This window comes from Cyprinus carpio, chromosome B23, assembly GCF_018340385.1.
Source record: "Cyprinus carpio isolate SPL01 chromosome B23, ASM1834038v1, whole genome shotgun sequence".
NCBI classification, from domain to species: domain Eukaryota; kingdom Metazoa; phylum Chordata; class Actinopteri; order Cypriniformes; family Cyprinidae; genus Cyprinus; species Cyprinus carpio.
In genome coordinates this window covers 12,782,474-13,359,189 of record NC_056619.1, presented here as the reverse complement: position 1 = coordinate 13,359,189, position 576,716 = coordinate 12,782,474, and the positions used below count along the sequence as shown (strand labels likewise).

Below are 576,716 nucleotides of genomic sequence, written 5' to 3'. Positions count from 1 at the left end.
ACTGTGACATGCCACCTCTCCTCAGTTTGAAACACCATTTACATTCAGTGACTAATGTAAAAATTGCTATTTGTTATATAACTATAGATCATTTTATTAGCACACCATTAAAGTTTATCCCCTTACATACCATCATTGTAAATAGCTAAAGATCTTGAGTATAATGTATAGAGGTAAAATAAATAAATTTTCTTTGTTTTCTGATTTGTTTTTTCTTTTATAAAAACGTAGGCTTCTGAGCATATGCAGACAATCTACTTAAAGGAATAGTTCACCCAAAAAAGGCATTTTAATTTAAACCATTGCTTCTGTTGCTAAAAAACAAGTCCTTTATCCATAGTTTTCTTCAGTGAAAAAATGACAGCAGTGGATGGACTTTTTCACTGGAGGAAGTGTTATTATGGGTTATAGACTAGTATTTTGGCCAGAAGTGACCATTTAAAGTTAAAACAGTTTTATGATTTTTTTTTTTTTTTTAACAAACATGCAGGTTTTCGAGTCACTGGATGTTAACTGGTCAGCTGGAGTCATGTGGATTACTGTGATGTTTTTATCTGCTCTTTGGACTCTCATTCTGACGGCACCCATTCACTGCAGAGGATACCTCAAGTGATGCAATGTTAATTGCCATTGATTCAGTAAAATACATAATTTCTTCTCAAAGTCTAGATGGCTGCTAAAATAAATTAAAAATATATATATATTTAAACCTAAACAAAAGATCCATAATATGATGATTTTATTGAGATAATTAATAATTCCACATAATTCATTTGATTACATGGGTAAGAAATGTGATTGAATATTTACTGTTTTATAATTGATCAATCTGAATAAAAAAAAGACATGATTTACTTTTTTACTTTCTTTGTCATTCCAGCATCTAGGGCTATATTCATAGTGAGAGCCAGTTAATTCATACACAAGTTCATTTTTTTTATTCATCTGCTTTCTCCATTCTGTGGGTCCCCACAGAAAACAACCAGGAATGTTCAGCTGCAAACACTAGTTTATAACTGGCTAATGTCTCTTTAGGACTAGACCTAATCAGGGTTGGGTCCTTATGCTATATTAAGGAAAAGAGAAGTGGGAGTGATGAAATTACTCAGATTATTCAACAAATAGAGAAAACCATCTTCCAGATCCATCGTCTCACCTTCACAGCTGCACAGAAGGAGTTGATAATGTGATAATCTGCAGAGCCATGACAGCCTTTACTAATGTTACCTAGATCACTCATATCTATGGTGTTTTTTTATGGTCTTTCTAGTAAGGAAGTCGAACACTTTGATCTCATATCCATTGTAGGACAGTTCCCCCTTGTGAGAGAATGAGCAAATAGATGATAAACCCCTTTACGGTCATGAAAGAGCTGAAATGTTGACACAAATGAACATGATGTCCCAACTTACTACTACCATGGATAGATGTTTTGCGTAATCATATTTTCTCTGTAAAATTACAAATTCCATGTTCACTACCTGCAACAAATCACAAAAAAAAAAAAAAAAAATTTTACCTAAAAATAATATAAATCTAATCTTACTTTGATAGACCTGCAAAATTAAAATTTTACCTAAAAATGTTATAATTTTAATCTTTTTTTTTTTTTTTTGCAGAAGTATTAATAATGTTTAATAATTTTAAGATCTACCTTAAAACTTTATAAAAAAAAAAAAAAAAAAAAGAAAAAAAATAAAAAAAAAATAATAATAATAAATATGGATGTATATTGACAACAATATGAAGAAAGAAATCTTAAAAAACTGAAACTTGAGAGCCCCTTCCAGATTAGTGGCCCAATATAATTATTATAACAGCATAACATCATCAGCCAATGAGGTTAAACTTGACTGTCCTGTGCAATCAGTCTAAGCACACTAATAAAAGAAGCACTCTTTCTATTAATTCACTATCAGTTTAGCTTCGCCACATGTGCGCAGGTTATGTTAGATTTAGTGTACCTTCGTCCACCAGCCTAGTCATGAATCAGATCCAAATCATGTCAGCATAAGCCTAACAGAGCAAAAGAGCTTTCCGCCTCGTTTCTCCAGTTTCCTCTGACAAAGGAGTGAGCAAAATGATAGAACCCCACCTAATAGAGAAGACAGCGCTGACACAACACAGAGAGACATGCATTGCACGCACACCGCAAACACATTAAACACATCCTACCGGTTCCAGATGTTGAATGTGGATGACATTGCCAATCACTCCACTGTCAATCAACAGAATTGTTGAAAAAAAAATGTGTATGTTCTTTTCTGCTTGAAACTTGGAAACAGTGTTAATTTTAGCAGGCTTTTTGATTTAGTCTTAGTCTTTATCTTGATACGAAAATGCTTAATAGTCTTAGTCACATTTTAGTCATTTGAGTCTTTCATAGTTTTAGTCAACAAAGAGTCATTGCATTTTTGTCAACTTTTAGTCATTAGCCAAACTGCAGTTACAAAATTTTTTATTTTGGGAGCTACTTTATATGTAGTCTTCAAACTAAAATAATCATTAATTCTTCTCTCTTTAGACCAAATCAATCAAGCTTATGAGAAATTTGAATCAAGGACTGAAGTTGGAAAAACTTGAATAAATTATGACAATTTTCATTTTTTGGGTGAACTACCCTTTAACGGTAGTGAAAAAGGAGCAACTTATAAAAATATTTTCATTATATATATTTTTTTTTAAAAAGAAGCACATTAAGACAAATACAATAGAGATACAAATTAAACTCATTTTTCAGATACAGTAGGTTTACTTAACATGTATACATTTATTTAACATTTTTGTTGATTAACATTAATGACAGATAGGTATTTAATTAGGAATGCTGCCCCCTTTTAAGACAGATGGCATGCATGTAATACTGACACACGTTCATTTTCACCATCCTGTTCATGTTCACTTAATCCATAACCAACTGTATTAATGTTAGATACTCTACAGCAGGGGTTTTCAAAGTTTTTTGTCAGCCGAACCCGTTTGACCTAAATTATCTTTTTTTTAACCAGTTTTAATGTTTCAGTAGTATTTACATAGCTATTGTTATTATTACACTCAACAAATTATAAAAATTCATATTATTTAAAAAAAATAAATTATACGTTGTTTTTTTTTTTTTTTTTTATACAGGGTTTCCCAAAAAGAGAATTATTTTTATACATTTAAGAGGTTACATTTACATCACATTTGTATAAACCTGTAACATTTCTTTGCAAAAACTTTTTAATTATTATTATTTTTTAATTAATTCATTAATGGTATTAACATACGTTTACCAACTCACAAACACCCTGCAATTCCCTCATGAACCACCAGCTTGGAAAGTTGTTCATTAAGACTCAAAGAAAAGTGTAACTACTTTAATTCTGTGGATGACAGGGTCGTCTCTGAGAACTTGGCACACTGTGAGTATGACGCCACTCTAAATGCAAGCCTCTACAATCTCTGTGCAGTCCTCCTCTGTAACCTTAGAAAGCATAATAAAATAAAATAATATTTATTTTATATAAATAAAATAATAATAAATAAAACAACTATAAAATTAAATCATACACAAATCATGGAAAATACCACATATGTTTGTTGGTCAATGACATATAAGAGTAAAGAGTGTAGTTTATGTACTTCTTGTATTTATAGTGGTTTTATGGTTTTGAAAGAAAAAGTATACTATTTTGAAGTTAAAAATGTATTAACTCTAAAAATATCATGTTGTGTAACTAACAAATTTTCCTTACACCTCTTCCAAAAAAGTTTTAATATATATTTAATGTCTAATAAATATTTGTATGTATTTTAGCTGCTGACCAAAACATATTCAAGTTACAGTTATATAACGAATATGGGCTTAAAGTGAACTTTAATTTGAGGGTATTCTCATCACAGTTGGAGGAAAGGTTGAGGAATTACAGCTCTTTTACATGTACCTCCCCTCTTTTTCAAGGGATCATAAGTAATTGTACAATTGACTCAAAAGCTGTTTCACGGACAGGCGTGGGTTAGTCCTTCATTATTTCTACATCAATGAAGCAGGTAAAAGTTCTGGAGTTGATTCTAAGAGTGCCGTTTGCATTTGGAAGCTGTTGATGTGAACCCACATCATGAAGTCCAAGAAGCTCTCCATGCAAGTGAAACAAAACAAATCCATCAGAGAGACAGCAGGAACATTAGGAGTGGCCAAATCAACAGTTTGGTACATTCTGAGAAAAAAGAACGCACTGGTGAACTCAGCAACATAAAAAGGCCTGGAAGTCCACAGAGGACAACAGTGATGGATGATCAGAAAATCCTCTCCATGGTGAAGAGAAAAAACTTTCACAATATCCAGCCAAGAGAAGAACACTGCAGGAGGTAAGCGTGTCACTGTCAAAGTCTACAATCAAGAGAAGACTTCACGAGAGCAAATACAGAACTTTAAAAACAAGCCAAAAACAACTAAAGAAAAAACATAGCAAAAAACAAAAAAAAAGCCAAACCACTTCTGCAAAAGCATTCTTTGGATGGCTGAAGTTAAGATTAACCTGTACGAGAATGACGGCAAGAAAAAAGTATGGAGAAGGCTTGGAACAGCTCATGATCCAAAGCAGTGGAGCAGTGCGATGGCATGAGCAAGCATGGGTTCCAGTGGCACTGAGTTACTGGTGTTTATTGCTGATGTGACAGAAGCAGCCGGAAGAATTCTGTGTATATGGATGCCTCCTGCGTGCCCTCTCCCAACTCTGGAGGCCCTTCACAGTCCCCGCTGTCTCAAGAGAGCGACTCATCACACCCAGGTCACTCTTTGTTCAATCTGTTAGGCAAATGGTAAAGAGCAATTAAAACAAGGACAAATAGACTCCAACGCAGTTTTTATCCAATAGCTGTAAAAGCTTTAAATGCCTCAGGACAAATGTGAAGTAAGAGATTTGTGTATTTAGTATTTGCACGTGTGTTTTTTTTACGGGATTTGTGCAATTTTTGAATGTAAGCAGGTATGTGCACTTTTTTTTGGAGTGAGAGACTGAAAGTGATTTTAGTTTTGGATTGTTGGACAAATGACAATCAAGGTATTCAGCGAAGTTGATTGGATAGCGCCTCATAGTACAAGTGGACAATGACCCAATATATGCAGCAAAAGCAACCCAGGAGTTTTTGAAGGTAAAAAAGAGGATTATTCTACAATGGCCAGATTTCAACCCGATTGAGCATGCATTTCACTTGCTGAAGACAAAACTAAAGGCAGAAAGACCCACAAACAAACAACAACTGAAGACAGCTGCAGTAAAGGCTTGGCAAAGCATTACAAAGGAGGAAACCCAGTCTCTGGTGATGTCCATGAGTTCCAGATTTAAGGCAGTCATTGCCTCCAAGGATTCTCAACAAAATATTAAAAATGAACATTTTATTTATGATTATATTTATTTGTCCAATTACATTTGAGACCCTGAAAATGGGGTAACTGTGTATAAAAACATTTTGTTATATTTTTGTTATATTTTTGTTCAACCCCTAGAATTAACCCTCATTTAATCTTGATTAGATTTATTTCTATTCTGATTCTGCTGGCATATGGACCTGACTATATAATAAATACTTTTAAGTATTTTTTTTAAATAACATTTTTTAAAGAAATAATAATAAATGATTTTAAAGTACTTTTGAATCAATTAATAGAGCCCCCCCAAAAAAGGCATGGAGCCTTATGGCAAACACTTACAGCCATTGGTTTTTCCAGCAGTACATGGTAGCCTTTCTTAGCTTAAAGCCACAGCAGGATCCTGAAGAACCATAAAACGGTTGGACACTGAACCCATTCAATCTCCAGACAACTTAAAGTGCAAGTATGCCATTCATTAACCAGTAAAAAGTAGCTAAGCACACCATGCTGATCAACAGAACTCTATCCTGTGAACATTGACCAAATGTACATAGAAAGCACATACCTTATGAAGATGATCAGGAGTGCAGATCAAAACAGCATCTCTCTGCTATGCAACGCCAATCTATGTAAAAACAAAAAAATCAAGGCATTTGAAAGACGAAACAGATACAATAATGTTACTGTAACAGAAAGATGGACATACCATTGAAAGTGTTTTCATCAGGTACTTTATGACGTGCCTGAAGTCTCTTTCGAGCAAAATCCCTAGGGTCAGCAGTTCCCACTACATTGGGAGGAAATTTATTCACGTGGTGGTGAAACAGCAGAACTGCTGACTGTTGAAGTGATATTAAAACAGAAGTCATACCCGCATGCTGTCAGGAAAAATCACAGCATTGCCAGAATAGTGTTCTCCTGTTACCAGCTCCAACCACGATGACCTCCACAGGTGATGGCATTATAGCGGTTCCCTGCTGATTTAACAACACTCAGACTTCAGTTTTAAACAATATTTTAAAATTTCCTTCTTCCTACAACCAAATTATCAATAAATACTAGATATATATTTGAGCTATATCTTACATAGCATTTGACATATTACCATGCAAAATAGACTGAAGATCTGTAAGGTTATCTTCACAGGATAATAAAGGTCAGCGTGACTCTGTGATGGGTTAGATACTGGTTCCCAGAATTCAGTAAATTACTTAGTAATTTTTAAGCATGACATTGATGGTAAACCAAATCTTTGCAGTGTCAAACAATATACTGTGTTCATCTAAAGACAGGTGAACTTTCTTTTGTAAACAGGTCAGACGCTGTGTGATATTATATGAAAATAATAAATGAGGGTGTCATGTGTTCTCAAGTGTTACCTTATAACGAAATCCCAGTGCGCTTTAACTACACAATAACAAATCGGAGTTCTTGATCCTGGTTAGGATCCTATAAGTGCTTGATTACGTGTATAAATACAAACTTCACTCGTGAGCAGGCAACATATATGAACAGACGTAAAACGGAGCGTTCGGCTCATTCACAGTGTATTAGTTACTTCCTTGTTTACGTTTGTGCGATGACGTCCAAATTACGCAAGCGCAAGGTTAGAAACGAACGTACCATCATTTGCTTATGTCCCTTCGGTCCAAACGCCTATAAATTTCTTTCACGGAACACATACAAATTTTGAACATCCTGTACTAAAATTAAAAAAAACAAACAAACAAAAAAACATAAAGGCACTATCATAAACCATCCACACGACTCGCATTAGTTTTTGCAACCAAACGAGAGCATAGTGTTTGATTATTAGGATTAGAAAATCACTGTAAAATATTGATGTTTATAATACGTACAGTTCAATTAATGAATAAACAATTTATTTGAGGAGGGTCTTTTCAGTGAATTTTATTATTATTATTATTGTTTTTACATGTTTGCACTGATTCTGCCTGTATTTTTCTTTTTTCACATTTCATCTATTTGCTTCTTTTTCCCCTCGATCTATAATTGGGTTTACAGCTTCTAATAATATACTTTAATATATTGTAATTACTGTAATCCTTCAGGAAACTCAAATCTGAGATTGTACAGTATGGCAGTTCTCCCTCTTGTGGACTCGCGTTATTAATACAACTTCAAGAATTTAATCTGTAGTTATGTGTAACTTTTTAAAATTAATTTAATTAATACACACACACACAAAATAAATAATATGTAAATAAAAACGGCATGCTTATTTTTTATAACCTGTCATACATTGGATTTTTTTTTTCTTTTTCTCAGCTCTCAACTTTTCACAACTCACCCACAAGTGTCACCTTTGCAGCCGCATCATAAAGCTTGCTGACAACAAGGTGATGGAGGGCTCATCGTTCTAGAAAATGTACAGAGAAGTGACAGACAGACTGTTGAGGTGTGGATTCTTTTCTGAGAAGCACTAGAAAGAAAGTGACAATTACTTAACTTGAGTAGTCTTTTGTCTTTGAGGATGACTGAGAGAAGTCTTATGAACATCCTAACAAAAACAAGAAGACTGAAACTTTTTCAGAAAGCCATCAGTCTACTGAACATTAATACTACATCATCAAATTCAGCTTTGCTATCACAGGAATACATTTTAAAAATATTTAAAAAATATATTAAAATAATAAACATTTTATACAATTTCACTATATTTCTGTTTTTACTGTGTTTTTGATCAAATAAATGCAGCATTAGTGAGACTTCTTTCAAAAACATTTAAAAAAATTGAACAGTTGTGTATATTATGTGCACTTTATGTCATTATGCTTGCATTGCACACTTTTTAAATTTATCTAGATTTATTACCTGTGTCTAATAGGAGCAGTGTTTGCCAAGACCATGGGTTAAATGTCTTGCAAAGTCGTTGCTGGACATAATTTTATTTCCATAAACACAACAAATACTTTAACTATAATGATTTTCAAACACTTTCATAACATTCATATAATTAATAACTATACTACAATCTTTACAAGATTATATAATTTATGACAACAACTTCATAAGTTGTAAAGTAGCATAATTGCATCTACATTCAAAGAGAAACATTTTACAAACAAAACAAAAATATCTAAACATACACTACCATTCATTTCAGGACCATTTTTCATGTTTTTGAAAGACATTTCTTACGCTCACCAAAGCTGCAAATATAAAAAATAATAATAAAGTAAAACAGTTATATTATATAGCCATTTTCTATTTTAATTTATTTTAAAATGTAATTTATTCCTGTGATGGCAAAGCTGAATTTTCAGCAGTCATAACTCCAGTCTTAAGTATCACATGACCCTTTCAGAAATCACTATAATATGCTGTTTTGGTGCTAAAGAAAAATGTCTTCTTAATATCAGCGTTGAAAACATTGATAAAACAAAACAAAACAAACTTACTGACCCCATTTGAACAGTAGTGTACATGTCAAACAAGACTACGTCAAATGTTAAATTTGACAAAACTTATACAGTAGATAACAAAACAAAAAAGGTATCAACAATTACTATTACATAAAGATCAATTGTAAGAGGCTTGTGCAACACAATAACTTACGGAAATATTTGCAAATTTATGATTAGAAATTCTTGCCATTATGTTTGCCCGATTAACCATAAATACATATAAACCATAAAGACATGAACTTTTTTGTCATCATCTAATCTTATGTATGTTTAATTTCTAGTGTACAATACATGGACCAGAGACTTCTCGTTTTATTCTAGCCCTCAGTCTGCACAGTTCTACATGGCCACTGTCCACTTTAAGCCCAGTCTCTGTCAGAAGCCAAGCTATGTCGAGTTTCTGTTGCCCATAGTTCTGCAGGGCAAAGCGCAGAAACATTTCGGCAAGGTGTTGTGTTCCCAGACCAGCCTCCACACACAGCAGAGCCTGTTCCTCGTGCAGGTCCAGGGCTCGAGAAAAGTCCTGTAACCCAGACTCCTCATGGGAACACAACAACAAACTACGGCCTCTGCGGCAATGGTCCTCTGCCCAAACCCTTTTCTCCTCTCTGCCATCTGCACCATGGCCCTGGATGACCTTATTCAGATCAGACACCGCCCTCTCGTGGAGCCCCAGGTGGGCCAGACAGGCTGCACGCTGCCTGAGGTACTGAAGCTTCATCTCACTGACCGCTCGCACTGCTAGTGTAAGGAGTGCTAAAGCCTGCTCCCACTGACCACTTCCAGAAACGCTACTGGCCTGCTGAGAAGCTGCCTGGAAGCACAAATTCACTTTATTAGCCACTGTAGAGTTGAGTAATAGACAATTAAACTAATACACAAAAATAAATATAAACACTAAATCCCCTGGTACCTGTGCCAGGCGTTTTCTCTGAGCCGACTGCAGAAGAGTGATTAGAAAGTCTAGAGTCGCTGGTTCTTTCTCAGACACCACACTCAGATAGTTGGCTGCCACTTTGTAGCTCTGCTGCCAGACCTTCACAACACCCCACCTGGCCTTAGCTGCGGCATCTCGAGGCTCTTGACCAAACACCTGCTTCAAGTGTGCACCTGCAACATTCACCTCCCCTCACAAACATAAAAGTTATGTTTTACATAGACATGGCACACATACTTGACTCCTACATGCTTTGTACAGTTCCCTACCTTTGGCAAGTAGTGTATCTATGTATAGGAGGTGCCACCTGGGTTCCCTGCAGTCAGTGTTCATGAGCACTCCACCAATCAAAAAGGCCTCTCGAAGGAGCTCCTCGCAGCAGGGTACAGGGTTGGCCGACAGTGTCTCTGACAGGCTGCTGCGACAGTGCTGACCCAACCATTCACTGACGAGTTTTCGTGCTTTGTCTTTAAGCGACAGCATGCTCTGAGTGACCTCCTCAGCTCCACACTGAAGGGCAACCAGTATGTCCAGTGTGCATTCCTGATGAATTATTGATATTATAGTGTCAGTTTACAAGCATACATGAAAAAAATTACTTTGAGTGTCTGTTACATCAGCCACTGATGTTAAAATATTGTTTATTTTAAGTTTAGTTTAGATTACTTTACAAATTAAAAGGAAAAATTATTGGAAATGTGTATGAAGAAGTTACCACTAAACCAAGACTATTAAATGTTGTAAAAGTTTGTTTATTGTCATTTCATGTTATCTATGCATTAACCTTATTGTCATGTGTTACTGCATTATGAAACCACATGCAAAAACATGTTTTGATAAAACGAGGTGGCTCCCATGGGTGGAGGTCTTTGTTTTTGCTACCACACCTTCTGCTGGTTCAGCATAAGATAAGTGAATCCTCTTCCACACAAAGCCTGCACATGGTCTGGGTGCTCTTTAAGGATTGCAGTGAAGTCAAAGATAGCCGTCTTCCATTGGCCCAGTAAAGCATAACATCTTGCTCTCTCCAGCAGGGAATCTATTGCTCCACCACCTAAAGAATAATTAGTTGTTAGGAAATATAAAACAGCAGTGTTCTGAATTATCTTCTTCTCTTTCTAACATAATTTATATTAAGTTGATCATATGAATTATATGAAATATGAAAATCAAGATAAATAACAGAAGTATCAACTATCAGCTGTATTTTTCCATAGAAACTGCGTCAATTAGAAAGAATCAATGGTGTAATTTCCTGTGAGCATTTACACTTATCCCTCTACATTAGACTATGATAATCATAAATATTTTGTAATGTAAATTTATATTACTGTACTGTATGTGTCTGAAAACAACACACTCTCATTACCTGAAGCCATAATGGCAATGGACAAATAGGCCACAGCTTCCCTTATTGCACTTTCTGCTTGTTGACCACACAGTATACGCTTGGAAGCAGTGTGACAGTGTTTTTCTAGAAGGTCTCGGTCTTGTAAAGATGTTACAGATAAAAGGGGCCGCAGACAGCTAGTGTCTCCTGAATTAATCAGCTTCTTCAGTAGCTGTAAGACAACAGAGAGATTGCTTACTGTGAAGACCAAAATTAATACAGGCTATTTTATCATAGATGCCTTTTTTAATGCGATTTAACTAAGGTGGACTTTAAGAGAAATATAATCTGGCACCTGATAGGCATCATAGAGGAAGCCTCGATGCAGCTGCAGTATTGCAAGGCGTGCGAGAATCGGTGGCCGTGGGGCTGTGTGCCCAATGTTCAGAAGAAGACGATAAGCCTCCTCAACACGACCCAACTGGTACAGAGCATCTGCTGTGAGAATCTGGGGTCCATCGGCACCGGGTTGTAACTCCATTAGGAGAAGAGCGAGAGCGTGCACACCAACAGCAGACCTGAAAGGAAGCACAGGAGACTGAATAAGTGCCATCCATTCCTACTCATGTAGGGCTAAAGTTCTGGAGAGTTCAGCTACAACCTTAACTAATCGCACCTGAACTAGCTAATTAATAGAGGTCATCCGGCTGAGAAGGTCCAACCCAAATGTTTATTGTGACAATTGTTACCATCTGTTTATATTAGATTTTACTCGACATTTTTCGATTTTAAAGTTGTATCAGTTAACATTAGTTAATGCACTATGAACTAACATGAATGAATAAGGTATAAATAATATATTAATATCTATTTATATTTAAAAAGTACAGTACATTTTCATGGTTCAGTACTTTTTTATTTTCTCTAATAAAGTTTAGCACTGTTTTGGAGTGTTGTGTTTGTTTTTATTCAGTAGGCTATCCATTTTATAAACTTGAGGTGAGGTAGATTAATCAGTGATCGGCCAGGGAAATCCAAGTTATTGTTATCAGTAAAATTCACCATCAGTCAACCACTTTTAAATAAGGTCTGCAGAATCTTTACACTTCTAGTCAGGTAGGTTGAAGCTGATCTGTGCAGGAAGGTGGCCCTCCAGGAGCAGGATTGGACACCACTGAATAAGACTAGGAATGAACCAATAATTTCACAGGACACAGAAGAACCATTCCATGACCCATGCCATTACTAATAACTGAAATTCTTTTTAATTCTATACTTTTTTGTCTAACAGATAATCAAATTCAGTGATTTGAAATGTTACAAAGCGAATTTAGGCATGACAGCATTTCAATTTACAGTATAAAAAAAATGGATATTCATTTTTATATTTGGTAAAGTTTACATTTAACAAAGGTAATCAAAGGTACACTCTTAAAACTTAAAGTTCCAAAGGAATCTTTTCACAGGACACAGAAGAACCATTCCATGAAAAGTTCTTTAAAGAATCATTATGAAGAACTTGTGTGAAGACCATTTTAATCATCTGATGAACCTTTTTCTACTATAACGAATCTACTGTGCAATTAAAATTTTATATGGATGTTAAAGGTCCATCATGGAACCATCAAAGTCAAAAAAGAAGTGTTATATTTAAGAGTGTAATCCATGATGGTACCGATATAGTGTGCATCCCCACATAAGACACAAAAGACAAAATGAAAGATACAGCAAGACAAATAAGTTTCATCCCAAATGAGAAAAAAACGCAAATGTACCTCTGTTTGTTGTTGGTGTGACCCTCCTCATGCTCTTTTTGAGCTCTAGGATTTGTCTCAGCTCTTTGCTCTTCGGTCCCCTCAAGCATGACTCTTCCCTGTTCCAGCAACACGGTGCACAGCAACCCACGGTAATTCCAAGGCACCAGGCACCTAACAGTTACAGAAGCATCCTGCAGCTGTAATTGGCTTGCTGTAATGTAATCTAGAGCAGTAAGGTAGTGTGAGCCAGCCATCATACGCAGGATACCCCTACCACAGAGTGCACGGACACAGCTGGGTGGGTGAGGAGTACTATGCTCAATCACCGCTTGGAAATCCTCCAGAGCGCCTTTGTGGTCTTCAGTGAAGAGTCGGGAATACCCTCGGAGCACTTGCACGGTGTTCTGGTAGCTCTGCTGGGCTGGAGCTGCAGCGGTGAGCTGGCTACTTATGGAAAGGGCTTCTCTATGTTCTCCACGCAGGAGGAGGCAGTCTGCCAGACGCACACGCAGTTCCCTGCCTCCTCCGTCCGACTCCAGGTGGCATAGAGCTCGCAGTTGAGCGATAACGGGATCCAACAACTCCACTCCTTTCGAAGACCTTAGGTCAGGCCTCATTAGAACGGCCTCTCTGAACTCTGAGACGCCCTTCTCGGCCTGTTGACGCAGCTGGATGCGAGCAGCCAACCCTACGCCACTGTCAGAGAAAATGCTCTGGAATTGCTGTCTTGCTGTGGCTGGATGAAGTGCAAAGCCATCACCTAGATCTTTGCAGACTTCTCTTGCTCGTCCTCCTGCGGAAAAATGAGCAGCTGCTCTGCCCACGAGTAAACAAGCTCTTTTCTCTGGTGCCATTGCATGTTCAGTCTGTGATTCACCTAGTTTAAGAGCCAATGACAAAGCTTCTGCACTTTCTGTGAACTTTCCGAAAGAAAACAAGACTGCTGCTTGAAGCTCTCTTACTTGGATGTCATCTGGTGAAATGGCAAGTAAAAACTCAACAGCTTTAGGAGCATCAAAGTCTTCACCTGCTTGTGTAGGACTCAATGTTTTTTCCATCTGCCCCTTAGTATGGAGAATGGAATATCCTGGAGACATTTGCTGGTAAAAGGCTTTAATTAATAGCTTTACATATTGAGGTTGCCTTTCTTTAACTAGTCTAATAGTTTCTGATTTATTTCCATGAAAGGCCTGCAGATAAAGCTGAGGAACTTTGGGATTTTGTGTGTCAGAGAGCAAGCAGGCCAGAGCTCTAGTTAGCTCCAGAATCAACCGTGTGCGACCCTCAGGTTTAGGCATTTGTTTTCCCTCTAGAAGAGCAGAACACCGCGCAAAGATCTCTTTTGAAGCATTACCTGTACCCTGCAGGACATACTCCATTTTATAAAGAGAAGCAGATATGTTATTGGGGCATAATGTAGACAGAAATACAGCAACAAGGCCTTTACTCAGACCCTCAATAGAATTGTGTGAAACACCATCAAGCCAGGCCTCCAGCGTTGAGATCACCTCCTCTAAATGACCTGCGTTAAGGCCACGCATGTGTCCTACAGTGGAACCAGCATTATTTCCGAAAGCATGTGTGTACAGAGCTGCAGCTCTACTAGCATCCCCAGAGAGCAATATTTTGTCGGCCTCTCTGCACAGTTCAGCTGCTCCTTTATGTATGCCATTCATCTCCCTTCTGTGTAATGCTGTTTAGATTTGGATTACATTTCCTTCACAAGGGTCCTCAACAACCTTTAAAAGAATTGGAAACCACATCATTAAAAAAAAAAAAAAAAATCTCTTGCTCTTAATAACATGCAATGACTTGTTAAATATAAATTGCATAAATAAATGTCACTATGTAGCAAGCTGTTTAAACATTTCTTCCTTTAAACTAACTAGTATCTTTTTTTAATGGTACTAGTTATTTAATTATTTTTTTTTTAAAGTAGAGTGATTAGTTTATTGTTCTATTTTACCAGTAACTATTCATTAGACACTAGGACTTATAAGAATAATGCGTAGTAGGGTCCCTATTAATCAGTCTATTTGTACTAGTAACTAATCATTATGTACTTGTTTCCAAGTAGCTATTCCAGCATTACTAGCACTTACAACATTTTTTTTTAAATCACGTCTTAAAACTTTTTTTTGATTAGCTTATTCTGATTGATATAGTTTTGTGTATTATTGTGTATTGTTTTCTTTTAATTTATTGTTTATGTATTTTATTATCTGTAAGGTACCCTTGAGTGTCTTGAAAGGTGCCCCCAGAAATAAAATGAATTATTAGCTATTTATTACTTAGATCCTTGTCATTTTTTTAATTAATATTACTAGTATCGGTTACATTAGTCACATTTCTTAAACAATTTCCTTTTGGTACAGTATAATCTTACTGGTGGAGTAAAGTTGTTACTAGTTACCTGTCACTGTTTGGACAGTGACTAGCAGCAAATTAATAGGTAGGCTACTAGTATCTGGTAAATTAGCATTAGTGATTAAATGAACAGATACTAGTCGCTGTTGGAAGTAAGTAGTAGGCTATCTAATGAATAATTAAAATATATATATATATATATATATAAAAAATACAAATTATTAAGAGAATATAAGAAAACAATATATATTAAGAGAATATAAGAAAACAATATAATGAAAAAGATACTGGTCAGTGTTGGGTTATTTTTAAGTAAATAAATAAAAGCACCAGTTAAAACGCTAGTCCGCTTTTAGCAATAAATGGCAGAACCTGTCCTGCAGACACCAATTTAAAACAGATTAAAATTTTCATATGTAATGTATATGATATAACGTAGAGCATGACATTATATCGTCCAATACCAATACATGAGATCGTTCACACCTCTTAATGATGTTTACTCACCTGTCTGTGAGTTTGAGAGTGGTCCACGCACTTTCTGTCGACTTCTGTCTTAAACGAGTTAAACATTGTGTTCTGAGATGTAGCGCATATTAAACACTATTTAGATGAACCACAGATGAATGTTTCTACTCTTTACTCAAAAACAGCTGTCAAAAGATGCGGCTGTCTGGTTAAAGAAAAGCGTAGGCTAGTCCCTAAAAAGAAGCTCCTGCCGAAACTCAATATGCCGACCCCATAAGTGAAAGACGATAGGAGGACGAAACATAAATGAAAACACTTTAACATCGAGAAAAGACAACACTTAAGGCGTTAAGGAGATAATATTAGGGACAACGGCGAATTTATCTGTCTGGCCAGTGCTTGTTCTCTCGTAAAAAATACTAATAATTATTTATGTCTAAGCTACACAGCGCGTCGGTCTTAAAACAAAACTCGTCTAAAAGAAAAAATGTAATAAAGTCGCCATGTTCTTTATTCAGTCACCTGTTGAGAGACTTTGTTACATCCAAATTCCAAAAACTTTGGCTCTAAGCAAACATTCGCTTCCCGCAGCATGTGTTCACTGGTTGCTATGGAAACGACCAACTCTCCTAACAACGTTGTGTTCTAAGAACATTTTCCAGACGTTTTAGTTTCCTAACCATTACATTAAAGAAACGTTATTTCTGAAATCCCAGAGAATGTTTTATATAGACCTAGTTTTTAAATGTTAAAAAAAGATAGTTTATTATTATAATTTATAATGTCCACAAAAGTATTTTTCAATGTAGATTTAAATAAAGTTAAAGAGGACTGGACAAAAATACAGTCAAGCAATAATAAAACAAAACGTCAAATATAGTCTAATATAAAACTAATTTAAGCTTAAATTTCATTTAGCAGATATCACTATATCAGTTTTGCATGTTTGAATGGGTATTTCTGGACTGGAAGATTTAAAGTATCAAAATTAGCAAAGAATATTTGGGGGTGGAAGTGTGTATGTTTCTTCGAACTGACAATATGCAGCTTAGCAAATAGGTTATGGTTATATACATGCCTGGAAAAATGAAATAAAAAAGTGAAACTGCTTTTGATCTTCACTGTGGTTTAAGCAGAAGTCAGATGAACCTGGGGGAACCAGATGAAAGGGGAATTTCCTTCTGCATAGTTCAGAGGCCACACCAACTGTTTGCTGACATTAACTAAACTTAATGTCAGAACTTTTTAGCTGTCTGCACAGCAAGTACACTTACTCTGTCACACTTTCCATTTTATAACTACATGTTGCTGTTGAGATCTGAGCAAGACATATTCCACAAATTTATTGTTTTTATTAAGAAAAGTAACAAATGTGGTGTGACAAAGTTAGTATGAAGTAATACTTCACACTTGTACAATATGACTGAGAACTTATAAGACACAAGTAAGCAGCTAAGTTTTCCTGAAAACCACTACACTCTTAAAAATAAAGTTGCTTAAAGGGTTCTTCACAGCAATGCCATAGAAGAACCATTTTTGGTTCCACAAAGAAACATTCAGTCAAAGGTTCTTTAAAGAACCATCTCTTTCTTACCTTTTTATAATCTGAAGAACCTTCTTTTGCCACAAAGAACCTTTTGTGAAACAGAAAGGTTCTTCAGATGTTAAAGGTTCTTTATGGAACCATTTTAACCATTCTATGGCATCGTGAAGCACCTTTATTTGTAAGAGTGTAGCTGATGGATGCTAAAATTGAAACAAAGTTTTAAATTGGTAAATTATTCTTTAAATATTCACATTTGTACATGTATAGTGACAAGGCTAATTCATATAACCAAGAACAAGAATTGTAATAAGTTATTACAAAGCACCTATGATATGCATAATAATCTGCATTACTTTTACATTATGCTTAAATAGAACAATTCACAAAGAATATTTTTAACCATGACTGAGGGTTTCCTGCTCAGAAGTCAAGAGTCCCTTGGAAATGATTGTGAAATGCAACTTCAGCTTACACGCATGAGGAGATGGAGTGAAGATGAGTCAGTTTTACATGCTTGCTTGCAATTGTTCTAGCTTCTCTTGCAGTTCCTGGGCACAGCCTGACAGGTTCATGTAGTGTAATGTTGAGTAGATATTCTCCATCTTCGCGCCACTGCTCTGACTCCACAGACGCAGCATATGATACTGCTTTTCTAGATAGGATGGGCCTGCCTCCAGTTCGATCCGTTCCATCTGATCATCTGACACAGAAAGCATTCGCAAAAATTCCTTCCAGCGCATCACAGGAATCGCTCTTATGACAGTGTAGAGCACTGGTGCTGGCCAGGACTCCTTCTGCAATACCTGCATCACTGGGGGAAAGTAGATATGGCCTTTAGATACAAAGGTTGAGAAAGCCCAAGCTCTCACATAGAGTAGGCCTATCGGTGCCAGATGATTGTAAGTTATATCACAAAAGAAACATTATGCAGAACCAAATAGTTCATTGCAATGTACATATCAATCAATCTAGCAAGAAGATGAGCACTGCAACAACATTATGGTAATATACTGAATCCCTCTTAAGGTCACTGTCACTAGGCTACATTCTACAAAAGTCCGTAAAATAGGGTTTAATGTATGGGTAATATGAAGGAATTTTCCATATTGATTTTTCACAGGTGTTTTCCCCGTGTTTGGACTTTTGCATTATATTGCGTTGTGTTTAGGGGTTCAGGGAAATGTCAGTAAACTTAGAAAATGTTGTGGCAGAAAATTACCAGTACCTTTTCCGTTTTTCTACTGATTTTTTTTTTTCTTTCACTGCACAGTTGATAAGCCACTTTTGTAAAAACAAGACTGAGCGAATCACTGGTGTGATAAGAAAGAATTAAAGTATTATCGGATGAGCAGAGTGCCTAATATATCATAACTAAAACAAAATTTCCTCCTTTCTCTTTATTCGCATTTACTCTGAAAATTATCTACTTCATTTAATCAGCACATTTTAATGCCCTTTTAACATAAAGCTGTGAGGCTCCTACCACACCAAGGAAGCAACTAAAAGCCTGCAAGTTATTAGAAGTTACTATCTGATTAAACAGTTCTCAGAAGTTCTTCGATTTTGTAATGTAGGCCTGAAGGCTAGCTGATCACAATCAGTTTCACACACGCCTACATGATTTGCAAAAGGATAATAAAACTTGCAATATTTAGAAAAGCAATTACAACATTTGAACAGTTCTAAAACAGAGAATAAGCCTACACTTTATTAAGTTTTGCAATGTTTTAAAGGGGTCATGAAATACATAATTTAAATTTTATGATGTTTCCTGAGGTCATAATTTAGGTCATTTTCCCCCCTGGATTTAGCTCTCTGATTTGAGCACTCCATTGGAAGGGCCGTGTCTGCTGTGAGACTTCAATATAAATGCCCACTACTATGATTGACTAACATCTTTGCATATGAAACGAGCATGCAAACTCTGGAAAACTTTTACTGCAATTGCACTATAACAGCCGCCAAGTTCACCTAATCCTGAAAAGTGTTGATTAAAGCATTTTTATTAAGAACTACTCCGGTTGCAGCGCTGCACTGTAGCCGGACAAAGTCATGTCTACTGTCACACAATGATCGCCTGTAATCTCACCAATACTACCATCATAACTTACACAGTGAAAACACAATGTAAATAAGAGACTCGTTGAGCAGTGTACATTTTGTCATTGATCGTAATGGAAGTTTTGGTGAAAATGCAGAAATCACTGATAGATTCATGCCAATCCAAATTTACATACTGCCATATCTGCCCTAAATAGTACTCAGGGCTGCATTCAAAATTCCTTACTATATAGTGGGCAAAAAAACACATAAAAGAGTAGGCAATTATCCAGATGACCTACTACTTCTGGCGTGATTCTGAAGTGTGCATTTGATGAACACTTTGCTTTCACATGAGGTCACAGGAGAGAATTCATGAATGGCAGTGATGCGATGCAACTGATGCTGATAGGTCATGTGACAATGACAATACGATGAATGCAGTACATCCAAATTACATTCGTACTATAAAAATGTACTCTTTTAGCAGGCGCAAAGTAATTACTTATTTAAAAAAGTGCCTACTCAAGATATTATGCGATTTCAGATGCAGCCCAGATCCATGCACACTCTAATGGCTAATATTGCATACAAACCATTGCGCATTGGATACAGATTCAAACTAAATGGCTCTTCATTCAATATGCTTGTAAATGAAATGAAATGTGGAGGATGTTAGCTGTGATAAGATGATTTACAGGGTTGCTTAAACAATGACAGAACGCGCGCAACTAAGCTACAGAGCTGTCCATTAAAGACGCAACTGCGACAAAGTAGTACATCCCAAAGCTGGCTCTTCTGCTACACACACAAAAATATGTACTTTTTCTTCACAAAAAGAGTGCATTCTTAGTATAAGTAGGCAAATTGGGACACAAAAAAATACAACATTACATGTGATGACTACGCATGTTAAGGTATGCATTGAGGGGAATTGTGAGGTCACAATTCTCCCGATGTCAAATCTGTGTGTTTCAGTAGGGTAGAAAAAAATTATATTTTAAAAAAGGAATATAGTTTTAAGTTTTTTAACTTGCAGTATGTTTTTATTGTAATCTCTTATGAATGTAAATATCAAGAACATTTTGATACTCCATTTCATGACCCCTTTAATATTGTATATAATTACATTTTGGGTTTCCGTTTGCTATCAGGGGGGCCATGATGCTCTGTAAATCTCCACTGAGGACCCTGTGTGGGTAGCTTGTCACTGGTAAAGTTTTAATTGTGGCTCCATTTCTTTCCTTTAAAGACAAACATATGCTTATCAAGGTGATGAAAAAAAAATGTTTTTTTTTTTCAGATAACATGAAAAAAAAAAATTCACCTTGTTATTTAATTGTACACACAACAGAAACATGTTAAATTACAAACCATTGCTGTGGGAATGCTGATTACATCGTTAGGTTGATCTGCTGCAACAAAGACAAAATTCACTTATCTTAAATCTGCATGTTGCAATATTCCCTTAATCAATGTGCATTTCCTATTTTTAAGAAAGGTTTTCAAACCACAGAATTAAAAGAAACAAAACAATGTTAAGCTTCTTCACTTTGTGACAATGCAAGGCAAGTACTAAATCATGTACATGTGAGTGTATATGAACCTGGTTGAATCTGAAGGTTTGGATGTTTTCTAACATTCCAGATTCTGGCTCGACAGCAAAGCCATCTCCGACTGCAGAGCCAGATGAGAAGAAGAGAGAGGAGACAACCCAGCAAGGTCACAATGACCAGTAACACCCACGACAGCGATTTAGGTAAATCTAAGAAAAGGGACAATATATAACACAAAATTTAACCTCTGTATTTCTTACTTGAAAGGTCTGTATATGTAATTTTTTCAAATTATACATGAGAGGATGTTGTGATACCTTGTGGTTCAGCTGTGGTAGGTGAACAAAAAGATTTACAGGGTTCATTCTTACACTTATACCTGAAACAGATTACATTAAGCAATAGAGCATTTGTACTTAACTTGTGCTTTGACCCAAGACACTTTCATGACAAACATATGCAAAACATAATTATAAAATAAATGTATTTACCATAAAAACATTTCCATAATCACAAGTTTTAAAACAAAAAGATTCATCATATTCTTTGATGTGCTGAAAACTGAAATAGTGTTTCATTGCTAATAACACTGGTGAACATTATTACAAATGCAGGAAATTCTGAAGCAGATGCTGATGCTAAACCTTATGCACAGGAAAACCACATCCCATTAACCTACATGCTAAAGACTTAAATAAACTAAAAATCCTTATTCTCCACAAATAGAGTAATCCATGAAGATTCAGAAGATGTACAGAAAATGTGAATATTAGACCCCATACTTAACACAGCTTTGGCATTGTCCACTTTCCAGAAAAGATCCCTGCTCACACACTACTGCTGTGGTTTTAATAACTTCTATTTTGGTTTGAATGGTTTCTTGTTTACAATTCTTTTTACAGTTCAAACCTGAGTAACACATGAAAGGAAAAACACTATTCAGTTACAGTGTCCTAGCCACAAGTTATTCAGAATATTTCATTTTCAGTTTTTTTATTTAGAATCTCATAGAAAGCATCACCTTTGTTCTTTGGCCATACATTAACTCCTTTAGTGGTACTTACATTCTGTGCAGTTTTGGCAACTACTACAGGGTTTACAGTAAACATTACTCTTGTAAAACCCAGGTTTACAAACGCAGACTCTGTTCTGTGTTGGTGTACAGGTGGCATTCTCTACTTCATTAGCTGTAAAACCAGGAGTCTTATATTTAGATAAAAAGTCCACCTTGCTACAGTTATATAAATTTCAAATGCCTAAATTCCACATGCATTAATTAGATTTTTAGTGTACTCTGATATTTTACTTACCACCGCTATCACATGCTATACATCTCAAACAATGTTTCAGATTATTTGGTAAATCAGTATAAAAACCACTCGCACACTTCACACAGTCCTGTCCTGATTTGTAATATCCTGCAGGAAATATAAAAATAATGAAATAAAACAATTGAATTTTGGTTTATTTCTTTTCAGCAAATATATTCCACAAAGCTCCGTCTTTTATGGGTGTTTTTCACTGTGGTTTTACTATTATTTTTATTTTAGTTAGTGGGAGGCATGTCTGTTTACCTTTTGAACAACGTCCATCTGTCATGGGTGGAATTTTAGTTTGGCATTGGCATTGGAAGGCTATAAATAGCATAAATACCTGAAATAAAGACAATTAACTGCAATCAAGTACATTTCATTGTCTTCTGAACATAAGAAATACCATTATATTTAAATACTTAACTACTCAAATAAAAATGGGAAATCTGGATAGTTGTTATTAAATCAGGAGTTTTCCGATGTTTTAATGCCAAAGATCCCTAAATCATGTTCCCTTATAAATGTTAAATACTTTGTGAGAAATATTTTAAGTGTGATAATATACAGAAAGGACAATGCCAGCCTCAGCCCTGCAGAGTTGTGCTTCAACCCTAATCAAACCCACCTGAACAAGCTAATCAAGGTCTGAAAGGTTACTAGAAAGCTACAGGCAGGTGAGTTTTAATTAGGGTTAGAGCTGAATTCTGCAGGGCTGCGGCTCTCCAGGACCGGAGTTCGCCACCCCTGGACAATGCTATTGTTCTCCTACAATAAAAGTAGACAGGCAATTGTTGACATACACTTAAAGTGCAGAGCTGTCAAATTAATGTTGATAGCAAAATGCAGATCATTCGAAGAATTTGATTAGAAACATTTAAATTTATACTGACTTAGTATTTTAGCAAATCTGAGAACCGTTTGAGACCGTTTTGAGATGAACTGTGACTAATGTCATCCAGTAATTTCATCTCTGTAATAATAAAGTAATACTTTTTAGTTGTTACTCATTTTCTCTGATCATGTCTGCATAACCCTTTGCGGTCTGTTCGAAACATTTTTGCAGCACAGTCTTAGGAAAGCTCTTGATATAAACACTTGTTCAAGATGGATTATATTTTGAAAAATGAATCTATTTAGACATTACTACCATAATGAAATAGGGCAGGGGTTCTCAAACCTCTCCATGAAGTACCCCCAGCACTGCATGTTTTGTAAGTCTGCCTATATCTGACACACCCACTTCAGGTCTTGCAGTCTCTACTAATGAGCTGATGATTTGAATCAGGTGTGATAGATGAGGGAGACATACAAAATGTGCAGTGCTGGGGGTACTCCAGGACAGGTTTGAGAACCACTGAAATAGGGTATCCCACTTTAACTCACACATTTGAAAAGAAGTTATACAATATTTTGGAAAATATTTAGCCAATAAACATAAAATTTAATATATACAGGAGTCTGTTACACTGAAGGACAGTCAATGCTAGTTCTTGTCACATTTAATGATTAAAGTGTATAGACATATGCTGTACAAAAATTATATATATCCATCCTCATATATAACAGTAAGTCAAAATAACACCTAACAAATTCTTTCTTTCAAAACTTTTTAATAATCATTTTTACATCTATCATAGTTCCTTATACCTGAGCCTTCAAAATCCATGCTGTTTTGTATTGAGGCCTTAAACCGTAGGCTTAAAGACCCCTTTATTATTTAAGCTTGTCAATGTCTTATTTTATTAAACAAATAAAATAGACCTTTACCAAAGATAATATATATATGCCCACATATCACAAAGTATATAGCAGATAGCAATGATCTACCACTACTTAGCCATGACAATTTAGATAACAAGCAAAGCTTAAAAACCCTTATTGTCATAGAGGTTAACCAAAAGTGTCACAACATTTGCCAAATTCAGTTGTTATTGTAAAAGAGTGGTGGTTACTGAAAAGGTATTAATCGGTCCATGGAAAGGCAACAACAACTTTGCTAGTAAAAATGAAATATATATATATATATATATATATATATATATATATATATATATAAAAAACAGAATACTGATGGATTTCCAATGTTGTAATGAGGTACAGACATTTATAATATAGCTCAAGACAAATCAAAAAACAATCGGTCCATGGAAAGGCAACAACAACTTTGCTAGTAAAAATGAAATACTTACCAAATCCAAACACAGTGTTGACACAGTCATGATGAGATGTTATTCAGTTTTAGCTCAAGAGTCATGAATGACGAGCAATAGTATGATTTGAATTCATAGACTTACAAATTGATGAAAACATGAAATACTCCAACTCTGCTTCATGTCAGCATTTGTGGCATCCACCTTCTGCCTCACTCTGACAGAGTATCTGTTTAGACAGGAAGGTGAGTAACCAACCCAGAAAGCTTTAAAGATGTGAGAAAGTGTAGATGAGAAACAGGAAAGCACGTCAGATTAATATCCTCTGCATACAGCTGGATATCAGATCATTTATAAGTTCTTCCATTTGGTTAACTTCTGCTTACATGAATTCTTTCATTTCTTCACCAGCCTATAACTAACATTCCATAACATAACAAAACATATGACGCTATGACTAACCAAATTACATTTTGAAACACTGACATCAAGTGGAGGGGAAAAAAGTCTTAATTTTTCCTTGGTAAGCTATCTTTAGTTTGAAGCATAATTTTGATTAAAAATATGCATGGAAAGATATTAGACTACTCCTCCCCTTATTAGTTAATGTTGTACAACACATATTATGCACAATATTGCTAGTTAGGTTGTCAGTTTCCGTGCCACCAACAAAAATTGTTTCAAATTAAATGACAACAGAACCATTCTAGTGTTAGTAAGCTGTGGTTCATTCCTAAATGAATCAGTGTTTTGAATAAACCATTCAGTGACTCACTCACAAAGACTGTCACTTGTCGCCACCTACAGGGCATAACGATGTAAATTTGGGAAAGAAAAAAACCTTCATCACTTAATATATATATATATATATATATATATATATATATATATATATATATATATATATATATATATATATATATATATATATAAACAATATATTAAGTGTAATAATAAATAACACTAGCCTGACAGTCTGGCAAACACTGAGAAGTTAAATGATTCAAACAACAACAAAAAAAGACCGATAAGTCTGAGTGCTGAGTGCCACCCAGCCAATCAGATTCGAGAACTGGAACTATTTGTTATAAACTGTGCAAATGTTTTTATTCAGGTTTAAATATGATTTAACACCACTAAATCAACCTAAATACATTAGCTCACGAGTTTAAATTAGCAAAACTAAATTTAAGGTATAACTAGATCTTTAAGATAATTTCAGCAAGCTACCACTTTTAAGAGTGATAAAGGAACTCCACTAGGAACTTTGATGTTTATGAATCACCTTTGATGAGAACCTGTGATGTGCAGATTACTAGTCCAGCACTAAACTACCACCAACACACCAAACCTGTAGGCCTGACTTGATGTCAGTGATGATTTCATTTGATGGTCAGTCTGTCTGTTTGTAGGGCTGGTAAAACCTCAAACCTTTCTAAGCTTTAAAACATTTTACACAAACCAACATCAAAGTTTTTCTCAACAAAAAACTTTGATCTTTTTTAGTTTATGTACTGTATATTTGTTTGAATGGTAATTTGCCCTTTATAACAATAGCATTTATTACACATTTGATTGTTGTGCTTTGCATGTGGAAATAGTGAAACTGTCATTATTGAGTGGTGATTAAATTACCATATTATTTAAATTTGCTATAACAAACACTGGGTGTCATCAAACTAGCTATATATATTTAATACAATTAATATGGGTTAACTTGAAGCCACCATTTCCATATATATATATATATATATATATATATATATATATATATATATATATATATATATATATATATATATATATATACAGTACTGTACAAAAGTCTTAAGCACATTAGTATTTTCAACCCAAAAAAAGGGTTTTAAGTCAGTTATTTCTATCTTTTAATGTAGTGTGTCAATAGAAAATATCAGTTTACATTTACATTAGTTTGTCTCCGTTTCATCTCAGACTGCTTGTGCACACACACAGATTCAGTGATGGTGAGATCAGATCTCCACGTGTAGCACCGGCTGTTGTCAGACTGCTTGTGCATTCAGAAAACTCACCTACTGACACACTAAATTAATGCAAAATTAATGTTTGGAAATGTAAACTGATATTTTTCTACTGACACACTACAGCAAAAGATAGAAATAACTGGCCGAACACCATTCTTTGGGGTGAAAATACTAACGTGCCTAAGACTTTTGCACAGTAGTATATATATAAGGAAAAGGTGGCTTCTAGCAAGTTATCCCATATTAACTTATCCCGTTATATATATATATATATATATATATATATATATATATATATATATATATATATATATAAAAGCAATGATCCCGTATCTGTGCGAGACAAAAAGCCTCATACTATATATATACTCCCGTTATATTACTTATAACCAATTACTTTAGCCTAAAAGCAATGATCCCGTATCTGTGCGAGACAAAAAGCCTCATATGTGCCAGCTAAAATGAGAGGTTTTGGTGTAAAGCACCCAGAAGTGAACAGGCTGACCCGGAAGCTGTGCTGTCTGGAGGCGCATAGAGAACATCCAGCCTCTTCTCTGCTTTATTAAAGCCTCTCCTGCGAGGAAAAAACACTCTGACATCGATATAAAAGGTTTGTGCGCTCATGGCGTCTTTTTCCTTTTTCCCTCACGGAGCTATCGTGCACATTACTGCATTGTATGACACATAGCTGTTCGACGGGCGCGACTGATCTACTACAGGTTGCACAAAGCGAAATATAACATTAAAAATGACAATATTTGATTGCATTGTGCATGCATGTACTAACGGTTTCAATGTGTATTCAGTGTGCGCTGTTATAAAGCGATCGGGGCGGCAGATATTGTAAAATTACACAGCCGTGTGCAGCGTTTCGCAAATTGTAAGACATTTTTGCACGGCATGATTGTCGGAAGTGTCAGGGTTTTTTTCAAGGGGGGCCGGGCAATTCAAAGGTGCTATTCTTCATAAACAAACACACACACATAACCACAAACATCTTGTTGCTCGATCAGTTTTTCCATTAAAAAAATGGACCGAGTCGAGTGTGAATTTTTGGGCTCTGCAGAATATGGCGTCCTTATGAAAATATAACAGGCTGCCATTTTTGTTTTTTTTCTTTTGTCTGAAATGTTTTTGGTGAAACTGCAGGAATGAATCGGAGGCTTTGGTTGATCAGTAGAGATGAGAGATAACGGTGTTGTGCAGCTGCTGTGTGGGGAAGTCTTGAGTCACATGGCAAATATTACAATTCTTGACACTTGAGCTGACGATGACTGAAATAATTTGTAACAAACAAACAAACAAACCAAACACCATGGTATCCATTAAGTTCAGAAATTGGGCTAAATATATATAATATGAATGTTGAATGTATAGCAAATGTTTTATTTCATTTTATAGATAACTTTTTTCAATTGAAAATTATTTTTCAATTCTTATGAACAAGTATTGCTCCTTAAGAAAAAAAAGTTCATTTCTAACATCAAGCAAAGTTTTTGCCAAATTGTCTGTTACTACAGTTATTTTTAACTTGGTAATAACCATACACACACACACACACACAAATGACATTAATGACAAGAAAGCTCCTCACATCAAAAATCAATTCCATTTATTGTGGTTTTAGAGTAGTAACAATTCAAGAAATAATTATGGTATTTTGGTAGAAAACATTTGCAGCATAGTAAATCCACTAAATCCAATAAAAAAAAAATAAAATAAAAAAAAAACATTAATTAACGCAACAGTTCAGACCAAAATAGAACTTATGTCATACTTTACTCTAAATGAGGGGGAAAAAAAGAAAGAAAGATACACAAGATTGGAATGGCATGATGACGACATCATAATTTTCATTTTGGGGGAACTACAGGAACTAATTATGATAAGTCAGTTAAAATGACTCATCTATTATGAGAACAACTGAAACAAGAACTGATGCTCGTGTGGCATATTCCTTTATTACAGTTCAAATAAATTATTATAGAAATAAAAAGAAACTAAAGGTTTTAGGTCTTAATTTTATAGATACTACATTACAAAGTCTGACTTATTTACATTTTATTAGTATGAAATTGACTTATTTCATAACTGGCCTTAATTTGGCTTATGAACACTAAGATTTAGGTGAGAAATATGTTTCTAACTAAATACTTTTAGGCTTGTGTTTGCTTAAAATCTTCAATTCATCATATTATAAGTTGACCTTGTTTTGATCTGTTTTATTAGAAGGATGGCAGAGCCTCGATTCAATAATCCATATTTCTGGCCACCACCTCCCTCTATGCCTGGTCAAGTGAGTATTGTGTTTTATAAAAAGTTACCTGACATGCACTAGCGTTCTTCGGTATATTTGAAACAGTTAATTTGTCACATGAATAGTTATCTAGTTTCACTTTAATTCACCAAAAACTAAACTAAAATGGCGAAGGAGTTTATTAATTCATGAAAACTTCCTGCAGAAGAGTCATTTGTACATACTGTACCACTGATTACAAAGCGAAACTGTGTGGCATTTAGTGATTGTTTGAACAAAAGATAGCATGACATTATGCACGTTTGCTCAAATCTGTACATGCCAATGTGGTTTGACAGAGCGAGCATCGAAACCTTGATATGAGTCTCCCCCCCAGACTTGCCCCCCTTTCTTGCTCGGTTTGGTTTTGTGTCTCACGTCACATGGTGTCCATGCCCCCTGTTAAACCTAAACAATGACGTTTACAGCTGGATAACCTGGTTCTTATCGACAAGATCAAAGAGCAGCTGATGGCAGAAAAAATTAGACCTCCGCATTTGCCACCCACCACGGTTCCCTCTCAGCAAACTCTGCTGCTGGCCTCTTCACCTTCAGATGGTGGGCAGCATGTGATGTCTATCCCCAAGCTGCAGCAGGTGCCGGGCCTTCAGGCCCACAACTCCTCTCAGCCTGACATCGCCCTGCACGCCCGCCCAGCATCCAGCACCATCGCAGGTACAAGGTTCACATGTAATGCTTCAATGTTATGCACTGTACATTTTGGTATTACATGTAGTAATGTATTATGTGGGTCAACAATGGCTACGTTTAGATGCAACCAAATAATCCGTTTGTAATCGGATTGACGGCTCAATCGGACCGAAAAGGCTTCATGTAAATGCCTTAATTGATCCAATTGCATATTTCTAAACAACTACCTCACTAACTATTGATTAGCAGCAAATTAGGAGATTATTGAGACAAAAGTTGTAGTTAAAAGTTAGAAAATAATGAGAATTGGGCCTTAAAATAAAGTGTGAACAAAATGTTAATACATCTTTTCAATGATGTGCATGTTTTCCATTTCTGAGCTTCCTTACAGTGTCCTTGTTCCAGTGTAATTATATATGTAAGTAATGAGCAATATTAATTAATAATGTACTTACTATAGGGTTAGGGTTAGGGGTAGGAGTAGGGTTTGGTTTAGGGATATTGCATGTAATTATGCATAATTGACATGCAATATCCTTAAATATATGTAATGTGTAACAAGGACACTGTAAAATAAAGCATTACCTACAATTCTCTCAAAATCATCATCATGACAAATGCCTCATTAAAAAAAAAAATTATTGTTAAAAAAAAAAAACGTAATATATTGTGGTGTAATTTTCTATCAATTTATTATTATTTTTATTTAGTAATTAATGTATTTAGAGTAAAAAAGACTAATATTATTAACTATATTTAATCTTCACTATTTGTTAATGTTCTTTAAAACCATGTGGTGCAACAAATTAATTTATGTGCTTCAACCAATATGCAGAACAAAACATCATAGTCATGTGGTGTGACTTCCCAAAAATATAATATTTTTGAATTATTAATGTTGTATTTGTAATAATATAGAAATTTGTAAATAGGCATATGATGGTATCAAATTTTCATGTTGCGATTAATTGCAAATGTTTTTATCGCGGTATTGAAATTTAGTTACAAATAAGTGTTTTCATAAACTATAACATGCTTAATACTTTTTTCTTATAACAAAAAGAACTGAACATTTACATACAATAAGGTGGTACACAAAAAAAAATTATAAAGTAAAAAAACAAACAAAAAAAACATACAGATTAAAGTGCAAAAGAATTATAAAGACCAGTAACACTTTACAATATGATCTCATTAGCTAACCTTAGTTGATGCATTAACAATAATAATGAGCAATATCTACATTTGCTACAGATGTTATTAATCTTTTTTTTTTAAATACAACCGTTAGTTCATTAAATAACACAGTTGCACCATTTGATTTTAACGTGTTATTAAATATTGAAATGACCTAAGATAAATGAATGTTTAGAAGAATTATTAATTGGCAGTTTATGTTAACTAATGAATTAACTAATGTTAATTAATAGATCCTTAATGTAGCCTAAAGTGTAAGCAAACAATAAAGAATCAAAACATTTTCAAACAATATCTAGGGCAAGTTGTAGTATTGTGTAATATTTATTTTTGCAATATTTTTTAAGTATTTGGTGCTGTGATGAACACCACTGCGAATGCAAAAATCTGAATGGCTGTTTAAACCATAGATATGTCATACGTTTTTAGAAAGTAGTGCAGCTGCTTTGTTAACAGCATTTCCAGGGTAACGGCTGCATTTCTGCAGTTCAGCGCCATCTGCTGTCAGACAGTGAATGTGCGCTTTCATTCAGCTTTCATTAAAACACGCCCCCACAAATTTACATTACTGTCAGGGAAGATTTGCATAACATCGCTCAAATGTATACGCAAAGAAAGAAGGCGTAACTTTTATTCTCGCTGTAGTATTGTTGTCGCCACCGCCATGTTGTGTGTTTCCAAATATAGTAAGGGGCGTTACATTTCTGTCACATTCTTGAGGTATTCCGCCATTCACAACGCACTGAATAGCTGGCCAATCAGAGCACACCGAGCTTTTCAGAATGATGAGCTTTGTAAAAATCAATGCCTTTCAGAAAGGCAGAGAAGAGCAAAAATATACGGTATGTGCAAAATAATGTGTTTTTGAATCTTAAACCGCGTAAATGCATTGCATTACCCCAAATACACAACATAATGATCTTTTTAGCAACGTCATATGACCCCTTTAACTTTTTCAAACCATATGAACCGAACATAAAAACAAAGCATACATTTCTTACAATTTAGTACATGTATTTTAAAATACATGCTTGCTTTTATTCTTACATGATTTCAGAGCTGAATATAGATGACAAGTCTACAGTGAAGGCAAAGGGGTTATGGGAAGATTGGCATATGCGACAAGCATTGGACCAAGTCTCTAGAGCAAACCATCGTACAGGTGGAAGAGACATGCAATTTTAAACAAGAGATATTACATTTCCATGTGCCATATTCAAGTTGTTAAAACTTTTTTGATTTTCAAAAGCAGGTCTCACGCTATCATCCCGCACAGAAAGCCACAACACCTCTGAGGCTATAACTCCCACAACCCCGACGTCTAGCAGCCAGAACCGCATGGGCGGCACACCTTCCTTAAACACTATTTCTGGCCTGGCCAGCGGTCCTGGCATGGAGCATGTGAAAAGTGGAGGTCTGGTGGGGATGCTGGGACCACAGCCCAGAGCTCCACGGGGCCGCAAGAAGATTAAAGCAGAGAACAACACAGGCCCATTGTTGGTGTTGCCCTACCCGCTTCTGGCCTCAGGCCCTGACCAGGCGGTTACCATCGCCAAAGAGGGAAAAACATACAGGTTTAACACTTTTAGTAATGATGCATATCATGTATGACCTGTATTACATCTTGTAGTACTGTACACACAAGAGTTTAATTTCAGTGGCCAACTATTCCATTTTTGCGTTTCATACAGGTGTAAAGTGTGTCCCCTTACTTTCTTAAACAAGTCAGAGATGCAAATTCATTCCAAGTCCCACACGGAGGCCAAACCCCACAAGTGCCCTCACTGTTCAAAGTCATTCGCCAACGCCTCATACCTAGCACAGCACTTACGTATTCACTTAGGCATAAAACCCTACCACTGCTCCTATTGTGAGAACTCCTTCCGCCAGTTATCACACCTCCAGCAGCACACCAGGTCAGCAGAACTCACAGCAAAGCCTTTAGTGCATGCACAACTGAAAACTATACAACCACTTTAGACTTCTGTACAGTGTTAATATATATGCATTTGTTTTTAGATTCATACTGGTGACAGACCATATAAATGTGGCCAACCAGGATGTGAAAAGGCATTCACACAACTCTCAAACCTACAGGTGATGACAACATAAAGATAACAAGGGCAAAAGTAAAATTACATCATTCAAATGTAAAGATTGAATATATACACACATATTCTCATTTTTAAAGCATTTAAAACTCTGTTTATAATTGTTATAAATTATGTAATTTTGTTATACATGTACAGTTGTAAAATGTAAAAATGTATGCATAATACAAAAGTCAGTAATGTGTTGTTTATATGTATGTGTACAGTATTTTATATTGCATGACACTTGAGTCTTAAAAGGTGTTAAAGTTTCTTCCTCATTTCTGTTCCTGTTCAGTCTCACCAGAGACAACATAACAAAGACAAGCCATACAAGTGTCCGAACTGCTACCGCGCATACACAGACTCGGCCTCCTTACAGATCCATCTCTCCGCACATGCCATTAAGAACGCTAAATCGTACTGTTGCAGCATGTGTGGTCGTGCATACACCTCAGTGAGTATCAATCCAACTCAGCCTATGGGAAAATATGGGCCCCTCCTCTTTATACTTATCTTATTATAACAATTATTATTATTATTTTTTTTTTTCAGGAGACTTACCTTATGAAGCACATGTCCAAACACACCGTGGTGGAGCATCTGGTCAGCCACCATTCCCCACAGAGAACAGAATCTCCCAGCATCCCCATACGCATTTCACTTATTTGAGCTTCCTCCCTCATGCTTCTCTTCCATTACAAGGTATTTTGTTCACTGCAGTGGTCTTCCGTTAAAGGGGTCCCATTATGCTCTTTTACAAAGTCTTGATTTTGTTTTGGGGGTGTACTAGAACAGGCTCTCATACTAGGTTGTTTGAAAAACACATTATTTTTCACAGATTTTACATTATTACAACACCTCTCTCCCTAGTCTGGCATGAACGGTTTGAAAAGTTCCTGTATCAAATGAAGGCCCGCCTTCTGGAATACAAAATGTGTTGTGATTGGTTAGCTGGGCCAGTGTGTGTTGTGATTGGCACCACGGTGCCCGATCGCAAAATGTCATGCCTCTTACCATAGCCGCCTGCTGTGAGCTTCAGTGCAAATATTGCGTCAAAATCAAATCAATTTGAGCGCGATTTAAACCCGGAAGATTGTAACCACATCCAGGTTACAATCTTCCCCAGGCAAACACAAGTTCATCTGCTTTGGGAAACTAGCGTGTCTCCGACATAGTGATAACACTCTTTGCCTTCTATAGTGCAGCTCAACCAGGTCTCGTCCAGGGCTGCACAATTAATCAAATTTCTAGTCGCGATTACAATTATGGATGGCACAATCACGTAATCGTTCAAAGCAGCAATTAATCGTTTCAAATCCACTTATTTTATTCTGCATGCTTAAGATGCATTTTTTTCTTTTGCACATTATCTTAAGGGTTTTTCCCATTATTTTAATATTAGTATAACATTATAATACCATTCATATTTGTATTTTTTTATAATTTAAAGAAGAAACCAATCTGATGTATAGTTGACATTTGAAACTTAATACTACATAAAAGCACTAAAAAAAAAATTCAGTTAGTGTTTTTAGCTTGTTTACTTTCATATAAAAATGTGGCATGCAGTTGCATCAAACAATAGTATAAACGCCATTCAATGTAAATTGTGACAATCGTAATTAATAATCGCAATTACAGTTTCAAGGGAATAATCGACAATTATGATTTTTGTCATTATCGTGCAGCCCTAGTCTCATCCCGTTCGTCGGTATTTGAGAAATCACAAATCCCGGAAAATATGCATCGTAGTCCAAACGAGTCTTTCGTTGGCATTTTTGACAAGTGATTTCTGTTAAATAAAATATTTCCTTTTGAAGCAGACTTTGAGCTTTGTAACTTTGCAGATCTTTTTTATGCTCAAACAGCAACACTACAGACTACCTAAGTTGAAAAAGTGAAAAAGCATAATAGGACCCCTTTAAACAAAAGAACAAAAGCATAATAGGACCCCTTTAAAAAAAAAAAAAAAAGGAAAAAAAAAAAGGCCTACCCCCCTCAGACTCTAAAGTGTTGAGACCTCGGAGGACATTTGAGTCTGATATTGTCTTTGCCTCTTCAGCTCTTAGTGATATTAAGCCTACAGGCCACAGACTCAACAACTGCTGTCTGAACTGAATTGGTTCAATTCAACTCCAGACACCAGTCTAAAGGATTTTAATCGATTATTCCAAAAACAGTGTCACAGTTGTGATCATTTTAACATTTTGTTTCAAAGGTGTGTAAGGGAGACTTCCAAAGATACTCTTTAAGCACTTTTTAGCCTCGTGGTTTTGACTCAAAGTCGAATGAATCTTTTTTTAGAATGGGAGCAGCTTCTCGCTTTGGGCAGCTATGAGAGTTTAAACTTCGTTTTAACAGAATATTGTGTTTTATTTTACTGTGGATGTGACACTTCTTCCACTTTAAGCTTCTGTTATTCTTTATGGTCATGGTGAGAAATGAAAGGTTACATTTTGAGTTCTGTATGCCGTGACACCGTTGCGGTAAATTCAGTTTTGTGGATTTTATAAGAACGCTCATTGCCCCGAGTATTTTGTACTCTCAAAGGTGAAGGAATTCCAGGAAATCCCCCACTAACATAAAAGAGTATCAATAAGATATGACACTCTCTAAAATAATGACTTGTGTTGCTTGCATCATAGATGTTTTACTTGTTTCAGTTTTTGTGTGCAATTGCCCTTCCAATCACAGTATTTTAAGGAAAAGTGTCCTTTTTGCCTTTTTTTTTTAATAAATGGCATAATTGCATGATGACAATGTCCATTAAATGGATTTTTGTCATGATGTAACAAAAGAAGTGTCACACAGGTTCAGTGTTGTTAACTGAATCACACACATTTAGGGTGTAGCGTGACCTCTGAACTCCGTTAAGTGTTAATGCCCTCTATTCTTTCTAACATAATCGATGCAAAAGCACTTGAGACATTAAGTTACACCGATGGAAAGTGTTCATGGGTTTTTTTTAATTTTTTTTATTATGATGTAATCTAAAAGCAGTGGCCTATTTTTAAATGTTTTTATTTATCAAATTAGAATCTCGTATACCAAAATATCAGTAATCAGTAGTGAAAAAAGCTCATTTTGAATGTAGTCGTATTCATTTCCACCGGTGCGTTTCTGTTAAGTTCATCCAAAAGGAATAACTCTGTAAATCTGGTATGTTTAACAGATTTTTTTTTTTTTTAAATACAGTATATATATATTTGCTCTGACCAGCATACAAGCTGATAAAACATTTTTAACAGTAGTTGTTCTTACTGAGTTATAGCACATGTGGTCTATTGAATCAATTTGATCATCATACATGATTATACTTGCCGTGTGTGAATTCAACAGGCCACAACACTGCAGCTCTACAACAACATACATTTATTTTTGTGGTAATTTATACCAGTCATTTGTTAAGCTTTTATTTTGTTTTTAATTCATGTATATTTAGGAAACTTTTTTTTGTCTATATGTTTGCAAAGGACCAAGCTTTTCTCCCAAATTTCCCCAGAATATATTTAATTGTGATTATATATACAGTTTAGCTGATTTGTTATGCAGTAATGGTTTACTGGGTCTAACAGAATTTCACAGTTTTAGATAACAGCAATTTGGTGAGGATCTACTTCTTGGTGCTTTCTACAAAACCTCAGCTCATTGTCGGGAATAGATTGTTACATTACAATATAATCTTGGCTTGTTCAGTCCTCAGATCCACTTTAAATCAGTAAGATGTGTACATTTACTACAAAATATACCCTGTATTCATCATTAATAGTGCAAATTGCAAGGTTTAGATACTGTACTTTGTTCATTTTTGTATCTGTTTAGTATATTTCAACTTATTAATATTTGTTTTTCTGTAAGTACTGATCTATGTAAGTTTTTATAGGTATCCTTGTCCTTCTTATGTGTATGCCTTAATTTTATCATCGCTGAAAGACTGGTTTCTTTCTCTTTCTCCCTTCATGTCAGTGTTTTTCAGTATTTGGTTTTCTTTAGCCTTTTTTCCGCATGGAACACAGTACTCGTTATTAATTAACTGTTAACGTATTATGTAAGACATTGTTAAGTATGTTCTGAAATAATTCACGTTTTCCTTTGTCTTGCATTGTGGTTCCATACAATGATTTTGTTTAATATGCACAGACAAGACTGATAGGTGAATTAAGAAAATATCAATGTCAAGAACACTTTGTATCTCTATCTTGTTTACTAAATTCAGACTGTTATACCTGAGCCTTTGTATTTCTTTTTAAGATTGCATTGGAGTCAATGTTGATACAAATCTGCCAAGTTACTTTAAAAATTGGCAAGTGACACATTAATTTCCACCATATTTCTTTCAAGGAAGTTCAGCTTGAATCTTGAATCCTTTTGTCTTTATATCTAAGGCCTTACTTTGATGGGAATCTTTGTGTTAACTGCTTCTTAATTTCAACATTTACTAAACCATTATTAAAAAGGGATACTCAACCCCAAAATGAAAATTTGGTCATTAATCACTTACCCCCATGTCGTTCCAAACCCGTAAAAACTCTGTTCGTTTTCGGAACACAATTTAAGATATTTTGGATGAAAACCGGGAAGCCTGTGACTGTCCCATAGACTGTCAAGTAAGTAACACTGTCAAGGTCCATAAAAGGTATGAAAGTAATCATCAGAATACTCCATCTGCCATCAGACGTACAATCTGGGTTATATGAAGTGACAGGAACACTTTTTGTAAGCAAAGAAAACAAAAATTGACTTTATTCAATAATTCCTTTGTCAACGGTCTCCTCTGTGTCTCTCCATATCACCTTCATTATGGACCTTGACACTGTTATTTACTTGGCAGTCCATGAGACAGTCTCAAGTCTACAGGTTTTCATCCAAAATATATTATATTGTGTTCCGAAGACGAACGGAGCTTTTTTGGGTTTGGAACAACATGAGGGTAAGTGATTAATGACAAAATTTTCATTTTGGGGTGGCGTATCCCTTTAAAATCAAAAGTTGTATCTGATAATACAAATCAGATTCACCTGAGCTAATGTCAACTAATAATAAACAGTTGTATTTTTATTAGCTAACAATTACAGATTAATACACACTGACACAAATGAAGTGCCCTTTATTAATGTTATTTAATGCATTAAATAAAGTTTGCTAAGGGGAGTTTATTGAAAAGTGTTACCCAAAACACGATATTACATTTTATTTGCTGAAAAAAAAAAATAGCTCAGATTGACTAAAGCAATCAAACAGTCATCATGAAAATAAGTTTATTAAGAAAATACATGCTTTGTGTACACTGATGTCTTTCGCAGTTTAAATGACATGAGCCCTATATTAGTATTTTGTGAACGTTGCATCCTAATATCATATAGCAGCAGGACACAATGTATGACGCACTCATAATGTACAGGCACAACTACAGGATCTTGATCCTTTTGCCACAGTTCAAAACAGAGGCTGCTCACTGCAGAGCAAATGGGCGGAGCTTTATATCCAGCTCCTCCTCTCTTGAAACAGTGGGTGGAGCTTGACCGTCTAGTCACATCCTATCCCAAAACATAACAAGCTCCACCAAATTAGGTCTACAGATGAGGAGCTGGATGTCATTCGGCTCTGCACTTGGTTTAAGTGATACATCAGTTTTCCTCTAACAGATGACTTTGCTCCCAAATCACAGGTCATTCAGTCTCTGAGGACTATGTACAAAACACAAAGGGAGTGCAAAATATTATACAAATCTATAAAACTCCCATTTCACCCCATTCCATAAGTAAACAATACCATGAGGCTGATAATGCTACCAAGTCTGTTTTCTTGTCAGTAGCCAAATCTTTTTTTCTTTTTCCAGTGGAACTTGATACCAGCAGACCAACATTTTCCATGATAAATTATTAACCACAATGCATTGCTCACATTAGTACTTAAAGCATATACTACACATAAGGTCTAAAGAAATATTTTGACATTTCATGGTTATGGTTTCTGCCCTCTCAGTGGAAAAAATATAGTGTAGGTGTGAAATACAGTCACTAAACAATCTCTAAAAACATTTCTGAGCAATGACACAGATTATGATCAACTTTCCAATGAAAAGATGATATACAGCAAGCTTTTACAGCGTTTGTCTTTACAGTGATCTGATTTACAGTGATCTCTGTCTTACAAATGTACACTACAATTCAAAAGGTTGGTGAGATGTTTAATAATTCTTTTATGTCTCTTATAGCTTTAGTGATATGCTTCATAGTTATATTGTCCTATCGTCAGCCAATGAGATTGTCGATACTCGTCATCATCGTGCAAATTTATTAAATTTTTTAATTACTTAGTTTCATAGCTGGAGAGTGAACAAACTCCTAAAAGGCTAAAAACAGGGTTCCCACTGTTTTTCGGTAATCAATTTCCAGTACTGCAGTAAGACTGGTATTGTTACGTTTTTGAAATTTCAGTATCGACGTGATGAGCTACTAATAACGCTTATATTTCCTCAGTTATTCAAACAGCAGCTACAGAAAATAACCATAGAACATTTACATGATCAAAAAACATCATCACTGTTATAATCAGTGAAGCCATCTACACTGTATGATGAATAAATCTCTTATACTTACATCTATTATGATGAGCGAATTAGCGAGTGAGCAGAATTCAGTCTATGCACTCGCATGCTCACTCAACAACAAAACTCAGGTGTTTCAGTGATGACTAATCTGAATGCCTCTCATTAGCCATTGCCATTCATACAATCAACAGAATTATGTGATTAGTTATAACGCGCAATACTGTAACCCCCCCACACACAAAAAAAATGACAGAACAATTAAGCACTAAAATTAATTAGATAATAGGTATGCACGATAAATATTGTACAATATTTAATGCGCATCTCATCAGTAAAGCCGGTTCTGTAATCAGCTGGGTTTTTTTGCGCAGCTGTTTTGCGCAGCTTGTCAGTAAACAGCGGCTCTGTGTAGTAAATGCTGCTCCACGTGAAAGCACGCACGTGTAGAGATTTACCCCTGATTCCAGAAACTGGCTTTACTGATGAGATGCGCATTAAATATTGTGCATCCCTATTAGATAATAATAATTATAATCGTCTTGATATTGTAAAAGGCATCAGCCACAGGCAATATCTCTGACTGTCGTCGATACACGATACTATTGTCTATCGGCACAACCTTTTAGTCTCAAAGACCAATTTACACTACACCAACAGACGCAGACCAATGCATGCAGCCGATAGAGTAAAGTACAGTAAATCACCTCTCATATGTTCTTTAATGTGTCCTTTTAAAATAAAAGTATTAATTTCTTAAAAAAAAAAAAAAAAAACTTACTAACCCCAAATCTTTGAACAGTAGTGTACATGCTTTTAGCTACAAAGAGTGTAGTGATCTGAGCTCCATGTAATATTTATCCAGGGTTTTTTTTTTACCAAAACCAGCACAGAAAATGAGAAAAGGTCTACTGATTCATGCAAGAGTTCTGACATGTACATTTACAGTACACCATATCTCACTAAAACCTACAAACACTTGATTTCAAATACTTACCGTTTATCGAAAGGCAATAGTGCATTTCAGTTGTAAACACCTGCAGATTGTACCATCTGAGCATCAAATTAATAGTGCTTTAAGTGCTTCTCCTCCACAGTCCTACCATTACAGGGTAAATGTATAAAAAATACATATGGCATCTTATAGATGTGACAAGGCTGCTGACCATAGCATCCAATGAAGTGTAATGTTAGTGGATGATATAAAATCTCAGGCCTTCTAGACTGACTCTATTACAGTCACAAAGGCAATGCAGCTGAATTCATCCCAGGTGATATGAGCCTGGGCAAAAATCCAGCTCTTCACATTCGCTTTAAACTCAATTAAAGTGTAAGGAAATTAATTGAAGACCAAACATGAAAGACTGCCACAGTGCCAATTTGTCTGCGTTTTACCCATTTACAGTTCACTTATTGTTAAACCTTGACTGATCCAGTGACTTTTCAGCTTGGCAAACCTTGTAATGGCATTTCACAGTCATCGCAACTCGCTCAGGCCTCATCGCTTGTGGCACTGAGACTTTCCTGCTCTAACCTGCTGTTGGGAGCCACAGGTGAGGTCACGTTCAGGTAGCCTATCTCAGTGGACTGTGAAACGGGCACAGATGAGGAGATCTCCAGGCTCTTCACTCCAGACTCACCCACTTTGACTTTGCGAATGGCATCCAGTATTCCCCATGAGTCACTGAGGCCAGGCTGGGGACTACAGCAAGATGCAATGTAAGATGTCACCATTTGTTTTACGAAGACTGAAAAATTATCCCATAATGTACTGCAGCCTCATCAGAAAAATAAATCCAAAATGGCAGACGAGGCAAGAATACATACTACAGCTAAACGTTTGGGGTCTGTAAGGTGTTTTGGAAAGAAGTAAAATAATATTCTTTTTAAGTATTAAAATGACCATTTTCTTTTTTAATATATATTTTATATCCAGTATTTATTCCTGCAATTGCAACAGCCATTACTTTAGTCTTCAGTGTCACATGATTCTTCAGAAATCTTTCTAATATATTTATTTCTTCTTATCCTTATCAATGTCAAAAAACAGTTGTGCCGTTTAAAATATTTTTTGTGGAAAATGAGACATTTTCAGGATTCCTTGATTAACAGCTGTTTTAAAAAGCAATTGTTTGAAATAGAAATCTTTTGTAACAATATCAAATTAAAGTAAATATCTTTACTGTCACTTTTGACCAATTTAATGCATCCATGCTGAATAAAAGAATTAATTAAAAATGTTCTTAAAAGACCCCAAACATTGCATAGAGAATACTTAAAGGGATACTCCACCCCAAAATGAAAATTTATCAATAATCACTTACCCCCATGTTGTTCCAAACCCGGAAAAGCTCTGTTCATCTTTGGAACACAATTTAAGATATTTTGGATGAAAACCTGGAGGCTTGAGACTGTCCCATAGACTGTAGTAAATAACAGTGTCAAGGTCCATAAAAGGTATGAAAGTTGTCGTCAGAATACTCCATCTGCCATCAGATGTGCAATCTGGGTTATATGAAGCGAAGAAAACAAAAATAACAACTTTATTCAATAATTCCTTTGTCTCCTCTGTGTCTCTCATTATCACTGTATGCTGCGTATGCTCTTCTGTGTCATCCGTGCGACAAGGATGCGCTGTTTCTACATGTATTTAGCTTTGATTTGAAATAAAACAGCACATACTTGTAGTGCGGATGACACAAAACAAAAAACGTTCACAATGAGAGACACAAAACAGACCGCACACAAAATAACAGTTGAATAAAGTCATTATTTTTGTTTTCTTTGCTTACAAAAAGTGTTCCCGTTGCTTCATATAATCCAGATTGCACGTCTGATGGCAGATGGAGCATTCTGACAATGTCTTTCATACCTTTTATGGACCTTGACACTGTTATTTACTTGGCAGTCTATGGGACAGTCTCAAGCCTCTAACTTTGTTTCTAAGATGACTTAAATTGTGTTCCGAAGACGAACTGAGCTTTTACGGGTTTGGAACGACATGGGGGTAAGTGATTAATGACAAAATTTTCATTTTGGGGTGGAGTATCCCTTTAAGTAATAGTGTAATTGCTATGTATTATATAACCCCAAATTTTGTGTATTATGTATTTTTGATTGGACTAGATTTTGGAACAGAAATATTGAGTAAGTTGGAAGGCAGAAAAAAAATGATATTTCTGAATTATACCTTGGAGTTGATGTCCGCAGCTGGCTATCAGGATGAGCTCCAGAAGGAAACATTTTCTTGACCTCCTAAGACAGAAACGCACACAAAATTGTATCAGTGTGATCCAAATCATTTAAAATGTTTACTCAAATACTAATAAAAAGAACAACTGCTAAATAAACACATACCTCAACAGTACACAGCGACTGAAGGTTTCTCAATGCGCGATCTAAAATTCCTATCTGATTGGCCAGTGTTAGAGTTTTTTCTTGCAACTCTTTATTCTCCATCTCCAGGAATTTAACTCTAAGAGAGTACAGGACGAAGAGACATTTAGCATGTTTCTGTGCTTTCCTGATCGATGCAGAAGAGGACATAAGATCTTTACCTCTGCTGGATAGTAGTGGCAGTTCTCAGTCCATTATTTCCCATCTCCTCAGCTTCACTTATTCGCTGCAGAAGTTCTCGTCTCTCCAGGAGGAGCTGGTCATTTTCTTCTGTCACAGTCCTAATCCAGTCCTTCTCCTGCTCATAGTGTAAAACACTTAAGATGAAGTGCAAGTTACGCATGTAGCATTAAAGGTCAGGTATGAAAACACTCACTTTCTCTGACAGACTTGTAGCAAGAGCCAGATCGTTCTCTAGCTGCTGGATCCTGTGTTCATGTTGGGTGACTGTCTTCATGAAGATCTGTTTAGCTCTGCGCAACTTGGTTTTGTGCTGCGACTGTTTCTCGTTGTGTCTCCTGCAGAACCATTTCATATTAAAACATTGCATGTAATATCTGTATTTTTAATCTATTTGTAGTAAGAGTAAAGGTTGGAATACACTACAAAACTTTTAAAATCTCAACAGATTTGAAAAAACTAGGGCCAGATTTACTAACAGCATGCGCCAGCGCAAACTGTCTTTTGGCTTTAAAATATTACTGTCGAGATTTACTAAAGACGTGCAGTGAAGAATACGCGCTGAAAAGGCGTGGACAGTTATTTTTGCACCTGACCTCATTGAATATGCATTTGTAGGATTTTACCCTTCAGTCGCAAAATTTATGGGAGGAGAGTATTAAAATGAATCATGCAATGCGATTTACTAGTGTGTTTGCGCTTGTCATATTACTGGTATTTGCGCCACTATTTGACGCCCCAAAAAAGCATATCTTAAACTATTTTGCACCTAAAATTGCTGCATTTGTTGTTGCTAGGAGGAGGCTCCCACTGAACAGAGAGTGCATGGTAGAAGTGAGAGGATTTTTTCCACACTAATTTAATTGGAATGCCAGGAGGACAATTTTGAACATATCCTTACGCTAATTTGCTAACGTCCATCAGCAATGTTTTGGAATTTCACTCTTGCGCGAACTTGCCCTGTTTAGTAAATCTGGCCCTAGGTGTCATACACTATAATGTCCAACCCATTGAAGAATGATACCGGATGTTAGTGTCAAGCTGCTGAACAACCAGCTTCAGTTCCTCCTGCAGTCTCTCAGACTCATGCTGGGAAGACAGCAGCTGTTCTTCCAGCATGTGGCAGCTCTTCTGACTGCTTCTCTGCTGCAGGACACATTGTTGGTTCATTGTCAAGAGCTCCATTAGCATTTAATTTCAGCAGAAGTCAGATTCAGTTTCACCCCACAAACCTCTTCTCTAGCTGTGTTAAGTTCACTCTCCAGCACCTGCAGCCGCGTCTCCAGCTCTTGTGTGCGATGAGACATCTCCGAGTTGTTGCGTGTCAGAGTCGCCTCTTTCACCCGCAATGAGCGCACCTGCTGCTGGAGTTCCTCATCTTTCTGCTCAAGTAATTTCCTGTCAGGAAACACAGAAGGTCATCTTAAAATCCTCACAAGTATATTGGCTTCTGACTCATGTTAATTTAGTTTGTTTGTTGTTTCTATGATGAAAAATATTTGTTGACAATCTTTTTGGTAACACTTTAGTATAGGGACCAATTCTCACCATTAACTATTTGCTTATTAGCATACTTATTAATAACATATTGGATGTTTATTATCACTTCTAAAGCACATATTCTGCATGACCATATTCTACATCCCTAATCCTAACCAATACCTAAACTTAGATAAACAAGATTGAAGTATAATAAAAAAATGTTTTTGAATTTAACTGATTTAAGTTACTGAATATTAGGAATTTCACTGTTTTTGCTTTAGAGAAGCTTTTGACTTTTACCAGTTTTGATCATTTAGAGAGTGTGTTCATTTATGTAACAATTTAACAAAACAATAAACTAGATAAGGTCAAATAAACTGATATAAAACTGATTATATATTTCTAATAATACAACAATTGCATCTATTTTGTGTGTATTAGTCTAACCACTATGCAGTATGATTATAATATGATAAATTGTTCATTGACTAAAATGCCTAGACTTTTTCCAGACTCAACTAAAACCTGACTAAACAAAAAACAGCACAAGTTAACTAAATATGATTACTAAAAAGGACATTTGACACAGGACTAAGACCTGCCAAAATGAAGACTACTTGTGACCTGTCTGACCTCTGTAGTTGCTCCTCTTGCAGTCGGGCTCGGAGGGCAGACAGGTTATCAGACATGTCTCTGGTGTCTCTCTCCAGTTTGCTGGTCTCTCCCGCTCTGGCCTCCTCCAGACGCAGCTGGTGCAGCGTGTTCTTCAGTTGCTGCTGTAGTCCTACAACCTGCAAAGATGTTCAATTAACACATTCTTCATTACTGCTATACCACTGAAGATTTTCAATCTGCTGTAATCACACACCTTCTTGTCAGCAGCGATCATACGCGCTCTTTCTGAATTAAGCTCCTCCATCAAGCTGCTGTTAGTCTGCCGGCTCTGAGCGCTTCTGGCCACCTCCAGCTCCAGATCTCTGACCCTCTGCTGGAGTCTCTCCAGCTCTACCACTCGTCCTGCTCCGCTCCCATCCAGCTGGGCTACTTTGGCCTGGGCCTGCTTCAGCTCCGCACACAGCTGTAAGGAGCAGAAACATAAGGTTTCTGAATATTAAAATGTTCATATATTTTAAGTGTAACTTTAGTGTCCAAATACTTTTTGCCACATGGCACAATTTCTTTGCATGTTTTTTTTTTACCTTGATCTTCTCCTGTTCTAGCAGTGCATTGTGTCTCTTAAGGTCTAGATTTTTCTCTCTCTCATAGCGTAGCTCTCGCTCTGCAGAAGTGAAAAGATGCTGGGTTCTCTGAAGGTCCTGTCTCAGCTGTTTGTTCTCCTCTCCCTTCTGTTGTAGGAGTGAGTCTTGAGCCTGTGGACAACCACATTATGGTATTGTTATGCATGGTATTAAAAAAAAACAATAGTGCTATAATTAAATTATGCAGATTAGTGTAAAAAAAAATACATAAAAAAAAAAAAAAAAAGACTGTGAATATGTTAGTGTGGGTGTATGAGTGACTGGAGAACTGGACTGACCTTAGCCCGGGCCTGAGCTTCACTGATCTGGGCCTGCAGGGCCAGCTGGTGTTGTCCGGCCAGCTGTCTCTCCTCCTCCAGGGTGGAGTGTAGCTTACTCATCTCTGACTTCACACAGGCCAGCTAGAGGAGCAGCACATAATGCCAAAGATTTTACATATAATTCCAGCTAATACTACCGTTTAAAAATTTGGGGTCAATTCAAAAAGAACAGTTTTACGTTGGTAAAAAATTTGTTACTGTGTTCTTATAGTTATTATGTTGGAATTAACAAAGCTAATTTTATTAGATTTATACTTGATCTTAATAAATCGAACAATTAATTGTAAATGTAAAAATAGGAATAGCATTTTATTTGGATATTTTTTTTTAATAGTATAGTATAGTTTATTTAAGCTGAAAAAATGGAAACATTAAATTGGTACATGAATTACGAATGGATTAAAAAAACATTAAAAATGAAATAATGAAAAACAATAATAATATCATTTTAGAACACCTATTAGAGAAGAGCCTAGATCTTTAAATACCAGGTTACAAATCCCCTAAAAATCCACAGGGCCAATCATTCATTGTTGAAGAAACACCTTACCTGACAATGGCCATCATCCTCTGCAGTAGGCTTGTGGTTGGCCGTGTGCTCCTGTGATGCTCTGGGCATCTGCTCTTTAGCATACTGGAGCTGCTGTTTGACATGCAGGAGCTCCAGACTGAGTCTCTCCCTCTCACCGTCAGTCTGAAGCCTCTCATGGGCTTTCTCGCTGAGCTCCTTCTGTAGCTGCATCACATGTCTGCGTTTCTCCATCAGCTCATCCCTAACACAGAGCCACAAAACACCTTATAACATGCTTTCTACAGAGACCTGGAGCTTCTATTGAAGATGGGATAATGTCAGTTATATTGGACAAAAGACAATGCTATACAGAGACGAAAAAGGAGGAAAATAGTGATGTATCTGTACCTTAGAGTGTTGTGCTCCTTCTCCAGTCGAGTCAATTCTGCTCTCAGCTTGTCCACCATAGACTTAAGCTCTGCCACCTGTCCCCTGCTGTCTCTCAGGTCCTCTTCGGCCCGGCTGTTCTCTGTCTGAAGGGTCAGGTTGTCCTGGAGTCGTGTCTGAGCACGCTCCAGCTGGGCCACCTGCAGAGTACAAACACAGCCTCAGTAAGTATTTACAAACTTTGGGAATGATATCTGAGCATTCTAACAACAAATGGATTGCATTCCTTACAATATAACCCTATCATTTAGTGACATTAATTTTTATTACCTTTTCTTCCAAAATTCCCTTTTCTCCTTTAATCTGTGTGAGGTTCTTGTTAAGTGTCTTTCCTTGTCGACATTCCACCTCTAGTCTCTGGACCTCCACACGTAATTTCTTAAGCTCCTCGTGATCTCTTTGCATGAGCTGTCCACAAAATAGCCATGTGGCATTTATGGTTTCAGATCACTTTATTATAACTCTTCTGAACAAATGCATAGTGCTATATGAATAATGAACAACTTTCCGGGACTTTGAACTGTGTATTTTATGATGAGTCATGTGTGGCAATGACATTACCTCTTTTTCCGTTTTGAGAGCAGCCTTGGCTACAGATAGATCCACCTCCAGCTGTTTCCTCCAACCTTTTTCTTCAGCAAGACGTCCCTCGAGGAACTTAAGTCTTTCTTGAATGCTCTCGCTAAGCTTTAGATTAAACGATAATGAAAATATCATTTATCCTACCCTACCACATAATTAGAGGGACTTTTTCAATGCGTCTTAACCTTTACCTCAGAATCAGTCCCACGAACCTGATCTTCTTCATTCTTCTCGAGTTTCTTACAATTTCTCTTACTCAGTTCTTCCTCATGTCTTTTAATCTAGAACCAAAATAAGTCACCATAAGTCTCCACATTCAGGTGTTTACTTATCAAATTGAGCCCAATGTTGATGGATAAAAACGCACCTTTCTCTGTAACCCCTCTATCTCACACTCATGTTGCTCCCGCTCCTCTTTTGCTGCATTCTGCGCCTCCCCCAGCAGCGCCTCCAGCTCCTCGTTCCTCTCAACCAGCTCCTCGTGTTCCCGCTGCTGCTTCTGCAACCTCCTCTCCAGCTCTCGCAGACGGCTGTCCTTATCTTCAGACTCTCTCCGACACCTGCCATCAAAAAACTGCCATATCAGCATCTTTAAAGAGTGGAAGCAATGACATGTAGAACTTTTGGTACTATAAAAGAAAACAAAACTTCACCTTTTGTGGAGTATCTCATCCTCTACATCCAGAGATGGATCAGGATTGACATTATTCCCAACACCCTGACAAAAAAAAAGCAAGGCTCTCAAAGGGAACTATTTAAAAATGTAATTACCTGTGTCATGTAATATATGCAAACTAGTGCCTTTAAGAGAAGACTGTAATAGTATGAACATCTACCTGTGTAGAGTGTATTTTATTGTGTTCTAAAGTTACGCTGATCCCTTGATCCACGCTCAGCTTTGATTGTTCAACCTGTGGTACACCCAACATAGCAAATTATATCTGTTCCGTATTTGCAAATAAGTCTACCTAGAAATAAGACTTACTTACAGGTAGTGGCACTAAAACTACAATTTTGAAAACAGTTATTCTTGCCAGTTTAAGAAGAGTCCTCCTCTCTGTGTCCAGGGAGCGAACTCTATCCCTCAGCACACAAATCTCACTATCCAGTCTTTCATTGCGTTCCTTGGCCTTCTGCAGCTCCACCATATCTGTCAATCATTGGGATTACAACCAGTTCACATCATTTCAAATGTTTTTATGGTTCGTTCTGTCTTTATGTACAGCACTGTAATTTTTTATAAATAAACTTGAATATTATCATAAACCGTGAGCAAATGTGAGAAGCTTTTAAAGTGATAGCTTGCTGCAGTATCGGACACAATCTCACCACACTGTTTAAGCTTGTCCACTTCCTGTTTCAACTGCTCCACTTCCTCCCCAGTTTTCTGCAGGTCAGGTACTGAAATTAAAATGTTTTTTAAGTTTACAAGGCAAAATAGCAAACAAAATTCTAAAATTTTCTAAAGATGACTTGAGTGATGCTTAGTCATGTCATGTCAATGTGTATGGCTTTTCTTGTGACGCTTACATTCACATGTAGCAACAACAACAAAAAAATGCTGACAAATTCTTAGGGTTTTTATCTTTTTATTTACACTACCGTTGAAACATTTGGGGTCCGTAAGATTTTTCTGAAAGAAATTAGCTCTTTTGTTTAGCAAGGACACGCTACATTGAGCAAAAGTGAGAGTAAAGAAATAAATGCTTTTGAAATTTCTATTCATCAAAGAATCCTGACATTTAAAAACGAAAACACTGCTTTCATCATTGATAATAATAAGAGGGGTTTTTGACCACCAAATCAGCATATTAATATGATTTCTGAAGAATCATGTGACACTGAAGACTGGAGCAATGGCTTCTGAAAATTCAGCTTTGCAATCACAGGAATAAATTACATTTTATTTTATTATTACAAATTGTAATAATATTTCACAATATTACTATTTTATCTATATTTTAGATTTTTAAAAATGCTTCCTTAAGAGACTTCAAAAAAGAAAAAAAAAAACATTTGTACCCAAAACCCCAAACTTTTGAATGGCACTATATGTAGGCTACAATAGTATAGAAGTATACCACAGAATTTTATTCTCAGTCATTTATCAGTTATCTGCCATAACATGAAAATAATTATAATCAGCTTACTGACATCAGCCAGAATTTTACTACCACAGCACCACTAATAATTGGTTATTTACTTACCACACGAGTTTTGGACCTTACGAGCGAGATCTAGTTCATCCGTCAGGTGACGAATCTCTTTATGTGCCATAGCAAGACGACTCGATGCCTCTTCCAGATCCCTCTCCAGCCTCTGGCGCTCTATGCGTTCTCTATTGAGTTCTTCACTGTGGCCCTACAGGGGAAAGAGCTTTCAGTGAGACATGAACCTGGTTTCACTGGCTGGACGAGCAAGGAGCATGTCAGCATCTATGCGTTTTTAACATGCATAAGCCACAGAACACAAGTGAAGCTGAATGTGGATCGTGTTCCAGTGTGAACAGAGTTTAATATGCACCTGCTCCCTTATAACCATCAGAAATAACTGTATCAAGGGGACAAGCAGCCTCTGGTTAGTAACCACCCTGAATGAAAGGGGTCTATAGTGCTGTTAGGGTCCATAGTGAAAATAAGAGAAGTTAATGTGATCATGCTAAGCTCAGCATATGAGAAGATATCGTTATTCCCTGCTTTGTGTTCAACCAAGGCATGCATGATTTCACGAGGAGCTGCCCTAATCTGCTTAAGTGGATCATCCTGTCTAGGACAATATGGAAGGTTCCACCTCTCTTGATTTACATTTCTGTCATGCCTTTGTTATGACATGTATGGAAACCTACAGGAAGGTTCTGTGCTCTTAATGTAGCCTTGCGCACACCAAAGAACTTCCTCCAAGGACTTTGAACTGATGATTCCTGTCCATTTAAGGGAGGAACAAAGAATCAGGAGAAATTATGATGCAGAACATATCAAGAGATGGACAACGAAACACTTAAATATAGATGAATGGGATATGACTTCAACATGCTGCTTCTGAAGCTGCTTCCTTCTTACGTGACAATGAGATCTTCTCACCTTCTTCATGTTTTCCTTTTGCTGCCTGAGTTCATCTTCCAACGTGTGACGCATATGATCCAGCTCTTCCTGATTTTTTTATGAAAACTGATATGAAGTTGTATTTCGTATAGTACCTGCAAAACTGAGGCATTACTATTAAGAGATGGCTCCACATTTTAACACATACATTTCTTATTCAATATGATCTTTTTTTGCATTTGCCATTTCATTCAAGTTTTACACATTTTATCAGTATGCTGATGTTGCTATAGGCACATTCGGCTGATTTCAAAGCTAGCATTTTCTGTATCCTAAATAAAATTTAGATATTATAATGGTCTACCTTGCCAGTTACACTTTTATGAAAACTGATATGAAGTTGTATTTCGTATAGTACCTGCAAATGCACCTCTCTGAGGTTGCCAGTTAGGGTCTGGGTGTCCAGTTTTCTTTCCGCAGCCTCCAGTCTCTCAAGCAGAGTGACTCTCTCCACCAGCAGATAGGCCACCTGCTCACTGGCACTGCTCTGACTGATCTCTGCTAGACCCTCCTGCTCCAGCATCTCCACCACCTCTTTACACTGGGAGTCTGACACATACAAACATGACTAAAGACCACTTACTGGACTATGAGGACACTGTGCAGAATGCTAGGACTGTGCTCTTAACGTAATACTAGTGTACTACATATTGCATACAGTGCAGTATGCACTAAATACCACAAACTATTTTTTATCACCTCAGAAATATAATTATTTTGCTTTTTTTTTGTCTAATTCTAAGTATAATAATAATAATAAGAATAAATGCAATTACATTTAGAAAAAAGTAAAAAAAAAAAAAAAAAAAAACCAAAAACAACGTTAAATATACAATGAAAAACTAAAAAAAAAAAAAATTAATTAAATGAAAATGAAAATGAGAAATACTGCTAATAACTGAAATAAATTAAGTTTAAAGGCCTGTTCAAACCAAAGTTGATAACTATCACAATAACAGGAAAGTGCATACCATAACTATAATTATACTGAAACAAATTAACAATGATTTTTTTTTTTCAGCTAATGAATAACAAAAAAATTCACAACCAATCGGAATCCCCCGATATTTAAAAGCGTAGGCATTTAAAGCAACAGACAACTTTACTGCAGTGTGTTAAATAATCAGAACATTAATGTCTGTTGCTGTATTCACTAATATGCTGTAGTTATTGTTATAGTTATTTTTATAGTTATTGTTCTTGGTGTGAACAGGAATTGTTGAAGTTGAAATACTACAAAAAACTAAAACTGAAATAAAAATCAATTTAAAAAAAACTAAAAAAGAAAATACAAATGGGAAGAAATTAATAAAAATGACAAGAGAACTTAAAATTATTTAAACAAACTAAAGTTAAAATGAAAATATAAAAATAAAAGCAAATTCAAAATATTAATAAATAACTTTAATATATTAATAAACAATATAAATACTACTATTATTCTGTAAATAATATTAAAAGAATACAGGTAAAAACATCTTAACACTTGGATGTCAGATCAAATGAGAGAAGAAAATTGTGGCTGATATTTCTTCCAGGTCCAGCCAAACACATTGCATTGTGGGATACAGTACTCTACAGAGCACGCTCTATAATATACTGTACATTTGACAATGTAGTAGCTGATATATGAGTTCTCTGCATACAGAACATTTACATACTGTGTACACTGCAGAATACTGTATGCATACTTATATTTAGTACACAAATAATATGAGCAGCATGCAACCAAACTACTCACTGACCAAACTCAGACCACAATCTATTTTATTTATGTTAAAACCAATACGAGTTCAAACTCACCCTGTTGGTGTTTCATTAGGGCGAGCTCAGCACGGAGCTGTTCGCTGTCACGTTCGTACTCCGCTGTAAGAGATTCCCGCTCCTCCAACATGTTTCGAATATGCTCCACGTAATTTTCCACCTTTAAAAAAACCCATCAAACAACCACACAGCACAGCAAAAGCATTAGCTACAGAAGCAGTGTGTTTTGGTCAGGAAACAGTGTGGTCATGTTACAGTGTTGATGAGGGAGACCATCATTAGCTATTCTTTAGGGTGGGAGGATGCCCGGCCTGCCATCTGCTGGCTCACCTCTCTCATCTCGCTGGCCTGCTGTGTGCGTAAAGTCTGCAGGTCTTCGGTGACTGCGGTCAGGCTGCCCTCGCTACGCTGGAGCAAACGCCACAGGTGCAGCTCACGCTCCTCTGCTGGAGCCTCAGGAGACACACCGTCCCTCTGCAAGCGGAGGGTGAGCTCGTCCAGCTCCTTTTCCTTAGGAGGAAACAAAACAATGAGCCTTTTTTTTTTCTTGATGAGGCCTGGGTTACCTGACACCATCTTCAACACTCTGTCACCCCGTCTACAACACATCTAATTGCTCGGTGTTAAGTACGTCTCAAAAGATGCCTTATATCTCACTATACGGTCTCATTAAGCAGCGTTTCTTAAATGGGGGGTTGGGATCCACTAAGAGGCCTTTAAACTTTTAAAGGTGCTGCAAAATGACAATTAATTACATTTAATTAAAATGTTTATTTTGCATGTAAATCAGTGGTTCTTGACAACTGCAAACCTCAGCAAACTTCCAAGGAGGTCCAAGATGCTTAAGATGACTTAAAATTAGACAAAACAAGAATTGAAATAAGCTAAAACAACTATAAATCAAGATGAACACTGACATTGTATTTTTAATTACAATTACTTTCCTCAACAACTACAATTCTTCTTAAGAACCAGGGTTTCGACAGCCCAGGAAAACCTAGATATATGAGAAAATTTTAAACGCGAGATTTCTAGACTGGGAAAAGATTTGAAAATGATTAAAATCATAAAGTCATGGAAATTTTTATAATGAATATCTCTTTTTAGATTTAGTGCTAAATATTTTTAGTAATGTGCTGAGAAATGGCCTTTTGAAAATAAAATGTAAAAACCTTATTCCATAATCACTAGAAAAATATTATTAATAGAAATAGAAGAAACTTGAATATAATTTGAATATACTGTAGTTCTTGTATTGACAGTGTAATTAAAAAACAAGCAGCTTATTACATTGCTATTACAGCAGAAGTGCTAGAAATATCTTAGCCTACATGGGTGACCTCTGAATATTGTTCTTGTCTAATGGGGGCCTTTGAGTCAAATAGGTTGAAACTTTCCGTAATATAATTTAAACAAAGATACAAGAAGACCTTGGCCTTACAAAAGATTGAGAATTACTGTCATAAGGTTATTTCATTAGATGCATTAATAAAGTACACATTATTATACCTGTTAAAATTAAAAACAACTGCCCCTGTGTAGTTGAGAAACTACAAAGTTTATTTTTTGTATGCCAACATAACTTACCATTACAAGCATATTGCAAAATCTTTATTAACATTTCATGCGGATGTCATATTTATAAATATAAAAATGACAACACCATACCTCTCTTTTTTCCATGGCCGAGTACAGCTCAACTGGAGTCCGTGCATCACATGCAAATTAGCCGAGCGTTTTTATGGGAACAAAGTTTAGATTGTGGTTTCCAGCATTTGCCTCCGCCCATGTCAGTCTCTGGACTAATCATCACTTTATTGTACAAAAGAAAAGGAAAAAACATAACTCAACGTGTTCCTGAAGTCTGCATGCCTTTCAGTTGCACAAAGCAACAACATTTATATACAAACAACACTGCAACTGTAAAAAAGTGACTACGTTTACGTTACACGTGATCTTCTGCATAATCCAAAATCCATTATCATCCGTTATTAAATGTTTCTCTCACATATTCATAATTTATCTGCACTCACGGGTGTATTTGACAAGAATGTTGTTGCTACGGGCTCAACAGGCTTTTTTACTGCAATATAAAAAGTTTCCTAACCCTAGCACAGTCCAGTCCGCTAACTTTGGCTAGCGGGCTAACGTTAGTTCGCAGGTACTACGCACGAGCTTCTATTCACATCCTCCAGACGCCTGTTAAAAATAAAACAAATTACGATTGTCGTTGTCCTTCAAAATCGGTTTGGAATCGTTAATGATGTCTGTCTGTTTACAAATATTGATGCAACAGTAGAGTATCTTATCTCCTGAGGCCTACCAAGTGTTTTGTTGCAGCTGCTCGCAGTAGCTTGTACCGAGCGCCTAGGCAACGGGTTAAACCATCACAGAGAAAGAGAGGGGGAAGTGGAGGTTTCACGTTAGTCCAGCAGATGGCGCTGTTTGCTCTATAAACTGTTCGATTGATATTGTAAGTCAGTCATATATTTTATAGCCTATACGCTACCTATCAAAAGACTCGAAGAATCAAGATGTTTTCCAAGTCTGCATTTATTTTATTTTATATATATATATAAAAACAATAATACTAAAAAGATTAATACTATTAATTAATTTTACAATTTAAACGAAATGTTTTCTATTTTAATATATTTTAAAATGTAATTTAATGTGATGGCACATGTGTTCAGTGTCACATGCATTCCTTCAGATCCCATAGAAATCTAATATGCTATCATTTTAATATGTAAAAATTTATCTATCTATCTATCTATCTATCTATCTATCTATCTATCTATCTATCTATCTATCTATCTATCTATCTATCTATCTATCTATCTATCTATCTAATCTCAGGTCTGCAATAACCCTTATTTCTTTAATGCAGTATCAGGGTGAATTAAAATAAGTGAACTGGAGTCACATGTATAAAATATGAATTTATTAAAATAAATTAATAGTGGGTGGCATGCTGTAAATCATTACCTCTGTGTCTAAACTAAAACAAACATTAAAAATGTTTTTCTACATTTATACACTGGGTAAATTTTAAATCTAAATATCAAATCTAACACTAGATGGCACAGTATTTTGCATGTCATTCCATAACAGGTAACAGATTCCATAACATATGTGTAAAGCCAGACATAATGTACAGTGTGCTTGCACAGTCAGACAAAGGTTTTATATTATTCACCAGCTGCATGAATGTCCATGTTTAGTTCATCCGTGTTTTTCCACTCTTAATTAAAATTACAAAGTACAGGTTTTAATTTAAAAATAAGAAAATGCAGAAAAAATAAATAAAACAACATTTCAGTGCAAACAAGTCCTTACATATCTAGTTTTTTTTTCTTATATACAACAGGCATGTTTTTCTAAAAGAATGTGCTTTCCTGAGTGCATAAAGTTAATAAAACACATTGTTTAGTGTAGTAAAAATACCTCATTATCATGGATTTACAATGAAATTTAATAATGTAAATCGACCAGTTTTTTCAAGCTTATTCACTTTCTCCCAACATCACAGTGCAACATTTTTTTCTGTGGTATCTGAAATTTGCCAGATAATCATCGAAGTCTCTCATAACAACACACTCTCTGCCCTCATTTTCTGACAATATTGCAGCTTTTGAGCTCATAGAAGAGAACGTATGACTGATTGGACTGAAGCTTCTCCTCTGTTATTTCACCAACACTGTGAAAGAAACAGAGCATTAATGTTTACACATTTTCCTCTGCTGTATGAATTAAATGAAATACTATTTTTTTATTACTATAAAAATATCCTAACATTATCAAACAAACAAGTAATATAATTTGTCTATATTATCTGTAATAGGAGCAAATTACTATTCTTGCATGTCCTGAGAAAACTGGCCTTTAAATACCATTATTTTATATTAAAAAAGGTCTGCACCCACCATGAGTCATTATAGTAGCACCAGCCCTCCTCCTCTCGACATGCAGCTGTGTAGTGACCCATATTTACTGTGCCTGAATGATTGCATACTGCATAAAGATCATATAGCACTGGACCTGAAAGCAAACATTCAGTTATATTTGATACACCTCTGCACATAACAAGAACCAAAATTTATAATGCGCATGATACTTGTTCAGGTATTAACATCTCACCACAGTCAACAGGTCCAAATGGCCCTAAATCCAGCCCATTCAGGGGGAAAGAAACTGGCACTGTGCTCTTTGAGATTGAGTACCTTGACATGGCAAATCGATTTAAGTCTGAGATGGGAAGTTAAGTCAATGTACCTTTAGTAAAGCATGTTCTTGGTCACAAGACCTTACACTTACTGCTCCACACCACAGATATTCACCATCTGACTAACTGAAAAGGATACGTATTACGAGGATTCTAGGGAACCTTTGGATGGACAGTCTCTTTGTGCTCTCAGTGCGACGGTTACACCGCTCACACATCTAAGAAACATACACATCCATGGGTATCAGTAGAAATTCCCATTTTAAATGCAAGCAAAAACTGGCCATGCTTTCCACTCACTGGTGAGTTTTCTTGAACAAGTTTTTCCTCTTGTGAAAATAGGTCTAGACACTCTCTCAGTGTGACAGTTCGTCCATAATCACTCTTCTGCAATACACACAAACAAAAATGATGACACATCATCCGGACAATGCCAGAAGGTGAGGACAGGGCCGGGAAGTGTTACCTTTGGGATGGGGAGTGACAGGTCACAAAACACGTCAAAGGTGTTGGAGTAATGGGAGCAGACTGAACAGTGCAAAGAACTGCGCAGCTGACCGGAGAACAAATCTGTGACAGAGGGGGAAAATATTTGAGCACCAGGATTTTAAATTGACAGAAGTAAGTGGGTTTATTTTTTATTGTATTTACTAAATAATCAATGGACTCAAACAATAAAAATATACATTATGATGATGATCGCAATTATATATTTTATAATGTATTGAAAGTTTAATGGTTAAATGGTTCTGTGTATAAAAAAACAAAAAAAAAAAAACAAACGTAAGCATGAATAAGGTGTTATGCAAACAAAACAGTTGTCATGAAACTCTAGATGCCACAAACTGATAGGTCTTTTACATGCAATCTAGAATTCATATAATTTACTACATGACGAGCTGATTGGTCGCTGCTGATTCTGCAGCCAATAAGACTGCTTGCTGAACATTTAAATCAGGGGTGTCAAACTTAATTCCTGGAGGGCCAGAGCCCTGCAGAGTTTAGATTCAAACCTAATTAAACATACCTGATCCAACTAATCAATCCTTCAGGCTTATTTGAGAACTACATGGTATGTGTGCTGGAGCAGGGTTGGAACAAAACTCTGCAGGACTTCGGCCCTCCAGGAATTGAGTTTGACACCCCTGATTTAAATAGTCGGATTCAGGGCTTGCTGTAAGCTGGTCCTGTAGAGCACTCCACCTCCCCCAGCTCCACATGTCTATATCTGCTATGGGATTTATATATCCATGCAAAATTGTTCATTAAATTTATTGTTAAAACTGATTATTATCATATCATTATTTTAACAGTGTTACTGCTTACCAACAATTTTACTGTCATCCCTGTCAAGATGCCTCTGCCACATTGCAAAGGCCTCCTCTGAAATCCTGCAGGAGACAATGAGTGATTTAAAGGCTCTAAATGACTCGAGATACTGTAAGTTTGTTTCTTTCATGATCTGTCTCTTTGTGGAGTACCTGAATCGTGTGTATGTTGGTTCCTTCATTTCCATAACTGCAGGACGTTTGGATGGACGACGGTTGATTTCTGTATGAAGCCTGTCCAGGAGGAACCGCAAGAACTCCTGAGCATCCTGCTGACTGTGTGAGTGAGAAATGAAATGGATAGATTATTTGTCTGCAAAATATTATATGCATAACAACTGAGAAGGATATCTCTAAACACCAGTACCCTAGCACATATTTGAAATACTGTGTTTATCAGAGAAATCTGAATAGATATCTGTAATAATTTGTATTGAACATACCTATAGCCACTGAAGTAAGGCACTGAATCTTTAAAGACGTGATAAAACTTGCTTGGATTCACTGTGGTTTCCCCACCATCACATTCCCACAAGCCAGCCAAAACTTTAGAGAATTCTACAATAAAGTCATCAACAAATATATTTAAGAACGTAGATTAGTAGAGGAATGCCTGATTTTAAAATCATTAAATTGATAGATAAAATGTAAAACAAAATCATTCAAATAACTCTTTTTAGCATTATTTTTAAATAACCATGCAGCCCCAAACCACAAACCAGATTTTGATTTGCTGTATACCACTTCACCCCTTATTAAATAACAGCTGAAGTGTGTTTACCATTCATAAGCACAGGTTCCTGGTTGGAGTGTTTGTCCTGAAGGTAAGTTCTCATCAGACAGTAGTCCCGAAGACTACGAGTGTGAGAGAGACACTGGACGATGGCATTAAGGAAACACTACAAACAAAAGAGAACATCTGAATATGTATGGGAGAGATTTTTTTCTTGAAAACATAAGCTTAAAAACCTGTGCTTGAATTAGAACATACAGTATTTCCAACGTTACGCAGTCCAACTTGTCCATTTCCCAGTTGCAGCTCTTTCTATAGGAGGACAAATGACAACAAATGACTGTCAGTGTGACTTCCTCAATTACATCACAAGTGGCAACAGGTTTGCCATTTACTATTCCTCCTGCAGTGACTGAGTGTCCATTTATAGGTCTATGATCCAATTATAACAGAGGGAAGACACTATCATATATGACACTGAGGTTAAGTCCAGATATACTTAACTCGAGGTGAGCACCTACAAGTGCAAAAACACATGTATTTTATGCTTTTTTTATAGTAATTATTAATATGGTTTGCAGTTAAGCTAAGCCTGTTGTTTCCAGCAAATATGAGTTAACAGAATAGGCATATATATATAATATATGCCATGTGTCAAACACACTAATATGGCAGGTTTCAGACAGAATGTCAATGGCATAACACTGCTTCACCTCATTGTCTGTCACCAGCAGGAGTCCCATGATGGATGTGTATAGTACAGACTTTGAAATGTCCACGTTTTCTGGCTGAAGGCCATTTTGAGTGACTAAGTTTCGGCACAGGGCCTGACACGAGTTGTCCATTGCAGTGGATTCAGCTCTTGGCATTACCAAGTTTGCATGCCGCGCAGCCCTGCCAATGATCCTATGAATGAAATCATGAATAATGAAAACTTCTTTGAATATCTTATTCATTTAACAAGTACCTTGATCATTCTGTTGCTAAAAACTTTGGTTTGTGATTCAGTCGTGCACTGTAGCATGAATATTTATTATGGTCACATCATATCAGAATGATGATGACATTTTATATTCAGTCAAGACATTTTTTTAAAAAACAAAAATTAATCAAAGGCCATACAGTCTGCAACATTATCTGTTTTAACTGATTTTGACTGACTATTTCCCATGTAAAGCGAATAAATAGAGAAGTGGTAATTCACTTGTCTATAGAGTTTAGTTAATTTAAAAACATTAAAATAGCATTTGTTTACTCACCCTTCAATACAGTATGGTCTCCACTTTTTTTTCAGTGAGAATCAGTGTTTCTATCCAAACATCAAGCCCAATTTGAAAGTATATAAGCGTTACTGTGTTCTCATTACACAGCGGGTTCACCTGTCTGTCCTGTCGCTGTGTTTGTGAACAAGCTTTAATCATGGTTAATCTTTCCTCTCTCTCTTTAGGACCTTCTATAATTAGCCATGTCTTCGCCTTTGCTTAAGAACAGCTTTGACACTGAGAGGAGACATTGTCTGCACGCTACTCACAGTCACTATAGTAAACTACAACTGCCAGCAAGTTATCAATAATTACTTAATGTATGCTAGTATCAGTCTTAACTATGTATTAGTAGGCGAAAATGGGGGTAGTTGTCACACTAGGAAGTTGTGGAAGTCAAAATCGCTGTATCTTATTTTGAGTAAAAAGTTGACACAAGTGTATGTTGTCTCTAGCTGTGGTTTTGCATGCTTATGTATTCATAAAATATACTTTAGCTTCATAATTCAGTGCAATATTGTATTTTTGTTGATCATATTTTCTTGCCAAATAAAAAGGGGGTTCATACAATAATTGGCAGATGACAACATGACTGAGAAATAGTATCAATAAAAACTAGTAAAAGTGAAAACTAGCACTAATTAGGAAGTTGTGGCCTAATGTTTAGAGTGTTTGACTAACCCTAAGGTTGTGGGTTTGAGTCTCGGGCCGGCAATACCACGACTTAGGTGCCCTTGAGCAAGGTACCGAACCCCCAACTGCTCCCTGGGTGCCGCAGCATAAATGGCTGCCCACTGCTTCTGGGTGTGTGTTCAGGGTGTGTGTGGTGTCACGGTGTGTGTGTGCACTTTGGATGGGTTAAATGCAGAGCACGAATTCTGAGTATGGGTCACCATACTTGGCTGTATGTCACGTTGTCACTAATCTAATAAGTGAAATTAATGTTAGGAATATTCCTGCTTTGATATAAATAAATAAATAAAAACTAAACAGGTCCACTTTTATGGAAGTTGTCAGTTTATTGAAAACAAAACGGGAACGATTATGCACTGAAATGAAAATGGGAACGGATACCTTCTGGCATATAAGTGGCACAGAATATCTATAAAGCCACTGTGTATAGCTGTATGTATTTTTGAGACTTTGGGGCCCCCTATAGTTAAATGAGTCATAATAACAGTGGAGTGCATTTATTGCTGCAGTAAAGCTATCTGCCTTTTTATCCAAAATTTCATACCCGCTCTCTAAAATTACACACTTCTACAACAGAGATATGAGGGGAGTGTTGGAAAGAAGCCGCTCGCCATGTTATTCACCGCACCATCAGAATGATTTTTAAAACGGACATTTCAAGGTAAAACATAAATACAGTTGATTTATATCAAGAGAAAATAAGCATTTAAGCTATACTCAGGTTATATCAGTGAAAGACTTGCAGAACTGTTAGCCCTGATGCTACCAAAATGCAGTGACAAAAATCCTGGACTCATCTAAGATTAGTTACCGTTCAGATTGCACAAATGTTGTTGTTTATTAACTATATGAAACAGAAATGGTGAGCAATTTAAAAGAATGAGGAACTGAGAAATGGTTCCCAAGGCCCATTGCCTAGAACATATATTCAACAAACATCACACAGTATTCTCAATGTCAAAAAACAAACCAAAACAAACAAAAAAAAGGTTAAGCACGAAGCATAAATCTAATAGGAAATATTCTCCTTATGAGACATCTGACACCAACAAACATCCACATGTGAAGTATACAAATATAGCTACATGACATTATTCTCACAGTTTCTAGACAGGGTGTAAGACACCAACTGTGTGTTGTCCTGAGAAAGTCGGCTGTCACAGTCACAATAACAGTGAAACTCTGTGTCTGTGAATGAACCATTCAACTGGAAAGCACCGGTGGCCCTGGTCTATGTGTCTGGCATCTCCACATCAGAGTTAAGGTTGAGTTCAGCGATGTTGTTATAGAGTGCAGGCTCAGGGCTTAAACGCTCGGACGGTTTGCAGTGGCTGCCTTGAGCCTGTCTGTCCCGTGACTGGACCATTGCTTGGCGCAGACATGAAATCCATTGCTGCTTATTGAAGGAGTCATTAGCCTGCAGGCTGTGGGATTGAGGCTTGGAGCGCCCTGTGGCACTCACGCGAAAACAGTTCTTCACTGCGAGGGAATTAGAAATAAAATGTGGAATTAGAATTAAGTGAAAGCAATGTCAAATTAAATGCATATAGAATTACAAATTACAATGCATGCATTATAAAAGCAATAGTAAATCAAAATTAACTTATTAATATTATTATTTTTAAAATTATTTTAAAATACAGAACATTTTAAATATTGAATAATTTAGAAATTAATATTAAAAATTTGAACAATTTATGTTGCCTGTAAAAAAAATTAAACAAAACTAAAAAATAAAATGCAACCTGGTTACCTTAATTTTTTTTAAGCAATTGATTAATCAAAATGAATTTTTTTTTAAATATTGAATATTATATAATAACATAAATGAAACAATTTGCTGCTGTTAAACAAAAAAATAATATTATACAATAACAAAAATTTTTAAATATTGAATATTATATAATAACATAAATGAAACAATTTGCTGCTGTTAAACTAAATAATCGGTTTATTCAATTTCAATGGTAATCATTTTATTGCAATCCTTGTATGCATCATATGCTTTCAACTGAAATAAATAAAATAAATAAATTATTATAAGTGTAGGATGCAGTGCTGCTACCTTTGTCATTGCCCGTGAAAGCCCCACGAAAGGATCCAGAGCTGCTTGGCTCTCCATCAGGTAGGTCCTCCAGATGGAGGTGAGCAGCAGGGAGGGGCTGACGATATACCTGGAACTGGACTGGTCCTTCCCTATCCTGGGCCATCGGTCGGGTCAAAACCAATACCAGCTCAAAGAGGAACACATGCAGCTAAAAGAGAAGAAAAATAACAATGAAAATATCTTTTAGGATTTAAACAATTTAAAAAAATTAAATTATTTGAAAAAAAAAAATATAAAATATAAAAAATCAATAAACAACCAAAAACACTCAGTTACCTGTCCTTTAGTACTCTTCAGTTCACCATGGCAGTATAAAAAACGAGAGGCCTGGATTTCTGAAACCCTCTGGCTGTCTTCTGAGTAGCACAGCCCCCGTCTGTAAAACTGACACTCAGCCTCTCCAGTTTTAAGATTGACTTCTGTTATAATCCTTTGGATTAGTTCCATCTGAGGTAACAAGAAATAAAAGGATATACTAGCTGCATTGTTACAACATTAGGTGGCAGAGAGTGTTGCCAAGTCTGTGGGAATTTGGCTACTTTAACACTCATTCTGCAGGATGTTTTTCATGGTTGAAGTGACCCCAATAATGTGATATTTAGCCCCTGGAATGTGACTTTTATCAGGGGAACCCCACCAAAAAAATTTGCATTTTACCCTCCAGAATACGATTTTTACCGGGGGGATACCCCCTGAAAAGCAAATAGGCGGGTTTTACTGTCAAAATCTGGCAACCCTGTTGGCAGGTCCTGAAAAGTGAATCACTGAATCACTCAACCAATTGCTTATAGGCAACAATATAGGTAGCTGCATTGCATCTTAACATCCTAGCATACTACACTTTCTATTTCTCCAATATATTTATATGGCTTAATGTGTGAATAATTTTATCAGTCACTCAACCATTTTGTTCAAAATGTTAACTGAGTACCAAATGATGCAGTATACACCATGCACTTATACTCTATGTACTTGTGCACCATGTAATCAACCATGCAGGGTTATATAAGGTTATTTTGTCATTAATAGCCCCTCCCACTTCGCAAAGTAATTAAAGTTGTGACAGTTGAATGCATGAAGTGTCCAACATTCCACACTTAGTTTTTTCGGTTATTTAAGTGCATCATCCGGGTACTTGGGACGTACCTAATGATTAATTTAGGAAGAAGTAACTTGGATCCATATCCAGTGTTAGTATGCTATATGTGAAAGCATCTAAACTCACCGCATGTGGCAGCGCTTCCTCATCCGGATGCTCAGGCGGAGTGCTCTTCTGAATCTCTTTTAACAGCAGAGGATATTTCACCAGCCTGCTGCGAGGCAAGTCTAAAAAGTTCCACAGGTCTAGCTTTCTGCTGAAGGACGACTCTTGGCACAGCCGCAGGAAATGCTCGACCCGTTTGTCCTGCTTCTTTTGATCGAGCAGAGCTTTTGCCCCAACCTGGTTACAGCAGTAGGTGATATATGCCTCCAGACATGGAAACTATGAAAAGACAGCAAAGAGCTTATAACCCACTCAAATGTTTATTTGAAGTTCGGTGGGTGAAATTTAAGGCCCGTTCACACCAAGAACAATCTTATTTATTTACTACTATTAATAAAACTTCAGTTATATATGTATTATATAGATAATTGAAACTTCACAGTTTTGTTTATCATCCTCGATGTGAATGGGCCTTTAAGGCCCGTTCACACCAAGAACGATAACTATAAAGATAACTATAAAGATAACTATAAAGATAACGATATTAGCGTCCACACCAGCGAACGATATCTTCTGTTTATTCTAAGCGCACGCTCGTCTGCCGCTTTAAGTTTTCGAGCGCGTTACAGCAGGATGGATTCTGATTGGCTGTCAATTTTTTATCGTTCATCAGCTGGAAAAAAATCATTTTGAAAGTGATTCCAACGATATCGTTTTTCTTTGTCTTTATTGTTATAGTTGTGGTGTGGACGCTGCTGTTCTTTAATACTGAAAAGGCATGATTTAACTATATCTTTATCGTTATCTGTATAGTTATCGTCCTTGGTGTGAACGGGCCTTTAGAGTTGCATCGATAATAGAAGAGGCAATGTTTTAAGAAAAATGGACTACAACAATGTTTTGTTATCTTTACACGGTGGTAAGCTGTCAAACATAAGACTGACCCAGTCCATCATGGTCGGGCCGACCTCTTGCACGGTCTTCTCTGCTCCACGAAGACCTTCAAGACGAGCTAAAAGATCTAAATGCACAGGTAAATAATTGTGAATACACAATTATATCTCAAAGAAACAACTACAAAGAGTGCACTAACATTTACCTTCATGAAGGGGTATTAAAGAATCAAGGGTTCCAAATATCTGTCCCAGCTCGCTTTCTGTCATGATGTCTAATTTCAGCATTGGTTCATAATACACCTGTCAGGAGAGCTGAAATGAAATTCACCCCATAAAGACAGTAGAAACAAACCTGCTGAATTCTGCACAAACCTTTTTCACTAGACTTAGATCCTCAATGAGCTGTTTCTCGCCCTGGGTTAACTCATAGATTACCTGCATGTAAAGAAAATAAAGAGGTAAATAATACATAAATGAAGGGTAAAAACTGCACAAGGTAGTGTTAACCTCATGAGGCCTTACATAAGTAGAAAATGGCACAAATTCGCACACTGTTATTACTGTGCTACTGTCACAAGCTACCAGTCAGTTTTGGCAGTGTGTGATGGAGCCTTTCAGAGGAAATTCTGACACTGAAATAGAGAACATGGCTTTGTATACCAGCTCACTTCCTGTTTCACAACCAAGGCCACGGAAAGCTCTTTAAAAAGGTATTAAGGTACACAAGCCAAAACTACCAGTCTGATGCTTTAAATTGTAACTTATTAACAAAGAACTGAATTACATCATGCAAAAAATAAACTTTAAAGTGTATGAAGCATGTCTCTGTGTTGTGGTGAAATTCAAGCAGTTTTTCAGACCTCTTGTCTCTTGATCTCTTTGGTGCTGAGCTCGTGGCTCAGACTGTCGACTGTATCACTCCACAGCTGGCTGTTCCGCCGGCGTGGAAATGAAGAGGCCTTCTGACGTGTTCTGATTGGCATTGGGGGCAACGGCCGGGCCTCTGTCCGGAAACTGATAGAACGCTGAGGAAAATAAACAAACGTATATTAATATCAATATATGCATATACATATGTGAGATGGATGAGAAAAGCCGAGTGAGTGCATGAAGAGGTTTACTGTACCTGTATGGACTGGCCCAAGCGTTTCAGTGCTGGGGTCTTCACCTGTGTTATGATACCAGTGACTGAAGCACTTTTATCTACTGGTTTGACTCTTTTGTTACATGGACCCTAATGTAAGGCCAACAGCAGAGAATAAGAGTCAAGGTTAAAATCTGCTTGTAACATTATGTTTTAATGTATCGTGGAACATTAAATATCTAGCATGCAACACCAAGGCATTCACTGAAACTGAAAAAGTTAACTGATGGTTCAGTAATGAAATTTGAGCTTTATGAGACTTTGATCATGATGTTTTGACATGATGTTAAGGTTTATAGACCGTTACTGTGCTGGGCAGAAATGTACTAGAACAAGGATGCATATTAATTTCTGTACCTCAGAATCTTGTATGTGGTCACTGATGGGAAAGTCATCGTCTTCCTGAAAGAGACATGTAATGTAGCACAGATGTCAGCACAAGCATATAACCACAAGCAGATGAAAGCAGTAAACCTATACGCTGTTTGAGTTTATTCCACCAAATATCAGTAAATACATCAGTTACAGAACAATAACACAGAACACAAAGACTTTCACTCACAAATCAGTGTGTGTGTGTTTTTTCAGCTACAGCCACGGTTATGTTAAAATGAATTTGGAAGCATTTTCCAGCATTCATCATTTATTTTTTTACTCAGTTTAACCCTTACCACAGACCAAGACATTGTTACTAAAAGAAGTCATAAAAAATCAATCAGAAAATTTGTTTAAAAAACTGATAATCTGAAAAATTATAATCATAAATCTGTAAATTATATCAAAATCTGACGATTTATGATGTAATTTCCAAACTAACATTTTTTTTATTTCAAGAAGTTTTAGAACTTATGTAATTTGTTAACAAGGAAAATGCCTTTTTTTGCATCAATTCTAATCAAGCTGCAATTTTGAAAAGTATTCAAAATGTGTGAATGGCAATTTATTTATGGTACATTAAATTCTAACTATAAACTTAGCCTTAGCAAAACTAGGCCATTTCCACAACGTCATTTTCACCACCGAATATGAATTTGGAAAACATATGGTTCTGGTCCTAGATTTGAATTGGTTTTACAGTATTGAAGCTGTGCTGTATTTCCAGCCTATATTAACAGCTTTCACCTGTTCATTATTTCAGGTGTTTTATTTCTAAAAGTCCACAAGTGCCAGTATTTGCAGAAACGGCGACAGCGGCAAGTGAAACTGAACCGCTATCATTCAGAGTGTGTGCATGTAGCAGATTCAGACAGGAAACGGAGTTGTAAAGCTTTTTTCTTTTCAGCTTTTTCCTCACAGCTGAGCACAAGTTGCTTTATTCTTTTACTGTAACCTTCCTTCATTTCTCTTGAAAGATGAGGGCTCTTTTCTAGATGTCTTGTGCAACTGACCGGGAAAACCATGGATTGTCACCTGGTCTCAACAAGTTTCCAGTGTAGAGCACAAACAGGTAGACCACCTTCACCATGTCAGACTCTTCAACCCGCGTACATTAATCTTCACACATAATCATTGAGTGAGTTAAAACGTATAGGGAAGAACTTTAACCGCTGAGTACATTATCTTTAGATCATCGAAAGACTGACTAACAGGAAATATCGTGGCTGTTTTTGTAACAGATGCTCAAACAATCACATTCAAACATCTAGTACTCTAGACTAGACTATATCAGAATGATTTACAACATACTTAGATCATGCATGTTGCATCTTATATTATAGATAACAACTTACACAGTCCTCCAAGATTCGGGCTGAATGCTCAGCATCACTACTTGGGTCTTGTTTTCTTTTTTTCTGCTCAGAAACCAACAAATAACACATTGGTGTTCCTCAAAGGAGCGAGACCTACAGTTTAAGGTCTGTCCATCAAAATATGCATAGGATCTATTACCAAAATAAACTTACCCCTGTGATTTCTGACAGGTTGGCGCATGTGAGGAGCCTGTCTCTAGATACAGGAGACCTGAATAAGAATCAAATAAAGTGGAAATGTGACACTGAAAAAGACATGAGTGTATTATCTTAGGTGTATGAACCAAATGATTATCTGTTAGTTCATTAGTGAACAGCTGTTAGATTTTGTGAGTTTATAGGCCACTACAGCTGATCAGAATGACAGCTTAACACCAAAATGTCATTTAGTTTTATAATTTGTGAAAAAGTCATACCAGGAAGGTGATGTATCAACCTCCGCCTCTTCAAGTTCCATCTTTTCCTCTCTCATAGCATCTCCAAATGTGTTTATGAAAAGAAACCGCAGTAACTATAAGAGTATTACATTAAAAAAATCGGACCATAAATCTTAGAAGCACCTGGTCCCACTTTTTAAAGAAAAGACCAAAAAGATAATGTGCACTCTCTCCTAGCCCTCCTCTCTTCCTCTTACACTTGCATGTCTGAAACCACATCCTGTGTCAGAAAAAAATGTGTACTTCCTGTTGTCAGGCAGAATGAAGACAAATCAACCTCTCTTAACATCTTGACAGATCTTTGAGTCTCTGTAATTACACTAGCCACATATAACTGAAGAGGACGGAAGTTAAAGCAAATCTTCTGACCCATTTGTGAAAATAATACAGTGGTGTCTACTGCTCAGTTGATTAGGTCATGACTGGCTCAGTATGATACAGAAATGATGCGAACTTTGGCTCGTCTTGTAGCACGTCAGGAAGAAAACATACAAAGCTATGGCCTAAAGCAAACATTTTTTTTTTAATTTTTAATCAAATGTCTAGGAAATTAGGTGCTTAACCTTCAGAAAGTGGTGATGGTCAACCTCAGGAGGTTAAATATGCTAGTGGTTTTCATTGCTATGCATTTACAAGTTTTGCTAAGTTTAAGACATCTGAATAATGTAAATGTAGTCTAAAAACAGCAGTCACGCAATAATCATTTTAGGACCAATGTTAGTTTGTTAAAGAAAAATACTTTTTTTCTGATAGTAACAGGGAGTAATGGTTGAGCTTGGCAATGCAGTCAGCAAAGTGGATAATTATCTGGATATTTACTGTATTTGAAATGCTACTTTAGATGCTAGGTCAATCAAAGTCAAATGCTTAAAAAAAGGTTAGGTTTAAAATTTTACCTATTTTTGAAAAGTGGCATAACCACATGAAGTGTACCCACAAGCACTTGAAAGATAACAACCTGCAGAATGATTCTGTAATGTGATGAGAGCAAACTTGTAAAATTAATACAGCACCACAAACAAGGTTTCAAATGTGTAGCACACAGTGCCAGCATCACACTTTCAGCTTTGCAGGAGGGATAAATTCAATAGAAAAGGGGGGTAGAGTATAATTTAGACAGAAATACAATGGGACAATGTGCTATAATTTGAAGGCCAGTAGGAGTTGAATCATTTAATTGACAGTAAAACTGTGACTCAGAGCACTGTGCAACAGCCAAGCTGTGGTGAATTTATATCAGAAAGGTTAATGTCAAGAAGTGGCCCAGGTAAGTGGCTCTCAACACAGCGCATAGAAACAATTTTCTCCACAACTGGATAAAATCCTATTATCTAGATTCAAAGCCTTGATCCTAATCAAATTTTGAACTACACTCCTTATTTCTGCCATTTATTATTGACATAAAATATGAACGATTAGAACGTTTATATCCATGAACAGCAAATATATTTAAACAGACTTTTCTATAAATAATGAAACACTCCAAGTTGAAAGTGTACTGTGCATCTTACCAATTGATATAGTCCTGATAGCCAGTCTGATTAATTGCAGATTCTATTAACTTTATAGATACATTTAAAAAAAAAAAAAAAAAAAACGTAGCAAAGAAAAGACAATACAGCAAGAAAATGTTTTCAACTTTATTCACTAACACACTAAGTGCTCCCATTACAGAGTAAAATCACTTTTTTTACTGTAACGTTTTTTGTTTTGTTTTGTAGAAATAAAACAGAAATTAATACATAATAAATTTTACACAAGAAAAAAACAAAAAAAAAAAAAAAAAAAATAAAAAAAAAAATTTAGGAGAAAAAAAAGTTCCTTATCTGCAACAATCCATAAACCAATCCATAAAGGAGCCAGAGAGGCAAAGGGATGTTCCCACTGGGCCTATGGGAGAGCAGGAGTTCAGTAAGTGGACCAACTCGCTCCGAGACCTTGGCCAAAAAGAGCGCTTTAAGTTACATTTAAAGGTGACATCAAGCCAAGGCAGTGAACTTAATTAAGCAAACATAACTGATTTTTCTCTTTTGTACTCCATTTTTTGGCATCAGTCAATATTTTACTTCAGAATACATAGCAGTATGGTGCTGCCCACAAAAGTATCATGAGGACAGGAACAGAGACTGGTGTGAAGATGATTCAGAGGGAGGGAGGGACGAGCGGTGTACAGATAAATTCATACACTGAAGCTGTGCGTTACAACAAACAGCTCAAATAAGCTACAGCCAAAGATTCACATGCTCCCCATAATCCTAAACATAACCAGCCTGATTGATTCATACCCTAGAGAGCTCGACCAATAGGGAAAGAGGGGTGTTTGAGATATAATACTTTTAGAATTCAGTTACTGATTTAAAAAAAAAAAAAAAAAAACTGATTGGTTTCTCTTTGGGCTCTCCAAGCGTACTGATACTCCCCCATCCCCAGTGGGCCGCCCCTCTTCCGACACTGACCAGTCCCCTTCCCTACCCCAACAACCCTCTCAGCGGATGGTGTATCTGACATAGGGGACCTCTACATCCTCTTCTGTCTCGTCATTGCAGCAGAGCTCAAAAACTAGTGCTTTAACATGCTTCCCCAGTTTCTTCTTGGACACCTTAGTCACGATCTCAGTCATCCTATGAAAATAAAAACAGACAAACTTTATTTTCTTCAATCTCATATGCCTCACTGCCACCTGTATGATTAGAATTGAGTAAATCTTTGAAGATGGGAAAAACCAACTCACGGCAGGTCCAGCCGTTCTTTAAGCTTGGCCGCAGGCATGAAGAAAGAGTAGAGCATGGAAACTCCCTGAGAGAGCATAGTGATCTCCAGTTTGTGTTCATTCTGAGGGAGCAACAGAGTGTCAACCGTGAGTACACAAGGTCTAAGATTGAAAAGACATAAATTTGTTTGTTTCTACAGGGGATGGACACAAATAAGGCATCGCAAAAAAGCAAATAATATAACTATTTTTCCCACATTACATTGAATATTAGTATTTATTATATTCAATTCATAAAATAAAATGGGGAAGGAAATGCATTAAATACAGTCATGTGAAAAAGTTAGGACACCCTATTGAATTCCATGCTTTTCTGAAACAGGACATAATAAAAATCATAAAAACCTAAACGGTGCTGCCATTTTTTTTTTTTTTTTTTAAATAGAAGAGGCTTTCTTCTGGCAAACCTTCCAAACAAACCATTACTTGTCCCATATTTTTGTAATTGTACTGTCAAGAACTTTATCAGTTGACATGTTAACTGAGGCCTGTAGAGTCTTTGGTGGAGTTCTTGGGTTGTCTGCCATTTCTTTGAGCATTACACAGTCTGATCTTGGGGTGAACTTGCTGAGATGTCCTCTCCTGGAAGGATTGGTGTCTGTTTTGAATGTCTTCTACTTATATATCAGAATAATCTTATGGTGAATAATCTTCCTCACTGTAGAATGATGGACTTCACATTGTTTGGAAATGGCCGTGTTACCCTCCCAAGATTGATGACAGCAACAATTGCTTCTCTAAGATCATTGCTGATGTCTTTCCTCTTTGGCATCATGTAAACACACCTGAAGGCTCCAGACCAGCAAACCGCCAAAACCTTTTATGGAGGTGCTCACACTTGCAGATGATCAGTTAATCAGTTAATTCCTATGTTAACACTAATGGCGCTTTTCCACTGCGTGGTACGGCTCGACTCTGTGTTTCCACTGCAGTTTAGTACTGCTTTAGAGTGGGTGGGATTATTCACGCCGTTGTATCTGTATCTCTACTGCCATGACTCCTGAAAAACTTTTTCATTCTGCGTCGCCCCATTAAGCTCTCACTGGATCTGCTCCTCTGCTATCAATGAGAGGAACATCTGTACTTTCTCAACAGACATTTTTTTTAGTGGTTAAAAAAAAAAGGTGCGCTCGTTCAAAACAGTTGCGTTTGATCCTTTGCTGGCTGTGCTGATTTAAATCTAGCGGTTCTGTTGTGTCGTCACACATGGCTTAACAAACAATGACAAATAAATAATAAAAAAACAAATACAAAGTTCAAATAATGCAATATATCACATGATACACAAAACAAACGTTTTTTAGACCTCAAGAATGAAGTGAATATAATTTGTTTATGTCCTGATACAGAAAACCATGGAATTCAATAGGGTGTCCCAACTTTTTCACCTAACCTTACGTTTTTTAGACCTCAAGAATGAAGTGAATATAATTTGTTTACAAGTAAAGTCCAGAGTAAGATAACATGAAATTAATTGTATTTTTAGGCACATTGTTTTCCATAGTTTTTTTTTTTCTAAATTCCGTTTTAAGATTTATTACAAATGTATCAAATTGTCTAATGAAATTAATTCTACACATTTAACAATTAAATGGTTTAAAATATATATCAATTAAAAAAGACAAATAAACATTCCTTTAATTTTTTTTTTTTTAAAGTGCTGTAAAACAGACCTTTTATAATGTATAAATTAGAATATGGGTTAAAAAACATCTTGATAGTATGATATTTCTCAATACATTATATAATTATATTATGATGACATAAGGTAAAGAAGTCTTTACTCTACAATAGGAATAGACTTCTGTCATAACTTCAAGTTAAACCAAACTATTATTTTGGCAGTTTGTTGTGGAGAGCTTTGAGTACCGTAAATAAAGAAAATTACTCAGTATGATGTTGATCAATCTCTTCCAATAAATGTCATTTCATCACCCAGCTGTAGGCAGGAGTTTTCTAAAGTAACATGGATTATTTTAGACAATTACATGACTCCAAGGAATCGCTCACCCAAAAATGAAAAGTCTGTCATAAATTGCTCACCCTCATGTCGTTCCAAACCCATAAGACTTGCTTTCATCTTCAGGAACTTAAAATATTTTTGTTTTCTTTGCACACAAAAAGTATTCTCGTAGCTTCATAAAATTAAAATTAAAACCCTAATGTCACACGGACTATTTTAACAATGTCCTTACTACCTTTCTGGGCTGTGATTGTGGTAGTTACATTGCTGTCTGTGTAGGGCCAGAAAGCTCTAAGACATGAGGGCGAGTACTTAATGACAGAATGTTCATTTTTGGGTGAACTATCCCAAAACAAAAACAGCTCTTTAAAGAGCACGCAGTTTTCTCGCATTTTCCTTTAAATGTTAATGAGCTTTGCTGACCCTGTCCCTCTTTTCCGAGCCGCTCTCTGAGGGACCGCTTACTTTAGCCTCATTCATCGGGAAACTTGCTAATTAGCACATGATTAGGAAAGGCGATTTGCAAACATTCATTGAAAAAAACCTTACACTGACTTCTTCTGTTGGTGAAGCTGGATCACGAACAATTTGCATGAACAGACACATTTATGTAGATCGGGGCACATTCTCTTCAAAAACAAAGGATTCATTCTTGTCTACATCTGCTCTGGTGGTGAAACAATGATGGACTGATGACAGCTCACTCAGGGCGGGTCTAAGGTGAGATACCAGTCCAGTCTGTGCTGAAACGCTCAATCAAACTACCGTGGGAGGGGCCTGTTTTTGTGATGTCACACAGACAGACATCTGAGATCAGCTCGATTTCAGAAAGGGGTAAAGATCTGAGCGATTAAAAAAAAAAAAAAAAACACCTGCACGATTATTACAAAAATAATAATTGTCGATTATTTCCTTGAAATTGCAAATTTCAGTTCAAACAACTTGTAAATGTGCATGTAGCATCCTATGACCCCTTTTAAACTTAATCTGTGCAACCAAACCAATCAGAGTGTGTTACTAAATGTTTTACTTTTTAATTTCACAAGTGAAATACTTATATACTTAAAAACTTGCAGTCCAGAGTAACAAATCAAGTTAGGGTAATTTATCTGCTGAGTACTAAAATAATCTTCAATGTCCACCACTAGTTTCTTCAAGCACATCAACAATGAGCATCAAGTATTACCTTGAAATAGTCCAAGAACTGTCGGAGTGTCATTTCTTCACCACTGGACTGAATGCCCTTCACCTCAAAGCGGTCCCAAAGCGTCCAATCAATCTCATAGTACTGAGAAAGAAAGCAAGTATTAAAAAGCTCATTCATATTCAAAGGGACACCAGCTCTGCTGCTGTAATGCTGGACAATGCTGTTGGTTACCTTGTGCTTGGGAGCAGCTATGGGCTCAGAGAAGCCGAAGAAAGGCAGAGCAAGGTTCATGAAGCCGTTTTTGTAGGACTCAAGCTTCTTGTGCCCTTGAACAATCTTAAGCAGCTCCAGACACACCAGACCCACCACGGCAGCTGTCGTTGTGGCGATTGCTGGGATGATTTTTCCAGCAATGAGTTTGCTCTGAAAGATGAAAAAGAAAGGTGAGGACCTGCGATGCTGGGGTTGGACTCCCAAGAGAGTTAAGAAACCATTCCATTGGCCCTCTCACCTTGTGTCTATCTGCAGGAGGAATGTCATAGTTCTCTGCTCTTAAATTAGAAGCTGCTACAATGAAGTCCATATGAAAGTTTGTGTCATCGTCCTGAGGAAGAGGATTTAATTAGCCTTTTAAGTGAAGTTAAAAAGTTTTAAAGGTCAGGAAATTGAGGTCAAGTTATAAGCTGTACCTTTTCAAACTCAATGGGACAGAGCTTGTATTGAGAAGTCGCTTCTGTAGAAGGCAACAGTGTCTTCAGTTCTTCAAGCCTAGAGTCATCTGAACACAGACCAATAGTAAAATTAGCAAAGATAGAACAGTGAAAACTAGCATTCGCTTTAGCATCCAGTTTCCTTTGTTCTGGATTCACGGGAACAAAACAGATGAGCTCAGCAACTCTTCTTCTCCTCTTACCGATTGATGCATTGGCACTCTGCAGCTCCTGATCAGACACGTGGATCTTGACTCCTGATTTGGGTATGAACTCAGGCACTTTAATATCCTGCAGCAGCTTAGTCAGAACAGAACGTTCAGTGGAGCCCGGCAGGCCATATGACTGGGCAAGCAAGTTAGCCGCTGCCATAATGTAGTCCATGTGAAGATCCTACCAATCATAATATCAAGATTAATCATTTTTTATGACGTGAAATTTCAAACCAAGACTTGTCTTTTCCCAGTGAATACTCACATTGTTAGTGCTGAATTCTAATGGATGGGGACATCTTTTTGGACCTGACCAGAATGGCGCCCCAGAACTTGTAAGCTAGACAGAAAGAGCAGGAAGATATTAAACTAAATGTTCAATACAGTTGGTATTAAATGGAAATTTACACTATTTTCTAAATGCATTTTATTGATTTTTATGTCTCAAAACTGAATTTAAAAATTAAGTCATTGTATTTATAAACAGCAATTTTAATGTATTTGAATAAATAAAGCCTCTTGTGCTTCTCACACGGCAGTCAAAAATAACCACTTTTCTTTTCAGTTGTGGATGTACTAGATTTTACTTCAATAATGGTTTTTTTTTATTAATATTTTGTATTTTTATGGGATTTTATGGAAGTAAATCATATTTACACAGTAGTTATAACCCATTACCTGCTAACCACTTTTTGAGCATAGACCTGAAAATGAAATTTCTAAGTTAAACTGTTGTAAATCAAAGCTGTGCTTTTTGGCACAGACTTAAGTTTGGTCTCTTTTTAAAGAGGACACCTGGCAGATTCCAAAACATGTTTTACTCTAAAACAACAAAACAGTAGCCATAAATATAAGTTGTGTTCCAAACTTGAGGTTGATATTTCAAAAATGGGATATTTCAAAAGAAGATTTTGTTCGGGCACAGTACCAACTGTTTCCACTAGATTAGAAATTAATTTCCCATTAGTTCTCAAAGCAGTCATTTTTGACCGTGAGGAATATAAGTGTGACTATTTTCAAAACCATTTAACCTTTTCAAATAATTTCCATGATTTTCTGTCCCCAAAGCAAGTGCCAAAAAACGCAAGTTGGTAATGCAAGTTTATCCAATCCAACAATACAAAATCAATTAAGAAAAAATGACTGAATGGCACCAGAGGTTTACTATTTCCTGTTAGATATGAAAAAGGTGTCATGTCATTGACCCTTTAAGGTTCAGATCCAATCCAATGATAGCTGATCAATTGAGAACAGACAGGCCTCACCTGGTCTGGAGGGAAATTGTGCAGTAGCTGACGGATGTTGTTGTTATATTGACACTGAAAGTGGTTGCGTGCCCAGGCTACACAGTCCTCCCAGCTGCGTGGGTAATCTGTCACCAGGCTCTTGTATACTGCCTCCACCACCTCCAATGGCTGAGCTCCAGGGAGCTTCAGTGTGCGCTCCATAAACTTTGGGTCTCTGGGGAGGAATGAAAACTACATTTTAAAACTGACAGCACCATGCGTGGCAAATTTACGGGTTGTTTAGGTTGACTAGAACTTACGTCAGATACTGCAAGGCGTTTTCAACAGGCTGTTTGAAAAGTCCCTCAAACTCGTCACGAGCCCACTAAGAAAGCAGGTGGGTAAACGGTCAGTTTAGGTCAATCAAGGTACCCAAGGCTTAAGACACCAGACGTTCATCACAAAGTAAGTTTGAAAAGTTACCTGAAGGGTGTGTTCGATTGCATTAGGGAAGTTTTTGAGCGTGCAGATAGGAATGGACTTCTCTGGAGGATCCTGGCTGGAGCTGTATGACTCTGTGAGGAAGGGAATGACCACCTGCACATTCCCTTTGGTGCCGAGAGTACCAGACTCCAGCAATGGCTTACGGTAGTACACACACCTCCGGTCCATATACATACCTGAAAAAGCAAAGCATGCTGAGTTGATTTCCCACAAACAGTTTTTTGAATGTTACATTTTGAAGTGACCTATATGACCAGCCACTTTACTTTCTAAAACTCTTACTTACGGGCATCTACATTGTCAAGAGCATTTGTCACTCCATCAAGGCTTTCAAAGAAGTCATCATCATAGACCTTCTCAGTGTCAGGCCCTACACGGTTCTGATGACCCGTGATGCGCACTGATGGGTTCATCAGCTTCACGGCTGCAGCGGCAGTCTCGCTCTTCATCTTCTGCTCAGAGGAACAAAAAAATCATCAGCAACTGTTCGAGAAAAACATAAAATTCCTTCCTTCTTCAGTCTGTGTCAGTCAATCTCACCGTAACGTCCCAAGGCCTAAAGAGGAACTGTCGATTGAGATTGGACTTCTCTATGGTGTCCATGTCAGTAACTATGACCTCTCCTTCACCGCTGGCCAAGCCCATCATAGCAAAGTTTTTCAGCAGCTCACAACCAATAGCTCCAGCACCAACCTGAACACAGAAAACCAGACACTAAAATTAACACTTAAGACTAAATCAGTGTTACTTTAGTACAATTTATGAACTATTATATTTTTTAGAATTTTGAATTAGCTTTATTTTAATGTAAATTTTATATATTTGTCATTATTAGTTTATAAATAGCTTACTTTTTTTTTTTTATTCAATAAGTAATTTTAGTACTTCAACTTACACTAATTACAGTTAGTTGGAAAGGCAACTCATTTTCATTAAAATATTTCATCTAATATTAAGGTTTTACTTCAATTAAAAAGGTCTTTAATAGCTTTATTTTACAATAACCCTGGACTAAAGGCAAAACAATCTTGGTTGGAACATTTAATACTTGCAGCACAAACTTGCCTTTTGATAAATATGATTCAAAGAAGCTTTGTTTGATTGGCTCACTACAATTTCAAGGGAAAACGCAAGCATTGTGCAACTGCATAATTGGCACGGCGTAATCATCTCCCATTTTGATAAATGGCCAGTTTCAGCTCCTCACCAGAAAATATCGCTGTTTGGCTAACAGCTCCTGCAGCTTGGACCCAAAAACAGCAATCTGGCCATCATAGCGGCAGTTCCTCTACAGAAAACAGATGAATAAATTATTCTTTGCAATCAACCAACACTCTTTTGGGTGAGATGCATGTAGCTCCACTAGCATCAAACAAATACTGAAACACATAAACAGACAATGGTGCAAGAAGCACTCACAGGTGCACACTCTTCCTCTGTCAGAACGGCATCCTCAGCCTCAGGTAAGCACTCCACAGCATCAAAATACAGCCACTGCATGATGGGCATAAACTTCCCTGTGCAAGCCTGAAGAAAAAAAAAAAAAAATCTATATATAACAAACCATGACAGAGGAGTCTAACGCAACACGTTCCGAATACATCTCGATTTCAAACTCAAAGGAAATGATGGGAGACCATATTACCTTCATAACCTCCTGGGCAGCAAGCCCACCAATAAAAGCATTGATAGGTGCCAGGTCTCCAGCAGCCATGCAGGACAGTTTTTTGATGATTGCCTGGTCCAGCTGCTCTTGCTTGGCAGATCCGGTCTGTGCAGCATTCACCTCTTCAGCCAGAGCCACAAGCTCATCCGCATCTGACCGGAGTAATACAGAGAGAGAGAGAGAGAGAGATCACTGCTGAGTCACTGAGACTGATGTCCACAGCTCAGCATTCATATGCCATTAAACAGAACACTGTGTAATGGTTGAGGCATTACATTTCTTGGCCAGAATAAGCTTGGAAGAGGATTGGACCTCATGCATAAATCTAACAACTAGCAAAAGTGTTCACCTGATTCCAGGGCTTTGGTAGACGACTGTGCTTTTTCTCAAATGCATGCAGCGCCTGAAAGCCCATGTGCAGTTGGCCTGGACGATCAAATTTGGCAAAATCAGTCAGCAGGAACTCTGGTTCGGCCATGGAAGAGGACAGGGATTTCTGATCGAAGACAGAAGTGTGCATATGTAATCCATTTTTTCACTTTACATGAGTTCTATAATGTTAGCCTCAGCAAGGGGCATCAACTTACAAAGGCAACTTTCTTGGGCATCTTCACTTGTGTGACAATACCACCTCTCACATAGTCCGAGAATGAGCTGGTGTCGCAGATGCTGAAGGTGTAAGGACCTGATGGGAGAGGATAACAGTCACAAAACAGCCTACAGACTGACCTTTAAACGGTGTACAGTTATCAGTACACCTCCTTAAACAGTAACACAAGTAAAGTGCTTTGGCCTCTGAGACTTATTTCAGGGTTCCTACACATTTTCCCTTTCAAAATTCCACACTTTTCCAGACTCAAATTTCCAAACCTTTCAGTAGATTTTCAGACCATATTTAACAAAGTTCATAGAGCATTATTTTCAGCTTTATATTTGGTATATAGTACAGTCATCTGTAAATATTTTTATTTTCTCACTTGAATTTTCATAAATAACCCCCAAAAAATGATATCATACAGATTCTCTAAAAAAAAATTAAATAAAACAGAATTTTACATGTACTCGAGAAACTATTCACATGCATATGAGAATTTTTTGCATGCTTGCACATTACAATTTCTAGTTTTATATAACCTACTTCCGTTGTGCTTCATTTTATTTTGCACACACTATTTTGCCATCTTACTATGAATAAAACAAGAGCATGGATGCACATGAATTAACGCCTATTTGGTCAAAATTTGGCTTTTCTTATGGTAGTACCTGTAATATCAAGGCCTAATGTCCAATTTAACATCCTCTGTGGAGGCACACAAACCATGACATGAAATGGGCTGATGGCATCAAATTTTCCAAGTTCAAGGGTTTATAAAAAAGACTGGTACTATAAAAAAAAAAAAGTGTTTAAAAATTGGCTTTTATTAGGACAGTATACCATATTTCAAGGCCTAAGGTCTCCTTAACTACACCACGAAATGGGCTGATGGCACAATAGGTGGCCCCATGTGCATTGTCCTTTATGCTAAGTGTCGTGTACACACACACTATCACAAAAACACATATATAAGGTCCTTAAGGCATACCGTAATATGGTGCTAAGAAAACTGAGAGAACAATATGCTTACACCCTGCAATTTTTCATTATGAAAAACTGCACCTTGAATTCATTCAGTCATATTTTGACTTCGACTTCTTGTACAATAAATTTATTTTCAATAAATTCAAATTTTCTATTATAAACAACTAAATATGGGCAAAAGGAAACAAATACTTCTCCATACTCTGCTTTCTTTTTTCCATACTTCTTCAGACCTGGAACATGCTAAAATCAAATTCCATACTTTTCCAAACCCCGTAGGAACCCTGTTATTTCACCTTCCTGTTCCTTTAAGACAGAGGTAGTTCACTATCAGTAGTGATTGACGTTTGCTACACTATGATGATCCAGTTACATGTTAAAAACATATACATTGCAGTTGACATTGCAGTTAAACCTGTCATACAGTCATAAACCAAACCATAAATAGTCAAAAAGTTCCAGACATCTGAAACAGTTGTAAATTTGCCAAGATGAAGACAAATATGTGAACTGCCTGGACACATAGTGAGGAAGATGATAGACGCAAAGTTTGTAAGCAAGTTTCTTGCAAAAATCTTTTTTAGGCTTATTCAATTATTTTGCTAAATTACACTAGTTGTTTACTAAGCAACTTTGCCCTCAGCAAAAATTCAAGGAGGCCTGAATATTCTTAATTATTTAATAAAGCAGCTAAAACAACTAAAAATCAAAATGTTTTATTTTAATTCACCCCTGAACAAGTGTTTTTTTCTTCTTTGAAGCTGGAAAAGCTGGAAAAATTATGTAATCTACTTTTAAGTGTGATTACTAGACTAAAAGATCATGAACATCAAAAAAATCTAAAAATGTTGTGCATTTTTTTATAACGAATATACATTTTTCAAGTAGTGTTGAACAATAAAAAAATCCTTAATTCTTACACACTAAACCACAAACAACTAGAAGAGTCATTCAAATTCACTGTTTTAAAAATTAAAACTCCTGGAATTCTGAAATGTAATAATTTCAATCATATTTACTTGCTTATTGCAGTCAAAATGGTTGAGAACCACTAATCTAGCATGTTTTTATCCTGGGCTAACAAAAGACTAAGCTGGGCGGTTGCTGGGTCTGTTTAAATAAGAAAACCTATGATAACTCACCCAGTGTCTTGATCTCTATTGGTTCACAGCCATTGAGCTCTGCCATGCCCTGCACTTCTGTGAAAGTGACGAAATCTCCGCTCTCAAATCCATGGCGTGCTTCGTCCAGACATGTAACTACACCAGCACTGTCCTTTAAACACACACAACATAAACTGAGCAAAATGTTCAGAGAGCCAGTGTAACAATGTGACACTTCATTCATTCTGACAATAGTAAACACTGTTTAAATGATACCACCAGACGGTATAATGTGGCCCAGTCCAGTTGAGTTTTTACCTTTGTGATCATTGAGATCATGGCGCTCAGTGGCTGCTCTCCATTGGTGTCAAACACCGTCATTTCCTCCCCAAAATCACAGAATAGTTGCCTATTGAAAAACAGAAAGTACATGAGAAAAATAATACCCCCCCAAAAAATTACTCAACATAAACTAAGAAAAGTATTCTACCCAAACAGCCCACGCGTGTCTGCCACGATCAACTTAATGCCGTTACTATGGCAGAAGTCACCGAGGCTTATCTGCTCATCGAGGCTGGAGTTGGTGAGCACAACAACCTGGTTAAACACACAAACACCTGTTAGCAGAGTCTTTTAAATGCATTAAACTTGAACTAATGCAAAGTTCTGTATATATGTGGGAATTTAGTCCATGTGTTGAGCTTATGGATGTAGTCCAGTGGAGCCAAAACGGTAATACCTGAAACTTGGTCAGGTATTCGTTGGTGAGGACGCCAGTATAGGAGGTTACAGGCACATAGCTGTTGAGTTCTGCCAGTCGAGTCTGACTGACGTCTGCACGGTTCTTCCCAAGATCCTCCTCACGCAGGTAAAACTAAGACAAGTAACAAACAATATTATTTTTATTATTACTACAACTACTACTATTAACAAAACAACACATTTCATTTTTCTTATTTCTAAAATTCTTATTTTCTGTCCACTGAATATTGTTATATAATGCCTAAATTTGTTAATGTACACTGCTGTTCAAAATTTGAGGTCGGTAATATTTTTAAAGTTTTTGAAAGAAGTGTCCTATGATCACCAAATCTGCATTTATTTAATAAAAATACTGTCGTATTGTGAAATATTATTACAAATTCAATTTCTCCATTTTAAAACATTTAAAAAAGTAATTTATTCCAAAGCTGAAATTTCTGCATCATTACCTCAGTGTCACATGATCCTTCAGAAATCATTCTAATACGCTGAGAAGCAACATTCATGTCGTAAACATCTGTACTGTTTAATATTTTTGTGGGAACCAAGAAACACTATCAGGATTCTCTGATTAACAGAAAGTTGAAAAGAACAGCATTTATTTCAAATGATGAAGCCTGCTGCAACTCCACTTTCTTTACACCTAGCTGGCCGTTTTCTTTCTTGTATAAATGTCTTTATACACATTTGTCAGAGGCCTTTTTAAAATTTACTTGTAGAGTTAAATGTTACAATCACAAAAAAAAATGTATCTACGTTTTGTGGTGTTTTTTTTTCTACAGCTACGACTGTTGTGTCCGGAACTCTCCACGTGGATCAGTTGTGCTCCAGAAACTTGAGTAGTTTTGCTCAGCGGAAAAACTGTTCATATTCTAGTTTTCTCCAGTCATTTAACAGAGCAAATAAAAAAATAGGCTTTATAAAGGTGGAACAGTTGGTGCTATATTTTTAGATTTGCGTAAAACCTTCAACATGGTTAATCACAATGTTCTGGGGCTTTAGCATGGATTTCCTCATATTTATCAAATAAACAGCAATGTATAAAAATCAAAGTGGTTCATTCCAGTAACTTAAACTGTACAACGGGCGTACCCAAAGGATCAATATTAGGCCCTTTATTATTTAGTTTGCACATTAATGATCTCCCACAGCAGTGTGAAGGTACACAAGTGCAAATGAATGCTGACAATACTGTTATTTTTACACATGCGAGAACAGCAGAGTTAGCAGCTGAAAAGCTAAATATTGCTATGGAAAGTATCACACAGCGTCTCACCTTGAACACTGGTAAAACAAAAGGGATGTTTTTTTCTAAAACAAATGTGTGTTCATCCGATGCAGATATTTTTAGAAATGGTGAAAAGATGATTAACGCTGGAGCCAAACCTTAAAACATTAAAAAAAAACGTAAAAAAAACAAATAAAAATTAAAAAAAACCAGACAAATTAAAAACAAAAAAATAACAACAATAACAACAACAACAACAACAACAACAACAAGAATTAATTACATTTATATAGCACTTTTCTGGGCACTCAAAGCGCTTTACATAGAAGGGGGAATCTCCTCAAGCACCATCAGTCTGCAGCATCCACCTGGAAGATGCGACGGCAGCCATATTGCACCAAAATGCCCACCACACACCAGCTTATTGGTGGAGAGTAGACAGAGTGATAAAGCCAGTCAGCAGATATGGGGATGGTTCCCTGGTTACACCACTACTCTTTTTTGAAAGACATCCTGGGATTTTTAATAGGTTACACCACTACTCTTTTTTCAAAGACATCCAGGAACTTTTAATGACAACACATACACAGGACATTGCTACAATACATCACCTGAAAGACGGTGCTTTTTGCCAGTATAGTGTCCCCGTCACTACACTGGGGTGTTATAGGACCCACACAGACCACAGGGTGAGCACCCCCTGCTGGCCTGACTAACACCTCTCCCAGCAGCAAACTAGTTTTCCCAGGAGGTCTCCCATTAGCTTCAGTGGTCGACCAGTCTTGGGCTAGCTTCAGTGGGCAACCAGTCTTGGGCTACAGGTTGATATGGCTTCTGACAAATTAAACAATGTCTATCCACTGATGTAGCTAAGACTTATGCATGCTACAATCTTTCCTCATCTGTCATACTGTTTGACATGTTGGGGTCAAGCAGAAGAAAATGTTATTAAACCTTTAAAATCTCTTTAGAAGCAGACTCTTTATAAGCAGGACACAAAGCCTAACCAATATCACCACTGTAGGGTTTTGGAGAAATAAAATTTGAGCTTTTATCATTTTAGACTTTTCTCAAATTTGTGTATGGTATATAATATTTTAAATGGTTTTGGCCCCTTCCAAACTTCATGATTTTGTGCATTTTCGCTCTACAGTCTCTGTAAGATCTTCTAGATCATCATCTACTATTGATTGTTTTGTTCCTTTTCGTCATTCTGTCTTTGGATCATCTTTCTCAGTGAAATCTATTAATCATTAGAACACTCCAGAGGACATAAGGATGTGCACATCTATTGACATTTTTAAAATAAAACTAAAATCTCATTTAAAATCAACTCAATATAGTTGTGGTTTAACTGGACGCTATCTTTACTGTTCTTTTTTGGCTCTGATAGGATGTGTATAAGTATTACTGTATTGTAGGGGTGGGACAACATATCGATATGGTGATATATCATTGTCCTTCTCCATGCAATATGAGAATTATGCGCACTAAATAGATTTCTCTGCTTCCAGCGTCTAAAAATGCATGGAAATTGTGACCACGCCATTTCCACCTTCTTTCCAACGCGCATTCTCCATGAAGAAGGGGAAGCAGGAGGAACCGAAGGATAAACAGATTTCCAGCCACTGTATTAGCCCTACTGGTAATATAAATATTTTGTTCATGGAGATGAGAACTAAAAAAAACTCCCCTGGAACAGCTATCAGTGTGGACCATCACGTTATTACTGCAGAGCGCATATTCAAGTTTAATTCAATTCAATTCAAGTTTATTTGTATAGAGCTTTTTACGATACAAATCATTGCAAAGCAACTTCATAGAACATTAAGTTTCTACAATATTTAGTAGTAGCATATCCGGTCCATGAGTAGCCTAACCTCTCCACTCAGATCACAGGTGGATTTCCCTCGCTATATGAGTGAGAGAGTGCCACCGATGTGTCCAGTTTTATGTGAACAAAACTGGACGCTTTCTCTCTCTCTCAGATATTGCAAGTGCGCATTATGCAGTGGGCACCGACCGGCAGAAACATAAATCTGCACCTATGGCATGGATGACGAAACAAAACCTCATCAGAGCCGTAATGCAGCACAGAAGTGTGCAGTGTGTGCGCTTGCCACGCGACTACATTTAAAATAACAAACCTTTACCCTGCATGTCATGTGTGCGAGGCTCTATTTTTATGATGAGGAGAGGAAAGGTTGAGAAAGCACTCCAGGTAAATTTTGAAATGTACCAGGTTTGCTACATATTATATATATATATTATAAAGTAAATAAAAACATAAACATCTAAATATATATATATATAGGCTACATATAAAGTTAATAAGCAGTTAAATATGTTGGTTTACATACAAAGACAAGCATAAGCTTCTAATAAGTCCAAGAATAAAATTATTAATTTACTTGGCATATTAAATAGGATTTACAGAACTTGTATGCTCTTTTCTAACAGTTTGGACTTGAATAAAGAGAGAAGACTTGCACTTAACCTTTTCACAGGCATTTTGTTTTCATAGTTAGACAGGTATCGTGATGTATCATTATAGAATTGTCTAGCAATATATAGATTATAGTAGAATCACTGTATTGTGATATTATCGATATCATGAGCCATGTATCGTGCTTCATATCGTATCGTGAGGTACCCTGCGATTCCCACCCTCTGTGGGAATCCCACATCTGTATGTGTTTGTTGTCTTATGTTTACCTATGATTATGATTACCTGCCAAGGGACTGCGGATGAAAACTAGCCATTGGCTAAATTTGGTAAAATGCATGAAATGGAAAATTTTTTGTTAAAACTGTGCCTGGTCCCATTTCAAACAAATTTAAATAAATTTAAAAAAAAAAATTTGTTACATTACTTTTACTTTATCTTAATGAACCCAAACTTAGGTAGGAATAGTAATGTAACATTATATATTCACATAGTATATTAACATCTTGTCTGAGTCACCAAATGTGGATTTTGACTGTTCTCTTGTTTTGGTTATTTTACAGCACCTTTACATTGCACAAAATTAGCAGCAATGGCTATGTTTTGCATCCACACACTTATGGTTATGACTCACGACCAACCACTGACCTGTGAAGAAAGGTCCTTCCACTCAGCAACGCCCTGGTCATGCAGGGTGACACTCTTGACTCCACCCAGAATGATATTCTTGGCTATCTCTACACCCAAACCTCGCAGCCCTGAGATCAGAACATTGGAGCTCTGCATGCGCTTCATAGCATCATGGCCCAGAACGTACCTAAGAGACACATATTAAATTTAACAACTACTCATGTGACCTCTTATTTGCTCAAAAAGAACATTCTAAGGATACATCATACTGAAATGAAGGCCAAACTCACAGCTGTCTGGAGTACAAGCCTTCGTCGATCTCAGCATCATTTCCATTCTTAGCCATGCCCTGCAGAGACCAAAACCACAGTTAACAGACTATAAATAGACAAGCATAACTTATGAAACTGACTGCCTTTCAACAACCAGGCACAGTATGAAGAACGAAGATTATATTCACAAAATATGCGACTACACATTCTAGTTCAGATTATCTAGATGTCCCAGTTATAGGCAAACAAGTTAGTTCTAAAAAACTTCACTTGAACCTACGTTAGCTGGTGTGTGTGACAGTTCGGTTCTGACAGAGTTAGAGGAGGAGCAGTGGGATCCCGTCTTCGTCTCTGATCCTGACACGCGACGCTTCTTGGACAGCGGCGAGCTGGACATCTAGAAGAGATGAAAGAAAACTCAACCTCTGTATTTTTCGGAAGTGAATATTATGGGTTTGGAGTGCATAAAGATTGATACACAAACATTGAAGATCACATAAAATCTACAGTGAAAATAAAAAGAACTGCATCTTACAGGTCACTTAGTTTTGGTGGAATGAGATTCCCAAATGAAACAAACCAATTACCATCTTAGTGCATTTTCAGGCTATTTGCTCTTAGACTTGGCAAAAGCTCATGTGTTATTTCCACAAACAAATGGAAAGCAGTGGTGCAAATGAACAATAATAGCAACATCCAGATGGTTTGAATACATTATCTAACGTGCAAGCACCTGGACAAAAATAGCTCTACTAATTGTACTTTATTGATTATTGAACAAAGATGTTTTAAAATCTTGGTATAAAGCCAACATGGAACAAAAGAGCAAAAATTTTTTTTTTTTTTGATTTCATCTGTGTTAAACATGTAATGTCCATTCAGAAGAAGGTTGAAATATGGCCTTACATACATAATGGTTATTTCAGCACTGGACAGTTCCTTTAAGAGTAAAAAAAAAAAATCGTACCAGCAATGCAGCATCATTAAGGGACACGAAGGGACTAAGGGACACAAAGAAAGAAATTCTAGTCTATAAAACCAAGGCTAGTTATTATTAGCCTACTCATATTTAGCAAATAATTGCATTTAAAGTAGATTGTACTAAGAAAAAATATGAACGGGAGAGCATCAAGCTACATTCAGATCACTTATATGTGGAATAAAAACAATAAGGTTCGCACAAGGAGAGCCTGATTTCTGCCGCAAGATGAAGCGCTTTGGCTATAAATAGCTCGCGGACAGAAGCGTTGTGTTTATGGTGAACGGCCCGTGCATTTATTGGCTCAACCATCCTGCCTTAACAAAAGCGCTGATTCATTAAAACAAAACCGCAGTGAATGTCACATCCCAAGACCGCTCCCGTGCAGCGTTTCCACAACACAAACTTAAACTCTTATGACGGTTGCCCATTCATTTATATTGGGACATCTCATTAATAAGGCACTGAATGACGCGGAGTTCAACATTTACAACATTCACTGAAATATGGTGCAAGAAACAGGGGGAAGAAGACTCGCTTTACTGAAACAAAACTTTATAACGGTCTTTAAGTTGCATAGTTAAACGGCCCTCGAAAGAGAGCGTAGATTCTAGAATCAGTACAAACTCACGAGCGGACATTCCGCATACAATCGTGCCGTTCCGAACAGAATTCTCGTCATTTAAGAGAGAATTAAATGAGAACATTTCCTCAACTCTCTCGTGTTGTTCTAAACCTGAATGGTGACTCCTGTGCTACATAAAAAGAGCTGTCAGACAGAAAATAACACCCTCATTCCCCATTCACTCATTTTTTCCATACAAATGAGGCTGTCATTCTGCCTGACAACAACTTTTTTGTTTGTTCCAAGAAAGAAAGAAAGTCAGCCACTTTTAGAACAACACGATAGTGAATTTTAATTTGTGTAATAAAACCAAAATAATGCCTACAAATTCCATTAGCGTACAGATGACTAAGTATACTTAATATACTGACACACCAAGATATGAGAATATGAGTATACAATATGAGCAGATTGAGGTGCCCACCCTCTGATTTGACCCAAGCGAAACCGAAACATGAACAAATCTGTGCGTGACATAAGCAAAAAAATAAAAATAAATAACATACAAGCTCTATTATCTCATAAAGATCAACGATTAACGTTACACCTGCTTTGTAAATTTCAGATTGTCACTTCCGTTTCGACGAGAGAGACAAAAATCATCCGCAGTACGTCAAAACATCAAATGTTCTACTGAGCACACGCGTAACATAACGCTAACCAGATTTAAAAAATTTAACCAGATGATCACTTAGCAGGGAGCACGAGGGGATTCTTAGAAAACTAGCTTGCTAGCCTGCTACATGCTTTGTAACAGTAGGCGAATGCAGTTTGCTGAGACTGAGGCCTAGCTCTCTAGTCCCAAGTTAGCATGTTAACCAGTGAATGAAAGAACTCGGCGTCTGTACAAACACAACGATCTGGACCATGCCGATCAGCCAGCACATAATTACACGAGCCTAAGCGGGGAAATACACGCGATAAAGCGCTATCCGAGCGGGCAGCTGCTTGCACCGAGTTAGCGCAGAGTGCAATGGTTTGCCTCTTACCAATAATCCTTCTCAGTCCACTCTCTGTGTCAGCAAACCGCTCCTCGTGTGAAACTAACTTAGATGGTGCGGATTGCGGGCTGATGTTGATGCGAGGAGAAAACGGACAGCAACAGCACGAACAGCGCTGGGCGAGATGCTGTGAGTAAAGCCCCTTCACTATCCTGCCGAGTCACTGTGTCGTTCACTCTGCTGCCTGCCTGTATCGCGTTTCTGGGTTGGTTTCAGCGAACGGAACAAAACCAAAATGGCAGCTGTGACACAGGGGCGGAGCTGCTCGCATAAAGAGGAACAGGAAAAGGTGGTCTGGCCAAGACTGCTGCAATCCTCTGCAGGCGCCCATTGGCTGCCTACCTATGACTTTACGGAAAACCCACCCACTTCTGCATATGCCGGGACTTCAGGCTTCTGTAATTGATATTCAGTTGTGCTCACTGAACTGAACCACGTTATCTATTGTCATGAGGCTGTGGATAAAGAACTGAACCCATGCTGTTGAAGGATAGTTTGCCAACAATGAAAATTGGCCTAATTTTCTTCCTCCTCATGACACAATACATACATTAATAACTACTTTTTTTCAACACAAAAAAAAAAAAAAGACAGAAACATTCTCTTTCCCCTTTTCCTCCATTCAGTGTTTGTCAATGGCAACCAAAACTTTTTGGTTACCAGTTTTCTTAAAAATATCTTGTGTTCCGTGGAAAAAGTCAAACATTTTTGGAATGATGTGAAGGGTGAGATGTTACTTATGTTACTTTCCCTTTAAATGATTTTATATCGTGGGCAATTTACATATGAGATACAAATGATACTTAAAAAACGTTTTAAGGAAAAGGTATGTATTATTTGCGTCCTAATATATTGAAAAATAGCAATATGTTTTCTGAGATATTTAATGTTCCTGTCCATATAAAAGCTATAGCTACATGACAACACAATACAATTATAATCTTGCTGAGGGTGGAAAATATGTTAATGCATTCAGTCTACAATTCTCTATTTTTTACACTATTTTGCAAGATATTGTCATGAATGTCTCCCAGTGGCACTTTACGCTAAAGCAATGTAAAGATATGATTTATTTACAATTAACCACCAAAACTAAATGTTCATTTGGGTTTGCTAATAACACTGAATATGTATTACTAGTCAAAGGAAACGGCACAAATAACCTCACGTCAGATCAGACAAAGCGGCATTCTAGTGATTACAGTACATTATGGCATGCAAAACCTTTTTGCAATAAATAATCATGCAAATCTGTAGAATATTTGTCAACGGCTGAATGGAGGAACTTAAGTGCTAATTTGATAACTCAGACATCATTTACCAAAACGACACTAAAGCAGATGCTACGCTTATTCACTCTGCTTAACATAAACATGAAGAAGGCCATAGAACCTGCTAGCTGACAGCTGACTCTGTAAAGTAGGTCACAACTATTTTACTAAGGAGCAGACATACTTGACATAAACCATTTGGGTAAAATGTGTCACCCTTGCATATGGGGATAAACAGTGGCTTTTTATAAAGCCATAACAAAACCATAAAATAACAGCCTGCAGAAACACTGAGCATCCATACACGATGCATACATATAACCACTGAAGAATTGCCCTCATTTATTTGCATAAAGCAGTTTACATACCCTAAAGCAACAAACCATGGAAAACTATGCCTTTCAAAAGCAATGACTGCTAAAATGAGGGGTTAGGAATGGGCTTTCTTGTAAATGAGAGGAATAAGCGTTGGGGGATGGGGTGATACTTGTGACAAAGGCCCAAGTGGGCCGCTTATTCTCGCATATGGTGCATAAAAGAAACAAATGTCCCCTGTGTGAGTTACCTTTACAGCAAGTACAAATAATGTCAACAACCCCCAACGCATCGCATCCTTCTGCCGCTCACGCACCTGCACTTGATAGTCAAAACCTCACGGTCCGAGTGAGCCAGTTCGCTGCAAAACACCATCTTAAGATGAGTTTCACATAGCAAATTGCATGCTTACTAGAGAGGGATCGTGGGGATTAAAGAAGCTGCAGTTTACATTATAGCAAATCGATGCTAACAATGCACAGGGTTACATAAACAGGTTGAGGTTTAATGATCAGTGATCTAAGCGGAGAAGCAAAGCAACGACCTGGTACCCCACACGCTGACAAGTTTGATTCAGTATTTGGTCTGTTTTTCCTAGGGTGAATCTTGAGATACTTTAAAAGACTGTAATCTGAGCAGTTGTGCAGATATGTGGGCAGTCAGATTATCTCGCTATCTTTCCAGGCTAGCTTTCAGGGAAACGACGCGAGGACGTTTTGCAATAACGTTAGCCAGCAAAAACGAAGCTTGTTAGCTTAGCGCAACCTTCTTGCAAAGCATGAAGGAAATCTGAAAAACAGCCCAAACCATATGATGGGGGAACTAGGCAACTTTTCCGAAAGAATGAGTTGGTTTCTTTTATCCCCGGCTCGTGATGCGCGCATGGGGCGCATTGTCTCGCGCATGCCGTTAGCTGGTTGCTCCTAAAGTGGCCAGTTGAAATTTACAGCCAAATTGTTGCGCCTGGTTAGCTGTCTTCAGCGGTAAAAACTTGGCTTTGGCTAGCTGTAACTATGTTCTTGTGGAGACGTTAGCTAGTTAGCATTAGCTAGGCACATAAGTATGCAGAACTCACCACATCCGATATTACTTGGCCTCTCCACGGTACTGAATACAGAAATACCTCGCGGGCAAAAGATAAACAACAAAAAGGTTAACTCAAACCGTTTCTGTAACTTTATCCCTGGAAGTGGTCTTAAAAACAACATGTCCAAAATTTTAGGTGAGACCGAGCGATGCTTAACCGGCTATTCCCTGCACCGTTAACAGTTCAGCAAGTATTCTTCAGTTCGGGAGCGTAGAACCAACATGTGCAGAGTTTGAGTTGAGACCGTGCTATTATTCAAGATACAGGGAAATAACACAAACTTGTGTTTATATTAAACCGTCAAATACATTAAACGCGTTGACAGTCAAATGTTAAACGTTTAGAATAATATTTCAGAACAAACGTAATTGGGTAATAATTAAAAACCTTTCTATAGTTTGTCGAAACCATTATTTTACAATAGCTATCCCCCCACCGTGTTACAAAATAGACTCGCCCAAAGCTTGGGTTGCGCTATGCTCTGTGGTAGACGTAGTTTTTATGCGTAGAAATTTGCGTTAAGTTGCTTTTATGTAGAACATGGATTTTTTTTATATACACATCAAGATTTCGGGTTAAAATGTATATTAACGGGTAAGCAAATTGGTATGTTGTACTATTTCTTTTGAAATGTTAACAGTTTAAACATATGTCTGTATTGACTTGCTCATTTTAAAAGGTCCTGCAGTGAAAATTTTCCAATAATAACAAATTAGTATGAGCTCATTTAAAACTACGCACATAATAATGCATTTAAAATTCAGCTGTATGTAAAATAATTTAAGATGGCTGTAGCGTGTCACCACATGGCATGTCAACGTGATTCAAAGGTATTTCATGTCAACTGCCCTTTTGTCATTTTCAAAGCTTAGGCTACACAGGATTTTCTGGGCATTGAAATACTTAAAAAGCAGCTCAGACTGCAGGACGTTGACAATACAGACGATAGACCGTGCAAACAAGACGCAGGCATAGAGTATGTAAACACTAAGGTAAGTGATAAAAAGATTGGGAAATCTGGTAAACAATGATTTAAGTAATGGGATAAGAGCACTAAGGAACTCCTAAAATATAAGACATTGTTGTAGTAAAAAGTAGTTAAATGCATCTGTAGCAGACAGTAACAATGTGCTAAAAGTGTTGTTCACTAGGAAATAAGATGAGTATAGTAGCATATCTGAAATTGACAGGAACGGGGCAAAGTGCTAAGAAAAGGGTGAACTAGTGACTTCTCAGTAGTTTGATGAACTAAAAGTTAAAAATCCTGTGAAAAGTGAAAATAAAACATTTCTAACTTGGTATATTACCAAATAAATCTATCCATTCTGAACTGAAAACATACGTAAATTAGGGTAGCAAACATGCTAGTTGGCAAGTGTCTATGATAGCCCTTTTTACTATATGTGTTTACTATAAGGCTAGTTATGTAACAACTGTTATTTTGTACCAATCATGCCAGAGAAAAGGCTATAAAACAAGATAGTTTGATCTGAATTTTATTGAAATAGTCATGTAGAGAGTGCAAAAAATAACTTGGAATAATATTCACATCACCAAAATCTATATAATAATTGAGGTGGAAGCCACAGTTACACAGACATTTGCGAGGGCTTTACATATAAACATTAGAGCTTACTTCAGGATATATTAGCAAAAGTACTATACAATGTAAAGATATACCAGTATGCATCATAAATAGAGTAAGAGAATGGGAATCAAACAAACAAACACGTAAATGGACACATACAACAGAAAAAAAAAGGGGGCCAGGAATGAGAATATAGTTGTAAAGTAGTCTTTAAGTTATGATCAATTCTCGCCCTCTGAGCATTATTATTCACAATCAGTGAAAGACTGTCATGTTTGGCAGAGATCTATAGAAACTGCTTCTCAATGCGAGAATATACAATAAGAAAGATAAATGAAATAGTCTTATTGGAAATATTACAGAAGGTAAATGATTGATGAGAGGTACACAGATGCACTGCTTCAACTTCACTATCTCAGAGCAAAAATCCAAGAAGGATGAAGTGACAAAAATAATAACACCCTCCAAAGTCAGTACCTGGTGAAGAGCAAATGTGCGGCGGTTCTCCAAAACAGAGCAGGACGCCAAGTTTTTTTAAGGGAACAAGATTCATTAAAGGTGAATTTTTCAGGTTATATAAACTCTTGTATCCAAACTGTATCCACAGACTCAACGTTATAATTATGAAATTATTTAGGAAACATAATAGTGTTTGCTATGATCTTGTAGTGTAGAGCAGAGCCATTTACAACCATTTATAGTGGGATAACCTTAACTGTTTTCTCTAATATTAAAAAATAGTGCTCAGTTTGCTAACTTTCCTCTTTGCACATTAAAAAAAGCTTCTTATCCTTCACATACAATCAATAACAAGGCTCTTTGCATTGGAGCCCAAAGATCTTTGTACAGCCCAAAAGGTATGCTGTACTCATGGATCCATAATCCATATCCCAAAGATTTTTTTGTTACATGCCGTACCTACTTTATTCTTGAGCATTCACATCCTTTTAGCATATTTACAACCCTTTTCCTGACAAACTTCCCCTTGGTGATTGCCCAGACCGTTTTGTAGACTTCTGGCCGTCACTGTTACCCTCGTCGGCAGTTGGATGGCTGTGACCCTGGATGTGACTGGGTGGGGAAGGTGGTGGGTACGAGGGAGGCGGGATGGTCAAGTGTGGTAGAGAAGGCATTACTGGGCGAGGTGTGGTGGGAAGGGGTGGTGGAGTCGAATGATGGTACGAGCGAGGTTGGGGTGATGGGGAAGAGCTGGCGCTCTTTGCTCTCGGAAGGGTCTCGGGATGGTCACTGATCTGCTCCAGCAATGAAGGCATGTCCCCCTCGATCTTCTCTAACACGGCAGCCATTTGCTTTTCAATTTGTTCGATTACAGAATCCATTTGCCAGTCCGCACTCACTCCACTTCCAGGATCTAGAACACCGTACTGTCCGACAGAGTAAGTTGGACAGTACGGGCTTCCATACCCTGATGCACCATGGACCATCTCTTGCAGCTCCTGCTCGAATACTGTTTTATCACAGCTAAGACTTGAAGATCCCAATCCTGCATATGTACACTGTATGTTTTTCACCGACTGGCAACCCTTGTCCGTTCGTCCTTTCTTCAACTCTCTACTCTTAGGATTGACCTCGCAAGTCACTCCTACTTCTGCTGGACTCTCTGCAACTGCTTCCGGGAGCTGTGTTTGACACCAGCTACTTGCGGCCATATCATGGATTGTGCCTTTTTTGTCTTCTGATTTAAGGGTTGGTTCCTTTCCCACTGACAAGGTACTGGTCTTGGCATCTGAACATGAGCCATGATCCATTGAGAGTTTGGCTGCCATTTTGCGTTGATTTGGATTATCAGAGAAAGGTGATTTCTTTTCGACAATGCCAACAGTTGTGGCCTCTGGCTCCTTGGGAACATTATTCTCTCGGTTTTCCGAGGTCTTGATAGGTTGGCTGGGTGCTGCTTTCTGGCTCGCTCTTGTTGATGGTTTGTCCTCCCTTTCAGAAGTGCCTTCAGTAGTCTCTTTCTTGTTTAGCTCACCTGCTTGTACTTTTAAAGAGCTGTTTGATCTGGCAAGGGTCTCTGCTTCTTTCTCTTCTGCTTTTAGGTGTCTTGCTTTCTCCTCTTCTTGATTATCCACAGGTCTGCTTTCGACAGACACCTCATGGGACATGCTCACAGTAGAAATTCCGCCTGAGTCTGTTTGTATCCCTTTACCATCTAATCCATCTGCTTTGTCCTCTTTGCCCTGGCCTTCAACTACCCCATCAGAAGATCCCATTTCAGAGGCTCGGAGACGCTGCATGAATGTGGTGACACGAATCGCTTTCTGAAAGTGAAATTAAGACATACCAAACACTTAGTACCTAATAAATTATAAACTAACATGAGGTCTTCTTTGCTATGGATGTGAAATGTATTGTTAACAGCGTGGCAGTCTGTGGTTGCAGTTTTCCATATCTATCGCATTCATGAGACGAATACATCGGAGATGGGCATTTTAGTAATTTCGGGGGGGTGTCTCATTTTTTCAGCGTATCGAAACATCAACAGATTTTTAGCAGTTAAATTGTTTCAACAAGTACAAATTATAGCTAATAATTATGCCGGAACCCAACAATGAAATGAAAATAAGAGCCATTTTTGGCTCATTTGTGTTTATTACTGGCTGCTGATCCAAATGAAATGTTTTTGATATGTATGTGTCATTAACAAAAGCATGATGTGAATCAATGAATCAGGGCCACGGTAACTCATCTGAGGACAAATCACTTTGCTCTCTCTCTCTCTCTCTCTCTCTCTCTCTCTCTCTCTCTCTCTCTCTCTCTCTCTCTCTCTCTCTCTCTCTCTCTCTCTCTCTCTCTCTCTCTCTCTTTTCAAAAGGACCACTTTGGTCCTTTCTGGCACACACACAAACACAGGGACAACTTTTCATACACATACATGTGACACTATGGTGAATATTCAATCTAGAGATTTGTCTGAGTGAATGAAGGACTAACTGGAATTCAAACTGGAATATTGAGGACACTGTGAGTAAAAGCCAGACGGCATATGACTGAATGCGCATGGGACCAGCTAGGCAGTGATAAATTTGTTAGTTACTGGTGTGGAGATACAGGGAGGCTTAAGTACAGCGAGAATCTTTCCAACAATCAGACTTGAACTACATATTTCCTTAATGATCGCTCCTTAAAGAATCAGGCCAGGCCATGAGACACTGCACCCATGTACACTAGGTATAATGCTAAAGGAAATATGAGTGCCCAAGTCAAAGATTGTTATACAGAAAAAAGAATCTCTGCTTCTAGGCTGCCCCGCGAATATCAACAGTACCTTCAAGTCCTGGGTATCACATGCAAGGAAAAAGCAAACATTAATAAAATAACCATCAGAACCTTTAATAAACAACAGCTTTATTAGGCATTACTATCTTTACAGTATTGTCCTTATCCGTTATCCTATTATTTATTGTGCCGTTTTCTAGAAGAGTGATTAATACAGTCACTAGAGGCACCTGGCAAGTTGTACATGACTGTTGTGTATGATAGTAGATTCCTCTTACCCTCCACTTGGCCTTTGCAAAGTTTTTCTCAAATTGAGCACAGACTCCTTCCTTCAGATTCTTTTCCGAAGCCCCATTTCCAGCGATCCTAGCAAAAAAACACACACACACACACACACACACACACACACACAAAATGTTGATCCGTTGTCTCTGAAAAAAGAGCTAGCGTGTGTTTGAGTTTGTGTGTTTGTATATAATATTACCATCCATGCAAAAGGGCATCTTGTGCAGTAATTCTCAGCATCGGGTCAACCTCCATAAGTTTGCAGACCAGTTCTTTTGCTAATGACAATAAAGAGAGGAAGACTGAGGTTTAAAGCATCAAAAAAAAAAAAGGAAAAAAAAAAAGTTTTGATCAGATCAGGAACTTATATCAGATCCTGGTATTAGTACCAGCAGGGGAAATTTCATCCCAGTATGGTGAATCAAATTCAAATTCTCCAGCAACAATGCGGCAGAAGATTATCCGGTTGTGCATGTCGGTGTTCTCCTCCTCAGTTTCATCATAGAACGGAGGGTTTCCAGACAACCTACAAATGAAATTTGTATGATTTGTATTATGATCTTTTGTGTTGAATACATTAGTATGTATGAGTATATGCCGCGGATTTACTGGGATTAATTTTAAATCGAGGTTTTTTGGTGCCATAGATGCTGTATAAAACTACAGACAGGCAGTTTTTTTTTTACAGTTATAAATGTGTGGTGTCAAAATAAATGGTAAATGGGTTGATATTTTGAGACAATGTATATTTTAGAAACACTAAGCAAAAAAATTCAAAATTAATTTCATGATTTCTGACCAGTCTTCTTAAAGCAGAAATCCACAAACCCCTGTTTTAAAGAGCCAAACATAAAGATAATAATCGCTGACAAATCAATAGAATGTAAACCCAATGTATCCAACAGCAACTTACAAGATGTACATAATGACCCCCACCGCCCAACAATCAACTGGTCTTCCATAGCGATGACGAGCCACCACTTCAGGGGCTGACAGGAAATATGACAATAACAAAAAAAGATGTGAAGGTTAGTACTTCACATTCAAGTACAACTAAATAAAGAGATCATGTGATAAATTATTACCCAGGTACTCGGGTGTCCCACAGGGCTCGGTGATTGAGCCATTCTCAAACCTGGACAGGTAGAAATCCCGCAAAACGACCTTGTTGTGGTTACTCTCTCTATAGTACATCAAGTTCTCCAGCTGAAATGAAAAAAGGCACAGGGTAAAAAAAAAAAAAAAAACGAAACAAAAAATCAATACTTTAAATACATAAGTACCAATACAAGGAAAGACATGGCATTAGGCCAAAGTATGACTGAATAAGAGGTTGCTTTGTCCCAAATAATGTTGATATTCGTCTTTTAGCTGCCCAAAAGAGACCAGACAGGACACACCCTTCACCCATCTCAATGTGAAGAATGAGTTTTGTCTTTAAGATAAATCTGAAAACACACAGCTGACCCACTATACATAATATATGTATCTCAGTTCTGTGATATTTAAGCACAAGCTTTAATAAAAAATGCATCAAAGTTATATCTAAAAACACCCAGGAGGCAATACAGAATTATGCATGACTGACTAGAATGATCTTTGAGCAAATGAGATGCACATATACATGTAACAGAGAATGTCTGATGCTAATATTGTGCACAGCGTGTTGCTGCCGTGCACTAGAGGGCACTACAAACATGTTGTCTCATGACAAACAGCATCATAACGTTAATGGCTTTAGTATGAAGCATTAGAACCACAGGAGGTGGCAATACTGTTTATTGCTTTCATATTTGTTTTGAACATTAATGACACCCACAGGGAGCTCCTGCAATATTACAGATGCACAGTGTTATGAGTCGAAGAGGACTAGGCGTTTGATTAATATAACTGATTATCATTTAATACTCTGCAGACAAAAAAAAATCCCAACACACACATATATAATAACACGTTAACACCAAGTTACAGCCTTATATATTCAAACTGTTTCTTTGCATTAAAGTTAAAAAAAGGAAGCAAAAGCACAAGGTATCATAGCAAATGTCCTGTCTTTTCAATTTCATATATCAGCCCAGTTGCATTGCACGTTGCACTCCATTTTTGTATTATACACAATGCATATGAACTGCACATATGTACTTTTCATTGATAAATAATATATTATGATTGCAAACCCACCTTTAAGTTCCTGTGTACTATGTTGAGGGAGTGAAGGTACGCCACTGCTTCTAAAACCTGACGGATCACATTGGCGGCATCTCTCTCTGTGTAGTTCCCCTGGTCTAAGATCCAGTCAAACACATCTCCACCTGTGGCCCTGTGACAATCACACAGTCACAAAAATAAATGAGAAAAAGAGGGGAGATCTGAATATGTTTGTAGAGTTGATTCCTATTTATTTAATCAGCAGTAAGGTTGCTTATTCATACTTAAGTTATGGATGGATTATGCCCTGGACCAATGGGCCAATGTGTGTGTGTGTGTGTGTGTGTGTGTGTGTTTGTAATAATACAAATCTTATAAAATGATATCAATATTATAAATGTTCCATTTAAATCAAAATCGGTTCTTGCTCTTTGGCTAAACACCAAAAATAAAACATTTGGTAAATTAGTATCACAGTGCTATATTAGAAGGATTTAGGTTAACCATTAAATAAAAAATCCTGACTAAATTTGCCAAATAGCTGCAATCATAAAGAAAGTGTGCAGTTTTCAAATGTCATAATTATTATTAATATAATTAAAATAAATATTAAGGAAACAAATCTACATTTTCAGTCAAATTTAAAACTTAATCTACATCATAAATTTAAATCTGGGTCAAAAGATTTTAATTAAACCTAAAGTGATGCACAGAAGTGAAGCTGCAAAATCTTAAAATATCTTGTCAAAATGTTATATGTTACATCATAAAATATATGTAATTCGATAACTTCATGTACATTTAATTCAGTGTAACACTGACACACCATTGCCACCCAAATGACATTTGAACTTCTTCAGATATTTCATATATATATATATATATATATTGCAGAAGGATAGATTTGCTACCAGCCTCCTGTAAGCTAAATATAAGAGAACTTTTAAAATCTTAATGAAAATTGTAAATGACTGTCCAGAAACTATATTTTCTATTATAGTCACTCATTACTGTAATCTTAATAGCTTTAATAGCATGTCAGTGTCATTCAAGCAAAAGCAGATGACAAGGTTTTAATAGATTTTAGCTCTGGCTAGATGTGGATATTTGCGTGAGGAGTGGAGACAGAAGAAGTGCATTTTCTGGAGTGATGTTCTGATGCAGAGAGATGTCTCCTTGGCCTACTGAATGACACTGGGAAGGGAACAGGCAAACAGAGGTCAGACTCACAGCTCTTGAATGATGAAGAACTCTTTCCTGGTCTCGAATGCATCAATCAGCTGCAGGATGTTTGGGTGTTTGACCCTGGAATAAACACATCATGGCAAAAAGCTGAATAGTTTCTTTATCTCACATTAAATAGAGAAAAGTGCTTCAAAGAGAGTTAGAAAAGACAGAAATAATCACACCAAGGGTGATGCATACAGCATCTCTTACCCTCTCCATCTTAAAGGAGTAGTTCACCCTGCTACATTTACAATTTTGTGCTCCAGAGTTTAAAGAAAATTTGAGGTTTGAAATGACACGAATATTGATATCTGGGTGAACTATCCCTTTAAATTCTTTTCTTTGTCCTCTCAGATCAGCACTCTCACAAAACCCTACATCATCTGTTGATGCTTTGAGTCACCACATACATTTTCAAGATCATGATCTCGTTCTTGGCTGCCTTCCGCACTTTCCTGCCATCCTTCTTGAGGAATTTCTTGCACACATAGACCTTGTCCGTCTGTCGTTCCTTTACCAGGCACAGCTCACAAAATTCTTTGCTGCAAAGAGAAATTATACTGAATGCTGCATTTTATGCTGTAATTTATACCCCTTATGGTTGTTGTAATAAGCACATTACTGTGACAAGCACCTATCTATTGGGAGAAATGTATCTTAAATTAATGTTTAATGAGATCAAGCATCTGTAATTGTTGGATTGGCTTTCTTAAGGCTATAATGGCAGATCTATGCACACTCACGCCTTGAGGACCTGTCCAATCTCGTATTTGTCAGTGACGTCTGACAGGCTGTTGTATGTCCGCCCATCTCGCAGAGCAAGGCACCCAAATGGCATGACAGCATCCACCTGTCCAGAGGAGAACAAGCGTACACTCATACATACAGCCATCAATCTCAATAAAACTAATGTCATTCACTCTAGAGGAGCATGTGTCTTCACAAACTAGCCTCACCATGCCAGGTCCCACACAGAAATTGCGAAATGCTATTGAACGCTGTTTCAACACGACTGAAAAGAGATTTTCAACTAACTTCAAAATTTTTGGAACATTAACTGGAAATATTGGACCTTATTCATCCAACATATGCAGAACAATTTCTGTGTAAAACATTCTTGTGAAACAATCCATTCCTTCATAAATTGGCCCATTGGACAGAATGTGACAATTTGCTACACAGAAATTCATTCTCCTTGTGTTTCATGAATAAGGCTCACTGATTATAAGACACTTGCTGGAACAAGGGTGCAAAATAATTTTGGAAAGCCTAGAAACTCTTTAGCACTCAGAAAATGGTTTAAAGGAGGACTGACTAAATATTTTTTATTTTCTGTTCATTTTGGGTTCACAACAGTTTTTTTCCCCACCCAACTCTTTTAAAATTTAGGGCATGTCTGACATACGTATAAAATGCTGTAAATGCTTCTAGCAATAAAAGTAAATAAACAAGTGAGTAAATGAACAAATAAATAAAATTGATAATGTATCAGGGTTGTAAGTAACAAGTTTGCAGATTTGCCAAGATTAAGCTGTCACTCACTAGTGGCTTGCTAGTATGGGACCAAATTTTATAGTTAATAATAAACATATATTTTCCATATTTGCATAATACTAAGATACTAATTACCATGCTTTTCTCCCTATTAAGAAAGCAACTCCACCTAAAATACATGGTGACATTCTAATTTATTGAGATGCAATACTGTATATGTGTGTGTGTGTGTGTGTGTCATAAAAAACAATAAAAAAAAAAAAAAAAAAAATATACATACATAGATAATAGTCTATAGTAATAGATAACAACTAATATACATGCATAGATAATAGTCTATAGTAATAGATAACAACTATCACTCCAAAGAACACAATTAACATAATAAAATTGTATACCATTTGTGAAAATGTGTCATTTTGAAAATGGTCCAAATTCTGCTTGAAGAAACGGAAACCACATTTTGTATTAGATTCTGAGGAATTATCTGATGTATTACACAATGACAAGATCAGACATATAATGCTCAAGTGAAAATAATTCAACAGATGGTTGAGAGGACATGTTTGTCTGTGAGGAGAAAAAGAAGATCTTTAAGACTGATGGTATCAGTGAGGAAGAGCGTGTTGAGAGTGACAGCATCTGACAGCATCAGAAGACAGAGCGCTGGTCTGTTAGCTGTGTAATCCAGCTCCGGCTCCTGCCCCTAATCCCTAATCCCTCACATGGATCCATGCAAGGGAGGGGTCGGGATACAGTAGGAGAGGTCGGGAACAAGAGAAAGATTACATAACCAGAACATTGTGTAGGACTATGCTGTTTTCACACTGAATATCTCATATGAATGAACTGGAATATTGCTGTTTTGTCTGCTTAGAAAAGGAAGTGAAGAAATTAAAACCATCAAGGCACTTCCAGGCTTGTGCTTGACAGCTGTTCATCCTACAGCAAAGTCAACATGCCGTTTTTACTCGTACTTCTGAGATATCATGTTTGTTATATTTGCATAGCTATTTCTGTTACCTGCCTTCTGGTACCACACAAACAACCCCATAACAGTCAATTAAAATGAAATTGTGCCACGAAGAGTTGTATGTGACAGGCCTTTTAGAACATTTCCGCATTTAAATAAATAAAATATGACACCTAAAAAACATGTTACAAGAGCGCCCTGTTAGTCATGGGGCTTGTGTCTAATTTAAGATGTAGTCAAGATGAGAACAATGCTATGGTGATGTAAATTTTGAGTGGATAATATTTTTTATGTGAAGGTCGCAACAATAACAAAAACATGCTCACCCATAAATAGAATATACGAAACTACAAAGGTCCGATTTTTTTTTTTTTTTTTTTTGAACGCAAATGAAAATTAGGGCTATTTTCAAAATAGACTAATTTCCTGAATTGGATGGTTTTGGGTTAACTTGACCCCAGTCAGATACATTTCTTAAGAGTCCTTTACATAAGATGTCTTTTTGTGTTCAAATTTAACTAGATGGGGCACAACAGAATGAAAGAGAACACATGGCTCTCCAGACGTGTTTCTAAAAGTGAAACTATATTTAACTTGACATGCTATCTTAAAAATGCAACACTCATGTCAGAGCTGTGGCACAGAGGGTGGTGCATTGCTTCTGAAATATAAAAGGGCTGAAGAGCTTGAGTTTGGCTCAGACCAAATCCCCCTCTCTCTCTGTACATGGCACAATATTCAAAAGCAATATTTGAAATTAGGCTACATAAAACATACGTGAACAACAAAAACAGCAGACGGGCTGCATGAGATGCAAATTCACTCTCTTCCAACAGGTGGTGCTTATGGAACAGCAGTAGTATAGTGTTTCCTTGCTTGCTGCTGTAAACAAACCAGCACTGCACTTATAAACACTACTTCAGTATGCATTACACAGAGACAAGATGGAACGAAAATGCCATCAAAACTTTTCTGAACACAGTTCCCCTCAGAGATACATTCATATAAACCCCCACCCCAAACTGTATCACGACTAGTTTAACATTTCAACTGACTGCAATCATCAAACATTTTTATCAATTTTCAACTAGCTCAGGGTGCATCGCTACATCCCTATCTGCAAATAAAGGAAAGAAGGCTACTACTGTATTAAGTGTAAATAGCTTAAAGCCACAACAACTGAATCTCTAAACCAGTTACTAGTTTGGTCTATTTGTTTACAAAGAGTTTCCACCATTATCTAATATAAATAGCAGTCATTAAGTCTAACATTAGCATTGCCAATCTTTTGTAACATTATATTAAAACTACAGAGTTCAACAAAGTCAGAACAATGAAAGCATTGGCAGCAACTTACCTTAATAAGACCTCATCCATTTTGTACTAAATGGGAGCGTTTCGATATTGTTAGTGACTGATAAGGTGATGATCTGTAACTATCTACACAGCGGTGTGGCTCAAACCATCAAATTCATCCACGCAAACAATGTTCCTCAGCAAATGTTCTGTAGTCTTATGCCCCAACCAATAGAGGGCCAAAAGTCACACAAAGAAAAGAAATAAATAAGACTAGTCATTGGAGGATGGCTAGCTGATAATTGTGGCCCATCTGTAATACAGAGGAAGTTCTATGTTTTGAACCAGAGCTGCTACTTCCCTCCTACAGACACTTTTTAACACTCTTTCCTTATGGCATGAACATGCTGACAAGATATATTCACAGCGAGCATGGACTCCCTCCAGAGATGGATGCAAATACAGAAGGTGACATGCTTACATTAGGGTAGTGATGCACACATTTTGATTGGAACCTTGCACTAGAGTGACGGATCACATCTGACAGCTCTCGCTCATTAGTTGCACTCAATACGAGCATGTGCACTGCGTTATAGGACTCAGGTGCAGTGTAAACATGTACTGAACTGCACATCCTTCTCTCTGCGGTGCGGAAAAAGTCAATCTTGTTGAGAAGACTTTGTTAATGTTCCATAATGGGACGCGTTGGGATGAAGGATTGCTGTCTGAGAGCGTGTGATTTCTCAGATCGGTTCTGGCAAAAAATGTATGTTGTTTTAATTGGGGTCCATGCATATTTATAATGGCTATTTTTGCATAGACCCACGCCTTACATACACACACCTATCTTTGGGTCCAAAATTAGCATTCGAACATTCTCCCAGCTCGCAGAAGGCAACGCTTCCACCGGAGACAGAGTTCAAGAAAGATACAAAGACAAAGACGAGGCAGCGACAAAGGACTTGAGGGGTGCCTTCTACAATGACTAGCTTGCAATAGATGCCTCCCTCCATCATTAAAGACCATGAGACCCCCAACCATCAGCCTTTCCCAAGACAGTTCTCTGTAAAGCTGCATTCTTCTCTCTCCTGTCTGTACTGCTCTTATTAAAGCAATGAATCTTCATCTCTAGAGACAGACACATTAAACACTAGATCCAATCCCACAGGGTGGATGAGAGGAGCTGTGCTGTTCTCCAAACACATCTGAATCCAAACACATCTGAATCCCCCCCCCCCCCCCCACACACACACACACACGCAAGCAAGCACACACACTGCCTCACAATCCAGCACAGCAACAAGTTCAAAAGTCACAGCATGGAGTGTAGAAGTTTGATGTCCTCCCTTCTTCCCCTTGCTTAATCTGGTGCTAAATTATAGCGTGCAGTCCCGCGTTCATGTCCACCTCTCACAGACAAACACCATAATCATTATCATCCTGCTGGGTTTATTATGCATTTGGTGTTCTGAAACAGAATTTTGGCACCACCAGGCGCAATATTTGCCAGAGCCTCAGCTCCAGCCTCAGATGTAGTGAAAATATTGAGAAAAGACTCATTTGAAATAGTAAAGCAAATATTCTGCCTTCGGTTCAGCTTATTTGTTACAATTACATGTCATGTTGGTTTAATGTATCACAGAGCACTGTATGGGAAATGTAAACAGAACACCATTTACACTTGTGACAGATTGGAAGTAGCGATCTTTATTCCATACTGTGACATACATCCAAGTGAAAGGGATTATTGAAAAGAAAAGAACTCAGGGACTCTTCAACTTAACTTGGTTGTTGATTGGATGAAGGCAGATCTAAATGCAAGGTTACAGTCGACTTTTAGGAAGGGGTGGGGTTTATATGGACGAAATGATTGGAGAAGTCCAGACATATGTCACAAAGTCTGACATTTCACCAGAAGATATAGAACTTCCATCAAAAATTGCAAGGTCAAAGTATTTAGAAAAAACAATGAAAATTGACAAATTGTTCACAATGGATGAATCATTGATGTTAAAAAACAAAATTCACTCTGAATCGTTTTGTGAACTGAATCAAATGATTCCCTCAAAATATCTGACTCGATTGATTAGTTTACGAATCGGACATTGCAATTTCTCTCATAAGCATGCCTTAAAGAACTGAAGACTTAAATTTCAGTCTGTTCCTCACACAATATCATCACATGACTATAGTTATATAGGAATATAGTTCATGAGTCGTACAGATGACTTTTATGATAACTTTTTTGTCACACCCCTGGACTGTTTGTTGTGTTTTCTTTCCCCATGTGCTCTGTGTGACCTAGTTTCTGTCTCCTGTTCATTATGTCATTTGGTTCAGGTGTCTAGTTAATTATCTTCATTTGCCAACCTTAAGTTGTGTTCCGTTCACTGTTTTATGTCCGGACCTAAAAGTGAAAGTAATGCAGCATGTTTCCCCACGTTTTGTTGTTGTTTAGTAAGTTTTCCTTTTGAATTATTATGGTTGACCCAGAGCCCAGCCTACCACCATCCTTCTTCGTGGAGCTACAGTTTGAGCCCACCGCTGAAAGAGAGCAAGAGCCCATTGTGCGCGACCGATGGGAGAGCGACAGTGCTGAGGAGAGCAACAGTGCTGAGGATCGCCCCGGAGCCAGAGCCTCAATCGACGTCAGTCCAGGTGCACTAGCTGGCTGCCAGACATGCAACGGTGGAAGTGTCAGTAGGGAGCGAGGGCATGGAGGAATGCCCGCCCACTGCACCACCGCTAGGGATGAGCTGAGGCTGCGCTCAGAGGATGTTAACATATATGCAGACATGTCCCTTCTTCTCCCGCTTTCGTCTGAACTCTCTGCCTACCCTGAATTATCTGTCTCCCCTGAATCATCTGTCTGTCCTGAAATGACCACAGAGGTCATAACTGAACTGTCTGTTTATATTGAACTGTCTATCTGCCTGTAATTATCTGTCTGCCCTGAACTGTATGCCTATACTATAGTGACCACGGAGGTCGTTCCCCTGTCGCTTGCACTCACAGTGCTGGTAATCCCTAAATCCATGAACTCCCACCTAGGCCTCCCTCTCCCACCACCTCTGTACCAGTCCTCACCATTGCCACCGCTGACTCCTGACAGCCCCTCAGCTCACCATCTGTGCAGTGAGATCGCCACAGGTCTGCCAGTCTCCATCGTCATGGCTAGGGGATCCCTGGTTTCTGCCTCCAGCCTATGAGTCCCGGATTACGCCTCGGCCCTTTGACCCAGCGTCTCCACCATGGCTCCTAGCTTCCACCTCTCCTCTGTAGCCCTTTAGTCCACCAGCTCCGTTGGGCTCCATCATCCCTCCGGCTCCACCTTGGTCTGTCGTCGACCATGCGCCGCCTCGGGACTTTACTCCTCTGGCTAAACCTCGTCCCTCCGTCCCTCTTGCTCTGTCAGGCTCCTCCTTCCCTCCAGCTCCACCTTGGTCCTCTGTTGCTCCACCTCCACTGCGGCCTTCCAGATCCCCGCCACCACCTCGGTCGCCAGAGTCATCTGCTCCCCATCTCCCTAGCTCATCGGCTCTTCGTTCTCTGCCTTGGGATCCATGACCACCTGCTCCGCCGCCACTGGTCGGCCCCCTGGAGCTGTTAGCCCTTCCTCCACCATGGCTCCTTCCTCCATCGGCTCCACCATGGGCTACCATCATGGCTGTGGCCTGGGTCCTGCCTGGCTCCTCCAAATCCCTCCTGTCTCCTTCCTGGCACCTTCCTCCATCTCCTGGTTCTGAACTGTCACACCCCTGGACTGTTTGTTGTGTTTTTTTTCCCCATGTGCTCTGTGTGACCTAGTTTCTGTAATTTGTCCGGTCTTAATTTGTCCGGTCTACTCTGTCCCTATGTGTGTCTCCTGCCTGTTCTGTTCTGGATTTACCCTTGTGTGGATTTATTAAAGACTATTTGCATTTATCTTCATCTTCGTGCATTTATCTCACCGATGCATAATATTTATGTTTTTTTTTTGTCCTTTTGAAGTTTGAAACTCCAGTTTTCATTTTAATTTCCTGAAAAAGAGTGAGTCACTAGAACATTCTTCAAAATGTTATTCTGGAGGATAACATTTACTGCTATAACATACAATACTTCTCTGGTTTGCCTGACGTCAAAATGATACAGATCATGTGCTAAGTTTTACTTTTTAGATTTTTTTTCTGCTTTATCAAGATGCAGAAACACACTGACCTCTTTTAGTCTGACCACTTGTGAACAGATCACCTGTGTAAACACAGCCTTGGATTCATTTTTAAGTTACCCACACATGACTTGTTTCGACTCCAAAATCAATAACATGTCCAACTTTACTAGTGGATTCTTGGAATGGACTTTGGCATGAATGTAAATGGGGCAGTGTTAACCCCACCCAGGCTGAGTGAGTCCAGCTGGGCTGCTGCTCGGAGCAGCTGGATGCTCCACAGATCAGTAGAGGGAGGAGGGAAGGGCTCTCATTCACACACAAGATGCTCATCCAAACTGTCTGCTCCTAAGGAGGGAGGCTCAGAAATCTGGAGCTGATGCAAAAGGACAGCTTCCATACAGGAAGGGCAGCAAAGGCCTGGATTAAATCAATCTGTTACCCTTCAGGTGGAATGCTATAAATTGACCAGGACTGATGCCGAAGACATGGTTGAAGGTTTTGCCAGTTTCTGTAGGTTGTACATTATGTATGTGACTAGAATGAGTGCCTTATCCCTGCGTTTAAGTGCACATAGGTGAAGACACAGGCAACACAAACAGGAAGGAGAATATATTGAAAAGAAAGAATGCTTAGCAGGGAGGAAGGAGATCTGAATGAGAAAATAATCAACAGTACAATAGAGTTGAGGACTGAAGGTTAAAAGCGTGGTCACGTAACTGTGACTGGCTGATTACATGATAAAAAACAGGGATATTTTACCGAAAAAATGAAATTTTGTCATATTTACTCACTCTCATTTTCTTCCAAACCTGATGTCTGTGGGGAAAAAAGAAGATATTTTGAGAAATGTTTCAACTGTCCATAAAATGAAAGACAATGGGGTAACAAAAAAACAAACAAACAAACAAAAAAACACTGGTTTGCACTAAATTTAATTGAACATACCAAAAAGATATTTTTCTACAATGTTTTCCACAGCAGAACAGTCATACAGATTTACAGCGACATGGGGAGATAATTTACATTTTTAATTTGGTTTTGATACTTTTATTTATTTATTTTTTATAATGGATTTGGCATGCATAAGGACTTGTATTCAAGATATAAATTGTACTATTACATGCATTCCTGGGAATCAAATCCATAACCTTGGAATTTTTATAACCATATTTGACTATTCAAGCTAGTGAACACAATATTTAAATACATTTTATTTTTAATAATTAATATAAATATATATAAAAATATTGTCCTTCAAAAAAAGCTGCTCCTTATGTCTTTTTAAGTGAAAAAACTGCATCATGGAGCTAGAAAAATAAAAACCTCTACCACATGCCACTGATATGTTTGTCATACTCAAGTGGGAAGGGAAAGAAATTTTAAAACGAAAACTCCAAATGTACTGTAAAAATCAGTTCAGTGATTCATGAGAAATGTTAAAGTATCCATAATGGTATTTTGAGACTTGTGTAGGCAGAGGAGAGGAACTCATTGTGTTAAAAGACCGTAGGTACAACACGACTGTGGGAGGACAGATTTTATTCATCAGAAAGACAGAAACCATCAAAGCCTTCATTCGTCTTCCTGTCTGAGTCTTCACTCAGCTCCTATTGTCTTTAATATTAAGTGCAATCGTTACCTGTGATGACAGGTAAATTGATTTCATTGTGGTTTTGCCACAATATAATGAGGGACTCCTCGCTGCTCGCTGTAGTCTCTCTTATGCCTCTGAGAAGCTAATGCAAATGTGCATTTCCTTTTTTAAGCCATTTGCCTGCTCGCTACATGAGCGAACCCTTTGCCCCAATTATAATCAGCGATCTCCACATAGGTTCATAGTTCCCCTCATCACTGAAACTGTCTGCAAGCAACAACAGAGCAGAAAATAATTTACACCCGCCTTTTTCAATAAGCAAACTTAGCTCAGTGCGCCAATGTAAATTTACAACCTCCGTCTGCAGGAGGAACGCCGGGTGTATTTATTTATTTTTTGTCAGAATTATGGACATATTATAAAACCAAGCTCCAAAACAAATGCAAATGAAGCCTGGTAAATGGATTTCTATGAAATGATGCTCATACCACGCAGAAACCCAGAGCTGCAAACAGGTCCCGCTTCTTTGTGATGAAAAACATTTTTTAAGTTACATTAAACCCATTAGCAAAAATCAAATATAACCAAAGACATTTAAAGCTAGAAGACAGGCTTCTTGCCGATCCAGTACAGCAGGAGATGTGACTATTGCTCCGGTTTGCTATATAACGAGTTTTTAAAGCATGCTGGCAGCAGCAGTAAAAGGGCTCTTCATGAGACCCTTCTTTTAGCAATTCTGCTGCTTTTTTAACATGGATTCCTGTGTCCTAGCAGAATCTAAATGAGGTCCCTGGGGTCTCGCACAGCCGGGGCCACATACAAGACATCCACATCATTACCTTTCTCTGTCTCCCTACAGGCTGTTCTTCAGCTATAGACACTTTATATCTCCCAGTGGGGAGACAGTGGAGCTAAAACAGGAGTTGGTGTGTGTAACCTTTGGTCAATAGACCACGTGCGGATAAAAGCGGCGATTGACTGAAGCAAAAATCAATTTGACGAGTGACGAAACAGCTATAGTGCAAAAACTGGAGATACAAAACCTGCAGGAAGGATAGCAGACGAATAAAACATTATGCCTCCATTCTTCTTTGATGATGATTTGGCAGATTTCCATTTGATGGATGGAGAAAAACTAACAAAACAGGTTGTGATAGAGAATTGGAAGGGGATAAATATGCATTCGCTTACTATTGTTTATGAATTTTAGCATTACGCATTGAGTGGATTACCGCTGAAAATCAGCCAGCTAGTGGTAACTCACGCTTAAATGCAGTAATGAGAAAGGAAGATACACTTGCTTACCAACTAACTGTGATTTTAATTCAGCATTATGCACAGACCCTTTGGGTTTTGTTTCTCAGTATTTTTGGTCTGAGATGCGCTTACTCAATGGATGAACATAAACACATAACAACGCCCCTACACACACACACACATACACATTTCAGGCACAGACAGGACACATGGTCACTGATGGTTTTGAAAGTCTAATTATTATGTTAGTAATAGGGGGATTTGTGGTGACCTGGAAATTAAAGCCACCCACAGTCACTATATCCAATATTTTCAGCTGCCTGAATGAGTGTAATAATGGGGTCAGATCATACATTTTTAATCATTATTTTTTTCCCTTAGGCCTCAGTATGTTAAGCTGGTCCTACCACTAAAAACCAGTGGTATCTTGGTGTTAAATTTTTGTCCCCTCCCCAAGCAAAAATCTGTTTATAGTAATGTACTTTTTAAGACAATCACACAGCACCTGACTAAATGTTAAAGTCAATGACAATGACAGCAGAACTTTGGCCTCTCTATCGCCATCTGTGGCTTAAACATAAATCACAAGAGACTTGTGAAGTTGTTTTTTTATGGCAGTTGTGTTCAACATTTTATTGAGTTCATGCAAATCTGTCGTTCTTCACCACTGACAGTAAGAAGAAAGTCTGACAATGCATATTTCTGAAAAATATGTCATTTGAGAAAGTAATTTATCTGCCACTATAATAGCCTGGATCTTTTTTCATTACTTGCAAATATGATGTAAACAAGCAAGGACAAAATGATGTAAAGCTGAAAATTCCCCACCTGAAATTCCCCCACTAGAATCCAACAGGATAAGTCTGAACTAGCAAGTTTAGGTATATTGGTGCAGCGCCAGTGGTTGTCTTGTAGGCAACCATCAGTACCTTGAATTTGATGCAAGCAGCTATTGGTAGCCACTGCAAGCTGATCGAGAAGAGAGGTGGGTGACGTGAACTTTCTCTTTGGCTCATTGAAGACCACTCTGGCTGCTGCGATTCTTCTGGATCAGTTGCAGAGGCTTCGATAGTACATCCAGGAAGGCCCGCCAAGAGAGCATAACAACAGTCCAGTCTGAAGAGAACAAGAGCTTGGACAAGGAGTTGTGCAGTCTGCTGTGTTAGGAAGGGTCTATGTCTTCCTAATGTTATCTAAAGGCAAAACCTGCAGGACTGGGCCGTTTTAAAGCAATATGGTCCTGTGAAGCTTAACTCATCATTCATCACAACTCCAAGGTTTCCTGGCTGTCCCTGGAAGGAGTTATGGTTGACAAACCTAGCTTATAGAGAGGTTGGGAGAAGTGCTGGGTTGGCTGAGACCACGAGCAGTTCTGTCTTACAAGGTGAGTTGAAGGTGATGATCCTTTATTCCAGCCAGAAATGTCTCTCAGGACAGGTTGCAATGCGAGCAGCTACCGTCGGATCATCTTGTTAGAACTGAGAAGTAGAGTTGAATGTCTCAGCCATAGGCAATGGACAGGAAAACCCATGCTTCTGAATGACAGAGTCCTAAAGATGACATGTAGATTGAGAAGAGAAGGGGGTCCCAAGCACTGAAGGCTTGAGGAACCCCAGTAGCAAAAAGTTGTGACTCTAGAAACCTCACCCCTCCAAGACACCCTGAAAGTACTTACCTGAGAGGTAATGACTGAAGACTGAGACACCCATGCTTGCATGAGGGTGGACAGCAGGGTCTGGTGGTTAACTGTGTCAATAAGCAGCAGACAGATCCAGCAAGATGAGTACTGAGGATTTGGAGGAGTGCTCTTGCCAGTCTCAGGGCTTCAGTAACGAGAGCAGTGCCAGTATGTAAAAGTATTTGTGTACTTAGAACATGAATAAAGTATTTCAAATACATTTTTGTGTATATTTTTCACTATACGGTAAGGCGGACGCACACACACGATTTAAAGACCGTGTTTCTTGCCGACGCACCACCGCCCCCTAATCATCAATCATGGAAGTGTTAAGTTCATTATGCAAATGTGTGAAAGTATTAAACACACGCGACGCGCTCGCGCATGTGTATAAGACTTAAAAAATAGAAGATAGATGTTATTTTTTTGTTTTTTCCCCGTAAATTTTTTTTTTTTTTTTTTTTTTTTTTTTTTTTTTTATTTTTTTTATTTTTTTTTTGTTTTTTTTTTTGTTTTTTTTTTTTTTTTTTTTTTTTTTTTTTTTTATTTTGATGAAAACCTAAACTTAAATTTAACCTAAATAATTCCAAATGTGTGTGTGAGAGCAGCTAAATTAAATAAAAATGGTATGTTAAATAATAAAATGTTACAGATAAATAGGTTGAAAGTACTAAAATTATATAAAAAACTTATATAAGATATATTTTTTTTAGTATATATATATGAAAGAAAGATATATTAAAAGTAAATATAGAAATTATTTAGAAAAATTCTAAATATTACTATAACACCATTTCTAACTGCAGTAACAAACTGAAAAAAAAAAACTGAAAAGACTGAAAAACTAATTCAAAAATTAAAATAAAATTTCCGATGGGAGACGACCAGTGCGAGCGAGAGCAACGTGCTGAGGAATCGCCCGGAGCCAGAGGGACCTCAATCGACGTCGTCAGGTGCACTAGCTGGCTGCCAGAAATGCACGGTGGAATTGTCGGAGGGAGCAGAGGGCACCTGGAGGAATGCCCCGCCCACTGCACCCCCGCTAGGGATGAGCTGATGCGGCGCTCAGAGGATGTTAACATAGATGCAGACAATGTCCCCTTCTTTCTCCCCGCTTTCGTACTGAACTCTCTGCTACCCTGAATTATCTGTCTTATGTCCTCCCCCCTGAATCATCTCTGTCTGTCCTGCAATGACCACAAGAGTGTCGTAACTGAGGCGGTATGTTTATATTGAACCCTGCTCTATCTGCCTGTAATTCTCTGTCTGCGCCCTGAACTGTATGCCCTATACTATATCGACCCCTAGGTCATTCCCGCTGTCGCTTTGCACTCACAGTGTGTGTGTAATCCCTAAGTCCATGAACTCTACCCGCCTATGGAGCCTCCCTCTCCGCCAACCTCCTGTCCATTCCTCACCATTGCCCACCAGCTGACTCCTGCAAGCCCCTCCGCTCACCATCTGTGCAGGAGATATCGTGCCACAGATCTGCCCAGTCTCCCTCGTCATGGCTAGGGGAGCCCTGTGTTTCTGCCTACCAGCCTATGAGTCCGGGATACGCCATCGGCCCCCCTGTGACCCAGCGTCTCCACCATGGCGTTTCCTAGCTTCCCCCCACACCACCACACCCCCCCCCCCCCCCCCCCCCCCCCACCCCCTCCACCTACCTCTCCTCTGTACCCTTTAAGTCCACCAGCTCCGTTGGGCTCCAGCATCATACTCCGTCTCCAGCCTTGGTCTGTCGTCGACTCGAGCCGCGCTGCCTCGGGACTTGTACCTTTCCTCTGGCGAACCTCGTCCCGTACCAGTCCCTCTTGCTCTGTCAGGCTCCTCCTTCCCTCCGCTCCACCTTGGTCCTCTGTTTGCTCCACCTCCAACTGCGGCCTTCCAGATCCCCGCCACCAACCTCGTCGCCGCAGATCATGCTGCTCCCACAATCTCCCTAGCTCAAAGGACGAGACCTACTTCGTTCAAAAATACAATACGAGGGATCTGCGCATCGGGGGGGGGAGATATGCGCGCTGGGTACACGGGAAAAAGAAAAAGGCAAGGAGGTCCGCGGGACCGAGGAACGAGGCACACCGGAAAAAAGGGAAACCAACAGCCAGGAGTAGCAGCCCATGGGGGAGTGGAGCCCGATGGGAAGGAGCCTGGTGGAGGAATGGCTAAACCAGCTCCAGGGGTGGGGGGTGGGGCGCCGGCAGGGCTGGCTGTCCTTCTTCCAGGGGGGGGGCCGACCCCAGCTGCGCGCGCCGGCACAGCTGTGGTGCGTGCCATCGCGATGTCAGCTGTGGTGCGCCGTCCATACCAGCGCATGAGGACTCCTACTATCCGTCATCACGTACGTGGCTTACGGCGTAGCACTGGAGCTGAGCTAGACTCACTCAGGGGCTGATCGCCGATGGTGGTCCGTCGGCGCTGACTCCTGCAGTCGCCAAGCAGTGCGGACGCGTGGAGGCACATGAGTGCTTCCAGTGCGTGCGAGCGCGCACCGGAGGAAGAGGAGCTGTACAGCATGCAAGCTCTGAGACGGAGTGACCGCAGTGCTTGATACTGCCAGAGGAGGAAGTCCCAGTCAGCGCAACTCTGGATCGATTTTTTCCGCGTTAAGTTACAATATGGGTTGGATTAATCGGGGGGGGACTAAAGCCGATGGCATGCAATACGGTGAGCTGGGTGGTGCCGAAACATGAGTATTCTAGATGGAAGGAAGTTGGTCCAGATGAGGTACTAATTATAGGGGTGAGAGTTAGCGATCGCCTGTGGCTCACGCTGTGATACGATAGCGCGATGAGTAGGAATGGTGTATCGACACGGACCGATGTTGGTACTGATGGAATACCTAGGATTCCCACTACGTGTTGAATGACGGTAGGAGATCGACAGACTAGCTTGTGGCGACGTTTATCCTTCATCTTCGAGCATTATCTCCCGTAGACATATATTTATGTTTTTTTTTTGTCCTTTTGAAGTTTTGAAACTCCAGTGTTTCATTTTAATTTCCTGAAAAGAGAGTGAGTCACTAGAAAAATTCTTCAAAAGATGTTATTCTGGAGGATAACATTGTACTGCTATAACATACAATACTTCTCTGGTTTGCCTGAAGTCAAAATGATACAGATCATGTGCTAAGTTTTACGCCTTTTTAGATTTTTTTCTGCTTTATCAAGATGCAGAAACACACTGACCTCTTTTAGTTCTGACCACTTGTGAACAGATCACCTGTGTAAAACACAGCCTTGGGATTCCATTTTTAAGTTACCCACCCATGACTTGTTTCGACTCCAAAAATCAATAACATGTCCAACTTTACTAGTGGATTCTTGGAATGGACTTTGGCATGAATGTAAATGGGGCAGTGTTGTTAACCCCACCCAGGCTGAGTGAGTCCAGCTGGGCTGCTGCTCGGAGCAGCTGGATGCTCCACAGATCAGTAGAGGGAGGAGGAAGGGCTCTCATTCATTTCACACCAAGGATGCTTCATCCAAACTGTCTGCTCCTAAGAAGGGAGGCTCAGAAATCTGAAGCTGATGCAAAAAGGACAGCTTCCATACAGACAGGGGCAGCAAAGGCCTGGATTAAATCAATCTGTTACCCTTCAGGTGGAATGCTATAAATTGACCAGGGGACTGATGCCGAAGACATGGTTGAAGGTTTTGCCAGTTTCTGTAGGTTGTCATCATTATGGTATGTAGACCTAGAATGTACTGAGTGCCTTAATCCCTGCGTTTAAGTGCACATAGGTGAAGACACGGCAACACAAACAGGAAGGAGAATATATTGAAAAGAAAGAATGCTTAAGCAAGGGAGGGAGGATGAGATCTGAATGAGAAAATAATCAACAGTACAATAGAGTTGAGGACTGAAGGTTAAAAGCGTGGTCACGTAACTGTGACTGGCTGATTACATGATAAAAAACAGGGATATTTTACCGAAAAAATGAAATTTTGTCATATTTACTCACTCTCATTTTCTTCCAAACCTGATGTCTGTGGGGAAAAAAGAAGATATTTTGAGAATGTTTTTTCAATTGCTGTCCATAAAATGAAAGACAATGGTTTGGTAACAAAAAAAAAACAACAAACAAAAAAAAAAACAAACAATGGTTTGCACAAAATTTAATTGAACATACCAAAAAGATATTTTTCTACAATGTTTTCCACAGCAGAACAGTCCCACAGATTGTACAGCGACATTTACATTTTTAATTTTGGTTTTGAGATACTTTATTTATTTATTTTTTATAATGAGATTTGGCATGCATAAGGACTTGTATTCAAGATATAAATTGTACTATTACATTGCATTCCTGGGAATCAAATCCATAACCTTGGAATTTTTATAACCATATTTGACTATTCAAGCTAGTGAACACAATATTTAAATACATTTTTATTTTAATAATTAATATAAATATATAAAAATATTGTCCTTCAAAAAAAGCTGCTCCTTATGTCTTTTAAGTGAAAAACTGCATCATGGAGCTAGAAAAATAAAAACCTCTACCACATGCCACTGATATGTTTGTCATACTCAAGTGGGAAGGGAAAGAAATTTAAAACGAAAACTCCAAATGTACTGTAAAAATCAGTTCAGTGATTCATGAGAAATGTTAAAGTATCCATAATGGTATTTTGAGACTTGTGTAGGCAGAGGAGAGGAAAGGACTCATTGTGTTAAAAAGACCGTAGGTACAACACGACTGTGGGAGGACAGATTTTATTCATCAGAAAGACAGAAACCATCAAAGCCGCATTCGTCTTCCTGTCTGAGTCTTCACTCAGCTCCTATTGTCTTTAATATTAAGTGCAATCGTTACCTGTGATGACAGGTAAATTGATTTCATTGTGGTTTTGCCACAATATAATGAGGGACTCCTGCTGCTCGCTGTAGTCTCTTATGCCTCTGAGAAGCTAATGCAAATGTTGCATTTCCTTTTTTAAGCCGTTTGCCTGCTCGCTGCATGAGCGAACCCTTTGCCCAATTATAATCAGCGATCTCCACATAGTTCATAGTTCCCTCATCACTGAACTGTCTGCAAGCAACAACAGAGCAGAAAATAATTTACACCCGCCTTTTTAATAAGCAAACTTAGCTCAGTGCGCCAATGTAAATTTACAACCTCCGTCTGCAGGAGGAACGCCGGGTGTATTTATTTATTTTTTGTCAGAATTATGGACATATTAAAAAACCAAGCTCCAAAACAATGCAAATGAAGCCTGGTAAATGGATTTCTATGAAATGATGCTCATACCACGCAGAAACCCAGAGCTGCAAACAGGTCCCGCTTCTTTGTGATGAAAAACATTTTTTAAGTTACATTAAACCCATTAGCAAAAATCAAATATAACCAAAGACATTTAAAGCTAGAAGACAGGCTTCTTGCCGATCCAGTACAGCAGGAGATGTGACTATTGCTCCGGTTTGCTATATAACGAGTTTTTAAAGCATGCTGGCAGCAGCAGTAAAAGGGCTCTTCATGAGACCCTTCTTTTAGCAATTCTGCTGCTTTTTTAACATGGATTCCTGTGTCCTAGCAGAATCTAAATGAGGTCCCTGGGGTCTCGCACAGCCGGGGCCACATACAAGACATCCACATCATTACCTTTCTCTGTCTCCTACAGGCTGTTCTTCAGCTATAGACACTTTATATCTCCCAGTGGGGAGACAGTGGAGCTAAAACAGGAGTTGGTGTGTGTAACCTTTGGTCAATAGACACCTGCGGATAAAAGCGGCGATTGACTGAAGCAAAAATCAATTTGACGAGTGACGAACAGCTATAGTGCAAAACTGAGATACAAACACAGGAAGGATAGCAGACGAATAAAACATTATGCCTCATTCTTCTTTGATGATGATTTGGCAGATTTCCATTTGATGGATGGAGAAAAACTAACAAAACAGGTTGTGATAGAGAATTGGAAGGGGATAAATATGCATTCGCTTACTATTGTTTATGAATTATGCATTAGCATTGAGTGGATTACCGCTGAAAAGCAGCGTGGTAACTCACGCTTAAATGCAGTAATGAGAAAAAGATACACTTGCTTACCAACTAACTGTGATTTTATTTCAGAATTATGCACAGACCTTTGGGTTGCTCAGTATTTTGGTCTGAGATGCGCTTACTCAAGTGAACATACACATAACACGCCCCTACACACACACACACACACACATACACATTTTCAGGCACAGACAGACACATGGTCACTGATGGTTTGAAAGTCTAATTATTATGTTAGTAATAGGGGGATTGTGTGACCTGGAAATTAAAGCCACCCACAGTCACTATATCCAAATTTTCAGCTGCATGATGAGTGTAATAATGGGGTCAGATCATACATTTTTAATCATTATTTTTTTCCCTTAGGCTCAGTATGTTAAGCTGTCCTACACTAAAAACAGTGGTATCTTGATGTTAAATTTTTGTCCCAATCAAAAATCTGTTTATAGTAATGTACTTTTTAAGACAATCACACAGCACCTGACTAAATGTTAAAGTCAATGACAATGACAGCAGAACTTTGGCCTCTCTATCGCCATCTGTGGCTTAAACATAAATCACAAGAGACTTGTGAAGTTGTTTTTTTATGGCAGTTGTGTTCAACATTTTATTAGTTCATGCGAATCTGTCGTTCTTCACCACTGACAGTAAGAAGAAAGTCTGACAATGCATATTTCTGAAAAATATGTCATTTGAGAAAGTAATTTATCTGCCACTATAATAGCCTGGATCTTTTTTCATTACTTGCAAATATGATGTAAACAAGCAAGGACAAATGATGTAAAGCTGAAATTCCCCACCTGAAATTCCCCACCAAATCCAACAGGATAAGTCTGAACTAGCAAGTTTAGGTATATTGGTGCAGCGCCAGTGGTTGTCTTGTAGGCAACCATCAGTACCTTGAATTTGATGCAAGCAGCTATTGGTAGCCACTGCAAGCTGATGAAGAGAGGTGTGACGTGAACTTTCTGGCTGCTGCATTCTGGATCAGTTGCAGAGGCTTGATAGTACATGCAGGAAGGCCCGCCAAGAGAGCATTACAACAGTCCAGTCTGAAGAGAACAAGAGCTTGGACAAGGAGTTGTGCAGTCTGCTGTGTTAGGAAGGGTCTAATCTTCCTAATGTTATATAAGGCAAACCTGCAGGACTGGGCCGTTTTAGCAATATGGTCTGTGAAGCTTAACTCATCATTCATCACAACTCCAAGGTTCCTGGCTGTCCTGGAAGGAGTTATGGTTGACAAACCTAGCTGTATAGAGAGGTTGGGATGAAGTGCTGGGTTGGCTGAGACCACGAGCAGTTCTGTCTTAGCAAGGTTGAGTTGAAGGTGATGATCCTTTATCCAGCCAGAAATGTCTCTCAGACAGGTTGCAATGCGAGCAGCTACCGTCGGATCATCTTGTTAGAATGAGAAGTAGAGTTGAATGTCATCAGCATAGCAATGACAGGAAAACCCATGCTTCTGAATGACAGATCCTAAAGATGACATGTAGATGGAGAAGAGAAGTGGTCCAAGCACTGAGCCTTGAGGAACCCCAGTAGCAAAAAGTTGTGACTTAGAAACCTCACCCCTCCAAGACACCCTGAAGTACTTACCTGAGAGGTAAGACTGAGACTGAGACACCCATCTTCATGAGGGTGGACAGGAGGGTCTGGTGGTTAACTGTGTCAAAAGCAGCAGACAGATCCAGCCAGATGAGTACTGAGGATTTGGAGGGTGCTCTTGCCAGTCTCAGGGCTTCAGTAACCGAGAGCAGTGCAGTATGTAAATGTATTTGTAGTACTTAACATGAAATAAAGTATTTCAAATACATTTTTGTGTATTTATTTTTCACTATACGGTAAGGCGAGAACACAGATTTGAAGACTGTTTTTTAAGTAATCGTCAATATGGGAATTGTTAAATTCATTATGCAAACTTAAAGTATTATACATTATTTTTTCTATAATTTAAATAATAGAATCTAAATATTAGATGAAAACCTAAACTTAAATTTAAACTAAATAATTCCAAATGTGGCTTTAGCAGCTAAATTAAATAAAATGGTATGTTAAATAATAAAATGTTACATAAAAAGTTGAAGTACAAAAATTATATAAAAAACTTATATAAGATATATATATATATATGAAATAAAGATATATTAAAAGTATATAGAAATATTTAGAAAAATTCTAAATATTACTATAACACCATTTCTAACTGCAGTAACAAACTGAAAAAAAAAAACTGAAAATGACTGAAAAACTAATTACTAAAACTTGAAAATTCAAAATATTATTATAACACCATTTTTAACTGCAGTAACAAACTGAAAAAAAAAAACTGAAAATGACTGAAAAACAAATTACTAAAACTTGAAAAATTCAACATATTACTATAATACCACTTCTAACTGCACTAACAAAAAAAATAAAATAAAAAAAACCCTGAAATAAACTGAAACCAAACAAAATAAATTCTGTCTTGTTTGACAGGCAGCCATGCAGTTGACAGCACTTAAACTGTTTTTACCCAAAATATAAATTTTTAATGGGCCATATTTTGCGTCTATGTAAATGTCCATTTCAAATGTGACATGAGTAACAATGCTTACTTACGGGTTGTGGGTTTGCTGTCAGGTCTAATATAGTTGTTTTAGTCAATAACAGCCTCTTTGCATAGCTTGCATTACATTCTGACAGGTTCACAAAGCAAACCTCACTGAAATGTGTCACACAAACTGTAAAGGTCAGATTGATTCGATCACCTTGTTAAATAAGGGTTTCTGGTTCAGTGTAAGTTAAGCTCTAACGGAAACATTGGTGACATACTGTCAATTATCACTGAAAATAATTTAGATCCATTATTTTCTGAAGAACGAGTAAAAAATGTCTGTGGTAATCGACACTATGCCAAAAATGCTGTTGATAAAACTGAACTTGTTAAACCCGGATCATTCCTTTAAAAATAAACCTCACCTACACGTTTCTACCGTTATGCAAGGCCGCATGTGCTACCCTACAGCAAGGAACAGCTTGCAGACCCATAAAAACAGAAAGGTAGTACTTCCAACTTAAATTGCTAAGATAAAAAAAAATGCAGAATATACATATATATCAGGGAACATAATCTGATTATTGTTTTATATAGTTGATAACACTAAATTCATATAAATATTGTATTTGAATTTTTAGATCTGGAGAAATTTAGCATCACATCACTTGCTCACCAATTAATCGTAGTTGTTGCATAGTTGTAATAAACAAATTCATTATTATGACATTTTTAATGTAAAAACGTTGCTTCTGTCTATATCCTCTATCCATAATTTTCCAGTGAAAATAGTCATCTTGTCTTAATCAGGAGAGAAATATGCACAGATCAGGTACCGTTTACAAGCGAAAACAGTCCACAAAAGTTCTAAACAAATATGTCAGTATATTTTGATGTGAGAGGACAATTCGAAAGGAGATGGACTTTTTCACGGAAGAAAACATTATTAAGGATTATGGATTAGTTTGTTGGCCAGAAAGAAAATTCATTGATGTATTTGTTTCTAACAAACATGCAGCTTTTCACAAAATGTTAATTTCAACAAAATGTTAATTGATGGACTGAAGCCATGTGAATAGCTTGTGGATTATTGTGATGTTTTTATTAGCTGTTTGAGCTCTCATTCTGACGGCACCCATTCACTGCAGAGGATCTGTTGGTGAGCAAGTGATGTAATGCTAAATTTCTCCAAATCTGTCCAATGAAGAAACAAACTCATCTACATCTTGAATGGCATAAGGGTGAATAAATTATCATTTAGGAGGAACTATTCCTTTAAATAAATGGGCTTGTATGCCAGAGGCGTCATGCCCATTCAAACGTGCCCCCTCAGATTTTTGAGCCAAGTGGATTTTGAAGGCAGCTTCCAAAAGACAAAAATAGCCGAATAATGTTTTTTTTTATATATATTTCATACAATCACACTGGCGTTATTAGAACGTGCAGTGCGGCACAGCATTGGTTGCTAAATTCAAATCAGCGTTCGCACTTTGGGCTGGCGCTGAGCCAGAGACAGATGCATTTTCACAACTGCACATTGTAACAAATCACTTGTGCTTATGTTGCAATGACCAATCAGAGGCATTCAGATGACTCATCGCGGAAAATGATTTGTTCAGTGCGCACATTCGCTTAAAGGGATAGTTCACCCAAGATTTTGAAGCCAAGTGATTTCTAACTCAAACCGTTGCAAGTCTGTCAGTTTTATAATGGAGATAAATGGGAATCACGGCTAAAAAATCTAACTCAAACCGTTGCAAGTCTGTCAGTTTTATAATGGAGATAAATGGGAATCACGGCTAAAATAAAACAAAAAAAAAAAAAAAATAAAATCCCACAAAAAACAAAACCAAATTAAACCCTGCAGCTCGTGACGATACATTGATGTGTAAAGACACAAAACGATCGGTCTGTGCAAGAAACTGAACAATATTTATATAGTTTTGATGCACTGTAATGCCTGAACTGTCTGAACTGTCCTAAGCATGTTCTCAACAGCCGCGTCTTCTTCTTCTTATTGCTTTACGGCGGATCGCAGACTTATAAGTGTATTACCACCACCTATCTCTCAAATAGACCATTGACACTCTTAATTGAGATTGTAGATAGAGTGTCAATGGTCTATTTGAGAGATAAGTGGTGGTAATGCACTTATACTGTAAAGCCCCTTTCACACTGCACGTTGGACCCAGAAAATTGCCAGAACATTGCCGTGTCGCCTTCTGTGTGAACGCAAACACGTCCATCAATTGATTCCGGGATTGATCCCGGGTCGGGGACCTAGTAACATTGCCGGGTTCAGTCCCGGAATGAGCGCTGTGTGAACAAAAGTCAGAACTAATGACGTGTTGTAGTGATGACGCACGTTATCACGCGACTCTTTTAGCGTGTTTTTTTTTTTTTTTTTTCGGTCAAAAAAGAAGCCATATCTAAACATGATCCAGAAGCGCAGGCGTTTTCTCTGGGCCAAGGCTCATTTAAAATGGACTGTGGCAAAGTGGAAAACTGTTCTGTGGTCAGACGAATCAAAATTTGAAGTTCTTTTTGGAAAACTGGGACGCCATATCATCCGGACTAAAGAGGACAAGGACAACCCAAGTTGTTATCAGCGCTCAGTTCAGAAGCCTGCATCTCTGATGGTATGGGGTTGGATGAGTGCGTGTGGCATGGGCAGCTTACACATCTGGAAAGACACTATCAATGCTGAAAGGTATATTCAAGTTCTAGAACAACATATGCTCCCATCCAGATGTCTTCTCTTTCAGGGAAGACCTTGCATTTTCCAACATGACAATGCCAGACCACATACTGTATCAATTACAACATCATGGATGTGTAGAATAAGGATCCGGATACTGAAATAGCCAGCCTGCAGTCCAGATCTTTCACCCACAGAAAACATTTGGCGCATCATAAAGAGGAAGATGCGACAAAGAAGATCTAAGACAGTTGAGCAACAAGAAGCCTGTATTAGACAAGAATGAGACAACATTCCTATTCCTAAACTTGAGCAACTTGTCTCCTCAGTCCCCAGACGTTTGCAGACTGTTATAAAATGAAGAGGGGATGCCACACAGTGGTAAAACATGGCCTTGTCCCAACTTTTTTGAGATGTGCTGATGCCATGAAATTTAAAATCAACTTTATTTTTCCCTTAAAATTATACATTTTCTCAGTTTAAACATTAGATATGTCATCTATGTTGTATTCTGAATAAAATATTGAAATTTGAAACTTCCACATCATTGCATTCTGTTTTTATTCACAATAAATACATTGTCCCAACCTTTTTGGAATCAGGTTTGTATATATTATATTACATATTATATATATATATATATATATATATATATATATATATATATATATATATATATGGCTGCTGTGTGTCATGATAAATTCTGCGGATAAATTCAGTGGTGGAAAGTGGAAAGGACGAATTTCTGGTTTAATAATTATTGATGTTTAGGTTGATAATATAATTGCACATGTGCAAGTAAAATTAAGCACAACCCTCACCTATAGACATTCACATGCATTACAACTCTCTCACACACACATAAGCACACACACATCCTTCTGGTGCTTTCTTTCACCAGCTGTGATGCTAAACTAATATTGCAGACTGTTCAAGATTCTGTTTGAAAAATGCCTCTGCTACTCCACTCACTACTACTTTAGTATTTTCATGTAAAATAAACCATTACAGAAGCTGCGATATATTCTTTTCTTCTCAAACCCCAATTGATGATTGTACTCTGAACGTTTGGTCTCTACACTATAGCTCTCTATTCTCATGAAGCTTTGATCCTTTACACTATTGTTCATTTCCCCAGCTGCCCCTCTTCCTGCTTAGCCTCTGTTTTCAAATGTGAAAGTGGAAAGAACACACATGAAGAGAAGAGCGAATAAAGGACACAACCTGGAATGATACCATCAGAAGATAAAAAACAAAAATACAAAAACTCTTTGTTTAAAACATTTATACAAAACAAAAATTTCAAAACAAAAAGAGAGCATCTGTTATGCACACAGCTAATTAAAAACACTGTTATGTCATTCATTGTTTGTCACAATCACAAAAATGTTAAATTAAATGAAAAGATAATGCAGAAATACCTTAAAACAACCACAAAGTAGTTTGTAGGTCAAGTACTGTATTTGCCAGACATGATGCCATCATACAGTTTGTATAATCTCAAAATCCAGCTGTAAACTGAGCATCTGCAGTACTATGAGCCTCAAGCTTGTTTCCTATGGAAGTGAGACATCTGCATGTTATACACTTTTACACTCATCCATACTCAACTCATTCCACCTAGTTTTACAAATTATCATTAACATTACCACACAAAAGATTATATAGCCATTAAGATATATATATATATATATATACATAGCCACTTAAAGTGCACTACTGTTTGTTGATGGAAAAAAGTCATAACTTGCCTTATTTGATTGCATTGGGTCAAGACAATATATCTTCAACAACAGTCCAACATTTTATAGTATTTAAGATAGTTATGCATAATATAAGGCATAATGTTACCATCACCACACTACAAACAAGCACATCTATCATAATGCATAATGATTCTCCCATTAAAAGCCTCTAACATGTATTTTGGGCTGCAGTTCATCATAATAATGGAGTGCTTTGACTAGTTTTCCGCCCACTTGTGGACATCTCACCTGAGTACATATTTGTTAATTTATGTTATGTTGTCTTCAATGTGGATAGCAGCTTCGGAGTATAATCAACATCGGAGAACCATGAATATACGAACGTGTAATTATTGAATTTGAATTATTAACTTGAAATCTCAAGGGGTACTTTAAGTAAATATTTTTCTGTGTAAGGGGTTCAAGAAAAGTTTGAGAAGAGTTTGACTGGACACACGGATTTGGCATCAGTAACAACAGATAGCCTATAGGAAACGTTAATAAGCCTATTAATTTTGCTATCCAATCAGAACAGACCTGTGACCCATTTTATTTGCACCAAACTAGAACCACTGCTTTAATCTTCATTAATCAGATCTTCCTATCAGAAGGGTCTTCAAGCTAATGAACAAACAAGAGTAATGGGTCCACTGAGGAAATCAACGCAACAAACTTTTACATTTTAAGCTGCTAACGCCACACTAAAGGTACTGTGAACTGAAAAAAAGGCTTCATGGTAGTTTAATGAGGACATTGCATGAAACCACTGCAGCTGATGAAATAAAAATATTGTTTTTTCATAACATGAGGTGAATCTGGGATATGGAAGATATGAGTGTGAGAAACAGCGTTGCGCGCCCATGCGAGTGCAGCCATGTCTTCGGAGGAGAATTAGGTCAGTTGGGCTCCTGGGAGAATCAGAGGGAAAAAGAGAGAGAAAGAGCAAGAACAAGCCAGTGAAACAGAGAAGACAGAGGGATAAGGGATGGAGTGAACAAAGTAGAAGGTTAAAAGTGAAGGATGAAGGAGAAAGAGAGAAAAAAAGCTCCTGAAATTATTTAAGTGGATGGTACCTAGAGAAAAACAGCTCTGCATCAGTGCAATGCTTGTTTTAAATGCTTTGACTTCAAGTCTATACAACAGTAAAAAAAAAAAAAAAAATGTACACTGCAAAAAATGATTCATAGATCAAGTAAATAATGCATTAAATAATAATGAAAAAATTACCAGTGCTCTTTACCAATGGTATGTTTTTTTTTTTCAGTTTACTAAGACAACTAAGAAGGAACACAAGTAATGCATTTAAATGCTAGCTTTTCCATCATGATGTTTTATGTTGTCACTCTCAAAGCATCTGAGTTTGATTAATGCTTTTATTTACCTGTTTCTGAGGTCAGATAGCCCTAACATGAAAAATACATCCCATGCAGCATCTTTCCAGCATGCACTGGGATATACATAATTAATATGGTTGTTTTGACCATTTGTCATTTTTATTTACATTATTGCTGATTTTGTCTGCACATTTAGAAATGAGTTGTCTAGTATGTTTCCTTATGATCCAGTCTCCTGTATGATCATTTAAATCATGTGAACTTTTCATTATACGTTCAGTCAAGATATTTACTTAAAATGCCAAAGCAAATGAATTCAGCTCTTAAAAACACATGCAGTCTATTGCCTTGAATGTTTTATTCATTTAAGTTATATTAAAAACCTTATTTATACATCATAAACTTAAAATAAAGTGTCTATAGAAACTGAAATGATGTAGAGATGCTTATGTGAAATATTTAAATGATGAAGAATCATAGAGAAAAATCTGACCTATGTGCACTAAAGTTTATCAAAGTCATTTTAAAACACAGTCTCATCTCCCGCTCTGTACTGTAGGGCTTGACACTGTACTGGGGTAATTAGTTAGTGGCTGGAATAGATGTATGAAATATTAAGGGACTTCCAATGGGATCAAACTTCAAATTAAAATCTTGCTGGCCTTCTGGAAATGTGCCAAGTTGGGAAAACTGGAAATATGTACAAAAATAACTGGGAAAATGTGTATGCATGTGTCCTTGGGCATGCACTGGGACATAAATAATTAATAAGGCTGTACTACTGACCATTTGCCAGTTATATTGTTGCTGAATGTGTTGTCTTGTATGCCAGGATTAATTTCTTACAGTTTCTTGTATGGTTATTTATGACAGATTTTAAATCATGAAAACTTTATAATACTACACTCTTTGTAAACAAAGCAGAGCTGCACTTATAAATACTACAGTCGTGGTCAAAAGTTTTGAGAATTACATAAATATTGGAAATTGGAAAAGTTGCTGCTTAAGTTTTTATAATAGCAATTTGCATATACTCCAGAATGTTATGAAGAGTGATCAGATGAATTGCATAGTCCTTCTTTGCCATGAAAATTAACTTAATCCCAAAAAAAACCTTTCCACTGCATTTCATTGCTGTCATTAAAGGACCTGCTGAGATCATTTCAGTAATCATCTTGTTAACTCAGGTGAGAATGTTGACGAGCACAAGGCTGGAGATCATTATGTCAGGCTGATTGGGTTAGAATGGCAGACTTGACATGTTAAAAGGAGGGTGATGCTTGAAATCATTGTTCTTCCATTGTTAACCATGGTGACCTGCAAAGAAACGCGTGCAGCCATCATTGCGTTGCATAAAAAATGGCTTCACAGGCAAGGATATTGTGGCTAATAAGATTGCACCTAAATCAACAATTTATGGGTTCATCAAGAACTTCAAGGAAAGAGGTTCAATTCTTGTAAAGAAGGCTTCAGGGCGTCCAAGAAAGTCCAGCAAGCACCAGGATCGTCTCCTAAAGAGGATTCAGCTGCGGGATCGGAGTGCCACCAGTGCAGAGCTTGCTCAGGAATGGCAGCAGGCAGGTGTGAGCGCATCTGCACGCACAGTGAGGCGAAGACTTTTGGAAGATGGCCTGGTGTCAAGAAGGGCAACAAAGAAGCCACTTCTCTCCAAAAAAAACATCAGGGACAGATTGATCTTCTGCAGAAAGTATAGTGAATGGACTGCTGAGGACTGGGGCAAAGTCATATTCTCCGATGTAGCCCCTTTCCGATAGTTTGGGGCATCTGGAAAAAAGGCTTGTCCGGAGAAGAAAAGGTGAGCGCTACCATCAGTCCTGTGTCATGCCAACAGTAAAGCATCCTGACCCCATTCATGTGTGGGGTTGCTTCTCATCCAAGGGAGTGGGCTCACTCACAATTCTGCCCAAAAACACAGCCATGAATAAAGAATGGTACCAAAAACACCCTCCAACAGCAACTTCTTCCAACAACCCAACAACAGTTTGGTGAAGAACAATGCATTGTCCAGCACGATGGAGCACCGTGCCATAAGGCAAAAGTGATAACTAAGTGGCTCGGGGACCAGAATATTGAAATTTTGGGTCCATGGCCTGGAAACTCGCCAGATCTTAATCCCATTGAGAACTTGTGGTCAATCCTCAAGAGGCGGGGGGACAAACAAAAACCCACTAATTCTGACAAACTCCAAGAAGTTATTATGAAAGAATGGGTTGCTATCAATCAGGATTTGGCCCAGAAGTTGATTGAGAGCATGCCCAGTCGAATTGCAGAGGTCCTGAAAAAGAAGGGCCAATACTGCAAATACTGACTCTTTGCATAAATGTCATGTAATTGTCGATAAAAGCCTTTGAAACGTATGAAGTGCTTGTAATTATATTTCAGTACATCACAGAAACAACTGAAACAAAGATCTAAAAGCAGTTTAGCAGCAAACTTTTTGAAAACTAATATTTATGTAATTCTCAAAACTTTTGGCCACGACTGTACTTTAATAGGCATTACAGAGGCAAGATGAAAAGAAAATACAATCTAAACTAAATTCATATAAACTTCCACCCCCAACTATATCGCGATTCATTCACATCTCAACTGATTTGAATCGTCACATATTTGTATTGATTATCATCCAGCTCGGGGGCATCCTTACATCCCTATTATGTGGACATTTTGTCTCATCAAATTTGATTAAGCACAGCATACTCAGTTAACAGCAGACTTACTTTGCTGTATATTTAACAATGCTTTAACAATCAAAACTGAGGTTCAAATTAAGATGCAATTAACTTGAAAAATTTTATTTTTTTTGCTGCCTTTAACATGATACTTAGTGAACAGAAAATGGATATCTGGATAATACTAATGACAATCAACAGGCTTCCAAATTAAGTTCATGCACCAGATTCCCTCAGATTCACTCAAATTTATCAAGATGAACCTTATGACCATTAATAAAATATATATGAATTTTAAATATGTATGATTACAATCATCAATATATTAGCAAAAAGTAACATTAAATATTAAAGACTGTCAACTTCAAATCCAAACTCTGTTTTACAGATGAATGTTTTTAGAGATGTGACGTGTAATGAAGGGACAAGTCCTCTGCTAAAGGCATCAGCTTCAGAGATCGAAGACCAGGGAAGCTGCACGAAAGCACCAGAGCGGGAAAATGAAAGGGGGGAGAGAGAACAGAAAGGCAAGTGTAAAATATTCAGCAGTGAAATCCGTTCCCTGGTGAAGCGAGAGCTAATGATTGAAATGAAGATAATGGTGGCCACGTTCCGAAAACTCTCAGCGTCATTTATCCTCTTTGTGCCCACAGACTGAAATTAACCATAGGGCTGAAAAATTTCCCACACTATCGCAAAGGGTACTTAACAACTCATTAACTTGTGGAATACAGATTCTGATGTTTGTCCTGTTAAAAGATAGCTTCATTATGAAATGATCGCCTCAACAGTAATGCTGTAGCTCATATGCAAATTAGCACATTGAAGAAACACACTGACTGGAAGTCAGAAGTGGCGACCAAAGAGGAAAGTGAATCAGCACAGGCCAAAGTCACTGGAAAGTGCCCATCTGGAGAGTTTGGCTGCATCCTCTCACTGTAAACTGTGATGGCGTCAAAGATGCCCGTCATATCAACACACAAAAACTCACAGCGCTAACAGATTAGCAGTTAGTATCGTCTCCTTTACTCTAATCTAAGGCACACTGGTTACAAAGCAGCCAAATATAGGACCTAGGGGTGACGGTTTGGTTATTTAAAGCACACTCAGAGAGGGACAGCGTGTAGAAGTGTGTTGAGGGGTGAATGAGTCTTAAACTGAATACATTAACCGAGCGTATGTGTGCGCATGACTGTGCGTGTGTGTATGATGCTACAGCAGTTGACTTGCTATCACGGATGGGTAAATGTTTTTGAAGAAAGAAGTTGCTTGGGAAAGACAGCAGAAAGGAGGACAGTAGAAGGAGGGAAAACACAATGATCAAAAACAAGGAGACAAGAGGCCAAGGGCAGAATACGAAGAAAGTCTGTAGGAGGACAGAACAAATGAGTCAGATTGTGAAAATGTTGAAACAATACATTGACTGTACACAGCTATATTAAAGTATCAGTCATTTCTTTTTTTAAAGCTGGAAGAAAATCATTATGCACTATATAAGGAAATTGCCTTAATTTTCAACATTAAGTTAATAAAACTTAAAAGGTAAAGTGTGTAATTCTGTTGACATTAAAATAACTTCTATCCCAACTTAATATGCAGAAAAGCAAAATTTATTCTTTTTTACAAACACTGTGATCCTGTGGCGCTTTTAAAACATTGCTCTGTTTGAACAGCCCAACACAGGAACGCTGGCTCAACCAATAATGTGTGTGGTAGGGCGGGCTATCTGTTTGTCAACCAATGATAGACAGGGTGAATGGTGAGCAAACCTATTAGATTGATTTATTTACCTTAACCCTTCACTAAGCCTCACCTCCTTGGATAGTTGGTAACTAAGACATGCTTTCCTGAAGGTCCCAAAGGAATTAATTGGACACCTTTCTGGCTGCATGGTTTTTATTTAAATGTGCTCATAAAATGGTACAAATTAATTGCATATTATTCTGACATAACCTTGAATGAATTGTGACTTTACAAATTATTTTTATGTGATTTTTTTAAGTTAAATTATGCAGTAGCACAACAAAAAAATCTTCTCACAGTAAATTGAAAACAGACACACCACATTTGCTAGTGATTTAGCGATTCCATGTGGTAACAACCGACCTATCCTTAATTTTTCTACAACAATTTAATTAATTGCAGGGTTAATAGTTAAATAAAACTACAACAAAAAAACTAAAATCTGAAATAAAAAAAGTTTAAATTACTTTATTTCAGCTAGCAACCAAAGCCAAAATTCAAATTTTCATTTAGTTTAACTTAATGTACTAAAATAACTAAAACTAAAAAATATATATTTATATATTTGTATATAACTATATTAATATAAACTATAATAAAAATGACAAAATTGCCTAACAGCAAAGAAAATGATCAAACCTTTCAAGATGTGGAATTTTCAAGATTTAAAGTTAATATTTTGTATCTTTGTATCTAATTTCTGGACTGGTCAGTAATGTTTTTAAGGTAAGTTCTATTTGGTGCCAACAGAGATGCAGAAACTTTGCCTTAAAATTAGCAGAAATGTAGTCATTACTGGTATTTAATCATTTAAAAGATTACAGTTTACAACATTTTCTTTTAAAATAAAGGCTCCAGCAGAGATTTATCACCGTCTTTACTGTAAATAAAATTCGATTATAAGACATTTATATTACGACATCAACAGCAGTAATTTAATTTCCACTGCTGCAGTGTTTATTTATTTCCTCCTCCCTAGATAAATAAACAGAAAGAGGACGATTAGTGGCTCAGTGTGGCACAGCATTAAAATGACAAAAGTATGTATAGCACCGCTGTCATAATGAGGCTCAAGCTTTCAATGGCAAAGGCTTTATCTCTTTTTTGTTCCTCATCTCATTCTCCATTCTCTTTTTCCATCTCTATTTATCCTCAAGTTGGGAGTAATGGCGGACAAAACGAGAAGTCCTCATCACTGATTTATGTTTGTTCCCATGTCCTGCATATATTTACCTCACTTTGAATGTAATCGAAAGCACTGCCCGTCACAAAAGCACACACAAAAGCTCCAGCTTTCATTGTGATGCGGAAAGCCTCAACTTGCATATCTCGCTCACAAAGCTTTTTTGCTTTGTTTTATCACAAATGCTTAAGTGGAAGCTGTTCTGTCTATTTTCACATGCAATTGGAAAAAAAAAAAATTGCTGAAAAGGTGCCTAAGCGAGGTGGAGTTGGTGGAGAGCGCCTCTGCCTGAAATTATATAATGTAGATGATTAAAAGTAATTTGAGGGAGAAAAAGGGAATGTGTGAGTACATTAAGACTCACATGACCCTAGCAATGTGTATCTCGATTACACTATTATTTTGCCACTCTGTCCAGTGTTAGTTTCTGCTAAAGGGGCTATCATGACACTTCTATGGCTGGGCTGCAATAGTTTTAAGGGGAGCAACTCATCCTCTGTAGCCTGTATTGTAAAATAATTATATTTCTTTAATATGTTAGTGAAGAGTGCTGCAGGGGGTGAAAATTATTGGTGTTCAGTATGGCTGCAGATGTATGGCATCTCAACTGTGCTGTAACCTTCAACTTAACTCTTTATGACCCCCATTCAAAGTGGGTTCACAAACGGCTGAGGAATAAACCTCAGCTGGCACGAAGGAGGGCATGTGCTAAGGTAATGGGGCACTTAAAAGCAATAATTAACATCTTTCAACAAATTCAAGACATGCAGTTCTTACTTATTGTGACCCGTTTGATACCCTCTCTCGTTTTTTCATATACACAAATAAACATTTGGCAGACAGTTTTTGTTTTGTTTTTAATTTACAGTGCTTTCAAGTACATGTCATCAGTTAATGCATTTCCTGGGATTCAAACTTGTGACCTTGGTCTTGATCTCATCATGCTCTACTATTTGAAATAAAGGAATACACATACTATGTGTCTTCAAGCTGATTCATTTATTATTTGTTAGCAAGTGTGTATGTTTATGGGATCTTATTAGTAATCCAAGGTTGTCATATCACACATACACTTACACACTCAAAAATTATTTGATGAGTTGTCAATAAAACAAATTTATGGTTACGGTTATAGAATTATTGTAGTACATTTTACAAGAGAATACTATGATAGTCTTTCTTGCCATTGCATTTTCTACTAACGCGCTCTTTAAATAACAAAAAAAATAAAATATTGCGCCATTGATTTTAGACTTTAGACCAGGTTTGAGTTGGTCTATGGCGCAGTCTATTTTCAGTTTCTCAAAATAGCAAAGTGCCAGCAATGCGCCTGAACACACCCCTTTTTTAGACCAGCTGCCAATGGCTGCACAAATGGGCACAAATGCATTTGCTATATAAACAACGCGGTGCAGGATGGGAAAATGAGAACTGCGTCAGGCTGAAACTAGCAAAAACCCTTGCGCCACATTGCGTGTATGATAGGGCCCTAAAAGTTGGTTTTATTGTAAATAAAGAATGGTATTAATTAAATATGGCATTAATTAAAATATCAAGGCTTTTTTTTGTTCTTACATTTATTTCATGTATTCACCAAATTTGACATTATAATGGCTTCTATTCTGTTCTGTGTGGTTTCTAATGTTTTATTCACCTAATTTTTAATGTTTCCATCACCTTACCCAAGACTAACTTTTAAAAGGAGTTAAAATTCCATCATCATTGAAACATTACTGAATCATTTAGTTTTTACTTTATTACTTAAAACTGTGTAAATATACTGTAATATATTGTGAGTAACATTATTGTCAATTATTATTATTAATATAAACATTTTAATTACAGGAATATATCGATTCACTCAACTAATGATTTTTTTTTTAGCTAATTGAGATTTAAGACAAATTAGAAATGAAAAGGTGTGCTTTTATTGTTGCTTGGACAAAATTTCCATTTCCATCCAAGGTTTCCATTTACAATTAGAGGCAACCACTGTATTTTAATCACAATCCAAACAAAGATGCTGCATACATGCAGAATGAGCAGTTTTTAATCTAAATTATATTGCATAATTTCGTGATTTGAAGAAAAAACAATGCTCTGACTTTAGTTTTATTAAAAAGGGCACTACATAAAACATCTGCACGAAACAAAAACAGTAAACGGGCTGAATGAGAATGCAAATTCATTCTCTAAAGTTTTTTAGATGCTGTCAATACGTCCACATCCCTACTTTGCTTTGTGTGTGTGTGTGTGTATATATATATATATATATACATATATATATATATATATATATATATATATATATATATATTATATATATATATATATATATAAAATATATATATATATATATATATATATATATATATATATATATATATATATATATATAGGTGCTGGTCATATAATTAGAATCAAAAAGTTGATTTTTTTTCTCTAATTCCATTCAAAAAGGGAAACTTGTATATTATATTCATTCATTACACACAGACTGATATATTTCAAATGTTTATTTCTTTTCATTTTGATGATTATGACTGACAACTAAGGAAAATCCCAAATTCAGTATCTCAGAAAATTAGAATATTATTATAATATTCTAATAATATTATTACTATAATATTACTTAATATTACTAATATTAAGACCAATACAAAGAAAGGATTTTAGAAATCTTGGCCAACTGAAAAGTATGAACATGAAAAGTATGAGCATGTACAGCACTCAATACTTAGTTGGGGCTCCTTTTGCCTGAATTACTGCAGCAATGCGGCGTGGCATGGAGTCGATCAGTCTGTGGCACAGCTCAGGTGTTATGAGAGCCCAGGTTGCTCTGATAATGGCCTTCAGCTCTTCTGCATTGTTGGGTCTGGCATATCGCATCTTCCTCTTCACAATTCCCCATAGATTTTCTATGGGGTTAAGGATAGGCGAGTTTGCTGGCCAATTAAACCAGGTACTGGTATTTTTGGCACTGTGTGCAGGTGCCAAGTCCTGTTGGAAAATGAAATCTGCATCTCCATAAAGTTGGTCAGCAGCAGTGCTCTAAATTTTTTAATGAGTTTTGTTTCACAATCCTCTCCAGGGTGCGGTTATCCCTATTGCTTGTACACTTTTTTCTACCACATCTTTTCCTTCCCTTCGCCTCTCTATTAATGTGCTTGGACACAGAGCTCTGTGAACAGCCAGCCTCCTTTTGCAATGACCTTTTGTGTCTTGCCCTCCTTGTGCAAGGTGTCAATGGTTGTCATTAGGACAACTGTCAAGTCAGCAGTCTTCCCCATGATTGTGTAGCCTACAGAACTACACTGAGAGACCATTTAAAGGCCTTTGCAGGTATTTTGAGTTAATTAGCTGATTAGAGTGTGGCACCAGATGTCTTCAATATTGAACCTTTTCACAATGTTCTAATTTTCTGAGATACTGAATTTGGGATTTTCCTTAGTTGTCAGTTATAATCATCAAAATTAAAAGAAATAAACATTTGAAATATATCAGTCTGTGTGTAATGAATGAATATAATATATAATATAATATAATATATAATGAATGGAATTCGTGAAATAAATCAACTTTTTGATGAAATTCTAATTATATGACCAGCACCTGTATATATATATATATATATATATATATATACACACACACACATATACATACAGTGGGTAAAATAATTGGTTTCTGAGAAAGAAAGTAAAGTTGCTAGAATGGCCCAGCCAATCACCTGATTTGAATCCAATAGAACATCTATGGAAAGAACTAAAGATTAGAGTTCATAGAAGATTTAAAGACTGTTTGTGTATAAGAATGGGCCAAAATCACACCTGAGCAATGCATGCGACTTGTTTCTCCATACAGGAGGCGTCTTGAAGCTGTCATTAACAACAAAGGCTTTTGTACAAAGTAATAAATACATTTCAGTAAGCTTCTTCAATACTTTTTCCCTGGGTCTTTCCATTTTATTACACAGAGCTTCATTTCTGAACTTATTTGTTTTGTTTTCTTTGTTTTTATGGATTACTTGGATTGTTACCGACATCTTGGGAAAATTTCATGTCAACAGCACCTTTAGAAACTTATTTACTGGGAAAAATGGTGTTGTGTTCGATACTTATTTTACCTGCTGTGTGTGTTATAAAAAAAAAATATAAACAAAAAAAAATAAACATACAACTAAAATATATATATATATATCTTAAAAAGTAAAAATTCACATGAAAACATTTAAATATGTAATTACAATACTACACTCAAAAAAATGACTCTTTGGCTGAACATGATTCTTTCATGAACAGTGGTTCCACGTGTTTGTACCATGTTATTTGGACATGGATATATCAAGTTATTAGGACATGCCTAATTTTAGTTGACTTTACTCAGTTTGCTTTAGTTCATCCTACATGAAATATCTGAGTAGAGATAATATTTTACATCATGTAGAACCACTGTCCATGCAAGTTTAGCCAAAGTGTTATAAAAATATTAGCAAGTAAGATATGACTTTTCTTTACACATGATGTTAGTTGTTTGCAGTTTAAGGATTTTACTATGTGTACTTCATGCATTTGCACTCTCATTAAAGTCACTTTTTTTAAATTAAGTATTTTAGACTTAACCATAACCACAACCCAAACACAAACACAAGCTCCACACTTCACCACAATGGTAACTCGCACAAACTACACCAATATAAAGTATTAAAAAAAATATTAAAATGCCCACATAATAGAGCATTAGACATGAAAAAGTCTCCTTATTATCACATTTTACTAAAAACTGCATAAAATAACACTTTATTTCAACATTTTCTCTCCCCATATCCAGTCCTGTGCAAAGCATGATGGGAAGTGTAAAACTTATTTTGAGGTACTTGATTGAAACATGTTCTTTCAAAATGAAAACTTTATGTTAAACCAACGAGTGCACAGTTTTAAGTCAGTTTAACATGACACAATCATGTTGAAATTAAAAATAACCAAAATTTCACCAAAATAACACTAATTTTACATGTAAAGAAAAAAAAACAAATAATTCAATAAAATCGTTATACTAATGAGATCACAATTTTATAGATATTGTAAATCTGATTAGATATGAGCTATAAAACCTACGAGAATATGTTTCACTATCCTTTTATGATTCCTATTTCATATATCTTTCTGCAAGAGTGTTTACGGAGATTACAAATCCATCAAGGAGAATAGCTCATTTGTCGTAGGTTGATATGATTAGCAAGTGTTTGCTTCATTTGTTTAAAACTGCAAACAGCACATCTGAGCTTATGAGCTGAATGTTGGACAAGAGACTTAGACGCCTGGAGTACTGAAATACACCCGTCCATAGTACACTGACTTTACAAAAAGCATCTGTGGGAGGTGTGTAGTGTGTGGGCAAAAGGTACGAATCTAACTTGAAAGTGCTTGCTATATGTAGTCTAGCATCAAGGTGGCCCACAGGAGTCGGACTGGATTCTGCACTGGTTGGAAACCGAACAGAAAGGCTTCGTATCATGCTCATATGGTGGGTTATGTGTATGCATTATTTTGCACTGAATATATTTGTCTCAGAGCTTGAGGGGAGCTGCTGTGATGAGTCTCCAAAATTAAAGTAACCTCCTAATTGGCACCATCCAAGAGGTGAAAACAATGTTGTGAGACACAGTGCTAATGGGCGCTGTGCATGTTTATAACTGTGCATGTTCATAAATAACCGATTGCATATAGAGCTTTAATTGTGACTTATTGATTGTGATTTCCCTCCACTAGTGCTAGGGAGGGTGTAGCATGTAATGTTTCCACGCTGTGATAACAAGCCATTTGAAAAATGCGAACTCGCTAGCATATGTTCTCGCAAAGGTTCTCCACTCTGTCTAGCTGAGGGTTGCCAGCACTTACTCTCATAAGTGCCATAATTTGTTGAGTAGCTGGAGGTGATAGAACGCAGGATGGGGGCTGAAATGATTCAGAGCTCCATCCAGTAGAAACGCAGATAATGATGCTGACATTCGGCATATCAGTGGACTCAGGGGTTCTTTTATTTGAATTCAATGCACCATTACGTCAATATAACTGTGGATGGGTGTCTTTCATTACATTGCTTATTTGGATTATCTCTAAGGTGTTACATTTGTTTTGATCGTGTCTAATGTCATGTTGAGCTAAAGTCGTCATTCAGAGTGGGAGTGATGTTCATGGGCATCTTGGAAACCTCAGCTGGGGATTTAATCTTGTCTGGCTACTTGTCTTGACTTGATTTCATTGCCACCTTTGTGGGAGTCCACCGATTGGACAGATTTAACCCCCCTGGATGGGAGAATATGCATCTTTTGTGAGATGGCTGAGAAATGTCTTACTAAAATGTGGGGTTTCAAACTTTACTGACCATTTGTATATTTATATACATATATATATAGTAAAGTTAGTAAATTAGATAGATGTCTACTATGACTATTTCACCTGACCTGCAGATGACAGGTGTGTCATATTTATATTGTTTTAAATTCAAACTGTACAAATGCAGGAACCTTATGACCTTCTCACCTTGTTGTCTTCACTTAAGTTTTTGTATTTTCCGGGGGTTTTTCAAGGAGTTAATAAAAGCAGCAGTCAAAATGAGTGCTGCCACCTAGTGGACCAAGCAGTCGTTGATTTCAATAGTCGAAGCAGTCAATTTCAGGCAGATGTGCAGCTGGCACATCCTTTAGAGTCCTGGCATGCATTTTTTAAATGCATGTTGTACGTCTTGCTTTGTACAATTAATCTGTAAATATGTTATTTCCAAAGATTTATTTTTGCCATTTTTGAATTAATTATGATAGGAAAGTAACGAGACAAGAAGTATGAGAGAGAGGGGGACGAGATCAGAAAAGGGCCACAAGCTGGGACTCGAACTCAGGACTATATGTCTGCACACTGCCCACAAAGCTATCGGTGCCAATCCGTGAATATATTTTAAAAAAAATTCAATGTTCTGACAATTTTTCATCAAAATGTTGTAACTGGATATTCCCGTGAAAACTTCTCTCTGGTGATGTATGCAGGACTTCTCCAATCATTTTACACTCAGCTTATGCTCATCTACCTCCACTTTTCAGTGCAACAGCCACATCTCAACATCCAATCAACAACAAATGCATTGAACAAGTCCCTACCCTCTTCCCTTTCAAATAATCAGTTTCATTTGTATCACAATACAGAAAAAAAGATCTGTCACTACTTCCGTTTCATTGCAACTTTAAGTTCAAAATACACTTCAAAATTTTTTCAAAAATAAACAGAAAAAAACATAAAAAAAAAAACATTAAAAATAAAATCAAAATAAAAATAAAGTAAAAATAAAAATGAGAAACTGGTTAATTCTAAGTTACTGTTCCATACAGGTGTGATTGTAAATGGTTTACCTTGCATTATATGTAATTTTATTGTTCAATACTGTCAAGTGTTTCTATGAAATCATGAAACCATATAATTCAGAGTGAAAAACAGTCTAATGACATTCCCATGTGATCATGTGGCTTTCTGTTTTACAACATGTATTATTATTGTGGTTATCAATATAGTTGAGCTAAAAATGAGATTTTGAGTTCAAGTAAACTTGGTAACTTTATATCATATAATTGAATATTCAGTTTTAAGTAGTAAAATATACAGGCACCAATATGCCACACAGTAGTAACTGAAACACTGTCTCCATGATTTTTTTTTCAACACTTCTGACAAGCACAGCAGCTGTTTTTTTTTTTTTCCTGTAAATTTAACAGGATATTTTTCTGTGTAGTCACAGCCATATTTCTGTGGGCAGCGCTCAGACATATGGTGCAACAGCATTTTGGGTGACCCGAGTTAAAGTCCTGGCTCATGGTCTTTCTGAGGCCCCTTCTCCTCTTGTATCTGACTCTTTCCTGTCTCTCTTTTACTGTCCTATTCAATTAATGTCAAAATACCACTAATATAACTTAAGAAGAGTTATAGACATAAGAGAAGGTCAGAAAACATCCTGGCAGAAATTCTACCCCATAGCTGACCCTGATGACTTGAATCCTTGAATATTTTTTAATCAGACCTGCATATTCTAGACCACCAATGACTGTATTTGCATTTGATGAGAGTCTCTTTTATTCTCAGTGCAATTCCACTGAAATCAAACTAATCCCACATCCATGCTACCAAGTTTTTTTGTTTTGTTTGTTTGTTTTTTTTTTTTTTTTTTCTTGCTAATCCACTGTGGCCCATTTGCCCATCCGCTCAACTGCTGGTTTTTGGCACATTGTGATTTTGAATCCGTCACGGCAATTAACCATTTATAACAGATCTGTTCTAGAGCTTAGCATTTGTGAAATCCTGTAAATGAGTGTTAGCTGGGAAATCCTGCATCATGCTGCTATGTGCTAAAAGGATGTGCAAGATTTCAGTCAGGTTCACAGCTCACCTGTGGGTGCGTCTGTCACTTTCACAAACACCTCTCTGGCTGCAAAGACTGTTTAAGTGTGGAATGGGGTAAAATGGTCTCTGTTTCAGCAGCTACGACCTGCAGCTGAAAGCTCTAGAAGGTTCCACAGTGATCTCTGCATCCGCAAGGCGTAGCATTACTGTATGCAAGTACTGCCATCACATAGACAGGCCCTCTATATACTGTTACACAGAAAATACTCCATTTTCATTTAAGAAGTTTAGCTGAAATGTTATTATAATGAAGATCTCAGATCTATTTTGTCTGATATTTTCTGTCTACAAAAAGATTGGATTTCTTTTGGTGTGTCTGGCAATTGATAGTACAAATTATTGCAATTCAATGTGCCAGAGAGCATCTTCACAGGGTTATTAATCATAAGACCAGGAAAAATGAAATTATGCATTAAGCAAAAAAAATGCAGTAACACATTTTAATTCTTTTAAATTATGCCAAATGGGATTGGTTCAAGTTTGCTCAGATTCAAAGAAAACAGTGTGTAACTTCACCTTTGTATTGCAGTAAAGTTCAACTAAATGTTTCATTTTTCCTCCCACATTACAATTAAAAGTAAAATTAAAACGTACCATGCAAGACTCTGTGCATCAATAATGAGTATGTTAATGGCTTTGCAATGTAAGCACCATAACAAAGTCCTTTGCATGAAAAAGGTTGAAGACCCCTGGTTATTATGACTGACTGAAAACAATAACGAACAGTAATGACAGAGAACTAGATGTGTGGGACTCTAAAAATGCAGTGCTTTGACAGACATAAATTTAAATGTTACAAAACCAAATATTACTGACTTTTTTCAAAACAGTTAATGAGTGCAACTTTAACCAAACCTTCATCAATATGTCAGCATGCAGATATTTTATTATGCATAAAGAGTAGGCTATACTTTTTAATCTGTATAAATGTTTTTTTTTATACCTACACTACTCCAAAACCTGTTGACGTTATTAGATATTAGGCAAACCAAGACCAAATGTCCTTGGTTTTTGACTTGCTATACATGTTATTTCACTATATCTGTAAGGACATTTGGTACTCACAAGTAGCTTATAATAAAGCTATATACACACTCACTGGCTTTACTGACCCTGAATTTCTCTCAGCTCTAAACCACTCTCGAGTTAAGGCTATTTACAATAAATGGCTGAATATCTCAGTAATGGCAAGAAAAACCTGACAATAGGAAAAAATGTGACGACTACATAAGTGCCAAACCACGAATAATAGTCTACTTATGCATAAGCACAACATCATGACTCGGTATGAAAAAAACAAAACAAAAAAAACATTAATAAGCTCATTGGGGAACGTTATGTCACAATATGTCCGTTATTAATAATTAATATGTTATTTCAACCCAGACTCGCTGTGAATTCATGCCTATTTATTCCTCCATTACTCGACATTACTCAGAGCACCTGCTCTCAAAAAACAGTTTCAAAAATCTCAGGCGAAGCGATGCACCGTCGCTAATCTCATCTCTCAACTGTTTCTCTCGCGCTCTCACTCTAATTTCTTTTTTTACAGAATATCTTAAAAATCACGTGTTAAACAACTTTTTGGGGTAAATGCGGTCAGGAATCTAATTACTACAGGAATAATTAAAACACGCAACACTGGAGGCGATCGCGCGCAGAGAAACAGCATCTTTACCTCACGAGCCTACATGTTCATTGACGGGTTTGGGTTTTGTGTGAAACCTTCACGAACGCTGCAATCCATAAACTTGAACACGGTCGAAACGGAAGAAATCGTGATCTCTTAGTTTGTTTCAACAGATGTTCCGCCTGTTTTGAGATGCCAATATATGATAGGAAGGAAAGGCTTGAAAGGAAATACATAAAAGAAAATTTTAAGGCAATATACCAAAACATCTAAAGTTGTTTTACCTGCTCGGAATGGCACAGAGTACGCACGGGATGGATGAGGAAATCCAAACTTTGAAGACTGCGAGCGTTAATGGCTCGTTTGTGAGCGACGCATTAGATCGGCGCAGTTCTGACAAGACTATCGGCGTGCGATGCTTCTGTCTGTCTCTCCCTCACTCTCTCTCGCTCCCCCGGAGAAATAAATAATCTCTGCTTTCATCTGATACAGCGTTAATAATACTCTCTCTCAACCCCCACACAACCATCTCTCACACACACACACACACACACACGCACACACACATTTACTTATGTTGTGTTTATACAGCGTTAATAATATTTTCTGTCAACCCTCACACAAACATGTCTACACTTTAGATCTTAATTTAAAAATATTTAATACGTTTTATTAGCCATTTTTCTTGTGACCATTGGCTGGTCCCCGCAATGTATGTGAATTGGTGCATCACTAAAATTGACAGTGCCTGGGACTAAATTTTATATAACCCCTCTTTCCAGGACAAAATGAGTAGGATATGCCCTTTTGGACCTTATTGGGACCCCTTCTTCATAAGGCCCCGCAATGTAGGCAAAACCTGACCCATTACAGTTTTTCTCGATTGTTGAGAACTAGACTATAACTGATTAATTTGGTCCAATTTTCAAACCATTCATACAGTTCTCGAAACAAAGACACATTTCTCAGAACTTTTAATACATTTCACCTGTTTGCACACACGTTCCAATTTGCTCAGTGTTTTCTGCAAAATTCTAAAAATGCCATAATTTTACACAGGTTTAATCATGTTCTCATTCAGAAAACACAAACACACAGTTAACTCAAGCATCAAAAAAAGCACGTATTTATCCATGTGTGAACACATAGTAGCAAAACTGATGACACACAGGTCAGGATCTTATGTTCAGGATGATATGAACAAGAGCACAGCTGATTATGGGTTTTGGAAAATGAATCCTGCAGTGGGAGACAGAGTAATTAGAGAGGAAAATAAAAACAAAGGGGATGAGGTCAAGTTTCATTTGTTCCTGATGAAATACAAAGCACTATAGTTGACAATGTTCTTCTGCATGGACTGACAATGATGAAAGTTGGCCTACAGGCTTATCTACAAGGTTTCAATAATACTTACACAATACACATACAATATAATTACAGTACATAGCAGCAGTACTTCAGATGAGAGAGCTTTCATTATTCTATGTACAGTTAATACTGTAGCACAAGTTGTACACCCTCAAACTCATTACTGTTGAATTGATTTGTAGCCAAGTAATCCTTACATGTACTGTATTTGTGCTGAACTGAGAGACGACTGTCTAGGGAAGGCAGAGAAGTCTAAGAAACTGCTATAATAAGGATACTGGACCAATACTTGAACTTTTATCTTCTAGTGCTTTTCGTACTGCAAGATCTCTTTACATTAGTCTAATGAAAGCATACTTTTCTTAAAGTTTATTGCTGAATTTTACTGTATCTGCACCCCTCTTTTTGTGTTGTATACTGTAACAGACATTGACTAGCAAAAGGAATCCTATTTCCCAAAAGGAGTTTTTTGTAACAGTGTTTTGAACTGATCTCACTAGTGTTCTTTAGGCAGGAAAATAGTATTTGTATTTGACAGGTTTGTGTGTCATCTGAGGCCAAAGTTTGAAACAAAAGAGAACATGTTTTTGACTATAGTATTTGATTTTGACCTGGAAGTTTGCACAAGTTGGTGTATAGTTTTGGGATTGTGTTTATTTGTGAGAAAGTGGTGAATTGTTTCATGAATTGTGTGTTAGCAAAAGAGAAAAACCGTAAAATAAATAAATAAATAAATAAAAAGATTTACATTTTTTATTATTCTATTCCTCTAAAACTATTTTGGGTAGAACATGTAAATGTTTTTGAATAGATTTTTGGCCCTTACATATAAAATTATGTGCAGTACCTAACACATGCTTTTTAAAAACAAAGTCTGCCCCTTTCTTATTCACATTCTTACATAATTGTACCTGCATATAGAATACATAGTACACAGACACACACTTCACTAAAACAAATTCCTTATGTGTATAAGCATACTTATAGCAATGAATCCCATTGAGTTGAGTAAGCATGCTCTCATATTTCTGTAATTGATGGGACTGTATGCTTTAGTCACTGTTAGTATTTAATAGCCTTCTAAAGGATTTGCAATGACTAATTCAGTAATTCTCAATTCTGGACCCCATCATTGTACATTTTGTGTGTCTCTCTAGATTTATATCATCAACTCATTAGTATAGACTGCGAGAAGGGAACTGGGTGTGTCAGATAAAAGACACATCCAAAACGTGCAGAGCTGTGGCCCTCCAGGACTAGGATTGAGAAGCACTAGCAGATTGCAAGCGACAGGATTACTATGTTGGATTAAACTGCAACAAACATCATTTCATTATCTGCGCATCAGTTGAAAAGGACGATGTGGTGGCAAAAATCCTCACTGTTGTGTTGTCCAGTTTTGCTTTTATAAACTTGGACATTTTATAGACTTGCACTCATGAAAGAACAATACTGGGCATTAATATGCAATGACAAGAGTTAATATATTGGAGTTTCGTTATGAGTTTTGTGGGGTTTTATGTTGTCATTAAAGCTTCAGGCATATCAGTAGTCCTCTTCAAATGAAATAATACTGGCATCTCAGCATGTAGGGATGAGTTTGGTAATATACATGATCTAACACCATTATGAAGTTCATCAGTCAGACAGAGAAATGAGAAGTCCTTTCTTCCAGTCTATAGCCATTATGTTTCTCTGGGAAGAGCTAGTCTCTTCTTAATGGGATGAACCATTGAACCACACAGAGATCAGGGTAGTGATGCTGAACAAGGTCTATAGTGTGCCAATGGGATACGGACAGATGGCTGTGTAATTACGCAGGAACTAACCCCTGTGCGTGTGTGGCTTCCGTTTTCAAATGCGAATATGCTCAATTATTCTTGTTTTTTCAAGAAAACAACTATCAGGTCATTCTATGATAACTATATGTGACTGATAAGAACAGAACATTTAAAGGGGTCATATGATGTTGCTAAAAAATAACATTATTTGGTGTATTTTGTGTAATGCAATGCTCCTCTATGCCCCACCATTCTGAAATGCATTGATTTTTACAAAGCTCAAACGCAAATTCTTTAAATTTGAAAACGTACTTACAGGCTGTGAGTCAGAAGTGCCAGACTGTCCTTGCAAAGTTGGAATTGTCCCATTTTATAGAAGCAGCCTTTGTGCATAGCCAGGTTCAGGAAACAGTCCTCCGTAAAATGCGCTGCACACATCTAAATATTTGGGTGGGACTGTTCTGGAACAGTGTTGTAAATACAACTTAACCATTGATTTTTAGTTGTGTCCTCTTTTGGAAGACAAACAAAGTAGTTTCATTTTTACAACGAAACACACAGCATCTTCATGAAATGGCGGCAGAAGCAACAATACTACAGTGTGAATCAAAGTTATGCCTTATTTCTTTGCGTAAACATTTGGGCGGTGTTATGCAAATCTTCCCACACAGTGACATAGACATGTGCGTGTTTAAACGAGGCATTTTAGGAGTGCATGGATGAGTCTTAACTTTTATAAAGAATATCTCTTTGGGTTTGAGACTTTAGTCTTTGCAACTTTAGGGATCTTATCTATGCACGAACAGCTTGTAACACTCCAAAGAGAAAGGAAAACTTGAAATCGCTTCATCTGACCCCTTTAATTTGGTCTAATCTAGATAGTAATGTGAGAAATTCAACATCAAATCTCATTTGTTAAAAACACACAGCCTCAAGAAATTCATTATAGCTAGCAACACAGTGCAGTGCTAGATAAGTTAAGGATATGTAAGGGAACATGTCTTTTATTTTATGATTAATACTGATTTATATTAATACCGAAGTCCTTTGAGGTAATTTTTACTGATAAAAAAAGGAGAGAGAATCAGAGTTTTGAATGAATCATTTGAATGAATAATTCAATGACACTCATAATAACAGTCAGTTGTTTCCTTCCTAAGTAAATCTGCTTTTCTGAACAAATCAGTTGACTGAGTGTTTCAATTGATTCAGTTTTAACGATTCAGTTGATTCACTTGTTACTTGCCGCCACCTACTGGCATAACAATGTAACCTGCCACTGAAAATCCCAACCACTAATTCACAGAATGACAATCTGGAACATGAAAAAACAGACATTAAAAAGCGCTCAGCCAGTCAGATTTGTGGACTGAAACTAATTGTTGTATGAAGACCAATGCAGTATGACCTTGATAGTGTAAACAAAACCCAGAAAATTATCTGTACACCAGTGATTTTTTTGGTCTTGGATAAAGACTTTCAATACTGTTTTCCTTTAGTAGTTCTCCAATGCACACAAAAATAAAGCACCAAAATAAAATGTAACAAAGCCATGTTTAGGCAGCCTTGTCTTTGACCCATCGTCCATAAAACCAAAAGCTCTATAATTAGCAATTGGTTTTTAAGAAGGGAGGAAATGGCCTCACTGGCAGGCCTGTGTAAGACAACCTATAATTGGACCACAGGCACACCCATTAAACCAGCTACACAGTGTCCCTGCATCATGCATGACCATTTAATTGTAATAATTAAATTGCCCAAATGTAGTAGTTGCAATACAATCTAAGTAAGAGGTCACAACTTAAATGGCAACCTGTTCAATGCACATAAATAAGCAATCTGTATGTGCAGTGGTTTACAAACACACACTGTTTGTAAAAAAAAATACATCTGTTCATGTATTTCTCAATTAGGAATCAAAGGATGAAGGCAGCCTTTGCAATGCTATTCATCATACGGTTATTTCCTGTGCTGGAACTAGCACTTTTTCAGATAGCCTTTCAGGGTGAAATTTGGCTTTCGCCCACACGAGTTCACACTGTGGCCTTGGGTTTGTGTGACAAAGCCTTCTTCAGAGAAAAATAATATCCTTCAAAAAATATATAATAAACATCTGCAGTAACTGTGAATGTGTGGTTGCTTAAAGACAACATAGATTGAAATGGTGCCTGCTGGACAGATGAAGAGCGAGATGGATGTGATTCGCAACAATATGCTTCACTGAAACCGGTTAAAATCAATTGTCTTCAAATAAAAATATAACACAAATAGAAACTAAACGGGGCTGCATTTACCAAAAGCTTTGTAAGCCTAAGAAGTTCGTAAAAATGATCGTACGACTGATCTTAATATTATGGTCTGTTTCCCAAAAGCATCGTAACTTAAAGGGATACTCCCCCTCAAAATTAAAATGTTGTCATGAATCACTTACCCCCATGTCGTTCCAAACCCGGGACGACATTTGTTCATCTTCGGAACACAATTTAAGATATTTTGGATGAAAACCGGGAGGCTTAAGACAGATTTATGCGGTCACCTGCAGGACAATCAGCAGATTACACCTTCAACTTTATTCAAGTGCTTTATTCAAGTGATTATAGTCAAATTTGAATTTAGAAATGAAATAATTAAAAAGGGCAGAAAAAATACACATCTAAATTAAATGACTGAACAAAAAACGAATAAAAGAAGTAATGTAGGAAACATGCTTCAAAGACTGTGAAAAATAGGGATAAACTAAAAACAACAACAACAACAACAACAAAAAACTGTCAATGACTTACTGACGTGCAGCCATCTTGGGCCTGGAAATAAAGTCTCTACAAATATACTTATAACTATTATATTATATTATATTATATTATATTATATTATATTATATTATATTATATTATATTATATTATATTCAAGCTGTCTGGAACGCAGCATTAGGTTAACATTTCAATAAATGAGCGTGTAGTCTAGTAGCACTTGACAAACAGATAGCGACTCCTAAGTAGCACTTAAAGCATGGCTACGTGCAACTGTGTTAAGTGCATTTTAGGGAAATGCACGTGAAACAATAACGAACATTCCTAAAATTACTCTTAGAAAACGCTCTTAAGCACTAAGATCAATCATTATGGGAAACCCGGGCCAGGTTCTTGAATTAACTTAAGGGATAGTTCACTTAAAAATTAAAATGTGCTGAACATTTATTCACCATCAGGCCATCCAAGATGTAGATTAGTTTGGTCCTTCTTCAAAACACAGATTTGGAAAAATTTGCATTACATCACTTGCTCACCAATGGTCCTCTGCAGTGAATGGGATGTCTTGTGAAGTGAAAAGCTGCATGTTTGTAAAAAAAAAAAAAAAAAAAAAAAAAATCCATCTTTAAGATGCTTTGAACTTAAAACTGTTGCTTCCAATTTCCGGCTAAAATACAAGTCCTCTGCTTTTTTCCAGTGAAAAAGTCATCTTGTCTGAATCAGGAGAGAAATATGCACAGACCAAGCACCATTACAAGCAAAACAATCCAAAACAGTTATATGTCATTTTATAACAAAAGTTATAAACAAATACTTTAGTGATTTTTGATGTGAGAGGAAGGCTGCGGATTGACTTTTTCAATGGAGGAAGTTTTATTATGGATTATGAATTGGTATTTTGGCCAGAAGCAATGGTTTAAATTTAAACCAAATTTAAACCCTGGATTTGTTACAAACATGCAGCTTTTCACTACACAAGATGTTAACTGACAGACAGGAGTTTACTTGTCGATTATTGTGATGCTTTTAACAGCTGTTTGGACTCTCATTCTGACGGCACCCATTCACAGTGGAGAATACCACAAGTATTCCACAAGATATGCTAAATTTCTCTAAATCTGTTGAAAAAATGATGAAAGATGCTAAAGAAGAAAAAATTAACTCATCTACATCTTGGACAGACAGAGGGTGAGTACATTTTTTTTTTTAACAAATTTTCCTTTTGGGGGGAACTATTGCTTTAAGGTTACATAAAAGCCAAGGTTCTAAAAAGAATGATAGGAAAATGGCTATATCATAATCTAAACAGATGCAGAATAAATTATGCTTAGTCTGGTACAGGATTTCTGGTAGTACAATACGGTTAAAAGGAATCGTTCCCAGGCTAATGGGTTATTGGTCACGTGTACTAGATGGCCTTAATTATGAGGCTATATTTGAATGGGGATGTAGGGCAGGGATTACTCTGACATTAACTGAATATAGAGGTAAATCATAAAGGCATATGTCCGGTTCAGCATGTGTGCTGACATCTGCACTGCGTGAATGTCACCAATCCAATAAATTGACAGTGGTGTCCTTGAGTGATCGTAACTTCAAAAAAAATTTAATTGGTTGGTCAGTAAAAGTTAGTCTGAGTGTTTCTGTCCCAGCACACATTGACTAAAGTGAGTTGGAGGACTTCATTAATCACATGGACATAATGGTGAAGAAAAATATGGGACAGTTTGTGATGGCTGATATTTTGAAAAAGGTGAATTTATTTTGAAAACTGGATTTTTCTGTCTTTATTGGGATTCCTTAGCTGCTCAAAAACATGGGCTATTTTTAAGTCTTGCGTGTGCAAAAGCTGTCTTATTTCCAGACAGAGGTCTCCAATTAGCCTGCTCTTTCCTCTTGGAAGCCTTTGAAATCTAGTCTTGCACGCACCATTGTCGTTTGCGCATCTGAAATAGGTGCTAGATTCACCCTTATTCTGGTCAGTTCACACAGCAGCTGTGGCAGTAGAAAGAATAATGGGTCAATGACATATAAGAGTGCCTACAATAAAGAATACACAATAAAAAGTTTAAATCACAAATGGCAAAATCTTGGAAATGTACTAATGAACCATTTCTCATTACATATAACTTTTCATATAACTTTTAAAACTGGACTTTCAAAAACAAAATTTGTAATTCGTTTCTTCATTGTATGATATCAGGAAAGTTGTCACCCATTTTACATGCTAAGAGAGAGAGTTCAAGAGAGTATGTGTATGGCATTGTCTCTAAGAATTGCATTTTTAAAGTATTTTTGATTTAATTAATGAATCCAGACCAAAAACAATTGTCATGTCATGTTGACCCACACATGAGTTCTCTGTTCTAGTTTCAACTCATTATTAATCTGTATTATGACATGCAGAAGACAGGTTGTACAGTATTAGAAAATGAATGTATCTATACCCAGAGCAGTCTTTCCCCCAGATTTTAGAGGTCACTAATAAAAAATATATGCCCTGAAGAGAGAACGCATGAACTGGGTCAGAGTGGAGATTCTTTCACTCACCAGGTGCTTTTGCAAGGCTTTTTAACAGTTTCATTCATGCGCTATTCAAGCAAATAAGAAAGTACATTCAGTTTGAATGAAATCGATTACTCACTGATTCTCCCCACAACTGTAAAGGTTGAAGTGTTAAAAATAGCACAGTAAATTGTCTTACCTCTCAGTCTCCGGCTGTGTGTCGCTTCAAAGATAGATTAAAACACCAATACTTTCATTAAAACTCATTAGAGAAAAATACTTAAAACCACTGACAAATATATGCCTATAGTTTAGGCTAACGATATCATTAAAAGAGGATACGGAATAATGTACAGTCATAAAATAAACCTTGACTGTAAGATTATAAATTACTATTATTTCTCGCAAAAGCTCTTAAAGTGATTTGTCATTAATCACTTACCCCCATGTCGTTCCAAACCCGTAACAAGCTTTGTTCGTCTTCGGAACACAATTTAAGATAATTTGGATGAAAACCGGGAGGCCTGTGACTGTCCCATAGACTGCCAAATAAATAACAGAGTCAAGGTCCATAAAAGGTATGAAAGTCGTCGTCAGAATACTCCATCTGCTATCAGATGTGCAATCTGGGTTATATGAAGCGACGGGAACACTTTTTGTAAGCAAGAAAACAAAAATAACGACTTAATTCAACAATTCCTTTGTCAGCAGTCTCTTCTGTGTCTCTCCATATCACCGTATGCTGCGTATACTCTTCTGTGTCATCCGTGCCACAAGGATGCACTGTTTTCTTTCAAATCAAAGCTAAATACACGTAGAAACAAGGGTATTCTATAGTCTTTGGTATTACTTACTATTGAAGAAAGTATAATGGTCAACTTGGATCACGTGTGCCTTTATAACCAATCACATTACAGCTTTGACAACATTTACAGTGCGTTCCAAACGGCATATATCGACCTCCGAAGGGCACTTCAGAGTGAAAACAATCATGGCTGCCATATTGAAAGGTCGTTCCAAACCGAAGTGCTCAAAACTGGCCACTTCAAAGGGCCCTTCGGAATGAAGGATTTCGGAGTGTACAACTGATGGATACTTCGGGCTCCCATGAGCTTTTGTCCAGATTCTTTGCATGATGACACCGCCTCCATGTGGGCAGGTGATTATGACGCAGAAGGGCACTTCAAGAAACATTTGTTTGGTCCCCTACACCCTTCAACCCTCCGAAGCTCTCACTCCAGAGGGTAAACCCTTTGAAGGGATTATGGCATAGGGATGTGCCCTTCCAAATGGAACGCAGGGTGAATTTCAGTCAAGAGTTGTGCGACACTCATTCAGCATTTACGGATACCACAGGAATAAATGAGAAGTGCCAAAAGCTAAATCCCACCTGTCGCGAAAAGTCAGTGACTTCTCTTATAAAAGGGCATTTTTTTTTCGAAGATTATAAAATAATCTAACTAATCATTAAACCAAAACAATCTAAAAAGCTATTAAACTAATTGGGTGGTAGGGTAGGCTGAAACATTGTTTATATTTACATTTACATTAATTTAACTGAGCTTTTATCCAAAGCAATCTTACAAGTGAGGAATACAAAAATTGATTCATTTTAGATAATGACCTATTTTCAGTATCATGACCTCATGTGCCTTATTGCTTAAATAGTTATGTAACATACAAATATAGGCTATATTGAATATCCAGAAATTAATGTTAAACATTCACAGGCAGCTTCAGTCTCTACTTCATATTACACTACATACCAATTTGCCTGTAACAGGTTTCTGCTTGAAAACATTTCATTTGCACACGTCCCACTCAAGGTTTTCCTTTGTATCCAGTTTAGCTCATCAAATATTTTTGCAAGAACTGTCAGCTTTAACCTTTCACACCCTTACACACACACACACGCACACACACCATCAGCAACTTCTTTAGCTTTGACTGAGGCTATAGCTGCTGCTTTTGTATGTTGTTTCCCTCGAACTATTCGGCTGACCTTGAGCTTGTATTATCTGGAGAATAAAGACTCTGCTTCACTCTGCTAAAGAAGATCGGAGTCATGTCGAGGCAGTATAAAAGTGACTGAATGAAACTGGTTTCTATCGAGCACCAAGCTTTGACCACATATAAGAGCCATATAAACTGTAACCCCACTGTATATAGATGGCCACTGTTTTAATAAAGGCCCTAGTGTGTCAACTGTCACTGAAATGAATGTAGTGTAAGTCACTGTTGTTAAAAACACGTTTGCAAAATGCCAAGAAGGAGGTGATATGAGAACAAAGATGGAAACATATCACTTCCATGTTACAGAAATTTTGCATAATGAGCAGAAGCTGTGAAGTATGAATAATTTTGAAGAGAAAAAAAACTGTCAATAATTCATGACTCAAAAACTATTTTTTTATTGCATATCTTCAGCTAAAGGACCAATACACAACAGCCTGCCTCTGAGTGTATAAAGCTTCCATTTAAATCGTCTGCTCTCTGAATAAAATGCAATGAATAATCAATAGACATCAATTGAAAAACACTCTGAATTATTAATTTACCTTACAAATAGGAAAGTGCACTGATATCTAACAGAATAGGATTTTTAAGACTTGTTTGGTAAATGGTAAAAGGAATACTAAAAAAAATCATTGATGACATAAAATAACATCAGCATAAAATAGACATAATACTATATGAAAAGCAAAAAAGTCAATATATACTTCCATCAGGAACTTGAAGCGGGGCACAGATTGCTCTTGTGGCCAGGGACCAAAACAGGAGCAGAGTGGAGAACGTTCCAACTGTGCAATGGAAAGCCCCACTGAGATCCCCTTTACATAAGCACTCCAGCCTCAGTGCTGGCCAATAACACACCACTGGTCATCAGCACAGACAGCAGAATATATAGATGTACCAATTAAAATGTCATACTGTTATATCATGTAAGTCATATTACAGCAGACAAGTTGGAGCTGTAGCTTACCTGTTGTGTATGTCCTGTTAAATTAAACCAATATTAATTGTGAGGCAGCAAAGATTTCTTTAATGTGGACATGGGACTAAAACATTTCAGCACCAGCTCTTTTATTTTTAGTGCCTTTATTTCTTTCCAATTTGCTTTTTGCTTTAGGTTTCCAGCTCGACTTTCACTGCAAAAACATGATGTCGTTTGACCTGCACAACACCCTTTTTATAACACTGCCATCTAGTGGTATCAACCTTATCCTGAAGCCAACATTTTTACGTCAAGACTTTTCTAAAAAAAAGTAATTTAATTATAAAAAATAAAAAAAATAAAAAAATAATAATACAAACTAATTTTTCTTAATCTAAGGAAAATGGTAATAATAAAAAAAGAAAGATCCACACTCCTATTTTCTTGTTATTTTTCTTTTTTCTCTCCTTTTCCCCCTTATTCTGTGATTTCTGTTCTCATTACGTAACACAGCAGATTTTGTATGTGCTGTTGTGTTGCATTATGAAAAATGTAAATAAAAGAATTGCGCAGATCTTTGTTTTTTTTTAATGGATTAATTTTAACATTTTCTTCAGTACATGAACTTCAGTTTTTTAGGGATCTACACACCCTTCATACTTTTTGATCTCAGTTGAAAAATGTTAATAAACATAGTCCTAAGTAAAAAAAATAAATAAAATAATATATATATATATATATATATATATATATATATATATATATATATATAAATGATAATTACAGAAAACATTTAGTCATACAAATAACAATGCAGTTATGCAGAAAATGTAAATTATATGGGTTACACTTTATTTTAAAGTGTCCTTGTTACAGTGTAATTATACACTTAAGTACTAAGTAAAATTAATGTAATAATATATGTGGTTAAGGTTAGGATTAGGATTTGGTTTAGGGTTACTTGCATATAATTATGCATAATTTATTGTTATTATAAAAGTAAGTACATATAACGTGTAACAAGGACACCTTAAAATAAAGTGTTTTAAAATGCAGAACCTCTTTTGACACTGGTGACATTTACTCCAAAATCAGACACTCATTTTGAAGCTTTTCCAGAAGGAGGAGCAGCTTTTAAGAGATTTTATAACATGCTTTATACAGTTCTAAACTAGAGCAGCCTTTGAGCATGTCTGTCCTTGAATGTTTTGAGAAGTCAAAAGACATCTTTGCATTCAGTAAGGCTTATGTTGTCTCTTTACTTTTCAAGGCATTTTTTAATGGTTAGTTGCCAGCTTTTTCCCTCACAGTGGTTGCCTCCTGTCTCCAACCTTATGGCCCAGTCCCTGACTCTCTTGTGTCCTACATTAGCTGTGCTCTGACCATGACCAACAGACTTCACTTCTTTTTTCTTTTCAAATCGAAATATTATGCTCCACAAGTCAATGAGCACGTTTTCCAAGAAGCAAAAGCTATATAAAAAATAAATTCACTTCAGTCAGGTTCTTCTGAAAACAAACTATAAAAACATGTTAACATGTTAATACGACTAAATGATTTAATAACAATCCCTTTCAAGGAATAGTCTTTGTAGTGTCAAGGTAGGGTGAATTAAGTGCACAAAGAAGAAGATGATCAAGTCAAATAATCTTTAATAAATCCACAGAAGGGTTAAGCAGAAGGCAGGCAGGACACACACATAGGGGTAACATTTACAATACCAGACCAGAGACAACTGAACAGACCAGAACTAAAGTAGGGGTGCTAATGAGGGACAGACAGGTGAGGAGGATCAACTAATTAGGACACAGGGGTATTGACTAACATAATCAAACATGGGGAAAAACTGGGTCACAGAACCAGGGGCGTCGGACTGGGGGTAAAACCAGTACTGATTACCAGGGCCCCAAAAGAAGAGAGGGCCCTTGAAAAGTCTGGAATATATTTTATTTTACCTGGATATTTTCATGGGGGCCCATCAGGACTGCCTATGCATAGGGCTCGGGATCTTGTGCAACGCCCCTGCACAGAACACATGAGGGAAAAAAAAAACACAACAAAAGTCCATGAAAACTAAAAAGAACAGAACATAAGTTTGACATGTAGGTGACTTTGGCTAGGTATTCTTGTCTTCAGAAGGCAATAAATCATTATTTGAGTTAAAAATCCAATTAAACAAACATAGATCACTAAAACCAAAATTACGATAGTGAAACGGCACTAACATACATTCAAGTGACAACTGTATAATAAAGGTTGATTTTAATAAACAGAACATGGGTTTCAGAACGTGGGGTCTACTTACATATTTGCTGGTTTATGAATTGTTTTATATTTCATAATTGTTTATTATTTAAATCCAGCTGAAATGCGCGGTTTCCCATTGTGACAACATGCCCCATAGGTCAATGCGTGTTTTAAGGACTCTTTCTGGACATTTAATATTTTTAACTGAATCCAACAGTCTGACACAAGACTTTTAGCATTATTAATATATTTATTAATACTTTGAATTAGCTTTATTTTTATATTTTCAATTTAAGTTTTTGTTTATATTTGTGTTTTTTATTTAACTTTATTTTTATTCACTTCATTTCAATTCATTTCAAGGCAACATTTCTAATTTTTGTGGTTTTAAGCTAAGATTTATATTTTATTACTGATTTGTTACAACGAAAGTTCATTTAAAGCTTTAGTTATAGATAACAATAACAACACTTTTCACTGAGTTCATAATATATTAGTTGACTATACCTTCATCACCATCACATAATAGCTCGGAAGAAAAATCAGATTTCAGCTGAACAAACATGTGCATGCGCAGCAGTGATTCAGTATTAGCTGAAGTCAGGATTCTCCATCAGAAGTGGCAGAGCTCCTCTTTGGCTGCAGGGGGCACTATAGAGTTTTCCCACAGACATTCTCACGTTCTCCTCCCCCATTTTGGTACTGCTCTGTGGACATCATAGACATTCATCAGCCAGCATGATACAGTATGTCTCCTTTCAGCCTCTGTCCCCAACCCTCCCACACCCAATAACTGGAGCACACATGCTGCTCTCTTTCCCTCAGACTTGCATAGCAGGAAAGAAGTCATTTGAGAGTGACTATCCCTCCATTTTGAAGTCCCTTATTCTCTTTAAAGACATGAGTAGATTGACCTCAGGGTCACAATTGACATGATTCATGGTATAGAGTTCAAAAACTTTTCTTTAGCGTGAATAGCATATAGATTTCAATCAATCTGGGCTGATGACAATCTCAGTCCTCTTGTCTTACCTGAAAGTAGAAGCCTCTTTTGTTTTTCAATCCCTCACCTCTTTAAACTTGTCATTTAGAGACCCTTTTTAACAATCCAGTGAATAAATATCCCATTTTACTCAGAGATGTTATATTACAGCCATGAAATGGGTTGTGAATCATTTTAATTTTAAAAACGTGTAAAGTAAAAAAATATAAATCACAGTGATTTGATGCATGCAGCCTATACGATTTAATTAAATCTTCATTACTGTACACGTTACTTTTTGTCCAGAATAATCCCAAGTTTAAACACCATTGCTTAAAAGATAAAATAATATATTTTTTGAATATTATACAGCATACTTTACAATATTAGTCCCCAAAATTAAAGAAAAAAATGTCAGCCCTGAAACATGTAGTTTGCAGCGGACCAAAACAGCAAAAAAGACAAAGAAAATACAGACTGGCCAGGGTTAGAAACATTGTAAGAAGGACAATACAACACTTTATTGTTTAGAAATGTTTGCAGTGACAAAGAAAAACAGAATAAAGGTGACAAAAAAAACAACAACATAGACTGGAGGTCAAACCCCAGGTCACAGCAGAAGCCCAGCTGGAGAAGTAAAAGTGTGTAACTGTTGAAAAAGAAAACAGTCAGCGGAGGCTGAAACAAATACAGGCTAATCTACTAGCACAATGCTACAGTGGTCAATTTAACTGCCATATACTCTTACGTTAGAGCAGATGTGGATGTATGAAAAGCTGCTCTGGAAGCAAAACAAGTTACAGGATGGTAAATACATATTTATAAAAAAAGATGCTTCAGTTATAAACAGGCAAAACAAAAGCAAGAGATTATGTTCTTTTATTTTGCATTATTTATACTTTGATATATTTTTAGCAAAATGCTATACTTTTGTTAATAAAAGTAAACAGGAAAAACAGCCACCGAAGCCAGATCCATTGTCTATGTGAACCAAAGTAGAACATATGACCATTAAGCGTGAGCATAACAAGTATAGCAAATCTTTTTTTTCATCAGTGAGTACACCTCCACATCTCCTTAGACATATCTAAAAGACTGTACAAATATACACTACCGATACTATGTGATAACCTGAAATTCAAGAATACCTGTTGACACTAATAAACACTCCATTTGCCACACTAACGGCTGAACAATTAAGTTTCTGGTTATGTTAAAGAATCATAAACTGAAGGCAAATCATGTATTGTTTGGTAAATGTTGAGCGTTTTCTTTCCCTATATCCTGAGGAAAAGTTGACCCCAGCTTCACAATAAAAATTTGCATTCATCTTCATATTTCAAAATGTGAAATATGACTTTTTTTTGCCTTTCTCAAATGGCTTTAGGAGTTGATGGAAAAGCAGAACCTTACAGCTACTGTCTGTAACCAAGGCCTAGAAGTTCAATGAGGCAGCATTGTTGGTTTAGGTCAAACATAACGCAAAAGTATACATGTGCATTTTATTAACCCGGTCCAGAAATCAGACCTGTTGCTTGGTTAACTGGGTCTCTGATTGTTCAAGCTTGTTTGTGATACCTGACTGGCACTCTCCCTTTTGCCGTTTTGTTTCATTTAACAAGTCTTTTGACCCATAACCGTTTTCGCTGTGGGTGTCCTCCCCGATGTCAGAGTCACTCCCATCCACTTGATCATTTGTCTCTGGTTCCACCCTTCCAAGTGACTGTGCAGTCTGCACATTCTCCTCATTATCACTGTCAGAGTCCACAGCAATTGGTTCAGAATTGACAAGTGCTCCAGGTTTTAAGGTGCTCTTCATTGAATCACTGCAGTTGCTCCCCATGATGTCCTTTTGACCATTGGAGTAGAGTGAGGCTTTGGCGGAAACCCTTGCTAGCGTCCCATGCTTCTGCTGCAGGTCACCATTGGTTGTAGCTTTTTGCCGAAAGCGAATGGCATTGGCAGATCGGCCTATCCGATATCTAGTAGTTCGTCTTTTATGTTCACGGTTATGGTTCTTGAAATAGCACTTTGACTCAAAGTTCATGGGATGTTGCAAATCTGTAATGTCTTCCATTTTAAATCCCAGCAGGACCCGAGTGTTTAAGGTCTCACAATTCAGCATACATCTCCTCCTTCGATTTGAGAAGTGGCTCGCAATGTCAGATTTCCAAAGCCAAAGACTGGACGCAAGCTTCTCCACCTCTCGACGAGTGGGGTAAGGCTGCTTGTTGAAGTACTGAGTGAGGAAAGCTTTTCGTGTCTCATAGGACTCATTCTCGTAACCCTTCGGGTCCAAGGCAAAGACTACAGGTTCATCTTGTTTGTCAGTTGAAAGTGGTGGGCTATGCCCAGTCTGATCATCGGTTGCAGATTTCCGTCTCTTTGGCTCAGTTTGGTCGAAGTTTGCTAAACCTGCCCGTTTGAGACCAGCCCCCTGGGCCTGTGCAACTCTTGCGGATGGAGCAGGTCGTCCATTCTGAGTTTTGCTGACACCACGACAGTGCACGAGATGCAAAGTAATTGTGGAAGCCGTCATGTTACTAGTGTAGACACCAAGGCAATGGATGCATTTGTAGGTCAACTTCTTCTCCACAGGATGAACCGTTTGTATAACTTGATGGCGGTCACGCAAATGGTGAGCTAGAGAATCTGAAATAGGTCCCTTAAGAATTGAAAAGCAGAGAGGACAAAGTGTTTTGCCTACATCCTTCTTATAAGGTACAGCCGCTTGCAGTGTAGCCTTAGGTGGTATAGCGTCTGAGGCATCTTGGGGTATCTTTGGGACTGGTGGCATAACCGGTTTGTTCACCTGCAATGATGGTGGTAATGCATTGTTTTGAGCGTGAAATGCCACCGATTCTTCTGGGGCATCCCGCATGTTATATGTGGTGACGATCAGCTGGACATTCTTGGGATTTCCCTGCTGAAGCGTGAGGTCAAATGTAAGTGGGGATTCTGTCCGTGGCCCAACAGATTCATTGGGATGCACCCCTCGCATGTGAGTCACCATTTTTTCCACATCATTGAACGTGGCCCTGCAGTGCGGGCAAGATAAGCCATGTATCAACATGTGGTTAAGAAGTGTGTCGCTAGGTAGGTACCGGTTACAGTATAAGCATTTACTAGTAAAGTTGTGAATTTTCATGATGTAGTTGGCCACCGCCGGTACCTTCTCCGCTTTGTGCTCCTTTTCAAAATGCGAACTATACACATTTTCTGGGAAGAGCTCATTGCAGATGGTGCAGATCTTCCATTTTTGAGTGTACGATGTGCCGATGACAGAGTTGCCCTTCTTGGAAGTAACAGATGACACCGTAGTAGCTGCTGCCTGAACTCGAGAGTTCAGTTGAGGAATCTTTAGTATGGAAGTGGATGATGATACAGAAACTGAACTACGAAGACTAGCAGAAAGCTGCGGTTTGCTTGATTGAGACTGCTGTGGGACTGAAAGCTGCACCTGTTGTCCCCCAATGGTCAAGGATTGTGTAGTCCCTGGCTTCAGACCAAATGCCCCCTGCTTCAGGTGAATACCTGACAGAAGCCCACTTGAGTTCAAACTCCCTTTAGGAATAACAATACGACTCAGCTGCTGAGCAGATAAAGGCCGTACTCCAGTCATGACTGTACCCTTTGGCATTACACCAATGATGCCCTTATCACCCTGAGCTTTAGCGGACACCATAATCACAGGCTTCGCCCGAGGTACCACAACATTGGTGTGTCCAATCATAGCAGTAACTTGATAACCAATGCGCTCATGGTCCTCAATGACATGCTGCACAAGGGCTTCATAGGTACGAGGTACAAAGAGGCACCGTTTGCAGTGGATGGCTGTGCTCGTACTGTTGGTACTACCAGAATCAGCATTGCTTCCTGTTCCAGAGCCTGCAGTTGTCCCATTGGCTGGTGTTGTCTTCTCACCAGGCCTCACTAAGTACGGTGCCGCTACGTGCTGGAAATGTTCCCGGTAGATATGCTTTCGCACCACATTATACAGCGGGTCCCTGTAAGTGCATTTCTTGCAGTAGTACACTGCTTGCTCTATATTGTCGCGTGTCTTATCCAGACGAGCACCATCCTTCAAGCCAACCCCTGCCCCCTGAAGTCCTCCAGCATTCTGGCGCATGACATTGTTGGGCATATGAAACAGTCTGATGTGTGTCTCCAAAGTCTTTTTGTTCCCATTGTAAGTGCAATAGGGGCAGTTAAGGAGAATGCGGTTTTCAAAGTCCTCGCTGTGCACATTACGAAAGTGACTCTTGTAGGCGGAGAAAAACTTGGAGGAGAATGTACATCCTGAACAACAGAACGGCTTTGAGCGGTAATCCTAAAAAGACAAAGAGGACAAATGGGTAAAGAAAAAACCGAGATGGGTTTTAAAAAAATAGACACAAATTATTAATTAAAAAATGCTTTCCCTGTGCTCTAGTAAGATTGTATAAGTTATAACTCACTTGTGATTTGGTCATTGAGGGATCCCACATGCACACATCGTCCCATGTGGTGTTCTTAATGTAGAACTCATTGGGAACAAATTCCTTATAGTCCTGGAGGGGAAAAAGAATACATATAAAAAGTCTTTGTAGAAGAAATTTTTCAAATGCTTTGCACATGTACTTTAGTGTAAAACGAATAAAGACTGAGAAAAAAAATTAATGAACTGCATCAATCAGTTCACACAAACTGATTAGCAGAAAACAATTCTAAACTTCCTAACTCTGCTATTTGAGGTTTGAATCAGAGATGTTAATAAAATAGCTCTTTCTCTTATAGTTCATAAGCAAGCAACTAGATACTAGGTATGGTTTTTAGGAAATGTAATGGCCAAAATGTGCATTATAAATCACTGATATTCACGCTGTCACTTTATTTGATCAGACACAAATCATAAAATACAGCCTTTTATTATAAATATTACAAATGTTTCACTTTCACACAGATTTTCCTTTGTGGTGTTGTTTTAGAATATTGGAATAAATGGAACTTGTGGAAGATGTAGTAATTTTATCAGGCAACTAAAGTAGTGGATTTATCAAAAACAAGGGAGGCGGCTTTATTTCTGGCAATCTCAAATACCAAAAGTTCACATGGGCCTACTTCATAATCTAAAGACACTACACCATATGCGTTATTGTGTTAGCAAAAAAGTACTGTTAAGACTCAAGTTTAGAAGATGAATGGTAAAAGCATACAAACAAGCAAATTTCACAGATTTCACAGCTACAGAGCTTTTGGTAACACGGTGACACAGAATGTAATCTAAAAAAAAAAAACACTAAACCATTTGGAGCCGTCTTAAAGGGACTCAGATGGTCCATGGTAGTGAGCATGTACTTCCTTGCCAATTTTAACATTTTAATTAGAGAAATTTACTTACATCAATGTGCTCCCTGCAAAACTCCAAGCCAATGTCACCCAGCACTTTTTTCACATTCTTCCTAGCTTTCCTTAGACTGCTGAGGTTGTTCACTGGGAGTTGAAACATTCTGCCACCTAAAAATAAATTCATCACATTATTGCCATCATGAATGAATAATACACATTTTGTATTGTTTGAATGACTTCAGAGAACATGAATAATACATGAATAGTATATTAAAATATATCTTGCTGTGACACTATCAATTTGACTGTTTAAATGCACCTTAATCCAAATCATAAACACAAGCTCATGTCAGAGAAACGGTCACTAGGAGAGGAAAAGGTCTAAAGCAAAACAAATGAGTCAGAGAGCATCTTTCTCATCACAGCCTGGGAAAAAAGCCAACTTACTTTTGAGACCATGCAATATCACTTTTCTTATTTTACAATAGTGTTTGCCAACTTCTATTTCTTCATCAAAAGCCACAACCAACAAATGCATTTATGAATTAAATTTCAAAGTCATTTCACAACAGGAAACTAATTTGCGGCCTTTGTATGGTGGCATGCAATTATCATCAAAGGTACTTCTACAAACGAGAATGTCAATGAGAATAAGGAGAGTCAATGTATGAGGTGAAGATTAAAAAATAAAAAATAAACCTCTGTCTGAGGTATAGGCCTATGTGGTAGTCTATAGTTGATCTAAACAAACTGACACAACCTTACAAGTTTTGTTAAAAAGGAAGTGAATGCATTAATGCATAAAATTGTAATTTTAATAAGTTTTAAAATTAATTTAATCCTGTGATGGCAAGAGTTTTAGGACCAATAATCCAGTCTTCAGTGTCACATGACCCTTCAAAAATTATTTTAATATGCTATTTTTAAAAAAAAAAAATTTTTTTTACTATTATTAACATTTTATTACTAACATTTTAAAGTTTTTTTTACATTTATATTATTAACATTTTATTTTAACATTTATTATTATTATTATTATTATTATTATTATTCCAAAAACTGCCGTGCTGCTTAAAGTTTTTTGTGGAAATGCTTCATTTTATGCTTTATTTTTCAGGATTCTTAGATGAACAAAGTTCAAAAGAACATCATTTACTTGAAACAGAAATCAACTGTCACTTCTGGTGCATCTTTACTCTAACAATTTTCTGCATCTCAATAGTAGTGTGATTATATATATTAAATCTATTTTACATGTAATACCAAAGCAAAAGCAAAATCTTTCCAAGCACCAAGCACAAGGGCTTCAGCACTTGATGTCTATGGGATGGCATCAATTCAAAATACGATTGCACAACCGAAAAACACGAACGCATCCAATGAATCTGTGGCCAACTTTCTACAGTACCAGCATTGCAGATCTGTGCAATAACGAAAACTGTACATGAAGAGCCAAACATGCTCAACTGCAACGCTAAATCAGGCCAATCCCACAGCAGCCCGCAAAAATGAGATCAAAGTTCAACTAAGGTCAAAGGTCATGTACCTATCTGACCTGCCTTCATGGAAAACCTGCATCAGCTCTTGGCGTCACCAATCACAAGCATCATACGGTACACCCTGCTCGAACAAAGAGCAGCAGTTTCACTTCAGCACTGAATAGGGGCTCTCTCTCTTTGGTTAGGCGTTCCTCATCGCCTCACTGACTTTCTCCCATCCTTTCTAGATGGCGCTAGAGGACAGCTCTTCCTCCATGTTATATAAGCCTCTCCCTGTTCTGCCTGCCCTTTTTCCACTCCCTTTTTTGTGCAGGCTTCTGCATTACAGCCCTGGAAAGGCGCCTCCTGTTGAGGCAGCAGCAGAGGCCAATGTGTGGAAAGCCATATCTGCAGTGTCCGCTCTGGGTGGAGGTTATCTGATGATCTCCTAGCATACAGATGACTTGGTTTGCATACATACGTAAACAGAAAATTAAAATATCGGTCACATTGTAATTAACGGCCTCATGGCCGTCCATATCCAAAAAAACATGGATCCTGTGTTAATGAGAAAAACATATTACTGGCAAATACATTCAGCATCATCTTTTCAACACCACAGCTACAGTGGCGAAAATAGCATTGCATATATTAAACACACACAGCATGATAAACATAAGCTGTCAAAATGTCCAATTCAAGCACTGCAATTTGCTGAATGACACCCATACTACACAGGATGGTAAATAATAAAGTAAATATCAAACCTGCCATTCAAAGAACAAAAATCATTACAAATACTGAGCAAAATCGAGTAGGCAAGTACATGAGTATGACAACACACTGACGAGGAAAACAACTGACCAATTAGTGACCAAGACCAGTCCCACGTTGGTCTGTTGACATGCCAAGCGCAATCAAATCCTACAAGCGCCAACTTTGGTTTCTTATTAGTAAAACTGCACGCGCTCAACTGATTCGTAAATTAAAAGGTCAACTCACCAATAACGAGAAATAATAAATAAATAAATAAATCACTTATTCAACCTAATAATGCTTTATACACCACTTTCTTTTATCTGCGAAAAACAAAAGATGTCAGACAGAATGTCACCATTCACTTTCAGTGCATCTTTTTTCCAAACAATAAAACTGACTGAGGCTGTCATTCTGATTAACATTTCCTTTAACTTATATTAGAAAGTCATACAGGCTTAGAAGAGTGAGTGCGAATAAACGATGACAATTTATTTATTTATTTTTATTATCTTTGGTTAACTGTCTCTTTAACGATTGATTCGTTGCAGCGCGAGCTTTTCGTGACGAGTTCAGCAAACGGAGATTTAACTGCGGGCTGAAGCGAGTGCTCGGATTTAGGGTCTGTGTGAACGATAAAACCCTCAGTTACACTTACAACGGTAAGAACACATCAATAAAAACTTTATTTATTAATTCACGACCTGAGAGAACTGTTTAACAACTGTATGACACAAACAATTGGCTAGGTTTGCCACCTGAGAGTCTGGTTAAGTCCTTTCAGATTCCCTCCGTTTATAATTAATGAGTTAGCAGGTTTCTTAGTTAATTCTCATTCGGTTTCGTTCCCCAAACGCACGACGGGGAGCGAGTTGAACGTTACCTGGCCCGCGCTCCGCTAGTGGCAGCGCGTAATGTCACTTTCCCGCCCCCCGAACCGAGCGCCTCGTCCTCCGCTTCCCAGGCGGACACACACCGCCGAAAGAGGGAGCTCGACTCCTGTCACGGGCCGACCCGGAGCTGTCTGTCTGCCGGGAACGAGCTGCTGCAACTCATCCAGCAGAGTCTGTGCCGGTCTACGGGGGTCCCGGAGGGAGAAGGAGCGCGACCCGCTGAGCGCGTGCTGCGTTTGCGATGATGCACAGTCCAGAAGACGCACGATGACGGTGTAATTGACAGCAATTAACGTAATCCGCCATCCACTTAAACAATACGACCCGGTCCAGTACCTATACTATCCAAAATGGCGTGTGAAAAGGGGCGGAAGTGACATGTGTGTTTGATTAGCATAAAAAAACCATTGTACTGTCGGAGAGAGGCGGTGGGTGGGGGGTTATGTGGTGTCAGACGACTACCAATCCAATATTTACCCCCCATCTAAGCTTACCTGATATGCACAAGTGTGTCTGTGCGCGCATAAAATGTTTTATTACATTTTTCCGAAATTGGTGTAAACAGCCCCTGGGTGCAGTTACATGGAATGAACCCATAGGGGGCGCCATCGGCCGAAACTTGATTGGATAGAGGCGTATGCGTCAATTCTGCATCTGGTATCTACCCCCGCAGAGAGTCGGATGTATACAGTGCCTCAGTACCCAGCCAGCATCGGAGCGGCATGAGCTCGGGTGGTGGCGCTGTACTGCGCTCATGCGCAACTCACCGGGACTACTTCTGCATGTGAAGTGCTGGGGTTGCAGACTGTGAGCCATGGTGATTCCCCCACCCTCTGGCCCTTGAGCTCTGGAGTTATTCCCCCCTTGGTGGTGGCTGCATCAAACTCGCACGAGCATTACACTAGTTAGGGTGTCATTTGGGACGTAACACTCTACACCCAGAGAGAGAAGAAAATATTTCCTTTTGGATATGTCAACAAGACAGGGTAGACACTCAAGAGATTGATGGCAGTAGCTCTTAGGATGTAGGCTGATGCTTTCTTCTGACACTGACTTATGTGTGAAATTAAGTGCATGACACAACTTCATCAGTTTTGATGCAAGTCCAAAGTATTTTATAAAGGACACACATCCAGATGAAAATGTCCAAATGCATTGCATAACTCAAATGATCTGCAACATTAAATGTTTATTTCAAAGCATAAACCTCTATAGCCAAAAAATGGTTCTCAGGCTGTTAAAAAGGTCCATTTACATACAGTAGCGTGTTTAAGCATTACCTCTACCTACAATGGTACTACTTTCCATTGCAGGAAAGGTTCTTTATAGTGAAAAAAGTTTCCTTGTGTTATTCATTTTTTAAGAGTTTTTTGTCAAAAAAATTCTTTCTTTAAACAACAACACTAAAATTCCATTGCTAAAAAAACAACCTTTCTATGCTATGGCTATGAAACCCCCAAACACAAACACCCTTTATAACCAAAACAAATTTTTTGTTATCAAAAAATAATAATAATAATAATAATAATAATAACTGTCAATTTGGTCCTTTTTATTAAAATGTAGATTTTTTAAACATTTTAATGTACATTTCAACATATAGTCTTGTAATTAACCAAACCAAATGGAAAATGGAAAGTGGTAAATCCTAGCAATCCAAACACTACTGTAACCTGATGTGGGACAAATAACTCATTGTAATGAACGTGTTACTTGGAAAGCGTGAATTCCAATTCGACTGCAGTGATAAGTGGTGACCTCATATCACAAAACTATACACAACCAAATGAGGTCAAAGATCATGTAGTGGCAAAAAGAGTGAGCAATCCTTTCAGGAAGGAGACAATTTCATTTCCACCCAATTTGGACTCCCCATAAACACGGTCCACAAATGAAATAGGAACCTGCATAATAGACAGACGAGACCACTTTCAGATAATCATAAAATAATGCAGTCTGCTACACTGAAATAGATTGAAAAATACTTAACTTGAATTTATAAATCAATGCATGTATTAAATAAAGTTCAGTGTAATACAGCGAGACAATTCACAGTCTCATTATGTAAATGTATAATCTAAACTATATTTTATTCATTAAATTATTAACAAGATTTATAAGAAATGTGGAATGAGAGATGTGTGCTGACCTCTCCAACAGTATAACCCAGTTGTCTAGCACGGACAATCATCTCCATCTGGAACACATAGCCTTTTGACACACACTGCTCTACTAATTTTTCAAGCACCTCTTTCTTATAAAGCCTGAAACATAGAACACAAGATAGGAGACAATAATACAATATTGTAATATAAAAAAAACATTGTTTAAAAACAAAACAAAACAAAAGATTAATTTATTACCATGCCCTTACCTAAAACTCCCCGTGAGATCAGATGCTCCTGGTCTGAGCAGGACTTGCGTTACAAAGTTTGCACCTCGACTAAAAGAAAACAATCATTACAAAAAAGTAATCTTGTGCCATAAAATCAATTCTTCATGAAAAATGAAACCTGACCTATGCATATATGCCAGTAACAGATGCAGTCTCAAATTTGTAATATTTCTATATAGTTGGATATTATTATAAAATGTAGCTTCCAGTCACACACCTGATCAGTTTCCGGCGCAGATCCCATCCATATACACCACCGTCTCCTCTGTACCTTGTTCCAGACACCAGGTCATATCCACCTTCTTTCTGTTTTCTGAAAAAAAAAAAAAAAAAAAGAAAAATCCGGAAAGTGGCTGTTATACAAGAGCACATGATAATGCTATTATAGCAAAACTATACTACACAATACAATGAGCAGATAAAATGTCTTTTAACAGCAGAGGCATAAGGTAATTGAAAGAAAATGACTTACTCAATGAACTGTGCGATAAACTTTGGCTGTGAGGGAGAAGAAAAAAAAAAACACTTAATGTACACAAATGCTCCTGAAGGTTTCATTTAGGGAAAGCAGGATCAAATGATCCATTTTAAATTCCTTAAAACTGTGAGTAAACATGCTTGAAGCTATCCAACACTTTTTTTTTTTAACATCGATTTTCATGACATTTCCAGTGGCTCTTAGGTCCTTCTCTTAAAATTAATTTACTATTCACTAAGGAATTGGTCAGACTACACACACATACATACATATATATATATATATATATATATATATATATATATATATATATATATATATATATATATATATATATATATATATATATATATATATATAAACATTAAAAGCCATAATTATGAAATAAAAAGGAATTAGGAATACGAAGTGAGAAAAAAAAAATCTTGCACTGAGCTCCAGGCTGAGGTTTGACAGACTTGATGGGTTTTTTGTATTTCTTCTATTTCTGAATATTCGCACCAGCAGTTGTCTCCTCCTCAGCAGGCTTTTTGCTGATGGTCCTTGTCTCTGACATCCTTTGACAGCTCTTTGGTCTTGCCCGTGGTGGTGGGAGAGTTTATTGTGTGGACAGGTGTCTTACACACATAACGAGCTGACATTAGGAGTAACTTCTTAAAGTGGCAGGACTAATCTGTGTTCCACATGGGCACATAACCAATCTGTGGGAGCCAGAATTATTCCTGTTTGGTAGGGGATCAAATAATTATTTCACTTACTAAAATGCAAATCAATTTCTAACATTTATATAATGTGTTTTTTCTGGATTTTTTTTCGGTTTATATTCTGTCTCTATCTGTTAAAATAAACCTACCCTTTATTTCTTTGTAAGTGGGCAAACTTACAAAATCAGCAGGGGATCAAATATAATACCACTTAAACCAATAGATATAACTTAACCCATAATGACAACAAATTTTAAACATTAACACCATCATCTAAAAAATGAATAATATACAATGGAAGAGTACTTACATGATGAGAGAGATCTGCATCCATGATGATTACAAAGTTTCCAGACGCGTGTTTAATGCCGTGGATGTAAGCCGTTCCTGGAACGACATTAACGTCAGTCTCGCTATTCCTATAACTTAGCTCCAAGAAGTATTAAGAAATGTGAGCCAATTTACCTAATCCCAGTTTTTTTGCCCGCGGTCTCAGGAGCTAAGAAGAAGAGAGATGCCAGATTTTCATGATTTCTTTCGACAAGCTGTCAGTCACGTGCTGTCTATTATAATGCACAACTCACAATCTTGTCAGCGCCGTAGATCTTCTGCAGCTGCTCGGCGATCTGCAGCGTCCCGTCTGGACTGCCATCATCAATCACGATGATCTCGTAGTTGTATCCACTGCATTAAAACACGGCCATTTGAGTAAGAACGCTCTTCTTAAATCTAAATATTTAAGTTAATCTCAGAGACTCAGTCAGGTGATTAGTCTGATGTCACTGACAGCTCATCATTAGGACTTCAACAGTCGTTGTATAGCGCCCATTGACTGTATATAACAACACGCTTACCTCTCGCCAAAGTACTTCACCAGCAACCACACAATCAATGGGAGGTTTTCTCTCTCGTTGTAGGTTGGCAGCAGAACAGAATATTTGTCAGACTGCTCCCCGGTCTTCGCATTACCTCTCCTGCTCGCCATGTTGGCGTCTCTGACGTAGTGGACACCGGATGTTTACATCAGGTACGTTTGTCCGTGGAAAATACTAGCTCCATCCTTTGGTTCCGGAGCACATATTTCACCAGTTCAAATACTGAGAGTGACAAAAAAAAAATCCAAATATTACTTCAAAAGAAATCAATACAATATTACAACAATAATAAAACATAAAATAACCCTATAATGACCACACCCAGGGAAAAAAACAATAATAAAAAACAAAAAATTACAACTAAGTAATTAACCCTATAATGACCACACCCAGGGGAAAAAATAGTAATGGACAACTAATTATTATTATTTTTGTTGTTGTTGCGGTGTGTGGCTCATTGGGCAATTATAATAATGAACAATGGTATTCATTGCACTGGCATATCATTTACATTGAGATAAAAGGTTTCCCCATAAAATACTCAGCTTGGTTGTGTTGTTGATTTAATTGGTTCAGCAAGACATCTGAAACTATATTACTCATTAATAAGCCTTTGAAACACTTAATAAAAATAATCCATTAATCACACCACTGCAATAACAAACCAATAAAAAACATACTGAAATTATGATCATAAAATTGGCATTTTTGTAAACAAAAGCTATTTTTTTTTTCATTGTTTCATTTTGGTTTTTCAGTGAATGTGAATAGTAACCATTTCATTGATGACACATGATGGATCTCAGGCGAGTCAACGTTTTTGATCTTTATCAGTTTCATTTCATACGGGTTTACATAAACATGTATTAACACAAAAACAAAAGACCAGTTCACTTAGTATAATTCTATAAAATATTACGGACAGCACTTCTGCATATGTAAAAAGACAATATAATATCACAGTGTATTTCATATTAACATATGTATTGCTCTTGCAACGTATTGCTTATTTCATATTGTTTTTAAAACACTTGATACAAAAACCATAAGTAAGAGGTCAAGAAACAGGAATGGAAAACATTGAAAGTAATATGCCTTCAACAATATATTTAAAACACAGAGTGCATTAAATACAATAAAATACTTAAAAAGTAAAATATTAGAAACATTCTTAGTGCGGATTTTAGCTGTTGTTCAGAAAGACACTAGTTCCTCGTCTGGATACCAAAATATCTGTCTCTGTAAAATAGAGTCTGAGTGTGTTGTAATTTCCTTTGTGCTGCACAAAAAGTTCTGCACACGCATCTATTGTAGTCTCCAAGCAGTAGATCAGGTTGAATACTGGGTAGAAGACAGGGTCAAGGATGATCAGTGCTTTGGTGATCTCAGAATGGGAGTATTGAGCTGAGATCAGCTTCCACATGGAGAAAATAAAGTCAAAAGAGTCCATCAACTGGCTCATTCGAAGTCAACATCTGGCAGAATCTCTTTATCCACTAAGTCACACAGTGTCTTTCTACGAAGTCTGGGGTTAGAGATGAGTCTGGCAGTGCTGAAGTAAAACAGTTACTTCTCAGTAACTCAAGGCTGGTATCCAGGGAATGGATCCTCTGAAAAATTATATAAACAGCAATTTTACCCACATGAACTTGCACTGTTTTTTTATGGTGGTCACAATGACTCAATTCAATTTACCTGCAGCCGGGGGTCCTTGATAACATCCACTGCTGTCACATACACCAGGGGGCCCCATTTCTCCTTGCTGACCTGAAGCTCCTGGAGTACCCGGAGGTCCTACTTTACCATCCTCACCTTTGGGACCTGGTTCCCCTATTTTAGCTTCACCTGGAGGTCCTGTACAAGTAGAAATAAATAGTGGTGCAATTAACACTTAAAAAATAATTACAAAGACATTATTTGTGTTCGTGTAAAAGCAAAATTATGTAAAATAACAGGACTGATTTTCAGAAAAAAAATATATTGAAAAAATATAATTTGTCTGCTTAAAATACAAAGACAAATAAAACCAATTTGCCAGTGATGTAAAACAAATTAATACACTACAATACTACAGATATACACTACTGCTTAAAAGTTTGAAGCCACTAAGATTTTTTTTTAATTTAATATTTTTTTTAAATGAAATGAACACTTTTATTCAGCAAGGATGCATTAAAATGATAAAATGACACATTTTTAATGTTAAAAAAGATTTCTATTTCAAATAAATGCTGATCTTTTGAACTTTCTATTCATCACAGAATCCTGTAAATGTGTCAGTTTATACACATTACAGTTTTTGTTTATTTGTTCAAATAAAGAGACTCCTTTACTACTTTATTGTGTCTCTCAGGTAAATTTCTCTTGTTTTAAAAGATGTTTAGCTATTTTATTTGAAAACAAGACAAAAAATACTAATTAAAAATATATTTTTGCAATGTTTTTCATACTTTTGGTACAGAAACCTAAATAAGATGATATACATAATGAAGACCCCTTTAAAACAATTTACAAAGACAACTGTGTGAGCACAAATATGCTTCAATACCTGCAAAACCTTTTATTCCTTGTGCTCCCACCGCATTTGCTCCTGTTGAGCCCTTCTCACCAGATATCCCTCTGCGTCCTACAAGTGAATCACAGAAATACGTACATAATGTAATCCAGAATTTCTATAAATACACTATTGTGTCTAATGACAATCATCAGATGTGGTGTTTGCCCGGCAGATTACATCGCCAAAGAAATAAAAACGTCAAGGCTTACCCTGCTCACCAGGGTACCCTGGTTTCCCAGACTCCCCTCTGCTTCCTTGTCGACCCTGAGGGCCTCGGGATCCAGGTGGCCCCCTTCCCCCTGGTATCCCAGGCTCTCCTGGTGGTGCTACTGGTTCCTGGATGGGCACTGGCTTTCGATTCATCTCGTTTAGAAAAGCATCCAACTTCAGCACTTCATCTAAAACACAGTTTTATATCAGCTCATAATTGATATGCAGTTACTCAGGTCAAGATTCCCATTAAAGATGCTTTTAAATTCTGCATTTATTGTGTATTAATTAAAATGGATGTAGTGAATATACTACATACTGTGCACAAGTTTTTCGCAGGCCTGTGTAACAAGTTGGTAGATCATGGCAAGAGACTGTGGCTCACCCTAATAAACAGAAGAATTATTAAAACAAACAAAATCTATTTTATGGTTTGCATATAGCAAAGATGTCATTTTGTAACCCACCTTCTCTCCTCTTTCACCCTTACTTCCGGGAAGACCCTGTGAAAGACAAAAAATAACCTGGGACATCTACTTCAGCACTATGTAACTTTTGGCACTCCAGCGGTTAATAAACAGAACTGCACGCATCCCGCGGAAGAACATTCTAACCGGAACTACTTCTCCAAGTTTATGTCATGGCGATTCACGCAGGTATGTGTTACTTCTCAGCAGTGATGACCCGACCAGGCTACAATAGTCCAAATACTGTATAAGCACTTATTATAAGTGCACCGTAGTGATTCGGAATAAGGATTCGGTTTGGAAGATGAATTCATGATGTACTCGCTCATTATAAACATTTTGCCAATTTTGAACACAGAACAAGTTGCATAGTGCTGCTTTAACAGCCAAATTCTATCCAACATTTTTCAAATATATCAAATCTTTTCTGGCCATCTATCTCAGCTGGACTGGATGGATGAAGGACATAAAAGTTTACTTACGGTGGGCCCTAGGGGACCTAATGGCCCTCTCTCTCCCACTGGCCCTGGATGACCAGGCAAACCCTGGAAACCCTACAAATTGTAGACACAAAAATGTAAAAAAAGAGTGCAGTCAAAGCAAGTACAGCATGAAATATTTAATGAATGCATATAGGTAAGGCTAAGTCTTACTCTTGGGCCTGTGATTCCTGGGCTACCGATGTTACCCTCCACTCCTCTGGTGCCCTGTGGGCAGTTTATTGACATAAGGATGAATGACAGACTGAACATTTCAAACACACTTAGGACAATACCTGCCTCAAACCACACAGAGACTTACCTTAGGACCAGACATGCCCTCTTCACCTTTTGGACCAGGAGGCCCTGGTAAACCCTATTAACACAAAGTAAAAAAAAAAAAAAAAAAAAAAAAAAAAAAAAAAAAAAGGTGAGATATACCAGAAAGAAAAACAAAACAAAAACACTAATATGACCAACTACAACCATGGCCTATAAGATGGTTGTTGAAGCTCACCTGGCTCCCAGGCCTTCCAATGTCTCCTTTTTCCCCTCTTGCTCCTGGTGGGCCTTATTAAAACAGAGAGAGGGTTTAAATCTGTTCCAAGTGCTAATACATAAGATCTTCTCTGTAGAACAAATGTAGGCGTACCACTTTGCCCATTACAGTTATTCCCCGTGGACCAGCGGTTCCAAGAGTGCCAAAGCCGCCCTCAGGGCCCGATTTACCAGGTGGGCCCACCTCTCCCTGGAGAGATGCAGAAAAGGAACAACAAAAACAAAAGTGACAGTAAATACATATATAATGTTTCAAAAGATTTCTATTTTAAATAAATGCTGTTCTCAAATTCAGCTTGGCCAAAATTACATTTTAAAATATATTCAAACAGAAAACAGTTACTTTAAATGTTTTTAAATTACTGGTTAACATAATAGTTGTATGCTCAAACCCAACTTTATATCCATGTTTCCTTACCTTTTGTCCCACCTCTCCTTTTTCTCCCTTCTCCCCACGAGGGCCAGGTCTCCCCTGAATACATGCATACCATTACACCAATAATTATCACAACACTGATTATCCCAACAACTATCAAAATGATTTCACAAGCTTTCTAATGTTGGTGTCAGTTTAAAAATGCAGCGTTGTAGTCTCACAGGTGGCCCTATGTCTCCAGGTGCTCCAGGGACATCAGTGGTGCAGGTGCACGCATAAGCAGGGGCAGGACAGCTCTCCTCGTCTCTCTAGAGAACAGAGAGCCACACTTAAAATACAGAAGCAACTTTTAAGACATCCTGCACTACATAATGTAATTCAGTGCCATCCATATATTGATATGTCAACTCAACCTAGACTGAACATATACCTGTGAGGGCAGATCACAGCAGTTGTCTTCTGATGCCCAAGTAGTGTTGCACACAATCTCAAAGGACTGCAGCTGGAACTACATAAAAATATAATACACATTGCCTTAATATGTGAATATTCATTACTCTTCTTAGTATGTTTGTGGTCATGAGGTGAGACTCACAGCCGCAGATCCGCTGTGAGGTCCACGTGTCCTCACTAGTTTGCCCAACATCTCAAAACCATCAGTGGGCAAAGTTCCCAGGGGGCGTGCGGGCCTCTCGCCAACCCGCTGGCAGTCTACAGACAGAGATACACTCACCTGACTGACCGAAAAATGGATCTGCCAATCAGTTAAAGAGATGAGAAGAATCAGTGGCAAATTAAATGTTGTATTTCTCTTTATGCCTCACTCAAAATTCTCAGCGGACTCTTCGCTAAAACATTACTGACCAGTAACATTACTATCTATCATTTTGAGAGAAGCTTTTGCGCTTTTCTATATATATAATCTATAAGTAAATGTAACCTTTTAAATTAGGCTTTTCTCTTTTTAGTTGATGTCGAGAAGTGTTTGCCTACATTCTGATTTTAAGTTACATTTTTAATGTGAAATGGCTGATTAGTACAAGTAATGCAATAACCATCACTGTTGGAAATCTCAAGTTCATTCCTATGGGACATTCAATAAAGCTTGTCTGACTGAGAGACATCAACCAAAAAAAAAAAAAAACCTTTCACACAAACCTTATGAAAGCTTCCATAGAAAACTGTGTGGACTTGTGGCTGGTCAAAGGTCAGTTCCTGTATCTCTCCTCTGTAGTCCAGACTGAAATACAGCAGAACCTTCTTCTCAGCTAAAAAGAGAATAAGCATCTAATGAACTTGGGATTTACAATTCATTAGTCCTTGAATTTATCTACTCAAGTGTCCAGGCACTCACGGTCCAGCACCACCCCCATCTTGGGCTGGAAGTCATTGTCCGTGAGCTGCCAGAGGGCGAAGGGCTCCCTGGGTGAATCCTGCAAGAGCCTGAAGGCCATGCTGATGGTGTGTTCTGGAGAGAAGCCAGCCGGATGAATGAAGCTGAGACAGACGGACAGGGTGTGAGCACTGAATGAAGGGTGTAACTGAGCTGTGTGTGTGTTTTGTGTTCTCACCCTGTGCTCTGGGTCAGCTGTACATCTCTGTAGAGGGTGTAACTGGGTAAGGTGCTGAAGATGAAAGGTTCAACTGCCACACCCTCAATAGTAGAATGTGCTCTCTGAGTTAGACCGAACGCTTCCATCATGTCGAAGCCTAGAAAACACAAATTGACATTTTTGTTGAGGGCTCAACAGTAAGGATGGCCTGTTGATATTTAAGAGTTTCTGAATTTAATCTTGGAGCTTCCTGTAAAAAGTAACTAGTTTCCAGTTTATTTTATTTGTAAACAAAATTTACAAAAATAGTTAATAAAAATATGTAATGCAAAGAATTTATAATAACTACTGTTAAAATACTTAATTTGAAAAAAATAATTAAATGTAAAATTTATATTAAAATCTATGAATCTTTAAAAATTGTTTTAAAATGAGAAATTAAAAAATATTAAATATAAAATCAGATATTTAAATCTTAAAAAATGTGTTGGGCACCAGTGAAATTAAGTATTGGCTAGAATGAGCAAACAGAAAAAAATCTTTACTGTTGAGACTTGAGCAATGTTGAGCAATAGCATAATGTTGCTTACTGAGAAAGTCAGTAGGCTATAATCTTTTTGTTGCCATATTAGCTCAGCAAAGCACAAAAAGTAGAGCATAGTGCTAGAAAATGCCAAGGTCACGGATTTGAGTTCCAGGGAATGTGTGAACTGATCATACATAAACCTAAATGTCAATACAAGTCATTTTGGACAAAAGTATTCGTCAAATGCATAAGTGTAAAATATAAATATGACCATACCTTTAACCACATGATTTCTGACCGTCGTTTCAGGACACACTAAGAAATAAAATGACATCATGTTATGTTTGAAGAAAGCTATATTTTTTAACAAAAGCAGTGTAAAGGCCTTTTCACAACAAAAGTGATGCGGAAAAGCAAAGTGAATTGCTTTCGGTTCATTTGCATTCAGTAAATTTCCATTGTTCTCTTGTCAAATTAATTGGTTTGGTGTGAACAGCTGAAAAGGTATCCATTATTTCGATTCTAAATCCTGATTTCACTGAATGCTCATGGAAATATTTGTTTAATTTGAACAGGCCTTAAATGTTGCAACTTTTACCTTCTCTTTGTACGGGATGCAGCCGAGGAGGAACCTGAATTCTCACTGGAGCGGTTGCTTTATGAGAGAATTACATACAATTACAGTTAAGCAAAACAAACATCAGTTATTATTTCAGGCTGAAGTATGACTCAAACAGGATTCTGACCTGTAGGGTGAAGGATAGTGACCGCAGCGCCCTCTACTGTGCCCACACGGGAGTGCACACTGATGCGGTAGACCGTTTCCGGCTGCAGCTCAGAGAAACAGTGACTGCTGCTAGCAGCATCTACTATGTCCTCTTTAGTCTGTTTATCTGAGCACACATGTCCAGAGAGAAAAGTAAATAACTTAAAACAAACTACCTATTCAGAACTTTTTCCAAAACCGGTTAAGCTGAGCTGCTACCTCTGAGGGCCTGGATGACTATGCGATAACCACTGACCGCTGGCACGGGCCTCCAGGACACACATATACTGGAGTGGTCAGACCGCACCACACTCACGCTGCTCACTCGCAGACTGGCTGGTTGTGCAGAGAGAGGAGGAGTAAATACAAGACACTGTCTGGCAATGCAATATAAAGTGGGAAGTTTATACACTAATACTAGAGATACTGTATTGATGTGTGTGTGTGTGTGTGTGTGTGAGACTCACTGGTCTTCCCCTGGGCTGAGGCGCTGCCACCCTCCCTGTTGCGGTACTCAGCAGTCACCAGCACACTGTAACGAGTGTCAGGCAGCAGATTCTGCAGCAGGACGCGCCTCTCACTGCCGGCCAATGACACCTATTTAACCAACACAAAACAATTACACCTCATTTACAACACAACAAAGAAATTAAGCAACGGTGAGATGTTCCAGGGTTATTATAGTTTTGAATTTAGTATCTTGCTTTTTTCTATTTGAACATATTTTAAAATGTAATTTAATTCTGTGATGGCACAGCTGAAATTTCAGCAGCCATTACTCCAGTCCACAGTGTCACATGACACTGAAATATAATATTAATAACAAAAAACAAAGACATATCTAATATTACTAATACCAAAAACTTAATAAAAATAAAATCCAAAAGGAATTTCTTGATCAATAGAAAGTTCAAAAGGACTGCATTTATTTGAAATATGAATATTTTGTAACAAATATCTTCACTTTTCAACAATTTAATTCATCCTTCCTTAAAGCATTAATTCCTTAAAAAAAAAAAAAAAAACACATTTTGAATAATATCAATATCATATGGTAGAATATTAATATTAAAATAATATATAAATATAACAGTAATTTTCTTTTAGGACCATCTAGTATTATCACTATCAATTTTGAATAATCAATATTGATTTTGTCAATGGTCATTATTAATTTTAGAGTCACTTAATAGTTTTGTAATTTGATTTTGTTTTTTCACTTATGTTTTTATTTTTATTTCAGCTATCAGAAATGTTTTCATTTATTTGGCTGAACTAGATCTTTACATTGTCTGAAGAAAATATGACTGGTGTTTGCCCATTCATAGGCCAATGCCACAATCTTCAGGTTTTGTGCGTGGTTGTCAAGCAATTGAAATATGGTTGCTAAGGTGACCTGAGCGGTTTAAAGTGCCTTTTTTCTAAATGGTTTTGAGTGGTTGCTATAAGAGCCCAAGTACCCATGTCTCTATAATACCTGTTCCCAAAATATGGGATCTATAGAGCATGTAGATGGAGATGAGTCAATTCAAATGCACACAGGCAATACAAAATAAGAGGTTTCACTCTTCTAAAGCACTCACTGCGTTTTCTCTTGCATCACCATTGAGTGGAGTGTACGACACACGGTACTGCAGCACATGAGCGTTGGGGTGAACCCAGGTGACCAGCATACTGACTGCTGTCTCCTCTGAGATGGACAAACTACTCGGACCACCTCCGGATACTAAAGTAACACAAAAAAATGCAACAGTTATTCACATTTTGTAGTCAAAGGTATCACATGCGTATAAGTATATATACTCACAGGTGCTGTATCGTATCGCCACAGCCTCACTCTGAGCGCCATCGGCATATAATGCAGAGAGTGAAATCTGATATTCCTTATCTTCCTTAACCTCTTCCAAGATTGCCCCCTCACTCTCCCCATCCACTGTCAACTGTAATATTACAACCTATTATCACCTAGTTCTATGAATCACACATTTATGTAAGCTATTTCATTCAGTACTGACAGCACAGATGTAACAAAGGAAGTGTCAGAGTTGGAGCTAACCTGCCTGAGGTCTCCTTCACTGAGGGAGATCCATTTGATGAGATAAGAGACCACGTCATCTGCCGCCGCTTCCCATCGCACTGTTATGTCACTGCCGGAGAAGTTAGTGACTCTCAGATCCGAGGGAGCCGGGACTCTTACTGGAAGATTAAAGATGATATAATGAACAATCTTCTAAATTGAAGTAAACATGTCAAAATGTGTGCAACTTACAGGTAGTGACATTGGCTGTGATAGGAGTGGACAGGCCCTTTTCGTAGAGAGACTGAACGGACACCAGATACCTGGAGAGGGAAGACAGATTCTGCAGCAACACTGTGTTCACACCTTTGACCTCCACCTGAGAAACAGACAGAACATAGTGAACATAGAACATATGCTGATTTGGTGCATTTATTATTATTATTAGCAATGTTGAAAACAGTTGTGCTGCTTAATGTTTTTGTGGAATACATTATTTTCAGGATTCTTTGATGAATTTGATATTCAAAAGAACCACATTTATTTGAAATAGAAATCTTTTGATCAGTTTTAATGCATCCTTGCTGTATAAAAAATATCTTACTGACCCCAAACCTTTGAATAATGGTGTAATAAGCTATATTACTAGTATCACTAAAACATGACAAAAATTAAAGACTCAAAACGGTTTGGGTAGAACATCAAAAACCATGAAAAGTGACTTCTGGCATCTGCTCACCTGCTTGACATCACTGCCGTGATTGGTGCTGTAGATGATGCGGTGTGCAGGAACATCGACAGCTCCAGGGACCCACGTGACCTTCAGAGTGCTGTGACTGACCATGGGAAACTGCAAAATGAGCGGAGAGGGCAGTGGGACTGGAAAAATAAACAGATGAGAAAAAGAACAGAGCAAATGAGCAAAAGACATCAAGGAATTTCTGTGGGACAATTTAATATGGCAAGTGACTAAACTAAAATAAAAATGTTGTTTGCTATTTTGTATTTTTGTTTTAAAAACCGAATTAAAAATCATCTCTTCAATTTACAATTACTTCAAAAAAACCCAATAAAAAACTGTTCACAAAAATTGGTTCAAAATAACTGAATGATTTAGGGTTCACAAATGTCCAAAAGAGCATTCAACATTTGTGTTCAGAGCAGAAACAGTTAGTATAGACATCTTAACCATTTCCATTCATGTTCATTTTATTTTTTACCTTTGAGGAACAAAGAGGTTAATGTAATTAACTGGCTGTTATAAACATGAGAACCAGCCATCTCTGTTTTTTCTGATCTAATTTATGGTGCTTAGTGACAGAACTGACGTTTGTGTGTAGTTTTTCTCTGCTTTCTTCTTTTAAAGGGGTCATCGGATACAAAATTCACTTTTACTTTAAATAAAGCTGTTTTCAGATACTTGGCAGTGTAATGTCACACTGACCTAGGCCCCTCCCACGACTGTTGATTGACACTGGTGTTTTACCTTAGACCTGCCCTGAGTGTGCGGCTGGTCATCAGTCTGCAATTGTTTCAACGCCGGAGCAGATGTAGACAAAAATGACTCCTAAGCAACTGAGGTGTTTTGTTGTTGAAAAATGTTGTAAGCCAAACAGATTTGACCGACTTCCATAGTATGGACAAAGAGACCATTTCTAAAAATGTCATCTTTTATGTTCCACAGAAGAAAGCCATACAGGTTTGGAACGACATGAGGTTGAGTAAATTTTCAGAATTGTTCAATTTTGTGTGAACTATCCCTATAAGAAGAATTGTCACACCTGTCTGGGATCTGGATAAAGCGTGTGTGTGCATAATGGGAAAATCAGTCTCGTAAGACTAGGTAGATGCGTTTCTATGAAAGTGCTGATAATGAATCTGTATTTACAGGTGGTGCCGATGGCTGTAATTGGGTCACTGGGGTCCTCATCATAAAGAGCATAAAGTGTGACTGAATAATCTGTGGATGGCATCAGATCCACCAACTCCACGTCCGTCTGAGCTGGTCCAAACTTCACCTGGGACAAGAAACAAGAGCACACGAATGGCTCAAACCATTCTAACATAGTAAGAAACACTGAGCCACATTGTGAGATGTCCCAAACTCACCTCTTTGGCATCATCAGGCTCTCCATCATTGAGTGCTGAGTATAAGGCCATGTACTGTGTGGCTCCAGCAGCCGGCTGCCAGCGCACCCGCAGACTGCTAGGGGAGGAAGCTGTGACCTCTAGAGCCTCAGGTATCGCCAATGGTACTTTAAAGCGGAGAGCATTTATTATGATATGCAGTGGGGTTTAAAACTCTGAGACCTAATTACATTATCAGCATAAAAATAAGTAAATATCCATTTTTACTTTAGTGGCACGAAATTACATTTACATTTATAACAGTATCAATTTCTTATTCATTTTTGCCATAGTATTTGTTTTTAATTTGCAAAATCCTAAAACTTTCTGCTTCCAAGTTTAGAATCCCAGATTTTCAGTGTGGGCTTGGGATATTTAACTATAAATTAGGAAATGTTATGAATGAGCATTTTGAAACTCACAAGTGGTGAAGGTCCCTCTAAGAGCAGATCCCACATTGTTCTCATAGACAGGAAAGATGGACAGGTGGTATTGTGTCTGTGAGGACAGTCCTGTCAGCAGAACTGTGGAGTCTGTTCCATTCACCACCACCTGAAATCAATCAACAACATGCATATACAAACAAAGTGAGTTTTCTGAATGCAACTACAACTGCAGCATAGAAAACATCCTGTAGGTGGCACCAACAAACCAACATTTCCTCAATTCCTGGCGCTCACAATTAAACCACAGTGATCTGTTACAAGCAATTTCAGCTTTTAACGTCTTTACAGGATACCAGTCTAATGGCTGGAAGATACCAACTTTTAAGGACCTTCCAAAATTTTACACTTCCCTATTATAAAGAGGGTGAAAAAGAGTATGTCTGAACTCATGGTTATCATAAAACAGTTGGCAAAAAATCCCTTGATGACCTATTATTTCTGTTATTTATTATTATCCCATGAGGCCACAGCAGAGGAGTTGTGAATGGCAGTGAAGTGATGCAACTGTAGTAAATACAGTACTGACAAATATAACATTTACTTTTAAAAGGTTGCAATGTATACTTATTCAAAAAAAGTACTTGATTTCAGAAACATATGCGGACATTGCTTTTACATTTTAGTGCTTAAAAGAGTATGAGACACTTGACTCACCTCTTTCAGACTCTGTCCTTCAGCGGTGTGGTACACCACTCTGTACTGCTGAGGACTTTTACTGGGGATGGTCCAACGCAGCCGCACTTCTCTCGAGCCTAGGCCTACATACTGCAGATCAGTTGGACTGGGATAGGACAGAACTGGGTCCTGAGTGGGACGTTCCATTCCTTCTCGAAAAAGACATATACCATTTTGTTTCAATGGGAGTATGTGGGAATTTGGATCAGTATACTGAAGAACAAGGTGTATGTGATTGGCCTACTCTTCGCTTTAATACGGTCTTCAATCTTGCCACAGAGGATGCGTGCTAATCTTCCCACCAGTTTACTGAGCAGAGGAAAATCATTCACGTTATACACATTCAGCTCCAGCGGTTCAGACGCCACCTGCCTCAGCTCTGCCTCATCTGCATTTTTCACACCTGGACATGAGTGGGAAAGAAATAAAGAAAACTTTATATGTGTGTGTGTATATATATATATATATATATATATATATTTGACACAACGTGTGTATATATGCACACATAACTATAGCAAAGGTCATTTTAAATATGCAGTAGCATATACTGTATTTACACTACTGTTCATGTGACTTTTATTTAGCAATTAAACATTAAATTGACACAACACAACAAAAGGCAATAAAGACATTTATAACGTTACAAACAATTTCTATTTCACACAAATGCTGTTCTATTCATCAAAGAATCTGAAGAAAATGTATCATGGCACAACTGTTTTAAATAATAAGAAATGTTTGATCAGCAATTCAGCATTATAATGATTTCTAAGTAATCAGGTGACACTGGAGACTGGTGTAATGGTGCTGAAAAAAAGCTTTGCATCACAGGAATAAATTGCATTTTAAAATATACTAAAACAGAAAACAGTTCTTTTAAATATATTAACTATATTATTGTTTTGACTATTTTTTATCCAATAAATGTAGCCTTGGTGAGCAGAAAAAAAAAAGCTAAAATAAAAAAGCTCTCACCTATAGCAATGATCTCTACGCCAGCAATCTTCAGCCTGTTGGCTGCAGCAATGGCATCATCTTGAGATTTCCCATCAGTCAACAGCATCAGGAACTGTGGAGTGTTGGGTCGAGCCCCCACCTCCTCCTTCAGATTGTTCTCAAGAGCATGTATGAGAGCCTGACCTGAAATACAGACATGTTAAAAATTAACCAATACTCTCACATTGGTTTCATATAAACATCCTTTTATCATTGCTGGACCACCTTGATTTGTGATGTATATAGGATTCAGATTATCATATAAAAAAAAAAAAAAAAAAAACAATAAGCCACAAGAAGCTGTGCATTTAGTAACTTTACAGTGGACAAGATTTGTTGTTTATAATGCAAATCCAGACCTCTTTACCAAGTTAAAAAAATATTGCTTATAAATGGTGAGAAAAACACTGATAATAAAACCCCCCCATAAAGATTCAATAGATATTAAAGGATGTATGACATTTTGGTTACTGGTTCTGGCTGTAAATGTAGCTTGTTAATGTTATCCTTATTAGTCCAATAATTAAAATAGGCAGGTATATTTAGAACGATAAATTACAGGTAAATTCTCATGTTTATGGTTGCCAAGCAACGTACATTATTAGAGAATATGCATTCACAGGGGTGCAATTATCTAAATTGTCTATGTGGCTCATCCAATCAGAAATTAGATTCTGAACTTTCCTTTTTAGAATATTTTTTTAATCCCAGGTCATTAAGAAATATACAGGGTATAATATCTACAGTTACCTGTGAAAGTGTTGCCTCCCTTGTATCTGAAGTTCCTGATGGCCTCCAGAAGTGGCTCTCTAGAGGTGAAGTTATTAAGATGCCACTCTGTCCGTGGATCTCCACTGTACTGAGATAATGCTGAAACAACAACAAATTAATACTTTTAATCAGTAAGCATGCATTTAAATTAATCAAAAGTGACAGTAAAGACATTTATAATCATTTTTATGCATTTTTTTATAGATAGGACTGTACAGAGATGACAGAAAAGCACTAGGAGGAGGGAGGGAGTGGGATCGGCAAAGGACCTCCATGTGACACTGAAGACTGGAGTACTGATGATGAAAATTCAGCTTTGGGAATCAGGAATAAATAACATTTTAAACTATAGCTCAGTTTAAAAAACAAACAAACAGTTATTTCATAACTTAAGCATAAGATACTTATTTCAAAAACATTAAAAAATATCTCACTGATGCCAAACTGAACAGTAATGTATTAATAATTTACTTAATGAAAGTTTAGTTAAGTAAAATTAAGTGCTGACACTGAGATGCACAGTTTTGAAATTGCAATACATATACAATGTATATAGATGATATGAAATAACATCTGACCTATTTGCACACCCCGCGGCCCAATGTGAAAGGGGACAGCCAGACCCTCCAGGAAGTCACGCACTTTTCTGAAGTTTGTGCGGCCGATGCTCCAGGATCCATCCACCAGAAGAACCAGATCAGCCTGAGCTCCAGCACTGCACTCAAATGGCTTTCGTGTGGAAACAGCTTGAGACACATGGGCAAGAGTCAAACACTGTGGTTTTAATAAAGGGCAACATTGAGCCCTAAGCAGTGGAACTTAAACTGAGAGTGTCTTTTAATGTCTCTTATCCTGGGCATTTTTGCACTTTGTTGTGAAACATTCTTCGGTCCTCTCTGATCCTATATAAAACAATTTGTGCAATGATTTTGCAAGATTCCTTTTGTCAATACATCTACTGTTTCTCAGTGGTGCATTCCTATCTATGTGTGTGTTTTTTTTTTTTTTTTTTTTTTTTTTACAGATGGGAGAAAGGAGGGAACAAATTTCAGTCCTGAGGGCACACAAGAGGCCCTGATAACAACCTACACAGTGTCATTAACTCTGGTTTGTCCCTAATTCTGTTATTAGCCCTCACTACACAGACACAGGAAACATCAACACAGCTCATTAACTCTGTTAAACACTGACCCTAACATGTCCCTGTATCACTGAGTCAATGCACATCTTACGTTTATATTTGCACATTTATAGGTCAATAACAATGAGCATTGATTTTTCATTAACTGTTTGCCCATCTGATTGATTTCGTTCCTCTGAAATGTGAGTGGCATTACCTGTGACAGGTTGGGTTGGGGTGGTTTTTCTCGGTTTGTTGGTGATGGTGACCTCTTCTCTCACTGACTTCCCTCCATTTTCTTCTTGATAATTTTTATCCTCGGTCTTGGATCGATTCTTGTCTTTCTTCTTTTTCTTTTCTTTGGTGTTTCTGTCAACTTCTGGCTCAAGCTCAGGTACAGCAGGAGGCTCTATAGCAGTAGAAAGACATAACTTTAAGATAAATAGCTAAATAAAAGTATTATATACTGCTGCTAAAAACTGTTATATGACAGTTAAATGAGTGACAATAGCAAGTGATGGTGTCTGTATTCCCACACCCCGCCTTGGTCTAAATGCAGTCTCAGCACAGGTGGACACTCCCTCCTTGTCCAGTCCCCTGTCCCATTACAGCTGCATTAATGACAGGCATTTGGGGGATGAATGGACTTTTATTAATAGGTTAGATAGTAGCGCTGGCGCCAGCTCAACCATCTGTAGCTCCACTAGTAAAACACTGATAATGACAGAGAGACTGTGGGATTGGAAGGTTCCTCTGCTTTGTACACCCGGTTGGGCAGGAACTATAAAAGTATGTTTGCTCTGTCACTAAGAAATGTTATGCTGTTAACATTTTTTTAGTAACACTGTTTCACACATATGGAGCCAAAACTGCAAAAGCAGGCATATAACTTTAGTTTTTGACAGAAGTCCCTCATGCTCATCAAGACTGCATTTATTATTTATAATATATATATAAAAAAACAGTAATATTGTGAAATATTACAATTTCAGAAATCATTCTAACATGCTGATTTGGTGCTCAAGAAACATTTCTATTATTATCAATGCTGAAAAAAAAGTTGTGATGCTTAATGTTTTTGTGGAAATGATACTTTTTTAGGATCCTTTGATGAATAGACAGTTCAAAAGAATAGCATTTATTTGAAATAATTTTTTCCCCAAAAACATAAAGAGTCTTCACTGTCACTTGTAATCAATTTAATGCATCCCTGCAGAATATATATATATATATATATATATATATATATATATATTATATATATATATATATATATATATATATATATATATATATATATATATATATATATATATATATTTTTTTTTTTTTTTTTTAATATTACTGACCCAAACCTTTGAACATTCGTGTATAAAACACAAAGCCTATTTTGCAGATAAGGCTGTACTGACAAATACATATATAGTTAACTTCTATGAAACTACCTGTAGTCATTGGTTCTCGGTAGAGCACAGTGGGAAGGGCTGCTAGAGCCTCCGTCACGTCATCCACTTCTCCAGATCCAGAGCCAATGGAGTGAGTTTTCTTCTTCTGCTCCCTGTTCCCGCTGCGGATCAACTCTTCTTCCCGCAATCCATCGACTGACAAGAAATCAGAGAACGGGTGTGTGTAAATGTTAAAGGATGTGAAGTGCACGATAACATTTTTGCTGATTTATTTAGTAAACTATTAGGTACGTCCTACTACATAAAACAAATAAACAGTGTTTAAGCCCCATTTTATTAACACCTTTCTGACATATAAGCAGATCCACATGGAAAAACTGAGTGGATGCTTATGCTTCTATGAGGGAACAATGGAATAAACACCCTCAGACAAGCAAGCCTTGCCCTCTAGCCAAACCACACGACTGGCCTGTCCAGACCTGCACGGGGCGACACAGTAACCTACTCTCCCAACCTCTCATCCAAACGTATCACAGATGTTTGGCATAGTCTGCATCTTTTAACAGTGACAACACCAGGCTATTATAGAATAAAGTCTGATCTCCCATAACGAAATACTTTTATCACTGGTGTTTACATTCTTATTTTAACACATTCACAGCTGAAGTGAAATCTGAAAGTCAGGTATTTCATCATTTGATATCAGGTTTCTTTCAGGGTGGTCGTTTCGGTGGGACATTTCTGTGTTTTAAAGGGAATTCCAAAAGTGTTTTGTGCCTGTAAAGACACAAGCGTCAGTCCCAGCTTGTAATCCAACAGGAATCCACCATTCAACACTGTCAATTACAGACAGATCTCTCCTGAACACTGTTTGTGTGTGTGTGAAGTATGTAATGTGTTAAAAGGGATTGTTTCTGTACTTTGGAACTGTGTTGACAGCTTGTGACCGCTGGGAATTACAACGTACAGATTTCTGCTTCTTGTGCACAAAAAGCACTTTGGGAAGATCCCCCACCTCCAACAACAAATCAGAAGGGAAACCTAATCTGAATAGAACTTTAAGGCTTACTGTAACTTCCACCATTTTTAGTACAGACGTGAATGATAGCTCAAATTGTGTAGCTTGTTGAGGATAGGTGTGCAATTAGTTTTCTAAATAAAAACACTTTAGCCTTTAGAATTTTATCCTGGCAGGTGAAATATTCCATTGAGGCTACAGGAAGGAGTAGTTGGTTGGCTATTTTGACTTGGACACCTAACAACGACCTAGTGACAATTCTAACCACGTTTTCAACCACAAAGCAACATCCTCTTATCCTCCAGTCTTACTGGTGAAGCGTCTTTTTGCAAGGAGTTTCTCCAGCGTCCCATTGAGCACCATAACTTGGAGGAGATACTCCTGTCTGGGGTCCAGGCCTGCCACCGTGGCCCGGCCGCGGGTAGTTGTGAGCATCAGCTCTGGCTGAGGAACCTCTAGAAAGGAGAATGAAATGATGATTTAGATTAAGCTGTTTGCATCTGTAATCTTTATGATTCTAACATCACTAAACACCTAAAAAAAGGACAAACAAGTTTTTCAAACAATGCTCTGCCCTGGGTGGAGAAGCAGGTAGTCCCGCCCCAAACATATACCATTGGTTAAGCTAAGGAAGTTCCCTTGAACTTATGATATAAAAAAGTTTATTGTACTATTTGCACTGTTCCTGATCATTTCAGTCTAAAACTGCTTGAGACTAAACTGAAAAACTTAAAATCTGACTGCTTTTGTCTAAAATTAATGCATCTGTTATGAGTGCATCTAACTAGTCTAGGACTGGTTTTTGTTGTCCACAAACATATTATTACTTGTGAGGTATGAATTACTGTAATTTCTTTCTTATTTTGGAATATAAAGGTCGCTTTTATGAAATGAGACAGACTTGATGACGCATGCGACTGACAAAGGCCACCTCTTGAAGGCGCAGACTTCGAAATGAGACTCAGCATGTGGTTTTTCATTTCATAGCATGAGGGAAAATAAGAGTAGTGAATTATATACTCAGATAGAGAATGGACAGTGAGAAATTGCACAGAATTTAAACCTAAATATTATCAAAAGATGGCAGAGTGTGAGATTTTTTTTGTGAAACATGAATGCCTATTTCTGTCTGTATCTGCCTGGAGCAATGTGGGGCATGTGTGCTGTTTGTTTTGCTGTTTGAACTTTCTCAAGACTGCACCAGACCTGCCTGGACTCACCTGAGCACAAGGGCGGAACAGTAGATAAGAGAGACAAAGATAAAGACAGAGAGAGAGAAATGGTGGGAAAGAGAGGGAAAGAGAAGGGGTTTAACTGAAAGATATGGACAAACATATATAAAAACAAGATGAGAAGTCACACAGAAGAGATATGAGCAAAGGTTATGACTATCCTGATTCGATCATCGCTCAAAAATCCTGCTTTCCTATTCCTCACCTGTTCTGAATACTTACCCAGAGGGATAAGAATGTACTGTTCTACAGAGAAAGAAAGAAAGAAAGAAAGAAAGAAAGAAAAAGAAAGAAAGAAAGAAAAAGAAAGAAAGAAAGAAAAAGAAAGAAAGAAAGAAAGAAAGAAAGGCCCTTGATAATGTCTGACTATCATCTGCAAATCTTTATTCATTTAACTTTTTTATCTATCGGATTTATTTACTGACAAATACACATTTTTTTGTTTCAAAATCTCAAATTCTTTTGGTAAATTAAATAAATCGAGTGCTTCAGTGATATTCAATTCTTGTTATGTGTAGCGGACAAAATTTGGGTGTTTCCTCAGAGTCAGCAGATGATTTAATCTGCCCTGGAGCAACCAGTTATGACTGCTATATGCTATGACAATCAGTGAGATTTTTTCTTTTTTTTTTGTTTTTTTGAAAACAAAAAACAAACAAATAATAAATAAATAAAAAAAACTTTAATTTTGCAAGAGTGTATTAAATAGATTTTAACTGACAGTAAGTAGTTTTACATTGTTAAAAAATATATTTATTTAATAAATAGTGCTCTTTTAAACCTTTTAATTAACAAAGAATCCTGAAAGGTTTATTACAGTTTCTACAAAAATATGAAGCAGCACTGTAAACTGTTTTAAATATTGATAAGAAGAAGAAATGTTTCCTGAGCAGACAATCAGCATATTAGAATGATTTCTGAAGAATCATGTGATACTGAAGACTGGAGTAATGATGCTGAAAATTCAGCTTTGCATCACAGGAATAATTTACATTTTAAAATATATTGAAATCAGTTATACAAATAAATGGAGCCTAGGTGAGGATAAGAGACTTCTTTAAAAAAAAAACATTAGAAAGGGTTTGAATAGTAACTGTACATATATGTCACTGCATGCACATACTGTATGTAATTTTAATTAGTTAACATTAACTCCAGTCTCACCTGTGATGGGCCGCACACGGACCTTATAGCCCTGCACCGGCCCTTCCGCCTCCTTCCATTTTATCTGCAGCCGATCTTCAGACAGAACAGTCAGCTTCAGACGGCCTAGAAATGCATACTAAGAATTTATGCAACATGTTTTGTTGGAATACAAGTTCAAAACATATTATTAGCAAAGAAAACAGATAAGACTGTTAGTCATTTGATAAGTCTTTGGCCAGATGCACACACAATGCGTATCAGAATAAGTCAGATGAGGGACAAAAACAAACTCCTAGAGAGAATCATGGCAAAAGAGGCCTGTATGTGGGCCTTTGGGGAATGAAGCTTAGATATGCATGTCTTGAAAGATAAAAGTCTTCCTCTAAAAGTTTTAATATTTGAACAGGAAGTTTTTCATTCATTCCTCCTTTTCCTTCATCACTGTTCTCTTGCTCAACTCTGCCCTTGTCTTCATCTTATCTGCATAATTTCCACATGCCAGCTTGTCACAATCCCCTCTTTCATGTTCCCAGCCCTATCTTCCCCTCTCCCCAGCTGTCCGTGAGCGCTCAAAGCCTGCCCTGTAATGCCCTGCAGGGTAACGGCGGGTTGAGGACCACAGGAAATCTGCTTTTCGGTGGGGTTGAAGGTCAGCCTGAAGGGGCTGCATGCATGTAACGTCATAGCCCAGATGAGTGTCACAATGAGGATGACCCCAAAAAACATGAAGATCTTTGTCCCCTCTTACTGTAGTGTCTTTAAGCTCCCGATTATGTTATTAGGAGAATAAAATTAGGGAAATGGTGAAATGCTGGGTTCATACAATGTACAAAAAAAAAAATGCTTGGTTTCATGTACTATAAAATTTTTTATTAGGTATAAAATGTGCTAACATCCAAATTAAGGGGTTTAATTCAAGGGGGAAAACCATTTTATTTAATTTTTTTTATTATTATTGCTGTTATTATAAAAGCAGGGAATGGTGAATACTGGGTTTCACGTAATATAAAAATGTTTTATTAGGTATAAATGATGCATTAAAATTAACCGATTTAATTCAAGTAAAAATATATATTATTATAATAATATAATATAATGAAATTGTTATATTGTTATTATTAATATAAAACCAGGTGAATTCTGAAATGCTGTGTTGCATGCATTTAAAAAAAAATGTGTTATTATCAGGTATAAAAAACAAAAGTTTCATGTGGGACCATTTAAATTAACGTTTAATTGCAGTAAAATTATTATTATTATGACAATTAACTGCATTAGATTACAGCAATAAAGGTATCTTCAAGGGTGAAATTCAGCAGAATTAGCTTCTTACAGTATCATTTTCACAGTATGGCAACAAATAAATATCCATGGTCTGTATTAACTGGCAGTGGATCAGAGGAAAAAGGAAGCTTTCACACAGCAGCACCACCAACCCAGAAGTCAACAAATGTGCGGCCAACTGCTCAGACAAAAACAGTGTGGAAAACACACGCGCAGCATGTATACTCTAGGGATGATAGAGATAACAAGAGGCCTAGAGGGACACATAAATTATTCCAAGCATTTTTAAGGCAAATTTCTTTCCCAAATGTAGCAACATCCACAAAACGCTATGTGCAGTTGTCTAGGGATTACACAATGTTGCACAATGGCCTCAGGCAGTAAATTTGCACTCTAGACTATTCTTTTCTGGTGTAATGCTAACCAAGAATTTCCTTCCTTTGGGGAAATATACAATTTAGGCAGATTGAGGTGGGGAAAAAATCTGTATCATTTGGCTAAAAAAGAATTCAAAATGTTAGTGTTTCTGCACTGTTATTGGTTTTTTTCATTGTTGTGAAATTACAACACACTTTTCTAGCAAGTGGGTTGTAAATGTGGTCCCATTAGAAGGACTGTTAGGAATGCAGATGACATTTCACAAATAAAACAGAAGCTGTGTGTTCTCTGACAGGGTTTCAGATGCTATCAAAACTCCAAAGACAGAATCAAGGATCTGTATATGTATTTACTGATGTCTCATCTAAAAACAGTTCTCTAAGGCAAATGTGATACAGTATTGGTACCATATATTAGTACTATAGTACCAGCATTAACATTCAGAAAACACAGTTATGATGAGATATAAATTAACTGAATTAATGGTTAAAAGTATAATTTCTGTGCTACTAGGATACTACCAGTAATATATAAATGAATAATATATAAATGAAAATTCTGCAAACTGGATACTACAAAGCTACACACTTCAACTTTAAATAAATAAGAAAGGGAATGTAGTTCTGCACCAGAAGGAAGCTATATGTGGATTGCTATTTTTGTTTGCGTGCATGAATGCTATTTGACCCTTTATTTCATTTTGAAGTGCACCGGCATTGCATTTTGGTTAGAAAAAAGGACACCTAATTATGGACGCACCAGCAATTATCCACGGTTCTCAAAGAAAAATACAGAAACAAACATACAGTTGGGGCTTACAAAAATTACTAGAGTAGATTTTACTTCGTTTATCATTATCTGCCAGAATTTAACTGTGCACAAACATCTATGTTTACATTAATATTACATTTGATTACTTTACCAGCTTTCCTTTCAGTACAAAATAGTACTGACATTTAACACTGGCAATATTTCAGATATCCGTCATAACATAAAATAATTCTCAATATCATCCAAAATATGGTGCATATCTAAATGAGTGGCTTGAATTAAAGGTAAAAGGCAATATATAACCTTGGGAATGGACTTCAGAAACCAGCATCAGAAGAACCGTCACCAGGATGAGTGTCGTTCGTTCTGAGAGGACGGAAGGAAAGCTGTGGGCCATCATAAACGTGCAGGTATCAATTAAAGACCTGTGGGAAAATGATCACTGTAAGCCAGGCAAAAATGAGTGTAACTTTCGTTCACTCCAAACAAACATCAAAGCAGAAATGATCATGATAAAATTAATATCAGTTATGGTTATTGGCTCCATAAAGTTGTTTACTGATGAAACCACATAACGAGAGCATCCCAAACCTTTAAATGTCACACAGCTTTAAATATACTCTCCTAAACAATGAGGGGGAGTGTGAAAGACAGACAGAGAGAGATGGGACGCTTAAAGAAAAGGCTGCACCAAACTTGTCATTACAGACCCATTGAAGACTATTACAAGAAGAGGGAGGCGAAGCTGCATGAACACCTGCTATACATACATAACCAGACACGGCTGGAAAATCTGAATGTAGTTTAGTAACTGACCCATTACAATCCCACCTGTGCACATCAAAAATGAATAGAGAGAACAGAAAAATCTTCTCAGCAGTGCGTTGGTATATTATGTGAGAAGTGGAATTATTTGACACCTATTTTAATTGGACCCCCTCCCTCCCCTCGCTTTGGGCCATAATAAGACGGCCTTTACATGCATTGGCTTGTTGTACGGAATAGAGCAGAAATAGATGATATCAGGAACTTTAAAGAGTTTAATCTGTTGTGATACCACACCTATAGTGAGCTGTCGAAACTATTACTGCTACACAAGCGCATAATGAGACCCTAAACTGAAGCAGCACGCAAAAATGAGATGAACTGCGCATTACTAGGTGGTTAGACTTGACTGTCTTACTCATTATTAACTCAAACTTTATTTATATAGATATTGCTTAACTCCGTCACAATCGTAAACGACTAGGAACAATTACAGCGAGTCGAAGCGAATTAAATATAATTCAAAACAGCAACAGCTTCTGTTTCTGCAGCAACGCAATGAGAAACGCACACTCGCATAATATACATAAGTTATATGACTCAAAGGTCTATTAGGCTGTAGTTTACCTCAAGCTGAAGCGTGTACCTGGCGCATTCCACACAGGTAAGTTGTTGATGTTAACACATCGAGTCCCGGTCACTCACTTCCCATTTGCTGCCGTTTATGTCTCTACTTCGGCTGGGTTAGGTGTGAAACCTGAGACGGGTGCAGTGCCCTCCTCTAGTAACAGAGGCGGGGAAAAGTCAGTCAGGATGGTATATAAGCTGTTCTGCAAGGCTCGAGAGAGAAGAGAAACTGCTGCCCAGAATGTCACTATGTTTTTGAGACACACGGCCTACACAAAAAAAAAAAAACCCTCACCTGCTTCTTTTATATAAATAAACAAAGATTACCAGAACTGTCCGAATAGCCTGCAACGTGTCTGATTGCTTTAATTAGCATAGACTTAGCAGCCAGATTTAATGAGCCATGACAGAACTGTCGGCGTAAAAACAAGTTAGTATGTCTGAAGCAGTGCTTAATTTGTAAATGAATAATTGCCGGATCCAAAACAGCAATTAAAGGATCCGGCTCAAATTAAGCAGTTTGTGAGGTAACAAGCAGAAAGGCGACTAAAAAGAGACATAAAACCTGCAAGGAACATTTGCGCTAATTAGCAAAGGAAACACTGTATCCAATATTTAGATGAAAGCGATCCAAAATGCATTTTTAAACGTTTGATTTAAACAAGTTCTGACTTCGAAATTACTCAACCTCAATCAGGTTCCTACATTCACGGACTTCCCTGCATCTGGACGAAAACTCCACACAAATCTAATTAGGCTATAATGCAGTCTGCCTCCCTCTTTAAAAGAGCTGATAGTCGAATGATGAAAATTAAGTGTATTAAACCTAGACAGTAGCCTAAGTAAATAGGCTACACACCATTCACAAAGTTGCCCTGTATAAAAGTCAAAGGGAAGGAATCCATGGTAGAAGAAAACTAAGTTAATTCATTTGATTAAAAAACAAACAAACAAGTAGTTCATTAACATTCTATATTATAATTAGTGAAGCAATTATTGTGGGCAAGTGAAACAGAATTGATATTTAGTCCTTTATTGCCATGTAAACAAATGTGTAAGGCCACTTGAAAATTGGTCCTGTTCTGAGATCAATGCCACCAGCGGTTTTGAAGTTGTATTTCACCTATAAGTTACCATTCTGTCAAACTTACTCACCCATTTGTCTTCCAAAACCCGTATGACTTTTTCTTCAAAGAGTAAATAAATTATCATTTTATCTTTTTTTGACAGCCCTTGGTCTCCATCCACTTTCATTTTATGGAAGACATTGGAGCAGCATGAGGGTGAGGAAATGATGACTGAAATGAAATGTTCAGATGAACTAACCCACCCAGTCTTTTTAGAGTCCTGTCTTCCCAAAAGCAAAGAGCCTAAGAGCAAAGATCATTCATATCATAGCTGGGGCTGGCTGAGTACCTGTGATCAATGTGACCATTCATTTAAGCCTTTAAGGGAACACATTCCACAAGTCTATTTAGGACATTCATGTCATCCTGGAACTAATAAAGGATCTCTTGCTCCTCTTCATCATTTGTGTCTTCACAATAGTCTTCTTTTGTCTGTAGAAGTGGAAGCTCAAGGTCCGGGTTGTCTCTGACTGGTAGTTGTCTCACCATGGGGCCATTTCCTACAAAAAGACAGAAACACACACCCTAAGAACAATACCTGGTCAAAACAATTATTGATTTAAAAACCAGCGTTGCACGTTTTCTTTTTCTTAAAGGCCCGCTGTTTATTTATGAGTATACATTTTTAGCCAATCTAGTATTGAAGCTGTACTTTAACACAATCGATAATGCCAGCAGAGGTCCAATATTGGCTATGTTAAAGTCTCTCATAAAATGTGCTAAGAAATAATAATAATTAAAATAATCCAAGCTAATTTACTTAAAAAAATTAAAATTGAAAAAAGGTAAAAAATGTAAACTAATTTAATTAAAAAACATGATGTGTAGAATGATATTTAGTTTAGATAAATAGTTTTTCACATTACAGAAGTTACAAAAAAAAAAACAAGAGTTTGACCCGTTAAATTTTACTTTTTAATTTTTTTTAAATTTTAACCTATCTATTTCCTAAATGCAGGTCTTACTGTGAACAATTCATCTGTACAGGTGTTTCATTTTTTCAAGAAAGAAAAAAATATGTTCATCTGCCTTTACGTTTAAATGGAGATAAATCTCAAAGAAGCACAGAATAAAGTCTCCACCCTTTTTTTCTTTTATGCTAATTTATTATACAATGATGTATGTAAAAAAAAATATAGTACACGTCGCTACTTATGTTTCATCACAACAAGTAAAAATTAATTAACTCTGAAACCGCCTGATTGTTCTTAAAAAGTTTTTTTTATTATTGTTATTATTATTTTATGCCTTTTATATTTTGTTCTTTTGTTTGTCATTTATTGTGTAATACAAAACTATGCAAAACATTACAAATACTTACAGTACATGCATAATCGGAATGAGTCTTACCTTTGTTGTAGTATGTTTTGAGGCCAACATGCAGTGATATGCCAGACAGACACACAGCAAAGCCCAACCAGTTGACTGTGCTCATTTTATCCCCCATGAACTCCACTGCCAGCAGCAGAGTGCACACCTCCTACAGAGACAAAGAGAATGTCATTGTGAAGAACATTCATGGTTTAAGGCTAATAAAGGCTTTGAAACCAAGCTAAACTGTTGAGAAATGGAGAAAAACAAAATGATGAGGCATACAAAGAACTCATAATTATGTGAAAGCAACAAAGATGTATTCTCACCTTAAAAATGCCTGCAATAGATAGCGTCAGACTGGAGGTGCGGGAAACCAGCAGGAACTCAGAGAAGCCCAGCCCAAATGCCAGCATTCCACCCACAGTCAGAGTCACCAGAGAGTAGAGCAGGTGGGAGAGCTCACTGACCCTGAAGAGCTTCTCTGTGGTACTCACACTCAGCCCTGCTCAGCAATCACAGGATGAAGAAACAAGCTGAGTACCTAAAGTTAGTCAATTGTGGTCCATTTTCAAGACAAGTATTAGAGCAAAAATACTTGATTCTTAAATTGTGAAGTAAAACTTTAAGTACCCATTATGTTGATATTTGTTGTATTAAATCTAAGCTGATTTCATTTTTTTTTTTATGTATATGGGTATATTTTTACCCACTACAACATTATAACATCTGATTTTTTATTTTGAGGTAAAATATGACCCTGAAATTTCTTTGTGAGATTTGCACTTATGGAAGAATAAATACTAAAATAAAGCTCAAATTAAAGACAGGAATCCCACACGTTCTAACCAATCAATGGCTTTGGCATTTGTTTGTGATGACTAGATGAAGAGTTCTTTAAAATTATTTTATATACCTTTTGTCCAGAGTAAACGATGAGCACCGCCATTACGAATTCTAACTTCTGATTGGATGTCTCCTCAGGAACCCATTCAAATAATGCCCATCTGTTTTTAATGTTGGCAGCTTTGTGTCATCTAAACACTCATTAAACTTTGAGGAGTGAGGCACTGAAAAATTACGGTAATTGCAACACTGTAAAGTGATGGCGCTATTGAGCCATGTGCTTTTTAAAAACATTTTAATAGGTTTAACATTAGATTATCAGCTTGGAATATATGCTAATTTGACTAGAATGACTGGAGAAATGCAAAGCATCCTTCCGTTTAAGAGTCAGGTGTGACTTCCGCGTTCAGGAAAAACATCTATAGAGATCACACTCATAAAAACAATTTCTAGGCAGCATAATATTTAACAACTTAGCATAGCTAGAAAAACAGCGCTTTTAAATTGTATTAGTTCCAGGCCTCAAAATCACAGTTTTGAAATACACTAATACTTCCACATTTTCCAGGATTATGGAACCTACATTGCTGTTCAAAAATTTGGGGTAAAGTTTAAAAAAATGCTCTACAAATCTGCATTTATTTGATCAAATATACATTAAGAACAGTAATATTGTTGTTATGCATAATGTTATAATATATTTATTTTTTTTTAAAAATTGAATATATTTCAATACATTTAAATACATAAAAAAAACTGGTGTCGGACTGACCCTCATTAAGAAGAAACAGAGGAAAGAGGCCAAGGAACATGAGAGGCTGCAGATGGTACATAGTGTCTATGGGGTTCTGAAGGCCTGTGTGGCAAAGACAAGGACATAAGAGTCACGAGAATTCACCACTTCACCATACAGACTGAACACAGTTCATAACATGTTGACTTACCAAGCTCTGCTTTCTGCATGAGCACTTGAGTAAGAGTCCAGCGGATCCCTCCGATGAAAGAGGCCAACAGGACCATGATGAAACCCTCCAGATTAAACTGAGTGGACTTGAGAGTGAACATGAACAGACCACTGGCTATCAGCAACACCACAAGGATAAGGAATGGGTTCTGTTAGGTGCAAAAAAGTCAGACAACACACATTACTACAACAAACACCAAGTCAAGTAATTACATCAACAGAAAATAAAATTGCATTTATGAATTTTAATGGGATCTTTAATACAGCTAAAATCAAAAGTGAACATGAACTGGTTTATAATGGCTTCCTGTTACAACTGATTTTACCCTCTTAAATCACCTAATGGCTTGGCAACTGCATGTATTATGTATGTATTATGATCATATTACCCCAGTCTTACAGTCTTTGCACTGGCTACCTATCAAGTTCCATATCACTTACAAAATATTATTAATTACTTAATAGGCCCTTAATGGTTTAGCTCCTGCGTACCTATCTAGTCTTCTACCACGCTACAACCCATCACGTTCCCTAAGGTCACAAAACGTTGGACTTTTGGTAGTACCTAGGATAGCAAACCACTTAAGGAGGTAGAGTTTTTTCGCATTTGGCTCCCAAACTCTGGAATAGCCTTCCTGATAATGTTCAGACACACTTTCTGTTTAAATCCAGATTAAAAACACATCTCTTTGGCCAAGCATTCAAATAATGCATCTCGTAATTTTGGACTGCAGTTATATCTGATCAAATGCACATTATTATTCTTTAGCTTGGGTTAAACTAATTAATTTTACTTGGCTAGAACAGCAGCTACGCTAATTATGGCTCTATTTGTTTCTCTGTTTTGCCACGGGATTTAACAAGCTCCAGTCTGGATCCAGAACACCTGAGAAGAGATGATGCCAGCCTCTCAGAGGACCTCAGATGATGCTAACCATGAAGCAACATACAGAACTACCACATTTTGCTGTAAGTTTGATTGCATAATTGCTGTTAATAATTACCTGTTCACTAAGGGAAAGAGTTTAAAGCAAAATAATGTATTTTTTACTATTACATTATTACGTTTGGCGAGCCAACTACTGCTCACCTAAATACAGAAACATATATCAAGACAAAAACACTCACTGGCAAAAAAAAAAATAAGCTGGGTTAACATCTCACACGCAGTTTTCAAAGTGTGACTGCTCAGAAAAACTCTCACAGCATATTTATTAAAGAGCATTTTAACAGTTCAAAAAGTCTAATCTAAAAATGTCTGCTCTAAAATGTCTGCTGTTAAAACATAAGTCATCATTACCACAATTGGAATGCACTCTCTTTAAAATCTCTAAATGTACTTTAACGGTCACACTCTATAACATGCTGTTCTCTAGTCTGGGGGTGATAATGATTATATGAGCACATACATAGAGAGCAGCCAGCTCAACAAAGTCATGAAAAGATGTCTTATTAAATTGCTGCCTATGGCTAACAATGCATCTTGATTTGGCCTTTTGTAAGTAAAATAAATGCTTAATGGGTCTGAACTAAAAATAGCTTCCTTTGAATAATAGCATTCCTGTAAGTCCTTTATTCAAGAATTGAGTGTATTTCACACTTACCGGCTCCTCCAGTTTGAAGACCAGAGAGAAAAAGAGAATGAAGAGAACAGCTGAAGACTTGGTCATGGTGTACCTAGAAGAAACCCCAAAGTCCCAAGTAGTTTCAATTAAACTTGCATTTCCTGAAGCAAACACCAGTGTTTGAAGGTCAAGTGTTCAGGTTTTAAGACTGGAATACCTTACATGACTATTGCATAGATTTTGCCCCAATTTGCAGTCTGTAGGAGTTAATAATATAATTAATTACTAAAAGTCAGAGCCAGTCTGCAGATTTTGGGTAATCGGTGTTGACAGATTTAACAGAAAATAATGTAGAGTATGAAAGGAAGAAAGATTTTTAAGATTCAGGCTTTGATTTCATCCAGAGTTTGGTTTCATCCAGAAAATAAAAAATGATTTTAGAACACATATTGTTTTTCATATAACATTCAACTCCTAGCAACGAGATGTCCAGTAAGCATTTACAAAGATGATACGTGAGAAAAAAATTGTGATTCATCAAATTATGTAAGAAAAAGATTCCTACGAGACAAGTGTAGCAAACTGGTTGCCAGGAGCAACACTAATACATTCACATATATATATATATATATATATATATATATATATATATATATATATATATATATATATATTAGGGCTGTCAAATGATTAATCACGATTAATCACATCCAAAATAAAAGTTTTGTTTACATAATATATGTATGTGTACAGGGTATATTTTATAATGTATATATAAATACACACACATAAATTATATATTTAGAAAATATTTACATGTATATACATTATATATTTATATTCTTATATTTTATATTATATATAAATATATTTAATATATAAACATAACATATTCTTCTTAAATATATACATGCATGTGTGTGTATTTATATATACATAATAAATAAAAACACAATAAAAACAAATATAACAAAAACAAAAAAATTCACTGCACAATCCCATGACTGATTCAATCAATTAAGTATGCATTTAATTAAATGTGCATTTAAAAATAGACAGCACATGTACATGTAATCTAACAATATCTACGAAATGTTTGAATGAAATCTGTGGCTGTGTTCGAAATGGCATACTTGCTTACTGCCCAGTACACAGTGTATACTGCCTACTATTTTTTAAAAATAGTTTGTGAAACAGTATACAATAAGCAACAAAAGTTTCAGAGTAGTATGCTACCGTGTTGTCAAATGACAAAAAAAAATGAACCTTAATTCAGCACAGCTGTCGAGGTTGTTACCTTACAAATAAATGTGTGAACCATTCTTTTTTACAAAGGCTTGTTAATAAGGATGCATATTAGTAAACAATGTTACATTGCCCAATTAAACTTATCTCATAATTAATTAACTTAACATGTTGAACAGAACTGGATCAACACTAAGCTGTCTTTAACTGAACAATATTTTCTTTTTGGCAGTTACACTAAGTGCAAATAATGATACATTTTATTTATATATTATATTACTACAATATTATTGTTATTTATTATATTTGAAACAATTTGTACTGTATAAAGTGCTATAGAGATAAAGGTGATGTCATTTGACTTGATCGGAAACATGCCGTAGAGATTAAGGTACAATTTATGTCCTACTAACGATATTGTTTTTAGAAACAGAGCAATAGTTAGTAGTTTACAGTAATATGTATATACACATATAAAAGTGTTACATTTATAATTACTGTCCCCCGTTTCCAGTTCTCTCACAATTTGAAGATGAAATGTTACATGGAGCGTGTCGCGTTCTGGAAAACAGTATACCATGCAGTGTCTTCAGATGCATGCATCAAATTTAAACAAATGTGGCAGGTAATCCGGGAATTCCATGCATACAGAAAATTCACATACTATTCACATTATACACACTGCATGCATACTGCAATAAAGTAGAAGTTTTATGGTAGTATGCCATTCTGAACATTGCTTGTACTTGCACTGATTTTAGTGTACTTGAGTTATATTTAGCAGATTCTGGCAAATATAGTAGGTCATCTGGGTATTCCATGCATACAGTAAATCTGCATACTATTCACAGTATATATTCTGGCTACTGCAGAAATAGTAAGAGGTGTATGACACTATGGCATTTCGAACACAGCATTTATGTCTGTTTTTATGTTTGAGAAATAAGAATAAAATTCTGCCTTGCAAGCACTATAAAATCCAATCTCTCAGGAAATAGCATGCTTACAAACTAATAGTGATGAAAAGGAAGCTCCAGTTGGACAATCCGATATCCAGCGCTGTTGCCAGGGCTGATGGACACAGACAAACAGTTGTACACATATTATTGTACGATGAATCACTATCTCAGTATAATACAAAGCATATACTGTACATCATAAATCATTCTTTGCTAAAACTTGAATAATGGGCTTGTGGACAAGATTCCGGAATACTTGAGCAGAGATCAACTAGATTCGCTATACATTCAATCAGTGTGGACTTCACCCACCCAAAACTGTGTGTTGGACAGAAAAGATAACATGTTTTATCTCATCAGCTACTATTATGAAACACATTCAAACTAATTTTTGGTCTTTGGACTCACCGATGAATTTTTTTCCCAAAACAAACTTACCTGTCGGGGCCACTTTAGAAAGGTAAACCTTCCAGGGAAGTGTCACTCGAGGCTTTCCCGTCCAGCACTGCATGGCAAAGCGTGTCAGTGTGGAGAAACTGAAAATTATCACGAGATGGAGCAGCGTCATGAACAGAGGAAAGTGGAAGTCCTGAGGCAAATAAAAAACAGACATTATACAAACCTAATGGGCAAAAATAAGTGCAGGTTTTCACTCAGCTGAACTATATCTCACCCTCATGAGCCACTTGTTGTAGAATGTTATGCCAATGGAAAACACATAGTAGAAGAGCACCAGGCCCACGGTGCGCAGCGCCCTGCAGAGGAACTGCGTCGGGCACGCCATCCTCCTGGACGAGACACAGCTAAACACTATTAACAAGAGGAAGGCAATAAGAATTAATCAGAGCTAGTATGTTAACTCTGGGGAGGTTGATAAAAACATGCAGGGCCAAAGGTTGATGTGCCCGAGTACTGATAAAAGAAGCACTTCTTGAACAGTGCAACATATTGTATCAGAACAGCTGTGCTTTTAAAATGTCTGATGAAGTGCGAGAGGAAACTTACGGTTTGTTTTGACAGGCGTTTAAGCAATATATAAACTAAACGTTGTCTCACGCACTAAACCTAGTTACTTCAACTGATGTTGTGACAGTTTGCGCACGCTGGCTGTGCCATTTAACGTTACAGCTAACCAGAACTAGCTAAGGTCAGTGACCACATTTTCTTACCTTACTGTTTACATAGTCCTCGAAAAACAAAAAGCTGGTAGCATCAAACTCTATGTAACCATCATCTGGAAACGCGAGTCGCTTCAGAGCACTAAGGTGACTTAACGCGAGACCCTGCCATACAATAGTGCCTTTCAAATAACTGTTTTTGTTTGTGAACCTACAGACACCCCTGTGTAGTTACTTCTGCTGCTGTGACGTGGACGTTTCTCTGCTGACACTTGCGCTGCAGCCCGGGAAAATTTGAATCCTACACATAATGTTTTGAAATTAAAGCTTTTTCTGAATTTTTATTAAGCACACAAGAAGTGCCAAAGCCAATGTAAATGCGCTAAAATAATTGATTGATTTCTGTTTGTTATGTTTAGCGCTTATCGTCTCTCTCTCTATACTAAAATCTTTTATAATAATCAGAACAACCTCTTCAAACAAACAAATCACTAACCAAACTGACTCATTCTTTATAAAAAGGGTCTCCAGTCAAGAACTCATCGGCTGAATTCAGAATAAAGATGTGTTGTAATAATATAATTACCACGGACATGGTCCGAGAACCGATGACAGAGCTGATAGTTTGTGAAGTGAACTTTTAACTGATGGACACACGAAATTACACGAAAACTCCCTCCCAAATAAAATGTGTTTATTAGTGTTTACGAAAGACAGAGAAAAATAAATATATACAGAATTAAACTAAATAAAAAAGACAGCAGTTTAAAGTTTTAAATGATCTTTAACCTTCTAGCAAATCTGGATTTGTTTTGTTATATGTACTTAAAAGAAACAAATCAATAAATACCTTAAAACTTGGTTTAGAATCACGTTTTTTTTTTTGACAAAACCTCTGCAGTTTTATTTAGAATATCTTACATACAATATTATTATGTCACGTGCATAGGTAACAAGACAAAAACTGAAGTAAATTCGATCCACAACACATATATAAAACACATAATGTGCTGAATTTATTGCATGTAATTTTATTTAACTATAACAACTATTTAAAACAAATCCAAACATAAAAATCTAAACTGCTCGGCAGCACTGATGGGCGAAACAACAAATACAAATGTATAACAGAACATCAAGAAGTATAACAAAGAAATATAACAAAAATAACAGCCATGGTAAAGAAAAATAAATTATAATCTAAATAAAGCTATACGTAAAAATATAATAAATAATAATAAATAAAAGGATTCCTGTTGACTTTACTGGAGTTTGACGCAGAAGAATCGCTGAATTAATTTGTTCAAAAGAACCAATTCACAGAAATGATTCGAACGTTCCACCCCGCCCACTTTAACGAGTTCGTCATCCAGAACTCCAGGGGTCGCTCACTGTTTCCTCCACTCGCGCGTTATGTGGAAATGAATTAGCAGTACTTCCTTTGCATTTGCTGGCTGGGGTGTTTTGTTTTGTTCCCGTTCGGCTTTCACAAGTAAGTTATACATAAACGCTGTGTCTGTTATTCTCTTATAATATAGAACACGTGACTCCTTGTGTTTTGAATAGCTGTTTCTAACCAGCGCGCTGCATTTCGTTTAAAGAATGGCTGAAGAAGAGGATGATCCTGGTTTCGATGAGGATTTAGACGACGGAGGTAACGGAGTAGACTCGGGCCAAGGTAAAAGAAAGCGGCTTTTTTCCAAGGAGCTTCGCTGCATGATGTATGGGTTTGGAGACGACCAAAATCCCTACACCGAATCAGTGGATATCCTGGAGGATCTGGTGATCGAGTTCATCACGGAGATGACGCACAAGGCGATGTCCATAGGGCGCCAGGGTCGCGTGCAGGTGGAGGACATTGTATTTCTCATCCGCAAGGACCCTAGAAAGTTTGCGAGAGTGAAGGACCTGCTCACTATGAACGAAGAACTCAAGAAAACCCTCAAAGCCTTTGACGAGGCAAATTATGGGTCTTGAAATAGGCCATCGGTTGCCATGCTGTTCATGCAGTCCATGAAAAGGGTCATTTTATTTTCGCCTATAATGGAATTTTACCTGTTGTGAACCTTTGTGCACTTTTTTCTTACAGCTTTGTGTTTATTCAGTTACTTGACAGTTTACACTTCATGAGTGTTCATTGTGTGTGTGTGTAAGATGTTGTACAATAAAGATACATTTGTTAAACCTTTAATGCAAGTTTTCTTATTTTGAAAAGCATTTATGTGCACCTTAAAAATCAGAAGAAACATGACTGTTTCTTAGATGACGTACAACAACCCTAGTGATATCCCTAATGATTGTTTAGAATATAAACTATATAACCGTGATATTATTTAACTCTTAAATGGATAGTTCAACCATCATATACTCACTATACATTAGTTACATCATTTTCAGTTTTCATCGATTATTTTTTCGACTATCCGTTTAAATATTGCTGTTTTCTTTTTAAATCCAGGGAGATACTTTTAAAGTGATAGACCAGGTATCTTTTACATTTTTTTATTTTTATTAGTCCTAATATATAAAAATAAAAAAAAATCTAAATTGTGCCTGAGTATAAAATTAATTGCTATGCTAAATTGTGCCTGATATAGCTTGGGGGGAAATCATTTAAAATAGCTGACATTGTGCCAATAATGTAAATATAACTAATGCAACTAATTAATTTATAAAATAAATTTGAATATTTTATTTAAACTATTTAATTTTTAGTGCCATTAGGCATTCTGTTTATAGCTTAGACATGCAAATCACATTAAGACATGTTAATAATAAGCCAGATTATTATTATAATACTCATTCAGTATTCTTTCAACATTTGGTGTTTTCCCCTCAGTGTATGTCATTCTCACAAAAAGGAGGAATATGTAATTTACTTTGTCATCAGTTACATTTGCATTATTAGTCTGCAACCCTTTACTTTGCAAATAATACTCATCAGCCATTGAGGAGATAAACAAGACACAATTTACTGATTTACACACTTGCAGCACACAGAGAATGTCATGTTAAAAATCTAAATGTGCAATAGAGAAGGAGAGCTATTCCTACAGCATGTCTAATAAAACTGAATGCCATATTGGCATTAGTGAAATATCACTGTGATATTTGTAAGAGTTTGTGGTTTGGGTTTTGTTTTTACATAAACAGTACTAATTATAGTCTTTAGTATAAACAGAAATGGTCAACTAATTGGGGTCAGGGACTCAGGAGAAAAAAAAACTGTTTAATTGATAAACTCCTCAAAACAAAACCATACAAATCAAAATGTCAGACAAACTAAACAATGTGTGTTTTATTTTTTATTCTGTTTTCAAGCGTTCGTTCTTAAATACAGTGAAGTGGTTTGGCTTTGGCATTGGTCTATGCAGCGGTAACAAGCTGCTGATCTAGACTAAATCTAGACTAAACACCCACAAATGCGGGGTCTACCATGGCATGTGCTGCTAGCGAACTTGAGCGCCATCGTAACATGATGAGCCTGTGAACCACACTCCTAGGATCTTGCATGAGGGTTCAGTGGGAGCCCAACCTTGGCAAACCCCACAGAGGTGTTTATCTGTCTGTCTGCTGAAGAGGTGAAATGGAGGCAGAAAGAGGACAAAAGGGGGAAGTGAATTTGAGTGGCACTGAGAGGTAAAGGTTCCTGTTGGCAGGGGTGAGAGGGGAGAGGAATGTCCTTGAGTCTCTGTTTTACTGTACGTTCTCCATCATCTTGAGGAATTCTGGGGAAAGATGGACACGGGTGGTGCTTCAATACCTGGACTGTATTCATGCATGCTCATACATAAAAGGAAATGTAATTTATAAACCATCATACCATCAAAGTCCAGCATGCCGTCGTTGTTTTTGTCTCCGTCTTTAAGCAGCTCATCGATCTCTTCCTCTGAGATGGATTCGCCAGTGCTGCGGATGATCTCAGCAAACTCATCTCTGTCGATGTAGCCATCACCGTTCCTGCAGATTCATAGTGTTGCATATGCTAAAGTGAGTCTGGGTCACATTCAAAAACAGGTGCACACAAGAAGATATCAGATGACATACTTGTCCAGCACGCGGAAGCATTCAGCCAACTCTTCCTCACTCTTGCCAGCCTGGTCCTCCTTTAGGAGTCTCACCATCATGACCAAGAACTCCTCAAAGTCGATGGATCCGCTGCCTACAGTTTCCAGTATGAAGTAGCTATTACAATCTACATTTTTTGTATTTTATGCTTAAAGTTGCATTAAAGCTGAACAGATAGTATCATTCATATGAATAATAAAAATATACATCACGTAGGCCAGAAACATACTTTATGCAAGTGTGAAAACACAGACATACATATTTAATGTGCGCTCTTCCATAGCCCTGAAGGGGCGATACAGTTATTCATTCATATGCTTTTGATTTTAAAATTGAGTGTTTAATATTCAGGTAAGTTTTTTGTCTTAGCAAGACACTTTTTAAACTCTTGCTCCGCAATGATAGTTAATGATAATGATAGAGTTTCCTCGGTAGCGCCCCTTGCGGCAGCGCTGAGAATGCACCGCGTACTTCTGCGTACAAAACACAAGAACGCACGGAAATGAGCTTGCATGGAGTATTTTTTCGGACTACAGAGATTTTTCCTAGCTGTAGCATTTTGCTTACCGTCTTCATCGACCTCCTCGATGATTTCTTCCAACTCCTCTCTGGTTGGATTCTGACCCAGCATCCTCATGACGGTACCCAACTCCTTGGTGCTGATATCACCGCCACCGTCGGTGTCGAACATGTCGAAGGCAGCCTTGAACTCTATGAAAGAGACGCATTAAAGTTTAATGGAACAGAACGACGCGGATATTGGTGAAGGCCTATATCCGTTTACACTCACCGGCAAGCATCTCCTCGCTCAGGTATGAGCGGGCCTCCTGTTGCGCGTCAGTCTGTGAAATAGTTGCATTATGAACGGTTAATATCAGATATAAACAATACAATGCATTAATCTGATAAACGAGAAACCCTGGTTCTTCTGGAGAGTCATTTGTTTTTGTTTTCCTAATAATCTGTTTCCATTAAGACGGGGTTGTAGGCTTTGCAAACAACAGATGGTTCTCAGAACACTCCTCCAAGACCATTTGCGACTATTTTAAGGCTCAAGACGTTATCCTCGCAGTCAGTGACTGTACATGGTGATTCCGAAATAGGATCCTTGAAATGTATCGCCTCAGCTTTTAGTTAACCGACTTAACCTAACCTGCTGACCAGATTCATATCAAATAGCAGGATGTCCATCTTACTGATTTCTGACCACCGCCCCTTCTCTTAAACAATCTTTAGTACATTATACTTTATAATATACATTATACATTATAACAGATAGGCCTATATGGATAATATTTCTTGGTGATCTTTGACTATTTGATCTTGGAATAATTAAACTCCTTTAAGCATTTTTTTTTTATCCATGTTAAAACATTACATTTAGAAAAATTGCAATGAGCAACTTTACAGTGGATTTTGCTGCAATGTGATGAATTTATCATATTGAGTGTAACGGTATTTTTGTCAAGGAGAACTCTTGGTTTTGTAACACAGATTAATTAACAGTCAGTTAACTTTGATCTAAAGTCACCTAAAAATAACCCCTAATAAAGTTACTCTCAGATTATACTCATCAGACATTATTGCCCAGGCAAAAATGAGTCCAAAATAGAGCAATTGTCTGATAAATTTTTTTATATATATATATATATATTAATCTATTTTTCAAAACTAGAATGATTTTTTTAGTCATCCTAAAGTTAATATTTATTTATTAATTTTATTTTAAGCTTTATTAAATGCATGCAAAACTGCAAATGAACTATTAACAATATTTTAACCTTATATAATCCATTATTAATAATGACAGAAATGTAATTCTGCCTTTTTGACTAGGCCATTTGCACATTTTATGTTTTCATGCGTTCATTAGCAAAACGGACTGCTTAGATTATTTAAACTCTTACCATGGTTGTGGATTAGCCTCCTCACTTATATCCAGGAGACAAGCAGTGGTCAATGCACTCGCACCCCAACAGAAAGACTAGACGTCAAGTGACAGTTCTGACACACTTTAAACAGGCCACCCAAGACCCGCCCACAGGCCTCCAGATTTAGAATCCTGAACTTTTAGGGTTCGACGGCTCCCATAAGCCAATAGAAATGTGAAATGAGTACACTTTAAGAACAGTCTGCGAGAATACAGTAAAATAGTAACTGCCTTATTCTGGTGTGTTTAGTGTCAAAAAGCCTGTATTTATTGGAAGACCTGTTCAAAAACGCAATAAATCAATTATTTAGTGTGTTTGGTAAAACTTCATTGTGGAAATTGCATGTTAATGTTGACCACACTAATGTTTAGGCATGAAATCCTGGCAGACTTTCATCCAGAGACTTTGCTTTTTGCTAATTCCCCTTAAAAATTTCTACTGAATTGGAGAAGTAGCATACTGATGGATTAAAAGGGTTTATAATGATTTAAAATAAGTACCGTACAGATGGAAATTCATTTTTAAAATGGAGAGAGCCGATAGTGTTCTGCAACCCCCCCCCACCCCTATAGTCAAGCCAAGAAACCCTAAACCTCTTGAGAAGGTGCTGTGTTGCAAATCTTCAGCGTGCCCTGAATAGCAAATGGTTTAGATCTCTACTCCACCCCAACCAAAACCCAACAACACAAATGGCAACACAGTTACCCCAAACCCCTAAGAGCCTAAACCCGAGTTTCCATGTTTGGCATGTGTTTCCTGAGTGAGGATGTGGGGGAACTCGGAGGAGGGGGTTGTGGACTATATACTTTCAGGCAGAAATAGAGAGATTTAAAAGGAGATTTTGAGGAGAGCAGAAAGGTCTGGTTTTGCAGTTTGAATATCATTGCTGCTCTGGAGAACTGCATTTATGGCACTGGCATGAGATAACACCTCCATAAATATGACCTGAAGACAACGAGGTGTCAAAAGGATCACATGGCTTTCCACCATGAGAAGAAAACATGGAATTCTGACTTTTTGCACCTTTCAGAACTCATATATGTATAACTTGCATGCTCCAAAACGTTGACATTAGGATTCGAAATTTATCTTTTTCATGACCTTTTTTGGCCATGTGAAGACTGCACTGTAGACAGGTTAAGTATGAAAAATATCAGAAGATACCAACAGATGAAAAGATAAATACAATCTGCAACACTATGGATCTACTGGACGGCCAAAGTGTTATGGACTCGGGGTTCTGGAAACCAACATGGTGGGATGATCTTGTTTTTCTGATTGGGTGTAGTGAAATTATGGGCAAGGTGGGTAAGAAGATCACATGAGTCTCATGAGTTGCAGCCTCTAGAAATGTGATATTTGGCCTCATAACAAAGGCCTGAAGTTGCATTTAGCTTTTAAAAAGGTTAGAGCTGTAAGTTTTTACTGACAAAGAGATTTTGTATAATTTTAGATAATACAATCACAGTAAAAAATCACCAAACAAACAAGCAGATTGGCCAAGTTGTGCCTTTTAATAGATTTGCAGACACCGCTAACATGTGAGCTAAGAGATTCCTTATCGCCATGACAACATAAAATCTTTTTCTGAGGCTTATGCTGTAGCAGGGTTATTTTGAATCACCGTAAAGGGTGAGGGAGAGGGGAAGGGGGTTGAAGGAAGGTTGCTGAATGTCTTGGGAATAAGCAGGTGTAGTAGGAGACAGCTGAGGGGAGAGGCGTAAGTGGTTTCCTCTGAAGGGTTATTTATAGATACCATCACAGTGCGGTCCCACAATAAACACTTCCAACAAGATGGCACTGATCTATAATATTCTCTGTCCCTCAAAGCGAATTCCAGCCCATCTTTATTGTTAGTGTGTTATTTGAACCCGGGTGATGTTGTGTTTCCTCAGTCCTCTTTTCCATTAAACATCTCAGGAGGTTGTTCTTAGGAATCTTGAGTGCTGTCATTATGGGTTGGTGGAGATGGGATGTGATTTTTTTCTTACTGGACATTCTCCATCATTTTAAGAAACTCTGTAATGAAAAAAAAAAAATGAAATATGAAATGAAATACAAGACCCTTTCCGGGCATTGTTAATACTCTCTCCACTCTGAACATACTTTGTATTCAAAAATTGTGATTATAGATGGCGATTTTATTTCTAAAAGAAAATGCTTGTCTTCACTCACATCTTGGGATTCAAAAGAACTCATTGACAAAACGGAGCTCAGGAAGAAGAATCTTGTGTAATTACACCTATTTATATCTGTTTGTAATTAAATCTGATTTTATAAACTCTTAAAAATAAAAGTTCTTAATTAAAAGATGGTTCCATGAGCAAACATTTATGTTGTAGATACACACACATATGTGACCCTGGACCACAAAACCAGTCTTAAGTCGCTGGAAAAAAACATTGTATGGGTCAAAATTATCGATCTTTCTTTTATGCCAAAAATCATTAGGATATTAAGTAAAGATCATGTTCCATGAAGATATTTTGTAAATTTCTGCTAAAAACTTGCTTTTCTCAGTATTTAGATTTTTTTTGCACCCTCAGATTGCAGATTTTCTAATAGTTGTATCTCGGCCATTTCTCAGTATTTAGATTTTTTTTGCACCCTCAGATTGCAGATTTTCTAATAGTTGTATCTCGGCCATAACAACATTTTTAGGCCTGAAATTTGCATTTAGCTTTTAAAAAGGTTAGAGCTGTAAGTTTTTACTGACAACGAGATTTTGTATAATTTTAGATAATACAATCACAGTAAAAAATCACCAAACAAACAAGCAGATTGGCCAAGTTGTGCCTTTTAATAGATTTGCAGACACCGCTAACATGTGAGCTAAGAGATTCCTTATCGCCATGACAACATAAAATCTTTTTCTGAGGCTTAATATTGTCCTATCCTAACAAACCATACATTAATTGAAAGCTTATTATTTATTTTGAAAAACAGACACTTAAGAATGGTTTTGTGGTCCAGGGTCACATATATACAATTATCACTTCTTTAAATAAATAAAAAAATCAAATCAGACAAAACTTGCAGACAGATTATGCTAGTGCTTTTTTCATACTTAACAAAATTAAGCTATTGGTTTGATATTTTGTTATTTAATGCAATGACATCCATAATTTATTAGACTGTTGGTCATATGTATGTCATATGTATAGAATGAACGTCCATATAATTTCTAGGTGAACCGAGGGTGGTAAAGATCTGTCGATTTCTTTTATTAATAACCTTCTTACAATTTTTTACCATTTGAAAATGTAACAAAATTGTAAAAAATAAACATGGCCATGCATATGCAATAAATAAAATAAAATAATAAATATGTATTTTAGAACTCCATGAAGGAAAAGAATAATGACTGATTAGTTATGCAACCACAAAAAGAAAAAGAATGTGACAGAAGGATGAAACTGATTAAAGGTGCATTGAGAGATATTGGAAAACGAGGACTGGAACTGGGAACCGCTGGGTTACATCATGTGTCATTCACCGGTTAGAAAACATTATAGTACAGTTAGTAAATGTACTATACTAGGAAGGAAGATCGGGTTGTCGATGTTTGTCTGCCATTCTCGGTCTATCTGCATAGCGTGCATGAAGGCGCTGATGATGTATCCTGTTTGCGCGAACAGGGTGCACAGAGGTGTTCTAATACATATGACAGGCAGGTACTGTAGGAAAGCCAATTAAAATGTTCGGAACGAGCATTTTGATTGGACAAACATTTATTGGTCCTACACCTTCCACAGAATATATAAATACAGATAATTACATTTAGACAACTTAACTTAATGATCATTGGGATGTGAAGAGACTTTCAACCAGCATAACAAAAAATATTTCTGAACATTTTTTGAAAACAATCACCTATCGCACCTTTAATTTACCTAATGATGACAAGATCTCTCATATCACACTTCAGTAATACAGATGTTTTAAATAGATAATAAGAGTTAAGTCAAGTCCTCATATTGTATTCCATTGAATCTGAATATACAAACATTTAATTAAATTATATTTAATATGCTAGTGTTTTATTTAGAGCTTCCTAAAGAATGCATGTGAGTATATTGTATCGATAAGCATATGTGTATTCATGTCTGTATATGCCTTATTACACTCTAAAAAGCAAAATTTCTTTATTGGCATTAATGATTTTATAAAGAAACTTTAACATTTACGCAACCTTTCTATTCCACAAAATGTTCTTTGTAGTAGAACAAGGTTCTTTAGGTTATTTAAATGTTCTTTGCAGTAAGAAAAAATATTTATTTTAACAAACGTTCGCTGCACAGAAAATAGAATAAATAAGATTTGCTTTACCATCAAAATCAAGCTTCCCATCTTTAAAACGTTGGAACTTTCATGTGGGCTGCACAGAAAATAGAATAAATAAGATTTGCTTTACCATCAAAATCAAGCTTCCCATCTTTGTTTGTATCTGCATCTGCCATGAGTTCATTTATGTCTTCATCTGTCACCGGCTCGCCAGTTGCACGCAAGATATCAGCAAACTCGTCACGATCGATGAAACCATCTTGGTTCCTGTTAGGAAAATATATATTATTTTAATTACAAAATTGTTCTTGATTTTGTTGTCAAGCTAAGTGACTTATTGTCTTGTGATGTCAGGATGTGATTGTGATGTCAGGATGATTACATGAGTGTTTTTTGTTTAAAGGGGTCATGAACTGAGAAACCAAAATTCCCTTGATCTTTTGACATATAAGATGTCACTGTACTATAAAAACATCCTGTAAGTTTTTAAAAACGTACTCTAAAAACAAAAAACATCTAATAAAAAATCAAAAAACCCAAAAAATCAACCACTTTATAATGTAACACTGTGGCTAAACACACTCCATCGCCTCCACGGAAGAAGATTAATGCCTGCTTCTACATCACTGCCTGTTTAGAATGACAGAAGTGAATGCAGTCAGAAGTGAATGCAGTTGAAAGGGGCGAACGCAGCTCTATGCAGAAATCAAAAGATAAAGATGCTCCGAATACAACATGACGCTGAACAGTTTTGTTCACTCGTTCGTTTACAAACAAGGCCCAATACCAACCACAGTATTAACTTCACTCTTAATTAAAAAAAAAACTCCCAAAACAAAAACTTGGTCCTTTGTTCAATTCATTTTACTGTGAATTTGTTTACAAACAAGGCTCAATTTGACACAGGATTCTTTCAAAGATTGAAAATTAAAGACGATGCTGTCTCGACTATATTCAGTTCAATTCAATGTAAGTTTATTCTCCATTATATTTGGTGAATGTCATTATATTTAGTAGTAGCTTATCAGTAGTGACTATGTCAAGTAGAAGCCCATCAGTATTTGGTGAATGTCATTATATTTAGTAGTAGCTTATCAGTAGTGACTATGTCAAGTTGATGTCCATGTGGCAGAAATGTACAGTAAAATTCATTCAGTTAGTTAATGACAGGTAATCAAACAGATGGTGAACACTATTAACTGCAATGATTATATGTTCCGATTAAAATTATAGCAAAATTGGGTAGTTTTGTATGTTGTTTTAGGGTTGACATCATCTGAGGTCCTCTGGGGGTTGGCATCATCTCTTCTCAGGTATATATTGGATCCGACAGTAATGTCGCAACAAGTGTGAGTAACTGTTTTAATTGTGGCTGTCAAACATATACACAACTGTTAACCATAATAGCTTATTACTTCTAAATTATGTTTTTTGATGTAAAAATCTTGTCCACATAATAAGGGGACCTCAAAATGTTCATGACCCCATTAATGAGTGTTAAAGTCATGCTGTTATACATAACTGGAAGTGCAAATTACTGAACATTTTAAAACCATATGAATTTGACAATGAAAGAAAAATCACAAAATATAACTTAATCTAAATTAGTAATTATTAATTGAGTTACAACTGAATATAAAAAGTATTAAAATAAAGGAGTTAAAGACCAAGAGACAAATCACATTTAGATATACAATGTAGCTGTCACACAGGTGGTCTTGATTTTTGGGTGCAATTTGCTATAATTATTGAATACAGTGAGGTTATAGCCAGCAATGTTTTGCATGTAGAGTTTTCACTTCAAAGATTGATTTTTTTTTTAAAATGGACCTTAAGTGCACAGCATGCACATGCATTTATCCCTATGGCAGTCTGGTTGTTAGGTTTATAGCAATGAAACAATCACATCAAGAATGTGAAACAAACACACATGCACAAACTTGTACACAGGGTCTAATAAGCATGTTTTTAATTATTTTAATTACCTAAATATTTGTGAAATGTTTATGTAAAACTATATTGCCAGAGAATAGAACTGATTGACCGCATTTATTTGACGGAAACTAACAAAAAAGTTTAGCTTTAAAAGATTTCTTAGTTTTCTTACTTTTGTATCACAGCCTTCATCTGTCAGTTAAAAAGGCTGATAGTTTATAATTTGTTGTTAGTTTCCCAGAGCATCATAAATTCATGAAACTCAGCATGTTTCCTCAGAATGTTCTCCATATGCACAAAGTAATAAGAAGTTTGGACAATGCACTTGTGAGACAATATGAGACTCTGTTTCACTGTTTTGTCATTATTTAAATCCCTCACCATGGCAACACCTTTCAAGATATCCAAAATCCATTCACAGTTTAGCATCGTTAATTTTACAACCATGACCAACAAAATTTAATTTTTTAACCATGATTGACACAAATATACACTTGGAAAATATTTGGAAAATATTTTTCGTAAGTATCCTATTTCTACAGCTTCAACTAACATTCTCTTGCTTTCGTTTCGTTCCCTCTAGCATTCCCGTAGAACTGGCAATGAAATATGTAATGAGTATTTCATACATGTTTTAGGTGTGAAAATGATCAAGATCATAAAAATAAATAATCAAAAATTTAAAATAAAATAATACATTACTGGTAACAACACACTTACAGTGTCTTTATAGTGACGCTAAAAAAGCTAGAAATTAAATGAAGTATGAATTTTGCATGATGGAAATTAATTTGTGTATGCTTATTCTATTTATCAGTGTTTGAACCATTAGAATCAGTATCAGAATCAGAAAGAGCTTAATTACCAAGTGTGTTTACACATGCAAGGAATTCATCTCGGTGTCAGGAGCTTCCTGTACATAAAGTACAGACATAGTGCAGACATACATATAATTTAAGGCAATAAACACTAATAATAAAGAGAATCAACAAACCATCTAAAATATAGAAAAAAAAGAAAATGTCAGTAGATAGAATTGTGAATGTGCATATGTGCTATTTACAGATGAAACATTTTGATGAGTTATTTACAGATGTACAGTCCTGAGATGTCTGTAATACAACATTTCAGGAGGAAAACTCTTCTTGTGTCTGGCTGTTTTGGTCCTCAGAGTTCTGTATTGCAACAGTTCAAAGAGGAAGTGTGCTGGGTGTGAGGGTTCCAGAGTTATTTTACCAGCCCTTTTCCTCACTCTGGAGGTGTAAATTTCTTGGAGGTTAGGCAGGGGGACACCAATAATCTTCTCAGCCCTCCAGACTGTTCGTTGTAGTCTCCTTATGTCTGATATGGAAGCTGAGCCAAACCAAACAGCTATAGACGAACACAAGACAGACTCAATGACAGCTGAGTAAAACTGTGTGAGCAGCTCCTGTGGCAGGTTGAACTTCTTCAGCTGGCAAAGGAAGAACAACCTCTGCTGGGCCTTTTTCACAATAGAGTCAATGTGATTGTCCCACTACAGGTCCTGAGAGATGATGGTGCCCAGGAATTTGAATGACTCTACTGCAGCCAGTGCTGATCCTAGACTTCTAGGGGCCCTACGCAAAACTGTACGACATTCACGTTATATGATTTGACTAATTTTTACGTAGAAGGGGTGACAGCACAATGATCATTCATGTTTTCTCTTTTGAGAGACAATATCTTTATTTATGACTTTTTTGATTAACAACTTTGCAGATTGTTTTCATTTAAGGATAGCTACATTATAAACTGCAAAAGAGATATTTTTCAAAAACCCATATGACCTGCTCTTTCACCTCCTGTCTGTAAGCAGACTCGTCTCCGTCCTGGAAGAGGCTGATGACTGTAGTGTCAGCTGCAAACTTCAGGAGCTTGACAGAGGGGTCAGTAGAGGTGCAGTCATTTGTGAATAGAGAGAGAAGAGCAGTGGGGAGATAACACATCCCTGGGGAGCACCAGTGCTGATCATAAGAGTCCTGGATGTGAGTTTTCCCAGCCTCACTAGCTGCTGCCTGTCAGAAAGCTGATGATCCACTGACAGATGGAGGTGGGTACAGAGAGCTGTGTCAGTTTGGCTGAGAGAAGTTTAGGCATGATGGTATTAAAGGCTGAAATGAAGTCCACAAATAAGATCCTTGCAATTAACTGTATCCAGGGTTGGTTCTACGGGAGTGCTAGAGCTTCTAGTAAGGAAGAGAACGTCAGTTGAAGCTGTAGAAATAGGACACTGGCGAAACATATTTACATATGGTTTAATGTGTTTTTGTAGCGCTGATTAATGTAGCCAATCACCATTTTCTTTAGAATCCACTCCACACCACAGTTTTGTGCAGAGCTGCATGCTCGGTGGTCTCTCATAGGCTATAACAAAAAAAGTGTAACATGATGTAAATAAGAGATTAATTGTGCAGTGTAGAGCTTCACTGATTATAACAGAACTTTGTAAGATCGCGATAAACTGAAATGAGTGACGGATTTTTAATTATTATAAAGGGAGCGCTTTTTGCATGCTTACTTGGCTAATCCATTCAGAATTTAAGTTTTGTTTTTCATGATGCTAAGTGGACCAATTAAAGTTTTGTTTTTCATGATCCTAATACAAACAGCAAACGCTTACACACTGCAAAGTTTCGGGAGTGGCATTCGAATATAAATGCTGCATTTATATGCGGATGTTACTATCAATGGACAGAGCGAAAATATGTCAAAATAGATGTTACATTAAGGCTAAAGCACCCTCACTGATTTCAGAAGCATCCTCAGTGATTTAATACTGAAATCAGGCCTGCCTGTATATGGAGAAGTAGAAGAAATTATATTTTTATATATTTCTATATTAACCCCATATTAAAGTGTATTCTGTGTAGTGCTCTAACATGATGTATTGTATTTTAAGTGACCATGCATGGTCCTCTCCAATAAGGTGACCCAGATAGCACACAGAACTTATGACAAAATTATATCCCAATATATAATTTCCTGATGATAAAGTTCCCAGAATTCTGCAATGGCTATTTTAAAATCATATTTGTATTAGGTCTCTGCATTGTTCCAGAGGTTGCTCAAGTTCTCAACTGAATGTGCAGGCGAAAAATTACTTCTAATTTGGCTAAATAAAACTTGTTAAAATCAACATTTTGATATTAATTTGTACATTTTTAAAATGTTTATTAAAGGCGCAAACAGTTATAAATAAAAATGTAAAAAGAAGCCAACATTTTATGTGTACAGTTCTAAATAAAAAAATAATAATAAATGTTTAGCATAGCATTTAAAAATACAACAACTGTTCTTTTTTAATTTTTTTTCATCATGGTTTCGTCTTGGACGCAGAAGTACATGGACCATCTTGGCATCATGTTGACTGAGTTTGGTGTGAATCACATTAATTTCCTTGGAGCAGTGTTAAAAATTCCAAGGCCTGCAATTTTCCAAACATCCAAATTCAAACCAAAATAGTTGCTTTCCTGTTGGTCGGAGATAATGACTGTAAATTAGAAAGTTGTCCCAAAAATTATAATTCTAACCTTTATCTCCATACCGAAATCCCAGATGGCCAGACAGTGGTTCATCTTTTATGAATCATTAAAATATTTGTGTCTGGGATACAATGAGCATGGAAACTATAGTGTAAGTAAGTTTTTTCTTGGGCCCTAATAACCTTTTCTCACACTGCTGTTCAGTTCGGTGTTAACATCAAATTACATACTTGTCAAAGACACGGAAGCATTCAGATAGTTCCTCCTCAGACTTGCCAGCTTGGTCTTCTTTTAGCTGCTGCACCATCATGACCAAGAACTCCTCAAAGTCAATAGTGCCACTGCCTGAGAACGCAAAACTGAGATGTGATGGGACAGACTGAAATGCAGACATGAATGAATAGAAAACAGTATTTGGTTTCTAAAGTGTGGTTGGAATGAACCAAGTTTAAAGGGATAATTCACCCAAAAATAAAAATTCTGTTATCATTTACTCACCCTCATGATGTTTCAAACCTGTATGATTCTGCTAGAGGTATTTTGAAGAATGTTGGTAACCACCACTTACGAACGATGATCATTCTTCAATAATTACATCTTTAACCCCCACATCGCTGGGCGCCAGACACAACCGATGGAGATTTAATTCCTCCTTGTTACAGGACTGTATATCTGTGGCTGATTTACGCAGCTCTTTGACAGAGTTTTTACAGATTAACAGAGATTCAGCCTCTGACCCCCAAGTATTATAGGAAACCACTAAATTTTTCATTAGGGGTAAAAGTTTTTCATCTTTTAATAAAAAGTGTAGGTAGAGCCGTAAATTTGAATTCGAAAATCAAATTAAAACAGTAAATGTTCTTAAATTAGAACTATTTAAATTAGAAGAAATCTATATATTTAAAAAGAGCTGATTTATCATACATTGTACTAGACAATCATATTATTTCTATGGAGAACGCTCTTCTAAGCTGTTGGCTTTGAGGTTGAAAGAAGGTGAATCTAAGGCCAGTATATCAGCTATTAGACATGAGGGCTAAGTATATACTCAACCTAAGGATGTAAATAGAATATTTGAAAACTACTACCAACATTTGTATACTTCCAACTCTGGCCCAACAAATTTTGGTTTATCCCTTAAAGGTGCCATGTGTAAAAATCGAGGTAAAAATATCCAAAAAATGACCTACACGCATCAAAAGAATGAGAAGAAATAAGGGCGATGATGTCATTAAAAAAATGTCAAGTTATAGTGCTGCAGAGATATCAACCTTAATTAGCATTAGCATTACTAGCCACGGCCCGACAGATGTCGTAATACCAGTTTCGGCCATGGGAGGCAGTATGGGGGCAACATAACCACCAGCCAACCTGCAATACACGAATAACTCGCACGGCTTGTGGGCGTACTTGAACCTGATGTCAATCGTGTGGAAGGTACAGCCCACTACTTCATTTCAGTTCAGGGAAGAGAGCAGAAGGATGGCTGAAGCCCTTGGCAAGAGACACCTACTACCACCACCCGCTACAGGGAAACAACCGCGCGCTCGGACACAAATCACATCCGATAAGAAAAGGAGCCGAACCAGAGTAAACATCGGCACTGCTTTCCATCGCTGGAGACAACTGACGGACTTGAAAGAAATGAGGTTCGACTCCGAACTTGCAACATTTCTTTTGGATTGGTAAGTAAGATGCTGTTAGTATTTCGCTAGAAGTTTGTTTTATATGTTTGCGTATTTTTTTCGGGAAGTTATAACATAGAAATGTATCGAAGGCTGTTCGATAAACGTGCTAATGTTAGCGATGGCTAACCGTAGCTGCGTTTGATAATTAGCTAGCTATAACTTACCCACAGATCCGATCCGGTTTTCACCTGTTATCTACCAAAGCCCCTCTCTACCAAGCTGATGCTAAAATGTAACATTACCTAAGAAGCTTGAAATGTCTTCGATGATAATGAACCCGAGAGAGAGAGGGAGAGCACCCCGGCCGCGCGCGCACTCACTCACTATATTCAGAGCGGTCAAGTTTTTGAAAGCTTGTGAAAAGAGTCAATTGCGTGTGTCTCACGGTGAATGCTTGAGAGTTGGCAGCTCTGGTTACGTTGGTTGGCGCTAGCTTGGTCAACATCAGCTGTCTGATGTTGACCAATGATGTTGACAGAATGCTGTCTGTCAAATTAATTTAATTCAAATAATGTGTATATACAACTCAAAATGTAATATGAACAAAACGAATATGAACATATTCACTGGTAAAGGTGAAGGGGAGTAGCTTGAAGATGTCATGTTTCAAAATCACTTGACATCACCCAACGTTCCTCTGGAGGCAAAACGTCCTTTAGGCTTCGGCTATGGCTCTAGAGTTGTTGTGAAGGTAGGGGCGGAGCATAGAGACTATGCCGTTTCTCGTTTGTTACTCTAGAGTAGACCAATTCACTTTATTGAGGCATACTGCCCCCATCTGGTGTGGAATGTGGAGTATGACTTGATTTTTTTTGCCAGACATTACACATGGCTCCTTTAAACATTTAAATCCTCCCAAATTAAATGACTCTCAGTGCAATATATTGGATAGCCCTTTGACAATCGAGGAATTAAAATCCACCATTCCATGAGCAGAAATAAAGCCCCTGGGCTAGATGGGATTCCCCCAGAGTTAATGAAGACACTATGGGACATTATAGCAGCCTTGATTCTTAATTCTCTTACTTTTGCATTAGAAAAGGGGCTTTACACAGGGACCAAACACAGCTTTAATAACGTTGCTGATGAAGAAAGGGAAGTATCCACTCAAATGCTCTAGTTACAGTCCAATTAGCCTTCTATCCACAGATTCAAAGCTGATGGCAAAAGTCCTGGCTTTAAAATTGGATCGATGTATAGGAGACTTGATTTACTAAGAACAATCAGGTTTTAAGGGGGAGATTTGCTGCAGACAACATGAATAGGCTTCTTCATTTTATTCAACAAGCAGACTCATAGCTTCCTCAACAGTCTTTTCTCTGGATGCAGAGAAAGCATTCGACAGAATTGAGTCAATTTTTTTTGCAGTCCATCTTAGAGAATTTTGGGGTTTGCTCTTTTTTTTTTTTTCTACAAGCAGTCAAAAATAATTTCTGTGTAATGTTGCTGTTTGAGTATAAACAATATCTGCAAAGTTACGAAGTTGAAAGTTCAATGCAAACGGAGATAACGTCCATTAAACAATTAACCCCTTAAGGGGTTACTCCACCGAAAAATGAAAATTTTGTCATTAATCATTTACCCCCATGTCGTTCCAATCCATAAAAGCTTAGTTCGTCTTCAGAGCAAAATTTAAGATATTTTGGATGAAAACAGGGAGGCTTGAGACTGTCCCATAGACTGCCAAATAAATAACAGTGTGTTCCAACGCTATCTCACGACCAATTCGTACGTATTTTACGAGGTGGCTAATTCGTACGAATCCAACGCTATCTCACGACCAATTCGTACGTATTTTACGAGGTGGCTAATTCGTACGAATTTGTACGACCTCACTCGTACGAATTCGTACGATTTGGCTAGACCCCACTGACGGGTAGGTTTAGGGGCGGGGTTTGGTGTAGTTCATGCGTACAAATTCATACGAATGTGCAACTCGTAAAATACGTACGATTTGGCAAAAATCGTATGAATTTGTACGAGTGTGGTCGTACGAATTCGTACGAATCTGCTGCAGATTTCAACTGTAAGATTAGAGCTATAGCGCCATCTAATGATTCTGACAATGCTTTTTCATACTTTCCTGGACATTGACACTTTTATATATTTGGCAGTCTATGGGACAGTCTCAAGCCTCCCTGTTTTCATCCAAAATATCTTAAATTGTGTTCCGAAGATGAACGAAGCTTTTACGTGTTTGGAATGACATGGGGGTAAGTGATTAATGACAAAATTTTCATTTTTCGTGGAATAACCCTTTAATGTCTACAAAAATGGCTCGTAGGCACTACAACGAGTCTAGGGGTGAACTCGTGACATCACAAACCCTGATGAACTCCCCTCCCGGGAACACGCAACGAAGGGGGCAAGGCCATGCTGCGCTGCTTTAGAGAAGAGGAAGAGAAAACTAGGGGTGCACGTAAAAATCTATTCATATATGAATTAAGATTCTGTCTTCTAACGATTCTAATGGATTCACAAGTTTCAAAATCAATTTTCTAAAGCAGCAGTTCCTAATACTGTTCCTCTCGTCTGCTGCTCTGCACATGCTCTGCATCTCTCTTTCTCATTCAGATCATCAGCACAGCTCTGTTCTGTTTATACACTTATTTTCACATAGCTATGAGAAGTGTTATACATGGACCCGTGTGCAGTTGCCATACTGTATTAAAGCTTTAATCAGGAGAAAACCTTAACACAACAAAAAAAACTAGAACCAAAAACAAACAAAACACAAACCACAAATAACAGTGTATCTAAAAGTATGAGACAACAACAAACAAACATACCATTAAGAGCCGTGTGCTTGCACAGGTTCTGCGCGATCCTCTTCACTAATATCCTCTGCGTCTCAATCGGGCTCAAATTGATAAGCAATATAGACGACGCCATTGTTTATAATACAACCGCACATGCCGCTGAGGAGAGGGGCGGTATAGCCAATCACAACACACTGGACTAGATAATCAATCAGAGTCCATTGTGTATTTCTAAGGGAGGTGTTTCATAAAAGCAGGAAATGATCAGTGTGTTTCTCAGATAATAAACATAGCGTTCAAAAATAAAGTTAAATTATGTGAAAAATAATGCGTTTTTTAAAAAAACAAAGCATGAATGCGTGTTAGACTGCACCCTTTAAACACAATCAAGCCTAGAAAAAAAAAAAACAGTCAACCACCCCTTTAAGATTAAGATCTGTGCTGATACCCTGGTTGATTAAAAAGTCTCCTCATCCTATGATAAACTGGATAGATTCTAGTATGGCTTCCAAAGGTTTTGTGAGTATAATTTATAAATCACTTGTGGTATTGGTTGAGATACTGTCTGGGGGAGTTGTTTTGATACCTAAAAAAAAACCAACTCACCAAATGATTCATTATAAGTTCATCTATAAGAAAGATTCCACTCCCTGTTTATTATGTAAAATGAAAAGAATGTCTGACCCCTTCTGTCACCTGTGTAGCAGCTTGGGTCAAGGTACATGTATGCATATGTTCTCGGACTGTTCCCGAGTTGTGTTGCTCTGGTCCTTGGTACAGGACTTATTGTCGGATTGTCGGATGAAGACTCAGATCCATAAGGACCCACTGCTTTTTTTCTTGCTGGATGACTCGTCGCTGTCATTGTCTGTCAATCAAAAAAGGATTCTGTCTGCTGCTCTTACTGCTGCCAAAAAGGTTATTCTGAAATTGTGGTTTGATCCATCTACCCCAGTTAGGTTTACTTGGATGTCATATGTGCTTGCTGGACATTGTCCTTTTGGAGTGTACCACAGCCAAAATACATGGTGCCACCAGAAAGACAATACAGTTTTGGTTGGACCTTACTGACACTTTATCAGACCTCTTGAAATCCTGACATGTATTTGTTATCCTGCTAATATTGTTTTGTAATATTGTATTGCAAGTCCCCCCCCCCCCCCCCCCCCCTCTTTTTTATGTATATGGCCAGATTTAAGGCTCTGCTGTAAATAGTTATAAATATAAAATGTTTTATAAATAAGGATTTAAAAAATAAATAAATAACATAAAAAGAACATTGGTAACCAAACAATTGTCGGTAGTCACTGACTTTCATAGTATGGGAAAAAAAATAAAAAATCTATGGCTACCGTCAACTGTTTGGGTACCCACATTCTTCAAAATATCTTTTATGTTCACCAAAATAAAAATAAATAAATAAATAAAAAATCATACAGGTTTGAAATTACATGAGGGTGAGTAAATGATGAAAGAATTTACATTTTTGTGTGAACTGTCCCAGCTTATTGCATGTGAACCCTTATTCAGTGAAGTCCATTTTGGGGACACAACCCAACTTACCATCTTCATCTACTTCTTCAATGATGGCATCCAGTTCCTCTCTGGATGGATTCTGACCCAGCATCCTCATGACGGTACCCAGCTCCTTGGTGCTGATATCACCGCCACCGTCGGTGTCGAACATGTCAAAGGCAGCCTTGAACTCTTTGATTTGAGATGAAAAAAATTAATAAAAAATTGAAAACAAGATGTGAAAAGCTGCATAATAAGATTTTTATGAATAAAAAAATTCACCACTTAAAGGCCAGCAGTGTGAATCAAATGTTCTGAATGAGCAAAATCATGTAGAGATTGTCAAAGTTCACACACTCACCAGCAATCATTTCCTCACTCAGGAAAGAGCGAGCATCATTCTGGGCATCAGTGGGCTAATGAAAAAAGGAGACTGTGATATAAAAGCAGCATGGGGCATTCTCAAATCAGACTGAAAATTTAAAATGACTTTGCTCATTATTTGGAACTGGACAACCTTCGCAGAGGGTTCCTAGTATTGGATTAAGGAAAATATATTTCCAGGTATATTCATGGCAAATAAAGAGCAGACAAGGACAACTTTATGAAAAGCATTTCCTTTTAAACAGTTCTGTCTGAGTTCAACTTTATAAAGTAAAAATATGTGGAAACTTAAGTGGCCTCAAAAAGTATTTGGTAAAATAAGTGTTATAATAAATATTAATGACAATTATCAAACAGCATTAGTGTAAAAGAGTAAGATTATCACAGCATTAAATATCAAAATATAAATTCAGATGGAATTTGCAAACAAATGATGCTAGTGCCTTTATCATACATAATAAAGTAATTTGCTTGCTATTTTATATACATACAATGGAATTCATATTTTATGTATAGACTCAATCTCAAATAATACTTTATAGGTAACCTGAAGGTGGACACTTAAGACACTTAATTAATCCATTTCTATTATTAAAGATATCTTTGGATTTCAGAAAAACAAAACAAGTGAATTTGACAAGTATATGGTTATGTATATGCCATAAATAAATAAATGACAAGATCCCTCATATCACACTTCAGTAATAAAGGTGATATAATATAATATAAGATTAAAATTCAATAAGCCAGAACCTCAAAAGTCCTCAAATTGTATTCCAAAAACATAATACTGAATGCATAAACATTTCATGAAATTGTATCTAACATGTACCCTAAAGAAGGCATGAGATGCAAGAAGTCTACAGTCTCTATATGCCCACTGTACATTGCATTAATACGTTTCTCCATGAAATGTATTCTGGAACATGTAAGATAAATGTACAAGTACAAGAGATCTGTCAAACAACATGTTCTCACATAGTCCAGAACTGAACACATAGTTTAAATATAGCTGCAATAGCTCCTACTACATCACAAATATTCTCCATCTACCTACGATTCACTACGATTTGATAGAGAAGGGCACAAAAAGTACCCAGTGACCCTTTTGCCTGTTCTTGCCTTGGTTTTGTGTAAAAATGCTATTTAAAACCAACATGAATATACATTCCTCTCATAGTGCCAGAATCATGTTGTTCACATGCACATTCTCAGAAGGAATCACAGAATGACACTGCAAATGTCAAAGGACCATAGTCTTAGCACTGTAATCAAACCGTGTAAGTTCCCTTTCTTTGATGATATGGATTACCACATGTATTCAGAAACCACAATCACAAACACTAGCAAAGGCAAAGAAGAGTAGTCACTTGTCAATCACTAGAAAAAACTCTAAATACTTAACAGTAGCAATGCTTTGAATATTAATTGCACTGTAAATATATTTGCAAAACACTGCAAGCCAGAAAGACTGATGATATTTAAGCCTTATATTCGACCAGGCTCAATATTGACACATAAAGTTCTACATTCAAAATATGCTTTATGTGTAGCATCTATGTAAACTGGTTTTATTCAAGGAAAATATAATTTCATGTGACCGAATCAGCTTGATGTCTTTAAGTTAAAATGACCAATTAAACCTGCACATATCCACCTTTTCATTCTCTTCAAGATCTCCTAGAAAATTTTCCAGTCATAAGTATGAATCATATCTAATAATTTCCAGAAATCTTACCATATTGACAGCTTGTTATTGAGATCAAAGGGTATATGAAAACAATAACAGCCTTCTGTCCAGCAGCCTTCCTCCTGAACGTACGTCTTCAGACTCTCCTAATAAGACCTCATATAAATTCTCACCCTTACAGAAAATGGCCAGGATTGGACAAGAAACTCTACAGACTAAACTTGTCAACCAATGTCTGTTCAGACTTAAAAAAAAGGCCCACCCTTCTTCTTCATCCCTTTCTAATCCAGCTCCACCTCTATGTGCCCTCCATTGTCCCATATTTAGCTGAAGGGTGGACAAGTGTTCTCAATGGCATTTCCCTGCCAATAAAAAAAAAAAAGAAAGAAAAAAATAAGAAAGGCAAATGCAAGGTTATTTAAGCAGTGGATAAACAGATTCCAGAAACAGATGTTGGCTACAATCACTTCCACACCAAGGCTGGATTAGTTCCCTCACCCACATGACTGTGTTTCTTCACCTTATCTGTCATCTAACAGTCAGTTTGGCTGATTATCCCTGTCTATACTGACCGTCTCACTTGGATCTGCATCAGATTGATGCATATTAGGAAACAGTGAGTCACAACAAGACAACGAGATTCATGTAAGGCTTCACAGTCAGCTGGTCATTGTATCACCCTGAAGGGGTTTATTACACAGCCACACTCTCAAAAAAGATACAAATCTGTCATTGGGGAGGTGTATGTGCCATACAGTATGTACTAATATGTGCCATTAGGTAGCAATATGTACAATTTAGGTACTATAATATAAACATTTTAGCTTTTTGAAAAGGTATTGCTCAGGTGACATCTTTTGTACCTTTGAGTGAATATTCTCAAAATATACAAATATGTGGACATTAAATATAGAGACTCATAATGTTCATAATGTTACCCATAACCAGTGTTGGGGGTAACACATTACAAGTAACGTGAGTTATGTAATCAGATTACTTTTTAAGTAACTAGTAAAGTTATGCATTACTTTTTAAATTTAGAGGGAAAGGTTTACTGTTTAATGAGTTACCTCCAAATAAGTAACGGTAGTTACTTTGTTCCCATGTCTTGACTGACAGCTTTTGTGTTGCCATGTTGAGAGAAAATCAGGAGTAAGTGCAGAGGCATTGTGCTTGCTGTGTGAGCATGATTACTTGCTGTAGTTCTAGACTAAATATGAACATGTATTTACTCATCTCACCTGCACAAAAACAGATTCAATATTCCTCAAAATGAATGAAAACAGTCAAATGCAAACTCAGAATATTATACAAACTTGCAATAATTAAATAGGTTAAATAAGACAAAAATCATTCATCTATATAATCCCATTTTATTAACTAATGTCTTTGCTACTGACCTTCAATTATCCACATTTCATTTTTGTTATTGCTGTATAGTGTTGAACTTTCAGCTCCTGCGTCATATTCTTCATGCAGTTTGTTTGAGCTGCACCTTCTACTGTACAGAGATGAATTTACATTTCCTTCAGCCTGAAGCATACTCATTTCACCTTTGTTGTGAAAGGGCTTTTACATATGTAAAAGAAGAACTTTTTTTATATTAAAAACAAGCAAGCAAGCCCTGGCCAGATTTTAAAAGTAACTCAAAAGTAACGTAACTCATTACTTATCATAAAAAGTAACTAAGTAACATAATTAGTTACTTTTTAGGGAGTATTGCAATATTGTAATGCATTTCTTTTAAAAGTAACTTTCCCCAACACTACCCATAACTACATCAACTTAAAGCTTAAAGTCCTTTAAAACTAAAGTCCTCTGAGCTAATTTTCACTACAAACGATAACAGATGAAAGACGGTGCAAGTTGTGTTTGTATGAAACGGAAGCGTACTACATTTAAAGAGGAACGAAAAAAAAAACAATATATATATAAAAAATAATTCCCTGGAAAATTCTGTGAAGTATGAATCACTGCATCTGAAATAGGCCTATTTCCCTACTAATATATAAGGTGAAAAACATCATATGACATAAGTATTATGTCTGAGTTCATAGTATTTATAAAATAGATAGTGAAAAGTCCCTGGACGACCTACTACTTGAAAATATGTCTGGATTTCATTCATATGACACATACATACGATGTAGAATACAAGGGTCACAAAGATGGTTCCACATGAATGTAATAGTTCTTCATACTCAGACAGTATGCAGTTTAAGATTCTTTAAAATGGAAAGATATCAACCTCTGTGGCTCTACAACGAAAGCTTAATTGCTAACTTCATTCTTAAAAAAATAAAAATTCTTTATTGGAATCAATGGTTCCATGAAGAAACTATAACATCCATGGAACCTTTCCATTGCACAAAAAGTTCTTCACACTAATAAAAAGAGGTTGCTTTAAGAACTGGACACTAAGTGTTTTTTGAGGAACCCAAAATTATTCTGCTATGGAATAACTGCAACCACTCCCCCATGTGTCCTGATAACTAATCACATGACGTCACTGAACTGCTGTCAGAGTTGGACAACACAGTCAAGCATATCATTACAATTTTGAATGGACTAGAGCTTTCAAGCTTCTAAAAACAGCTTCATTCACTACTATTAAAGCTTTATAAAAGCAGTCCGTCGATATGACTAGAAGATTTCAGGCTGAACAGGCTGAAGTGGTTATATATCATGAGAGTAGTTATGATAGTTATGATTTCATACATGCTTTTTTGTCTCTACTTGTGTTTATATTTTCTTCGATATGACAGCAGAAGGAGTGACCTTGTCAGACTCTTAAGGCTCGCTGTCATTACCCTTCCATGCCTTATACGGTTTCTCCTAATAATCCTCTGACTGCTAGAGTTTCGTAGGCTTTACAAAAATATCTACTCCATTCACAAGTCTTAGCAGATAGTCTTGATCCACATGCTTAACACACCCACACCCATCACTTATAAACATTAAGTTGTAACTCAACTTGTAATACAGTAAAATTTAAGTCATGATGTGTAAAGATGCAATAGCCAAATGTAGACTTGTGTCTTGGTCTCAGTTAAAGGCTAAAACCCGTCTGAAACAATGCTGCCTTACTTTTGGATATCAGACAAAGATTCATATCTGCTGATAAGAGAGATGCATATTAAAGCAACTGGATCTAACACATATGTACACAGAGTATGAGATTTTAAAATGATTAATTAAAAGTGTTCTACTACTAAGCCTGTGGCAAGAAAATTAATGAAAGCCAACTTCTTTTCCAGTGAAAGCCGAAGTATTTTAACTAAACTACAAACGTTGAGAAAGTATTTTCATTATGGTGCTCTGGTTGTGAGCAATCCATTATATAATAAAAACAAAACTCACTCCTCACCTTATATACTATAAAAAAAAAATTTTATATATTGATATCAGACACATGTTTACAAACAAAATCTCAAAGAAAAATGAAATAATTAAGAGACATATATCCACAATTAACCAATCAACTAAACAACAAAATTCAAAAAGTCAAAAAAAAAAAAAAAAACAACTCAACAATTCTCCTATATTCATGTGTTCACAAACAGGACTACATTTTTTTCTGATCCCTGATTCTTCAAAATGACCTTAATTAACCACATAAAGGTAAGCCTCATTGTGCTCATTCAGGAGCGATGCGTTTGACAAGAAAAGAAATGAAAGCCACATTCCTTTCCAATGAAAGCCCACTTACCCTCATTGTAGTGGCCTGGTTTGTAAGGAAGGCCGTACATTATCTTATGGTCATGCAGTTTTCTTTTTATTATCTATATATTATTAACTCAATTTGACTAACTAAAAGGCCAGGCATGAGAAACACGTTTTTCTGTTAAATTGGTAAGACGAGGACTTGGAGCCAGATATGGTCAATGCAGTCAGTGTACACTATAATTAAATATAATATACACTGTAATTAACTATAATCTACATTATTGGAGTACATTTTACCAGAAAATACAATTTTAGTCTTTCTACTTTAAATTTTCACATTTAATTCAATGCAGTACTTTGTGGATTTAAATGAGAAATTTAGACTAGAAAATTCAGATTGAAAATTGTTAGAAATTTTTACACACCTTCAAAATTTCTCACATCAGTTTATCGCTTAGAAAATGGTAATGAAATATGACAAGAACTCAGAGTTAAACTGTCAGAACAAATTCATCTTGATAATGTCAGATAACTTTGATAGAAAGGTACAGTATGCAATGGATTACAAAATTCAGCTGTTAAATGTAAGTACACAATTAGATAGTACCAACAAAAAACAACCAATCAACACTCAATTCTTAACATTCTTCAGTAAAACGTTCAAAACAGCAATGAAAAAAAATAATAAAAAAAACATGGTCAGGTCAATGTGTCTGAATTTTTTGATCCCAAATTTTACATAGTCCACTGTATGAAGAAATTTTGGGGTATGATATATTTCTGAACTATAGTGTTGTAACATGTGTACTGCACCCCCTATTAAAAAAAAAATATATAAAAAAATATTTATGAAATGAAATGTATGCTGTATATAGGTGCATTTCAAAAAAAAGTAATTTGATTTTGTTTTCTTTTTTGAACAAGGTGCCGCTGTCAGGGGAGTCAAAAGATAATTACGTCATCATTAGGGTTGCCAATTAACTTCAGAAATGGATAAATAAGGGACAATGGTGATTCTTTATGTTTTTTTCTTTAAGAAAATAGTGTTTATTCTTGTATTCTTGTAGAAAATAAGTGTTTATTCTTTAAGAAAATAGTGTTTATTCTTGTATTCTTGTAGAAAATAAGTGTGTATTCTTTAAGAAAATAAGGGACAGAATAAGGGACACTCAAAATATTTGTATTGTTCCATAATGTAGGCCTATATCTGCCTGCAGTTAAAAAGTTCTCAGAAATAATCACATTTGTTTTGCTTAACCCATTTATGTACAATTATTCTAAAAATAATTTTAATGTCATGCAAAAAATGTCATTGGCCTGAGTAAATCTTACCATTATAGAATTGTGACTTCATAAGTGTAGGCTAATTTAGGAGGTGAAAATATAAATGGCATGAAATTTGAAAGCATAAGAACTGAAAAAGCATAAGGTCTGACACATCAGCCAATAAAGCATTTTTTAAAACAATGGCACTTAAAGTTTTGAACTAAAATATTATTTCAACCAAACCTGTGAACAGTGGCGTGCACAGGGGGTTCCGGGAGGGCTCAAGCCCCTGCCCCTTTAATCACCGACGCCCATTCGGTAAAATGTACTTTTATCTGAAAACAGCACATGCCAGGTAAGATGCCTCTGACGTTGTTTCTGTTTCTGTTTCAGAAGTTGCTTGGTAGCCCCAACTTTCAGTTTCAGTCAACTTTGCATTTAATATGCTTTAATACAGCACTCTGTGAACAGCCACCCCTTTCAGTAATGACATTCTGTGACTTTCCATCTTTATGGAGGGTGTCAATGATTGTCTTCTGGACCATTGCCAAGTCAGCAGTCTTCCCCATTATTGTGGTTTCAAAGAACAAGAGTTACCAGGAATTTATACTGTACAGATGGTCATTTAATGAAACTATTTTGTAAATATTCTAATATTTTGAGATACCGGAGTTTTGACTTTCATGAGCTGTAAGCTCTAATCATCCAAATTAAAACAAAAAAATCATTCAGTATAATAATTTCATTTTATTATTCTATTATATTATATTTATATCTATTTATAATTTAATTGATTCATACGTTGATTCGCTATTTATATTATATTTATATCTATTTATATCTATTATATCAGTTACCAGACAAAACTGGTATTTTTTGACAGGATCTGGCATCTGCGGCTGGATCTTATATATCTGGCATGGAGACATGATCTAACAGAACAAACAAGTATGATTCCTATATTCATCAGTTCATATATAGTCCTACATTTCACACAAAAAAATAAATATATAATGTAACAATTACAATATAATTTCCATATTCATCTGTTTACATAAAAAAAAAAACTTCATCAGTTTCTCTCTACCTTTTATTCTCACTAACTTCTATTAGTAAAAAAGTTTCCACAAACTTATGAGGATGACTTGAAGCATCAGAATAGCTGCTTACTCATTATGGATAGATTTACATAAATTAACAAATCACCCAGGGAAGAGTGAGTGTCCTGTCATCACTGTTTCTAATTCAGCCCCCATCCAGTACACATAAGCGTGTACTACTGGTGGGGCTGCTGCACATAGGTAACCTCTGGGGGCTCAGTTAACAAGCATTTATTCTTCATGAGTGCCTAATGTCACTCCAAGCTCTCCAAGACGCTTAAGCTGAGGTAAGTGACAGCAGCAACTGTCAACCTCTCGTTCCAGCCGCTCTGCCTAACACTCCTCCTTTTTTCTTCGCTCTATTCTTGGACATTCTTAAGCACAGCAGCTGAATCTCGGGAGAACAACTAGATGTGTAGCAAGCTAAATAAGGAGAAAGCAGTGAACGCCCTGCTCTTGTCCTGTCCTTAAATCATGAGTGAAAAATGAGTGCTCATTGATTCTACAACTGCACCACTAATGCAAATCCTTTCAGTCTTTTTCCTTTGTTTTTTGTACATGCAGAAAAAAATTCTAATCAGGTTCGGGAGTTGTGTGTGCTGTCAATCACAACGCAAGGATATATAAACAATCGCTTACCTCAACTCTCCTTGCATTCTCTCACCACCATATGTTCACTCTATTTTTAATCACTTCTATTAGCATTTTGATCTTCCTTAATCGAACAACATTATCGAATATTAACGTGCTTTTGTTAGTGACAAGAACGAAACAAATACGAAGACAATATGAAATGCCATTGGTAGGTTATCACAGAAGGTTTTTTTTATTTTACTAATTTTAATTATGTTCAATATCTAAAAACAAACATAAAACATATAAAATCGAACAACATTATCGAATAACAGATATAAATTGTATAACATTTGTGGAATATCTGAATTGATATATGACTTCATAAAGTCAATTCACACTCAAACACCATAACAAAAACGTTCCAAATCACATTTTATGTCAATTCTTACTGAAACTCCATGATACGAAAATCATCACAAACAGTTGATTTAAGTTTAAACCTACACTTTTATTGTAATTGAATTTAAAATAAAACAGAATAAAGAAATTAATGAGTGTAGCCTACTTCACTTACTTTGTATTTATTGTAAATCTGAATTTTGGGACAAACATGCTATAGGTCAATCAATCAATCAATCAATCAATCATTTAGTTTTCATTATAGGGTATTCAAGAAAATGTAAACAAACCAAATCACTTATAAATACAACATAATCAATAAAATAAAAAAAAAAAAAATTTATTATTCTAATCGCTTATATATTTTTTCTAGACAATTTTATACAAACTCATATTTTTATTTTTATTTTTTTTTACAATTTTATACAAACGCATATTGTCCATTAGAATGAAAAACCTAACATTAAGAAACATTTTTTTTTCTTTATTTTGCTTTATTTTTAATTCAGAAAGCAACAATTCTTGATTATTATAATCCAACCTAATACTCCCCTGGGTTTTAACAGTTGAACAGTCTTAATGGACAATCGAGGCGAACTCTTTCAACTGGTTATTTTTACGCAGATATGCTTCTTTGAATGACTTTAAGCACCACCTTCATTCAAGTCACTAACCTGTCTGCATCTTTTCTGGAGACACATCTCGTGCAGGCGCAACAAATGCGAACATCATCCACCGCGTCTCAGACTCCCGAAGTTGTCATAAAAGGGCTCGTCTTCGCCCAAATGCGTTTCCCGCGTGCTTTACCATGTTTCATACTGTGGAGTGCAGTCTACGCGTGTCCGACTCCCAGCCAGGATGCCAACATCACTTCAGACGCCCTCCAGCTGTTGGACCAGGGACGCTGCCTCTTCAGATCCATCCTGCCGTCAGATACAGCTGTGCAGGTACTGGTGTGTGTCTTTGTGCTGATGACCATCATCTCACTTATCATCAACGGTTGCACTCTGTTCAGTCTTGGCAGTTCAGAAGACTTATCCTGGGAGCCACGCTTTGCTCTGCTGAAGAACCTCATTGTAAGTGACGTCCTACTCATTGTAACCCAAGGTCCAACGGTGGCATACTGTCTGCTACAGAAGACCACTCTTCTGTATGGCGCTTGGTGCATCACTCAATTCTTTATTAACACTGTTTGTGTTTTCTGCACTCTGCTTACTATCACCTGCATGGCTTTGGAGCGTTACCTGTACGTGTGCCAGGCCATCTATTACCTTGTTTTTCTAACCACCAAGCGCCTTTACATAATAGTAGGGCTCACGTGGCTTATTTCAATATCCTTATCAGCGGTGATCACTGCTTTGCTCAGTTTAGGCCACAAGAGTTCATTGGTGGGGAAACCCATAACGGGACTCCTTTGTGAGCCGGACACCTTGGAGGCCCACCTTGGCTTTCCACGAGGCTCTGCTGTGTTTCGAAAAGTGGTTGGGCTTGTGGTGACGTTGCTTTGCATCTGTTCCTACTCATTCTCATACCTCCGCATATATCAGGAGGCGCGTAACGCCGTACAGCCTTTCCAGCAGGCCAACCAGAGGGCACGCAAAACCGTGATTTTCTACTGCTCCATGCTGCTGCTTCAGCTGCTCCCCATCTTTCTGAAGATAGTCTCAGATGCTCTGTGGGAACTCGAGGGCAACATGGCAATGGTCCATTCGCTGGATTACCCTGGAGACTGGATGTCGGCGGACACCCTGCACATCATGCTGCTGGTGATGCTTCAGGTGCCTCCTTGCATTAATCCCCTCATCTACGGTCTGCGCAACAGGGAGGTGAGGGAAGCTCTGCCCAGGCTGCTGTGGTGGAGGAGGGACAACCGCTAAATGAGACCGAGATTCAAGATGCTTCAGGGAATTTTCAGTCACCTGGCAACATTCTGAAGAAACAGAGAGGAAAAAAGAATAGAAGAATGTGGTTTTCATGGTTTATTGTGAGATTATAATAATGCACAATATAAAACTTTAACGCAAGATACTTTGAATGTAAAACAGTAAATCTGACTCAAATGTAATGTGCCTTTTGTTCATAAATCATGCCTTTACTTATGTTGATTCTATATAAATATAATTTGGTAACACCTCACATATATGTTCAGATTTTTTAGTTACTGCATCATGAACTAACAACATAAACTAATAAATTTTAATTTTAAATTAAATATATTTTGTTCAAAAAAAATAACTGATTTTATTAAACTGATGCATAAAAACTTTTAACTTTTAATTTTAAAACAGTGTTAAGAGAGCTTTTGCGTTGTCCAACATGCTGTAAAACTGAGGCTTATTGTAAATTATAACCCATGTTTACATTTTTATATATGATTGATTGCTTAAAATTAACCACCTATTTTATTTGGACTATTTTTGACAAGAAAGGAAGTAAATTACTCTGAATTTCACAGATGCCCCACTTATATTCACTTACCACATTGATTAAAGTACATATATGTCAGCTTTATATATAACCTTATAACCTTATGCACTAAAAGGTGTGAAATATAATTATGTTAACATTCTTTACGATTACTTGCCAAGAATGCAGATGCACTGTAAAAAGGCATAGCAGAAATGAGTAAATAACTCAGTTTCTGTATGTCAGTATAACAGATATCAGGGTTTAATTGCAGACTAATAGTGAAGAAAAACATAACTTAAAATCTACTTATTATCAATTATATTTGTATTTGTTTGATTCTTTATTTGTGACCAAAAATTGAACTTTCATTTTGTTGATGCTCAATTATGCTTTATGAAGACAGTGTTGATTCTTTACACTTTCATTGGTTTTGTTGTAATTTGAGTAGAAGAGTAAGAATTTTACTAAATTTCATGTGCAAAAATAATGTATATGTGAGATATAATGACATAATTATCTGGTGCAAAATAATAAAAATGCTTTATTAAACTTCATGGTGTCTCCATAGAGATGTCTGATACCTGCACTTTCAACTGGTGGAAATGGTATAAAATCTGTTAACTTAATTGTCCAGACTCTCTTTCGATTCTCAATCAGTGGTTGCTACCAGTAAGTGTTTAAAAAGCAACTTTCATATTTTTCAGACTATTTTCTTTAATAGTTTGTTGAGAAGAGGTGTGCTAATATTTACTAAGCAGTTAGACTTACTGCTTACAACTAACCCTAACTATTTTTGCCTGTTGACTAACTGCTGGAAAACAAACAAACAAACAAACAAACAAAAAAACAAACTACATAACCATAACACAGGACATGATGGACAAAACCATTCAGTATATAGTAGGTGGAATATTTCGCAGTGTTAGACAGACCGCATAGCTAACAATCACTCAGATCACCTTAAAAATGCCACAACTTTGCACTTTAAGCACCACTTCACATTTTCTTCAGAAAATCTATTTTTAATTTAACCTAATGGAATATTGACCATTAATGCAACGCTTGACACTTTTTAAACCTGCAATGAATCTCAAATGTGATCAGTCTGTCCTCATATATTATCGATCATGCAACTCACGTTTTGTTCTTGGAAAAGTGTTTTTAACCAATTTTTAGCATTCAAAGTTTCTTCAAATAAAAGGGTATTTTAAATGGCTAAATAAGTGTGAGAAAATGGCAAAAATTCAAATGAGGATGAAATGTTTATATAAACTGAAAGTTCATTATAATGTGTAAAAAAAAAAAAGCAAAACCACATTCTCTTTTTTTCTCCTGCATGCTTCCTAAATTACATGAGCATGCATATATAAAGCACAAAAATATGTAGCACTTGACTCAAAAAAAATAAATAAAATCAATTAAAGGGAGAGAGAAGAGAGAGACCTTGACCAAACAAAGCTTTTGCATGATTATAAAGGTTATAATTGTGGCTAGAAGGGATACAGCTGCAACCAGAAACTAACAATAAATAACATTTTCTACCTACACCTGCCCCAACCCTAAACTTACCCTTATAAAAATGCAAAAACAGTAATTATTGTACAATGTGCCAAAACTTATGCTATTGATGTGCACATGCCCAGTAGCCACATTTTTACACCATCCATCCTAAACACATTACCATCTAACCTTACAAATACAGCTTAAACGCTATAAATAGTTATTGGTGAGCTCCCTCTAGTGATTAAAGAGAGTGACATTTTACTTTAGCACAGTTTATATACAGATAAATGGTAATATGTCATAAAAATCTATTTATACATAAAAAATAATTGGCCATGGAAAATTCATTCTGAATTAAATGAAACCAACAAAATAAAATAAGCCTGTAGTGATCAAAAGTTCTTCCTCTCAGGTGCAGAAAGAAAAAAGAATGAGGAAATGATAAGTTGTGCAATCAGTCACTTCACATTGATGCATTATCGGGAAACTGAACTGTAGAACACAAAAAACAACACAACTTATAATTAATCAGTAATCTTAAATAAGTTGTAAAAAGGTGAGTGCAATTTTCTAAATCATTATAATCATACAACACAAGTTGTCATTCAGCTGGAATTGTAAATATGTTGTAAAACACAATATTTTGTGAGGAGTATAGTACTTGCAGTCTGCAGATTCTCTTGGCTTTAGCAGAGCGGGGTAAGGCTCAAGAATGATACATTCTTCTTGAGTGTCTAGCAGAACCAGTTTGTGTGTTGCAAAACCTTTAAAGTCATCTACTATACCTCAAACTAAAACTGTATTTATATAAAAAATAGTTCAACACGTATATATACATTTTTGGTTTACATTAGACAAGAATGATATTACTGCAAAAAATAAAAAATAAATAAAAAAATGACTGTCAAATTACAACTTACACTTACATCAAGGTTCACATTTAATTAATTAAATGATAGTTTACTCATTAAATAGCAGTAAGAGAGAGTGGAGTAAGTTATACCAGTGTTGAGCCACCCTGTGTACCTTCTAAACTGTGCAAAATTTTTGTTGTGATATTATTTAGTAAGTAATTATCTTATTTAGCTGCACCTAGTCTGTAAGTGAGGAAAACACAATCAACATGTAAAAAATACAATGTAATGTTAGTTATCTACATTAAAATGTGGCCACATAAAAACACACACAAGTACATGCACACATGAAAAAAACTCATATACATTGGTAATTTACCACCAAATAAAAACACTGGCACTACAAAAATCCACTTCACTTTTAAAATAGTATTTTTTACACTATAGGAAATATTTAATCTCACAAAGATGGGGCAAGATGAGGAAGCAACATTCATATCTACCAGTAACATGGCTGGAATGTAAAATAGTCTCATTAAGACAACAACTTCACCTTGCTTTTATTTCTTTATTTATTTTTTATATGAAAATGTGTAGAAATATGTCATAGTGCATATTACATTAGTTTCTCTCTTTGAATTCCATACGTTTTGGGCACTTTTACTTTGCTTAATGTCCAAGCAACTGCATAGCAACACGCTAAACACTGCCCTGGCAACCAGTCAAAGGACCACAGCTTCATAACAGAGAGCTTAGCAAGTGCAAGCACCACTTCACCATTTTCTTTAAATTAATTTGCAGTTATAAATAAAACTTTACCTCAGTCATGGCACTGCCTTTGAAAAGTCCCTCTTAACACTGCACGAAAACAGTTGAATCAGATAACAGCCTTGTAAACTTCCATTCTAGCATTCATGGAGAACAAATGGGATGCCCACCAACAACAGGAGCCTTGCTCAGATAACAGCCTTGTATTTATTTGCAAGTTTCCAGTCAGGGAAGGTTTCCAGGTCCTGGACAGCCAGGAGCCCATTCAGATCAAACTCCCAGCTCAATGCCATGTCCACCAGCTTCGTGTGCACCTGTGTATGCAAGCAGAGGAGAACAACAATTCTGAGCCATTTGCGCTTCTGGATCCAGAACGATATAGTCCATCGTACCACAAGGAGGAGGAGGAGGGGTATGAAATTTATGATGACTATCAGGTATTACAAAACTCTGGATGCACCATGGTTTCAGGGTACCGATGGTCTTCAGACCGTCTGTGTCACTGTGTTGGCTCAGAAAACCACCTCTAAGGAGAGAATTCACTTCCAGGGCATTCTGAATGAGCTAATCGGCTATGATTTGGACTCCTCAGACACTAATCGTTTAAGTGAGCTGCACTATACCCGAAGAAAATTTGCCACACCGTGAAGGGAAGAGCTAAAAATCTGGGATGCAGTAGCTTATGTCACTGAACCGTGGATAAATTCCACAGTGCTCCCAAACGACCATCAAGGTTACCTTCAACTGAAACTGTCAAACGTATTTAGGTTAATCATTTAAAAATGATTACCCGTAACTGACCTGACACATACCCCCAGTGATCTCCTCAAGATCTTCTGGGAATCATTGCCAAAGGAGGACCTGTCATTCGAAGGATGGTCAATTGACTATGTGCTCCAGGTGGAGGAGGAATTCTTGACTGGAGACTTCCAGCTTCCTGCCTTGAAAACATGCTGGAGCTTCATCTCTCAGTGGTTGCCATCTCATCCCTTCCAGAAAACACAGTAAGTAGAGAGTACTGGCCACTTGTGGACAGTCTCACTGGTCTCTCAAGCTCCCACGAGGAGCTTTCCCTTAATGAGGACATTGTGATGATTTCCATCTGGGACTCTGAGAGAAAGTTCAGGGTTAAACTCCTATGGTTTGACATTCCAGAACTCCCAAGTAAGGTACTGCCACTCATCCATGTGGAAGCCACCATAATCTATGGTAGAGAGACTGTGTCATCAGTTTGTTTCCCACATGGTTGGAATTTGCAGTCCAGGATGTCCATTGGTTGTTGAGTCACATGGTAGTAATGATTAGGGATATCCCTCACGGAGCTAAATTAGGATAAAGCCACGTCAACTAAGGACACAAAGTCAACTCCTCTAAAGTACAAGATTCCCAGAAGGGGAAAAGGGCAAGTACTGTACTTCGTAAACCTTCAGCTGATTGACCACAGATCCCTTCTTAGCCAAGGTCCACACACTCTGCACATGTGGCCTTTCCCAGAATGGGACGAGGAGGCATTCACTTACGACACACCACACTTACGTGTCTACCACCACTAACCCTGATGTAGCCAAAGCAATGGCAATTACGTTGTCCTGCCACATGGCAAGAGCTCTTCTGGTAATGGTTTCATTCCATCTCCTGTTTCTGATTCTTCTACACTGGACCTCTCAGGAGGATCCAGACTCTCCTCACCATCCAATGAGGCTTCTCCAACAACACCTTTCACAAGGACAGATTGCCTCAGAAGGTTTAAAGAAGAAAGTGTCCATTATGCCTCAAGAGTGTGGATTTTGCAGACATTAAGGTCAGAAAATTGGCAGTTCACAGTCCAGGATGTCCATTGGTTGTTGAGTCACTGGGGAGTCGTGGCCCTTGAGCTTCTGAGTGTGGATTTTGCAGACATTAAGGTCAGAAAATTGGCAGTTCAAAGATTAGACATCCTTTCCAAATGCTGCAGCTGGTTCTAGGGTTGGGAACCGAGAACCAGTTCTCAATACTTTATACAGTAATGCTACTTTAGTGTCAAAGTAATGAGCCCTCTTAAAGCTCTTTCTTGGAACTCATAGTTGGGGAATTGAGAAGCAAACGCTAATAAGGCATGTCATTTTCTGTAGACCTTTAAAGTCAAACCATATCAAGATAGCTGTTTGGCAAGATTCCTTCTCAAAAGAGCACTTAGGATGAGTCATAAAAAAAACACACAATTTCAAAAAAAAAAAACAAACTATGTAATATTTCACAAGATAAAGGTTAACTATGTAATATTGCAATAACATTTTTTCACCAGCGAGTCGGACATTTATTTTACCAGCGTATGGCAGTCATACTGGAGGCCTACCCATTTTTTCACCAGCGTATGGCAGTCATACTGGAGGCCTACCTTTTGGGCTGTAGAGAGACAATGCTGACTAAGTACAAGTCATCAATTGCCTGCACAAAGTGGCACTAACAGTGAAGGTGCTCTACACAGACAGAACGGATCTTCCATCAACAGGTTCAAACAACTGTGTCCTGAGTATAATGTCTTATATGTAGTACATACATCTACATTGTCATGTATGTGGGGGGCAGCTGTGGCCTAATGGTTAGAGAATTGGACTTGTAACCAAAAGGTCGCAGGTTTGAGTCTCAGTGCTGGCAGGAGTTGTTGGCGGGTTGGGACTGAATGGACAGCGCTATCTTCCACCCTCAATAGCCATGGCTGAATTGCCTTTGACCCCCAGTGCTCCCCAGGCACTGGATATAGCTGACCACTACTCTGGGCGTGTGTTCATGCGTGAGAAGCTGCAGGAGTTACTGGAGGATAGCAGTTAACCCCCCAAAGGGTTACCATACTTTTAATGTCACGACTTTCACTTTCACTTTCATGTGTGTCAGCTCCTCAGAAGCTGCAGGAGTTACTGGAGGATAGCAGTTTACCCTCTGACTTCTAGGTTTCTTTGGATCCCCGTATCGGAGCAGGAAGTATTATAGTGAGTTGATATAATTATATACTGTATAATCTGGTTGATATAGTATTTATATATAAACTGATTCGAACCAAACTTTACCAAAATAATTACTTCTTTATGAAAATAAATTCTTTAATTATTTATTCACCCTCATATACATTCTAAACCTGCATCACACGAAATAAGATGTTTTAAAAATTTGTTTCTTGGACCTCATTGACCTTTACTGTTTCAATGAAGCATGCTTCAAAATATCTGCTTTTGCGTGTGGCAGAACAAAGTAAGTCAGAGGTTTAGAATAACATGAGGTTCAGCAAATGATGGTAACTTTGTCATTTTGGGTGAATTATCCCCATAACGCAAACTGTTTTTCACACAGCTAAAAGACTGTAAAGTGATGGCCTCTAAGAAAAAGCCACTCTGGCTTGAGTTCTCCTGCGTACAGTCAGAAGCTCCAGCCTCTCCTCCTGTCAGCATCATCTTTAAACATGGAGATGACCTCCGACAGGACATGCTCATCATCCAGGTAAATAAGCAACTATTAAAAAACCACTGACTAATTATATATTTTATTAATATCTATATTAAATAACACAGGTAATGATCAGTCTCTCCTAATGGTCATGGAGTCAATTTGGAAAGAGAGAGGTTTAGATTTGAACCTGGTGCCCTATGGATGTATTTCTATAGGATATAACACAGGTAATGATCAGTCTCTCTCTTGTTCCTATAGCTGAATTATAATACCGATTATTATAATATTATTATAAAATAAAAAAAACTTAAATTATATGATAAAAAAATGACAAAACAAAAACAAAAAAAATATATTATTGAAACATTATTATCACTGATCAAGGTAAAGGAACAAGTTAGTTTTTGTCTTGTGCATCTGACAAGACAAAATTTAAAAAAATATATTATTGAATATGCAAAACCAGTAAACTATGTAGATGAATATATTACAAATAAATGACCCAGTTCAACTTCAGTCATGATCTTGTTACACTGGGGGTGAACAGAGAAAGGGTGCCCTTTGTCCTCACCCCTGACTTCCTTAGAAAATGTTCAGAGTATTATGGGTAGATTTTTTAGAGAGGTTCAATAACACAGAACATGCCTTGAATAGATGTATCAGTATTTTGCTAATGTCCACTTGGAATCGAACTAATGTTATATTCTCAATTCTTAACAGGTGACTTCTTCCACATCAACTGAAGGCACATACGCGATAACAACAACAACTTCCTGGGGGTGAACAGAGAAAGGGTGCCCTTTGTCCTCACCCCTGACTTCCTGTACGTGATGGGCAGGGTGAAAGGCACATCCCAGCCTCTAAATAAAGGCCCTCTGAAGCGAAGCCATGCATTCCAGCGGATTCATCACTTCTTAAAAATTCAAAACAAAATCTAAATCCCCCTAAAACTTTTACACACAATTAAAAACACAAGAGAGTGGAATCCCGAGCTTACATATCATGTTGTACAAACATTCACAAGAGAGTGGCCTAGTGGATGATGTAGGACGTAGGCATAATGTAAGCTCTGGTGAAAAAGTCTCTTCTTGGCTTAAATTGAAATCCTCATTTTGTAAAGCCTTTCTACCATGAACATGCGTATTACAGTTAGCGGAAGCCAGGGATTACTGTTTTTAAAGTTTCAAATATGGATATTTTTCTTACACAAATGCAGCGATTCACTTTAAAAGGCCTTTATTAATCCCTGTGAGCTATGTGGAGTACTTTTTATGATGAATGGATGCACTTTTTTGGGCTTCAAGATTCAGGACACCTTGCAAATAAAAGAAATAAGTTGAAGTACTAAAATGAAGGGTGAGTAAATCATGGGGTGATTTTTATTTTTGGTTGAGCTATCCCTTTAAAAATTAGAAGGGTTGCCTTTGCAACTAACTGAAATAAGTTGAAGTACTAAAATGACTAAAACTGAAATAAAAATAAACTTTATAAAAACCTTTTTTAAAAAATCAAATAAAAATTACATAAAACAAATACGTAATAAAAAAAAACAAAAAAACAAATACATTCAATCATGCAGACACATCATCTGAACAAGTCAACAGAATGCTACACCCATACTCTGAGCTCCAGTGTCTGTTCTTTCTTTAGGACATCTGTATCAATGGTGTCCCTATCTGTCTCTCCGGGCTCAGTCTCACCTTCTAGTCATGCTCTTCTCTCTAATACTGCTCACAGGAATCCCTGAGCTCAGCATGTCACAGGACATGTGCTACCTGCGAACTGCACTGCAGCAGGATCAAGGGGAGGAAGAGGCTCGGAACCACTTCCTGCAGCAGAAAGGCTGGAGCGTCAAGGCCAACTGGTGGTTTCACATGATGGCGGGCATTAAATAGAAAACGTAAGGAAACTATGTACCTTTCTGACAATCAGCAAAGGGAATTTCTCTACATGCTACAAAAAGATTGAGAACCAATGACTTAAAGAGACAGTTAACCCAAAATTGAAGATCTGTCATTATTTATTCACCCTAATATCATTCCAAACTTGATTTTCTGATTTCCTTTGCTAAGCTGAATACAAAAGGAGATGTTTGTCAGGATGTTCATGCTGCTCTATACAATGAAAGTGACCAGGGGCTGACAAATTCCTAAAAGGACAAAAGGCACCATAAATGTACCATAGAAGGTACTGTAAGTAATAAGGATGACACACCAGGAAATGAGATCTTGTATGTAAACAGTGTAATCATGATCTCATGTGAGTACCATCCTGCTATTTAGAGTGGTTGCCTTTAGAGGGCACCCTGGCCCATATTCACCTCACATGCACTGAGTCATCAGACAACAGACCTAAAAACACATTGCTTGTTAACAATAGACTCTGAGATAAAACAGTTTTAGTTACGAGTACTTAGAATAAGACATACAAACGTGAAAGTCCCTGCGCAAAGGCCGTTTTGTAGAGTTGTCGTGGTTGTTGGTGAGGGTAGGGAGAGAAGGGAGGGGTGTTTGGTGGGTTTAGGGGTGTTTTCAAAGCCAGCAGTTTGGGGGGTATGGGCGGGGGGCTGTCAAGTCTGTCTGAGAGACTGTTTCCAGACAGACAAGCCTCCATGCTTCTCTTAGCTTCTGGTCTCTCATCCACTGCATTCTCACATCATGCTGTTCTTCCTTCAGTCTTTCCCTTTGTTGAGGTATTTTCCGGTATTTTTACATTTCTCATTTAATCAAGTTTTGTCTTTAAAACAGCTCAGCAGTCATTTATTTCACTCTTCCTCGATTCCTCATTCTTACGCACTCACTCACACAAAAACACACGTTTTTGCCAAGACGGCATCACTGTGTTTCTGACAAGGATGGGCACATGAAGTGTCTTTCTTGGGACTGTCCGTTCTTCACTATAAGAGCTCAACAAGCACTCACAGCACTTTATCTAAAGGTAAGATTTTTTTTAGAATAGATTGAACGTTGTTATCATTTATACATTTTTTCATTTTTAGTCTTCAAATACATTGACTTTCAGCTGCTGATTCAACGTCTTCCTTCAGACACAGGTGAGTGTAACAGACAAAAAAGGTTTTTATTCTATCATGTTATAAGAAACTATTTATTTACTATGTATATTTATCATACGTAATTAAAGTAATAATATTAAAAATATATTAGAATATAAATATGTTACAGAAAATATTTTTCCCGTGAACTGAGGCTAATATTTATAGGTAATATGCTATAAATATTGTAACACAAATATTTGTGCTTTATACTTGATACCCTATAGGTCTTTTGGTTCAATTACAGTGAACCATGTTCAGAACTATGGCATTGCTTTACACTAAAGCATCTTCGTGACTCCCTGCTTTTAAACCCACATGGATTTGTGATCATATCCCATCGCCATGTGCTCTCCTTGAGGTCACGCCCTCAAAAAATAAAAAGCCATATCTGATTCAACCTGCTTTTTATAATTGAGAAGCTCCAGTAATTACTTATAAGGGTGTGTCAGTGGGCAAGTCAGTTCATATCTGTTTGAGTCCAGGTTACTGAGTGCACGTGGAGGACAGAGTCAAGCAGCAATGGTTTCCAGTGCAGAAAAGAGCACTGACCTAGTTCACGCCAGACAGAATAGCCAGACAAGCCCCCAGTTTTCCCACATTATTAAAAAAAGCGAGAATGAGGATTTTTCTAATTGCTCTCAAATCAATACAAAGTCAATAACACAACAAATTACTGTAAAAAAAAAATATTAATAAAATAACAAAAAAACCTTTTGTAATGCATTGTGAGGTAATAGTGTATATATAGTTTCATTAGTGTGTTCTGTAACACTACTGAAAGATTCTGCCCAAAGAAAATGCTAATCATCAAGGTGACTTCAAATGTAGACTTCAAAAAATGACTTTAAAAGGGACATGCAGAGATTACAGTATATGTTGTTTGTTTTATGGGTGAACCTATATACTAAAACAAGGTAAGAAAAAAACCCTACTGACTATGCACATATGGTTATCTGGAGCACACTACTTGCATAAAAAACTACACATAATAACAATTAAAATAACAAAAATAAAATCTCAAAAAATAGCACTGAACCTTTCGAAATGTATTTCTCAAAAGTTAATGTGGGTCATAAAAAGACTGAATCAGCTGATTCCTGGGACAAATGTTAAAGACTGGAGTCAAATTCCATTCCATTTTGTGTGTTTTTAATGACTCCAAACTTTTTTGTGTACATACCACAGGTGTGTCTTTAACCAAGTCTGTCTTTTCAGGTTAAGTACAGGTGTGGCTAATTACATTTAACAGAAACACAACTCATTGACCTCAAGGGCTAATCTTAAACGATCACAAAACCCTAAGACACATTCTTTTTGTTAAAAGATGTGCATGCATTGCATATTATGGAAATATTATTAAAAAAAACAAAAAAAACACTGAAATCAAACAGCAATTTGAAATATTAAGGGCAAAGACTTTTAAGTAAATAGTTGAAGCTACAGCACATATTATTTCAAATCTAATATGAGTATTACTAGGTCTAATAGGTTCCTGTGGCTGAGTGGTAGAGCATTGTGTTAACTGGCCAAAAGGTTGTGGGTTCAATTCCCAGTTAACACACATACTGGTAAATAAAAAAATAAAAAATGTATATCCTAAATGCACTGTAAGTCACTTTGGATATAAGTGTCTTCTAAATGTAAATGTTAATAACTTCAAACATCCTCATTGAAACCAGCACCACATCTGATTTGAGATGTGCTCTTAAGCTGGAACAGATCACAGTGAGTAGTTACTTAAATTTAGATTGTCTTCTCAAAGCTGTTTTAACGCTTATACTGTATATAGTGCACAACTTGTATGCACTCTTAAAGATAAAGGTTATTTATTGACATCAACGGTTTCATGAAGAACCTTTCAAATGCACAAAATATTTTTTATGGTGAAAAAAGTTTCTTTCACTAAGGAAAATGGTTCTTTTAAGAACTGCTTACTGAATAGCTCTTCTAACAAACCACTGCTGACTACAACACCACTTAAAAAACCATAATAAAAAAACATGTGGACTCATTTCAAGGTGACTTTCTAGTTTTATTTTGACAGTCAATGGACACTAGAAAGTGACATTTATCGCAGTGATTTATGTGAAAATAATTCAAAAACTCTTTTTTGTGTTCTACTTAAAAAAATAACAGCATACAGGGTTTGGAACAACATGAGGGTGAGTAAATGATGATGGAATTGTCAATTTCTGATGAATTGTCCCTTTTAGTGTCTATCTATTAATTAAAACTTAAATGACTGAAGGAAGTTATTTCAATTTTATGTGAATGCTATGTATTGAAAGGTCTTCAGGAAGCAGATGTTTAAAAATGATGTGAAATAAATCAAAGTGTATGATTTTTAAAAACAATTAAAGCATGTTTTGAAAATATGTGTGTGTTTGTGCTGGTTATTTCCCACATCTCAGATGCGCTGCCATGCTGATTCTGGGATGTTCCCTCTTTTCATCACTGATGGTCCATGGCTAAGCTGCTATGACACACTGCAGCGTTTATTTCAATTTTATGTGAATGCTATGTATTGAAAGGTCTTCAGGAAGCAGTCATGTGAATGCTATGTATTGAAAGGTCTTCAGGAAGCAGTCTATTAATCAGTACAAGTAAATTAGACTAGAAGAAGACTCTTATGCTCATTAGCAGACATGTGTTTGTGACTGACATTAGCATTCAATTAGCTTGATCTTTTAAATGCATTCATGCTATTTATTTAAAAGATTATTTAATGATGCCACACAAAATCAGTCTTCCGCTATGCTTCTACCTTTTGTAGCGTGACTGATTTCCTCTGGTGTTCAGAGTTGACTGGGGTTTTCTAGCACCATTTGAAATCGGTCGCGCTGAAAGGTATGGCATCCCCTTCATATGAGCAGAATGTGGACCACTTTGTACATGAACAAAAGACAGGAAATGGTTGTGGTGAACTTAAAAGTTGTTAACCTATTAACCACTCACGCGGGGTCAGAAATGAACCAGGTCTCAGGGCAGAAAAGAGACAAAATTACACAGATGATTAAAATGCAGGGCAAATAATGTTCCCTTATCCATCTCCTTTTTATCTGTTGTCCAACATATACATATATCGGGTTTAGTGTCTTGACCTGTAGAAGTTCATAGTCTCACAGGTGAGTGTTTTTGAATGTGTTGCTAGCATGTATTTAGTGTGTATGTGTTGTTGTATATATGTATGTAAAGTAGTATAAGTAGTTTGTGATGAAAAGACTGGCTTTTTATTGTAAATTTAATCCAGCAAGGAATTTATTGTGTTAAGATTTAATGTGCATTATATACAGTTACTTTTAGAATCAATGTTTATTTTGAAGTATTAAAATTTTTTAAATGGAAAACATTTAGTGTGTCTTCAGTTCAATTCAAATACACACAGACAAACATGTACATATATATATTAGGGCTGTCAATTGATACAATTTTTAATCTAATTTATTACATGATATTTTTGATCAAAGTAAATTTGACTGTGAAAATACCCGCAAAAAATAATTTCAAGCTATTTTTCTGTTAAATGAGAAAGTATCCAGTAGACATTACAAACTGTAGCTTTAGAAATAAATATTTTATTTGATTCAATATAAAATGTATTACACATAAACAATTAGGGTACAATGGCCTAACATAAAAGAAGATGATTTGAGAAACATCTCAGTATTTTTTGTTCATACAATGAAAGTCATTGGTAACCAAAACAGCTTTGTTACTAACAGTCTTCAAAATATCTTCTTTTATGTTCCACAAAAGAAAGGTTTGAAACAACATTAGTAAATAATGACAGAATAACATTTTTGGGGGGTGGACTTTCCCTTTAATGTTTTTATTTATTTTTAAGGAAAAGATACTGTAAATAAGAAACTAAATCTGCCAGCAGGTGGCCGTAAATGTCTTTATAAGTGTTTCATTCATTGGATTCAAACGGCTGATTCATTCAAGAATGAAATAAATGCCTGCATCCCAATGTGCACACTATCGATCCTAAATTCTATGTGATATTAGAAATTTTCAATACTATTTAGGGCAGATAGGGTGGATAGTATGCACAGTGGGATGCAGGACATGGCTCTCTTTATGAATGGGTCTTTGAATCATTGTTTCACACGATTCGTTCAGAACGCGGATTCATGCTGCCTTCACGTGCTATCAGAAATTTCCTATTTTCCACTTATGAAGTTGTGATTACGAGCTAGCATATTCAAGTGCTTTAATGTCAGAAATAATAAAATGTAAAATCCCATTGGTTGAATATCAACACAGCACTGACAGCAGCAATGGTTGTCCCCTCCACCATGTTAAAAGATTATGATTATATGTTTTTGCTGAAAAGGTGTTTTTTACACTTCCATTGATAAATTTTAACCAAACTATGTTACAGACTTTTCATTAAGAAAATTTTATCGTGGAAAATGGGCATTCGATGAACCCTTTATAAGTATGTTCTCTGCAAAATTGTGCAAAACACATAATATTGTTGTTAAAATATAACACAATATCAACTTCTTGTTTACTTAACTGTTGTATAAAATCACATCTGCACTCGTGGTATTCGGGACAAAATCAGCACTCGAGTGATATAGCCTAACTCTCGCTGCTTGTGTGATATCGCTTATCGTTTGATATAAATATGAGACAAAAAAACATTCAGGGGCATTTTTGCACCAATATCTTGAATTTTATGGCATAAGTGCATTTATGGAGTTGTTGCCCTGCATCATATTTGTCAACAGTCAACTGTATGAAATAAACTGTAAGATGACATACAGGTCTGGAGGCGGGGTAAGTGTGTTAACTGTGTTAAAATATTTTATATAAGTGAAAATTCTGTCATCATTTACTCACCCTCCACTTGTTCCCAACCTGTATGAGTTTCTCTCTTCTGTTGAGCAGAAAAAAAAGATATTCTGAAGAATGTTGGTAACCAAACAGTTGATGGACAGTGAGTAAATGATGGCAGAATTTTCATTTTTGGATGAACTATCCCTTTAAGATTGTGTTCATTTCCATTCTGATTTCAGGCTTATCTTTGGTGTTTCCTTTCTAAGGTTTTAGCTTTTCTATTACAATGTTTCATTAAATTATAACAGACAGGCAACTGGAATCTATACTGTATGTGGTCACACCTAGCATACCATAGAAGATTTTACAGTTATCAACATGTTATTTTTAACATGTGTACCAAAGTCATTAGCATTTCATTTCTATAGACTGTCTATTATAGTAGGACAGAGTTCACTTTGTCCCATCAGCGTCCCTCTTTTTTCACTCATCATCTTTAGGTTTAGGTTTAACAGGTGTTAGAAGGCTAACACATACCATCCCACTATCCCTGGACAGCAGAGGCAACTGTTAGAAGGGACGGGACTGTATTTGCTCTCATTCCTAAGAGGAATCAGGTGCTTTCTGTCACCTGGGTTACAGGATCTCCATGGATGTCACAGCCAACCTGCTGTCTGGACTGAGTGGCACGGTCCCGCTGAGATCTGTCCCTATCTGATCTGGTCTTTCTAAGAGTACAGGGAGAAATTCACAGATGAAGACCAGATGAATACATGTAAGAATATATGCCTATGTTTGCTGTATTTGCACTTTTCCTGTTAAAATAAAGGGTGATGTCATGAGTTATTCTGCATCTGGATTTTTTGGCTTTTCTTCCATTTTTACCAAAGAGAGCAGGTGGATGTACTGAGTATTTATTTATTTTTTTGTCTGGAGTAAAATCCTCTCTCTGCTCACAGCTGTACTGTCGAAACTCCTTTAGAATGACGAAACACAACACGATGTTGGAAAATAAACTGATCGAGGATGACTGCCACCTAAAATGTAAGCAGTACCTCATCAGGTGTGTGTTTTTTGCTAATGGCGGGCCTTCATTTGATTTAGAAACTGAAGGTACACAGTTTCCTCAGCCCTTCCTCTTGATCAAAGGAAATACCCTGGTTTTCACAGCTAAAAGACAACATGAAAGGTATTTTTTATATGTACAGGTGGATGACTGTGTATGGAATGAATTTTTGGGGTATATTTACTGGTTTAGACCAAAAACATATTTATTTTGCCAAAGGTCAGTAAGAGTTTTTGAAAGACGTCACTTGTCATCATCAAGGCTATGTATATTTGTCATAATAAATTATATCTAAATGTTGCAAATACAGTAAAAAATAGTAATATTGTGAAATATGATTACAATTTAATATCTGTTTTCTATTTTTATACATTTTAATATGGAATTTTAAAGCTGAATTTTCAGCAGCCATTACTCCAGTCTTCATTGTCACATGATTCTTCAGAAATGTCTTTACTGTCAGTTTTGTTCAATCTTAGAATAAATGTATTAATTTCTTGCAAAAAAAAATAAAAATAAAATAAAAAATCTTACTAACTCCAAACTTTTGAAGTGTACATAGAAACATGCCTCATGTATGTATAAATAAATAAAGTTTGTGGATTTGTAAAACTGAAAGCAATGGAATCAGAGAAAAGTTGTGTGAAATGATAAAGATCTATTTCAGATATTTAAGTGTCTATTAGATCACACAAGTGCTGTTTCCTTATGGGATGCTATGAGACAAAGCTCTACACAAAAAATACAATAAAAAAACAAAAAACACACAACTCAATCAACTCAACAATGTAACACTTTGCTCTTCTTCAACAGATTGTGAGAAGGGTGACAGACTGGAAGACAATCAAGAAAAAGGGATCATCTGATGCACCTATCAGGAGTGAAATACATCTTCCGCTGTGCTCAGTGTAACCAGGCCATCTCTGCCCTCCTTTTAAAACATAACCCTCTTTTTGACTATGGGATAAATAATGGACTGAACTGATCATGTCCACATAGCAGAAACAACCAAAATGAGCACATGGTGAGGTGAAACAGCAACAGAAGGGGACTGTGGAAACCAGGGATGTGTCTCAGATCAGTGAGACATTTAGGACATAGACAAACTGTAACTAAATTACAACTTTTTTTCCAGCACTTATATTGTGCTGATGCCTCATTTAAGACTTGCACAGGCTTGAGAAATGAGTCAGTTAAAGTGGTGCACTGTGATGCATTTTGTACTTGACATTCACTACCATCGGGGGGCAGCAGATTGTAAATTTGGCCCGTAGTCTCACTACTGAAATAATTCTTATTCACTAGCCCAGTAGGTTTTTTTTTTTTTTTATCTTTTTTTTTTTTTGCTCAAGGTCAAGGATCCTGATTGTACTTACCAAACACATTACAAAAACAATATAAGAAACTGTATATTGTCATCTGTGTCATATTTTCTTTTGTGTATTTAGCATAGTTATTTTTCCTTGTGAATCTATAACACACAACCCACCAGTAAACGGCTGAATACACCATTATAACTCTTTTTTTTTTCTTGCATACAATTATCTGTGCTGTTTTCCACTCATCTATATCTCAGCAATTCAAGTATATCTTCAGGTGTTCAGCCCTATGTGAAAAAGCCCTAACTGTGTAGTGCTAGAACAAAAATAATCCAAAAATTAGGTGAATGTCTCTTGCATATGTAAAACAAAAAATACATCACAGCGGGTATTTTTTTTTTTTTTTTAGCAATAACCAACAATACATCATGTGGGTAAAAATGATCGATTTTTCTTTTATGCCAAAAATCATTAGGATACTTACCTGATTTTAACAGATGTTCAATAATAAATTACCACTATATCAAAAAGACTGAGGCCCTCTGTTGCCCAAGAGAAAGAAACTGGAAACAATTTAAAATAAGATTAATTTTCCATAACTAACATTAACAATAATAATAAATACTGTGACAAATGCATTGTTCATTGTTAGTTCAAGTTAGTTAATATATTCTCAAATTTTGTCATGACTTTAAAACACAGGCAATGACGTCGCCATACAAAAAAATACATTTATAATACAGTGCGAAGAAAATGTATTCTCAAATCTTGTCATTTGGTGACTTTAAAACACAGGCAATGACGTCGCCACACAAATAATACATTTATAACACAGTGCGAGGAAAAACCTCGTGGACTCCTCCTTCTCAAGTGAACTGTGCATGCGAACAGGTGAAGGGAGCAGCTCGCGAGAGGAGCGCTGCTGCTGCTTATGAGAGTCAGCTCACAGGTAAGAGTTAAATCTCGGCTGTCTAACTTTGTACTTTGATTCATTTACATGCACTTTTTACCGGTTGTGATCTTATTTTAAAAAGATTAACGGTTACAATCTCTTAGTAGGCTAAGTAGCGACTTTGGAAACTGGGCAGCCCTTAAATCACTTGAACTTCTTATTTGAAGTGCAATGCTGCACATTTTCTGTTGTTCCTTTGGTTTTAGTAATACGTTCATGTCGTGTGAGAGATGGAACTTTTTATCTAGCGTTTCAAGTGTTTACCATACCGACTGATTTATGAAAGACAGGTTCGTAGCATTTTTCATCTTTCTATGTCTGAAGTGCACAAACTCGTTTTGAAAACGCTTTCCCTTGGATTGAAAAAAGCAAGCTCAGATACAGAAGTTAAAGAGTGGCAAATCATTTGTCATGTGGGACTGTGGATGGAGGTCGGTCATCAGGATCAGTTTAAATACAGTGGCAATGAAAAAGAAAATGAGCAGACCTTCATGTTCTCTTGACATTTTCAAAAACACATTGCAGAAAGATGCAATAAAATGACATTCAAATTTGAAATCGACAGGACTGAACTACTACATAAATATCAAAGAATACTGTGTACTTAAGCTACATGCATAAATGACAATATACTAACTATAAAACATTTAATCATGTATATCTGGGGTCCCTGAGACCCCAAACATAAATAATGCATTTGCATACAGTATAGTTGATGCTTGTAAGCAGTGAATTTTGTTTTCTTATTGGTTGTCATAAGATGAAAAAAAACATGAGGTATGTAATTGATTGTATTAAATTGGCCTTGGAGTCTCAAACACTGAACAGAATTTTAGGGTTAAACTGTGAACTGAAATCTGTCCTTGAACTATTGGGACAATGTGTATTCTCCAGCTTATCACATTCGGAGACTTTCCATGTTCCCAAACATTTCCTCCATGCTTTATTCTGAATGTAAGAACAGCTCAATGGAGATAAGATAGCTGTCATCATTTACTCATTCTCATGTCATTTCCAAACCTGTTTTATTACGTCTGTGGGACAAAAAAGAAGATGTTTTGAGAAATGAGTTGAGTAGTTGAGTAACCACCACTGAGATGTATGTGAACGTTAATGGATAGCTTTCTCCAGGTTTTATAGACCTAGCTGACCTAATGGATAGCAATCCCACCCAGAACTTCCCTCTGAAACAGATACGCTTGAGATTAGTTTAAACCCATGTTTTGAAAATGCTAGATTACGTCTGAGCTCTGAAGACTCTGCAATAATTTCTCACAGATGTAGGAAAAGCTGTCAAAATGTGTCTCATGATAGCTCCGCTGGCCATTCATTCTCTCTGGAGCCTTATTTAAAATGTCAGTCCTGTGATTGTTGGGATTTTCGGGTTTTTGAAGCAGCCCATGAGCAGTCTCATCAGTCAGATGATGTATTCTTCACTGTCAGACATGATTAAATGATGATGGAATGAAGTTCTGCATGCATATAAAACATAAGAATTGGAAAATATATGCAGAACTTGAAGAATATTATATTTTCTGACTATAGTCACTTAAAGAAAAAAGTAATAAAAAAAGGGTGGGGGGGAGGATGTCATGGCCTAATGGTTAGAGAGTTTGACTCCTAACCCTAAGGTTGTGGGTTCGAGTCTCGGGCCGGCAGTAACACGACTGAGGTGCCCTTGAGCAAGGCACCGAACCCCCAACTGCTCCCCGGGCACCGCAGCATAAATGGCGGCCCGCTGCTCCGGGAGTGTGTTCACGGTGTGTGTGTGTTCACTGCTGTGTGTGTGCACTTTGGATGGGTTAAATGTAGAGCACGAATTCTGAGTATGGGTCACCATACTTGGCTGTATGTCACGTCACTCAATTAATTTCTGATCACTTGCAAATCAATCAGATCTTTATAACAGCAGTCTAGTTCCAGAAAATGCATATTATATCACTTATCACTCTATATCTCACAATAGTATGCATCAGTAAAATATTTATAAATGCTTTTAAATAGTTTGGGGTTAAAAACATAGTTTAATGCCATACAATGATGATTGAGAGACATAGATATATAAATAAATGAAGCTTAAAAGCCTGATGTATCATATTTGATACTCACATTCATGATTCTTCTAAAAAATGTCCAACAGTCCAGCTAACAGTCCAGTATAGTTCACCTTGAAATATTACTCACGATGTAAAAGTTATTCTTACATTTATATTTAAAGACATAAAACATTTAGCAGCAGAAAGACATTTTTAGAATCATGTTAGAAGGCCTTTTACCTGCTATAAAATATATAAAAATGTATAAAATATCAGTCAGTTGACAGAAAGCATGTAGAAGATTGTGTATAGCAAAGTTCTGATCATGTTTATAATTGAGAGGCCAATAGATATTTGCCTATTCAATAGGATAAAGTAGGCTTTATAGGGTTAACTGCAATTACAAATAATTAAATATTAACAAATTACAGTTTATTTGTTTAAATGATTACTTAATTTAACAATTATAGAAATTTTAATATTGAGAATGGTGGGATTCCACTTGCATTGGTATCAACAACCCTAGTTTAAATCAGTGTGGACTGTGGAGACTGGAGAGTAATGTAGCTCTCTCCAGCATTCTGACAGGAATGCAGGGAATTGTACAGTTCCGGAACGTCAGTCGTCACTCTACTGAACATTCTTGAATGACCCTCTCAGGAAGACATGGTCTTCTTCTCAATCTTACATTCTGTGGAAGTTCAAAGGTGATCATCAAGTGCAACATGAGGAATTCTTTAACATGTAATTGGTTCTTTGATCATGCGCTACTGTGTCTCCTCAGGACCCTGAGGCCTCAGGATTCTCCTCAACCTGCACGACCCAAATGAAAGGAACATACTGCTATACTGTTACATGAAGCCACAGCTTTGTATACATTAGGGATATTAGTTTTCTGGAATTTCCATAGTCCATTTTCATTTAATAATCTATTAATGATGTATAATTATTTATTAACTGTTAACATGAACATAAAAAACATGTACAGTACTTAAAGGATAGTTCACCCAAAAATTGAAAAGCCATGAAAAGCTGCTTCTTCTTTGGCACATTTTAGATATTTTGCACAGTTGTCCAGTGATTCCCTCTTACACTCAGCCAGCACTGACGTCAACGTTGCGATAATATCAAACATCAAACACTGTCAGACTGATTGATTCTTCGTAAATCAGGAATCTGCAACCTTTCAGGACATACACGAGGCAAAGTTGTAACTAACCTTTCAAAGATCAGCATGCTTTTTTGTTATAAGAGAAAGAACAGCTTTTGTATTGCGTTTATGAGTTGTTAAGCAATAACAACTCAGTTTTCCTGACCGCCAACAAATGGAACAATTTATGGGCCTATAGGAGTCATTTTAGGCATTGAAATATTATATTTGGTGATTATTCAATTTATAAGAATAATAACGTTCAATTACAATCAGGCATAATCAACCAAATTATTAACAAATTAGTTGATTGACTCTTGTTTACCTTAAATGTATTTTTGTTTGCGTTTAACGGAAAAGCGAAGTGTTAGGAAGTGCAATAGCTCTGTGACTGAATCTGAAAGTAAGCACAGGTTTTTAGTTTACTCTTGGCTACTGTTTGGTCTTACTCTGGAAAAGCCAAAGGAATGGACCTCACGTGAGCGCCCTCAGGTTGGTTAGAGATTAACCTTGGTGAAAGATGGTCTTTAGTTTAAACCAACCAAGCACAGAATACAGAGCCTGTCCTGAATTAATATTCAATATCCTTCTTACACCAAGTGATTATATATACATGTATTAGATGCCTGTATATTTTCACACAGCTAGACTTGGCAAGCAAAACGAAACGAAAAAAGCAGTCAAATCAGATAGATCTATGATTTCTTGTCCCCTACACACAACAATGATAAGTCTTTGTGTGTGAATGAGAGCATACCTTTATCTGCTATTTTGAAGAAGGCTGATTCTAAAGTCTCTTTCAGACTCTTTTTAGTAATGACGTGAACAGTATGTTCTTGTATGCTGTGAGCTGGATCTCATGAGGTTTAGATGTTTACATTGTAAACTAGGGCTGGGCGATATGGCCAAAAATATCTTGGTATTTTTTGGTTGAAATGTGATAAAGCCTACGGTAGCCTAGGCCTATCTCGGTATTTTCTACTTGTTCTATTTGGATGAAGAAAATAAAGAGATACATACATAGTGCAAGTAGGTTATGCTATCCATTATGTGCAAAAAGGGTCTAAAATCACATAATCTTGCATTGTAACATTACAATCTAAAGTCAAATATAATGTTTTATGATGTCTCTATTTCCAAGATATATCTCTCTGAAACCCACCAGTAACTCGTAGACTGAGATATCAGAAGTATGTTGTACCTGCCTTGTTCAGAGCAGTTGTCTCACATTTGCTGAGGGTTTTTATCTGACAGAAGAGCCCTCAGCAGCATATATCTATACATGTAATTTTCTGATAAGCCAAGGACTTAAAAGAAGAGTCAAATACTTCAGTTCATTCAGGTAATGCTGGCTTTGAAACATTTACTTCACTACAAAGTGAGTGAGTAAGTGAATGAATGAACACATTTTTCTTATGTTTCAATCAATAAGTTACCAGTGATAACCATCATCACCAAGCAACTATCTTAGGGAGTAGATGGTTGACCACATTTCACACCCATATGCGCCTGCTCATGAGTCACTCATCCTTATTGTGAGAATAATTTAGTAGTCTTTGTCTCCATGTGGTCAGGTTGGCCTTTGCGATGTTGCACATAAAGCCATTAAGCTTCTCATTACATGAGAAAGTTTCTGTCTCAGATATCCTGGCAGTCCATTGAATACTGAAGACCAACATCAGTTTAATCACTTTATTTAGTATATAACGAGTGTTTTAATATGTTATACATTAATATTCATCTCTGTAATATTTAATCTGTGTTAGTTTTAATGTAAACATGTTGAACTCTGTTTAACTCTGATTTAAATATGTTAACAAGATAACGCTATCTACTGTAGCTGACTGACAGATGAAGTTTTGAATAAATTGATTGTCTTGGAAGCATCAAACAAATCAGTTTTGCAAGGCATGCCATTGGATTACAACAAAAGTATGTTACATAACTTTTTATTATTTATTTTTTTATGGTCAGGCACAAGAAGAAAAAGTGATAATATATAATTGTTTGTTTATTTATTTAACCAAAAGTGAAAAAAAAATGCTAGCTGTTCAAATGGGCCAGCAAATGTATTTATATTAAATAAATAAAAGTTTGATTGATTGATTGCATTTCTTTGTTTTGTTTTTTATTTTATTATATTTTTTGGTCCAAAATGGCCTGAATGTGCACTTCAGTCTTAAGTATGTTCAGTAAATAACTAATGCTATTGGTGATAACATAATAACAAAATGCTGATAGTTCAGGAAGGCTCATCATGGGTAATGATTGCATCAAAATATAACCTAAATTTTAAGAAATACATAACTCCTCTAGGGAAATATAGTGTTTTTCTGTTTCCTTGCACCACAATCTTCAGTTCAGTTCAGCATCTCTTGCAAGTTTTTCCTTCTATTCAGAGTTGTATTGGAAGGGAAGAAGGTGTGTGTGGTCAGAGAAAGCCAAAGCATCACTGCCCTCCCCTCTGTACCCCTTAACCAGCTCAACGCCCCCCTAAAGAATGGTTCAGTGCATTCCGTCAGCCTGGAGACCGGCTCCCCCTTTCACACAGTGGCTTTCAGAGTGACAGCTGCATTTGAATAAGAATCGCTCTCCATTCACCCCATTGCTGCTCTTAAGGTGGGGGAACCGTTTTCCATCCACTCTGATTGGCTTAAGCAGGTCCTTCTGTTTTTGTCCGGAAAGGCCAGTTGTGCCTGTAAAAAAATATTTTTACACTTTTTGTACACACACCAGAATATCACACACACAACCAGCCTCTGCCTTTTTGTCCCTCCAAGGGAGCTTTTCTGAGAAATCCCTGTCCAGAGGATATTTATCAACTTATGAGCTTGCGTGAGTACTGCATGTTTCTTGTATTTTACACATAAAGATTTAGATAAAGAATCAGAGACTCTGCCATTTTTTGGTTGGTATGTACAGATGCAGGTGATGTGCAGGTAATGCTGGTATTATCTCTTGCATTGCCAGCCAGTTTTGGGTCTGTAAATCCTGTCTTCATCCTGTTATTCCCTTTATCTCTGTCTTGTGCTCTTTATCTAGGAGGCATCATCCCTTAGATTTTTCATTTAATGTCTCATATGACAGTAAATTCTTTTATTTCTGAATATGTGATCAAAATGATGTACTTTTTTTTTTTTTACTAAGAAATAATTGTAAATTACTTGTGCTCTTGTTGTATCAGGCTTTAAGTTATTTTTGTGGCTCTTTGCTTTGGATGTATTTGTGGATATCAGTGAAAAAAATTTGTTCACTGTAGTAGTTGAGTTAGTGTGAAAGGATTTCGTGGCAGTGAAATATTGTGTGGAAGCTGTGTGGGAAATGGAGACTGTTGTATTGTGTGGTGGAGCTGACCTGTCACTCCTCTCACCCACACACTGAAGAGCCTGCAGCCAGGGGCCCAGCGCTCCTCTCTTAAGATCACACTCATGCTCCCACCAGACAAAAGCTGGCTTCACTCTCACCTTATATGTTCAATATTAATTTGGTGAAATGCCTAGTTAAATTGCACTGCATGTTATATACTATAGTGCTCTTATATATATTTTTAAAGCAATGTATGATAAGTAATGTGTGAAAGTAATGTAATAATTTAATTATATTTATTAGTTAATGTTTATTTATTTTCATGTAGATTATTTTACTATATCTGACAGGTGTGTGCTTAGCCTCAGTCAGTACAGCATCACAAATGACCATTACGTTTTGATTGTATGTTTTTATAACTTAGATTGCTTTAATAAATTAATACTTTTAATATTTATCATTAATGTTAATAATTAATAAAATTGCTGCACTGACCTTAAATTCTGTTTTTAGGTTCTGTTTTTTTTTTCCATTGATTGTATAGTTAATATAAACAAATAGTTACATTTACTACAGAATATGAAACCATTAAAGAGCCTTTTAAACCATATTTGCAATTGTTTGTGTCCAGTGAATAATTAAATGTTGTGAAAATGAGAACCTTTGATATTCAAAAGCTGTAATAAACACATCATATCGCTATATTTTAATACTAAGAAAACATTTTTCACAGTCAGGTGTTGTTGTTTTAAGTTCAGATCATGTAAAATTCAATTTAAGGAATTATGAATCATATAAAATGCCTTGTTGTGAATGCACTATATGAATAACTTTAGCACCTGATGCTACATTTTGGTTGTGAGCTGAACCACTTTAACTTTTTTTCTTATTCTTCTTTACATTTCAGACTCCTGGAAATCAGCTGCCCATGAGTGTTTGATAACCCATGATGATGGCCAGATATTTCAGTGTTCTCCTTATGGGTGAGTCACATGTTATATTGAACAGATTTTTGCATATACTAGTTTTTGGTGGTCATATCTTTACCTTCCAGATGTCAGATAAAAAGCTTAAGGTGGGATCATAAAGTGACTGATGACAACACAGACAATCCCATGTGATTATCAAAATCTGACTCTCCAGTGAGGTGAGCGGGGATAAACTTCTTAAAGTGAAGTTCAAACGCACAGCCCCCCACCCAGGAGGTCTTTCACAGTAGCTCCCACAAGAGCCCTTTTCAACACTAAACAATCTAGATTTAAGCAAACAAAAACATAACCAACCTGTTACCCCTCTCCTTTAGCATCAGTGCCTGGCCTTTCTCTCTCTGAAAAGAAGTAATCAGAGACATTGTGTTTGGTTGTCCTTGTGTCCTTTGTGTTTCATAATGAAAGGTATATGCATTATGGAGAGGAAACCGTACACCTGCAGCAAACTCTGCTAAACAAGACAAGGAAAAGTTCTGTCAATTTTTGCACTACACTGAGAGATCACAAATCCCTTTAAATACCACCATAAACATGCAAACATACACATAAGAGTGAATTCCTAATTAGTTGTGCTGCTTTAGAGTTTAGCATTAGGTGCTGTTCACACAGAACATCTCAGTTACGTATGTAACCCTCGTTCCCTGAAGTAGGGAATGGAGACATTATGTCGACTGACATTAGGGGTCTCACACGGGAGCCCCAATCACCTCTGAGCTTTAGAAGAAAAGGCCAATGAGAATTGGTAAATGGAATTTGCATGCCAAGCCACTCCCCTGTACAAACGGGTATATAAGATGGCGGCGTGCATCCACTCATGTGCTGAGGAGCCTAGACACATCCCAGCATTCAGCGCAGTTCAAGGTTGTGGCATGAAGGACGTCCCTTTCAGTCAGTCATGTTCGGCATTACATCGACTGACGTTACGGGTCCTATGGAAAATGCCACAACCCGAACTGTTTTACATAATTTGAGGATACAAATGCTGACAGGCAAGTGTGTCAGAACAAATGTATCTCAAATCGTAACCTTCCCAATGCCCTGTAAGCCAGTTAAGCAGGCACACCATGGGTGCCAGAGTTTTCTTCAGCAATCGGGAGGGGGGGTGGAGAACAATGACACTATGTAAGGTCATGTGAAAAACTTGGAAATAAAGGAATCAAGTGGAACACGGTGGAATCCAACTGTGGCAGAAGCTGAGACATCAATGCCAGGTCCAGAGAGAAGAAGGCAACTCTGTACCAGATGCAGTAATAGACCTCTCCGCCAAGTCTGCAACTGCAGGGCAACGGAGGAACAACAAGCCGAAAACTGAACCTGCCTCCCGCAAATTACCTGACTTTACCCGACACACAGGAGAACAGGGGCTCCACCTGAAGATTATAGAATCTTGCAGAGGTGTTAGGTGTCACCCAACTCGCAGCCCTACAGATGACAGATGCAAGAGAGGCGCCATGTGCCAACACCCAGGAGGAGGCAACACTCTGAGTGGAATGAGCCCTGCCTCCCAGGGGGCACGGATCACCTTGGGACTGGTACACCAAGGTGATGTCATCCACCAACCAATGAGCCAACCTCTGTTTGGAGAAAGCCATCCCCTTCTGCTGTCGTCCAAAGCAGAAAAAGACAAAGCAGACATAAGGCGCCCCAGCCCATCCTGGAGGCATCTGTGCAACACCTCTCGACACTTGAAGAGGTGGCGACAACCCGGGGTAACGCCAACAGGAAGAGTCCCATGGAGCCATGCCCATCTCGTGATCTGGCCGTGCAACAAATGCTGAAACAGTCTCATACGTAACAGGCTGAGCGGCGTAACTGCAGTAGTGGCTGCCATATGCCCCAGGAGCCTCTTAAATAGTTTTAGAGGGACCGCTGTCTTGCCCATGGACAAATTCAGGCAGTTCAGAACTGACTGCTCACGCTCGTTCGTGAGACGTGCTGTCATGTTAACTGAATCCAGTTCCATAATGAGAAAAGAGATGCTCTGCACAGGGAAGAGCTTGCTCTTCTCCCAATTGACCCGAAGCCCCAGATGGCTGAGGTGCTGAAGCACTAGATCCCTGTGCTCGCACAACAGATCTCGCAAGTGAGCTTATATAAGCCAGTCGTCGAGATAGTTTGGTTCAGGATCCGGATGCCCTTCTCCCAAAGTAGGGACAGGGCACCCTCCGCCAATTTCATAAAAATGCGGGGAGACAGGGACAGCCCGAAGGGGAGGACTTTGTAAGGTAATCCAAAGAAATGTCTGTGTCGAGGCAGAATCGAGACCTGAAAGTACTCTTACTTCAGGTCAATAGCTGCAAACCAATCCTGGGGTCAAAAGCAAGAAAGAATGCGCTTCTGCGTCGACATCTTGAATGGAAGCCTGTGTAGGGACCGGTTGAAGACTCGTAGATCTAGGATCAGCCGTAACCCACCGCTCTTCTTGGGTACGATGAAATGGGGACTGTAGAAACCCGAATTCATGTTGGCTGGAGGGACAGGCTCTATTGCGTCCTTCGCCAAGAGGACCGCAATCTCTGCACGCATCTTGTCCATTGGGACAGATGTAAAAGGATATCCCTGAACCTGGGAGAACGCCTGGCGAACTGAATCGGGTAGCCGCATTAGACCGTCTGGATAAGCCATCAAGGTGGGCTGGGCAGCGCTAACCATGCTCCCAGCCTCTGTACAAGCGGAATCAACAGAGCAGTTACCGACATACCCGTGGTGGGGCAGCTGTGGGAAGAAGGGCACCCACCTTCTCAATAAAAGAGCAATTTCCTTCATTTCAGGGCTCTGATTGTGAGCGACGCGCTGCTTCCTCATGCTCAGACTCGGGGCATGAATTCACCTCTCAACACCTTGGAGTTGCAGGATGTACGGGGGAGTGGCTTGGCATGCAAATTCCACTCGCCAATTCTCATTGGCCCTTTCTTCTTGGGCTCAGAGGTGATTGGGCAAAAAACATTTTGTGCAAAAAAAAAAAACCCTAAGATATTGGCATTCATTTAGTGCAAACATGCTTCCTTTTAGGTTAATTACACTCATATATAATTAGATAGGCTAACAGTTTTAACACATGCTTCTGACACATGTTCATGCAGAGGATGCACATTTAAATCCAGTCTCTTTGACTCTCTACTAGTATATGCATTGAATTAAAAGAGAGAGTGAAAACTGAACAAGACGTAGAGAAGTGGAGAATAAGAGTGGAGAGCAGAATTTCATTATCGAGGGTGCTTGACTGAGAATGGAATGAGAGCAGTGCTAAGGATGGTCATTAGTTTTGACATTTGAGGGAGAGGGGGATCAACACGCTCAGTTTGGCCCATTATTCTCATTGTAGCACAGCACAATTATCAGTGCATTTATTATTTTATCAGGATCCTTATAGTGTATGCTGAATCATCAGTTATTAGATGACTAAATGTATATTCCCTGTTGAAAGTACTTCACTTAAAAGATTAAATGACTTGGATTTGAATGGATGGAAAATGGAAAAACACTGCAATATTGGCACTGTTCCAAACCGTAGTGAGCTGCCTACCCAGATGGCATGTTTAGACATCATATTGTAGGTTCTGAACAGTAAAATGATGCTGCTTTAGTTGGAGCCATAGCCATGTGGGCAGCACTCCAATATATAGTGCGGCTGTGCCTTATAGGTGACCCAAAATGAAGTTTTGAGCTGCGTCCAAAATTTCATTCTGTATGAGAAAGTGCACAAGCTTTTCAGCTTTTAAAAAAAGTATTCCATATAGTATGAATGTATTTAGTCTAAATGTAATCCAGACTTAATACATTTTGTTTTAGGCTACTATAGTGAAGTATGCACTTGAGGATTTGAGTTCCTTTCCTGGTCTTTTGAATTGTAAGCATTAGCCAAGTCCCTCTCATGTTCTTTTTACCTGGAATATGTGTGATATGAAGATATTATCTGCATTGTTTTGCCTTTTGACTCAGAAAGCTGTGTTAAAGGTTCAGCCAGAATTTAGAGCATGAGAGGAATGTTTTGGGAATGATAACAGTCTCAGGTGTGTGATTTCCATATGTGGCTTTTTAAAAGGCGTTTTAAGTAGTGGCTGGAAAGTGGGGATCAATGAAGGACTGTTAAACAAGCCTCCAGTAGACTCTTATGGTTTACCTGTGGAGCCTATTTAAAGGAATCACCCAAAAATGAAAATTCTGTCATTAATTACTGACCTTCATGTCATTCCAAACCCAGTATTTTTGGAACACAAATTAAGATATTTTTTAATGAAATCTGATAACTTTCTGACCCTCCATAGACAGAAAAATAAAAACAACAACAAACAACCCCAAAAAATATAAAAAACACAACATAAAAATATTTTCGCTAAAACACACACAAATAACATCAGCACACCAGATAAAGGTTGCCTGGTTACATTTACATTTATGCATTTAGCAGACACTTTTATCCAAAGCAACTTACAGTGCACATTCAGGCTAACATTTTTTTTACCTAACATGTGTCCCCTGGGAATCAAACCAACAACCTTTTGCACTGATAATGCAATGCTCTACCACTGAGCCACAGGAACTCTACCACTGAGCCACTAGCTGTGGCCACATATGGGTTAACATTTGTATGATGTGTTGATTGTGTGAATAGGATGCATTTCATAAAAGATCTGACAACCTTGGGGTTTGGGCCATACAAATTACAGGAGTTCCCCAGGAGAAATAACAAAATGGGAGGGAGCAGTAGATGGGTTTGAAATATGGGAGACTCCCTGAACAGGGAGTGTTGACAGGTATGGACATAATATCATCATCATTTTATATATATATAAAAATTGGTGTAACAACCAATCACATTTATTTTTTTTTAATTATCAAATGTGATTCTAAAAAAAAAAAAAAAAAAAAATCTTTTTTTAAAAAGATTAATTTGTAATCTGGATGGCATGTTGCAGGCAATTATAAAAAGCTGAATGAGAGGAAGTTTGTTTATTTGCTTGTTTCCTTTATTCCATTTAGGCCAAAGGTACGCTATAAATTTATAACGGAAGATGAACACCTGAACAAGTTTACCCACTGTTTCCCAGGAATTCAAATGCTAATCATCACAGATAACATGGTTATCATGGTTTTACAGTATTTTCTTCTGGCACATAATCAAATGTGGGCTCTGTGCCGACTTTACTCTCTGTACTTGATGTAGGTCAGTGAGACTGTTTGTTAATGATTGTACAAGGAATATGATCAAGGTGTGTGAGCGTGTGCCATTGTAATGGAATGTCTTACAGCATGTGTACTTTGTGAACTCTGGCCTATTTTGGGATAAACTGAATATAGACTTAATCTATAGGTCTGCCAGGTTTAGGGTGCATTGTTTAAGCCTGCTTTATATCAGTTCGATCTGGATATGGGGGAATAATCTAGTTATGATCTGTCAAGTTTTCAATTGTGATTGTTTGATATAAACAACAATAGCTGCCTTGCTTTGTCTGTACCTGCAAGTTCACTATCTGATTTTTTTTGACATTCCATTTCAGGGTTTGTCTATGCTAGACCACCTTTTATTCCTGAATCACAATGCATAAGTCCACTTATTAATTTAGGCATCATAACTTTATAATATACAGTATGGAAAATACATATTCATATTGAGCACAAATAAATATCTAATACTGACCAATAACTGTTAAAAAGTTAAAAAATCTCTAATATGGTCTGAAAACTGAAATAGCACTAATATGTCAAGCATCCCTAGTCTAAGCGCTTATATAAGTCATAAGCATAGTCAGATTGTTTGGAGACACAGGGCTCCAAACTGCCACTAAAACGGTCGCATAAACCAAAAATATTAAATTGTGAGTGAAGTTTTTGCTGAGGTTGCCCCTGGCGATAAGGCATATGTATTTATAAGAGAGCCTACAGTACAACTTACTGAAATGTCGCATGTAAAAGCTCATTCAGTGTTTTAAACATGTAAAGCTTGTAAACATTGCAACGTAATATACATTTACCTCAGAATAACCGTTTGGTGTCCATAAGCTCGTCGGTAAGCTAGAAAAATAACTATAAAGAGGAACATTTTGCTATATTTATGCACTATTTCATTTGAATATTTTTACTTAACCTGTTGTCTACATGACTCCTCCTATAAAACTGCATTTTACTAATTAAGAACAACAGACTGAAAGTGTGAAAGACATACACTCTTAAAAAGAACCAGTTTTTGGTCCCACAAAGAACCATTCAGTCAAAGGTTCTTTAAAGAACTATCTCTTTCTCAACTTTTTATAATCTTTCGCCACAAAGAACCTTTTGTGGAAAGTAAAGGTTCTTCAGATGTTAAAGATTTTTTATGAAACCATTTAGACAAAAAAGGTTCTTCTATGGCATCATGAAGCACCTTTATTTTTAAGAGTGTATGGCAACATTTACAGGATGTATTGAGGAGGAGCCCAAACTACACTCAGTGACCATGTAATGCTTATGGTCCACGATATTGGTACAGACTCTGTGTAATAAACAGTGCGGTATTGTATATTTCAAGTTGGAAAAGACATTTAGTTCCACTTTAAGTGAACCTTAGTTCCCAGGTCATTGACAAGATGGATTAAAATGCTGATAAAGTAAAGAAAAGATGAGACATAAACACATGACAGTATGATTGAAATGTAAAATAATAATAATAATAATAATAATAATAATAAAATAATGAAAAAAATAAAACATTTATTCTGTGACACCTAAAAAAATTATTTGGTGCCTACATTTTTTTTTCTTATAGGAGCCAATGGCTCCTTACTCAATTTTTTTGTCTGGAGCCCTGAAAAACATTAGTCTCTTATGCCATGGTCTCAGCTTCCTCATGACATGCAGTTCAGCACATGTGGTGGCTTGTTGTCGAATGTTTGTAGAATGCCATTCCTTAGCTACAGATGGGCATTTTGTAAGACCAGTGTGAGATACTTTTACACCTGGAATTTTTCTCTTAATGAATGACATTTTCCTGGCTTGGCATTTCTTTACTATCGTCACTTTGCATATGCTCATCTGCCTCTGGAACCGGAGACACTGTTGTTGTGTCTTCAGCCAGATGTTTAGTTTGTATCTGTGTGTGTTGTAAATGTGGCATGTAGGTAAGAGGGTGTGCGGTAGCTTATGTAGTTCGTGGGTGTGTTAGAGAATGCAGGGGCAAGCACCCATGTGCCTCCCTCAACATAAAAAATGATTGATGTGATCTTGTTTATAACAAGTTCTATTCTGGCATTTATTGGTTTGTTCATTTACTTATTATAAATCATATATTAAATAAATATTTGTGCATAAATAAATGAGCAATATCACATAAGTAGCAGTGTGATATGGCTGTATATACAGCCATATTGAGAAACTGTGTGTACTCATGATGATTAGTTACATTATTCCGTTATCAAAAAAGGTTTATGGCCCTTTCACACGCGACGCGGCAAGCAGTGGAATAGCTGCATGGCTGCCGCTTTCTCTCGTAGTGAAAGTGTTTTGTGCAGTTGCAGGCAGTGCAAACAAACATTGACTAGAGTGCCCGCGATCAGCTCAGATGGCCGCGTCAGAGCTGTAATGCGCCCCATACGTGTACAGTAAAGGTGTAACAGATGCATGATGGCACACATGAAATCAGACCGATGTTCTGTCAATTTGTGCTACCTCCCATTAAAACAGCGGGTAGTACAATTCGACAACGAAAAATGCTACCTGTAAAATTATGGTTTATAAACGTCTACACCTACCACAACCCTAAACCTACCCTTACAGTAATACAAATTCAGTAATTACAGTATGTGTTATATTTGCAGTTGTGGCTAGAAGGGATACAGCTACAGGAAACCAACAATAAATCATTTTTCTATCTATTAGATTGTGTTTTATTAAAGTCTACACCTACCCCAACCCTAAACCTACCCTTACAGTAATGCAGATACATTAAATGTTGTTCAGCTTCAGAAAAAGGACACAATATTGATGTGCGCATGCACAGTAAACCCTAGTGTCACAGTCCTCCTACTGTGGTGGAGACGAAGGAGTGCGGAGGCAAAGAGGATTAACATGAAATAGTATTTTATTAGACAAACTCACACGTAGGACGGGGGTTGATGTTCAATACCGGACAAACACTAACAGAAAAGACTGGGGCTTTTAAACACAGGATAACGAGGGACTAAGGAGACACACGTGGGACCAATTGAAATTAAACATGGGAAACACCTTGGATGAAATGATTAAACATGAGGAGCAAAACACAGACAAAACATGGAACAGAGTCTGACATAACGCCCTCCTCTGGAAGGTGTGTCCTCGCGCCGTATAACATCAGGACAAGCACAGGACAGTGGGACTCCAGAGTGGTACCCGTTCGGGGTGCCATGGCGGAGCAGAAGACTCAGGAGGCCATGGCAGAGCTGGAGACTCTGGAGGCCATGGCAGAGCTGCCTCCGAGGCCGCGGCCCCATCCCCCGCCCCTACAACTGGAACCCTAGTACCCCAAACCCCCACCCCCCCAAAAAAAATACTTGGAAATTTACTGGGCTGTTCTTGGGGCCTGGAGCCCATCCTGGACTTAACTCGGGAATGGGAGCCCATCCTGGGCTTTGCTCTGGGGCTGGGCCGACACTGGAGCGAACTCTGGAAGGTGCTTTTGAGGAGCCGGCACTGGAGGCCGCTTTTGAGGAGCAGGCACTGGAGTGAGCTTTGGGACTGGCAGGCTTGGCATATTAATGTCCCGTTGGCTTGCCATATTAGCGTCCTGTTGACTTGGGTGAGCTGCGGACGGTGGTGGGCTTGGGTGAGGGTGTGATGCCTCTGGGATGGCGGAGAAGAGACGGGATCCGTGATAAACCGTGCCAGGTTGATGTAATCGGGCAGGGTCCACCTGGACCCTCCCAGCAGCATCCACTGAGCAATCCCGTCATCCAAGCCCCCCCAGAAGCAGTCAACCAGAGTCCACCAGTCAAGGGAGACCTACTCTGAGCAGATGAAGAACTCCTGGATGTACTCATCTAGGGGATGTAGATTAACATGAAATGGTATTTTATTAGACATAAACTCACACATAAACTTCCGGTTGACGGCTGATTAGTATGGTGGATTAGTCTTTGAGCTCCTCAAAGTTGGGTTGTACTTCCCCTGAAATTCAAATTGATTGCTTTTGAAATAGACAAATTTTGTCTGAAAATATGCCAGGGGGAGGCAAGAGAGGGCCTAGGAAAATGCAAGGAGATAAAGAACAGCTGAATTTTGAACAAGACGAAGCACATGCGAACGCCGAAATAGAAGATGGCGACGGCGAGGCATCAACGCAGACCCTACATGAAACTATGCTAAGTATTAGCAAACAGATAAGTGGCCTACGGACGGAGCTGAAATCGGATCTGGATGCATTCAAAGCAGACATGAAACAAGAGATGAATACTCTTAAACATGACATCAACCAACAACTAACAGTGACAAAGCTAGCAGTGCAGGAACAGAGTGAAAAACTCGAAGAAGCTCAGAATTGCATAGGAGGACTTGAGACTTGGTCAACAGCAAGCTAACGACGCGCTCAAACAATTACTAAAGGAGCAAAAGAAGATGTTGGACAAGATTAACGACCTGGAATCAAGGGGGAGAAGGAATAATTTGAGAATTTACGGGGTCCGCGAAGGAGAAGAGGGAAACTCCACAACGACCTTCGTTGAAAACCTACTTTGAAGTGAAAAGTTGATCAGCGAGGGTACTGACCCGCAAATACAACGAGCTCATCGCTCCCTTCGCCCCAAACCCACCGCGGATGCCCCCCCACGATCCATCATCGTGAACTTTCTTGAATTTAAGATCAAGGAGACTGTACTGAAAAATGCGTGGCAGAAAAAGATACTCATACAAGATAAGCCCGTAGCGTTTGACCATGACTATAGCATGGCAGTGGTGCAACAGCGCCGAGCTTATAAACATATTAAGAGCGCGCTAAAGGCCAAAGGCATCCGATTTCAATCACCTTTCACCAACCTTCGAATCCATTGGGACACGGCCCCATGGTTGTACCACACCCCGGCGGAGGCTCTATGTGAGATGAGAAATCAGGGAATCGAGGTGGAAGAACACCCGGATTTCGGAGGCTGTCCTGCTGGATCAGCTGGAGAGCGCATCACCATGGCAACCCGCCCCTCGCCACAGAGACAAGGAAACTATCAAATGCGTACGCGATCGACTACAGGAGTTTCAACGTTCCCCGCCCTAACAAAAATTTGGGCATGTCCTACAGGTGGTTTTCATTTGTTTATTTTGGGACCAAACTCACACATAGGACAGGGGTTGACATTCAATACCGGACAAACACTAACAGAAAGGACTGGGGCTTTTAAACACAGGATAACGAGGGACTTGTGCAAGTTGTTTCAAGCCAAATAAAAATATTGTGGAAACACAACAAATATGAGAAAGCATATTACAGAATATGCTTAAGTCTGTATTAATTTACTACAAGTATGCTGCTACAGGCACGTTTAATTTCCTATTGGTTCTTTGTAACCTTGTTGTTGACTTGCCAAATCACTTCCATTTGTTTCATTAACAAAATCTTGGAAGTAAATTCCTTATGGATCATTCCAGATACTCTGCTTTAATAGTCAGACAGTGAGAAAAAATTAAATCTGTATTAAAACAAAAGATGCACTGATAATCGTTTTATCATCGCATCGCAGCCCTCTGAATCATTATCAAATCGAAACATGAGGATTCCCACCCCTATCACCGATTTCGATCTTTTAAAAGCCTTCTTTTTGTCATGTAGAATTATTTGTAGTGATGATCCAATCAAGATTTTTAGACATTTGTTCAGGGCCTGAATTTCATTTTTTTAAAATGAATTCCCCTCTTAGGTGACTCTTGTGAGAGGGGATTTTTTATTTTTATTTGAGGGGTGGAGGGGAGCATTTTTTTAAACATTTTTCAAAAATATATATTTATCTCACTTAAATGTCAGTGCGCATGCAGTCCATGTGTGGTACGTAAGCAGTGCAGAAGCAGCAGGTGCTCACACAGGAGTCTGCAACTGATCCGTGGCTGTTTACTACAAACACAACATTTATCCATTATTTTGATTTCTAATCCAAACATTGTTACTTAAAATGCTTTTTCAGCGTTGATTCTTTTTTAAACAGTACAGTAATACAGTAATCTTTCATAGAGGTGTTTAAATGCAATAAATATAAGAAGCACATTATTATATGCTTTTTACTTTGCCATTTACTTTTAGATTTATATATTAAGAAGCTCAAGCAAATATTTAAACTACTTTTCTTACGTTTATCACAAACATTCTAAAATAAAACTTACCAAGGACAGAAACAGTCAGCTCTACTGCCTTTTCATTTGCATTTAAATCTTTATTACAAGCAATCCTGTGGTTCATAAAGAACTTTGTTTTCCTACCTCCACGAGTGCCATCTATCATTAAAGGAAAAGTGCTCTTTTCCTTTAAACCTAGCCAAAAAGCCATGTGTTGCCTGTGAAACATAATTATATGCATTTATGGTGTAATTACATTTTCGTGTCAATCCATGTTCATATTTACCACAAACAATGCGCTATTACTTTAATTCAGTGCTTGCAGTGCAGCAAAAATAGACTTCGTTCAAAAACGATCTATGCACTGCTGCAGAACGCACTGTCGGACCTCAACCGTGTGCAGTGTGAATGCTTTATTAATCCGTTAACATGAGCGCAGAAAAAATGCACCGCATACGCACTGCAAACAGAGTATGGGTGAACCTGGAGTTATGTGTGTGCGCTGCGAGTGTGCATGAGTGCACAGTCTCCAGGAGAGCGGGTAAGTGCTGAATGGTTTAAACATTGGAATTGGAATTAAAAATAAATGCAGTTTATAAATTTTAGTGACGATGCGACACTGCCTCAATTGCGCAAGTGACAATTCCTGTGCTAGTGCAGATGTGATGTGATTTGAATCCATTTGCACATTTTGAGAGAGAAAGAGAGAGTGCATGGTGATTCACGCTGTTTGTGAAATTATGTCTCACAGAAAGTTTTCAAATTACTTTAAGAGTTATTTAATGAAGAAATATGAATTGTACTTCACCTTCACATTATAATTATTTTATCTGCGCCAGACAGAGACTGAGACGGTGCCACTGCATGTCATGCCAAACCTCTCACGGCAGGCGCGTCATCAGCTTGAGTTTGTTTTTTTGAGATCAACCTTTATTCCACATCCCAAAGCGATTATCGGCCAATAGTGATCGGTAGCCAATCAATCGGAGCACCCCTACTGCATATACAGTCATTTCGCACATCTACGAGTGCAATATTGCATTTAAACAACATTTCGATGGCACAAGTGTGTAAATAAATAAGAGACAGCAACAGAGTGTCTTTAAAAACTCTCTTTTGTGCAGAACTACTTCCTTCCACCACAGATTCAAATCTGGGTTTGACAGTTTAATTAAAAAAATTATAGTGTATTTAGGCATCCACCGTGACACTCGCTGTGAGAAATACTGCAAGCGGAATGATACAAACAGTTCTGTTATCACTCTAATATCACACTGCTGGAAAAGGCTCTCAGCCAATCAGATTAATGAAACAGAAAGAATTGTTGTATAAATATATATAAATAATATGTATTGTTTACTTTATTAAATTGCAAGAAAATTATTTATTTTCTCCAGTGTGGCCTTAAACTATTAGATCACAGTTTGTTTTTTTATGTCTTTAATTCTAGGTAATTGGTCTACTGAAATATTTAAGAGGGAATAATCCACTACATGTACAGATATCATCAGTTTTTCTATAGGTGATGCCTATTTATCTCTCTTTCCCTCTATCAGTCTTTTCCACATTTGTGCCGACACTTTGAAGGAGAAAAAGAATGTGTAGAGGCTCAATGACAGACTATGGCAAAACAGTCAAAACCTATTCTTGCCTACCACTCAAATCCACAAACACACACTCTTGCAGTCACGTTTTTGCCCTTGCTAGTCAGAACATGAGAAGTCATGAAGAAAAAGTGTTAAATGCATCCTTTACCTCAGAGAGTCTGTTATGAGGGATGCAGCAGCGTCAATTCTTGTAAGGCAGAAATCTCTTTGTAGAGAAATGGTATTTTCTGGTGTGTTTGACCTGTAAAGACTGAAGCACACTCTGTGCTTATGAAAGTTCCTCAGACGCCTGTCCTGTAATTAGCAACCTGAACTCTCAACAGATTGCCTTTGAAATACCCCCATCTACTTAGAAAACTAGTGAGATTGTGAACGAAAGGTATATGCGGATATATTTTTTTTTTTGTTCACAGGAATCCCCAGCTGTCACTCTTACGAATATAATAAACAAACAAACATAGAGGTCAACATTCCCTTGAGAGATGTAATTATAAACTCTATTGGTTATGCTATTAGAGCTTATGCTAGACCTGTAGAGAAATCTATTAAATAAAAAAATTACAGTGTATATGTATATAATGTGTTTTATAAAACGTTTATATTTTATTAAACATTTTATACATATGTATATATATTTTTTTATATTAAAATTTGATTGAGTCCTGGTGGTTTTCAGATATTTAGCATGCATATGGGTTAACTTTGGCTGGGTTAAATACAGAGCACGAATTCTGAGTATGGGTCACCATACTTGGTTGTATGTCGTGTCACTTCACTTTTTTACTTTAAAAAATATAGCACAACTGTTTACCAAGGGAGAGTCTGATGTGTGCAGACACACATTCCAAAGATCAGGACCTTTATTCCTTCATTATGTGGAATTTTACAGTACGTGAGTTAACCGTAAAGCCTTTCAATGCTCTCACACACTGTTTAGCACCTTGACGCAATCAAATGGAATTTATGGTGCTTGTTTTCGTTTTTTTAGATGGGGCCAGGTTTTGATACTGTTATGAACTTTGTAGGCTTATCTGCACTCTTGTGCAAAGAACAGTGTTGGGTAATTGAATGATTTACTGATTATATGCCTAGTGATATATTAAAGTATCGCCCAGCGATATATTAAACAGATAAATAAAACTTTACCTGCATACATACAGTACACATAAAGCAATACAGCCAATCTCGGTTGTGTGATTATACAGTATCATTGCAAAATCGAAACTATATTATCTCCAGCTTGTTTTGTCAAAAAAGTTTAAACAATAGAGCCCAGCTCCAATCTGCTAAATGTGACTATAATGGGGATATTAGGATATTATAAACACCAACATCATGGTTTTTTGTAAAGCTGCTTTCAAACAATGTGTATTGTGAAAGCACTAGCCTATGTAAATTAATTGGATGACTTCATCTTCTGTGTATTTGTATTTTATAGTATTTTATTTTAAAGTCAAATGGTATATTCCTGTAAATCAGGGGTCTCCAACCCTGCTTCTGGAGAGCTACTGTCCTGAAGATTTCAGCTCCAACCCCAATTAAACACACCTGAACCAGCTAATCAAGGTGTTCAGGGCTACTTGATAATTACAGACAGCTGTGTTGGAGCAGGGTTGGAACTGAAGTCTGCAGGATGGTAGCTCTCCAGGAGCAGGGTTGGAGATCCCTGCTTTAAATTTATTCAAATAATTTGTAGAGATGGACCAATATTGTGGTGGCTACTAATACATTAATTATTTTTGTTGCCAGGGTTCTGTCACTTCAGTCTAGCATTATTCATGATTTTGTGACAGAGTCCTGATACTCCCGTCATGTCCTGTTTTTGTGTGAGTGCGTGGCTTTGAGTGTGCTCGAGCCGTGCGCTCTCATCTGCTTGCCCTGTTTCCTTGTTTCATGTTGGAGCATGGTGTTCGGATCCCAGGTCTCATGTCTTACTCATACGGCCATACTCTGGCCGTATGCTCTTCTGTCCACGTGGATTGTGTTGAATAAAGATTTCCATTGATGTTGTTCGGCTGTGTGCTTTACTGTTGTCTTGTGCTGTTGCCCGCAGCTTGTGTTTTTGGCTATGTGCTTTCATATCATGTTTTGTCTTATGCTGTGTAGCAGGCAGCGTGTGTTTTTCACTGGCTGCGTGCTTTCTTGTTGTCATTTTTTGTGTGAACTCATGGCTTATGAGTGTTCTCATTAGCTGCGTCTTGTTTTGTTCAAGCACATGGCTTGTGATTGTCTTTCTTGCCATGTGCTTGTTTCCATGTTTTTTGTTAACACATGCCATTTGTTTGTTTTCTGTGTGCCATGTGCTCTCGTGTCAGTTGTCTTGACCCCACCCATCTTGTTACCTGATCAGTGGTCCTCCTGTCCTCCCTGTGTTTCCCCCGCATTACCCTCCTTATTTGCTCCCTATTTATTCTCCTTGTGACTGCAATCCTGTGCCAGTTTTTTGTTGTATGTAACCTGGATGTGTCCTGTCTTGCCTTGCCAAGCTTTGTTTTGTTGCCAGCTGTGTTTTTCCCCCAGGGGGTAGTTTTTGTTATTAGTGAAAGCCCTATTTCCTCCTGCAATTGAGTCCTTGCCTCACCCCTGCACACTAATATGACATTTGTGACCCTGGACCACAAAACCAGTCACAAGTTTCAATTAGAGATTTATACTTCGTTTGTTAGGTGAATAAAGATTTCCATTGATGTATGGTTTGTTAGGGCAATATTTGGCCGAGATGCAACTATTTGAAAATTTGGAATCTGAGAGTGCAAAAAAATAAAAAATATTGAGAAAATTACCTTTAAAGTTGTCCAGATGAAGTTCTTAGCATATTTCTAATCAAAAGTTAAGTTTTGATATATCTACAGTAGGAAATTTAAAAAATATCTTCATGGAACAAGATCTTTACTTAATATCCTAATGAATTTTGGCATAAAAGAAAAATCAATCATTTTGACCCATACAATGTATTGTTGGCTATTGCTAAAAAATATACCCCAGCGACTAAAGACTGGTTTTGTGGTCCAAGGTCACATTTGTGTATGTCTGAGAACTGATAAATGTCTGATATTAAAATTCCACTCAGATTTTTCTAAATAAATAAAAAATACAACATTAAAAACTAAAACTGATCATTTTAAATGCTGCAAGAGATTTTAGACATCACAGTATTATTACTGGTGTTTTTGAATATTAATGTTATGAGAGCGATGATGGTTATTTACTGTAAATATTAATATAGAGAAAATATACAATATTACTCTAACAGTAATTGAGATTTTTCTGGCTGTGTAGCATTGATATAATATCAGCATCAGAAATATACTCATATCCATCCACTCATAGTCATCTTCTGCTTTCACTGTGTCCACTCTTGTTTCTTCATTTGCTCATTCTCTTATTGTTCTGTTTTGAGATGATAGCATTATTATTCAGAGTCAGCGGTGTGTTAAAGAAAAATTGCACTGAGGGGCCCAAAGATTGACCAGGACATTGGTTTTCCAAAAGGCTTCTAGCCCCAGACTGCCGAGACCTGTCTGTTGTAATGATAAAGCAATGATAAAGAGGTCAAACACATTGAGGTGTACGGTCACATGATTATCGCCATTCTCCACCTGCCACATCCTAACCCATTATGAGCTGGTATATTTTGAGGGTGCGGTTACATGCTAGTCCTCTGTAATGATAGTTCCACAAAATTAGAGATGAATGTTCGAAATCCATGTAAGACCTCCCACACATCTGGATTTGACAATGTCTGATAACCCTATGATGAACTCTGGATTTTGAAAGGCAAAAGCAGTGCATTTTGAGCTCTCCCTTTGCAGAGGTAACCATGTGGAACAAAGCCAGTTATTTTCCTGACTCAATGAGAAACTAAACCCTCAGTCTTTGATTCTGCCGCCTGGGTGGGACCATGAGCCCCATGAGGTCATCAAACAGAAGCCGCACTGCTTGTATGCAGTGCCATCCAATCATTGGCTGTCATGAGGAAAGAAAACTGTGCCATGGGTCAGGAAAAACTGATGCATGACTTTTTTACATTATCTTGATGTGGATCAATTGCATTCACTACTTCCTTAGAAGGTGCATTCCAGTCACACAACTGTGGGTTATTTGGTCATCTTAACTAAAATATGTAGTGAATAATGTATATGTGAATATGTCCAAAAGGCACTTAAGGAGTATATGAAGAGTTCCAATGCAAAACCCTCTAAAAGCCATATTGGTCAAAAATAAGATACCGATACTGAGTGAATGCTCTCCACACATAGTATATATTCATCAAGTACTTTCACTTCAAATGCACTAAATCCCAGCCTCAACCCATTCAGAAGTACCAGTACTTACATAGAAACCTATACATAGTAGCCAGAAAGAAATGCTAATTTTAAAGAAAAAAGATTTTGCATCTGAACTCTTCATATGTATAAGAAGTCACTTCACAGCAAGTGGAAAATAAAATTTACCCACAAGTCATTGTGCACCACCTGCAAAAGTTTACTTACCTGTGTCAAGTGAAAAAATAAAGTCTGTAGGAAGAAGTAAACACTGCTTTGGGACTCTGTGAATCAAAATACACAGCTAATGACAGACATGTCCTGTCTGTGTTCTCTAAAGTTCTTCCAGTTGTGGCTCAGGAGCTGCCCTCTGCCCCACATGGCTGCATGGAAGGCAGCTGTTATCCAGCAACAGGAAACCTTCTGATTGGCCGAGCTATTAACCTGACTGCCACCTCCACCTGTGGCCTGGAGGGGCCTGAGCAGTACTGCATTGTCAGTCATCTGCAGGTAAAGCCAACATTATTCCTGAACCATTCTTTCTCTTTCATATAGACACAGAAACATGATCTCATGCTGTGTAAACCATGCTCTCTGTTCCTGCATGTATGGCCTTGCCCTGTGCTCACGGAAATTATTTGTCATATGAAGATTGATGTGCTAGTGCACACAGCCCCTTTAGAAGTTTTTTTTTTTTTTTTAAATGAAAGGTAAATTTGTGCAAATTAAAACTTACCATACATCAAAATATCATTGCACTGATTTTAGTTCAACACAGTTTAACTTCATGCCAGGGATTTTCCATTGACTTCTGTTGTTTGCCAAAATTATAGTTCGCCCAAAAATCTGTCATCTACATTATCTGTTCCTTCACAACTTTATTAAAACTGTTTGTTCAAGCACCACAGTGCTTTTTTTTACTATCCTTGTAGGGATTTGATACCCAAAATGAAGGGAAGACTTTATCCACACACACACACACACACACACACACACACACACACACACACACACACACACACACACACACACGTACACCTGCACACTTGTTTTATTACAAGATACTGTACACGTTGCTGTCTTGCACGTGTGTTGCTCAGTATGCCACACCTCTTCCACTGAAGTAAAATCTGCAGCCTTAGGCATTTCTGTTTGATACATCTGTGATTTAAAAGATCTTGTATTCATCTACTTCTGTTTGCTTTTCCTCTTTTATCCTAAATCACTACTCCACCTTTTTCCTTCAAGTGTCTATAAAGCACTCTTTTCTGCCCTCATAAAATGTATTTTTATTGAATGTTTAATATTTTATGAATGTCTATTTAAAATGTCTGGTGTTCTTTTAGGTTCTATGTATGTACCTCTCATTAAAGCATTTTGGGTGCATAAAGTTAACATACTGTTCAACTGCCTGGAGGCAACATACATCCTAGACAGAGAGAGTTATGCTCATTTTGTTGTCAGTGCAGGTGTTACCTGTCAGCGGTCTGACAATTTGTTTGTCAGTAGAGTGTCTGCAGAGTTCTCCATATTTCTGTTTGTAATGCAATATATCCATCATGAGTGTCAAATGGAAATTCTAGTTTTAATTGACTGTGCTGTTATTTATTATTATCGAAAAGCACAGTAGTAATTGTGATACTTGATCCATAATTTTTACTCTGGTCTTTTTTACATCACAAAATGTATACTTTCAATCATCTAAACATCCTATAGGCCAGGGGTTTTTAAACTTGTTGATGCCAAAGACCTGCATTATATGAATATGAATGCATGAATGAGCGAATGAAGGAAGAAATTAATGAATATGAATGAATAAGGATGGATGAATGACTTTAAATGAATTGGGATGGATGAATGAATATGAATGAATGAATAAATATGGATGGATGGATGAGGATGGACTGAATGAATAAATGAGGATGAATGAATAACAGTGAATACATGAGGAATGGATGAATGAGTGAATGAATGCGGATGGATGAATGGATGGATGGATTAATGGATGAATGAGGATGATAAGGATGGATAGATTATTGAACAAATGAATGAATAATTGAGGATGATGGATGAATGGATGGATGGATTAATTAAATGAATAAATGCGGATGAAGGAATATGAATGGATTAATGAGGATGGATGGATTGGTGGATGGATCGATGGATGAATGAATGAGAATGGATGGATTGATGAATGAATGAGGATGGATAGATTGATGAATTAATGAATGAGGATGGATGGATGGATTGATGAATAGAGGAATAAGTATGGATAGATTAGGATGGATGAATGATTAATTGTTTCCTAAATAAAATAATTGGCTTTTGAAATGGTAATATTTACTTTATTAATTTACTTTTTTTCTACTCCCATTAGAATAATGTTGCATGTATAAACAATATATAAGAAATATTTCATATCAATTGAGAATTATTTGTAAATGACTTTTCATAATAAATGTTATTTCAAGTAGTGCCCGACCAATATGGGTTTTTTGGGGGGCCGATGCCGATACCAATATTAGGGAGTAAAAAACAAGACCAATATCGATATATCGGTCGATATTCTTCATGTGTAGGCTATATTATAGTACAGTATAGACAAAAGTTTGGACACACTTCCCATTCCTGTGTTCAAACATTTGACTGGTATTGTATATAGAGTACAGTATATAGCCTACATAAACAGAATATATATACATAAACAAATTTTTTGTGATGTAGTGATTGTTTATTTACTTAGCATTGAGTCTCTTCAACTAGGTGACAATGTAACATTAAATCACCATTCAACAGACTCAAGCCACCACCACACTGCCGTCTATTGGACTGCAGAAAGATACTAAACTTTTCAATCTGCTCTGTTACTGACTGTACTGACAAACTATGCTGACACCGTGTCTGTGCCGCAACAGGACGCGATAAAGCGACCGTTGAAATTCATTTGAACTTTGTGTCAGCACGTCATAAATAGAGCGAGGCATCAGTTTACTGCACCCAATGTAGACAGCATCACTGATTATAATGGGCTCTATTTTACACCACACGTGAGCGGCATGGCGCGACAAAATACAATAGAAATTCTATTTTATTTTGTCGCGCTGCGCAATGTGTTGTTACCAATGTGATAAGCATGAGTTCTGGGCTGGTATAAACACCAGCATTGACTGAGAGGCCGCGATCAGCTCTGGTGGCCGTAACACAGGCATAAAAATAGCTATTTAAATATAACCAAGTCATTATTTTTATAAATATAAATTTAAACTTCACCATCTTGACCATCCTATTCCTTGTGTATATAATCTTTCATCAAATAAATAAATAAATAAATAAAACTTTTCCTAAATTAGACTGGGACACCAGAAATATTAGAAAGTGCTTTTCTTTATCTCTATTATCCCCTATTTCACTCCATGCACTTAAACTGTGCGAATCCACAGAGCTGTTAAGTCGCGCTAGAGGAATTAGACATGTGTTTTTTGCAGGGCCCCAGCATAGCATTCCTGTAGTTCATAATCCAGTTGATCACTGCTAATCCTATTGTTGGCAGCTCACACTCAAAACTACCCCAGTAAGCATGTGTCTAGTGTGTGGTAAGCACAATAATGTAGAAGTGCTGATATCAGTGTCATGCAGAGCTTGTGAAGATCTGAAATAGATACTGAGCTTCCCCTGGTTGTCGCTGTGACCTTTTCAAGGGAGCTGAAGAAATACACGTGTCTCAGTCAGTTTAGCCAGGCCACTGCTGGAGGTTTTGTTGCTCATGACAACAACTCGGCTTAGACGAAGTGCTCTGGCATTCGTCCATGCTAATGCTCATTTTCTGACCTGAATCCAGAAGGCCCATTCCCTTCTCCTCCTCTGCTTCCAGGTTGGCATGGAACTTGCCCCCCATTCTGAGGGTATATTTTGTTCAGACTATGACCCAGATTTTGTTTGTATGTCTTGGCAGCTACCTGAGCCGCGAGCCATGCTGGTTTAAGTCGTTACAAATGAAAATGTACCTGAAAAAAGGTGTGGCGAGGCTCCTGTCAGACTGAACTGCTGTTGCTGAATGCTTTTGCAGAATGAAATTTTTTTTCTCACTGTTTCTTTCTTATGTCTTTGTGCAGGATTTAAATAAGTGCTTTAAGTGTGACTCTCAGAAGCCATACGATGCCTATCATCATGACAACAGCCACAGGGTAGAGAATGTCATCTACCAGAGAGACGGCAGAGGAGAACTCACCTGGTGGCAGTCTGTAAATGGTGCGTGAGGGTTGTGTTTTGAGATAGCATTAAAAGTCACATTTTTATTTTATTCATGTTAACATTTTTTACACTTTACATTTACATTTATTTTGAACTTAAAGGGGTCATATGATGCAATTTTTTTTCCTTTCTCTTTGGAGTGTTACAAGCTCTTGGTGCATAAAGAAGATCTGTAAAGTCTCAAACCCAAAGAGATATTCTTTTTAAAAGTCAAGACTCGTCCACACGCATTTAAAACGCATCGTTTAAACACGCCCCTATATGTCTACACCATGATGTAGGAAGATTTGCATAACGCCACCCAATATGTTCATGCAAAGAAAGAAGGCGTAACCTTTGATTCTCCCTGTTGCTGCTGTTTCATTGTGAAAGTGAAAATACTTTGTTTGGCCTTCCAAAAGAGGACACAACTATAAATCAGCGGTTAAGTTGTATTTACAACACTGTTCCAAAGGAGGGAGGGAGTAGGGAGCAATGAACACTGTGTAGGGACAATGTCAATAGGAACACAGTTCATGCACGGAGCTCACTTCTAACGAGCTGATTATCTGAATTAGGTGTGTTAACAAAGAGAGACATGCTAAATATTCAGAGCTAAGGGCATGAGAATTGGAACTGAGAACTGCTGGTGTAGATTAGTGCTTGTTTGTTGTTTCTCCGATCACAAATCCAGACATGGTTTTATGTTTACGCGGCGAGATGCCACACCACGTGTAAAAACACAGTATAAGTCATTATAATCCATAATTATGTCTCCACTGGATGCAACAAATTGCTCATTTGTAATGGGTTTTATTGTTTTTGTCTTGTCGCGCCGGTGTTCTGACCGGGACACGCATCACAGTATGGCAAGGGACGTAACATTTCCGTCACATGCTTGAGGCATTCGGCCAATCACAACGCACTGGATAGCTGGCCAATCAAAGCACACCTTGCTTTTCAGACAGATGAGCTTTGTAAAAAATAACGCGTTTCAGAAGGCAGGGCATAGAGGAGAAACAATAATGTACAGTATGTGGAAAATAATGTGTCTTTTGAACCTTAAACCCCATAAACACATTTCATTACACCAAATACACAAAATAATGTTCTTTTTAGCAACATCATATGACCCCTTTAAGTTTTAGGATTTTGGAAACATGAAACATTTTCCAAATAAGTTTTTCACTCAGTACTTTGTAATGAAAAATTTAACTTTTTTTTTTTTTTTCAATTGAATGCATAATAAGTATAGTTAAAATGAATGATTCTTCAGATTAATTATTATTAATATACATTAATGTTAATTAGAATTACTGCATATTCAAATTGAAAAAATGTAAAGCATAGAATGAAGAAATGTTTCAATACTAAATTAAAAACACAAAATGAAAACAAAGAAAATGTATAACATAAGTAATTCTACTACCTAAAAGATATGAAATCATGTTGATTGTTTTATTTAAAACCATTTGTGATGAATAATTTGTATATTTATTTATTTAGTCATTTTTTGTTTTTTTTCTAATTTAATACATGGTGATAACAAGTGCCATAAAGATAATGAGTTTAAAGACAATTGTTTTAAAAAATATTTTTTTCTAATCATTTTTATTAGTATTTTTATTATGTTAATTGGTATATACTACTGTTAATTAGTGTATATTAGTATTTGATTAAACAGAAACAAAGAATGAAAACATTTTCACTGGTGGTCTTAGGTTATAACAAAGAAAATGTATGACATAGGAAATAATTATTCTACCTAAAATTTATGAAATTCATAAAAATATAATTTTTATTCAATAATTTGTTATGAAAAAAATGACTGTATTAGTTCCACTGAATACTGAAGATTGATTCCACAGAATATTGTAGATCAGTGGTTCTCAAACCTTTTACACCAAGTACCACCTCAGAAAATATTTGGTTCTCCAAGTACCACCATAATGACCAACATTAAAATACAGTAGCATACTGTAGTAGGCCTAATTATTCAGCTACAGCAAATAAAATTTAAAAAAAAAAAACACATTTATACCTAATAATAATATGTATTATTGTCGGCCACTTTAAACATTGTAAATACAGTTTGAACATTAACGCTGCACTGTGCTTACATACAGGTAAATAAAAAACCTAAATGATTAAATTAAAATGTACTGTACCTAAAAGTTAAATAAAAACTGCACTGTACTTAAAAGGAAAAAAAAAAAAAAAAAAAAAAACTGTACTTATAGGGTTACTCCACTCCAAAAAATTTTTTTTGTCATTAATCGCTTATCCCCATGTCGTTCCAAACCCGTAAAAGCTCCGTTCGTCTTCGAAACACAATTTAAGATATTTTGGATCAATATCCTGGAGGCTTGAGACTGTCCCATAGACTGCCAAGCAAATAACAGTGTCAAGGTCCATAAAAGGTATGAAAAGTTGTCATCAGAATGCTCCATCTGCCATCAGACATGCAATCTGGGTTATATGAAGTGACGGGAACACTTTTTGTAAGCGAAGAAAACAAAATAACGACTTTATTCAATAATTCCTTTGTCAGCGTTCTCCTCTGTGTCACTCCATGTCACCGTGCTGCGTATGCTCTTCTGTGTCTTCCGCGCCACAAGGATAGACATCCAAACAATGCATCCTTGTGGCGGATGACACAGAAGAGCATACGCAGCACAGTGATAATGAGATGCAGAGGAGACCGTTGACAAAGGAATTATTGAATAAAGTCGTTATTTTGTTTTCTTTGCTTGACTGTTTTATCAGTTATTATCCATGGACCAGGAGACCTTGGCTGGTGTGACTGAGTGGAGGCAGGGCTAATTTGCGTATTCATAGATCTGTGTATAGTAAATGAGGCAAGGGTGTAGTTCCATTCAAGCTATTTTAAGGCATGAGAAAATTATTTTCACAAGAAAAAACATTTAAATGATCAAAGATGAGTTTTAAGGGATAACATTTTTGAGTACAGGTGGACTTTAAATGTAAAGTAAAAAATTTACAGTACTTGATAAAAAAAGTTATCATTTAGCCACCTTGCATACTTTTTAAAAGTGTTTAACATTAATGTATGTATAATTCAGTGATTCCTCTGCGTACCACTGGAGGGAGCCCGCATACCACTAGAATCAGTGTTGTAGATAATGACCTTCAGTTCTATTTCAAGCAAATGTTTCAGTGTCTCACTATGGGACTCACTTCCGTGTATTCTTCAGAAGCCCAAGTGACGCAACGTCATTACAACATTCAAAATCCTCTTCTCGCTTCACAACAGAAGCCTACCCAACTCAAATAGCCATCAACTAGTCTCCACGCTGGTTGCTGGCTAATTATTTTGGTACTGTGCTTATAGTCGATTTGTTGGCCACCACACCTACCCCTCATTCGGCACTCCAGCTCACTGTTAGGGTCATTCAGTACCGCAACTATGCTGCAGCAAAGCAGACTACCATTGCTAGCAAGGGCTAGCTTTTTAGATGCAGATGCGCGGCAACTAAAGGCTCCATGGGGGGCATGTGAAGAAGGCTCTCCTTCTCCAAACCCTCCAAATCAAGAGCAGATCCCCCCTTCACGGGCATTTTACTAGTAAAAGGACTGACCTTCTAAGTGATGCAAACCTCTTCCAGAAATTTTGGAAAGATGGGTAGGAGTTTGCCACTTCTCTCCTGCAGTTCAAAGGAATAATTTATTCTCAGGTGTGGGGAGGATTAGTATTAGTATTCTTCAGGACGAGATTACCTCCCTGTTGAATAAAAAGGCAATTAGAGTGGTTCCACCCGAGGAAAGTCACAGTGGGTTTTACTCAAGATACCTCCTAGTCCCGAAAAAAGGGACTTGAGCTCTCCGTCCCATGTTAGATCTTCGTGCATTGAACAAATACCTAAGGAAGTACAAAATCAGAATGCTCACGCATTCTACACTTCTGAAATTGTTGCGCCCAGGTGATTGGTTTACCTCAGTCGACCAGAAGGAGGCATATTTTCACATTAGAAAATATCCACCCCACAGGAAATTTCTGAGGTTTGCATTCCTTGGCGTGGCAAGGTAATATCTAGTCCTTCCCTTCGGCCTGTCCCTCAGCCCGAGAGTTTTCATGAAATGTACAGAAGCAGCCCTAACTCCGCTCAGTGAGAAAGGCATTCATCTTGCTACCTACATAGATGACTGGCTGGTGACAGCTCAATCGGAGCACAAAGCAAGAGATCACACAGCCATGCTCCTAGAACATCTACAGAAACTGGGATTAAAATTAAACACCGAAAAGAGTCTTTTAAAAAGTGATGTGACATAGAGCCAAGTATGGTGACCCATAATCAGAATTCGTGCTCTGCATTTAACCCAGCCAAAGTGCACACACACACCATGAACACACACCCGGAGCAGTGGGCAGTCATTTTATGCTGCAGCACCCGGGGAGCAGTTGGGGGTTTGGTGCCTTGCTCAAGGGCATCTCAGTTGTGGTATTGCTGGCCCAAGACTCGAACCCACAACCTTAGGGTTAGGAGTCAAACTATCTAACCATCCCCCAAAGCCAAAGTAGACAGTCAATAACGTATCTGGGGTTGTTACTGGACTCAGTGACATTCAGAGCGTGACTGTCAGTGGAGAGAATAATATCCTTTATGCAATGCCTGGCCGAATTTCAGAAAGGGAACAGTGTTTCTTTAGGCAGACTATTTATGAGAGAGTTTCAACGCTGGGTAGCCTCTCTGAGACTGGACCTGTCACGGCATTCCTGGAGGAGAGTGAGAGTGACGTCAGTGGCAATCATGACACTGTGTCATTGACGCCGCCCGTGCTTTCTGGTGCAAGGGGTAATTATGGGTGTTGTCCAGGCCAGGAAGGTCATAATGACAGATGTGTCGTTGTTCGGCTGGGGGGGGGGGGGGCATTCACGAGGGCAGGGCAGTTAACGGATCGCTGTCACATAAACTACTTGGAAATGCTGGCCGTCTTTCTAACTGCAGGATCTGGTAGATCAGGGTAAAGCGTTCTCAACCATGAAGGTGTTTCTGGCTGCGATATCTGCCTGTCATGTAGGTTTTAATAAGATGGCACTGCTATTAGCTTTGGCTTCAACAAAGTGGGTAAGTGAAATTCACACTCTCTCTGTGCATTCAGCGTGTATGCAATTTATGCAAGGGGATGCAGTGGTGCTTTTGAAACCTTATCTTGCTTTTATGCCCAAGGTGCTCAATTCTATTATTCCTCTCGAGTTAAGAGCCTTTAACCCCTTAACTGTCACTCAGATTTTTGAACATAGACATGAAAGTACATGATCCAAACTTAAATTTTTCTAATTCATTAATGAAAACATTTAGTAACATGATATTGATGTAATGCAATGTCTGATTTTAAAATGGTTTTCAAAGGATGAGTTTTGAGATTTTAAGTTTTCAATTGATATATAATTTCTGATGATTTCTAAAGTGTGATAGACAAAAAAGGCCCTCCTAAATTGCAACTGTAATATTCCTAGGTCCAGAAACGTAGTAAGGACATCACTAAAACACTCCATGTGACATCAGTATCTTAAATTTTGCGAAGCTACGAGAATACTTTTTGTGCACAAAGAAAAAAACTTTATTCAACAATCCTTCTCCCCCGAGTTATCGTCTTCCGCCATTTTGAGAGTATCACAACGCATATGCATGCTTTCTCCTAAGCGTAAACAACGCAGATTACGTTCATGCGCGGTTTCCCCCGAACGTAAACAGCGCTGATTAGATCAAATACATTCTCGGATACTCTCCACAATGGCGGAAGACGTAACTTGGTGGAGAAGAATTGTTGAATAAATTGTTATTTTTGTTTTCTTTGCGCACAAAAAGTATTCTCGCAAAATTTAAGTGGAGCTACTGATGTCACATGGACTGTTACCGATGTCCTTACTATGTTTCTGGACCTGGGAACATTACAGTTGTGCTGCTGTCTATGCTGAAGCGAGAAAGATGTGTACTTGTTTTGAATGTCGTAATAACTTTGCATCGCTCCTTTTATACAGAGGGGAGGGAGCCACTCCCTGATGCAACGTCATGTCTGCCAGCCAATTGGGGCTGGCGTAATGCAATTGGTCCTCTGAGGAATATGCGGAAGGGGCATATACCATAGTGAGACTCCTCATTTAATGCTATCAGAGAACTGGGGTTAACGAAAGTAACCTATTGCTTTTTTTTTGTCTTGTTGTGTGCAGGAGAGGAGAATGTCAGTATTAGACTGAATCTTGAGGCCGAGTTCCATTTTACTCATCTCATCATGAAGTTTAAAGTATGTATACAATATAAATGGATATACATAAGCACAACAATATATTTCAGTAATAGATAAATATATATGTCAGTAAAAGGGAACCAATTTCCTCACTGCTAAAGACTTCTTTTTGCATCTCCACAGACGTTTAGGCCTGCTGCTATGATAATTGAGCGTTCTTCTGATTTTGGCCATACATGGAAGCCATATCGCTACTTTGCCTACAACTGCACCAAGACTTTCCGCCGGATTCCTGCCCACTTGCTGCGGTTTATTGATGAGGTCATCTGTGAGGAGCGCTACTCTGACATTGAGCCGTCCACTGAAGGAGAGGTGAGTGTGTGCTATTTTAATAAGGATATGTTTTAATTGTTTTTTATTGTTACTTTTGAATGTAGCATTCACCCACAGTCCCACTATATGACTTTATTATTATTTTTAGGTCATCTACAAAGTGCTTGATCCTGCGATCCATGTCAAAGATCCATACAGTCTCGACATTCAGGGTTAGTGAAATGTAACAAATCTTTTTCCATGTAACTGTTGTGTAATATTTTTTATTAAAATATATTTCTCCCTATCTAAATGGGATTATTACTCACCCCAAGATGTGGATGAGTTTATTTCTTCATCAGAACAGATTTGGAGCTATTTAGCATTACATCACTTGCTCACCAATGGAGTGAATACATTGATCCATCAGAATGTCCAAACCGCTGATTAAAAAAAATCACAATAATCAATAGGAATCCAGTCCGTCAATTAATGTCTTGTGAAGTGAAAAGCTGTGTGTTTGTAAGAAAAATCCATCGTTATGGTGTTTTAACATTAAACCGACACTTCTAGCTAAAATATGATTAAATAATCCATGATAATGCTTCCTCCTGTGAAAAAGTCCTTCCCCTGTTGTCCTCTGACATCAAACTTCACTGACATATTTTGGATGGGTTTTGTGTTAATAGTGCTTGATCTGTCCATATTTCTTTCCTGACTTTTTTACAGAAGAAAACAATATTATAGATAGAAGACTTGTTTGAAGTTAACGTCTTAATGATGGATTTGTTTCTTACAAACACACAATGTTTCACTTCAAAAAAACATTAATTGATGGACTGGAGTCATGTGGATTACTTGTGGATTATTGTGATGTTTTTATCAGCCATTTGGACTCTCATTCTGACGGCACCCATTCACTGCAGAGGATCCATTGGTGAGCAAGTTTTTCCAAATCTTTTCCAATAAAGGAACAAACTTATCTACATCTTGGATAGCCTGAGGGTATGTAAAGTTTTAGAAAACTTAAATTTTTGGGTTTACTTTTCTTTTAATGGCCAACTTGTGATTTATTTACTTGCTAAAGCCAATTTTACTCTCATTTACTGTAGTGAGTGTTCATTTTGTGTCTACAGCACTGCATATAATTCGGCTGCCAGTCACACAGTTTGTTAACAATCTTCCCTCAGATTTGTTGCGAATCACTAATCTCCGGATAAACTTCACTAAACTGCACACTCTGGGTGATAACCTGCTTGACCGGCGTCCGGACGTCCTGCAGAAATATTACTATGCACTGTATGAGCTGGTTGTGCGCGGGAGCTGCTTCTGCTACGGTCATGCGTCAGAGTGCACACCAGTACCCGGAGTGACCTCCAGGGATCCAGGCATGGTGGGCATCGGTCAAACTGATTTCAAATAACAGCATGATTATGGAGCACACTATTTAACACATCCCATCTTTTTGATTGGACAGATTCATGGACGTTGCGTATGTAAGCACAATACTGTGGGATTAAACTGTGAGCGCTGTAGAGATTTCTACCATGATGCACCCTGGAGGCCCGCCGAGACTGATAACGCACATACGTGCAGGGGTAAGATACTGTACACACGCATGAAGAAGTTCAGTACAAATACAAGTGGCAATTAAGTCTTCACTTGTGATTTTTCGCAGAATGCAACTGTAACGGTCACTCCAACCAGTGTCATTTTGACATGGCGGTGTATCTGGCTACGGGGAACATCAGTGGAGGTGTGTGTGACAACTGTCTCCACAACACCATGGGCCGCAAATGTGAAACCTGTAAACATTTTTACTATCAGGATCCAACTAAAGACATCAGAGACCCAGCAGCATGTATCCGTAAGTTCTTCATTTCCAGTGGAGTCTCTTTTTTTGTGCGTGATTTCCTCCTGTTTGTTGTTCATGTTGTTTTCTGTGTGTGTGTGTGCAGCTTGTGACTGTGACCCGGTGGGATCTGTGGAGGGAGGAGTTTGTGACAGTTATACTGATCTGGATCTGGGTATGATTGGCGGTCAGTGTCGCTGTAAGCAAAACGTCAAGGGTCAGCGCTGTGACTACTGCAAAGACACAAACAAGCCATCGTAAGTGATTGTGTGTGTTTAGTGGATGTCATCATGAACATGTTCTACTTACATTTGAAACTGTCCAAATTTTAAACAATTAAAACATTTTGGGCTCTCTAAAATTTTATCCTCACCATTAGGCCTCTGTATGTGACATTTATTTTGCTTATGTGTATGTCATTGGCAGCATGTAACTGTGACCCCCGTGGCATCACTATGATTGGGGCTCCGTGTGATCAGATCAGTGGTGACTGCTCCTGTAAGAGATACGTAACTGGCCGCTATTGTAATCAGTGCCTGGTACGACTTCACTCTCTCCTTAAACAATAACCAGCACAAAAATATAGGCAGTTTTAATATTGAAAATGTATAAAATGCCTGCATGAATTGGTTTGTGTACAGCCTGAACACTGGGGACTCAGTAATGATCTGGCTGGTTGCAGACCCTGCGATTGTGACTTTGGTGGAGCAACCAACAACAAGTGAGTCACTGATGTTAGCTATTGCATTTAAATGTGTATTTACCCTTGATTAGCAGTAAGGAAGTGTCTGGTATCTGGGTGTAGTTTTGATATGCCAAGATTAAAGTCCTGCATTCTTTTGGGATTTGACTGGGATGGGTACTGAAGTCAGGAACTCTTTCATTTGTTTAGAGAATTGAACTGAATGGAAGTGCCGAACGGCAAGGTGAAAACAATGAAAATTTTGAATCTGTTTTCCAGATGGGTGATTTTTTTCCCTATAAATATTTTTTCCCTTTAAAAAATAAAAAAAAAATCTAAAAAATAAAAAAAAAAAAATTAAAAACAGAAAAAAAAAAAAAGGTTAAAAACACAGAAAAAGAACTAATGCTTCTACAGAATATGAACTGATTTCATTATTAAAAAAACAAATCTTTAAACTCTTGATTTGAAGCATTGAAGCATCTATGACAATTTTCTCTAAACTCTGTGTTCTCTTTCACTTTCAGATGCAGGATGGACAATGGTCAGTGTGACTGTCGGCCTCATCTGATTGGTCGGCAGTGTTCTGAAGTGCAGCCTGCGTTTTTCTGTGCTTCTCTAGATTATAACAAGTACGAAGCAGAGGAAGCTATAGGTCGCTCCCCTGATGATCCTACTCTTCCAGTGAGTAATGCACAATTGCACGGAGATCACATTTCTAAAATCCACCTAATACTGGCATTTTAACTATGTATTATTTTTCCTTTTGGCAGCCTAAACTACACAGAGTTCATGTCATATTATCAGGGTACTACTATAAATCTTCCTGTTGTTATGAATAGGTGTCTGTTCTGCTCTTGGGGGTGATGCTGGTATCATGGGTCAAGGAAACAGGATCAGGCACATAGATTGAGAGATTAATGTGTGAACGCCTGTGAAAGAATTCCCCAATTTTTTGGTTCAGCTGGATCTTTCATTCTATAAACATTGATGTAATGTGTAAAATGTAAAAATATCTATTTTTTTACATTCATGTGGGTTGAACCCTCAGGTAACTTCACAACCACAGCTCTGTGTGACAAAACAATCAGAGCGGCATGCCTATCTGATACCATCATATCCTCTGAGTCACACTCAGGTTTGGTGATAGATTTGGTTTAAAATTCAGTGGTTAAAGATTCAGTTTTTCCTGTTTTTTTTCTCTTTGTTTCCAGTTAAAACGAATCTTTCAAAAATATATTACTATTTTAAATAAATTTTTCTTTCCACAATGGCAGTTTTTTTTTTTTTTTCATTATAATTTAATGAGGTTTTTCCAGGATAGTTCACTGTACCCCCCTCAGGAACTTAGGCAGTGCTGGTTGTGCAGGCACACTGTGGCATACACAAACAAACACACAGACGAACTGTAGAATGCTCCCCAGCTGAAGTGACCCAGAATAAGATCAGAGAGCAGAAGAGATGCCAGCCTGTCAGAGAGCGTTATTAATGCCCACCACACATATAAACACACACCAGAACTGTCTGGTTCACACAGTCTCTCACACTCCTCCCCATCATCATTCCAGTTCACACTTTCTCTGCCTGTCACCTCACTCACCTTTTTTTCAGAATGGGTGTCATGTTGTGTTAAAACGTTTGGGTTAGGTAAGAACGTTTTTAATGGTGTTAAAAAAAATACTCATCCTCACCAAGACTGAATTACATTGAAAATGTGCTTACTGTGTGCAGAGAATATATAATTCATATTGGAGCAGTTGTATACATAGTATATACACTGCATACTAGAAGATTAATATGAGAGTATGGAGATATGCCATTCTGGACATAGCCATACTCCATACAATTTATCCTATACAGTATATATATATATATATATTTATACTACAGGGCCGTTTAATGCTTGAATCTGATTGGCTGATGAACGTTCTGAGGTGTGCAATTATTTTCTGGGAAACGCACGGCGAACGTAGTTCCAGGCAGCTCTCTTGACCACATTACAGTTCCATATCACTTTGCATATTTAACTGTAATAACGGAAATTACAGGACTAACAAAAACAACAACATGGAAACAAAATAAATACACATGACATTTCTCACTAGCAAGGTACTAACAGTGATGTTTAGAGACACTGTTGCAGAACACTGTTGAGGGACGCACAGAGGTAGCCTAATTCACACAAGCTCTCTTTCTCTCTCTCTCTTTCTTTCTCTTTCTACTTGTGTCTCTGTCTCTCTCGCTCTCTTTCTAATAACTTCATTAATAACTGCATTAAAATGCTATCAACGGCTCAAGCCTCCATAAACAGATTTAAAAACAAAAACCGGACGAATAAAGAGGTGTTGGATGAGATGCGGAAGAAATAATCCTACTCACAATAGCGATTTAAGTACAAAAACCGGAAGAATCCTGATCGATTGTCCGTTACACCGTTTTTTTTTTTCTAATAATTCAACGGCCCGTCGTCAATTATTCCTTACATAAATGTAATCTCATGAATATTATATAGTGTGTGTGTTTGTTTTTAGGGCAACCCAAGGCCTCAGGCTGAGACTGACTGTGTGCAGCATCTCAACAATCAGCTGAGAAGAAACCGTCGTCATCATCGCCGGCACATTGCCCAACAGCAGAGGGCAGCATTGAGACGCATCCGACAGTTGCAGCAAACTGTAAGTTGCAGATAACTCCCCCTCTGCCTTCATCAGCCAACTACACTACACTGCTGTATCTAGTTTAATGTGAGTCTGTGAATCTGTTTCAGCCCAGTGTAAGCACAGTGCATAGAGAGAGACAACCGGGTCAGATGGTCACATGGACCGGGCCAGGCTTTGCTCGGGTTAAAGACGGTGCTGGCCTCGAGTTCACCATCAGCAACATCCCTTACGCTATGGAATATGACATTATGATCAGATACGAGCCAGAGGTGTGTGGTCTGAAACACTTGAGAGCTTGTTTCGAAACATGGTAGCAGATTACTAGCTGGTAAATAATCTTAGACCAGCCTACAAACAGCAACCAACTAGTCATACTAAGTACAGTAAGTAATCACCGTCTGGAACCAGCTTAGACCAGAAACCAGCTACCACGTTTCAAAACACAAATAAGTTTAAACTGGTTTAAATGTCCTTAAACAGTGTGAAAAATTATTTTCTTCCTTAGTAACTATTACTTAGTATTTTAGTATTTACTTAGTATTTTTGTCTCATTTTCCAATATAAACATTCTTAAATCAATACAGTTATACAATAAAGAAGGAAACTGACATCGTTTAAAGTTTTGTTTTTCTGAAAAATGTATCAAAATTAAGTGAGTTTAAGCTTAGAACAAGAAAAAAAATATGGCCGTGAGGTCAGAAAAATAATTCAAAGATGAAACTGTTTTTTTCTTACCTCATTAAAAGATTTTGTTTTCTTGTTTTAAGCATAAACTCACTTAATTTTGATACATTTTGCAGATTTTTATATATTTTTTCATTTTGTTTTCAGGCAAATTTATTTTGATTAAATACATATTCGTACTGGACAATCATACAAGGTTTTTTTTTTTTCCTAAATAATAATAATAATAATAATAATAATAATAAAAATAAGTAGTGTATTTACTTAATCAAATATCCCAAAATCTCATCTTTGATTTAAAGTTAAACATTTTGTCTGTTCTTTTTTTGTTTGTATGCAGTCCACAGAGGACTGGGAGGCTCTAGTGAGCATCACGTCCCTGGATTTACCCACAAGTCTTCGCTGTGGAAACATGCTGCCCACAGAGCAGATGTACACAGTCACAATGTCCCACCACAGGAGGTAATATCATTGTGTTTATGTCTGTGTGTGTCCATGTTTACCTGACATATCAGGAATGCTTTGTTTTTGGATGCAATTACACATTGATATTGTAAGCACTCCAATCATAGTTAGTGTAGTGTAGACTTAGGTATTATTCCGTATTATGTACAAAATACTATTTCAAAGCTTGTTTAGCCCACCCTCACTTCATGGGAAACAGAGTTTCACGGCAGTTGTTTTGATCATTTACCTGCAGCAGGTGAGGTTTTGGGTGCCATTGCAATCTGTCTCTAATCTGATTTCTGGCCTCGTCCCAGTGCTCAGGGAATGCAGGAGCAAATTAGACTCTGTCAAAAGCTGCATATCCTTTTGAGCAAACACTGAGAGAATTAAAAAATGAGACACTGGCAGAGTGAGAAAGTGTGAAAAATGAGAGAAAATGAAAGAAGACAGGGAGTCATGTGAGTAGGCTTGCACAATTAATCGTATTTTAATCTCAATAATGATTTCCACCTTTCTCGATTAATTAAAAATAATCGTCAATATATTGGCCGGCTCATTGTTTATCCTGAAACGTGTTTTAATTTGGCATTTGCGTTATATTGCATTGCTAACAAGTCTTCACTAGCATTCATGCTTGTGGTTGCCAGATGTGAAGAGCTTTAAGCCCCAAAACAGAGCTTTTCTCCTTTAAGGATACACTTTCTGCCCAGTGTTTTATTTAATTTGTGCAATCTGGCAACCCTATGCGCGCTCAATGATGGCAGAACAATCGCTGATGATGATATGAAAACATACGAGTTTAGCGATCTCTCAACAGCAATATTCTGCTTACATGAATGTGTCATATAGACAATGTGTTTTTTTCACAAGCCATTTGTACTGTTTGAGTTACCAAATGTGCCATGATCAAACTTTCACAGAGTTTCAATAATGGATCTATTGTGTTTGAGGAATAAATGCGCTTTTCCTACCTGTGACAATACAATAGGGAAAAATGTAAATAAATTGGAATTGTTGGAATTTATATTAAGAGTTTCTAAAGTTTTTACCAGTTTTCGTGTTGAAAATGGCATGGCAATGTTAGTTTTCAGTGTGTATTAACGATCTTTGAGCAGATTTACTGTGCGATCTGAATGTCTTTTTCCCATTTGCGAAAAAATTTTCACTTAGAAAATGTAATGTACATACAGATGACAAAACACTAACCAAAACCATGAGTTTTGTATTAATATAGTTGGTTAAATGAAGTCAGTGTATAGTCAGTGAAGGTTGGTTAAAAGACACATAAAATGTTATTGCATTTCCCCGCTGAAAAAAAAAAAAAAAAAAAAACCTTAACACCACCCTAAGCTGGTTGACTGGTTTTAGTTGGTCATCCAGCCCGATCTTTGCTAGTCAAAGATGGTCAGAAGGCTGGTTTTTACCACTTCCTTAGCTGTTCAGGCTGGGAGACCAGCTGGAACAACAAGCTAAAACCAGCTTGACCAAGCTGGGAGACCAGCATAAACCAGCTAAGTTTAGGCTGGTTTTAGCAGTTTTTTCCCCCAGCAGGATAGAATAATCGTTATTAATAATCATGATTAAAATTTTAATCAAAATAATCGTGATTATCCGTTTAACCATTATAGTCTTACTAATTTAAAACCAAAATAATAAGATAATAAATAAAATAAAATTAAAGACTATAATAGCTGGAGAATAATTAGAAACATAAAATATTAAGGTTTTTAATAGAATGATAATAATTAGAATGATTTCTGGAGGATCATGTGACACTGAAGACTGAAGTAATGATGCTGAAAATTCAGCTTTGCCATCACAGAAATAAATATTCAAAAAGATTATTTTAAATCACAATAATATTTTTTTGCTGTATTATTTCTTATTAAATAATTACAGCCTTGGTGAGCATATGTAAGAGACTTTCTCTCTTTCTTTCTTTTTTTTTGATCAAGTAAAAGCAGTCTTGGATAAGCATTAAAACAAACTTTGAATGGAAGTGTGTACATCTTCAAAATGTGTTTTTATTTCAATTGGAAAAGTTCTATATGATTATGATCTTCTGAAATAGGTCACAGTGTTTTGTTATGCCGCAACATTTCTTTGTATTATATTTTTTAAGTCATAAAATGTTATTTAGAATGTTAATTAGACATTTAATTTAAGATTTTCATAGGATCCCATCAGATTTTTGGACCTCATTGTATATGTTTAGACATTTTAAATTGTTTTGTAGAGTAAAGGGAAAGAAATATGCATGATTAGGCTGTTAAAGAATATTGTTAATAATGGTTTGTAACACTTGACAGGTTTGTTGAAATGCCAAGGCCCTTTTGCTTTGAGCCAAACAACCAGTATGTGGTGTCCATCCGTTTCCAGCGTCATGCCGTGTCTCACCGACATCTCACCGCCTTCACCCTGATAGACTCAGTAAGGATCCTTTCTCATTTACCATTATCATTCATTTGTACATATTATTAAAAGCTTAAATGGATAGTTCACCCAACAAAGAAAATTGTCATTAATTACTCACCCTCATATCGTTCCAAACCCTTCATTCATTCATAAAGATATTTTTGATGAAATCCGAGAGCTTTCTGACCTTGCATACTAGACAGCAAGGATCCTACCATGTTCAAGGCCTAGAAAGGTAGTAAGGTTATCATTAAAATAGTCCATGTGACATCAGTGGTTCAACTGTAATGTTATGAAGCTATGGGATTACTTTTTGTGTGGAAAGAAAACAAAAATAACTACTTTATTCAACAATTTTTTTTTTTTTGCACACAAAAAGTATATTTTCCAAGCTTCAAAACAGTCCATGTGACATCAGTGGTTCACCTGTAATATTTTAACGATGCCTATAACTACTCATAAATAATGAGTAATTAATGACAGAATTTTCATTTTTGGGTGAACTATGCCTTTTTAAAACAAGGAAGCATGTGTTGCAATTTCCTAACCACTGCTAAAACAAGCACTGCCCCCTGCTGGTGCAATTACATAATTGTTGAGACTTTTGTTGATCTAATAATGACAAATGCTTACTCTTTCTCTCTCTCCCCACAGCTTGTACTAATACCCAAGTATGATGAGCTCCCAGGTTTCCAGGGTGATGACGTCCAAGATGAGCGTCGACGCCAGGAGATGGAGTTGTACATGTGTTTGGATTCCTTCATGACCTTGCCGATGCCTGCGCTGGCCGAGCTGTGCACTACACTCATCTGCAGCATCTCCGCAATCATGTATAACGGTGCCCTGGGTGAGTCACACTGTGGTGAGGTCAAAGCTGAAGATTCCACCACAATGTCCTGTCAGAACAACAGTCACATCACAGCACATCATTTTATTTTTTATTCAGATCAATAACATGCTGTTGTTTAGATTTTTATAAATGGCTTGCTAATAGTTTGAAATTTTTATTTCTGCAGCATGTCAGTGTGACCCTCAGGGTTCATTGAGTGCCGAGTGTGACAGAGTCGGAGGTCAATGCCACTGTAAACCCAATGTTATTGGCCGTAAATGTGATCAGTGTGCACCGGGGACGTACGGATTTGGACCATATGGCTGCACTGGTAAGAGTCAGAGGAGAATAAGCATTTTAATTGATATTTAAATGAATTGGCCGTTTTTTTTAATATGGTAACTGTTTATTTTTTCACAAATGTTAGTTAGATTTGAATTAAATTTGACACATTTCTCATTGTTCCTAACTCCCTTTTCTCTGCCTGCAACAGTATGTGACTGCCACTCTCAGGGCTCTGTAGGGCATCAGTGTGACCCAGTGACGGGCCAGTGTCCGTGCCGACATGGGGCGACTGGCCGCCAGTGCTCTGGATGCCAGCCGGGTCAGTGGGGATTTCCAAACTGTAGACAGTGCCAGTGTAACGGCCATGCGGAGAGCTGTGACCCAGAAACAGGTGCCTGTTATGAGTGCCGAGACTACACAGCTGGACAGTTGTGTGAGAGGTGAGAGACTGCTTAATCATTTTTGACTAATTGCATTTGAGTTACTGATTTAAGTCACAAAGTGATGAATGCCATGCAAAGGAGGGTGAAGCTGTCACAATCTTTAGATCCGAATCATCAGTGGCAAATTATTTAAATATAAAAAACGTACTTACAGGCTGCGAGTCAGAAGCCCAGACTGTCCTTGCAAAGTTGGAATTGCCCAACTTTATAGAAACAGCCATTGTGCCACAGAAGCATTGCAGGCTACTGGTTCAGAAAACAGTCCTCATCCTCCATAAAATGCGCAACACATCTGAATATTTGGGTTGAACTAACCTTTAACAAACATTAAATAAATACAACTTAACCACTGATTTCTAGTTGTGTCCTCTTTTGGAAGGCCAAACAAAGTAGCTTCGCTGTCACAATAAAACACACAGCGACTCCACAACATGGCAGCGGCGGCAACAGCAAGAATAAAAGCTATGCCTTTTTTCTTTGCGTGAACATTTGGGCGGCATTATGCAAATCTTCCCACATCGTCACATAGACATGGGGGCGTGTTAGAACGAGCCGTTTTAGGAGGGCGTAATTGATTCTTAACTTTTATAAAGAATATCTCTTTGGATTTAAGACTTAAGTCTTTGGAACTTTACAGATCTTCTTTATGCAACAAGAGCTTGTAACACTCCAAAGAGAAAGGAAAAATTAAAATCGCATCATATGACCCCTTTAACAAAAGTACAGTGATAATTAATATGTGGTATTATGCTAATATGCATGTATCCATATGCTGCCCTGTAATAAGTGTAGTGAGACAAGACTTAAAGTAATTAATTAGAAATAAAATTAATAAGATATTATTCTGTCCTTTCTTACTTTAGGTGTGTAAATGGTTTCTACGGTAACCCAATATTGGGTTCAGGCGAACACTGTCGCCCCTGTCCATGTCCAGGACACCCTGACAGCGGACACTCCAATGGAGCTTCCTGTCACACAGACTATGCCTCCAACCAGATCCTCTGCCAGTGTGGTAACGGATATGCAGGTAAAATAGTGTCTCAAAATCAATACTCTATAATTCTCATTAAGTAGGTTTACTGACAGTGTCCTCTCCCAGGTCCTCGCTGTAATCGCTGCGCCCCTGGGTACTATGGGGTTCCTGAGCAGCCTGGCGGGATGTGCCGGCCGTGCCAGTGCAACAGGAACATTGACCCCCAGGACCCAGAGTCATGTGACCCACAAACCGGCCAATGCCTCAGGTGCCTGTATAACACAGACGGCCACTCATGTTCTGAGTGTAAACCAGGTTATTATGGAAATGCACTCGCTCAGGACTGTAGGCGTAAGTACAGTAACTCTAAAGCTTCAAAACGTAATTGCATTTACAATGAATTGGAAGGGAATTTATGCATTTATGTGTAATTTTGCACTCTATCTCATCCTGCAGGCTGTACTTGTGTAACTGCAGGCACTATAGATGGCTACTGTACTGATGGAGTGTGTCACTGTGATAAACGGACTGGCCAGTGCCCCTGCAAGCCAAACATCATTGGCCACAACTGTGATAACTGCGCCCCCAACCACTGGAACTTCGGCTCAGACGCTGGATGTGAACCCTGCGAATGTGCCCAACCAAATTCCCTCAGCACACACTGCAACAGGGTATGTCCTGTGGCATACAGTATCTTTCTTCATTATTACATCTGTATTTTATCAGGGTTAGTTTCTCAAGATTGAAACCTCAACATAAAATGGTAATAATAAACACATAGGTTGAGGTAAAATGACATGAGTAGACGTGACTATACATTACAACAGGGGTAGTCAAACCCCCAATGCATAAACATGCAAAAACATTAAATGCTGCTAAGCTTGAAATTATATAAATGACATGTTTCTTTTGTTATCTCCTCATGAGAACGACAGATTAGAAGGGGAAAAGACAATGAATTACAGAGACAAATATAAAGAATATACAATAAAGTATAAAACAGTATATTACAATTTTTATTCAGCAAGGATGTATTATGTTACAAAAGATTTTTATTTCAAATAAATGCTGCTCTTTTGAACTTTCTGTTCTTCAGATATTCTTGAAAATCTGGAAATATGGTCACAGTTTCCACAAGAATAATAAGCAGTTTTCATTATATATAATAATAGAAAAAGTTTCTTGAGCACTATATTAGAATTATGTCTGAAGGATCATGTCACAATGAAAACTATAGTAATGGATGCAGAAAATTCAGCTTTGACATCACAGGAATAAATTACTTTTTAAATGTATAAAAATAAAAAATTGTTATTTTAAATTGTAATAATATTTCATAAGATTATTATTTTACTGTTTTGAATCAAATAAATGTATCATTGATGAGCATAAGATAGACCAAATTTTTAAATAATAGTGTTTCTTGCAAAAGTTAAAACATTTAAATATTAAATTTAAAATTAAAAAGAGAAACTATAATCGATACCTAAATATTTATTACCTTAAACAGTTGTATAAGACATTTAAGACTTACATTACAATCAAAGATGCTTCAGATGAAATTAATTTTTTAGTTATAATTAATCTCATTTTTTATTTTTATCTGAAGAGAGACTTGGATTTGAATGTTTTATGGCTTAATAATGTTCTTCTTCTGCCTCTATACTTACTTGTAGTTCAGTGGCCAGTGTCATTGTCAGCCAGGTTTTGGAGGGCGACAGTGCACTGAATGTGAGGCGTTTCACTGGGGTGATCCCAGAGTGCGGTGTGAAGGTGAGTAGAGCACATACAGTACACTTACTCCTGTTTCTTCTCTGTGTCATATCATTATTCATTTACCTCCCTCTGATCAGAGTGTAACTGCCACCCTCTGGGGTCCGAGATGGCTCAGTGTGACCGCGTAACAGGAGCGTGTGTGTGTAAGAAGGAGGCTTCAGGAAGTCGCTGTGAAGAGTGCGCCCGTGGCTTTACCGGAATCTTCCCCAAGTGCATTCCCTGTCATCCCTGCTTCCAGCTATGGGATGATGCTGTGTGCCAGATCAACCGAGATCTGACCCACATCAAGGATGTCATTGCCATGATCCTGGAAAAGGGTGTGGTTCCCGGAGTCAGCGATAGCCGCATACGTCAACTGGAGAAGAAGCTCGCACAGATTCATGACCTGATTCGAAATGGAGACCGAGAGGGAATCTATAACCTAATAAGCCAGGCCATTGATGACTTGAGGTAAAGCTTGCACACAGTGGGTGGCACTGTTAATGTATTTTTACTGTAGTAAAGCTTGGAGACAGGGCCTAAAAATCTTTGTGTCACTTATATTAACAAAGGTTACATTAATCAATCTTCCAGGTCAATTTAAACTATGTAATATTTTCAAACACTATTTTTTATTATGCACCAAACATAAATTGTTAGTTGCTTTGGCACTTCGCGAGTATAATTTTGGACTTTGGTTTCACATTACATTTTTTTTCCATTTAAATGGACATATTTTCAGAGCGGAGATAGCTTTGACTGACGGGCGTCTGATGGGCGTGAGTCGGGAGCTGAACGTGACAGCAGATCTTGACAATGCTCTGAAACGAAACCTAACTGCACTGGAGAAAGAACTGAAAGACTTGAACAATACACTTCACCGACTGCAAAGAGAGCTGAAGAACTACCACACTGCTGGATTGGCAGGTAAAGTAGTATTTTTTAACAAGTTGTAGTTAAAAGAGTTAAAAAATAGAAGATTTCTTGACATTTGTTGAATTCAACATCCACAATTAACCCAAAAAAAAAAAAAATGCTCAATTACTTGATTAGTTCTTTTAATCAAAATCCCTTGTCTAAAATGACTTTCCTTTAAGGCCAGTTCACACCATCAACGATAACTATATCGTTAGTTATAAGAAACTACATCAACAGATGATAATGTGTCATCTGCCGCTTTAAATGCTTGAGCTTTTTGAAGTCAGGTGAATTCTGATTGGTTATTAATTATTATATCGTTCATCAGCTGAAAAAAAGAAAAACCTTACTAAAAGATATTTGGAATGGACTATTGTAAAATATTAACTAATAGCCAAATAACTATTTGAGTATTATTTATTTTCATTCCATTTTCATATGTAAAATCTACTTTTCACCATCCAATTAATAAATTAAAAGTATTTTTTGTTGTTTGTCCTGTTTTCCTATGTCACATATGTTACATTCGAAAAGTAAAATGGATTGCAAATGACAAATTTTTAAACCCATTTCTTAGCTTTTTCCCAGAAAACAAATGAGCGGGAAAACCACCTTTTCATTCACTCATTCACTCAAGCTGTTAATGTCTTTTGTCGTTTTTGTTTTACAGAGCAGTTGGAAAACATTCGCAAGTACTACCAGATTTCACTGAATTCAGAGCAGCGCTGTAATGCCTCCGTATACGGACCCCAGAGTCCTGTGGAACAGTCTGAAGACACACGTAAGCGTACCGAAGCTCTGCTGAAAGGCAGAAAGGACAGCTTCATGCGTACAGTCACCGCCAATAAGAAATCTTTGTCTGAACTGGAGGAAAAAACACGTGAGATCGACCGAAAACTAACAAACCTCAACAACAGGGTAGAGACTTCAGGCAAATCTTTGGCTTGAGACCTGGAAGAGAGCGTCATGAATCTTTATCAGTGACGCATTCTTGTTTTTCTTATGTTTTTAGGTATGTGGTGGCCATGGCAATGCTAGTGCTAATAGTAGCTGTCCAGATAGCCCCTGTGGAGGAGCTGGCTGCCGTGATAGCGATGGTGTGCTCAAGTGTGGAGGGAAAGGATGTAAAGGAACTGTTGGTGCCTCACTGAAGGCCCTGGACAATGCTGAAGATGTTCACAAGAACCTGACCGCTACCAGTGAGGAGCTACAAACCATTGCTAAAAAGGTAAACGGGTGTCTGTTTGAGCATGTGCAGTGCATGTGTGCTTTTGAAAGAGCCTGAATAATCTCTGCTTAACTCTCAGCTCCGAGACATTGCTACACTCACCCAGACTGTGAAGACCCAAGCGAAGGACACTCTTGATAAAGCCCAGGGCAAGAAAGAGCTCTTTGAGAACTCCAACAAGATGCTTAAAGACTTCATCCAGAAGATTAGAGATTTTTTGAACGGTAAGTGCTTGTGATTGCGTTTTCAGTATTGTTTTTGGGTTGTGTGAAATGCAGAGGCATCTAGGGGATAGTTCAGCCAAAAATGACAATGTACTCACCTTTAAGGCCTGTTCACACCAAGAACGATAAAGACATAGTTCTAAAATTCATTTTCAGTATTAAAGAATAGTCCACACCACAGCTATAACGATAAAGGCACATAGAAACGATATCGTTGGAATCATTTTCAAAACAGCTAATGAACGATAAAAACACTGACACCCAAGCAGAATCCATCCTGCTGTAATGAGCTCGAGAATTAAAAATCAGCAAACAATAAACAGATAATAACAAACACAAGATATCATTCGCTAGTGTGGACTCTAATATAGTTATCGTTCTTGTGTCGTTCCTCAGTGTCACAGGATCCTTCAGAAATCATTCTAATATGCTGATTTGCTGCTCAAAAAATACTATTATTATCTGTGATGAAAACAGATGTGATGCTTAATTATTTAAAGGAAACTGTGACACATTTTTTTATGCTTCCTTGATGAATAGAAAAGAGCAGCATTTATTTGAAATAGAAATTTTCTTTGCTGTCACTTTTGATAAATTTAATGTATCCTTACTGAATAAAAGAATTAATTTCTTAAAAAAACTCTTACCGACAGTAGTGTAGTCTATAAAACTTTATGGCAACAGTAGTATGTATCAGACATTTTGTCTGAGGAACAAAAAAAATCATTAAAATTTTAATATTAACAAAAGGGTGAGTAAATGATATATTTACATTTCTGCGTGAATTGTCATTTTAGCATGATTAATTATCATAAATGCCTAACTGTCATTTTTGAAAACAATAAAAAGCCTATTTCTTAATACTAAAACTGATATTTTCAGAGGAGGGAGCAGATCCAGAAAGCATTAAAAAAGTGGCCCAGCAGGTTTTGGCAATCTCCTTGCCAGTCAACAGGACCGTAATACTCAACATCATCGAGCAGATCAAAGCTAACATCGCCAACCTCACCAACGTGGAGGGGGTATTTAAACACACCTCAGAGCAACTGGCCAAAATTAAGGATCTGCTTAAGAGAGCTCAAGATGCAAAGTAAGCGAGAGAAAACATTGCTCACTATTTTACACAGAAATATTTTGTGTTTGCACAGGGCACAAGCTGAAAGGGTGAGTGTGTGTGTGTGTGTGTGTGTGTGTGTGTGTGTGTGTGTGTGTGTGTCACAGAATGTGTGTGTGTGTAATTTTGTGTTTGCACAGGGCACAAGCTGAAAGGGTGAGCGATAATATCAATAAAACTAAAGAAGCACTTGAAACCTCACAGAATGCCATTACAAAAGCTGAGAAGAAAATTACCACAGCCCTAGAAAATCTCAAGAATGCCCAGAACATCACTAATACGGTAAACCTTTATTATTATTATCAGTGTTGAAAACAGTTGCGCTGCTTCAATTTTTTTGTGGAAACCATCATACTTTTCTCATGATTCTTTGCAGCATTGTTGAATTGATATTGAATCATAGTCTAAGATTTGAATTAATCTGTTTCTGTCTCTTTCCTGAACAGCTTGACAACAAACTCTTAAATTTAGACAGCAACCTCATGGATGTGATGATGCGACTGGCCAATTTGTCACATGGAGTGGATTTATTGAAGAATAAAACGGAGCAGAACAGGGAGATGGCAAAAGATGCCAAAGCTCAGTCCGACAATGCAACTCAAGAGGCTGCTGGACTTCAAGAGGTGCCTGTGTGCATGTCTAGCTATGTTTTAGAGCTTCTTCCATTAACATTTATTTATTTTATTTTCTTGTGCATGTTTGTGTTTAAGGAACTGGTAAATGCCGAGAATCTGTATAAGGAGCTGAAAGAGAAGGTGGACTCTGTGGGAGGGACAGGAGAAGGTAACATTAGCCAGAAAGCTATAGATATGAAGAAAGAAGCAGAGGAACTGCTGAAGAAAGCCACCACGGGCATGGAAACCCTCAGAAGTATGTGTCCAAATGCATTAAACATTTACTAAAGCAAAGCACTGAAGTTTTATGCTCAAATGAACCTATGAGCCAAGTGTTATTTATGCTGTGTTCTTTTTATGCTGTCATTTTGTTATTAAACAGAGTCACAAATGTGAATATTTTTTTTAGATATTTGACTTCTTTGGCTCTTTTCTCATCTTCTTGTTTTTCTGTGTCCCTCCTTTGAAGAACTGGAGAGAAAATTCAACAAGAACGAGCAGAAAATGCAGCAGCAGCGGGATGAATTGGCAGATCTGGAGAAAAACGTTACAGAAGTCAGAGAATATATCAGAGTTAAAGTCATGAGCTACAACAACTGTCAGTAGGAACTATAAATAACTGACAAAAGCCTGAAATCAGACTTCAGTTTATCTTCTCAGTCACCCTCTGTGTGATTCATATATTGTTCCATTACAACCCAAATTGCTATTTCATTACAAATCAGCAGCTTCACTACTTAATTGTTGCAAAGTCGATGACAAATTTCAGAGTAAAGTACTAGGTCTTATTGTCATCCGGCTAAATCAGTGGTTCTCAAAATTTTTCAGGTGTCAGAGGGCTGAGAAAATGGACCATCTAATACCAGAAGTCTAATTTGATGTCCTTTTCAATCTCCCTGACTTGAGTCACCCCCCCCACCCCAAATTTGTTTACCAATTTTTTTTTTTTTTCTAAACTGCTGTTTTGTTCATATTTTATTGAAACTAGCAGCTAGTTGACTGTTTGCTAGCTAAGAAATTGAAACAAATGCTTACATTCACTGACAGACCCATCAGTTATGTTATTAATGTTAACAGACAGTTTATTAATTTGATTAATTTTGATTAACTCAATGTTGGTGCTTTCTGTTATATATTTTTAAATGATTTTTTTTTTTTTTTTTTTTTACAAAAAATAAGCCAATTAACAAAACAGACCACAATTTGAGAACCACTGTACTAAATGAACTGCAGACCAACTGTTGTGTAGCCTAGTGGCCAAAAACATGTGCTACTGTTCAAAAGTTTGGGGTCAGTAAGATTATTTTTAAAAGAAATTAACACTTTTATTCAGCAAGGATGCTTTAAATTGACGAAAGTGACAGTAAAGACATTTAGAATGTCACAAAAGATTTATAAGAACTATTCATCAAAGAATCCTGAAAGGCTGCTGAAAATTTACTTAATTCACACTTAGGGTGCTTTCACAATTGGTTCACTTGCCTTGTCCGAACCCGAATTTGATTGCTCCCCCCTCCCCCTGCCCCCGCTGGACTGCATTCATATTATTTTATTTGGGTCCAAACCGCGGTTCGTCTGCATCATCAAGCCAGCAGCTGTTTACCTCGTAGCTTAGTAACGACGACGCAGGAGAAGGCGGCAAATGCATAACATTGCTCTCTGAACTTTTGTATATTTACGTTTTTAAACCGTTCTTTATGTTTAGAAAGCTTCGGTACATAACGGCACTTGCGTCTGTTTTACGAATGTACTGCAAATGCTCTAAAGAACGCTGAAGGTGAACAGAAATGAGATATACAGCTCTCTGCTTGCAGCGCGTCAGTCACGCTCGTCAGGAAAGTGAGTGAAACACACACACAAACACGCATTTTTATCAAATAATACGTCATTAATAGTGGTTCACTTCCACGATTTGGTACGATTGCGTTCACATCAGCAGCGAACCGCACCGGAGTTCAAATGAACCATACCCCAGAGCACGGTTCGCGGGGGCGCATCCGAGTTCGAAAGACAGTGTTCACATCATCCAAACAAACCAAACTCTGACGTCAATCGAACCCAGGTGCGCACCAAAAGTGCTAGTGTGAAAGCACCCTTAAAGGGATAGTTCACCCAAAAATTTGATGTTTATTTGCTTACCCCCAGTGCATCCAAGATGTAGGTGACTTTGTTTCTTCAGTAGAAGACAAACAAAGATTTTTAACTCAAACCATTGCAGTCTATCAGTCATATAATGGAAGTGAATGGGAGTCACGGCTTTGAGAGTCAAAAAAAACATATACAAACAAAACCTAATTAAACCCTGCGGCACATGACGATACATTGATGTATAAAGACACAAAACGATCAGTCTGTGCAAGAAACTGAACAGAATATATATTGTTTTTACCTCTGATTTACCGCAATGTCCGAACTGTCCTGAGCGCGTTTTCAACAGCCTGTACCTGACGCGTCTTCTTCTTCTTGCTTTACGGCGGATCACAGACCTATAAGTGCATTACTGCCACCTATCTCTCAAATGGACCATTAACACTCCTAATTGAGATTGTAGATAGAGTTTCAATGGTCCATTTCAGACTTATAGGTCTGTGATCTGCCGTAAAGCAAGTAGAAGAAGAAGACGCGTCACGCACAGGATGTCGAGAACACACTCAGGACAGTTCGGACATTGCGTGAATCAGAAGTAATAAAAACGATATAAATACTGTTCAGTTTCTTGCACAGACTGATCATTTTGCATCTTTACACATTCATGTATCGTCACAAGCGGTAGGGTTTAATTTGGTTTTGTTTGTGTATGTTTTTTGTTTTTTTGACTCTCAAAGCCATGATTCCCATTCACTTCCATTATATGACTGATAGACTGCAACAGTTTGAGTTAAAAATCTTTGCTCGTTCTACTGAAGAAACAAAGTCACCTACATCTTCGATCAGATAAACATAGTAAGCAGATAAACATCAAATTTTCTTTTTTGGGTGAACCATCTCTTTAATGTTCATGTAATATTAAAATAGAAAATATTGTTTTAAATTGTAATGTTATTTCACAATATTACTGTTTTATATATCTTTGCAGACTTGAGAAGCATGAGGCTTTTTTCAAAGATAATAGAACAATCTTACCGACCCCAAACTTTTCAACTGTAGTTACATTTAAACAATGAAGTGCCTAACATCATATTTTTATATATTGTGTAAAAGACATATATGAACACATTAAACCTTTGATATGGAATTCAAACGTTACTGTTTTGTTTTATTTATATGCAGAAACAGCCTCAGTTCTTTTCTGTATTACATCTGTAGTACAGGAGGGGGCGATAGAGAATGTAGAAAAAAGTTCAACAGCATGACATATTACAATGAAACATATATCAGTCCTCATTTTTATGGTTCTAATGCATATTTCTGAATTTCAGGTTTGTTTCAGCATTATATATTGCACCTTTAAAGTTGTGCCTATTGGCTTTTCTGTCTCTGCATCATCCTTCCTGTGTCTGTTAGTGTTAGGCAGGACATGTTCATTTCTGTGGAGTAATCCTGTCTGTGTTTGGATCAGTGGCTTTAGCTGACCCTGAGCTTTGATTCATATCATAGCACTGAATCACATATTTGTTTGACTGTCTTCTCCCAGTACTCCTGTACTATAATGTACATATATACTGTTATACAGCGAATAGACACATAAATACATATTTAGTGGTGGATACATTTTGTCAGCATGCTGTCTGGTGTTTAGTTTAGAGACAGGGTTTTAACCCAGGGCTTTGTGTTGTGTACTGTCAAAAATGTTATACTTCATTAAATTTGAATGATCTTATAGGCATTATATAATGGATTAATTTTTATGAGTTTAAATAAAGTGATTATAAAGTGTTGCTGACAAAATCTAGATTTTTTTAATTATTATTATTCGGGGGGTCTCGAAATCTGGCTTGGAAAAAACATGGTTGAAATAAGTTACCAATAAAATCATTTTGTGAGCTGTATTCACATAACCAGAAAATGTTTAACATGAAAGTCGTTCATTAGTTATTTGCATAAATACACAAAATGTTGCTTAAACGATTATGAAGCTTTCCTAAACCTATTAAAAATGAATATTGTATCGTGTAAAATTTAAGTGGGTATTACTATACTTGTTATTGAGAGAGTCCTTTTTAAATCAGTTTTCAGAAGCGCGCGCATTCCTGTTCGGCTACGCGCGTACATGTGGGCGCTCCGGAAAACAAGAGGTGGATTATTTTATCTAAATGACTCTGTGTGGCGTTGCCTGAGGACTGTGTCGCTTTACCTTTCGCGGGCATCTTTTTAATCCAGTTCGTGATTTCCATCGGTCATTTCCACGGCTGTAGCAGGACTTCAGAAAGTCCGTCTGACTGTGATAGCGCTCAAAGTCTCAATGGTTTAAAGAACAGCCTGACCATCGATAAAATCACAGTAAACGTGAGTACGCGCTTCCAGCATTAGTAAATACATGCATATGTTTGTGTTTTATTGCTGAAGGTTTTATATGACAGCACACTTTGTCTAGTAGTTATATATATGATAAGATGAAGTTGTGTGACAGCTCATTAGTGATTTTCATATTTTAGAGGCGCGCGGCAGTTGAAAGGAGCTCATCATAAAGCCATGCGCGCGCTTCCCTTACTGTTCATTTGTGGTAAGTGTAGCATGAATCACAAAATCCTGTTATGTCTATGTGCTGTTATTAGAGCAAGACTCAACATTTATTCATGTAGTTATTATTCTTAATATCTTATGTTTTATCTTAATGTAATGTAATGTAAATATGTTTTGTACATTATGAAACCATTTTTTGTTGTTATGGGGCAATTCCCTCTGCTTATTCTATGCACCTTTTGAGAGACAGCTGAATTTTTTTTTTTTTTTGTATTTATTTATTTTTTTACAAGTTTACATACACACACACACATACACACACAGAGTTATTATACGTTTTATATATTATATGTGACCCTGGGGCACAAAACCAGTAATAAGTAGCACAATTATATTTGTAGCAATGGCCAACAATACATTGTATGGGTCAAAATTATTGATTTTTGCCAAAAATCATTAGGTTATTAAGTAAAAATTATGTTCCATGGAGATATTTAGTAAATTTCCTACCATAAATATATTAAAACTTAATTTTTGATTAGTAATATGCATTGCTTAGAACTTAATTTGGACAAATTTAAAGGCGATTTTCTCAATATTTACATTTTTTTGCACCCTCAGATTCCAGTTTTTCAAATTGCTGTATCTCAGCCAAATATTGTCACATCCTAATAAACTATACATCAATGAAAAGCTTATTTATTCAGAATAATAATAATAATAATAATAATAATATTTTCCAAACACTTGCCCTTATGACTGGTTTTGTGGTCCAAGTTATACAAGTTATATCATCTATCTATCCATCTATTAAATCTCTTCCATATTCGGTTTTACTTTATCATTTTATTTTGATCTGCATGTGTTTCCTATTTTTCAAGTGGGGCAGACTGATTAACATTATGTATTTGAATATCCATGTTTAGATGTACTTTTTAAGCAAAATGTGTTTGAGCCACAAGTCTTAACCTTATCTTATACCACTCTTACAATATATACAGTATGTAGGAACTCATACATTTCTTGCATTTAAATGTGTCCTGCCAGGTTTAATCATTCACCAAATGTTTCTGAGCCTGACCCCACACAAGACCCATGAATCATTTGCACCTGTTTATATAACTGAAGTCTGTTCTGTCGATGTCTCAGTAGACAGTTCAGCTGACTTGTGATGCCCCACACTAAAACCGAGTCTGAAGGGAGGCTATTTCTTAAAGGTCTCCAGACAATGTTATTACCCCCCTTCGGCACCCAATTAGCTTATTTGCTTATTTCCTCTCTCTGTCTAGTTAAAGCTGAAACAATTTAATGGGCATACTAAAAGGGAAACAAGAGGTCAGCAGGTTACAGCGAGGCCATGTGTATTGGATTAGTAAATGACAGTTCTTCACTCCTTGAGTTTGTTTCATCCTTGATTACTTGTTCTTTGATGAATTAAGCACACCTTTTGGATATGAGACACTAAATCTGTTCAGTCGGTTACACTGACCTTAACATTCCTTTTTCTCTGCCCTTTCTTCCTTTAATCCATGGTTTTGCATCTGGGAGTTTGACATTAGGGACCTTCAGTGGATTTGTGATTAGAAACAACAAATTCAATTAAATGAATAAATCCTAGTACATTAATTCTAGTACAATAGTGCGTTTACATGAGCTTATTAAAATAGTTCATTTGATAGTTAATTTTGATACATTGCATTTAGTAGGCTAATAGTTTTATTAGTTATTTGAATAAAAGTATTTAATAATTTGCAAATAATTGTGAACCCTATTTTAATCTTTTGACAGACTTTGACATTTTACTGTTATATTTTTCATTCTTCTGGTGTTAATTTCTTGGGAATCTGGTGTAATAACAACTATCTAGCTTTCTTCTTATTACTTTATAAATATGTATATTTGTTGTTTAGTTTAAATAAATGGAATTTTTGGGCTTGGAAGGAATGTTTGAGTTACATGAAACTTTTTCATTTTAAAATATAACTGAGCATTTTATTCATTGTGCCTTTTAAAGAGGCTACAAGGTTATATTCCAGGTTAGTTTTGTACATATACTGCTAAGAGTCACAGTCTCAACTGAGAAATTGTCATTTATACCACTGCCCTTGCTCATTAAATACTGTCACCTCAGTGCATTTACAGTGTTCCATATCTTTCTTTATCATTTAGTGTTACTGTCCAGCTGTCCTCCGCTGTAAGTTTTGTGTAGGTGGTGGGCTGCAGGGCTCAACAGGAGCCTCTGTGTCTGCGAGGAGTGATAAAGCTGGAGAGAATGTGGAGGTGTCGGAGGCAGAGCAGTGGGAGTGTTATTTTTGGTGAGGCTCTAATGAAAGTAGCAGGCTTGTGGGAGGCAGACAGCCGATGAGGAGATGCTCTTATTTAGTTCCTGTCACATTTACCGTCTGCTGCCTGTCTGAGTTTAATTTTAAAGGCCTTTGAACCGTTCACAGATTGTGTTACTCCGACAACATTGTTTGCAGACTGTCATGGTTGCCTGTTAATGCAGACACAATTAATTCAAGTCAATTGTGCCTAGAATTGGCACTCAGATTGGGCTAATAGGTAGAACTGCTTTGAGCAAAGATGCTCAAAGGATAATAAGTAAGGAATAATTGACAGTTGTTGAAAATGAATGTGCACCCTGGTTGGTAATGGTTACACCACAGTCAGTCAGTTCTTACTGAGTGATTTTACTGGTTTCAATTAGTTTTCTTTGCTTACAGTTTTAAAACAGTTTTATATATAGCCAGCTATATAATTTTACTTTGATTGCCAACTTTAAAATGGATTCGCAAGCATATGTCACTATGTACATGTATATGATCAACAAATGTAAATAGGATAGCACTGGTCCAACAGGGCAAGTGACAGTTCCATTAATCGACCCAAAATTCACTCACACTGACCCCTGGCCAGCAGGTGATCTTTACTGTAGAGCCCTGCTTTCCTATCCAGTATATTCATTTTTAGAGGCAAAAATTGATTTATTTTGAAATTGTAACTTATTTTTACCTTTAACACATCACATTTATTATTAGAGTTTCAAAAGCGATGGCCAACTAGCATTAAAGGCCATCTAAGACCCTAAAATTCAATCATAGTCTTTCTCCAAAAAAAATCATGAAATAGTCCAGTCAAGCTGTTTTTTGTTTTTTCAGAAAGAGAAAGAGAAAAAAAAAACATGAAATAAAAAGAAGGCCTTGATGAAAAGAACATGAAAAGCTGTAAGGAACCTTTGTTCATAATTTTCATCTAAAGGGAATGCTTTGGTGCGAGTGGAGGAGAGGAAACTGCAGAAATCCCTTTTGACTCTCTTACTTTCAATCTCTTTCTTCTGCTTGTTTGCCTTGTGACTTTTTTCATTCCTCTGATGTGTGCTGGGATCATACGTCCCCCGGTGAACAGCTGTGTGGTGGGGACACAGGTAGAGGCCGGTGGCTGTTATCCGTAGAGCCGCCTGAATACTGTCACTGCCGAATACACCACAAAACAATGGGGCAACATGATGCTTTGATAGAGCTTTGAGGTGGCGGAGGAGTGAAAATAGAAGAAAGGATGAATACAGGGGGTGGAGAGGTGGTGAAATGAAAGGGGAAGAAACGCGTCTGTTTATATGAGTCAAGCTGAATAAGATTTCTGCCTTAGGGAAGACATTTCTAGAGAGAGCAAGCAGTTGGATTGTATATCAAAAACATGCAGCAAAGTTAGTGAGAAAATGAAGAAAAAAGTTCTGTTAAAGGAATAGTTGAATTTAAAAAATTACAATTCTGTTCAAAAATATTTCTTCTGGTCACTTTTTTCCATTCACTGGAGCTTTAAAAAGGATATCATTCAGGATGGATTTGTGGTCTGAACTCATTGACTCAAAGGAATGATTTGTTCACAGATTGAACCACTTTTCTCACATTCTTTTACATTTTGCATACTTTCTCGGTCCTTTGACCTTTTCCTGAATCCTGTCATATTTCATGCTTACTCCAGATGTGGACGTGTGTGTCACAGCTGTATATACCTCCATGGTGATTGTCAGGATATGAGTGCTTTAACAGGCTGTCCTGAGGGGAGTGAAGAATGATCTCATCCCCCGTGCAGGTCAAGGGAAGGTGTGCAGCACATTATAATTTGTGCTGAGCTGTACCTGTTTTCCCCAGAGGACCTGCCCACAGAACATCCTCTTTAACAAGCTGGAACCGCTCCAGAAACTTTCACCATTTCATCTTAGAATTCACTAATACTTTAGAATAAGGTTCAATTTGTTAACCTTAGTTAATGCATTTATAATACAAATATAATACAACATTTATTGATCTAGGTTAATGTTAAATTTTTATGATCTTTGTTTTATGAACTGTTATTACTGTGTTTACTCTGTTATGTAACAATGGCCTTGTATTACCTCTTTACCTGCATTATTCTTCTTGCAGAGGCATTATTACAAAGGAGACCTACTAGGTTATTGAAATCACTAATTTCTAAACTATGTGGAGGCTATTTTAAGAGGCCAATAGTAAATGATTGTGGAAAGACAATATTTTTTACTTTTTTGTAATTGACAGGTCTGTTCACAGGCTTTACACACTGTTCAAATATCTTGGGGTTGGTAGGTTTGTCAATGTTTTTTTTTTTTTTTTCAAAATTAATGTCTATATAGATAAACATTGTGTTAAATTTGAATGTGGTCAGATTGTTTGGATTGTATTAATTCCATTTTCACTAAAAGCACAGTACTCAATTAAAATACAAAAACAAATTCAGGAAAAGGACTGTATTCCATTTAAATTCAAAAACAAATACCTAAAGACTGATTATCTGTACGTTGATGTCTCTGATTGATGACATCAGTTCATTGCCACCATGCTGTTTTGTTCCAGCAGGCCATATATGTGTTTCTGGATTGTGAGCTTAGAGTTGTCATGAAATAGCATTATAACCAGGCATGATGGTTATTGAATAACTACTCTCAACCAGTATTACAGCGCATGTGCAGTTGTATGAGGTGTGAATGGATCTATCAGGGCTGTAGCTGTTTTGGTCAGAGGAGGAGCCATACAGTAGCATGGGGCATCTGGAGGGGTATATGTGGATGTGTGACCAGAGAGGAGCTAGATATGACAAGAGCTGAAAATAGCACCAGGGTTAGAGGAGAGAGAGCAGACTTTGAGACTGGGCAGTGGGCTCCAAATAGCAGGCACCTCTCATCAGACTAACTAGACTCACGGTGCCAAAATAAACTCAAATAAACTCAGTGGAAAGGGAGTAACAAAAGCAGCAGCAATATCCACATGTATTCTCTACATTTCACATTTGCCCACAAGGGCATCTCAGTGCTGCCTCATCATTACTGTCATGTCTAGCTGAGGCTGTGACAGTGGTCAGGACTGTTACTAAACAGATGATTAAAACCTCCCTAAATCATGTGCAAAAATTAAAAACAAAAAACACAAATAAAAAAGATAAACAATAATATAATAAAAAAAAGTTAAATATGATAGATAAATTATAATATATTAATTATTTCTGAGTATATAAACACTACCATTCAAAGTTGTTTTTGTTTTGTTTTGTTTTTTTGCAAGAATTTATTTTCAGCAAGGGTGCAATAAATTGAGCAAGTGACATTTATAATAATACATAATATTTCTAATTAAAATTAATGCTGCACTTTTGAACTGTCTATTCATCAAATAATCCTGAAAAAAATGTATCATGGTTTCCACAAAAATATTAAGCAGCACAACTGTTTTCAACATTGATAATAATAAGAAATGTTTCTTAAGAACCAAATCAGCATATTATTGTAATGATTTTTGAAGGATCATGTGACATTGAAGACTGGAGTAATAACTGCTGAAATTTTAAATTATATTCCAATAGAAAACTTTTTTTAGATTTTAATATTTATAATAATTTTAGAGTTTTAAATGTTTTTATTTTTGTGTTATTTTAAATTTCTCAATATAGGGATTTGGACTTTTATTAAATTAATGCAGCCTTGATTATTTATATAATATTGACATCCAAAAATCAACAAAGAAAAGAAAAACTGAATTGAATCATACCAAATGCAATTCTACATTTGTAATATTCGAGTTTTAATCAATTGGTAATTGGAAATAAACTATTTGCTAATTTTGTAGATCCAAGAGACTATTCACTTTAAATATAGACAACACAACCAAGCTTTTTGACTAAAACATTTCGCACAAGGACATTTAAACGATAAAACAAAAAATATACTATTTAAAACAAAGCGTATGGGCAGAATAAGCGAGAATAATGAGAATAAGCACAATCCCTCAATATTCAGAACAGTAGAAGATGACATTTTTTCAATGACTTTTACGTTTGATTTCAATATTTTGGGTTTCATCCTTAGCAGGTACCATATCACTCATACATGTAGTGATGCTAGAGACCTTGTGTGCAGATCTGGGGATGAAGTTTTGTCACAAAGAGGGTCTATACAGGTGGCACCTATTTAGGAATACTGGCTTCCCTCCATCCATCCATCCATCCATCCCTGGTCAAATCTGTTCCACTCCCCTAGAGAATACTTACCTCAGGATAACATTTTCTGCATTCCAATAACAGGTGTACAAATGAGTCGAGGAAGAGTCTCTAAATCTTTGTCAAAGGAAAATAGAAGGAATGCTGATTACAAAGATTTTAAATCTAAAATGCTGTTTGCTTTTGTTTGTGTAATGGCTGTTCTGCTTTTACTGTATTTATATAGTATTGAGCCCTGCTCAAAAAATGTTTTAGAGTGGCCTCCGTGCTTCTTAATGTACTATTTAGGAAGTGACCGGCTGCTTTCTGTCACTCAGCTGCTGAAGAATGTGCCGTGTTAGTGTCACTTTTTCCCCTCTAATCAAATGAACAGTCCCCAGGATTAAAATGGCTCTCTGGGGTTAGAGACAGGCACAAGGAGGCGATTCTCTGCCTTCCCTGGTTGGGAACAATCTCCCTCTGAAAGCTGAGAGGGGCAGAGATGCAAGAGGATGAAAAAATGGAGCTCTTGAACAAAGCGGACAGTCCCAGCTGTGATTATCCCTACCTGGCACACTGAGCCAAACCCTGACCAGCAGAAACTAAAGACAACAGATAAAAGAGGGAAGGGGGTTATTAGATTTACAGAAGAAAAAAAAAGTGCAAGAAAAAGGTGTTTGAGAGAGAAAGACAGAGAAAGAGTAGCCTTCTTTTTGTCACATCCTCTGAGTCTTACTAGGAGATTAGCTCAGACAGGCCAAACAGGACACCAGAGAGCATCATGGGATATGGTCAGTCCACAATCATTGTGGCTGTGTTTTCAGAGATATAGATAACACACTGTGCCCTACACCAGGCTGCACTGTACTGCACTGAGACTAAGTTAGTCTATCCTGAGTCAGTGAGCCTTGTCAGGACCACAGCACAGCCCCCATAGCAGACCACCCCCCCCCCACAACTTAAAAGTTAAGAGTCATTAATTTCGCAGTATGCATTGATTGTAATCAGTATATTCTGTATAATGCACAATAATGGTATACATTTTATGTATTTCTGAAACAGCAACCTTGGCTGCAAGGTCTTTAATTTGCAATCTCCTCAGCGAGTACAGTAAGGCAACAGCAGGTCTTTGTTAGCTCTGAGGTATGTCTGCCGTGCCAGCTGTCCTCCCACATTCCTGAGAGCTTGTCCATGTAAGGAAGGAGCAGAGAGTGCCACACACACTGACTGAGGGGCAGCTTTCTCAGAGAAACCCTCGGACATAGTATGAAACTTGTATATATGACACATGGTTGTAAAAAAATACAACAACAGTATGGACTCTCTGTTTTCACTGTTACCATTTATTATCATAGCTCATTGTGGGTGTAGCAACTAAGTGAGAAACTATTTCCATTTGTCAATCCCATAACTGAATGTTTCTTCCTCCATCCATGACTTTATTTTGCTCTTGCCACCTGTTGATCTTGTATAGCCAAGAATATTTTAAAAGGACAGTGTTCTCAAAAATCCTGTCATCATTTACTCATCCTCATGTTGTTCCAAACCTGTATGGAACACCAAAGAATTTTTGTCTATACAGTGAAAGTCAGTGGGGTCCAAAACAACACTGGGCCCCATTAACTTTCATTGATGACAGATATCACTAAGACATTTATCAAAATGTTTTCTTTTGTGTTCCACAGAAAAAAATCATGCAGGTTTAAACAACATGAGGGTGAGTAAATGATGACAGGATTTTTGGGTGAACTATCCCTTTAACAGGGAAACTCCTCTGCCTCTCACTCACATTGAAGCCTTTGCTTCCCATAATTCAGCTGCTGTCCACTTTCTCACTGTTTTGTGGTTCAACACACTGCCAGAAAAATTAAATGTTATACCAGTGCCAGATTTGCCATTGCTCAGTAATTGAATTTAGTGTATCTGGCTTAACTGTGGTTAGCTGATCTGCTTGTAAGAGGAAAAGACATGGTTGTCCCTTGAGTTTCAGTTGATCATTTTTGAGGCGTATTCCCATCAGATCCTGCAGCTTACTGTAAGTAAGGCTTTATTTTGGAGTTTGGCTCCAGGTGGGTGTGTTGCTGAATGTGGATGTGTGATGGTACTTGTGTGTGTGAGTGTGTGTGTATATCTGGTGGCAGACGGGTGAGACATGGTATGGTGCCAGACAGATGCAGCTGTCTTGTGTTGACGACACACATATCTCTGATGGATAAATGCTGTAAACAAGAGTTTTCCCAGGCTTCAAGTCCTTCCATGTGACTATGCTTTCCTAATTCTTTTTGTGTGATAGTTTACATTTGTTTTCTGAGGTTAAAAGCTAAAAATCCATCAAGACAAATTATGCACATTTTAATGTATGTGTGTATCACAGCGCCTGTCTGAAGCAGTCCCAGCTTTCTGCAAATCTCAACATCATCTCACACAGGGTTTATTTGGGACACTTGCAGGAATGTTTAGCAGCTGTTGGGTGTTGTAAAAGGTTATTCTGAAACTTGAAATCTCATAACCGCTGTCTCTGTCTCTCTTTCTCTCTTAATAAAGCTACACATACCGTACTTGATCGATTTTTTTTAATTTAGCTGCAAAGCGTGTACATGTTTTAATTACTAGGGCTAAAGACATTTATACTGATATTTTTTAGCTCTTTGGCAATATGTTTATAGTTTTTTTTTCTTATTTATATATTATATATATATATATATATATATATATATATATATACACACACACACACACACACACACACACAGACACACACACACACTTCTGCTGAAGGGCACAGATAAATATGACATTTATTATAATGGGTTTATGTGAAGATTACTTTAAGTTTAAGTTCACTTCAATTAGAAGTTATTTTTTAAAGTCTAATAAATGTTAAGATTGATAGCTCTCAATTATACTGTAATGCTGAATGGCTATAGTCAATGGTTAAATATTAGGCGGAAAAAACTATTTTATAGAGACATCAGTATTATTGGTATCAGTGATACTGGTCTTCAGTCATTAAAAAATGCCATTAAACAAATATTACAAATATACTGTCTTTATGTTGTTTGTGCATTCATTTGAAGAATGAATATAAAAATATTGCAATATAAAAGTATATTTAAAAAACTTTAATGTTGGTGGGATTAATCATGATTAATTTAAGAAAAAATTTGTGATTAATTAGTTAATTTTTTTAGTCAATTGACAGCATTAATACACACACACACAGTAGAGGGCAAAATTATTAGAACACTAGTATTTTCACTAGCTAAAAAATGGTTTTAAGTCCACATAGTCCACACAGTCCAGTTTTGCTCCATATAGAGATCTGATCTCATCATCATCCAGTCTGTCTGGAAAGACATGAAGAAACAGAACAAACTGAGACAGACTAAATCCAGAATAACTATGGCAACATCTCCAAGATGCTTCAAGAAAGCATGTGTGTTGAAGCATCTTGGAAACATTGCCACAGTTCTTCTGGATTTAGTCTGTCTCAGTTTGTTCTGTTTCTTCATGTAACATAAAAAAAAATTTCATACAAAAAAAACAAATATCTCATACAAGCACTGGCTGTTATCAGACTCCTTGTGCAAACAAAAATCTCACTGGATTATTACAATTAATGGCAGAATCAATGTTAAACTGATATGTCCTACTGACACACTACAGCAATAGATAGAAATTACTGATTTAGAACCATTTTTAGCTGGTGAAAATACTAGTGTTCTAATAATTTTGGCCACAACAATATGTGTGTGTGTGTGTGTGTGTGTGTGTGTGTGTGTGTGTGTGTGTGTATATATATATTATAATATATATATATATATATATATATATATATATATATATATATAAGAAAACTACAATAATCATGATTCTGCATAATTTGACACTGCTAAATAAGTTAATTTCCCATCATACTAAAACATAGATGCTGCTTCTCGCCACCACAGCCTAAAGGGACCTTCTGTGGAAACTTGGCCTTTGCTGAGCATTAATGGAAAATTGCTTGTGCTCTGGTTGACCAAACTGGCAAGAGAACAAAAATTACATGTTAAATTTTTTCTTGTACACTAAAAACTGAAGGTTTTATTTGAACAGCATTAAAAATACAATCATGTTCTGCTCATGTCTATTTTGTTTCTTTCCTTGAAAGTCCTGTCAGCGGCCAGCGCACAGGAGCCTGATCTTGCCCACGGTTGTGCTCATGGAAGCTGTTACCCTGCAACCGGTGACCTCTTGGTGGGTCGAGAGACGAACTTGAAAGCTTCATCCACCTGTGGCCTGCGGAGGAGAGAGCCCTACTGCATTGTCAGCCATCTGCAGGTAAAGCCAACACTAATTCTCACAGACAGTGAGACACATTTATACACACACTATTTTTGTGAAGAGCTGATCCTTTTCATTTTTGACCCTTGACCTTATTTAGGAAGAGAAGAAGTGTTTCTACTGTGATTCACGGCGACCTTATGATCCTTATTCCATCCCCATGAGTCACCGCATTGAGAATGTCATCACCACCTTCAAAGCACACCGCAAGAAGTCCTGGTGGCAGTCTGAGAATGGTGAGCGAGCAAGAACGTCAATAATCAGCTATAGTTTTTAGGCATTTTTTTACACTTGCTAAGACAGATATAGGTCAGAGCTGGATATACATATCCACCGCAGCTCAACCTCAGCCAACTATTAATTAATGCATGCAGAAAACCATATGTGCTAATCTGCAGCTTCAGTGATGTTTTGATGGAAATCCACACATCAGTTTGGTTTCATTTGTCTAAAGTAAAGTAATATGTTGCCAGGAAATTTGATTGCCTCTCTGAGCCCTCCAAACCCAGCTGCTTGGCAAGGACTGGAAACGCTTCACATATATTATTAGAAGGTTGATGTTTAGGGCGTCTATTAATAACACAGAGGCTGAGGGAGAGAGAAACATAAAATAAAAATTAATACAATTTCTACTATAAATCAAAATAATTGAGATCAATAAAATAAAAAAAAATATTCTATTCAACATGAACAGAGAAAAAGTGCTAATTTTTGTTGTACTAGGATGAAGATTGATATTCAGAATGGAAATAAGTATGTACAAGAGTGCAGAAATAGAGGAAGGCTGTTAGTTGACTTGGCTCAGATGTCCAGGCTCACCCTCACACACACTCCCTAAACCCTGCAGTATTAGAGATAATTACAGACACGGCCTGCTGCTGGCATACCCATAGAGAGAATGAAAGAGGGAAACAAAACTCTGATAGAGCAGAACATGGAAGAGAAAAAAGATGGAAGGACAGAAAACTTCAAGAGGTCAAGAAAAAGCTGCAGGCTAAAACCTGAACCTAATGCACTCACAGCATTTATTGTTTACTCTGCTAAGTGCACTTGTGGGCTGCAGTTTTGGGTGTTGGGGAGTAACTAACTAAAAATAGTGACTCTGCTAACTTAACTGCATTTTCCATAGCATGATAGTTATCTGTAGTTATCTGATCTAGTTATCTAGTTATCTTCAGTAACAATTTACCTTTTCCAACAAGTAGCAGTGTAATGAGTCAAATGCAAAATGGCTGTTTTTTTGTCACATTGTTTTGTGCACTCAATATAGCTATTTAACTCTCAGTATTGCCCTCTACTGAAAATAAATAAATTAATTAATTAAAAAAAACAAAAATCCATAACTGGAAATTGTACTTGTAATTTTCTGCCAAGACATTATCTATTAATTTTATAGAGCTTTATTTTAGCATTTTACGTTAAAATACAGGTATAACGCCTGTAAAAATCAATACAAAATTGTCCTTCATAATAAGTACACTGTGCCCTGTTTTTATGGATTGTTTTTGTTAGTAGCTTATGGTCCACACTTAACTTTAGCTTGTAGCTTGGCTATCTACAGTTACAAATAAGCTTGATGCACTTATGGCTGATGAGCTGAAATTATATTTAGATCTTATTTGTCATTTTATCCAAAACAATACCTCTTTACATCTTAATAGAGTTCCTTTCATAGTTAAAGAGAGTGAAACCCCTGTGTTTCAGCTGTTTGTCTCCTTAGTTAGGGAATTAATTATGGGTGTTCACAGGAAATGGTCACTATTTTTGCTCACGGTCGCTATGGCTTCAGTAACTTTTCTGAAACAATGTCGTATAATGAACAGTAGATCAGTTGTTCAACACTTGTAGAGTGTGTCTCACAAGTAGACCCCTGACATGACCCCTATATCGATACTGAGTGGACACCTGATATGGTACATTTTGGTCCAATTTGGTGTATTTTTTAAGGCTTTTTATGCGATCAAATACATATTTTCTTTAATTTAAAGGGATAGTTCACCCAAAAATGAAAATTCTGTCATCATTTACTCACCCTCATGTCATTCCAAACCTGTATGAGTTGCTTTCTTATGTTGAACATAAAAGAAAATATTTTGAAGATTGCTGGTAATCAAACAAACAGTTGATGGTTGCCATTGACTTCCATAATATTTTTTTTCCCTACTATGGAAGTCAATGGCAACCATCAACTGTTTGATTACCAGCAATCTTCAAAATATCTTATTTTATGTTAAACATAAGAAAGCAACTCATACAGGTTTTAGTAACAAATGATGACAGAAGTTTCATTTTTGGGTGAACTATCCCTTTAAGGGAAATGTTCATTTTTATCAAAAACTAGAAACCAACATTTGGTCCCAAACTAGTTAACCCTACTTAGTGACAGCTTAGCTTGGTCTTATTTTCAACACTGTTATATTTAGGCTTTTTTATGATTTATTTTTTCAGGTGATGTATTGATAATTATTTTACAATGTTCATAATGATGACAAAAATCAGGGGGTTTAACTGTATTTAGATATCTCTAAATAGTTGCCCTGATGAAGAGAAAAAATAAAGAAATAAAGAAATGAAATAAAAAGCAATGATTAAATTAAATTAAATTAAATTAAATTAAATTAAATTAAATTAAATTAAATTAAATTAAATTAAATTAAATTAAATTAAATTAAATTAAATTAAATTACTTCAGGCCCTATAATGTACTCTATTATTATTTCACTTACTATTATGTACCATGTTTGTAGAAACTGCCTTATGTCTATATTTCTTTATGGTGTCTGTGTCACGTGTTCTATAGGAAAAAAAACAGGTGCTCTACATGAGAGTAGTCTTTTTCATGGCTCTTTGGCATGTGCTCTGGTTTGAGGCTTAACTACTTCCTCCTCCAGCCAAACACTGAAACATGTATTGAAAAAACAGCAAGTCATTCAGTCAGTTTCCTTTTGTGTTCCACTTCACCTCCGCTGGCCTCTCCCTCTCATTCTCTTCAGCTCTGGTACAACCTGTCTCTCTTTTCCTCCGCGTCCCTTTCCTTCCTGTTTAGCTGTTGATTATGAAACGCAGGTTAAGTCCAGCAGTCAGACAAAGGGCTGCTGCAGTGGACTGAGTTACAGCTTTTTAATGGTAATGCAGAGAGGCACAGGTGCGCTCTATATGGTGCCAGCTCTGCAGAATACAGACAGTCTGTCCCTCCAGATGAATAATGAACTGTCAATGTAAGAGCTGAACAGAACAAAGGTAGATTGTTAAACCATCCCATCTATTTCTAGCTCTGCTCAGTCACTGTAGGACACTGTGTTTGAATGTGCATATTGTTGTGCATTGTTATTCTGAGCCTTATTAAATTCCCAGATAAAGTGGTCCAGGAAGGAAAATATATGATATCTTCCACACCACACTCTCTGTTGTTATTTTATTTCACATTTAACATGTACTACAATTAACAAAGAGAAATAAAAAACACCGACAATCTGCTAGCAAAGATGAGTTTAAATAAAAGTTCATAGGCTTTTAAAATAGCTCTGTCTAAGATGTTTACTTTTTTGGTATTACTGAATGTTTTCAGAAGTAAAATAATAATCACATGTTTGAAGACATTTGTTGTGAAAATATTGAACCAACATAGCAAATTCTTACAGCAACACTAATGTTTGGACAATATATATATATATATATATATATATATATATATATATATATATATATATATATATATATATATATACAAACTTAATGAACTAATAAATAAGTGTGTGAAAAAAGTTTTATGATGGTGTATTTTCATCAAAAGTATATTAATAATCAAAAGCCACAGTTTTAAATCAAAGCCTCATTATTAACAAAATAAATAATAAAATAAAGTTATAAAAAGAGCAGAAATTAAATAATTAATGTGGAATTTTCTTCTCTCCTCAGGAAAGTCTGATGTTTACCTTCAGCTGGATCTGGAGGCAGAGTTTCACTTTACTCATCTTATCATGACTTTTAAGGTAAGAAAGTTTTTGTCATTTAAGAAATCGCCTTTGAAACACTCCAAAACTGACCTCATACTGTACACAGACTTTCCGTCCAGCGGCCATGTTGATTGAGCGATCTGCAGATTTTGGCCGAACCTGGCAGGTGTACCGTTACTTCGCCTTCGACTGTGAGTCCACCTTCCCAGGAATTTCCCCTGGTCCTCTTCATAAAGTTGATGATGTCATCTGCGAGTCCAGATATTCTGACATCGAGCCGTCTACAGAAGGAGAGGTGAGAGAAATTCAGTTGGAAGACTTTGTTAATTTGTCAGTTAATTTGTTTGTTGACCTTCACTTTCATTCCGCTCAGGTGATTTATCGTGTTCTTGACCCTGCAATCCAGATCGAAGACCCTTACAGCCCCAACATTCAGAGTAAGTGAAGCTTAACAAACCTAACCTCCGACTGAATAAGATACAGGTTTTTGCACTGTTTTCCATCATTGGCAAAGATCTATTCACATGTATTTAAATTCAGTTTCCTGTTTGCTGCTGTCCATCCTGCCTCTTTAGTACATGTCAGATGGAGGAATTTAAAATAAAAGCATGTAAAATGGAAATAGAAGCTGATTTTCCCCCCTCAGGTCGTTGTTCCTGTACATTAACTGGCTAACCTAAAGTATTTCCTTAGAACATAATGAACAACCTGTTTTTTTCTTATAATAGGCAAGTGCTGTATGTCTCATGATCAGCTCTTCACTTGGTAACAACCAAATCTTTTTTAGTCTGATTCCTTACTATATGAAAAATAGCATGTGTTGCAGGTGTTATTTCAAATACATTAATATATGTCATTTAAAAGCAATTTTTAAAATAAAAATATCTCTGCTGTTACAGTGCAGTAGCTATGGTTACCAGGAGCTTATTTAGGCAACGGCTGGATCTTAATGAACTTTTTGTCTTTGAATATTTCATCCATTTATATATGTTTTACCTTTTGCATAACTTACAGACAAAGAAAATGTAAAGGAGCTGATGGACTTGTTAGCTGAGAAGTAACTGAAATATATTTTAATTAACATTTCAGGTGAGAGATTCAGTACATAATGAACAAGATGTGCTCTAATAACCCAACAAAGAGACATAAACAGGTGCAGCCTACATATCATATACTCTCTAGACATTTCTTTTGTCTCTTCTTCCAAATGTATCTCTCCGTTTTCCCTCTCGTAAGATTTCCTTTGCACATTTTTACTCGTATGTGTGTGTGACATAAGAGTTGCATAAAACATATGTACATTGGTGTACTGTGTATATTTATAATGTGTATATATAAATACACATCAATTAAAAAATTAAAAAAAAAAACATTTTATAATAATAAACAGTATAAATAAAAAAACAAACAAAAAAAAAAATTTAATATATTTGTTGTGTATATATTAAATATATTTAGATATAATATGAATTATATGAATATAAAATTTATTCATCTAAATACATGTAAATATTTTCAAAATATATACTGTATATGTGTGTCTTTATATATGCATAATAAATATACATATACATATTATGTAAACAAAAACTTTTATTTTGGATGTGATTAATCACGATTAATTGAACGACAGCACTAAAAACTATTAATAAAGTTAAGTCGAAGCCAAGTACCCTCACAGTGTGTGTAGCAGAGTATGCTGATGATGAACTTCCTGGTTCAGCTGGTCAGTGTAATATTCCCATACAGCTGTGATTTCTCAGTCACGCACAGTGTGAGTGTGTATAGATTGATCTCACACTCTCTGTGTGGCTCTCACTCTCAAAAACAATAACATGACTGGAACAAACAGCATGTGCACAGGAGCTGCATTCACTGACCTTTAATCTTAACATAAAACCACACAAAAAAAAACACACACACAAACACACACACTCCATGAATTTCCCTCCAAATGTTTATCTTATAAATCACACAAGTCCCACTTCATTGAGTGTCTGTGAAGCGTAACAGGAATCTATATGCCACACTTCTGCTAAAGGCCTCCACGCTCAGCTGACTGCAACCTCCCACTGAGGAGCAGGCCATTGGCTCAGGGGAGAAGGGGTCAGAGGTCATGGGTTAACAGGGTTTAGGTAGGAGGATGTTCTCATAATTCTGATTTCTCCAAACAACCATTGATGCCTGATTTTTCCCAACAACCATTGTCATTTAGGCATCATATCCTGGAAGTATAAGCACTTTTGCTTTAACAAAAATCTGTGGTTAATTGTATTACTCTGTTAAACAGGCCAGGCCTGTTCAAGACTACAAGATGTTTTAAGAATGTCTTTTATTACAGTTATTTAATAGACTACAGACAGTAAATATAATTAGTCTGAAAGATTTTTTTAATGTTTTTAAAAGTCTCTTATGCTCACCAAGGCTGCATTTATTTATTGATAGAAATATAGTAAAACAGTAATATTATGACAATTTAAAATAACTGTTTTCTATTTGAATATGTTTTCAAATGTAATTTATTCCTGTCATGGCAAAGCTTTTGGTGCTCAAGAAACATTTTTTATTATGATCAATGTTACCCTAGTAAAAAAGTGATATTTTTAAAATACATTTATTTCATAATACGTATAGTTCAAATCTATTAACATATTTACTGACATAGCTGACAAAAATTATAATTAAACTTTGGAGTTTGGCTTTTTACTTACACACAATGCACATTTCTTAATATCAAGCCTAAAATGTCACTATTGATGAAGATTGTATGATCTTTGAATAATATCAGTCTTTAAATGCAAGATATTTAAAGTGAATCTGAAATATACTTGCAATAGTATACTTTAACACAACTACGTTAACCCTACTTTAATACAATCAAATATACTTCAGTGTATCTTCAGTTGGACTTCAGCACTACTTCCACACAATTAAAGTGCATTAAGTACAAAATTAGTTGTTCCAGTTTAGCAGACTTCGAGTATACCAGTTTAGTATACTAAAAGTACAACTGCACGGTACTTTTATTAAATACATAAATAGTTAAATGTATTTGTGGTATACTAAGCATGAATTAAATGTATTTCAAATACATTTTAGTATATTTATTTTTAAATAGGGGGATACTTTGATAAATAGAAATATATTAAACTACAGCATTTTTTTCAATAGAAATTTCTAAACATTATAAATATCTTTACCGTCACTTTTGATCAGTTTAATGCATCCATGCTAAATGAAAGTATTCATTTTTCTTAAATAAAAAAAAAAAGAAAACAATAATACCCAATGACCAAACCTTTGAAAGCTAGTGCATGCCTGCTAATCTCTATAGCTTTTATGCTGTTTTCCATCCATTCTCACATCAAAAATGGCATTAGTGTCCTTATCTTTGGTTTATGGTCACCTATCCTCCACTAACCCCAATGTCTTCATATTGCAGACCAGCTGAAGATCACTAATCTCCGTCTGAACTTCACCAAGCTGCACACTCTGGGTGATAACCTGCTGGACTCACGGACTGAGATCAAAGAGAAATACTACTATGCCATATATGAGCTGGTTGTCAGGGGCAACTGCTTCTGCTATGGCCACGCCTCTGAATGTGCTCCTATTGACGGCATCAGGAATGACATTGAGGGCATGGTGAGTTACTGAACTGTAGCAAGTTATGGGTATGCATTACATATTGCTACCAAATCAGATATCAGACAATACTGGAGATTTTTTTTTGGATCTAATGGTTTTGTTGAATATTAGATATTTATTTGCACATGCTAATTTTCTATTTTTTATATTTAGATTTCCTTTGCTGTCATTTAACAACCACTTAAAGTAATTAAAAAAAAAACACTGGTAATTTAACACTGGTAATCTCAAAATAAATATCCATTTTTCAAAGTGTACATTATTAAAATGTAGTAATTACCACTAGCAGTGCTTTATTTATATATTTATATTTAGTCTATTTAGACAAAGTAGTATATAATTTTAATATGGACCATCTATCTCTAGGTACACGGGAGGTGTGTGTGCAAACACAACACCAAAGGACTGAACTGTGAACAGTGTGATGACTTCTATAATGACCTGCCCTGGAGACCAGCTGAGGGCCGTAACACTAATGCCTGCAAAAGTAATTAAGAATAACCATAATCGTATATCTCATAAAGTGCATAGAGACATGCACCTCTTATGTCACGGTTAACACTTTCCTCTTTTTCCCAGAATGCAACTGTAACGGTCACTCCAACCAGTGTCATTTTGACATGGCGGTGTATTTGGCTACAGGGAATGTCAGTGGAGGTGTGTGTGACAACTGTCTCCACAATACCATGGGCCGCAACTGTGAGACCTGTAAACCTTTTTACTATCAGGATCCAACTCGAGACATCAGAGATCCTGGAGTCTGCGTGGGTAAGGAGCTAGATACTAACATATACATTTAAGCATTATACAGTATATGATTGCTTATATCTGTTCTCTCTGCTAGCCTGCGACTGTGACCCAGATGGTTCTCTGAACGGTGGCATTTGTGATGGGCATGATGACCCCTCTCTGCGCATGATCTCTGGGCAGTGTCGCTGTAAAGACAACATTGAAGGAGCACGCTGTGATAAATGCAAGGCTGGTTTCTTTGGGCTCAGTGCTAGTGATCCTCGCGGCTGCCAACGTAAGTGCAAGCTGATACCAATTATTTTTTTTACTTTTTTTTATCTAAATATATCCAAAATAAAGCACAAAAAATCATTCACCTAACAGATAAGTGAATTTTGGTGTCATAACATTATAATGTACAGTATGAAGAATGGGATATTCATTTTGAGATTTGCTGAAAGTTACATTAAGTAGTATCATTAAATTTTTAGTGTTTTTAAAGATTAACTTTAGGTGAGCGTTAAATGACTGCTGAAGGTATCTGAACAAATGAAGGTAATCTAAATATAAACAGGAAATTTATAATGAACAATGAAAGATAAAATACCATAGATATAACTAACCATTCAAAAGTTTGATGTCTGTAAGATTTCTTTAATGTTAGAAGTTTTTTTTATGCTCATCAAGATCAACATTAAAATATCATAAAATATTAGAAATAGGAATCTTTTACCTTAACAAAAAAACAAAATAAAAAAACAATAAAAAAAAATAATATAATATAAAAAAAAAAAATAAAATAAATATATCATACACAATATATTTGAACAGACACTTTGACATTTCAGATTTTTGAACAGACACTTTGACATTTCAGAGTTTTTTTTAGTCCAAGTTAGCAAGGAGTTAAATGTCTCTGCACTTTTAGACCTCTGTCTTTTTAAAGAACATTTTTCTGGTATGTTTTACTCTTGATACTCGATCATTCTCTCTTTCTTTCACTTGTCTACTTTAGCATGTAAATGTGACCCCAGGGGTACAGTGTCCGGTAGTTCTCAATGTGACCCTGTTAGCGGAGACTGCTTCTGCAAACGCCTTGTCACTGGACACAGCTGCAACCAATGTCTGGTAAGTGAAGCAAAAAAAAGTTTGCCTTTTCAGTAGCTTATTATTCCCCATACACTCTCTGTGATAACATTTAATTATCAGTCATCAGTTGGCATTGCATGCTTTCTGGTACCTTGTATCCCTATCTGCTGTGGTAACATGAACTAAGAGTGATGCATTTAGCCCGAGGGTTTATGGAGGATGGTGTAGGTTTTCACACAGCTTAAAATGGAATGAAAGGAAGAGCTGCATCCTGAAATTAGACAAGCAATAAATACCTTTAGTATTAGAGTGATGTCACTTCAATTTATGGATATGGACCATGGTAATTCTTTACTATTTTTGTCATGGTATTTGCTTATGGTTATTGATTAGCACTGCATGATTTCAAAGTATCATGGAATTACCATGGTTTTGTCTCAGTATTTTGTAGTTAATAATCTGAATATTAAATGTTATATTGTGGTTTATGTGTCATTTTTATTAGTATATATAACACAGGTTTGCGTTTTATGTGCATTTCCTACAGCCTGAGCACTGGGCCTTGAGTCATGATGCCAGTGGCTGCAGAGGATGTGACTGTGATGTGGGTGGAGCTACAGACAACCAGTCAGTTTTTTATTTTGTTGATGGGGATTCAGGCTGTTGGCAGTTTTTGTATTAATAATATGAAACTTGATTGTAATAAAAATAATGTGCTTTGCGTCTGAAGTGCTCAATGGAAACAGGCCAGTGTCACTGTCGGAGTCACATGATTGGTCGCCAGTGTAACCAAGTGGAGTCTAGTTATTTCTTCATGGCCCTCGACCACTACATATACGAGGCTGAAAATGCCAAACTGGGTCAAGTAAGTGCAGAAATGGGACAAACAAGAAGATATTTGCTTTGTTTTTAGCCCCATGTATTCTGTCTGATAACTATGGAAGCTCATTTCTGCCACTGAGTAAAAATAAAAAAGGTAATTGCAAGGTTTTTTTTTTTTAAATTCAGACTTTTTTCTCAAAATTGCATAATACAAACTTACAATTCTAACTTTTTTATCTCGCAATTCTGACTTTATTTCTTAGAATTTAAATCTTGCAATTTTGAGTTTGTCATGCAATACTGACTTTATAACTCACAAAAGTGAGTTTATATCATGCAATTCTGAGAAAAAAAGTCAGAACTGCGAGTTTATATCTTACAGTTCTGAGAAAAAATGTGAGAATTGCAAGATGTAAACTCACAATTGTATAAAATGTCAGAATTGTGAGATAAAAAGTCGCAATTTCCTTTTTTTTTCATTTTTTAAAAATTCAGTGGTAGAAGTGGGCTTCCATAGATAACATATTCACAGTACTTGTCAGTGTCTTGCCAGTTAGCTTTCATCATCAAGCAACAGAACAAATATTTCAAAGATGTTTCAAAATATCAAAGGTGCATGCCAGTTGTCAAAAGGAAAGAAACACAGAAGTCGTCCAAAGATGTTATGATCAAATATTTATTGGGGCCGATACAATAATTATTTAATATTAATAAATATTAAAATACAAATACTATAAAAATATAAAAATGTTAAATAAATAATTATTCTCCACTATTTTGTCTAAATAAATTAAACGTAAAACACTAAAAACTAAAATCAGTTTTAAGTACAAGTGAATTCATACAACATTATAAGGTATAGTTTAAAAAAAAAATGTATATTAATTTTGAAATTTGATTAAAGATTATATATGTGTATATTTTATAGGGCTCTGCATTTGAGGAGAGAGAGTACCAGCCAGGTCGCCCCGTCTCATGGACAGGCACTGGGTTTGCACGGGCTCCTGAAGGTGGTACGTTGGAGTTTGCCATTAACAATATCCCATATTCTATGGAATATGACGTCCTCCTTCGCTATGAGCTTCAGGTAGATTACATGTCTTCTCAATGGCTTCATAGGCTGCTCAGAGTAGTGTGTTATGGGTGTACTCATGTGCGTTTATGTGCTTTTAAAGATGCCACGGGACTGGGAGGAGGTCCGTGTAATGGTGATTAGACCTGGCCCTATACCTACCAGCAGTCCATGTGGAAATACCATCCCTGCAGATGATCTGCTAACTGTATCGCTCCCATCTGGTGCCAGGTCTGTGAGTCTGTCTGTCTGTCTATCTATCTATCTATCTATCTATCTATCTATCTATCTATCTATCTATCTACCTATCTGTCTATCTGTCTGTCTATCTGTCTATCTGTTTGTCTATCTGTCTGTCTGTCTGTCTGTCCGTCTGTTCGTCCATCCTTTCGTCCATCTATCTATTTATACTTTTAACACAATTTATATAAATTTATAAAATCCATTTTATAAATCAAAATAAATTTCACTTTTACAACTGTCATGAGGGTGAGAAATTGATGCACTTTATTTTTTGGTGGAATATCCCTTTGAGAAATCCAAGTAATATTTATTTTTTTCTCTTTTGCATCCCAAAATCTTCTGTTTTGTTTTGCTTATAACACAGATTTAATCATACTTTTTCATTTGTTTGATTTTCTTTCTTTTGTTTTTATTGTTGCTTGGTTTGTTTATTGTTTGGTATTAATGTTTTTGTTTTATTTGTTTCTGTTTTTCTTTCTCTTGTTTTTATTGTTGCTTTTTGTTTGTTGTTTTTTGTTTTTGTTGTTGCTGTTTGTTACTTTTTTTGTTTCTTTAATCATTCATTTATTTATTTATTGCTTTCTGTCTTCCTTTCTTCTGATGCACTGCTACAGGTTTGTGGTTCTTTCTCAGCCAGTGTGTTTGGAGAAAGGAGTGAGTTACAAACTGCGTGTTGAGCTCATCCGTTATACTGACAGGAACAGCATCATTACCTCGACTAATGCCTTTGTACTTGTTGACTCTGTAAGCATCAATCTCTGATTTTATTCAGCTCTTATGAAGTCTTCATGTTCTGTCTAATTTTGACTTGTTCTTTCATCTCTTCACCTCCCCAGATTGCCCTTCTCCCTCGTTACTCTTCTCTAGAGATGTTTACTGCGGGAGACCCTGCCTCCGTCGCCCGAAAGCAGAGCTATGAGCGTTACCGCTGCCACGAGACTGCCAAGAGTGTGTCCCGTCCACAGATGAGTGAAGTGTGTGCTAAACTCATCACCAGCATGTCTGCCCTCATTAACAACGGCGCGCTGCGTGAGTATCAGCAGAGAATGTAGGGTCTGTGATGGGAATATTGGGGTTTGTTTCCACTTGTTCATGTTGTTATTAAGACAAGAACATTGATCCCACAGCTTGTGAGTGCGATCCTCAGGGTTCGCTCAGCTCTGAGTGTGATGTCCGTGGGGGTCAGTGCCGCTGCAGGCCCAACATATCAGGCCGGCGCTGTGATAAATGTGCACCAGGAGCTTACGGCTTTGGCCCTTCCGGATGCAAACGTAAGACAAATCTTTTCCCTGCTATGGTACATTAGTAACATTTTGATAAAATTCCTCTTTGTGTGTTCTCCTTTTTTTTCCCCCTTTTGTTTCTTTTCATTTGTTTTTTGTTCTTTTATATTTACTAGTTTTTTTATATCCTTCTATTTCTTTTCTATTTGTATTTGTTTTGCTTTCTTTTACTGTGTTTTTTCCTGGCTTCTTTCTTTCTTTTTTGTTTATTTTTCTTTTGTTTATGCTGCTTGTTTTTTTTTATAATTTTTTATTATTTATTTTTATATTTTGTTTTATTTTATTTTAGTTTTTGTTGTTCATTTTTGTTTGTTTTTTATTTCTTTTGTTTTTACTGTTGCTGTTGCTTTATTGTGTTTTTTGTTTATTTATTTTTGTTTGTTTGTTGCCTATTTTTTATCTAATTATCTTTTAATTATTTGATTGTTTTTTGTTGTATTTCTTTTCTTTTTTATTTTTTTTAGTTTTATTTCTTTTATTTCTGTTTGTTTGTTTGTTTGTTTTTTTTTTGTTTCTTGCTTTTTTATGCTTCAGTTCTGTTCTTTCTTTCTTTCTTTCTTTCTTTCTTTCTTTCTGTCTATCATTAATTGCTTACTGTCTTTGTCCTTAGTTTGTGAATGTAGTTTGGAGGGCTCTCAGAGCCGATTCTGTGACCAGTACTCAGGACAGTGTCCATGTCGGGCCGGTGCATTTGGTCAGCGCTGTGATGGTTGTCAGTCTGGACACTGGGGGTTCCCAAACTGCAGGCCGTGTGAATGTAATGGACATGCTGACGAGTGCCACCAGAGGACTGGAGCCTGTATCAACTGCAGAAGCAATACGGCTGGGGATAAATGTGACAGGTACAAGGGGCAAAAAGACAGACATACTTGACATTTTAAGCTCTATAGTTAAACAGATAAATATTAGCATCAGAGGACACTTAAAGATATTTGAGAATCTTTTAAAGTTTACCGGCAAACAATGAAAATTGAATGGTCCTCTGCCTGAGCTAATGTAATAAATACCTCTTGTCACAGGTGTGCTAATGGTTACTATGGAAACCCGGCTCTTGGTTTAGGGAGTCCGTGTCGGCCCTGCCCCTGTCCGGAGGGCCCCAACAGTGGACGCCACTTTGCCGCCTCTTGTTACCAAGACAACCGCAACAAACAGGTGGTCTGCAACTGCAACCAGGGTTACACAGGTATTTTTAACCACAGAATTTTCTTTCCTTCCACAGATGGATGGAATCAAATTAATTAAGATGAGGTCTGGGCCATGTGCAGTTGCATTTTTTGCATACATGCAACAGGAGAATGTAGACATCCCAAATTAATAAGTGCTGGAATTGGGCTTTATAGTGCTATTTAACACCCTGAGTCCATCTGCATCTGGACAGGATGCAGAAAATGCCATAATCAGAGATAAAGGCCACTGTCACTCTGATCAGTCAGTGCAGTGATCATGTGTGTTATCTCCTGTCCCCTCCTCAACTGGACACAGGGATTGTAAAGCGCTCTGCAGGGGCAGTCCTCAAGCGTGAGTAACCATGGAGACCCACCCCACCTCTGCTGCCAAACCTTCGTCACCCCTCCCATCCCGTCCCTCCCTAGAGCATGGCTCATGCACTTCACACCTTGCATGTACATTTGCAGAACCCTGTGAAACTGCACCAAGTGCAGTCGTATGTGACTGAGCAGTGTTGGAGATTAACTAACTAAATGTACCTAGTAGGTGTTTTTTAAAACTACGCTTTTCTAGTGCTTAGCTTTCCAGCTGAGCGAAATTAAATAGTAATGATTAATCGCTAACTTAATATGTCTTCTCTCTCTCTCATATTAAGCATTGGGAAGTCCAGTTTATTTAAATGCAGAGTCTTAAAGGGATAGTTCACCCAAAAATGAAACTTCTGTCATTAATTACTCACCCTCATGACAGTCCAAAACCACAAGACCTTTGTTCATCTTCAGAACACAAATTAAGATATTTTTTATGAAATCTGAGAGAGTTCTGACTCTGCATAGACAGCAACGCAACTACCACGTTCACGGCCCAGAAGAGTAGTGAGGACATGGGTGTAAAATGTCCTCCCAGTTTTAATAAAATGTGAATTTGTCCCCTGCACTCTTTTCGGGCAAGTGTGTTAATGTAGATGTAATAACGGCCAGTGTGAATAAATCTAGATTTAAACTCAAAGAAACAATATAGTCTATGTATGACCCAACTATTTATTCATATCCAGAATGAGACGATCTGAACATTACGGAGCGCATAACACTCTCATGCAGTGTTTGTTTCAGTCATACTCGAAGCCCAAACACGAACCCGAACAAAAATCCCAAAAATAAAAACCAAAAACGTGCAGGAAATCCCAATAACTTATGACGTGAAATAAACCCCTAATACTATCCCCTAAACCCTTTCTGGGCTCTGAACGTGATAGTTGCATTGCTGTCTATGCAGGGTCAGACAGCTTTTGGATTGCATCAAAAATATCTTAATTTGTGTTTCGTTATGAACAAAGGTCTTACGGGTTTGGAACGACATGAGGGTGAGTAATTCATGACAGAATTTCCATTTTTGGATGAACTATCCCTTTAAGCAATAACATACTATATTATACTATTTATTACAATCATTTTACAAAATAATATTTATTATTCTTTATTAGTTCTAGTTTTATAGTTTTTCTAATTTAATGGTAATTAATGTAATTTGATGTTTTTAAATTGATATTCAAATGCTATTTAGTTCTCTCTCTAATAGAGATCCTCTTTGTTTTTGAGCTAAATACCTATCTGATTTAAATTCTATTCTATTCTATTCTATTCTATTCTATTCTATTCTATTCTATTCTATTCTATTGCTAGAAGTGAGAGCTTCTCTGTTCCTTTGCCAGCATTTGAGCCAGAGAATCAGGCGTCTGTCTCTATATTGCACTTGGCTGCAAAGACATATGAACATAGCAACAGAGTGAATCAGAGCTTCCTGTTTAGACTAAATTAAAATGACAGCTAAAGTAAGATAAATGAGCTTCAATATTGTGTCAGATCTATTAAAGGGATAGTTCACCCAAAAATGAAAATTATGTCATTAATGACTCACCCTCATGTCGTTCCAAACCCGTAAGACCTCCGTTCATCTTCGGAACACAATATAAGATATTTTAGATTTAGTCCGAGAGCTTTCTGTCCCTCCATTGAGAATGTATGTACGGTATACTGTCCACGTCCAGAAAGGTAATAAAAACATCTTCAAACAAACTTTGAAGATGTTTTTATTACCTTTCTCACGGGTTTGGAACGACATGAGGGTGATTCATTAATGACATAATTTTCATTTTTGGGTGAACTATCCCTTTAATGTAAAACAGTCATTTTCACTCTGATGCTTTGTACCTCTTCACTCTTCAGGAGATTATTTTACTAGTACTCAGACTGAGTGTATTATGATTTGGCATTAAGATTAAAATGTGACATTTTCAAGAAATCTTCTGAAGAGTCATTTTTCATAATTTGTGAGTTATGTTATTTGATTTGTTCGACTGTATTCTTAGTAGAGCTTTACATGAAAATTTTGTATGTGTGCTCTTGCATCCTTTAAATATTAATTTAAATAATAATTCCATTAATAAATTAATTTTATTAATTTAATGTCAAAACTGAATATTTTTCTACTATTTAAAAAACAATGCCTCATATTGCTGTTATTTTAACACCAAGCCGCCAATAATGATTTTGATCCAATTTGGTTTAACACCTTTTCTATTAGATATGTGCACTTAATATTGCTTATATTAATTATGTAGTTAAAGTTTTACTCAGTAACCCTATTAAATAAATTGTGCAGGTTATGGAAAAATAATCATGAAACTGGAAGTGCTTTATTTCAAGAAGACTGTGAATTTTCCAGCTGTGAAAGAAAATATTATGAAATACAGTTCAGCATTAAAAATGTGCATCAAATGTAGTCATTTTTCTTTTCATTTGCAAAAAAATCAAAGTCATTTGCTGTTTATTTGTGACATGGGAGTAAAAAATTTCTTTAACGATATGTCATCAAATTCTATCTTTATGCAACTAAATGCCTACTTTCTCCCTCACCAGGTCCACGATGTGACGAATGTGCTCCGGGTTATTACGGCGACCCCTCTAAGCCCGGTGGACGGTGCCAACCTTGTCGTTGCAGTAACAACATCGACCTATCAGATCCTGAGGCATGTGACAAGCGTACTGGCCAGTGTCTCAAGTGCCTGTACAACACTGAAGGACCGGACTGTGGCGTGTGCAAGAGCAGTTACTATGGAGATGCTTCCCGCCGCAACTGCCGGAGTGAGTTAACCTGGGTCTTACATTACTTTTCTACATTATAGTGCACTATTAATATAATAAACATATCAACACTTTCACCCACCCAGAGTGCACATGCAACTTCTTGGGCACGGAGCGCAGTCAGTGTCTGTCTCGAGATGATTGCGTGTGCCAGCGTGCCACAGGACAGTGTCAGTGTCTGCCTCACGTTATTGGACAAACCTGTGATCACTGTGCTCCCAATTACTGGAACCTGGCGAGTGGACGAGGCTGTGAGCCCTGTGGCTGTGACCCCAACAATGCCTACACATCGGCCTGTAACGAGGTACTGCTGGCTCACAAATACAGCTCACATTCAATATATACAATAAGAAATGTAAAATTCAGTACGGTTTAAACTGATTAAAATTGACACTAGTCAAAACATTTATAATGTTATAAAATGTTTTTTTTTTTAAATAAATGCTGTTCTTTTGAACTTTCTCTTCATCAAAGAAAATGTCCTAAAAAAGGCTTCTACAAAAATACTAAGCAGCACGACTGTCTTTAACACAGATAATAATAAATGATTTCTGAAGGATCATGTTACACTGAAGACTGAAGTAATGGTGCTGTAAATTCAGCTTTCCCATCACAGAAATAAACTACATTTTAAACTATATTAAAATAGAAAACAATTATTTTAAACTGCAATAATATTTCACAATATTACTGTTTTTACTGTATTTTTGATCAAATAAATGTGTCAAAAAAAAGCATAAGAAAAGTCTTTCAAAAAAAAAAAAAAAAAAAAAAAAAAAAAAAAATATATATATATATATATATATATTATATATATATATATATATATATATATATATAAAAACTTGCACACTACAAACTTTTAAATGGTAGTGTTTATTTATTTAATTTACAGTATAATTTACTGTATAATAAACTATTTTAGATTTTACACAAAGAAAGATAGGTGATACAGTAAGTAGACAGGAACTGAAAATCTAAAAAACCTTGGCTTATCTAATATTAAATTTCTGGCCAATATAGAGCAATTATCATTTTTATGTTATGGCTGATAACTGATGAATGGATGATTTCAAAATTCTATGCTGTTTTGTTTAAATAAATGAAATGCTACAAGTGAATTTAGGCACAACATTATAATGTATGAAAAATAGAACTTCACTAAAGATTACATTTAACAGTGTTATTAAATTTTAAGTAAGTATGAGATGATGGAAAAATTATCTGAATGTAAAAATAGAAGAAATGAGTATGAACAATTAAATATCCATTAATTAAAAAAATATATTTAAAATCTCTGATAACCAATATGGTACCATATATCTAGCTTCTCTAGTTTCAACACCCCATCAGTAGTCTTAACTATTGCTATCCTCTTTTTGAACCCAAATTCATACAGTTCACAGGTCAGTGCCAGTGCCGTGTTGGGTTTGGAGGGAAGACCTGTAAAGACTGCCAGGAGAACCACTGGGGTGACCCAAGAGTACTGTGCCGAGGTACCATGATACTTTCACAGCAGTCCATATCATCTGTAATGTTAATGTAACACGGTTCATCATTTTTTGATTCACAATTAATCACAATTCCCAAAATCTAATTGATTTGGTTACTTCTGACCCCACAGCATGTGATTGCGACCCCCGGGGCATCGAGTCATCTCAGTGCAACCGTGTGACTGGTCACTGCGTGTGCCAGCAGGGAGTTTCTGGTGTCCGCTGTGATCAGTGTGCCCGTGGTTTCTCTGGCACCTTCCCTGATTGCAAACCTTGCCACCAGTGCTTTGGGGACTGGGACCGCATCGTTCAGGATCTGGCAACCAGAACCAAAGCTCTCACAGATCGAGCAAAAGAGCTTCAGACCACCGGCTTGACTCGAGCCTTTGAGAGAAGATTTAAGGAGTTGGAGGACATGCTGGCACAGGTGCGGGACATTGTTAACGCCCGCAATGCCACTGCTGAGGCTGTGACCACTCTGATGGGCATGATCGAGGATCTCAGGTACAGTTTGGTTAGAAGGAGGTTCAGACCCTGCATTTTTGTATATTGCTTGAAAGTCTCTAGTTGAGAGTTTTAGAGGTTAGGGAGAAAATTACTTGAGTAATTTTACTTATTTACTATATTATTTTTATTGTTGGGTATATATGTTAAGGAATTGAGAATTTATATTTAGAATTATATATGGGCACTGTTGAAATAAATTGAAAATTTGCACCAAAAATACTTATTACTAAGATATTACTAAGATAGTCAAAATAAAATACATTTTACTTGAACCTTTAATACAGTTGTTGTAACAAAATTACAATAATTACTATAATTAGATTACATTATATTAAAATTTAATTGCTAAAAAGCTAAGTTTTTAATTTTTTTTAAGTAATTAATTTTTGAACTTTTTTGTTAAATATGTATAAATGAGAATAAATTCGCCTACTTACCTAAACTTTCACATAAATATAATTTAAGTATAATTTCGGATTGGACCATTTTTCTTACTTTTTACACCCTTGTTGGAGATGAGTTTGGTCATCTGTCTTTCTGTCTACCAGAGCTCAGATTGGTGAGACCACGGACACACTGAACCAGCTGGAGGGAGACCTGACCGCTGTGCAGGACAGCAACTATGAAGCCAGTAATGCATTAAGTACCCTGGAGAGAGAAGCAAAAGAACTCAACCTGAACTCAGATCAGCTTAACCGTCAGCTTGACATCCTCAAGAACTCCAACTTCTTGGGTTAGTCACTGATTCTGTATCACCGTAACTAAAATGCACTTACACTGCCCCCATTATATGCAAAATATCAAAACAAGTGGCATTTATTTATTATTATCTCCCAGAGAACAATCCACTGACTGATCAAACTAGGAAAACATGCTTTTAACGTGGTATTCTTCTTCAGGTGCATATGACAGCATCCGGGCCTCGTACAACAAGTCACGTGATGCAGAGCACCGCGCCAACAGATCTACCACTGACATTCCCAGCACAGTGAGCCAATCGGCAGACACCCGCAAGAAAACAGAGCGCCTCATTGCCCAAAAGAGAGATGATTTTAACCGCAAAAATGCTGCCAACAAACGTACACTCACAGACTTAAATGCCAAAGCTCAGAATTTGGACATAAAGAAAATCAATGAAAAGGTAAGCTGGATAAAACACAAATAACAACAAATGTCTCAACAAATATTATCAACCAATTTAAAAGTATTATTTAAGGTATGTATTTAAAATATAAAATCATTTTTTTTTTATCATATAAAAAATATTAGAAATTGTTAAATATATATTATTTTATATTACTTTAGAGCTCTTGTTTTATTGTTTGTAGGTATGTGGAGCGCCGGGTGATGCTCCATGTGTGGACAGTCCTTGTGGCGGTGCTGGTTGTCGTGATGATGAAGGCAAGCGCCACTGTGGTGGTCTGAATTGCAAGGGAGCCGTTGCAGTGGCCAACAATGCCCTGGACAGATCCAAGCATGCAGAAAAAGAGCTGGATAAAGCTATGGGGGTAGTGGAGGAGCTTTTTAAGCAGGTAGAGACACACTTTAATTATTGTGACCAGTGACTAGCATGATCAGAGCATTTCCAGAGCATGATCAGAGCTGTCAATTCCTTCTGTGACTTCACATTCTTTAAAAATGTGCAGTCTTTTCTCTGAATCTTATGTTGTCTTGACGGTCTTATTAAGGTGGCAGATGCTAAGACCAAGGCTCAGGAAGCTAAGGATAAAGCCCAGGCAGCTCTGGAAAAAGCTAGTGATACCAAAAATAAGCTGGATCATTCTAACAACGACCTGAGGGACCTCATCAAACAAATTCGGGAATTCCTCATGCGTGAGTTTTAATTATATTATATCATCCACAATTTTTTTTTCCATTTTTTTATTATATTATATTATATTATATTATATTATATTATATTATATTATATTATATTATATTATATTATATTATATTATATTATATTATATTATATTATATTATTAAGAGAATAAAAATGAACTACATGAAGAAAATAAAATACATAAACCTGACAGATTATTCTCTGCATCTTATTCTAGTTTACACTTAATAGTATACCTTTAACATTTATTTTCAAAAATCATATATTTCTCTCATTTTTTCCATTTCTGATCTTACTACTGTTTACAAATAATCCAAAAGGACGGATGAATTTCAATACTAATTAAAAAATTTAAGAAATTAGATAATAAGATAATATATTATATTATAGTATATTATATTATATCATATTATATTTTAAGAGAAAAAAATTAGCTGAAGGATTAAGAAAATAAAATGCATAAAACACTACTCTTTTACTAAATGAATCCAATATTCAAAACATTCATCAATAATAATCTGATTTTCAAACATTTCAATAACATTTCATATGTTATATTCCCTCTCTCATTTTTCATTTCTTCTCCTAGAATTTGAACTTGAATTCTTTTGAGCTCATTTACATGTCATGTTGTATATTTGCAGAGGAGGGGGCAGATCCTGACAGCATTGAGGCGGTGGCCAATCGGGTGCTGGAGCTGTCAATCCCAGCTTCTCCCAGGCAGATTCAGCACCTCGCAGATGAGATTAAAGACCGTGTCAAGAGCCTGTCCAATGTAGACGCCATTCTGGAACAGACCCAGAATGACGTCCGCAAAGCAGAACAGCTGCTGCTGGATGCCAAGAAAGCCAGGTGACTCTCTGCACATCTGGTATTTTGCACATCACTTTGTAAATGTAAATATAAATCTGTTCTTTCACTCTAGGAATAAGGCGGAGGGAGTGAAGAGCACGACTGAGAGTGTGAAAAAGGCCCTGAACGATGCCGGCAGGGCTCAGGCAGCTGCAGAAAAGGCCATTCAGAAAGCTAGAAATGACATCGGCTTAACTCAGAACCGACTAGCACAGGTAAAACAACTGTAATTAGAAATAACTTGAATTTCTATGCTCCTAAATTGATTGGTTTTGACCACAAGCGCTCTTACAATCCTTCTGAAGATCCAGTCAGAGACCACAGCTCGTGAGAGAGATCTTAATGATGCTATGGACAGACTGGGAGATCTGGGACGCCAAATAGAGGCTTTAAAAACCAAACGTGCCAACAACAGCCTGGACGCAGCCCGGGCAGAGGAGACGGCCACTATGGCCCGGGACAAAGCCAATGAAGCTAAAGAGGTGTGTGGCAGTCATTTGTGTGTCATTGAGTGTTGTGTTGACCAGAATTTAGTGACTTTATTGTCTGTTTAAATCCTGGATGGCGAGCTGTCCGATAAGTATCGTACTGTTCAGGGTCTGATGGACAATAAGGCAAAAACAATGCAGGATGCCAAGCAGAAAGCAGAGCGCCTGAGAGATGAGGCCAAGGAGCTGCTAAAGGATGCCCAGGATAAACTGCAGAGGCTGGCGGGTAAGTGTGTGAGAGACACGCAGAGAACTGGAAGAAGTTCTTACTAACAGTTTTAAGTTTTAATTTGTTTTTTGAATTTGGAAAACCCTGTACAATTTGGTCAGAAAAGCTTATTACAAGTATTAGTTACAGTATTTATTACAGAAAAGTGTTACATTTTATATATATATATATTCCTTTTATTTAGAATTTAGGGAGATTTACAGCACATAGCTGGTCTAATCTAATAATAAATTAATTAATTATAACTATATTATATATAGAAAATATATATTTATATTTATATTTATGTTATAAAAACCCATTTGTTAAACGTACCTTCAAGTAACTGAAAAACATAAACTGACCTCTTGTGGAGATAAGTAGTACTGTTCTTGGAAGACATTCATTGTTTTATTTCCTTGTAATTCTGACGTGGTTTTGTTGTTGTTTCGCATGCACAGAGCTTGAAAAGGACTATGAGGAAAATCAGAAGGTATTGGAAGGAAAAGCCAGGCAGCTGGATGGCCTGGAAGATAAAATGAAGGCAATCCTGAATGCAATCAATAAGCAGATTCAGATCTACAACACCTGTCAATAATCGGTCAAAGGAAGGAAAACACAACAACTGGATTGCTGCTGTCTCTGAACGTTCACTACTGTCTGAAAGGATCTGTATTTTGACTCTTTTCCAAGGCTGCTACAGTTTTTGCAAACAAACCTACTGCAAGACAATGCCAAACTGCCACCAGACGCGATGTCTGGAACAAATGTTGTTTTAATGAAGGGCTACTGTTATAACAACACTACATTAACCTGTTTTCATTCTGGAACTGAATGCAATGCAGATGTTCACATGTGTCTTGTAAGGCAGAGCAGTATTCTACTTTCTTGGTATTAGAAATGTGCTTGTAAAATACTGAATACAGTATGATGAAGATACTGAGTTTGCTTGAATGTAAGAGACACTGAATCATGGCACAGAAGTTTTATTGTATAGATTTTCTGCTTGCCCTTTTTTCTTTTAAAACTGGTATAGCTTGCTACTTTATTAACACTCGTTTTCTAATGAGAAACATACATGTTGTCTTTTGAGAAATTAGTTTCTATAATAGGCTGAATATCTGTCTGAGAAATTACAGTAAAAGACATTGTTAAATGAAGTAAAATGAGTTGTCCGTTTAGAGTCATTGGTTGATGTACACCGTGTTTCTTCTCACGATAAATAATACAAATAAATAATATCCCTGTGTGATTTCTGTACATTGTCTGTGTCATTGTTTGCCTGTTACATTTAACCCTAATATATAATAATATATGAGGAACAAACGATTAAAAAGTTAAAAACATAAAGGTTTTCAGCTCCATCTATTGATGTGTCAGCAGTCAGAAAATCTTCCAGTGTTGACAAAAAAAAAAAAGTTTGAGTATCACATGTATTAAATTCAAATGCTGGTTTTATAAAATAGGACCAAATCAAACTTACTTAAAATGAAAGAAATTATATGACAGACCCAAACAATTTATTTACCAAACTTGGCATACATTAATGTTTTTGAAAGAAGTATGTTATGCTCACCAAATACAGTAAAAACAGTAATATTATGAAATATTATCACAACGTAAAAAGATGTAATTTATTTCTGTGACGGCAAAGCTGAATTTTCAGCATCATTATTGTCACATGATCCTTCAAACTCTTTATAATATGCTGATTTGATGCTCAAAAACATTGCTTATTACCGATGTTGAAAAAAGTTGTGCTGCTTAATATTATATTAGAAAACCACAGCTTGACTTGAACAGTTTTTGACGTTTTAATAACATCCAGCAGTATGTTTCAAATGTATTCTTTAACATTCACATATCAAATGCATTACGAAATCTCGCACCAAAAAAGTTTTACTCTGCGCGTGGTTGTGAACGCAGAGTGTCCGGAAGTAGACCGTGCGCGTGTTTGTGTGTGGAGCAGGTTGGCGTGGTCCCCGTCTCTACCCGGTTTGTTTTTGTTCTCTAACAAAGTGGGAGTCACAGAGCAGCGGTCGGCTCTCAAGTGGAGGAGGACGTCTTTGTTTTTGTTTAGAGTAGCTCGGTTTCTGTGTTAACACCACAGAATGGGTCCTAGTTAGGATTATTTTGGAGATAAAGAAGAATTAATTTTTAGCAGGCGAGCTGATGCGGCTCAGAGGCGATCGGCGGCCCGCTGCCGTGTGTGAAGCCTGGGGCTTAAGTTAAGCTGCAGTCGCCGCGGCGCCGCTGACGGAGGACAGGACACGCCGCTGCGACTCCTCAATACAGAAGAACGACGAAACAAAGTAAGAATTCATTTAAACAGCTGTTGTCTTATCCAGGTTTTGTACTATGCCTTCATCTGTCCTGTAGGTAATATAGCCCACATGAGTTTGTCAGTACCGCACCACCCGACCTCGCGGTGAAGTGTTTAGCTGGACAGCCGGCGCGGAGCGAGAGGCCTCGCGCTTCTGTTCCCTTTAATCAGCTCGCTCCGTACACAACACGGCGAACCGGCATCTCCTACAACCAGACAACAGAGTTAAGAAATGTCACAAATCGTACGAATGATATTTATTAGTATTAGACCAAAATTAATGTTAAGGGGCAGTTTGTTAGTGACATGGTTTGAGTTAAAGAGAACTTGAGTGTGGATGGACTCGAGTCAGACAGGCTAAGCTAGCCGGGTTAGCAGCCGCGGCGTTAGCGAGCAGTACGGGTTTATAAGATGATTGGTTTCCCTTGGGTTCAGTTTTCTCATTTGACAGCTGAAAAGGAAAGCAAAAGGAGATGTGAAGATGATTGAATTCAAAGATATTTGGTCTTTCTCCGTGTTCGTTTTGGATAATGACAGCGAAGTGTCTCGATAGTGACAGTAACCGTGGGTTTTGGAGGCTAGACGTTAAATGTTTAATAAAAAAAAGTGAAAGTGTAGTAGTGAAACTAGAAGGTTTGGTTGGACATTTGATTGTCCGAACACACTAGATTTTTAAAAAGAAAGGTCTCTGAAGATGATTTTGAATAACTCAAGAATGCAAGTCAATACAAAACGTTCTGTTATAATTATCTGATTACATAAAGTAGGATCCAAAAGTCTGAGACCACAATGAAAATATAGGTTTTCTTTAATTCTATCCGGAAATAAACAGTTTTCAAAACAATATAAATAAAAAGAATATCTTTATTTCGTATTTTATTGTGGTGTTTAAAAGTATTAATGTCAGCATGAAATTAAAATGCATGATTCATCTATATATATATGTTGCATTTGTTTGGAAAAAAAGACCTCATAATGTCATCTAAATGTCATAACTGGATCATCTCTCTAGTGATGTATATCAGACTTCTATAATCAGTGAATCTGTTTAAACCCCACCCCTCTACAACTGACTTAAAGCTTGAATTCATTTTTGAGTGAACGCCCGCATCTCAAAAAATCCAACTAAAAACAGATGGATAGAACATACATAGTTCAGCCCTTTTTTATGATCTGTCTTTAAGATCTGTCACTACTTCTGGTGTATCTTAAATCTGCTGTTTTAAAACACTAGGCATCTTACGTTTGTGTACACACTGCAGTAAAATAGGCTCAAATTATGAATCATTTGAAGTTAAAAAGAGTCTGTTTACAATATATCCTACATGATTTTCTGTGAAATGTGTCAACATTGACTTCAAACTGACCTAGTGTTGGGGAAAAATCTGTGAAAAAGTTGTGTAGTGTATTCCAGATTTTAGTAATATGTACTTTCACTCGACCAGAGTCTGTTTGTAATACATACGTTGCTGTTGTTTTCTGTTCACAGTCTCTCCCTCTGATTCTGTTCTGGGAGTGCTCTCACTTGAAACGCCGCCAAGATAGCTGGACCGAGCAGGAAACGGCACAGCTCAGTTCCAGACCCCTGTGGAAGCAGCTCCAGCAGCGGGAGCGAGGTAGGAGACAGCCGACCCATTAGCAGCAAGTGGCTGAAGATGGCCAGCAGCAGTACAGGCCCCAGTGAATCGGGCCGGAGGCGAGGTCAGAGAGGAACTGACGATGCGGTCAGCGCCAGTAAGAAGAAGCAGAAGGACAGAGCCAACCAGGAGAGCAAGGAGGCCAAGCAGGCCACCTCAGCCACCAGCTCAGAGACTAGAAAAGGTGAGGGGTGACTTAGTTTGTAATTACATTCAGGTCCTTTACCCCAATTCATTTTATCTCTTATCTTTTTGATTGTCCTTTCACATTGTCTTCCGTCAGGTGTTACTCTTGGAAATCAAGCTGTTGAGTCCTAGCTAGATATTTGATTCATATGCTTGGGGCAAAAGTATAGCATGGGATAAAACATTTACCGCAGTGATATCTAATGTAATATGAGCTGATAGGAAGCGTCTGTGGTGCAGTGTCCTGGCCCATAACTTGAGGTTAAAGTCAATAAAGGTATGGTGTAGTCCTTGTCCTATTTTCGTGTGCAGAGCTGGGCTGGTTTCCAATCTGTTACATAGTATGGTAAACAGGGAACTGGAAAGTTAACAGACGTTAACTGTGTGAAACAAGCTGAACTCGTGTAGTTGTTCTGTCATGCTAGTCAGTATTGATTTAGCTATGGCACTGTCTAATAAATTGGTTGTTGTTTGGCATAAGAAGCTGGTTTTGGTTGGTATGTGGCGAATCCAGTTTCATTTAGAATGACATTTATGATAATTATCTTTAGGTAATTATCTTTGAACAAAACAAGGAAGGAAAAACTAAATTAAAGTAAAACTACAACAATATGAGCTGAACTGGATGATGTGATCTCAGATGTTTTTATTTTATTTTATTTAGGCCTATATATTACTGATAGTTACTGTCATTTGTGTTAAAAGGATAGTTCTAAAGGATAGACCTAAAAATCTAAATTCTGTCATTTACTCACCTTCATGAAAGTCATCGACTGTTTACCTTCAATCTTCAAAATATTTTCTTTGGTGCTTGAGAAGAAGGAAACTTGGACAGGTTGAGGCTGTATAAATGATGACTGATGAACTGTCATTCTTGGGGGAACTATGCCTTTAAATAAGCCTTATTTTACATGTTGACCGTTTAAGTAAGACCATATGGATTGTTTATTTAGTTTGTTGTGGCTTTTTTTATCATCTAATGCTATCATGCACCTGGCATTCATGGTGAATTTTAGCATCTTAGCATACATGTGTCTATATATAGCAATGTCTTTTAGACTTAATTGAATATGCTTAAGTTGGCCAGTCTAGAGAGAGATGGATATTGCTTTATGACAGATACAGATTATTTTAGTTTTACTTTCAGATATGCAGAACCACTTTAATTTTTATTTCTGCTTTTAACACCACAATTAAATAAGGGTTAAGCAAAAAATTAAAACTTAAATTAAACTATTTTGTAACCTAAATGGTTTTGCACTAAATAAGATGCACATTTCTAACTTTAGAATGAATGAATGAATGCATCTTTTTCTTTTTCCCCCAAATGTTTTAGATCAAAATGTCACAATCATCCAGTGAAAATTGCAGACTTGACTCTAGTGATGTTTGCTAGGCTTCTCCGATCATTTAGTCCACTTAAACGGTGAATCCAGTGGATAGAAATAATTCCCTGTCCTGCATTTTTTCAGATGTATCTGATCTGTAAAATCGATTGCTACTTCTTTTATCACGACTTTGTTACTTTACCCTTAAAAATCATTAGGTGCATTTCTTCAGATATCCAACAAATTGATCAATTTTAAAAATGTATCAGTAGAACCAATATCATCATTGATATCCCCCATATCAGTAGCAGTCTATATATAGATCAGCATTTGACTGTGACTTTAACTTCACTGAACCAAAAGAAGGCTAATTCGAAAACACTGGCGTTGTCTCGTAATGCTTTCAGTTTACAATGATTGATGTTTGAAACACGTGACTATTAGCAAGTGTACATGAGTGTTTTGTTTGTTTAGTCCCTGTGTGCCAGCCTGTGTCTAGGGCTGTGCGCTTACTGCAAAACAGTGTTCTGCTGGGTGCTGAAGTGTTGTAATCTAAGCCTTTGAGTCTTTGCTTCAGTGAAGAAGGGCTTTGTCAAGGTCAGTGGCTCTGCCCAGCACATGCATGAGGAGACTTCCCTCAGAGTATTGCTCACACTCCCTTCATTTACTCGCTCCCCTCATTGCCCTCTCTATATGCATTTGATATGAGTGCGCCATTGTATTCCTCCTATCAAGGTGTCGTGTTTCGTCTCAGCCGAGCACCATTCCTACACGAACAGCGGGAGAAGCTCTGTTGAATCTCTGTAGTGCTGATTCCCGTCATGTAAGGGAGGTTAATGGGATACTGGCAGATGACATCACGTGGAATAGAAGCCCAGCTGTGGGGCGTGGCGACTTTTTGATGACCTTTTAGATCTGTGTGTCACAGCGAGAGAGAGTAACGGGACAGGACTGGCTGTCACTTGACCCTGAAGCCTGATCCGTAGAGATAAACGCACTCTCTTTCTCGCTCTTTCCTGCGCTCTCTGACCTGCTCGCTAACACGCACCTATGTTAAACGCAATAACAGAGTTGGGATTCCTGCTATGAGTGGCTATCAGATTGTGTAGCGTTATCATGAAATCAGGTTTGATTTTGCTCTTTTATTAGTTTGTGTTAATCCGTTGTGTATTATCTGTAGATAAATGTTCTTTTGTTTTCCCTCTGCTTATGAAATAATACATTCAATTGCGGTCATTTAATGTGTTTCTGACCGATCCAGCCTACAAGAATGTTCATTTGTCTGTGTAGATTTGTTTCTGGACTGGAAGCAGAATGCGCACGAGGTGATAGTGAGGCTGAACTGTGAAGATGCTGGGGTGCTGAGAGTGGAAGATATCGATTATGCCTTTTCTGATTCCGCCTGCCACATCCGCCTGCCGGGTAAGGACGTTATGTGTGCTTGTGTCTGATTTAATACATCTTGGTCTTTTGACAGAGGACCATGTGACACTGAAGACTGAAGTGCTGATCACAGCTTTGTCTCACTGGGATAAATTACATTTTAAAACATAATCAATACTGTTTGACAAACTTACTGTTCTTACTGTGTTTTTGATCATATAAATGCAGCCTTAGTGAGCAAATGAGTCGTCTTTCAAAGACATTTAAAAATCATCCTTTTTTTGTGTGTGTGTGTTTTCTCAGATGGCCGTGAATGGAGCTGTAATCTCCATGAAGAGATTGAAGCCTCCTGCAGTAAACTCCTTTATAAGGAGAAAACAAATGTTCTGCAGCTTGTCATGCACAAGAAGATCCCCCTCAACACATGGCCCACCTTTGCTGTAAGAGCACCTGCTCATTCGTTTCCACTCTTTTTCTCGAGCTGTCCATCTTCTTTTCAAGCTTCTTTTTATTTATTTTATTTTTTTTAATTTTTTTTTGTTGTTGAACAAAATCAGTTTTTATTGGGTAGACTCAGCTTCTATTATATAATCTTCTGAAAGATTTAAAAAGAAAATATTTGACCTATTTTATTGCTATTTCTTTTTGCGGGTGTTCTATTTTTTCACAGGCTAACTAAAAACACAATTACTAAAAATCTGGTTTATTTACACACATTTTCCAAAAAAAAAAATATACATCAAATGTTATGTCATATATTAAATATTACATTATATATTATATCATCACATTGGTCTGTGATTTAGATTTGGTTTGTAGTAAGCATATTGGTCTGTGAGAGAACGATATCAGAACTGTATAAGCAGCTTTGAGCATTCATAAATGTTCTCCTGATCAGAGATTCCTCAATAAAGCTTTATTTATTTATGTTCCTTATTGAACAGAACAAGAAAAAGACAGAAATAGTGAACATCCTTGGAGAGAATGGCAGCAACCACCACCGGTCAACCACAGGCCAGTCTGAAAAATCTGCCGAAATCATCGAAAAAATGCCCGCCGTGACCTCTGCTGAGCAGAAACGAGGTAAACCTGACCGAGGGTCGAAACGAGGGATGAAAGGCAAACAGGTGGAGGTCACTGAGAGCACAGGTGTGAAGGTAGCTGAGATTAAATCGAACGATAAAGCAGACCCGATCAGTGAGCCCAGCGCAAAGCGCACCACGCGACCCTCCAGAAACACAAAAGAGACCCCAATAGCTCCCTGCTCGATAAAGGACTCTCAATCCAAACCAGCAGTTGATGGAAAAACACATGTATTAGCCGGGAGCAGCGGTGCCTCGTCAACTAGCAATGCAGAAGACAACAGGGTTCAGATGCAGGTTAAAGGTCAAGGATGCCAGGCATCACCGAGAGAAAAAGAGCTGGACAGGAGGCCAAAAAGCAACGATCAGGTGAGACTAATAATTCACTTGAAATAGGAAATATAATGGTGGAAAATAGTCTCTCACATTCTGATGTCCACCCTTTGTGTTGTTTACAGGTTGAGGCAGATGAAAGTAAGACTGTTTCCTCAGTGTGTGAGCTGACGGTGGTGCAAGAGGAGAGTTCTCTTCCAATAAAAATGCAAACTGGAAAAATAACAACTGATGAGCGAGAAAACAGAACAGATTTAAAGAAGCCACAGGCTGATGCCCAGATCCCTAAAATGCTTCCATCTCCTGATTTGCTATCTGGGGGGCCTGTTTTAACACCCTCTAAGAGAGAGGAGTCACCTCAAAAGAGCTGCACAGAGGAGAAGAGAGATAAGTCCAAGGAGGATCCACATGGAGGGAGCCAAGAGGAGGATACAGAAGGTCAGTTAAGAACAATAGTGGTGGTATGTTAGAGTTATACTTTATTGTCCTTTGCAGGAAATTTGTCTTTGACTTAAAGGTGCAGTAATACAAAACAGCCACACACAAACCACTCAATTAGCATGTTAGAATACTTTCTGAAGGATCATGTGACACTAAAGACTGATATTATATTTTTTGTTTTTTGATCATATAAATGCAGCCTTAATGACCACAAGATAATTCTTTTAAAAAAACGTTTAAATATTCTTACTTTCCCAAAACTTTAAATGGTCGTGTATTTACTATAGAGAGTTTTTGTTATTGATTTGAACTGGTTCAATTAAAAGTACACATTTTAAGCATTCTGTAGATATAGTTCTCACATTTGTGAGGCAACACTGAATTTCCTTTCATTTTGTGATACTCTCCAATTCACAGAAACTGAGATGGCAGAAAGCGCATCTTGTTTTCTTTAGTTTGCAAAAGCACAACATTTTGTTGACATTGAGTTTACACAAATCAAAGTTGACCCTTTAAATTTTTGAATGATGTATTACTCTTATCTTAATGAGCAAAAATGTTGGCGTACTTTTTCCACTGTTATCAGGAAAAAATGCCAGTGATTGCGCCGGTGCCTCCCTGTCATGCAGAAAGCACGCTAATAGCTTCCACACTCCACACAAACACTTGGATATGTGCCTAATACTGCACATTTTTCTGGGTTAATGTTAGAGTAAATGGCCATGTGAAGTTACTACTACTAACATGTTTCAATTTCAAATGATAATCCATATTTGAGGTCGAATCTTTGAATTTCCTGTAATTAATTACCTCAAGGACCAGCCTTTAACGTTTTGTCTGTAACAAACATGGACCGTTTTTTTTGGTGACTGATAGGCTAATAAATTTTTATCCAACTAAGCCTCTTCTTACTATACTTTATTTCTCATGATTGATTTGTGTTAGATCCGGAGCCTATGGTGAACTTGAAGTTTGTGAAGAATGACTCGTATGAGAAAGGGACAGACCTGATGGTTGTTAATGTCTACATGAAAGAACTCTGCCGGCAGACATCCAGGGTGCTGTTCAGGGAACAAGACTTCACTCTTATCTTCCAGACCAGGTGAGAGAGTCATCCACACAGTGTCCAGAAATAAAGATTTCAACTCTTTCATTTACACAAATTGTTGAAACTGTCCACAGTGATCCAAACTTTTTGCGCCTTCATCCGGATTGCGGACCAAACACTGTCTTTAAATGGCAGGTTAAACTCAGGTAAGACTTTCTGATGGGCAACCTAATCTCTGTCGATCCACTGGTCAAGTGTGTGTTTCTGAGGATTTCTTCATTGGTCCCATCTGCTGATGTTTCAGGAATCTAATTCAGCCAGATCAGTCCAGCTATGCCTTCACTCCGTCCCGTATCGACATCACCCTGAAGAAAAGACACAGTCAGCGCTGGGGAGGTCTGGAGGCACCTGCCACACAAGGTCTGCTGCCTGGATTCTCTTTGCTTCTGAGCAGTATTTTTCAATTAAACACACAATCATGTCATGCACATAACGTATCGCACTGTTAGTTTAATTCAGAGCTTGCAGCACAGCAAAAATTGACACGGTGCGGAAACGATGTAAACAAAGCAGAGCTGCACTTATGAACACAACTTTAATATGTATTGTTCAGACGCAAAATTAAATTAAAATACCACGCTAACTTTTCTAAAGACAGTCAGTTTCCCTCAGCGATATATTCATATAAACTCCTACTCCAATTGTGTCACGATTTGTTTGGCATCTCAACCGATTTGAATCGTCACATATTTTAATCAGATTTTCAACTTGCTAGCCTTTTTTTTTAATATTTTTTTTTTTTCAATATTTTTTTTTTCATTTATTTTTTTTTTTAACACTGGTTTACTGCAATTCTATTTTTACACAGTACAGAATACAATCTTTCACAGACATGTTTAAACACAAGAAATAAAATCAACACATTATTCAGTGATTTTTACTTTTGCATTTACTTATATAAACAATTAAGCTACTTTTCTTACATTATAACAAACTTACCATTGTAAGTTGCCTGTGAAACACAGAAGACTTTAATAATATGCAGCACAGCAAAAACAGACACTGCACCAAAACAAAAACTGAAACGCTGCAGAAACGATATCGCACTGTTAGTTTAATTCAGAGCTTGCAGCACAGCAAAAATTGACACGGTGCGGAAACGATCTCTGCACTGCTGCAGATGCACCGCTCGTGGAACACACTGCCGGACCGCAACCGCGTGCAGTGAATGCTTTATTAATCTGTTAACATGAGCGCGGAAAAATTACGCACTGCATACGCACTGCAAATGGAGTACTGTGAACCTGGCATTATGTGTGCGCTATGAGTGTGCATGAGTCTACAGTCTCCAGGAGAGCGTGCAAGCGCTGAACGGTTAAACACTGGCAAGATTTAAAAAGTAATGCAATTTACAAACTTAAATGACTTTGTGACACTGCCTGGATTTTGTAAGTGACAATTCCTGTGTCAACTGTGCAGCGTGCAGCTCGCTTATAGACAGATGCGATTTGGTGATTTGAAGCCATTTGTGTATTTTGAGAAAGAAAGTGAGAGCATGCAGTGATTCACTCACGTTTTTTGTGCAATTACATCTCACACAAGGTTTTCAAATTAAATTCAAATTACTTTATTTATTGAAGAAATATGAACTGTTCCTCACCTTCAGCATTAGAATTATTTCACCCGCATGAGACAGAGACGGTGCTGCTGCATGTCGTGACAAACCTCTCACGGCAGCGTCATCAGCTTGAGATCGTTTTTTTTGAGATCTGCCTTTTTTGAGACAGCCGATCAAACATCCCAACATGATTATCGGCTGATAGTGAACCACTAGCCGATCAATCGGAGCTCCACTATCTGTATGAACAAAATGGTAAACTTTGACTAAAAGTGATTTTAAATGTTATAATAGTAATTTTGTAATGTCTGAGCATAAATCCATAAGCAAACCTGTGAACAGTACTGTTTTAGAATTGGGGTATGCCCCCAAGGGGGCGCAGCATGGAGTTCCCTAGAAGGGGAACTAAAATATTGTTTACTGTTTAAAAAAAGTGGTGGTCTAAAACTGTGGATTAATCACCAACTGGGTAAAAGTTTACTTCCAGAATGAACAATGTGGCATAGATGTGTTTGAAGTTCATTGTTAAAAAAACAAAACAAAAAAACAACAAACAGAGCAAACGGAAAAGAGAAAGTGCAATCTATATTATAGCTCTATAAATGAAGTATAATTTAATAGAGCCACAGAAAGACAATTGATATATTTATTTAAAACACAGTGTTGTGCTTTGAATACATATATATTTTGAGTTCACATTTTGAATATGTTATATGATGAGCATGTTTTTTGTTTTAAATTTAAATTCATTTGATATTTTAAAACTATGTGAATGGCTCTCTGTGGCGTGGCAGGATTTTCTGTTGGCTGCGTTTAAATCCCCATCTGAAGTTTTCCACTCTGTGCTGTGTGCAGCTTCACGGATTTAAAATAAACAACACAAGGTGTCCGTGATTTCCGCTTCTAGAGGCTACTCTCGCACTGTATAATGACAGCGGATCCTTCTCAGCCACTCCAGCAATGGACGCAACCTGGAAAACTATGGATTTTTGCAGATAGTTCCAGCAATCAACTACCACTGCCAGTTAATCTGCAAAACCAATCGATCGGTCAACCTCTACTATATAGCATTAGCTGCCTAAGCAGTGTGTCCATGACTAAGGTTTGGCTGAATAAGAACAGCTAGAACCTTGATCTTTTCAGAGAGCTCTGATGTGTGATAGGAGGCATGCACAAGATGGTTACTGTGGAAAGAGCAGGACTGTTTTTGTTTACATGTTGAAGTGAGGGCATGGTCAAGAAGAGGAATGTGACTCGAGGGAGTGATCCAGTAACTCAATACGAGTGCGAGACAGGGTCAAGCCAAATGTGCCAATGGGTTCTTGTGTTTGTGCCAGGCTCCTGACCCACACTGCTCCACATAGCCTTCTCTCGAATATAGCTGCCACTCCAATATTGCATTTTACTAGAGCTGTGACAGTCTATTTATATGTTGATATTAAGTTTTTAAATTTAATTTTACGATTTTAAATCGTAATAATATTTCACAATATTACTGTTTTTACAGCATTTTTTTATCAAATAAATGCAACCTTGGTGAGCATAATGGTTAATTATAGTAAGCATAATATTAGCAATGATATTTAGCTGCTAACCACAAGCTCTATTGTCATCTGTTTAAGGTGCAGTGGGGGGTGCCAAAGTTGCCGTGTCCTCCAGCCCTTCCACGCTCGAAAAGAGCCAGCCAGGAAGCAGCCAGCATGCACTTCCTGTTAAAGAAGAACCACGAGTGGGAGAGGAGAAAGCCAAACCCCCTCGGGCCCCAGAGGACTTGGGTCTGGATGCCGTGGCACCTCGTTCTGTCTCTGAACACATGTCCCTCAAACAGGAAACAACTGTTGCTACGGTAATAATACGTGCAATGTCAGTTTGTCACTTATGATGTGCCATAACTTGTCTCAGGACTCTGTTATTATGACATATCCTTGACTGTCCACAGCCCAAGCCCACCTGCATGGTGCAGCCCATGACTCACACTCCTCCAGCAGGCAGTGAGAGAGCTGAAGAAGTGGAGGAGAAGAAAGTGTGTCTCCCCGGCTTCACTGGACTGGTCAATCTGGGAAACACTTGCTTTATGAACAGTGTGATCCAGTCCCTCTCCAACACACGGGAGCTCAGGGATTATTTTCATGGTCAGTGGCATTTTAATTGATGAGAATTGCCTTTTTTTCATGTGGTTGTGTGTCCTACCCAGATGTTGTGGTGTTTGTTGTTTCCAGACCGTGGGTTTGAGTCTGAGATTAACTGTAATAATCCTTTGGGCACTGGTGGACGGCTGGCCATTAGCTTTGCTGTTCTGCTTCGAGCGTTGTGGAAGGGCACTCATCATGCATTTCAACCCTCCAAATTAAAGGTATCCATGCAGCAACAAAATCATGTTCTATATCCTACATCCTCCTATATCATGTCTTCTAGTTACCCATATGTAATTATGTAAGCAACCCATAATAACTGGGTGTTGTTTCATTTCTCTTCATAGGCTATAGTTGCCAGTAAGGCCAGTCAGTTTACAGGCTACGCGCAGCATGATGCTCAGGAGTTCATGGCTTTCTTACTGGATGGGCTGCATGAAGACCTGAACCGCATCCAAAACAAACCGTACACCGAGACCGTTGACTCAGACGGCCGTCAGGATGAAGTGCGCTCTTGTTTTTGTCTCAAAACATACTGCATACACCGCATCCTTGGATACAGAGCAGAGTGTGTTACTAATAAGCATGTCCAGTAGAGTCCAAAAGGCACACAGGCAAACTGACAAAGCATTATGATATAAAATGAAGAGGAAATGTTAAAGATTCTACACTTAAGTCATTAATCAAATATTTGAGACATTTGAGCAAGTAAATATATCTGAAAGTCATATAAATGAAAAAAATGTTGTGTGAAGTTGTCACAGGAGGCATTTCCTTGATAATCTTCTGAACGTTGCTCTTGTTTGTGGTTCGGTAGTTTGTTGCAGAAGAGGCGTGGCAGAGGCATAAAATGAGGAACGATTCCTTCATTGTTGACCTCTTTCAGGGCCAGTACAAGTCAAAGCTGGTGTGTCCCGTGTGTTCTAAGGTAATACATCAAGAGCTATGATTCAAATTCATGAAGTCAGTAAAAACAGTAAATATTGTATCACTTTAAATGGTGTTGGGGAGATAATTATGATTTTCTGTGTCTCTTATAAATATGGTTGTTGGAGTTTTCTCATCTTTTTTTCTTTTCAGGTTTCCATAACCTTTGACCCCTTCTTGTATTTGCCTGTCCCCCTACCTCAAAAGCAGAAGGTGCTGACTGTTTTCTATTTCGCTAAAGATCCCCACAAGAAACCAGTCAAGGTACACAGCACAACTTTCTGAAGTTCCTAAGCAAGCCTGTTCACAAAGGGCTCAGTCTTTTCAACTTTATTTAGATGGAAATTCTTATTTATTAATATTTGACCAAAACTTTTTGCTTGTGTAGTTTTTGGTCAGTGTGAGTAAAGTCAACTCGAGCACGACTGAAGTACTGGAGTCAATATCTCGCAGTGTGAGGAATAAACCAGAGAACCTGAGGCTGGCAGAGGTATGATGGTCCTGTTCTGAACACTTCATCTGCTTGTATTTGATCTATGTTTTATAGCAAATATATATATTTGGAAATGGAATTGGAAAGTATGCTGATGAGTATGGCTGTTCAGTTATGGCCAAAATCATAATTCTCAATTTTTTATTTTTTTATTTTTTTTAACAGTAGTCATAATTTATTTGAGGTGTTTTTGTTGTTGTTGTTGTTTTGTTTTATATTTGCAGTGGATATAATATTGTAGAGCTACTTAAAAATCCAAAACCTATATATTTAACATTTTGTAAACCATGTTCAACATATTACAGTGGCAAAAACTGTAAAGGAAATTTGAATGTTTCTCCCAAATATTTCCCAAATAAAAATGTTATTGTATTATTTCAGTTTAGGTTAAAATACTAGGGACATGTTTTTAAATCTACATCCCAGAAGAGAGTCCAAGGAATAAATAAAGACCAAACAGCATTTTATTATATTGCTTATTGGAAAGTGCATTTATTTTTAAACTAATGTTTATCAAATCAAAAGATTTAACCTAGGCTTTCCAGTTCCAGTAGAAATTTTTTACATTGCTTATGTCAGAATTTGTCTTTTCATAAAAATATCCTTTAAATATAGGCAATATTTTGTAGAACTGTTTTTCTACTATTCAGAGTTAAAAACTTTGTTAATATCTTGTGTGCCATTTTTCCCAAAAGTAACCTTGAAAAATGGAATGCGGCACAATAACAGTTTAACTTTTTTGTATAGATTTCATAATTTTTGTAAGCCAAGATCACAGTTGAAAATAAAATGTGATTAATCAACCAGCTCTACTGATGTGCCCTAATATTTTCTCTCAGGTGGTGAAGAACAGGTTCCACAGAATCTTCTCACCGTCTCAATCTTTGGACATGGTCACGTCCAGTGAACTGCTCTTCTGCTTTGAGGTGTTGTCAAAAGATCTTGCCAAAGAGAGAGTGGTGTTGCTGAAGGTCCAACAGGTATACCTTTTCCATCCCTCTTATTAGTTTTCTAGGTTTTGAGGATTTTCTTGCTGTGATATAATGCATTGATTGTGTCTTTGTGTTGATCTTCAGAGACCTCAAGTTCCAAGCATCCCAATCACAAAGTGCGCTGGCTGCATGAAGCCTCCTGCCTCTGACGACGAGAAGCTCAAACGATGTACTCGCTGTTACCGTGTTGGCTACTGCAATCAGTAAGTTTCCATATGTTCATTACAAGCATGTGTTGTGCTGGCATCTCAGATCAGAATTAGGATTTAGAGACTTTGCCTTGAGAAGTTGGTGTTAACTTTCTTTCTTCTAATTACAGGGCCTGCCAGAAGAACCACTGGCCCAATCACAAGACCATGTGCCGGCCCAGTGTGGAAAATATTGGACTGCCGTTTTTAATTAGCGTGCCTGAGTCTAGGCTGACTTACACCCGTCTGACACAGCTCCTGGAAGCCTACTCTAGGTATAAGAGTAGCCTAGATTATGAATTATTTACCCATTTTGGTAATTGCGCAGCTTTAGAAGATGGTAACAAGTAACAATTTTAGGTGGTTTTGATCAAATAGATTGGGGTATGCTAACATAAAAAGTAAAATCTTTTAACCGGGAACCAGCAGCACTCTGTAACCCTTTAATTCTGTGTGCAGGTACTCTGTCAATGTGTTCCAGCCACCTTTCCAGTCCGGTCGGATGTCTCCTGAAGCAAGCCTGTCCCGTGTTGACCTGAGTGTCTCAGAGTGTCAGGAGCAAGAGGAGGAGCCGTCATCTGCAGGAGAAGTGGAAAGCCAGGCTGAGCAGGGTGACTGTGGCACAACACCACAAAAAGAGACGGTGTCTGTTATCTCCGCAGCAGGTGGGGACACTCTTTCCAGTGACTCGGGCTGCTGTGAGCTCGCCACCAGCTCCCAAGATTCTTTGGTGGAGAAAGAAACATCATGTGAAAAGGCTATTAAACCAGAAGGTAAGTTGGTGTAAAGCTCTTTACTAAAGTTTTTGTTTGTTGTGGAGCAATAATCCATTGCTGCTTGTTCAGTTGTAGCTGTAGTGACCGGGTATCAGCAACCGTCTGAGTCAGCGACTGGAAGTACGTCTCAATTCTACATCACACTTCTGGACTCAAGCCAAAAGGAGGACAGAAAACTTGAGGACAAAGGTCAGTCAGAGGGTTTTGGTTGGAAGTGTTGCTCGTGTAGGAGCAGCATGTCTTCATCATCCTGGTGCCACCTACAGGTGATGCGGTACTGGAGCTGCCTGATGACTGCACGCTGGAGCTGGTGTGGAAGAACAACGAGAAGCAGAAGGAATATGTGCTGGTGCGCTCTAAAGAGCTGGAGTTTGATGAGGACCCTGGCTCGGCTACGGAGACATCCAGGGCAGGACACTTCACCTTAGAGCAGTGCCTGAACCTCTTTACCAAACCTGAGGTGCTGGCCCCTGAAGAGGCATGGTACGGACAGATGTGTCTGTTTCAGTGTGTTTACTGACATCATTAATGTGATTGGACCACACCTATATCTTCTCTTGTTGTGGTTCAGGTATTGTCCTAAGTGTCAGCAGCACAGGGAAGCCTCTAAACAATTGCTGCTTTGGCGTCTTCCCAACGTGCTCATCATCCAGCTCAAGCGCTTCTCGTTTAGGAGCTTCATATGGAGGGACAAGATTAATGATATGGTTGACTTCCCAGTCAGGTACACTGAACTATACTTGGTCTCACTGGCTGTCACTAGCACAAGATTTAAAAAGGTTTTTAGGGGTCTGCTGCTGTAAAAAAATAATCCTGATAGTTTAGGTGGATCTTAATAGCAGTATGAATTGTGAACTTGCCATTTAGCTATGGTTTTGTTTATTAACCATGTTTTGGATTGACCGTATAATGGATGCTTTACTTGGATTGTTCTGTCCTCATCAGAAACCTGGACCTGAGTAAGTTCTGTATTGGTCATAAGGGTGACATCCAGCAGCCCCCCATCTATGATCTCTATGCTGTGATCAACCATTATGGCGGCATGATCGGAGGACACTACACGGCCTACGCTCGTCTTCCCAGCGACAAGAACAGCCAGCGCAGTGACGTTGGTACGAGTGAGCTCTTCTAGATCAGTAACCTCTCACCCAGCTGTGTTGTGAAAGATCTCACTGTCTGTCACTTGCTATTTCAGGCTGGCGTTTGTTTGATGACAGCACAGTGACAACGGTGGAAGAGAGTCAGGTGGTTACGCGTTACGCCTACGTGCTGTTCTACCGCCGCAGGAACTCTCCAGTAGAAAGGCCGTCTCACTTTCTGGGGCCCCTTGGTGCCGAATCCTCTGCTGCAACCGGCAGTGCTGCCAGTCAGGTGAGCTCAGCACCTTCTCATGTCACTACTGCAGTTTCATCTTAGTGGAGCAGCTATAAACTCGTCCATTAAAATTGTAAGGGATTGGGTAACGTTCCTGATGGATTCTCAACATTTTTCTCCATCATTCATTTTTTTTATGAGCTGTCTTTCAGAAATGTTCAGACAACATCAGCTGATTATAATTTAATTAGCTGTGTCATGAGAGATTATGTTCGCTCAGATGTTATGGAGTATAATCACCTTGTGATATCTATCAGTGACAAGACTAATAGATGAATCACAAAGCATCATGGGCATTGAGAGTCGATTTGATGAATTGTGTTAGAATCTCCTGACTTCTTTTGGATTATTTCTCTTCGTTCATGACTTTTGTAAGTCTCAAAAGGTCAAAATATACACCAATGACGTTTGCATCTTGGTTTCAATAATTCTAACAAGATGTTTCTTCACATCTTTTGTTCTCGGCTCAGTTGAAAGTGATTCAGTAACATCTGGATCTTTAAAAGATTAGATGATGCTTGTGAACAAAGTTAAACATTTTGGTACTTTTGAGGGAATATTTTACATCGGTGATCCATCCTTAAAGTTCAAGCTCTGATTTATGGGTCCAAGGAAACATTTTGCCTTTAATTCAGTAGATATATCAGTCACAGGCTGTGTACATCGATTCAAAAGCTATGATTTGACAATGAAATGCTACTTCTGGACAGGAAGAGACCTCTTATGGTCCTTCTGTATGCTTTTTTGCTTACCCATCCACCTGAGTGTGTGTGTGAAACTTGAGCAGTGAGCTCTCTAATACTCAGTGTGGAATGAAGAGGCAAGGCCCTTTCCCAGAAGCTGACACAGGTTTCCGCCAATCGCAGGCGTCTCTGATATGGCAGGAACTGGAGGAGGATGAGGAGGGGCAGCGAGAGGCCTCTTTTCGGAGCCTGTTCCGCCCCGGTCTGCGTGGAAGAAGAGCCAGGACGAGGCCGGAGGAAGAAGAGGAGGGCAGGGGAGGGCATTCTCACCGCATCTCAGATTACTCTGACGGCGAGCGTCTGAGATATTTCATCATGGGCACTGTGGCGGCAGTCCTAGCCTTGCTGTTCAACCTCATCTATCCTTTGTTATACTGGTCCAACTGGGTTTAATTTACTAGTCACCGCAGCTGCAGACCCTCAGCAGAAACTGAAGATTTGCACTTTGCATTTTATTTTGCATTGTACTGTTAGTCATCAATCTGCTCTTGGCAACTTCAATGTTATATAGCTTGGGAGTCACACAGCTGAAATATATCCATGCTAGTCAGGATTGTTTTTTTTTATGTAGTAGTAATGTCCAGAATATTTCATAAACACTCAGGAAGAATGTCTCGCATAAATATAAATGTACTTAGTATATGCATTTAATGGTAGACATATACCCAGAGCAGTTAGGAGGACACCACCTGTTAAGCCAGACTTGAGATTTTATTTTAGCTGTATGACCAATCAATAAATCAAAACGTAGATATATTGGGATCCTAAAAAAAATCCAAAAATGAAAATTCAGATAATTTATTTACTGTCATGTTGTTCCAGTCCTCTATGACTTTCTTCTTCAGCGCATAAAAGAAGATATTTTGAAGAATTTTGGTAACAAAAGTTTCCATTCCCATTGGATTTTTTTGGCTCATACAGTGGGAACCAAAGCCAAATGATCTTCTTTTATGTTCATACAGGATTGGAAGGACATGGGAGTGAGTATATGGTGAGACAACTTATTTTTGGTGGACTATCTCTAACATTTGCCAGTCAGCACTGTGTATCAGCTGTATGTTTTAAATAGAACTTGAATGATTCTAAAAACAGCAAAATTATGATAAAGTCTGCGATGACTCTGTCTCTGTAGGTGTATTATGTCAGATTTAATTTCAACATGAATTCAGAGTTTACTCTAGTTAATATATTAGTGTTGGTTTCTGGTCTTATCACGAAGAAGACCCAGGGAAAAAAGTGTGGGTGTGTGTGTTTTTGTTCTTGTTTTTTTGTTTGTTTTTTTAAATCTCAATGTGTTTTTTATTTCAGCTGATGAAAATAACGTTAATCAAAGGCTAGATTTTGTGCATTGTTCATTCTGACCCCATTCTGTAACACCCACTTTTTGCCATCAGTGAAATCAGGTTCTGTCTTGGAATGTGCTTTTTTTCTTGTTTATGTCATATTATAGAAGTAAAATGAGCTGTGTATGCCATTTCATGTTGACTTTAAATCTAGATTGGTAGAGTCCTAATCTTTGTTGTTGGCTAAGTCTTGCTACTTCATTTCATGGTTACATGGTCATGTTGTTTTTTTTAGTTAGTTTTGTTGATTTTATTTACTCATTTAAACCACTAAATTAATTTCTTCTGTCTTAATGAATTTTTGCCAAACATTGTCAGTAGTCTGGCATGATTTAAGATGGTTTAACCCTCTGGTGTTCTTTGTTTAGGAGTATCACTCATGGTCTTTGCCATCAAAAGAAAACGAAAATGTTTTTTTTTTTTCTTTTTTTTTTTTTTTTTACAGTTAAATCAATGTATTTATATTTTTTCATTTACTGTTTTGTATTTTGAGGGAATTCTATGATACTAGTTAATATTTATGCAATAATTTTGTGTTTTGCACTCTTGATGTTTCAGAGTGACACCCCTTTATTGCTATGTACTTATTTTCAGCATCAAGGCTGATTTGTAGAATCTGCATCCAAAAACTTCTGTATTTTTGCCTGTTACCTGTTCATTTCATTGGCGATCATTTTTGACCACAAAGGCCACAAGTGTGACTCCTTTTTTTTTTTTAGTCCCATGAAGGTCACCAAGTTTTGTACCATTCCGATGAAGATACAATTCTTTAAAATTCAAAACATAAAATTATTAGGTCAGAAGTGACCAAAGAACACCAGAGGGCTAACAATAACCTATTTGTGATCAGCGAGGCAGATCAGCCCAGTACTGTACTTCTGTACCCAACAAGGGAAACCTGTGAGATCTTTCCCCTCTACTTTGCACCATTGATTTAAAGCCTAGTTGCACATTTTGTAAATTGAGATGAGATCCACATATTGTAAAATGAATGGTACTCAGTTTTTGGGTATGTGGCAGTTCCAACCGTCTCAGGGATGCTGGTGGGCTATAACGATTGATGTGTCCGTCCACACTACAAGACCTAAAACACTCGGCTTCTGTGAATGCCTCAGCTCTGGACACCATGACTGAAAAAATACCACCAGATTGTTATTGTACCTCATTAAGGTCATAGGTCAGGATAAGGTGTTTGAAATGTTACTGATTCAAATGAAAAGGTACATCTTTGGGCACAGGACTGCATTATGCATGTATGTTATCATTTAGGCAGTAATTGAATATTTTTGGATAAGTGATTTGTATTTAAATATCTTCAAATGAGAAAATATATTTATTTATGATGCTGCACAAAATGTCCCAGCAATAATTGAGACCACTTTAAATGCTGCTCAATTGTAATAGTTCCTGTATCACGCTCTTCATAAACAATAAATAATTCAAGATGAACCTGTCTTATAATCACTCATTTGAATTAGTTGAATACTTAAACTCTTTGCTTGTGTGTGTGTGTGTGTGTGTGTGTGTGTGTTAATGAGTGTGTGTGTGTGTTAAGGTATTTATAATGAATAAACAAATTAACAGTTGGCGTTCATGACTCCATTCAGAAGATGCCTAAAGTTTCTCCCTTTATAACGGTGGTTTATTTTACAGGCTTCTAGCCAGACACTGTTTGGGACAGACCTGGACCCAGACGGACAGCCTCAGTTGAGCACGGAAGTGACCTCTGACATGTTTGCACACTCTGGAGAATGTGCCGCCCCGTCCTACAGCAGCATGGAGGAGGTGGATTGAAACTTGACCCAGTCAGGGAGACTTGCTTCCTCGAAAAAATGAAAAATAGACATTACTACTCACAAGTGGATCTAGCATTGCAAAGGTGCTTAATTTCTTTTTATTTACATTTGCAATGCAGGCAAAAAGTCTCCAACACAAAGACTGTTTGGAAACGGCCGATTAAAGATGACACGCAGTAAAGTGATGCTTAAAGACTAATCCACATTTACAAATAGTTCTGTAATTGCACACATTGAAATACACTGTTACAAGAGGAAGCTCCAAGTTTTTTTTTTATATATATATATATATATGTCCATGTAAGCATTTTAACACCTAGAAATTATTCTATTCACAGTTTCACACAGTAGGTTTCTAATACATTGTTTATCTTGCTTGTATTTACACGAGGTGTTACTTTGGTAAAATCAGTCGTTGACTGTGATCAACATGGTTTGGATGCACAGAAGAGTTTGTTCTCACTGAAATGTCGCCTGGCCAGATGTGTTTGAGGTGTTGTGTAAAAAAAAAATGTTTTGCAGGTGTTGTAGGTGAAGTTTTAAGTGCGGGCAAGGCAGATTGTTAGGTTTTTTTATTACACTCAGGCCATTTCTCAACTTGATGTCCTGTTCTTTCTTTCTCAGACAATCCTTTCTCAGAATGAAAATCTTTTGTTTTACTTTGTCTGATCCTGTGGAAATACAAAAGCTTGATTGACTGAGATGCATGTTGACCTACAATAGCCCTATAGTACCGTGTATCATATATCTCTTTGTTTTTCTAAGTTTTGAGTGGATTGTCCCATTTCCCCATTCCTTGGTTTTGCGTTGGACTACATAGCAAGCAGGAACTGGGGATTTGATCGTAAGAATGCTGCTGTGAATAAAACAAATGGTTAATATAAATAAAAGCCTTTTTTGCATAACAACCTTAAATTTTACAGTTGTATATGCATATTTATTTGTCAAGTTTCACAAGTTTGGAGAGTAAAATATTGTAACAAGCAGGTGGACCTCATGAAAACTTCGTTTCTAACCAAAATCTAAACAAGTCATATTTTGCAAAAAGTATGAAACGTCGGCTGTTGAATGAATGGGAAAGTCTGTAACAAAGCAATGTCATATACAGAGCACAAAAAATGCATACATACACTCATGGAGAAAGACAGAGATCTTAAAATATAATAATGGTATATGCTGTTAAGCTTGATACTAGTATTTTTCTTACAAACATGCAACTTTTCACTTCAGTCGTGTGGTTTATTTATAGATTATTGTATATATTATTCACTTCAGTCATGTGGTTTATTGTAGATTACGGTTTTAGACAGCTGTTTGGACTCTCATTCTGACGGCACCCATTCACTGCAGAGGATCCATTGGTGAGCTAGTAATGTAATTCTACATTTTTCCGGTGAAGAAACAAATTTCTTTGCACAGTGACGGCTTTTGTGTGTTGTTTAACACAATATTTGATGGCTATGTTGCATTTATTTTGTATTATTTATTATGGAAATATTTTCCTATGGATAAGCTCTAGAGAAATAAATTATTGGTTAGACTCTATTGACTAGCCACTTTAAACTCCCGACAACGAGGTTATGCATGATTTCAATAAAAAAAATATATTTAATATGGGCGCTTCATTTCACCATATTAAGTGGACGAATATAAACATACAAAATAAATATATTATGCCTATGGCAATATTTACCAGTGTAACGATGAAGGTCAAGGTCAGTTGTTCATAGTCGCTGGGAGGAGAAGGAAGGCAGCAGTAGGTGGCGCTCTCACCGCATTACAGCGCTGCAGCCCCGCTCTTTCTCGCGGTATTTGACGCTGACAAGGAAGTCATGCTGTCATTCTAAAAGCCGGGTTTAGAGCGCAGCTGGTTTTAGGCAAACGTTCTTTTTTTTTGAACGAATGCAGCCAACGATTGTTTCTGTACAAATAGAGCGTGAGAGCATCACGTGTCAGGCTGTTTTTCCACTGATTGAGATGTGTGTCATCCGCATAGGTCACATGGAATCTGGACGGATTCACCAGACATTCATCGCCAGAGATATTCATCCTCGTTTACACTTAAGTATATTTGTTTAGTGTATATATAAAGAACTAGTTCTAAATATATCCTCCAGTAAACATTGTAGCACTATGTATAACTCGGAGAGGATCCCCGAAACAAGTATCGATCAGAACCAAACTAATGGATGCAGAAGTGATGTGAACTCTGACGGGACAGATCAATATAAAGACCCCACTGATTCAGTCCCAAGTGGACCTTCCAGAAGAATCGTTCTTCACTTTGATCTCAACAACACAATCCTCGTATCTGACGCAGTCACAAGACAAGGAACTGTAGCTGCTCTTGAATACTTTCTGTCCACGGTGACCTGGGGGCGCGTGAAAAAAGGTAAGACCACTTATCTAACTTAGGGGTTTTCAGCTTCTACAGACCAGAAACCCTCAAGCCAGCTTTCAGACAACAGGCAAACCAGGGACTCTAGCATTCTCTATTCTATTTCTTTCTACTTGTTTAATTTTTATTTATTATTTAAAAAAGTACCCTCTAATGCTAGTATTCTATCTACTTGCTTTTTCTATTCTTTCTACTTGTTTTCTTTTTATTTATTATTTAAAAAAGTACCCTCTAATGCTAGTATTCTATCTACTTGGTTTCTTTTTAATTATTTTTTTTAACTCAATTTTATATGAGTTTATCTATCTATCTATCTATCTATCTATCTATCTATATATATATATATATATATGATCACAATTTGTAGAAAATTGTGTGTGTGTGTGTGTTATTTAATTCAATTTATATACTTATATAAAACTATAAAATAGAGTTCAGTGCATTATGTTTGTAGAAATGTGTTTGTGTAAAATATAGGACATTTTTATATTTATATTAAATATAACTAAATGCTATGCACCGCCTTATGCTCAAATAGAGTGTTAATTTTTAAGTGTTTACTCTTAATATTATAGTACATACAGTGGCTGTTTTGTATCATGACTCAAACGCCTTTACCCAGCATCACGTCACGTGGTTCTTCTCAATGTTCTCAGGTAAATGGGAGTGGTTGTCAGAAGCACCATCTCTCCTCCCGCCTTGTGAGGGCGCCATCACGTACTACTCTCAGTTTGGCCGAGTGGCAGGCTTCACCACCGTAGGTCCAGGCCGACGGTTCCGTAAGGTCCTGGAGGAACATCTAGAGCTACTGCGATGGCCGTCTGACTTGCCTGCAGATAAAGAGCTGTCTGTTAAGGGAGAAGATGGGAAGCTGTATCACTGGATCCTCCCTTCCTTCTTCCAGATGCTGCAGGACTTGGCTTCACAGGGTTTGGAGTTCTCCATCCTGTTCCGTACATTCGGCTCAGATCTGCCCCGTGTTCTGAATGCTGTCAGGCGTGCTGTAGAGCAGGGCTCACATCCGCTGTTCCCCAACCTCCCGGCTCTGAAGGTATTTGATGTGGAAAAGTAGGTTTTGTGTTGTCCCAGATAAACCGAGCCCCATTCAGACTTTCTCCTCTCACAGCTGAGGGTGAACGTGACCGCCGGACACATCAAGTGCAGCAGTAAGGGCGCAACACTGATTCGTGGAGAAGACCACGTGTCCACAAGGGATGGAGAGCAGCAGGTTTACCAGTACCTGAGCAGTGCTGAGGGTCTGGGTGGCTTCCAAGACAACTTTGACTGGTGAGGAACCACTTATGGAGCTGAAAATAATGTAATTGTATTGTTTATCATTATCAAGTTTTTGTTTTAAATAGGTGGGCACAGAATACATACTCCATCTTAGGAGGAAAACCACTCTGGATTGACCCTTTTGACCACAAAGTTCAGCATATCTTCATTGATGACAACATTCGGCAAAACGATGAGGACACTATTGTCCATCCTAAGGTATTGGATGTATGTTTTCTCTTCTCCAGATTGACCGCCCCTTATGTTTTACTTCTCCACTGATCACTCACCTATTTCTGCAGGTGTTTCTGGACCCTGAGGGCTGTCAGACTCGAACAGCCTCCACATCAGAGCTGTATGATCTGTGTCTGGTACAGAACAACCTGCTGAAGGCCATTTCTGAGCCTGGATATTTCACTCGACGCATCCAGATCTGCATGGAGAATTATGAGGGGAACATCCAAAAGGGATAGCCAAATTAATCTCAAGTCATACAGGGAAACACAAATTATGCATAAACACAATCCTTTGGTATGTGCATATATGTGGAAAAACCATGTGTGTAATTCTCTGCTACAATCATAGATCGGCATCCTTTCTTTACCTAATGAAGGATCTTGCAATCCATAAAAAACATATATACATTACCATCATAATCAAGGGTCAGATTGGGCCCCTGAAGATGTAACAATCATAAACATCACATGCCATAGTATATGTAGATGTTATTAAGGTCATAAGCATTGGCAGCTGCTTCATAGATCTATTTTGTTATATGCACATATAAATCGAGGATGGGAGATGATTCTACCAACAGTATTCTCAGGAACATCGAGTAGTTTTTTAGTGCTATTTATTTTTTGATGCATTTAAAACAAGTTGAATAACAAAACACTCGAATTTGTAGACATATTTTTTGAAGAAGAGTTTTTCCCCGTTTTTGAAACCATTTCCTCTCACCATCATTGGAGGATGCTCTACTGAAGCTTGTCATTGCACAGTTACTGCTTTTAGTGTGTATTGTTATTTAATGCGTTATGTATAATGGCTGTTTTGGAATAGGTTATTTTGTTGTATGATTTATTGTGGTAGTCTTTCATTTGGAGAGAGTCGCAAAAATAAATTATTTGGACTTTATCTTTTGGAATGTATCTTTTTAGTTAAATATATTTTAAACGAAAGTGGTTGGTCTTACCTCTTTTCTCATTTACATCCTATCCTATGTTATAAGATCAGTGGGGATAGTGAATAGTTACTAACATTTGCTAAACAAAAACAAAGCTACTCTGACGTCAGCTGTTTATATATATATATATATATATAGATAGATAGATAGATAGATAGATAGATAGATAGATAGATAGATAGATAGATAACTGCTGTAACATGGCTGAGTTTTTGTACGTAATTCATACACATGTAAACGAATATGTGAATCGGACTTGTGTTTATATAAAACAACTTTCAGAATCATTTTTTCGGACTGACAAACGTAATTACAACAATTACAAAAACTGACAAATGTTCTGTAAACGTAATTACTATGCTACAACAAACATCGCTTCTATCTTACCTTATTTCAGATACAAGATTTGTAATATAGGCATTCAATTTGGGTATATAATGGGTACATATTCACATAGTAGATAAATATGAATCATATGCATATATCACAACATTTCTATGGAGTTGTTAGGCACTGGGTAGTACGGAGACGCACGGTGTTACTATGGTAACGGCTATAAACACGACTCAGCGCGTTGTGAGTGACACAGAAAACATGTGCAGGTCTCCAAGCTGAAGTAAACCCTCTGTTAATTCATTAATTAACGTAAGCTAGCGTGGGGATGATATGATTGTGAACGAACTGATTCATTTAAACGTCGAATCGTTCCGTTTTTACGCCGTGAAAAGTTGATCAACAAGGTAACGTAACCAAGACAGAAGAAGAATGTCAGACTCTGATGAACGTGAGGCGCTAAGAGCAGAGACTGAGGAAGAGGATGATACTGAAAGAAAAGAGAAGGAGATTTCAGGACAGGAGGATCAGGTAACCCAAGTAACTTTAAAATGTCATTTTATCAGATTTTGTTTTAAATGTGGAGTTTATTTTGTCTTATATATACAAAATAAACTAATGTCTGTACATTTTTTGCACTGAAAACTAGGGTGGCAAAGTCAGATTCCTTGTGTGTGTAAACATACTTGGTAATAAAGCTCTTTCTGACTTCTGACATTAAGATTGTCCATGAATTTTACTTTATTCCCAGCTAAAGCCCTGTCCACTAACCCAGGACATGATGGTGAAAAGCTTGTCCTTATTGTGTCGCACCGGGAATGGTCTCTCTCATGCATATGTCAGACTTGACCTTAAAAGCAAGTAAGCTTGTCTTGAACATTCTTCTTATACCTATCATTTCCAACATACTACCATTCACATTCAAACCATTTTAAATTGGTTTTCACCATACCTTTGTTAACCAGGGGTCTGACAGACCTGGCCCTGCTCAGCTCCTTCATCCATCTGCGCTACTTGGACATCTCCTCCAATCATTTGTCAGACTTCTCTCCATTGGCTGATCTCACCCAGCTGCTGTGGGTGAAAGGAGACGCCAACCTGCTTCAGAGGTTTGAGGGTCAGCCGTTTGGCAAGCTCACTTACCTGCAGTGGCTCAGCTTTGCCAGCAACCGCCTATTTGATGTTAAAGGTCTTGGAGGTCCTGCACTGGAAACCCTCAACCTCACTGGTTAGTTAGATCCATTTAGCAGATTATTTTACTTTTACAATCATAGTTAACTCGTTTTATACTCTAGTACCAACCACACTGGTTTCGTTCAGCAAATCTAGAGTGGTGTATTTAGTTGTGAATCAGTAATGTGATTCAAAAAATTATGAGCTGGCACTGTCCACACTGTCATTATATATTTCTAGGTAATGGTATCCAGAGTATGCAGGGCCTGGAATATCACAATCTGACCAATTTGATGATTCTCGAGCTAAGAGGAAATTGTTTGGAAACTACAGATGGCATTTACCTCCCCAATTTACGCCATTTGTATCTGGTATAACTGCTTGTATTTATGTTTATTGTAGATAAAAGTACATGATACTGATTTTCTCCAATAAACTATCATTTTGCACGTTCACCCGACTGTTTAGGCTCAGAACAACATAAAGCGATTGGAGGGTTTGGAGAAGCTCCAGCGTCTCAACACTCTTCACCTCAGAGATAACCAGTTGGAAACACTAGAGGGACTTAGTCCCAACATGAAATGTCTCCAATATCTTAATGTCAGGTATCAGAAATACTTTAGCACCAGGTTTGGCATTTTCCCAGTCTCTCTGAAATTGAGGAAGCAAATGTGTCTCACATAGAGTTATATAACCACTGTCTGACAACCCTCTTTTTCTTAACTTAAGGGGAACCTTATATCTTCTATGAGGGCTTTGCGAACTCTAGTGAATGTGGGGCAAACACTGAAGGCCCTTGTGCTCTCGGACAACCCTTTAGCAAAGACTGACGATTACAGGCTGTATGTGATCTCACATCTCTCCCAGCTGGAGAGACTGGACAAGGATCCCATCACGGCTGGAGAGAAGTCTGAGGCCCAGGAGAAGGTGTGGAACCTGTTTATGGCATATTCTGTGGTTAATTATCTTCACTGTTTTCATGTAGTTGTGCCGATAAAGGTCTGTCAGACAGTATTTTAATTGTAAAACATCTTTTTTTAGGATTTTGAAGATGAATATGCTGAAGATCAAGAGGATAACTGAACAGGCTTTGCTACATTGAATATACTTGTAAATATAGTTTTATATTCAATAAAGTCTACAATCATAAACAGATCTGGTTTCATTTAATGCAATATAGTTCCTGATGTGATCTTTATAGCTGTAGCGGCTGTTAAAAATGATACTGTTTAGCACTTTTCACTAGAAATGATAACAAGGTAGGCAACCTAGTCACAAGAAATGTGACTTCCTGGATTATTCATATCCATCCACATTAAAAGGGGCAGAGTCTTTTTCTTTTAACTGTAAGCCTGCCAGGAAATAAATGTCAGATTTTTTTTTTTAATGGAACCACTTATTGAACAAAATATAAAAAGTTTGCATATGTGTTTTATGCAGACCGAACAAAAGCAAGCAGCTTGGTGCAGATGTTATTATTATTTATATGGTCATAAAGATTCTGATAGCTTATAATGTAAATCAGTGATATCTTCATAATGATATAGCAGACAGATATATAAATATCTCCCAATAAGATGATGTGTTACATGTTATGATCAAAGCTCTGTAGTTTTTAAAGAGGGGGTTAAAAATGTTAACCCTCTCACATTAAAAACTACAGCTAGCTTTGATTATTTTGCTTTTCTCTCGCTCTCTCTCTTTTTTTTTTTTAGAAAAATCATGCACATATTTCAATACATTTTAAGTTAAAATGTATCGAAATATTTACATGACGTACTATCATCACTGTATGTAGGCCTACTGCATGCTGAAGATTATGTACAACAGGTTTTTCAGTTTTGTTGGTAATTTTGGTCCTAGAGGCCCTTAGTCCAGGAAATTTGTGTATAAAATACAATACAGTGGGGTTAATCAGTGTCCGCACTCATTTCCTCTAGACTGTCACCATGACTTGACGAATCATTGATTCAGTCAGCTACTTCTTCAGTGATTTTACAACAATCGCAAACATTTAATCATTGAAACAGTGTGTGCAAATAAAGATTTTACTTAAGTGTAAAAAACCGAACACACTTCTGTCTCACGCTAATATTATGCATAAGAGATTTATTACAACACACACAGTTGTGTCTGTCTGCGGTCTTGGCCCTGATCTGGCAACCTCTCTTCTGCTGTCCTGCTGCGACACGCGACTCGTCCAATGGTTCGCGTTATCAGATGAGTTGACAGCTGACGTAACGCCTCGCTTAAAACAGCACGTTACCTGCGTCCCACACTGTGCTCGGCTCTGGTGCTTACTGCGTTTATTTGAGCAATTACAGATTAACGTAGTATCAGAAGAGTTTATTTTTCAGCACTCGCGTTCATTTCATCGCATTCCACACACAGTTGTAACATGAGCTATCACAAACCCGACGAGAAAACTCTGCAGGCCCTGAAAGACATCGCCAACAAGCTCAGGATTCACTCCATCAAGGAAACAAGCGCCTCAAACTCCGGGTAAAATCTTCTGCACTTATTGAAAGTCATTCGTAACGTCTTCCTATCATGGTAAACGACAGATTTGCAACCGTACGCGTACGTTTATCTAATTTGTCGTGCAAATGTACATTCCTGCATAGCACGTGAACTTGGCGAGGTGGCCGGGCACATTGCTGTTACTTAGTTCTGAATCATTCGACCTGTTTAGCTATTGTAAGCGAGTCATTAGCTTTGCACTGTTCCGCGACATATTTGACAGCTTTTTAGCCCATCGTGGCCTCCAAAACGATGACCAGTGAAAATTGGCTTAGCTCTCCTCACCCCTATAATTAGCACGTGTATGTGGGATTGTAAAGTGTCAGTTTTAAGTAAATTCCAAATTAACCATTGCCTTTTAATTTCTGCGGACTATGCGCTAAATTTAACTGATTGATTGTGGCGATTCGTAAACGAGTCGTTCATTTGAATCGGATCTTTTCAGAGCGGTTAATGAACCAGTTCACAGACCCGATTCAGAATTAACAAAGAGCATTTGGAGTGCGAAAATGTTACAAATAAAACGTTCTGGAAATGTTTGGCTTGACGACATGTAATAAGTTAAACGTCGCGATGTAAATTAACTCTTATTTTAATGCATATGCGATACGACTTTAATCTGTTGATTTATGGACAATCCCCCTTTTATACGTACTTAACAGTATACAAATTTATATATGATAAACAGCAATGTATGCTTACATAGAACCTCGTTGAAAAGACGTCAATGACAGACGTTTAAACAACGTTGAAATTTAGTTGAAAAGTGAGAGGTGAAAAGACGTCTATAAATGACGCCAAAATTATGTCTAAATGTGGTTTTAAAGTTATAGTTGAAAAGATGTCTTTTCAGGCCTAATTACAACCGTGAATTCATTTTTTATATTTATATTTCATATTTATAATTACTGTCAAAATAAGACAATTCACAAAAGAGTACCAAAACATTTATTGACACATTAAGGATGTGACAGTGAAGACTGGAGTATTGATGCTGAAAATTCAGTTCACATTAATACATTTTACAATGCATTCATATATATTTCTGTAGTTATATTTCACAATATTACTGTTTTTACGGTATGTTTGATCAAATGCAGGCTTAAGATGTGGTCAAGAAAGTGTTTTTTTACGTGAAAGATGTATTTAAGAAATAATTCTAATATGCTGATTTGCTGCTCAAGAAACATATCTGATTATTATTAATGTGGAAAACAGTTGTGCTGCCCAATATTTTTGTGGAAACCATGATATTTTTCAGTATTTGTTGAATAGAACTTGCAAAAGAGGCGTATTTATTTGAAACAGGTTTTTTTTTTTTATCAATTTAAGTCTTTACTGTAACTTTTCATCAAATGAATCCATCTTTTCTGTATAAACATCATTTTTCAAAACAATAAATCTTTAAAATATTGTAAATGTTTATGAAACAGAACAATTACCAATTATAACCACATTAGAACATATTTCACCTGAAAATGTAAATTCTGTCATGAATTACTTGCCCTCATGTTGCTCCAAACCCATAAGACTCTTTTGTGCAGAACACAAATGAAGATGTTTTTTAACAGATGCCTTGTGTATGCAAAAAATCAGCCAAAGTATCAGCAAAGTATGTCTTTATTCACAAATTATGTATCTCCAATGCATTTTCACAAAAGCACCATGGGATGGCCAGCTCTAAAACCAACACAACAATTTATGCACAAAACCATGGCGTTGTGGCACAAATAGTTGAATTTCATTACATTATGCATTTCAGAGTTTGTACAACCTTTTGAGAGAGAAATTCAAGCACTTTTAAGTATTTCACACAACTATTCACAGCACTTTAAAACTCTAAAAGAGGATACAATTTAAATGTTATTTTTAGAGAGATGACCAAAATATACTTGGTGGTAAACAAACACTTGTAAAATTAAAAAGGGGGCATCAGATTACCACTATAACCAGTAGATGGCAGCAGAGGAACACTTAAAGACTTATTAGTTATTAATTTCTACTTTTTACTTTATATTTTGAAATCATAAAATCACTATTATAAAATTTTAAGTCAAGAAATCAAATTTTGTAAAAGTGTTGCTCTCTTTTTTTTGTGTATGAAGTAAAAAAAAAAAAGTCAAAGTTGAAAAACAAACTTCTGTGACTGAATCTGTACAAATGAAAGTGTACTCATTCTTCACGAGTGATTATTAACTGTCGGGTTCTCAAATCTGGCCCTCGATGTCCACCGTCATACAGAGGGTACACCTCAGTCAGCTTCATGATTCACTAGGTTGTGAATTAAAATATTGTGTACACGAATTCAGGCCCTGGTAAGCACAGTGGCTCACTATACACTGATGACTATTTATGTCCTCATTGTACAACATTACTATACTGACATTAATGCACAACAGTAAAACTGATATCTTTTTAATGCTATTTACAGCACATTATGATAAATACTTTGTTACATGTGCAAGATTTCGGTTATAAATAAATTGCAAATGTTTATTAGATTAGACATTACCTGTCTAGTGATGTGTTTATGCTGAAATGTAGCAAATTATCGCCCATGCTTTGTGAGCTTCAGAACTGAGTGATACACACCTTTAGGTCCACACCTGATCACACTCACCTGTTTGTAACTTTATAGTTAGTAAAAGTGAAGACCTTTAATGTGTGTTCAGGTGCACTGCACTAGGTTGGAGCAAAACTCTGCATGTAAGAGGACCTTGAGAGACAATGTTGAGATCTCCTGCAATATGTTCTGAACATGACAATTCAAAGAAGCAGGATGACTTCGAGATTGATGACTTACAACACTGGTGTCTAGTCCTGGGCATGGAGGACCAGCGTTCTGCAGAGTTTCTTGTGATCCTTGATCAGCTGCTCAGGTCTGCTTAAAGGGATACTCCACCCCAAACTGAAAATTTTGTCATTAATCACTTACCCCCATGTCGTTTCAAACCCGTAAAAGCTTTGTCTTTGGAACACAAATTAAGTTATTTTGGATGAAAACCGGGAAGCCTGTGACTGTCCCATAGACTCTCAAGTAAATAACAGTGTCAAGGTCCATAAAAGGTATGAAAGACATTGTCAGAATACTCCATCTGCCATCAGACGTGCAATCTGGGTTATATGAAGTGACGGGAACACTTTGTAAACGAAGAAAACAAAAATAACAACTTTATTCTAACAATTCCTTTGTCAACTGTCTTTTCTGCGTCTCTCCATATCACTGTATGCTGTGTATGCTCTTCTGTACCATCCACGCCACAAGGATGTGCGTTTTTCTTTCAAATCAAAGCTAAATAAACGTAGAAACAGCGCATCCTTTTGGGGCAGATGAGAAGAAAGCAATGTGTTTAATGAGAACTTTAATAATAAGAAGAAATATTAAGTCACAGATGCATTTTCATTTCTTCTTCTTCTTCTTATTCTTCTTCTTATTCTTATTCTTATTCTTCTTATTATTATTATTATTCATGAAATAAGTTAAAATTACCTTGTGGTTTTTCAATGATAATCAGTGATGCTTTTTACACTGGATGCGGCACGGCACAAAACAAAAAACAACAGACAAAAAAAATACTACTAACAAAAAAAAATCTAAGACACCATGCATTTTGGGTATACAATACAAATCAAAATACTAAAAAAATTTAAAAATTACTTTAAAATTTTTAAGAGCTTGCACAAAATTACAAAAAATCAAATAACATTCAAAACCAAAGTTTTATTAAAGTTTATTTAATATTATTATATTTATTTATTTATTTTTTGAAATAAGTCATGTTCACCAATAACTGCTTTTTTTGTCATAAATAAAAACTGTAATGTTGTAAAATATTATTACATTTTAAATTAACTGTTTTCTATGTGAATACATTGTAAAATGTAATTTATTATTGTTTTCGCAAAGCATTATTTCTGAAGGATTATGTGACACTAAAAACTGGTCTAATGATGCAGAAAATAATTTTTAAAACATTGAAATAGCAGATAGTTATTAAAAAAATGGTAATTTCACAATATTACTATTTCACTGTATTTTAATCAAATAAATGCAGCAGTGGTGAGCATAAAAGATTTTGCCACAGATGGTCATTTCTCAACATGAACTGAAATCGAAGAGAGTAGTTTCTAAACTTGTAGGGGATATAAAAGCTGCCTTATTAGATGGATTAATCCTATCACAAAGCAAATGCAAATGCATAGTTTATATAGTGAACACCATGCATAATTTGTTACTCTGCACATGCCCTGGTTTGCATGCAACAATCTTTCATTCATTGAAAATATTGTGAAGGAATTTCCCTGAGTGATGAAACTTTAACATGATAATATTTGTTTTATGGTTATGAGACTTCCTCTTTTTTTCTGTTCCTTCTCATTTCTATTTGGGTGTTTGATACCAAAGTTTTTTCATCTTCTCAGGGATAATCACTTGTATACATGTAGAGGTTTAAACAAGGAAGTATTGATTGTGACTCAGACTTTTGTCTGTACCTTTTGTAATCTAATCCTTCATTCTAAAACAGATCAGTAGAGATGTGTTTCTAAATACCTTGTCCATTTTCTTTATTTCAGCCTAAGTGAGTCACTGTGTAGGACAAAGATGGTAAATTATCAATGGTGTTTTGATTATTGGATAATAAGGAGTATACTGAAGAATAACATAAGATTGCATGTATTTCCACTCACAATAAAATTACAATAGTTTTTTTGGACAGCCAGTTTTGTGACCACTGAATTGCATGAGTGATTTACAAACTCTGACTTAAACATCATGTTACTTTGGGAACAAACAAACTAACAGTTGAACTGCATTCTCGATTCAAGTGAAAGCTAAGTCATCTGTATGTTTTTAACAGCGTGTTTTTACTTAATGGTTTGATAGCTACAAGTACTGCAGTTTTAATTATTCTTTAACTATCTAAACCGAACCAAACTTAAGCTCACTAATTAAAAAAAAAAAAATAAATAAAAATTTATTTTAAAAGATATTTGTGACTTTCAGAGTTGCATAGAGAAAAAGTCAGAATTGAGAGATATAAATAATAGTACTGCAAGGTAAATAAGTCAGAATTGAGAGGGGGGAAAAAGGTAATTAGTAGTACTTTTTTTTTTTTTAATTCCGGGTTGAAAACTGGCTTCCATAGTTCTGTGAGTTATGCACTCATTAAAAAAAAGAAAGTGATTTCAGTCCTCTTATTTGCCAGCATGTCATCTCAAACCTGTATGACTATTTGAACAACATACCTTATGATAATAATGTATTCTATATGATTTAAAAACATCCCCACTAACCAAAATCAATGAAAAACAGCCCCTCTGATCATTATGTCTTAAATATGATGTGCCTGGTTTGGCAGTAGCTGAAGTCATTGATTCTGATAAGGTCTGTTACTACACCTCAAACCCCAATGATGACAGTAGCAACTTTTGCCCTTTAGTATCATTTGCAATCGTGTTCTAGTTTTGAAGTGGAAGATAACCTGCATGTCTGATTGGTCTTTAACATCCAGCATGTTTGAGCGGATGGTTAATGGTTTATGGCTGGATTGGTGATACTGATGAGTTTTCTCATTCACAGGCACCCCACCTCGTGCTGCAGCGCTGCTGAGCTCATGTCAGTGCTGTTCTTCCACACCATGCGCTACAAAGCCCAAGATCCCCGCAACCCCAGCAATGACCGCTTCATCTTGTCCAAGGCGGGCTGTCATTCCATGTTTGGTTATGAGCTTCCTTTTAGTTTTCTCAAAGTGCTTGGAGACTAAATGTATTCCATTCCTCATGTTACTGTTTTCAGGGCCATGCTGCTCCCATTCTGTATGCTGCCTGGGCAGAGGCTGGATTCATCAAAGAGTCTGAGCTGCTAAACCTGCGCAAGATTGACTCTGACCTGGAGGGTCACCCCACCCCTGTGAGTACACCGCATATACACAAACTTTCAAACATTTGGGGTCGGTAAGATTGTTTTAATGTGTTTGGAAAAAGTCTCAAATTCTCACTTAGGATGCATTTAATTAATTAAAAAAATAATGTTGTGAAATACTACAATTTAATATAACTACTTTTTATTTTAACGTTTTAAAATGTAATTTATTGTTGTAATGGCTTTACTGACGAGATGCCCATGACAAACGAATGCGATTAATTGCACAGCCCTTGTAGAAAGTTCAACAGAACAGAATCTATTTGAAATGGTAATCATTAGTAACATTAGCTCTTTTGATTAAATGTATGCATCATTGCTAATTAAATGTAATTAATTTCTTAAAGAAAATCTTGCTGACTTGGTGCATCAACTCACAACTCATCAACATTTCACGTAACCATTTATGATGCAACTAACCTCACTTCCCTGTTAATTTAAAAACTAGCGTTTGTGGATGTGGCGACAGGATCTCTTGGCCAGGGTTTGGGTGCTGCCTGCGGTATGGCGTACACCGGGAAATACTTCGATAAAGCTAGGTACTTGCATTGGATTCGCTCTGTAAATTAAGTTACTCCACAGTTTTTGTTGTTTTAATATTATGATCCATTGTACTACTTTGCTTGTTTATACCAAATTCAACATCTGATACTAGTATTGCTCCTAAACAAGGTTTTGCTCTCAGACCATAGTAATAATTAAATAATAGTGTAGTACAGGAAATTCCCATTTGATGCTGCTGTAATTGGATGTGTCTGTTTTGTCTCATTGCCTCATTAGCTACCGCGTGTACTGCATGCTGGGAGATGGTGAGTGTTCAGAAGGGTCGGTATGGGAAGCCATGGCTTTTGCCTCCTATTACAAGCTTGACAATCTGGTGGCCATCCTTGATGTGAACCGCCTGGGTCAGAGTGAGGCAGCACCTCTGCAGCACAACATGAACGCCTACAAGGAGCGCTGCGCGGCCTTTGGGTGGGTTTAATGAATACTGAGAGTTTATCTCTTGCTTTGTTTGAGATTGTATGGTAGTGTACTATTTGTGCACAGTTCATATACTCCAGAAACAGATTAATTGTGCAGCACAACAAACCTGGAGCTCCTAATAATTTTTTTTTTTTTTAAATCAGACACTGTTTTTATAAGATACATTGCTGGGTTTTTTTGGTTTGTTTGTTTTTTTGTTCAAAGTATTTCAGACCTGTTTAACATACTGTTTAATGTAGTAGACAGTATAGAGTGTATTCTAAACAGTGTGTTAATTTTCTATTCAGAACACAGCCATTCTCTTTGTATTCCATATTTTTAGTCACTGGCACGTAACTAATTTGTTTCTTCAGATTCAACACTTATGTGGTTGACGGCCATGATGTGGAGGAGCTGTGCAAGGCTTTGTGGCATGCTGAACAAACGAAAGGGAAGCCCACTGCCATCGTAGCCAAAACATTTAAAGGCAAAGGGCTCAAAGGTGACTTACTATATCCTGGACTGCAAGACCAGCAGCACATTAATAATATCTGTTATGATTGTCCACATTCTCATGGTCTGACCTGTAGTTTTGTTCAGGCATTGAGGATCAGGATAACTGGCATGGGAAACCTATGCCTAAAGACCGTGCAGAAGAGCTAATTAATGACCTCCTGAGCCAGATCCAGTCGCCCAATAAGCCCCTCCACCCTCAGCTGCCCAATGAGAATGTTGCTTTAGCTGACCTCACCCCCATCCACCTGCTCACGGCTCCAGAATACAAGATCGGAGAAAATTATAAAAACACACATTTTTTCACATATTTTCTCAAAACTCCTCAAAATCCCCTAAAAAAAAGAACCAAAAAACTTCTGCTTTTTGTTTGCTCACTCAGATATCCACCAGGAAGGCTTATGGTGTAGCCCTGAAGAAGATGGGGGATGCCAGCCCTCGTGTGGTGGCCATGGATGGTGACACCAAGAACTCAACCTTCTCTGATATCTTCAAGAAGGCACATCCTGATCGCTTTATTGAATGCTTCATTGCCGAGCAGAACATGGTGTGTAAATTGATGGGGTTTTTCTCCCCCTTTACAATGATAATCTACAAGTCATAATGGCAAAGCGAATGTTTATTGGCTGACAGTGTGTGTCACAAATGAATGGGCCTGTAAACTGTCTGTAGAGCACTTTATGATGAGTTGAAGGTGTGGTGCACTATTCGTACAGTGCATTGTAAATGCCTTACCTCACCCTGTTGAAATGTTATCCGTTACTATTCACTTTCTGTCTAATGCTTACTCAATAGGACAGGATTTCGCACAATGAGAGGGAATTCCTTTATGCATAAACACATGGTCATTCAGAGGTCAATATAATCTAGGAAGTTATTTTCATGAAATATATTTGAATTAAAATATAACTTTCAGGCGTAAATAGTTGGGTTGTTGTATTAAGCAATGTATTGAATATTTTATTGTTACTATAAATGTGTAAATGGTACTAATTAATATTTAATGTTTGGGGTAAGATTTTTTTTTTTCTTTTAAGGAAAAAAAAACTTTTATTAAGCAAGGATTTATTAAATATGTTTTTCCTTCTGAATCCTTATTGACATAAGAATTAATATGACCATTTTGTTGTTTCTGGTCAAATAAATGCAGCCTTGGTGAGCATAAGACAAAAACAAAAAAATGTTTTACTAGACCTCAAATGTTTGAATGGTAGTATAAGTATATTAGTAATAGTATATACATTGTATTTTATCTAATAAAATGATGCATTTAATTATGCTGTGTCCAGGTGAGCGTGGCCATTGGTTGTGCTACTCGTGATCGCACGGTTTCGTTCGCCAGTACTTTTGCTGCCTTCTTTGCTCGTGCCTACGACCACATCCGTATGGCAGCGATCTCCCAGTCTAATGTCAACCTGGTCGGCTCACACTGTGGTGTTTCCATTGGTAAGGCATTGTGCAGTCAAATACATGGATACATGCCATTTTATCTGGGCTTAATTTATAGTCAAATCTCTTCTGAATCTGAAATGTTTCTTAACTTCTGATTTCGTCCAGGTGAGGATGGCCCCTCACAGATGGCACTGGAGGATCTCGCAATGTTCCGCGCTATCCCAACATGCACAGTCTTTTACCCTAGTGATGGAGTATCTACTGAGAGAGCCGTGGAGCTTGCTGCCAATACAAAGGTGTGTTATTGTTTCCACTTGATGGTCTTCTGTAGATACAGTCACTATTATTTTGACAAGAGAAGTTAATCTATTGTTCTTTGACTTAGTGTTCATGCCGTTTCCTGCATTCAGGGTATCTGTTTCATCCGTACCAGCCGACCTGACACTGCAGTCATTTATGATGCTGGAGAGAAATTTGAAGTTGGCAAAGCCAAGGTGAGGAGAATCAAAAAAACACCAGAACACACTTTTGATTAAATCATTTATAGTTTCTATATTTAGTTACAAACTACAGCAAGGAAGGCAAAATTTAGCATCCATGCTGAACTTGTCATTTTCGTGTATAGAAATGCAGTGAGCAAATGGGGCCTCCTGTAGGACAGCTGTGAAATGTCTGGTTCACGAAGGTTGTTCTAACCGTTCTGTGTCTGTCCTGTAGGTGGTGCGGCAGTCTGACACAGATCAGGTGACCGTCATTGGAGCTGGAGTAACACTGCATGAGGCACTGGCCGCACATGACGAACTGGCCAAAGAAGGTTTGTTCAGCACCTACTGGCCATAATAGGACATTACTTACATTACTATATTTAACAGTACCTCAGTTTCACTTTAGAGGATTAAAACGTAACTTGTGATGAAAGTATGTTAAATTTATAAGTATTGTAGATATTATAAATGTAGTTATGTATATTAAAGCTTCTCGTGTCGAAAAAGGACAAAACTCTTTCTGAAAAAAATCTTTCAAATCATGTTTATTGTTTAAAAAAACCATGAAATGTTTCTTTTCCCCAGGGCTGAACATCCGTGTTATCGACCCATTCACAATTAAGCCACTGGATGCCTCCACTATTGTGGCAAGTGCTCGTGCCACAGAAGGAAGAGTGATCACTGTAGAGGACCACTACAAAGAGGGTGAGGCTGAGCTGTTTATTTTTTTTCTTCAGTGAAATACCATCAAGATTAAAGGGGAAGGCAAGCCTTTTTTTTCCTTTCCTGTTGCTTTCTTTCTTTAGTTTTTTCCCCTTGTGCAGTGAGAGGTATTTTATGTTGTTTCCTCTGCTCTCATTGTAGGTGGTCTGGGTGAGGCTGTCCTGTCTGCAGTGGGTGAAGAGCCTGGCATTGTAGTGCACCGGCTGGCCGTGAGCCGTGTGCCTCAGAGCGGCAAACCGCAGGAGCTTCTGGACATGTTTGGCATCAGTGCCAAATCTATCGTTGCCGCCGTCAGGCGTACTTTCGCCAACTGAAACACTTTGAACCACCCTGAACTACACCCTTCCTCTTTCTCCACTCCTAACCCAGACCCTAAAGACAAGCTTACCACACAATCCTCATCATTCCAGAAGCTCACGGATGTACCTACCTTCTTAGTGTGTGAAAATACTCTTAACTTGTGCACTATAGTCTATACAGTGTCGGCCATAGCCTTGAAGTGTTTTAACTTTGCATAATCATCATCAGTTTTGACTTCTTGACAACTTTAAATGCTGCATTAGTAGTTTTTAAAGGCTTGGAAGTGTGGATTAGATCAGAGTGCATTGCATTTGCACTTTTCTGAATATCATTAAAACAATAACCATTTCACATTGAGTCATTTCATTCTTTCCTTAGCTTTGGCTCTGTGTGCTTCCTGAGCCAATATCGTGAAAAATAAATTTGATAGCTGGGATGGTGCTTTCTGGGAGTAACAAAATATATTTCTGTATTCTTTTTTTCTTTTAACTGCTGTTGCATAAGCTACTGGACAACTAATTTTGGAAAGTTATTACATGAAAGGTTTGGTTTTGGTGATCTGATAAATTGTATCATGTTACAACACCCTCACTTGTTATTGCTTGTGTAAACATAGTTTTCACTGAATTTGATGCAATGTGTTAATAAATGTAACTGCCCATCCATTGTCCCTATATTCTGTGTTGCTATATTACTCATCTATTTAGTCAGTTTTAATGTACGTAAATGACCTGTAGTCTTTAGTTAAACCAGATTCATGAATCATGATTTGGTTTGCGGGTACATAGATCATCAATTTTGTTCTATAACAGATGGCAAGCTCACTTTGTTTCTACTTGACAGGTAAATGTTGTTATAGAAATAGGGTACGTGTGTAATCCTAATATCTTTTTTACAGTCTATGGGTGTGTATAATTTGGCCAGTCTGATGAGCTATGCCTACTATAGACTAGAAAAAAAAAAAAGATAAATTACAACACTTTATTTTTGTCGCTGTTTAGGAGTAGCTACAGTTACATATAGAAAACCTCCAACTTTAAAGATAAAACCCAATCTGTGTTCATTGAGGTGTTTGAAACATTTTGTTTCAATGAAACAAAAACAAGCAAAAAATGTGCTAGGGAAAAAATGTGCAACTGTGTACAGAAAATGTTTTGAGCACAAATAACTACTATTCTGGGCAGCAGTACATGACACCATTTACTTATTTCAACAAATTACAGAAATATGTGAAATGCAGATCATTTTCTGTGCTTCCCAATCGAGTCTGTAGTGAAGTCGGAGAGATGGTTTGGGTCAGGGAATGAAATGACAGGTTTCTTTTCGCAGTTTTGGATCCGTTTGGCCATTTTTACTCGACACCCTTCATGAATTCCAGGAACTCTGTTGATATTAAAAGTAATGCATGTTTCTGTTGTCGAAATTTTTGATTAAATAATTTTAAATGCTCCATATTTTGAGTGAGAATTTACCGTCGTAATCGATCTTGCCGTCGTTGTTTTTGTCTCCGTCCTTCATGAGCTCCTCGATGTCGTCCTCAGTGATGGCCTCGCCTGTCGACTCCAGCATGTTCTTCAGCTCGTCTAAGTCAATGTAACCATCTCCATTCCTTAAAGAGACGACGATAAAACAGTATAGGAGGTTATGTGATATACACTACAATATCTTTTGAAAACACAGTTCATACTTGTCAAACATGCGGAAGACTTCAGCCAGCTCCTCTTCTGATTTTCCTTTGCTCTCCTCTTTCATGCAGCGCACCATCATCACCAAGAACTCATCAAAGTCCACTGTCCCGCTTCCTACAACCCACAGAGACCTTTCAACAATCAAATCCCAATTCATATCATAAACTTCCCCCAAATCTAAATGATATCTTCAACTAAAATCCAACATACCATCCTCATCTACTTCGTCTACCATTTCCTGCAGCTCTTCTTGAGTGGGGTTCTGGCCCAGCATCCTCATCACCTTGCCCAACTCCTTAGTGCTGATACAGCCATCCTCAGCGTCCTGAACGAAGATGTCGAACGCAGCGCGAAACTCTGCCGGGTACAGTCAGATAACACAAAAGTCACACGTCAGTAAGTTTATAATAGAGTTGACATAGTGATACATCATAATACATGCAGCTATGTGTTCAAACTGACAGATCAAAAAGAGAAACTCACCATTTTTTTGTTCTTCTGTCAAGTTCTCTACCTGTTAGGTGGAAAAGAGAGCTCAAAACTTTGCTTCACTTGACTTAGAACTAAAAATACAATATGTTGTAAGACTGACCAAGGTCTATTCTTTACAGGAATGACAGCTGTCACTCGCGTAATGTTCTTCAGACACCAGACACCCTCTGCCCAACTGTTAAACGCTTTAGCCTCAGTGATTATGACCCTTCTCCATTTCACCAGCTATTACGGGATATGTTAAATCAAAACCTGGTTACACTGGTTTTGTTGCTCATTTTTTGACCAAAACCATTATGATAGTGTCTCCTGTGCCCTTAAAATGGCCCCAAACTTCTACTGGCCCATCTCTCATTTATTGATTTAACCTTGAGAGCTAGCTACCTCGACAGTGCACAGATTGATTTCTCTGGTTGAGTATTAGTGATAATGCTGAAATCTGTCATTTCAGAGGAAGGAAATGGTCAAGGACAGGTTAACTGTTAAATTGACAGTTATTAATTTAGCTGACATGTTCATACAAACCAACTATTGGGACTCTTTATTTAAGGGTCACTCTCCATTCAGGCAGCCTGAGGTGAAATGCAATGCTGCTGATAATTCTTGCAATCATAACTTACCGCTGCTTTATATACATCATCCATGGCTGTCCTGGGTTTAAGTTTTCCTTTTTTAAATGTAAACTCCTCAAAGGTAATCCAGCACTCCTCTCTTCACAGCAGACACAGGACGAAGAGTCCCAGGGCCACCTGCCTTGGTCTTTATGGCTGGAAAAGACAAAGCCTTTTGTCACTCCCCTTTCCTATCTAAGAGAGTGAGGGATGGGTGAAAAAGGAAAGGGAGCGGGACAGAAAGGGGTTAGAGATGGCATGGGCTATAAATAGGGGAGGAATGTCAGAGACAACAGGCAGGAGAACTCGAGTTATGACAATAAGTCCTTGGCACTGGTCTCGCTGGCAACAACCCCATATCAAGTTCTAAACTTATCCACTGGTCACCTGCATTTGCCAATCATTGTTGAGCAGCATCACGACTGCATTCTTGTGGCAGGCACTGGTCCTATGTGTGCAGGAAATTACTATAATCAAAGAGCACTTCTTGTTATTAAATCTTAACCAATGTTTGGGGTTGTTGAAGGTGTGGGTCCTTTAAAGGACTGAACATTAATAATTCCCTTCAAAGTTTTTCCTTTGGTCAAAGAACCACATTGAAAATTTAGGACTGGATGACCAAAATTCCCAGTACCACTGTGGATCTTTTTAAAGTTTATAGAATATGTTTGCACAAAAAATGTTATGAGGTAGAAAGAATAAATTAAATTAAATTAAATAATAAGAATAAAAAGAATAAGCAATAAGAATAAGAAGTATTTTTAAAAATCAAAGTTCTGCATTTGTGTTTAGGGCTCTTTGTGCGCATTAAAGCTCAAGATGATCATCAGCTCTTATACAAACTTAGGGCATTAATGAACTATAGTTTTTAATTAACTCTGATCTTTGATTCTAAAATTTAATTTGCATTGAATATAATTTTTTAAAATGAGAAAAATGCAAAACGTTTCACCATAGGTCTCAGATGTTTGGATGCTATTTATATGCATACATTTTCTCATGTCCGTCATAAATAAAAGCAATTATACGTTTTTGGCTCAAGTAACTGTTTTAGATGCAATTCTGTATGAAAGATCAGGGGAAACATCTAATTATTCCAGTCCTCAGACTAGTGATATATAAATAGCTGCTTCATTATGGCATCTCTACACTACAAGTCCATCTTTATTTCTATAATTAAGTCCAGAGAATGGAACCTAGCGCTCAAGTCATGTCTTGTGCCTGAGCTGCTTGAAAACATATGACCACGTTTTGAGAATTATTATATCATTCCTGACTGTAAGTCACATATCAGTTTCTGATGTTTTTGTGTTGGGACAGTTTTATAATTTAGAATCATTTGGAGTACTTGTTTCTTTTGTTGTCATTTTTCTTCTTCATCTTTCTCTACAAATCAATCAGTATTTAAGGTCAAAATCAGACTGCATCAGTATCATGTTAGGCCACAACTTGCATGAAAGCATCAAGCCTAGACTAATGCCAGCAGTGGTGACATCACAATGATACACTATGCTATTCTGGATCCCTCTGGCCTAAATTAAGAACCACCAACTAGCCATGAACCTTCCCTTAAAAGACTATTAGTGTAAGAGATTACAAAGCACACACACGTACAATTCATAGAAAAAAAGCAGTATAATTTCATAAGTATGTCACAGCAGTTCATTTAGCTGTCACGGTTTTGCTCTGTTAGGGGAAGCTCCTTTTCTTGCTTTCACTCATGAAGTCTAGCTGATGATCAGATGTATTTTTCTCTGCCCATGTTCTCAGCAGCTCTCTCCATGGCCAGCATACAACAACCACAACCACATCACCCTGAGAACATGTAACAGCTGAGACACTGAGGTTCAGAGGGCATGTGTGGGACAATGAGGACAAAGTGGGCTTGGACACCGGACAGGTCAGCAGAACACACTCACACCAGTGACTCACTACAGACAAACATTTGTATGAGGAGCAGCAGTCTGGCAAAGTGGTTTTGCCAGATAGCATAAAATTACAGATTCTGTCTCACTCTTACCCACTGTTTGTTTGGACAGTAATACAGGGTCATCCATTTGAAAGAGACCTTGGTTGTCAAGGGAGAATTTTAGAAAAATACATTTTAGAAATGGGTAGCCTTAACGTCTTTAAAGTAACTTTATATTTTGAGTTACTCTTTAAATAATTATATAATTTGATTTCCAAGTAAATTCTTTTTTTTAACAAACACAAAACAATATTTTAGGCTTTAAAATTCTTTCTCTAAAAGTTACTGAGGGAGATGGACATGTTTGAAACTAAATACATTTAAACAGTTTATTATTCAATGGTGTATATATATATATATATATATATATATATATATATATATATATGTGTGTGTGTGTGTGTGTGTGTGTGTGTGTGTGTGTGTATGTGTGTGTAACTCCATTTTTTTATTTCCAAAAATCATATTTTTATTATGTTATCATGTTTTTATTGCTTTATTGTGTAACTGCAGTTTGACTGAGATTAATTGGAATGCACAATGAAAAAAACTTTTTTGAAAATTCTATTAAAATATATTATATATATATATATATATATATTTGATATATATATTATATATATATATATATATATATATATATATTTAAATAAAATGCAAATCTAATTTAATTTGTGAACTTTTCTGTATGCTTTTGCTAATAAAATAAAGTAAAAAAAAAAAAAACTATAATAATATCAATTTAAATCTGTAATGATATCTGATATCTAATGCAAATCAGATTAAAACTGTTAAGTAACCTGAAAAAGATATAGAGAAAAGGTATAAAGATGCCTCAAGGTGTGCACGTAAAAATATGCTTCCTATGTCAACGTACACAGTTGTTGCCCATTTTGTATCCAGTGTTGTCTGAGCAAACTTAAACAGAGTCGCAAGGCAATATCTCGCTTTGCAGTGATACTTTATGGTGTGAATGTAAATGCAAACAATCTTTCCCTATACAATGTGACCCTGAGAGCTGGTCTATTTGTATGTGTCTGTGAGACCCTTGTCCAACCATAACTGTGGCTTTTTTTAAACATCCTTCTTTCCTCCCCCACAGATTTCTCAAACCTCTGATTTCACACTACAGAGTGAAATTAAAAAGATAGAGTTTTATACAAAAGTTTTATACAAAAAACTTCTTGGACACTGATGCCAAACTTAAAATGAATGAATGTGATTGGTTTAGAAAAGATCAATATCAAACCCAGTGGCCCTTGTTTAAAAATAACCACAATAACAACAAAATAATCAAAAAAAACAACAACAATAAAACATAAAAAAGTCACTAACTATAAATAAACCAACAAACAACATAAACAAACGAGAAGTGTGTGTAACTGTATGCTTTGAAAACACATAGCATTTGTCTGTATGCCTGTCTGCCTCCATCTGTTTGTTTTATGAGTTAGAGAACCATGTCTTTCTCTTTTGGCATGGTCTTTTTCTTTTTCTTACATACGTGCTAATGGCAGCATGCCAGGCAGGAACATGTTGAGGACGAGACATGGAGCCGGAGAGAGATCTCTGTACGGGTCAGTCAGGCTGCTCGCTCGCTGCCCTCTTGTTTGGATAACTCTCTCATTTGTCCATCTCAAGTGCTACAAGGTGTGAACACTGTGTCACTGTGGCATGACGTGACTGACATTGACCATCATTCCTCTGCCCCTCTCTCTCTATGTCCCAAACTCTAATGTTTGTTGGCACAACCGCTGACTTTATAAGGAGGAGTTTATATTTTTGTGAACTCCTGGCAATGAAGCTCCTTGTACACGTCTAACCATGTACTGTGATCTCCTCCCTGTTTTCTCCTCCTCCTCCTCCTCCTCCTCACTGCTGACAAAGAGAGAATTTAAGAGGGCAGCTGGAGGTGAGCCTGCAGGTACATGGTGAGCATCTGAACAGATCGGATCAGAATCATGCAGGCTCTTTTGTTGTTTTGCGTGTGCTTAGGAGCTTTATCTGTGGAAGGAGCAGTCCTGAATGAACTGAATTCCCTCCTCACATTTATACCTGAGACTGATGTTTCATCCTCACAGCATCAACCAGTGGATTCGTCATCTGCATCAAGTGAGTTCATCAGTAATAATAGTAATTATGATTTCAAGAGCAGTGACAGTTTGCAGTTTTAGTAATGGTCAGACAAGACCCTTGTGAATAGTTAATGGTGTCTGTTATACTTTGTTCTTGTTCAAAGTGTTTATTGAACTACGATAAAGTTCTAAACTAAAGTAACAGAGAATCAAAGCATATTTCGAAATAAATAAATAGAAGTTTTTTTTATAGAGTATGTCTGCCATAAAATAGTTTAAATTGTTGAAAATTACTTTTAATATTTGGAAATGTGTGTGGCTGCATATACAGTGACCTTTTACATTTACATTTACATTTATGCATTTAGCAGACGCTTTTATCCAAAGCTACTTACAGTGCATTCAGGCTAACATTTTTTACCTAACAATTTAATTTGTTTAAGTAACTGTAGTTCTCCTCATGTATACACAGGTGTCATAGCAGAGTAAACACAGGTGTAGTTATTCACATTAATTATGTACATGATCCGCTATACATTACACAATACAATACAATTCAGTACCATTCAAAAGTTTGGGGACAGTAAAAATATTTTTTGAACAAAAAAAAAAAGGATTTAATTTATTTGCTTGAAAATACAGTAAAACAGTTCTGTTGTGAAATACCATTACAATGTTTTATAACTTGTTTTATATATTGTTTTATATTTGAATATATTTTATAATGTAATTTATTCCTGTGTTGGCAAAGCTGATTTTTAGTAACCATTACTTCAGTATCCAGAACATGCTGATTTGGTGCTCAAGAAACATTTCTTCTTATTATTGTTGAAAACAGTTGTGCTGCTGAATGTAAACAGCTTTTATTTAAAATACATTTTCTTTGTAACCCAGTGCATTTTGCTGCTTTACAATAGGGAACATATTCACTATAAATTAAAAGTTTTCCCTTTATAAACTGCTAATTTGCTGCTTATTAATAGTTAGTAAGGTAATTGATAAGTTTTGGTATGGGGTGGATTAAGGGATATAAAATATGGTCATGCAGAATAAGGCATGCATGTTAATAAGCAGCTAGTTAATAGTGAGAATTGGTCCTTAAAATAAAGTGTTACCAATTTATTAAAAAAGAAAAAAAAAAACCTTACCCCAAACATTTAAACGGTAGTGCATGTGTAGCTTCTTCTGTCAACAGTGGAGTTGTTGGTTCACACATGGTTCTGAATTCACTTATTGTGTTGAATCATGGCTGCATTTGCAGGTGAAAAGAGAACCAATGAAGCACAAAGAACAAGGGAAGTAAGCGACACTGCCACAAACACACAGGTGAGTTTGTATTTCTGGAGACAACCCAATCAGGTTTCTTAGATCAAATAATTTGGTGAAATAAATAGAAAACAGTAAATATTGAATTCGTGACCATACTCGTGTCCTATAGTAACGCCTTTTTGCTGCACAGGCTGCTACTGTTGTTACAGTGGAACAAGTATGTGTATCCTGGCAGTCCAAGATAGCACAACCATACCATAAATGCTAATTATAAGTCTATTTTTGCTTCCTGTCTTAATGCTCAACCTCTCGTTTTCCACCTCCTTTATTCCTGCCTGTGCGATTTGTCCACTATATTTAGTTTGTTTAGCATGTTTCTGGTCATTCCTGTGTCACTAATGAGCACTATTCCTGCTGTGTTCCTTCTGTGTGTCCCATCAGTCAGTTATGGGGCGAGCTGAGGCTGTGTGGGTGGAGCTCAATGCTGTGTTGGAGAGATGGGGTGGAGCAGCAGGGAAACTAAATGCAATCTTGAGCCAACTCAAAGAAGAGAAAAAACGCCTCTTGGACCAAGGGGAAGAGCAGAAAGCAAAGAAAAAGGAAGAGGATGAGGATGAAGAAGAAGAAGAGGATGATGATGATGAGGATGAGGAAGAAGAAGAGGAAGAGGAGGAGGAAGAAGAAGAAGAAGAAGAAGAGGAGGGAAAGGAAGAAGAGACAGCAGAAGAGGAGGAGAATGATGCATCTAACAGCACCTCAACCCAAGACTCGTTACCAGAAGGCTGCCAAGTGGGAGAAAGTCGAGTATCCTGCAAGCAGATTGGCTTGTCCCACCTGCCAGTCATCACAAACCAGGAAGTCACCATACTTGAACTGCCTGGTAAGGTCTGGAAAGGCTGAACGATCCAACATAAGTATATGCATCACTGAGACGTTCTATAATTTATGTCGGCTGTGTCTTGTAATAAGCACAGCCATTCAACATTTTAACCAATGTGCTGTCTTACAGGGAATAACTTAACAAGAATTCCTCCCAGTGGTTTTTCTGGACTGCCAGACCTTGAAGAGCTTGACCTAAGTTTGAACAAGCTGGACGACTCCTCTTTTGGCCTAAGTCTTTTCACGGTACTGGCATTTTTTATCCCTTCAATTACACCAGTTAAATACTCCTATAATCTTAAAAGAGTATGTACTGTACGTCTACATCAAATCTATAAATAATTCCATCTAAGTCAGGATTTTTAAGAACATACAAATTAAAAGTTTCAAATTATAACTGCTAACTATAAGTCCAGCCAAGATACGTCCGGTTTCCTAGCAGGAGACTTTGAGAAGAGACCAAACACACCACTCCCAAAGCAAACTCAGCAGCATGAAAATAGTTTGGCCAGTGGAAAATGCCACTGTCTTCTTTGGACGGTCCATGAAATATTGGTGAAATTAGCATAAAGAGTAAATTCTCTTTGATGAGGGAAATGAGTACACAATTTACAGTGCACACAAATGAAAAGTAGCTACAGTCAGGCAAGTCCAATAGTCTGGGTCAGCAGGGTGCATTTACATGTCTTAACATTAAAATAACTGAACAAACATACACAACTGAGGCTTTTCATTTGGTGGTAAGCACAGTGGAAACATTGCAGTGTTTAAATGCAGGCTCAGATTCACTAGGCCCAAAACAGACAGGACATAACCACTAAGTCTCAAGTAGACAAGTGTTTTTCTGCTCTTTTAACAGAATCTGACAAAGCTGAAGATTCTGAAACTTGACGGCAATGAACTTACAACAGTTCCACAGTTGCCATCTTCTTTGGAGGATCTGAAGATAAACAACAATAAAATAAACCAACTGGCTTCACACAGCTTCAAAGGTTTGTGTTGTTTTTCTTGCCAGCTGCACAAACATGAGTTTATTCACAGCTTTGGTAATTCATGTGATTTCTTTTCCTCATTATAAAGATTTACAGATGAAGAATAGAGTAGTACTTTTGAAATGTTTGAAATAATTTACACTCACAGGAGATATACAGTAATCTAGTCTCATATCAGTAGCTGAATAAAACCTTTTATCACAAGTTGCCTTGAGGGGGTCGACATGTTGAGATCACATGACCAGCCGAATATTACTTGGTTAATCTTAGTAACTCCCCTGTTGCTGGACATTTTTGTTCACAAGATACACCATAAGGCTGGAATACTTCTGATTTTCCGATTAACAGTCTGGACAAGTTGGCACTAGTTACCTAAAGTCAGAGCCAGTCAGCAGATTTGACTTGACAGATTAAAAAAAAATCACATCGATTATGATGAGCAGACTCAGATCTTTTATCTACAGACTGTGATTCCATGTAGTCGGAGGAAATCAAACATGTTTTATATTTTGAGCTGATATTATGACACGTAATATTTTAATTTGTCACTGGTAGTGTGTGATCCTCAATCGTTAAATGTGTGATGCACAGTTTTTTCATCTGTAACTATTTACACAGTTGGCATAATGCATAGTGTTTTAGTCCAGCATTAAATAAATCATGACTGACTGCTAAAAGATCATTTGAACAATTTTAACAACTGAATACCTTTTTTTTGTGGGAGGTTACCTCCACACCACCAGGTGTCAGAATAAGTGTAGGACAGCTCAAAATAAAAAGAAATTACTAATGCATCTATAACTGAAGTAACTAAGAACATTTTGTTTTCTGCAGGCTTGACTAACCTAAAAGTCTTAGAACTGACAGGAAACATCCTCTATGAGAGCAGCATTGCACCCTGGGCTTTCAAACCTCTGAAGGCACTCAAGTTTTTACGAATGGATAAAAACAGATTCAGTGGTATCCCCGCGGGCTTGCCCCCATCTATAGAGGTCAGTTCTGTAACCCGGCCAATGATTCAGTCACTTGCTTCTTTGTATAGATTTATGGTATTTATATTTTGAAATGTCTTGGTGTATGTGCAGGACCTGAGGTTGCAGGACAATCAAATAGTGGAGGTGCAGGACAGGCTTTTGGATAAGTGTGTCCACCTGAAGGTGTTAGATCTCAGTCACAACCTCCTAAAAGAGAACAGCATCTACCCTGAGGCCTGGATCAACCTGCGGTGAGTCTCACATGCACTTTTTTAATATTTATAAAACATATTATATTATTTTATTAATACACTATATTTATTTATGTGTATTTTATTAGTACACATACTGAACATGTGTACAATTTAACAATTTATTCCTGTTGCCATATTAAAATTCCAGTATCTCTGGAACTGAACTATATAGGGCCTTAAAAACGAAGATGCCAAAAGGATTGTTTTTTAAGACCCAATATATTGAAGATAATTAAAATACATTTAATACAACTACAATTACACAAACTCAAAAAAAAAATAAAAAATCCCCCATTCCCCCATTTTCATAACGTAATCACAATTGGCATAAAATGCAACAAAGATCTCTAAAGTAAACTAATATAACTAACAGACCTATCTTTAAAAATAACATTATGATGCTGCCATCTTTTATCTTTCTTCAGAAAAAAATGACATTTTAGCCAGGAAAGTTTCTAAAATTTGGTTGATTTGACTTGGAATGACCCAAATGATAAATGTATATACAATAAATAATACACACACACACACAGACACACACACAAACACACACACACACACACACACACACACACACACACACACACACACACACACACACACACACACACAAACACACACACACACACACACACACATTCCCTTGGTACAGTTCCCTTATTAGCCACTAGATGGTGCACAAAAGACATGCTGAGAGAAGTAACCCAGCCAGTTGCTGTCAGCCTGCATCTGCCTCATAGTTTCGATTCTACCTGTGTCCGTCATTATCAGAATCACTTGAAGGAGTGTGATCATTTATTCTGAACCTGCTGTCAGCCTGCATCTGCCTCATAGTTTCGATTCTACCGGAGTAGATGTGCTTCTCCAAGGTCTCACATCACTCATCCTCAGGAGCGTGTTATACGGGAGGCAGAAGCGACAGAGAGCCGACTCATCACTCACTCTGCCCTTTACCCCGTCAAACACACTGAGTGATGGGGTGAAGTTAGAAAAACAAGCCTGAGAACACACATACCACGTCCAAGCTATTTGGAAATCCAAGCTTAATTTCACGAGTAATAAAGACTTGGTCTAGGGTCGTATATAAAGTATTACTAGGGTCTGTTTTGTGATTAGGCATAAGCTCACTCGTGGATAACAGTTTGTACTTGTATTGCAGTGAATGCAGATGTTTGTCTGACTGCTGATCAGCCAAATGGAGTGGTTTACAGCACTGGTTATGGCTTTTGGGTGTGTGATGGTGAATGTGTGGGGGTTATGATTCATACAGGGGTGACCATGATGCATTCCTGCAGAGAGACATTTTGTGGATTTTGTTTTGTAGAGTTGCCAACCTACAGATATGTGGTTAGCACATAAACCATCCATACTTCTACCAAAAGCTAAAAGCTAAACAGAAAAGATGTAGTAATCAGAAAAATAGTAATCAGTACTTTTTATCTAAAAGAGACATCCAAACTTCATCCAAAAATGAAAATCCAGTCATTTACTCACCCTTCTCTTGTTTAAAAGCAGTTTGAAGAAGAAGATACATATTTTAAGAATGCACTGGCTGAGATTTACCATCAATTACAATAAATGTGAAATGGAGCTTTCAAGTTTCTGAAAGGACAAAAGCATCACAACAATAACATGCAGGTAACCTATATGACTTATATTTAAGTATCCTGAGAAACAGACCAAAGTAAATTAAAATAAGACCTTCCATTACAACTTTCTCTACACCATAAGCTTTTTGTCTTTTCCACCCCATCCATTCCCTCTCTCACACTGACTCTCATACCGTCAGCAAATTATACTAATACATTATTCATCTCTAACATCTTTTACTCATTTTCTTTTCTTGTAAGTTGCAAATCTTTTTGAAACAGTGCCATTCAAATCTGGTTTGCAGGAATTCATAATTCTCTTTCTTTCTATTCACTCTCATCAACATCTGCATTACCAGGAAAGCGGGCATTATCGCTGGAACTGTTTCCATGGCTGTTGCACTGTTTACTTTCCAGCTGCTTTTTTAAGGTAACCTGTAATTAGCTGCAGTGAGCGTAAGTGAGCTTTGATCAGCCATCAGCTCAACTTTACAGGCTCTTTATTTAAAAAATAATGTCACATTGTCACCAAATTACTGCTGTTAATTGTTACTGTTGATGTGTGTGTGTGTGTGTGTGTGTGTGTGTGTGTGTGTGTGTGTGTGCATGCACACATTCACGTGTGTGATCCTGTGATCTACCCAAACTGCAGCACCATGCTATTTTCTCGGCACAAATCTCTGAACCTCCCCGAGTTGAGGCAAGACTTTTACTGTCTGCTTTCATTTCTTCATCCTTTATAAGTGCCTGTCAGCCCAAATAATGTCTAAATCGGCACCATAGACCCAGTGTAAATCCCAGCTCCATCAACACCTCCTCAAAACTCCATTTCTCTAACTTTCACTCAGCTAGCAGCCTAGCCGCATATATATATATATATATATATATATATATATATATATATATATATATATATATATATATATATATATATATATACATATATATATACACACACACACACACACACACACACACACACACATATATATACATAAAGATGTAGTCATGACAATATTTTCCTGAATCTTGTGTGTGATCAGTCACATGAAATTTCAAGCTGAGATGACTGGCTCAAAAATACATTTGTGGTCCAAAGATGGCAAATTGCGTACTTCTGGGGGGTCTTGTGCCAGAACTGCTATTGAAATGATTGGAAATGCTAACGGCTAACTATTACAGACCCTCAGCATATAAAAAGGCACTTCCTACTAATAAACTCCTTTGCTTTTCTCTCTGTATTTGTTTCTGCATTGACACTTATACTCTAGCTTCTGTTCAATGCATTTATGACCTTTTTGCACCTTGAACGTATTGCTTGCATGATCTTTCAGTGGAGTGACAGAAATATCTTTAATTAAAAATATTTTAATTAGTGTTTTAAAAATTTTTTAATGGTTTGGAATGACATGAGGGTGAGTGAGTGGTGACAGAATTTAAATTTTTGCTTGAACTAACCGCTTTTACATTGTATGTGTATATTAATGTCCTCATTTCCTTGAGCTCCATCCTCCTTTTTTAAAGATCCAAGTGCCATGCCTATAAAATCTAATTACAGTTTTTAATGTCACTGAACAACCTTCATGGTTTATTTCTCTTAGAGGAGAGGCTCTAGTAGAAGAACTGCTAGTAAAAGTTTCTTTTAAAGTGACACATATCTGACCAGTTATGTCACGTCTGCAATAAGCAGGCAAATGTCATGGGAATCTGTGCAACTTGGGGATGAAAGACAGTGTTGCTCTGTGTGTTCATATGCCGTTGTGTTTATATAGGTGCACAAATTTCTGTGTGTGAGCAGTGACACCACAGACCCCTTGTCATCTGGAGGGTTGTTTTGGTTCTCGGGGTGAAGAACAGGGTGTTCTGGCAGAGGGCTCCTCTGCAGGCCAGTGACCTGAGATTTAGGATTTGATGGATGTGAGGACAGTGTGGATGCGCTAGCTGGACTGAGCTTACGGGAATGAGGCGGGGGGTGAAAGAAAGGACACGCACTGCTTGTTTTCTCACACAGGGAGAAAAAAATGCAAGTTAGTGCAGTTTTACCAAGAAGTTCACATTCTCATTTCATAATGAGTTATATAAAGTGTCTCTGCCCGAGGAGACAACCAAGAGCCAGCGGTTGTGCAGATATGAATAGACACACTCGCATACACATAAATGCCTTTCACTCTTTTAAAGTGTGAAAAAAATTATTCAAAGTCAGGAAAAGAGCATGAATTACAGAGCCACAGCTGTAGATGAATTACAGAGCCACAGCTGCTCGTTCTTGCTAGTTCAAATCATAGTGCCCTAAATAAAGGGGCAGAGTTTAGCTGTGCCTGGGTCTCCCGCATGCATGATATAACATGAGATCCAACGAAATGTGCCTTGTCGTGACGGTGGTCTTCCTGTCCTGCATGCCAGGTTACGTAAGGACGGTTGTGCAACACTGGCATCGGTGTGCCTGTGGTCATGCGGTGGCAGCCGTGCTCTCTGCTTCTCATTATGGGAGTGCTCCCTGAGGATGCCCACCGTTATTGGCTTGCTGGTGGGGGGAATCTGTGTGGGAACAATGTCAGTATGCAAATCTGACTCAGACATCAGAAGCCAATAATCCTGAAACTGCAATAATCCATAAACTAATTAATCCTATTCTTGAAACAAAACCTTTTTTTGTAACCAAATCTGTATTTTATGGCAGTTTTGTCAGATGGTATCTGGTATGGCACGTTTAAAAGTTTTTATGATGCTTTTAGATATAGTTCAGGCAGTGAATTACTTTTTTTCTACTGGTCAGCTTAATGGTGGATTTCTACACTGCTAATATAATATAAATAAACATAAGCTAACAACATATAAAATATATATTTATTTCTCTGTGTATGTAAGTGTGGGTATATGTGTCATTTTGGCTGTAAATTATTGTGTTGGCTCACTTGTCAAAGTGGTCCATTGCACACATGCATAATAAAACATTTATGGATTTATTTAACAACCCAACTGTTGATGAAAATCTCCTAAAGAAAGGGAAAAATTCCCTCTATTTATTAGCATTAACACTTATTTCCAAAAAGCAGGAATGGCATGCACCTACATTATTTGTTCACCAGTGGAGGTCTTGACCCACTTTGTGCCCTAGGCAAGACGGGCCAAATTTTTAGATTTTCCAAATGTCTGACACAGCGTTTTAGACAAACACTTTTCCCTAAATGAATTATGCAACTTCATAAATTATGTTTGTGGGTTGCATTCAAAATGCACTTGTCTCAAACTAGTTTAAACACTCAAAAATGCTTCTGCAAGAGAATCTGTGATAAATAAACAATAGATCTGACACATTGTTCAAAGCAGTTTTTCTTGGTATTCAAACGCTTTTTAAAATATACATTGAGGAGATACCAACAGTTGCTTTATTTAACCTAAAACTAGGATTAGACATAACTAGATAGCTCAGGGCTCCTCTCTGAAACGCTGTCAGCTATATTCACTGCTAGATATTCTGATTGATATTCAGTCTGCAACATCTGAAGTCCCATCTCTCTTCTCAAGGTCAGAATCAGATCTTGTTGGGTGAATGAAATGCACATGGAGGTCACTGTAGCTTTTGATGTAATAATAACAATCATTGCCATATGAGACCCTCGTTCCTCCTCAGCACACTGGTGGACTGGGCAGTCATCAGTGTTATGGAGGCAGAGGAAATGTGCTCCTGACTCCTGCTGAGACGAACATTGTAAACTTACACCAGCTGCCTCCTCAAGACCCCTCTTGAAAAACACAAAAGCCTCTCATACACTACCATGAATTTTAGGACATTCTCTCACTCACTCAAAATCTTCCACCCCCCTTGTGCCTTCACAGAACACACACACACACACACACACACACAAACACACACACACACACACACACACACACACACATAAATACACTTAACTGAAGTCGACACACAGGCTTTTTTGGCTCTAGCTGCCTTGTGCTGGGTTAATGACATGCCTTGGGGCCCGTTCTCTGTGCAAACACTGCAGAAAACTTCACAAGCTCCCCCAGCACTTGAAAGAAACCCACTACATATGATGCAACCAATGTACACTAACCATCAAAAATATTCTAACATGGTTTACATAAATACAAGTTGTAAAGACCTGCTTAGACAAGCAAGTGTGTCTGTAGACCAGCAAAAAGTCTTTCTGATGAAGCTGCTTGAACAAGTAAGCCTACAACTTTCGTGCTACCTACTGGTGGTGGGGATTTTGACCTTTTTAAATCCATTGACCGAAAAGATTTGTTCAGATTTGTCAACTGATATAGTCACTGATTGGTTGATCATCTCTTCAGATGTCATATTCCTGGCAGTAGGTGGCGAAAATATGTAAAGATAGCAACATGTATGTGTTATGAGTGAGCCCTTGAATCATTAAATTATTTTTTAAAAAGCACAAAGTCACTGAGAACTAAAAATAGAGTTCGCAGGCTGCAGTTAATGAGAAATGTTAGTGTATTGAAGTGAATGAGTATAATTCCTTCACTTAAAAGATTTGTTCAAAACACTAATTTGTTTACAAACTAAACTGTTGCTAAACTGCTTAACATTCTGAATTATAAAGTTGTTAAAAGTACATTAATTCACAAAAGACTAACATTAGTTAGCACAGTTTTAGTATTGACATTTTGGTAAAATAAAATTACTTACTCATATTGTGCTCATATTGTACACTCATATTGTACTCATATTGTACACTCATAATACACTCCATGAGGTAACACCACACCTCTGTCTGTCTGTTTTATCAGGATGCTGGAAACTCTTCACCTGTCCCATAACCAGATGTCAGTGGTGCCCTCAGATCTGCCCAAAGCCTTGCGCCATCTTTCCCTGCAGCACAATCACATTCACTCCATTCCTCCATACTCACTGAGTCACCTCCGTCCAGGCTTACAGTCCCTACACCTCTCCCACAACCTGTTAGAAGAGAACGGTGTGCTAGGGAAGTCATTTCGTGGTGTTTATCAAACACTGGAGGAGTTACACTTGGACAACAACAGGTTTCAAAGGGTGCCAGACAATATGCGCCACTTCAAGAACCTCAAGCTACTGCGTCTAGACCACAACCGTATAAGGTATGTACACTTAGGTTCTGTTCCTTAACACAGTGGTCAGACATCGAAGCTGGAGTCTTAAATCTGTCTAATGATACACAGTTTGAGTGTGATGTTGTACTACATTAATCTGGGGCCGTCATTTTTTAATTATATTTCATATATTACTGCCTTGGTGTGCATAACAGACTTCTTTCAAAACATAAAAAAAACCTTACTGACCCCAAACTTTTGAAAGGTAGTGTATACTATGCAGTATTGAATAATATACAATGTTGTTGTAAGAAAATGTTTACAGTGTTCATTGCTGTGCATTCTAGAATTCCATAATTCTCGAAAAAGACATACAATGAAATTTAAATATGAATGCCTTGAATACTGTCTAGTCACTAGGTTTTGGAATAGAACTGTAGTGTTAAAGGGGTAGGTTACCCAAAAAGGAAAATTCTGTCATTAATTACTCACCCTCATGTTGTTCCATACCCGTAAGACCATTGTTCATCTTCAGAACACAAATGAAGATATTTTTGATGGAATCTGAGAGCTTTCTGACCCTCCCATAAACATACGCTGTTTGCATTCACTGGATATTCTCCAAAATGGTGCTAAAGTGACACAGAGGAGATGAATTGTTGAATAAAGTCATTATTTTTGTTTTCTTTGTGCACAAAAAGTATTCTCCTAGCTTCGTAAAATTACAGTTGATCCTCTGATGTCACATGGATTATTTTACCAATCTCCTTACTACGTTTCTGGACCTTGATCGTGGTAGTACCCTTGCTGTCTATGGGTGGGTCAGAGAGCTCTCATATTCCATCAAAAATATCTTAATTTGTGTTCCGAAGATGAACGGAGGTCTTATGGGTTTGGAAAAACATGAGGGTGAGTAATTAATGACAGAATTTTCATTTTTGGGTCAACTAACCCTTTAAGCTTCTACATTCCCATGAATGCAACCTCCATTTGAAATCCTCATTCCCCTTGGATTTTTTTTCCTGCTCAGACTCAGCTCAGATAATTTTCTTTGATCTTCTTTTAAACATTCTCTCTCATTTATTACTTAATAATTTCACTTTTTCTTTTCTGTAAATTTGCATTTCAAAGGTGTAAAGGCTTAAGCTTGTCTGTACCCGCAGACTATATGGCAGTTGATGTAGTGAGAGCTCCAAGCTCAAGAGTGAACTACATGAACTGTACTAATTAAAATATTTGTGTGCTTGATTTAGGGTCTGCCAGTAATTACAAGGATGCATATCTCTACTCTCTAAACTACTCTTGAATTAGTAAAGTCTAGAAACACTTCAGAATCGATCAATAACTAGTCATTTTCTTAATTAGCATTTTTGTCTTGTTTTATAAATATATTTACATGTATAAAACAAGGATACTTGAGGATCAACATTATTTTATAATTTTAATTGTTTTTTTGTTGTTGTTGTTTTTTGCTCTCATCCAACCAAAACTCACCCAAATTAGATACTTTTTTATTGCTCACATATGCTTTTTAGATTTTTCTGAATTTAAATAAAAGTGATCTTTAGGTATTTTTATTGAAAACATTACAAAAGGAATTATTATGAAGATTTGTACATCCCTACAATAAAAAGTGTGATAATGAGTAATATGTATGGCTTTGTGTTTTCAGCTCTGTTCCAGTGAAATCAATCTGCAAGGTTAAAAGGACTGAGGATTCTCTCCTGTCAACCGTCCATTTAGAGTACAACTACATCAATGTGATGAAAATCCCTCGTGCTGCTTTCTCCTGCATTCAGGATTCCAGCAAGATCATACTGGAGCCCCAGAACCAATCACAGGGCTAGTAAACTGCTACAGAAACATCACCCTGTCACTTCAAACCTCCCCTCTGTTCTCCTGTCAGTCACTCTAAGACTAAATACTGTAAACACAATGTCCAGTAGATCTATTATTAGTGTGCATGCTTCCTCTTCAAATGCACATTTGGGTCGTGTTCAGCAACTTGTAGCATAAAATACATAATTTTGTTTCTTTTTGTATTTAATAAACCTTCTTCTTGTAAGCAAAAGGAAACAAAGAAACTAATAAAATAACCAAATGCCCACAATACAAAATAATAATTTAGACCATCTTGAAACTAAAATAATATTATAAAAATATAAATTTAATATTATGTTTGTGTTGTATTATTTTAAATCATCTTCTGATGTCACATTAAAACAGATTCATGTCTAAAATGAAATGATTTAGTAAAAATAATAAATAGCTAATTGTACATAATTTGTCTGTCAGACATATTGTGTGATGGACCCATAGCTCACAGCTCAGGTAGGTGCAGCTAAAAAAAAAAAAGAAAATTGCAGTCTGAGACCAAAGGGGTATGTGACAGCATCTTCATTATCCACGACTTTCAGGACATACTGCAGGATTCTTGAGTGAAGCCTCAGGTGAACGGCTGCAGGCCTCTGAGCAGAGATGATGTTTTAAATGGCAAGGTAATGAGATAGAACTTATGAGCTGTGATGTCTGCTGAGTTCAGGTGTGAATGACGCCCTCAGCTCTGCATAGGGCCCCTCTGTGCTCATTCGGCAGCACCGCCTCTGGGTAAGGACGGGTTACTTCAATGCGGTTTACATAAGTACCTCAGAATTCTTCTAACCAAGAAATCTATCAAAGCGTAAAGCGCCCCAAGATGAGTTTCTTTAAACATCTGTGTCGAGCTAAATGATTTACATCAAGCTATGGATGCTCCCAATGACCTTGACTGATCATTCAAAGGTAATCTGATGGCATGACATTTAGTTTGAATTGCATTACACTGAAGGCATTTGGGCTCATTTAAGGTCCTTTAAAACAGTCCACTCGCTGGCCATCTTGGTAATGTCTTTGGGCAGCTATTACAAATCATCAAAGCACTGCTGTTATCTACTTGAAAGGGAGAAGTCCTAAGTCTCTTAAACAGTTTGCCAAGCTTGCATTTCATTAGTATGTCAGGTCACAAATAATGTGACAAAAATACTGGATTTTGCATCATTTATTAATAGATGCAAGTTCCCAGACTAACTACAAAGCACATTTATTGACATACTATTATCTGTGTAATATAATGATATAGGTTTCCATCACTCTGTTTTTATGTGCATTTTGAAGTATTGCATCAAACGGCAAATTTCGAATAAGAATCAACTTAATTTGCAAAAAAAAAAAAAAGAAGCTCGCTTGAGGTGGTTTTTGACGTGCGAAAAAGGGTTAATGCGAGTGAAAGGAGATGGAAACACATTTGCCGAGTAATATTCCTTCATGCGCATCAAAGTCATGTGATACATAGCCTAGCACCAGTTCAAGTGACGATTTTGTTCTCTTTGACTCGCTGTATGGAAACAGTGCTTATTCGCAAATGTTTTATGCGCTATATCAATTTTGCGCACAAGTTAAAGGGGTCATATGATGCGATTTCAAATTTTCTTTTCTCTTTGGAGTGTTACAAGCTCTTGGTGAATAAATTAGATCTGTGAAGTTGCAAAGACTAAAGTCTTAAATCCAAAGAGATATTCTTTATAAAAGTTGACACTCGTCCACGCCCCCCTGAAGCGGCTCGTTCTAACACGCCCCCACATATGTACGTCAGTATGTGGGAAGATTTGCATAACGCCGCCCAAATGTTCACGCAAAGAAAGAAGGCGTACCTTTTATTCTCATTGTAGTATTGTTGTTGCCGCCATGTCGTATAGACACTGTGTGTTTCACTGTGAAAGCGAAACTACTTTGTTTGGTCTTCCAAAAGAGGATGATATCCGCTTCGTCATGTCTGGAGCTGATCCGTGCTGGTCGCTGAGGAAATACATCAACTGCGTCCAGCCCAGGGTCGTCATAAGTGGTTGCTGCAAGACCATGGTATGCACCGAAACTACTTTTTTTTGCCTTCCAAAAAAAGACAGGACTAGAAATCATGTTTATATCATGTTAGAATGGGTTTTATGTTTATGTCTTGTCGCTCCGGCCGGCCAAGGCATCACAATATGTTAAGAGGCGTAACATTTCCGTCACACGATGCATTCGGCCAATCACAATGCGCTGGATAGCTGGCCAATCACAGCACACCTCGCTTTTCGGAGCGATGAGCCTTGTGAAAATCGATGCGTTTCAGAAGGCGGGGCATAGAGGAGAAACAATAATGTACAGTACAGTATGTTGAAAATAATGTGTTTTTTTTTAACCTTAAACTGCATAAACACATTTCATTACACCAAATACGCCAAATAATGTTCTTTTTAGCAGCATCATATGACCCCTTTAAATTCGTAACTTTGGATGGAAACCAATGTATGTCACTGATGAAAAAGACATCATGATGTAGGTCTACTCAACAAGTGACCCCATCGACATCTTGAGATCAAAAGAGCAGCTGTACACTTTAAATAGTGCATGTGTGATTTTAAAGATCACATATGTTGGTCTCAAATGTGTCGTCAAGACACATAAGAAGCAGCAGGGCTTCTGTCTGCTATACAGGGATAATGGCTCTGAGGTTCAAATGTGCATGATTCCTGGTGATCATTTTCACGGAGGAGGGGTTAAATAACAGTGTGACTGGTCTGTTTGCAAAACACAATGCCTGTATTCTTGCACCCGCATAAGGGAAAAAATATTGTTAATGATATTGCAGAAAGACATGAGCTAAGGGTCTGAGATCCTCTCCAACACACCAAGGCCACAGAAACCCTGGTGTCCTTCCAGCTTTGTTAACGAAGTGACTTCTTAGGTCTTGACGTTCTTTGTCCCGACGTTTTATTAGCAAGCATTAATGAAAAACATGCACAGCAATCAAAACAGCCTTTCAAAATGCTAAAGCTTTCTTCTCTTTAAGAAAACCTGTCTAATCTGTAGCACACTCATACATAATCCTATGCTTGCTGTAAAATACACAGCAGGTCAATTATTATTGTTCTCTTGTCAAGTCTTCTTAGGCTTCTATTTATAGAGTCTTCTCCTCCCCATGAACAGTCTGTATAATCTGACAGCAAGCAGACTTCTGACAGAAGTTTAGAGAGTCTAGTAATCCTACTTGTCTTGTACTTATAGAACATAATTCATCTCCATTAGTCACCACACACTCACATATCACACTTAATGCTTTAATTAGCCAGTTCACTGCTTAGAAGACACTGGCTCACAAAACTCAAAGTAGTGTTACTTTATCAAAACTAATATTGATTTCAAGTTTTCAAGCAATAATTTTAGATAATCTACTGGGCAACAAGGCAAATAGTTATTATATATATATATATATATATATATATATATATATATATATATATATATATATATATATATATATATATATATATATATATATATACTTTTTTATTTTAAATATTTTAATTTATCCTGCTTAAGTAATTTATATTTTATGAAAATCAAGATTGTAGTTCTCAGTGATTGTCTCGATTAAATTTTTTATAATTTATGACCATTATTAACACAAACTCTACTTACATGCTGTTTATGCACATGTAAATTTGCCTTATATCCTAATCTGATGACTTTCCAGTGCACCATCAGGATTGACAAGATGATAATGGTATTCTATAAAGCCAAAAAGGGACAAAAATACATACATTTGGAGTTCTTAAGAAACACAAAAAACAATAAATACAACCAACAACTTCTGTAACAAAAAATGCAACAAACCAACACTTTCTCCAACTCCCAGCTGAGCATGTAATCACACATTACCTCTATGCACCACTGAGTTGGCCAGTGCAATTGGTTATCCGATCTGCATGCAGAATAACCACGATTTGACATAATTGTACAGTCATTTTGAAAACAGTGCTTTACTGTCTAAGAAAGTGGCCACCACAACTAACAAAATTCATGGTGCTCATGGTCCTGCTGGGTTTTCAGATGACATCTAAGCGATTTTAGCTTGGGGTGCATATTTAAATGAAACAAAAATGTAATTTATTCTTAAATCCTTCTGAACATCTTCCCTAGCAGTGTAATTTAAATGATACATTCTCTGTTGTCCGTCATTGAGTTTCATAGCATCACGGCAGGAGACCATCTATATGGTGGTATAACTGATTCAGAGATCCATTGTTGACTGGACTCACTAGTTAGATGGTATACGATGTGACAGGCTCAGATTCCTCCACATGACAACAAGAGCACTGAGGATACGCTTTTTCAACCCAGAGGAGATCCGTCTTATCCTTCATATCCTCTTTGGCCCACAGACAAGCACTGTTCTTTATTTATTCAGCCCCAAGCTGTTTTCACTTTAAAAACAGGCTCTTTCATGGAAGGCAAGGCTGGCATTTACACATTCTCACAGATATGCAAAAACTTATAATATTTTCTCTGATTCATTTTCTGTCTGAAAAATGTTATTGTTACATAAAGCTTAGAATACGAAATAGAGCCCCTCAAAGCACATAGTCATGGGGGAAATTTTTGACATTTTGCTTATGAAAATACATAACTGGTTATAGAAATAATATGAGGTAAGAGGAGAAAATATGTTTTAATGCTTTAGTGACCAAATTTCAAGTTTCTTGGAGGAATGCAAAAGTTTTGGCAGCAAATGCATTGGAGGAAAAACATTTTTCTTTTTGAATCAGTAGCCAATGAGCTTGCTGCTCAACATTCAAATACTTGGCTAGCGCTTACTGTAGCAGTTGCAGCAAGTTCAGAAACCCTCCACCTTCCCCAGCTCCACCTGTATAGATCTGCTACGAGGGGATTCATATATAATAATAATAATTTATTACATTTATATAGCCCTTTTCTAAGCACTCAAAGTGCTCTACATTGTGAGGGGGATCTCCTCATCCACAACCAGTGTGCAGCATCCACCTGGATGATGTGACGGCAACCATAGTGCGCCAAAACACCCACCACACACCAGTTCATTGGTGGAGAGGAGACTGAGTGATGAATCAGCAGATATGGGGATTGTTAGGAGGCCATGATGGTCAGAGGCCAATGGGCAAATTTGGCCAGGATGCCAAGGCCACACCTCTACTCTTTTTGAAAGACATTCTGCGATTTTTAATGACCCCAGAGAGTTGGGACCTTGGTTTAATGTCTCATCCGAAGGACGGAGCTTGTTGACAGTATAGTGTCCCCATCACTATACTGGGGTCCTAGGACCCACAAAGACCACAGGGTGAGCACCCCCTGCTGGCCTCACTAACACCTCTTCTAGCAGCAACCTAGTTTTCCAGGATGTCTCACATCCAGGTACTGACCAGGGTCAACCCTGCTTAGCTTCAGTGGGCGACCAGTCTTGGGCTGCAAGATGATATGGCTGCCCGGCCTATGTCATATATGCTATATGGGGGTTATTTCATCTATGTTATATGTGCAGCAGCAATATTTCTTACATGCTCACAGCAGCATGTTGTGGAAGTAGCATTGTCTGAGTACATATAAGATGTAGATTTGTTTCTTTTCATTGCAGCAGATCTGGAGCAATTTCCTCAGTTGTCCTCTCACATCAAAATCCACCAAGTTGACTGGATTTTTGTGGATTATTGTGACTTTTTTCTTTGCTGTTTGGACGGCATCTATTCACCACACAGGATCCATTAGTGAGCAAGTGATGTGATGCTCAATTTTTCCAAATCTGTTTTGATGAAGAAACAAACTCCTCTACATCTTGGACGGCATGATGGTGAGTACATTTCCAGCACATGTTCATTTTTGGGTAAACTATTCCTTTAACTTGCAGCTACTTTAAATGCAGTGCTTCTACTTTTTGTAATTCATTTTGGATAAAAGCATCTGCTTTTACCTTACATATAAATGTTGATTCATATATACAGCATAGTCAAAAGCACCATGTACAAAAATAAAACGCTGGTCTAAATTAATCTGTTTTAATGTAATAAGTCTAAGAGACTCTGTCTATCTGTTTTGTCCTCTTTCTGCCCCTGTCCAGCGACAGCAGCTTCCTGTGTTTGTTATTAGAGGAGCAAGAAGGGGGCAGCAGCCCATAAACCCCCCTACTGGACAGTGAACCCAAAGCACGGGGCATTCCATCACAGTAAAAAGAGAATGGAAAGAGAGAGAAAAGAGAACGCAAATTGTTCATGGTACAAGAATATGCACAGACATATTCCTTACATCATTGCATTGCATCCATCCACCACAGTGTAGCTTTACTGACCAGCTTCATATACATTTCAGACTTAATATTGTGGTAGAATCACACAGTTGACAGAAAGATGAGAAAAAGTGAGAAAAGCGGACAGTCCATCATCTGCACGTGATGGAGTGGATGGGACGCTGTCACTGTTAAACTTAAAGTATCCATACTGACATTGTACCTTGTTTTAAAAACATAATTAGTGCCCTTTATCATCAGGAAAATGTTTTTCCTAGATTTTCTTCAGAAAATCTACCAGTTTCTGTTCTCATTCCTCCAGATGTAGTCAGTGAGTGGGTGCTGGCAGTAGAATTAACTTAATGCTGAAATGAATAACAGCGCAGGTTGCCAGTGGTAAATAGGAAACAGACCTGAAACACAGCATCATCGTGAGCAAAACCGTGCTTTCTATAGCTCAGCATTACATGAATTAAATGAGCATATCCATAAATCATGATGAAGAAAAGTAGTACTCTTCATATTAGATTATGTAGCTCTCTACTGTCTAATGTTAGGGTGCATTTTAATGTAATCGCTGATGTCCCCTTGCAGACTATAACGCCCTGCCTGCAGCTTTCTCTGTGCATCTGAGTGAATCTCTTTAATGCTACAGTAGACTGTCTCCTCAGAAAGTGCTATACTTATGAAGCCACAGCTATGTGCATCTCCACAACCTCAAATGTGGGAGTAAAATACAAGCTACACTGAGATAACTGTTTAGCAGTTCCTCGTTGTTAGAGAGCTGATCAAACTGAAAAAGACAAAAGTATCAATGATGCATATCTAAATAGCTGAAAGAATGGAATAATGTAACAAAAAGTTTGACCTTTTGACATATTAGATTTGTTTTTTTTTTGTATTGCATTGCATTGCATTTTTCCCTCCATCAGCTTGTTGAAAGAGACAGTCTTTTGATAAAAAATAATATTAAAAAATGATATTAACACCTAATGATTCATTAGATCTGGGATGAATTTCATTCACCTTTGGGTATTACAGTTAAACCTGACTAACTGATAATTATCTGTTCCCACAAAACATATATGACTGTAGATTGTGAAGAAAAGTTTCAGTGATTATTAATAAAATTATAAAATTAAAACCGTTTAGCCTACTTTTTTGTTACATGTACAGTGTTAAAAATAGTATTTTAACAATAGTTAAAATAACACGTAATTATTAGCCTATATTTGCTAACTAATTAACATTTTTCATAATTTTCTTTGTAAAGCAGGGTTGCATGCATCTCTCATGCATTTGGCGTGAGACGCACGTTTCCAGGCTCTGTCTGACGCTCTCACGCTGCCCTGTAGATCTCACGCCAAATTGGCAACCAGCTTTCAAATTTTGTAAGTTTTATTTGAAAATTTAAACAATAAATACAGTTTTGGAGCACTTAATATGGCGTAAATCGTAAAATATAGCGCTTCAGTTAAAGCCAGATCCACTGAAAAACAGAATTGCGAGAAGCTTTGATCTCACCCGGCGTCGCCGCGCGGTCACGTGGTTCATGGAGCTCTACAAACAAACCAGCGTTGATAATCCATTTGAATGGGTTTAAGTAGAATAGACGACAGCTTCACTCTGCAGGTATTTGCAGCAATTTGGTAAACATTACAGAATATTATTCATTGATTATTATGTCAATGACATTTACAATATCATTTTATTCTGGAGAATGATGGAGAGGCAGCATTAATATGTCTTTCTTGTATTTAACCCTCAGGTAGCCTATTGCTTAGCCTACTTATAATGTGAAAATACAGCTTAACTATTTTCAGTTAAATAAATGTTCTATATTTTAATTCAATAATATTTATTTAATATTTTAAAGAGATATTTTGGTACTAAATACTATTTGTGCAATAATTATGGCCCATTAATGACTTAAAATATTTTTTTCAAATATTTCTATTACTTATATTATACAATTAGTGTATGTTTAAGGTTAAAATAGAGAAAAGGTTTTAAATACCAATGCAAAGAGGCAAATTAGAGTCATTTTGTGGTAAAAAAAAATAAAATAAAAAAAAACAAAAACAACAAAAAAAAACCAAATTCATTTTCTTTTGTAATGCCATGTTTAACCCACTATAGCTACCTGTATGGCTCTTTACTAAATTGTGTCTAGAATATTGCAGGTCATACCTGCATACTTATATGTACTTATATATACTTTTTAATTTGAAGAAATGTTTAGACATGATTAAACACTAGATTTTTAAATGTGAAATTTTAAAAGTTAATACTCTTAATTCCTTTTTTTAATGATACTTATACAAACTTTTGATTTGTATCCCCTTTTATGTACAGTAAATACATATGAATTGATATTGAACCAATGAACAACTGACACAAATCTCACTCAAATGAACTTAAAAGATGGCAACCGTTTCCCATTTGGAAGGTAAATAGAAATAGAAAATATCTGAATTAGCCTAATGGAAAGCACAAATATAACAACATTCATTTATTGTGATTACAGTAACCAGCAAATTGTATTTTGGCGGAAAAATTACGGTTACGACGATGGTGACATTTTTGTCAAGGCATCAGTGCAGGAATTTGAAATCCACTTTTGGAGAAACCGCTTCATTTGCTTGACTGCAGTTGAAAGGCGTGATGAAAGTTATTAAATCAAAGAACTTTAGCTCTGTCAGAAATCGTTTCTTTAATAATAAGTAGCCTACACGAGTGAGTGTGCATCACTGCATGAGAGCGGCCGGTTGGCTGAAGTTGTGGCACTATTCAGCCCACCCAAACCCGCGCGCCTGTGTGCGCACATTTCCTCCGCGTGGAAACCAGTCCAGCTCTCCGCCTCACTGACAGAAACAGGCTTGATGACACCGCGGGAGTCAGTTAAGACAGTTCAAACTAGAAGACCAAGTCACGTATATATATGCTTTATGCTGTAAAGCCCAAATAACAAACACTGAAGTCAATTAGTCTAGGGTCGCAGGAGTGTGGAAATATTACAGCCCAGATTAAGGTAAGTCTTTATTTTTGTTATTTTGCGTTTATTGGTTATTTTGCTTGTTTTTTCTTTATTATTATTATTTATTTATTTGTTAAAAAAAAGATTTGCAGTCATTTTCATTTGGTTAGCTAGCCTACTTAATGTATCCGATAAAAAGTTTCTGAACTAGGCTATAAGCTTTAGTGAGCATTACATACTCATGAAACCAAAGCCTTGTGAAACCTCCTCAGTTTAGAGTTATGCACGCGCAAACTTGTTGCTCTCTGTTCATTCAGATGCACAGATTGGATGAAGGAGTGCAGATAAAGGAGTGCGCTAAATGATGTCCTGGTGTTTGGGTGGTTAAAGTGTTAAGTTTAATTCAACGAAAGAGTTTGTTTTAGTAAAGAATGATATAAAGAAACAAGAAGCCAAAATATATACTTAGAATTAGAAAGTGTTGCTTTATATTTATCTTCACCTGTCTGCTTTGATTTTTTAGTGGCAATTCTCAATTACTTGCTTAGGGTGGGGTATCCTTTGAATTTGATCAATTACGATTCCGATTCTTATCGATTCCCAGTTTCGAATCCAATGCGGTTAAAAAAATGTTTTAGACATTTAGATATCAAACATATTCATTCTGTGTCCCTTTTTGCAAAACATTTAATTGCTGCTGATTACCATAAACAAAAATCAGCCTTCTACATAAAAACTGGACTCGATTAAGAGCTGCATAATTCCAAAAAAAATCAGAATTTTTTTTTTAATGAAGGTCAATTAATTTTTTTTTTTTGTAATGGAGGTTGTAGTTCTTTCACAATTCTGAAGAAAAAACATTAGAATGGAATTAAATTCATGAATCTAACTAAACAATTACTCACTCAATAATTACATGAATCATTACTTTATAAATAATCTCTTTAAAAAAAAACTCTTAAATTAACGATTCAAAGACAAACACATTCTCAACATAAAAAAAACTAAAAAAAAAAAAAAAAAAAAGGCACACAGAGGAATTGATAGGTGGAATTGGAATGTACAAGTATCTGATTCCTGACTTTAAGTATCCAATGCAATTGGAATTGATTTTTGCTTCCCAACTCTATTCTTGCTATTCAAACGTTTAATATTCCTCTTCCTTTAATTTAATCAAACAGAAGTTATTTTTTGTTTTCAGCATCAAAATTTCAGCATATCTATCTATCTATCTATCTACCTATCTATCTATCTATAAAAAATATAGGTCCGTATAAGATCACCATTTAATAAAATGTTTTTTACCCTTTAAGCAATGATTGCACCACTACCACCTAAAAATAGGCGTATGATGCTCATATAAAAAAATTGTCAGTTTCTATCAGAATTATGATTCAGTTTTATGATTTATTTACATTGAGTTTGATTTGATTGTTTAAATTATTTCTCACATGTTTCAAAGCTCAAATTTGTGGCATCTCTGTCTTTTTCCATTTAATTTACCCTTAATTTATCTTATTCAGTCTATCTCAGATTTCTCTATATATAAAATTGTGGAAATGGCCAATATCTTTAAAAAAAAATACTGTTTCACACTCAGTATAACTCATTTAACAACCTGCTCTGTTGATCAGGTCTGCCTTCACTCTTTGTTGTGCCAGTCGCCACATTCACGCAGAGCAGTAACAGACATTGCCAGGCAGAAGCTTTTTTAGGGACTGAAGTTAACAAATTACAGTCAAGCCAGCAGTTAATTCCTGCCAAGCGCAAAGAGCCCAGAACCACCCAATGGTTTGTCAGGAGAGAAAGTGTGAGAGAGAGAAAAGTAAGTAGCCTAGTATGTGTGCATTCAACAGACAAAACGGCTCAATTTAGATGCTTGACTTTATTTGTGAGAAATCTTTATATAATTTTGATTGGTGATATAAGACTTTTATTGGCTGTTGAACATTAAATGCAAGTGTGTCACTGGACTCCCAAACAGACCACATTTAATGCGTCAAAGATGTTGTTTTAAAAGAAATTCTTCTTTCTAACTAATATAACAAACCACAGATTCACTGAGGTCATTTGAGTTCACTGGCTCCCACGGTTAGTGCAGTAAATTGAACAACTTCCTCCTCCCAACTTTGGTATGTCAGTTAGAAAAGTGCCATAATTTAACTCTCAACATGCAGCTTCTCATGATGAAGGCATTTTCGATTAAAAATTGCACTCAAAGATCTAGAGAAAAATATTTATGAAGTTTTTATCTTTTCTTCTCAAGCAGTATTTCCCAGCATTTTTGTCATATGTACCCCCACAGCTTCACAATCCAGAAATACTGTGGGTAAATAACAGACTCCCAAGTACTGTGTTCCATATACCTCAAAAATCGGGTGTTGCAGCTGGGAATGATGTCACACCAGAGTTGACCATATGCCAGTACACAAGTCAAAAAAACAAAATGGACATGTCAATTGTTAGCAATACCAGTCAATAAAAACACATAAAAAGCTATGTTTTTCAGATATAATTCTGAAGTAGGCTTATTGCGTTCGCAGGAAGAAGCTGGATAGTACTGTGTGGACTGTGTGAATTTATTGAGACCAGGGGCAAGTTCAAGCTCAAACCAGTGCAAAACATTTTGCTATGGTTTCCAGTTTGAACAACATGTTTCCTGGAAACAGTATGCAACGGGGTTTGAGATACGTTTTCTCTTGTTTGGTGGGTGCGTCTAAAATGTCAGCCCAATCAGCAGCAATATGTACATAAACCACGCGGTATTAAAAAGACTGAGAGCAATGTAATTAACATTAAAATAAATTCACAAGAGCAAGTATATTGTTTGCACGTGTTTATTTACATTAAAGGCAAAATATCTGAAATAATAAGAGCATAAATAGATCTGGAGCTTCTTTAAGTCTGTCTAAATATCATTTAGTAATTGCGATGTTTTCTGGTCCATATCCTTTCCTTAGGAAGGTGTGTTAGACACTGATTAATGTAACATAAAAAACTATACATGTTTATATATTTTGTTATCATATTGTGGAGTGACACTTTCATAAACTTTTCTATACTCCTCTGATTATACAATGGTAAATATTACAATAACATAGCAAAACAACAGTGATCAGCAATAATGATAAGCCTAGTACTCACAATAAACTAATAAGGTCATATAGATCATAACAGTCTCAGAGATAAGAAGTGGATTATCCTGAAATGTTTGTCTTTTCATCCTGAAATGTGAGGCAAATGTTGGATCACAATAATTAGGAACCACAGTTTTCACAAATCCATTCACTCGATTTGGATGTTCTCTTTTATTCTGGATGTCAAGGGCAGTGACTGTAACATCGAACAGATTTTGCAGTATTAAACACGTATTTATACCAATTTCATCAGGCTCCGAAAATTCTTCAAAAGGAACACAAAGAATGGTCTTCTCAGCCGCCATAGTTGCAACTCTGCATCATCAGAACAGGATGTTCAACACACCACCTTTTCCGTTTAAAAAATGTTTTGCACCGTTTTGTTGGGGCTGAACGCAGCCCAGGGCTCTGAACCGGTTCAAGGAACGAAAACTGGAAACTAACAAAATTTTGACAGGAACAGAACCAGAAACAGAAACTAAATCACATTTTATAGTTCCGAACAGAATCGAACATATGAAATGGCCATTAACCAGTTAATAACATTATTTAATCATTCCATTTAATATGTTAAATTTGCTGTCAACCAATCAGGAACTCGGATATGCAAATATGATGCTGACGCATCCAATGACGCACTGTCAAGAGCATGCCAAGCCAACAGGTGGTGATCTAATTTCAACCGTAAAGCCATGTTGGCCAATCAGAAGCCTGAAAAAGTTTCCCGTAGGTGGAGATAAACTGGTGGAGATAAACTCGTTTTCAATAAACTGGTGCCACGTCTAGTTTTTCCCTGATTGAGTTTGTATTTAAGGATTGGTCTGTTCAGAGTTTCGTCATTCACTGTTAAATGTCTTTCTTTGTTTATTCTCCTGTGCTCCTAAAGTTGTTCCCATTTTTGCGTTATTATTAAAGATTGTTGAAATTTATTCTACGTCTCCTCATTCCCTCGCTCCAGTAAATTGTGACAGAACAGCAGACCAAGAAAGAGAAGTATGACAGCAGCTGAGGACCGGCTGTGGTGTTAGCGGCAGGGCGGTCTGAGGTTGGAGCAATATGTGGAGGAATTCCTCGAGCTTGCTAACTGGATGAGCTGGCACGATGCCACTCTAGGTCCGTTTTTCCAGCTGGGGCTTGACGACAAGACTAACCGCTCCGACCTTCCCATGTTCCCCCCCCCTTGATCAAACTGGTTAATCTCATCCTTTATTTAAACAGTTCCAATTTTGAAGTAGAAGAAATAAAGGCAAATTCAAAGTCTCGTTGTCCAGGCCTCTCTGGAGCTCGCCACATCTCCCCAGCTCACCCCACGCCAGGAACTCCCACATACCACACCAACGTTTCCGACCACCTGCCCAAGCCCATGTATCCCTCGTCCTCCAAAGTTCCTCCCTCATCCTCAGCCCAGAACCACCCGCCGTTCCGATGTCAAGCCTGCCAGCCGCTCTAAAGTCAACCCCGCTGGCCGCTCCGAAGTCAAGTCTGCTGGCCAATTCTCTCCCAAGCCCTCAGCTGACAGCAGCAGTCTCCTTCACCTCTGCTTATAATAGGAGAATGCAGAGGAAGACACCCTCCCACCCCTCAATGTTATGTGGCGCAAGGTCGCGGCTTCCGTAATGTCACGTAATGTCACGTAATGTCACATAATGTCACGCCCAAGCACTGTTCTGTGTGTTTTGATCTAGTTTTCCCTTGTGTTTTCCAAAGCCCATATTTGGTCTCCCTGTTCCTGTTCCCTGATTGTGTTCTGTTTGATTCCAGGTGTGTTTTGTTTTTCCCTGATTGAGTGGTGTATTTAAGAATTGTTCTGTTCAGAGTTTCATTGTTTACCGTTAAATGTCTTTCCTTGTCTGTTCTCCTGTGCTCCTGAAGTTGTTCCTATTTTTTGATTGTTATTAAAGATTGTTGAAGTTTATTCTACATATCCTCGTCTCCTCATTTCCTCGCACCAGTGAATTGTGACAGTAGCATTTTTTTAACAATGTAGCAAACATTTTTAAATATCTTAAAAAATACTTGAATGTCTTTAAAGCATTATCATTTTTTTTTCTTTTGTTTAGTAGCCTATATAATTTATTAATAATATAGAAAAGATGATGCTGTATTGGCTGTGACTAAGCGCAGCAGGTTAAGATACCAGATATCTTCGCTGTACTTTATTATTATTATTATTATTATATGCAAAGAAAAAGTTTTAAAAATAAAGTTATTAACCATTATTTTTTTAGGCAAACCGGTTTCAGAACAATAATAATACAGAGGAACGCGGGAACATAAATCTTAAAATATTGATTCTGCTCGGAGCAAACTGATTATATATATATATATATATATATATATATATATATATATATATATATATATATATATATATATATATATATTTCATTTTCAAGCCCTGATTGAGACATAGGCCTAGACAAAGAGTGCTTATAAAAGTGCTTATAAACTATATATTACTCCTGTTTCACCTAATGTTAATTCACTGAGCAACTATGTTGGATTCCAAAGTCAGGGTTTATGCAGTTCCTCAGAGTTTTTGAATTGGAACTCTGACTTGAGGGGGCATTCTGGTTAAAAGTTTCTATAGGAACTCAGAATTTCCTACTTCAAAGCTCAAATGGAATGCACCATAAGTACCACATAATCTCCTATGATTGTTATCAATGCACATTTGTAGACCTTAAATGCATTACGCACATTATGTGTTTATTGCATAAAATATGCCTATGGTGGTGCTTCGTTCCTAAATGAAACACTAAATCAGTTGAATTTATGAGTCATTAATGCACTAGTAATTTTCTGTCAGCTACTTCATGATGTTACCTGCAGAAAGAGAGTCACTGTCAAATCCTCAGCACTAATGCACAGACTGTCAGTCTATATACTGTATAACATGCACGAAAACATCAAAAAATCCTAAAGCCCTCACTTCATAAACCAATGGTGCTTTAGCCCACCAGAAAGAAACATGTATACAAGGAAGAGATGGCTGTCAATGACTCAATGTTTTTGATGGCGTCAGACGAGCTTGAAGCCCTCACTTCATCGCAACCATCGCAGCCAAAACCAGACAGCGAGCTGATCCTTGTTCTCTCCAAGGTGCTGGAGGATCTGGGAATCGAGTGGTCAGCTCCAGATGAGCCCGCTCATGGTCTCTTAGACGAGTGGTTCTTGCCGGGACACCATCAGCTGCCTTTCCATCAGTGGCCCACCCCGTTCTTGCCTGCGATTCATGAAGAACTGACCACGACACTCTGCGCACTACGAAAGACACAGCTCAGGCTATCAGCAAGACCATGGCCAGCCTGATGGTGGTGGAGCGCCACCTTTGGCTGAAACTCACTGAAATAAGGAATGTAGAGAAGATGGCTCAGAAGACGTCATGGTGCTGCATCAATTCCTCCCTAAGTGCTCAGGTGCTGCGGCCGCTAGCCGCCAGAAAATGCCATGTATTCAGCCCGCAAAGCTGGCACCACCTCAGCCTCAGAAGTCTGAGCCCGGGTTTCAGCAGCGCCCCTGGACAGAAAAGCGGTTTCCTTACCCAAAGCACCAAGGCCCTTGAAAAAATGGTGGGCTGAGACAGGCAATTCTGGATCTCAGACATCTGAATCGCTCGCTTATGCTCCAGCCATTCAAGATGTTAACTATCAAACAGATCCTTGCTCACATTTGCCCCAAGGACTGGTTTTTAACAGTGGACCTTGAAAGATGCTTACTTTCACATCCACATAGTCCCCCATCACAGGTCGTTCTTGAGGGTCCTGTTCAAGGGAGTGGCCTACCAATATACAGTCATACCATTTGGACTGTCTCTGGCCCCTCGCACTTTTACGAAGTGCATATATGTGGCTCTTTCCCCCCTGAGGCAGATGGGAATCCGCATACTCAACTACCTCAACGACTGGCTGATCCTGGCCAAATCAGAATGGGAATTAGTCGCTCACAGAGTGCTGTTACTCGGCCACATGGAGCACCTTCTGAAGATTCATTTGTCACCCAGACAGTGACTGGTCTTTCTGGGGATGATTTTGGACTCTGCCCAGATGCAGGCATGGGTCACGCCTGAACAGTCCCTGACTATTCAGCGACTGGTGGCTTCCCTAAAACCAGGATCGTCTCGTCCCCTCAAGGTTTTTCAGAGGCTGCTCAGCCTCATGGTGGCCGCCTCCTCTGCAATTCCCTCGAGACTGCTTCACATGCGGCCTCTCCAATTTTGACTCAAAGCCAGAGTCCCGTTCCACACTTGGCGCCTGGGCCGCTTTCATATCAAGGTAAACCATTGCTGTATCAAAGCTGTGGCCCCTTGGACAACTACACACATGTTTCAGTTAGGCGTACAGTTGGGACTGACCTCCAAGAGGAAGGTGGTTACGACAGATGCTTCCAACTCAGGTTGGGAAGCTTTGTTGGAGGACGTCTGGCTCCTGGTCGGCCCCTGAATGGCGCCTGCATATAAACTGTCTAGAGCTCCTAGCAGTTTTTCTGGCCCTGAAAACCTTCCTTCCTGCCTTACATGGGCACCATGTCCTGGTCCGTTCAGACAACATGACAGTGGTAGCCTACATCAGTCGCCAAGGTGGTCTGGAGTCTCACTCCCTTTACAGGCTGGCTCGACATCTCCTATTCTGGGCACAGAACAAATTCCTTTCTCTAAAAGCAGTTCACGTGCCGGGCAGCCTGAGCCATGGCACAGACATGCCGTCCAGAGGCAATGTGGCTCCAGGAGAATGGACCCTACATCCTCATACGGTTTAAGAATTCTAGTCTGTCTTTGTGAAGGCAAAGGTAGACCTCTTTGCCTCAAAAGACACGATTGGCCCAGTGCTCGCCTGTACACTTTCCCCCCGATAGATCATTAAATGGGTCAGGGAGACGAAATGCTCTTGGTGGCCCCACTCTGGAGGAACCAAGTTTGGTTCCCTGAGTTAGTGCAGCTCTCAGTAGCAGCCCTGTGGCCGATACCACTGAGACGAGATCTTCTCTCTCTGTCAAAAACTGAATATGGCACTACCATGACTAAGGTCTTTTGAATTTTAGCATCCCTTGAAGTTTTCACAAAGCCACAGTTAAACCTTCCTTCTGATAACTGCCTAGTTATGAAACAAATCTCTGTACTGTTTGTCTTTTAACAAAACATCATGTGACGAGGTCAGGAGCAGATTTTGATGGAGCACTTTTTAATATTTCTAGACTCCTCTGATATTTTATCTCTTGTCTTATTTATAGATTTTGGTTCACTGTATAACTCAATGGCAGGCATGCCATAGCCTTGGGTTTTAGCTTTTCAGGCTTATCTCTATGAATGAGTATTAAAGACATACAAATCAGACATAAACACACAGCTCACAGTATGCAGGGAAATTCCCTTTTTGGCTAATGTGTTAGTGTTGTGTTTTATTATTATTATTACAGTAATCATGGGAAACATGCTGCAGTGTTCAGTGAGATCTCTGTGTGAGCATTGCTCAGTCTCTCATTTCGGCAGAGGTGTCTGCTGTGTGCTCTATTATTAAAATCTGACATTTAGTTAATTACTGTCTGTCTTTTTCAGAAACACCAGACTAGGTGGAGATTTAGAAATTATTTGTTTTAATGAAGAGAAAAGACATGTATCGATGCTCAAGACCTAAATATTAAAGAACATCATTTCATAAGTTTATTAGACAAAAAGGAGACAAAGACAAAATGTAACCTCAACAGAAATTAAGCATTATTTTTCCAGTGTTTAAAGATATATAATCAAACTATCAGCTATTAAAAACAATTTATTAATCATCACAAAGTTTCTGCATTCCTCAAAACAAAATCAAACAAATTGTGATTGTAATGGTACTGCATAGAAGCCATGAGCTAGTTAATCTCCACAGAATTGTATAGTCAACCCCAGAGCCTGGTTTCTCCCAAAGTTTTTTCCTCTATTCTGTCACCGATGGAGTTTTGGTTCCTTGCAGCTGTCGCCTCTGGCTTGCTTAGTTGGGGACACTTATTTTCCAGCGATATTGTCTACTTGATTGCACAGATACTATTTAAACTGAACTGAGCTGGATGATGACATCACTGAATTCAGTCTTTAACTGAAAATTGAGTGTTTACTATTACTATTACTTTTGCATTATTGACACACTATTTTCCTATTCAATACTGTAAAGCTGCTTTGACTCCAGAGCATGGTTTCTCCCAAGGTTTTTTCCTCCATTCTGTCACTGATGTGAGTTGGGATCACAAGTATATTTACTAAGAGGTCTGACTCAGATCTTTAGTAAGTAAGTCTCACTAAATCATAAGTCACAGTTATGGCTCTGGTTCATTTTGAATCAGACTTTGAATCAAAATGACCCTTCAGTGATGAAGTCAGTTTAATCATTAACAACTTTGAACTAATCAGCTGACTGAGTGGATAAGTGATTCACTTTCCAATTAGTTTGAAGTTGTTTTGTGAATCCTTACTCATTATAAACAAGTGATTCTTAAAGGGGACATCAAATGAAATGTCTGCCAGCTCAGAAAAGCTAAAAAAATGTAAAAGACAATACGCAGCTGGTTTGTTATGAGCAGTAGATGATTATCATTTTAAGGGACATGCACTGAAATGGTTTACTGTGAACATAGCTGTTTTTGACAAGGTTAAAAGGGTGTTGGTTTACCCAAACTTTGAGGAATTTTAACCAAAGTATGTTACAGACTTTTCATGGAAACCCTAAAGAATCATAATAGCTTGTGGAAAATGAGCAATGTCCCCTTTAAGAATCATTTGTTCACGAATCACATCCCCAGCTAACAGGTAACATTCTCAGAACTTTTGCTAACATTGAGGCAAGTTGTGAACGAACATTCTTCCAGGAACATTAACAGAATGCTAGGTCATTGTTATCAGGTCTTTAATAATGTTATCAAAAAAATAGCACTAAAACGTCATTTATGCATTGTTTTTTTTTTTTTTTCAAAAACGTTTTAGTTGCACATTCGTCTAACATTTTATAAAATGTTACTACTTTTTTCAGAATGCTCAGAGAACATTCAAAAGTAAGAGTTCCATAATGTTTACAATATGAAATGGAATGCTTCCTTAATTTTTGCATAAAATGTTTTTAAAATATAAAAAACAGGATGTTCTGAATGTTAAGAAAACATTTAGAAATAACTTAATAGGAACATTTGCTAAGTATTCTTAGAATATATTTTAATCACTGGCACGCATTTTAAGAAAATTAAATAGACAAAGTTTTCCCCACTAGATTGTAATGATGCTAAGACACTTTCTGTCGCATTTGGTGGCCTGCATAGCTGTATTTAGCACTACAGCCCAACAGTATTTTGCTGATGTGCGAACATAACTTTTAGATCCCACTCAAGACACTTTGTTTTGTTGAGCAGCTTCTAATTAAAGAGTTTCTGCTTTGGAACAGTATTTTATCCCATAAAATTGACACATATACTTACCCGTATTATGATGCTTGTGTTCATAAATAACACATATAGTTTACAAACTCTTCCGTGAAGAGCAGGATGCAAGGACTTGTGTGTATTTGTGCCTCGGCCCTCTCCTCGCATTCCTCTGACCAGTCCAAACCAAACCTTTTTGGGAAGAGCGGTATAATTTAGCCGCTATTTTTATAAATGGGTACATTTTCTTCCCTGTTTGCTTTTATTCCAGGTCAGCAGCATAAAAAAATGTCTGTCCCTTTCCCATGTGTTTGACTTTAAAGTGAAAGATGGGCAGATGATATGAGAGGAACACACATAGATGTTGGCATGTCATGATGAAGAATGGGATTCCATTGGATACTTTAGGCTTTAATGCCTATCTTGGATGAACTGAAATTTAGTAAATGTTTGGATCAGCGACATATGGTCAGCTCTGGGAACTGTCAGGCACCATGACAAATTTTTAATGTAAATGTCTGTTTGTAGTCATTTCAAAGATCTTTCTGTTGCCTCAGAACTAGACAAGAAGTGTGAATGTTCACAGAAGATGATTGAGGAGTAGCCAAGGGGAACGGCAAAAGCATCCATGCTCATTACTCAGTTAATGACAGAGACACTGTGTGAAATGAGAAACATAAAGGACTTAACGGACACATTTACATGAACAACGTTTGTGTGGGATCCCTCTAAGCTTAATGGGAGTCTTTACTGTGAGTTTGCTATGCATAAATAGGAACTGAGTCTAATTTTCAATTCATCGTTCATCTTTGAATGACAAATGTTATAGCAGATATTATCTAACTTATAAATAAACAAAACAAACAAACAAAAATAAATAAGTTCATTGGAGGTCTTCTTGGATGCATAGGATAAAAATATATTTTGTAGTGTTGATACAGCAGACATTATCTAACTTCATAAAGTTCATGGGAGGTCTTCATGGAAATCTATTTTATATAATATATCCATATATTATACTGTAATCTTGTTTCAGTTGTATCTAGTATTTCTCTTAAAGTCGATGACAAACACAAAAGACAAAGTTTATTTCCGTTTGATTGAGTATCTGGGATTTTGAATGCTTTTCATACCTTTTCTATCTTTACTTCCTGACTTATAATGTTGTTGAGGGAAGATTTGAATGTGGCTGTAAATTGTGATGGGAAGACACTGAGTTTCTCTCTTGGGGAACATGACATTCTCTGACATCTGGCTCCTCTCACTCATCCACATGTGTTTCATTCCAGCATGTATAGGGAATACTATGGATTAAAGTGTTGTGATTCACTTGTGAAGACTATCGTCTACGATGACATTGAGATTTAATGAAATGCTTTCCCCAGCTGGTTGGATTTAAAGGATAATTGTAATGTTATGTTGCTTGAGGTATCACATTCACTGTGAGGTATTAGAGTATGCATGATTCAGGGTTATAGTTCAGGATGCAGGTTGGCTTTAGGGTGTTGATTTGGGTTTAGAACAGGTGTTGGATTTAATTTTAGGCCTCGGTTAGATCAGGTTGAACACACGGGCCAAGGTTAAGTCAGAAACTGACAGGTGGGGGGTATGTGGCTGAACAGGGTTTGTGGTTTAGGTTACAGCCCCATGTTTAAGGTATCAGCGTGGTCCTCTGGTGGGTTCTGCGGACCCCAGATCCTAAACCACATCTTAGCCCCAAAATGTCTGGTGACATCACTGGACTCAGCTGGAAGACATTGAGAAATTGCATCATGAGTGGCTCCCCACCCTTTTAGTCACACACACAAACAGGGACTGTCAGAAATATCCTCTCCTACCTCCTTCCTGTCTAATGAATGGCTTGTTTTAAGATATGTTTTAAGAAGGCCAGTTTGAGTTTTTCCACCACCACACACCGTCTGACCAGACCTGTCCTACAGACACAGACTCACAGCTTGTCTCGTTGGTTTCCCCTACACTTAATTTTTTTTTAAATGTCAGTGATGTTTTTAACATCCAACTTCTTTATCCACGCTTGAATAATAGTAATTTTAGTACTTTTGAGTAATGTTTACAAGTCCATGTTAAAACTTTTAGTGTTTCTCAGGGAGGGCATGTCCAGTGCTGAACGATGTATTCATATTCAGATGGCAATGTTACAATATTCTCCCAACCCCCCAAATAACAACCTAGTTCCATCCTGTTCCTTTGATGTACTTTGTGAAATCTGTTATAATTATTATAAACAGAACTGAGGAAATGGGTTGTGGGCTGAACTTGAAGAGAGGACAAAGAGTCTTATTAATATTGTCCTTTGCGTAATTAACACATTCAGCTCCAAACTAACTAAAGGCTCTGTGTGTGTGAAAGGTTATAACAATCACACTCAGAACAGGATATACACGGTTACATATAAAAACAGTTATGTCAAATGAAATTAACAATGATTAATCTCTTTTTGTCTCTTCCGCACTCAGGTCTGTGTGTGTGAGTCTCTGTATCTCAACAATGTTCTCCTGCCGCTCTTTCCTGCTTCTGCTGCTCAATGTCTGCAGCCTGACTGCTCCCTCATTGGCTCTGCCCTTTGAGCAGAGAGGATTCTGGGACTTTGCTATGGATGGAGAATTGGGCGATCTGACAACGGTAATGATGAGAGATGAAGAGGGTTCAGCTGTGGAGGAGCTGCCGCCAGATGTGTCTTTATGCCCCTTTGGTTGCCATTGTCAGCTCAATGTGGTGCAATGCTCAGACCTAAGTGAGTATCTATCTATCTATCTATCTATCTATCTATCTATCTATCTATCTATCTATCTATCTATCTATCTATGTCTGTGTGTAACAATAATGACACAGGGAAATTACATTCTTGGAATCACTTTGAGAATGATTTTTCCATTTAATGAACAGCCAATCAGAATCCTTGGACATTTAAAGTGGCAGATGACAAACCAGCAACATAAGCTTATAATAAAAGGAAGGATTGTCTATTGATGTGGGCACTAATATAGTCAATGTTACAGTTATCTTCTAACATATACCTAATATATAATATAATATTGTTTTTGATGTGAATGAGCTAATAATCTGTAAAAAATATTTACATTAACTGTACAATAATTCATCAAATCTTTAAATTGTTTCAATTCAATATTAAAAGCATCTTATAGAGACTGTTTGACAGCTCTCATCCAAATGAACATGTCTGCTCGTTGTAGTCTCTCAGAAAACTGGGGCTTGAATGGGAAACAATTAAAAAAGCCTGTGTAATTTTCCATTGAACTGTAAGAGTGGTTCTGTGTTGTTTTTATGACACACACGGGATGTTTTACAGGAAGACAGTGTCAGAGAGATAGACAGGGAATGTGAAAAGGAATGTGCAAGGGAGAAAGAGAAGAGATGAAGATGTGGAAGACTTTGATGAGTGGTTGTTTATTTCAGAAGGGCGGAAATAGTCCTGGGTTATGTCTTGTCAGCAGTACATCCACAAAGTGGTAATTTAGGCCTAAAATGTAAGTTTCTTTCTTTTTTTCCTTTTTTTTTTTTTTTTTTTACTTTTTTTTTTTTTTTTTACAGGGGCCAATTCATTTCATTGTGATTGCTTTTAGAGGGTCTTGTTTTCTTTTCCACGGATAGGAAATAACAGAGCTATAATCAAAGAGGAAACTGTTAACTGAACTGATTGGTTAAACCATTTTCTCTCACCTTGTAGGAACTTTTTTGTCATTCAAATGAATGTTATGCTTTCCAGCGATCACTCAAGTTTCCAAATCTAAATACATAAACTGCGGATGGACAAACATATGTACAAGAATTATATCAACACAAAACAAACAAACCAACCACCATGTTTGTGTGCACCCATGTAGCAGTGGTGGAGCTTGATAACGTTTTAGTATGTGGGAAAGTGAGAAGGCCTGGGTTAGATGCAGTCTCCAGAAATTGGATAAAACCTTATATTTCTGACTAAATTTAGCCAGTTTGTGTATTTTTTCTGCATGGCACCAACAGCACCCACTGAAGCACCGCTGTAACTGTAGTCATACTTATGGATACACTCTCTTTCATTCTCCCGCCAAGTTTGCTCAAGTTATGATCCTCATAGAACATTTACAGCCATTGAACTGACAGAAGCAACAAGAACTTCGGAATTTGGAGTTATTATTATTTTAATTATATGTATTCCTTTTTAGTTTGTGTGTGTCTGACTATGTTTGCATATGTGCAAGAATGCTTTATGCCACGTGTTTTGGTCTTTGCAAGTGTTTTTGTTTTCGCAAAATGTCATTGCATCTTTGTTTATGCTTGTGGATTTGATATAAAAATCGAAAAATACAGCCCTTGCTTTAGGCGGTTCTTTCTATGCTTCCTCCCACTGTGATGAAGGCTTGCTTATAATACATTGATCCGTCCACTGCACTCTTTTATTTTCTTTCGTATCTGGAAGTTATTCTGCCATGTAGGCTGTAATTGAATTGATGGTGATGCTTATTCATAACAGATGTTCATAACTGTGTATATATTTAGGTGGTTATGTGCCTTCATCATAAAATATGTTCCTACTAGGGGGTGTGTGCAGAGCTGTGGTTGGGGGGCTGCGATGTGCTGGGCTCTGGGGTTTGGCATTGTGTTTGTCAGCGGGCGACTGGTTAAAGCCACTGAGCACTTGTTGGTTTGAGTGGCAGGTGGGCAGATGGCTTGGAAGAACTATTGTGAAAGGAAAGCAGGAAAGATCTTTGACTTGAACTTATAGTATATTGGCTTAAAATGGCTTGAACTCAAGATATTCTATGGGATCATTTCTTTTGTTTTTTGTTTTGAAAAAACAATGATTCAAATGATTAAAATTCTTAGAAATTAAATTTTAAAATAATATTTAATGCTCCTACGTGATTTTCTGCTACTATCATGCAATATTTTATCCCCCTTAGACCCAAAACCCAAAAACAGTTCTGTTAGTTAATCAAATTGTTAATGGGTGCTCTATTCAGTTATACTCAATTATACTCAATTATAAATTCTAGTATTCCTAATTTTATTTGCATAAAATTATGATGCAAAGGCTGCATAATTTGTTTGTTTAAAAATACAGGGAAAACTGTGTAATTATGTGAAATATGATTATAATTATAATTTAAAGTTACTATTTTTTTTTTTGGCTTTTTTAAAATGTACTTTATTCCTGTGATGCAAAGCTGAATTTTCAGCAGCAATTCATTCTTCAGTGTCACATGATCCCTCAGAAATCATTCTGATATGTTGATTTGACAATTCTTATTATATTCTTTTCAATGTTGAAAACAGTTGATGTAAAGTGATGCTTTAAATTTTGTGGAAACTATGATACATTTTTCCTAAATATTTTAAGAAACAGAAAAATTCAAAATGACAGCATTTATTTGACATACTGTAGAAATCTTTTGTTACATTCAACATGTCTTATTGTGTCAGTCACTTTTGATTAATTTAATGCATCCTTGCTGAATAAAAGTATTAATTTCTTTTAAAAAATGTACTATAAACATTCTGTTTTCCAAGTTCTACATTGTATAAGACTGATATCATAGCATGCTGATATGTTCCCTATAAAAAGTATGTGGCACTTGGCATCAAAGTTTGTGTTGTATGTGAATATATGTGTAACATTTGCAAAAAAGTAAATTACAAATCTGAATCTGAATAAGGAGCATATTAAACACTACAACACACAGAAACACTAAAGTCTTTTCTGTGAAAATGCTGAGTTGAGTAAGGTATCCAGAAGTTGTTTTACTACTAATGAAAAACAAGTCAAAAGGATTTTCTGTGGTAATTGACTGCATGCCACAGATGCTGTCTGTAGAGATTACGTTTTTATTATTTAATCCAACATATATCAATATATTTCTTTGATATGCATAATGTCTCAATGATTTCACTTTTTGCTCCTGCTGGAAGCTAAACGGCTTGGCAGTTGTGGTTCGCAAGAACATTATAAATGACTGGAAGGCAACAGAGGTTGAACCCAGCCTAGTATAAATTATTGGGCTCTGCTGGAAATCATCATGAATCACTGGCCTGATTTAGAATCTTGGACACTTTACTGTTAAAACAGACACAATGCTGGATTTGTGCTTTGATGTGGTTTACATATAGTTTTGTGATGTGGTCCATGTGTGGCAAAAGAACCCAAATTATTTTTAAAGTGCCTATTTAAAGTGCTGGCAGAACATCCTCAGGTCACCCGCCTCTAATATAAAGATAAACTAATGCAAGTATAAACCTGACACAGAATTGAAAATGCCCAATAAGCTCTCATTTGGCCACAATGGTTAATATCTAAATATCTTGTCAAAGACATGCTGTAATTGTTAAGATCTTCAATTGTATTCACTATTTAATTCTTTTGTTTTGATGTTGAATAAAAAGCCCTGTCATGGGGAAATCCAGACCAGATGGTGAGTTAATGGTCTCTCTGTACAGACATTTGTATACAGATCTGTATGCTCTATATCCTACAAGCTTTAAATTAGCTGTAAACATTTTGTCTTCATGTTTAGGTTTGACTGCAGTGCCCATGGAAATTCCCAGAGACACCAAACTCCTGGACCTGCAGAACAACCGCATCACAGAACTGAAGGAGAATGACTTCAAAGGACTTACAAACCTCTATGTAAGACACTGATGGTGATCAAAGAAATGAGAGCTAGAGAGTGTGAAGGGTGAAATTCTACTCATCGTTAAAGTGATTGGTCACCCAAAAATGAAAATTCTGTCATTAATTACTCACCCTCATGTTGTTCCAAACTCGTAAGACCTTTGTTCTTCTTCAGAAAACAAATTAAGATATTTTTGATGAAATCCGAGAGCTTTCTGACCCTGCATAGACACTAGTAACGCAACTACAGGTTCACAGCCCAGAAATGTAGTAAGGACATCTTTAAAATAGTCTGTGTCACATCAGTGGTTCATACTTAGTTTTATTTTATGTATGATGCAACCATGTGTTGTGGTACTCGCATTGAATGCACAGTGAAGACTGACACGGAAGAGAAGAAATTATTGAATAAAGATGTTACTTTTGTTTTCTTTGCGCATAAATGTATTCTCGTAGCTTCAGAAAATTACAGTTGAACCTCTGATGTCACATGGACTGTTTTAACAATGTTCTTATACCTTTCTGGATCTTGAACATGGTAGTTCCCTTGTTGCAGGGTCAGAAAGCAATCGGATTTCATCAAAAATATCTTAATTTGTGTTCCGAAGATGAATGAAGATCTTACGGCTTTGGAACAACATGAGGGTGAGTAATTAGTCAAAGAAGTTTCATTTTTGGGTGAACTAACCCTTTAATAATGGGATAAGTGAGAAAAATAAATATAGATGAGGCTGAATGTAAAATAAAGTGCAAATTGTTGTAGAAAAGTTTTGGCTTATTGGTGATCCTCAAAACAGTAACATATTATTAAAAATTAGAAGTTCATAATACTGTACATTTATAAATGGTTTCTTGTGCTGTTCACAGATGCGTGCCAGTCTCGCACCTTGATTTTTTTGTTATTTATTCGCCGTTGGCTGATGCAGCCCATCAAGCTCCATATTATCTAAATATGTTGCTATTTACTTTAATGCTGTAGATTTAGATGTACATTTAGATTTAATATTTACATTTTAATATTAACATTTAAGATTTTCATTTGAGATATTTTACATAAGAAACAACGAGACAAGCATGTTTTGACTAACTCTTGAAAAATTGGTCTGTCGTTTGCAGCACACATTACTTTACGTTTGGCACTCTGTGCAAAACAGCCTGACAGGATGTTCAAACAGTTCAAGTCTCTGAAGAAGAATGTTCCTGTAGTTCGGGAAACACACTCCGGTGCCAAACTGAATGTTTTAGTTCCCTTCTTAGAACTCATATTATCCCCTATATTTATCCCTAATATTTACTCAGCCGCTCTCACCAATCACAATATTTGACATGGCCTGTAAAAGAAGAAGAAGAAGAGAAAAAGAACAAGACATTAAGTTATACCATCATTTATAAGTCATTTGATTTTGTGTACATATTTAATGCTCATGGTCAAGCTATTATTAATCATGTCTTCATGACTTTCTATGAACCAAATGCTAACATCTTCCTGTCTCCCACCAGGCTCTGTCGCTGGTCAACAACAAGATCTCCAAAGTCCACCCGCGAACCTTCGCACCCCTCGTACACTTAAAAAAGCTTTATTTTTCCCGTAACCTCCTGACAGTGATACCCAAGAACCTTCCCCCATCCCTGGTGGAGCTGCGCATTCATGACAACCGTATTAAGAAGGTTGCAGAAGGAACGTTCTCTGGTCTGGGCAGCATGAACTGCATTGGTTTGTATGCGCGCTCGCCATTATGTGGTATAGAAGTTACAGTCTGACCAAACCATTTCCTTTTTTAGATGGAGCCTGCTGGTTTTTGTGATGGGATATTCTGTCTGATGTTGAATGCTTCTTATAGAGATGGGCGGAAACCCTATTCAGAACAGCGGCTTTGAGCCTGGCGCTTTTAAAGGCCTGAAACTCAACTACCTGCGCATCTCTGAGTCCAAACTCACTGGAATACCAAAAGGTGATTCTTTAGAATAATCATAAAAGTCCTTAAAGAGTGAACATTGTTCTTGTATCTATTTTCAGAAAGAACATTTGGATAATTACTCTGTGCAGTTTCTCACTTGAATGAACTTTAGAAATATCTTTGGTCATAAATAACAATTTGCATGAGTTTTCATGTAATGTTAAGAGCAGAGACGTGGTGCTACTTCCGGTTATATAATAATGAATGTACCTCTCCTTCCAGACTTCCCTGACAGTCTTCACGAGCTCCACTTGGACAATAACCAGATCCAGGCCATTGAACTAGAGGACCTGAGCCGCTATAAACACCTGTACAGGTAACTCTCCTGCACTCTAACACACAACATGCCTTTTCCCAGCCTGTGGACTCTCTAAAAAGCAGCAGTGCCACCTGGTGTATGACAATTTAATTATGTGTGAGTGTGTGTGTGTGGGTGGGTGGGTAGGGGGGGGGGGCAACCTGTTTACTGTAAGTTTAGTTTAGTAGAGACAAAATCTTTTTATACAAAATACACAGTTGAACTTGTTAGCAATCATATGTGATTATAGCCATCTTAAGATATTTGTCATCTTAGGCTAGTGAAAATCTATTATTCTGTGCAATCTATTTTTACTGAATACCGCTGCAGTTATTTCACTCAAAGTCAAGGATTATTCTTTAAATTGCACAAAAATAAGAATTGGCAGTTTAATTTGTGTAATCTCAAAAGTATTGTTAAAACTATTGTGCTGACAAAAGCTTGCAATGAAACAATATTTTTAAATGAAGAAAATGGATGTTTGCAAAAAACTAAACTGAAATTGAAGTGTGCATTATTACAAACTAAAAACAAATAACACTACAGAGAAAGTTCTTTGCATTTTTTTGTCAATTCTAGATGGTCTGACTTTAGTAGAGTTGGGGTACTTGAACTCATGCTTGGACATTTTGGACTAAGACAAATCCAAATCATGTGTAATATGAAAGACACAAAAAATAAGTAACAAAATAAAATTAAGAAAACAAGACATTATTAACAAGACATAAACTTCTCCCACCAAAACTCAGTTGGTTAGTGTCTTGGACTTTTTCTCAAGCTTAGAAAATGTGAACTCTGATCAAATACTAGTAACCAAGAGTGAGGCTGTCTGATGTAACACAATGTAACACATGTAATACAACCTACCAATATTTGATGATGATTGGTCTGAAATCACAATAATAACCCAGCGTTCAGAAGTCAAGTTAAGCCATGGAACAATGCAAAGACAACACAAAACAATTAATTATCAAATGGTCAATCCAAATGGCCTCAAACTAAATTTGTAACTGTATTTAAAAGATTATATGCCATGAATTTGTTAACTTTGGCAAATCCAGTGACTAGTTGCTCTCCTGTGTGGGCCATCTGACGGTGCTGAATCATAGATGCCCTAGAGATGCCTGAGTGATGGCAGTTACAAATTTACTGCTAAATGTACCTGCAATGGCACATTTCATTGCACTGCAGCTGTTTTGATATAAACTTGACTTGACTTTAAAAATTTTGGTAGTATTATTTATTTATTATAGTATTTCATACACAATTTGTATGTTATATGAGATGAAAAAATTAAGTAAGAATATTAAGAATAAAATAATTTTCATTATGCATAATTAAAGCCAACTTAAACTAAACTGATATTAAAAACCAAAATAATAGTGAAATAATAACCCTGATATTGGTTTAACTCATGCAAATCTCTTTTTGCAGAAAAAGCTTGCATGTGCTGGATTTTTTAGTGCAGCTTGTCCTGCGGGGCTGCAGTTGACCCAGTGCCTGTTCACAGTGTTTCCAGTCTATTGTGTTTCCACCTCACTAGATGCCTGTCACAATGTGTGCGGCCCATCTATTGTCTATTGCTTATTCATTGTTGTGCTTGCGCTTGTTTGCCAGATTGGGTCTGGGGTTCAACCACATCCGGATGATTGAGAACGGCAGCCTATCGTACGTCCCTAATCTCAGGGAGCTGCATTTGGAAAACAACCGGCTGACCCGCATCCCCATGGGTCTGCCAGACATGAAGTACCTGCAGGTGCGAGATATCAAACATGAACAAAAAGTGTCCCATTCAAGATTGTGCAATCATTGATTTTTGCTTTGTTTTTCAGGTGGTCTACCTTCATTCCAACAACATAAGTCGAGTGGATGTTAATGACTTCTGTCCTCAGCGTTACGGCATGAAGAGGAGCTTCTATAATGGCATTAGCCTCTATGGCAACCCGGTTAACTACTGGGAGGTACAGCCTGCCACCTTTCGCTGCGTTGGAGACCGACTGGCCATTCATTTTGGAAACTATAAGAAGTAGAGAATGGACGAAAACAGAGAACTGGGGACAAATAACAATGCTGGAATTGAAACAGAACAGAAAAAACTGGGCCAAAATGGTGTCAACAAACAGTGTTTGCAAATCATTTTTATTATGCATCTTTAGTTGTATTTGTTTATGAAGTCTAAAGGTTCACAACAAGTATGTTAACTATAATGATAAAGATATAGTTTCAAAAATGAAATGAAATTTAAAGAATAAAATTAGAAGTATAGCACAGTCCACACCACAACTATAGCGATAACTTTTGTTGGAATCACTATCAGGCCGATTTTATTCAGCAGATGAATGATAAAAACATTAACAGCCAATCAGAATCCACATTTTAAAGAGCTCAAGCATTTAAAGGGGCAGACACAAAACTGCAGCATCCATATCATAAACAGAATGTTATCACCTGTTGGTGTGAATGCTAATATAGTTATCATTATCTTTATAGTTATCAGTCTTGAGGCGAACAGGCCTGAAAGAGAAAAGGAAGGAGCAATAAAAATAAGTAATGGAAACTTTAAAATTAAATTTGATCTCTTACAACTGGCTCAAAACTATAATAATGGTCACTGTTTCTTAAATGTTTTACAGTTAAGTCTTAACATTATCAGTTCACTTTTTAAGGGCTCTTTGTTTGCTAGACACTTTTATAATAATATTATTGTACTGTATGTACTGTTATATTGTTATTATTTTATATTAGTTTATGTTGTTTTTTTAACAGAGAAGTTTGGATGGAATGTTGAAATGGGAAGGTTAAATCTAGATGTTAAATTCATGGTGCTTATAATAAGTGTATCTGTTGTTGGTAAGAATAGTAGCTTGCTTTTTTTGCCTTTTTTGCCTTGCTTCCTTGCTTCAGGGGTCTTATTGTTGTGGGAGTACTTTAGAGCAATGGAGGAACTTTACACAGACAAAATATAATTATGTCGTGGAGTTTCATTCAGCCAAATGCCTCATGTTCTTACCCAGCCCTTTTGGGTTCGAGGCTGATTCAGAAAAGGATTGTAATGCTGTGTTGTTTTGTGCAGTTTCTCTATGAATTTCAAATCTTTTTATTGTAGCGTGTTGTTTTTCTCATGTTTTATTTGGCAGAGACCCTGCATGCATTTACGCTAGAGTGTCACACACTACTACATGATCCAATAAAATATCTTTCAGCTTGACTCCTGGAGCAGAGGTGGTGTACCATCATGGTCTGAAAGCTGTGACTAATAAAACTTGAGTTAACACGAGTTTGAGTTCAGTGAAATAAAACATTTGCAATGCTCTTCTTGTTAAACAAGAACGTCTCCTCTTTTCTCAATAAAGCAAAATATTGATTGATTGCATTATCAAGCACAATGGATCACTCTACTTGTTGCAAACCATGTCAGAGAATTCCAGATTTTATACATTAAAATAAAACAACATTATTAAAAAATTGTGGAAGATGTATTTATGGATCTGAGTACTTGTTGTATGATTAAGTTTCTGTATATACACTATATGGACAAAAGTATCGAGACACACCTCTTAATTACTGAACTCAGCTGTTTCAATTGCTGCATGTATAAAATCAGGGACCTAGTCAGCCTCCATTATAATTTAAATTAAAATCAGATATGATATTTAAATTAACTGATATTTAAATTAAAATCAGGGACCTATCAGCCTCCATTAAAATTTGCAGTAAGTCAGTTCATTAATACTAATAATACAGTTCATGAAATTGAATCCCTGCTAGATATTACAAAGCTAACTGTAGGTGGTATAATTGGAAAATGGAAGCATTAGGAATAGCAGAAGACCAAATAAAGTCACAGTTCCAAACTTCCACTGGCATTAATATAACCGCAAAACTGTGTGGCGGGAGCTTCATGGAATGGGTTTCAATGGCTGAGCAGCTATGCGTCCAACATTGTGGGAACAGTTTTAGAAAATCCCTTTTTTATTCCAGCATGACTGTGACCCAGTGCACAAAGCAAGGTCTGTACTTTGTTGGATGAGTTTGGTGTAGAACCGAGAACATCTTTGGGATGATCCAGAACAGAGGTTGTGAGTGTTCCTGATCTCACAGATGCTTTACTGGATGAATGGGAGAGCTGTTCATTTACTCCCTCCACCTACAATTCCTCCCGGTATTGAGGAATCAAACCCACGGCCATCAGGTTACAAGACCGACTCTCTAAGAGACAAAAGTATTGGGACACACCCAATTAGGCCACAGCTGCCCCATATGTGTTTAGAATGTAATGCTATTAAAGCCTCTGGTGGTGTAATTATCAGGTGTCTGAACACTTTTGTCCAAAAAGTGTATATTAAATTGTTTAATGCCAACAACAGATCATGAAAACCTGTACAAGCTACAGCCACACTTGACAATTTAAATACATACATTTAAATTCCAGTGCTTACTCCATATCCAGATTTGAACATATACAAAAAACAAATAACTTACTTCATTAAATTTGAAAAACCATCTTAAATAACTAACTTAGTTCATTAGTGTGTGTGTGTGTGAGTGTGTGTGTGTGTGTGTGTGCTTTATATATATATAGGCTATATACTGTAAACCATAATTCGTTAGTTTGTTTTGTTGAACAATCAGTTTTACATACGTCATAATTCGTGTTATAAAATCAATATAATTACCAATCAAAATGACGATGATATTGTAAGCCCTTTGATATAATCCACATGATTCGTGTCCCTTTTTCATCTATTTAATTTCGCTTTATAAGCCTGTATCGTCATCACGAGATCATCTGGTGAATGAAAACCGCTTCCTAGAATCAAACCTGTCGTGCGTTTTCTCACTAGAAGGCAGCACTGTGATTTTAACACAGGTATCTCAGGGCTTTTATTGTAACAGCGTCAAAGATCGCCCGAGAATAGCGCGTCACCGCATCAAACATGTCTGTCAGTGGCTCTCTGCCTTGAGCATCTGACGCGCTCAGGGAGCGTTCCGCGACGCGCTCAACGCGACTGCGGATATTATACACTCTTTCGTGCGCCATAGAGGAATGATTATCCACAATCGAGTGAGTGATATTAAATGAAGGCCTAGCTATCGTCTACTGCTGGAGCCTGTTTGAAGCGTCGCTGTGGACCCGGTGAGTCAGAGGAAACGCTTGACCTGAAGTGTTGAAATTATCCGTAATATTGACAATTATTTTGCAATAATTGCTCATTGCCTGCTGTTGCTGCATGTATGGTTGCTTAATAAATACATTTCAGGTGTATCGTAGTGTAAAATTTGAGCTGGTTTGTCAGCAGGAGATCTTGTTAATCAGTCCAGAAATATCTGTCTCCTCAAGGTGCGCGATGTTTTGTGATGGACAGGAGGAGGAGGACAGTGCTCTCTCAGCCCTGTGTTTATGACCAGTCAGCACAGGTACTCGTGGAATACCAGTCTATTCACCGATAAAAGGCTCATTCCTGTTGTGCAGCACATTTTCATATCAACATGTTTTAATATAATAGCATACTGTACTCGCAGGTTTTAAACAATGAGATAATAGTTGTCACCAAATATATACATTTTTGCTATGTTTGAGTGTTCCATACACACTTCTAAAAAAAAAAAAAAGTAATTTATTAAGAAATGTTACAGGTAGGCTATTTCTTCCTATTGTTTTTTAAATCAAAAATGTTCAAACTAAACATCAGTTTCATTTATAGTCATGTAATTTACCTTCAACTAATAAAACCCAGACCTTAAATCACATCATTCTCCAGGAAGTTTTAATAAATAACTACTGCACAAACATAAGCTATGGATTTAATGAATTCTATGATGCTTCTGTTCTGTGGTGTAGATGGTTCATTGTTCTTTGAAGCATGATTTTCTGTTAGGTACATTATTATAGATATTCTATATGATATATGCGATCCTGGACCACAAAGCCATTGATAAGTCGCATGGGTATTTTTGTAGCAATAGCCAACAATGCATTGTAGGGGTCAAAACTATATTTTTTTTATGCCAAAAATCATTAGGATATTAGGCCTTAGTAAAGATCATGTTCCATGAAGATATTATGTACATTTTCTACCATAAATATATCAAAATGTTAACATTTTTGATTATTAAATGCATTGCTAAGGAATTAATGTGGACAACTTTAAAGGCGATTTTCTCAATATTTTGTTTTTCTTTTGCACCCAGATTTCAGATTTTCAAATAGTTGTATCTCGGCCAAATATAGTCCTATCCTAACAAACCATACATCAATGGAAAGCTTATTTATTCAGATGATGTAGAAATCTCAATTTTAAAAAAAATGACCCTTATGACTGGTTTTGTGGTCCAGGGTCACATATGATAATATCGGATTTTCAAAAGATTGTTAAAAATATCAAAACTATCTTCAAATTGACAACCTCAAATAAAGTAACTCACAATCCTTCTCTGAATCATCCTGGTTTCCAATTATTGTCCTGTTTTTAATTAATTAATTTATTTTGTATTATATAATCAAGCATTTATTATAATCATGCATTTTTTTTTAAAGTACTGTACCATGTAACAAGAGTGACCCAAAAAGTGTGTGGTCTTTGCTGATTTAATCCGAGATCTGACATTGATCCTGGACACACTGGCACTTTAAAGTTCTCCTTTGTTGTTAGATGTGATGGATCTGCCACTGTTGATTTTTGCGTTCCTCTGTTTTTCCAGTGACTCCCACACATGCCATAGATGTCCTTCCCTTAGCTCACTGAGCTAACTTTATTTCTCCTCATCACCCCGTTATCCTTCCACTCTTCCCTCTCTCATGCCTCTTGCTCTGTCTTCACTCTATCTCTCTTCTCTTCTCTGTCCCTTGTCCATCCCCTTTGACTTTCCCATCCTCCCTTCCTCTGTCACTCCTGCTCTGTGTTGGATGTCATAATGGTGTGCTGTGGTCGAGCGCTGGACTCCCCCTGCACTCTGGCTCTGTTGGTGGGCTTCCAGTTTGCGTTTGTCCTCTACTTCTCCCTGGGAGGCTTTCGTGGCCTAGTGTCTGTTTTGGTTCATTCCACCGAGCCTGAGATCGACTACTCTCGACCACATGACGTCTACACCAACCTCACCTCTCTGCTGCTCCACCATCCAGGACCCAGTGGACCAGAACAGCAGCTCAGTGACTGTATACTGCCCTCTTCACTGCTGGGTAGATATAAATCCACTCTGAAGTGCTTAAGACATTGATCAGTCATTGGATTTGTTACACTAACTTTTATCTTTCCATACCTGTGTGATTTTTTTCTCTTGTGGATCACAAAAAAGTATATTTTTAAGAATGTACTGGTTGCTGTTTTCCATGCAGTTACAATGACTGCAGAATGGCACTTTTAAGCTTCAAAAAAAGGACATAAAATCACCATTAAAATATTATAATTGTCCATATCATATGCTGAATTCTATGCCTTCTGGAATTATTTTTCATTTCGTGGACGGAAATCATATTAAAAAAATCATATGAATAAAAAATCAAATAAATAGAAAATAAAACCTCTAAAAGCTAAAATCAGTAATTTTAAATGCTACAAATAAATTTAAGCATCACAGTATTATAATGTACAGTATGAGAAACAGATATTCATCTTGAGATATGCTAAAGATTATGGAGGACTTGGTGCTCCAATAAATGAACGATTAAGTTAAGTTTAAAAAAAAAATTACATTCATTTTATAATTGAAAAATTATTCATTTTTTTGTTTTTAACTACAATTTAAGACATTAATTAAACAATTTTAAAAATATCTCTGTTAATTTACTTTTACGTTTATTTCCATTTTTATGTTTGAATTATCTCATTTTATTTTTTAACTGTCACTTCAAGTCCTCCATTAAGATTACATTTAACAGTAATATGAAGTTATTAGTGGTTAAAAGATGAAAGATTTAACATTTTTAAGTGAGCAATAAATGACAGCAAATGTGATTTAAATGTAAAAATGAGCATGAAGAATTAAATATCCAATATTAAAAAATAAAAAGAATAATTAAAAAATATTGCACAGTAACTGATATGCACAATATATTGTCCTTTTGTGTCCCACAAAAGAAGTCATACTGCTTTGGACTACCAGTGATTAAACAATGACATAATTTACATTTTTAGGGATAGTATTTCTTTAATTTGGTGTTGTAGGACAGATAATTTTTTTACAATAAGTGCATGTGTGCTTTCCTCCTGCTGTCTGCCAGTGGGTCCTGTTTCTGTCCACCTCTCATCACCCCCCTCCCTGGAGAAGATAAAAGAGAAGAACCCCTTGGTGACCTTAGGGGGTCATTACCGCCCACCAGACTGTGAGCCACGGCACCACACAGCCATCGTGGTCCCCTACCGGAACCGCCAGACCCACCTCCGCGCCCTCCTCTACCATCTGCACCCCTTTTTGCAGCGGCAGCAGGTCCACTACGGCATTTACATTGTGCACCAGGTCTCTTGTTCGTTGTTACGCTGACTTGTCACATCTATTGTATAGAAAAAAATCCTAGCAGTAATTAGAGGAAGTAGCTGGGACAAAGGGTAAGCATAGCTCATAGCTTATTGTCAAGCTATATTAGTGTTCTATTCTTGCCAAAGAATGCGTTTGTGTACACTTGATTTGCTCATAGTCTGTGTTATCAGTCAGGGAACTCCACGTTTAACCGAGCGAAGTTGCTGAATGTTGGAGTGCGGGAGGCACTGAAAGAGGAGGACTGGAGTTGTATTTTCCTGCATGATGTTGACCTGCTACCTGAGAATGACCACAATACCTACACCTGCCACCCCCAGTACCCTACACACCTCTCCGTAGCTATGGACAAGTTCAGATACAGGTACCCTGCCCACTATCACAGGATTGAATGTTTTAACAAAGCTTTTCTTTGTTAAAGGGGGTGAAACCTAATTAAATTTTTGAATGCATTTTTATGTTTGTAGTTATATAAGGGACACTTCAATATAACTGTTTTAGTTTTAATATTGTTATTATTATAATGATAATTTTTCATATTACAGCATGATAATATAATAATAATTATAATAAAAATGTTGTGTAGTTGGATAAAATCAAGGTTAGATGCTAGTATACACTACCGTTCAAACATTTAAAGTGCCACTATTATGGGTAATGAAAGCTTCATATTTTGGTTTTGGGAGTCCCCAACAACAGGTTGACATGCATGCAAGGTCAAAATACACTTTCATTGTCTTATAATATGAATTTATTTTTACCTTATTTGCTCAACGACTCCCAAACAATTCACTCGACGATTAATTTTTCAAACCCCTCCTTTGCGTGACACTAATCTGCGGTGATTGGTCTCATGTTCATTACATCATACCTGTAATGCCTGATAAAGCAGGTTTCTGAGCAGTGCTGCTTTGTGTACAGCGTTACAGGGGAAACTGCTATTTTTACAGCTCCAAAAGCAGCACCTAGTGGCAAAGATTGAATTAGCATTTTCATTCAGACCAATGCGAAAAGACCAACAAGTGGGCGGGCAATATGCTAATGTTTCATGTTGATGTCAACATGAAACGGCTTGGGATTCATTTTAAAAATGACTCGTTTCAATGATTCAGAATCGACTCTTTCTTTTAAGAGACAATAACTTTATACACGGTGCACTTTCAGATTTAAAACTTAGCAGGATGTTTTTATTCACATAGAGCTTGTGTTATTCACTGCATGAAAGGTAATTTTCAAAAATCCATAATGGGGCACTTTAAGATTGGTTAAAATATAATATAATATAACAAAATAATGTTTTATATTTTAATATATTTTAAAATGTAATTTATTCCTCTGATGGCAAAGCAACTTTTTCAGCAGCATTTGCAGTCTTCAGTGTCGAAAAATGCTTTATATTTTTGTGCAAACTGTGATTAATTTTTTTCAAGATCCTTTGATGAATAGAAGTTTCAAAAGAATTCCATTTATTTGTTACATTAAAATGCCTATACTGTCACTTTTGTTTAATTTAAGGCATCCTTGCTGAATAAAAGTATTAATTTCTTTAAAAGCAAAAAAAAGAACATACTGATAACAATTTTTTGGATGGTAGTGAAAGTTACATATTTTTAAATAAATTAGTTGTCAATTTTTCAATTAAATTCTACACAGTTTGATTCAAAACAGACCATTTAAAAATAAATGAAAAGAACAAAAACCGTTCATTTAACAACAGTTTTCTAGATCTTATAAAACTTCTAGAAACAAAAAGTTCATCCTCTTCACGCATGGTAAAATAGGGGATGTAGTTCATTCATTATTAGTGCTGACACAGGTGTATGCAGTAACTCATGGCTCTGGCCCTCTAAATTGACATCCAGGTCTGCACATCTCGGGTCACAGAGTCTGCATTTCTGTACTCTGCAGCCACAATGTCCACCTAGATAAAAACATTCACTGAGAACAGAAAAATTGCAGAGAAAACAACCCATATATTCAATCCACCAAGGCTGAGGACAACATCAGGACCTCTCTGTGATGAATCCGCTGAAGGCTGTAAAGCATTCAGACATGACTCAGAGAGTTAGTCCTTGGGTAGAAATACAGAGAAAATTGCAAAGAAAGATACATAGCAGCAGCTCATCTAGCTATCACTCAGTATTTACTGAACAGTACTAAAGAATTTAGAACAGGTGTTAGGAGTACAAAGGATCTCTGGAGGGCAGGTTCAATAAGCATTCAAACTTTGTTTTATTATTATTATTTAAATCAGTGAATACATTTATTCAGCAATGGATTAAATGGAGTAAAAACAATAAACAAGTTAAAAAGGGTTCTGTTTAAAATCATTTCTGTTTTATTAAACTTTGTTCATCATTTATTTGGTATTATGATCATGAAAAAATGTTCATGGTTTCATGCATCACAGTTTTCACAAAACTTTTAAGCAGCACAACATTGATAATAATAAGGACTGATCTTCAAATTAGCAAATTAGAATGATTTCTGAAGGATCACGTGACACTAGACGACTGAAAAAAAAGCTTTACCAGAATACAAAGCAAATTATATTTTAAAATATATTAAAAACCATTTATATAAAATTGTACATAATATTACTATTTGTACTGTATTTCTGATCAAATAAATGCAGCCTTGTTGAGCATGAGAGATTTCTTACAAAAACATTAAAAAAAATCTTTCCAACCCCAAACTTTTAAACAGTCATGTATATACAGCTCAACACACATCAGTTGCTATTCATGTCCTTTTTTTTCAGATTTACTCAGAGATCACATGAAAATACAGTAATATACAGGGATATACACATTATGCATGGTTGTCACATGACATCGTCATGTTGCATGTTTAATTTTTGAAATCTAATAAAACTTTACTTATTACTTTTTGTCCACGTTTATGTAAAAACCCCTTAAAAAAAAAAACAAGTCAAGAAAAACATGAATGCATTATGATTTGCACCCAGTTTTCTGCATACTGCAAATACTGTCAATTGTAGCAGGTCATATGATTATTCAGTGCATAGAAAAAATGTGTACATACTTTAGAAATATTAGTGTTGAAGTGTTCTGAAAATAGTTATTATTAAATTTTGACACAAATTTAAACAGCATTTTTTGTTAATTTATAAGGGGTCCCGGTTTCCTATCCATCTGTACAGACTGCTGTAATGATGCAATGCAGAGGTGTAGATGCACATTAAACTACAGAGGAAGCTGTGACACTTCAGATGGAATGATTGATGGAGGAAAGTAGAGACAGATGAACTCATTCCTCTGTGCCTCACCAAATCACTGCTCTGACTCCTTCCTTCCCAGACTTCCATACTCGCAGTACTTCGGAGGGGTGTCTGCTGTAACCCCGGAGCAGTACCTCAAAATGAACGGCTTTCCTAACCAGTACTGGGGCTGGGGAGGAGAGGACGATGACATCGCAGCTCGGTGAGGATAGCAGAATTCAGTTTATAATGCATTTGCATGTGTTATTTCAACATAAAACAGTCTGGAATGTAGTAGAGATCAAAGTAACTGGCACGTCTGCATCAGAAGTGCATCCTGTTAAGCATTTGTGTTGCACCTCTGTCATCTCTCCATCACCATTTTGTTCTCATTTCACATTCGCATTGGTCTCTTGTCATTATTCTCATTTTCACTGCATCCGTTTATCCCTCATGCCCTCCCCCGCATAGCCACAGGAGGGACCAGTAAGTACATGCATGAATCACTAGATTGGACTCAAGGCTTCCAACTATATAGATGTCTGTACACTTCAGTGATTACTGCCTTTTTTATTCAATAATAAATTTAAGTAATTTTATTTTTATGACAGAAAGAAACTTGCTGTAGAAGATTAAAAGTTGTTGAAGCCTTGAAACCAGAATTAGTCAGGTGTAGAGGGTTATTAGTAGTGTTGAGGATTTGAAACATATTTTCTTTATGGATAGTTCTCTCTTAAAGGGGTCATGAATTGCCTTTGTTTTTTATTTTGTACTGTTCTCTGAGGTCCACTTATAATGTTATCAAGATTTAGAAGTAATAGGCTATAAACGCATAAATACTCAGTATATATCAAACGACCTGTAATAACAAAGCAATAGTAAAAACAGTTACTCACACTTGATGCAGAACATCCAATATAGTCGGCATAGCATCGCGTTTCAATCTTTCTGAGAATCCTGCGTCGAATTGTGCCTTGTCTGTAAACGAATCCGCGATAAAATGAAGTGAACAAAGGACCAAGATGTTACTGATGTGGTATGGAACTTCATTAAAAATAAAGTTCACCAAATGAAGTTTATCATTTGGTTCCTGCGGAGACCTGCGTTTTTGTCACTCTTGTCATACCTACTACGTGTGTGAATTGGTGGGCGGGGCTAAACAGGCAGTGATGTAGAAGCAAGTGTTGATCTTCTTCTGTGGAGGCAGTGTTTAGCCACACTATTACATCATAAAGTGGTACATTCTAAAACCTGTCGTTTTGGCAGATTGGCTTCAATATAAGCTGATTTTAGACTAACGATAAAGTTTTGAGTTCTTTATAGTTTTATAGACTTCTTACATGTCAAAAGATCATGGGAATTTTGGTTTCTCAGTTCATGACCCCTTTAAGTGACTTTGGCATGAATAGGATTGAGCGTCATGAGGAATCTAATGAATCTGGTTCTGATTCCTCATTAGCAGTTGTGTTAATAATTCTTTTAGAGGAAGCTGTATTTGAAAAAACCATGATGAGATCATTTTTATAATAAATACATTTCAAAATTCTGGCAAAATGTTGACTTTTCTCTTACTTTCTTTTGTATAGGCGACATGCATTAAAACACAATAATTGGCCTAACTGTGTATTAAATAACAGTACTAAATACACAAAAATGTAGCATATTTAATTCCGCCATTATTAAAAAAAAAAAATTATAAGTACTACTGACAAAAGCCTTAGCATGTTTGTTTAACTACATGTTGTCATATGAACAACCAGTCAGTAACTACATTAAGCTTGTGTTATATTCACAAAAAAGCTAATTTGTTTGTGAATCAGACTGCACTGGTTGCCTAAATGTATTTGATTCATTAAATGATTCATAGTGGAATAAATTGGTTGAGACCAAAATAATTCATAATTGAATCATTTGGTCAAGAATCGATTGACTACACTGCCCAAAAATAGTTTTGATTCACTACAAACATCTGGCTCATAAGATTAATTAATTCTGAAACCTTTCTATACTTATATACCTATATATGTTTCACGCTGTAGATTCAGTAGTAGTGCATGACTCTGATTGACTCTCAAAATGTTTTAGTACACGCTCATGAACCATTAATGGAACCAAATGTAATTTGCTGTAATGTAATTGACTATTTCTGAGTAAGAACCAAGTCCCAACCTGCTTCGACAAGGCAGCACCTCTGAGTCTTGCTGTTTAATATGCCTACATGGTTTGATTTCACCCTGAGCGATTTTTCAGGGTACGAGACAGATCAAATCTAGTCCCAGACGAAAAGTATTTTTAGTGGAGATAATCCAGGACCCGGCTTTATGTGTTTTGGGAAAACTGACATTACATGTATTCTTGGAGAACATTTTGAAGGGCATAATATCAGCTCATGGTGATTTGTAAACCCGACTGTCTCATAATGAACCGTCAGTATCCTTGTCTGACTCAGATGACTCAGATGGCTGAACCCAAAGTTTTAAGTATTTAAAAGCTGGATTAGAAACTCCAATTTAGATGAACCTTTTGAGGATTTTTTTTTCAGTTGTGGTTAGAACCTTTTTACATAAAATTCCTCAACAAAAGTATTTTTTTAGTCCTTTTTTAGCTAGTTTACATCCATCTGGCCCACCTTGCGGACTCTGCTGGAAATAGTTTTCCTGCTGTGCTTTGCACCGCTCTTTCTTTTGTCTCTGTCTGTTTGATAATTCATACCATCCTTCTTCAGGTTTTTTTTCTTATATGTTACTTTTTCTACTTGGTTTTGTCTGTAGAGTCCGTCTCTCTGGGATGAAGATAATGCGCCCCCCTTTGGCCATTGGACATTATAAAATGATCAAACATAAAGGAGATCAGGGCAATGAGCAGAACCCGAGAAGGTGATGTCACATGCCAAATATATTATAAACTTGATGGAAACTTTCTGGTGAATTTCCAGAAACTATCCAGTTTTGTACCCTAGTTGGTACAATCTTAAAAATAAAGGTTCCAAAAGGGTTTTTTTCACAGCCATGCCATAGGCGAACCATTTTTGATTCCCCAGTGAACCTATAAGTGAACAGTTCTTAAAATTTCTTTTAAACAGTTTAATCTAAAGAACCTTTTTCCACTGTAGGAACCTTTTGTCCATCGGAAAAGTTCTATGGATGTTAACAGTTCTTCATATAGAACTATAGATGCCAATAAAGAACCTTTATTTTTAAGACTGTATGGAAAGATTTATTATTTAATCCATTTATTTTGTTTATTGAGTCAGTTCCTCTTCATGAATTTGTTCTTGTAGGTTTGACCTGCTGAAGCGCACAAGGCTGAACTGGCGCTCAGATGGATTGAACTCGCTGACTTATGAGCTCCTGTCCAAAGAGTTGGAACCATTGTACACAAATTTATCTGTCAACATTGGGGATGATCCACACCGTCCCCCTGTGAAGGCTCCACCCCGGAAGTCAGACCCTCAACCTGCTCCAACTCATAAAATGAAGACTGAAAAAGTGGGTGTGGTCTTCAATCATAATGCCACAAAAGTGGAGCCCATCCACTTGAAGGCCAGTAATGAAAGTTCAAATGTTGTTCAAAAATCTCCTTTGAACCAGGAGGTAGGATGATACTGATAATCAAGTATCCACAGACAATCCACAGGGTGAGTTATTAATGGATAGTGGAGGGAATAGCAGTTTGCTCTTTATTTTATATTGTGAAGCATTGCTACTCTAGGTAAATAAGTTCATTCCACTGAAACAGTTCGGCCGCCTCTGAATGTTGTTCAGCTGCTGATATGGTGACATTTGCACAAGCCTGAAGATCTCGTTTCACTGTAGAAGTCATATCAGAGTGGGCGGAGTTGTAAACGCTCTCGAAAGTGACCTATCGACGTACCTGTGCAAGTTCTGTGTGTTTTTGAGCCGACCTGCTGCCAGCTGCTGCTCTTCACCCAACTGTGTGTGTGGGTCTGTTTTTCTGTGCCTTTTCTTGCCCTTGGACCAGTCTCTTATCAACATGCCATGACTCATTCGAAAGCATTCTTACTGCACACCACTGTTATTTATGCTACAGTTGAATGCTCTTTCCACGTTTATTTATTTTTCTCTTCTTTTAATATCTAAATCAGCACACACTGCTTTGTGATCTAGTGCTTGAGCAGACGTGTATCACTGTGGTCTATTTTTGGTCTTACTGTACAAACTTAGAAAGGTGTGATCTTTGATAGTGAGCACTGGTTTATTTTCTCTTTTAGCAGCTCAGATGCCTATTAATAATTTTATGATGCAGTGTGAAAGAGTTTAATTATTTTAGGTATTGTGTGGTGCCTTTGTTGGATTCATTTTGGTTGTAGACAATCATTGGCATAAGCATATTAAGTGATGAAAAATTTATTTAAAATCTTTACAGACTTCTATTATTTGAATTCGGGAATATGTTTCTGTTAAATGAAATAGATTTGATGGTTTAGGTTGAAGGTGTGACTTTAGTCTAAGATATTTGATATTTAAAGATTTTATGAACAGGTAATGGGTAACTTTATGGTTAGTGATATAGCAAGAATAAATGTTATTTGTGAGTCAAAAATATTGGTTGTATCACTATTATGGCACTTTCTGTATGAAATACAATCCTTGATTATAAGCTACATTTAAAGAACAAAGATATCAGTGACAGATGTTTTTCTGTTGAAGTTATTTTGAAATGAAAATTGCATTGCACATTATATTAGCAGGTCCACTGACATTTTTCACTTCCACAATACATTTACTGTAAATGATAGTCTGAAGGTGCTCATTGAGAATTCACCCCATCATGTGACATGGTGCATATCTCACAGTAAGTACAACATATTTCAAATCTAGATATACATTTCAAAGAGGCTGTTTAAATTATTTATTCTGATTTTGATACGCAATTCTTAGTGTGACAGACTCATACGATAAAACAAAACATGGTGTTTTACTTCATGCCTTTGTAATAAAACTACAAAAAGTGTGACTTTTTGTAAATAATTCAAGATAGTATTCTGAGATGCATGTGGCAGATAAATCTATTTCATCCTAGCATATTTGCAATACCCTTGCATACCGTATATATATTGGATAAAGTACATAGTTTTCTATCAGATACAGTATTTGGCAATAGTGTTAAACTACTTTAATGCCTCTAATTTGAGAACATCATTACATCTGATATTAACTGTTTAGATGTGACCATAAAGTGGTAAGATTTTAAAGATTGTGGTTATTTTTTGTCATGTCATTTTTGGTCAAACACTGTTGATTTGAATGTGTATTCTTTTGGCTATGATGACTGTTGGTTACATAAATATACATAACGGAGACTCTGAAACTGTATTTCCACCTGTGTGTGAGTTACATTGAAGTTTGCCACAGATATTACTACTGATCAGTTATCTTGTGAATAAACACATTAACAACAGTGTACCATTGTGATTTGAATATGCAGCTGTTTATTGTATGTTTATCAACAGAGAATGGTAGAATGTTTTAACAAGGGCCTTAATCTTTAGAGCCCATGATGACTGACTTAGAGGAACTCTTAAAAGGATAGTTCACCCTCATGTCACTCCAAACCTGCATGACTTTCTTTCTTCTGCAAAACACAAAAGGAGATATTCTGAAGAATGGTAACTGCACAGATTTGGAGACTACTGACTCCCACTGTTTAGACTATTATAAAAAAAAAAAAAAACGAGACACTTCTCAAAATATCTTTGAGAAGTCAGGTTTGAATCGACATGAGGTTGAGTAAATGATGACAGAATTTTGGTTTTTGGGTGAACTAACCCTGCAAGTTCCCCTTCAGTTCCCCAAGCATTCAGCGTCTGCTCACAAAACACTCATTGGCTTCCAAGCACCAAAAACATAAACCGATCACTAGTGAATTAAGCTGATGTTGTGTCTTAAGGGGCCTATTGTATTACTGAGCAAATAAACAAAAACTATTTAAAATCTCTTGCAATGTTTTTTTTTTTTTTAAAGGATATTATTAAAATACAGATATCAAGGTACTCTGATATATTTTCTGGCAATACTTGACTCTGCATTCAGTATTTCATCAAAGCAGATTCCATTACAAAAGCCATTTAGTAAAACTAATCAGCTTTAGCTTCATTGAAACAATTCAGTTAATGTGTTCTGACACAAACATTGAAGTATGCACAAACAGAAAGCACAGTTATAAATAAATGGAACACAAAAAATAATAATATCTGTAAAGTAAAAGTGTTTTTCGAAGAAGTGGTAGGCTTACATAATGCCATTTTTAATGGAACAACTTTTAAAATTTGATTATAAATGGTGTTATTTCTGCTGAGATGCTGGTCTGCTGTTCTGGGTTGGTGGTCTTAACTCAGCTTGGCTCTCTTGAGTGGCTGGTCTGGATGGAGCCTGCTGGCTGTGGTGACTTCCTGGTCTAGACTGGGTTTGGTTTTCAAGAAGGTTTACTGGGCTAGACTGAGCATGCTGGTTTGTTGGTTTAGACTGGTCTTGGCTGTGATGTGATTTGGGCCTCTCTGGTTCATTTCGGCCTGGGTCACTCACTAGCGTTTTTGACTCTTCTGCAGGCTGGTCCACATTTATGTTTTCCTGTAAGCATATTATTTAGTCAGAATTATTAAAAGCAATGTAATATAACACCATAGCATCATAAAGTAGGAGATATTAAATACCCACCACATTGTAAATGGTTCTGTTTGTAGCCTGGCTGTCATCAGGGGCCTCATGAGTCTGGTTTGTGGCGAATTTCATCTGTCCCCAGGTCCTGAGGCGATCCTGGCCCTTTCGTGAACGTGCAGTGGGGTTTATGGAAGCAGGAGGGATATACCGAGGTAAATCCCATGTGCCTTGGAATGCTGGCCATGCACTTTCACTCTAATAATGAAATCATTTATAAATAGCAAAATTAAACTGCTGCAAAACGTTTTAAGCTTGGTAATTACATTTAAATTTCATGCAAGTCGTGCAAATCATCAAAACAAACCTTTGTTCTGACACCAGGTAGAAGGCGGCCCCGGTCTGTGGCTATAAATGTAGTGTGGCCTTCTGCTGCTGATGGTCTTTGAGGAACAAAAAGTAAATAGACCAAACACAAGTATTTATAATATGAGCTAGGCAATTATTCTCTCCACCCAGTGCAATTTGTATAACTGCATCATTTAAATGAAAAGGGACTTGAAGTAAACACTTTTATATTGTTTGCACATTCCGTTGTGCCCTGTTTGACTGACGAGCCTGCTTCTGCTTGGCATGGTTCACTGTTTGTGTAACGGAAATACTCAGTAACACTAAAGTGTACACTACAGTTCAAAGGTTTGGGTGTAAGATTGTTTTTGAAATAAATATATATACATATATATATTAAGCAAGGATGTATTAAATTAGTCAACAGTGACGGTAAAGATAATGTTACAAAAGGATTTGTTTTCTATGAATAATTTCTATTTCAAATAAACGCTGTTCTTTTGCAAACATTTCTGGAAACGATTAAATTGACATTTATTCGAGCTCAAACGGCTTTACCAATGAGACTGACTGTGTTAAGTTAACTTACCTCTTTGAAATGTTTTGGGATGGTCCAATTCTGGAGCTTTTGCGACTTAAAGGCACTTTGATACTGCAGAAAACACCATAAATGTGTTAAATACGTCAAGGTTATTCCATTATACAATACAAATATATATATATAGAATAGTTAGAATTTAAGCACCTGGTTTGCAGAGTAACTAGTCGACATCTTTCCGTTCGAATGTGTTGGCAGTGGTCTCCTAGCAACCACTCGAAATGATACTTTCCAGTAGGTAACGTTAGTTCACTTTTTCATATTCTTTGACTCTTTAAAATGCTCACTTGTCAAAGTGACATATCATATATTATATGTTATATAATAGTTATATATATAAAATAATTATTTCGCTTTCTTTCGGTGCTCAGTTGAATCCTCCCGTACGTGGGGGGCGCTAGAGATCATTCAGCTCGTTGCACGCTAAACGATCCGCTGAAGGAAAGTCACAAGCTCTCTGCACGGCGTTGTATTTGGACAACCAACGTATACAAATGGAGTTGTTAAGTTTGTTGTTCAAAAATGTATGCGAACAGTAAGTATATGTTGAAGTACACGCTTTGAAACTGTAACCATTTTGCTGCAAGCCGTGAAATGAGCACGCAGGCGTCAGCATCTGGATCCGTCAGTGAAGCGAGAGGCAGAAGAAGTGCTCAAGATGCGGAAGACTCCAAAACACACTTCAGAGTCTGTCGGTTTATCATCGAGACTGGTAACTGCAGTTTTTCTGAAATTTTTAGAGATGTGATTCAATCTCTGTAACTGTCGAAATTGTAACTTAAGGATGTAAGTTAACGTCACTGCAGCTGCTTGTTAGTTCAGTGCAGTTTGTGATCCCATGTTTTCCGCATCTGTAGGAGTGAAGCTAGGCATGAGATCTGTGCCCATGGCTACAGCATGTGTGCTGTATCACAGGTTCTTCCAGTCTGCCAGTCTGCAGGTCTACGAGCCTTATCTAGTGGCCATGTCTGCCATCTACCTCGCAGGCAAAGTAGAAGAGCAGCATCTCAGGACAAGAGATATCATCAATGTCTGCCACAGGTATGAGAGAGGATATTAAGTCACAGTTTAGTTCTCAGAGTTCATGTATAGTAGGTCATTTCCACTCTTTTTCTTTGATCCAGGTATTTTCACCCAGAGAGTGAACCGATGGAACTGGATTGGAAGTTTTGGGAGTTGAGGGACAGTATTGTACAATGTGAGCTCCTTATCCTTCGACAGCTTAACTTCCAAGTGTCTTTTGAGCATCCACATAAGGTAATGTATGCAATAATGACCTTGTTCTCAAGCTTTTAAAATAAGTAATATACACTCCCAGTCAAGTTTCTGAATAGTATGATTTTTAATGGTTTTTTAAAGAAGTCTCTTCTGCTCACCAAGCCTACATTTATTTGATCCAAAATACAGCAAAAGAATTAAAACTAAAAATCATTCTTACAATAAAAAATAAATGCACTAAATTTTAATATATTTTAAAATGTAATTTATTCCTGTGAGCAAAGCTAAACTTTCAGCATCATTACTCCAGTCACATGGTCCTTCAGAAATCATTCTAATATACTGATTTGCTGTTCAGATATCATTATTATTATTATTATGATCAATATTTAAAACAGTTGAGTATATTCTTTGATGAATAGAAAGATCCAAAGATCAGCATTTACTGAAATAAAAAGCTTTTGTAACATTATACACTATACCACCATTCAAAAGCTGGGGGGGGTGGTTATAGAAATGAATACATTTATTTAGCAAGGATGCTTTAAATTGATCACAAGTGATGATAAAGACGTTTATAATGTTACAAAAAAACTTCAGTATTTTCTTCAGCTGGGTTCCAGGACATATGGGTTTTTCTGGTAACGAGAAAGGAGATATCACTGCAGAAGAAGCACTCAAACTGAATATTTCCGAGTGTCAAATTCCTATTTGTAATGTCCAACCTGTGATAAACTCTTATATTAAAGGGTTACTCCACCGCAAAATGAAAATTTTGTCATTATTCACTTACCCCCATGTCGTTCTAAACCCGTAAAAGCTTCGTTCGTCTTCGGAACACAATTTAAGATATTTTGGATGAAAACAGGGAGGTTTGAGACTGTCAAGTGTCAAGGTCCAGGAAAGTATGAAAAGCATCATCAGAATACTCCATCTGCCATCAGTGGGTTTGGAACGACATGGGGGTGAATAATGACAAAATTAAAATTTTGGGATGGAGTATCCCTTTAATGACATGTGGCAGATGGAATGGGATAAATGTCGTGAAAAGAAGTTATATTAGAAAAATCCTAGTGTAAGAAATATCTTTTCTTACTAAACTAAAATCAAATCAAGACATAAAAAACAAATCTATTTTTACAAAACAAAGCAAGCGTCTTTTAGGTCATACAAGATTTACACATGGATATTTATTAAAAGGTGAAGAACCACCATCATGCCTTACTTGCCAAACTAAAATGACTGTCAAACATATTTTATTGGATTGGACTGTTTTTAATGTAAATAGAGTAAAATTTTGTTCAGAGGTGTATCTAACTGATTTATTTAAAAATGGATCCCCTGAATGTATTTTAGAATTTTTGTCTAGTGTACATCTGAAATGTCTTTTATAACCTTTTGTTAATTGTATACCTTGTATAATTTATCCAGAGATCGCCATGAAAATAGCCTCGATGCTGGCATGGCGTTAAAAAGTGAATGAATAAATAAATAATGTTACAAAAGATTTCTATTTCAGATAACTGCTGTTCTTCTGAACTTTCTATTCATCAAAGAAACCTGAAGAAAATTCTACTCAGCTGTTTTAAACATAATAATAATAATAATAAATGTTTTTGAGCAGCTAATCAGAATATAAGAATGATTTCTAAAGGATCATGTGACTGGAGTAATGATGCTAAGATTTCAGCTTTGAAATCACAGGAATAAATTACATTTTAAAATAAATTAAAATAGAAAGCAGTTATTTTAAATAGTAAATAGTGTTTACTATAGTGAACTTCATGAACTTCTTACTGTAAAGCAGGGTTATTATCATAAGCTCAAAACTATTAATATAATTTTTGTCAATCAATGTAAAGCTGAAATAAAATAAAATATATAAATATTAGGTTAAAAAAAAGGCTTAAATAAAAAAAAAAAATTAAAGCTATGTAGTAACATCTCCATCTAACAAACTTCACTTTGCTGTGTCCCAGTACGTGCTGCACTACCTGCTCTCTGTGAGGAGTCTTTTGAATCGCCACGCCTGGTCTCGAACCCCCATCGCAGAGACGGCCCTGGCTGTATTAAAAGACAGTTACCATGGCTCTGTGTGTGTCCGCCATAAGCCTCAACACCTTGCCCTCACCTCCCTCTATCTTGCTCTCCAGACATATGGAGTGCAGCTCCCCAGAGGAGAACTGGAGTGGTGGCAGGTAGGAGTTTTTTTTTTTTTTTTCAGTTTCATGTGGAAAAAAACATAAAATGTCCAGGCAGCATTTGGGTCATGCTGTGTTTGCATTGAGTCACCGAGACTGAACGTTGACTAGTTTGAGTCTCACTGGTGCCAGAGCCAGATCAGGCATCAATAGAGCCAAGAGTAACCTTTAGAGTGCGGGAAGTAGTTCCCATGGCAATAAGGGCACCTAATGGCTGCTGCCTGGTCTGGGAGAAATATCATTGTCTTTCACACAAGTTGTTACCTTGGTGACATCCTAAAGTAATATTTAAAAAGAATCAAACCATTTCATACATTTCAAGTCTCTTAAAACCACTTGCTTAGCTTCAGTTTCCTAGAATTCTGTCAAGTGCCATCACTAGAATTCAATAGACTTAGTCTTCCATTTTCTGACTTATTTAGCCTTAAGACTATGATTAATTTTTCTAGTCACTTGTTGAAGCTTTTTAGGCAAGACGAGAGCATCTGACTCTCACGTAAAGGGATCAGCCTCAGTTTTGTTTTGTTTTGTTGTTTTTAGAGTGGGTGTATCTGACATATGGCAAAATAATGGTGTGGAAAATCTATTCAAATAATTTTGAGGCAATGTTTGCAATTGGTTTTATGTCATAAAAAAGGAGAGTACTTTTCTTGTTTTGGCTAGACTTTGTTTCCAAATGGGGTGCTAAAAACCTGTGTGCAATATTAAGATAATCAATATATTAATGGACGTATACTTTTATCCATGGCACACAGGCAGTTCTTTGCTATGTTTTCCATTTTATATTTCTAAAAAAGTACTTTATAAAAAGCTTAATCTTGTTAAATAATTGAGATATGAAAGGCTGTTTTCTGCGGTTGTATTTAAAAGTATATAACGACTGGTGTTATTTGATACATGTAGAGATCTGGAGTGATACCAGAATATTGGCTAATATATTTGTTACATCTTATGAATGCAAAAATATATAAATACAAAATACGGTAGGGGCAAAAAGAGATGTCTGACATCTTTGCCTTTATCAAACATTTTCTTTTGTAAGCGTGTTAAGTAGTTTTGCTTGGCGTGTGAAACTAATGTACATGCTCAGTTGTTTCATTTGTAATAACGCAATAAAACCTGACAAGTTGTGTCATACAGTTGCTTATTGTATTGTATTCAATGTATGCTTTATTTCCTTACAGCTTTTTGTTTTTCTATGCATTTTTGTAAAATAAAAAAAATAAAACCTATATTTCATGATAAGCTGTAGTATGCTTTCAGTTCAGTATCTTAACCAAGTTAGTTTTTTTTTTTTTTTTTTTTTTCTTCGCAATATATTTTGTTCTTTTAGGGTCATTGAAGGCAAATGTGTGTGAAATATCCTCTTCAGACATCACTGTTGGCCATTACTGTATAATTCATTATTGGTTATTATTAAATATAATAATCAGCACACTATCAAATTTCCATATCATATGGGTATTCCATCTGAGGCTGAAACTAGCAGAATTTAGCCTTTTGGTACTTTCGTGAAATAACAAATATTTATAAATCTAGTTCAATGAATGTACCATTTTTCCTCATCTTTCTCTCGCCTTTGTTGGGTTTCCTGTTTACAGTAACTTTTAAATGGATATTTCAGGTAAAAATGTATCCACAGCAAGTCCTCTTAGAGGAAATTGAAATAGGAAGCAGCTTTTTTCTCTAGACTGCATAAAGTACAGCTCTACAAGAGACTAGACTCTATTATTAGTTGCCTCAGAACTAATATTTAGTTGTCTTCTCCAATATAGCATGCAGATGGATGAACTCTGCGATCTGCATTGATGTTTTGCTTGTTTCCCTGCAGGTTGTTTGTGCAGACATCACCAAGGCTCAGATTGAGACCATCATGAGTGAATTACTGCAGCTCTATGACATGGAGGCCAAGTGTACCTGAGAGACAAAGAATGAAGCGGGTACTAAAACACTGATGCAGAAACCAACACCTTCAGCTGTATCTGACGATCATCTTAACACATGCATTGAACCCTCTTTCTCCTGACGTTGTGATGTAACCTAATGAGCTCTATTTGTTAATTACATTACAGAACATGAAGGTTTATATAGGCTTATCAAGAGGAATTTATATATAGGAGCAGGCTTTGTAAGTGGCACTATGAAAACCAGACTTTAGCCACACCTCATCAATCAATTCCAAGCCACCGACCTACTTTCTTCTCCTACCTTGTGCTATTTTTCCCCCTAAAGAGGGAGAGAGAAATTACAAAAGAGATGGAATAGCTGGTTGAAGGAAGAATGAAACAAAAGAAGAGCCATCCTGTCCCCAGAGCTAAATTCTGAGGTAAACGCTAGATCTGAGACATTTCTTTTATATTTCCTAATTTAATTACTCTCCTCCTCTCCCTACAGAACTTGTCCCGGTAGGCTTCTTTATGTAACTCCTTAAAGCAGTATTACTGTATGCTGTAAAGCAAAGCACCACAGTTTCATTAGACACCAGACTTCTATTTCAAACTTCAAAAACTCTTTACTGACGTAAACATTTGATATTCTCAGGTAAAGATGAACATGAACTGACAGGTTCATTCTAAGTCTATATTTAAAAATGAAATTACGAATAAACATTTTTTGGACTAATGCTTTTTGAAACCTGTAAATAGTCTTTCTTTGTAGTTTTTTTTTTCATCTATGATGTTCTGTGTTCTATGATCTATGATGAAATTTCTGGATCTAGTTAGGTCAGGACATCGCTCTAGAGTGGATCTTAATAAGTTACTATGGCAACTGCTATTGTGGAGGGAGCCTTTGAAACATACAGATGTGAGACTTCATTATAGCACACCTGTCAAGCTCAGCACGTCAAATAATTGCAGTCGGGGAAATGTACTAATTTAGTCATTATTTACCAAATCAGTCATTGCTAACATGTTAACCAGCTGTTTCCCCTGTAGCTTACTGAATTGAGTTGACCGGTGACTGCAACTGCTGTTTTAAGAGTTTTCTTTGGCATCAGATTTCAGTCATCTACATCTTGAAAAAAAACAACTAGGATTTAAAATTAATATGATTTAGAAATAGTGTATTTAATTACTCTTAGGATATTACAACTGTGGCTGTTTGTTTGCATAACTTTAATCAAATTTATTATATGGTTAAATTTGTTAACATTTGCTATCATGCACTAACGATTTTATTGCATTTATTCATATTGATTAATTTTCATTTCTACGTCAACTAACATATTTTTAATGTATAATAGAATATAATATAATAGTATATTGAACAAACAATAACAACAGTTTTAACATATTTAATGCTGTAAAAATCATTGTTTTTTGTTAGTTTATGATACGTAATGAATTAAGAAAAAACTTACTGTGAAATGTTATTTTACAATTCGCCCTATCGTTTATTCAGCCATCAATGCAGATGGATGAATTTCCTCTGCAGTAAGCAGTTTTATGGATTAGATTTGGGAAAAATATCTAAACATTCCTGCTTCTCTCTTCCTCTCCTTGCCTCGTGCACACAGTTACGTACATACAAACACACACACATCTCTCAGCAGGCAGGCCCTAATGCTGGGCATCATGAATTATGGAGAGGGTACATGTGCAGCCGGATTCTCTTCCATCAATAAAACATCAGCATGGCCCTCACTATGGGATAGAGTGCTGGGAATAGGAAGGATGGGATTGATTGTGACTCTAACCTTACTCTCTTTGTCATCTCTCTTGGCTCTCTTCTTTCAATCTGTGTCCCCCAATCCAAGATTTTGTCCTGTGTAAAAGCAAGCCTCTTTGTTGCATTCTTGGCTCTGTGCTTTTCTCTCATGGTGTTCATCTCGTAGTCTTTAATCTTTCTCTTTCCTGTCCTTTCTCCTCACTGCCTCACATTACAGATCACTCTAAACTCTTTTCTCCCTCTCAAGGTTACTCTATTAACATTCCTCTTTTCCATTTTTCTGTAATTGTACTGGATGAAGTATGTTTTTTTTTTTTTATAATTCTGGAGCTTTTTTAACACAGTCAAAACTGATTTGCAAAAAAAAAAAAAAAAAACCTGTTGGAAATAAAAACTAAACAAGATTTAAAATGTAGGTTCTTAAAGTAACATTTCACCCCAAAATGAAAACTGTCATAATTTACTTACCCTCATGTCGTTCCAAACCTGTGTGACTTACTGATTATATGGAATTTGAAATGTATTTATTTTGAAAGAAGATATTTTTTTCTTTTTATCCATTTAGTGACTGTCAAAATGAGTCCAATTGTGTTTGTATTAGCCACTATTTTAATAACATTTTTAATATATGGTTAAATGCATTAACATTACCTAATGCATTCAGCATGAGGCGCTAACAATTTTATGATTTATTAAAGGGGTAATTTATTGGGGGTTTTTTTCTAGGCTTGATTGTGTTTATGGGGTGCAGTCTAACATGTGTTAATGCTTCTTTAAAAAAAAATGACACATTATTTTTCACATAATTTACCTTGATTCTACGTGGCTCTGTCCCTTCTCTGAGAAACGCTCTGATCATTTCCTGCTTTTATGAAGCCACTCCCTCAGAAATACACGATGGACTCTGATTGGTTAGCTAGCCCAGTGTGTTGTGATTGGCTAAACCGCCTCTAGTGCACGTCTAAACATCCCGTCATTAATATCGCTTATCAGTTTGAGCCCAATTGAGAAGCAGAGGATATTATTGAAGAGGATCGTGCAGAACCTGTGCAAGCACAGCTTTTAATGGTAGGCCTATGTTTTTTGTTTGTTGTTGTCTCATACTTTTAGATACGCTGTTATATGTAAATCCTAATGTTAGCCTTTAATATACGGTTTTATCCTGATTAAAGCTTTAATACAGTATGGCAACTGCACATGCATCCATGTTTAATGCTTCTCATAGCTATGTGAAAATAAGTGTATAATTGTAACAGTTCATTGTTGGAGCTGAGCTGGTGATCTGAATGAGAGATTGAGAGAGATGCAGAGCAGGGTGACGAGAGGAACAGAATTGAGAACCGCTGCTTTAGAACATTGATTTTGAAACTTGTGAATCCAGAATCGTTAGAAGACAGAAACGTGTGCACCTCTAGTTTTCTCTTCCTCTTCTCTAAAGCAGCACAGCATGGCCTCGCCCCCTTTGCTGCCTTTTCCTGAGGGCGGGGTTTATCTGGGTTTGTTACGTCATGGGGAAGTAACTTGTTGTAGCCCCTACCAGCTGTTTTTGTAGGCATTAAACTACCAGAATTTATATCTGACGTTATCTCTGTTTGCATTGAACTTTTAGCTTCGTGACAAATAAAAAATTAAATAACACAAAAAATCAACATTACACACTAACTAACGTTACAAAAGTGAAATTGTAATCAACCATCCCTTTAATCTAGGTTAATTTTATTTTCTACATATACATTTTTAATATTTCAAGCTTGCTTTTATATGGAACTTTAAAAGAACATATTTTGAAGGAAAAAAAACTTGGTTTTTGTCCACACAATAAAAGCCAATGTAGTCCAATGTTGTTTTGAACCCCATTGGCTTTCTTTGTATGGACAAAAACAGTATTTCACAATATCCCCTTTTGTGTTTAGCTGAAGAAATTGAGTCATACAGGTTTGTAGCAACATGAGATGTGAATAAATGACAATTCTTATTTTTTGGTGAACGAGCCATTCAACCTGCAAATCACTGCATCCTTGAGCCAGAACAAAAGTTTTGCATCATGCCTCAAACTGTTCAGTTTCTTCAGTACACCATCCAACCTGCAAACAGCTCATTCCCCTTTAGAATATTCCCTGACTTGCTCCCATTTTGGAAGTACTAAAATATCTGTTGCAGACCAAAGATGCAGCGTTTTTCTCTTCTTGACAAGAGAAATCCTGCCAGAGTTGGGAGTGCAGCCAAATCAATCAACTCTCAAACTATTGATGTTCAATTCAGAGAGTGCTTAAGAAAAGCTAAATGAAAGTGTTGTAATGTATCTCTTCGTATTTACAGCATAATGAGAAACAGAAAGAAGTGCAAGGGAATTAGAAACAAGAGTAGTTACAGGTAAAGATTGCAGTAGAAATGGGATGATTAACGAAGGGACCATTAAAGGGATAGTTCATGCAAAAATGAAAATTTGTAATCAATTACTTAGCCCCATATTATCTCAAACTTCTATGACTGACTTTCGCCTGTGGAAAAATGATATTTTAAAAGTGATTCAATGTTGTTTTTGTCCATACAGTGAAGGTCAGTGCGGTTTAGTTTTGTTCTTTTTGTTCATTGAACAGTTCTTTTGTGTTCCACTGAAGAAAGCAAAGCATATGTTTGGAACAACATGAGGGTGAGTAAAAGGCTATTTTTTATCTCTTTAATACTAGTCTCAAGTTGTTTTCTACTCATCCACTGCTGAAATAGCTGTGAAATGGTGAATGGTTCAAATCTAATATCCATCCCAGAATAGAGAGCCTTTAGATGCAATAACATTCATGTTGAATCCTGGAGATGTGGGTTGGAGTTCACAGACATGGAACGGTTTCACTTGGGTAGCTTTTGGATGGAGTTCCTCAGTAAAGCGGCGAGATGTAACACGCGATTTGGCGGATTGTGTTTTGACTGACAGTGAGACTCCATCTGTTGGGTTGTGCTCCAAGGCTGGGATGCACTACCTGCAGGGCTAATGCACGGTATCTCCCAGAGGGACAGCCATCTCCTAAACCCTCACCTCTGAATTATAGATACAACTCCTCATCTGAAACTTTCTCTTTGCTTTCCCGGACGTGCCTCACAAATATTTTAGTTTGAGCAGTCTCATGTGCACAAGTAGGGAAGAAAAATGTGGTGTTGAAGAGTGTGCAATTGGAGGCATGCAAAATCAGCCAATGCATGCATTTTTTCTCATGTCCATTGCAAGGACAGTGAAACATGGATTGTCAGTTTAGACATGTCAGACTTCATCTTGGGAGTATATTGTTGATAGTATATAGGTGCAACCTACCAAAAACTGTCATCCAATACTTGGTATTTCCCTCTGTGCTTTCGAGTTAACGTGAACATCTGCTGAAGAGCATTTAGTGCCTGTGTGTATGTGTGTTTGCATATGAAGGCTTCAGGAGAGGCCCACTTGAGCACTCGTCAGCACATAAAAGCTTTTTCTCGCTGGTCTGAGAGGCCTCCTGCATTAGGGCTATTAGATTTGAGCCCTGTGTGCTTGGAGAAAACTAGAAAATTACACCTGCGTGGGTGTGATGGGGCATCTGAATTTATGAATTGAAAACACAACTTGAAGGTGAGACGTACCAGGGACACCAAGAGGATTATGGTCCAGATTTGAATCAAATACACATCATAGAAAGACTGCTCCTCAGCTGTGTGCTGCTTTGAAGCAAAATTGCATAGTTGGATATTAGATGCACTAGTATCTATCTATCTATCTATCTATCTATCTATCTAACCATATACCTATCTATCTATCTATCTATCTATCTATCTATCTAACCAATAAAAGGAAAATATATATGGAAAAATTCACACACCTGTATTTTACTAATTAAACATTTTCCCCTGGTTTCACAGACAAGGCTTAAACCTAGTCCCAGACTTGTTTTGTCTCAAGATGCACACCAGTAATGTGTTTTTTTTTTGTTTTTGTTTTTTCCTAAAGCATGTTTTAAAAAAAAGTTACTTAGATGTCCTAATTGAGGTATGGCCTAATCCTGTCTTATTCTAAACTCTGTCTGTGAAACCAGGTTTTAGATGTATAAATATACCTTATATATATAGTTTGGTTATATCTAACTATCTAGGGTATATATAATAAACACCCTACATGTGCTTTTATTTATTTTCTTTGTTAGTGGACATGAACCCCTCAAGGACAAGTACTTCCGCTTTTTTTTTTTACCATTTGTTTTTACCATTTTGTATTGAAGTTTATGTATTATTAAGGTAAGTTAATGAACACTTCGTTATTAAGTTAAATTATTTAACAGTTTATTGTGCAAACATATATATTTGTGGAAATATGTACAGTAAAAATGAACACCTTTCAGTTTCTTGACCTTGAGCATTAGTCAACCATGCTTCCATCAACCTTGTGTAATTTTTACATTAATTTACATAATTTAGCTTGAGATGACAAAGTAGTTTCTTAGCACTTTAGACATTCGTTGTCTCATAGAATATTATTATTTTTAAATAATTTACTTAAAAAAAAAGGCTAAATGGTACCTGTGAAATGACCCAAAGCACCTCTCCGTCCTGTTCTTGCATTAACTCGGAGGTTTGAACTCGGCGCATGTGGCATGTTGTGTGAGCTGACGTGATCGCACTGTAACGGAGCAGAGTAGGAGGGATTTGAGGGTGGGGATAGACAGCGAAAGAGTCCACCCTCCTCCTCTCCGTCCTCTCCATCCGCGCGCATAGCAGCCCGCGCGGATGCTGCGTCCACGGTCCTCAGCGCGCAGCTCAGCGAGGGGGCTCTCATCACACATCGCATAGAAAACCCAAATACCGCATCACCACGCTTCACCGCCTCTTTGATTTACACGTTCAAGAAGAAGAGTAAAAAACAAACAATATACCTTTTTGGCTCACTGGTCGGGACAGTCATCTCAAAACGATGTCTCTCCATCTCTAATTTTTTCCTCTGCGGAACCTTCATCTAACCAGGCAACAACTGCACTATTTTAGGATCCATCATCTCCATCCGTAGTAAACACACTGCTGAACACCTGGAAGATAAAGGACGACACGATAACAGCTACTGAGTGAATCCAGCCCTCTTGTGTTTCTCCAGGATAGCTGTTCCCTTTTCAAACCAAAGTCCTTGGAGCATGGCCTGGTGAGTATCAGATATTTACACCCATCAGGATGTCTTTGCCATGGTAACAGTTGGCAGTTCTCTCTGCCATACTGTTAAATTGTCGCTGCATGTTTTTCTAATGCAGATCTCCGTCATGTATTTTGATAGCTGTCAAGCACGTAAAACTACTGCATTGAAGCCTTAACGATCTATCAGTTGTCTAATTATTCACGTTTTCTCATCTATGAGGTGTTTTGTTGACTATTCACCATCGCTTGTCCTTTGGATTGTGGTGGACCGTATGACTTCCCAGGATGTTCTGACATTTTCCTGCACAGAAAATGTGTCATGTACTCTCGCTTTGTTACAAAATCAGCAAAACCCACGCACATTTACCTTATAGTTGTATTGCTTTTGTGTGACATCTCTGTGAGCGTGTGTAGCTCGCATTGGTACCCACACTGGTCACCTTGCGGAGGGGCATTGCGCTTGTTCCGGATGCGAGTGGCGCACCATCCTCTCACGAGCAGCATCTTCGCGATATTAATTCAATTAACACCGCGAGCTGCTCACGAGACTCGAAAGAATCGCGTTTGGCTTGTAACTATTAGAGCTGTCACACTTATTTTTGCGTGAGGACCGGTCGCCCTCTGAAGGTGACCAGTAAAGGTCATTTTATTGGTGAAAACAGCGCGATGGGAAACACACCTGACTGATGGAGCGCGGTGTGGGAACTTCACCGTCTGAGTTGCTCAAGGTGCTCTACTTTCATTTTCCTTGGCAACCGTGCGGACTTCTTTTCTCCTTCCTGCTGCAAGGTGTGCGAGTATGCTGGGTGTGGGACAAGGAGAGGAGGGGTGGTTGTAGTCTCGCATGCCTCAGACAGCTTGGTGACCGTGTATGAGTCCGTAAATCTATACTCGACTCTGATTGGCCAGTTACGTATGACCGTCAAAGCAGGATCCCAGTTCTGGGGGTTTACATAATTTCAGAGAGATTGAAACTGTTACAGAGTGCTGTGTGGAGGCTAAAGAGACGTTTAACATTTACCAGTCATTAGTCACTACTGGCTGATCAATAAGAACTGTTTTTGTGTTCTTTCTAAAAAGAGCAGCAGTTGATTCTCAGGCTAATCAATTATACCAGGCTTCTTTGAGTTTGTGTGTTGGTCTCCTCAATTTAGGAGGGGGCCAGGCAGTGAATTGTAACATCATCAGTTTAACCAATTACAAACGACCCACAGGGGTGAAATCAATCTCCTGACACCATCCTCCATCCAGGTGACAACAGACCGAGTGTAAGAATATGAGGAATTTACAGGACAAAGATGGTTTTGGGGTGATTTATGCCTGGCTTATTTGATTGGTAATCATGCTACTAAATGTTCAATGGCAAATGCTTATGCTTTATTTTATGTGTGACATTACACAAGCTTTTCTACATGCAAAACGTAATACTTAAATTCATATACTTTACAATATCAGTCAGGCATGAATACTGTATGTGTACTTTCCCTGGACTAATAAAAATATTAAATAATAAAGATATTAAATAGGCCTATATTCAAGTTTCCCAACTTATCCTATCAGTGTGGTATGTAGTTTTAATAGCATTTTTTTATATTTGACATTAATTTACAGTTTAGGGATACGTATTAGATTTTTTTAAACTAATTTCAAACAGACAAATGTGGGACTATTATGTCTAATTTGAATACATAAATCAATGAGATTTATATGTATGCTATAGATTTTCTCATTGAACATTACAATTTCAGTTCATGCAATGGCGCTGCCCATTAAGGCTGTTGCTTGACTGTTTTTGATTCCCTCATTGTGAGTGACTTTATATCTTTTAGCATTGCATTTGTCTTGTACAAAAACTGCTTGGAAACTTTACAGAAAGAGGAAAGAGTTGTTGGTGCTCCAGTTTTCTGTCCAGGTTGCCCCAGTTTGAATGCTGTTGTTGCAGCAATAAGGAAAGTTGACCTAGAAGATGTCTGGACAAAACTGCAGCCGCACTCAGTCTTATATGGATAAAAAAATATGTAAAAATTAATTTATAATTATAGTTATTTATCATTTTAATAAACATTATATAAATGAAAAAAAAGGAAAAAAAAAAACAGAAAGCCAGCTGTGACATCCAATGGACAAGGATTCAATATCAATATACATGTGTACTCTATGGACATTCATATGACAATGATGCTTTCTGCAGAGCGTGTGGAGTTGCGGATATGTCTTGACACATGAATAGCAGAGCTGATGCTGGGTTTGATAACATGTGCATAGACCAGGACATGGTGAAAACAAATGACCCATGGGATGGCGGTTCATGGTTAGATTTCATCTCCATAAGATAAAAATGTTTCTAGCTTGTTTGTAACACACAAATAGAACAAGAATCATCCCATCCTTGTGCATTTGGTCAACATCGTACAAATGTCTGGGCCATGAGCAGGTGTTTAGAATCAAAGCCGAGCAGCTTATGCTACTCCCTACAGGCTCTTACGCCAATGCAGTCCATGTCTCGCTTTGAAAGCCTGAAACCAGTGTAACGAATACAGGCCACTGCAGTAAAGGTGGATGGGAGGAGGTAAAAATGGAAGAGTAAAGAACAGATGGACAAAGAGAATAAGATTGAGGATAATGGAGTGCGTGTGGAGGGGGTTGGAATCCTATGAACTTATAAAGAGAGAAGGTAATGTTCACTTACAGTAGCATGCGCTGAGTGGTTTTGTGCCCACATGAGAAGATAAGCGAGACATAATCATAAATGAGGTAATTCATGCAGGTTTTGTTGTTGGGGAATGCAAATAAAAAAGTTCAGAAATCACTAGTGAGACTATCAAGCTAATATCACATCCCAGAAGTTGCAGCTACAGCTCTGTAGGTGTTATGTCAAACAAGTATGTTGATGAATGACAGTAAAAAAAATAAAAGTATATTATACAGCATTCACCAGTGTTCAGAGTCATTGTGACCCAAGGCTTTTTCTCCCAGTGAGTTGCTGCCTTTTCTTAATTATTAGCTTATAACATATTCCAGAGGGAGTGTGTCTGCTATGTCCTACTCCATCACCTTGGCAAAATCACCTTTTTCTCTCCCTCAGTATGACGTGTTTGATCCCGTTAGTAAAGCCCTGTCAGCAGCAGGCCTGCAGGCCTCTGTACTGTATTTACCCTTGTCACTGAGACACTACAAAAACAGGGAGCTCATGGGAACAAGAGTTTATTTTCTGCTCTTAAAAAAAGAAAAAAAAAAACCTACTGGTTGACAATTAGATGAGTCCTGTAAAGATTATCTGAATTTGTCATTCTGCAGAAATAACTCAAACATTACCTGTACACAAGTTGCTCTTTTGCAGTAAACCTGGATGGGGACCAGAGACAGTTTTGGTCCCCATTCACTTTCCTTGTATGGAGAAGTGCACAACATGCTAAATATTATTTGTGTGTGTTCCACAGAAGAACAAAATGTCACAGCACACCACAAAAAAAAAAAAAAAAATGAATTCTGACATCAGTTACTCACCATCATGTTGTTCCAAAGAAAATGTTGTTCCAAAAAGATTTTTTTTTTTTTATCATGGAACACAAAAGGAGATATTCAGCAGATTGTGCAAGCTGCACTTTTCCATACATTTAAACTGGATAGGGAACAAAACTGTGTCCACTTTTATTGTTTGATAAAGAGCAACTAACGCAATATGCTAAATATCACATTTTGTGAGACATGCAAGTTTGGAACAACATGAGCGTGAGTGAACGATGACAGAATTTCCATATTTTTGGATGAATTTATCTTTTAAGGCATCTCATGTCTGTTCAGATTCAGTTTATTTATTGTCTAAAAGCTTCTGTCCTTGAGGCCTATTTTAATCTGCCTCGTTCACAATAGTCTCATACAACTGGTGTTCATATTTGTTTTTATTTGGTAGGTGTTGAGGGAATATCTGTCTATTTTCCCATGGAAACTGTCATGGCTTGGTAAACAAGTTATTTCAGCTGACGTCTGAAAGCGAGTGGACGGAACTGCAGATAAACTACTTCGCACAGTGGTTGAGGAGTGTGTTCAGACTCTGTCAGTGGCCTCTCTCTGTAATAAGAGTGAAGTGAGCAGCACTCTGACTCATCAACCCTATCTTGCTTCTTATTTTATTTTTTATTTTTTGTGCTGCAGACATCTTGATTTTGAATGTTGCCAGTTAACAAAGTAATCTCCTGCATTGTTTCACAGTGCCAGATCACTGGCTCCTGGTGTGATAGACTGGTGTGGCCCTTATTTAATGTTTGAATATGGGTTAGAGTTTCTTCTAGCTTTAGGGGGTTGTGTTTGTGTGTGTGTGGGTGTGAGCGCGAGTACGTCTCTGTTGGTTACTTAGGCATATTACATAAGGCGCTGAACAATTTATGCAATGCTGGCCCCTCTGTCTCTCCCTTTTAACTTTAGCAGATTGGGTTTGGTCGCGGTAGTCAGGGCCGGTCTGGGCAAGGCAGACCTAGGAAATCTCAGTACACTATCAACAGTGTCTTACCGAATGGCATTAGAGCACACTTGCTGAAAGGTTTGGGAAAACACGGATCAATATGAATATTCAGCATAATCTCCAGACCATCTGCCTCCTGCACACTGAACATAACTGCACGTTTAAGCAGTCTCTTGGTGAGGGAAATCTGGGGCTGCATAGACCTGGAAGTGAGTGTGTCAGATGACAGCAAGTAGCCCCAAAAGATGCAAATGTGCTCAAACACATATCTTCCACAAAAAAAAAAAAATAATAAAAAAATAATAATAATAATCTGACCAGGTCTAAGTAAAATCTGCTGCAATCTGATTTGCTGGCTTTCATGTTCAGAGACTACCATACTGATGCAACTATTGCTTTTGATTTGCAAGGTTAGTGGCATTAGAGTTATGCTTGATGCAGTTCATTTCTGCATACACTAAAAAAGTTTAGGGTCAGTAAGATTTTTTTTTTTAAAGAAACGCTCAACTTCGTTAACACACTTTACTATGTTTAAGTCAATTCTTCCGCCAAAACTAATGCAGATCAGGTGAAAAATTCTGATTCTGTCTGGGCCTGCACGTGTCTCCTGATTATCTCTTGACTGTGCAGAACCTTCCTGTTGTGCATATATGCAGTGCACTAGAAAAGAAGAAAGGAGGGGGAAAGGAAGGCTGGGGTAAGTGAGTCAGCATGAGAATGATGACACCCTCTGTGTCACTCCTGCACATTACCGGCCCTATCTGCCTACACACATACTCACACAGCACGCTGCATACCCCAGACTCATCACCATATAAGCAGTCTTGCATAGTCAGACTTTGATTAAACAGCATATAGCCTGATCCACATCGCAGCTTCTTCGGCACAAGAACAAATAACTTACACAAGAAGATCGTCTGACTGACATGACCAAAAAAAGCAAATGAGCAAACCAACCACAAGTTCATTGCTTTTATAGTATCTTGGATTTTTCATTATTAAATTATATATTACATTTGTCTCTCTATATATATATTATACATTATGTTTATACATATTATATATATATATATATATATATATATATATATATACACCCCATTATTATATATATATATATACACCCATTATTATATATATATATATACACCCATTAGTATATATATATATATACACCCATTATTATATATGGGGGTGTGTGTGTGTGTGTGTGTGCGTGTGTGTGCGCATACACACACACAAACACAAACATATAAATGGGTAAGATTACTTACATTACTTAGGTAATGTGTTCTGACTACTTTTTAGATTATGTTTAGATTACTTTTTATTAAATTGTTTTAAAGTGGCCATTAAACATACAGATATAAGAAAGCAAAGAGAAAGAAAAAATATTCCTTGAATTCTTTCTTTCTTTCTTTCTTTCTGAATGATATAACACACATTTTTAGGAAGGAAAATTTAAATGAGGGAAAAAAGAATTAGGGCAAATCAACCAATGCATGTATGTATGTATTTATGTACAGTATATATAATTTAATATGATTTATTATTTATGATGATTTGAATTGATTACGATGACATGGCAAATTTTTCTCTAGACAGACTGACCGACATGTAAACTGACCAACTATTTTCCACTTTTGTCCTTTAGGGCAGGTTTATCTAAACTAAATTATACCACAATAATTACAAGCATATAAACATTTATTCATTTACTATTTTTTATTGAATTATTAAATACATTTTTACACTTTAAATAAATTTTTAATGATTAAAAACTAGCCACTTTTTCATTAAATACATTTCCAATAATTAATATTCCAATATATTTATCTACTCGGTGCCTAAACACAACTTTGTTTCCAGATGAACTGTTAAAAAACCCTGTGACTAGAGTCAGCCAATGATATTAGACCTTGCCAGATTGTGAAAGTTCTTATCAGCTTTGTGTGCTGTATGCATCAGACCCACAGTGAACGGGACGTGGGTGGTCTGTGGGCGTGCCGTCTGAGGCTGAGACTGTCATCTAAGAGAACATAGGGACATATAAAGAGGCATGCTGGGAGATGGAAGGAGAAAAAAGAAAGACGAAGAAAGATGATGGTATTAGGGCCAAAATGATAGAGATAGAGAGGAAACTCTGTGATAGTGTAGAGATGTTTGTGTTTGTGAGCAAGTGTGAATAAGAACCAAGCGTATATGTGTGTGTATCGGGGTTTAGCGAGGCCGAAGGAGCTTTGTGGGAGTCAGAGGCATCTGTAGGTTTCCATGGCAACTATGGGCCAATGCAGTGGTCTGGATCACTAGAGATACAGTATATGTTATATGCATCACCATCTGTGAGAGCACACATCCCTCATACTTTATACCTGTCCAGGGAGTTTAGTCGTGTTGGACTGACCTGTCCATTTAGCATAATTAATATCGCCAAGACCTGTCTAATACCTCATTAATGAGAGTAAGGAAAGTGTGTGACTCAATTAAAACACAAAAGACCTTTAAATTAAGGTGAAAATGTGCTGATATGTTTGAAAGCAGTCTGACTGCATGCTCGCTCCGTCTTTTAAGGAATGCCCACTGTACTCTGAGTTGCTGCCCACACGAACACTTTAAAGACTGTAATGTGTTATTCTGTCTGTGTGTCTCTGCAGGTTTCCTCACCAACCCCATCATCCCGCACCCTTTGAATCCTAACGCATCAGATCTACACAATATCCCACTCGGTTTTGCACACCCTCTTCGCTCTCGTTCTCTGTGTCCTGATGGATTGGAAGCGGCCCGATCCCTCGTTCTGTTGACCCTCGGGGTGAGGGGGTTGAGTGGAGAGGACAGGATTTCTCCAAATACGCTATAAGTGTCCGGCTGTCATTGTCCTGATTTCCTCTGATGGAGAGTTAGAAGAACGGGAGGAACTACCAGGGAGGGCGAGGAGTGGAGGAGCAAATTTGAAACCAAAAAACCTGAGCCAAGAATCATCACTAATACTGACCTCGTGTTGCTGAAACCTCCTGAACGAGAAGAAGTTATATAGATCAAACATCGTTGAACCAACACCCTAAGACTCAAGATGTCCACCACGGCGACCATGGGTGAGATGGCGAATAGCGCAGTGGAGTTTTACCCCAAGCGGGGTGGAGGAGGCGCAGAAACCAACCATGCTGGAGACTTTGGGGTGACGTTGGAGGAGCTCCGGTCCCTGATGGAGCTGAGAGGACCTGAGGCCTTGCAGAAGATTCAGGACAGCTTTGGAGATGCAGAGGGCCTATGCCAGAGACTCAAGTCTTCCACCAGTGATGGTGAGAGAAATGTTTTGCATTTCTGTTGTCATTTCATGAAGTCATCTCATTTATTCCCTGCACTCTTAAAAAGAAGGTTGCAAAAGGGGGGTTTCACATCAACCAATTTTGGTTCCATAAAGAACTTTTCAGTGAACAGTTCTTTAAAGAACCTTTTTTCTTAGTGTAAAGAACAATTTATTCCACTATAAGGGACATTTTGTGTAATGGAAAGGTTTCATTCTTCCTCTTTCTTCAGTCGAAAAGAAATTAAGGTTTTTTAAGGAAAACATTACAGGATTTTTCTCCATATAGTGGACTTCAGTGGGAGCCAAAATGTTGAAGGTCCAAATTGTAGTTTCAATGCAGCTTTAAAAGGCTCTACACAATCCCAGCCGAGAAATAAGGGTCTTCTCTAACAAAACAATTGGTCATTTTCTAAGAAAAATAAAAAATGTCATACTTTTTTAACCACAATTTCTTGTCTTGCACTAGCTCGACTTCACGCATTACATAATCATGTTGGAAAGGGCATGATTCATGCAGAAGTAACTACCTACCTATTACAAACAAAACAAACAAACAAAAAAAAACAAACCCCCACAAACAAAAAAAAAAAGGATAAAACAATGATGTCGGATGATTTTGAAGTTGGAGGAGAAAATGAGATGCAGTTCTGAACCAAAATACATATACAAAGAACTAACCACACGTGACCTTTTCATCATGATTACATAAAGCATGAAGTCATAGACACACATCAAAGAGCTAGTGCAAGACATCATTTTTTTTTTAGTAAATGACTGATTGTTTTGGTAGATAAGACCCTTATTCTTCAACTGGGATCGTGTAGAGCCCTGCATTGAAACTGCAGTTTGGACCTTTAACCCGTTGGCCACCAGTTAAGTCTAGTTATATGGAGAAAAATCAAAAACCTAATTTTTTTCCAATGAAGAAAGAATGACATCAACATTTTGGATGACATGGGAGTGAGTTAATTATCAGGAAATTTTAATTCAGGAGTGAACTAATTCTTTAAGACGCCTTTAAACCCCAAATATTTCCTTCTTTCCTCCTTTCTCTTTATTTCTCTCTCACCTCTTCACACTACTTGTCCACCACCTCTTTCTCGGTCTCACTCAGCCAACTTCCCACTCTGAGTGCACGCGTTGTGTTGGGTTGCTAGGCGACGGCGCTGTCGGTGGTGAGGTGGGTGTAGAGAGAGGGGTTACTGGGTAAACAGAGTTGGAGAGACTCACTCACTAGAGTCAGTGACTCGAAAGGTCCCCGCAGTGATCACAATTCTTGGCGTATCCATCCATCCTCTTCTGACTCGTAATTTAATGTGTTGCTCTGATGTTTTATACGCCATGATGACTGCAGAAGAGAATTTAGATAGAGGTGGGGATGATGCTCAGTCATGAGAAGCAGATAAACTAAAACTCAAAACCATAAAACTTAAATTGAGTTGTACTGATTGTGAGTATTTATAGATTTATGATTAAGCTGTTGCTTATGGTTCTTGTGGTTCTTTTGTTTTGCAGATATAAGCTCATAATTATTTTCCTGTTACAATCATTATTATTATTATTATTATTATTACCTTTTTATGTAGCCTTTTTTTTGTATACTTTAAAATAATACACTAAAATTTAATTAGGCATCACAAAAATGAAGAATTAGCATCAGGAATTTTTTTTTTGCTCAGAGGTTGTTTTTCCATAGCTCACTATGAGAAACATCTGAGATACTACAGAGATCTCATGTGCGACTTTTCTTTCCTGCAGGATGTCAGTGAGGGGTGAATGCCTACCGTGCAGTTTTTGCCTGGTGGTTCTAGTACTGCATCCTGCTGTTGCGTAACGAGTGCCTCACCCTGCTTTAAGGCCACAAATATACTCTTTGAATGCATGCAAATATTGATCCAAATGTTTAGCCCACACACTAAAAACCATTGTACACACTTGCACGCTTAAAAATTACTATAGCACTAGGAAACCTCAAGGGGGCGATAGAGTTACCTTTAAATATATCTCTTTAAACTGGATGTAATTTTTCAGGTTTCTGTACATGTAGATATAAACATATTAAATTTTCTACAAACTGCTGCTTTGCCATGAGAGAAGTTGATCTGAAGGAGAAAGTGGACAATAGAACACAGTTCTATAATGATGCTCATTATAGCGTCCCTTGAGGCCACACTGAGAATGCAATGCATAGTTGTGTTGTGTTACGATCAGGCTGCCCCATTGTCCACAACAATAATCAAAAGCCCCATATAGACATATCTTTCTAATATTTTTGTTCACAATTTCTACCCAATGAAATATCTTATAGTTTGGCATAATTGGACAAATATATTCATTACAAATACATTAAAATAAGAAATGTGTTGTTTCCTCAGGATTTAATTTTGTGCCTAATTTTCTTACAGTTTCCAAACTCTGTGCTGCACCAAAAGTTCCAGTGATCAGTGAAGCTAAATGTGGACGTGATGGTGCATAGAGTCTATTGCAATCTAAAGCATTTTGGAACACAGTGATGCATGAAATTGAGCTTGCGTAGCTTAAAGCATTTGCGTCTCCAGTAATGAATAAGCCTTAAAATATTTCCCGAACCAATTGGTAGACCATAGTTTGGTAGCAGATTAGAAGTGTAAAACATATTACAGTTTTGATTTGCTCATTTTTGCCCCCAAACAATCAAATTAGCAAGTAGCCATGTTTTTGTGAGTCTTGTGAACTTCATCCTATTGAAGAGAGAGCAGAAAGTAAAAAGTACCTTCAAAAATTAAATAGGCTTACTAATTACAAAAAAAATTTAAATTATTTAATAAAATAATTTAATTAAAGATATTTTTCTTAAAGGGTAAGATCCCCCGAGAGGAGCTTCTGTATTTCCCATATTTGATGAGCTCAATGTGCCTAGATCATGTATTTCCCATATTTGATGAGCTCAATGTGCCTAGATCAGTGTTTATATGTGAATAGCTTCTGTATTTCCCATATTTGATGAGCTCAATGTGCCTAGATCAGTGTTTATATGTGAATAAAAGTTTATCTGCACGTCATAAAAGCAATTTTGTCTTTTCACAAAATTTCTTGTAAGATGTCTTTATGAATTTTTTGTACAGTGAAAGTTTTGGTTTCATGGAGGAACAGAAATCTCTCAGGTTTCATTAAAATGGCTTTATTTGTGTTTTGGAAAGATATGAAGGTGAGTAAATGATGACAGAAATATAATTTTCGGAAGAACTTTCCCTTTAAGTAGGCATTTATATATGTGGTAGTTAGAATATCAGATTTTGCCCTGGTTTGTAAAACCCCTTTCATAAGATAAACCTAAAACGAACCAATACAAAAGGTTTCAAAACCTCCACACCTCCACTGGTGTCATGGTTGAGAAGACATGAAAGCTTGCAGACCAGCTTTATGTATGGATATATCTAACAGCTGTCATCAGGGACTGCTCTGTTGACAGGTGATAACAAAACCTGATGCTCCTGATGCTAATAGTCAAACAATAAGTGGAGTTTGCCTCTAAGTGCAAGTGGAAGCTGAACTAATCCTGTTACATGGCCATGACAAAGCAGAGACAACGGGAGAGGAGAGGAAACCAGAGGGGGAGGAGATGAAGTGATGCTGAATAAGGCTGACACTGTGAAGATGAGGCCCTGAAAATGGAAGTCCATTAGTGTCTCTACCTCCTCTCCAGCAATGCGTTTCAGCCGAGCTTCGGAGTGCAGACCGCAGATCCACGTATCTCAGCCTGCTCCTATAAACACTGTTTTCAGTGCACGGCGTGGACATATCAATCTGTCAGCCTGAACATCTGAGATACCTGTTCTGCAGCAGTAGAGCATGGAGATCCAGAACAATGGAGGGGGAGGCTGGAAAGAGATTGAAAAAGAGAAAGAGAGAGAGGGAGGTTAGAAAGGAACGGAAGGAGAAAGAAGGAATTCTGGTACAGCTTGCCGCATTGTCAAGGACACACCAAGGGGAGATGGCGAGAGAGAGAGAGAGTGAGTGAGTGAGCGGGGTGGGGGGAGAAGGAGGTGGGGTGTTTGAAAAGAAAGAGATTCTTTAAAGCGAATGGATGCGGGCATGGCTACTCAGCAGTTTTTCTTAAAGGGACAGTTCATCCATAAATGGACAACCGGTCTTCATTTTATCAGCCTCCTGTTGTTCCAAACCTGTATAACTTACTTTCTTCTGTTGAACACAAAAGAAGTTTTCAAGATGTGCTGATCGCTCTTTTTCCATGCAGATTATATACAGACTGGAACTTTAAAGCTTCAAAAACAAGTATCATGAAAGTGTTACATATGATGTTTGCTGTAAAATATTCTGAAATCATACAATGGCTTTGTGAGGAACAGACCAAACTCTAAATTCTTATTCATTGATAATCTCCTCTAGCGTTCATGAACAAATCATTTAGACTGATTTTGTGTACTTGATCAGTCTGAATCATTTGGATCATTCAGTTTACTGAAAAGATCTGACTCAGGAAAACAGTTCCTTCACAAATCGAACTGCTTCTTTCATGATTGTGCTAAGGAGATCTAGGTGAGATTTTCAGTGAATAATCACTTAAATTTCATTTAGTTTATCTCTGTAGTGATCTGTCTATCGCTGGAACCCGTTAGTGAGTCAGCTAATTTAGTCTGATTCATGAACGAATCAGTCCAGTCGGTCAGTCAATTCACTGAAAAGGTCTGTTTAAAAACCCATTACTTCTCAAATCAGACATTAGCTTATCTTGTGAATGTGTCAAGTAGAGCTAGGAATATTTTCAATGAATAATTGAAAATCATATGACTTGGAATACAGTGCATGATTTGTATAGATCACAAAAACCATATAGATTGTATAGATCACTGTATAGATCACTTTATGATACTTTTATCTTCCTTTGTGTCCTTGTTGAAGCTTGAAAGGTCCCCATTCATGTCACTTCTTATCAAATTTCAAATGAATAAATAAATAAAAGAGTCTAAATTTCTCTGCAAAATATCAGAAAGTAATACAGGTTTTGAACAACATGAGGGTGAGTAAATGATAGAATAAAACTTTACAATAAGGTCTCATTTGTTTACATAAGTTAATAAAGCAATGTATTTCTTAAAGCATTTATTAATCTTTGTTAATGTTACTTAATAAAAACACTGTCACATAAAAGTGCATTAATAAATGTTAACAGATATTACTTCTGATTTGAAAAATGCATTAGTAAATGCTGAAATTAACATTAACTAAAACTGATAAATGCTGTAGGAGAATTGTTTATTGTAAGTCCATGTTAACTAATGTTGTAAAGTGTTACCGAAGTGTTATTATTTTTAGGAGTACTGTCCCTTTAACACCTTCAGATAGCATGAGTTTGTCATCTTCATTCATCTTCTTTCCTTCCTGACTATCTCTCTCTCTCTCTCGCTCTCTCTGTCTTCTCATGTAGAGTGTTGTATAATCATGCATTCAGTAATGGTAATGGCAAGGTTAGTGCCGAGTGCTGGTATGGAGTGACTGTGTGATAAGTGTACAGTATTACCGCAGGAGCTCTTGCCAACAGTCGACCTGATGCTCTGACTCAGTGGCAGTATACATACAAGCCCATACATTCCTCCTTTGTCCACTTAAAATATTTTCTGGTTGGATTGTCCTGTCCTTATAAGTCCCTGAAGCATGTTCACTGCACACTCATAGACTGACGTCAATAGTGCCTCATTCAGCTAAACTGTAATGCTGGGTTTCACTCCGGGTGACTTCACTGACTTCAACACTGACTGAAAACATCATGCATTTTCTCTCAGGCTCTAAAAGACTCGCTGTCTGCAAAAACAGCTTCCACAGCAGACCAATCAAAAATCTATTATAAGGCTCACGCGGACCGCACCGAATCAATGACATCATCTGTAGCTGGGCGAAAAGGTGCCTGAAGACAGGAAGTTGAAGAGCAGCATGATTTGTGCTTGATGTCTTCATCACCATGGAAACTGCACCAATCTATGAAAGACTGAGAGTAAGAGAAAGACGGAAAGACATAGATGGCTGGGGAAAGGAGGGCACTGGGCACATTATACACAGTGTGTCTCGTGTCTTCATATCCATTTCTCTTTATCCTTACTGTTTTCTCTCAGCCTCTCGTTCTGTATAGGAGCCCTTTGAAATGAGCAGAAACATGCGATTAATTATTTACATCAGAAATTCAATATATGTGGCTCAGGCCGACTCGCATCGCTTCTTTCTTTGGAACAATCTGCTTTAACAAACTGATACATTCTAATACGCTTGGGTATTTTTGGTCATTTGGTTATGTTTTATTGTATCATACACACATGCAATATATTGTGTAATTTAACTCATCTTAGTGACCCTCATTTAAATCTTTGAGATTGTAAGATGGCTAAATGTGTTGTTTGAATGCGTGGTGATAATAGGAAAGGGAAGCAGTGCATATGTTATTAAAGGTGTCAGTTAGCTCCATGGTGTATTTAAAGCTAGCGAGTGTGTGTGTGTGTGTGCGCACACTTTTGTGTGAAATGGTATTGGAGTTGTTCACTAAATCTGTGAACTCTATTCATATACAATTTTTTTCAAGCTGTAAGTATTGGCTTGGTCCAAAGTGGACTGGAGATAGACTAGAAAAAAAAACTAAGTGACGTGACATACAGCCAAGTATGGTATCAGAATTTGTGCTCTGCATTTAATCCATCCAAAGTGCACACACACAGCAGTGAACACTGACACACCGTGAACACACACCCGGAGCAGTGGGCAGCCATTTATGTTGCGGCGCCTGGGGAGCAGTTGGGGGTTTGGTGCCTTGCTCAAGGACACCTCAGTCGTGGTATTGCCTGCCCGAGACTCAAACCCACAACCTTAGGGTTAGGAGTTAAACTCTCTAACCACTAGGCCACGACTTCCCCGTGGACTACCATGATTCTCTACTTTTTTTTACTTATTTGGTAAAAAGGCACCAATATATATAAGCTACAAATGGCTTCACTAATTCAGTTTAGTATTTGCATAACTGTTACCTAAACAGCTGTGCTTATTATTAACCTTGTAAACAGAAAGTTTACTTTTTACACATGAGTTAGGCTGCATCTTTCCCCACTACATTTGTTTGTGTGTTCTGTGACAACTGGCCTATAAAATGCTACGGTAGTTTTATATGTAGACTTTGATGTGAAATTTTGAAAGCTTTTTCTGAAATTTTGAATTTTTGAAATCTGTCCTGTAGCTCAAACAGTAGAGCATCACGCTAGCAACACTAAGGTCATTGGTTTGATTTGCTGGCAAAGCAAGAACTGATCAAATGTAAATGTGCACCTTGAATGCAATGAAAGTCGCTTCAAATAAAAGTGTCTGCCAAAATGCATAAATATAAATGCAAAGCACCCTTAGATGATAGAAACCTAGGTGTTTGTATGGAAGAAAGGGAACAACATCGATGTCCGTGAATGCATTTCACTAAACAGGAATTCAGACGGCTACTTAATCACACATTAGCAAACTTTATTTGGTAGCTAGCTTATTTTCAGTCTATCTGAACAAAATTCAAGCATAATATGCTTTTATTATGACAAAGATGATTATTTTAACTTTTTTATTAATGGAAATTAAGATATATTAAATTGATATTGATTGATATATTAAATGAATGTCAAGTTGTTTTGTGATTTTTCATGAAGTTTCAAGAAATGTATATTCTTCAATAAAAGCAATAATTAGTGCTGTTTATTAGTTATTACTTATTGTTACGGTTCACAGAAAAGTGCATAGTGTATGATGTACAAACACTGTTGTTGTTGTTTTTTAGCTTCAGATTGTGATTCCATCCAGTCAAAGGATATCAAACATGTTGTTTTCAACACATATTGTTTTCATCTGTCATGTGTCTCCTAGCAACAAGGTGCATGTTTCTGCATTAGGTTTTTTCTTTTCTTTTTTTTTCAGAATGAAAGTCTGGTAGTATGTGATGGCCTTGTGTTACAAATTTTATTTTCAGTGTTGCAAGCAACCTAGTAAAACGTGCACAACATTACAACTCATGCTGGACTATGATGGAATAAAATAATACAAATTTGTCGGGATAGATGTGTTCAGAAGGTTTTACAGCTTACCATAGTAAAAAGTAAAATATTTAAAATGCATTTATTTCATACTAAGTACAGTTAAAAATTCTACTCAACTCAACTCAACTTTATTTATAAAGCACTTTCAACACCACAAGTGGACCCAAAGTGCTGTACAGAAAGAATAAAAGAGAAACATAAAAAACCAAAACAGACATATAACATACACACTTACAAAGCATTGTCAAATGCTAAAGAAAACAAATAAGTTTTAAGTGCACTCTGAAAAACACCCAATGAAGGACAAGTTTTTACAGACAGAGGAAGGTCATTCCAAAGCCTAGGAGCTGCAACAGAAAACACCCGATCACCTTTACATTTTAAACGCGTTCGTGGAACCACAAGAAGCAGCTGATCATTCGAGCACAGAGAACTGCTGGATTGACAGCGGCTGATTAAATCAGTAACATACTCAGGGGCTAGACCATGCAAAGACTTAAAAACGTACAACATCGCTTTGTATTGAATTCTGTATCGTATGGGTAACCAATGTAGTTTAATTAAAACTGTAGTAATGTGTTCTCTCTTCTTAGTACCCGTTAAAAGTCTGGCAGCTGAGTTCTGAACGAGCTGCAAACGGGAGAGAGAAGCCTGACTCACACCCAGATACAATACATTACAATAATCATGAAGACGTGAAGACATAAAGGCGCAACAGCATTGATTTGCTGCTCAAATTTAAGCTCAGAGTCAAAAATTACACCAAGGTTCCTCACGCTAGACAGTTTTTTCCCAGGAAACAACCCCAGGCAGTCATCATCCATACACCCCTTATTTCCAAATAAAATGATCTCAGTCTTATCCTCATTTAATTGGAGAAAGTTATTTGCAAGCCAGCACTTAACTTCTACCAAACATGCATGAAGAGACTGAATGGCACTTTTATTCCCATGTTTCAGTGGTACATAAATTTGAGAATCATCTGCATAAAGTTGATACTGAATCCCAAATTTCTCAAAAATAGAACCTAGAGGGAGCATTTAAAGGGAAAATAAAATTGGTCCCAGTATTGAGTCCTGTGGAACCCCACACATAAGAGGGGCAATGGAAGAAAAATAATCCCCTAAACTGACTGAAAGAGTCCTATCCTTCAAATAGGAAGAGAACCATTTCAGGGCTAAGCCCTGAATACCAACCTGATCCCTAAGGCGATCAATGAGAATGTTATGATCAACTGTATCAAATGCCTCTGTAAGATCTAACAACAGCAAGACAACACGATTTCCAGAATCAGCACCTCATAGGATATCATTAGACACCCTCAACAGAACGATTCTGTACTATGACCAACTCTAAAACCTGACTGGAATCTATCGCAGATGTTATTCCTAATTAAAAAGTCATTAAGCTGTGTGTGCACAATTTTTTCTAGTATCTTTGAAATAAAAGGCTATTTTGAAATCAGACGAAAACTAATCATGTCAAATGGGTCTAAACTGGGTTTTTTTTAAAAGGGGCTGAATAACCGCGTGCTTAAAACTAACTGGAACAACACCAGATGACAAACTAATATTTATAATAGACAGAATACTTGGGCCAAAAAACTACTATGTATACTATATATACTACTGATATAAATATTATAATTAAACTTTATTTGAAGTACAATGCACATTTCTTAATATTGAGCCTGAAATGTGTTTTTATGTCACTACTGATGAGGATTGAATGATTTTTGAATAATATCGGTCTTTAAATGCAAGATATTTAAAGTATACTTGCAATAGTTCCACTTTAGCGTGATAAAATATACTTCATTATATCTTTAGTTGGACTTCAGCAATACTTCTGTTCAATTAAAGTGCATTAAACACAAAATGAGTTGTTCAAATTTAACAGATTTTAAGTAGACAAATTAAGTATACCGAAAATACAATTGCAGAGTATTTTTATTATTTTTATTATTGATACTGTATTTCAAATATATTGTAGTATATTTATTTTTTACTAGTGTATCTTAATATGAACCTCATGGAGCCTGTAAATGATATAGTCAGTAAGTTTAATGTTAAAATATATAATTTAGTTAATTCATTTTAGACAATTATTTTTTTTATTTTAAATGAATTACACTATATTGTAAATTTCCAATGTTGACATTCTGTTTCAAATATCCCTCTGTGTGTTTTTTTTTTTTTTTACAAATAACACCCAGACTGCATATCATCGTTATTAGGTAGATATCAAGGATTTATCAGTAAAATTTTATAGTACCCTTGTCAAAAGACATTAGTTTGGCCAAAAATGCTTCTTGCCAAAAGTCATTAGGGCTAAAGACCATTAAAATCCAAATTGCGTCAAGAGCCAGACTGCAGATAGCAAACATAAGCACCTCATTCTTAATGACTGTTTAAAAACAGTGTGTCCTGTATTGGGTAAAGCCAAATGTACAGGATGTTTCAAACCTTAAAAGGAAAGTCCCAGGCTCTGAGATGAGAGAGGCACACTAAGTTCCTTAATGGTATATCCCACTCAATACCCTGGGGGTGAGGGTGCCCACGCATTACAGAAGAATTGTGATGACCTCTGTTTGACTCTTCTTCTTTTCCTTTCAGGCTTGTCAGATAACCCGACAGATCTGGAGAAGCGCAGACAGGTATTTGGACAAAACTTCATACCCCCGAAAAAGCCCAAGACCTTCCTTCAGCTGGTGTGGGAGGCATTACAAGACGTCACCCTCATCATCCTGGAGATTGCAGCCATCATCTCCCTCGGCCTGTCCTTCTATCAGCCACCTGGACACGAGAGCGAGGGTGAGAGAGAGAGAGAGAGAGAGGGAAGCTACACGGGGATGTTAGAGGGATGAGGTGTGTAGAGGAAGGGAGTTAAAGGGATGGTGTGGGTCGAGGGAGGAGAGAATGACGGATAGAGAGTGGGAGGGAAGACAGAGAGAACTGAATCAAGGGAGTGTGGGAGGAAAAAGGTGAGAATGAAGGTGAGAAAATGGAGTGAGAAAAGAGGATGTCAAGCAGGAATGCAGAGAAAGAGAAACCCAGGAAAATAAACAGTAAAACATTCTGAAAGTTTTATACAATCGCATACTGAGTGCTGCATAACCTAAATGTCACTCTGAATAAAGAGGGGATAGTGTGCAACTGCATGAGCATTATTGAAAATGAACTCTGGCAGGGTGAACAGATTTCTGAAAGGGTCCATTTTTTTATATCACCAGCATTAATGCATATTATTCTATTAATAACATGGCTATTTACCAACATTTAATACTGATTTGAATGTTTTTTTTTTTTTTTTTTTTTTTTTTCAAAAAATGTTCTTGTATTTTCCAGCAAGACAAACACTCCAACAGTATTACAGCTTTAATTAATATATTAATATTAATCTGCAATCACTTTTCTATAACATATTTAGCTACAATGTAAAATCTTCTGCTATTTTAAAGGTTTTTTTATTCAGTTTTTTTTTTCGTATCAGTTTGTTGTTATTCAAATTGATATTTTTGTTTTCTTGCTTTAACTGGGGACTGCTGAGCATCTAGTCATCTACTGTTTTATGCTCATAATACACTACCATTCAAACATTTTTTTAAGTCTTTTATGTTTACCCTAGGCTGCATTTATTTAATCAATAATACAGTAAAGGCAGCAATGTTTGTGCTCAAGAAACATTTCTTAGTATTACTTATGTTGAAAAGTTGACTGTCATTTAATCAATTTTACTGTCAATTTAATTGCTCTTATTCTAGAAATTAAATTTCTTTAATAATATTTTCCCAAACTCTTTTCCCAAACAAATTGATGTGTGTAGATATTCAAAAATAAATAAATAAATAAAAAATGAAGCGCACAAGCTTGTCAGTCAGCTAATCATTCTGAGTTGCAAGACGGCAAACTTGAATTGGTATGAAACAAGAAAGACCACAGAGCAAATCGAAAGATATTAAAGAAATGCTTATCTCAGTATCTGCAAAATAAGTGTTATCATGATATCTTAGTCTAGCTAAACAAAAGAGCTTTCCTTAAACTGAAAACACAAAGAATTTGAAATATTTTTTTTTTGCTTATGTAATATGTGTTATGTTTTAAAAGTTTAAAACATATTTGATGCCTTTGATGTGATGTTTAAATGACATTAATTGGCATATTTTGATGTTTAAGAATAAATACATGCTCTATAATTTCTAATCAGGCACCAAAACATAATCTCAGCCCATTAAAAGTCTTCTCAGCTGGGTAGATAGCACATGTACATCTCCAAGAAGTCTGTTAAAGAGTACTTCATCTGGAATGCATTGCTCCCAACAAAAAGCATCAACTGCAATCAATCAATCAGAACCAAGTATTCCAGACACCCATGTAATAATGAACTTCTAACCTCTGCAGGTTGTGGAAAAGCGTCAGGAGGAGCTGAAGATGAGGGGGAGGCAGAGGCAGGATGGATCGAAGGGGCTGCCATCCTACTATCCGTCATTTGCGTGGTGCTGGTGACGGCTTTCAACGACTGGAGTAAAGAGAAACAGTTCCGGGGACTGCAGAGCCGCATCGAGCTGGAGCAGCGATTCGCTGTGGTGCGCAATGGAAACGTCATCCAGATCCCTGTCGCCGAGATGGTGGTTGGGGACATGGCCCAGGTCAAATACGGTCAGTTTCCTGTTCTGCTGAGGTCTGAGAATGGAATAAATGCTGAGATTAGGCTTAACTCCTCTAATATGAGGAAGGTGTGGATTAACACAGGGGTATTTTAGAGTAATGCTCACATTTCCACAAATCACGATGGGAACTCATTTGTTGATAATGTACTTTGTGCAATATAGCATTACTGGTAGGAACAGTGAATGCTTTTTGGCATATTAAGGATGCTCTACTGATCACGGGATATTTATTTGTCCCACTTTTGTTTCCTCTCACAGGTGACCTCCTACCTGCTGATGGGGTCCTGATTCAGGGAAATGACCTGAAAATCGACGAGAGCGCTTTAACCGGTGAATCAGATCACGTGCGGAAGTCGGCCGACAAGGACCCCATGCTTCTCTCTGGTAAGCATGCATACGTGTGTGGATCATACAGTAGATTGATAGACCATATTTAATTAAAATGATTACAGTTTCTTTGTGTTTCGGTTCACAGTAAAGCTGCTCTGAGAACCTGAAACCTGAATGAAACATGCATCTCATGCCTTTATGAACTCTAAAACTCACAGCACATTTATTTGCCTGCATTCAGTCAAAATGAAAGCATTTGAAAATTAAGAAATTAAGATGAAAATAGTAACTATTATAAGTTTACAATTGCGCTATAAATAATTTTATTACATACTTGTTTTTTTATTTTATAGTACAATATAATTATATTGTTTAATATTTTATTTAATAATTTCAGTTAAGGGTTAAACTTTATTTGATAAATTTTTAAGTACTGAGTAATATTAATTAACTACATGTACTTACTATATAGGGTTAGAATTAGGGTTTGGCTTAGAGTTACTTGCATGGGATTATGCATAATTTATTGTTATTATAATAGTAAGTACATGTGACGTGTAAACAAGGACACCTTAAAATAAAGTGTTACCCTATTAAATAACATTTTTTATTATTTTATAGTATTATTGAATGTGTAGTGGCTATGTGGCCTATGAAAACAAGTGGACAGAGTTTTTTTTTTAACTGTTCACTTTATGGTTATTGAAAGAAGTTATGAAAGAGGATTTAAACAGATACTTCACACACACACAAAAAAATATTTTTAGCTTTTAAAAATTGTTTTTATGTTCTGTAATCCCTAACAAAATCACCATTCTAGAATGATTACTTCTTTCCAAATATACTGTATCTAGTTGTATAGTAAAAATGTCTGCCTGTATATCACAGAAAAATTAAATACTGGATGTTTTTCCAATATTGTGTAGCCCTAGTTCCAATGAGGTCTCAAAATAAAATTACTGTACATTTTAATGAGAGATGCAATTTTTTTTTTTTTTTTTTTATATATATCTTCAGTCAAACAATCTCTTGCAAGAGATATTTCTTTGATCCACAAAATTAGGTAAGGAGTTAAGCACCCCATATGTCTGAAATCCTCTGGTGTGAGCCAATTTAATTTAACAATGAATTAAAACTTCAAAAATAAACCAGTAGTGAATGACCCACATTATTTGAGCCAATCATAAAACTAGCCAATCAGAAATGCTCGGATTTGTGGACATGACTTTGGAGGGAGGTATTTCTGCGAAACTTTTTTTTTTCTTTTTTTTTTTTTTGCGGATTTGTGGACATGACTTTGGAGGGAGGAGTTTAGAAAGTGGTCAGTGTGGTGGAAGTTAGCAAAATAACAAACTTAAACAAAAAGTTAGCGAAGCTGCTAAAATTGCTGACTGCACCTTTAAGATTCTAAATAAAGTCTTAAGGCCTGTTCACACAGAGGATGATAACAATAATTATACCTATAAAGTTTTAATAAATGCCTGATGCCTAGATAATAAAGTCCTTAACCAAGCTATAACAATATCAGTCTCTGGAATCATTTTAAGGACAATTTTTTCCTGCGCATGACCAATAAAAACATTGAAAGTCAGTCAGAATCCACTGACTTTAAAGAGTTTGAGCATTTAAAGTGGCAGACAACATACAGTAACTGCAGCACATTATTGTGTGTAGGTGTGAATGCTAATATTGTTATCTGTAGTTATCATTCTTAATGTGAATAGGCCTTTAGGCTTGTAGCAAAAAACTCGCTGTGAAGGTTGATGCCCATCACTTTCCTTAAGAGATTGGTCAACCTTTCTTGAAAGTGTCTAAAGTAGTTTTGTATTCTCCTCTCGGCTGCGCTCTGTCAGCTGTCAGTCAGCAGCACAAAGCACTCAGAGCATCCGCATTCTGTGTGTCAGAATAACTGAGATGCTGCAGTGGCATCCAGATGTTGTTAATTAGATCTGAGAATCTCTGTTTCCTGCTGTGAGCACTGGTGCATGCCCTCTCCCTTCCTCCATGCTATTCTTAGACACTTGGGATGATAACTTCATTCTCTTTATAAGGCTGTCATACTCTACTGATGATATTATTGAATAATATACCAATTATATTTTTGTGAAGTTGATGTATGGGGGCTGTTGTTGTGCGCGGTCTAGAGTCAAATGCTAATGGTGTACTGCAGCAGGCCAGGCTGTCTTTATTTGTAGATGAAATAGTCAATGTCTAAATGGAATTGTTGAGAAAATGTGAAAATAATCACAGAAATATGAGCTGCAACAACTGTCGTAATAACTGTCTTCGGTGATGCTACTTTTCTTAGCCAATTTGAATTTGTGCACTAAATGTAAAATGTCTTATTCAGTCAGTAGATTCTTGTCAAGGCTATTATAGATTAAGATTTTTTTTTTAATTGTAGGTTTTTTCATCATTTCAATCATTCGTCTACATTGTGTATTTTCCTAAATCTGTCTATCACTCTCTCAATCTTTCTTTCTCAGGTACCCATGTGATGGAGGGATCAGGCAGGATGCTGGTAACTGCAGTTGGAGTCAACTCTCAGAGTGGCATCATATTCACTCTGCTGGGAGCCGGGGAAGGGGAGGAAGAGAAGAAAGAGAAGAAAGGTAGGTGTAAGAAGGAAGAGCATCAAACCAAAACACACCATAATACTCAGAGAAAATGCTGAGGCTAGTGTAGGATGTAGTGAGAATGACTGCACACGTTGTGAGTAGCACTACCAGACAGTGGAGAATGGAGAGAGAGGGGGTGGGAGATCTGTACATAAGAGAGAGATGGGTTGGATATGAATGGAGGACCAGTGGGCTTGGAGCCTGCAGGAATATTTATGAATGGTAAGACGAGCAAGAGAGACAAGCAGAGCTCCACTGCTGCAAACTTTATGCCCATGTCTTGGGTAATTTAACCTGCAGCCAACTGGAGTGAAGGGAATAGAGAAGGATTAGGAGTTATATTGGAGGAGGCCGATTAATTATTCAGAGAAAGGGAACGAAAGAGAGAAACGGAGAGAGGGAGAGAAAGCAAAGGTTGGATGTGGGTGGATGAAGGATGAAGTGGCGCCATGTTCTGTTATGTGTCATCAGCCACCGAACGGACTTAGAACTGCCTCACAATCACAACTCAATTGTCTTTTTTGCTTTTGCGAAAGTGATTTGGAATATTTGTACATCTTTTCTGATACGCATAATTGTAGATTAGTAGAATGCACATAGAGTATGACAAATATTGTCAACAACCCTTTTTTATTCACTATTTAAGATCTGAAGTTAAAATCTATATGAAAGCATGAGGGATAGTGTATATTTAGTTTTTTTTTTCACCCTTTTGCAGTCCTGCAGTGTGAATTAAATAAAAACAAACATTCTTTTTCCTCCATCAAAAAAAAAAATAAAAAATACCATACGGCCATAAAAAATACATGTATAAAAATTAGGGCTATCAAAAAATTTATAAAATAATTGCTCAATGTGTTGATTAATCACAATGACATTTTAGTTATTTTGTTGTTTTTGTCATTTTTAGTAGTTGTTTTTAAATATGTATATATAGATTTTATATATTTTTATTTCAGTTTTAGTTTAACTAAATCAAAACTAAAAACTAGCTGAACTTGGCAACTAGCTTAAAAAAAAAAAAAAAAGGTTTTAATGTGAGTGTGAAGTGACATACAGCCAAGTATGGAGACCCATACTCAGAATTCGTGCTCTGTATTTAACCCATCCAAAGTGCACACACACAGCAGTGACACACACACACACCGTGAACACACACCTGGAGCAGTGGACAGCCATTTATGCTGCGGCGCCCGGGGAGCAGTTAGGGGTTTGGTCCCTTGCTCAAGGGTACCTCAGTCGTGGTATTGCCTGCCCGAGACTCGAACCCACAACCTTAGGGTTAGGAGTCAAACAAAAGTTTCAGCTTTGGTTTTAGTTAACTATTATATAAATATTCGCTGAGCAAAGCTCTCAAATGATGGTAATTAATAGACATTATATAAGAGTAAGTCACTGAGTAGATCAATATATTGTTTGCTTAACAAAGCAGATTCACACTAGACGTTAGCTTTTATTCTTTCTGCAGTATTTTTTTAAATTATTGATCTACTGTATATCTCTGTCCGTTGCTCTGTGTTTAACAGTTTTTCAGCATCTTGCCCCATAAGTGCTGTATTTTAGGAAACTAAAAGTGAAATGTAGTTAAAACACATCTTATCAGATCCTTCCGTTCTGTTCCATTCTGTAGCTTGTGAATCTTTGCTTGTAATTAATCACGCTAAATTAACTAGATTACTAATTTAACTAGAATGTTGACAGCTCAAATAACTGTAACACAAGAATTAGAAAACAATCTTTTACATAAAGCAGAATCATCTTGCAGGAACGTCTCACTGATGAAGTACTGTCAGTACTTGTAATTTCATATTAACAACCTACGTACAGGCAGTTTTGGCTTTTTTTCCCGTTTCCCTTAACACCACATGATCGTCAATAATTTGTCTTTTTTCTTACTTCTACCACCACCCAATCCTAACAATTTCCCACGATCCCCTTCCTCCACACCTGCACTATCCCTTTGTTTCGCTATCCAATCAGAGGACAGTAGTTACTCACTAACAACTATGGCCAGACCAAGTGGCATCACCAATGGTACGTAATGCACAGCCCTGTTGTTTTAAGTCAACTGGAGTTACAGAACACCTTCAGCATAGATGAAGTGATTACAATTAGCACTAAATAGAGTCAGATTAGCCCAGAATTGTGGTGGAGCACATTCACAGGTTTAACATGTCATAGTTTAAGAGCTCAGCTCAATGTGTGTGCCGTATGTTTGTGCATGTGTGTCTGTTTCCATAGTTCTGTGCGCTCTCATTTTCCCCACTCAAGAACACTGTGTGCCCTGTCTCTCATTCTGTCTCTGTCTGTCGCTTTTTATTCCCCCTCTACCCCTCTATCTCTCTCTCTCTCTCCCTCCCCACAGTCATACTCTCTCACAGGCAAGCAACCAGAGGCAGCTGTGGAGACCAATCAGAATAAAGGTACCACAGGGATAGTAGAGTAGATGAATGGAGAGAATGAGGGGTTAATTATTTTCTTGTTGTGGAAAATTTCTGTGGACTCCTCAGTTACGCTGTTGCTATATGAGGATAGCAACGGGAAATATAATCGCTAATACCATGTATGCACACAGCCACATACATAAAGAGGCAGAAACACACTCTTAATGTAACATCACACTCGGTTGCTCAACGGCATAAATGACGACCGCTTCCTTGCATAGTACATTGTTACCGTAGTTCATTGTTTCCGGTTTCGAGAAAAAGCACCCAAACACATTTTGCTGAATAGTGCCAGCTCTGTAGAACTCGAGAACTTGTTGGGGTCCGACTCTAACCAGCGTCAGTGTTTATGCTGTGCGCGTTCACATTTGTCTTGCTTTCCTTCGTTGTGTGTCCCAGTGTATGTGTGTATACCACTTTGGGCGTAAATATTCAGTGTGTGGTATGAAGGTATTCAGAGCTTTGAATGAGTCTTGTTCATGTCGGAGGCCTCTCACGATGCCTCTGAGTTGTGACACGACAGATTTGTTGTCCATATGTAGTGACGCTAACTCATGTCCCACCCACCAGCCAAAAAGCAGGATGGAGCCGTTGCCATGGAGATGCAGCCTCTGAAGAGTGCGGAGGGTGGAGAAGTGGAGGAGAGAGAGAAGAAAAAATCCAACGTGCCCAAGAAGGAGAAGTCTGTACTGCAGGGCAAACTCACCAAACTGGCTGTACAGATTGGCAAAGCAGGTGCGTGGGACTTCATGTGGCCAATTACGAGGTGATGTCATATATGAAAAGATAAATCACCTCACTCTGACACACTTACACTCTGCTGTGCTGATCCTATTGTCTTTTATTTTTTTATCCACATGCAAAGCTATATTCAGTGCTAAAGAATGTTACTTAAAGCAAAATGTTACTTTGAGAGTATTTCATTACTTCTTAAAAAAGTAATTATATGTAGCACATTTTAATTTGACATATTCTTGCATTATTAAGAACTGCTGATTACTGAATTTGCTACTTGTTATGAAAATTAATGTGTAAAGTTACTTTTGTGCAACATTTTCTCACTGTTAACTTAGCAGAAGCACTAACTGAAAGTGTTGTGACAAGTATGGTAAACCATATTCACAGTTTGTGCTACCCTCAGGTTACATATCCAACACATATCAGGCCACAACTTTGTAATGTAGTAACCTTTTATGAAAAGTCACATGTTAAGCATACGTTTTCACTTTCAATCATAATTGTTTATGATGCACACAGATAACTATCATAAAAAAGACAAAGAAAAAATATTCCCCTATTTTTATTTTTGCATAATAAATTAAATAATTAGAAATTGATCAGATATTATACTGTAATTTTGATAAGTAATGCATTACTTAATTTGTTATTTGTAGTCAATTGACTGACTATAGATTGATCTGCAAATATCCTGAAGATTTATTATATTGTTTTCTTTAAAGGTCTTGTGATGTCAGCCATTACAGTTATCATCCTGGTGCTGTACTTTGTGATCGAGACGTTTGTGGTGGAGGGGCAGAGCTGGTTGCCTGAGTGCACGCCCATCTACGTGCAGTATTTTGTCAAATTCTTTATCATTGGTGTGACTGTGCTAGTGGTAGCTGTGCCTGAGGGTCTTCCTCTTGCTGTAACCATCTCCCTGGCCTATTCAGTTAAGGTGAGAGAGAACAGGTGCACTGTGTGTGTGTGTGTGTAAACAGCAAATCAAATGTATTGTAGAGCTAACAGACTACATAAGCAAATTTGAACAAACTAAACAAATTTTTCCCTGGACGTTTTTTCATTTATTATTTTTCAGTATGTTTTGCTTTTGTCAACACAGTTTTTTCACCACCCAAATCTTCTATTGCTGTTAATTCAGAAAATGATGAAGGACAATAACCTAGTGCGTCACTTGGATGCTTGCGAGACAATGGGCAACGCCACTGCCATCTGCTCTGACAAGACCGGCACCCTCACCACCAACCGCATGACTGTAGTGCAGTCCTACATCAACGACCAGCACTTCCGTGAGATCCCCGACCCCAGCCAGATCAACCCCAACACCTTAGAGAAGTTAGTCAATGGCATATCTGTCAACTGCGCCTATACCTCCAAGATCATGGTGAGAAATTTGATATCATGAATTTAAAAAAAAAATGATAGAAAATTTTATATCCAGCTATTTTTAGCTGATAAGCCCTGGCTGAAATGGTCTTCAGATTGTCTAGCTGGACTCCCAGCTGAGCAAAGTTGCCTGCATGTAATCTGATCATTTTACAGTAAAAACACACAGCAGGGTTTGCCAGAACTTTACTATTAAAAAATATTTTAAGGTTACAGGATTGACTTAAATTTACTGTAAAAAATTTTTTATATTCCATTAATTAATATGTTAATATTACATCCTACTACTCTGTTTTGTACCTGTATAAAATACTGATAACAAAGTCTAAAAATTTAACAGTATTTTACTGTAAAATTACTTAAATTGTCCCCTATTAAAGATTTTCACCATATATAGTACCGTAGTATTTTTACAGTATTTTACTGACAAAATTACAAACATTTTTTACAGTTCTGGCTGGGAGACCAGCATGCCAGCTTTGGCTGGTAAGATTTATTTTTCAGAAGGGAAGCATTGTTAGCCTATTAAGAATTTACTGTTGTACTGGCTTGTCAAATATAAATAGAAACTTCTTCAGTCCAATTCTTTTCATTTTCTCTCCTCTGTGTTTCTTGCTTCATTTCAATTCTCTTTCAGCCACCGGATGTGGAAGGTGGTCTGCCCAAGCAGGTTGGTAATAAGACAGAGTGTGGTCTGCTGGGCTTCCTGCTGGACTTGAAGAGAGACTACGCCCCTGTGAGAGAGCAGATCCCAGAGGAGAAGCTTTACAAAGTCTACACTTTCAACTCTGTACGCAAGTCCATGAGTACTGTGGTGCAGATGCCGGATGGAAGTTTCCGTCTCTACAGCAAAGGAGCGTCTGAGATCCTTCTGAAAAAGTTAGTAAACCACAACAGCAGGGATCAAAACCGTAACATTGTTGGCTGTCATTAAACACCTCTTTTTGTCCTTCCTGCTTTCTCTTCTACCTCAGGTGTTCCTCGATACTTGGTGCTAATGGTGAAGTACGTAGCTTCAAGCCACGAGACCGAGATGAGATGTTGAAGAAAGTGATCGAGCCCATGGCATGTGAAGGCCTGCGAACCATCTGCATCGCTTATCGTGATCTTCCCTGCGACCCCGAGCCTGACTGGGAAAACGAAGCTGAAATTGTCACCGATCTGACCTGCATCACAGTCGTTGGGATCGAGGATCCCGTTCGACCTGAGGTACAGTATGCAGTGAGAACATGTTTCCTGTATCCTTGGAATGAGTTTTCTCTTTTCAAGCATTTCTCTGCTCCTCACGCAGGTCCCTGAAGCCATTCGCAAGTGTCAGAAGGCAGGCATCACTGTGCGCATGGTCACCGGCGACAACATCAACACAGCACGAGCTATTGCTGCCAAGTGTGGCATCATTCAGCCCGGGGATGACTTTCTGTGCCTGGAGGGTAAAGAGTTCAACCGAAGAATCAGGAATGAGAAAGGAGAGGTTTGTGAAAATTGAATCTCAGACATCTCAGCGGCAAACCAATACAGACTAAACTGAATCATGAATGTCCGTGCTCTGTGTACGTGCATGTGTGTGTGTTCGTGTTATAGATTGAGCAGGAGAGGATTGATAAGATCTGGCCTAAACTCAGAGTCCTTGCACGTTCCTCCCCCACGGACAAACACACACTCGTAAAAGGTGAAATACTCTTTCTACTCATCATTCTCAAACCCAGACTCGCTTGAATCTTACTGGACCCTACCATGTACAGTATTGGAAATATGTAGTGTCCAAAATTGTTAAACTTATATTTATATTTTAAATAGTTTTTTACTCAACATTTTTAAATTCACTTTTTATAGATTTTTTATATATTAAAAGTTGTAACCCTTTGACTGCAGCTTTACACAAATTAGAACAAACAGACATCTAGGTTATAAGATTTTAAGACCATGAGAAAGTTTGTAGTCAGTATGATTTTTTTATGTTCTCTTATGCTCAAAAGATGCATTTGTTTTATTCCTGTGATGCCAAATCTGAATTTTCAGCAGTCATTACTCCGGTCTTCAGTGTCACATGGCCCTTCAGAAATCATGCTAATATGATTTGGTGCTCAAGAAACAATATTTTATACTTAATATTATTAATATTGAAAGAAATAATGCAAACATTATTATTTAAAAATATCAATATACTTATATACTTATCAATATAATATTTTTGTGCAAACCGTGATTTATTTTTTCAGGATTCTTTGATGAATAAACAGTAACAAAAAAAATCATTAACATCAAAAATAAATATACTGTAACATAATAAATCCAATCACAATAAAATTATATCATTCAAAGCATCTTAGCAAACTAACTAACAAAAAAAATAATAACAAACCAAAATAATAATAATAATAATAATAATAATAATATAATAATTTTTAAAACAAAAAAATGTCCAAAAATTTTACACTTTCACAAGAGTATATTTATATTGTAATTTTGACACTCAGTAGGGCGCAACATCCAGTCAATTAAAATGTATCAGACTGATGAATTCATGTTCTGTGGTGACAGTAGTTGTATTCAGTGATTGGTCAAGGTTATGTGCTAGCTGGTAATTGTTTGCTTGGTGATGATGCCATTGTGTAGGCATCATTGACAGCACTGTGCTGGAGCAGAGACAGGTGGTGGCCGTAACTGGTGATGGGACCAATGACGGGCCGGCTCTCAAGAAGGCAGATGTGGGCTTTGCGATGGTAAGCACATCTGATGAACACTTCCCTCTAATCTATTCATATATATTCGTCCTTCCATCCAAGAGGTAGTTGAGAGATGAGTAATGGTAGGAGATGAATATTGATTTATTAGAAGCTCTACTTATATCATGTTCACGAAAAAGGGTGTATAATAACACAGGAAGATCTCCGGTGAATAAAAGCCACTTTTCTCCAATGAATCTGATTTTGATGCATGTATTACAGTACCTAAATCTCTTGCTCTTTCTCTTTCTTGCCGTCTCCAGGGTATAGCAGGCACTGATGTAGCTAAAGAAGCCTCTGACATCATCCTGACCGATGATAACTTCTCCAGCATTGTGAAGGCTGTCATGTGGGGGAGAAATGTGTATGACAGCATCTCCAAGTTCCTGCAGTTTCAGCTTACTGTCAATGTAGTGGCCGTCATCGTAGCTTTCACCGGGGCCTGCACAAAAAAACAAAAAAACACAAACACAAAACAATTAAAATGCTATTATAGTATTTATCAATAATATAATTTATTAATATTTTATTTTTAGTTTTAGTGATTTTGTGATGTGTCAGTTTAAGCCTTTAAAAAAATATTTCTATATAGCTTTCATTTTAATTCAGTTTTAGTAATTCATTGCTTCAATTTCAATTGATTTATTATTTTAGTTCAAGTTTTTATGGAGTATTTTTAATTTGTTTTATTAAATTAAGCTCAACTGACAGCATTTGTGGTACAGTGTTGTTTACCTCAAAAAATTATTTCGAATTGTCCCTGAAAAATTTAGGTTGTGGTAGTGCATGTACAATTAAGCCCATTTTTGGAGGATTTTAAAAGCAGAAATGTGAAGCTTATATTTTTACAAAAGCATTTGCAGTCATTTTTCTGTTAAAACGTGTAATTTTAGGTGCATTCGTCATATTAGAGTTTCAGGTGTCAGGTTATCATATCAATTAATTTTTAAAATTGGATATAACTACACAGAGAAGGTTAGAAAATATTTTCTTACATTAAAATCATGTTAACACATATTGTTTATATTTTATGGCTATACTATTGAAACAGGGAGTATGTTGACACGTTTATTCATTCAATGTGAGTGCCTCAATGTAGCCCAGATATGAGCTTTTTTTAAATGGGGGGGGGGCAAGGGGGACACATTTAAATTAATTTTGTGGTAATCAACACTATTCCAAAAGTGCTGTAAATTGAGCTTAATTTATTGAACCTGGAATATTCCTTTAGAAGTTCCCCTGCATGACTTGTTATTGCTTAGAGCTCCTGTAGCAGTTAATACTTCATTTACAAATGCAAATGATTTGAAACAACTGATAAGGGAGGGCAAGGGAATTTCACTTACTTCAATCATTGCGTCCCCCCAAATCTGCTCCTCAGATGAGTGCCGTTTGTCTTGTAGCGTTGCGGTAAGTGAGAGATGGCCACTCTAGATCGCTGATAGCTCTGTGTCAGGCAGGTTAGGAGAACTGACTGCATTGCACCTCTCAAGCTCATAGCAAAAGGAAGGAAGCTATAATTAAACCAGCCACTGAGCCTCCTGCTGGAAACTGGTGGTACTGCACACACTTCACTGGCCAAGAGCGTAATTCAGTACCTTCATCTGCAATCTCTGTGTGTTTGTGTGTAGGACTCTCCACTAAAAGCAGTACAGATGTTGTGGGTCAATCTGATCATGGACACATTTGCCTCTTTGGCTCTTGCCACTGAGCCGCCCACCGAAGCTCTGCTGCTTAGGAAACCCTACGGGCGCAACAACCCCCTCATCTCGCTCACAATGATGAAGAACATCCTGGGTCATGGAGTCTATCAGCTCGTCATCATCTTCAGCCTGCTGTTTGTCGGTAGGAGAGAGAGTTCAAGGATCAAAATGTGTTGTTTTGCATTATTTATAAGATGAATAATAGTGTAGCAGCTTACAATTCAGACTTAACATTATAGTCTCTGCTAAGTGGCATATACTTACATATTCATTTAGCAGATGTTCTGAGAGTGAGAGCAATACTAGCATAAGCAACTGATCTAAAGGGGAAAAAATGAGTGCATGCTGAGTGCACCTTTGAAACTTTTAAGAACAGTTTAATTTTGTATGCCTTCATCTCTTTCATCCTAACAAGGAGAGAAAATCTTCGACATTGACAGCGGCCGTAACGCCCCCTTACACTCACCCCCATCTGAACACTACACCATCATCTTCAACACCTTCGTCCTGATGCAGCTTTTCAATGAGATCAACGCTCGCAAGATTCACGGCGAACGGAACGTGTTCGACGGCATCTTCGGGAACCCTATCTTCTGCAGCATTGTTCTGGGAACATTTGGAGTGCAGGTCCGAGATACTGTATGCATTGTGCTCTATGAGCAGATTCACTAGATTTCTGCAGAATTTGTACCCCATTGTTAACAAAGTTCTGCACACCTCAAAAATTTTTAATCAGTATTTTTGTATTGTTTGCCTTTTGAAAAATCTTTCAAACAAGATGAATTTATTTTAGAAGCATTGTTGTGTGAGATAGTAAGACTAGTTCTACTCTTATTCAGTTTATATTTATAAACTATTATATTATAAACTATTACTGTACTGTATATAGTTTTTTCCCCTCCCTCCCCTCCCATAGACAGTAACGGAACTACCGTGTTCAAGGCCCAGAAAAGTAGTAAGAACATCGATAAAATAGTCCATGTAACACACGTGCGTCATGGTACTGTTGTTAACGTGCGTCGACTGATACGGACATTTTTGACAGGTGATTGTGTGATTGGGTTTAAATCGGGTGGGGCAGGATTTTTGCTTAACTGGTTCAAGGGGAAAAAAAATAGTTGAGGAAAAAAACCTGATGCTGTTCTAAATCTGCATTCATTTCTTTCTTCAGTGGATCATTAAAATTATTTTAAAGAAATTTGGTAAGCAAACACTTTTGGTTACCCTTCAATTTTTTTGTCTACAAAAAAATACAATGAAAGTTAATGGGAACCAAATCTGTTTGGTTATTATCATTCTTCAAAATAGCATCTTTTATTTTCCACACAAAAAGACATTCATACAGGTTTAAAACAGTAAATGATGACAGAAGTTACATTTTGGGGTGATTTATATAGACTATTTTTAAATAAAAATTATTTCTGAAATAATAATTCTACCTGTCCATGAGATTGTATGAAAGGTGATAAGAGGGTGACTGATGTGCTGCCTAAATTTCCACTGTGCTGAGTAGGTTAGTGTTGACTTTGTTTTGTTCTGTTGATCTGTGTGCAGATTGTGATTGTGCAGTTTGGGGGCAAGCCCTTCAGCTGTGCCCCTCTCAATATGGAGCAATGGCTGTGGTGCCTCTTCGTGGGAGTTGGAGAACTGCTGTGGGGTCAGGTAGGACAGAAAGAGACAAGGAGAACAACTATTAAAGATCTTTGCGTGACTGAAGTTGTGAAGTTTATGATTTTTCAAGTTTAAGATCTTTTTCCCCAAAGAATCAGATTTATTGTTTGATATTTGGCCAGTTTGAAATTACTGCATCAGCTGATAACTTTCCTAGACTGCCTTATATCCTATATCCTTATATCCTGCCTAGAAATATGTTTTAATATATTTTTAGTTACTTTAAGAAAATAATAAAATAAATGTCAATTATTTTGTGTGCATCTAATATACTTTCCTTTTTAATTGTATTATACAGTACACAACATGATCACAAGTATGTGAACACCCAAACTGTGTGCCACATGTGATTCATTTTAAACCAGTGTCCATTAATTGGGACTTTTATTGCTACAACAGCTTCTACTCGTCTGGGAAGGCTTTTTTTCTACTAGATGTTGGAACATAGCTGTGCGAATTTGCTCCCATTAAGACACAAGAGCATCAGTGAGGTCAGGCACTGATGTTGGGTAATGAGGTCTGGCTCATACCGAATTCATCCCACGGGTGTTCAGTTGGGTTCAAGTTCTTCCACACCAGACTCAGTGCAGCATTTTTTGGTGGACAAGCTCTTTGGTTCTTATCCTACTGTGAATATTTGTCAGTGGATGCATGAACCATTTTATGCATCTGAAAGTCTCATGAATTAGTGTAGCCAAAATAGACAAACACATTAAAGCGATTTTTAATTGAATGCTACCCCATTGCCTGATAGATATCACAGACCACAGATTCATTGTTTAAACAGTCAAAGTCAAGTGTTTTTTTTTTTTTTTTTTTTTTAATACTTTCTGCCTGTCAATCATTTTGCATATTCTTAGGGCGGTTCCTGCAATATGGGCAGCAGGAATGAACTGGATCATGCAAGTTAAGCACCAATTCCAGCTTCATAAGCATTTTTTCAGTTTTGTCTTGCAACAGTGTTATCTTGCTACCGCAATTCTGACAGCTCAGCAGTATCTTTGTTGGGCAGAGTTTTGAGAAAGGGGGTGTGGCTAATTCGACAGCTAAATCTGATAGAATGGGAGTACTTTTAATTAGAAGGGATCTATGTTTTTGTCCATAGTACCATCCTGGTGCTACAAAATGTGGTTACTCGATATCCAGCACTGCTCGCCATCGTATAGCATCAGTCATTCAACACCTCTTAAACCAATTCTTATTTTCATATACTTATTTTCATTTTAAGGCTGATATTAAAAAATTTAGACTATTTTGTCTAAATAAGTTAATAATAAAACACTGAAACCTACAATGAGTTAAGTGAATTTATACATCAAATTTTAATTGTACAAGATGAAAAAATAGGAAAAATATCTAATAGGCTACCGTTCAAATATTTTCAACATATTTTTCAAATATTTAATTTTTAAATATTTTATAAGCTTTTAATGTTACTCATGCTCTGCAAAAACGGCATCTATTTGAGTCAAAATTACAGTAATATTACAATTTAAAAGTAACTGTTTAGTAATCTATTTTAATATAATTTATAATGTACTGTAATGTATTTCTGTGATTGCGATGCCATCAGTATATGGTTTTGATGGCCTCAGTGATATCTTTGTAGGGCAGAGTTTTAGAAATGGGGGGGGTGTCTAATTCAGTTCCAATCAGTTCCAGATTTGTAGCATTTTTAATTAAACCAATTAAAACAATCATCATACCCAATAGACACCATAACCACCCTGTATATCCAGCACTGCTCGCCATCGTATAGCATCAGTCATTCAACACCTCTTAAACCAATTCTTATTTTCATCTCAGGTGATCGCCACCGTGCCCACTAGTCACCTGAAGTGTCTGAAGGAGGCGGGCCATGGGCCAGGGACCGACGAGATGACGGAGGATGAGCTGGCCGAGGACGAGGAGGAGATAGACCATGCTGAGAGGGAGCTACGCAGGGGGCAGATCCTCTGGTTTAGAGGCCTTAACCGTATCCAGACTCAGGTGCTGTGCATGAGACCCCTTACCTCTGACCAATCAATCCCTCTGGTAGAACTATTTAGAGCTCTAGTCACCTAAGATGGTTTTCACAGACAGTAGAGCATATGTCTCCTCAAAGAATGCTCTTTTGCTTTTCCTTTCGTTTCCTCCTCTTCTCTCCTCACTCTCTCTAGACCCTCTCTGAATCACCAACATTAGTTCATCCTTGCCTTCTTCCTCTTCTCTTCTCTTTCCTTTTCTCCTTATCTCTGTCTCTGCTTCCCACTGTTGGGACACTTTACTAAATGTGTATAGATTTCCCCCAACAAGAATCTATAACATTCCCTCCTCCCTTCCCGTGCTCAGAGCTCTGTTTTGTCACTCTATTATGTAACTCGAGTCCTTTAAAGTCCTAATTTATTGCTTAGTAACTAATTTGGCTCAGAGTCACATCACAGAGTCATTCGCAGCCCGGCGTGCTGCATGGGGCTTGAGAATGTTGCTCCTCAGCCTTGATAGCGCTCGAAAGATTTGATGAGGATCTGAACAATGTTTGACTCTGGGGATGCACCAATATTAAAGATCTGGTTGATATGATAAGCTGCTGATTATTTTCATGTTATGGCTGTATGTAACTCTATACTATTTTGTTTAAGATAAAAAAAAATCTAAAACCTCAAATCAGTTTATTTTAAATGCCAAATGTGAATTTCATATTGTACATTATAATGTACAGTACGAAATTAGGGGTTCAGAAGTTTGGGGTCAGTAAGATTTTCTTTAAAATATTTTTGTCTTGTAAGTCTTTAATTCTTACCAAGGCTACATTTATTTGATCAAAATACAGTAAAAACAGTAATACTGTCAAAAATTATTATTATTATTTAAAAAAAAATTTCAGTTTTAGCATATTTTAAAATGTAACTTATTTCTGTGATTGCAAAGCTGAATTTTCAGCATCATTACTCCGGATCCTTCGCCACCACCTGACCAATTAATATAGCAATTACCTATTCTATTCTATTCTATTCTATTCTATTCTATTCTATTCTATTCTATTCTATTCTATTAATTTTGGTCTAATTTATTTATTTAAAAAAAAAACTTGCTATGTGCACTGTGCTAGACTAACTGAGACTTGTCACAGCACTTGTATATTGTTAGTCTGATTGCTTCTACTTTGTAAGTCGCTTTGGATAAAAGCGTCCAGGGGCGTAGATTATAAAAATAAAAAATAAAAATTATACTGACTCTAAGCTTTTGAATGGTATAGTGTATAATGTTGCAAAAGCTTTTTATTTCACATAAATGCTGATCTTTGGATCTTTCTATTCATCAAAGAATCCTGAAAAAATGTACTCAACTGTTTTAAATATTGATCATAGTAATAATTAAAAAAAAAAAGGTTTCTTGAGCAGCAAATCAGCATATTAGAATGATTTCTGAATGATCATGTGACACTGAAGACTGAAGTAATGATGCTGAAAATTCAGCTTTGTCTTCACAGGAATAAATTACATTTTAAAATATATTCAATTAGAAAGCAGTTATAATAACAAATAAAAGCAAGCCCAATAAACATAACTGTATTTTGGATCAAATTAAAGCAGGCTTGATAAGCAGAAGGGCCTACTTTATAAAACATTAAAAATCTTACTGTTCAAAAACTGTTGACTGGTAGTCAACAGTTTTTATATATAGGCCTATATATATAACATTTCTGTCCCCCTCACTTCTGAAAAGATGGCTACGCCCCTGAAAGCGTCTGCTAAATGACTAAATGTTCAGAAATCATTCTAATATGCTGATTTGATGCTCAAGAAACAATTATTATTATCAATGTTGAATGCTACAGAGCCCCGCACATGGCATGCAGGAAAAAATAGTAGGCTAAATCGTGTGCCTGATTTACTATTTCGTTCCCTCGGTTTATAAATTGTGCACACTTTTTATAAATCGAGAGAACAAATTAATAAAATTGTGTGCACGATTTAGCAAATTGAGGAAACGAAATAGTAATCGTATGCACGTTTTAGTACATCAAGGGAACGAATTAGTAAATTGTGTGCAATAGAAAGCATTTGTGCTGTTTAATATTTTTGTAAAAACTGTGATATATTTTTTCAGGATACTTTGATGAATAGAAAGTTCAAAAGAATAGCATATAGCCGAAAGAGAAATCTTTAGACATTTTAAACTTTACTGTCACTTTTATCAATTTAATTTGTTCTTGCTGAATAAAAGTATTAATTTCCTTCAGGAAAAAAACTGACCCCAAGCTTTTGAACAGTATTTCTGCTGAAACAATAAACCACAATAAACTTCTAATATCTACTGATATAGTACTGATTTATAGTGCATCCCTATCTTACTCATCAAGGCTTGTGATATTATCATAAATGTGCCTACTTTAGTTACAGTATAAGATGAGAAGAATATACAGTTATTAGAATTAGAATTAGTTCTTATTTTGATTTTGATCTGTATATATAATCAACCAAATGTGCATTATACTATCTTGTTTCTCTGTCCATTTTCTGTTCACTATCTCTTTCTCTCTACAATTTTCAACTCAGCTCACAAGTTTTTTAATTATTCTTGAAGTAGCTTGATTTGAGTCCAAAGCTAAATTAATTTCCCTGAGTATAACTGAATTTTTCTAATGCTAATCATAGTTCTCGGTCTGGATTTTCTCTCTTAATGTGTTTCGGTTTGCCTAGAATTGTTGTGTGCTTGCTCCTTAAATTGAGCTAGAAGAAACTTAATAACGTCTTTGTGGAATGATCTGTTGTGTGGTGCACTTTTTTAGCATTACTTTTGTTTCCTGAGCAGAATTGCACTAGGTACATACATTATATTAAAGGTCAGCAGGCGTAGAAGAAGGTGGGTTGTGGTGCCTGTTGGTTCATGGCACTGTAACTTAAGAAAGAGCATTTATAACAGAACGCTCTCAAAGCACATGCATGATGCAGCACTCACTCTTTTGGCCATGTTCTTGCCAATATACACCATCAGTGACCAGACTTGATGGGATAGTAAAGCATTATATAGACATTTTTTTTAAATTTGGAGTGCCCAGTATGGATTGCCGAAGTGCTTGTGAAGCTCCTTACAAGGTTTCCATCGATTCCCTCGACACTGAGTAGGCAAAACACGTCACACATTATAGCGGCTGGCCTCATATCATCAGTCAGCCTAATCTAATCATGGCTTTCATCCTGCGTGACTCCACTGAGGAGAGCACCTCCATTTCTCAGTGTTGTGTTTTTGACACAGGGTATTTGCAGATTAATTATCAATGAGGTCTTATGCAAGATGATTGCATATTCTTACAGCATTTCCCATTTTGGTTTGGCCTGGTTTAACTTGTTCTTAAGGGCTGCATGTAAAATTGATTCAGCGCACAAAGTGAGTTTCGGAGAAGTGAAACATTTGGGGTGGTGGGGTTGCAGAGGCATCCAGTTGTTGTGTTAGCTTTTATTACAAGTTATGTTCAGTGAACTTATCTTGTGCGGTCTATTTGATCTTTTAAAAAAGCCATTTAGAAACAAAAGAATACCGCAGTGACATCCGCACTCTATTTCTGGAAAAACAGAACAGAATCCTGATAAATGAACTGACAATGCTGCATGTTTCTTTAAGGGAAATGCTTTTTGCAACCAGTTTATTTATTCTTGAGTGAATATGATATTCAGGACTTGGTTTTTATTAGAAAATGCCTGAATAGTGAAAATGTTATGACAGGTTTTAGTGGTCAGCGATTAAATGATTAGTTGTTTAATGACAGAGCAAGTTATTACATTTTGATGAATGATAATAAAGACTTTTATTTTCTTTGTTATATTATGCACCATTAAATCATTCTTAATAAGACCCAGTCCATGTACTAAGAAAGTAAACTGGGTCAATTATTATTTCATCATAACTTTCATTATGATCCTGGTTGCAGGTCCTTAAAGGGGTAGTTTACCCAAAAATGAAAATTATGCCATCGTTTGCTCAGCCTCAAGTTGTGTTATGTATGATTTCTTTCTTCTGTGCAACCCAAAAGGAGAAATTCTGCTGAATAATTATGCCGGCTCCCACGTTTCCACATAGTGACCCTGTCTGTGAAGCCCCTGTCTGTGAAGTCATTTAGAATGACATGAGGAAGAATAAATAATGACTGAATTTTCATTTTTGGGTGAACTATCCTTTTAATGGCTAAAGATGTACCCCTTAGTGCACAATGGCAACATAGCTTTGTTTTCTCCTACCGGGTGAAGTATCACAAGCATATTTTCTCCTCGCTCTGCTCCCTCCTTCTTGCTCTTTCTCTCTCTCTTTTTGCTCCGAAGTATGTATATGATGTGGTTCTCTCTCTCTCCTGCAGATGGAGGTAGTGAGTACGTTCAAGAGAAGTGGTTCGTTTCAGGGTGCAGTGAGACGTCGATCCTCTGTGCTCAGCCAGCTCCATGATGTAACCAATATTTCTACCCCCACTCATGTAGTTCTCTCCACTGCCAATGCAAGCGCCGCTCCCGGGAGTGAGTTCCCTGCTTTCCCTACCTGTGTCAGACACGACACTCACACACTCAGAAACACTCACCAAACATGAAAACTCTTACAAACACACACACACATGCTCCAAGCATTCCTCCTCACACACAGCAGCACATGCAACACCCCACCGTGTGTGCCGTGGTACTTCTGTTCTGTAATTGAAACCTTCTCTGTAGTCGTCTCTCTGTGATTGAGTGGCTCTTTGTAAGATGGCCTGTCTGGCTTTGACTGATCCTCTATGAGCCGCTATTTGTGTCTCCTCCCCGAGTCCCTCCTTGTCCTTCTCTCGATTTCTGTGTGCTGTCTTGCTGTGTCGGGCCTTTTCTCTTGTTGTTGGGTTCTTCTTTGTTGTCTGAAGGTGCTGGTTTTATTTTCAAATCCCTGTTTCTCGATAAGCCATTCTCTGTCTTCTCTCTGTCTAAAACTAAACCTATTACCTACAACAAAATGCATACAAAACAGCGTTAGTGTTAAGTGCATGGAAAAAAAAGATCTTTTCTTTGATTTGAGTCTGATTTATTTTGAAGTTTATTTTAAGTTGAAGTGGTTGTTTTTTAAGCAAATGGAATTGCAAAAAATATGATAGATCAGATTTCATAAACATAAACCACTGTGAACCATCCAATGCCACTGGTTGCGACAATGTTGTTTTAATCGTGCCACAGAGAAACACTTTTTGGACAAATCACCCTACAGATTACTCATTTATAGTTGTCTATGGATATTTTGAATTGTAATAGAATAATAAAAAAAAGACACATCAGCTTTAAAACAAATCTTAAAGATTTGTTATAGACATTTGGACAACAGAATATATCATATAAGACATGGCTATTAAAATATCATACACAACATGACTTTGATGTATATTAAATAATTAAATAATTGCTTTTAAAATTAGTTTATTAAAAAAAAAAAGGTATGTCTGTATGTTGCAAGCAGAACCTGTATTAAAACCTGGATGTCGTCCAAAAATCCACAGAGAGAATACAGAGAGAGAGCACTTATGTTCCGAGAGGCTTCTGTTGTCAAGCGTGGTTTGCTAAAAAGATGAGGTTTTACAGTAAGCAGAGGTACTCAATGTGCTGCACTGCTATGGCTTTTGAGCCTACAAAGGGGTAAACCTTCGAGTATAAGCCCTATAATGTTCTTCTCCCTCTGATAGTTCTCTCTGTCTCTCTCTCTTTTTCATTCTCTTTCCCTCTGTTACTTTTTTTCCAGATAATGCATCTTGTAATTTCCATCGTGAGACTGTGTGAAAGCATCCTCTAATGTCTCTGTGCTACTGACTGCATCTCCCTTCCACAGATCCTCACAGTCTTTTTCTCTGTCCCATGGTTCACATGGTTCATGGCTTAAATCTATTTTTACCTGTCTCCTGTTCTCTCCTCTGTAGGCATCTTCTAAACTCTTCATAACTAACAGTCTTTCATTTTCTATCAAAAGTAGTCCATTAGCATATGTCTAGATATCATTCTTTAAAGGGTTCAAAACGAGTTCAGCTCTATTGATAGCATCTTTGCCATGCTGTTGAAAATAATATCAGCTTGTCTGTCAGTTTACAAGAACGAGCAAAGATTACAGATGCTGTCAAGTGAGTTACAAGTACATAAAAATACATTTACTAACTCTCAGGCCATTCCAAACCTGTATGACTTTCTTTTGTCTGTGGGACATGAAATAAGATGCTTTAAAGAATGTTCATGCTGCTCTTCCTTACTATTAGAGTGGATGGTGACCAAGTATATAGACCACACTATATTTAAACAGCTTTGTGAGAGGAACATACCAACATTTAAGTTGTTATACACTGAAAATATTGAAGTCCTTTTATTTATGGTCACCATTCACTTTCATTGCATGGAAGTTTGTGCTTGGACTTTGGATTTAGCTATAAATATCTGCTTTCATGTAAAAAATAAAAAATAAAATTAAACAAATAATAATCATAAAAAATAATAATTATAATTTGGCTGAACTACTCTTTAAGCTTGTTTTGAACACAGAATAATGCTTTAATACACCCTGATAGTATTAATTAGTGAAATTAAGGATGTGTATTATATGTTTACATTTATAGCAATACTTAAAAAACAACACTACAACTTCAATACTTAAAGTTTTTTTTCCTAGCGATTTCTCCATCTTTGTGGTATTTTTTTGTTTCAGGCTAGAAATGTTAATTATGACTACCATATATCATTGTGGCTGACTGCTCTTTGATGTGCTTCATGTGTATCTGTACATTTTTCATCACATTTTTTCCCTTTGTGTTTGCGGACTTGTGCTAATGTGGGTGAAATGTGCCACTCTACTCACTCTAGTCTTCTTTTTTCAGCTCTATACACATAGTTTTTGTCGTTTTTTCTCACTCTGAATTTTCTTTGGCTTTAACTGAGATTTACAAACACTAACATCATTCTGTCAACCTCATGTTAGAAATCAGACTATGGAAACATTTAGTAGATGTTAGTGTGTTAATATCTTTGCCTAAATGTAGTATTTTTATTCATTTATGATGTATGTATTTATACATCATCTGTACGTATCTTTGAAAATCATTTCATGCCCGCAGTGTAGCTCTTTAGAGAAGAAAACACTATATTTAGATCAATCATTCATCACAGCTCTCCAAACATGTTTTTTTTTTTTTTTTCCTCACGGCTGTCTCGCACACAAATGTTTGTTTAAAAATATTTGACAGATCTACGGATCAAGTTTGTTTTCATTTTAGGTTTTGTAAGATGGGTGCACATTGTAACCCAGAGGTTGAGAAGAGACGCAGTGCTGGCACTGATAGATTCATGTTTATCTCACTCATTTGCTCAAACATTTGTCTTGTACGGTAATGGTTCACTGCTCAACACAGATGCTCCCTATCAGTAAAAGAGAGTCAGTGGAATATATTTTCTCGAAGTGGAAAGGTCCAAGCAACGCTAATTTATTAAAGTTTTCCTAGCTTTGATTACTACCATCTGATAAAAATAATCATATTCATAGTTTGTGTCACTGTGCGAATTCTGCCATCAGATTATACAGTGCATTTTATAAAGTGCGTTGCTAAATGCATAATATTGTATAATTTTATAAAGATCACCATAGTTAAATTATTCAAGATGCAAATATGTGAGATATGTGAGATAAATCACAAATTATGGCAAAGAATATCAAAACAAAATACACATTGCTGCAATTAAAAACAACTCCTTTAAAAAATGAGTTGCATTAATTGTATTAATAGAGCAAAATCTTAAATTCACTACATGAAGAGAATTGCACTGTATAATTTACGGCATTTACAGTCACTTCTAAATATAAATTATGTCAAATTAAAGACAGCAGTTAGATATATTAATAATTCACTCTTATTTTTGACCAGCTTCATTATTTACCCATTATAAAGAGTGAAAATAGGTCCATGTCTAGCGATTACCCTTTAACAATCTTTATGCATAAACCTTTTTGAATGCATTCATGCAAATTCAACATGAAATCATTATTTCATCACTGCTTTGTTAACTTCTTCCTCTCCTTTCCTGCATCTTATCACTTTGTCTGCTTCAAGTCTTTCTGTGTAGTTTTATTTTCATTTCAGACATCTTTGGGAAATATTTGTTGAGTAAAGAAGTCTTTTTTGGTTTTAATGATAAAGTTTTTCCATCAAGCTTTTTTTCTTTGAAGGACAGCGTTGGGGAGACAGTGGATAGCAATCTGGCATGCAAACATCCAAAACAAAAAGGGAAAAAAAACTCAATCAGTTTAAACAAACACACATTTCCCAAAAGTGGGCGATATACTCGAACGTTTACCTATATACACGAAAAAATACAAATAAAAAATAAAAAACAAATAAAAAATAAATAAAAAACGGAAAGAAAGAAACTCAAAGAACAAAAATGAAAACAAACAGTTTCCCGATTCAGATTTGCATGACTTTTTCTCAACAAACAGGCTCTTTGGAAAAACAGATAAGCACTTAACCAAATGCTTGACCGTCCCTTCCTGTTTGTTTGTTTTGTCTCTTGTAAATTCTTTCTTGGTAATTTTAGCTTCTTTTCCTTTGCTGGATGAGTGTTGAAGTGAGGGTTGGGATGAGCGGCACCGGCCTGTGGTCACAGCAAAGGATTGCGCTCTCAAATCTCCTTCCTTCTGAATATATACACACTCGAGAGATGCGTGTGTATATGTGCTCCAGCCACATTTGAGTTATTCTTACAGCATGAGCCTGACTGCTTACCATCATGCATTCAAGTTTTTGAGTTTGACCTTGACTTTCATTGTTTCTGTTCCTGTAACACGACAACGAGACAGCTGCACTGGAATGAGCCTTTTGCTTTCTGATCGGTTCCCGTGCTCCTTCTTTTCTCTGCATATGGACTGAGGCAGATCTCATCAGCACTCTTCAGCTCTTCTTCTCTGTGTGTCATCTGCACTCGACTGCTCTGCTGCATGCCTAAAGATGCTCGCACTCTCTCTATCTCTCTCACTGAATGTGCTTTTCCACACCACTCTAAACATTCACAACTGAATCTGTCATCCGAACAGTAATGCAGAATAGTATCCCTTACTGAGATAAAAAAAATCAAATCAAATCAAATCCAGGCCTATGATACTGTACAAAGGTGTGATCCATTTGTGCTGATAAGGTGACTTTTGTAGAAACCAGAGATGCTGTGACCTTGTTTATTGTGCCTGCTCTGTTCTTGTCAGTGTTATAGTGCTTGTTAAGGTCTTCTGTCACAGCGGTTGGTGTCATGTAATCAATGGCTCAGTGCCAGGAAGTGACTAGTCATCATCATCCGTGTAGATGATGCCTCTGGAAATTGTATAACTTATCCTTTGGCAGTCAATGTAATCTGAGCCTGTGGAGTAATTTATCATAGGCCTACTAGGGCAGACGCACATCTGTAGATAATTTGCATGTGTTTCTTCAAATATGCACTTTTATGTCATATGAGTTGATTTAAAAAAAAAAAAAAAACTATTAAGCTTAAATACTTTTTAATATGTAGGTCACAATAAAACTGAAAAACCCTCTAATTATGATTCCACTCTAAAAATAAAAAATATATATATTTTTAAATCATATTACATTTCAACATTTTTATTGTGAAAATTAATTTTAGATTTTTTTTTTACACAAATTACCGTATCCTTGTTCGTGCAATATATATATATATATATATATATACACGTGTGTGTGTGTGTGTGTGTGTGTGTGTGTGTGAAATTAAATGTAAAATTACAATTTAGTTTAAGGATAAATAAAATGCTAGGTATAAAATTACTGAATGAATTCCATTTTATACAATGTCACAGAATTTTATTTTTATTTTGATATGTGCATTTCACTAAATAATAAGAGAATTCTCCTTCCTTATGATTTATGTATGTCTGTTGCTGGAAATTGTTAATAATACAATTGAAGATAAATTATAATAGTGAGAATATAAGAAGCCGCCTTTTTCTTTTTTTTTTCTTTTTTTTCTGGAAGTGCCCATAATTGAAGAAACACATGTTTTATATTATTATTATTATTATTATTATTATTATTATTATTATTATTATTAAGTGGAATTTCCATTTCCAATAATTCATAACAGTATAATTCAAACTGGAATAAAACTCATTTTGCTGATCAGGGAGAAATATAAATCCACAGATGAGATTACAGATCCTTTGATATTTAACACCTCAGCTACAGTATATCTTCATAGCTTATGACCTATTTTCACTCATTGGCATTAACTGGCATCATTGGTGATAGCCTCATTACGCATGTTGTCTCCATGGCTTCTGTTATGACATCACAATCACATTACTAGAGTGCCATTGCTTCCTTGTTAACACACTCCTGAATGCTGCTAGTACACTTGAGGAGTATGTCATAACTCCTCCAAGAACAGCATACCCCCAGTCCCCCAGCCATGCATCTGTCTATTCATAACATCTCCTTTGCTTAGCACTGTGTTGCAGATTCTTACCCACTGTTTTTTCCATTGGCTGTGTGTCTATGTGTGTATCAAGACATCCTCCCTTATGTTTCTCTTTCTCTTTGTGTCACTACTTCAATTTTCACCACTGATAAGTCGATATACACACATGGCATATGTTTTGTATTGGCTTTTTGTTTGGTACTTTGTGCTTCCATTCTTCTCTTTGTTTTAGGCTTTGTCTGTTTTCTGTTTTGAGCTTATGAGAATGTTCATCACCTTTAATTTTGAGTGATAACTGTGAACTGACAGCTTGGGTCCATTTCCTGTGTCTTAGATTTAGTTTTATTTTGTTTGTCATCTGTCTTTCTTTGAGAAACTCTTAAGATCTGGTTGTGCAGCTTTAGTATAAAGCCTGTGTTTATAGGTATTAGAATCTAAAAATGAATGTGCATTGTGTAATTTCTGCAGCATAAAACCTAAAACAGAATTGCAATCTGTTTGTCTGAGCAGCCCATAATTGGCTTAAGCAATGACCAGGGGAATTATGCATGCATGGTGAATGACCAAAGGAAAGAAAATGACTACTATTAGAAACCAGTAAAAAAAAAAAAAAAAACGTGTATAGTGTTTTTGTAATGGTATGGTTTTTGTTACAGATCCCAACCTATTAGGCAATATCATTAAACAAGAAGGTTGAATATTAAGACCAGTAAAGAATAACACAATTGCAAGTATCGTATTGTTTTTATTCAACAGTTCAATAAATAAAAGTTCAAACATTAGGGGTAACTCATCAGTTACTTTGCCTATTTTTGGGTCCAATTGAAGCCACAGCAGAATTAAACCATAGAACTTATTCATTCCCTAATGAATCAGTGATTGAATTAATTACTGTCAAATGGAGTATACTTTGAAAGGCTACATATTCAGCAGTAAATATATGCTAAATGTTTGCATCAAAACTAAAGTATACAGTTTCAGTTTTGATAATTTAGCATTTGCATAAAAACTGGAACATTCTTTGGGTTTAAGCATTTGCATAAAAACTAGAACATACTTTGGGTGTATGAATTTGCATTAAAACTAAAGTATACTTTGGGATTTAGTTTTGCGCCAAATCTGAAGCTTACTTTGGGCTTAAGCATTCACATTATGGGTTTTCATTAAAACCGAAGTATACTTTGGGTTTAAGCATTCACATTAAAACTGAAGCATACTTTATTTTTAAGCGTTTGCATCAAAACTGCAGTATACATTGGGTTTAAGTGTTCACATTAAAACTGAAGCATACTTTAGGTTTAAGCGTTTGCATTAAAACTGCAGTATACATTGAGTTTAAGTGTTCACATTAAAACTGAAGGATTATGTACTTTGGGCTTAAGCCTTTGCATCAAAACTGCAGTATACATTGGGTTTAAGTGTTCACATTAAAACTGAAGCATACTGTACTTTTGGTTTAAGAGTTCATATTAAAACTGAAGCATACTTTAGGTTTAAGCGTTCAAATTAAAACTAAAGCTTTCTGTACTTTGGGTTTATGCATTCACATTAAAACTGAAGCATATATTGGGCTTAAGCATTTGCAACAAAAACATATATATATTTTCGCAATTCTGTTTTTTGTGACTAGAAATTTCACATTGCACCTTCAAGTACCAAAATAAAATTATTACTCTGAAATAAAAAAAGACAGACAGATTCAGTTAGTGCAACCTGATCTTGAGCTGTCTGTGCATTGTAAGGCATGTTCAGAACAGGTTCTACAGTGTTTCAGGTCTTTTCTATCACACATGTACTGAGAGATTTCTTTGCTCCTACCCTCCTCTGTCACAACCCTCTCCCTGTCCTCACTTCTCCCACTCTGTTTTCTCTCTGTGCCTCGTCCCCTCTGTTCCCGTGTAGATGCGGGTGGTGAAAGCGTTCCGTAGCTCCCTTTATGATGGAATTGAGAAACCCGCGTCCAGGAATTCCATCCACAACTTCATGGCGCACCCCGAGTTTCTCATCAACGACTTCATCCACAACATCCCGCTGATCGACGACACTGACATTGATGATGAATCTGAGTGGTCGAGGCACAACCACCACTTGCATCCGGCCTTCCGAAAGCCCCCTCCTCCTCCGGTCCAGCATCCGCAGCGTACCCGCCCACCACCCCGTCCCTACCGGCAGTACAGCCTCCCCGACACGCCTAACCGCAACAACAATGCCATCGAGAGTGGCGTCTACCACCTGAACCTACCCACAGGCCCAGACGGGCACTGGACAACCCCCTCTCGACAGCTGTACCCCCTCCTCGCCGTGGAGACCTCTCTATGACTTACCACGCTCAAGAGGATAAGACCCTAAGAACTCTGAGGATGCGGACCTGTGTGGGTCAGGCTGGTGGGGGAGGCTCCTACGGACACATTGTAGGTGGTTGACCCCCAACACTAAGACAGGGTCAGCCCAATCATTTGCCCACTACCACCATCCACCGAAAGCACTATCACTCCTCATGTCTCAACAACAGCCCCACAGACACCTCTCCTCTCACCGTGTGGAGAGGAGGCCAGTCTGCTGCATGTCTGTGGTTCCTTTGGACAGACCTGAGAAGGTGAGGAATCCAGACCCGATGGATTTTAGCGGCTCTTTAGTGCTGGTGACTACTGACTTCTCAGAATGCAAAGGAATATGTTCCCTACGGGTGGAGTAGGGGTCCATTCACTTTACTTTTTATTGGTGTTACTAAACTCAATATTATTATTATCATGTTTGACTTCTTACTATCGTCACCGTCATCCTGAGTGCTCGGATTATCATTGCGATATCACAGAAAACGACTTTTATTACTCTGAGTTATGCTTTATGGATTAGGTTTAAAACATTTTATTGATTGATTGTTTGATTTATTATTTATTTATTTATTCATTTATTTATTGTGATTAGCCAGATTTTCTTTCATTTTCACTATGTCTATCTCTCTCTCTATGTGTGTCTGTGTGTGTTGTGTCTGTCCTAAAAGCATAAAAAAGCTAGAAAAAGAAGTACTAACTAAGCAAAGATAATATTAATTTGAAGCTTAGGCTAATTCAATTATAATGCGTCTGCTGATAACAAAAAGAAGACAAAAATGTTGCCGCACCATTTTAACGATCATTGTTTACAGCATTTTATGTAAAAAAAAAAAAAAAAAGTATTATTTTAGGGTAATTTGTAGCTTCACTCTAAATGAGAGTAAGCATTTTTAAACACAGAAATCATGCTCATGATATTTTAAACAATTACGCAACATGTTTATGTTAAAAATATACTACAGGGTAGAGGTTTTGGGCAATCCCATCACAGCAATTCAGTGATCATGGATGGGATTTCGGTGGTTTTCCATCTCAGCAATGGCAATCGGCCTTACGACAAAATGGTCTTGTTAATATCTTATACCTTGTTCATAGTAGCTGAAATTGAATTTAAGGATTTCAGTGGGTTTGCCCAGACTCCACATTTAATGGTGTCTTATATTTCTTTCACATAAAAGCCATTAAAATTCATGTTGCGCAGATGACACCAACAAATGCATCAACCCTTTAAACATGTTCAAATAATTCTACTCAGTACATACATATCTGCAGGCCCTTTAAATACATTCGCACTCACACTTGCTTTCCTCATGTATGTGAATTATTTATTAGATTGTGAATATCTGCAGACTGTGGTCACCAGGGTAGGGAATCCATCTTATACTGCCACACCATAGTTAAAAAAAATATCAAAGATACTAAAGATGGACAATCTGTGAGGGTATCATTACTTTTGCACAATATCGAGGTTCACCGTGGACTTTGATAGACACACTGTCTGGCTATTGGTCTATATCTTAGCATTTCAGAACAACAGAACAGTAATCCCTATTATATATGTAAAGAGATGCATGATTCTCCAGTGTGTTTGATTCAGTTACATTCCATTGACGTTCCACTGATCAGTTGTACCATCCGGGGTTACCTCCTTTTATACCCCATAATCGTCTGGAATGGTACCGTTTCTATCATACCACTTCAGTCGATGCATTGCAACTTATTACAATCATTTTGGGGAATGAGACCGGCACTTATGCAACAGACTGCCCTACCCACAGCTCTGTGAAATACGCTTCACAACATGTACATATGGATCTCGAAAAAAATACCTTTATCTGTATAGAATACTTTTCTAGATTGTCCAGTTCAAAGAAACTGGCGAATATTGAAAGCTGACAATGCAAGCATGAGCGTCACTAGATCATGTCATTGCATTGGTCGGTCGTGTCTTTGCAGAGCATGTTGATATCATATTGCTTGCTTTACACCGTCATTGTTTGACTTCACTTTTGTCTGTTGATGCTTCACTGTGGCTCTTAAGCAGTTGGTGGACACACGTTTTTCCTCCCAGCGCATCTGTGCTGTCATTAATGTGCTATAGTCCATGCTGATGTTCTCCTCCTGATACTCTGCCCTCTCTGTGGCGTGGAGCCTGGAGGTGGAGCAGTGTTGCACTGCCAATCTGACTACTTGTTATATGCCAACAAACACATTGCCTAAAATGGGTTGACTTGTTCTACGACTAGCAGAATGTTTTGTCGTTGGATCTTTAAATGAAAACCCATTTGTAAAGGAATATTCTGGGTTCAGTCCCTGCTTTTGTTTAAAAATCTGGAGGATACAAAAATACTCTCAATTTAAGTAATACAACCACAAGATGTTAAATTAAAATACTAATTGTTTCAGTAGTAGATTCAATAGAATATGAATGATGATGCTTGAAACAGCATAGACCACAAAACCCTAAAATGATTATAAAAATGATTGTTTAAACAGTTTTACAGGTCAAATAATGCACATTTATTTTCACAATAGAATTAATGCAAGTGCAGTGTTTACGATTATAATTGTCACATTTTTGCTTTTAAATCCATCAAAAACCATTAAATTTCATTGTAGGTGCTTCATCGCAATCTTGATTTTTGCAACTTTATTTATTATCAATAATATTATCAGTAATTGTCTCTCATTTTCTTTTAAATGTTTTAATTTAAAAGTATTTATTGTGGTAATCGACATTGTCACAAATGCTTCACATGCATTGAACCCGGAATATTCCTTCAAGCAAAACTGTGTTTTATCTGCATGAGTGTGTCCGACCTTTTGCTGGGTTCGATCTGGATCAGACAGTTCCAGTGGAGTCTCTAGTGTCGAGAGCGCTGGCAGGTCTCACAGGCTGAACCCATTTAAAGGCCCACACACAGTCAGCAGGCCAAAGTGGTGGTCAGGGAGGATAGGTCAGTGAACCTGCTATACCATAATAAAGAAACATTTCCTTACCTTATCTTATCCTCAGCAAAGCTTAACTACCAAAATAGGCCTCAAGCTATGCTCGTCTCGTAATAATTTTTAAATCTAACAACTATATCTAAGATGTATACCCCAATCATTGAACTCTCCAGACAGTGATGATATTTTTTAAAGTGGCATATGTATGGTATCCCTCCTCTCCACCACAACAGACAGCCACTTTATCAAGACTCCTGATAGAGTGACAAATATATATACGCATATATATATATTAAAAAAAAAAGAAAACAGATAATCCTAAACTCCATCATCTGCCTTCATTTTGTTTCATTCTGTTGTAGAAAAATCATGCAAGGTAAGGTGAAAAAGAGTAAATAATATACTATATTTAATAAAAAAAAAATAAAAAATTATACAACAACACCCACCATCACTGTACATTTTGCCAAAATGTGCACATGTGCATCTTTCGTTTACGATTTAAGCACATTTTTTGTTTTGTTTTACTCTATTGTCTCTTCTTCTTTCGTTCTCCTTTTGCTTTTTTGTAAAGAATTAAAATTGAACAGCTTGTACATTATTATGATTACTATTATTATGAATATTATTATGAATATTATTATTATTGTCTTTTTCCATCAGTGCTCTTTTAGCTGATGGAAAAAAAAAAACAGTTGCACATTATCCTGAACATACACTTACTGCTCTACAATGGAAAAAATAGAAAAAAAAATTAAACTATTAAATATATTAATAATTACCTGCCTGTTACTTAAGAGAAAAAAGTATCTATATATGATGAAAGAACACAGCTGTATACTGTAGACTAAACTGTATGGAAATCTAAGAATTTAATGGGAAAATAAGTCAACACCTTTTGTCTGTATAAAAAATCAAATCAAAGTATTCTACAATAATAACTTTGACCAGTGTCTGTGGTTGTGTTTTATTGTGTGCCTGTGATTATTTCTTCTGTTTGATGACATTGCTTCACAAACTGCCAGAACACTTCTTCCCTTAAAGGAAATCTTTTTTGGAAAGATGAAGTAATCCTGGTTATCATTTTGGGGTGGACAGCAAGGTGTCCAACACTTTTGAATCATATATTGTCAAACTTTGTATTCTGTACATAGTTTGTTCTGGTTCTCAATGCAGGTTACTCTGGCCACATAGATAGGAAGAGAACATGTGAAGTGATTAACTACCATTTTTACATGCCATTTATCTGTATTAAATGATACCAGCGGGAGACAAGGTTAATGTAACTGTCTTACTGCCAGTGATGGAGCTCTGCTTTATAAGAATATATAATATTTACTATTTGGAGCTGGGATGGTGCAGGGATGCTGGATGAATTGTCATGGAATGAGGTAAGTGAGCATCAGTGAGCATTTCCTGGCTTGGCTGGAGCAAAACATCCTGGGAGTACACAATTCACATTCATAGTTTGTTTTAAGTCAAACTTCTGATAAATACATAAGATAATTACAAAAGATCAGATTGTTTTATGTTATACTAGGTTTTTGTTATTTGTAAAAATTGGCTTGGTAGATTAGTTTTAAAAATATCTAGATGTTTTGTTGTGTCAAAAGAATACATGAGGTGAGTAATCACTGTGTAAACGTGTTGACTTAAAAACCTGTAGTTAAAGGGATGCTGACGTAACTACGACAGCTTCTGACGTAACCATGTGAAAAGAGTCCCTGAACGAATCATTATGACTCTTTTTACTGAAAGTAAACAAAAGATTCGAGTCACTGGGATGAATCAGTCCTCACCACTACTACAACCAAAAAACACTGGGCAGAGCTGAAGGTGCAATCAGTTGTTTGTTATGTTTTAGTGAGCTAATTAATTCGTGAGCTTCTCGAATGCTTCTTTTATAGTCCAATTAAGCAAAATCTTCAAATCTAAGCATCCATCTCTATGGAGGAGAAGCAACCTCTCAATGAATCAGGAACGGTAGAGGTAACGTTTTTCATGATGTTTGATGCTTTTTATTAAACAAACGGAAAAAGTATTTACTTTTAACTGTTTTAACGCTAAAATTATAAAGTGGAGATGTGTTGTGTTATTTATCTTATAGGGATAACTATAGGTGCTCATAATGGTTTATATTCTGTATTATTCGTTCTTATCACTTTATTTACAGGTTTATCGATTAGCTAACCTATATTCAGTTTTACAAAATATTATAATAAACATCTATTAGAGTGCATTTGACATGTAAAAGAGGAATTAAACCAGTTCTGTTTTTGTAACACTATAAATAGCATGTTAGGGAGTGTACTTGACTGCTTTTACAGAGGTTTGAAAGAACTGGAGAACACCCTTCATCACCACCCAAAACTGCTATGTGGACAGACACACAACTGCAGCCCTACCTTGGGGATGTTATCTTCCCCATCTTTTGTATATAACTGAAACAGAGTTGTTATCCTTAATCCCTGTTTAAAATATATCCATCTCTTGACTATACAGGAACAAACTACACGAACACTTCAAAAGAAATGTAAGATAAGAAAAAAAATTCTTGAGAAATAAAAAGTTATGATTACACATATGACAAAAACATAATATTTGTATGAACTTGAACGTATATGTTTCATAGCACTGACCTTGAAGACTTAACCCTTAAGACATATGTGACCCTGGATCACAAAACCAGTCTTAGATTTATACATCAAAGCTGAATAAATAAGCTTTTCATTGATGTATGGTTTATTAGGATAGGACAATATTTGATCGAGATACAACTATTTCAAAATCTGGAATCTGAGGGTGCAAAAAAATCTACTGTCTGGGGTCTCAGTTACTCAATAACTCAAAAACCTATGTTGTATTCCATCAGGGTCACATATAGGCTATTAACCCTACTGTCTGGGGTCTCAGTTACTCAATAACTCAAAAACCTATGTTGTATTGCATTTGCCCGCAGGTTTTTCAACATCTTAGCAATAAAAATCATATGTACGCTCTCAGAAAAAGGTAGAAAAGTTGTTACTGGGATGGTACCTGTACATTATAGATACTAATATATACCTTAAAGGTACAAGAATGGAGCCTTCAGGTGCAAAGGTGTACCTTTTGAAAAGGTACTGCCCTAGTGACAGCTTTTTTACCATATTTTCCCCCTGAGACAGTGGGAATATCACTAAAATGTGATATTATTTGATACTTCATGTACCTAATACGTATTTAAGCATGTGAACAAGTAGGATAATACTTAATATTAAATGCATTACATGTTAAGTATTACTACAATATAATCATGACATTTTAAATTATTTATTATGATTTATTTTTGGCTGGTGAAATACACACACACACACACACACACACACACACACACACCAACATGAATCATTACGCTACTAACAAGAGTTGTTTACAGTGTTCACCAGTAGATTTTTTTATGTAATGTTCACTCCCTGTCAGGCTCCTGGCGCAGGGAACGCACAGCATCGCTTCAACATGAATCATTACGCTACTAAGAAGAGTGCGGCACAGAGCATGTTGGATGTGGCTCTTCTGATGGCGAACTCCTCTCAGCTGAAGACTGTGCTGCATTCAGGAGCACAGCACCGCTTCTACGTTCCTCTCATCGCTCTGATCTCACTGTCCATCTCACTGCAGGTCATTGTTGGCCTCCTGCTCATCTTCATCGGTTAGTTATCTCTTTGAAAGTATCCTGCTGTAATTTCACTGATGTAACACTGATGTGTTTTCTCTTGCTCCCTTCAGTGAAGTATGACCTGAATGATGTTAAGAAACAGCCAAGGCTTAACACAATGAATGATGCTGCGACTGTGTTTGTGTTCTTTACTGTTCTTATCAACATCTTCATCACAGCATTGGGATTTGAGTCCGGAGGGTGAGCAGAGTAACAGCACAGTATCATTAGAAAGTAGATTTATACTCATTCTTTCCATTATTTTTATAGTTAAGTTAATTGAGGTAATGTCCCAATGAAAAATCTGCACGTCTATGAACATCTATCCCTTCTTTATTTCCACATCGGGATAATTCTCAGACTGTACTAACTTTACATCTCATCCCCTTGTTTCAGGGGCAGTGTAATATTTGAAACTGCACTCGCTCAGACCAGATCTTTAAACTTCACTGATGATGTATAAGCACACAAGGACTGCTCACATGATCGTATTGCCACTCAACCTGCCTTTCATGTCATCAACATGTATTTACCAAACAAATTACTGGAAACTGTAGGCCTGCTCCATAACATATCTCAGCAAAAGTTCTCATGTGATATCTTGTAATGTTATGGCAGCACTTTTTTAACAAACTATGAATTTGTCTTTTTCTCAGTTTATGTGAAAGACACCTTTTTACATAAAGGACACAATAGAGAACATAGTAAAATGTTTGTGATTTTTTCCTTTCTTGGTTATTGCATCTTTATAGCAACACTGCTGAAAACCTCTTTGAAATAAAAACATATTTTTGTCCAAAAATATTTTAGATTCATTTAATCAAGTTTCATACGTACATTAAAGATTTGATTTGTACCAGCAAAAATATTTGGGATGTATTGATAAGTCATTTTGCATATGATCTAAAATGAAGAATTAAAAGCAGTTTGGGGATGTTTAGAAATATAAACACATACACACATCCATACCTGAAATATAAGAAATTAATAACCCACACTATTTGTTTTACTGAATCACCAAACAAAAATCCTCAGTTATTATAATTATTATAATGCTCAAGGTAAATATTATAACCCTACTTAGGCCTGTATAATTATAGTAAGCCCTTGTGAATTCGTTGTAATATGCTTGTGGCCGCCGGGGGTCGCTGTAGCCGCATGCGCTGAATGACGCTAACGCACGCAAACATGCTGTCTGTGCGAGTTTACAACACCCTTCAGGTAGTTTACACATCTTCATAGACACCACACACAGAAAATGACACACTCAATCATTTTCTGATGTTTCGCGAATTTAAAACTGGCTGTGTTGGGTTTGTGTTTTAGGTCTGTGAGCTACTAGGACACCATTTGTGTAATACAAAAAATACAGTGCAAAAAATACAGTGTATGGGGCAAAGACGAAAAGAAGTTTTCATGCATAAAAACAATCTGTTTTAAAAAAAAAAAAATGTAAGCTTTAAATTTAAGCTCTACATTAGAATGTGTCTTGTTAAAACGTATTTTTTTGTGCATAAAATAATGACTGCTTACATTTTTAACAAAAATAAAATAACAATCCCACCTAATTATAAATTAATTAAAAAACAAATATTATAACAATTAATTTTATACATTTTAACAAAAAATAAGCACAGGTTAGAATAAGTAAGTTGTTTCAGTTTTGCATAAGTATACTCTGATATTTATTTATTTATTTACCAAGAGAAGATCCAACAAAATTTCGGTCTGCTCTGTTTCAATTTTTTTTTTTTTTTTGTTATTTTCTTGTGCTTATTGTTTAATATATGGTTATATATACTTATTGTTTTGTTGTGCTTTCTCTCTTGCAGACAGAACTTGCACGGTTTGGTTATGAAATGATGTTATGTAAAGCTAACGACCAGGATTTAATCAAGGTATGAAGTTATACGATGCTGATCTTTATACTGTCTAGTGTAGTTTATGTATAGAGCAGAATAAAGATTCCTCTGAAATGTTTTTGTGTTTTTCACATGCTCCTTTAGCAACACTGTTGAATACTTTGTTAACATGACTGAACAAGCAAAAATGTTTGGGACAGATTGATACTTGGTTAAGAACAACTATTCTTATCTAATCATTTTACATGTATTATCTAAAACAGAATGAATGAATGTGTCCTGTCGTGTCTGTTATATTTTCAGGGTCTTGCACCACAATTACAGCAGCTGAGGTTTCTGGAGCAGCTTCTAATGGTCATTCAAGCAGACTCCTCTATAAACTATAGGTATCTGACTTTTGCAGCTTTTTGTAGCATTGATTTAACATCAACCTTGAGTCCTGCCCTCCTAAGCCCCTGCGATAATTTAATGTGGTCTTGTTTCTATGTGGTTTGTTTTGATGGATGTAGGCAGAACTCATCCTCTGGTGATGACAGTGTGAGGAATGATGATCTTCTTCAGGAACTAATGTTTCAGGATCACTTATCAGACCTGGATATGCTCCTGAATCCGGATTGCAACCCTTGGCCTGCGCATATCCGTGAACATCTAACAGTCAACTCACAACTAAACGAAAGGAAAACAACACAGTAAACCTAGTGATTTCATAAACAGGTCTGTATGATTGTTCTGCACCCATGTACGTTTTCAACTGTTGTCTTTAACACGGTTGTTATGTACTGCCGTTGAAGGAGTGATCAACATTCCCGACTAGGAAGTCATGGAGAAGAAAGCCTGACAGAGGCCATGGCACTGCTGCAGTTTACACAGAGCACATTAGATGAGCTCCACAAAGAGGTGGAACCATCATGTGCCATTTTTCACATCTGATATGATGTGTTTGGTTTCCATAATAATAGCATGATCCTCTCTGTTCCTCAGTGTGAGTTCCTACAGTCACATTCGTCAGGTTCGGTAGCTGTTCTGTCCCCCTGTGAGCTGAAAGTGGCCATCTCAGACATGTCTCCGCTCGTGACGGCTTTCAGACACACCTACAACACAGCCTTTAAGGCATACTTTCAAAGAGCCCCTCCGGCCCTCAGTTCTGCCGCTATTGTGTTTGCTGTTAATTGACTTTTTTGTATTTAGTAGAACAGTAAAGATTATTATTATTATTATTATTATTATTTTTATTTTTTTGTAGCTGAAACCATGGTCCTTGGTAATGCGTGAAAAACAAGTCAATGGCTACAGTCACTTTGAAAGTAAAAAAAAATTAAAATCAGGGGACACAAAATTTAATACATATGGCTCCTGACAATATATTGAGGTCTTATGAAGCAAAATCATTGCTCTGTGCAAAAGAAATTGAACATTAATACCTGTAGTTCATTCGGAGTTGCATGATTTTTTAGGAGCAAATGCAAAGTTTCTTGGCAGAATGCAGTAGTTTTGCGAAATAATGCAAAGTTTACTCTAGGAAATGCAGTAATTTTGCAGGAGAATGCTAACCTTCTGCAAGTGAACCCAAAGGATTCTTGGGGAAATGCAATACTTTTGCAAAAGCATGAAGAGAGTTTTGAATTACATGGCTGGATACTCTCTGGACAGCCCTTGTATATTTTTTGCATATTCAAATACAAATGTTTTTTATATTCTTCATTTATGTTTCAGGAGCTGGAGGCTCGTAAGCAGCTGTCTGAAACCTCGTCATCTCTCACACAAACAAATAAAAAACTGCATACAAACAATAAAATACCCTTCTAAAAGGAAGCAAACAAAAATGTGTAAGCTTTTTTTTTGTTACCATACTAAACAGCTATAAACTATAATCCTCTTTCTTTACAAAAGCCTGTGATTAGTATATGCAGTAGCAAACACAAGTGTGCCTGCGTTTGATTTGCAATCATACTGTATGTCATGACCATACAAATAAAAACTCACCTTCTAGAAACACAAGGTGTTTTTAGTTTATAAATAATTAACATTTGTGTTAACACAACTAAAGTTATTGTCTGTCTGAAACCTCGTTGTCTCTCACACAAACAGTGCCACTAACACTAAACAGTGACACTAATGGTAGGGTCTTTCTCTCAATGTTCAAAAGCACATCTTTTAGAAAGAGCCAGGAGTTTTAGTGTAAAACACTTCTCAGGCTGAGCTGGTATGTTTGCGAGCGTCCTGTAAACATTTCTGTTGCTAAACAAAACCCGAAGAAAATGGAGAATCAAGCCCCTAATCAACGCAGAGAGGTGAGTAATAGATGTCTGCTTTAATCTTTTTCTTGTTTGTTTGTTTGTTAAATATGCTGCACAGTGTTCCAAAAGCATTTTACAGCATCTTGTAACTCCATAGAGCCAATAATATATGCTTTATATGAATTCATTTGTTAAATCTGGTTTTGTTACATGCAAGCAGACTATCCACAAGACAACATTCCTCTCATTGCTCTGATCTCACTTTCCATCTCACTGCAGGTCATTGTTGGCCTCCTGCTCATCTTCATTGGTTAGTTATTATTTCTGGAAGGATTTTTTTGTCTGCTGTAATTTCATTTATGCAATGATGTGTTTTCTGCTGTTTCCTTTAGTGAAGTATGACCCGAATGATGTTAAGAAACAGCCGAGACTTAACACAATGTGTTCTCTACTGTTCTTATCAACATCATCATAACAGCATTGGGATTTGAGTCTGGAGGGTGAGCAGAGTCTCATTAGCAAATTACATTATTTTCCAGACTTTACAGACTCTGCAGGAATTTGTCAAATTGTAATGTATTCATAAATTGATTTTTAAAATCATGAATACTTTTGTCTGGACACCTATACTTTAGTCTTTACAATACATTAATTCTAATACTATACTGCACTTCTTTACTGACTTTACATCTCTTCTTTTTCAGAAGCAGCATCTGATATTGCAGTCCCTCTGAATAATATTTAAGGACTGCTTACATATATTTACACATAAGAAGTTTTATTATTTATACTTTTACCAAACCTCTGAGTTGCTACCATTGACTGTAATTGTCAAAAACTTTTTTCTGCCCTCCTTTTGATCCGTACAGATATCGTCATGTTTGGTTTTTGATGTTTTTATGGAAACCTTCACTTTGATAAAGCACTCATATCTGAGTAAATGTATAATTTGATGTTCTAACTGAATTTCCTTAGTTTAATTTTTTACTGTTTATTCACTTTATTGACCGCAAACAATAATTATAATTATTTTTAATTATATTTTATATGTAAATATAGTTAATATATAAACATAGCATATTTTTCTTAAATGTATACATGCATGTCTTTGTATTTATATATACATAAAAAATATGCACAGTACACACTCACATATTATGTAAACAAAACTTTTATTTTGGGTGCTATTAATATATATATATATATATATATATATATATATATATATATATATATATATATATATATATATATATATATATACATATATATATATATATATATATATATATATATATATATACATATATATATATACACATATATATATATATATATATACACATATATATATATATATATATATATACACATATATATATATATATATATATACATATATATATATATATATATATATATATATATATATATATATACATATATATATATATATAATAAAAAGGCATTTTGGTAGTGTTTACATCTGTATCGGTTTGATTAAAAAAATGCACAAAGCAAGCATTTGGATAAAACTTTACGCATTATGCACAAGTGTATGTACGACAACTGGTACTAAACCTCACAATCTGTACTCAAACAGATTATTATTTGCTCTTATTCCAGGCTATATTCTTGGTTGTTCTTGTACTGAATCAGTTTAGTTTGGGGCTGATGAACATATATAAAACATCTCACTGTTCCTCTACTGAATGCTTTTAAGGGGGATCTCCTCTGCAGGCTCCATACACGTGTAAACGTAATAAAGAAACACAGCAATGATAAGAAACACCAAGACACGAAGCCAGCCCGGCACACCTCCAGATTTGCTGGTCTCTGGACTGGACTGACCACGCTGCATGGATGTGGAGTCTGAGGGGCCTGGCCGAGAAGAACTCTGATAGGACGAGCGAGCTGGGCTGATAATGGGCCTTCAAAATAGACAGAAAAGACATATAATTTATTTCCAAGTTGGGTTATTGTATTACAGCATTATACACAAATTGTAGTAACATATTTTAGGACAAGATGAAAATAAGATAAACACTGTTAAATAATATTGTTAAAACATTAACTCACTCATTGTTATAGCCTATGTCTTCATCTCTGTAATCAGTCAGCTTTGACCTCCGTATGCTATGGAGAGATGCCATATATCCAGTTAGCATTTAGGTGGCAACCACTTTTAAGCTAAAAAATTAGATGAAAAAGGAACAACTGAATCTCACTCGTGGGCAAAATCGGCACCGGTGACCTTTGACCTCCTTGTGCTGGGGAAAGATCACACATATACAATTACTGTAAGCATTTGTGATCTCAGATGTTTTGATAGATGTTATGATTTCAGATTACTGCTTAACATCAGGGTTTCTGCAGGTTTATTTTCTGTGTATGTTCTGTGTCAAAATGTTGTATAACTTCAAAGTTTGAAAATAGAACTTCCATTCATTTTACAAAAACAGAATATGGAAAAAGTTTTCATATACTTCTGACAGATACTGTATTTCTTCTTGTTTTAAGCATAACAACCCTCTACATTTTTTTTTTACACTTTTTTTTTTTTTTACAGACAGGACGGAATGAACCAATGAAGGCTCTGTAACATCCAGCCAATAAAACCTGACAAAAGTGTGTGGCAAAGCCCAACTCGCCGCCACACAAATGTCCTGAATTAAAACGCCTTTAAACAACGCCCACGAGGTGGCTAACCCACGGGCACTATGAGCCCTCAGCCCATCTGGAGGAATTAGACCCATGCTATTATAACAAAATATAATAGCTTCCACCAGCCAGTGGGACAGGCGCTGAAGAGAAATAGGTTTACCCTTATGAGAATCATCCCATGAAACAAATAACTGATTACTCTTTCTTAATCCCTTCGTCCTGTCCACATAATGACAAAACGCACGGACAGGGCACAAACAATATAGCCGCTCTTCTTCCGGCGAGAAAAAAGGGGGGCGATGAAAAGCCAAAAAATCTACCTGTCTACAGGCGCAAGTTGACTTGCTCACCTTAGCCACAAATGCTGGGTTAGTCTTGAGAGATACTTCGCAAAAGGAGCTTCAAAACGATATTATCTATCGGCTCAAAAGGCAGCTGAGAGAGTGCGTTAAGGACCACGGACAGATCCCACGGCGGAATCAGCGGCTTTGAAATCCTGTTCAGACGCTGTGCACCCCTCATAAACCTGCACACAAGCGGGTGTTGGCCTATAGTATTCTTGTCAATCCCCACACGGCAAGGAGAAATTGCAGCAAGATAAACCCTAACAGTAGAGAAGGCTCTCCCCTTATCTAAAAGTTCTTGCAGAAAACACAACACCTCTGCCACTGAACATTGAAAAGGTACAGTTTGCCTTTGCGTGCACCATAACTCAAATACATTCCATTTCCTATCATATGCACAGTGTGTCGAAGCCGCTCTCGCATTTTGAATTGTTGCAATCACCCTCGGAGACAAACCCGTAACACTTAAATTCAACCTCTCATGGGCCAGGCCCAAAGAGCCACTTTGTCTGGTGCCGAATGAAAAATCTCTCCGCAAGCTTGTGAGAGGAGGTCTCTGTGCAACAGGAGAGGCCAGGGCCGATCGCGCATAAACTGGATTATATCCGTCAGCCACAACTTCCCTGACCAGTTGGTGCGATCAGAATTACTGAGTGACCGCACTCTTACTCTTTTTAGAGTTGGTATGATCAGACTCAGAGGAGGAAATGCGTAAAGCGGTACGTTTGGCCATGGGTGAGCCAAAGCATCCATACACATCGGTGCACCGTCTCTCGCCAGAGAAAAGAATAGGGGGCAATGGGTATTTTCGTGTGAGGCGAATAGATCTACGACAGCTCGGCCGAACCTCTCCCACAACTGGTTCACTACCTGAGGGTGGAGAGTCCATTCTCCGTACCAAGGATTCCCCCTGGACAGGAAATCTGCCCCTACATTCATTATTCCCAGGACATGAGTCGCTCGTAATGAATGAAAATGCTTCAAGTCCCACACAACGAGTCGTCGTGCTAGACTGTGAAGCTGGGGAGAATGTGTTCCCCCTTGGCGATTTATATGTGCCACCGCCGTTGTGTTGTCCGATCTGACCAAAACGTGGTGATTCCGTAGGAACTGCACAAAATGTTTCAATGCTAGAAACACTGTTAACAGTTCCAGGAAGTTTATATGTGTGTTATGTAGCGAGATGAGCCATTTTCCTTTCGCTATTCTGCCCTCGCACACTGCACCCCAACCTGTGAGCGACGCATCCGTCGTTACCACCTTTCTCAGAGAAATAGCTCCGCTCCGCTGGAGTCCCTGATTCCAGAAAAACGTGATCCCTCCAGCAGCGGAGAGTGCGCAAGCAATGTGACGACACTATCACTTTGCGGTTGAGGTGGTGCTTAGGACATTCTGGAAAAGGGAGAGACAACCACGAATTGACCTGATGCGCTCCTCTGATAAGGACGCCTGGTACAGGTCTGAGTTCAGCCTGAGACCCAGGTAAATTGTTTCCTGCGTGGGCACTAAGCAGTTTTTCGTGTCCTTTATTTTGAAGCCTAAGCCTTTTAAATGAGACACAAGCAGATTCGTATCTATCTCCGTCTGTCGCCGTGATGGAGCAGAGAGAAGGAGATCATCCAAATAAGCTGACACTCTGAGACCCGCTATTCTCAGCGCTGTTAGAGCTGCCTCAACGCATTTCGTAAAAGTTTGTGGAGCCAAATCCAAACCGAACGGAACCATCAAAAATTCGTATGCTGTTCCCTGATAGGCAAACCTGAGGAGTTCTTTGTGCGCCGGAAAAATGCTTATGTGAAAGTAATCTACTGATCTTCAGATCTACTGATGTAAACCAGTCTCTGGGACGAATAACATTGTATAATGTTTTTACTGTGAGCATTTTGAACTTGTACTTTCTGAGGTGCTTGTTGAGGTTCCGCAAGTCCAGGATGGGAAGGAGACCCCCGCCTCTTTTGGGAATGACAAAGTACCGGGAGTAAAAACCGTGCTTTCTGTCTTCCAGCGGCACCACCCGAATTACTCTTTTGCTCAATAGAGAGGTTATTTCTTCCTCTAAAATCTGAGCTGACTCACAATACCCTGTTGACATTTACACACTGTTGAAAAGTGGAGGTTTTACAGCAAACTGCAAATGATAACCCCGTTCTATCGTGGATAATACCCAAAGGTGTACAGTGCATGCGCGCCAACTCTCTGCGTGTGCAGAGAGCGGACTGCTGTAGCTCTCGCTCACTGAAGGCGCCATCCATCGGTGGAGCTAGGGGTTGCAGCTCTGATTTGGATGGCCCACTGCCTGGATGCACAGGAAACATTTTTATTTCTATCAAATGGAAACTTGTGTAAACTTTCGTCCTCTCTCTTGCATAACCCCGTGGGTGGAGAGGAGAGAAACAACATGTGGGGCACTGGATGAACTGGTGCCAACACTCCAACAAGAGAACTTCTGTCCTTTGAACATTTTTCTTGAATCACACCCAGATGCTTCTTTGCCAGAGGGGGGAACAAGACTCCTGCATTGTACAGAGACTCCGTGAGTGCTGTAGTCCCTCTTTTGACCCAAAGCCAGACCACAGGTTAGGTCGCCTGCCGCTTTTTCCCTATCTGAGGGTTAGTTGGGTGATGCTTAGCTGCTGCTGCTGCAAACGAGGCTGGGGCTGTTTTGGGTGAACCTCCCTCTGCATTGGCTGCTGAGGTGGGGGGGGGGCTAAGGTTACTGTACCCTGACTGACCCCCCCCTGAACAAAAGGCAAACCCTGGACAAACAGTCTGGGCTCACCGAGAAATCCCCTTGATGAGCACAGGTTGAGATCTGCAATGACACAGACCTCTTCCCACAAAGCTGAATCGGGTGACCCAGCATCAATCTGCCTCCTCATCTCCTCAATGAGCTCAGCTTGGTATGCTGTGACCAGTGAGGTGGCATTTAGGGCTCTGACAGCCAGGGCAGAGGAGCGGTAAATTTTTTGAAAAAGAGAAGCAGACAACCTCTCTGTCCTTCCTGGCAGAGAAGGAGAGGAGGAGGATAGGGCTGCTTGTCGACTGAGGTGGATGTGACTTGCCACCGACAATTCGACATCCTCAACTCTTCCATATTATGAACGTCCAGCCGAGAAAAACCTTTAACAGGAACCCTATGTGAGAAGGGTTTGTCCCAGTAGTGCCGCATCTCTGTGACACATGCTGGGACGGCTGGTATCAGCTGCTTGACTGGGAAAGTACGCTATGGCAGCCTCTTCCCATCATATAAATAAAAATCCCTCTCTACCCTGGCCCTCTTGCTGAGATGGCCAGTCGATAGAGAGTTTAGCAGCCGCTCTTCTACACATTTCAATAAGGTCCAGTTCCACTGGCATGGGGGAGGGGGACTCACCCATCGCACTGCCAGGCCTGGAAGAAAGATTAGGAGGGAGGATAGCGTCCTCTTCATCTTCCTCCAAATCCTCCTCTTAGAGACGAGCAATTGTCTCATCATCTTCATCCTCCTCCTCTTTGTCCCCTGCCAAAGGGTCTGATTCAAAGAGGATAGGAAGTTACGGAGAAATCTCGTCCATCAACTCTCCCCAGCTCTACTGGGCCCGTGAAGCAACCTCATTCATTTCCATGGGAGGCGCGGAAAAACTCGGGTCCCCTTTATTTGTGGCCGCGACTCTTACTCTGCTCTCCAAAACCCTTAACAGGAACTGAGAGCAGTGTGGGCAGCACTCGGGATTAGCGAGCGCAGCCTGTGCATGTCTAACTCCCAAATACGCTATATACAGAGGGTGAAAGTCTCCAGTCGAATTGTCGGTGGCAAGTCACCTCCACCCCAATCGACCTGCATGCGCACGGACAAGAGGGATCTTTCCCTTTCGCTGTGCTGCTGGATGGGATCGCAGTCGCCATAACAGAGATGCGAACACCGAGAGATTAACAAGATCATCACAACATGCCTCTCGATAAGATGTTAAGTTAATAAGTCTTACGGCAAATTATTTCCGCAAATGCGCCGGGATCGTACCGATCCATCCCACCTCTTAACGTGAAGGAATATTTAAGAGAAAAAAGCTGTAACTGCTCGATAAAGAAAATGAGAACCCGCCTGGTCCCCACTGCGAAACAAAAACAGCAGAAAGAAAATATTCACTTTAACAGAGAGTATTTTCCCATCCAAAAAGCAGCCGCGTTCGGTGACGTACCTAAAAGTCGGCTCGTCCGTGAACAGTTTAGTGGCCACTCATCGAGGATCTGCTGAGGATAGCTTCCAAAAAGATCTTCACGGGGAAGAGAACGAGAATGAGGTGGGGACCGTTATGCAGTGGTATATATTGGGGAGGCAGGACTCCCTCATCACTGTCATGATTGGTCTGTCAACCGACAGACGTGGTGTAATTGGTGCTTCCAGGATTGGTTACACCCGAGGCGATTTCCATAGTGAGATACCGAACAAATGTTTGAAAGAGAACCCCTCTATAAAACGTGCATTTTACCCCCTGGACCCCCTCGAAACGCGATTGGGCTAGTTTTGAGTAGCAATTGGGCAGGTTTTGTTGTGAAAACCTGGCAACCCTTGCACACTACAAGCAAAAAATGTTTTAAAGCGTAGCCTATATAATATGAATGAACGTACTTCAAAATGGCACATTGAAATTACTCAAGCAGTAACAGTGTTAAGGTTCATTTCATTACTGAAGACTTTACCTTTTTAAATATATTATTTTAAGGTTGATATAAATATTCTTATTTATTTATTTAAAGTCTTTCTAAAGCCGTGGTTCTCAAAGTGTGGGCGCACGGGCCATCAGCAGAAAAAGAAAAGAAATAAAACAGTAAACAGCAAAAGGACGTAACTTAGAATTGGAGATGGATTGGTTTGTGAAAGGGAATAGAAAAGCCATATATGATGTCGCACAGACCCTGGCAGATGCTGGTCATTCAAAAGCTAAATGCAGAAAATACGACGAGGCATATCTTGCTCTCGACTTCACTCACTCTGTCTATACCGGACGTGCCGCAACAGCTCTACTGTACACTGGACGCGACAAAGTGACCGTTGCAAATCATTTTAACTTTGTGTCAGTACGTCATAAATAGAACAAGGCATCAGTTTAATGTCGGGTTTTGTTCCACCGTGCCACATTCAGTGTAGACAGCGTCACTGGGTTCTACTGTATTTTGCCACAGCTCGCGTCCGGTGTAGACACAGTGTTGAATGTTGTAGGTGAGGAGGAAAAACTGTGTGTGTCCTATGCCTTAGCGGACAGCATGAAACCCACAATAAATAACAGAGATAATAAATATAATAACAGTTATTCTCTCTATGCTATATTTCAATGTTTCAAGTGATGCAGGTGTTTTTTCCCTGTAGTTTTTTTTTTATTAAAAAAGCATACATATTTCATAATGTTTAGTGAAATTATTTGGCTAGACCAAAAATGTTTGGGAACCACTGGTCTGAAGATAACAGATTTTAAAAAGTGCAGTCCACATGTTTACTTATGTTTATTACAGTGACTTTGAATTACCTAAAGTAGTGTGACAAAGCAACATATTTGTTTTTATATTTCTGCAATCTACTTTAGTTTGTGTGATTTGTTACTGACTTTCATATTAATGTTTACACCAGGCTTATTTGCCAGTGCTTTATGTTGTCATAATTATTACATGCTTACAAGGTTGGAAGTTCAACAAATCAGTCAATATACTACTGTAATTGTAGTTGTTTAATAAAGATGTCATTCATATCAATTCATGCATCACCTAATTTCATCGTAACATAGCCCTGGCCTACAGAAAAGAACATTTCTTTTTAATATATCTAATATTGTGTTGGTCATACTGTACAATGATTTTTGGCTTGTCTTTGATGAATAATACAGAACATAAAGAGCTTTAAAAAATAATCACATATTAAATTGCAATCGCAATATTGGTCAAAAAAAAACCGCAATTACATTATTTTCCAAAATCGTTCAGCCCTACAGTACACACTGACTGAGTGCTTCAGAGTTTCTCTCTCCGTCAAGCGATCTGTGCCATTTTTCAGTTCATCTCAATGGATGAATTTAAGATTTTCTGCTCTGATTCAAGACCTTTTTCAATGCCTTAAATTGTGGAAGGGCAAATTAAGTATTTAAGACCTGAAGAAACCCCTTAACATAGTCAGGAAAATGAAATAAGCTACTTACACATCACCAGATCCATCGTATATGCTCAATTGTGGCTGCCGAATTTGGAAAATGGCTTAATAATAATAATAATAATAATAATAATAATAATAATAATAATAATAGAAGAACCGTTATCCTTCAAGTTAAGTTCAGTTTTTACTTACGGGCTGATAGGTAATATATTCCACTTCCTCCTCTACGAAAACAAAAGCAAATTTTAAAAGTGTAATTCTACACCTTAAATATGGGGAATGTCAAAGCCTGTCTTTTTTTTTTTTTAAAGAGAAACCTTACGTTCTTCTCGGTAGTACGTCTTGTTAGACGAGGAAGGCTTAGCATTTTTGGTCATAGCTTCACTCAGTTTCTTTTTATAGAGATTCCGTGTGGATTCTGCAAAAACAAAAATCACAGCACAACTTTCTCCACAATCATTGACAAAAATAAAAAAATAAAATAAAATACATAAATAAATAAAATGCAATGTTTTTTTAAATGTTTTATTTTTACATAATAAAAAAAAATATATATATTTTTTATGACTATCATGTTACAATTTATTCTATTATCACAAACCTAGTATGGGTCCATGTTTAATGCCATATTCATCCAGCAGCTGGCTGATCTCCTCATCAGATTTTCCACTTAATGAGGACATATCTGCAACAACAGGATTTATGTAAAGGTTTAAGATTTAAACTGTGATGACTCATAATAATGTTCTCGCGTGTAGGTAACTAGTAGGCCTACTGGTTGACTGAGAAACGTAACGTAAAATTATTATTTTATTTCTAAAGAGATAAAAAAGTCTGATATGTTTTTTCAGATCAGTCTGAAAGGACAAAATCGATAGAGGGATACTAGAACCAGCACTGCATAAGAATAAACAAAGGTACTTCAGTGTCAGACTGCTGTAACATCTGGGGCTGAATGTCACACATGTGCAACAGCTGTAAACTTTGCGAGGTAACGAAAGACACGTACTACGCAAAGATCAAGCGAACATGACATCTTCTGTCAGGACATTCGGGAGAAAAGGAACACAAAAGCGTTTTTCAGGCGAACAAATGGTCAGAGAAAGGGATTTCTTAGATCGCGCTAGCAAGCGAAACCACTGACACAACTTCAACAGCGCATTTAGCATGACTTAGGACAGAAGAGTGAGCAATAGTAATGCAATAGCATTTTTGTCGCCTACATATACATGTTTTTGTTTAAAAAAAAAATGTATAATTGAATTACCTTGGACGTTAAAAAGGCGCTTTCCTGAGCTGGGCGTGTCGCGCTGGAGTAGGAGACACGCATCACTTCCTTTTACGCCTCGCAGTGACCGGGCGTGTTTAATGCGTCGAGACTTATATATATTATTTTATTTAATTCACTGAAAGCAAAATGTTTGTGCAAAGCGACAAAATCGGCGCCATTTACAACAACATAGCTTACTGTTGTACATTCTGAAGAAAAGCAAGAAATATGATGTTAAAAAAAAATAATGATCATAATAAAAATATTTTGTTTTTCTTTTAGGTAGCAAATGCCCCATTCAGCTGATCTAAATAGACAGTATGTATTTGAAATGGATATCTTAACAATGTAAAAGTACTGTATAAATTAGGGAACTTTTTGAAGCCTGAACTCATCAGTCCAATCAATGCAATATCATTAATGGTTATTTTTATTTAATTATTTTTTAAATAAAACAATAGTCGACATTTACTCTGTGTTTCACGGAAAAAGTGAAATACTGGCTCAGAACGACATTAGTGTGATTAGAAATGATGACAGCTATAATCTTTGGGTGGACAGTCCCGAGGTGCAATGCACTTTTCTACCGCTGAGGGGCGAAATTACAACTAATGGAGGACTTCGATGTGATATTTTTGAAGATGGGAGAAAACCCAACCTGTTTGTTTTCGCGTTGTCATGGACAGACAGCTATAACGTGACTCACTGTCACGCTTCTCTGAAGGGAAGCTCTTTCCTTTTATACTCACTAAACCACCGAAGCTACCTGTGTAAATTACTTTTGGTGCGGATAAGGCCAGTCAAATCATCATATTTATTCAAATCAAAGTAAACGTAAAGGCCGTCACAAGGTGGTCAAAATTTTCCTTAAGAGGGTCTTGCAGTAACAAACAGAGCTCTGTAAACCATACTTGTGCCACTGGACCGGTCATACCTTATATGGACAGAGTACAGCTGTTTATGTACAGTATCTTGACTCAGCTGCATGCCAGTCTTGGGCGTCAACCTGATTTACAATTATTCAAAGGACTTCATCAGGATCCACAACTGATTTGATGAACCAGTAACTAAGCAATTACAGTAGTAGTTTTACTTTTTGTGCCAGTGTAGGCACAAAATTATAGTTACTTTTACATTGACAGAAACAGTTGTAGTTAATTTTACTTCCCATTGTGACTTGTATCGGAGTGAAACGGCTTCTTGAACAAGGACAAAAAAGAAAAAAAAAAAAAAATGTAATCAAGACTTGATTTTGGCCTTATTACAGTCAGTTTTGATTAGATTACTAGAGCGTATGAATGAATGATTTGCATGGCTGAATCATTTAAAATAAACAACAGTACTTCATAAAAGAATTGGCCATTTTGATTTCATGGTGACTAAGGTGATCTCGGATGTTCTCAATTAGTCAATTTTACTTCAAATATGGCAGAGTTTTGAAGTTTAAATGTGCTTAAAACTAGCTCAAAGGTCTCCAGATGTTTTGCACATTTACAGATCACCAAATTTCAAGTTACAGTTATCTTAAATGCATAATCCATATTAAAAAATTTAACCATGAAAACACCATTCATTAAAATAAACTCCAAAGAGTCCAAAATCACAGATGTACAAATAAAATGAAAACATTTACACACTGGTTGACAGAAAAATAGTTAAGACAACTTTATTGTGTATCAAAATACTGCAAGTCAAAACTTTTAATTTTTTTAGACAACTAATTCCTTTTTTTTTTTTTTTAATTCTGGAATACTGATTACACATTGACATTGGAGCACAAAGGGCTAAAGAGCTGACATAGTGAGCGCAAATAAGTGACGTTTTGCCAAATGTTACAACTTCCAAGTGCGTTTTACATAACCAACAATAAACTCAAGCAGTATGCATCAAAAATCTTCCTTTCGTTATGCCTTCAGCCAAATGACATGGTCAACATCATCTTTATTCTGCCGTGTAACTTCCCTTTGATTGCTAAATCACTTGGCACACAATCCTGGTTTTAAATGGCACGCAAATGACATTCAAAAAATGCCTTCATGGTCAAACGGAAGCAACATGCAGCTCTGCAGACTGAAAAATATTCAAAACACTCAGACAGAAGGTCAGACCCACAGAGCTTCGGCACCAGTGTTAATTCAGTCTACGGTTAAGCACCTCTTCACCCAATGGCAAGTAAAATGAAAACTTTGTGTTAGACAAGCGGCTGAATCACATCTGTATTTCTCCTGCTGCTAGCAATGGTTACTCTGTACAGTTATGACTGGAACAGCAGTCTCCTAAACCAGGCAAAAGATACTAGCAGCTACTCTGTGTTCGAGACTAGATCAGTAACGAACCAAACACGGAGCAGAAGCCACCAGGACCCTCTGATTTAAAGGATTACTGAATGCAGCAAATGTAACAGGATCCAAAAATGACTGACATACAGTGACAAGGTGCTTCTTTGAAATCCATCTCTTGCTTGAAAGCTGAATAGCGGTGCAGGAAGATACAGGAAGAGAGGATCATAAAAAGGAAGGAGGACAAGAGAGTTTTCAGTGTTCTTGTATTTGATGCTGGAGGTTTTGGTGGAGGGCAGTTAGACAGTGATGTGATACGGGCTCCCGGGGATGTGCTCGTCGCCCCATTTCACCACCAGGATGTACTCTCCCTTCTCCTTCAGCTGGTAGGACACATTATAGAGACGGTTACCCAAGTGTTTCACCAAGATCTCCTCGCAGGGCACTTTGGGTCCGTCCACTCCAACCAGGAGCATGTTCCTCCCTGTGGAGATTGATGGAAATGTAGTGTCAAATGCTTGCAATTAACTGGAACCGACTGAATGGCCAATTGTTCAGTTTCAAAATAATCAATTTCTAGATAATTCATACCTGCTTTACTACAGTCCACACTGAAAGAGTTCTTCTGTCCTATGAAGCCCTTGTTGAGTCCAAGACCCTTGGCAACCACACGGCTGGCGTCGGAGCTACCCCAGCCTGGCGCTGCCTGCTGGCTGCTCGTCACGCTGCGGGTCAAAGGGTCAACTAGTACTGATGAAGTCTCGTGCATGCTGTGGCTATTGACCAATCGGGAGCCTGCAAAAGACACATTTGACCTTACAGACGACAACAGTTTCTGTCCACCACAAATTAAACACCATGATAAAACACTGAATTTGAAAAGCTTTTTTTTTTCTCCTTTTCATACCTGTAATTTTAGCTTTGAATGGGCTGCCAACAATATGGTATGGTCCACCGTATTTGATAGAAATTAGGTAGTTTCCAGGTGCCATAGGTGTGTAGGTGACCTTGTAGCCCTCTGGGCATTCCTGACAGTCCATCTTCACCTTGGAAGGCCCATCGATGGTCACTGCCAAAGCTCCTGGGCCAGCTGAACTCGTGTTCACAATGAACTCACATGGAGATCCTGAGAAGGTGGTCATGGTGTACGGTCAGTTTAGTTCAGCTGCACAGTTTGACAACTATAAAAGATCACACTCTACATGATATCTAAAGTGCATTGTACCAGTGGTGCCTCCCTCCAGACCAGCTCCATAAGCAGACACCATTCCTGGATCTCCAGCTTGGCCAGTTTCACCAACACGGATCTTGAAGGGGCTTCCAGGGATGTGAGAACCATTGAATTTCACATCTATTAGGTACAGGCCATTCTCCCTGGGGATGAACCTCACAGCATACTTATCTGTGATCAAAGGCAGAGAGAGGAAAGCAGATGAAGATAAATTAGAACTACATTTTCTAATTACATGTGGTAGCCTTGAGGAAATACAAGTAACAATTAAAGTCCTTTTTGAAGCTGTTAATCTTTCTTCTGGATGCTTCATTTCCAAAAACATGTAAATGCCTCAATGGGTTTCATTTTGAAGTGTAAGCATACAATGCTAAACACCTTTAACCCTTCGTTACCTTCATCGATCTCTGTAACACAGCACTCCTCAAGCGCTCCAGATGGGCTGTGAACCTTGGCATCGATGACTCCCTTCGCCCCATTTAGGCTCACAGCAAAAGAGGCCGGCTGGTTCACCTTTAATCCGGACTCCTGCATTAACATGACACTGCCACACTCAACCAAGGATCAAAAACTGCATAAAAGTCTGACACTACAAACATGTAACAGCCCCTCGCCTAATACAACACTCCACATCTCTTACCTTCAGGCTAACAGGGTTAAAGAGAGAGGCTTTGAGAAACCAAGAAATGAAAACCCTCCACCCCCAGCAATACACAAAAGGAAATAGTTCAAAGTCAAGAACAGAAAGACAAACAAGCCTCTTTTGACCTCTTTAACCCTTTAGCCTATCATTTCCATCCATGTTGGTGGTAGGGCTGTTGGGAGCCTTTAGGACAAGGCACGAGAAATACAAACAGTCCTTCAGTATCCCAGAAACCCCAGCGCAGCCCGTGAACACAGCAGCAACTGATAACTGTGGCCTTTTTGGTGTGATGTGTATGCAATATTTTGACTTCATTTATCAATGGTTGAAGTAAAAGATTTACTCTTTAGGCAGTTATCAAACATGTGCATGTATGTGAGGGCATGTGTGGTGCTATATGACATTTACCTCTCCTTTCCTGTATTTGTGATAGTACCATGACATGAAGCTAAGTTTGATTTGTCTAATGTGAAGTAATGTTTTCACAGTCATTGTGGCTGCTGTGTCAAGGGTGGACTTGGAGTTGTTTTGGGTGGACAAATGTCTGTCTTTCTCGAAGCCTCACCTGAAGACTGGCAACAGTGAGACGGCGGGCTTCATCAGATGGCGAGGCCACAGGCACCACAAATGGACTGTCAGGGATGTGCTCATCATTGAATCTGATGGATACTTCATAATCGCCTGAAATGGATGGAGAGTAGTCAGCTTTGACACTTAAAATCTACCATAAGGAAGAACAGGGAGAATCCAGAACAAAAGCCTCACCAGGCTCCTGGACAATGTAGGAGACACCGCTGGATCCATCCTTGCGGTCTTCAAATGCAATCTCTGCCTTGCTGGGTCCCTCGACCGCAATGGACAGACCACCAGCTCCTGCTTCACGGGTCCAAATGCTGAACTCAGCTGCACATGGGGAAAACATGAAGCATTAAGATCACACAATCGGGATTTTAGCTTGAAGGTGAAAGATATCCCAACACAGATTTTGCATCCCAACTCATGTTGCCCAATGGAAAGCTGCTTGATTTGAAAGTGCATATGAAATTTTGCCAAAATGTGACCACTAAAACTAATATGACACAGAATGTGTGAAGACAAACCAGCACCTCATACCTGGTACACCCGCCTCTGCTCTCTCTAATCCTGGGCCTCCTGCACGGACCTTATGGGCACCTCCCTCTCCAAGAGGACCCACAGTGAACTGGAAGGGGGATCCGGGGACATGCTGTCCTTGATACTTCACACTGACAGTGTGCACACCCATCTCTGTGGGCACGAAGCGAATGCAGTACGTGTTGTTTTCTCCCTCCATGATCTCAGCCTTGTGTACTTTGCCTGATGGGCTGGTCACCTGAGCGGTCATGTCTGAGATGCTGATCTCTGTGATTCAAAAAGTACAGAAGGCGACAGATGTAGGTATGTTAAAGGAAGGAATTGTTTATGATGATTATGTTAATATTGTTTCCACAAGTTTTACCTGGGATCTTCAGGCTGAGGTCGCACTGGCTGCCAACATTGGCCACAGAGGCAGCTCTTCTTCTGCGGGTGATGCTCTCCTTCATCCGACCCTCTCCTGTCACTTTGACAGTAAAAGCACTTCCTGTTGGAGGAGCATAACGGGGGAAGTTAAAGACTGTGTAATCATACATCAAAAAAGGACCAACTAAAACTGCCATTCTGAAAGTGCAACACTGCTAGTAAATACCTGGAACATGCTGGTCTGCAAATTTGATGTTAATAATGTAATTTCCTGGTTCTGTGGGGCAATAAGTGACTTTGCAGGTGCCATCTTCCTGATCTTCAGTGTTGATATCTACTTTACTGGGTCCCTCGATAGACAAACTGAGTCCTCCATATCCTAAAAAAAGAAAATTGAATAAAAAAAATTATATATATAAATTAACAAATACAAAAAATAAAACCAAAAATAATCAGATACATAAATACATAAGTACTAAAAATATGACAAATGACCTGCATCTCTGGTGTCAATGACAAATTCTGCAGGCTCAAAGGTGCGGGCTTCACTCAGGCCTTGACCAGTTACACGCACACGGCTGGCATCACCGATCTCTGATTGGTTGATCATGACTGAGATGGGGCTATTAGGAATATGACGTCCATTTTTCTTAATGTTAACCAGATGCTCTCCAATTTCCTTGGGCACGAAGGAAATGCCGAGAGAAAATGCCAGAAATAGATGTGATTAGAACAACTGCAGACTTCACATTTCATTCCACATACTGTCACTTCCATCGTAACACTTACCCACATGCCCATTCCTGAGCATCTTGAGCAGACACGGCTCCTCCCGGCCAGAGGGGGTGGTGAGAGACGCGGTCAGCTGACTGAGGTCCAGTTCGCCGATGTCTAGAGGGATGTCAGCCGCTGAGCCCACCTTCAGATGAGACATGCGCATCGAGTCGTCGCCTGCGGACACACAGATTTGATGACTTCACTTTAAACAACGGAATTTTTGAATAAAACAATTGTTTTCTTTCAAAACAATTTTTGCTTCCAAATATCATAGCAGCAATAAAAGCACCTGTGATCTTGGCCATGAAAGGGCTGCCGGGAATGTGCTTGTCGTTGTACTTGACAAGGATGTTGTAGTCTCCAGGAAGAACAGGGAGGTAAGAGACAGTACAGGTACCGTCCTGATTATCAGTGCAGCTGATATCTGCCTTTGACGGACCCTCGATGGCCAGAGACAGACCACCTAATGAACACAAAAGAAATATTGTAACCAGTTTTTCCATTTTGGGCTGTTCACACTAAAAAAACAGAATGGCTTAAGCATCAGTATAATAAATAATTAAACAGGATAAATAACACAAATTAAATAAGGATATATAATAAACAGGATATAAAAAATATAAGATAAAACTAAGGAAGTTAGAAAAACAAATAGGATAAATAAAATAAAAACAAAAAAGCAGAATTGGTCAATATGTGAGCATCTATACCCTCTCCAGCATCCTTCGTGTTGACAGTGAAGACTGCAGGTTTATTAACCATGCCATGAATTAGACCAGGACCATAGGCAGTCACATGACCACTGTTGACATAATCCACATAGAACTGCAGTGGACTTCCTAAGAGCCAAGAGAAGGATTTCTTAATTGAGCAGTTTATATACTTTAAAAACATTTAAAGTATTTATCTCTAGTAAACCTGCTTGTATGGCTGGAAAAAGAAACAAGTGACCAATTACAGGTTCTTTTACCTGGGATGTGTATTCCGTCGTATTTGATGTCCATCTCATGCAGGCCAGCCTCAGTTGGGGCGTATTTCACTGTGACCGTACCGTCCTTGTTATCAGTAATATCAGGCTTGGCCACTTTTCCAGAAGGCATTCTTACATCACCTGTAAGGCATCGGGTACACATCAGAATCTTTACAAATCTGTCCAATAACAGAAATGTCCTGATTCATACAAATAGAATACCTGTAATTTCTCCTTTCTGGATGGTGAAAGGAATGACCAAGTCGAAGGGTCTCAGTCCAGCTACGTCCAGTCCATTCATGCCCAACTGCCTGTCTGTAGCCTGTGAGGAAGGAGAGGGGAATGAGACAGATCAAAACTAATCATGAGGTGGACACTGAACTCAGACTGCCATCAGAACCTGAAGATCTATTACTAATTTGTTTCTGAGGCTTATGTCAAGTAATCAGTATTTGCTTATTTGGTTCAATATTAATTTTTATTCCACTGTGTGTTTAATTTGCTAGGTCATGAGTCGATTAAAAAAAAAGATCAACAGCAGACAAAAGAATATTATTAAACTGACATCCTGAGAATATAAAATTATGGCTGATGTCCACATATACTGCTTTTAAAAGTTTTGTGTCAATAAGATTTTAAAATGTTTTTTAAATGTATTTAACTGAATTTTGACAATTACGCCAGTCTTCAGTGTCCCATGATCCTTCAGAAATTATTCCAATATGCTGATTTGGTGATCAAGAAATATTTCTAATATTATCAATGTTAAAAACAGTTGTGCTGCTTAACATTTGTGTAAACTGTGCTACACTTTTTCAGTTTCTTTGAATAATAGACAGTTTTTTTTTAATAAAATCTTAGTGACTCCAAACTTTTTAACGGTAGTGGACTGTATATTGAATTTGATGTCATGAAAACAAACTTTCTATATATATATATATATATATATATATATATATATATATATATATATATATATATATATATATATATATATATATATATATATATATATATATATATATATATATATATATAATAAATGGAGATGAGTGCACAAACAGCAGACATGACAACAGTACCCTTAAAAACAAAACAAAAAACAATGATAATGGAGATGAGGATGACGAGGATGATGAAGCAGCCACCAACACTGTGAGAGAGAATGACATTCTAATGAGAGATTGCAGGATCAGTCAGTGATTGACCAATCCGGAGAAGGGGTAGAGAAAAAGCCAAGCAGACAAGTGACAATGTGACCAACGATGATATACCACACACAAAAACAACAACATCTAATGCCCACGCAAAAGACAATGAAAGTGTCAAACACAGCTTAAGCTCGGCAACAACCAGCCATTTTGTTCAAATGTGTGATTCCTCACATTTAGTGCTTTCCAAAATGGCTGTCATTCTATGATTCAATGAAAATGTATTTAAGAGTCCACATAAAGCAGAATCATTGGAAATGAGGTGAAATAAACCCTAAACCTGGAGGAAGAGGAAAAACAGGAGGGTGAAAAAAAAGAAAGGACATAGGACCGATTGGGGACTCGTAACAGTAACAGAGCAGGAAATGGAGATGAGGAGGGAAGAGGGGCGTGTCAGTACCCATGGCTGGCCCATGTTGGGCGCGTAGGCGTACTGCGGGTTCTGGGTCTGCTGCATTAGTTGGTCAGGAGAGGCACCTTCCAAAGCCTGAGACAGGGCAACAGAATCAAAGATGAAATCCCTTCAATAACAACCAGCTCTGCTCAAACACTAACCAACCATAAGACACCTAAATACATCAAAAACAACGCCAAACAACAGTTCATTCTAAAATGAAAATAAAATGCTGCCATTTTTTACCCTTACTTTTTTCTAAAATCAGTTGTTGTGCGAGGAATTGGCTAAAATGTCACTAAATTATATTTGCCTCAGCACAACATTAATTCTTCACACCAGTAAGGACTATTAATAGAGCCTAGAGTTTTCAATCCATGACTAAACTCAGGCCAGACATTCAGGTTATTCTGACTTTCTGTATGTTGTATTTTTCCCACTGTATGATCAGACTTACGGTTTTCCTTAAATCAATGATAAAAATCTCAACAGTCCCATAGATCTACACTGATGACTCTTCAAACACCAACTGTCAAAAATTCACATTTAAACATTCAAACTTAAATTTAAAGTCTATCTCAGTAATTTGCTAAAACATGTTAGAAGTATTAAAACATGCCAGCAACATGCTAAAACTTGCTATGAGCATGTCGCATAACATTAAAAACATTTAGAAGATTAAGGCTTGAAAAGACCTTGTCCTAAAAGTTTTTTTTTTAACTTCTCAAATCTATTTTAAAGAAACATACAGATACAGTATCTTAAATCTTACAGAAACCACAAAATTATTTTTTCTTTTCAACTTGACATATTATGTCTTCAGTTTAATATATTATCATTCCCAGTTTCTGTGAACAAAATTTAAAAAAAAAAAAAATACTAAATTAAAAAAAAAAGCAGCACCGTCTTAACTACAGAAGAAACACATGAAAAAATATCTTTGCCAATACTGAGGGGCTTTGAATATTTTGGTTGTTGGACAATGAGGGGCCTTTGAGTCAAAAGGTTGAGAACCGCTACCCTAGAGGAAAGAAAATCATACATTTTTACAACTTTAATTTTTGGGTGAACTAATCCCTTTAATTGCATGGTGATGCTAACAACAGTGTAACTGCAAGAATAAGCTACGAATTTATTCACATTGTAATGAGGTTCACAGTGTATATTTAACACGCTATCCTGCTGGAAAGATTTTCCTGTGAGTGTTCAACATTTGAAATGAATAAACAGTGCTCCATATGAACACAGGATCTGTGTGGCATATATGTACCGTGACTTGGAAGGGGCTGTTGGGGATGTGTTCTCCACCGAAGCGCACACAGATGACGTATTTGCCAGGCTGGGGTGCTGTGTAGAAGATGTCAAATGTTCCATCCTCATTTTCAACTACGTCCACATCCACCTCGCCTCCATCTGGAGTGCACACCGTGCACGTCACCTTGCCCTTCCCAGCAGCCTTCGCGTCCACGGTGATGACCGTCTGCTCTCCGATCTGAATAGTTGGACCAACTCCAGCTCCTACGGAATACAGAGAAAGGTTTAGTAACAGGTAACATGCAGACAGATGTCTTGTTATTAGATAGTTTAGTACCCATCCCTCCACAGTTACATTCCACCATGCACTAGACGCAAAACGTCTGGAGCGTCAAGGCAACAGCTTTAGAGATTTGGGATCCATCATTTAAAGAGATCTACTCTGTCTATGCAGGTTAAGATTTAATACTCCCTCTGTGACTTTAAAATGATAGATCCACTATCCTTTTTGTCTGTTACCTCAATTTCCAGAGCTGTCGATTTAATAATGCGACCACTAATTCAGAATAAATATACGCAAGCTGAGGAAAACAATATCAGTAAATGTACTTTCAACCATACTGGCATATTAAAGACCTGGTAAGTTAGTCATTAGTCACCTGCAATCATCAACTACTTTGCTGTTGTACTTAGTCATTTTGAAATGGCAGGAAATGCAAGATAATCTACATATGGACTACGTCTTAGCTATAGTAGCGGATAGGATGGCAAATTATGAGGCCTATGGTATCAAGACACCGTGCAATTCTGCATGCAGTACCAAATGACAGACTAGAGCATTATTCAAAGCGCTTACCCAAACCGTGACCTCCGATTGAGACTGAGAGACCGTGAAGCAGAGCGAGAAAAAGTGAAAAAGTAACAATCAGGGCAAAATACAACAATGTGTGCAAAAGATAAAACAGAAGTGAGAAATGAAGTGATGGGAATGTGAGCAGCGCTGCACAACAGGAGGTGTGTTTCTGGGTGGGGGATTGAAGATGAGAGCAGTACACAGAACAAACTTTACACAAAAGGATAAAAATGTGTTCCCTTGTGACAACCAGCCTGAACACTGAGGTTTAGATTAGATGGAAAAATGGTTCAAAGAACACAGCGGAGAGTCATCAAAACATTCAGTTTCCAGTGGCTCCAAAACCACAGGATTATTCTGATCCCTCCACTCAGTGCACACTGCCAGACCATCTTAAGACACCAGATATGGGTAAATAAAGAGGCACATTTACCCTCTCCTTTCTGTAATATGGACATCAAGCAGTTTGCCTCATTTTTCAGAAAAAAAGTATTTTGAAAAACTGACACTGCAATTTTTCTCTATTGTGATATGAAAACAATACAGGGATTTTCACTAAATGATTTGAATAGTTACAATTTTAAAACCTGAAACTTTTTTTTTTTTTTGAAGTGCGACCCATACTTTTGTAAGAAAGTGTTGAACAATTCATAAAACTTGAAAAATTTGGTTGTTTTCATAACCAAATTCTCATTAAATTTTTTACATATAATGTAACTGCAAAATATACCTGATTGTAATTGTTGTATTAAGTAAAAATTAATATAAGAAATATTGCAATAATACTACTACACTATAAAAAAGTGACTATTTAAGAAAAATAAAGTACAACAGTAAAAACAGCACTAATGTTTTCATTTTCAAGTGTTCAACTGTCATGCTGTTGGCAAGTGACGCACTGCCAGTTTCAGAATGAAGCAAGGCACTGTGTACAGCTCAGGACACAGTGTTTCAGCTGTATTTCATATTATTTTCAATCAATATTGAGCAATTTGATTATCACATTAAGCAATACCGATTACATACTGATTTTATTTCAACATCCCGCTGCCCTACCAAGTTATAATATTGCTTTCTATGTTTAGAGCTCAATAGATCAGTTTAAAATGAATGGAAAGGGGCCTGCAAAGGGTAGCAATCAGTAATGAATGGAATGGGAATTTATTTCAACTGATCCAACCTGAGCATTACATACCTGTGACTGTGCATTTGCTGGCATCTCCCGTTGGCAGGGCTCTGATACGATATGGAGAGTATGGGATCTCATCACCACCGTATTTGATGAGAATAGTGTAGCGGCCAGTCATGTCAGGCACATAGGACACAAGATACGTCCCATCCTGATTATCACGAATGTTAGCCTTCTTTGGCTTCCCCTCAGGGTCCTAAAACAAGCATTAAGAACCAAACAATGCATAAAATGTTGAATGAGAGACCATGACAACTTTATGGCTGTAAAGAGAAGCATCAACTCACAGTTATCTGGACCGCCAAGAGCCCCTCTCCTGCATCTTTGGCATCAATAGTGAACTCCACAGGCAGACTGGCAGGCACACCAGTGGTATTCAGACCAGGGCCGCTGGCACGGACCTTACTAGCATCATGAGTGGGCAGAACCTTCACCTTATAAGGACTGAATAAAGAGACCAAGAAGAGTGTGAGAGAGGGGAAATAAATAGCAGGGAAGGACAGGAACCAAGGGACTTTAAAAAAAGCACCAGGCCTGCTATAATATCAACTCCAGTAGTCGATGCCAATACCACTGAAACTTCACAATACTTTAATGCCAACTGAAGACTACAGCAAAACTGATTACACTTCATGCTGTTAAATGTTAATATAAAACTACAAAATACATCCTTCAAATATTTCTTAATTGAAAGTACTCAATATCAACAATGCAGAAGGTACAGATTTTTTTGTTAAGCCATGTCAGTTTCTATGTATATTTTCTTAATGCAAAATTCCATGTAAAAACATAACCAGAAACAAAACAAAAATTTTTACGATCCATTTTCAAAACTCATTTTGGTTAACAGGGTGGAAGTCACTGATCTGAGCCTGGAGTTTACCTGTGTGGGATCTCTTCATCAGCATACAGGACATTAATAGAATACGGTCCCTCTCTGGTGGGTACATAGCTGACTGTGTGAGTCCCGTCACCATTATCCACCACCTCAACAGGCTCCACGACACCTACACAACATAAACAGTCCTCTTATTCAATGGAGGGGGAAAGAGAAAGCCAAATAAACAAGATAATTATTGAATCACGGTCTCACCTTTGGGTCCCTGCACTCTGACCTGCAAGGGAGCCACTCCAGCCTTGCTTGCATCCACAGAAAAGACCTGCGGGATATTGGCACGCACGTTGTTTCCAAGCCCCTGACCCAGGCATTTCACTTTAGTTGCATCAACAGTATCATGGACAGGTACAGAGAAGGGGCTTCCTGTGGACAATAAATAAAATAAATACAATAAAAAGAAAAAGAAAAAACAAGTTATAAATTACAATAGATAGACAGAAAGAAAGAAAAATACTAGCGCATGAGGCAAAAATGCTGACCAGTGATTGGTTGTAGCGCATGAGGCAAAAATGCTGACCAGTGATTGGTTGGCCTCCATAGGTGACATTGAGGTTGTATGTGCCTGGCTCATATGGGATGTATTCAACACAACAGCTGCCATCTTTGTTATCAGTGCAGGACATTTTGGCCTCAGAAGGTCCCTCCATAGCCAGCCCCAGTCCACCTGTACCGGCCCCACTGCATCAAAACACACACATGAAGTGAGCCAGAGAACCTTAAAACCAGACCCATTGACACGGTGACTGATTTTAGCTCAAAAAGCCAAGTGCTGAATCTACCCACCGGGTCTCCACAGTAAATTTGTTGTGTTTGTTAGTGATGCCAGACTGAAGTCCTGGACCATGTACACGCACACGTGCTGGGTCACAACCCTCAGTCACCGGCACACGGAACGGGCTCTTGGGAACTGGGGCATTATCGTATGTAACCTCAACACTGTGTGTGCCTATTAACATACAATACAGAAGACTGGTGTAAAAGCAACCCAGAATATACCAGAGTTTTAAAGGTGGTGCTGAAACTCACCCTCCTCATAGGGCGTGTACTCCACTTGGTAGGTGCCATCTCCCAGGTCTCTAATCAGAGCTTCGGTGCGGTTGCCTGATGGGTTATTGACACAGGTCTTGATATGATTGCCACCCGTTTTTGTGAGAGCACGAGCATCCACAGTGAAATCAGTAGTGGCTTCCCGGAAAACACCTACAGACAAACATTCAAAGTGGCTAAATAAGCAAAGACAAGAGGAACTCCTGCTTGATGAACCTGAGAACACCACACTACCTTTGCCTTCCACTCCAGGTCCGAACACTTTCACTCCAGTGGTTTCCACAGCAGGCTCCACGTTGAGTCTGGCTGGGAAGTTTGGCACATCCTGATCACCGTAGCGGATGGTGAGAGTATAAGCTCCAGGGTACAGAGGGATGTAAGTGATGGTGTATGTTCCATCCCCATTGTCCTGGATATGGACTTCAGCCTCGGTGCCATTGTCTGAGATGATCTCGATAGTCAGCTCCGCAGGACCAGCATTAGTGCAATCAACCACAAACTTTCCTGGCTCGCCAACCTTAGCTCGCTCCAGACCTGGCCCAGAACATCGCACCTAAACACGAGAAAAGGGGATATGAATGAAAGAGTACATTTGTTCTACTGCTAAAGCCAATATGGGACTCAGAGAGAAACCACTCGCTGAGAATTCGTGCAACATTAAGCAAATTAGAGTTTATTGAATAAACACCCCACAAAGAGCTTTTCCTGACGCCTTTGTCGTCTTGTTAAACTGGCTATAATATTTAATTCCTAGGTTTCTAAACTGGATTACCTTAGATGGGTCAGTAGGAGCAATGGCTTCCACGGGGAACGGACTGCCGGGGATGGGGGTGCCATCATACGTCAGTTCAACCTCATAGGGTCCCTTATCTCTGGGGATAAAACGGACCTGACTGGTTTCTGGGCTCAGGCCTGGTTCAACTTTACAAGGCACCGATTTGCCAGATGGACCTGTGACCTTGGCGCCAACCTTGCCCTGACCACCTGCTCCTTTGGACTTGACTGTGATCTCCTGATCCTTTCCGACGGACATTGCTAGAAATTAAAGAGCAGATAGTTTTGACTTGTAAAAGGTTAAAGGTGATTCAATCCAATCGAGGGTTATTTGTATAGCACTTTTCACAACACATCGTTTCAAAGCAGCCTCACAGATGTTTCAATGTTGCATTCAGTCAGATGTCAAAGCAACTCTCATTTGTGACTCTCAGGTTAACTGGCAAGCTAGACAAGAAAAGTGATAACTTACTATCTCCAATACCAGCCACTTTAACTTTACTGAGATCCAAGGATGGGGCGACTGCTACAGCAAACGGGCTCTTGGGAATAGGATCACCACCATATGTGACATTCAAACCCATGTTGCCCTACAGAAGAAAATGAGCACTTAGATTGCACCAGTACTCAATTACAAAACATTTAGAAAACCATAGTTACTATATTCAAGCTGCAATATTCTTTTCAAAATGAAGAATCACCAGTCATGGAGATTACATCAGCAAACATTGGCTCACCTGTTGAACAGGGGTGTATTTAACAGTGTGGGTGCCGTCATGATTGTTGATGATGTCAAAGTCACGGACCGCCTCTCCCTTGGTGGGTCCAGTGAACTGTGCATCAAGCCTAGCTTTGCCTGCGGCTTTGGTGTTCACAGTGAAGTGAGTGGGTTTGTTCAGCTCCACACCTTGAAAAGAAATAATAGCATTGGAGATTCACCTTTAAATTAAAAAAACAAAACTGAAAAACAACCTTTATGGTCATACTAAATAATGGTCTACTTATTTGTTTTTTCATTTTATTAAATATTTTTTCCCCTCACCAGTACGGTTGAGTCCAGGGCCTTCTGCTTTAACCTTGCTGGCATCATGAGAGGGATCAACCTTGATTCTGATGGGGGTCAGGGGAATGGCCTAGAAAATGAAATGAGTTTGAAAAAAAGAAACCTCACTAGACCATTCTCCACAGACACTTGTGCCTCCTCTTACCTGATCAGCAAACAGCACCATGATTGTGTAGCTACCCGCTCCAGGTGGGGTGTATTTGACGGTGAATGTGTCATTGTCATTTCTAATGATGTCGAAATCGATGTCAGCCTCAGCAGGTCCCATAACTCCTGGGGCGCATTTGATGCCTATGCTGATGTCACCTGAAAGACAGATAACAAAAACAACACTAAGCTTATTTGCCCCAAAAAGACATGAAAATATTAGTTTACATCTAGTTCTTTTAGAGTTAGAGTTCTTACCCTGTCCTGCCTCGGCACAATCCACAGTGAAGTATGTTGGGTCAAACGCCTTCAGGCCAGTCTTGGCCACTCCAGGTCCTGATACTTTCACCTTATTGGGATGGCACCCTGCCCCAATGTTCATCTACACAACAAATGCAATGAGAACACATTAAAACACTTTTCATTAGTAATTCTAAGGATGTCAACCATATCTGAAGGACTACCCACCCTGAATGGGCTCTCTGGGATGTTGACTCCGCCCCAGGACACCATCACAGTGTGTTTGAGTGGTTTTCGAGGGGTGTAGCTGCAGCTGTATGTTCCGTTACCGTTGTCCTTCACCTGCACATCCACTGGTTTTCCATCACGGTCCTAAGAGGGAAAGAGCTGGTTAGGGCTTTGATTTTGAGAAATGAATCAGTCATGAGCCATAAAGCAGAATCCACACCTGAGCTTGAATCTTTAGAGGAGCTTTGCCACCTAGTTTGGCATCCACTGTGAACTCTGCTGGTTTGCCGACTGAAAGGCCAGAGCTCTGCAGACCTGGACCATGAGCCTTCACCTGAATTACAAAATGAGATGCATCAAAAGAATAACCAACAACAGACTCGTTTAGAGTATGGACTACCAGCTGCTCATGCTAGGAATAATTTCACATCAAATATTTCTAGAAAGAAGGCAGATTAATTACCTTGTCAGGGTAGAAGTCTTTTCCTGGAGCAGGTACGACTTCGGCCATGAAAGGGCTGAGCTGAATGTCCTCGTTCTTACAGAGCACATGAACTGCATATTCGCCCGGTTCTGTGGGCCAGTACCTCACATCACAGGAGCCATCTCCCTTATCGTCACATTCGATCTTAGCCGGGGATGGGCCCTCCACTGAGAAACCTGAATGGAGAATTCAGTTCATATTGGATTAAAAAAAAAAAAAATACAATTGTATGTTGTTCAAACAAACGGATGAAAGCAGAGCTAATGGAACGTACCCAAAGTGCCCACGTCATCCCCGAGAGCTTCCACCACAAAGTCAGCTGACTTGCCTACCACACCACTCTCCAGTCCTGGACCCCATGCCCTGACCTGCTGCGGTCCCGCTTCAGATCCAATCTTTACCTCAAATGGACTGGAAACAAGAAAAAGGAATTGACATTTACCAAGTCCAATCACTACTCTCTTATTGGGAATAGAAACCCACTGCATGAGATTAATTATTTACCTGCGTGGGATGTGTTGTCCACCCCATGTGATCGTGATGATGTAATTCCCAGGTGTGGTGGGGTAATATTCAAAGCTGTACACACCATCTCCCAGATCCTTCTTCTTACAGGGCTCCTCAAGACCCTCTGCGTAACACATTTAGTTGTTGGGTAACTAGCTCTTAAAATATTTGTACTGTAGCTTAAGTTAATACAGAGGGCTCTGGCACTGTGAACATTGTGAATGAGTATGGCGTCCACTCACTGGGCCCTTTGATGGTGACTTTGAGGTCTCCAGTGCCAGCTCCTTTGGTGTAAACCTTGAACTCTGCAGTCTCCTTGATTCTCAAGCCTTTAGGCTGCAGACCACGGCCCTTGGCTTTACACAGGCTTGGATTACAGGCTGGTGAGAACATAACCAAGTTAGTACAAATTTGTAGTTAAATGTGTACCCTTCCATTTAAAAAAAGAAAGCATTCAACAGAAAAAAGCAATATCCCAATTAGTAAATAAAAAATAAGATAAAAGATTAAATTTCAACTGTGAAATTTAAAGTCATAATTAAGAAATAGTGTCACTATGTATAATGTATGATATCCTTCCAAGTTATTGAGTTAACAGCCTCTTTGTGGTCATTACAGGATTGAAATATGCTAACTGTTTGTGAAGAGCTGTGTAGGTGCTAGTTCACAAAACAGTCTTGTGTATGTTCAACATTTCAATGTAATGCTTCGCAACACAGACTTTAACTGTACACTGCATTACTGAAAAGGTGTCTGGTATTTACAAACTAAGGGACAAGTTGAAATTTATGATTTTGATTATTTTAAAAATAAAAACTTGTACTGCATCTCTGTTCTTAAAAAAAAAAAAAAAAAAAAAAAAAAAAAAAAAAAAAAAAGGCAGGCAGGAAAACACAGAGCATACTGCAGGAGAGATACTAGGCTCTGCTCGTGGTGTAAATTCTTATCTTTTTTTTGTCTTGATCCAAACAGCCTTACAAGAGGAAGTGGTAAGAATGACTGTACAGTGCTGAATAATACTGGTGGAAAAACTGTCTGATAATAAAATGCTATTTTTAATGTTCCATTTGACTACTGCTACACACATTACTGAGTCACAGGAATTTTGCTTGGCTTACAACGCCATGGATAACATTGTCTACACGAGTCTCCGGAGAAACGAACATCTATTAGCACTTATATGGGCAGTTAAACACTTTCTGGTCAGTATAACCAGTGGTCCAAAATGATGTCATGTAATTTCATTGGCACTGTAAAGGTTTGTAGCCTAAAGCGAGGGGCAACTGAAAACAACAGGACATTGACAGAAAAGCTGCAGGTCAAGTACCCAAGACATATCCAAGGAAACAGGAAATGACATCAAAAGCCAAAAGGAGGCCGATCCAAAGAGAAAAGGAGAGATACCAGTGGATCTAGACGACACCCGTCCTTCAAAAGGAGAGACACAATAGCCAGTGAAGAAAAACAGAGGAGAAAAAAGGACAGCAAGAAAAAGCAATGCAGGCAAGGACAGATAACAGAAACCTAAACTTTTAAATGAAGTTTTTTTTACATGCTATTCAGTGGTAATGGCCTTTCCATGCCTCATTAAAATGAATCCTGTGTGTATGTCCCTTTCACCTACTTCCCTTTCCTGTCTTACACAATATATTTATGCATAGCCCTTCGCTGGTTCTTACCCTCTCCCACATGGACAGTGTAAGGGCTCTTGGAGATCTGCCCCCCAGCAAAGGTGATATAGATGGTGTGCTGGCCCTCCTGAGTGGGCTTGTAGGTGCAACGGTAGCTGCTGTTGCCCTTATCCTCAACACTGCATTCAACAGTGCCCTTCTTTCCACTGGGGTCCATAATGACCACCTCGACCTCTCCTACTCCAGCACCTGAGAAAGAACATGTCTTATTTAAATGGTATTTATGGTTGGTTTAGGTTAAATTATGTTAATTATTTAGATAAACTAATAATATGATGTTTATTTTGCCAACTTCTACCCTTATTTATCTAAAAACTAAAACTAAGCTTATTTAACTAAAAAAAAAAAAAGCTTATTTTATATACTTTATTTTTAAAGCATCAGCTACAACCAAAATAAGCATAACGTATGATATACTAAGGACAAGTACCAGCTGTGTAGACATCAAAGTATGTGCTCTTGTTGGCAATGTTGCCAGCAGGCTCAAGTCCTGGGCCCTGGGCAGTGACCTTGCTGGAGTCTCCCTGAGCCATTCCCACATCCACCTCAAATGGGCTCTTGGAGATGTGTTGCCCTGCAAACAGCACTGTCACCTAGGAGAACAGACACAGGTCTATTACAAACCAGGCAAGACCTGTTTGCTTCCATATGGTGATGCACTACCCTTATTTTAAAATATCAGTGTAATTTATTTCTTTTTTGTTGGGAAGTTATATTCCATCTTTTTTCATGTAAACACTTCTGGGTACCTTGTGTTGTCCAGTAACTTTTGGTACATAGAATACTGAGTAGGTGCGGTTCTTGTCATTGTTGGCTGTAACTTTGGCCTCTTCACGGTGGCCGGCTGGGTCTTCCACATAAACCAGAACCTCTCCCTGACCAGCACTGATGGTCTCAACAGTGAACACTGCCTTCTTCATCACAACATTACCTGTGGGCTCAATACCTGCATTGCACAGAACGATACCCATGATTTTTCACTTTCCAAGAACTGCATCTCAAACACTTATATTACAACAATCAGTTTCAGACATAACTAAAATAAAAGCCATATCAAATATGCAGCTGGTCACAGTTTACCTGGTCCATAGGCACGGGCCTTTTTGGGGTTGAGCTTGGGCCGCAGGGGGGCACCAGGCTTGAGTTTGGCTTTGGGGAACTGGGACAGGTAAGTCATAACAGAGTGCTCGTCCACATTGGGATCAACGATTTCTTCTGGAGTGATCACCTGGTGAAGAAACAACATTTGTAGACATTTTGTAAAACAAGGTGTTTGTATCGTGCCATGCCAACAGGAAGTGTATTAAGATGCAACTTGAAAAGTCTGTATCATAGTAACATCAGCCCTAGGGACGGAAACACCTAACCACATGCATAACTGACGGCACGCAACATGCCAGCCTTGGCACACCATCAGCATGTGCCGTTACAAAGAAACCTCACTAGGTAGTTTTGATAAATCAGTAGAGAAAAAAGTGATTTGACTCAGTTCCCTATTTGTCTAGTCCTTTACCAACTTTACAGTTACGACCAAGGGGAAAAAAGCATGTGGCGTGACAGAGCCAAATGCTTTTTCATTTGTTTCCTTTCCAATTCAGGTCATGATGAAACCACAAAAGCTGTGGTTGTTGCATTGAATTAGATACATGCCAGGTGGGGGCTCTAGAACATTCTGTTCTCTGATTATTCAGTGGTTAATGAAAAGGCCAGAGATGACTGATCTAAGCTAAAGTACCTGAGGAACACCAAGCCAGTCATCAGCCTGCTGCATGGCCTCCCTGGCATTGTCCACAGGCTTGGTCTGGTCCCAGGAATCCCAGTCCGGACAGAGACCTGCAAACCAAAAATAAAAATAACTGTATTTGCTCACGTTTTCTAAGGACTGTGTCAGACTTGCTTTAAAATACTTGCTGGTGTTGCTATCGACAGCATGACAAAAAAAGTTGTTCATTAAAAAAAAAATAAAAATATTTAATTAAATGAATAACTGGTTATTACTACAAATCCAAGCAGGGACCTCTTTAAACATTTATGAATTAAATTTAATAAAAAAAAAATAATGTATATAAACAAGCTGAGCAAATGTATATATTTAAGTCTATTGATCATGATTCAATCATTCATGTAGACTGAACATACCTAATAGTAACACCAAATTTAATACTAAAGACATTCTCAGACCACTAAACCCTGAGATCTCTAAATTCCCCCAAAACACCATCTCAGATATTTCACCTGGAGCACAACTGTCCACCAAAGCTCCAAGGGCTTTCCCTGACTGCCAGTCTCGGCTGAAGTTGGTGATGGGCAGCTCGGGCAGCTTGTTCTGGATCCATCCGAGCAGCCTCTGTTTGGGTGTCTTCTGCTTGCTTTCTTCGGTCTCCTCCTCCTCGTCCCACATGGGCATGGAGATGGAATAATGGAGAATCAGAGTCCATATCAGACCCAGGATCAGCTTCAGGTTCCCATCTACTATGGCCTTACTGTCTGTAACACAGAGACAGAGAAAAGAGTTACACAGAGTTTGCCAAAACGCATTTAAGTAAATACGATTTTTTTTTTATCATCTGAGGGCATTTGTATCTATACAAATCCTTTTATCATTCAGCATAAGACGCTGCAGTAAATTGCAGACCATGCCACAAATGGTCACCAAACAATGAAGCACTTGTATCTGCACTGCACATGTGAAACATTCAGACTTAATGCTGGCATGACTTCAGATTCAGAGTGTAGATAATCAGAGGAGACATTTGTAGATTAAACCATCTAGATTGTTGGCACCATCCCAGCTGAGGATTATTTCAGGACAAAATTTCAATTTGAAATCTAAGAGCTGGATGAAGTCTGGTAGCCTTTTATTATTTGCTCTGCTCTTACTGTTCTTATAAAGGATGGAAATAAATGTAAACCCATCTCCTCCTCTAGTCGCTCCACCCTGTGTCGACATCAAGATCTGATCATAGTCTGATCTCCACCCTCATACAACACTTTCACACTTCCCTTTCCCCTGCCATTTCGCTTTAACAAGAGCATACGCCCATCCAAAATGTGGTTATAGGCTTGCACATGCATCTTAAGCTACAGAAGAGACACAAAACAACTTTAAAGCACAAACAGGAGACTCTTGCCGTATCCTACGCTGCATTTAGTATGTAAGTGAGGCCTAATCCAAGCTGAGACAGTTAGAGAATAAAGACATATTTGAAGAAAATGTGGATAATTGTTCTTTGATAGCGCTCCCATGCCCTGGGGGAGGACTTGGGCAGGGCAGTGCAATGCAGTGCAACTTCCTGTTTTAACTGACACATGCTCCACTGAGGATGCAGTTAACCTTGCAGGGGACAAAGGGAGGGGAGGCTATTTCGATATAACCCCAATATACATAAAAATATTGATATGGCATTTCATAACCAAAGTGACACTTTCAAATGAACCACACTGTGAAAGTTAAGTACGCTTCATTTAAGCATTTATTAATGTTAATTTCAAAACTTATTTATTAATTTATTTTTTTTCTTTATATTGTATATTTAATGGAACTGACTGAGCTATCATGAACTAACAAGGAGCGGTTTAATTTTAATAACCAAATGTCAATGAAGATTCATGAATATGGTAAAAAAAAAAAATAATAAATATAACATTTTAATTATAAAATAAACATTTTAAAATTTTAAAAAAAAAAAAATCATATTTATGAAGAATTTGATTTCTTTGACAACTTTGAAGCTTCTAATAGTTCAAAATACTGTAAAAAAAAAAAAAAAATCATATCTAATCCATATGAATCAAGTGGTTTAGTCCAGTTGAGGCTTTCACTCATCAGTAATGATCAACGCACATACATGGAGCTCATCAAATATGGAAGACACTTGGAATGGACTCATAAGGATTATTTTTACAGTTAACTTTTTGAATCAAGTTTTTGAGAAATCAGACTTTCAGAAGAGGTGTGACGTAAAATGACCGTTTTCATTTTTGGGTAAACTTTCCCTTTTAAAACATAGCAAAATTTAATCTATGAACAAATCATTGTCTCAAGGAGAAAAACAAGCATTTGATCAGTTCAGAAATAGACTCAAAATGAATGCACTGTATATTGTGAGATCTCACATAACATTTTATCCCCCTCCTGACCCGTTCCCAGTTATCCAACAGTGCTTGTTTGGCCATGTAAAATAATACATTCGCATTTTTCTCTAGTTCTGGTCTCCCGGTGCGGTTTACAAACCATGAGCCCCCAGAGCCTGCTGGAATTCATCTTGGCTTCTGGTGAAGGTGCTATTGAACCCTCTCTGATCCCTTTATTCACAGACCAAACACACTGGGCATGTGCTTCAGCATCGGAGCAATAATATGGAAATTTATGGACTCATAAAGAAGCGCTATTATGGTTAATGCTGGAAGGGGAAGTTTAAGCATCACCAAATTCTTCCAGAGTCAGCTCAAGTAGAACGTCCTGTAGATTGTGCTGACTTTGACTATGATTAATTTTTATTCCTACAAGGGTACTGATGAGAAAAAAATATGAGTGAAATATTAGAAAAACCTAAATCAGCATAATACAATAGTGCAGACTATGATAAGTGACTATTACAGTCTGATTCACTGTTATGGCAGTGAAGAGAAGACAGAGAAATAACAAAAAGAGTGTTATTACATGGGAACTTGTTGGCGCTTGTTTAAGGTATTAGAGGCGGACCTTACCATCAACTTAAGGCAGGGCGGGGCTTACACAGACATCCTGAGGGCTGTACAAATAAAATGATCCACAGTTATTTTTCGCCATGCAGCATTTTTTAGCCTTTAGGGAATTGATCAGCTTTTGACATCCAACCCTCTACATTGTGAGTAAATCACTCTCATATGCAACTAAATCTTCAATCTTGGCGACATGATGTCTAATATTAGCTACTGGCTAATAAATTCTCGGATTTTACTCACCAGTGAGAGTTGAAGGCTATTATAGAGGTTTTTTTTTTTTCACTCGAGCACACTGAGTGCTTCAGAGTTTCTCGGTCAAGCGATCTGGGATATTATAAATTCATCTGAATGGATGCACAGTGCACCCGTGTTTGACGTACTGTAAACTCTAGTGTAACTGCGCGATACTCACCATCACTTTGTCTCACACACACTCAGAGCGAGAGAGTCTTGCATACCATGCAGAATTGACACGCTACATGTAAACTATACACTTTGTTGTATTTTCCTGTCAAAATAATTGTCAAAATTCATCAGCTTTTAAGAACTGCAGAGTTCTCCGTTAGTAGGCGAAACTAATGTGCAGTACACAGGTGGAGTATGCTCTTCTGTGTCAGCCGCGCTGCACTGATGCGCTGTTTTCTTTCAAACCAAAGCATAAATACACGTAAAAAACATCATTGTGGCACGGCTGATACAGAAGCTCAGATTTGCTCAGATTTGTCAAAATGGCGCTACACTGATTTGGAGAGACACAGAGGAGAGGAATTGTTGAATAAAGTCATTATTTTTGTTTTCTTTGTGTACAAAAAGTATTCTCGTCGCTTCATAATGTTACGGTTGAATCACTGATGGCAGATGGACTATTCTGATGATGCTTTTCATACTTTCCTGGACCTTGAAATTGTAACATACTTGGCAGTTTATGGGACAGTCGGGGCATAGAGGACCTACAATAATGTACAGTATTTGAAAAATAATGTTTTTAACATTAAAGCATGTCAACATATTCTGTTACACCCAATACACAAAATATTTGGTGTGGACTCTGCTATTCTTTGATAGAGAACTATTTTTAGAACTATATCTTTATATTTATCGTCCTTGGTGTGAACGTGGCTTTAGTGTCCTTTTTTGGAAAGACATCTAGAATTTATCTTGAAAAAACGCTTGCAGAAAATATGACAACAAAATAAACATCTGAAACAACTACTTGTTTTTCATAAATGTATTTTACAACAATACAAAGAGCAATGTGTAACATTTGACCAGATTTAGTCCTACACGTATTAACTTCTATTTGTCCCCCACTAAATAATGTTGTTTCACTAAATGTTTAGTTTAATGTTTTTATAAAATTGTGCATTTTTCTAGAATAACTTTTGCTGCTGAAATATCCACTAACCTAATTTATAATAGTTTTTTTGTCATAGATTATGATATATGTTTTCATTAAAATTAAGTTGTCTATCTTTAGCAGATTGTGTTTAACACACAAGGGTGACAATCAGGTCAACACACAGAAGTATAGAAATTGACAATGATTTTACAAAAACTGTGCTGTTATTGGATCGGAACTGGCCGATACTCAATTTTTGGTATCAGATCGGTTCTGAAAAAATGGTATCATTGCATCCCTACATTAAAATTCGTCAGACGTTCATCTGTCGCAATTCCTGCTTTAGTATCACTGCTAAAATAAAACACAAGCTGACCTCACTAATAAACTTGGTTCACGCATGACCACGTGACCATCCTCGACCATGTCTTAACTGCGGCTGGGTGGGGGTCGGAGGGCAGAGGCACAGGCACTGTGACGCACTGCACACAATGCCAAACATATGAAACATGACAGGAATCTGTGTTGGTGCAGCATTCCCACCACACACTGCAGGAAACACACAGCACACTCATTCCTTTTAAGGACATTTGTGCTCACAGCTCTCCATCAAATTCCCAAAACATGAATCTCACGTCCGAGAGAGAAAGCTGGCAGTGACTAAGAGAAGATAAATGAAAGAAGGCTAAGAAAGAGATAGATGACGGAAAGGAGAGAGGGAGAGAACCAGAAAAAAATCCAGTGACTAAAACAGTCAAAGACAAAATATACAAAGGACAGAGATGGCTTGTGTTCGAAACGCAAGGAAGCGGCATTCCTGCCCAGTCACTCGAGGATTAAACTCATTTTCTGCATGAAGGCATCATGACATCATGTCTGATGATCCAAAACAAATCTAGAGATTTAAAGATAACCAAAGCAAATATTTAGTGACCATAATGCTTATTTCTCTGGAGACAGAAGGACAGCTCCATCAGATGCTGTTATTTTCCACCAACCATCGACCACACACAAATAATCGTGGCTTAAAGGCAACAATATGCTGCCAATCAAATGAAGGCATCTTGGTAGACAATGTTAAGCAAACATTTGATTTGCATGTGCTTCGTTACCTTCCTACTGCTTGCCAAGCTTTCGGACACAGCCAAGGACTTGGACAAGTAGGGACAGAGTCAAGCTTGGTGAGTTGAGGCCTTCCTGTTCGAGCCATGTGAGAGAGCAGAGTCATCAGTAGTGGATCGGAGAACAGACTCATTCCCATGACTCACTGAACCTGCCAAATCACCTCAGCCACTCTGACATCAGCCCTCAACCTTGACCCCATACTGCCAGACAACATAACACACTGAAGATGTCTGAAGGCATGCCGAGGATGAGGAGGAGTGTTTGTCCCAAGATGCATTTCATTAAAAAAAAAAATTCACATATTTCAGTAAGATAATTAGCCAAAAAACTTTTCATTCACAAAGTTGACGTCATTTTCCAGCAGTGGGGGTTTCATGTTTGCGCACGGCCATAGAGGAGGATTGAGGAAATTGCACACATTCCAAAAAGGTCTTATCAGCGTGGTCAGGACGTCTATACACAAATGTAATCAGAGACATGGAAAACTCGACAGTACTGACCCCCCTTCTCTTTCTCTAGTCTACAAAGACATTTCATTTTCAAGGGTTTCATTTTGTCCAAACACTGGAAGAGAAAGATGTTTGGACCACAGATGTTCTTTAAAATGTATTTAGGTTCTTTATGTAATTCTACAAGTTTGGAATGTTAATTCATTTAAGAATGACAAATTGATTTTTGGTTGAACTATCACTTTAACGGAAGTTACATGTGAGATGTAACGGAAGACAACGGATTAAAACAGATTATCAGCTAGGGTTTTTTTTTATTATTTTTTTTATATAAAGTAGGGTGGGATTTAGTCCTGGCCATCAGTTGATAATTGGATAGAGCCAGATCTGCATGAGAGCTTGCAACTGATTGGAAGATCAGGGCAGGTTTAAGCAGACTACCTGATTGGATAATTCTGTAATTTTATTTTTTACGAGAAGAAACCTATGCATGGATGAATCGTTTACAATATATAAAATAGACTATAGAAAAAGATCATTTCCACTTAACGCCAACTTTAAGAGTGTTAACTAGGGGTGCCTGGATTTTCTAAGATATAACATTCTATGTGATTCAGTGTTATATTTCAGTTTAACACCATGATAAACTTTCACCACATTGGTCGCACACAATGCCACTAGCACTTGTCAGCATGTTTCTTTTATTTCCAACATCTGCAGTTTGAAAAACCTAAGAAAGCATGAAAATAACTGTTGTGCCGCAGGTCTTAATGAGGACCATATGGCACAGAAATGTCAAATTCTGTTCATCCCGACTTTGGTTTTCAAAACAGAGCACATGCAATACACGATTTTAGGAGCATGAACTCAGAAAGTAAAAGAAAAGGAAGTTTTCTTGCAATGACTTCCAAATGTCCCTCCCTCCTTTCCTCCCTCTCTCTCTCTGGAAATGTTCCCCTTGGTTTTGTAGCCTTAAAAGGGCAGAAGCAAACTTGATCCTGGCAGGCCACCCATTCCCTTGCACAGGGGTTTCTGATTACAGCTGGGAGAGGGAGGGAACAAGAGGAGGCAGGGAAAGGAAGAGAAGGAGTGAGGGAGGGAAAACTGACTAGAGTAGAAAATTGCTGTGGTAGTGCTTTTGTAAAACCCCATATTGACAGAGCTGGATTGTCATTTGGTTTGGTTCTTTAGTGGCATATTTAACATACAATTTTCATTATGTCAAGCCAATAGAGCGTGTTTAGTGCCACAATCCATATATCACAAAGACATACAAGGCCAGCCTACATTTTAATGAGATGACTAAAGATGTGGCCATGTTCAGCGATATTTCCGTTCATCAGTAGTTCTGCCAGTGTGACTGGGAACATAAATCTCTGCTCTTAAATAAGGGTGGAGATAAATGCCTTGGGACAATCAGATAAGTGCCAATTGTGCTAGATTCTTTCCTGAAACCATCAAGGGTGAATCACCCTACCATCTCCATTATACGAGTCTTGAAAGAAGTCTTACATTAGCATGAACAAATAAATACAATTTGGTGATGCATTCTTCTATGGGTTACCAGATCAAGGAAGTGGCATGCAATTATAGGCTACCCATTAGGAAACACCACCCCGCCTTTCCTCGATCCCACTTGCACTTCTCTTATTTGCCATCCATCTCCCTTTGACCCACCTCCCTTCAACCAAAAGTCATAACCTCGGTCTAAAAAATAAAAAATAAAATAAATAAATGGCAAAAAACACCCCATTTCTCTGCATTAGCTTAACTTCAGCCAAATTCAATTTCTTATCTCCAAAAGGAGGAGGAAAAACTAAATTGCAGCAATCTATGCTCAGCAGGGGAAGAGTTTTTCACCCCTTCATCAATTGCCTAGCCACATTCTATTTCACTCATCTTAATTCATCATCTCCACTCCAGGTTGAGCCCGTTTATCTGGCCTACCTACCTATTTGTCGGTCTCAGTTAGAAGTCATGAGGCTTTTCGGAGAATACGGAGCGCGTGGCAGATGTCTTCATGTGGTTTCCATGCAGCGGTTTTGTCTAGTTGGGTGACAACGACCGTAAAAAACATTTTTTCCTTTAAAGTTAGTTCCACAGTAAAGTGGAACTTCAACATCTGAGTCACAAAGAGACATTCAAGTGCAAAATCACCTTATATATATGCAGAAGTTTGGAGGTTCAAGTGTGACCAATTAAAAGAGCACTGGTGAGACTTGCCACAGGGTGCTTTCCAGTGTGGTGAAGGGTGTGAGGGTACACAATCACGCACACTTGCCACTTATTCGCTCGTGCAAGTAGACCCAAGTACACTCAATGTACTTCAGTTTACGCCAACTTGAGTTTCTCATATTTAAAGCAGCTGTAGTGATGTGAAAGTTCTGTTCAGGAGCACTAGAGTGCAGCAGCTGGGTTCCAGAAGTAAAATCAGTTTCATTTTCTGCCTTTCACAACAGAGCTCAGAGATTAAGCAACAATAATATGCATCTATAGAGTGAGATTTCAAGTTTGACATCTAGCATAGAACTACCAGTAATCCTGAACAGGATCCACCAGGCTGTCACTATAACCATAGAAAACCATGCCAAAAGAGCTCAGCAGCAAACTTCCATTCCGATGAACCATTTTGCATGACATAATTAAGTCAGGCGCCCTACTATTAGAGACTTTTTTGCTTTCAAATCAAAATCTAAGGTTCAGTTTTATCTCAGAGCTGGTTGGTTTGGTTCATGTCTTAGAACTTTATTCATTTTTTTTAAACCCCATGGAGAAAATGAATGGGAAAAATAAATTCTGCAACAAAGGCAGCTGAAAAAGTGCCCCACTGCTGAGCTCCATTGCAACAGGACTGTCGCCCAAACGAACAGGAAATCCTGGCATTGCCAATAAAGCACAGGAACATCAGGAAGCCTCCCTCAGCTATTGACCTGTTAAATAACTACATGCCTCTCCATTTAGCTCCACATTCTTTATAAATAAAATGTTTAAGTTTTCTAACAAAATTAAGCTTAACTTCTGTTTTCTACAAATAAAAACACTGCAAACCAAAGTGCATGTTATAGTGTGAATTTTTAACAACTAAATGTGTTGACCAGGGAAAGACTTAAACCCGACAACAACCTCAAGTGGTCAGAACAAAACCAATATAAAAGGAATCTTCAGTTTACTGCATTTCAGAGGCTCTGGGCCATTGCATAAAGTTTCTCTATTCTGCACCTCTAGGCATACACTTCACCCAAACAACAGAATCAAGTCTTTACTCATAACTCATTTTGACAAGCTTAACTAAGACAATTATACTCAAATTCATTGTTCTGACTTATTCAGAATTGTTGCATTTAAAAATCACCTCAACTGAGACAAGACATTGAGCAACTTCTTTGTTGAACAGCATCAAATGTTCTTCAGTGTCCTAAATATGTTTAGAAAGGCTATGTTGATCAAGATCATGTGTTACATCACATTTAAGTACTAACACACGAGATGAAGAAACAGATTAGCACGTCTCTAGGCTCCACACTTGAAAGCTCTTTCATGAGCCCCACCCAGATGAAGACCGAGATAAAGGGCTGTCATGCTCTTCCAGGCTTTGGAAGGCAGCACTATATTCGTATAGACAGGTAAAATATGCGGCCTGTCATGACAGGGGTACACACATACCACCTTTATGCTTGCTCAGTAATTCTCACTGTACATTCATGTTGCAATGTTCTTATTGCAAAGAAAGAACACGGTCACTGATACAAACTGTTCCAGTTACAACAAAAACTCATAGCAATGACTAGAAAAACACATTGCCCAACTAATAAGCATATTGAATTCCTAATGGATGCAAATAACTCACATGCATGGTGAAAAATGCTTCACTGGCTTTAAAATGCTATCATAAAATACAATTACACCATCGTCTGTGGGTGAGCAACTCAGTCCAGAAACACTGTTTGCTCATATTAAAAGTAAGGGATGAAGGTGTTTCCGAGTAGAAATATTGAGCAATTGCTGAATAATCCTTGATTGTGCCATCTAAGAGGATGTTTATTTATGCCCTCAGGGCGCTGTTGGGAAATGCTCCCATTAAGAGCAAAACCCTACAGCCATTGGGTTGTGGCACTACTGAAGAAAACAAATTCCGGAAGAGAACAAATTATACGAAAACACTAAGACAGAATGATCTATCAGGACTGAAAATCTTGGAATTCAAAAGCTAGTTTAAACTTGAAAGTTAACCAAAAACCATAGACTGTATAAAAACATGGACGTAGTGTTCGTGGCGTCACCTGTAGTTTTTTGAAGAGCGTTTTTGAAACCAAGTGGGCGGACGTGGCCATCGCCATCTTGGCAGCGTGTAACCATGCGATACACCAGGATCATCGAAAATGGGCAAAAAGGCGGGAGCTGGTTGCTGAAGCCATGCCCACCTAGCACAACAGCAGTGGCAGCAGTGGCAATACACCTGTCACTCAAGTGGCCACGCCCATAATTATGCAGAACTTTAAGGCTTAATATAATTTAAACGGATGAGTTGTACTGTACAGATAGTAGATTTTGCTCCACTGAAGCTCAAGACTCTCTTAAATCAAGCAGGAGAACATGAAAACTACAGGTTTGCGCAAAACTTGATTATGATACTGTGCTGTCAATAAAGCAAAAAGGGACATTTTCAAATTCATGCTAATTTTACATTACACTTACCCAGCTTCTCTTTTATTATGCTGAGCAATTTGTGATGTAATAAAGGGGAAATGCATAATGCAATCTTGTTTGAATGAACTTCAGTACATGAGTCAGTGATATAATTTAATGTTTGACAGGCATGGCAATAAACATGCATTGCCATTGAATATCTGCTCAATAAAACGGTTGGGGGAAAAAAGAAGGGAAAAAGAAATCTAATTCAGTATCAGACTGCACGCATTCAATAAACCCATGATCTTGTACAGATTCGCTCGCTTGTGCCTGAAATGAGCCAAAAACTGGAGGGCGTGTCACAGTGTTAATCAATCAATCACAACCAGCACTGAATGAAGGAACCGTGTCTCGACATCTCTCTAACACAAGCGATGTTGTGCAACTTTATGTTCTAATCCAATCCCTCCGTTAAACCGCTGACACCCAAAACAACCACATTAAATTTTTGAAGACAGTTGTGCTCCTCATGAGAGGAAGGTGTGTCCTCGCGGATCGATAATTCTACTTTGTGCCACGCCACCGCTGAACGACATGTTCACCGATAGCCGCGTGAGAACTATAATAAAAAATTGACACGGACAAAAAAAAAAAAAAATATCCCAAAAACCAACTCTCTAGCGTAGGAAGTGAACATTCCTATTAAGAGGAACGGTTTTTTCCACCCTTTTACCGCATCAATGCAGAAAACAAAGTTTTGGTGCACTTGTCGAGTTTGGACTCATTCAGCACTCAAACTAGGGTTAAACCACCCTAAACTATTCGCCACGATGTCTGCTGCTTTACGACATTCGGGGCTGGACTTAGAACAGTTGAATGGAGCGACTGTGGTTCCTCACTTCTTTGTCAGATTCTCAACTGCAAAGGCGATTAAAGCAATCTCATCTTATTTTCACAACCCTCTGCGTGAGCAACAAGTTACAAAAAGTAACAAAAAAAAAAAAAAAAAAAAGACACGTGCAACTAGTGAGGCAATCATACAACTGTGCACAAAACGATCCGTGGACACAAAGGCCTTGATTCCCATCATTCTTTCCCGTTATTTTGTGGCCTGCCTAAAATTTCATGCCCTGTTTGTCGGCCAAACGCCGGGTCATATTGGATTCCACAAGCTTTGTTTTATAACTTACATACTATATTTAATAAAGTGCGATGTTCGATTGAAATCAGAACATACCTATAGACACCAGCTTGATGTTTTCCCTGTCGAGGAACTCCAGAGCCACAGAGACGTTCTCCAGCTGCATCTGTCTGAACGTGGGGCGCTGGTTGTACTTGCGGAACATCTTCTTCTGGCTGAGCACCTCCAGAAGCGCGATCAGCCGGAGCCCATCGCTCAGGTCCGTCTGCAGGTTCGCTATGCGCTTATTGACACATTTCAGGTGCTCGTTGGACCAACGCGTGAATGTGTTCTGCTGGATCTTCTTCCATGGCGCGTCCTCGGCGAGATCTTTCTCTGTAGCGGGCATGTCTGCGTCCTTGTCCGGGGAGAGAGAAGCGTTGGATAGGGGAGCGGCGGCGGCGGCGCTCGACTGGTGGGGGCGTGTGTGTTGACTCATTTTTATCGACTCTGGTCTCCTGCACTAATTCGCTGTCTCGCTTTTTGGGTGGAGTCTTGTGGAATTGTACAATCTGCGTGCTCTTCTTTCCAAAGTTATGTGACTAGAAGGGAAAACAAAGAATTGACTCAAGTCAGGCTAAAATACACATGCGTTTAATTACATTTGTGTTTCTCATCATCGATACATGGCTGAAGTACGTGGACATTTCCAAACCTATATTCTATAAAACATTCAGTTTTTAAGAAGTGGCTGAATGAAAGTATGCCATTGTGTTTCATTCATTTAGTCGCTTTATCTGTAGATGTACGGTAACTGGTCTGGAAACAGCTCATATGATATTACGCAATGTCAAGTGTGAAAAACCGCTGTTGCGTTTGCATCATGTACTGACAAAAATACTTAAAATATCGTTCAAAATCAATATTTCGAAGCATACATCCTCTGACGTGAGAAAGCGATTTCAATCAAATAAATAATTTGTGTTACACAGAATTGAATTAAAGCTCTGTTAATCTTATATATTTTGTCATGTTTAAAAATATTTTTTATTTGATACTAAAACAGTTTCAATTTTTGCATTTATCGACACAGACTACATCTAAGCAAATGTTCTACTTTGCCATATCCGTGTGTTGATGTAATGCCACCAATTATCAAATTATGAACTGCAGTTGGATAAGGCGTCCAAATAAACTAAGTGAAAATTCACAGTAGATGAGTAAGAACGTTGAAAATATGTCTAAAGAGGTGCAAATAAAAATCTTGGCTGGATCTTTATCCTCCTTGTAGCCATTTTGTAGGAGAAAATCACAAAACAGAACAATTTAGAACTGCATTAATCCCACATTTGTCTAAATAAGGCAAATGAGCCAAAACAGTATGTGAGGACGCAGTCCAAAAAGAATGTTTCCCTTTAGAGCTTTTTTCAGCATTTGTCTCTCCAGGAGAATCTGTGGAATGCCGTTCATGTAATGAGCCACCAATGCCCCCCTGACCCCCTCTCCAATGCCCCACCCCCATCATAAAACATCTACATAACCACATAATATGTTATACTCTTGCTCTCATTCTTTGTCTCTTCATATTTATGCTCAGGGAAATCTTGACATTTCTAGCAGAGCATAAGATGAGAAGAAGAAATGCTCAGACTTGTCATTAAGCTTTCATTACAGTCTCACAACTTAACCGATAAAGTGACTTCATGTCAGGCTCAAGATCATGAACTTCATTCATAACTTGGTATTCATATTTATATCTCTTTGGTTTTATTTCCAGTTAACAACATCACCAATGTCCTAATTGTTCTCAGAACCCATGTGATATTATCATTTGCACAATGCAGTCTATCGGTAAATAGGCCAGTTGCTCAGAAACAAAGGATGAACAAACAAGTCATATGCGTTCAGAAAAAGTACTACTGCAGCCATATTGTAGTCTGGCGTCACCTGCAGGAAATATGAAGTATGACAGGCTGATTTTATGTTCCTTTCAGCCAACAACTCCACATACAACGCTCATTGATGGTAAAAATTAAAAAAGGCAATATTTTACGTCCAGTTTATAATTTGATTCAATCATGGATGCTAAATGAAAGAACTGAAATCATCTGAATCAGCAGGTTCTCTTTTTTAAATTTGATATATAACATTCACACATGATACAAGTAAACAATATAAATATATAAATAAACAATACATTAAAAGTACAAATATAATTAATAACCAGGCAGGATGTGTTTTCCAGTGTATTTTTACAGGACCCAAAATAAAAAATAAAAAAATGGGATCGTAGATACATATATGGGAATATTATTTGAGGCACATAGCTGAAAAGAACAGTGTGTTACACTCCCCAGTCACCCTGATGACAGAAGGATATTAACTCCCAGCTGTTAACAACAGTGAACTTAACTGCAGTAAACCCTAATAATAATCATTATTAATTTCATTATTTTGATATCATCAAAACATGCTATCAATGGAGTGAGTTCAACCAAGATAAATGTAATCATTTTGTGTTCAGTATAATCATTATAACGTTAGGTTCGTTTGAGGACAGATACTTGTCAAAATAGTGAAGTGGAGATGGCACGCGATGCTATGATTCAGCCATCCTGAAAAGTGTGGTCAGCCCACATACTGGCTCAGCCACAACGACTGATGTGCATCTCGTCTGCACCAGTGAAAAACACAGATTACACACTGAGGGGAAGAATGGCACTATGGGTATTTTTGTAAAGGTGTTTCATTCTTTCGTCAACAGGATGTGGCTTTGTTATTGCTTCTGTGCACATGGAAACCAAACAGAAAAATATGAGGAGCTAAGTTGTGTTTTATATTATTTTAAATGCAAATAATTGTAGCACTGCAAGTGACAGGGGCTAGTTGTCACATTTTTGTACTGCAGTGAACATTCCGCAGGGCAGGTTTATGTTTGAAAGTGAATTGAAGCATATACCTTAAAACCTTGGATACAAAAATATACTGAACATTTTGACCACTGCTGCTGGGGGAAAAAATATAGTTCATTGCAACTGGGCTGACTAAAAGCAGGGTCACATGGGTGCAATGGATCCTGCTAAATATAAATAAAAATGTGACAACTTGCCCCACCCTCACATTTATTAAAAAAAAAAAAAAAAAAAGTCTATGTACACAAACACAATCCAACCTTTCAAATGAAATATGCTTTCATTCATAGTTGACTCGTCTGAATGTATGCCATTGTGGTTTTATTGTGCTCACTTATTTAACCAACAGCTATAACAAAAATATAATGATACTGTAATTTTATTTTGGAGGTCGTAATTCACCGAAATAACCCCATTTTTAAACAGTTTTGAGCTATATGTGTTTGAAACCAACATACAAAACGACTTCTGGAGACTTTTCACTTGACTGATACATAGCTCTTGTGATAACTAGCCCTGTTTTCCCATAAAGGAAGAAAATGTGCGCTTTTACTGTAAAACCTTATGTTTTTTTGTTGTTGTTGTTGTTGTTGTTGTTTTTTTGTACGAGCCCTACTGTCTCTCGACTGTCATCCAGGTGAGATCGCGATGTTTCGTGCAAGATTTTCCTCGAGCATGGGGGGGCGCGCGCAACTCTCACTTCAAAGGATGAAGGGCGCGCGGACTTTTCCATATTTTCCCTTATTTGGTGAGGAGGCCTTAATTAGATTACGACAGTGATGAGCCAAAACCTCAAGAGCATCGGATTTATACACTTTGTGTAAATGACATGCAATATTAATATGAAATAAACATTAATATTTAGATTTGCATTTACAGAGCCTACACAGCCTTTAATAAAAAATAATTTTTAATTATCGTTAGCTTGATTCTTTTTACCCAATCTCCTAATTTTTGCAATATTGTCTAGGTACGCCTCACATGGCGTTAAGTATGCAGGGCACTTATTAATAATAATAAGAATATTATATCCAGTCATTCAGCACAATTACGGACACTACGCTGCACGCCCTTCACCCATCCCGCTTGAAGAAACATTTTACGCAAAATACAAGACGTTTAGTGGTGAACGTCTGCGTCAATGATTTTTAACCCTAAGCTAACTTAGATTTGACGCAGAAACGGAATAAAAGTAAGCTGCCCAGGCTCAAAAGCGCCTAATGCAAGACAAAACATGCCTCGCAGCATTGAATAGAGGTTTTATAACTTACATTTTGATGCTTGTCTTGAGGTAACTCTTGTTCCTGTATCCCTTCAGAGTCTGCGTGTGGCACAGGCAGCAGAGAGTGAACTTGACTGGAGCACAGTGCAGAAATCTCACTGTACGACCCTCCCGGAGCCGACGAGTGTCCCTGGAGGAAAAGCTTGCTCGCTGAACTCGAGGAAAAACACTAGTGACACCCCTTAGTCGTTTCTGCCTCCTTCTGTCCTCTCTGGTCTTAATGCGAGAACCTTAATTGGTAAAGTATCAAAGAGGGGGGCTACTCTTCTGTTCGAGCGAGCGCGTCTCGAGCTGACGTGATACCGGCGGCCGCGCCTTCAGATTGTGAAGGTATGATGTCACTCTGTTCAGACTCAGAGCGCCTGCATCTGCTCCATCTGCCCGATGCATGAACACTGCTGCTGCTGCTGCTGCTGCTGCTGCTGCTCAACAGAGAGCTTCGAGTTATGTTGCAAGTTCTTGAAGTAATAATAGGCTATTAATTTCATTTTGAACTTCCATTGTCTTAGTGAACAAAATTATTTTGACTAAAACACTCCGACACAGGTCACATTAAAAGGCACAAAACACGCTTTTCCCTTAAGACACATTGGATTTTATCTAACATTTATACTGCACAGGGTAAAGAAAAGGTGGTCCAAACTCATAAATCAGCCCATTTTGATTTAAATCGTTGTGTACATTTTAGGTTTAGTAGGTTTAGAGGTCAGGTAACGGTCATCGCCATCGTGTCTGAGATGTTCTCACTATTATAGTGAAGCCAAATATTTTGAAATGCAGTCTGGATATTATTTCACATACTTTTGGGACATATTTCTCATTTGCTACAAAATTGATTGGCTGCTGAAGAGAGGTGAGACTGTGAGTGTGTCACTTTCTGCTAATTAAAGACTTGAGTTTGCTGTTTAATATGTTACTTTATTTCAGCTGGATCTTTTAATGGCCCAACATGGGCCTGTCTATGTGACTCCGTAAACCCTCTTGGTACCAATAAAACCTGGTGTAGACAGCCAGTCTCCCTTGGGTAACCGTCTTTGACTGCAAACATTCCCAGTACTTCATTCCTTAGAGGGAAAGAGAAGGAACCATATAACTGCCTAATTTATCAAAGAACCTTGGGGTGGGGTGACATCATATTGCCCCCACCACACTTTTAACTAAATCCAGCAGTCTGAAACCTGGTATCATTTGTGCCATATGGGATTTGACGCTGGTTTTTTGTTCTTCCCCCTCCTGTCACTTGTATACAGAAACACATTCATGGCAAAATGAATGTTTGCAAATGTAAACTTGATATTTCCTACTGGCACAATCAAGCAAAATAAAACATAAGAATGGTGACCAATCTAACATGGCTAACAAAGTCTTGTGAAATTTCAGTAATAGTATACACACAAAAACACACAAAAACACACACAAACACACAAAAAAGAATATATCGAGGGGTGAGAACAAAAATTTAACAAATCAACAATCGAGGGGTGAGAACCAGAAGGGCATAAGTGAAATTTTGGTTGAAATATATATAAAAATAAATCAATTGAAAACCCCTTACAACCTCTTTCTACTAAAGGTCACAAGTGAATTCTTAATCATTTTGGAGTTATTCATTAGAAACCAAAAGACTTAACTCTGAACATACTACGCCAGTTGGCTCCAAAGGGCCTAACTGCACTCACGCCCCTTTGGCACTGAGAAATGTACTGTGGGTAAAGCTTGTGGATAGCACTTGAGTCAAAATGGCTGACACCACATGTAAGCCAGGTAGGTCAACCATGAGAGAAAAACAGTTTTTTACTGCTGAAGCTGTATTATTAATCTTATTTTGTGACAAAGAGTTGCATGATGAGGGAGAAAATGAAATATCCAGAATTCACTGTCAGTGAGGTGTAGCTAGCTAGGTAGTAACCAATAACTTACATTCTGATCGTATGTCCCTATTGAAAAATAAATATACTAAGATGTATTTGAAATACATGTATTTCATGCTAAGTATACTACAAATACATTTACATATTTATGTGCTTAATAACAATGCCTTGCAATTGTACTTGTAGTATACTAAACTGGTAATACTTAATGTCTGCTAAATTGGAACAATTTTAAATTTTGTGTTTAATGCACTTTAATTGTAAGAAAGTAGTGCTGAAGTCCAACTAAAGATATACTGAAGTATATTTGATTGTTCTAAAGTGGAACTATTAAATATCTTGCATTTAAAGACCAATATTATTCAAAGATCATACAATCCTCATCGACAGTGACATTAAAACACATTTTAGGCTTAATATTGATAAATGTGCACAAATAGTAGTCCAAATAAAGTTTAATTATAATTTTTATATGAGTAAGTCTTGAGCAATGCCAGTAAATATATTAATAGATTTGAATATGGAAATAAATGTATTTTGAGTTTTAAGTTTGTTATCATATAGGCACTAAGTTACTGTTTAGCCACAAAAGAGAATACAGAGAAGGGACAGACAGACATAGACAAAGGAGAAGACTTAGGAAAGGATACAAGAAATGCAGTCAGTAAAGCATTATACAGATGTCCACCAAGGATCACTGCTGTGAAATAGAAAGACTTACTTACTCTGCACAAATTGCAGTATCCCACAGTCTTATGTGGATTTCTACCAAGCTTTACAAGTCAGCCAGTCAGAGTACTGTAGGCTACTATTTCATGTACAATTCACAATTCTGAAATGTTCTTTATGACACATTCATATTAGTAACATTTTATTTACTATATTTATTGTCTATTTATTGACATATCACTCGATACTTACTGATATAAAAAATGTAATTAAACTTTATTTGGCGTACTACTTGAGCACAATGCACATTTCTATTGATGAGTGTACCTAAATTATACTTGCAATAGTTCCACTTTTAGCACAATCAAATATACTTTAGTATTTCTTTAGTTAGACTTCAGCCCTACTTTCTTACAATTAAAGTGCATTAAGTACAAAATTAGTTGTTCCATTTTAGCAGACTTTAAGTATGCCAGTTTAGTGGTATGTGAATAATATTTAAATGTATTTGTAGTATAGCATGAAACAAATGTATTTCAAATACATTTTTGTATATTTATTTTTCACCATTTGGCCAAATTGTTAACTGGCTGGGATTACTATTTCAGTAAAATTAACCACATTCAATTAACTAGTTTGATGTAAGGGCCTTTTATGTGATATTTCTTTTTATCACAATGGATTGTTATTTCTTTTAAATTTATTAATGTAATGTTTTGTTCATATTGTCAGCAGATGCGCCCATGTTTTTATACACAAATTGAATAAATCATTGGTGCCAGAAAGGCACAAGTGACTTAAAAAAAAAAAAAATGGTTTGGTTTTGTTTGGAATGGCACACACATCTCAAGAAAAGGTCTAACAGCTGAAAAAAAATATGTATCAGAGCAAAAACCAAGCCCTGAGGTCATAATAACTACCTGTAGATCTCAGAGGCAGGATTGCGTCAAGGCACAGATCTGGGGAAGAGTTCAGAAAACAATTCTGCTGCATTGAAGGTTCACAGAAGCATGTAGTCTCCATTATCCATAACGTAAGAAGTTTGGAAAAACTTCCAAACAAGAAGCAGCTTAAAGACAACTATGTGAATGTCCTTGAGTGGCCCAGCCAGAGCCTGGAGAAACCTGAAAAAGTCTGCCAGCCCCCATCCAAGCTGACAGAGCTTGAGAGGTAAAGAGATGAGGTGAAGAATGGTAGATAATAGCCAAATGCAGATGTGCAAAGCTTGTCGCATCATACCAAAAAGACTTGAGGCTAAAGGTGCTTCAGCTAATTACCACATTAAGAGTTTGAATATTTATGCAATGTACTTATTTCAGTTTTTTAATTTACAAAGTTGTCACATATCTGTTTTTTGAGTGTAGGTTGTTAGAGTGTAGGTTGATGTGGGAAAAAAAGTAACTTAAAGCAGTTAAAGCAAAAACTATATATATACACTATTATATATATATATATATATATATATATATATATATATATATATATATATATACATACAGTATATATAAAGAAATCTC

At 37.4% G+C, this 576,716-nt stretch overlaps 35 protein-coding genes, 3 long non-coding RNA genes and 1 pseudogene across 62 annotated transcripts; 19 read left to right on the top strand and 20 right to left on the bottom strand.

The window, feature by feature from the left end:
* Window positions 1-255: 255 nt before the first annotated feature.
* On the bottom strand, window positions 256-2,420 carry LOC122141950. Its single transcript, XR_006158234.1, has 2 exons — window positions 1,965-2,420; window positions 256-1,481 (listed from the first exon to the last, which is right to left on the bottom strand). It is a non-coding gene; the product is annotated as an uncharacterized LOC122141950 (long non-coding RNA).
* A 716-nt stretch (window positions 2,421-3,136) lies between these two features.
* On the bottom strand, window positions 3,137-6,729 carry LOC109110897 (annotated as a pseudogene).
* Window positions 6,730-8,564: 1,835 nt separating this feature from the next.
* ttc34 (tetratricopeptide repeat domain 34) lies at window positions 8,565-16,239 on the bottom strand. Its single transcript, XM_042751093.1, has 8 exons — window positions 15,683-16,239; window positions 12,827-14,547; window positions 11,407-11,629; window positions 11,091-11,283; window positions 10,609-10,775; window positions 9,991-10,264; window positions 9,698-9,912; window positions 8,565-9,598 (listed from the first exon to the last, which is right to left on the bottom strand). The coding sequence occupies exons 2-8, from the start codon at window positions 14,482-14,484 to the stop codon at window positions 9,062-9,064; spliced, it is 3,267 nt and encodes a 1,088-aa protein (XP_042607027.1). The 5' UTR covers window positions 14,485-14,547; window positions 15,683-16,239; the 3' UTR covers window positions 8,565-9,061.
* A 1,006-nt stretch (window positions 16,240-17,245) lies between these two features.
* On the bottom strand, window positions 17,246-27,686 carry LOC109111161 (tumor necrosis factor receptor superfamily member 1A-like). 5 transcript variants are annotated; one of them, XM_042750110.1, is made up of 11 exons: window positions 26,757-27,686; window positions 24,393-24,477; window positions 22,360-22,438; window positions 22,096-22,203; window positions 21,850-21,972; window positions 21,568-21,694; window positions 21,103-21,164; window positions 20,836-20,994; window positions 20,604-20,641; window positions 20,359-20,473; window positions 17,246-18,000 (listed from the first exon to the last, which is right to left on the bottom strand). In XM_042750110.1, exons 1-11 carry the CDS (start codon window positions 26,873-26,875, stop codon window positions 17,696-17,698), a joined length of 1,320 nt encoding a protein of 439 aa, XP_042606044.1. In that variant the 5' UTR covers window positions 26,876-27,686; the 3' UTR covers window positions 17,246-17,695. The 5 variants fall into 5 exon arrangements, with proteins under 5 accessions (XP_042606044.1, XP_042606043.1, XP_042606045.1 ...); XM_042750109.1 differs by having other exon boundaries at window positions 20,604-20,644; window positions 26,757-27,681; XM_042750111.1 differs by lacking the exon at window positions 26,757-27,686 and having other exon boundaries at window positions 20,604-20,644; window positions 24,288-24,477.
* On the top strand, window positions 26,728-36,718 carry LOC109110899 (zinc finger protein 362-like). 2 transcript variants are annotated; one of them, XM_042750114.1, is made up of 10 exons: window positions 26,728-26,861; window positions 28,481-28,547; window positions 28,976-29,222; window positions 31,453-31,557; window positions 31,645-31,969; window positions 32,087-32,311; window positions 32,414-32,492; window positions 32,784-32,942; window positions 33,041-33,190; window positions 34,551-36,718. In XM_042750114.1, the coding sequence occupies exons 2-9, from the start codon at window positions 28,485-28,487 to the stop codon at window positions 33,155-33,157; spliced, it is 1,320 nt and encodes a 439-aa protein (XP_042606048.1). In that variant the 5' UTR covers window positions 26,728-26,861; window positions 28,481-28,484; the 3' UTR covers window positions 33,158-33,190; window positions 34,551-36,718. The 2 variants fall into 2 exon arrangements, with proteins under 2 accessions (XP_042606048.1, XP_018979400.1); XM_019123855.2 differs by lacking the exon at window positions 34,551-36,718 and having other exon boundaries at window positions 31,648-31,969; window positions 33,041-33,769.
* A 3,447-nt stretch (window positions 36,719-40,165) lies between these two features.
* Window positions 40,166-54,465, bottom strand: ccdc30 (coiled-coil domain containing 30). 6 transcript variants are annotated; one of them, XM_042750421.1, is made up of 30 exons: window positions 54,404-54,459; window positions 54,188-54,279; window positions 53,749-53,892; window positions 52,411-52,590; window positions 52,120-52,240; window positions 50,675-50,865; window positions 50,296-50,364; window positions 50,061-50,135; window positions 49,423-49,576; window positions 48,545-48,616; window positions 48,250-48,365; window positions 48,052-48,126; window positions 47,869-47,933; window positions 47,583-47,775; window positions 47,407-47,496; window positions 47,195-47,320; window positions 46,904-47,041; window positions 46,595-46,773; window positions 46,226-46,448; window positions 45,634-45,756; window positions 45,296-45,466; window positions 44,965-45,174; window positions 44,730-44,887; window positions 43,847-44,012; window positions 43,639-43,760; window positions 42,811-42,952; window positions 42,596-42,732; window positions 42,396-42,513; window positions 42,229-42,293; window positions 40,166-40,740 (listed from the first exon to the last, which is right to left on the bottom strand). In XM_042750421.1, exons 3-30 carry the CDS (start codon window positions 53,761-53,763, stop codon window positions 40,530-40,532), a joined length of 3,705 nt encoding a protein of 1,234 aa, XP_042606355.1. In that variant the 5' UTR covers window positions 53,764-53,892; window positions 54,188-54,279; window positions 54,404-54,459; the 3' UTR covers window positions 40,166-40,529. The 6 variants fall into 6 exon arrangements, with proteins under 6 accessions (XP_042606355.1, XP_042606354.1, XP_042606356.1 ...); XM_042750420.1 differs by having other exon boundaries at window positions 54,114-54,279; window positions 54,404-54,425; XM_042750422.1 differs by lacking the exon at window positions 54,188-54,279 and having other exon boundaries at window positions 54,404-54,465.
* Window positions 54,466-55,009: 544 nt separating this feature from the next.
* Window positions 55,010-59,833, bottom strand: LOC109111292 (ubiquitin carboxyl-terminal hydrolase 21-like). The gene is made up of 13 exons (XM_019124233.2): window positions 59,626-59,833; window positions 59,080-59,272; window positions 58,625-58,678; window positions 58,415-58,532; window positions 58,077-58,191; window positions 57,787-57,909; window positions 57,632-57,696; window positions 56,772-56,875; window positions 56,606-56,692; window positions 56,445-56,523; window positions 56,221-56,328; window positions 56,007-56,121; window positions 55,010-55,780 (listed from the first exon to the last, which is right to left on the bottom strand). The coding sequence occupies exons 2-13, from the start codon at window positions 59,233-59,235 to the stop codon at window positions 55,690-55,692; spliced, it is 1,215 nt and encodes a 404-aa protein (XP_018979778.1). The 5' UTR covers window positions 59,236-59,272; window positions 59,626-59,833; the 3' UTR covers window positions 55,010-55,689.
* Window positions 59,834-60,622: 789 nt separating this feature from the next.
* On the bottom strand, window positions 60,623-69,360 carry LOC109110903 (rho guanine nucleotide exchange factor 3-like). Its single transcript, XM_042750515.1, has 13 exons — window positions 67,840-69,360; window positions 67,577-67,634; window positions 67,403-67,465; window positions 66,030-66,074; window positions 65,655-65,762; window positions 65,389-65,553; window positions 64,901-64,963; window positions 64,732-64,828; window positions 64,577-64,653; window positions 63,654-63,911; window positions 62,704-62,875; window positions 62,387-62,578; window positions 60,623-61,800 (listed from the first exon to the last, which is right to left on the bottom strand). Exons 1-13 carry the CDS (start codon window positions 67,893-67,895, stop codon window positions 61,553-61,555), a joined length of 1,602 nt encoding a protein of 533 aa, XP_042606449.1. The 5' UTR covers window positions 67,896-69,360; the 3' UTR covers window positions 60,623-61,552.
* Window positions 69,361-69,913: 553 nt separating this feature from the next.
* Window positions 69,914-91,462, bottom strand: uba1 (ubiquitin-like modifier activating enzyme 1). 3 transcript variants are annotated; one of them, XM_042751218.1, is made up of 26 exons: window positions 91,345-91,462; window positions 86,359-86,475; window positions 86,097-86,155; window positions 85,825-85,993; window positions 81,480-81,614; window positions 81,231-81,337; window positions 81,059-81,149; window positions 80,780-80,912; window positions 78,646-78,743; window positions 78,408-78,554; window positions 78,038-78,214; window positions 77,812-77,919; window positions 77,600-77,680; window positions 76,933-77,085; window positions 76,679-76,844; window positions 76,372-76,568; window positions 76,209-76,273; window positions 75,928-76,123; window positions 74,928-75,002; window positions 74,654-74,843; window positions 74,430-74,518; window positions 74,252-74,344; window positions 73,972-74,163; window positions 73,780-73,881; window positions 70,592-70,692; window positions 69,914-70,481 (listed from the first exon to the last, which is right to left on the bottom strand). In XM_042751218.1, the coding sequence occupies exons 2-26, from the start codon at window positions 86,473-86,475 to the stop codon at window positions 70,346-70,348; spliced, it is 3,177 nt and encodes a 1,058-aa protein (XP_042607152.1). In that variant the 5' UTR covers window positions 91,345-91,462; the 3' UTR covers window positions 69,914-70,345. The 3 variants fall into 3 exon arrangements, with proteins under 3 accessions (XP_042607152.1, XP_042607153.1, XP_042607151.1); XM_042751219.1 differs by having other exon boundaries at window positions 91,434-91,456; XM_042751217.1 differs by lacking the exon at window positions 91,345-91,462 and adding an exon at window positions 88,672-89,142.
* A 1,374-nt stretch (window positions 91,463-92,836) lies between these two features.
* LOC109110906 (caM kinase-like vesicle-associated protein) lies at window positions 92,837-142,790 on the bottom strand. Of its 3 annotated transcripts, XM_042750488.1 has the most exons (12): window positions 142,587-142,790; window positions 116,251-116,275; window positions 100,588-100,694; window positions 100,255-100,386; window positions 99,848-99,922; window positions 98,651-98,789; window positions 97,555-97,675; window positions 97,383-97,458; window positions 96,859-96,995; window positions 96,669-96,747; window positions 96,463-96,550; window positions 92,837-95,226 (listed from the first exon to the last, which is right to left on the bottom strand). In XM_042750488.1, the coding sequence occupies exons 2-12, from the start codon at window positions 116,254-116,256 to the stop codon at window positions 93,901-93,903; spliced, it is 2,286 nt and encodes a 761-aa protein (XP_042606422.1). In that variant the 5' UTR covers window positions 116,257-116,275; window positions 142,587-142,790; the 3' UTR covers window positions 92,837-93,900. The 3 variants fall into 3 exon arrangements, with proteins under 3 accessions (XP_042606422.1, XP_042606424.1, XP_042606423.1); XM_042750490.1 differs by lacking the exon at window positions 116,251-116,275; XM_042750489.1 differs by lacking the exons at window positions 116,251-116,275; window positions 142,587-142,790 and adding an exon at window positions 108,549-108,572.
* Window positions 142,791-157,370: 14,580 nt separating this feature from the next.
* adnpb (activity-dependent neuroprotector homeobox b) lies at window positions 157,371-166,675 on the bottom strand. Its single transcript, XM_042750258.1, has 4 exons — window positions 165,317-166,675; window positions 162,252-162,367; window positions 161,329-161,421; window positions 157,371-161,201 (listed from the first exon to the last, which is right to left on the bottom strand). Exons 2-4 carry the CDS (start codon window positions 162,357-162,359, stop codon window positions 158,394-158,396), a joined length of 3,009 nt encoding a protein of 1,002 aa, XP_042606192.1. The 5' UTR covers window positions 162,360-162,367; window positions 165,317-166,675; the 3' UTR covers window positions 157,371-158,393.
* Window positions 166,676-166,863: 188 nt separating this feature from the next.
* On the bottom strand, window positions 166,864-169,957 carry dpm1 (dolichyl-phosphate mannosyltransferase subunit 1, catalytic). Its single transcript, XM_042751235.1, has 9 exons — window positions 169,758-169,957; window positions 169,488-169,587; window positions 169,369-169,402; window positions 169,214-169,290; window positions 168,194-168,219; window positions 167,939-168,034; window positions 167,701-167,769; window positions 167,476-167,590; window positions 166,864-167,230 (listed from the first exon to the last, which is right to left on the bottom strand). Exons 1-9 carry the CDS (start codon window positions 169,886-169,888, stop codon window positions 167,126-167,128), a joined length of 753 nt encoding a protein of 250 aa, XP_042607169.1. The 5' UTR covers window positions 169,889-169,957; the 3' UTR covers window positions 166,864-167,125.
* Window positions 169,958-170,583: 626 nt separating this feature from the next.
* LOC109060829 (collagen alpha-1(XX) chain) lies at window positions 170,584-194,930 on the bottom strand. Of its 3 annotated transcripts, none has more exons than XM_042751230.1 (43): window positions 194,741-194,930; window positions 194,053-194,206; window positions 192,964-193,085; window positions 190,246-190,350; window positions 188,161-188,304; window positions 186,871-187,026; window positions 185,643-185,834; window positions 184,884-185,051; window positions 184,285-184,404; window positions 183,514-183,678; window positions 182,780-182,938; window positions 182,515-182,684; window positions 181,837-181,966; window positions 181,397-181,542; window positions 181,176-181,305; window positions 180,027-180,166; window positions 179,540-179,666; window positions 179,327-179,466; window positions 179,078-179,210; window positions 178,854-178,996; window positions 177,738-177,867; window positions 177,490-177,606; window positions 177,251-177,397; window positions 177,103-177,159; window positions 176,781-176,819; window positions 175,997-176,135; window positions 175,780-175,922; window positions 175,584-175,693; window positions 175,021-175,179; window positions 174,856-174,933; window positions 174,647-174,733; window positions 174,468-174,521; window positions 174,144-174,239; window positions 174,009-174,062; window positions 173,814-173,867; window positions 173,666-173,719; window positions 173,495-173,566; window positions 173,013-173,048; window positions 172,865-172,931; window positions 172,545-172,733; window positions 172,327-172,404; window positions 171,474-171,632; window positions 170,584-171,388 (listed from the first exon to the last, which is right to left on the bottom strand). In XM_042751230.1, the coding sequence occupies exons 3-43, from the start codon at window positions 193,058-193,060 to the stop codon at window positions 171,360-171,362; spliced, it is 4,713 nt and encodes a 1,570-aa protein (XP_042607164.1). In that variant the 5' UTR covers window positions 193,061-193,085; window positions 194,053-194,206; window positions 194,741-194,930; the 3' UTR covers window positions 170,584-171,359. The 3 variants fall into 3 exon arrangements, with proteins under 3 accessions (XP_042607164.1, XP_042607163.1, XP_042607165.1); XM_042751229.1 differs by lacking the exon at window positions 194,741-194,930 and adding an exon at window positions 194,348-194,691 and having other exon boundaries at window positions 194,053-194,281; XM_042751231.1 differs by lacking the exons at window positions 194,053-194,206; window positions 194,741-194,930 and having other exon boundaries at window positions 188,161-188,302; window positions 192,964-192,980.
* Window positions 194,931-195,069: 139 nt separating this feature from the next.
* On the bottom strand, window positions 195,070-203,598 carry slc35c2 (solute carrier family 35 member C2). 2 transcript variants are annotated; one of them, XM_042751234.1, is made up of 10 exons: window positions 203,075-203,598; window positions 202,743-202,879; window positions 202,508-202,658; window positions 202,118-202,181; window positions 199,905-199,977; window positions 198,281-198,449; window positions 198,109-198,192; window positions 196,820-196,995; window positions 196,530-196,659; window positions 195,070-195,679 (listed from the first exon to the last, which is right to left on the bottom strand). In XM_042751234.1, exons 2-10 carry the CDS (start codon window positions 202,851-202,853, stop codon window positions 195,552-195,554), a joined length of 1,086 nt encoding a protein of 361 aa, XP_042607168.1. In that variant the 5' UTR covers window positions 202,854-202,879; window positions 203,075-203,598; the 3' UTR covers window positions 195,070-195,551. The 2 variants fall into 2 exon arrangements, with proteins under 2 accessions (XP_042607168.1, XP_042607166.1); XM_042751232.1 differs by having other exon boundaries at window positions 203,239-203,598.
* Window positions 203,599-204,519: 921 nt separating this feature from the next.
* Window positions 204,520-205,378, top strand: LOC109060828 (transcription initiation factor TFIID subunit 13). The gene is made up of 2 exons (XM_019077976.2): window positions 204,520-204,679; window positions 204,789-205,378. Exon 2 carries the CDS (start codon window positions 204,790-204,792, stop codon window positions 205,162-205,164), a length of 375 nt encoding a protein of 124 aa, XP_018933521.2. The 5' UTR covers window positions 204,520-204,679; window position 204,789; the 3' UTR covers window positions 205,165-205,378.
* A 1,101-nt stretch (window positions 205,379-206,479) lies between these two features.
* Window positions 206,480-209,303, bottom strand: tnnc2.2 (troponin C2, fast skeletal type, tandem duplicate 2). Its single transcript, XM_042750407.1, has 6 exons — window positions 209,163-209,303; window positions 208,046-208,097; window positions 207,823-207,966; window positions 207,235-207,349; window positions 207,011-207,147; window positions 206,480-206,915 (listed from the first exon to the last, which is right to left on the bottom strand). The coding sequence occupies exons 1-6, from the start codon at window positions 209,163-209,165 to the stop codon at window positions 206,884-206,886; spliced, it is 483 nt and encodes a 160-aa protein (XP_042606341.1). The 5' UTR covers window positions 209,166-209,303; the 3' UTR covers window positions 206,480-206,883.
* A 1,378-nt stretch (window positions 209,304-210,681) lies between these two features.
* tnnc2.1 (troponin C2, fast skeletal type, tandem duplicate 1) lies at window positions 210,682-227,129 on the bottom strand. Its single transcript, XM_042750406.1, has 6 exons — window positions 226,993-227,129; window positions 225,232-225,286; window positions 224,919-225,062; window positions 219,139-219,253; window positions 213,601-213,737; window positions 210,682-211,205 (listed from the first exon to the last, which is right to left on the bottom strand). The coding sequence occupies exons 1-6, from the start codon at window positions 226,993-226,995 to the stop codon at window positions 211,174-211,176; spliced, it is 486 nt and encodes a 161-aa protein (XP_042606340.1). The 5' UTR covers window positions 226,996-227,129; the 3' UTR covers window positions 210,682-211,173.
* A 7,539-nt stretch (window positions 227,130-234,668) lies between these two features.
* LOC122141834 (olfactory receptor 2AG1-like) lies at window positions 234,669-235,864 on the top strand. The gene has a single exon (XM_042750079.1). The coding sequence runs from the start codon at window positions 234,671-234,673 to the stop codon at window positions 235,826-235,828; it is 1,158 nt and encodes a 385-aa protein (XP_042606013.1). The 5' UTR covers window positions 234,669-234,670; the 3' UTR covers window positions 235,829-235,864.
* Window positions 235,865-239,631: 3,767 nt separating this feature from the next.
* On the top strand, window positions 239,632-244,803 carry si:rp71-17i16.5 (phosphatidylinositol 4,5-bisphosphate 3-kinase catalytic subunit gamma isoform). The gene is given in 16 exon segments (XM_042751368.1): window positions 239,632-239,931; window positions 239,933-240,419; window positions 240,422-240,718; window positions 240,721-240,817; window positions 240,819-241,023; window positions 241,025-241,067; window positions 241,070-241,435; window positions 241,565-241,666; window positions 241,768-241,890; window positions 241,893-241,976; window positions 242,360-242,454; window positions 242,813-242,959; window positions 243,042-243,138; window positions 243,285-243,308; window positions 243,629-243,754; window positions 244,559-244,803. Coding segments are annotated over 16 exon segments (2,838 nt in total).
* Window positions 244,804-251,731: 6,928 nt separating this feature from the next.
* On the top strand, window positions 251,732-252,799 carry si:rp71-17i16.6 (uncharacterized protein LOC100148415 homolog). The gene is given in 5 exon segments (XM_042751367.1): window positions 251,732-251,815; window positions 251,853-251,937; window positions 252,501-252,619; window positions 252,622-252,657; window positions 252,659-252,799. Coding segments are annotated over 5 exon segments (465 nt in total).
* A 7,084-nt stretch (window positions 252,800-259,883) lies between these two features.
* On the top strand, window positions 259,884-308,717 carry lamb2l (laminin, beta 2-like). Its single transcript, XM_042750363.1, has 36 exons — window positions 259,884-260,106; window positions 261,485-261,560; window positions 279,044-279,213; window positions 282,816-282,951; window positions 289,127-289,200; window positions 289,327-289,515; window positions 289,625-289,688; window positions 290,646-290,848; window positions 290,933-291,053; window positions 291,134-291,322; window positions 291,414-291,549; window positions 291,646-291,692; window positions 291,734-291,846; window positions 291,949-292,028; window positions 292,517-292,673; window positions 294,521-294,661; window positions 294,754-294,915; window positions 295,671-295,792; window positions 298,087-298,207; window positions 298,847-299,039; window positions 299,209-299,352; window positions 299,515-299,746; window positions 300,613-300,776; window positions 300,849-301,073; window positions 301,179-301,393; window positions 302,399-302,495; window positions 302,576-302,948; window positions 303,220-303,404; window positions 304,066-304,313; window positions 304,408-304,623; window positions 304,703-304,847; window positions 305,730-305,937; window positions 306,102-306,243; window positions 306,408-306,584; window positions 306,672-306,831; window positions 307,045-308,717. Exons 2-36 carry the CDS (start codon window positions 261,524-261,526, stop codon window positions 307,179-307,181), a joined length of 5,523 nt encoding a protein of 1,840 aa, XP_042606297.1. The 5' UTR covers window positions 259,884-260,106; window positions 261,485-261,523; the 3' UTR covers window positions 307,182-308,717.
* A 2,101-nt stretch (window positions 308,718-310,818) lies between these two features.
* lamb2 (laminin, beta 2 (laminin S)) lies at window positions 310,819-345,813 on the top strand. Its single transcript, XM_042750074.1, has 34 exons — window positions 310,819-311,021; window positions 311,171-311,238; window positions 321,838-322,007; window positions 322,111-322,246; window positions 325,929-326,002; window positions 326,073-326,261; window positions 326,340-326,403; window positions 329,409-329,611; window positions 329,981-330,101; window positions 330,194-330,382; window positions 330,459-330,638; window positions 331,359-331,471; window positions 331,980-332,063; window positions 332,163-332,297; window positions 333,183-333,341; window positions 333,430-333,557; window positions 334,184-334,313; window positions 334,406-334,598; window positions 334,697-334,840; window positions 335,463-335,694; window positions 335,872-336,035; window positions 338,938-339,162; window positions 339,249-339,466; window positions 340,562-340,658; window positions 340,787-341,159; window positions 341,711-341,895; window positions 342,062-342,303; window positions 342,491-342,694; window positions 342,851-342,995; window positions 343,650-343,857; window positions 343,931-344,072; window positions 344,163-344,339; window positions 344,412-344,571; window positions 345,015-345,813. The coding sequence occupies exons 2-34, from the start codon at window positions 311,208-311,210 to the stop codon at window positions 345,149-345,151; spliced, it is 5,352 nt and encodes a 1,783-aa protein (XP_042606008.1). The 5' UTR covers window positions 310,819-311,021; window positions 311,171-311,207; the 3' UTR covers window positions 345,152-345,813.
* Window positions 345,814-346,471: 658 nt separating this feature from the next.
* usp19 (ubiquitin specific peptidase 19) lies at window positions 346,472-367,611 on the top strand. Of its 6 annotated transcripts, none has more exons than XM_042750065.1 (26): window positions 346,472-346,865; window positions 348,366-348,697; window positions 351,318-351,449; window positions 351,714-351,850; window positions 352,355-352,861; window positions 352,951-353,263; window positions 354,212-354,368; window positions 354,449-354,520; window positions 354,619-354,734; window positions 357,561-357,778; window positions 357,872-358,064; window positions 358,152-358,285; window positions 358,412-358,570; window positions 358,882-358,992; window positions 359,145-359,255; window positions 359,380-359,481; window positions 360,324-360,464; window positions 360,561-360,679; window positions 360,796-360,939; window positions 361,124-361,437; window positions 361,510-361,629; window positions 361,707-361,923; window positions 362,012-362,164; window positions 362,386-362,552; window positions 362,636-362,811; window positions 363,621-366,349. In XM_042750065.1, the coding sequence occupies exons 2-26, from the start codon at window positions 348,532-348,534 to the stop codon at window positions 363,948-363,950; spliced, it is 4,509 nt and encodes a 1,502-aa protein (XP_042605999.1). In that variant the 5' UTR covers window positions 346,472-346,865; window positions 348,366-348,531; the 3' UTR covers window positions 363,951-366,349. The 6 variants fall into 6 exon arrangements, with proteins under 6 accessions (XP_042605999.1, XP_042606002.1, XP_042606003.1 ...); XM_042750068.1 differs by lacking the exon at window positions 363,621-366,349 and adding an exon at window positions 366,554-367,611 and having other exon boundaries at window positions 346,473-346,865; XM_042750069.1 differs by having other exon boundaries at window positions 346,473-346,865; window positions 363,681-366,349.
* LOC122141833 lies at window positions 366,645-372,077 on the bottom strand. Its single transcript, XR_006158128.1, has 3 exons — window positions 371,943-372,077; window positions 370,660-370,802; window positions 366,645-366,719 (listed from the first exon to the last, which is right to left on the bottom strand). It is a non-coding gene; the product is annotated as an uncharacterized LOC122141833 (long non-coding RNA).
* On the top strand, window positions 368,409-371,550 carry si:dkey-32e6.3. The gene is made up of 5 exons (XM_042750072.1): window positions 368,409-369,088; window positions 369,751-370,145; window positions 370,221-370,381; window positions 370,456-370,588; window positions 370,672-371,550. Exons 1-5 carry the CDS (start codon window positions 368,830-368,832, stop codon window positions 370,840-370,842), a joined length of 1,119 nt encoding a protein of 372 aa, XP_042606006.1. The 5' UTR covers window positions 368,409-368,829; the 3' UTR covers window positions 370,843-371,550.
* An 8-nt stretch (window positions 372,078-372,085) lies between the features above and the next one.
* On the top strand, window positions 372,086-374,208 carry lrrc23 (leucine rich repeat containing 23). Its single transcript, XM_042750073.1, has 7 exons — window positions 372,086-372,419; window positions 372,640-372,749; window positions 372,854-373,116; window positions 373,302-373,432; window positions 373,530-373,666; window positions 373,790-373,988; window positions 374,103-374,208. Exons 1-7 carry the CDS (start codon window positions 372,321-372,323, stop codon window positions 374,142-374,144), a joined length of 981 nt encoding a protein of 326 aa, XP_042606007.1. The 5' UTR covers window positions 372,086-372,320; the 3' UTR covers window positions 374,145-374,208.
* Window positions 374,209-375,264: 1,056 nt separating this feature from the next.
* tktb (transketolase b) lies at window positions 375,265-386,543 on the top strand. 2 transcript variants are annotated; one of them, XM_042750071.1, is made up of 15 exons: window positions 375,265-375,563; window positions 380,157-380,187; window positions 381,163-381,280; window positions 381,379-381,492; window positions 381,946-382,043; window positions 382,285-382,476; window positions 382,842-382,969; window positions 383,068-383,260; window positions 383,359-383,527; window positions 384,270-384,426; window positions 384,538-384,668; window positions 384,783-384,866; window positions 385,090-385,186; window positions 385,443-385,562; window positions 385,722-386,543. In XM_042750071.1, the coding sequence occupies exons 3-15, from the start codon at window positions 381,197-381,199 to the stop codon at window positions 385,892-385,894; spliced, it is 1,740 nt and encodes a 579-aa protein (XP_042606005.1). In that variant the 5' UTR covers window positions 375,265-375,563; window positions 380,157-380,187; window positions 381,163-381,196; the 3' UTR covers window positions 385,895-386,543. The 2 variants fall into 2 exon arrangements, with proteins under 2 accessions (XP_042606005.1, XP_042606004.1); XM_042750070.1 differs by lacking the exon at window positions 380,157-380,187 and having other exon boundaries at window positions 375,266-375,563.
* A 304-nt stretch (window positions 386,544-386,847) lies between these two features.
* On the bottom strand, window positions 386,848-388,865 carry tnnc1b (troponin C type 1b (slow)). The gene is made up of 6 exons (XM_019081219.2): window positions 388,681-388,865; window positions 388,052-388,082; window positions 387,779-387,925; window positions 387,568-387,682; window positions 387,353-387,489; window positions 386,848-387,263 (listed from the first exon to the last, which is right to left on the bottom strand). Exons 1-6 carry the CDS (start codon window positions 388,702-388,704, stop codon window positions 387,232-387,234), a joined length of 486 nt encoding a protein of 161 aa, XP_018936764.1. The 5' UTR covers window positions 388,705-388,865; the 3' UTR covers window positions 386,848-387,231.
* A 3,657-nt stretch (window positions 388,866-392,522) lies between these two features.
* si:dkey-32e6.6 (extracellular matrix protein 2) lies at window positions 392,523-405,800 on the top strand. The gene is made up of 9 exons (XM_042750100.1): window positions 392,523-392,752; window positions 393,977-394,041; window positions 394,426-394,864; window positions 394,994-395,109; window positions 395,723-395,855; window positions 396,690-396,847; window positions 396,941-397,080; window positions 403,446-403,772; window positions 405,397-405,800. Exons 1-9 carry the CDS (start codon window positions 392,602-392,604, stop codon window positions 405,569-405,571), a joined length of 1,704 nt encoding a protein of 567 aa, XP_042606034.1. The 5' UTR covers window positions 392,523-392,601; the 3' UTR covers window positions 405,572-405,800.
* Window positions 405,801-414,587: 8,787 nt separating this feature from the next.
* Window positions 414,588-437,539, top strand: bgnb (biglycan b). Its single transcript, XM_042750101.1, has 8 exons — window positions 414,588-414,868; window positions 427,815-428,092; window positions 431,874-431,986; window positions 433,472-433,685; window positions 433,813-433,923; window positions 434,152-434,245; window positions 435,845-435,983; window positions 436,060-437,539. Exons 2-8 carry the CDS (start codon window positions 427,846-427,848, stop codon window positions 436,255-436,257), a joined length of 1,116 nt encoding a protein of 371 aa, XP_042606035.1. The 5' UTR covers window positions 414,588-414,868; window positions 427,815-427,845; the 3' UTR covers window positions 436,258-437,539.
* Window positions 437,540-439,050: 1,511 nt separating this feature from the next.
* Window positions 439,051-451,343, top strand: b4galt3 (UDP-Gal:betaGlcNAc beta 1,4- galactosyltransferase, polypeptide 3). The gene is made up of 8 exons (XM_019081216.2): window positions 439,051-439,364; window positions 439,569-439,645; window positions 440,930-441,404; window positions 442,446-442,681; window positions 442,873-443,063; window positions 446,020-446,142; window positions 448,691-448,795; window positions 449,200-451,343. Exons 3-8 carry the CDS (start codon window positions 441,143-441,145, stop codon window positions 449,519-449,521), a joined length of 1,239 nt encoding a protein of 412 aa, XP_018936761.2. The 5' UTR covers window positions 439,051-439,364; window positions 439,569-439,645; window positions 440,930-441,142; the 3' UTR covers window positions 449,522-451,343.
* An 8-nt stretch (window positions 451,344-451,351) lies between these two features.
* cfap126 (cilia and flagella associated protein 126) lies at window positions 451,352-465,214 on the bottom strand. 2 transcript variants are annotated; one of them, XM_042750595.1, is made up of 5 exons: window positions 465,110-465,214; window positions 453,474-453,536; window positions 452,904-452,981; window positions 452,597-452,794; window positions 451,352-452,509 (listed from the first exon to the last, which is right to left on the bottom strand). In XM_042750595.1, the coding sequence occupies exons 1-5, from the start codon at window positions 465,176-465,178 to the stop codon at window positions 452,225-452,227; spliced, it is 693 nt and encodes a 230-aa protein (XP_042606529.1). In that variant the 5' UTR covers window positions 465,179-465,214; the 3' UTR covers window positions 451,352-452,224. The 2 variants fall into 2 exon arrangements, with proteins under 2 accessions (XP_042606529.1, XP_018951253.1); XM_019095708.2 differs by lacking the exon at window positions 465,110-465,214 and adding an exon at window positions 453,630-453,793.
* Window positions 453,906-459,524, top strand: ccnq (cyclin Q). The gene is made up of 5 exons (XM_042750594.1): window positions 453,906-454,194; window positions 454,340-454,523; window positions 454,607-454,739; window positions 456,680-456,898; window positions 458,733-459,524. The coding sequence occupies exons 1-5, from the start codon at window positions 454,077-454,079 to the stop codon at window positions 458,820-458,822; spliced, it is 744 nt and encodes a 247-aa protein (XP_042606528.1). The 5' UTR covers window positions 453,906-454,076; the 3' UTR covers window positions 458,823-459,524.
* Window positions 465,207-516,926, top strand: atp2b3b (ATPase plasma membrane Ca2+ transporting 3b). The gene is made up of 23 exons (XM_042750597.1): window positions 465,207-465,722; window positions 472,829-473,473; window positions 484,148-484,345; window positions 485,933-486,190; window positions 486,460-486,585; window positions 489,018-489,143; window positions 491,531-491,572; window positions 492,164-492,328; window positions 493,054-493,268; window positions 493,473-493,715; window positions 494,355-494,596; window positions 494,692-494,926; window positions 495,009-495,188; window positions 495,299-495,386; window positions 496,334-496,440; window positions 496,707-496,883; window positions 497,889-497,903; window positions 498,075-498,288; window positions 498,562-498,773; window positions 499,701-499,808; window positions 501,624-501,806; window positions 506,155-506,241; window positions 514,163-516,926. The coding sequence occupies exons 2-23, from the start codon at window positions 473,245-473,247 to the stop codon at window positions 514,577-514,579; spliced, it is 3,867 nt and encodes a 1,288-aa protein (XP_042606531.1). The 5' UTR covers window positions 465,207-465,722; window positions 472,829-473,244; the 3' UTR covers window positions 514,580-516,926.
* A 1,053-nt stretch (window positions 516,927-517,979) lies between these two features.
* Window positions 517,980-522,030, top strand: si:dkey-93l1.9 (uncharacterized protein LOC562339 homolog). The gene is made up of 4 exons (XM_042750596.1): window positions 517,980-519,534; window positions 521,005-521,233; window positions 521,311-521,440; window positions 521,636-522,030. Exons 1-4 carry the CDS (start codon window positions 519,493-519,495, stop codon window positions 521,700-521,702), a joined length of 468 nt encoding a protein of 155 aa, XP_042606530.1. The 5' UTR covers window positions 517,980-519,492; the 3' UTR covers window positions 521,703-522,030.
* Window positions 522,031-523,301: 1,271 nt separating this feature from the next.
* Window positions 523,302-524,862, top strand: haus7 (HAUS augmin-like complex, subunit 7). The gene is given in 4 exon segments (XM_042751018.1): window positions 523,302-523,791; window positions 523,793-523,815; window positions 523,893-523,998; window positions 524,083-524,862. Coding segments are annotated over 4 exon segments (747 nt in total). The 5' UTR covers window positions 523,302-523,365; the 3' UTR covers window positions 524,275-524,862.
* Window positions 524,863-524,996: 134 nt separating this feature from the next.
* Window positions 524,997-525,841, top strand: LOC109048765. The gene is made up of 3 exons (XR_006158260.1): window positions 524,997-525,392; window positions 525,618-525,648; window positions 525,731-525,841. It is a non-coding gene; the product is annotated as an uncharacterized LOC109048765 (long non-coding RNA).
* A 934-nt stretch (window positions 525,842-526,775) lies between these two features.
* On the bottom strand, window positions 526,776-535,852 carry emd (emerin (Emery-Dreifuss muscular dystrophy)). Its single transcript, XM_019066427.2, has 8 exons — window positions 535,735-535,852; window positions 535,069-535,152; window positions 534,790-534,885; window positions 534,660-534,691; window positions 534,514-534,548; window positions 527,567-527,608; window positions 527,418-527,474; window positions 526,776-527,269 (listed from the first exon to the last, which is right to left on the bottom strand). The coding sequence occupies exons 2-8, from the start codon at window positions 535,148-535,150 to the stop codon at window positions 527,044-527,046; spliced, it is 570 nt and encodes a 189-aa protein (XP_018921972.1). The 5' UTR covers window positions 535,151-535,152; window positions 535,735-535,852; the 3' UTR covers window positions 526,776-527,043.
* Window positions 535,853-537,377: 1,525 nt separating this feature from the next.
* LOC109084454 (filamin-A-like) lies at window positions 537,378-572,985 on the bottom strand. Its single transcript, XM_042750800.1, has 47 exons — window positions 572,649-572,985; window positions 568,583-569,067; window positions 557,332-557,583; window positions 556,832-556,929; window positions 556,177-556,324; window positions 555,846-556,042; window positions 555,527-555,689; window positions 555,085-555,285; window positions 553,648-553,785; window positions 553,403-553,529; window positions 553,173-553,309; window positions 552,878-553,074; window positions 552,635-552,748; window positions 552,415-552,558; window positions 552,205-552,328; window positions 551,945-552,105; window positions 551,779-551,869; window positions 551,474-551,643; window positions 551,209-551,326; window positions 550,735-550,997; window positions 550,197-550,515; window positions 549,942-550,115; window positions 549,699-549,861; window positions 549,433-549,593; window positions 549,111-549,278; window positions 548,901-549,024; window positions 548,305-548,461; window positions 548,024-548,213; window positions 546,832-546,855; window positions 545,992-546,239; window positions 544,728-544,814; window positions 543,339-543,438; window positions 543,117-543,257; window positions 542,857-542,985; window positions 542,436-542,609; window positions 542,160-542,320; window positions 541,865-542,069; window positions 541,596-541,748; window positions 541,368-541,490; window positions 541,004-541,270; window positions 540,656-540,793; window positions 540,456-540,571; window positions 539,643-539,775; window positions 539,242-539,418; window positions 538,924-539,142; window positions 538,608-538,811; window positions 537,378-538,500 (listed from the first exon to the last, which is right to left on the bottom strand). The coding sequence occupies exons 2-47, from the start codon at window positions 568,962-568,964 to the stop codon at window positions 538,316-538,318; spliced, it is 7,665 nt and encodes a 2,554-aa protein (XP_042606734.1). The 5' UTR covers window positions 568,965-569,067; window positions 572,649-572,985; the 3' UTR covers window positions 537,378-538,315.
* Window positions 572,986-576,716: the final 3,731 nt, after the last annotated feature.

Excerpts from the sequence above, each read along its gene's own strand:
- si:dkey-32e6.3 (XM_042750072.1), top strand. The coding sequence starts at position 368,830 with ATGTATAACTCGGAGAGGATCCCCGAAACAAGTATCGATCAGAACCAA. Across the intron at positions 370,146-370,220 it reads CCAACCTCCCGGCTCTGAAG|CTGAGGGTGAACGTGACCGC; the intron begins GTATTTGATGTG and ends CTCCTCTCACAG. Across the intron at positions 370,382-370,455 it reads TTCCAAGACAACTTTGACTG|GTGGGCACAGAATACATACT; the intron begins GTGAGGAACCAC and ends TGTTTTAAATAG.
- ttc34 (XM_042751093.1), bottom strand. The coding sequence starts at position 14,484 with ATGAATGGCATACATAAAGGAGCAGCTGAACTGTGCAGAGAGGCCGAC. Across the intron at positions 10,776-11,090 it reads CATTGCCATTATGGCTTCAG|GTGGTGGAGCAATAGATTCC; the intron begins GTAATGAGAGTG and ends ATTATTCTTTAG. Across the intron at positions 9,913-9,990 it reads AGATACACTACTTGCCAAAG|GGGAGGTGAATGTTGCAGGT; the intron begins GTAGGGAACTGT and ends TATGTTTGTGAG.
- LOC109110903 (XM_042750515.1), bottom strand. The coding sequence starts at position 67,895 with ATGAGAGAGGAAAAGATGGAACTTGAAGAGGCGGAGGTTGATACATCA. Across the intron at positions 67,466-67,576 it reads ACCTGTCAGAAATCACAGGG|AAAAAAAGAAAACAAGACCC; the intron begins GTAAGTTTATTT and ends GTTTCTGAGCAG. Across the intron at positions 63,912-64,576 it reads GCCCGACCATGATGGACTGG|TTTCCATGTCTGGAGGCATA; the intron begins GTCAGTCTTATG and ends GTCTTTTCATAG.
- LOC122141834 (XM_042750079.1), top strand. The coding sequence starts at position 234,671 with ATGCGAACATCATCCACCGCGTCTCAGACTCCCGAAGTTGTCATAAAA.
- lrrc23 (XM_042750073.1), top strand. The coding sequence starts at position 372,321 with ATGTCAGACTCTGATGAACGTGAGGCGCTAAGAGCAGAGACTGAGGAA. Across the intron at positions 373,117-373,301 it reads GGAAACCCTCAACCTCACTG|GTAATGGTATCCAGAGTATG; the intron begins GTTAGTTAGATC and ends ATATATTTCTAG. Across the intron at positions 373,989-374,102 it reads AGTCTGAGGCCCAGGAGAAG|GATTTTGAAGATGAATATGC; the intron begins GTGTGGAACCTG and ends ATCTTTTTTTAG.
- LOC109111292 (XM_019124233.2), bottom strand. The coding sequence starts at position 59,235 with ATGCCAAGAGCTGAATCCACTGCAATGGACAACTCGTGTCAGGCCCTG. Across the intron at positions 56,524-56,605 it reads TTGTTCAAGAAAACTCACCA|ATGTGTGAGCGGTGTAACCG; the intron begins GTGAGTGGAAAG and ends TATGTTTCTTAG. Across the intron at positions 55,781-56,006 it reads TGCTACTATAATGACTCATG|TGTTGGTGAAATAACAGAGG; the intron begins GTGGGTGCAGAC and ends TTTCTTTCACAG.
- cfap126 (XM_042750595.1), bottom strand. The coding sequence starts at position 465,178 with ATGCGCCGAGTTCAAACCTCCGAGTTAATGCAAGAACAGGACGGAGAG. Across the intron at positions 453,537-465,109 it reads TGCTTTGGGTCATTTCACAG|TATCAAAGTGCCTTTAAGTC; the intron begins GTACCATTTAGC and ends TGTTTTCTGCAG. Across the intron at positions 452,795-452,903 it reads TACCTGGTGTCAGAACAAAG|AGTGAAAGTGCATGGCCAGC; the intron begins GTTTGTTTTGAT and ends TTTCATTATTAG.
- lamb2l (XM_042750363.1), top strand. The coding sequence starts at position 261,524 with ATGATGATGGCCAGATATTTCAGTGTTCTCCTTATGG. Across the intron at positions 289,689-290,645 it reads ATACAGTCTCGACATTCAGG|ATTTGTTGCGAATCACTAAT; the intron begins GTTAGTGAAATG and ends ATCTTCCCTCAG. Across the intron at positions 291,323-291,413 it reads AGACCCAGCAGCATGTATCC|CTTGTGACTGTGACCCGGTG; the intron begins GTAAGTTCTTCA and ends GTGTGTGTGCAG.
- usp19 (XM_042750064.1), top strand. The coding sequence starts at position 348,532 with ATGGCCAGCAGCAGTACAGGCCCCAGTGAATCGGGCCGGAGGCGAGGT. Across the intron at positions 359,256-359,379 it reads CCCACAAGAAACCAGTCAAG|TTTTTGGTCAGTGTGAGTAA; the intron begins GTACACAGCACA and ends TTGCTTGTGTAG. Across the intron at positions 360,680-360,795 it reads CGTGTTGGCTACTGCAATCA|GGCCTGCCAGAAGAACCACT; the intron begins GTAAGTTTCCAT and ends TTCTAATTACAG.
- emd (XM_019066427.2), bottom strand. The coding sequence starts at position 535,150 with ATGTCCTCATTAAGTGGAAAATCTGATGAGGAGATCAGCCAGCTGCTG. Across the intron at positions 534,549-534,659 it reads AATATATTACCTATCAGCCC|CCACAATTGAGCATATACGA; the intron begins GTAAGTAAAAAC and ends CAAATTCGGCAG. Across the intron at positions 527,475-527,566 it reads GGTGCCGATTTTGCCCACGA|CATACGGAGGTCAAAGCTGA; the intron begins GTGAGATTCAGT and ends ATCTCTCCATAG.
- tktb (XM_042750070.1), top strand. The coding sequence starts at position 375,460 with ATGAGCTATCACAAACCCGACGAGAAAACTCTGCAGGCCCTGAAAGAC. Across the intron at positions 381,493-381,945 it reads TGGAGGGTCACCCCACCCCT|AAACTAGCGTTTGTGGATGT; the intron begins GTGAGTACACCG and ends CTGTTAATTTAA. Across the intron at positions 382,970-383,067 it reads TAAAGGCAAAGGGCTCAAAG|GCATTGAGGATCAGGATAAC; the intron begins GTGACTTACTAT and ends AGTTTTGTTCAG.
- LOC109110899 (XM_042750114.1), top strand. The coding sequence starts at position 28,485 with ATGGCAGAGCCTCGATTCAATAATCCATATTTCTGGCCACCACCTCCC. Across the intron at positions 29,223-31,452 it reads AGCATCCAGCACCATCGCAG|AGCTGAATATAGATGACAAG; the intron begins GTACAAGGTTCA and ends ACATGATTTCAG. Across the intron at positions 32,943-33,040 it reads GTGGTCGTGCATACACCTCA|GAGACTTACCTTATGAAGCA; the intron begins GTGAGTATCAAT and ends TTTTTTTTTCAG.
- LOC109084454 (XM_042750800.1), bottom strand. The coding sequence starts at position 568,964 with ATGAGTCAACACACACGCCCCCACCAGTCGAGCGCCGCCGCCGCCGCT. Across the intron at positions 556,325-556,831 it reads ACTGGCTTGGTGTTCCTCAG|GTGATCACTCCAGAAGAAAT; the intron begins GTACTTTAGCTT and ends TTTCTTCACCAG. Across the intron at positions 549,594-549,698 it reads AAATTTACTGTGGAGACCCG|TGGGGCCGGTACAGGTGGAC; the intron begins GTGGGTAGATTC and ends GTTTTGATGCAG.
- LOC109110906 (XM_042750488.1), bottom strand. Across the intron at positions 96,748-96,858 it reads GGATGAAATTTCCCCTGCTG|CAAAAGAACTGGTCTGCAAA; the intron begins GTACTAATACCA and ends TATTGTCATTAG. Across the intron at positions 96,551-96,668 it reads GATGCCCTTTTGCATGGATG|GATCGCTGGAAATGGGGCTT; the intron begins GTAATATTATAT and ends TTTTTTTGCTAG.
- lamb2 (XM_042750074.1), top strand. The coding sequence starts at position 311,208 with ATGCGCGCGCTTCCCTTACTGTTCATTTGTG. Across the intron at positions 322,247-325,928 it reads CTGGTGGCAGTCTGAGAATG|GAAAGTCTGATGTTTACCTT; the intron begins GTGAGCGAGCAA and ends TTCTCTCCTCAG. Across the intron at positions 330,383-330,458 it reads AGATCCTGGAGTCTGCGTGG|CCTGCGACTGTGACCCAGAT; the intron begins GTAAGGAGCTAG and ends TCTCTCTGCTAG.
- slc35c2 (XM_042751234.1), bottom strand. The coding sequence starts at position 202,853 with ATGGCGTGCCCGACGCAGTTCCTCTGCAGGGCGCTGCGCACCGTGGGC. Across the intron at positions 202,182-202,507 it reads TTCTAAAGTGGCCCCGACAG|CCCTGGCAACAGCGCTGGAT; the intron begins GTAAGTTTGTTT and ends TGTGTCCATCAG. Across the intron at positions 198,450-199,904 it reads TCTTCAAACTGGAGGAGCCG|AACCCATTCCTTATCCTTGT; the intron begins GTAAGTGTGAAA and ends TGCACCTAACAG.
- ccnq (XM_042750594.1), top strand. The coding sequence starts at position 454,077 with ATGAGCACGCAGGCGTCAGCATCTGGATCCGTCAGTGAAGCGAGAGGC. Across the intron at positions 454,195-454,339 it reads TCGGTTTATCATCGAGACTG|GAGTGAAGCTAGGCATGAGA; the intron begins GTAACTGCAGTT and ends CCGCATCTGTAG. Across the intron at positions 454,740-456,679 it reads CTTTTGAGCATCCACATAAG|TACGTGCTGCACTACCTGCT; the intron begins GTAATGTATGCA and ends GCTGTGTCCCAG.
- LOC109060828 (XM_019077976.2), top strand. The coding sequence starts at position 204,790 with ATGGCTGAAGAAGAGGATGATCCTGGTTTCGATGAGGATTTAGACGAC.
- LOC109111161 (XM_042750109.1), bottom strand. The coding sequence starts at position 26,875 with ATGAGCGCACAAACCTTTTATATCGATGTCAGAGTGTTTTTTCCTCGC. Across the intron at positions 24,478-26,756 it reads CCAGACAGCACAGCTTCCGG|ATACTCTGTCAGAGTGAGGC; the intron begins GTCAGCCTGTTC and ends CTGTCTAAACAG. Across the intron at positions 20,474-20,603 it reads TCAGCATTCCCACAGCAATG|GAAAGAAATGGAGCCACAAT; the intron begins GTTTGTAATTTA and ends TTGTCTTTAAAG.
- si:dkey-93l1.9 (XM_042750596.1), top strand. The coding sequence starts at position 519,493 with ATGGAGGAGAAGCAACCTCTCAATGAATCAGGAACGGTAGAG. Across the intron at positions 519,535-521,004 it reads ATGAATCAGGAACGGTAGAG|GCTCCTGGCGCAGGGAACGC; the intron begins GTAACGTTTTTC and ends ACTCCCTGTCAG. Across the intron at positions 521,234-521,310 it reads CCTCCTGCTCATCTTCATCG|TGAAGTATGACCTGAATGAT; the intron begins GTTAGTTATCTC and ends TGCTCCCTTCAG.
- dpm1 (XM_042751235.1), bottom strand. The coding sequence starts at position 169,888 with ATGGCGAGCAGGAGAGGTAATGCGAAGACCGGGGAGCAGTCTGACAAA. Across the intron at positions 169,291-169,368 it reads GGCAAAAAAACTGGGATTAG|GAACGGCTTACATCCACGGC; the intron begins GTAAATTGGCTC and ends ATGTCGTTCCAG. Across the intron at positions 168,220-169,213 it reads ATGCAGATCTCTCTCATCAT|CCAAAGTTTATCGCACAGTT; the intron begins GTAAGTACTCTT and ends TCTCCCTCACAG.
- b4galt3 (XM_019081216.2), top strand. The coding sequence starts at position 441,143 with ATGGTGTGCTGTGGTCGAGCGCTGGACTCCCCCTGCACTCTGGCTCTG. Across the intron at positions 443,064-446,019 it reads ATGGACAAGTTCAGATACAG|ACTTCCATACTCGCAGTACT; the intron begins GTACCCTGCCCA and ends CTTCCTTCCCAG. Across the intron at positions 446,143-448,690 it reads GACGATGACATCGCAGCTCG|AGTCCGTCTCTCTGGGATGA; the intron begins GTGAGGATAGCA and ends TTTTGTCTGTAG.
- tnnc1b (XM_019081219.2), bottom strand. The coding sequence starts at position 388,704 with ATGGATGATGTATATAAAGCAGCG. Across the intron at positions 387,926-388,051 it reads GACAGAAGAACAAAAAAATG|AGTTTCGCGCTGCGTTCGAC; the intron begins GTGAGTTTCTCT and ends TGTACCCGGCAG. Across the intron at positions 387,490-387,567 it reads GTCTTCCGCATGTTTGACAA|GAATGGAGATGGTTACATTG; the intron begins GTATGAACTGTG and ends CGTCTCTTTAAG.
- tnnc2.2 (XM_042750407.1), bottom strand. Across the intron at positions 207,350-207,822 it reads CGAGGAGGTCGATGAAGACG|GCAGCGGATCCATCGACTTT; the intron begins GTAAGCAAAATG and ends TGGAAACTGTAG. Across the intron at positions 206,916-207,010 it reads CGGCATGCTGGACTTTGATG|AATTCCTCAAGATGATGGAG; the intron begins GTATGATGGTTT and ends ATCTTTCCCCAG.
- LOC109060829 (XM_042751230.1), bottom strand. The coding sequence starts at position 193,060 with ATGATGGCCCACAGCTTTCCTTCCGTCCTCTCAGAACGAACGACACTC. Across the intron at positions 182,939-183,513 it reads CGTAGAGATCATTGCTATAG|GTGTGAAAAATGCAGATGAG; the intron begins GTGAGAGCTTTT and ends ACTCATGTCCAG. Across the intron at positions 181,306-181,396 it reads AGCCTGATGATGCCAAAGAG|GTGAAGTTTGGACCAGCTCA; the intron begins GTGAGTTTGGGA and ends TTCTTGTCCCAG.
- ccdc30 (XM_042750422.1), bottom strand. Across the intron at positions 47,934-48,051 it reads ATAAAATACACTCTACACAG|GGTGTTGGGAATAATGTCAA; the intron begins GTAGATGTTCAT and ends TTTTTTTGTCAG. Across the intron at positions 43,761-43,846 it reads TTAACACAGCTAGAGAAGAG|CAGAGAAGCAGTCAGAAGAG; the intron begins GTTTGTGGGGTG and ends TGTGTCCTGCAG.
- tnnc2.1 (XM_042750406.1), bottom strand. Across the intron at positions 225,063-225,231 it reads GAGTGAGGAAATGATTGCTG|AGTTCAAGGCTGCCTTTGAC; the intron begins GTGAGTGTGTGA and ends CTCAAATCAAAG. Across the intron at positions 219,254-224,918 it reads TGAAGAAGTAGATGAAGATG|GCAGTGGCACTATTGACTTT; the intron begins GTAAGTTGGGTT and ends TTGCGTTCTCAG.
- bgnb (XM_042750101.1), top strand. The coding sequence starts at position 427,846 with ATGTTCTCCTGCCGCTCTTTCCTGCTTCTGCTGCTCAATGTCTGCAGC. Across the intron at positions 428,093-431,873 it reads GGTGCAATGCTCAGACCTAA|GTTTGACTGCAGTGCCCATG; the intron begins GTGAGTATCTAT and ends CTTCATGTTTAG. Across the intron at positions 433,686-433,812 it reads GGGCAGCATGAACTGCATTG|AGATGGGCGGAAACCCTATT; the intron begins GTTTGTATGCGC and ends TGCTTCTTATAG.
- adnpb (XM_042750258.1), bottom strand. The coding sequence starts at position 162,359 with ATGTTTCAACTCCCAGTGAACAACCTCAGCAGTCTAAGGAAAGCTAGG. Across the intron at positions 161,422-162,251 it reads TTTGCAGGGAGCACATTGAT|GACTATAAGGAATTTGTTCC; the intron begins GTAAGTAAATTT and ends TTTCCCCTCCAG. Across the intron at positions 161,202-161,328 it reads CCTCAATGACCAAATCACAA|GATTACCGCTCAAAGCCGTT; the intron begins GTGAGTTATAAC and ends TTGTCTTTTTAG.
- uba1 (XM_042751218.1), bottom strand. The coding sequence starts at position 86,475 with ATGTCCAGCTCGCCGCTGTCCAAGAAGCGTCGCGTGTCAGGATCAGAG. Across the intron at positions 81,338-81,479 it reads AATACCTGACCAAGTTTCAG|GTTGTTGTGCTCACCAACTC; the intron begins GTATTACCGTTT and ends GTGTTTAACCAG. Across the intron at positions 76,845-76,932 it reads TTAGGCCTTGGGACGTTACG|AAGATGAAGAGCGAGACTGC; the intron begins GTGAGATTGACT and ends TCCTCTGAGCAG.
- atp2b3b (XM_042750597.1), top strand. The coding sequence starts at position 473,245 with ATGTCCACCACGGCGACCATGGGTGAGATGGCGAATAGCGCAGTGGAG. Across the intron at positions 486,191-486,459 it reads CATGGCCCAGGTCAAATACG|GTGACCTCCTACCTGCTGAT; the intron begins GTCAGTTTCCTG and ends TTCCTCTCACAG. Across the intron at positions 493,269-493,472 it reads CCCTGGCCTATTCAGTTAAG|AAAATGATGAAGGACAATAA; the intron begins GTGAGAGAGAAC and ends CTGTTAATTCAG.
- si:dkey-32e6.6 (XM_042750100.1), top strand. The coding sequence starts at position 392,602 with ATGCAGGCTCTTTTGTTGTTTTGCGTGTGCTTAGGAGCTTTATCTGTG. Across the intron at positions 392,753-393,976 it reads GGATTCGTCATCTGCATCAA|GTGAAAAGAGAACCAATGAA; the intron begins GTGAGTTCATCA and ends CTGCATTTGCAG. Across the intron at positions 395,110-395,722 it reads TTGGCCTAAGTCTTTTCACG|AATCTGACAAAGCTGAAGAT; the intron begins GTACTGGCATTT and ends CTCTTTTAACAG.